Raw genomic sequence first — 538,328 nt, 5'->3', positions numbered from 1 at the left:
TCCATTTATTTCAATGGGCCTACTCTGAATACAGCTGAGCCAGTCTTACTGTAGTGAACATTTTACTTCTCTACTATGTTAGAGATGAGCTATATCTCAGTGGCAGGGCATTTGATTTACATGAAGAAACTGCCAGGTTCAACCCTTGTCATCGCCAGTTAGGACTGGGAGAGAGAACTCTGCCTGAAATTCTGGAGAGACGCTACCAGTCAGTGCTGACAGTACTGAACTAGATGGACCCACAGACAGACTTGATACAATGCAGCCTCCTACGTTAGCTGAGGCGTAGAAACCCAGCTTCATAATCTTACCTAAACCATGGGATTAAATGAACTGGACAATATGGGGTAGGAAACCTACTGTGAGGCTTCAATTTGCAGGGCACCGTATATACAGTGGTGCCCCGCAGGACGAATGCCTCGCAAGACGAAAAACTCGCTAGACGAAAGGGTTTTCCGTTTTTTGAGTCGCTTCGCAAGACGAATTTCCCTATGGGCTTGCTTCGCAAGACGAAACGTCTTGCGAGTTCTTGCAAGTTTGTTTCCTTTTTCTTAAAGCCGCTAAGCCGCTAATAGCCGTGCTTCGCAAGACGAAAAAACTGCAAGACGAAGAGACTCGCGGAACGGATTAATTTCGTCTTGCGAGGCACCACTGTATATATATATATTTTAAACGTTCCATACCGAGCCAAAATATTTTGGGGTGGGTTTTAGGGTTTTTTAATGTAATAGCTCTATTATCAACTCCCCCCGCCCCTCTTATCCAAGTGTCACCTTTGTGCCGTCTTTATTTTCTCCAGTGCTGGAAACATGTTGCCTTTGGGTGGAAGTGGAAACTGTAAAATTAGATTATTCTCCTGGGCTATATATAGCAATATTGCTGCTTTCAGCAGCCGCCGCCACTGCAGAGGCTTCTGACTCTGAAGAGATTTTAATTGCAAGAGAGGCTTTCTCCCCCAACTATAAAAACCCAGACAGAAATACTGAAGGGTTTTCTGAGAACAAGGCAACCTTTCTAACCAAAATAGCCAGCTTATCACACTTAGAGACACCAATGGTTATTTGTTTCAGTTGGTTCAAGAGGTTTGAGGAATGCCAGGGAGGAATCCAATTGAATTTCAGCACCTCTGATAGCAGCATGGCTAGAAACCAAAGTCCTGTTTCAGGACATTGGACAGCAGCCATTTCTTCAACACCTATGGACAAAAGACATGAGAAGAAGAAGAGGAGTTTGGATTTGATATCCCGCTTTATCACTCCCCTTCAGGAGTCTCAAAGCGGCTCACAATCTCCTTTCTCTTCCTCCCCCACAACAAACACTCTGTGAGGTGAGTGGGGCTGAGAAACTTCAGAGAAGTGTGACTAGCCCAAGGTCATCAGCAGCTGCATGTGGAGGAGCGGAAACGCGAACCCGGTTCCCCAGATTACAAGTCTATTGCTCTTAGCCACTACACCACACTGGCTCTCCTGAGATGCAATCGTTGGGATAAATTATTGGCCACTGTTTTATTCCAGATTTATCAGAAACATTTCAATGAGTTAAACCACCTACTCCTACTTGACGGTGGATAACTTTGCTGCCGAGACAACTAGGAAGCCTGTCCTGCGTGGGTCTGTGCATTGTATTTATAGCATGTTCTTGCTTGCCCACAAACCTTTAAGGCAGCCTTCCTCAACCTGGTCTCTTCCAGATATTTTTGACTACAACTCCCATCAGCGTCAGCCAGCACTGCTGTAGGAAATGGCACCTTCCTATGCTAAGCTTCTTGGTTTGTTATGATTGACCTGTTCTCCAGTGCAGTGGTCCCTTATGTGTGGGCTGGAACACATGGTAGCTTCTACTGCTGGGCTGTTCACTGCTGCTCATTATTCATAAGTATTATTGCCGCCAACCATGGAAGCAGAGCGTTAGCATCATGGCTAGGAGCCATTGATAGTCTTTGTTCTCCATGAATTTCTCCAAAACCACCCAGGTTGTTGGCCGTCACTGCCTCCTGTGGGAGCAAGCGCCACAGTTTAACTGTGCACTTCATGAAGAAATACTTTCTTTTATCTCTCCGGAATAGTCCAGCATTCAGCTCCATGGATTCTTGTTGTGATGGCCTGGGAATCTGATTCAGAGGCTGAACCTGAGGAATCCCAGCCTGCACAGGAGTCCCCGCCTCCAGGGCCGGCTGAGCCGGGGCAGGGGCTTGAACCTGAAGGGCCCTCACCTGTGCCGGATCCTCAGGAGCAAACACCATCTGAATCCGCTCTGGCTCCGGAGGTGATTGAGGACCCGTTGCCTGCAGGTGCTCCTCTCCCAGCCCTGTCAGGGGAAGGTGAGGTTGCCTCTGGGTTCAGTAACACTCCAGCCTCTCCTGAGCTGCACAGGCTCAGGGCAGAGAGGCGGAGGGAACTAAGTTCTCACAGGAGGAGTGCTCGCCTCCAGGCCAGGAGAGGCGAGTCACCTGTGGACTGGGGCCGCCCTATGCCTCAGAGGAGATAAAGGTCAGCCCTCCCAGTTCCAGGTTGTGGGAGCAACATCGTTGGTAACCTGTTCCTGCCGGCACCCTGTCCTGCTCTTCCAGAGTTCCTGATCACGCCTGGCTCCTTGCCTTGGACCCCGCTTCACCCTTGACGGACAGCCTCCATACCCTCCACCTAGGACCGGACTCAGTAACCCCTGCACGGTAACCCCCACCCACGGGACCAGGACACTTGTGTTAGGAGAGGAGGAGAAAAGCTCTTCTCTCTCCACTTTCTCTGTTCCGTGCATAAATAGATACATTTCTTTTTTCATGTCACCTCGTGCAAGAGAAAGGTTGTAGCTCGGGGGAGTGAAACAGTCAAGGCATCCCCAGATTTTCAGTGGAGTTTGGACCCTGAAACTTTATGTTTCAGACCCCACCATTTTTGATACCTTCCTTCATTAATATATAGTATCTCTCTCCCCACAATAAAATGGTGATGCTGCTAAAGAAACCTAGCTATGCTCGTGGGCTCTCCATCTCTTTGAAGCCTCGCTATCTGAGCAACATGTCTGGGAGTCATTTCAAGGCAGTACCCAGGTGTACAAAGCAAGCTGATGGAGGCAACAGAGCAAAAGGTCAGGTCAGTGCAGAAGGAATTTTGTTTTTCAAGGTGGGCGGGGGGGGGGGGTAACCAGGTGTTCAATGTGACCAAATCATAGCTGTCAACTTACAGATTTGAAAATAAGGGACCAGCAGCCTTGAAAATAAGGGATCAGCAGCCAAAATAAGGGATTTTCCCAGCACAGGTATGTTCGACTTCTGAACCCCTCCAAGCCAAAGGCAGAAAGCCCAGCCAGCAGCCAAACGAAGCCTCAAGCGGTGGTTCCCATAGCACAGCAACCTGGCAAAGGGGATGCAGCAAGGAAAACCACCGTCACCTCTCCGCTGGGAAGCACTGAGCAAAGGCGAGTCCCCAGGCAACGCGGCTGATTTGATTGGCGCAAGGCATGCAAGCTCCACCCCCGCAGTCGTTCTTAGACTCCTTATTGGGTGAGCAACGCAGCCAAGCAACACAGTTGGAGACTCCCTCCTCCCTGGCCGGCAGGGAGGGAGGGAGAGGAGCTGCTTCCTTTGAAACCCGGGAAATTTAAGGGACATCATCAATAAGGGACAGCAGCGGGACATGATGCTGGGATAAGGGACTGTCCCACCAAATAAGGGGCGCTTGACAGCTATACATCAAATTAGCTAGAGGAACTAAATACGATGCTTTCGTGAGGAAGGTGGAAGGGCAGGTAGATAATTGAACAGTCAAATTTTGTTTTGTTTTGTTTTGTTTTTTAAGACCGGACAGTGGTGCGAGTGATTTCTTGCTTTTAGTGCTGAAACACCACCAGCAGTTACAGTTATTCTGTGTCTTTCAGAGATACATTGGTGTTGCAGTGGCTCCTCGTTGCTCCTGTGAGTGACTCAGCTTGCCGAAGAATCATGCTTCTGGCTGAGGTTATTGGCTCAACTGCTGTGATGTCAAAGAGAGCTTTGCAAATTCTAGCTGTTGTAAGGCAATGGGGGAACCTACATCATTAAATAAGGTGCTCACTGTAATATTGGACCACATTTTTGGCAGCAAAGTTCTTTCTTTTATCTTCTTTTATCTTGCAAGTATACACCGCCTACCATTTGAGTCACAGATTTCTCCCTATAGGCAGGAGAAGAACAACACATTTTCACAGTCTCCCCTGCGTGGGGCATCTTGCCTGGGAATGGTGCTTAAGAGCATCTTGATAGTCTTTCTACAACAACCCATTGGAGGAGTCTAAAAGTTATTCTCTGCTTGAAAGCCAAATGCTCAGTATAACTGACTGTGCACTTTCTCAGATTCTGCCAAGCCCACACTGGAGGGGGAAAAGTATTTATTTCTAGCCATTGTCTTATTTATAGTATTAATTATTTCAGGGAGTTGAAGGAAAGCACAGTAAATAATATATGTAATTTGTAACTGTCAGAAATAGCAGGGGGGAAGGCAGAAGGCTTTATTTAAAAACGAAACAAAGAAAGAATAGCTTTCGTTTACAGAAAATAGTTGGGTCTCCTCTTTGAAGCTGGAATCAAATACTTTATCGGAGCTGTCACCATTATAGATGGGGTCTGTATATAAAGATTTGCATAGCTTTTATCAAAGTGATGCACTTAGCTGATCTAATTTTTCATTTAAAAATGGGGTGAGTAATAATTCAGAAGTATATGAAAAATGTGTCGCCTTTAGACAATCTCAAGGAGGGCGTCAGTCTTGTGATTTGCATTGGATGTTATTGAGATTTCATTGGAAGTTTTCGACCAGGTTTTCTAAAGGGGGATATAATTTGCCTCTGCTTACCAGACATAGAGTTGCCAACTGATCAGGAATGAATCAACGCCCACCTTGCTCTTCTGCCTTTACCAGCAGCTTGATCTTCAGAGATCAGCACAAGAAAATGGCTATTTCTGGCATGGTGATGAATATGATTACAGATGTCCGAGCAACTGGCTGCTATGGAAAGAAACAACCGCAGGAGCTGAATTAAAAGAACCGTAACTCGTCTCAGTTTTTCTCATGTGAGATTCCTACTAAGGACTAGTATAGATCACTCAGCTCAAGCCTGGAAATGAATGTCGGGGGGGGCTGTTATTCACTCCCTCCACTTTTAATTTTGTTTTTAAAATGAATCTTTTGCAGAGATTTAGACTTAAATATAGATTTAGACTTTAACATAACTCTATTGATCTCCAGTGCGTTAAGACATTGAAGTATGAATAAATACAAGCATTATTAATAATAATGCATTAATTAAATGCATTAATTAATAATAAATACAGAGTTTCTGATAAATTCATGTGTGCTTAGACAAAGCAATTAGGTATCTTATAAATTGCATCTGTACTGTGCTAACCTTCCTGCTACCTCGGTCCTCCCCTTCTCCCAGGAAACAACTGGGACCCATCTTCCAGAAAACCAGCGTGGCAGCTCCACCCCACCCAATGAAGTACTTCTGGAAGCAAACCTCCCTTCTGATGGATCCTCGTGGATCTCTCCCCTTGCCCCACTTCAGTGTAACCTGTGCCCCCCCACTTCCCAAAATAGCAAGAAGTTCCCGGAGCAATAGTGTTTGAGTTTATTTGCTTCTTTCTTCTGCCATCCTTTCCACAAGCCACAGGGCAGACAGAAGCAGATTTAGGGCAACATGACCAGTTCCTCCTCACAGGGCACCAAGCCGAGGGGGGAAGGAGACATGAGGATTCTAACAGGGTTCTAGAGTCCTCCTTCTCAAAGCCTAGTTACTGTTTTCCTAGCTTTGGGGAGAAGATGGGAGAGCTCTAGGACCCTACCAGAGCCTTTCACCTCCTTCCCAAAGCCCAGCACCTTGCAAGGCCCTGGGGGGGGGGTGTCACATTTTGGTCTTGCACAGGGTGCCCTATTACCAAAGTCTACCCCAGGGCAGTTTCATTCATATATATATATATATATATATATATATATATATATATATATATATGCTTTCGTAGATTTTCACGGGTACAGGAATGCAGGTTTTGGTGTCTTCGGGTGTCTTCCCGTGTAAGAGTTGGGGTGTCTAGGCGACGTTTCGACGAGGTCTCACTCGTCATCTTCAGGCTGGTGCTTTCGGCTTCTTGTTACTGGAACAGAGCAGGATCTCAGTGTTTGAGTTCCTATAAATACTGTTGAGGGGGTGTGGTGTATAGCCTCAAACGTTCTGGGCAGAGAGGAAGTTCCCAGGTTAGTGTGCCTTTTCTTCTTTTGTTCCTTAATTACTTGAGGGATATCTTGAGTGATTTCTTGAGTGATATTCTGAGTACCACTTAGGTGGGTCATTAGGTGTGGATTAGTTGCTAAAGCTTTCGTGTCTTGACCTCTTGAGCTTGTGAAGAGTTTTTCTGAGAAGATGGCTGTACTGCACTTAGTTGTGCTCTGGCTTGGCTTCGTGTATAGGGGCGAGCTGTGGTTTTGTGCCCTGTGCCAGCCAGATCTGTGTAGGGATTGCAGGGGGGTGCAGCATCCAGAGGTGCCACTATGGTTTGGCTACTGGATGGTGTCTGTAATTTATCTGTGGAGAGGGTCTGGGTTTGGGTCTGGTGTGGTTGATTGGTGATGGCGTTCTGTGTGCCTCTGGTTCTGGTGTCGGTTTTTGTGGGGAGGGCTAATTTCCAGATGTCTGGCAGGCGGGACGTGTCGTCACGCTTGTTCATGTTGTGAGGGTGTTTCTCTATCTCGATGGCTTCCATGATTATTCTCTTGTGGTGATGTTCCATGTTAAAGAGCAATTTGGAATCTGCAAAATTAATTTCGTGTCCTGTTTCTTTCATGTGTTGGAAAAGAGAGGAAGTTTTTTCTTCTTTTTTGACGGCATTCTTGTGTTCTGCGATACGTGCATTTATTCGTCTGTTTGTTTGTCCAATGTACGTGGCTGGGCAGACTTTGCAGGGTATTTCATAGACCCCTTGGTTTTCCAACTGGATTTTATCTTTGGGGTTTCTGAGGATATTGGCTATTTTTTGGTTGGTGCGAAAGGCTGTTTTGATATTGTGTTTATGGAGGATTTTGCTAATTTTATCTGTAGTGCCCTTGATATAAGGAAGGAGGGCCATGCCATTGTTTTCTTCTGTGTCTTGGTTTTTGGGGGGTGTTTCTTTTTGGATTAGCTTCGTAACCCTGTTTTGCTGGTATCCATTGGCGATTAACACATTTGAGAGATTCTGTAACTCAGTTGTCAAGTGGTCTTTGTCAGCCAGGCGTTTGGTTCTGGAGATGAGAGTCTTGGCTACGGAGTTTATTTGTGCAGGGTGGTGGTGTGATTGTGCATGTAAGTAGCGGTTGGTATGGGTTTTTTTCCGGTAGATAGTGTGTCCTAGGGAGCCATCAGGTTTTTTGTAGATTAGGACGTCAAGGAAGGGAAGTTGGTTGTTGGCTTCTATTTCCATAGTGAATTGTATTTTGGGGTGTAGGCTGTTGAGATGTGTGAGGAAGCTATCTAGTTTTTCTTTCCCGTGTGGCCAAATTACAAAGGTGTCGTCAACATATCTGAGCCAAAGTTTGGGTTTGTGTTCTGACTTGTCTAAAGCATTGGTTTCAAAGTGTTCCATGTACAAATTTGCGATGACCGGTGAGAGGGGTGATCCCATAGGTGCTCCTTCTATCTGTTTGTATCTTTGTCCATTGTGGATGAAGTACGTGTTGGTTAGGCAGTGGTTGGTCAGGTCCAGGATGTATTCGGGGGGATTGTATTTGTTTTGAATGGCTGTCAAGGCTTCATTAATGGGCACTTGTGTGAAGAGAGATACAACATCGAAGCTCACAAGTAGGTCATCGGGATGTAGGTTTTGCTTCTTTATTGTTTCTATGAACTGGAAGGAGTTTGTAACGTGTGAAGCGATGGATTCTGCATAGGGCTGAAGTTGCTTAGCGAGAAATTTAGCGAGATTTTGTAGAGGTGAGCCTATGGAGCTGACTATTGGTCTGAGTGGTGTTCCTTCTTTGTGTATCTTGGGGAGACCGTAGAGTTTGGGGCATCTGGATGATTTTTCTCTGGGGATGATTCTTAGCTGGATTTCTTCACTGATAGGAGAGGCTTTTATTTTGGATTTGGTGGTTTTTTCCAGATAGGTGGTGGGATCTGTTTTTATAGGTTGGTAGGTAGGGTCTTGGAGTAGATTTGATAGTTTTGCTTGGTAGTCCGATGTGTTCATCACAACAGTGGCATTACCTTTGTCTGCTGGGAGAATGATTATGTTGTTGTCTTTCCTCAGGTTGGTGAGTGCTTTCTGTTCTTCTTTGTGTAAATTGCTTCTGGGTGGTTTGCTGGAGCAGAGGATGTTGGTGACTTCAAGTCTGATTTTATTGGCTTCATCTGGGTTGATTTTGGTTAGGCTAGCTTCGACTCCGCATATGATGTTTTCCGTGGGGATGCGTCTCGGGGCGACTGCAAAGTTGAAACCTTTGGAGAGTACTTTGGTTTCAGTTGAGGTGAGGATCCTGTCTGATATGTTATGTACTGTTTGTTTCATGGGTTGTTGTGGAGGGTGGCTGGGCTTCTGGCGTTTCTCTAGTTTGTGGAGTTTGTTGGTGTGTCTGTCTGTCTTATGTGAGGTCTCAGTTTCAGCTCTCCAGACGGCTAGTTGTTTGCATTTGTCCCAGAGTGCAGGGTGGATTTTGTTACAGAGTTTGAGGTGAAGAGTGAGCAGATCTTTGTTGGTTTGGTTTAGTAGGTATCTTTTCTTATGTATTTCGTTTCTGATTAGGGATAGTTCAGTTCGTTTCAGGATCCTTTCGGTAGCTGGGGTTTTAGAGTGGAATTTAAGTTGGAAGCATGTGGGAATTAAGTTGTTGTCTCGGCAGTTGCGTAGGAACAAGAGATCACATAAGATGGTGGCTCTTCGGATTTCTAGTTTCTCGTAGGTTCTTGTCAGCTGGAAGGTTTCCTCCCCGTAGAGGTGAGATATTTGCTTTCGTAGATTTTCACGGGTACAGGAATGCAGGTTTTGGTGTCTTCGGGTGTCTTCCCGTGTAAGAGTTGGGGTGTCTAGGCGACGTTTCGACGAGGTCTCACTCGTCATCTTCAGGCTGGTGCTTTCGGCTTCTTGTTACTGGAACAGAGCAGGATCTCAGTGTTTGAGTTCCTATAAATACTGTTGAGGGGGTGTGGTGTATAGCCTCAAACGTTCTGGGCAGAGAGGAAGTTCCCAGGTTAGTGTGCCTTTTCTTCTTTTGTTCCTTAATTACTATATATATATCCCATAAAATAACACAATCCCTAAAAATAAAAGCACAGTAACTATCAAATCATTGGATCACTCATAGCAGCAGCAATTAATATTTGTGTCTTATCAGGTCTCTCATTCAAACACACATTGAAAAAAATGTCTTAACCATGCACTTGAAACTATAAAGTGATGTTGCCAGACACACTGCAGTAGGGAGAGAGTTCCATCTGCAAGGAGCCACCTCTGGAGAGGCCCTTCCTCAGACACAGACACACCACATACCGTACTTCATCCTTCATAGGGACCATTGTGAGGGCTCCATCTTAGACCATAGTCAGGTCAGTATGGGAGAAGTGATGGCTTCAAGGAGAGAGAGAGGCTTGGGTTCAGATTTTGTGTTCAGGTGACATTTGTGGATGCAGTTGGTCTAACAAGGACTCTTTCAGAATAACCTGGGAGAGGGAATGAAGATTCCCAGTTCTTGGAAGTCAATTCCTGTGGAAGTTTGGCAGGCCCCAATCCAGGGACAGTGATGGGGCAGAATGATCCTCCAGACAGTGGCGACTTAGAGAGTTGTGGGGCAGGGTGGCAGCAAGATCAGGGCCACGAAGGTGCGCCTACAAGAACATTGGCAGCCACCAAGGGGACATCATCTGCTGATCTCCCTCTGGAAGAGAGAATTTTGAGATGTTTGCAATGATGTATTTATTAGCAGAGCATAAGTGGAGGCAAACAAGGGAGCAGTTCTAACAGCCCACACCAGATCTCCACAGGGATACTCCTTTGGGCTGATTGTCTTCAGTCAATGCTTTGTCCCCATCTGAAATCCCAGACCTGTCTATTGGTTCACCTTCATTTGAAAGGAAAGCAGCTGGTATCTGGGTGTTTTAGGGGTCAAAGGTGTATGTTCTGCGCGCAAAGGAAGGGTTAAGCATCCTTCGCTCTCCATCTCAAAATGTCTCTCCTGCCCATTGTTCTCTCCTGGCCTCAATTTGCACAGGAGAAGCAGTGGATGGCCAGTTGTTTAAGGAGGCTGATGTGGAGCAGGTTGTTCTGCCCGATATTTGTCAGTTCAATTAGAAAGTTCCTGGCCTGATCCAGGAAGAAAGTAAGTTTTGTAATTGAAAATTAATTCATACTGGAAAGTGCAGTCAATAGACAATTACCAAGATACAGTACCATGTTTATTGCTTGGCGGAATTCGGCTGACGATTTATAAGGGCTGAAGGCAATTATCTTCACGTTCAAAGAATGGACAGGAGAGATGGAACTTAATTACTGCACAACCCTTTCTCTACAACTTCTTTATTGTGTGTAAATAAGCATCAAATGAGCACCCATAAAAATAAAAAACCCACTTTGCATTGCCCAAAATTGGCATTAGCATCAAAATTATTAAGAGGAGACAAACTGATAGGGCGTGATTCTCGACCCACCTGGATTAATCTCAGCACTAATGCTTACAGACCTAGAAGCAATTGGACAGTTTGTATGTATGACTTCGACAAACCGTTGCTTCATTTGCAATGTTGCAATGGTCTCACAAATTGCCTGATGCAATTGACAGGGCGGGTTGCTCATTGGGAGGCCCCAGACTACAAGGAGATCTCTACCAGCTATAGCAGCAGGTAAACGGCAATTCCGTGTGCTGCTCTGGTTCACCAGAAGCAGCTTAGTCATGCTGGCCACATGACTGTACCCCGGCTCCCTCGGCCAGTAAAGCGAGATGAGCGCCGCAACCCCAGAGTCGTCCGCAACTGGACCTAACGGTTGAGGGTCCCTTTACCTTTTTGCTAAGACCATTTATAGCACAGGTAGGGAAAATGTTAGGCTCTGTGGTCCAAAATTGACAGGTGGGTGGGACAAGATGCAATTATGACATCACATAATTGACACGTGGGTTCTCTCACTCACCTTTCAATATTGCTTGTGCGCACTTCAAGCACTTTCCTCCTCAAGTCTTTCCCAGTAAAATATTTACATTTCTGCATTTTTGTAAACAAATTTTGGTTGAGAGAACCAAATCGCATAATTCTCAGATGTGCAAACCTCCAGTGGGAGTTGTGTGTCAGTTCACACATCGTTTCAGAAGCAACAAATAAGGTAGGTGCCCATTTAAATGCAAGCTTAACCAACCCCACCTCCCATTCCTACATTTCTGCCCAAAGTTGCCTGCCATCTGACCTCCTGTAGCTATTCAGATGTGGGCCAAAGAAAAAACAGGGAAGTGCCTTATATCTGAACAGACCATATGTAAAATTAAACCAGTATTGCCTACTTAGATTAGATTGGCCTCGACCAGAGCCAGGGCCTTTTCAACTCTGGCTCCAGCCTGGTGGAACGCTCTGTCTCATGAGACCAGGGCCCTGTGGGATCTGATCTCTTTCTGCAGGGCCTGTAAGACAGAGTTGTTCCGCCTGGCCTTTGGCTCAGAATCAGTTTGATTTCCTTCCCCTCTTTCTTTTTCCTTCCTCCTCCTATGAAGAGATTGCTTCCTAATTGTTTTAATGATGTATCTTAATCTTTTAAATTGTATTTTAATCAACTTGTTTTTATTATTAGTTGTTAGCCCCCCTGAGCCCGGTCTTGGCTGGGGAGGGCAGGGTATAAATAAAAATTTATTATTATTATTACTTGAGCTGGCAACAGATCTCCAGAATCTTAGCAGATGATCTGATACCCAGGTACCTGATTTCTTTAACTCAGAGGTGGCAACTTTTTGTTTTAATTTGTGTCTAAATGGGCCTTGGTCCATTTTGGAGCATTGCCTTTCAGTGGTGGAAGGGGGTGGAAGCAAAAGTAGAGTAAAGACTGTAAAGTTTACATTTGGACTGCAAACACTCCCATGGACCTCTCCATCCAGATAATCAAGAGGCGTAATTAGAATTCAAGGATACAGTCCAGCCAAAAACATGCGAGGGGTGTGTGAAAAAGGCCAGTAAGGGTGTGGCTTGGGGAGCAGGCATGTGGTTAAGGTAGAGTGTGTGACCTGGGAAGAGTTCCAAGATCCAGACAGAAAGATGCAGAGGGCCATATTTGAACTGGAGGTACCAGAGATGGAACCTGGTCATTCTGTATGTCAAGCACATGCTCTGCCATTGAGCTACAGCTCCTCCCCTTCTTGTTTGTTTGTTTGTTTGTTTCCCATTGCCTTCGGATCTCACATTGTTATGTCAGCTTATCCTCCAGTTTACCTTGCTCCCTATTGCCTTCTTGGGGCATGAAAAGCCCTACAAAATCTAAGCCCACACTAATCCACTTAGTCGTGTAATGCACCGCACCCCAGTTTTGACTTCACACGCTCCTTCTTAAGCTCTTGGAAATGATAGCTAAGCCCTTACTTGAAATATAAAATAAAACGAAAACTTGATTTCCATTTCCCAAATGACTTCTATAAAGGGGGGGGGGTGAGCGCTGGCTCAGGCAGCCCCAAATTTCGCAGAACTCCCTTTCTTTTACATTGATCGCTTTCACAAATAACTCGTTCCACACTGTATAAAAGTTTAATGCACTTACAGGGGACTTAGCGGCAGATTCACTGATGGAGAAGCTCAGAATACTTCCTGTCTCGTTATAGGTTGTCTCTTGCTATCGTGAAAGGATTTTGCAGTCCTCGCTTTTCTCCCGAGCAATAAAGAGTGGGGGATCCTTATTCTCCTTTCCTGCACATACAAAAACTAAATGGAAAAAAGGAAGATATTTCTGGGGAAGAGAGGAGACTTGGCCTTGGGGTTTATTTACTTCTTTTAATAAAACCGGGTTCCCTTTAGTCTCTGCAAACTTCTAATCTCATTTCCCCCACCAGTGCAGCGAGAAGTAATTCCACTCAAGTTGCATCAGTAGAGAAAAGCATGAAGGAAGGAAAAATTGTAGCAGACGCCTCTCTCGGTTCCATTTTCTTTCAAGGACGCTGATTGAACAGATGCCTTTGGGGTGATTGCTCCAGAGGTTTTAAAGTTGTCATGGATTTAAAGAGCATCCCATTGTAAGGCCTCATTCAAGAAGGGTGGAAAACCCAGAGCAAGTGTAAATATGTCCCAAAGTTGTGTTGCTCCAGACATATTCATTGTGTGTTTTCCTTTTTGCCAAATCTCACAACTGTGGTTCTGTACGCTATTTCACATCGCATCCTGGAGACTCTGTCGGCGCACCTGCCCTTTTCTCTGGCTGAAATGAATTTGCTGCTCCAAATTTCCTCGCTCGATATCCCAGAACTGCTTTATTGCAAAGCATTTGGTATTTGCCTTTCATATTTGATTTCCATATATGACTGTGCATGAGAGCTGACGTACAGCCCAATTCCGTATTTCATGATATTTGATGGGTGGCAACGCAATGGTATTTAATATCTGACTGCGTTTGATGGATGATGTGCAATGGTATTTGGAAAATCTGACAACTTACGAAATTTCATATTTGGTGCCTGTCAAAATCAAAAACAGTCAAGAGATGCCAGCAAGCCTGAGCATTTAAATTAATGTGAAACCTCAAAGAAGAACTGGCTGTGTAATGGATTTTGCTGTTTTAGAGCCTCTTCCAAGTTTGCCATAGTGGTATGGAAACTATTGTAGTGTTAAATTGTCCTTTGGCACTTCCATCACTAAGTTATATGGGAAGGAGAGATGTCATTGCTCCAGTGGAACATGTGCCAATCGAGACACTTTTCCTCAACCCTTGTATCCTCTCTAGGAAGTCCACACAGCAGACATTATCCATTGTATTAACTTAGAGAGAATCAGCCTCGTATACCAAGTGACTAATACAGTGTAACATGATTGAAGGAGGCGTGCAATTATGGAAGTCATGCCAAAACTAGAGAGGCATACAATGTGGCGGTTATTAAATGGATTTGCATTTGGAAGAGGGAGAGAGAGAGAGAGAGAAGGAACAAGAAGCAATTATGGAGGATGTAGTTTAGTGAGGAAGAAAAGGCTTTGTATTCTCAAGGTCCTGAGTTCATGCCAGGTAAAGGTTCTCACATAATGAGCCAAGGGAGGGAGGAGGGAGAATGCAGGAACAGGCGAAGCTGCATTGTCCATAGTCAGATCATCCATCTAGCTCAGTGTCATCCATACCTATTGGTAGTGACTGCACAGGATTTCAGGCAAGGTTCTCTCCCAGACCTACCTAGAGGTTCTGAATATTGAAACTGGAACCTGCTGCGTGCAAAGCAGATGCTCTGTCATATAATCATAGAATTTAGTGCTGGAAGGTACCCTGTGCTGGTCCCGGGGGCTAACCGCGAGGCGAGGTCTGAGTCCAGTCCAAGGTCGAGGTCGAGGGAGCAGTATTGAGGCCATCCATCAAAGTTGAAGCTGGGTCCAAAGCAAGGAGTCGGGCAAGGTCAGGAGATCTGGCAGGAACTGGCTACCAACAACGTTGCTCCCGCAACTTGGGACTGGGGCTGGCTGGCTTTTATCTGCCCCGAGGCATAGGGCAGTCCACAGGTGACTCGCCTCTCCTGGCCTGGAGGTGAGCACTCCTCCTGCGGGAACTTAGTTCCCTCCGCCTCTCTGCCCTGAGCCTCTGCAGCTCAGGAGAGGCTGGAGGGTTACCGGACCCAGAGGCAACCTCAGCTTCGCCTGACGGGACTGAGAGTGGAGCACCTGCAGGCAATGGGTCCTCCATCACCTCAGGAGCCAGAGCAGACTCAGCTGGTGCCTGCACCCGAGGATCTAGCACAGGTGAGGACCCTTCAGGCTCAAGCCCCAGCCCCAGCCCCAGCTCAGCTGGTTCTGGAGGCAGGGAATCCTGTGCAGGCTGGGATTCCTCAGGTTCAACCTCTGAGTCCGAATCCCAGGCCATCACAGTACCCCAAGCATCACCTATAGAATTGTAGAATTGGAAGGTCCAAACCCCTGCGATGCAGGACTCACAGCAATAAAATCCTTGAAAGATGGCCATCCATCCTCTATTTTATAATCAATGAAGAAGAGTCTCACGCCTTCCAAGGTAGTCCATTCCACTGTTGAACATCTCTTACCATCAGAAAGTTCTACACAATATTTACTCCTTTCTTGTTATTTGAGTATCCTGTGGAGCCACGGAAAATAAACTTGCTCCATCTTCCATGTGACAGCCTTTCAGATATTTGAAGATGGCTAGGACAGGTATCAGATACTTGTTGAAGCAGAGGACTCCTTCAAATGGAGGACTGTCCTCTTGCAGCCATTCCAATAGAAGAATGTCCTTTGCAAAGCAGCCACACAAGCAACCCTAATTTTCAGGAAATCTGTTAAAACTGCATTTGTGCCGGCAAGCCCTCAATCATGTTGCACCAAGTTTACTGCTGCTAACTTTGTGCTTTCTCTTAGCTTAATGGGATTGGCCCCTGGCATTTGTGTTGGTTTACTAAAAGAGAGAGAGAGAACTTTATGGGTTTTTATTGCTTTACATTTTCAAAGATAATAGCCACAGTCCGAGGCATAATTATAATGAGCTTAAGGGCACTTAGCTCTGGATCATGGCCACAAAGCGAGGAGTGCAAAACATTAAATGACTAATCAACCAATTTTGTTCTTTCGCCTTTTCCTGCGCTGCCTCCAAATTGGATAATATGGCGTAGCAGGAAAATTACATGCTGGTGCTCTTAAAAAGATGGAGTCTGCCAATCCAACCTTGCTGCATTCTTTTTACCTTATTAGCAAAAAAATAATAATGAGCCATCTCCTAATGGAATCAGAGTGGAGGAACTGTGGCCACTGGTACAGGTCTTGCCAGACCTTATGGCCGAAGTCCAGGTCTCCACAGCCCATGACCCCCACAGGACAACCGAAAGCATGGGCAAGGTGGATGGCAGAAGCACATAGACTTCACATGGGCAAGTGTGGACATTGGTCTTCTCACTGAGGCCAACACTGATCATTATAGCACCTTCCCTTTTCTTTTTGTTTTGCTACATGTGTATGTACGGTATGTGTATCCAATGTCGCACTAAGCAACTTGTTCTGATCGTGCAAGGATTTACCCTTGTGCAAGAGAAGTTCCCTCCCTCCCCCCCTCCCATGCACCTCCAAAACCTGTTCTGGGTCCCCCCACCCAAAATACCAATCCTTCAGAACAGATTTTGGGAAGGTGCGAGACACACAGAAGTGAGAATATGGGGCATAAATCCCTGCACAAATGGAGTAAATGCACTGGAAACTGCTCGTAGTCAGCCAGTGGCTGTCCAGGAGTGCACGTGGGTACAGATGCTCGGTTTTTTATTTTTACTTAGAAAAGAGATGCTTTTCTAAGTGAGAATGGTGCTTATTCCCAAGTAAATGTGTCAGGGCAGCAGCAGCAAACCATTTCACTCCTGTGGGCATGGTGGCACTCTTATTCAAGTGGCACTCTTATTCAAGATGTGAAATTGTGCACGCTCAAGAGTTTTTGTTTCCCATTTTTCAATCAAAAAGGCAAAACTGTCCCTTGGTTTTTGCTTATTTTATTTTTTTTTTGCTCTAGCACATTATGAAGGTTGTGAAAGCATGGAATGGCCAGGGATGGGAAAAGAGGAACATTCAATGTGTGTGTTTTGCAACTGAAGTAATGCACATGGATGCTTAAATCCTCACTCCCAGTGCCCTGTAACACTATTATTTCAGGGTCTACAATCACCTGGCTGCACCATTGGCTGTGGTCTGTACAATTTGTAGAGCCTAGCCATGATGGCTAGCAACCACTGATAGCCTCATCCTCCATGAATTTGTCTGATCTTCTGTTAAAGCATCTAGGTTGGTGTCTGACATATACTCGGAGTCAAGTGTGAATTTCATGCTCTTTATTCAGCTCATAGTAGCAATGAATGAAACTTTCCCTAAAACGTCTAGCTATATATACATTATTTACACAATGGGCCCTGCGTGACTGGCTAATTCCAGGCTGCTCCTGTAAGCCAATCAGGTTGCGGATTCACTTCATCCAGGAGCCTGATTGGCTGCTCCTTCCACCTGGAGCTGGATTGGGTGGTTCCTGCGGACCAATCAGACTGCTGCATTCTGGATCCTATTGTTCTAGGATTCAGCTCAGTACATAACAGTGTCCATCACTACCTCCTGTGGGACCAAGTTCCATAGTTTAACTATGTTAGTTGGCAAGGAAAAATAGGTATATCAAAGGAGAATTCCTGGATGCCAAGATCCACATTTGCGGCACGTGAAAGAACCCCACCAGAGATTTAAAATCACAAAACATGCAGCAGAGTAAAGCGTGGAAATATAGGCTGTTAGACCTTTAAAATATGCCTTTGTGAGTTCCTTTCAAAGTTTCCCACTTACCCTAGCATAGATATTGATCACACATTTGGTGTGAAGTAAATATGGTTTACTTACAAACTCTTCAAAGGTTAGGTTCATGTGCTTATCCATACAGCATTCAGAAAATATAGGCAGAAAGACTGGGTTTTGTTACAGTAGTGAAAGTTCCTAAATTATTGGTACATGAACACCATAATGGCTTGAAAATAGCCATGCAGTCTGAGCTTGGAACAACCAGTCCAGACCTCTTTACACAAAGGAGTTCACATGATAAACTGAAGGAACAATAGACTTCCTTCCTTGCAAGATGATGGGGATTGCCCTAGCTAAGCTTAGCAGAAGAGATTACCCTTTATGCATTAATTAACCGCTTCATGCATTAATTAACCCCTCTGTGCATTAATTAAACTTAAGCATTGTGGTTATATGAGACTGGTTATCCCACAAACTATGATTTGCATGAAGTAAGATTTCCAGTAAAAACCTCAAAAGTAAGATGAGATCTTGAGGGATGCTGCAGCAGGTACTGAGGCCTCTATGTTAATGCACCTGTTAATGCTTTTCCTACCCAGATATTCCTTTCAGCCATCCAGAGGACATGTGGGCAATTAATCTGGATTGAGTAGCACTAGGTGGATCCATACATCACCAGCCAGCGCGGCATTCCATGGCACGGCAGATCTTTTCTTTGGATAATAATAAAGCAACATGCATGTGTGTGGGAAAAGGACTCCTCCGCAGAGTTTCAAAATCACACTGTCTGCTCATTTAAAACCAAGCACTTTTCTCCTTGCGGGTGATTGACTGATAGTACTGATGGGTTAACCCAATGGATAGAAACTGTCTAGACACAGGAACAAAACTTATTACTTGCTGCTCTTGAAATACACCGAAACATCAGCCTGCTCCCTTATCTCTGAAAAGGTACACCAACCTACAATCTTTTATTCAGGCACATGCCATATTTTTTATCTCGGGTGAGTGACAGGTATATTGCATGCTTATTTATAGGGTCCTCAAGTCGCGGCTGGAGCTGCCTTGATACTGTAACCGTCGCAGGTGTTTCAAACCCAGCAAGGTCTAGGGAATAAAACAGCACAGGGTGGGTGTCTTCTGCCTGCTGCTGTCAGTGGGACAGAGCAACGGAGCTTGCAGTTATGTCAGGGTGGGAGTGATATGAATTGCAAGTACAGTGGTACCTCGGGTTAAGAACTTAATTCATTCTGGAGGTCCGTTCTTAACCTGAAACTGTTCTTAACCTGAAGCACTGCTTTAGCTAATGGGGCCTCCCACTGCCGCCACACCGCCACTGTGTGATTTCTGTTCTCATCCTGAAGCAAAGGTCTTAACCCGAGGTACTATATCTGGGTTAGCGGAGTCTGTAACCTGAAGCGTCTGTAACCTGAAGTGTCTGTAACCCAAGTTACCACTGTAAACAATGGGAACTCTGGGCTACTTAGGTAACGCAGGTGGAAAAGGTGACTGCTTATATTCAACCAGCAGAGATGCGTGTATTCTGGTTTGCACATGCATATTCATCACTGAATGACTGCCATATAAAACGGTGCCTGACATGCCTCCCCAGAGATTCATTTGATGGTCCAGCTCCTCCTCTCCCCGCTCTGTTAAGTTATGTTCCAGCTGGGTGTAGCAGGACCAGTGGTGTTGTAGAACGGGGAACCCAAGGGAGCTGTGAGACATTTTTTTGCAGAGCAAAAACAATAATTTCATCTTCAAGAGAGTCAGGGTTGAGCACACTTGATAGTGGCCAGGCAGGGCTCAGATCTGGATTAGTCTGTCAGATCACTTTTATTTTGATACTTGATGTCAGAGCTGCCCTAGGTCCCAGCTCACAAAGGACCAACGCCACTTCGTTGTTATATACAAAAGTCTTTATTGAAGTTCAGTTTGTCTTTCACATCAGCAGCGTGCAGCTCTACGTCTGAAACTCTAGACCGCCGAAGCTCCATCTGAATCCCCTCCCCCGTGACACCAATTTAAGACCCTAGCCTAGCTCCACCTTTTTCGCTGCTCTTTCCGCCTCTGGCTCCACCTGTCAGCAGGAGTCTCGACCTTCCTAGACTCTTCTGACGCTGAATCCCCTGATTCTTCTCCTTGCCTCCGGAGGGCTTTAGGACCTGGTTCCCAATCTGGGTTTTCTGCTGTCCCGCGCGCCCGTACATTTGAACTTGGCGCGCGCGCCCAGCCGGCAACCTTCCTCCTGACCGTTACACTGCTCCTGTCACTGCTTCCCCCTTCGGGGGGGCTAGCTGGACCCGACCTCCCTTCCGTTCCCTCACTCTCCGCTGGAGGCGTGGTCAGCCCTGACTCATCCTCTCTCCCTGCTGGAGGAGACGCTGGCCCTGCCCCATGGAACTCTTCCCCCCCACTACGCCCTGGTGGGGAAGCTGGTCCTGATTTCCAGCTGCTACTTTGTGAGTCCCCGCTGGCCCCTTGTTTCTGGTGTGTCCTCCCCGGGACCCCCCTTGCCCTGACTATGGGCGCCTCCTTCTGGGAATCTTCTGATTCGCTGGAGAAGCTCATGGAATCTCTCTGGTCACTGTCGTATTCCCCTACGCTGCCCTCAGATTCCTCCCATTCGCTTTCCATTTCCTCTCTCCCCTGCACCTCTGCTCCCGAACCCCTGACACTTGATATACCACTTAACATTTAAGGGGGCTGGGATCTCTGAGCAGTTTACTGGTATCATAGCATATTACGAACAGAAATAAGAAAATAAGAGATGCATTAGGTCATAGCCATTGCAACACGAAGTGGTATACAGTGGTTTTTTTTAACATAATCTGTTCTTGAAGACTGTTCAAGTTCCAAAATGTTCAAAAACCGAGGCGCAAAGGGTCGTCTGCAAATTTAATAGAGAAAATTGAGAAAAATAACATATACACTCAGCGTAAGCCGTTCAACTTCTGAGGCATTTACAAACATTTACTTCTGGGTTTACAGTGTTCGAAAACCGAAATGTTCATCAATTGAGATGTTCAAAAACCGAGGTACCACTGTATTTGTTTCACTGATTAAATGCCCTGTGCTACTGCAACGTTTTTGCGCAAGGGATCATACAATCAGGATTCTGATTACTTTGTTGCACATTGGATGGCACAATCTGTTATGCAACACGTTTCTTACTACTACAACTGTTAAAATCGATTCTTCTTCATTCAGAGGCAGCAATGCTTTTGAATACAGTGGTACCTCTGGTTAAGAACTTAATTCGTTCTGGAGGTCCGTTCTTAACCTGAAACTCTTCTTAACCTGAGGTACCACTTCAGCTAACGGGGCCTCCCACTGCCACTGCCGCATGATTTCTGTTCTCATCCTGAAGCAAAGTTCTTAACCCAAGGTACTATTTCTGGGTTAGCGGAGTCTGTAACCTGAAGCATCCGTAACCCGAGGTATCACTGATCCAGTTGTTGGGAGCAGCAGGAGGGGAGTGTTGCTCTTGTGCTAGGGTCCTATTTGCTGGTTTCCCATAATGAGCATCTGGTTGGCCACTGTGAGAACAGGATGCTGGACCTGATTCATCAGAGCTCTCTCCCCCCCCCCCTTATAGACTGTTGTGGGCACCACAAAATACCCATTTCACAAAAGAAGAGCTGGTGGATCTCAGAAACACCCCTGCTTACGCAAGGGGACAAGAATTCCACACACAGCCAAAAACTAACACAAAAGGCAAGCAACACCCCCAAAATGTAACCCACCAACCAAACAGCTTTCTCAAAGGCAAATGAACTAGCTAACTACCGTATTTTTCGCTCTATAAGACGCATCAGACCACAAGACACACCTAGTTTTCGGAGGAGGAAAACAAGAAAAAAAATATTCTGAATCCCAGATGCCAGAACAGCAAAAGGGATCGCTGCGCAGTGAAAGCAGCAATCCCTCTTGCTGTTCTGGCTTCTGGGATAGCTGCGCAGCCTGCATTCACTCCATAAGACTCACACACATTTCCCCTTACTTTTTAGGAGGGAAAAAGTGAGTCTTATAGAGCAAAAAATACGGTAAGCATATATATATATATATATATATATATGCAGGTTTTGGTGTCCTCGGGTGTCTTCCCGTGTAAAAGTTGGGGTGTCTAGGCGACGTTTCGACGAGGTCTCACTCGTCATCTTCAGGCTGGTGCTTTCGGCTTCTTGTTACTGGAACAGAGCGGGATCTCAGTGTTTGAGTTCCTATAAATACTGTAGAGGGGTGTGGTGTATTGCCTCAAAGGTTCTGGGCAGAGGGGAAGTTCCCAGGCTAGTGTTCTTTTCTTCTTTTGTTCCTTAATTACTTGAGGGATATCTTGAGTGATTTCTTGAGTGATATTCTGAGTACCACTTAGGTGGGTCATTAGGTGTGGATTAGTTGCTAAAGCCTTCGTGTCTTGACCTCTTGAATTTGTGAAGAGTTTTTCTGGGAAGATGGCTGTACTGCACTTAGTTGTGCTTTGGCTTGGCTTCGTGTATATATATATATATATATATGAGTTGCAGGTGCCACGGGGGTGTCCAGGTTGCTGAAGTATCCACCAGCTCTGCAGTGCGGACCCCAGAATTAGAATACCAAGGAATAAAGTTTAAAATCAGAGTTTAGCTGCAAAGCTGTGATTTCCCATCTTCAAGGAAGTGAGAAATGCAACTTAGCCAAATGGGTTGTACTTTACTGGAGTATGTTATTATTATGCTAATAATGAAATATGCTGCTTTGGCACCTTGACCTGCTGCCAACTCCTGATAAGCTATTTTGCCTCCTTTTTTTTTTTTTCTTCTTCCCCAGAAGGGAAGGCGGTGAGTGATACCCCTACCACCACCCCACTCCCCACCCCCTTACAAATGGGTCTATTTGTGGAAAATTGCAGCCAGCAAGGTTTGCAACTTGACCGTTTTTATGAAGTTGAAGGGAGAGCAAGGTAAGGTTTTTATGGAAGGCGCTATCAGGTAGATACACATTTGACATGGAGAGCGCTGAGTTATCAACTCCCGCCAAGGGCAACCATATATCTTGTGCATCCAGAGCCAAATGATATTTGACACTTCATTTCAGGACCAAGACATCTTGATGCTAAGGCAGAGGATAAGGGCTAAAGCTTGGGATCGTTCAATTTGACAGAATGGATGTTTCTCGTCTGATCTCCCCTGTCCTAGTAATAGACAAGCTCTAATGGGCTCCCTTTTTCTTCCATCTTTATTTGTATTATTACATCTTCTGGGCAAAGACCACCCAGTTAGCTCTCTATGGTGCATTTATTTCGTAAATTAAGAACATCAGAATTGACTTGCTGAATCAGGCCAATGGGCTCTTCCAGAGCACCCATTTATTGATCGTTTATACTGATTTCCTTGCACAAAGCTTACATGGACGTTAGACCGTGCCTGGTTTTTATAGAGCATTTGTTCTGATTTCTTTGCAGGGAGCTTATACAACAGCAAGCATCCATCTGTCTTTGTTCCAACTTCAGGGTGTTTAAACATCTCACTGAATATAGTATGTTCATCCCATGCTTTTCAGTTCATTTCTCCATCACTGCAAACATTCTTATTTCTTTTTAGAAAGCTGATTTGTTTTGTTCTGCCAGCAGACCACTTTAATTCCAGAAAACCCAAATTTAATTTCCAGAAAACCCAGAAAGTGTTTTAATCCCTCCAACAAAATGAGAACATAGGGTGAGCAGGCTGGATCAGGCCAGTGACCCATCTAGTCCCATCAGGAAATTCTTCCCAGTGTTGAGTCAGAATCTTTCTCTCTCTGCAATTTGAATCCATTGGTTCACGTCCTGCGTTCTGGAGGAACAGAAAATGAACTTGCTCCATCCAGTCTGGGAGGAGGAAGAAGAGAACCATTGTGGGAAATTTCAAATTGTAAGCATAGCTGTCAACTTTTCCCTTTTCTTGCGAGGAATCCTATTCAGAATAAGGGAATTTCCCTTAAAAAAAGGAAAACATTGACAGCTATGATTGTAAGTTTGGTATGGGTAATGTTGCCCAGCAAAGCAAAACCTCCCGTGAACTTAGGATCACATTCAGAAAACCAGAACAAGAACTTTGCAACAGAAGGACAATGTCTGGGGGAGAGAGACCTACGGCTGTTTATGGTCATTGCTGAATTAACACAGGAGAATTGTGCTTTCCCTACCATACAGATAAGCTAGGAGAGCTGTTAAATGAGCATCCGTTTTGCAGTAAAATTGTCAGATGGGTTTTGGTGCTTTCAATCAATCCCAGGATGCTTGTTTTATGGGTAAAAAAGAGAGCAACATATATTCCCTCTCTGACCTTATTAAAAGGCAAGGAGGTGGTCATGTAAGGGGTTTAATTAATTCTTTTCTGCGCCTTAAAAATGAGCCAAGGTCCTACTGAAAGAAGGCTCAATTTAGCAAACAGCACCCTCATAAATTTTCAGCTTTAATATGCCTCCCTTATCAATTGCCTCCCCATCACCAAATACGCTCCAACATTCGGAGCAATAATGAGGCTTTAACAATCAATAAGTCTCTAATGAGAGAAAGCTGGGAGAAGGACCACAATAATAATCTTTTGGCAAATCAATAGCGAAAGCAATGTGAAAACCGTTTGATGAGTTTTGACTTCCTCTGTTCTTGTCGTCGGTGATATTCCCTTCCTCCTCCTCTCCAGAGACTAGGATATTTCCATCTCATAAGATAATCACATAATTAAGATGTATGAAATGTGCCTTGCACATGACACATGCAGCGCGAATAGAACGAAAGGAACTGATGCAGCATATAAGCATGCTCGTTCCCAGCTGGAATAATTGACTGAGGCCCAAAAGCAATACAATGATAATAAGAACGAGTGAAGGAGATGTGCTTGCAACAGATCATAAAGAGATCATGACAGCCGTAAGAGACACACACCACGATTGACAGATCGGAAGACGCAGTTGAAAGTTGCTTGCTCTTGTGAGTTTCTAGGGACTAGACACCCTCAATTCTTGGGTCTTGTAGGTGTTAGAATTAATTAAGGCTGGGGTGTCAAAAGCTAGCTAAGCTAGGCTAATCTCCTGTGTGAAGCGATAGCTAGATGCTGCATATTAAGCTGTTTGCTAAACACTTCCAAATCCTCTGGAATCAGCATGTGTTAAAAGCAAATTAAGCTAGGCTGGTCTCCTTTGTAAGGTGATAGCTTGGGCATGGGCCATTAAGAAGAACATCATACCAAGAACTAACTTAGTTGGTCTTTAAGGTGCTACTGGAAGGATTTTTTTTATTTTGACTATGGCAGACCAACACGGCTACCTATCTGCAACTGGAACCATGGAAGGCACCACAATGAGCCGCATGAGGATCTGGCAACTTCTGTTTCAGTGTATCTGAAGAAGTGTGCATGCACACGAAAGCTCATGCCAAGAATTAACTTGGTTGGTCTTTAAGGTGCTACTGGAAGGAATTTTTTTATTTTGACTATGGCAGACCAACACGGCTACCTATCTGCAAAAGGAAACCCTGTGTGAAATGGCAACGGGTGGGCCCCTTCCACTCTGTGGAAAAAGCCAGGGCTTAGAGAAGTTTGAAGCAATGTGGGCTGGAAGCTTAGATTAGGAGGTTAGGAGTGATGTAATGCAGAGAGAAAAGCCAGTGGCTGGAGAAGTCGTCAGAGGGCACCGTGTCTGATGTCTGTCTGAATCCAAGGTTGTGCTTATGGAGAAAGCAAGATCCTCATGGAGTGTTAATGCTGTGAACCCCTCCATCAAAGGCTGATGTTGAATATATTCCTGCATTGCAGGGGATTGAACTAGATGACCCTTGGGGTCCCTTCCAACTCTCCAATTCTATGATATGAGTACATAAGCCATATATCATAAAGACACTGCAGTCTCCACTGTGCCTCATTTCTAATAGGAAGCACGGACCCTAGGCAAGCATGCCTGGAACCCCTGGCACTTGAAGATAGGGGTGCTGCGCAACAATGCTTCTTGTAAGTTGCATGTTGCTCTCCCTGTTGCTGCATAGCCACTGCTTCACAGTGTGCACCCCTCAGCTGAACTGTGCAACTCACCGACACCCCAGCAGGTGCTTAGAATGGACAGCAGTAGACTGTAGGTGAATGCACAATGGGGGGGTGGGCCATAGTTAAATGGAAGAGCACATGCCTGGCATGCAGAAGGTTCCAGGTTCAATCTCTGGCATCCCTGGAAAAGAGATCCCTCTTGATAACGCTGGAGAAGTGCAGCCAGCAATTGCAGACAACACAGAACTGGTCTGGCTTGGCAGGTTTCCAGGCTTGCTGCCATGGAGGTGCATAGAACGTGCCCTCTGTTGCCTTTCATAGATTTTTGGACTCCGATCCCCTCTTCCCTTTGCCAACAAGACAAAGAGTGATGCCAGCTGTACAGTCCAGCAGCATCTGGATGGCTGTAGGTTCCTGGGTGTTAGGGCAAGGGCGAGGAACCTCTAGCCCATGGGTGTCAGTCCTGGCATGAGCCCCAGCGTGGCCTGCGAGTTGTGGTGCAAATATGGCTACAGCTACAAAGGAACCACTAAGTGCTTACAGGAAGCCCCTGATTGTTCCTTGCATGCAGGGCTCCCTGACAGGTAAGCCTATTGGTATCACATGATCCCTAGTGCAGCCAAGGGGGCTGGAGGAAGTTAAATGTTTCCCTTGCAGAAGGGGAAAATCTGGGATGCACACGCCGAAGACTCTTCCGAGTGGCATCTTGTCCATTCATAAGCACAAATATCTCCAGATCAAGGACTTTAATTTCAAGTATTGCTCTTCCCATCATAGGTCTATTGCCTATTGCCTAGCTCTTGAATTTGCCCATGGATGTTAACGGGGCTAGAGGGCTGGCCTTGTGGCCCTCTGGGTGACCTCTGGTTCCTTTTTATGCACTACAAAGGCTTTCATAGCTACCCTAATCAAACATAACCATCATTGCTAAATGAATCCAGCAAAGCATCAGGAGATTTGGCAGATCAAGATGAAGGGATCTGTGTTCCAAGCAGGTCTGGGTAAATGAAACCTTGTCATTGCCTCCTGTTACATCAGTATCTGATTCCGGGCAGTTGGCAATTAAAGTCTGTCTTTCACAAGAGGCTGCTGATGACAAAGACCTTGAAGCGAGGTGTGAGTCACTGGAAACCGATGCAAAGTGAACCTGGGTGCTGACCAAGAAGACTGACGATGTTGCATCCACCCAAAGCAATGAGCCTCCTGAATTGTTTTGTTATTCAGTGGCATTTGCTCCTGGCATTGTTCAGCATCAACAGGCTATGCTTTCTCTCTGCTAGGGAAGAATGACTGGTATCAACTCTTTTCATGGCTGAAACTAAAAGATAACCCTGGACTTGTCTCCAGACCTTACGTATATGCTTTATTAAGAAAAAGCAGCAATCTGGTTGGCCACTGTGAGAACAGGACACTGAGGGGAAGATGAGTCTTTCATCTGATCTTGTAGGTTCTTCTCAGTGGCATAGTGTGGGGGGTGCAGGGGGGGCCGGCCGCACCGGGCGCAACATCTGGGGGTTCGGGTTAGGGGGCGCAAATCCACGGGTTAGGGGGTGCAAATTACTTGCCTTGCCCCGGGTGCTGACAACCCACGCTACGCCACTGGTTCTTCTTATGTTCTGGTGGAAGTATTTTCTTTTCAAATGTTCCAGGAGATGGCATGCTTGTGTGTGTGTGTGTGTGTGTGTGTGTGTGTGTGTGTGTGAGAGAGAGAGAGAGAGAGAGAGAGTGTGTGTGTGAGAGAGAGAGAGAGAGAGAGAGAGAGAGAGAGAGAGAGAGAGAGAGTATCTATGTGTGTGTATGTTTCTGGACTTCAGTTTACAGCAGGGTCCGTTCACCCATATTCCTTCCCCCCCCCCCCCGATTCCCTTGATTAATATGATGCATCTGTTTTCTGCTTTTGACAGACAGATGTCCAAGGAGGAGAGACAGACATATGGATGCCCTTCCTTGCACTGGCTGATGTTTTAGTTTCTTTCACTGCCTATAGTTGCTTTTGTTTTGCCTTTTTATTATGTATTTTGTGTTTTCATTCTGTATTTTTCCCCCTGTTGGGAACTGCCTTGGGCCTTCAGGTGAAGGGCAGCAGACACATTTAATTAAAGATTGCTCTGAATGTATCGTTCAGATGCAGCCTAGGACGCAGTACTGACCTAGTCCACAAAATTATCCATAGAGCTATAGGAGGTGGGTTTTTTGCTAGAATCCTAACAGCTGCCTTTGCTGTAACACCTGTTCCTGTTTTACAGTTGTTGCCTCCCCACCACTGTGCCCCCACTCCCCACCCAAGGCAATTGTTCCACTGCTGCCCAGGGAAATGTATATTTGCAATGCGGTCCCTGGATGCCTTCCCCTTTCCAGTTGCCACAGTAACCTTTCAGGTACTGCAGCTGGCATCCACTCTAGGAAGTCCACACAGCAGAGAGATAATTCATCATATTAGCTTAGGGAGGATCAGCCTGGAATACCAAATGACTAATACGGCGTAACACAATCAAAGGCGGCTTGTCATTACGTAAGTCGCGCCAGGGCTGGAGAGGCATGCGATGTGGCACTTACCAAGCAGATTTGCGTCTGGTTGAACAGGGGAGCGAGCGAGCGAAGGTACAAGAAGCAATTACGGGGGACGCAGTTCAGTGGGGAAGAGAAGGCTTTGCATTCTCAGGGTCTTGGGTTCATGCCAGGTAAAGGAGCTCAGATAGTGAGCCAGGGAAGGAGGAGGCAGCAGCAGCGACAGAGGAAGCTGCCTTGTCCCGATTCAGACCATTCATCCAGCTGGCTCAGTATTGTCTACACTGATTGGCAGAAGCTCTCTCTCTCTTAATTAAATTTCTATACAGTGGTACATTGGGTTAAGAACTTAATTCATTCCGGAGGTCCGTTCTTAACCTGAAACTGTTCTTAACTTGAGGTACCACTTTAGCTAATGGGGCCTCCCGCTGCTGCTGCACCTCCGGAGCACGATTTCTGTTCTCATTCTGAAGCAAAGTTCTTATCCCAAGGTACTATTTCTGGGTTAGCAGAGTTTGTAACCTGAAGCGTCTGTAACCTGAAGTGTCTGTAACCCGAGGTACCACTGTACTGCCCTTGGAAGGGCAGATGGGACTCGTCAATCCGGGAAGGTAGCCCATCTAGGAGAAGGAAAGCTCTGATCCTAAACCTCTGCTGCCTTATGGGATATATTTGGGAGAAGAAAATGTTAAGGCGGAAACCCTAAGAAAATCCAGAGTTGAGTCCCTAAGACGGTGGAATGGCGCCTTGTACGCCTCCTTCCAGCAACTTCTGCAGCCAAGCTGGTGCCAAACGTCTTGTTCTGCTTTTCTTTGGACCACATCAGTGAGGCCAAGAGGGGTTTCTTGTCATCTGGGCAGCCCAGGACCTCCATGAACACTGACCAGGCTTGCGCCCCCAGGAGGTCACTTAGGTGCTTCTAACACAGAGGTTTGACCACCACCCAGAGGCGCACGCCATTGTCTCTCGAGACAGATGGATGCAAACAACAGTACCGTCCTTCATCTGAACACCTCAGGGAGGTTCACAACAGAAAAACAAAACAAAAACAAGATGTGAAAACGCTCCGGGGTTTTGGACAAGTTTCTCTCCTGGTCCTTCCTGGAGTTGCTGGGGATTGAACCAGGGACCTTCTGCATGCAAAACAGATTCTTTGCCACTGAGCTACAGTCTTCCCTCTAAATAGGAACATAGGAAGCTGCCTCATACCAAGTCAGAGCATTGGTTCATTTGGCTCAGTATTGTCCAAATTGACCAGCAGTGCCTCTCCCGGGTTTCAGACAGGAGATGTTGTGGTTTGAACTGTGGGCTTTCTGCATGCAAGGCAGGCTCTCCAACAGAGAGCTAAGCCGGCAGCATGAAAAACTGTGGTTGGCCCTGCATGGAGCAGCAGGCTTTTCTTGTAATGCAGTGTGACAGGGGAATGAGCAAAACTTGATTTTCAGCAAATCCAATAAAATGCAATCTGCTGCTGCTCCACATGAGCAACAACCTGGAGCCCTACATGTTTTGAAATACTTCTGCAGCTCTGGCTAAGGGGGCAATGAGGGAAGCAACAAAGGGGAGCTGGAAAACACTGAAGCAGAGAAGGTGCATTCTTGATGTACAGGTGGGAGGGTGGAGGGAGATTATTATTATTATTATTATTATTATTATTATTATTATTATTATTATTTAAAAAAGTAAGAAGGACAAAGCTTCTCTTAGGGGTTTCAAGGCCAAGCTGGAGAAATGGAGCTGAATAGCTTCCAGTCAAAGCAAAGCCTGGAAATCTTCCGGCTTCCATTGCTTCTTCAGAATAGCTCTCTCTCTCTCTAGCTTAAGTCTGAAGAATGACATATTTGCCCATATACATATAAAGACAGAATTACCAAGCTCAGAAAAGAACAAGCCTTGCTGAAGCAGAAACAGCATGGCTTCTGCAAGGATAAGTTCTGTTACGGTTGGAAGTCAACCCTGTGGGAAACACTGGAGAGCAGCTGCTACGCTGCATAGTCAATATTGAACAAGATCAGGGATGGGGAACTTTTTTGTGCATCCTTATCTCCCCATCCCACACCAACTATGACAGGTGGGTTGATGTCAAGTGATTGGTAGGTGGCTGGTTCCACCCACCGGACAAACTTGACCTGTGGAATGGGTCTGCTGTTGGGGACACACTGGCAAAGCAGCAACCAGCAGGATTGAACCCTCCACTCCCCAGCTAAGGGTTTAATCCTGTTCTTTGTAGAAAACAGTTTCACCATTGATATATAGTGTTAGGAGTTTTGAGGGACAAGAGCCCTCTGAATTCCTGGATCCACTAGGTGTTAGCACTTAATCAAGGCTTGGGGTGTTAAACTGGATGCCCAGCACCTAATCCCTGTACCCAGCAAATGTTAAAAGCTTATCAGGCTGGGCTGCAGCTTTGGGAAAAGCAAGACCCCTTCAGGGTGTTAATGCTGTGAAATCCTCCATTGTAGGCTCAGGTGGTGTCAGGGACTGGATTGAAGAGGAGGGCTGGGAATTGCCCCCTCCTCTCCCTCTGCTTCCTTCCTTCAGAGGAGGAGGGGAAGGGGGAGAATCACCCTCCCCATTATCCACTAGCTGCAAGAGGAGAAGGAACCAGGACTGAATTACAAGAGGATGCTGAACTGTCAAGTTATGAAGTATTGGGAAAAGGAAGGGGAGTTGGAGCAGACACTGTTGGGATATTCCATTCCACCTTAAGGGACAGGCATGATTGTTGTGTGTCTCATGTCTGTTTACACCCCAGCACAGTATGCTGGGAACTTCTGTTTTTGCTTTTGCTTCTGCCGTCTTGCTTTAGACATGAAGGAGATCAGACATGTTTACCTTTGTCCTTATGTACACTGAATAAACTTCTTGTAAATAGGTTCACACAGCCTCCCCTGTCACTTCTGTTTGAGCAGTGTTTACTCTGCTGAGTAGCGTGCCCTAGCTTCTGAAGCTAGGGTTGCAGATTCATGTTGCACCAAGGACTGGAGTTCACCCGGCACACTGGACGGTGGGCTGGAGCCAGCTGGGGGCCTGCCAATTGCCCCCGTTCCCTTGGATGCATGCCAACAGACACATCCCTGGAGAGCCTGGGAACTCCCCCTTTTCCGAGGACATGGCGGTCACTTAGAATTCAAGAGCAAAGAGTGCAATGACATTTGACTCCAGGGACCTCCAGAGGCAGGGTGTTACTGGGGAAGGAAATGGAGGGGCCCAGAGTTAGAATTGTCACCATGGCGTCCAGGACTAGATTCATTGCCTTGTTCCACAATTGCTGAATAAAACCATAAATACGAACTTTCTTGTTTCTTCTTTGATCCTGGAGGCTACCAGGAGAGGAGAGAATCCCTCGAGTCAGGTGGTATATATGTGTATATAAAGCATATAAAGACACCACAGTCTCCAAAAGGAAACACAGACTCTGGGTAAGCACCTGGAACATCTGGAATGTCAAACATCCCAGAAATTGGAGAGGCATGCAACTCTCCTCCCAATCTCTCATAGTATAATGCAGTGCACAGCATACAACATCATTAATGTGCAGGTGCATTACAGAATATAAGAGCGCAAGTCTTTTCTCTAAAATTCAAGCAAGGAGAGACAAGCGAATAAGGGGAGAATGATTGCTGCAGGATAAGATGGATTGGATTGGATTGATCTTTATTACGGCCATTGGCCCGTCACATGACAGTTTCCCATACCAACATAATGTACTTGAACCTCCAAATTTAAAACCGTCAAAACTTACAAAAAAAAAACAGACAAGAACCAAAGCAGAACAAAAACAAAAGATCAACATCATACATTACAATAAATTTGTAGCATAAACATCACCCTCTGCTCATAAATTAATAGAAGACATCAATGGTGATTCACCTAGTTACATCCTAAAACATAGATAATGGTTTAAAGGGATTTTCCGAGCCGCACAGGAGTCCGTTTCTCTTCTTTAGGGATAGGACGCTGATCAAGAATCTGGCAACCGTGAGTGATCTTAGGGGGTCATCATCATTTAATAGATATCTCAGTTTGGCTTCATTCGTATCATCGGCAATTCCCTTTAGATATTGAGCAAGAAACTTGCTCCTGGCCGATGAGTGAAAAGCACAGTCAAAAATTATGTGATGCAACGATTCCGGTGCCCCACAATTACAATCGCATAAGAGCGATATCTGTCCATTGGAGAATCTATTTCTCAGCACATTCGATGGGAAGGTGTTGAATCTTGCCTTTACAAAGGCATATCTATGAGCCGAAGAAGTTAAGGAATTCAAATAGTTTGGGAGCCTTAAGAGGGGTAATAAACCAAGGTTTAGAGGTGAGCAGGTACCATTGCCCAAGACCATTTTCTGCTGCAAGTCCATCTCCTCTAGTTTACAGGTTATTGTTCTTTTAGCTGGAACTATGTCCTGCTCTAGTAATTTGGATGGGGAGATTCCCATTGCCGTAATTTTCAGCTGTAAATTTTTACCCATGGGCTCTGGAAATCATCTCTCCACATACATTGGACAGGATAAGATGTGTTTATTTCAGTTATGTATATACTGGCATAGGGGAACAAGGGGGGTTGTGCTTAACAACTTCCAGACATCTGTGCATTGATCAGTGATGAGGATGAAACAGGAGAGAACAATGTGGTGTTGAATGAGACATTGCCCAGAGAACTGGAATTGACAGAAGGCAGGATTTCAAGTTCATGATGTTCAGGTACCATGAGTTGTCCAATTTGCATGGCTGGCTTCTCTGAGGCTGTATAGTTTGGGCACCTCATTATATCAGCAAAGTCTGACCATGCCTTCTGCAGTGAGTGCCTCTGTGATTCTCTAAGAAATGCTCAGTCTCGTCCAGTTTTTATCATTCTCTCTCTCGGGAGATAATGGAAGCTTTCAGGGGTGAAGTCAAACCATTGGAGAGTTACAGCACCTGCTGTGGCTGTAGAGACTGATATGGGAGAGACATGTTTCATTGCAGCTGGGGCAGATGAAGGCATCCGGTTGTGCTGTGGCAGATGCACCATGGCATTTCTTCTCTCTGCGGTGCTCCCAGTGGTCATTCCTCCTCTGGCCAACACCATCCATTGATGTTCACTGCCAAGAATCTCGGTTTCCCAGGTCTTAGCTCAACGTTCTGTTGAGCCAGTGTGGTGTAGTGGTTAAGAGCAGTGGACTCGTAATCTGGTGAACCGGGTTCGCGTCCCTGCTCCTCCACATGCAGCTGCTGGGTGACCTTGGGCTAGTCACACTTCTCTGAAGTCTCTCAGCCCCACTCACCTCACAGAGTGTTTGTTGTGGGGGAGGAAGGGAAAGAAGATTGTTGGCTGCTTTGAGACTCCTTCGGGTAGTGATAAAGCGGGATATCAAATCCAAACTCCACTCTTCCTCCAATACACCATGGTGGCTCTGGCACTCCTGTTTAAAAGGAGGGAGGAGTCATGATGGAGGCAGTTCCAGGCATGTGGGACAGAGCACAAAACAGTCATTTCCTGTCTGTCTGATGCTTTGCCAATGGATGCTTGTCCATTATGCCAAACAGGGCATTGCCCCATCAACATCTGTCTACCTTCAGCCCCAACATCTGCCTATCTTTTTAACTTGCAAAGTAGTCAAGTGAGTTGCTCTGCCTTTCATTAGCTCTGGCTCCCCCTATTGTTGCTCTTCCTGCCTCCTGCCCTGCGAATCCCCAATGGTCACCAGTGGCCACTGTGTTTTGCTTAGGAATTCTCAAAACTCCTTTTCCTTTCAGAAGTCTGTGCACAATTAGTCCATTGTAACCCCACTATTCCCCACCCAGCCCCCCGAAATCCAAGCCCCCACCAAAATACTTTTGTACTGGAATCATCTTGGCCACATATATATCTAGTGGTACCTTGGTTTATGACCTTAATCCATTCCGGAAGTCCGTTCTTAAACCAAAGCGTTCTTAAACGAAGGTGTGCTTTCCCATAGCAGCGGGGAACTCAATTTACAAATGGAACACACTCAACAGGAAGCGGAACATGTTCTTATTCCAAGGCAAAGTTCACAAACCAAAACACCTACTTCTGGGTTTGCAGTGGTCTTAATCCAAGTTGTTCATAAACTAAGCTGTTCTTAAACCAAGGCAGCACTGTATATATATTTAGACAGAACAAGTCCATCAAGAGAGCTGAATAAGTTGGACCAAGATTAGAGGGGGAAGAAAAATCCAGCGGGGAGTCTTTTTTTTTGCATGTGCGAATCTATTCCATCCTGCTGACAGTGTTTTATCTTGTGGGGGGCTTCAGCTTTGCTATTGCCCCTTTGCCACTAATCAATCATAACCCGCAAGGGAAAGCTGAACAACTGGTCTGCTTGTAACACATTAGTTTTTTTGCAGGTGGGAGGGGGGCTTCGCCATTTATCCCCTTTTATGTCCCCCCATTCGTATCTATCACAGACAAAAGGAAATGAGCCCAATACCTTATTTTAATGTTTTCGTTTATCTTGGAGTTTAATCGTCGTAAAAAACGTATGTTTTAAAATGTCCCGTGGGGCTTACAGTCCCATAAAGTCTTGTAGCCGAGTGGCATACAATAATGAAACCTTCCCGACAAAGTACAGCAAAATGAGATTTTTTTTTATTGTAATCATCAAATAGTCTGCCCCAAGGTATTGATTGAATTATACATAATCCTGACGCAGAGCCGTAAAAAAGATGACAGGCAAACTCGTTCGGAGTAAACAGGGGAGATCAGTCTTAAGGAGCGAAACCTTTAATTCAGATGGCGACATGTTGAGCAAGCAGCATGGAAGGAGCGGGGGGGGGGTGTGAGCTTGGGTGGGAGAATTGTAGCTTCCAGCTCAACTTAGAAATTAATTACTGAGTGTTGTTCTTACTGAATTACTGAGTGTTGTTGTTACTGTAGATCCAAAATAGCTGTGAGGCTCAGAACTGAAAGACGAACCACGCAGAAACAGAGATAACCAAACAACTGAATGGAGTACAGGCAATACTGCCATTCTGCCCGAATTAAAAGTATGTCTCTTTCCCACTCATACTGTGTGTGGTGCAGTCACATATTCTGGAATGAGCTCACCTGGGGTTGCTGCTTGCAGCCAAATTATGCAGAACTGTTGCAGCGTGGGGAAAGGGTCTTCGTGGTGTGCTTTGATGAGGTTCATTTTCAAGGCACTTAGATTCTGATATGATGGACTGGCTGGTTGCAGAAGAGTGGTGGGAGGCACTGTTTGTGGAACCCCCAAGGAAACTCCCAGCAGATGAAGGCTTGGAGCCAGGGGACTGGTGGTGGGAGGACGATGAGCATTCAGAGGGAGAAGAGGGAGAAGACAGGGAGGAGGTGGTGTCGGAAACTGAAGAGGTTGCAGTGAGCAAGAAGAGGCTGTCTCAGACAGACAGGGATGGACAGGGACCAGGAGACAAAGATGAGGAAGGCTGTTGAAGAATCCAGGGAGTCTTCCCTTCCTGCTGTGACCAGCTCCCCTCCTCCTTGGTTTCCCAGAACACGCAGAGAAATGAAGAGGGCAGAGACTAGATGACAGAGCCTTAGGCTGCTGGGGAAGGAACAGGGGAGGAGCCTTAGAGAGTAGTGGGAAGACCTTCAGTCCTCACAACTGCCTCAGTGGGGCAAGACCTACTGCAAAGAGTTGCAGTGATCACTAGGCCTGTGCTGTTCTGGTTTAGTTGAATAAAGAGATAACTTCACTGACATCGGTCTTTTTTTTGCTGATCTGCTCCTGACTGTGGCTCCTGACATCCTCCTAGGAGATATCCGTATGTAATTTAATGATACAATAATAATACCTGTTCATTTTAAGCAGGCATAGGCAAACTCGGCCCTCCAGATGTTTTGGGACTACAACTCCCACCATCCATAGCTAACAGGACCAGTGGTCAGGGATGATGGGAATTGTAGTCCCAAAACATCTGGAGGGCTGAGTTTGCCTATGCCTGATTTTAAGAGAGCAAGAGTTACCACGATAGAAGCATTTAAACAAAATTATGCTTGGTGTGGACATGTTTTTCTCCCACCGTCATAATGCTAGAACTTTGGGTGATCCAATGAAACTGAATGTTGGAAGACTGAAGGCAGACAAAAGAAAAGGACCTCTTTGCAAATTGCACGGTTCAACTCTGCAAGTCATGCCCACAGAATGTAATAATAATAATAATAATAAATTTTATTTATATCCCGCCCTCCCCAGCCGAAGCCGGGCTCAGGGCGGCTAACAACACTAAAATAGTGCAACATTATAAAACATCATAAGAATTAATTAAAATCAAAATTGATGGCAACCATAAATAAAGCATTGTAAAGATTGCCAAAGGAGGGGGTCAGGCTGTGCCCTAACCAAAGGCCTGGTGGAACAGCTCTGTCTTGCAGGCCCTGCGGAAAGATGTCAAGTCCTGCAGGGCCCTTGTCTCTTGTGACAGAGCGTTCCACCAGGTTGGAGCCGCAGCCGAAAAAGCCCTGGCTCTAGTTGAGGCCAGCCTAACCTCTCTGTGGCCTGGGACCTTCAAGATGTTTTTATTTGAGGACCGTAAGTTCCTCTGTGGGGCATACCAGGAGAGGCGGTCCCGTAGATACGAGGGTCCTAGGCCGTGTAGGGCTTTGAAGGTTAAAACCAGCACCTTAAACCTGATCCTGTACTCCACCGGGAGCCAGTGCAGCTGGTATAGCACCGGATGAATGTGATCCCACAGCGAAGACCCCGTAAGGAGTCTCGCTGCGGCATTCTGCACCCGCTGGAGTTTCTGGGTCAGTCTCAAGGGCAGCCCCACGTAGAGCGAGTTACAATAATCCAGTCTGGAGGTGACCGTCGCGTGGATCACAGTGGCTAGGTCAGGGCGAGAGAGGTAAGGAGCCAACTGCTTAGCTTGGCGGAGATGAAAAAATGCCGCCTTTGTTATAGCTGCAATCTGCGCCTCCATGGAGAGGGAGGTATCGAAGATTACACCCAAACTCTTAACAGACGGTGCTGGCACTAATTGCACCCCTGCAAGAGATGGGAGTTGCCCCCTCAATCCCATATCGTCCCGTCCCAGCCAGAGGACCTCTGTCTTCGAAGGATTTAACTTCAACCGGCTCCCACGTAACCATCCAGCCACAGCTTCCAAGCATCTGATCAGTGTGTCTGGGGCCGAGTCAGGATGGCCATCCATCAACAGATAGAGTTGGGTGTCATCAGCATACTGATGGCAGCCCAGCCCAAAACTCCGGACAAGCTGGGCGAGGGGGCGCATAAAGATGTTAAAAAGCATCGGGGAGAGAATCGCACCCTGAGGCACTCTACACACCAAGGAGTGGCGGGATGACAGTTCCCCCCCAAGCGCCACCCTCTGTCCCCGACCAGAGAGAAACGAGCGCAGCCATTGAAGGACTGTGCCCTGGATCCCCACGTCGGCGAGGCGGTGGTCCAGAAGTTCGTGATCAACCATGTCGAAAGCTGCTGACAGATCTAGAAGAATCAGCAGCCCCGACCCGCCTCGATCCAGCTGTCTACGAAGATCATCTGTTAGGGCGACCAGAGCCGTCTCGGTCCCATGACCAGCGCGGAAGCCGGACTGGAATGGATCCAGAGCCGATGTTTCATCCAGAAACCTACCAAGCTGTTCAGCAACCGCTCTCTCAATCACCTTACCCAGGAATGGAAGATTCGAAACTGGGCGGTAATTGGATAGATCTAAGGGATCTAATGATGTTTTCTTTAAGAGCGGACGCACCACTGCCTCCTTCAGTTCCCCTGGGAATGTCCCGGTGCCAAGGGACAAATTGATGATATCCCCCAGGGGGGCCCGCACCTCGTCTGGACACGCTCTAATCAGCCAAGACGGGCACGGGTCGAGAGGACAAGTGGTGGGCTTTCCAGCTCGGAGGAGTCTGTCCACATCGGCTGGGGATATCCGGTCAAAGTGGTCCAATACTGGACCCGAGGACAGTCGAGGGGCCTCCAGTTCCTTTATTGTATCCAAATTGGCAGGGAGGTCATGGCGGAGCGACAGGACCTTCTCCGCAAAAAAGCTCGCAAATGCCTCACAGCTGTGTGTCGAATTGTTATTTAAATTTGGCTGTCCTTCGAGGGACGTCAAAGACCGAATTATACTAAATAATTGTGCCGGGCGAGAGCTAGCGGATGCAATGGAGGCCGAGAAGTAGGACTTCTTAGCGGCCTTCACTGCCATCTCGTAGGTTTTCATAAAAACCCTATAAGATGTTCTTGAGGCTCCGTCACGGGCACCCCGCCATACTCGCTCTAGCCGTCTGAGGTCCCGCTTCATTTTCCGGAGCTCCTCAGTAAACCAGGGAGCACGGTTTCTGCGGGGTCGCAGAGGGCGCTTAGGTGCGATCTCATTGATGGCTGCAAGGAGCTGGGTATTCCAGCCCTCAACAAGCTCAGTCAATGAGTCGCCAGGGGGAGAAAGGTCCCGCAAGGCTTGACGGAATCTATCAGGGTCCATCAGCCTCCGCGGGCGAGCCCAAATCGGCTCACCACTTAAGCAGGGTGGGGGTGGAACGTCAATCCTGGCTTTCAGAGCGTAGTGATCAGACCATGGCACCTTCATCGAAGGAAACATGATCACATCTATACCGACGCCAAAGATCAGATCCAGCGTGTGGCCTGCTTGATGTGTGGCGCCCGAAACAAACTGGGAGAGCCCTAGTGTCGCCATGGAAGACACCAGGTCCAGAGCCTGTGAGGAGGGAGCGGCATCGGCATGGATGTTGAAGTCCCCCAATACCAATAGGTTAGGGAACTCCAAGGCCCAGCCGGCCACCGCCTCCAGCAGGCCTGACAGGGTGGCTGCTGGTGCGCTAGGTGGCCGGTACACCAGCCAGACAGCCAAGCTCACCTCAGAGCCCCACACTAGGCCAACTAACTTGGATGGCTTTGAAAGAGGATCAGACAAGTTCATGGAGGACAAGACCATCAATTGCTACCAGCCACAATGAGTACCATATTTGTCGCTCTATAGGACACACTTTTTCCATTCCAAAAATGAAGGGGAAATGTGTGTGCGTCCTATGGAGCGAATGCAGGCTTTCGCTGAAGCCTGGAGAGCGAGAGGGGTCGGTGCGCACCGACCCCTCTCGCTCTCCAGGCTTCAGGCAGCTATCCCCAAGCCTTCTGAATGAAAGCTTGCGGATAGCAGCCTGTAGCCTGCAGCCCGGGGAGCACAGTGCCAACTCCCCCTGCACTCCCCGGGCTTCAGGCAGCTATCTGCAAGCTCCGGGAGCGGCGGTGAGGTTGCACACAATCTTGCCGCTGCTCCTGGACCTGCTTTGGGGGCTGGGGTTGGGGGAAGCCCGAGCTTCCCCCGCCCCAGCCCCGTGGCTAAAAACGAAGCCAAGACAGCGAGTGGGATCCATCCCGCTCAGTGTCTTGGCTTCTGCCAAAGCCGCGCACAGCCTATCCCGGCTGGACAGGTTGTGTGCGGCTAAAGAGGAAGCCAAGACAGCGAGCGGGATGGATCCCACTCGCTGTCTTGGCTTCTTTGCTCTTTGGGGCTAGGTGCGCCCTATGGTCTGGTGCGCCCTATGGAGCGAAAAATACGGTATGTTCTATCATCACCTTTAGGAACAGAATTCGTCTGAATACTACTTGCGGGGAATCACAACTAGGAGAAACAACTGTTGTGTTCACGTCCTGCTTCTGGTCTTCAAATACGTATAATTGCCCTAAAGATAATTGCATTCTTATGTTCTTGTTGCTTATTAGCCTTTTAAACAAAGATTTCTAAAAATAATAAATTAGTATAGTAAACAAAACATATAAATGTCTAAAACATATTAAATGAGAAACCACCTTCACCTTTGCACGTTGCCCGTGGTTAATTCCAATAGCCATAACCTCCCCCGCCCTCTCCTCTGCAAAAGAAAAAGAAAAAAACCCACATCCTAATTGCATCCAATCTGCTGCAGTTTCCTTTTATTATGCTCAAATGGCCACTCCCGGGGGCATTTTGCAAAAACAGGTAGTTAGTGGCTAATCCCACTGGGGTTCTCCAAAGCATCTTGCTTTATGCACGAAGCTCTCTGGGCTCACATACTCTCACATGCCAAGAGCACAGCAGTTAAATATTCATCTGGGGATTTTATTTAAACACTTCCCTCCCTCCTTCACCCCTCTGAGCCGTGCTATTATGCCCCCTTTATTTCCATGCCATTTTCAATTCATTGTTCTCCGTCAGAGATTAAATCAAGTCTTGAAGAAGCACATCTAGGAAAGTGCTACACTGGTCAATGTAAGTCCAACTTTGTCAGCTGTATCTAGCCCAAAAGTCATTTTCCAGCAGTGCCCAGGCTTGTCTCCAGAAGCTCAAATGTAAGACGTGAAGGACACAGTTGCTTCCAGATTTCAATCTCTAGGTAGCCCCAAATGCAGCCCCATTTGTAGGCTATGAAAGTAGACTGGCATTCTGCAGCTGGGAGAGAAATTCATTTTGGTTCACATTTAAAGGTGGGCCAATCTAATTGGCACTTTCTGAAAAAAGATGCGCTTTGAAACACCACAATCTTTCAAAATTTGTATTGCTCTGAATTTTGCAATGCTGTTCTCCAGTCAAGTAAGTATTACGCGAATGCAAATATTAGGATAAAGTGCTCATGGAAATGCACAAATTAACACATTGTGGTGGGGGAAATTGTTTTGCAAAAATCTGTGTTTGATGCAACATTCCAGACAAAAATGTGTATGTTGGAATAAATTCACACTGAAATGCTGAGAACTTTTTTTTTTTTTTAAATCACAACCTCATAGGGAAATGTGGAGAAATGGATTTAAGATTAGAAACTCAGAAACTCAGAAACTGATAGGCTGTGTAATATGCTCCCACCTTCCATCTCTTCTCAAATCCCAAAGAAGGCCACTATGTAATGACTCAGCATGTCTTGTTGAAAGAAATGATGTCCCTGCCCCAAACAGTGCTGGTGTGAGTGTGTATTCCCCCCCCCAGAAGCCCCCACCAGAGTGATGTCACATCAAGGAATGGGGGTGTTACCCTAGAAAGGGGGTCTGAAAATACGCCAGGCCTCTTTAGCCCAAATAAAGACAGCAGTGCCCAGTTCAACTTTAGTCCTTACTGCAATAAGAACAAAGGATGCCCCAGTGGATAATTCCAAAAGCTGGGCAAAAAATACAAGAAGTCAAGGCATTTATATAGTATTCTGAATACATGAAGTTCTCGGGCCTGTATCATTTCTGCAATATTATTGGTTACAGACTGAGGCGGCTAACGGATTGAGGTTGAATCCTGACAAGACGGAAGTACTGTTCTTGGGGGACAGGGGGTGGGCTGGTGTGCAAGACTCCCTGGTTCTGAATGGGGTCACTGTGCCCCTGAAGGTTCAGGAGCGCAGCCTGGGAGTCATTTTGGACTCACAGCTGTTATGGAGGCGCAGGTCAATTCTGTGTCCAGGGCAGCTGTTTACCAGCTCTATCTGGTATGCAGGCTGAGACCTATCTGCCCGCAGACTGTCTCACCAGGGTGGTGCATGCTCTGGTTATCTCCCGCTTGGACTACTGCAATGTGCTCTACGTGGGGCTTTCTTTGAAGGTGACCCAGAAACTACAACTAATCCAGAATGCAGCAGCTAGACTGGTGACTGGGAGTGGCCCCCGGGAACACATCACACCAGTCTTGAAAGACCTACATTGGCTCCCAGTAAGTTTCCGAGCACAATTCAAAGTGTTGGTGCTGACCTTTAAAGCCCTAAATGGCCTTGGCCCAGTATACCTGAAGGAGCAACTCCACCCTCATTGTTCAGCCCAAACACTGAGGTCCAGCGCCGAGGGTCTTCTGGTGGTTCCCTCACTGCGAGAAGCCAAGTTACAGGGAACCAGGCAGACGGCTTCCTAGGTAGTGGTGCCCATCCTGTGGAACGCCCTCCTATCATATGTCAAAGGAAAAAACAACTACAGTGGTACCTCGGATTAAGTACTTAATTCGTTCTGGAGGTCTGTTCTTAACCTGAAACTGTTCTTAACCTGAAGCACCACTTTAGCTAATGGGGCCTCCTGCTGCCGCTGTGCCGCTGGAGCACGATTTCTGTTCTCATCCTGAAGCAAAGTTCTTAACCCGAGGTACTATTTCTGGGTTAGCAGCATCCGTAACCTGAAGCATATGTAACCTGAAGCATATGTAACCCGAGGTACCACTGTACCAGACTTTTAGAAAACATCTGAAGGCAGTCCTGTTTAGGGAAGCTTTTAATATTTAAGACTGTTGTATTTTAATATTTTGTTGGAAGCCGCCCAGAGTGGGCAAGGTATAAATTATTATTATTATTATTATTATTATTATTATTATTATTAATTACTACTACTACTACTACTACAGCAATGTGAATAGCTCATCACTCTTTACCTGGCCTTCCAATTTGGAGTTGTTTTCTACCTAAGAAACTCCCGTTCTCTTATCAACGTGTCTTCTTCAATCATTTTCCAGCTGGCTTTTATCAGCCTAATTGACTCTATAGCAGCCTCTCCTTTACACTGGCATGCAATGCCTAAACTCTGTTAATGGGGGCAAGGGGCTGTATAAGTGGTATCAGAGCTACCTGCTCTTTCCGCCTGCTAATAATGGCACAGCTTTGGTTAAAAAGCAAAACAATCAGAGAAATACAGAGAAAAGCATGCAATACAGAGAGGCACAATTCTAAATTGGGCAGAGGGACTACCTATTTGGCTAAATGGCAAGAAAATCAGTCCAGTTCTCATTTTAATGCAAAACTATCTAATCTGCTTATGCAAATGGAAACAGCTATCCTTCAAAAACTGCTCTTCTCGAAATTTTGCAGTGCGGTTCTCCAACCCAAAGTTACACACAAAAAAATGTGTGTATTACAGGAAATTGTGCATGAATCATGTATTTTATAAAGAATAATGGGGTGTTCGTGGAAATTGCTTGCAAAAACATGCATTTTGGGTAAAATTGCATATAAAAATGTATACTGAAATATACTCAGAGTCGAGAGTGGATTTCATGCTTTTTATTCAGCTCATAGTGGTGAGGAGGAATGGAATTTTCCCCACAATATCTGCTTTATATACATCATGTACACAATGGGCCCCACGTGATTGGCTGATTCCGGAATTCTCCTGTAGGCCAATCAGGTTGTGCATTCACTTCCATCTGGAGCTGGATTGGGTGGCTCCTGAAGACCAATCAGACTGCTGCATTGTTCTAGGACCAATCAGACTGCTGCATTCTGAATCCTATTGTTCTAGGACCAATCAGACTGCTGCATTCTGAATCCTATTGTTCTAGGACCAATCAGACTGCTGCATTTTGGATCCTATTCAACTCAGTACATAACATATACATTGAGAGATTTGGGTATTAAAATGCTGATGACATTTTGCATCACTGATGTGATGGGCTGATCATAGCACTGGGGGAAATAGAAACAGAGAAACCAAAAAATGATCGATTCATTCGTCCTTAGTTACATCAACCTGTAGCATTGCTCTCGGGGGAGATTTGGGTGAGTGAAATGGTTCATGTTACTGGGAGAAGTAATTGCCAGGCTGGACAATTAACATTCACCTTTTTTCCCTGCCCCCCTCAAGGGGAAAAAAACCCATCAGCCAAAAGCTATCCAATGAGCATGTTTGGTCCAGCACAACATTGCTTTTGCTTTCAGCAGTCCTTGTTTAGAGCCACGGAGGCTGATAAATGCAATGTTTCCTCCTATTGAATAGATATCAGCCCAATATCCATTTGATGCCTTGGGTGTTTGCCGCCCGATGCACACATGCAGAACCCCGCTATCTACCATGTTAAGGCATTGACATATAGAGCCTTGCTGGATTTTCCACCCCAAACGGTATTTAAACTTTTAACCTTCAAGCGGAGACTTCGGGCAGCTGAGCTCATTTAATTTCCTACTCTAATTTGTAACCAATGCTTGATTTACTAAATGCCAGGATGGATGAGGAGAGCCCCAGGTAACTACTGACCTTCTTATTACAGGAATAAGATAACTTTACTAGATTTAGCATTCAGAGATCTATAAAGATTCGATTGGAAAGATTTTTTTCTCCTCCCTCCCCAGTTCAAGTTGTGAAATTAAAGCATCTTGGTTAAATGGGTTACAGGGCAATTTCACCCCCGAAGAAGCAAAGACTTGATTTCAATTAGAGGTAGCCAGTGTGACATCCTCCAGATTTTGCTGGACTACAACTCCCATCACCCCAACCCTTGGTGGCATAGCCTTGTGCTGCCAGACATGGCAGAGCTCAGTGGAGGGAGAAGTCAGTCCACCAGCTGAGTCTCAGGAGTAGTTGCCTGCAGGCAGAGTCCATATATACAAGGTCCAATCCAGTCCAAAGGTCAGGAGTGTCTCAGTTCACGTAGTCAGACAATCCAGGGGTCAAGAAAGAAGAAGAAGAAAAAGAAGAAGAAGAGTTTGGACATGATATCCTGCCTTTCACTCCTCTTAAGGAGTCTCAAAGCGGCTAACAATCTCCTTTCCCTTCCTCCCCCACAACAAACACTCTGTGAGGGGAGTGAGGCTGAGAGACTTCAAAGAAGTGTGACTGGCCCAAGGTCACCCAGCAGCTGCATGTGGGGGAGTGGGGAATCGAACCCAGTTCACCAGATTATGAGTCTACCGCTCTTAACCACTACACCACGCTGACTCTCGAGGGTCCAAGGTCACAAGAAGCAAGAAGCACCAGGAATGACAAATATTGTTTCCAGCAACCGACTGAGGCTGGAAACCCTACTTAAGAAAGTTGGATCCAGTTGGTTCTCATCAGGAGCAAGAAGGCTGATCAGCAGCAGGTGGAGTCACTTCGCTTGCTGCTCCTTCAGGCTGCTGCTCAGCAGGTGAAGCCAACTCCTGGCCCATGACATGCTGATTGGGGCTGGCGGGGGACCATAAGGATATGGAAGGTTACCCAGCCCCAGTTTATGCCAGAATCAATTCCCAAGGACTTTCCGAGACAATAGCACTTCAGACAATGGAAATGTGGGAGGGTGTTGCATGTTGGCTGGGGGGTGACGGGAGTTGTATTCCAAGTAAACTGTGGAGGACATTACATTACAGCAGTTAGCCTTGATTTAAGATATTTTGCCTTGCTCTAATCCCACTGCTGGCAGTAGCTCATCTGTAAGCCTAAGGACTGACTGGGCAACTTCTCCAACTCATACACACCACAATTTAGTGTGCCCACCTTGTGAACTGGTGAACTGTTCTGGAAGCTCTGCAGATGCCATCTTGGTAGTCAAGATAACAGCAAGCAACAGCAGCTGCCAGACTTGGACGGTGGCAATGTGGACGAAGGAAAGTACAGGGGAGAGTTCATAGCCCAGAGAAACACAGGACTTATCAGACGATAGCTTGTCTGAGCCAGTTTCCAAACCTCTAAGTGTGCAAGAACGCAGGAGAGGAGGGTTATAAGAAAAGGGGGAATTGACATCACAGAAGAAACAGAAGAAATTCGTTTTCACACATTGTTTCCAGAGGAAGAGGAACAACGCTGAGGATTTAGTTGAGTCATCATCAGGGTAGCCATAAGTCACGAGGGTAGAGAGCTCCAGACAAGTGGCATGTTTTTCTGGAATAAAACCAGCTTTTAATTTATTGTACGTGTACGTGTCTTGCTGCAGCTAAAAGGTAAAGGTAAAGGGACCCCTGACCATAAGGTCCAGTCGTGGCCAACTCTGGGGTTGCGGCGCTCATCTCGCTTTATTGGCCGAGGGAGCCGGCATACAGCTTCCAGGTCATGTGGCCAGCATGACTAAGCCGCTTCTGGCGAACCAGAGCAGCGCACGGAAACGCCATTTACCTTCCCGCTGGAGCAGTACCTATTTATCTACTTGCACTTTGACATGCTTTCGAACTGCTAGGTTGGCAGGAGCAGGGACCGAGCAACGGGAGCTCACCCTGTAGCGGGGATTCAAACCGCCAACCTTCTGATCAGCAAGCCCTAGGTTCTTTGGTTTAACCCATAGCACCACCCGGTTCCCATCTTGCTGCAGCTACAATAACCTATTTGCTCACTTGTTAGACCTTCTGCGTTTTATTTGAATGGCATGCTCCCAGCAACTGTGTTTAATGATTAGTGACATCATCACCCACCCTGTGACACCACCAGGAGGGCCCCCAACCCCCTGGTCTCAGTTTGGGGCCTTCAAATCTCAGGGTCTGGGATGCTCCTGAGCAGGCAACCTTAAATAATTTGCGATAAGGCTGTGTGATAAAACAAACCCACAAAGACAGCAAAACAGTTCAAGCAGTTAAATCTGCAATTACAGTGATTAGATTAGGAGGTTCAAGTCAGGAGATCTGGGGAATACTTGTCTAAACAGGTGCATCTTCAAGAGCTGGCAGAATGCCAATATGGGGGGGGGGGGCTATTGTATTTCAGATTTGGTATTTCTCATATTTCCAAAGTCCCTGTTGAAAGCCCCATTCAACAGAGAATTTACCTCCATAAATAAACAAGGGGCCTAGGACCACTTGTTACTATTATAACATCTGTTTGTTTTTCAACACTTATTTAATGCATCACCCCTACAAAAAAACCACTAAACGATTAAATGCCATTGAGAGAAAAGTATAAAGTGATTGTGAATGGTTAACGAAAACACAGCAATTAACAACAGCAACGAAATAATAATTGGAGAAGAAATTCCTGCCGAGAATGCACAGGGTTGTTTTTTTGCTGTGCTCTAAGAAAAGATCTGAAATCGCAGTGGTAGATCTGTTTACTCCTCTCTTGACACTTAATCACAATAAATTACATTTTGGGTTTAGATTTTGCTACACTGTAACTCTTCCCAGCATGTAATAAGCTGAGCTCTGGGTAGCCAAACGATGCTTAACTGCTTGAGAACATCAACATGCCCCCCTCTCCCTTTACCATACATGAATAATGCATTCCAATATGACTTTCATTTGGAAAAATTGTTCCCACCAGCCTCCAACAGTTTCGAGAAATCTAAGGCTGGAAAGTCACTGCGCTAGGTGGGTATAAATGGCAATGGCCCCTACAAATAATGCTGGTAGCCTGATTCTCTCAGGCGATGGGCTGGCTGCTGCAGCCCTGACATCCTTTGCATGCATGGGGAATATTCATGAAGTGTCTCAGATTACTATGCAACACATGACACTTAGTAGAGTGACTCGTTTTTGTTTTTTTTAAAAATAAGAATAAGAAACACACCCATGGGAAGCAGCAATCTTGGATGCAGACTTTGATGTGTGTGTGTGTGTGTACGCAAGGAATGGTAAAACTTTCATCCACTTAAAATAATCATAAGAAGAGTCTTGCTGGATCAGGCCAATCGCCCATCTAATCCAGTATTCTGTTCTCACAATGAGAAACCAGATGCCTATGGGAAACCCACAAGCGAGACCCAAGTGCAGGGGCAGAGGAAGAGGAAGGGGGGTGCGGTGGGGGCAGACCGCCCCTGATGTCACCACTGAGGGGGGTGACGAAAGGCCTGAAGACACTCACCACAGGGCCTGCAGCGTGCTTGAGCCATGCGTCTCTCCTGGGAGTGATGTGGTGGCTCCACACTGCCCCAAACTGTCTGCCCGCTGCCGCTTCCATCTCAACTGTAGGGCGGCTGAGTGAGAGTCAGTCAGTCCGTCAGTCCGTCAGTTTTATTGCACATAGCCAAAGGCTGCCGCAATGTACACAGAATTATTCAACAATTAAAAGAAAATATACTGGATTAATACAAAAAACTTATTGTATTTTTCGCTCCATAAGACGCACTTTCCCCCTCCTAAAAAGTAAGGGGAAATGTGTGTGTGTCTTATGGAACGTATGAAGGGGGAAGAAGGCAAAAAAAAGCCCCCAAGAGCCGCACACAAACTCCGCGTGGCTCTTGCAGGCTTTTCCCCAGGAGGAAGAAGGGACTGACGCGGCCAGTCAGTCCCTTCTCCCTCCTCGTAGAAAAGCCTGCAGAAGCTGCGCACTCCTTAAAGGGTGCACAACTCCTGTGGGCTTTTGTGGGAGGTGGGGTTATTGTCATAGCCACATGCAGCCCCTCCGCTGCTCTTTGGGGCTGGGGGGGGGGAATAAGATTTTTTTTCTTGATTTCCCCCTCTAAAAACTAGGTGTGCCTTATGGAGTGAAAAATACGGTAAAACCTTTATATTCTCAAGACATTACCTACTCTAAACAGAGCTATAAAAGTACCTTAATATACAAGACATTAAACAATAAAATTTATAAGCTTAAATTATCACATGGCCACTTATTAAAAAATAATGTTAATTAATACAATGTGCAATTATATTCGGAGTTTGGTGATGACGATAGAATATAGCTTGATGTAGATAGGGTCAAATAAATTCATTTCCTTTACAGTTGGTGGCTACCTTGGCTATATAATTTGCTCTAATTTTCCTAGCGACAGTTGCAAAGAGTTCTACATGCCAGGTCACATACTTATCTGTGTCTGCAAGGAGATATAAAATCATGTCAGAGGGGTTCTGGCCAAGGGAAATGGGCAGATTCCTCGGAGGCCCTGTGGAGCGTCCTGCCCCGGCTTGCCCCGCCCCATGGGGGGCTGGCCCTGCCCCCGGGCGCAGGGCACGGGCGCTGCGCCAGGCACCTGATCATCTGGCTCTGCCACTGCCTGAGTGCAAGACCAATGCTTTCCCCAGCTGCAGTTCCCAGCAAATGGTCTTCAACGGCACGCTGACTTTGACAGTGGAGTCAAAACAACTGACTTTGACATAGCCAATCAGCCATTGTGGCTAGTAGTCATTGGCTGCCTTACCACGCCATGATTTTGTCAAGCTGGTGGCCCTCACAACCCCTTGAAGGAGCGAATTCCAGAGTTTAACTACATGCTGTGTGAAAATGACATTCCTTTCTCTGCCTTTTATCTTCTATTTATTTAAAAAAATCATTTGCAAGCTGCCCATTCTTAAAATATCAGGGCGGTGCAGAGTAATGTACAAACATTTTTTAAAAACCCATTAAAAGCAATACAGAATGAATGGCTTCACTTGATCTGGGACAGCTCAGCTGGTAAAGCATAAGACTCGCTATCTCGGGGTTGTGGTTTCAAGCCCCAAGTTGGGCAAAGGATCCTTGCATTGGAGGCGGTTGGACTAGATGATTAGATGAGCCTTGGAGTCCCTTCTATGATTCTATGTGTTTAAGACTATTCATGGTGTTGAGGAAGTGGGAAAGGGGGGTGGCACTCTCTCTCATAATGCCAGGACCCAGTGGGGACATCATGGAATCGCCGACTGAGCTCCAGCCATCCCTGCATATCATTGCCTTTCTTCCTGTGTGGGCAAAGGATGTTTCCCCCCTACATGGAGAAAAGCAAGTGAGGATTCATTAAAACTGGCAATCAGCTGGAATGGCAAGAGATTTGTGAACATTGCACACACAGAAATCACACAAGCCTCCTGTGGGTGCTTTTCCCTTGGGGAAAAAAAAATACAATCAGAAACTGGAACTGTGTATAATAAACGGGGAGGTGGCCTTAATTCTCAATCTAATGTACTGCTCACAGTTATTGCAAAGTAAGCCTTCCATATGGAACCTGGGGGGAAATGGAGATATACAAATGTAACCATAGCGGTTCACTTCACTTTCTTTCTTTCTTTTTAACTTCCCTGTCATTCCCTTTAGTGAGCCGCAGACAAATAATTGCCCAATATCTTTGCCGAAGCTCAAAAGCAAACACCGAACGAGATAATTCAGGTTGTCAAATACCTTTCACCTGCGCTGGAATCAGCGGGGACAATCGCCTGTGAATATTAGATGAAGCTGCTGGAAAATCCAGCTGTTGAGCGATACAGGCTGGATCCGCATAGTCAGGCAGCGTAAGGAGGGCCATTAATAACCGCGCTCAGTTCAAATATGGAAAGGTTTATCTTCTCCCCTGTTAAAATAAAAAACCGGCCGTGATCACGCTCTCGTTTCTGGTGGAGATTAGCCAGGCTTTTCACAGCTGCCTCCTTAAACCCGAGCTTCCAGAGAGCTCAGGTGCAAAATATAATGCTTAAATTTTTATTTTACTGCAGGAAGCCCCAACTGGAGAACAGCTTCTCCTGTGAGCATTTGGACCACTGTGTCACATTGTGCCTTACAGAATGTCTGGCTCCCTAACCCCTGGAACCTGATGCCTTTCCTTCTTCCCCTGCCAAAGGCATTTTGCCTCTGAATACCAGTTTCTGGGAAATACAGGTGAACAACTGAGGGCTGAGGTTCAGCTTGCAAGCTTCCCAGAAGCATCTGGTCAGCCACTGTGAAACTAGGATGCAGGGCTGGAACTAGACACATTAAAAAAAAAAGTTTCTATTCTTCTTAATGTATGTGTGGGGTTTTGTGTCAGTGGTTTTATTTGCTGTTTGCTTGTGTTCCTTTGGTGGTGGGGGAGGTTGGGGTTGGCCTGGGGTTTGGTTGTTTGTTTGTGATTGGCTGTTGTGAACTTTGTTTTCATGTGTGAGTGGGGTGGGTGGGTGTTTGAATTGAATTGAATTTTATTAATACGGTCACAGACCAGCATCAACACACACAATATCACAGATCATAAAAAAATCTCAGAAATACAAAGGACAATATGAATATAACAAAGATTTAAATATAAAAATTAAAATAATTATTAGCGTGCTCCCTGTAGTTAACATTTAGGGGTTTGGTCATTATGGGATACCACTTGCTTCCTGTGATTGATTGCAGACACACAGAATTTGGCTACATTTAATGTAGTCTTGGGATTCTTGTCCTCTAGCAGTAGTTTTAAACTATGGTGTTCCGATTCTTTCCTGGACTTTTGCAAAACAGGTGTAATAAAAGTCAAACGTATATCCTCATAAAGACGGCAACGTAATAGTACGTGTAGAGCAGTTTCAACTTCCAATGAGACCCATACTGTATATGGTTTACCCTCAAATCTGCCCTGAAGTAAGGCAGAAGGGAGAACGTTGAATCTGGAGAGGGTAAAAGACCGTCTGTATTTGGGTACCTGAAGACCTGACAGATAGTTAGCTGGAGAGAAACCTCTCCCATGGTCCCTTATTGCTGGATGGTGGGTGGGTGTTTTTGAGTCAGGTTGGCCATTTTGATTCGTGTGCTGTTGGTGGATTATTGTCGTTGTCTTGTTGGACTGTGTATATCCCTGTGTCAGTTTCAGTTTATTAGTTGGTTTTTTTTAGTGGGGCTGTTTCCCATGCTGTTTGGTGCCATTGGCTTGCCCCTGGCGGGTCTCTCCAGTGTCTGGCTATGATCCAGAGTGCATTTGCATAATATCTGGAGTCCTCCTGTTCAATCAGGCACAAATGAGTGCAATTCTAGTGCGTTTTCTAGAGCTAAAACATATCATGAGCGAATACATTCTTGTGCAAATTGTAAATGCATATGTGTAAATTTACACTTGAAAGCCAAGATTTGAATTTTTAAATATATCATCAATAGAAACACACCTCTTTTCAATGGCCATGATACAGAATTGCACATTTGCAGTAAAGATTATTTGATGTTAAAAAAAAAAAAAGTTTCAGGAAAACGTGTTGTAAACCTCATAATGGGAAATCACATTGCTGAAAAACCTAACTCTACAGTGCCACTGGTGTCACAGTGTTATAATGCATTTAAAATGCTTTTGAAAAATGCTAATGTAGTTGAGTCCCTGGACTAGACGGACTGCTGGCCCGATCTAGCAGACTCGTTTTTTATTCTTATAAGGCTGGATGCAGTCATCTATCTGGCCTTTGGGTCACACACCCCTCCCACATCATTTGCCCCCAGATTGGCTCTGTCCTCTCCTCACCCTGCCTGGCTGGAATGCATTATTGATTTCAGATATATGTAAACCTTCCTCCATTCAAAAGGCATTTAAACCATCAATAATTATAAGCAAGAGGAAAAACAATGATGATGTCATTATAAAGTTCTGTACCGAATTCCGTGCCAAAATTTACTTGTTGTGCTACCCCCATTCTTCAAAGCACACACTTTGTGCAAAAAAGTCAGGTGTAAAGTACCTGCAGAACATAGGAGCCAACTCCTAGGGTCCCTTCAGTGCCCCCATAAAGAATTTGAGGGGCATTGCCATTCAGACAGTATGTCTGTGCTGCATCTTGTGATTGATTAAGGGAGCAGGTGGCCCGGTGTCTAAACCACTGAGCCTCTTGGGCTTGCCAAGCGGAAGCTCTGTCCCAGCTCCTGCCAACCTAGCAGTTCAAAAGCACGCCAGTGCAAGTAGATGAATAGGTACCACTGCAGCAGGAAGGTAAATGGTATTTCCATGCACTCTGGCACTCGTCACAGTCCTCCGTGCACCAGAAGCGGTTTAGTCATGCTGGCCACATGACCCGGAAAAGCTGTCTGCAGACAAACACCTGTTCCATTGGCCTGAAGCGAGATGAGCTTCGCGTGCTATAGTCAAGTTTTACTGGACTTAATCGCCCAGGGGTCCTTTGCCTTTACCTCTACCTGTGATTGATTATGCAGGGCGGGGCTTACCTGGCCCCTCCCTCAATATTTTATTCAAGTTGACACCCCTGCTGCAAACACCAGGAGCTTCTTACACCTCTCAGCCGAGGGTAAGCCAACCACTTATGTAATAAAACGGCGAATGAAACAGCAAACTGAGATAAGGACTCTTGCTTGCCTGGGTGGGAAAATCCCTGAGTTTCTTGTGGCTGGAATGTAGTCTATTGGTAGGATTCAAAATTAGCTTCTGGGCCAAGTTCAAGGTGCTGGTTTCGGTGTATAAAGCCCTATCCAGCTTGCATCCAGGACATCTGATAGGCCAGGATGCCATAGTGAAGGAGAAAGAAGAAAGCTTTGTTAACCCTGAAAATGTCCCTTTAGTGACATTATAGCAGAGGAACAATTGTACATACAAATGCAAACAAAGAGGAAATAAAGTATAAAGTGGGAAGTCAGGGATTTCTGGGATACTTTCAGCAGCTGCTAAACATCTAATGGGAACATACTCCTTTGTCTTCAGTTTTCAGGCTTGTTCTCTTTTCATAGCTTCTTTGTGTGAGCAGTTTAATAAATAAATCACTGGTAATAAGTAAACAAGATGAGACACATTATGCACGGGAAAAGAGTGAGAGCTAAGTGGATTTATGGCACAGGCAGAGTTACAAGATGCTTTACCTGGTTCCAGCAACAAGGAGGAGCGTTTGCAGTAATTCATAGAATGTGGTATGGCGTTTTATAGAGGTTCAGTTTATTATATCCTATATTTTATTGGGAGGGAAGCATCTCGCTGTGTTATGGCTCATATTTGTTTCATGTCGCAGATGCGAAGAGTAACTGTGACCACAGTTGCCCCAGTGTGGCAATTTGCAGCTGGCACCAGGAATCAAGAGAATGTGAGGAGCTTTTCTTCCACCCAAGACCTCCTTAGGCACATAAAAAGCAGCATATGGGCAGTGGCTCATTGTTAGAAGACTTGCTTTGCATTAAAAAGATTCCAGGTTCAATCCCCACTGTCTCCAGAGACCCTGGAAAACTGCTGCCAGACAGTACTGTGCTAGATGGTGAGACTCAATATGGGTCACTAACTCACTGATTTTACTTACACTGAGGGCCAAAATTATACAATTGTAGAATCATAGAACTGGAAGGGACCCCCAAGGCTCATCTAGTCCAACGCTCTGCTATGCAGGAATCTCAAGTAAAGCATCAGTGACAGATGGCCATCCAACCTCTGCTTAAAGACCTGCAAGGAAGGAGAATCCACTACCTTTCAAGGGAATCTGTTCCACTGATGAACAGTTCTTCCTGATGTTTAGTTGGAATCTCCTCTCTTGTATCTTGAAACTATTGGTTCAGGTCCTAGCCTTCAGAACAGGAGAAGACACTAAAAGCTCTGTAGCTACAATGCATGGGACTTTCTGGTGAGAGGGCATCTGTAGGAAGCCATCTCCTGCTGAACGCAATGATAGATTGAACATCTAAATGGTAGACATCTACAGGAGGGTGCTGGAAATGCTTTTAATTGTTGACTGCCCTGCCCTGTCTGATGGAGAATAAGGCAGCCTGTCCCAGACTGGGGCGCTCCATCCATTTGGGATTCCAAATCCTATTACTCTTATCCAACACAGAACATGGCTCAGGTGAGAGGAGCTGTAACCCAAAACATTTTGGGGGCACCATGTTGCACTGCCCTGTTTAGCAACGGATAGAAGTTTAGTGAAATCATAGAGAAGTGGGACCTCACAATACATTGTATTAAAATATAGTGGGGAATTTCAGGGGCAGGGAATCTGCTACACACATTTATGTGAAATTATTGCACTTAAAGAAATATTGACAGTTTTCCACCAAATGAAGAACAAGTTAGACACTCCTTGATTCATCTGCTTCTTTTATTAAGTAACTGTTTTATTTATTCCAGAGCTGTAATAGTAAACAACAACAACAACAACAACACAGTCATACCTCGGGTTACAGATGCTTCATGTTGTGTTTTTTCGGGTTACGGACCGCTGAAACCCGGAAGTACTGGAATGGGTTACTTCCAGGTTTCGGTGGTCATGCATGTGCAGAAGCGCCGAATCACAACCTGCGTGTGAGCAGAAGAGCCGCTGCGGGTTGCGAACGCTGCTGGTTGCAAACATGCATCCCACATGGATCACGTTCGCAACCTGAGCATCCACTGTCCATTTAAGCTTTTAAAATATTGGTGTTTTTGACACTTTTGAACATGTGGATTTTGTATTAGAATCACATGTAGAGTTGGAAGGGATTCTGAGAGTCATCTAGTTCCTCTATAATGCTGGAATCACAGCTAAAGAATCCCTGATCCAAACTTTCTTTAATTGATTGTATGAAAAGCGAAGTATTCAAATCATTCGGGGGGGGGGATTTAAATACATGTGCCCCATAAAACATTTTTGGGGGGGAGGGCACCTGGTTATACAGGGAAAGTAGTAAGGCAATCAATGAGTTTTCGTACACCTAACCCAGCTCTGGATCATGGATTTTTTTTTTAATCCATTTTCTTTGTTCCAAACCCTGTCAGAGAATACAGATTAATTGTGCAAGGTGTTAAAGTAAGTGGACGTTTATTAATTCAAATTTAGACCAGGATTTGTATGGAATGGCATCTTCCTGGCTTGCACTGTAAGACCAAAAAGGCTTTGCCATGATTAATGCTATTGTAATGAGCATCACAGAAATTAATAACCATTTGTCACTTATAATAAAGTGTTCCCGATTAATTTCATGCCACTTCCCCTCCTCATTTGTCAAGAGAACGAGGGGCTGGGAATTAACTTGAGTGAATTACTGAGCCATGAGGGGCGGGTGTCTTCCAGCATGCTGCCGTTGGATTGGCCGGCTCCGCTGACCTATCCTGAATCAGTCACTCGGTGAATGGAAGTCGGGCGAGTACTGACTGCTGGCTTTCGGAGCCTCGGAGGGGACGAAGGGACCCTAACGATCAGAGCAACCATAATGGGTGTCTGATATAATTTGCTATGTATATTGGAGATGCAGATTTTGCATTCCATTCATTACCTTGACAAACATGGTAATGGGCGCAGAAAACAATGGAACATAAATCCATACACCTGACAAAGATCATAATGAGAACGGGAAGAGTCATCAAATAAATAGAAATTGCTTTACAGTGTTTTTTCTGCACATACTGCACTTTTTTTTGGGGGGGGGAACTCGTCGTTTTGAGTATGACAGCACATATTCTGGCCATTCAAGGACCGTCTCTCCCCATATGAAGTGACCCGGACCCTGAGATCACCATCTGAGGCCCCTTTTCATGTGCTCTTCCGCAAGAGGTCCAAAGGGCGGCAACATGAGAACGGGCCTTTTCTGTGGTGGCTCCCTGTTTGTGGAATACTATCCTCAGAGAGGCTCACCTGGTTGCTTCATTGCATATCTTTAGGTGCTAGGTGAAAACAGTCCTCTTCTCCCAGACCTTGGGATGATTAAACCATCACTGGCACTTTAATCTCTCTCTCTCTCTCTCTCTCTCTCTCTCTCTCTCTCTCTCTCTCTCTCTCTGAGGGGGCTATTGTTTCAGTTTGCTACCAGGGCATGTATTTTTCCTGTTTTTATATTGTAAACTGCCCCGTGGTCCTCGGATGAAGGACGGTATAGAAATTTAGTAATCAGCTCTAAACAACTATTGCTGCTGAGCACATTCCTCAATGAGTCTCTTGTAGTTCTTTCATGGGTAAGAGCTGGCTGAACTGAGACTGTTGCAAGGCCCCTAAAAGTCAAAGAGCTCACCTGGTTGTCTGAGTCCAGAGCAGAAGATGTAGGCTGGATCCTAAACCTGCCAACCCAGCAGAGAACACTATTTTAAAGGCTTGTTTTCCCTCTGCCAAGATTATGCAGAGCATCAGCCCCTCTGCTGAACAGGGTTTGGGTCTGTTGTTAACTTCACGCCACTTTAATTTACACTGGTTTGCTTCACACCATCTCCTTGTGCATAGGATTTCTCCTGAAGTGAAGCAATCGGGGAAACACCACAGATGAAGCCAGCTAGCTGAGCTTAGAGAGAAGGTAATAAAATTAACTCTTGCTTTTTGGACCAGCCAAACGTCAACCCTCTTTCAGATCTTTGAAGGCCTTTGCAGGGAACAAAGAACTCCCCATGCTCCCAGAGACAGCCTCTTCCTACAGTGACAACCTCTCTGTTTTGTGTCTCTTGTGCACCCAACTGCTAAGTATTGAAATTGCTGCTAATAAAAATAACACACAGTGCAGTTTTCAGCACTTCCCAGTTGTAAACCCACCGAATAAACACACTCCAAAGGAAGCTTGCCTTCTTCTTCTCCTCCTCCTTTCTTTTTTGTCAGCATAATGCACCTTTTAATGGAATATTTAACACTCGCCAGCTATTATGGTCGGGGGGGGGGGGTTTAGACTTCCACTCCTCCCTAATTTCTGTAATTTCAAAGGGAAATCTCACAAAGGAAGCTTAAACAGCAGAAGGCGAGATGCGAGTGTGTGCCCAGAAGTGTCCTGTCAATCACTCCTATTCAGAAATCTGTTAGGTTAATAGGCTTGGATTTCCAAGCAATTTAGTTCCCATGAAACCAAAGCAGGGGCGAAGAACTACAGCCTTCCAGCCTTCTCTGTCTGGGCCTTGAGACATTTTCCCTCCTCAGCCACACACTCCTCTCCCCCAGAACATACCTCACTTACCCTGCTACATCCCTCCCCCAAAATAGTTTCTGCATGGCTGGAATGCGTCTTTGAACTCCAATAGAAATACTGCCATTTTAGGGTGGGTACCCATGAAATTAAAAGATGCCTGTGAAGATCATGACCACTGGGCCCATCACCTCCTGGCAAATAGAAGGGGAAGAAATGGAGGCAGTGAGAGATTTTACTTTCTTGGGCTCCATGATCACTGCAGATGAAGACAACAGCCACGAAATTAAAAGACGCCTGCTTCTTGGGAGAAAAGCAATGACAAACCTAGACATCTAAAAAGCAGAGACATCACCTTGCCAACAAAGGTCTGTATAGTTAAAGCTATGGTTTTCCTAGTAGTGATGTATGGAAGTGAAAGCTGGACCATAAAGAAGGCTGATCACCGAAGAATTGATGCTTTTGAATTCTGGTGCTGGAGGAGACTCTTGAGAGTCCCATGGACTGCAAGAAGATCAAACCGATCCATTCTGAAGGAAATCAGCCCTGAGTGCTCACTGGAAGGACAGATCCTGAAGCTGAGACACCAATACTTTGGCTACCTCATGAGAAGAGAAGACTCCTTGGGAAAGACCCTGATGCTGGGAAAGATGGAGGGCACAAGGAGAAGGGGATGACGGAAGACAAGATGGTTGGACAGTGTTCTCGAAGCTACCAGCATGAGTTTGACTAAACTGCGGGAGGCAGTGGAAGACAGGAGTGCCTGACGTGCTCTGGTCCAGGGGGTCACGAAGAGACGGACACGACTAAACGACTAAACAACAACCTTTGGGATCCTTTGGGAGAAGCCATGACTCTTAAAGCAATATATTAGTGCCTTAAATGTATGCTGAGGATATGGCCTAAAAGTCATTGGCTTTAGCCCTTTCCACACAGTCATTTCAATAGGGACAGATGTAAGGTTCCACACTTAGGCAGGAAGAACCAGCCGCAGAAATACAAGATGAAATGAAGAGGCAAGACAGAAGGTCAGGAATTAAGCAAGGGGCTCTTTCTTCATTATAACTTTGGACACTTTCGAAGTGTACAAGGGAAGACAAGTGTGGGAAATATTCAGACTTTCTGTCAGGTTCTGATTGCAGGTTTTCCATGGGCATCCAGCTGGCCAATGTGAGAATAGGATGCTGGATTAGATGGGCCTTTGGGCCGAACTAGCAGGGCTCTAGTTATTATTATTATTAGTATTATTATTATTAGTAATAATAATAATAATAATACCCCGCCCATCTGGCTGGGTTTCCCCAGCCACTCTGGGCAGCAACCCACAGAATATTAAAAACACGATAAAACATCAAACATTAAAAACTTCCCTAAACAGGGCTGCCTTCAGATGTCTTCTAACAGCCAGATAGTTGTTTATTTCCTTGACATCTGCTGGGAGGGTGTTCCACAGGGTGGGCGCCACCACCGAGAAGGCCCTCTGCCTGGTTTCCTGTAACCTCACCTCTCTCAGGGAGGAGACTGCCAGAAGGCCCTCGGCGCTGGCCCTCAGGCTGAACGATAGGGGTGGAGATGCTCCTTCAGGTATACTGGGCCGAGACTGTTTAGGGCTTTAAAGGTCAGCATCACCACTTTGAATTGTGCTCAGAAACGTACTGGGAGCCAATGTAGGTCTTTTAGGACTGGTGTTATATGGTCTCGGCGGCCACTCCCAGTCACCAGTCTAGCTGCCGCATTCTGGATTAGTTGTTATGTCCTTACTTTCTTAATTCTCTTTGAAGTACCTTTGACTTCTGTGGGAGAGTGAAGCACATGCTTAAATGCGCCACTGATGAATGTGGGGACATTACTCTCTCCCCAGCTCTTCCATATTGCTCCCCTCACCCACCCACCGGTTTTTGATTGTGTGAAAATAAAAGGACTGTGCCTTGAACTTCCACGAGTTCAGAATCAGAGAAAATGGGCAAGTTTGAGGATGCATGAGAGCAAATGAGGCGGCGCGCATTAAAAGGACCAATTTCCTCTTCCCGTTCCCCAATTGCTGTAGAAGGGCTCTTAGGTGACCTTCAGTCTTTAAAGACGAGAGTTGTATATTTAACCGCCTTATTTATTTATTGTGGCGGCTGAGCTGCAAAACCTCTGATTTGCATCATAAAAGGGAAAGTACCTCTCGTGTGCAGTGACCTTGGTGCAAACCTGCTCCAAAAGTGTGTGAGGGGGATGGAGACCCTTTAAGACACACAGCCCAGGGGGAAGAGGCAGATGGCTATAAAATGAACTTTAAGCAATGGCTAGAGATTGCTAATCCAGACATGCCAAGCTGAAATGAACACAAAAGGTTAACATTGATTCATAGGATTGCATAGGCCATTTTATGGGATGCTTTGTACAGTCTCTTTTTCTTCTAATTTTCAACAGGGATTTGAAAGAAATAAGGACCCCCCCTCCCAGCAAAGTTAATATAGGTAAGGGGTCAGGAGGCAGTGTTGGTATCAATCAGTTGATAGTCTTGTTATGCTGCCAGTGAAATCTTCAGAAATACCATAAAAGCAAAGCAGCTGTGGAGAATGACGGCTGCTCTTTTAATTGAGGGGGGGGGGCATCATTGCCAGCATTGTAAAAGGCTTCAGAAACTGGCCAATAAATAAAAATAAAAGGCAGTCATTGCAGGACACTTAAAACCAGCAGAAGATAGTCTGCTCACTACCAGTTGTTGTCAGATGGGTTTCTTTGGACTTGATCAGCATGTGATATCCTGACTGCAGAAGTGTCCCTGTGTACGGTGGATGCTTGGGTAGCGAACGTGATCCATGCGGGATGCACGTTTGCAACCCGCATCTGCGCATGCGTGGGTTGTGAATCGACGCTTCTGCACATGCGCAAAGCACGATTTAGTGCTCGTGTGCATGTGCGACTTGCCAAAACCTGGAAGTAACACGTTCCGGTACTTCTGAGTTTCGGCAGTCCGCAACCCGAAGAAATGCAACCTGAAGCATCTGTAACCCAAGGTATGACTGTATTGCTCATAAGGTATGTGTGGTGGTGTTGTGTACAGTGGGGAAATCCATGTCCCTCCAGATGTTACCAGACTGGCACAGCCCAAGTTTGAAGACACAGCCCAAGTTTGAAGAAAGATGCACCAAGATGTAGCCTTATTGGAGTTCACCAATTGGATCTGTGTTGCTCCGGGACAGGAGGAAGGAAGTCAAATGACACTGAGGTTGGTTCAAAGAAGGAGTTTATTCTGCTCTCCGGATAGCAGAAGGCACTTGCGTGGTGAGTCCACAGCAAGTCCAAAGAAATGGCAAGTTTCATGCAGTATATATATCCTCCAGACACCCTCTCCCCCTTCCCCAGCCACGTCAGCTTGTACACGCAGGTTGACATCACAGATGTTCCTGCTCTGGCACTCTTAACCATAAAAGGAATTTCCTTCCTGCACTCCTGACCATAAAAGGATATTCCTGTTCCTACTCCTGTCTTGGAGCCAGAGGTCACCATCTCCAAGAACACGCTCTGACACTGTTCCCAGACTGAGTCTGTGCGTCTTTTGTAGTGAGGATATAAGATAAGGCACAGACGTGTCTGTGTCTATTCTACTGGTAGAGTCAAGGCCAGCCTTGCCGTCACAAACTGATTAAAGAGAGAGTTGTGTTCTTGTTAGGCATTTGCTCAATGGCTCAAGTTTATGCATTTTAGCTAAGGAAAAATAGGGATTTTGGTGTAGTTTAAAAACTGCCTGCACAGTCAGTTTTGGGTTTGGGAAACCCATTCCTTCAAAGACAGTAGTCCTCTGCTGCCTGACCCTCCAGCAATTGGTGTCCAGTTGTGCACCTCTTCTGAAAATGGCATTTTCATGCAGCCAACATAGTTATGGATAAACCTTTCCTTCGGCATTAAGTTTTCCCGTCCCTTCCAAAACCTGACACCTTTGCCTTCTGCTTGAAGGGCATGAGCTGAAACTAGAGTGGGGAAGACTCCCAGTTGACACTCCAAGTTCAAGTCAGAGTTTACTTTACTGGGGTCAGTGAAGGCTCACATTGAGACAGGATTGATACACTCCTATAGTGCTAAGTGAGCCCCTACTATATGTGCATTTTCAGTTTTGTTCCGGGAAGAATCCCAGCTATGAGAGAGGGTTCCAGTCAAGGTGTGTGTGTGCACACTGGACATATAGTTCAGGAACACTAGAACACATAAATCAGTTCCAAATGCAAGAAACAGTGGAAATGCAGGGAGGCTGAAGGGACATTCTTTCATCTTTGGTGGACCTGTCCAAGAGTGAAGGCCTTCTGGGAAATGATTTACAATGAGTTAAAAAAGGTGTTTAAGTACACCTTTCCTAAGAAACCGGAGGCCTTCCTCTTGGGCATTGTCGGCCAAAAGGTGTTAAAGAAGGATAGAACGTTTTTTATGTATGCTACCACAGCAGCAAGAATTCTTATCGCCAAGCATTGGAAGACTCAAGATTTACCCACACTGGAAGACTGGCAGACACAATTGTTGAACTACATGGAGTTGGCTGAGATGACTGCCAGGATCCGAGACTTGGGAGAAGAAGCAATGGAGGAGGATTGGAAAAAATTTAAGGACTATTTGCAAAAGCTTTATAAGTTATATGAACTTTAAGAAGCCGCATGACTTGGAGGGTTAGCCCCAGCAATGAGAGTGGAGTATATAGGAAATTGGATAATATTATTGAAAGAATCAAAGTTTAAATGGTTAAGAACGACAATATGTTCTGCTTTTCAGACTAAATGGAAAATAAGGGATTTAAACTTAAATTGTAATTGAAAAAACAAAAGGAACACACGAAATAAGGTTATAATTTGTTGACAAATTTATTGTTAAGAATGCACTGTGCGGGAGGTGTGGGGAAGTTCGATAGAAAGTTGAAATAAGTTGCTGAACTGGTTTGATTTTTCTTTTTCTTTTCTTATCTTCTTTTCTATTCCTTTTTTTGCTTTATCTGTAACTGGAAAAAATGTAATAAAAATTATTATAAAAAAAAAACAAATGCAAGAAACAGGATCAGGTCAAGAAAGAGTAGATTCTAGCAAGGCAAGGTCAGACAAAGCAGAGCATTAGTCCAGAAAAACAAGGTCAAAGATTAAAGTCAATCAAGCAAATCAGCTAGCAACCTGGATAGCTCCAAATGGCACCAATGTTAGCAGTCAACTAAGATAATCCCCGCGACGGGGTGAGCTCCCGTTGCTCAGTCCCTGCTCCTGCCAACCTAGCAGTTCAAAAGCATGTCAAAGTGCAAGTAGATAAATAGGTACCACTCCGGCGGGAAGGTACACAGCATTTCTGTGCGCTGCTCTGGTTCGCCAGAAGCAGCTTAGTCATGCTGGCCACATGACCCGGAAATTGTATGCCAGCTCCCTCGGCCAATAAAGCGAGATGTGCGCTGCAACCCCAGAGTTGGTCGCGACTGGACCTAATGGTCAGGGGTCCCTTTACCTTAAGTTAAGCATGAATGTTATTCTAAAAAGCAAACTTTCGTATGTGTGATGGCCTGGGAATCTGATTCAGAGGCTGAACCGGAGGAACCCCAGCCTACACAGGAGTCCCCGCCTCCAGGGCCGGCTGAACTGGGGCAGGGCCTTGGATCTGAAGCACCTGCACCTGTGCCGGATCCTCAGGAGCAGGCACCAGGTGAATCCTCTCTGGCTCCAGAGGTGATTGAAGACACAGTGCCTACAGGTGTGCCTCTCCCAGTCCTGTCAGGTGAAGGTGAGTCTCCCCCTGGGTCCGTTAACCCTCCAGCCTCTCCTGAGCTGCAGAGGCTCAGGGCAGAGAGGCGGAGGGAACTGGTTTCTCCCAGGAGGAGTGCTCGCCTTAAGGCCAGGAGAGGCGGGTCTCCTGGGGGCTGGGGCCGCCTCTGGCCTCAGAGAAGATAAAGGCGAGTCAGCCCGGTCCCAGGTTGCAGGAGCAACGTCGTTGAAGAGCTGTTTCGGCCAGCACCCTGTCCTGTTCCTCGAGAGTTCCTGTCCTTCCCCTGCTCCTCGCCCTGGACCCCGCTTCGCCTGTGGAGGACTGTCTGCCAACCCTCGACTCAGGTCCTGGACCTCGCCCCATGGTAACCTCCCCCTGGGACCAGCACAGTATGTTTAACCCCACTCTGAGTGAGAAGAGCCTCTACTCTGAAAGCGTTGCAGACTGTTTTTAGGAGCTGAGGTGTAGGAGTGCTTCTTCTATAAGAAGGTAAAGCTAAAGGACCCCTGACAGTTAAGTCCAGTCACGAAAGACTCTGGCGTTGCGCCACTCATCTCACTTTACTGGCCGAGGGAGCCAGTGTTTGTCTGCAGACAGTTTTTCCGGGTCATGTGGCCAGCATGACTAAGCCGCTTCTGGCGAAACCAGAGCAGCGCACAGAAACACTGTTTACCTTCCTGCCGAAGCGGTACTTATTCATCTACTTGCACTTCGACATGCTTTCAAACTGCTAGGTTGGCAGGAGTAGGGACTGAGCAACGGGAGCTCGCCCCGTTGCGGGGATTCGAACCGCTGACCTTCTGATCAGCAAGCCCAAGGCTCAGTGGTTTATACCACAGTGCCACTGAAAAGGGTCATGAGACCTCTTTAGGCATCAGGAGGTTCTCTGCTGATGGACATTTTGAGGAGTCAGGAGCATCAAAGGCTGTTTCAGAGGGTGCATTTTCCTCCTAGTCTGAGTTGTCCTTTGAATCCATGACTGTAAGGATGAGGAGTCAGAGCACTGGGTCATGGCATTACCTCTTCTGGTGTTTACAAGAAGGAACCTCATTGGCCCCTTACAGCTGGCAGTTTCAGTGGCTTCTGGTCATTTCAAGAAGCCAGTTCAAGAAGTGCAGTGTCAGTGTGTGTTTGCTTTGAGGACTCAAACAACCGTGTGAACATCTTTGTTTGGTGAATTCTTAAACTGTCATACCCTTATGCTGATTCAAATGCAGACCGACTATCCATTATAAAGCCTATGAATGAGGATATGAGATCATTTTTTTTACATTATTCATTCAAGTGCAGATTTTGAACCTCTGAAAGAACATACGTTGAAGCAAAAATAATAATAATTCCTCATTGATTCATCCATCCAGTTCTAATTTTGAAAAACAAAACCAGCATCTCTCACCCCCTTCCTTCCTCTCTTTGAACAATGAAAGTCTCCCCCCCAAAAAAACAAGATTATTGTCAAATGGTTGTCAGCATAATTATGGAGGTTTTGTGAAATAAACTCCCACCAGGCTCTCTGATAATTAAACTGTTCTCCCCCCTCCACACACCCAGCCTTATGTTCCTTTGTACACAACTAGATTATTGTTCATTAATTTCAACTTCAGCCATTTGTCACAATATGCACCACTGACAAAAACTTATGCTGAAGCAATTGAACAAAACAATCTTTACACAATTGAGAAGGGTGTGGAATGTTTACATGGGAGGCAGACTCAAGTCAACAGAAAATAGCCTTCAAGGAAATGGAAATGGTTGCTCATTTTCTGACTGTCTGTGCTGGTACCAAGTCAAAGTGAAGAGGTTCATGACACAGTGACAATACTGCTTCTAAGCCGATCTGAGTCTTGTTGCTCCCTGGATGGGAGTCTTCCTAAGAAACCTATGCCTTGAGCTCCCTGGAAGAAAGGTGAGATATAACTGAATATTTTCTTGCTGGTTCATCTCAGTTAGCATTCTGCTCCCTAGTGATCATTGGTCAGATGTCTACCAGCCATGATGGCTATGTTCTGCCTCCATTGTTGAAGGCAGTATGCCTCTGAATACCAGTTGCTGGGAATCACAGGCAGGAAGAATGCTGTTGTGCCCAGATGACCCTTGTGGCCTTCTCATAAGCATCTAAGAACAGGGTGCTGGGCTAGCTGGGCCTTTGGCAAAATCCTGTGGGTCATTTCTTATTTTTTTCTATTTCTTATTCTTATGGTCTTGAATGCCTTTGGCTGCTCAGAAATGAAGGATACAACCACCCTTTGTTCTTTATTTCCAGCATCTGGCCCTAAGAAATGCAATGCCACTGAATACCGGTTTTATGATTAGTGGTCTTCTCCAACCTAGTGCTCTCTAGAGGTTTTGGATTGCAACTCCTATCATCCCTGACCACTGGTCATGCTGGCTGGAGCCATAGTCCAACACCTCTGAAGACCATCAGTTGGGGAAGGCTGTTCTATAGTGCTATTCTCCTTGAAGACTAGGCAGGTCAGTTGGTTGGAGCATACTGCTGATGATGCCAAGGTTGCAGGTTTGATTCCCATATGGGACAGCAGCATATTACTGCATTGCAGGGGATTGGACTAGATGATGCTCATGGTCCCTTCCAACTCTACGATTCTACTCTTGCTTTTGAGTTGTGTTTGTATGTGGATTGTCAGGAATGTGCCCCCCCCCCGAGCCCAGTGGAAGAGTCGGCTCAGAAATTGTGCTAAGCGAGCAAGGGGCTGACTCTGCAAATGAGAGCTGGCTGTCTAGAGTCTAGAAAGGGCAGTCTGGCCCCCCTCCTTCCCAGGGAAGACGCTGCAAGCTCCCAAGGAGAGGAAGAGTTGGAAGGTGGCCAGGCATTGCCAGGCAACCAGCAGATAAGCCGGAGTCTAAGGTTGTGTCTTCTGGGAGCGTGGAGGAGATAGACCAGCAGTTTAGTCCCTGTACTAGGAGACTGGAGAAGCTCAGAGAACAACGGAAGGGAAGGAGGAGAAAGGCGGGATTTTGGCGTTCTTCCTGTTGGGGGCAGGAACGAGGAGTCAGACTGATCAACCACTGTTAATGGGAGCAAGTGGGAAGCCTTGCTCTGGATGTGTTTCTCTTGTAAATAAACGTACATAAAACTGTCAGAGAGCCATTGCTGCTTATCAGGCCGCTTGCCTGCCAGGGATCGTTATAATTATGTCATTATGGAGTAAGCTTGTGAGATCTTTGGAACTTGAAACAGAAACTCTCCCACAGTGATCTACTGCATGTATAAGAAATAAGGTGTTCTTTCGAGCTTGAGAAATTGAAGGACAAAAAAAAATGACACATCACCAATTTTTCCTATTTTTCTCAGGGGCCCACAAAGTTTTTGAGCCAGCATAAACCGGAGTCATGATCAGGCATTTCTTTACTGACTCTACAGAACTCAGTTTCACACAGAGTGAATTATACTTTGCTCCTCTCCTTTAGTTCCTCAGCCCAGGATTTTCATTTTTGCAACTCGAGAATGAAACCACGGCTTCTGAAACACAGCAAGACACTGAAACCCCCTTGTGCTTCTTTGAAACAAACGCACAGCGACAAAGAATATAGGAAAATAAAAGAGCAGAACAGAGGGGATTTTTATTGCCCCCATTTCTACATTTCTCTTCCAAAACAAAACAAAAACTGTCAACAATCCTTATTCATCCACGTGGAGATTCTAGACAGGAACCCCATTCCGATAACTTTTATTTCTTCAAAGTGCCATTTTAAAAGTAGAAACCGAAGCACAGTAAATCACCAAAGGAACATACAGCCCCCAAGAGGGCTAAAACTCTCGGAATCCAACATTATTATTATTTTATTTTATTTATAAAAATGTGTCCAGGCCCATTGCCAAAAAGGAATTAATTTCCAGTGGCTTTATGGACGTGCCTCAAGTGTATGATAAGCAGTATGGTTTTCAATGCAGTCACCCGGTTACAGGTAGTCAGATCTCTGCGTTTCATACCTTTTAATCTGAAATGCAGCCCATCTGTGAAAACAAAAACCTCAAACAATTCAAGGGTCAGTTTGTGTTGGTCTGTCAGTTTGCATTCATTTCAAAGGGACTTGATCAAGCTCTTGCATGTTGCCACAATCCTACGATTGCTGCTGAAAAGGAGGTTCCATTAGTGCAAGGATTTCTGCATGTGCAATGGGAATTTCCCCCTCCCTTTACCCCACACATGCCCTGTACCCTTCCCTAGATCTTCCCTAGAAGGTTGGAGGAAGCCCTGGAACAGATTTAGGAGGTGTGCAATGGAAGGAGTTGGGAAGAGAGCAGAAAACCTTGCACAGGTGAAACATTCAATTTAGCGCTGCATCGGATTTTATGGCATGGGACTTATTCCAAGGAAGTGGGTATAGGATTGCAGTAAAAGAATTTCATGAGCAAATAGAGCAGGGCTTTGTTGCTGTTGTTTAGTCGTTTCCGACTCTTTGTGACCCCATGGACCAGAGCATGCCAGGCACTCCTGTCTTGCACTGCCTCCCACAGTTTGGTCAGACTCATGTTAGTAGCTTCGAGAACACTGTCCAACCATCTCGTATTCCGTCGTCCCCTTCTCCTTGTGCCCACCACCTTTCCTAACATCAGGGTCTTTCCCAAGGAGTCTTCTCTTCTCATGTGGTGGCCAAAGTATTGGAGCCTCAGCTTCAGGATCTGTCCTTTCAGTGAGCACTCAGGGCTGATTTCCTTCAGAATGGAGAGGTTTGATCTTCTTGCAGTCCATGGGACTCTCAAGAGTCTCCTCCAGCACCAGAATTCAAAAGCATCAATTCTTTGGGGATCAGCCTTCTTGATGGTCCAGCTCTCACTTCCATACATCATTACTGGAGAAACCATAGCTTTAATCAGGCCAGAAAAGGATCCTAATTTAGGCAGCAAGGGCAGTTCTCTCAAGCCACAGCCCCCTGCCTCATTGCTGATGTCTTATACTACGACAGGTGTGAAGCAGCTAAATGTTTGGCTGCCATTGTTTTGACGTTTGTTTGCAAGCTCTCCTCCCTCTAGTCTCCCTGAATTAGGAGAGGCATGAAAAAGGTGGAGGAGAGGTTGGTTTCACACAGACGAGTGCTTGGGGAGAACCCTAGAGAGGAAGGAACTTAGACGGCTGTGGGGAGGTGGGGAATTTCAGCCTTGGCGACTGAACCATGGGTGATCCAGGCGATGAGCTGCTGTGCTCATAAGGCCTGACCCTCTGCCAACTCTGTGAAGATCTCCAACTTGCACAGTGTTATTTACTGCCAGCTTGTTCCTGACAGGAACTGGGTGTGGGGGGGGGGGAGGAGAGAATTGGAGTGAGGTACTGGATTGAGTATGCAGTTTCTGAGGATCTCAGCCAGCCAACCCAAAAACTGCAGCCACTGTGCAGCCAACAGTTAGGGATTATGGCAGTTGCAACCTCTAACTTCTAGAGAGCATTATTAATTAATTATTAGGGACGCGGGTGGCGCTTTGGGTTAAACTGCAGAGCCTAGGGCTTGCTGGTCAGAAGGTCGGCAGTTCGAATCCCCGTGACGGGGTGAGCTCCCGTTGTTTGGTCCCAGCTCCTGCCAACCAGCAGTCCGAAAGCATGCAGTGCAAGTAGATAAATAGGTCCGGCTCCGGCGGGAAGGTAAACAGTGTTTCCGTGCGCTGCTCTGGTTCACCAGAAGTGGCTTGGTCATGCTGGCCACATGACCCGGAAGCTGTATGCCTGCTCCCTCGGCCAATAAAGCGAGATGAGCGCCACAACCCCAAAGTCGTCTGCGACTGGACCTAACGGTCAGGGGTCCCTTTAACTTTACCTTTACCTAATTAATTAATTGAATTTATATATCGCCCTATACCCGGGGGTCTCAGGGCGGTTCACAGAACAATATCAAAATATAAAACCACAAAATATATACCGGGTAATCGAAATAAAAGCAACAACCCAATAACCCCCCACCCCCTGAAAAACCCCTTCATGTTTTAAAAGGGCATTAGGTTCATTTACATTCTGGAAATGCTGCTTTCATTCATGTCACTTGTGGTCTTTTCCATTCAAATGTGATGCCTCCTAACAAGTTTGGGAAGAATGGCTGCTTGCCTTTATTAACTCAAACGCAACTCGTACAGTGCAGGAAATGTAATCCAGCCCCCTCCACCTCGACAGGCTGCTTGTCATAGAATGGCCTTATTTGATTAACTTGCCCCTTTGGTGGTGCTCATGATCTCATTATATCTTTAATGATAAAAATCCCCATCTGCTGCGTGCTATTCTGTATTACCTTAAAAGGGATTCATTCATTTTCCGCTTGTCACTCGTGTAATTGGATAAATATTTAACGGGAGAGGTTTGATTAAATTTCTACTAAAACTTAGCTCGCCTCTAGTGACACCTTAAAAGTTGGTCCCTTGGCCAGCAGTGGGGCAAACTGACACACCCAATGAAGTTTCTTTGAAGTCAGTGAGAAAGCTCTTTGAGTTGCCTTATACTTACGTAGATCATTAATCCCTGGGCTGGAAATATCAGGAATAATTTTCTGGCAGTAAGAGTTGTTTGACAGTGGAACTGACTCCCTCAGAAGGTTGTGGTCTCTCCTTCCTTGAAGGTTTTTAAGCAGAGGTTGGATGGCCATCTGCCATGGATGCTTTAGTTGAGATTCCTGCATCACCAAGACAAGGTGATGATCCAGCGAGTGGGTCTACAATTATATGAGCCCAATAGCATTGTAAGGGATGCGGGTGGCGCTGTGGGTTAAACCACAGAGCCTAGGACTTGCCGATCAGAAGGTTGGTGGTTTGAATCCCCGCGACGGGGTGAGCTCCCGTTGCTCGGTCCCTGCTCCTGCCAACCTAGCAGTTCAAAAGCACATCAAAGTGCAAGTGGATAAATAGGTACCACTCCAGCGGGAAGGTAAATGGCGTTTCCGTGTGCTGCTCTGGTTCACCAGAAGCGGCTTAGTCATGCTGGCCACATGACCCAGAAGCTGTACGCCGGCTCCCTTGGCCAATAAAGCGAGATGAGCGCCGCAACCCCAGAGTCATTCACGACTGGACCTAACGGTCAAGGGTCCCTTTACCTTTAATAGCATTGTACCCATTTGTGGAATCCAGCAATTGGTATTCAGAAGGATGTCTACCCTGTCCCTACCCATGGATAAGTGAAACTACATATTAACAGGGATGGAGGGATGGGTGTAGGGCAGAACATGATATAGGGAGGCTGTTTTCAGCAGCCATCAAAACAGTCTGCTCTCTAACATGCAGTTAGGCTTCTGTTGTTCAAATGAATTGGTCTGGCTGGCTGGAACTATGCCTTCAGAATTGTTCGTTCTTCAAAGTCATATTTCCTCCTCTCTCTTGAGGCAACATAACTTTGGAAACATTCTAGAGGGGGATGAAGGGGGTGGGAGAGAATAGAAAAGAAAAGGAGACCAAACTATAACTCCACACAAATCCTTTGCCACCTCAGCCCTTGGTAATCTATCTCCATAAACTCAGCTGGCAACAATTGGAGATAGAGGCAGTCTTTCACCAAAATCCACCTGCAGGGGCCAAAAATGAAGGAAAATTGTTTCTGTCTGGAGCAGATGAGAACTGGGAAGCAGTTGAGGGACAGTAAGGAGAAATAGGCTGTGTTTTTCCACAGTAGGGGTGAGGAAATTTACTGAGCCCAGATGTTAGCACTGCAGGGCCTCATAAAACAGCTTGTCCTGAGTTTTCTGTGGCTTACAGGGGTGACTCTTGAAACTGGAGAACTAATTTTGAAGAAAAACAGTTTGCCCATCATTTGGACTGTTAAATCTAAAACTTTGCAATAGTAATCATGATGATGACGACTTAGTACAATTGGAATTTGGCTGTCCCAGGGCTAATTCGTATGGTGCTCAATTAGCATAACTGAATCCAGAAGTTCCAGCTTATGAGGGTGATTGAGGAGGCCGATGACACGCATGTGACGTCCTGACATCACGTGCGATATCATGATGTCACATGTGTGACCTCCTGACGTTGGGAGGAGCCAGAGGTGGAGCCAAACCCAGTGGGCGCATTTGCATTTCAGAACTTACATATTCAGGGATTCCCCTACTGCCTCCTTTACACTCCATCACCACCCTGACTCTGTAAATCATCATCATCACCATCAAGCACTCACTATTGTTGTGCAAGTCATCCTAGAGAAGGCTCTCTCTGTAACCAGCCTCCTCCTCTCAATATACCACCTTTTGTGAGCGTTGTGACATCCTCTCAACCAATTGCAGTTCTTTATTTTCTCTCCCCACCAATCCCAGAGGGGGGGTGTGTGTGTGTGTGCGTGTGTGTATTCTGGAGGAATCTTGATGTGTTTTTAAACAAATGGATGCATGAGTTTGTAACCGAGTTGGATTTTTTTTTCTTTTTTGCATCAATTTTCACAAAGGAAGATTAAACAAAACACAGCAAATTGAACAAATTAAGGCAAATTACACATAACTGAACTGAAAAGAGATGCATTGATTTGAATCGGATTAAACATCACCATCAAGGCTCTCAAAGGAAGGATATACAAATTTGAATATCAAAGGAGTGAATGTTTGAATTTTATTAGTGGGCTGATTAAAAATATCTTTGTGCTTCAGCTGTGGGACGGGGATTTTCATGTAACAAAGATTTGTTGCTGATGCTCCAAAAGCTTTACTTCCAGTATTCTCTCTCATTAGGAAGGCACAATATAGGTTTAGTTACAACCTTCTACCAGCCTGCTGAGAGAACATATTCTGTGGTTGCTTTGCACAATCAGGTGACATGCATATGCAAGTGTTAAATCTATACTTGCTCTTTCTGACCTCCATTCATTCCATTTTGGAACAGAACCCACATGCCTGTCACATGCTCAGACAGCAGAAACGCTCTATTCAAACATCCAATCCAATGTGGTGTGGAGACTGGGGCATGTCACAATGTCCCCATGCATGCCAGCCCCATCTCTGCACTCACAAACTATGTTCATGGCAGCCAGGATCTGATGAATTTGTTAGGATATTCCGTTCCACCTTAAGTACAGGCATGATTGTTGTGTGTCACATGCCTGTTTACGGGAACTTCTGTTTGTGTATAGCTTTTGCTTTTGCTGCTTGCTTTGGACATGATGGGGAGAAGACGTGTTTTCCTTTTGTCCTGAGGTATGCTGAATAAACTGCTTGTAAATATGCTCAACACAGCCTCTCCCTGCCACTTCTGTTGGTGCGTTATCTCTGCTGAGTTGTGTGCTCCAGTTTCTGAAGGCTTCTGAAGCTCGGGTCGCAGTTTCATGCTGATCCAAGGACTGGAGATCGCCCGGCACGCTAGCCAGTGGGCTGGGGCCAGCTGGGGACCTGCCAATTGCCCCCATTTCCTTGGCTGCATCCCAACAGAATTATAGTTCCATAGAGTTGGAAAGGATACCATCCGATCCTCTGCTGAATGCAGAATCTTCAGGATGCAACTAGAGCTGTACATGCCTCTCCTGATCCAGTTCAGGGTCTGATCCAGCTCTTTGGAGTGGCCCCAATCCAACCCAGGACAATCTGTTGTTGAGACAACCCAGATCCATGGCCTGACCTTATTTGGGATCTCTGTGCGGTGTTTAAGTAAGGTTTTAAATTCTAGCTAAACAGGTGGTTGGGAGCAGGTGGTTCAGGCAGGCAGCCTGCATCCCCTTCTCTCACCTCTCCTTGTTGCCAGGCCAGCAAGATCACATCTTAACCACAAATTTCTTCAGAAGGTTTAAGCAAGCTGCTATCTCTCGGTAACCTGCAGTTTAAAAAAAAGATGTTGTACTTTACAGTGTTTTTGAGAGAATGATTGAGATAAAGTTATGAAAGTTGTTTTGATAAGACTGTAATCCTTTCCACATTGCTCTCTTAAGATGGGGTGTGCAACAAGGTGCTCACCAAATGTTGGTGGACTACAATGTCCATCGTGAGTCCCATCAAGGCTGACTTGAGTCCCATCAGAGGAAAAGGTGGAGTATAGATAAACATACCATCATCCCTGTCCATTGGCAAAGCATGCTGGCTGGGGTTTATGGAAATTGATCCAAAAACCTCTGGAGAACATTCTGTTGACCGCCCCTCTTCTTAAGCCCCAGGTCTCATTTCTTTTGCTGATCTTAAATTTGCACTGTTCTGAAAAGGTCTCTGAGATGGAACGATTCACACTGGACGTTTGAATATTGTCTACACCAACTTCATTTATTAAACAAAGGAACTACTAGACATCCTCTCTTCCCCAGAGAGAACTTCACTGACCAAAGGTTGCAAAGCATAAAATAAAATATGGAGGGAGGATGCTGGCATTCATTGCCCGATATTTCAATGACTAATTTATAGGGAATGCACATGCCATGATGTTGAGAGATGACCTCAGCAATTACTGTCCTTCCTGCCATCTGCACACTCCACTAGAAAACGTTAGATACCTTGTCCATCAAGTAAAATAAACAGCTCCTCTCATGAAGAGACCTAAAGAATACCCTATAAATCATAGCTGTCAGAAATGCTGGTAACACGGCTGAAGACAGAAATCAATCCAAAACTCATTAGTTTGTCTGACAAGTCTTTAATCTCATATTGTTTAATGCCAACCTGGACAACTTTGGTGGAAGGGACCCATGCAAAACAGCGGCTGGGTTTCCCATTACAGAATGTATGGCAATGATTACAACTTAATCTTGTTTCTCAAACCTTCTCCCTTTTCATTCTTCCTTGTTCAGTAGGTCTTGGGAGAAGGTATTGACTCCTACCCAGTTTACCCTCTGGCTCATGGAATCGATACGTCATTGTTACTGCATTCGATAGTTTTGCAGGGCTCTGCTTCTGCCATTTTTCAACACTCTCCTGCAGTTGTATTAAGCTAAGCAGGACAAACAGTGCAGATTAGATCATCTCTTGTATTGTTTGGCGAGGTGGCTAATAAAAAGAAAACGGGTTATTGGTCTTTGTCAGATGGGGAGTGAAATGTTAGAAAGCCGCAGGCGCAGGATCACACTACATATCCCCCAAGTGCACATTTCAGAAGAGCAGTTATTGTCAAGGGACCCTGATTCAACTGCATTAGAAAGAAAGAAAGAAAAAGAAAGAATCTGAAACCATGGGACTATCGTAGAGTTCTCAGAATAAATTATAGAACATATTGCAAAAATCAACTTTGTTTGAAAATATTATCCTTGGAAATTTAGCATTGAATGAGTTGCTTTGATTAAAAAAATGACACAGTTACATGCCGGAGACAGGTGGGTTCTGTCAGGAGCTCGTCCTACTCTCAAGTAGGATCCTGGCAGAGACACATGCCCGACTGGCATGTTCGCTCCCTCCTGGTCTTTCATTCAGGAGCTTCTAAAGCTTTCTTCAGCCCGAACATCACAGCGACCGATGCCAACCGACACCGGCACACTTAAGGACCCGCAGAGTCTTCGCAGCTTGCGTAACAGACCCCAGCAACTCAGCATTTTGGCTAATCTACTTTATTTACATATAAACACATATGGAGCACTGCAACGTGGCCCCCTCTCTCTCTAGCATCAGACAGCAAAGAGAAAAAGAACAAAGGACAATAGTCCCACTTCATGGAACACAGTAACACAAACATCCTGTCTCCATCACTTCCCACTCTGTGGAGTCAAAACATACACCGTCATGTCATAGACAATAATCCCATGACTGCAATCATGGAGCAGGAATTCTAACAGGCTCAACACTCAGCTACACTGTCAGTAACTGACTCTGAATACCAGTTACTCGGATGCACAAATGGACAGAGCACAGTAGCACTTACATCCAGCTAGCAAGTATCTGATTGGCCACATGTGAGAGCATGAAGCTGGATTAGAGGTGCCATTGGTCAGATCCAGAAGGCTCTTCTTTTGTTCTCATGTTCTAATTCTCACCCTCCTCGAGAATTACTCCTTATTTATAAAATGGCAGACCATATATTTCCCCTGACCATCCATTCAAATGCATCCAGCCGTCCTTTGTGCTGGCATGCTGTTTTTGAGGTTGTACTGTTCTGGGCTGACATCCTCGTGTATCTGTTCAGTGCTGTCAGTCACAGTGCATCATGGGTTATGTGGTTTCCCGGTGCTACATACACTGTGACTCCATGTGCATGTGGAATAAAATGGCATCGGTGAAAGGACTGTTGCACCTGATTTTACTGCAGACTATAATTCAGGATTCTAGACAAATCACACTAGCTAATTATAAATGACATACAATGCCATATCTAGGCTGTGTGTGTGTGCGTGTGTGTGTTTTGAAACTCAAAATAAAAAAATTCCTTCCAGTAGCACCTTAAAGACCAACTAAGTTAGTTCTTGGTATGAGCTTTGGTGTGCATGCACACTTCTTCAGATACACTGAAACAGAAGTTGCCAGACCCTTCTATATAGTGAGAAGGTGGGGAGGGGTATTACTCAGAAGGGTGGTGGGAATGGGTGATTGGCAGATAGCTGAGATGAGCCTGTTGACGACTCTTAACGACTGTAATAGGTCTTACAGGAAAAGGCAAGGGGTGAGAAGGTGTAGAAATAGACTGAAATAGAAATAGACTGGAAAGAGAAGCTGCTGAATTGCAACTCATTACCAAACTTAAAACCATGGAGAGACCTGGTCTGAACAAAGACATTGGATTCCTATCTCATTATACATGACTAAGCCATTTTTCACCTACCTTCTCACCCCTTGCCTTTTCCTGTAAGACCTATTGCAGTCGTTAAGAGTCGTCAACAGGCTCATCTCAGCTATCTGCCAATCTCCCATTCCCACCACCCTTCTGAGTAATACCCCTCCCCACCTTCTCACTATATAGAAGGATCTGGCAACTTCTGTTTCAGTGTATCTGAAGAAGTGTGCATGCACACGAAAGCTCATACCAAGAACTAACTTAGTTGGTCTTTAAGGTGCTACTGGAAGGAATTTTTTTATTTTGACTATGGCAGACCAACATGGCTACCTATCTGTAATTGAAACTCAAAGTTATTGGGGAATTCTCTCCATTCTTGACCTGGTGACAAATGCATTGGTTAATCTTGTTTGAATTAATGTAGTGCACTGTCGGCACCTTTGAAAAATGTTTAGAAACTTCAACAGATCAAGAGTGTCCTAAATGAAGCTGGATATTAGGGACACGTGGCAGTTACACTGGCTTTTAAGCTCAGTGTAACAAAGAATCATAGAGTTGGAAGCGACCTGAAGTGCCATCTAACCCAACCCTCTGCAATACAGGAATCTTGACTAAAGCATCCATGACAGATGAACACCCTGTTAATATTCTGAAGCCTGTGAACACTTTCTGAAGTCCTCTCGCATACTACTAGGACCAGTCTCTTCACCTCTGAACTTCTTCAATGATGCACAACTTAGGAGAGTAGTGCAGCTTTTCCTAGGCAATGATCGAGAGTGCGCAGTCAGGACGACGGTCAGGAACAAAGCTGATGACTAGTAACTTGATTTTGTAGTTTATTATATATGGCAGTAAACTCACAAACTATATACAAGTTACTATATACAGACACAAACTTCAACACTCTCCAAGCACTCCAAAAAACTCCTAACTAGCCAAACAATGTCATAGGTCATGCTGCCTATAGGTGAGACCTCAGCCATTCACCAAGCTGTTACTAGGTGCCCTTATCTCCAGGCAAATTTCTCCCATGCTCTGTCTCCCTAGCCTGTAGACAAAACACTAATTGCTCACTTGCCAAGCTGCACGTAGACTATGAACCCTAACACACCCAACCTCTGCTTAAAAACCACCAAGGAAGGAGAGCCCCCAACCTCCTGATGAAGACTGTTCCAGTGTCATAAAGTTCTTCCTGGGGTTTAGTTAGAATCCCCTTTCTTGTAACTTGAAACCACGGGTTCAAGTCCTACCCTCCAGAGCAGGAGAAAACAAGCTTGCTCCATCTTCTATGTGCTTGTGATAAGTTTTCAAGCCCTCAGTGGTTACCTGAACATCCTCCCCCCCCCCCCGCCCAGTATGAATGGGTAGTACAGAATCTTCCCATCCCCCATCAAAATTTGTGAATCTATTTAGCAAGGCTAAGGAGAGGGCCTTCTCACACCTGGGCATTACAGCTCCCCATCTAGAGAGAGGCTCGTCTTGGTTCCATTTCATTCCATCAGCTAAAGTCTTCTCTATAGTATATAGCAAATGTTGAGGAACCAAGCTTTCCCCCTTGAGGGCTGTTTTGTTTCATGAGACACCTTGCAGGGGCCACTGCATAACTGATGTCCTTGCTTTGTGATGGTGGTCTCTCAATCCTGCATGTCAGTGTTGAAGGAGAAGGGGCAGCTTATGAATTTTTGACTTGAGGAATGGAATAGAAGAGCAGTTATTGAGTAAGTCCATAGACCATAGCAGAAGACTTGAGGAATGTGCGTTGCCATCGCCTCGCTTCATTGCTTAAAAATGATTCATGCTGTTATTGGGCAATAATTATATTGTGCTTTCTAGTGTGGATTCAGTAAAAATAAATGCTGCATGGATGAATTAGAACCTACAACTGCAGGCAAAGAAACATATTGATTCACAATTATCTCTTACTTCAATCTCTGTCCTTTGAAAAAATTGTTTGCATTTCTAGTTAAAAAAAGAAGGTGGTTCATTTAATTGTTTAAAAATGCTGTTCTGTATTTTGAACAGGGTCGTAATAACTGTATCAGCTATCATTGCCCAAGGGAGGAAATTAGCAGCGCAGACCTTCCACCTCTCTCTTGAAAGGAAAAATAATAATACAGTAATGACAGTGCATCTGTTACAGATTCAATAGAAATGTTAGGGAACTATGATCCACTCTGGACTTCCTGGGTGCCAAATATATTTCTATAAAGGCATGGCCAGCAAAGCATTCTTTTGTAGAAATAGTGGGAATTTGGGAGTTGTAGAGACATGCCAGAGCTGGGCTGCAAAGAAAATGAAAATGGATGGGAGAATACCCCAAAATCCGAGGGCATCTAGCGTCTGTACACATATCCTAAGTTTAGCTGAGCAATGGGAGAAGGAATAAAAACAGGAATTGCCTGTACAATTTGTATCTTTATAAATATCCCCTGGGTGGGGAACAGCTTTCAGCTCAAAGGCCACATTCCCTCAAATACAACCTCTGCGTGTCAGTGGAGGGTGGAGTCAGGGTGAAAAGCCGGCAGGTAGTCAGCAGGTAGAAAACAGTAAATTATGCTGAGCAAGTTGGTGTTAACTTTTTATTAGCAAAAACAGGATCTGCACAGGAGTGTCATGCCTAATGGGTATAGCAACTCATCTCCAGCAGGTCCTGCTGAGACTGAAGGTCCCTGCTTCCCCACAGCCACCTAAGTCTCTTCCTCCCCAGGGTTTCCCCCAAGCAACCCTGAGACGGCACCTGCATGATGCTAATTTTTCCTCTGCCCTCTTCATGCCGCTCCTGGTCCTGGAAGACCAGCGGGGGGGGGGGGGAGCTTGTCACAGCAGGATGGGGAGACACACATGCCTCTTCCTCAGCCAGGCTCATCTCTGGCTCCTGGCCTCTCTCCTCTTCTGCTTCCACTTCCACTTCTCTAGACTCTCTGCCACAGACTCTCCCTGCTCACTAAGCCTTGTTACCTCTTCAGTTTCTGACACCTCCTCCTCCCAGTCTTCTCCCTCTTTCCCCTCTGACCAGTCATTATCATCCCTTGGAGGATAAAGCTGTGGGTGCCTTACAACCTGTCTTGCATCCTCATAATTACTCTGCTGTCCTCAAGCCTGGTTGGGGTAGTAATGGGATAAACATTTTAAAAAAGTATATATTCAGAGAGATTCAGAGTAAAATGCTGGTGAATTTTCCTGGTGAATTTTTTCTTCAAAAGAATGCAAACTGATATCGAAATACGGAGCACTGAACTGAAGAGTGAGAAAATGAGAGAGACAAAAATTGACAGGTTTGCTCATCCCAAGGCAGAGGACATTATCCCATTGCTAATATGGATGTAAAATTCATTTGTTGGTTCAACTGGATTCTGGCCATTGGAGGGACCATCTTATTTTTTTTCCTAGAGAGCAAAAGGAATGTCTTGAGCCAGCTGTGTCCAGTTTGATCCAAGTCCCATCGAATAAACTTTTGGAAAACACACTGAAAATAACTTTTCCTTTTCCTTGCACATTTTAAATTGCCACCAGCCTCATGTGCATTCCCTTTCAGTTCCAAAAACATTGATTTCTTTCCCTCTTTTTTAAAGCCGAACATGACATCCACCTGTTTATTGTTAACTACAACAAAGCCACAGGTATGAATCATGAATGATCTCGGTTAGCTTGTCTGTAATAGAGGATTAGCCTGGCTGTAAAACCTTCTAGGCAGAAATTGTATAAATTATTCTTTTCCAAATACTCGGCTGTATATCTGGAAGCTGTTAGCTCATGAATCTTACAACATGAACATGAGATTGGGTTATGATTAGGCATAGCTCAGAATTGCTATGGATTTTTGCAGCTTGCACAATAGCAAGCTTATGCTGCCCCAGCTGTTACAGGTCACAGAGATGGTTTCAGAGACAGCATTGCCTAGTGGGCAGACTGTTGTGTTTGGATTGGTTTAGAACTGCTGGTGAGTTCTGCAAAACTGGATCTTTTGGTCCCTTGAAATGTGTAGTTTCAAGCTCAGGTCTCATGACTCTAATGCATTCATTTGGGGGAGAGGACAGCGGTACTTCCTTGGTGAGAGAAGTTGAGTCCAACCCTACTCCGGGGGCTAGGACCTGTACCAGTGGATTCAACTTCCAAGAAAGGAGATTCCAACTAAACATCAGGAAGAACTTTGCGACTTTAAGAGCTGTCTGACAGCGGAATGGACTCCTTTGGAAGTTGGTGGACTCTCCTTCATTGAAGGTCTTTAAGCAGAGGTTGGCTAGCCATCTGTCGTGATCTAGATGAGATTTCTGCAATACAGGGGGTTGGACTAGAATCAACCTTTCTCAACCTGTCGGTCCCCAGATGTTGTTGAACTACAACTCCCATCCCCCCTAGCTAGCAAGGCCAGAACTCAGGGATGATGGGAGCTGTAGTCCAACAACATCTGTACAATTTGTATCTTTATAAATATCCCCTGGGTGGGGAACAGCTTTCAGCTCAAAGGCCACATTCCCTCAAATACAACCTCTGCATGTCAGTGGAGGGTGGAGTCAGGTTGAAAAGCCGGCAGGTAGTCAGGGATGATGGGAGTTGTAGTCCAACAACATCTGGGGACCCACAGGTTGAGAACCACTGGACTAGATGAATCGTGTGGTACCTTCCAACTCTATAATTCTATGAGCCTATGACACTTCCTCCAGCTCCTATCCTTGGTCTGCTGATTGGCCAGCCAACTCCCCTGTCATTGTGAGAACATCACTCTCAGAAGGCAGGATGGCCTTGGTGACCTCTTCCTCCTCCCCTTTTGGGATAACTGGCAATAGCAAGGCAGGGCCCCTGTCCAAGTCATGCTTGGGCTGTCCCTCCATCCCAGATTGCCAACTCTGCCCCATCATTCTTGGCATCATGGGGCCCATGACATCATGCTGGGCAGTCCCAATACATTTTGGCACCTGAGGTAACCCACAAAATACATAACCAAAAAAATAAATAAAAGAACAAGCCAACACAACACAACACATTTTAAAGGGGCATTGGATGTCAATCAGCCAAAGGCCTGGCTAAAGAGAAATGTTTTTGCCTGGTGCCCAAAAGGTGTATAAAATAGATTGAAATGAAAATACCAAATTCTCCTATGAAGAGGAGACTATTGTGGAGTTGTTGATGAGATCTCTGGATTATATCTCATTTCATTCCTGTGTCCAAACCAGTTTAGAAATGAAGAATTCCTTGTTGGGTTGGCATGTTTTATTACTACATATTGTCTTGCTGGTTTTGTTAATAACATAGGCTATTTCTTATATTGTTCATGACTCCCACTGCTTTTCTCTGTATTTTTTATCTCCATGGTGAGAGCACTCTGTCCTCTGCATTGAAAACGAGAGTGGTGAAAGTGTTTAAATTTAGGCTGGAAGTGCCAATAAGAACGTCTGTGCTGTGTGTCTAACTCTTGTCATTTGCTATCTCTCTGATTGCAAGAGAGCGGCATTTTTGGGTGGGTGAAATTTCCACATCTGCTAGGTCTTTAGGCACCAGGTGGCACTGTTAAGTAGCTCAAAGTAAGGGAAACAGCCGGCACCTTGTCTATATGCAGGACCATCTTTGCAGACTATTGGTGACTCTTCACGAAACGTGTGAGGAAATCACACATTTATGCCTCTTATTTTCTCGGCGTTCCTTCCTCTGCCGTTGATATGACAAATGTTAAGTCATCCTCTCTGCCAAGCAAAAATGAAAGCAGAAGGGTGTATTGCTATTGCTTTGGCCCTGCTCTTTCAACCATCCTGTTACATAGAATCATAGAGTTGGAAGGGACCCCGAGGGTCATCTAGTCCAACCCCCTGCAATGCAAGAATCTCAGCTAAAGCATCCATGGCAGATGGCCATCCAATCTCTGCTTAGAAACTTCCAAGAAAGGAGAGCCCACAACCTCCCGAGGGAGACTGTTCCAATATTTCAAATAAATTCCTTCCTACCTCTATTCCAGAATACTTCACTAAATAACTGAATGTCAATAATAATAATAATAATAATAATAATAATAATAATAATAATAATAATTTATACCCCGCCCATCTGGCTGGGTTTCCTCAGCCACTCTGGGTGGCTTCTAACAGAACACTAAAATACAATAACCTATTAAACATTAAAAGCTTCCCTAAACAGGGCTGCCTTCACATGTCTTCTAAAAGTTTGGTAGTTGTTTTTCTCTTTGATATCTGGTGGGAGGGCGTTCCACAGGGAGGTACCACTACCGATAAGGCCCTCTGCCTGGTTCCCTGTAACTTGGCTTCTCGCAGCGAGGGAACCGCCAGAAGGCCCTCGGCACTGGACCTTAGTGTCCGAGCAGAACGATGGAGGTGGAGATGCTCCTTCAGGTATACTGGACCGAGGCTGTATCCTCTCTTTCCAAGGATGCTTTGCTAACACACCAAAGAAGAGCTGAGACCAAGGGCAGATTTATTGCCATGTGAGTGGTGCTCACTTGCTGGGCACTGGCCTGATGGGGCAGAAGAAAAAGAGGAGTTTGGATTTGATATCCCGCCTTTCACTCCCCTTCAGGAGTCTCAAAGCGGCTAACAATCTCCTTTCCCTTCCTCCCCCACAACAAACACTCTGTGAGGTGAGTGGGGCTGAGAGACCCAGCAGCTGCATGTGGAGGAGCGGAGACGCGAACCCGGTTACCCAGACTATGTGACTACCGCTCTTAACCACTACACCATACTGGCACCATCTTAAAGCCCGATAAGCAAGGCACTGGACTTTGGGAAGGAATCATGAGGCTCTGACAGGGTCCTAGAGTTCTTCCTTCTCCTTTCCAAGCCTAGTTAGTACTTTCCCAGCTGCAGGAAGGAGGTAGGAGGACAAAAGGACCCTGCCAGAGTCCTCCCTCCTCCTTCCCAAAGCCAAGTGCCTCATTTGGGCAAGGGATGAGGGGGCACCAAATGTTGGCCTTGCACAGGGTGCCATAGTACCCATGTCCGCCACTGCTAAGATGATAACTATTTGGTAAACAGGTTGCATTTTTTTAATGTAACAAATGTTTCCTGCTTGGCAGGGGGTTGGACTCGATGGCCCTTGTGGTCTCTTCCAACTCTATGATTCTATGATTCTATGAAATAGGAGGATCTGTCTCACCATTTCCCTGCATGGACAGAGAGTGTACCATTGAACTCAGCCCACATCCCCAGGGGGCTGCACATTGATTGACAGGAATGAAACTGATCTCACCTTTGCACTTGTGGCAACTCATGACGCTGATTGAAAATGTTTTTGCACCATCCATCAACTCAAAGGAAAGTCTCAAAACTGTGAACGTGGAAAAGGCAGAACTGCAACACCACCAAAAACCTAGCATATTCCCCATTCTGTTGCCACAGAGCCGTTAAATGTGCTCCCCTGATATTCTCTACTCGCATACAGCTTCCAGTCATCTCCAAGAGCAGCCCAACCCAGAGAGCAGCAATCCGTGAAACTACAAAGGGATGTAAACCTGTTGAGTGATTCTGGGCTATACACAAAGAGCTGCATCAGATGTAAATTATGTGAGTTCGGGAACCTGTGGTCCTCCTTACTTTGCTGGACTCTTATTCCTATCAGCCCCAGTCATGGAGGCCAATGATCAGGGTGTCGGAACTTGCGTTCAGCCTAGCTGCTCCTCCAGTCGAGTCCTCCGACGGTGATTAACGACCTGAGCCTTTGATGACGCTCCAGGCATGTTCTCTCATTATGCAGAGTGTCCAAGCAGCAGAAGAGGACAAAAAATATGAGCTACATTGCTAAGAGTTTTATTTCTAACTACGCAGACAGAAAAGAAATATACATCCTCTCTCTGTGAAAGCAGAGAGGCAATTGGATACAAAGAAACATGAAACCAGTAATATCAACATCTGTCTCCCATGAGACTTCCAACAGTCTGGAATCTCTGGAATGTAAACAGAGTCTTGTGACTCCAAGCACTGCACAGTGGCACAAACAGAAACCTAACACAGGGATGATGGAAGCTATAGTCACATCAACACATGGTATCCTGCATCCTGTTCTCACAATGGCCAGCCAGATGCCTATGGGAATCGTACAAGCAGGATTCAAACACAAAGCCCTCTTCCCTCTTGTAGTTCCCAGCAACTGGTATTCGGAAGCATTGCATAGTCATCCTGGCTAGTAGCCATTGGTAGGCATCTCTTTCATGAATTTGTCTAATCCTCTTTTAAAGCCATCTAGGTTAATGGTCATCACTGCCTCCTGGGGCGATGAGTTCCATAGTTGGAACTCACTGTTGAGCTGTTTGAAGAAGTTCTTCATTTTGAGTGACCAGGCACGACAGCCCCAGCCCCCAGGGATCACAAGGAAGGAATAAAGCAGCGAGCCAAGAGGAAGCCCTCTGGCTCGCGCCACTGTTTAAATTGTTCCTGGCCATGCCCCCCAGCTGCTGGATTGCTGGCTGGCGCTGATGTGGCTGGGATCCCCTGGGCAACGGGGGACGTTGTCCCCTGCCCCTGGAAGTGAGGTGATGGACACCGCAACTCATCTCCACAGGTAAGTGGAGTGGATTAAAGACTCTGACAATGTTGTGAAATTAAAATTAGGCCACAAATTTATTTAAATTTCTGAATGTAGGAAGACCTTGGCTTAGGCCTTGGGCGTGTATTCCTCCTAGCCCCCCAGCTGGGGGTACTGGGGCACATCAGGGTAAATGGGATATGGGGGTGCTCTGAGAGACCCATATATATAACCCCTTTAAGAGGAGGACCCTGGAATCGCCACCACAGGGGGGTGAGTCACCACTTCAAACCTACTCCCCCATTATAGGGAAGAAAAGACTAAAGGATTCCACCCAAGGCCATAACCGCCAAAGTTGTGATAAATTGCTACGGGGAAGATAAAACCTACTAATGCAGGAAAATTTCTTCCCGGTCCTTCAGCAGCAACCAGCCATAGACCGTAGCAGCGCCTGCCCGCTAAACAGGAAGAAAAAGTTAACCTGCAACCAAGAAAACATTAAACAACGGGAAGGTAGGGAGGGTGAATCTCCAGAGCTGACTGCCTGGTTTGTCAGCTCCACCCCCTATTTATACTGGGGCTGGCCCCACCTCCCAGCAAGAAACTTGATTACTGAGGCTTGGCTTGTAACTCTGAATAATAACACAGAGAAGCAAGCCAGCCCCCTATTTCTATTAAGTTCCCTGGGAACTGTAGCCCCATGTGCAATCCCACAAAGGGCACCCACCTATAAAATGTGAGTGCTCGTTAGCTGTCCAACATCACCTGGAGGGGGTTTATTAGGTTAGGAAAAGCTGTGTGCTGAGACCAGGGGTAACCTGAGCAATGTGGTCCAGGTCCGGTCCTGAATCCATGGTTTCTGCGAGAAGTCAGTCGGACAGGGCCAAGGCAGGAAACCAGGCAGGGTCAGGCACAGGGTCTCAGGCAAGTTCTAGCAAACAGCAACATTGCTCCTTCAACCTGGGGCAGGGTCTGACAGCCTTTTAGCTCTGTTGGGGTAACAGCCGGTTCTGATCCCCCGGTGACTCACCTCCCTGTTTCGCCCAAAGGTGAGCACTCCTCCTGTGAGTACTCAGGTCTCTCCTTCTCTCAGACATTAGCCTCAGCAGCTCGGGAGATGTTGGTGGGTTACTAGACCCAGAGGCTGCCTCAGCCTCTCCTGATCCAACCGGTAGTGGAGCAGCTGTACGTGATGGGCCAGCTGAGGGCAACGAGGTCATCCCTCCATCTGGAGCCAGGGCAGGCTCAGGCCCCTGACTCAGCCCAGCTGGTGCTTGTTGCAGGGAACCTGTGCAGACTGGGGCTCTTCAGAATCAGGCCCCAGACTAGGTTCAGATGCCCCCTGAGGCAAAGGATCTGGTGCAGACTGAGACGCCTCTGATTCCGAGTCTGAGCCCGAGTCCCAGGCCATCACAAGCTGGTATACATGATAAATAACAAGTATATTATGCTACCCCAAAGCTTCTCACTTAGCACTAATATCACATTGTCAGGATTCAGCTTCTGCTTCTTGCAAACCATGATTCAGAACAGGTACAGTTGCTTTTGACTGCATAGTTAAAGAAATATAGAACTGGGTGCCATCGAGCCCAGAGCTCCAACCGACTTCTTGCAGCCCCTTTAATCTAATGCTAAATGACACAGATTGTTTAATGGCAAGCATCATTTAGCTGTGGGCAAGCTGTCTTTCAGATAACGTGTTCTTCTCCAAGACTGATATTTTTATTGAGGAACTTCAGATAAGCTTCACGGGAGACCCAGTATCCAGCGCACCCCCCTCCGAGATGTGTGGAAAGGAATGGGGCTGATGGTGTCCACTGAGGGATCAATGTGGATTAATCAACTGAAGCATTAATTGCAGGTCGCGATTGGGTTCTTGATTAATGGGCCCTACTGGAAAAAGTGGCATTTCTGCAATTCCAGCACCAGGTTTCACAGAAAGATGGCTGTTCTTCCTTTATAGGGCAGGGGTGGGGAGCCGCAGGCCTGGTGGGCAAATGTGTCCCTTGAAAGTCTCTCCATTTGGCCCTCAGGACTCTCCCCAAGCCAGCCCCCCCCCACTCAACCACCGCTCTTGATAGTTTTCCAGGGAATTTTCTAAATTTCAGCAATTTCCTAAGTCCCAAAGTCCCAGGGACTGGCCACTGAACTTCAGGTGGTGGTGAGTCATGGAGCAGAATCTATTCTGGTGACTTTGTTGGTTGGAGTAGTAGATAGGTAGCCGTGTTGGTCTGCCATAGTCAAAATAAAAAATTCCTTCCAGTAGCACCTTAAAGACCAACTAAGTTAGTTCTTGGTATGAGCTTTCGTGTGCATGCACACTTCTTCAGATACACTGAAATAGAAGTTGCCAGATCCTTCTATATAGTGAGAAGGTGGGGAGGGGTGTTACTCAGAAGGATGGTGGGAATGGGAGATAGGCAGATAGCTGGGAGAGCCTGTTGACGACTCTTAACGACTGTAATAGGTCTTACAGGAAAAGGCAAGGGGTGGGAAGGTGAGAAATGGTTTAGTTATGTATAGTGAGATAAGAATCCAATGTCTTTGTTAAGCCCAGGTCTTTTCATGGTTTTAAGTTTGGTAATGAGTTGTAATTCAGCAGCTTCTCTTTCCAGTTTATTTCTGAAATTCCTTTGTAGTAAAACAGCTACTTTGAGATCTTGTATAGAATGCCCTGGGAGATTGAAGTGTTCTCCTACTGGTTTCTCTGTTCTGTGATTCTTGATGTCAGATTTATGTCCGTTTATTCTTTGGCGTAAGGTTTGGCCTGTTTGTCCAATATAGAGAGCTGAAGGACACTGTTGGCATTTGATGGCATACACAATGTTAGACGATGAGCAATTAAATAGTCCCGAGATGGTATGTGTGATGTTGTTGGGGCCAGTAATGGTGTTGTCCGGGTGTATGTGGCAGCAAAGTTGGCATCTGGGTTTATTGCAGGCTCTGGTGCCAGTGTCTGTGTTAAGTCTGGTTGTAGTATTATTGTGGGTTAGGAGTTGTTTAAGATTGGGTGGCTGTCTGTAGGCAATGAAAGGTCTTCCTCAAGCTCAACCAGACTTAACACAGACACTGGCACCAGAGCCTGCAATAAACCCAGATGCCAACTTTGCTGCCACATACACCCGGACAACACCATTACTGGCCCCAACAACATCACACATACCATCTCGGGACTATTTAATTGCTCATCGTCTAACATTGTGTATGCCATCAAATGCCAACAGTGTCCTTCAGCTCTCTATATTGGACAAACAGGCCAAACCTTACGCCAAAGAATAAACGGACATAAATCTGACATCAAGAATCACAGAACAGAGAAACCAGTAGGAGAACACTTCAATCTCCCAGGGCATTCTATACAAGATCTCAAAGTAGCTGTTTTACTACAAAGGAATTTCAGAAATAAACTGGAAAGAGAAGCTGCTGAATTACAACTCATTACCAAACTTAAAACCATGAAAAGACCTGGGCTTAACAAAGACATTGGATTCTTATCTCACTATACATAACTAAACCATTTCTCACCTTCCCACCCCTTGCCTTTTCCTGTAAGACCTATTACAGTCGTTAAGAGTCGTCAACAGGCTCTCCCAGCTATCTGCCTATCTCCCATTCCCACCATCCTTCTGAGTAACACCCCTCCCCACCTTCTCACTATATAGAAGGATCTGGCAACTTCTATTTCAGTGTATCTGAAGAAGTGTGCATGCACACGAAAGCTCATACCAAGAACTAACTTAGTTGGTCTTTAAGGTGCTACTGGAAGGAATTTTTTATTTTGTTGGTTGGGTTCAGCCCAGACACTGAAGTCCAGCTCTGAGGTCCTTCTGCAAGAATCAAAGTTACAGGGAACCAGGCAGAGGGTCTTCTCGGCAGTGGCACCTTCCCTGTGGAACGCCCTCCATCAGATGTCAAGGAGATAAAGATCTATACAACTTTTGGAAGACATCTGAAAGCAGCCCTGTATCTTTTAATGTGTGATGACATATTATGTTTTTATATGTACTGGAAACTGCCCAGAGTGGCTGGGGCAACCCAGCCAGATGGGCAGGAGTATAAATATGATGATGATGATGATGATGATTAAGTAGACACATGCGGGAACTCACAATCCTTTACATTTGGGGGACAAGCTTTTTAGACAACCTTTTGGGAGCCATATGTCGGTGACAGGTGGGGGCAAAGCAACATATGAAAATCCCACCTTTGTACAATAGGATATTTTATACAGCCTCCCTATCTTCCATGCAGCAAGGCAAGATGCGTAATCAGAGTTGAAGGATGAATTTCAGCCAGGCACTTACACTAAAGAATGGTGCTGAGCAAAGTTGTTAAGTGTGGTCTGGGGATAGGGGTAGCCAGATAGTGAGGCTACATTTACACACACACACACACACACACACACGACTCACCCTGTTTAACGTCCACCAAACCCTATATGGAGTTTTAAGGAAAATAAACTGGATAACAAAAATGCAAAGGCATATGAAACAAAGGCTGATGTGAATGATAATCTCACATCTGGAAAAGACATAAAATGGAAGCTTGTTGGGGCAATATGAATCCCCGGCAGAAATCTTGCATTTCAAAAGCTGCGAAGAACTCATGGCCAGGAAGGGATGCATTAAAACCCCAAACGTTAAAAGAGTTACAGTCTTTCTTTTATTTATACGAGAGCTTTTAATCCTCAAATAATTAGTCATTACTAGTATTTAACGACTGGTTTGCTAATTGGGTATCCCTCGATGGAACTGAGAGCTGTTAAAACTATAACAAACTGGTCATTAACTACTGTAATGATCAAAATCTCTGGGATTATTACTATTATAAACCATAATTAACAGTTTATAACAGCTATATTTTATTTTGTGGGTTTCCCCCCTTCTCATTCTCGGGAAAATGCCGGGAGGTGACATGTTCCATTCTGACAAAATCTTTATTTGAAATTTTAGTGAGTGGGGAAGATATGGCTGTTTGCTCATGTTTTGATGTATTCTGAGGCAGACATTAACATTTGTTGATGGAGTGAAGTCAATAAGGCTCCCAGAGTGGCCTACAGATCAATAAGTGTCAGGAAGTGAAAGACACAGCACAAAATGAAAAAGGATGGGGAGGGAGGAGGAAACAAGCAAGCTCATAGACTCATTCTTAAAGTTGCAGAGTTTAGAACAAGCATTTGGGATGGAAATAACTCAGGAAGAGGAGGAAGCAAAGACAGCTGGTCTCAGCAGAGCTTTTTACAAGGACTCTACTTCCTACCTCTCCCCGTCTGCAGCCTGTTGGAAAGGTTTGCCCTAACTTAGATAGCATCCTCCTCCAAATGGCAGGTAGTAAAAGTGTGTGCAGAGCAACATTCACCATGAGTTCCAGAGGAAGAAGCTAAAACATCTTGAGATCTTGCCTGCAGTGAGAACTTGCTTTAATGGAAAATGTGGTGCAGGGAACAGAAAATCTTCCCTTACTTTCTATCTCCTCCACACTACATAGAGTTCCACTCTTCCTTCACCCCCAAGACTTGGATTGGTTTGCACTATATAGAGGGTACATTTAATATAGAGGACCAACTTTATGCAATAGTGGTGGAACAATGATGGTATGGTGATGACAACGCCCTGCTTGTGGCTGGCCGCTGTTGGGAAGAAAGTGTTGAACTGGAAGGCCTTGTGGTCAGATCCACTGGAGTACCATCTTATCACCAAGCATAAGTGGGTAGGTTTCAGAATTCACCCCTGCCCAGACCTTGAACCAGAGGTCTCCTCAGAGGAAGAGAAGAGGACCCTCTAGGAAGACCTCCCACATTCCCAATGACCTCAAAGAGTCCATCAGGACTGAACACCTCTGCCCTAGAACTGAAGGTTCCCACACCAGATGCCTTGGTTGCTGGTCGGTTCTCATTCCTGCCCCCAGGAGAAGAAGAGATAGCAAGCTGGGCAGAAACTTCAAAGCCACCACTGAAAGGCCCACCTAGCTGCAGCTGAGGCTCCTCGGGAGGAAGGAAATGTATATAGAATCAGGATCTGAATGAGAGCCAGGAAGTGGTGGAGTCTCTAGGACCTAGATAAGCTTCCGTTCCAAGCTGATTCCTTGTTGAAGCCACACAAACATAACTCCAGCCTTTGTGACCTGTGGAAATAGGGGAGTCAGAGAGAGCGCCTGGATGAGTCATGGATGATGTGCTGTGTGGGAAAGAAGGCTTTAATCCCCTCCAAGCGGGTTCGGCCTCCAGGCATCCATTCGGAGCCTGCTCCAGGTTTGAGGGGCCCTTGTGTGATATGTCTTCTGCTGGGGATCCTCTTCTTGTAGTGGGTCCTGGGAGGCTTAACTGGCTATGAAGGTTGCACTCCAAGCTGTTGGTTGACACTTTAAACTTCCTGTAAAGGTAAAGGGACCCCTGACTGTTGGGTCCAGTCGCTGATGAGTCTGGGGTTGCATCGCTCATCTCACTTTACTGGCCAAAGGAGCCAGTATACAGCTTCCAGATCATGTGGCCAGCATGACTAAGTAGCTTCTGGCAAACCAGAGCAACGCATGGAAACGCTGTTTACCTTCCCGCCGGAGCAGTACCTATTTATCTACTTGCACTTTGACGTGCTTTCGAACTGCTAGATTGGCAGGAGCAGGGACCGAGCAATGGGAGTTCGCCCTGTCGCGGGGATTCGAACCGCCGACATTCTGATCGGCAAGTCCACAGAGGCTCAGTGGTTTAACCCACAGCGCCACCCCCCATAAACTTCCTGAGGTGTCCCCAAATGCTGCTAGGTTGGGAAAAGAAAATGGTGACCAGATCCAACTGCCTGGTGTTTCTTGGAGTGCTGGGCTAGAAAAGAAAATAAGGGCAAGCATTGACAGTGAGCAAATAAGGGCATTGAGAATGAGCAAATAAGGGCAAGCATTGACAACGAGCAGCCCTTGCTGCTGCCTGGTGTTGGAACCATCCAAGATATTTTAATGAACACTTCCTATCATATTGGATCCTCATCCAAAGGTGAATAGATTAGACTCACCACCAAACCTGCTGATAGTACAAGTTTAATTCTCTGTGATGTTACCTTTATTCTTTCACTCCTTAGACACCATCTTTTCCATGAAGGTGGAGGTATAACCGCTCCGTTTTCCTACTACCAACCTCCCCTATTTGCATGTAACTCAAATAATTGTCTAGTACTCTTTCCCTGTTTGCAGCAACCTCTGTTTATACCTGCTTTCTGGATTGTCCTCAGGGCAGAGAATTGTCTTCTTAAACTTTATAAATTACCTAACACACTGATGATGATGAAATGACATGTCCCCCCCCCCCAAAAAAAAAGACTCAGAGGAGGCTGTATATGGAGATAAATATGTATGTATTTATTTCCTTGCGTGTTTCCCTTCCTATAAAATATCTCAAAGCAAATTAACAATGAAGATACCAACAATTAAAACAGTTTCATATATCTATGCACAAAATTTCAAATCCAACAGTGATACAGACTGGGATGGGGGGCAGGGGATGAGACTTAAACGGCGTGCTGAAAAAAGGAAGGCCTTCAATAGGTCTCAGAAAGAGAATGCCATAACCTGCAAGAAATTTCATATCAGCCCCCTGAGTTTTCTGTGATGACCACATGCAAAATATTCACTGATTTTATTTGTTTCAAAGATATGATTGAGCATGACTTTGGGGTTGCATTGTGATTCTCAAAGACAGTCCGCTGGATACAGTGAATTCGGTTGCAGATAATGTACGATTAAACATGCGTAGGATTGATAGTATGGAGAGGCATCTCAGGCTACAATCCTAACCATGTCTGCTCTTATGTAAGTGCCATTGAATTTGATGGTAACTGAGGGTAGCCTAACATTTTGCAATAATAATACCTCACTCTAAATAGAAGATACCTTGCGCAGGTGGGAGTTAGTGGTGGAAATAATGGCTCCCTCAAATATCAGGCTAGCTTTATAGTTTCATTCAAAACTCAAATCTTGCTTAGCATTTCAGTCTTTGCTGCCCCATGGAGAAGTAATAATAGGCATTAAATTCACCCTGGGGGAAAAGCAAATTAAAACTCAATTGCAAATTAGAATTTCAGGGTTCTTTTTGAGCTCTTTCACACACACCTTCCCGTAGCTCCCCAGTAACCTGGCAAGGATTGGAACCCATACCCACTGCCTCCCTCTGCAATATTCACAGACAATCTTCTTTCAGGCTTAGAGAGATGGAAGTCAAAGGTGTATTTGCAAAATGGCTGAGCGGGTTTTCCGGGGAGACAGCGGCACAGCTGGCCTCCTGCAGGCCACTAAACCCCGTATTTAGCAGGAGCCGGTTCCTATGTCTTTGAGGGCCCCGTCACAGCTGGGTAATGGTTTACAAGCCTCTTTTCCCCCAGCAGGGCCTCTCATTTTGAAAGATAGTCGTTAAAAATCTTATTAAGCCATTAAAAGTCTAGAAGGTGATTGCGCAGCTGTAATTATGAATGTTCTCTATGCAAAGAGGTCTGTTGGGTATACCGCCACTCTTGTGATGGGAGAGGGGTTCGTTTTCAGAGCTCCTCTTCCCGCTGAAAGGGGGCAGATCCTGGACCAGGGTTAAGCACCTCAGCAACACGCTCAATTTCCTTAGGGCTGCACGGATTTACACCGCTGGAGAGTCCAACCGCAAGGCTTTTAAGATTCAATTTCAATCTCTTTTGGTGCAGAAATCAGTGTTTTAAAACCCTTCATTATGAATTCTATTTATGAAGTAGCCAAACTTTTATTAATATCCAAGGGATGGGTTACAGGCTGTAATTTATTTTTTATATCCTAGTGATATAAAAGAAGGTCTTTCTCCCTCCCACTCTCTCTCCTTCAAACCCTCCCCCCCCCCCAACTTTTCACTTTAAAATTGGCCAAGGGAAACTAGGTGAATTATATTTGAGACACATCCATGTCTTTTATCCTCCCACAATTCCACTTGGAACAAGAAAACGTTTATTGGGAATACACCCATTAATGCGATTTTGCATTTACATGACTTGCACATTATAGATATAGTGCAGGCACACCCAACAGGTAGATCATGATCTACTGGTAGGTCATTGGACATCTGTGTTAAATCACTGAACCCCTAAAAAATGGGCCTCCGTCCTCCCCCCTAAAAAAGCTCAGCAACTTTGACCTGAACCCCCCAAAAGGGGGTAGATCACTGCCAGGATTCAACTCTGTGAGTAGATCTCAGTCTCTTGGGAGTTGGCCACCCCTGATATAGTGCATTTACATGAGATGCATATTACTAGCCCTATAATTCTGAACCCCACATTAATCCCAGAGCCCAGAGTCACTTCTGCCAATCTCTGAAACAACCTGGGCTTGATGCTCCTCAGTCAGCTGGTGGTGGGTGCTTTCAAAGTTCTCTTCACAGGGCTTTGGAGATGTCCCAAAAACCCCTTTTGGCACAGCTGGCGCTTTACCTGCCCCATTTCTGAACATCACCTCTGATATCAGATGTGGGAGAAATTTGATTTGGTTCACATTCTGATGAGAAGCTGCCCAAATTGCATTTCTTGAACCAATGCACAAAGGACAGTTGTCTTAAATTTGCTCATCTCTGAACTTTTTCTCCAATCAAGCGATGTGTCGAAAAATGCATATTGCTATGGGTTAGAGCACACACACACACATACACACACACTGGTGAGATTTTGATTATTTGGCTGTGAAGGGAGAAATACAAGCTGCAGAGGAATTCCTCAGCTAGCCTATGCCAAACAACCTGGCCAAACTAGGGCCATTAAGAAACAATACAGGACCATTGAGGGCCATTGACCATGCAAGAGAACTGTCCCTCCCACCAACCTGAGGTGTGAACAAAGACTGGGGAGTTGGGAGGTTGCCAGGATAACTGGGTGTGAGGTGACAGGAGAAAGACTGTTTTTAGCAAGATGTGCTGGGAAGAAGGGAGAGAAGCGAGAGATCCCTCTTGATGAGGCTAGCTGTGAGAGATGCCTTTGACTCCAGTGCCTGCCCTGCTGTGGGGAACAAGCCCTTCTTGAGATGACCATGCTGTAAGATCTGAACTCCCTCCAACCCAGGTGTAAGTATGTGAGTAAATCATATTTCTTAAAGCTATGACAGTGCCCTCTGTCTCTCAGTTCTCCAAAGGAACACAGACCCTGGGTGCCTGGAACCCTCTGGAATCTTGCTACTGCTTGGCAGGTGTGTGGCACCCAATTTTTGTAGCAATATAATAGGCAGAAGTGTGCATGGAAATGTGTATATTAGTGTTAATAATGAAACACCGAAGTGCAGTATATCTTGGAAATTGGCTTGCAAAAATGAGTTTACTAGTCAAAAGTGCATACCAAATACAGTCGTACCTTAGTTTTCAAAGAGAAAGCGTTCTTGAAGTCCGTTCGACTTCTGAAATGTCCGATAACCAAGACGTGACTTCCGACTGGCTGCAGGAGCGTCCTTGCAGCCAATCAGAATCCATGGAATCTGCAGTGGATGTTCGGCTTCCGAGGCAAAGTTCGCACACCAGAACACCTACTTCCAGGTTTGCGACGTTTGAGTTCCAAGATGCTCATGAACTAAGCTGTTCAAAAACCAAGGTACGACTGTAGTGTATTTATTGGAAGAAATTCATATTAAAGCACTGACAAATTTTCACGGGGATTTTTTTTTTTTTTAATGCAGATTACTGTGAAATGTGGAGAACAGAACAGGGAAATGAGAAAACGGGAGAACCAAAATCGGAAAATATTTCCATTCCTAGTTGTGGGATAAGTGGATGAGGCTTCCCCAAAATGACCTCGCAGGCCAAATGGGGAAGGCTGGAAAGCCCAAATAGGCTTGTAGGGTGGAGATTCCCCGCCTGGAGTTAAGAACCCAAGAGCAGCTCTGCTGGATCATGCCAATGGCCTATGCGGCCCAGAACCCTGTTCTCACAGTAACCAGCCAGATGCCTGTGGGAAGTCCACAAGCAGGACTTGAACTCAACAGCATTCTAACCACTTGGGATTTTTAGCAATTGTGGTTCAGAGACATAATGCCTCCGACAGTGGATGTAGAACATATCCATTAGGATTAGTAGGCACTGATGGACATATTCTCAATGAAAGGTTGAGTGATAAGAAGGCAAAGTACCCTCTAAATTGGTAGGATGCCTCCTGCTGTAGGTGACAATGAGTAATAACAAGAGACCAGGAAAACTGGGGGAAGAGTGTAGAGTCAGGAAGTTTAGCAACACTCTGATTTTGCCTACAAGGAATGCTTCAATGCTGCTTAAAAAATAATAAATCAGGTGTCAAATTCTTTCCAAAAACCCTCTTTCATGGTGCCCTTGCTTCCCATAGAAGTAAGGCAATTTTTAAAAAAAATGTAGTATAAACACCAACAATTGGAAAACACTTGCCTGCAAGTGCTCCAGTTGGAGAACAGCCTTTACCAAAGGTGTCGTGGGCTTTGAAGACACACAAACTCAGGAGGCAAGGGGAAAATGTGCTAAGAGGAAGGCACGCTTGGCAAATCCACACTGTGATCAACTCCCGTCTAGAAACCAATGTCCCCACTGTGGAAGGACATGTGGATCCAGAATTGGCCTCCACAGTTACTTACAGACTCATTGTTAAAACCGTGTTTATGGAAGACAATCTTACTTGGCTACGAGTGGTCGCCAAAGAAGAAGAAGAAAGAAGTTTAGTCTGTCTATTGGGTAATCAGGGATTGTGTGCTCATTAAAGTCCAAGGTCAAAGTAGGATGAACCAGGGACATCACCTGCATCCTAGGAAAATCTTAGGATCCATTCCCAAACTTTCAGAGACATCGCCAGATAGAACGTAAGGCTATTTGGAAACATTGGTCATGATGTCCAGAACATCATTTTGACTCATCTATCTGGCCCATGTCTCTGCCTGTGCTGCAGGATGAAGGTGACTCTCCCATCTGAGTCTCTTGGCCTTTCGCCTGCTGTCTTATAAAACCTTGCAAAGTGTGCTAATTGCAAACGCTTCTGCCTACTGTATATTCTCCAGACATAAAATAAGCATTAAGAGGCTCTAAAGGGCAATGTAGCTTGATAAACTTGTTAACGCATTGTTCTTGGGCTGCTGTAAGATCTCAGCCTGACACCCTCTCTAAATGGTCTGACTAAAACCTTCAGGCCACGATCCAGCATGCGATTGAGGCACACTTAGGCTTACATTTCAGTAAATAGGAAAACAGAGGGATGTGCAGTTTAGAACATGGGAGCAGGGCTGTAGAATTTAGGCTGCAATCCTAGACCTCAGTTACAAGGAACCCTTGTAAAGCCAAGGGACACATTTCCTTCTGGGAAAACCTTTTGAGGGCCACAAACCAGTGGTTGGTGGGTCTGAAGGCAAGAACAAATGTAAATTTTACTTCCGTACAGTATTCTAGTTTCTATGCACATTTACGCCTTGTCTTCTATCCAGGCAAGCAAAAAGCATTATCCATGTTCCAGATAAGCAAAAAACACTTGGGGTGCAAAGCAGGGTCAGGAAGGTGAATGGCCAGGGTGAGGGTGAGTGTGGCCATGGTACTATGTGACATGATACTTATCAGCATAGATACTTGAGTGTGCAATGGGATAGAAGAAGAAGAGAAGAAGAGTTTGGATTTGATATCCCGCTTTATCACTACCCGAAGGAGTCTCAAAGCGGCTAGCAATCTCCTTTCCCTTCCTCCCCCACAACAAACACTCTGTGAGGTGAGTGAGGCTGAGAGACTTCAAAGAAGTGTGACTAGCCCAAGGTTACCCAGCAGCTGCATGTGGAGGAGCGGGGAAGCGAACCCGGTTCACCAGATTACGAGTCTGCCGCTCTTAACCACTTCACCACACTGGATTCAGACTGAAAGGGGGATTAACTAAATTTGCTATTGGTATGAGCTTCCGTGTGCATGGACACTTCTTCATAACTGAAGAAGTGTGCATGCACATGAAAGTTTGGTCTCTAAGGTGCTACTGGAAGGATTTTTAAAAATTTGTTTCGACTATGGCAGACCAACACGGCTACCTACTGTACCTGCGTTTCAAGGAGTTGGACTAGTTGATGCTTGGGATCGCTTCCAACTCTCCAATTCTATGATCCTATTATTCTAAATCCACCTCTGTAGGTACCATAGTAACCAATAGATCAGAAGAAGTGGCTCAACTTCAGCTAGCTCCCTGGGAATGGGGAGTGGACAATGGGGGTTGATTAAGTGGGGATTGAGTGTGTCAACTGGCAAGTCCCCTCCATCCAAATACCGCTTGCTGCTGCTTGTAGGCTCCCCAGAGACATTTGGCTGGCCACTGTGGGAACAGCATGCTGGATGAGATGGACCTCCTTTGAGCTGACCCAGCAGGATCTTCTGATGTTCTTATCTTGAAGAAGAAAATGGCAGCACATCAAGGTAAAAAGATACAAGCGAGGTACCAGGGAACCAAGAGTTGTCAGCCACGAGCAGGGAAAGGGCTTGATAGCTTTGCACATTAGGGAGTTAATTAGTTGGAAGTTAGCAAGAAGGCACCACAAAACAGAGTTGATAAAACATGTCTTCTGAATTCTGCAACCACTTACGGTTAAATATTCATGGTACACGTTGTGTTCAGCTATCGGGCTATTGAAAGAGCAATAAAACATCAGTAATTCATGGGGGGCACAGAATTGGGCAAGCTTTTCGGAATCACAGGAAACACCAAGGGGAAAAGACTAAGAGTACTGAATGAGCTACTTTGTAGAATAAGTCAGGAAAACCTACCTCTCCCCTAAGGCATTTTCTTCCTGATATAAGGAGGGGCTAGAAACTAAGGATGTTGTGCCAGCGTCTCATTGAGTTTTACTGCTGCTACTTCTCTGTTGGCTGTTAGGATTTTACTGTTATGGAATGGATATTTTAGATGGCTTTATTGTATATTATTATGTTTAAGCTTTGATTGTATTTTACATATGTTGTGAGCCCCCCCCCCCTTTGGAGAATGGTTATCCTAGGAAGCTGCCTTATGCTGAGTCAGACCATTTTCCCATCTAGCTTAGTATTGTCTACACTGAATGGCAGCAAATCCATGGGGTTTCAGACAGGGAATGTTCCTGGTCTTACCCATGTCTAGGACACGACCTTCTGGGGCAAAGCAGATGCTCTACCGCTGAATTTTAACCCCTTCCCCCAAATGCAGATCATAACTCCTTGCTGTAAACAAATATAGACAGTCAGGCATGCAGGCAGATAATGTTGTTTAGTCGTTCAGTCGTGTCCGACTCTTCGTGACCCCGTGGACCAGAGCACGCCAGGCACTCCTGTCTTCCACTGCCTCCCGCAGTTTGGTCAAACTCATGTTCGTAGCTTCGAGAACACTGTCCAACCATCTCGTCCTCTGTCGTCCCCTTCTCCTTGTGCCGTCCATCTTTCCCAGCATCAGGGTCTTTTCCAGGGAGTCTTCTCTTCTCATGAGGTGGCCAAAGTATTGGAGCCTCAGCTTCAGGATCTGTCCTTCCAGTGAGCACTCAGGGCTGATTTCCTTCAGAATGGAGAGGTTTGATCTTCTTGCAGTCCATGGGACTCTCAAGAGTCTCCTCCAGCACCATAATTCAAAAGCATCAATTCTTCGGTGATCAGCCTTCTTTATGGTCCAGCTCTCACTTCCATACATCACTACTGGGAAAACCATAGCTTTGACTATATGGACCTTTGTTGGCAAGGTGATGTCTCTGCTTTTTAAGATGCTGTCTGGCAGATAATATTGAAATACAGTGGTGCCTCGCAAGACGAAATTAATTCGTTCCGCAAGTTTTTTCTTCTTGCGAGTTTTTCGTCTTGCGATGCACGGTTTCCCATAGGAATGCATTGAAAATCAATTAATGCGTTCCTAGGGAAACCGCTTGCCAGGCTGGCGGTGCGGAGAAGGGCTTTTTTCCCCACCGCAAGCCTTCAGGACAGGTACGGGAACAGAGGGGAAGGCGCGCAGTGCTTTCCCTCTGTTCCCGGGGCTTGCGTGGGAGGAGGGTTTTTCCTCCCCACCGCCAACATTTAGAACAGCATTCTGAATGTTGGCGGTGGGAAGAAAAACCCTCCTCCCACCCCAAGTCTTCAGGAAAGCCATCCGAAGCCGGGCGGTGGGAGAAGGCGTCCCCCCCCCGCCCGGCATCGGAGCTTCGTTCCGATGCCGGGCGGCGGGAGAAGGCGTCCCCCCCCGCCCGGCATCGGAGCTTCGTTCCGACGCCGGGCGGCAGGAGGAGGCGTTCCCCCCCCCCGCCCGGCGTCGGAGCTTCGTTCCGACGCCGGGCGGCGGGAGGAGGCGTTCCCCCCCGCCCGGCGTCGGAGCTTCGTTCCGACGCCGGGCGGCAGGAGGAGGCGTTCCCGCCCCGCCGCCCGGCATCGGAGCTTCGTTCCGAAGCCGGGCGGCGGGAGGAGGTCCGAGGACAGTGGGGAAGACGCGCTGCGCTTCCCCGCTGTCCCGGAGATTTCCCTATGGGCTTTCGTCTTGCGAAGCAAGCCCATAGGGAAATTCGTTTTGCGAAGCGCCTCCAAAACGGAAAACCCTTTCGTCTAGCGGGTTTTCCGTCTTGCGAGGCGTTCGTCTTGCGGGGTACCACTGTATATGTTTCACTATATTGTGTAAAAAAATCTCCTAAATTCCGCCACAAAAAACCAAAATAAATATTTCTCCCTTTCTGTGAAGCACTCTGTCTTCTTTTCCCACCATAAGGAAGCTCTTCTGATACAATTTTGCAATGATCTCCTTGAAACTGGTGACAAACCACTTGATTGGAGAACCATGGACATATGGCTTCTTAATTGGCTGCCAAGGACCAAATTGTAAGGCAACTGACAAGATTAGTGGCTATGGAAGAAGGGGACTTGTGAGATCAGCCCAATCTATTTAACATGCATTATGCTGTTGTTATTATGGGAGCGACTGAGTGAGCAAAAGAGGTATGCAGGGAAATCAATGACACTCGCTGCTTCCTAACCACATCTCATCTTCTAAAATGGAACGTCTTGGGATGTTGGCAGCTGATGCTGCCTCTTCTGGGATGCTGACATGCCGTGTATTCCTAGGATAATTGGAAGCACTCCAGCTTTGCAGTGGATAATATTGCATCGGCAGCACACCATAAGTAAAACAAACTGACAGCCTGGGTTTTGCTAGTACAAGGTGTTGCAACAGGGTTAGGGACAGGTAGCATCAATTCTTAAACCTTTGCAGAGTTGAGAGACATCCAAGGGCTTGTGTGTATGTCATTGTACTGAGTGTGTTTTCAATGGGGATTCCACGAATTTGGTTGCCATGGTGTAGTGTGTAGTGTGAGAAGGTAAGAGGTGGCATGATAAAAGTTTATAAAATTACATATGGCATGGGGAAAAGTGGATAGAGAAAAGTTTTTCTCACTCTCTCATAACACTAGAAGTGATGGACATACAATGAAACCCAATGTGTGAATATTCAGGCCATTAACTTGACCCAGCTTGCTCTCCTTATGTTTTCATGGATGTCCTCTAAGGCAGGGATGGGGAATGTGTGTCCTTCCATACGAAAAGTGGAAGCTACCCTGCACTGAGATAATGGTTCCATCCAGTTCAGTATTGCCTAAGCCAATGTTTCCCAACCTTGGGTCTCCAGCTGTTTTTGGACTACAACTCCCATCATCCCTAGCTAGCAAGACCAGTGGTTAGGGATGATGGGAATTGTAGTCTGAAAACAGCTAGACACCCAAGTTTGGGAAACATTGATCTATACCAAAAGATAGAAGCTCTCCAGGGTTTCAGATAGGGGTTCCTCCCAGTCTGGCATCTAGCTCCTGGGGATTCGCTTTGGGACCTTCAACATACAAACCAGATGCTGCTCCATTGTGTGCTCCGGTTGTATAATTGTGAAAATAAATCCATACCTCCTAAAGACACCACAGTCTCTGCTGGCCTTTACTGCTAAGAACAGAACCCTGAGTAACTGCCTGGAACCCCCAGATTATCTCAGAGATTGGGGTGGCATGGAACAATACGGAGAACTTACAGTTACAGTGGTACCTCGGTTTACAAACTTAGTCTGTTCCTGAAGTCTGTTCTTAAATCGAATCCGTTCTTAAACCAAGGCATGCTTTCCCTAAAGAGGCCTCCCACCACTGGTGCCCTTCCACCTTTGGGATTCCCTTCTTAAAGTTAAAGGTAAAGGTATCCCTTACCATTAGGTCCAGTTACAGATGACTCTGGGTTTGCACGCTCAACTTGCTTTACAGGCTGAGGGAGCCAGCGTTTGTCCGCAGACAGTTTTTCCACGTCATGCGGCCAGCATGACTAAGCCGCTTCTGGCGAACCAGAGCAGCGTATGGAAACACTGTTTACCTTCCCGCCAGAATGGTACCTATTTATCTACTTGCACTTTGATGTGCTTTCAAACTGCTAGGTTGGCAGGAGCTGGGGCCGAACAACAGGGATTCAAACCGCCGACCTTCAGATTGGCAAGCCCTAGGCTCTGTGGTTTAGACCACAGCACCACCCATGTTCCAATTCGGTTCTTAGACCGAGGTAAAGTTAGCAAACCGGGACACTACTTCCGGTTTTGCAGCATTCGTAAACCGAGGAACTGTGAATGTGCCTTCGCAACAACAATGGGCAGATGGACATAGGGGTGTCCATCTGCTCCCTCCCTCCCTTTCTCCTTTCCATGCGGCTGCCTTTTCCTCCAGCTGATGGAAGCTAAGAAAGCCTCCCATCTCAGGCACTTGCCTGCAGGGCGTTTTGGAAATTTCCCCCAGATGGAGCAGCAAGAAAGAGCGACAGCTGGGGCCACTGTTTGATTGGCTGGTAGCCCTGTCTGTCACTTCAACTGTGAAGGTCTGCTAGGACATCTGAAAAGCAAGTCCACTCATGCTTATTCATAAAAAAGTCTTGCTGCAATTTTTAGGATGGGGTGGAGAGGCTCAGGCCCAGCAGCCAAACATGCCCCTCGAGGGCAATCAATTTGGCCCTTCAGACACTGCCCATGCCACACTCCTTCCAAAGGCCACACCCTCCCTGAGTGAGTTTGCTTGGTAAAGAGGGATGAATCTATCGCTTTCAGTTTCTACCAATTGCTAACTTTTCCATTCTTAAATTCAGTCCTCCACATTTTTACATCAGCTTTGGCTTAGTATTATTTTCAAGCTCTTGTGATATTGATCAACATTTTTGTGCATTTCCCACCTCCCTATTAAATTTGCATTTTTTTGGGCTAATATATCCATTTTGGAAACCAATTTCCTCAATATATTGCATTTTTGACAATATATCTTTTTTTCCCCACAAGCCTATGCATTCTTTACCTTAGTACATACTTTTTTTGCACACACAACTACCCTGCAAAATTCAGAGAAGTTTGGAAGAATGGCTATGCTTGAGTTCTTACATCGTTTGGAAAGTGCGCAAGTTAAGTAGGTTTGCCTTTGAATGCAAACTGAACCAAATAACTCCCCTAACCCTAGTCCTTCAACTGTGATAATGGCTCTTATTTGACAGGAGAGATGCATGGCATTTGTAGAGCCAGTGTGGTGTATTTCTTAGAGCATTGAAGTAGGGCCTGGTAGACCAGGGTTCAAATTCCTGCTTGGCTATGAAACTCACTGAGTGACATTAGGCAGACCCTTCAAGTATCCCTATTTTCTAGTGACAGTCAGTGGCGTAGCGTGGGGGGTGCAGGGGCCCGGCCGCACCGGGCGCAACATCTGGGGGTTAGGGTTAGGGGGCGCAAATCCACGGGTTAGGGGGCGCAAATCCATGGGTTAGGGGGCGCAAATTACTTGCCTTGCCCTGGGTGCTGACAACCCACGCTACGCCACTGGTGACAGTTCCAGATTTACAGAAGCTGTCCCAGTTTCTGATGTGATCCTGGAATGCCCCACTTGTCTTTAGGACATCCCTATTTTCATCAGAGAAATGTTGGAGTTATGCGACCCCTGAGCCAAGGAGATAGACAAATATATAGCCTTTAGAAGACATCTGAAGGCAGCCCTGTATAGGAAAGTTTTTTTGATGTTTAATGCAGGGGTCAGCAAACTTTTTTCAGCAGGGGGCCGGTCCACTGTCCATCAGACCTTGTAGGGGGCTGGACTATATTTTGAAAAAGAAAGAAAGAAAGATTTCCTATGCCCCACAAATAACCCAGAGATGGATTTTAAATAAAACCACACGTTCTACTCAGGTAAAAACACCAGGCAGGTCCCACAAATAACCCAGAGATGCATTTTGAATACAAGGGCACATTCTACTGATGTAAAAACATGTTGATTCCCGGACCGTATGCGGGCTGGATTGAGAAGGCGATTGGGCCAGATCTGGCTCCCGGGCAGCCAGTTTGCCTACCCATGGTTTCATGTTTCATTATGTTTTTATATATGTTGGAAGCTGCTCAGAGTGGCTGGGGCAACCCAGTTGGATGGGTGTGTGGTATAAATATTATTGTTGTTGTTGTTGTTATTATTATTATTATTATTTATTATTTAAATGTTGGAGGGTATGCATTATATCATTGGCTCTCACCCTAATCTACCTCCCAAGGTTGGTGCAGGGATTAATTGAGCAGGGAAGAACCATGTATACCAGTCTGTTGTGTTGCCATAAGTCAGGGGAAACCCAGACATGTCCTCTTTTGGGGGGTCAAAATGTCCATCTGATCAGAGTTTTATATTTCAAAGGAAATGTCTGGGTTTTCCCGGCTCGGGTTCAGATTGCTTTGCATGCCACAGCCACTGCCAGCCCGAGTTGGCGAAAGAGACATGCGGGTACGGGTTGGCAGCAGCTTGGGCTGTCCTCTTTTTTGCTCTTCAGCATATGGCAATCCTACCAGTTTGTATTCTTTGGAGAAAAAGATGGGATATAAACTCAGTAAATGCAATAATTAAAAATAGAAGCTTCTGACTTTTAAGTGGCTGGGATGTACCCTACTGTAGAAATAATAATAATAATTTATTATCTATACCCCGCCCATCTGGCTGAGTTTCCCCAGCCACTCTGGGCAGCTCCCAAAAACAATACAGCATTAATTATTAAAAACTTCCCTAAACAGGGCTGCCTTCAGATGTCTTCTAAAAATAAGATAGCTGCTTATTTCCTTGACATCTGATGGGAGGGTGTTCCACAGGGTGGGCGCCACTACCGAGAAGGCCCTCTGTCCGGTTCCCTGTAACCTCACTTCTTGCAATGAGGGAACTACCAGAAGGCCCTCGGCGCTGGATCTCAGTGTCCAGGCTGAACGATGGGGGTGGAGACGCTCCTTCAGGTATACTGGGCCAAGGCCATTTAGGGCTTTAAAGGTCAGCACCAACACTTTGAATTGTGCTCGAAAACGTGCTGGGAGCCAATGCAGATCTCCCAGGAACAGAAAGGCAAGAGAAAAGAACATCTCCCCTTGTTCCACTTCATTTTAACTCCTTGAGATGTTGAAAACTGCACACATTTGCCCTTCATTTTTTGCAGACCCTGTATCCGTTACCCCTTCCTCATGCTTTTCTCAGTTAACTTAGCCCTGGAAGACTCATACGTCGTGGCTCAGAGGAAAAAGACGCCTCTTTCAGGTTTTCCCCCTGGGCGGATGTTTTGTCATTTCCTCAGAAATGGAGCGCATGGCAAGGCAAAACTCCACAAAGCCTCTGAGAGAAAGAAATGATAATAACCGTTCGGCTCGAACTCCTAGGGCTTTAAAGTCTGCTGGGGTAAAATTAACTCTGCAATTAGCAGTGTGAATCGGTGCTCTAATGAGCTCCAGTCCTATAAAGATCTGGAAGAAAAGAGATGGCTAATTATAATGGATGGGGTGGAGTTCTTCGACAACCTGCTCTCCGAGGGAGCTAATGTTCAAACATGAGTAATATTTGAGAGCTGAGTTTTCGGCTGCAATCAGACAAGGGGGAAGTGAGTGAACCAGGAGCAAATGAAATCCTGATTCTGGAAGAAGGTGATTACATCTCAAACAGTGGTTCTCTGCTAGGTAATGATAATGATTATCTCCTTCTACTTTTTAAAGAAGTAGAAATAGCAATAGCAGCAGAGGACCAGAGGTGAGGGGCCTCTGCCCAATAAGCAATTCTCCTCCAAGAGAATCATGATAAAACATCTGGAAATCAAGCATTCTAAGGAACAGTTGAGGGAGTTGGACATCTTTAGCCTGGAGAAGACTGAGAGTTGGTGTGATAGGCATCTCAGATATCTGAAGGGCTGTCACAAGGAATCATAGAATTGTATAATTGTTGAGTTAAAGGTAAAGGTAAAGGGGACCCCTGATCATTAGGTCCAGTTGTGGCCGACTCTGGGGTTGCGGCGCTCATCTCACTTTATTGGCCAAGGGAGCCGGCGTTCAGCTTCCAGGTCATGTGGCCAGCATGACTAAGCTACTTCTGGCGAACCAGAGCAGTGCACGGAAATGCCATTTACCTTCCCGCCAGAGCGGTACCTATTTATCTACTTGCACTTTGACGTGCTTTCGAACTGCTAGGTTGGCAGGAGCAGGGACTGAGAAACGGGAGCTCACCCCGTCGTGGGGATTTGAACCGCCGACCTTCTGATTGGCAAGTCCAGCACCACCTGCGTCCCTAATTGTTGAGTTGGAAGGGACCAAAAAGGTGTTCCAGTTCTACAGGTGGTACATGACCCCAGTCAAGCTTGCTAAGATATATCACTTGTCTGATAATAAATGTTGGAAATGTAAGGAGGCTGAAGGGACATTCTTTCACCTCTGGTGGACTTGTCCAAAAGTGAAGGCCTTCTGAGAAATGATTTACAATGAGTTAAAAAAGGTGTTTAAGTACACCTTTCCTAAGAAACCAGAGGCCTTCCTCCTGGGCATTGTCGGCCAGAAGGTGCTAAAGAAGGATAGAACTTTTTTATGTATGCAACAACAGCAGCAAGAATTCTTATTGCAAAACACTGGAAGACACAAGACTTGCCCACACTGGAAGAGTGGCAGACGCAGTTGTTGGACTACATGGAACTGGCTGAAATGACCGGCAGAATCCGAGATTTGGGAGAAGAAACAATGGAGGAGGATTGGAAAAAGTTCAAGGACTATTTACAAAAATATTATAAGTTATATGAATGTTAAAAATTTGCATGATTTGAAAAATCTAGCTTCAGCAACAAGATTTGGCGTTATGGGAAATTAGATTATAAATATGAAGGGACTAAGGTTTAAAATGACATTACATTTATATCAAGATAAAAGTAAATTGCCAATAAGTATTTTAAACCTAAAACATAACTATTTGAAAGTACAAAGTAATACACGAAACAAGATAATAATTTGTTGACATTTTTATTATAAAGAATGCAGGATGAGGGGGACGTGGGGAAGTCCGGTTGGTGATGAAAAAATGTTTTGAAAAGATGGATTCTTTTTCTTTCTCTCTTTTTCTTTTTTCTTATTAATGTTATGTATCTGACTCTATTTCTGTACCTGAGAAAAGCAATAAAAAATATTTAAAAAAACAAAAAAACAAAAAACAAAAAGGTGTTCCAGTTCAACCCCCCAGCAATGCAGGAATCTCAACTAAAGCATCCATGACAAATGACCATTCAACCTCTCCTTAAAAACCTCCAATGAAGGTGAGTTCACAACCTCCCAAGGGAGTCAATCCCACTGTCAAACATGTCCACTGTAGAATATGGAGGAAACTCATTTTCTGCTGCTCCAGAGGGTGACCCAATGGATTTAAATGCAAGAAAGAAGATTCTGACTAAACATTAGGAAGAACTTTCTGGTGATAAGAGCTGTTTGACAGTGGAACGGACTCCCTTGAAGGCGGCGGACTCTCATGCAGTGGAGGTTTTAAAGCAGAGGTTGGATCACCTTCTCTTTAAAAAAAAATTAAGCAATTTCATCATAACAAATTATCAAACCGTATAATCACATACGTTATTTCTCCCCCTTTTTTCCTACTCCCCCTTCCATCCCTCCCACGAGGGACTTCCCTCAGCTCCTCTCTCTGATTTCTCTACACATATCATTCTCTGCATGTTATAAAGTTATACATATCCTTACCTTATCTATCTATCATGCTATCCAGAAATAAATTTGTGCATGTTTATTCAAAACCTGACAAGGAGTCCAGTTCATTTTGTTGTCTTTTTAGATAATTTGTAAAAAGCTCCCATTCTTCCTTAAAGTCACAGTTGTCCTTGTCCCACAGTTTGTATGTCAACTCTGCATAGCTCATCAATTTTTCTTGCCACTGTTCTTTCGTCAGGATTTCCTCATTCTTCCATCCTTGTGCTAGGATCTCCATGGATGCTCTAGTTGAGATTTCTGCATTGCATGGGGGTGTACCAGGTGACCCTCAAGAACCCTACAATTCTATGATGGAGCCCCTTAAACAGGGCTGAGGAACCAGTGGACTGCCCAATGCTGTTGAGTTCCCACCACCCTTGACCATTGGCTAGTGGGACTCCTTGCCTTCCAACCTTCCAGAGAAAAATGAAAGTGTCACTTCCCCAATGATCTGTTTCTTGTAGTTTGATCGACACCCATTGATGTTGTTCCTGCTGGATTTTCTTTGATGCTGTTGGCACCGTTGGTTGTTCAATTGCTTTTTTTTACTGCTTTTAGTGTGTGTGGATGTTTGGATTTTCCATCTCTAAGACAGAAGTGTGGGATGTTATTTTTTTTTATAATAAATAAATGTGTTGGACATACAAAGCAGCTATAAAAAAATATTACGGACATGGTTTTGCTCATAGTTTTGTGAAGGAATAATTATATACTGTAACTGACCAACCAGCCATGAGTCACTTCATTTTCCTGCCTCTGAAAACACAAAACAAAAACAAATGAAAAATGAAAAAGATATGCTTTCTGGGAGGGGGGCTGAGTTTCTGGAGACAAGGAAGAGGAAGGACAGTAAGTGTTTATTTCCAAAAATATAGATATTAGGGGGTCAGTGTGGTGTAGTAGTCAGAGTGCCAGACTAGGATCTGGAAGACTAGCATTTAAATCCCCACTCATCCATGAAGCTCATTGGATGACCCTGGGTCTACTTTGAGTGAAGCTTATTTGAATGTGTTGCATTGCATTGATTTCCCACATTTTCTCAAAGGAAGTCAGGGTCTGGCGGTTCCCTCGCTACAAGAAGCCAAGTTACAGGGAACCAGGCAGAGGGCCTTCTCGGTAGTGGCACCCACCCTGTGGAACGCTCTCCCACCAGATGTCAAAGAGAACAACAACTACCAGACTTTTAGACGACATCTGAAGGCAGCCCTGTTTAGGGAAGCTTTTAATGTTTAATAGGTTTTTGTATTTTAGTGTTCTGTTGGAAGCCGCCCAGAGTGGCTGGGGAAACCCAGCCAGATGGGCGGGGTATAAATAATAAATTATTATTATTATTATTATTATTATTATTATTATTATTATTATTATTATTATTATTATTATTATTATTGAACCCTGGCTTCCCAAGTCCTAGTCTGATGCTCTAATGCCCCCACCTGAGAACTGTGGCCCTTTAGCTGGCTTGTGAATGTCTACTGGTGATTATTGCTGCAATACATCCCTTGACGTCATAGTTAATTTAACCTACTGAAATGGTGTATTGCAAGACTGCATTTGCCAGGTGGAAAGAAAGCAACCCTGGAACAAGTCGATCCCAGCAAATGCTTCCCTGTACCTGCTCTGATGCACCAATGTGATACAACATGACAGGTGCTCCCCGCTAGTTCTGCCACCCTAGGTGACCGCTTTGTCTGGCTGTAGAGCCAAACCATCCTTGAATTGGTCCAGACATCCTGAATTGACTCAGGAGTTGTGGTTCCATCCCGTTGCTAATTTATGGATTTGTGAGCTCAGTGGAGTTAATTGCTGCAATGTGCCGCGATCCCTTATCTAAAGTGGAAGAAACGGACTCATATTGATGAATGGTTCTGTAGCCTCTCTCCTCTTTTGACTCCTGGTGGACTGCCCACTAGTTATGGGGTAATGGGCTATTTAATCCTTCCGCAACTACAGATGGACTGTAGAACAGCAGGGCAACTTAGCAGAGGCTACCACTATGGAAGATTAATTCTGAGTGAAATTAAAAAGGCGTTTTTTGAAAATGACCCATAAAGTAAGGGGGGAATAAACACAGCATGGTCAATCATGGTTCCACAACAGAGGGGGTGATTAAAGAGAGAGACAGCTGTATGGCGTTTCTGGCCTAGTAACAGACCCAAACCCTGTACTTTCATCACACCCCTCATAAACTCCCTACTTCTGCCTTCAAGTTTATCTGGCAGTCTATGAACAGGATGAATAATGAGAACTTGCAACAGGCTCAACAAATGATGGGAATGTGGCTCTTGCACGGCTAGCCTACTGTCAGGATCCCACACAACACACACAGGTAGCTGTTATGTACTGAAGTTCTCACCCTGGGCCAGCAGGGGGACACTGTAGATAGTTCAGGTCCACATATGCAAATAAGGGATTGAAAGTGACGTTCAGTGATTGGACAGTTACAGAAAGTTGTTACAGTTATGTTGTACTGGAGCTCTATATAAGCAGGCTGGCTGAAGCCTTCAGTTCAGTTCTGTTCTGGCCTGTGAATAAACAAGAGCTGTTGGAGAATCGTTGTGTTGTCTGATATGTTCACCCACAACTTAACAGTAGCAGTGAGAGCAAGTAAGGAAGAGATCTTTATTCAGGTGAGCAGTGGTACAGACTCAACAGCAGACATAAACCATAGTCACCACCCATTTAAAGTGCTATGATAGCACATTGAACAGTCATGCTACCCCAAAGAATTATGGGAGCTGTAGTTTGCTAAGGATTCTGAGAGTTGTTTAAAGGTAAAGGAACCCCTGAACGTTAAGTCCAGTCACAGACGACTCTGGGGTTGTGGTGCTAATCTCGCTTTACTGGCCGAGGGAGCCGGCATTTATCCGCAGACAGCTTCCGGGTCATGTTTAGGAGGCTCCTATTCGCCTCTCAGAGATACAATTCCCAGAGCTCCCCGTGAAGAGGGGATTGATTGTTAAACCATTTGGGGAATTAGGGGCATAGGGGTCTTCTAACAACTCTCAGCACCTTTAGAAAACTACGGCTCCCAGGATTCCTTGAGGGAAGCCATGACTGTGATATCAAAACACTTTAAACAGATGATGTGAATGTGGCTATAACAGGCTTCCTCAGCCTCGGCCCTCCAGATGTTTTTGGCCTACAACTCCCATGATCCTTAGCTAGCAGGACTAGTGGTCAGGGATGATGGGAATTGTAGTCTCAAAACATCTGGAGGGCCGAGGTTGAGGAAGCCTGTAGCGGCTATAACATTCAGGAGTCACAGTTCAGGAGCTGAGGAATCAGGCAAGGAGGTAAGAGCTGGAGGGAAGTAACAAAGCTGTCCCAATAAGTTTTGATGCCCTGCTCACCAAACTTTTAAAGATGAGGCAAGACTTGCTCTCTCTGTAAGAATGCTGGGATTACAAACACATGCTCCTTCAAGGTGCACCTGCTCCCATCTGTGAAGGTGGCACCTGGTTCTAGGGGACAACACTGTACCCTCCTGTTCAAAGCCTTGATCACTTGAAGCTGCCTCTTGATCTGTATCCCCTTCAGCTGCCCGCAGCCCCCCTAGCTTCTCCCACTGAAGATTGAAGGGAAGAGCCGATACCTTTGCTCACAAGTGTGGTGTAGTGGTTAGAGTGTTGGAGAAGGACCTGAGTGACCAGGGTTCGAATCTCCATTTGGTCATGAAGTTCACTGGGTGACCTTGGGCCAGTTCCTGACTACCTCACAGGGTTGTTGTGGGGAGAGGGAGAACACCTTGGGCTCCTCGGAGGAAAAAGTGGAGTATAAATAAATAAATAAACTGGCTGAATGTGAGGAACCATGCAGAGATCCCTCCTCCAGCTCTGATTTATACCATTCACTTCTGCCCCAGTTATTCCTTCTTCTGCATTTGGGTCTGCCAAACTGGAACCCAAACCCAAGTATTCTGCATTTATGGGATTATTTTTGAAGATGGCCTAGAAACAATGTCCAGCACAAAGGAAGGTGCCTAGTGCCTTATCAGGCCACTAGTCCATTTAACAGAAACTCTCCAAGATCCCAGGCAGAGAAAGGTCTTCTTCATCACCTGCTTCCTTCTTACATCCTCATTTGCTTGATAACAGTATGTAAAGTTTTGTGGTAGAGCACCTACTTCACATGCAAATGTCCCTAGCTGAAAGCTTCTGGCATCTCATGGCATTGCAGGATGGAGTTGGACTAGATGAACTTTGGGTCCCTTCAAAGTTCTACACTTAGGGATGCGGCTGGCACTGTGGTTTAAACCACTGTGCTGTTTGGGCTTGCCGATCGGAAGGTCGGCAGTTCGAATCCTTGCAATGGGGTGAGCTCCCGTTGCTCGGTCCCTGCTCCTGCCAACCTAGCAGTTCGGAAGCACGTCAAAGTGCAAGTAGATAAATAGGTACCACTCCGGTGGGAAGGTAAACGGCGTTTCCATGCACTGCTCTGGCTTCGCCAGAAGCGGCTCAGTCATGCTGGCCACATGACCCGGAAAAACTGTCTGCGGAAGCGGACAAACGCCGGCTCCCTCGGCCTGTAAAGCGAGATGAGCGCTGCAACCCCAGAGTCGTTCGCGACTGGACTTAACTGCCAGGGGTCCCTTTACCTTTACCTTTAGTTCAACACTTCTCTAATTCTATGAAAGGACCAGGTGGTGGCGGTGGGAACAATCTCTGCTACATACCCTCGAGAGCTGCTGACAACCCAGAGCTAGATGGATTAGCAGCCTAGCCCTGGGTGTAAGACAGCTTCCCATTTAACCCCAAGGCTTCCCAAGAAATGGCTGGTTCATGTTACCTCTGCCGCGTTTCTCTCTCTTTCTCTCCCCCCTACAACCACTTTCTTTTCTTTAACGATGTTAATTTGTGGTGAGTTATTTTGGTATTAATGCAGAGAGCTTATTCAGTTGCAATTTAGCATTATTGACTCTGCCATTACACGAGGCATTGCTGTGTAACCATTATGTCTTGTTTACAGTTTATAAAGATGCTAAGTATGGGGGTAAACTCGATAATGTGCCAGGATTGTACATAGAAGGGATAAAGCCATTTCTCCTCGCTAACAGCTGGGGAATAGGAGGAGGGAACCCAGTGAGAAATGAAGGAGCCTTTGCTTCCCATTCCTTCTCCTTGTTATCCAATGCCTAAAGTCCATTATGGATTATGAAATGGAGGTCGCCTTGCAGAGCAGCTGCAGGGAACCTTTAATGGCTCGAGGGCCACATTCCCTTTTGGGGGCCATGTATCAGTAGCAGACAAGGCCAAATGGAAAAGAAAGCAGAGCAATGGAAATAAATCTTACCTTCACGCAGTAGGCTAGTTTCTACATACTCTCATGTACAGTGGTACCTCGGGTTACATATGCTTCAGGTTACAGACTCCGCTAACCCAGAAATAGTACCTCGGGTTAAGAACTTTGCTTCAGGATGAGAACAGAAATCATGCAGCAGCGGTGCAGCGACAGCAGGAGGCCCCATTAGCTAAAGTGGTACCTCAGGTTAAGAACAGTTTCAGGTTAAGAAAGGACCTCCGGAATGAATTAAGTACTTAACCCGAGATACCACTGTACTCAACTCTGCTCTCCATCCATACAAACAAAAGGCCTTATCAGAGTTCAAGGACAACTTCCAGCCATGTACAGGGTCCAGAGCAGGACCAGTGAGGGGTGTGGCCTGGGAAATGTTTCGAGGGCCACATACAGGGGCCTGGAAGGACCACATTCAGCCTCTAGACCAGATGTTCCTCAACCCTGTTGTAGAGGACTGACACCAGTATTCAGCATGCTTGGGAAGTTGTCGGGGCCCCAGCTTCACAACAGGATGGTTAACAAGACCTCTGCCCCCCTTCCCATGGAGCTATAATTCCCAGAATTCCTTGGGAAGAGGGATTGACTGCTAAACCACTCTTAAGATTCATAGCTTGGGGAGGGAAGGGGAGGGGTTCTCTGGCAACTCTCTGTATCCTTAACAAACTACGGTTCCCTGGAATCTTGGCAGCGAGGGGGGAAGCCATGACTATGGTATGGTACTGTGTTGAATGGGTAGTGCAAGATGGAGCCCTGGTTGAATACCACCCAGAAGCTTGAACACAGGAAGCTGCCTTAAACCAAATCAGAACATTGGTCCGTGTAGCTCAGTGCTGCCTATTATGGCTGGTAGCATTTTTCTTTGCTTCAGAGCAGAGACAATCTGGAGATGCTGAAGTCTTGTTTGCAAAGTAGTGGCTGTGACAATGAGCGACACCCTGCCCACATTCTAATTATTTCCACTGCAGGTGTGTGTGTGTGTGTGTGTGTGTGTGTGTGTGTGTTTGCAGAGTTATATTTTAATAAAGACACACAATACAGTGGTACCTTGGTTCAAGAACAGCTTAGTTTAGGAACAACTTGGATTAAGAACGCTGCAAACCCGGGAGTAGGTGTTTTGGTTTGTGAACTTTGCCTTGGAAGCAGAACATGTTCCACTTCCTGCTGAGTGTAAACTGAGTGCCCCGCTGCTATGGGAAAGCACACCTTGCTTTAAGAACGCTTTGGTTTAAGAATGGACTTCTGGAATGGATTAAGTTCATAAACCAAAGTACCACTGTACCCACATTGCCAAATGATGTCTTTCCAGCCCTCGGTGCTGCTTTCTCCCGTGATGACAAGTGGAAACCCTCCCCACCCCTCAAAAAAGTTCCCTCTTTCTAGATCAGTTCAGCTTGTTCTTTGCAATTTCCCAGATTCTTTTGGTGAAATATGTTCCTGCCTGGAATGAAAATCTCTCCACCGGGTGTGTGGGAGGGAAGGGGTTGTAATTGTCTTGGAGAATAGCTTTCTATCTGGCTTTATTATCATAGAACAGCTGTAAATTTGGCAAAGAAGGAATGAGCTCATTTCAACAACTTTGTTTACCGGGGGTAACAAAGCAGCTTTTTGTTTTAAAGGGATCACTTTCTGGAGGTGCTGCTTGGATGTAGCCAACATTGTTCTCTCTGGATACTGCTGGACCACAACTCCCATGACCCCTGGTTATTGAGGTGGAATTTCTGTTACCAGTTATCCGTAAGGCCAGTGTCACATATGAAGAGTTTGGATTTGATATCCCACTTTATCATTACCCGAAGGAGTCTCAAAACAGCTCACAATCTCCTTTCCCTTCCTCCCCCACAACAAACACTCTGTGAGGTGAGTGGGGCTGAGAGACTTCAGAGAAGTGTGACTGGCCCAAGGTCACCCAGCAGCTGCATGTGGAGGAGCGGAGACGCGAACCCAGTTCCCCAGATTACAAATCTACCACTCTTAACCACTACACCACACTGGCTCTCATTATGCAAGAGTGCAGCCTGATTACAAAACTAGTAATAACCAATTAAGGGAGAACTCAACGCTGACTCTTAAGGTAAAAAAGCAACTTCATATAAGGTGCAAGGAGGGCTCTGTTAGGTTCAATGAAAATGGGTTGAGTAAAGTTGCATTTCAAGGATGGTGGTTAGATGAAGAGAAGGTGGGGCAATGAGGTGGCTGCAAATGGTTGGTCAGAGGATGAAACAGCCAAGATGATGTCTTCTTCTTCTTTGGCGATCACTCGTAGCTGAGTAAGATTGTCTTCCATGAACACGGGTTTAACAGTGAGTCTGTAAGTGACTGTGAAGGCCAATTCTGGATCCACACGTCCTTCCACAGTGGGGACATAGTTTTCTGGGCAGGAGTTGGTCACTGTAAGGGTTTGCCAAGCGTGCTTTCCTCTTAGCACGTTTCTCCCTTTTGTACTGAGTTCGAGTGTCTTCAAAGCCCATTTACAGATAGGTAGCCGTGTTGGTCTGCCATAGTCAAAATAAAAAAATTCCTTCCAGTAGCACCTTAAAGACCAACTAAGTTAGTTCTTGGTATGAGCTTTCGTGTGCATGCAAGAAGTGTGCATGCACACGAAAGCTCATACCAAGAACTAACTTAGCTGGTCTTTAAGGTGCTACTGGAAGGGTATCTGAAGAAGTGTGCATGCACACGAAAGCTCATACCAAGAACTAACTTAGTTGGTCTTTAAGGTGCTACTGGAAGGAATTTTTTTTATTTTGACCATGTCCTAGTCTGACACTCAAACCACTATGCAACGCTGGCTTTCTAAAGGTGTAAGCTATGCCTCCCATGGTTCACTTCTGAAAGTAAACTGAACCAAAGCAGTGTCTGTAGTCAGACCCACCACAATTCAAAAGGGGCGATTTGATCTCTCTCACCTTCCCCTTCTCAAATTATTTGGAAAGCCTTTGTGAAACAGGTCCTTACTCTGAAGAGTTAATCGGAAAACCTTACATTTCCTGGAGTGCTGGCCATGCACTATGGAATGCCAAAGTGTTTTACAGTTTATACAACTGCTGCAGAACAGACAGTTCTGAGCACACAATGCTCTGTCTGTCTGGAAAACTTGCCTTTGATTGTATTGCCTGACTGGATCCACTTGCTGATTTATCAGCCGGATAACGGATTTTAATCTGCATGAAAATGGAGTCTGCAAACTGATTTGGATTAATCAGGTCTGACTTTAATTCCTTTTGGTATTCTCATTTGAATAGCACATTCATCACCTGGCCCTCTTTTGATAATAATGTTACTGTAATATCTAATTCCACATTAATTCCATTGTAATTTAGCTGGCATTCATTCTAACAGTAATTTCTATGGAATTACATCTGATGTCCCCATGAATATCAGAACACCTCAACGTGATAAATGTTATTGCAGTGAATACCGAAGGAAGCAATAAAAAATGCTGTTAAGTCCTGCCCGCAAACCTTTACTGGACATTACCATGTAGCACTAAATGTGTTCGCTTGTAAATCTTAGAAGGATGAATTTCAGCACCTTTTATTGTTACGTGATGACTGTTGCGGTCAATACACAACTGGGATATACAGTGGTACCTCAGGTTAAGTACCGGTACTTAATTGGTTCCAGTGGTCCATTCTTAACCTGAAACTGTTCTTAACCTGAAGCACCACTTTAGCTAATGGGACCTCCTCCTGCTGCTGCGCCGCCGGAGCACAATTTCTGTTCTCATCCTGAAGCAAAGTTCTTAACCTGAAGCACTATTTCTGGGTTAGCGGAGTCTGTAACCTGAAGCATATGTATCCTGAAGCATATGTAACCCGAGGTACCACTGTATTTGAATAAGTCATTGTCTTCCTCTACTTGTGACATGGGTGATAATTTGCCCCAATCAATTGCATACCCTACAACAGGCATGTCCAACTTTCAAGAAACTGAAATCTACTCCCACTATTAAAAAACTAGCAGTGATCTACCAAAGTTGATGAGTTTTTTTTAGGTTGGGGGAGTGTGATCTACCATGATCTATCACAGACACCTCACAATTTGCCAGTAGATCACGATCTACCTGTTGAACATGCCTGCCCTACAACATTTCTCCAATGAAAATAGGGACATCTTATTTTATTTTATTTATTTTATTTACACCCCACTCATCTGACAGGGTTACTCCAGCCACTCTGAGTGGCTTCCAACACATATAAAAATGCAACAATACATGAAACATTTTTTTTAAAAAAATAAATCTTCCTTATACAGGGCTGCCTTCAGATGTCTTCTAAAGGTTGTATCTCCTTGGCTCAGGAGTCACATAGCACCATACCATCCAACATTTCTCTGATGAAAATAGGGATGTCCTCAGGAAAAGCGGGACATTCCGGGATCAGTTCAGAAACCAGGATGGCTTCTGTAAATCCAGGACTGTCCCTGAAAAATAGGGACACTTGGAGAGCCTGCAGTTGTCCCAAACACAATCACGATCTCTCCCTCTGCAAATATCAATGGGTCTTTGGTTTGTTGAAGAGATAGAAAGTTACCTCTTGACTCAAAGAAAATATCACTCAATGTGCAAGTTTAAAGCCTGCTTAACCCACACTGGTAATACAGAGACACAAGATATATGAGTAATAAAGTTACTTCCTTGCTAGGTTTCCGTATGTAGCAAGGGAGAGTTCTCTTAGAACAGGCATGTCCAAAGTCCGGTCCCCTGGTCAATTTAATCCGGCCCTCTGAGCAATTCTGAGAAATGAATCTGTTGCAGCCCCCAAAAGGAATAAGTCAGTCAGCCAATGACTTCAATCCTCAACAAGTTTGGGGTAAAATCCAAAAAAAGCTCAACAACTTTGGCCGACCCTCACGCATGTTCACTTCATCAAATCTGACCCCCTTTGAAAAAAGTTTGGACACCACTGTCTTAGAATAAAGGACAAGAATGGAGAACCTTCAAGATCTCTCTCTCTCTTTCTCTCTCTCTCCTCCATGTGGTGACCCTGTCAGACTTGCAGCTTGAGCCATCTTCCTGGTAGAGTAAAATTCTGAGGCTCTGGACTTCCCCCACTCATGGAGACTAGCCATTAATCCTCCTGTTTGGTTTTAGACCTCACCTGAGCAACAAGATTTAAGGATTTCCTGAATCTGATGTGCTCCTGAGCTCTTCTAAGTGTCGGCTCCTTCGTCCAGCTCCTGGCTTCTGGGCCACCACTTATCCATTGGTGTTTGCCTACAGCTTAGCCTCGACACTTGTCCAAGCCACCATCCCCAACAGTGTCTCTTCAAATAGCCTTTACAACAACAGCACATTGTGGACACAATTCCTAAAAATGAACGATCTGCAGAAAATAACAGATGGAGACAACTGTAGACATGGCCCCTTCTGCATGATGACAGAGTCCTCAAAAACGGGTGGTGGTGAATCAGGCAAGTGGAATGCAGACAGCAGCTACTTGCTAAAGTCTGGCTTTCATGACCCCTGCAGATCCCACCTCCCACCTCCATCATCCATTGCTAATTGATATATGCAGGGCACATAGGTCATGAGTTTGAACTATAAATGTGTGTGTGTGTGTGTTTGAAGCACAATATTTTATGTTCATCCACACAAGTCTCCCCACCAGACTTTAACTTTATATATATTGATTTGTTCCTTTAAAACATTTCTAACATGCCCTTCCTTGAAATCAATCCTAGGGCAGGATACAAGCACAGTAAAAGAACCCATGTTGAAACAATAAATATATGAACTCTGTGTAAGGCATGGCATGTTTGTTACGGTGCAAAGGTTGCAAGATTAATGCAGATAGATGATGGTAGGAAATTAGAAAGGACAGGACTAAAAAGAAGGTCACAGTGACCAACAGATGATGAAGAGCCATGCCAACAGCTGGTTGGCCTGCAGGTCGATTACCCACTGTTGCCTTTGGGGCAGGAGTCAACAGACTCACTAATGCTGAATTGGAACACATGGATATTTAGATTTAGAGATGTTTGGACCTGTATTATCCACACTTTGGAAACATCTTCAAAGCAAGATATTTCTCTGCATCCACATTATTGCTTACCTCCACTGCTTCTCTGTTCTCAAGGTTGCATCAGTGATGGTTGCATCATGCAAGATACGGGATGATTCATTTACGGCAACACAATTATATAGCCTAGGTCAGGCTTCCTCGACCTCGGCCCTCCAGATGTTTTTGGCCTACAACTCCCATGATCCCTAGCTATCAGAACCAGTGGTCAGGGATGCTGGGAATTGTAGTCTCAAAACATCTGGAGGGCCGAGGTTGAGGAAGCCTGGCCTAGGTTCTTGCCAATGGACCTATCACAAATCTCAAGTGGAGTGTATGCTGGATCAGGCCATTGGCCCATCTAGTCCAGCTTCCGGTTCTCACAGTGCCCAACCAGATGCTTGTAGGAAACCCATAAGAAGGACTGCTGCCTCACTGTGGAGGCAGGGAATAGCCATCATGGCTAGTAGCCATTGACCATGCATTGTATATACTGAAGTCAACATGGATCCTGTCCCATGTTGAAAATTAATTAGTGGGGGTGGGGGGAATGGGACCTTTAGGTAAAGAAGAAGAAGAAGAAGAAGAAGAAGAAGAAGAAGAAGAAGAAGAAGAAGAAGAGGAGGAGGAGTTTGGATTTGATATCCCGCCTTTCACTCCCCTTCAGGAGTCTCAAAGCGGCTAACCTTCTCCTTTACCTTCCTCCCCCACAACAAACACTCTGTGAGGTGAGTGGGGCTGAGAGACTTCAAAGAAGTGTGACTGGCCCAAGGTCACCCAGCAGCTGCATGTGGAGGAGCGGAGACGCGAACCCGGTTCCCCAGATTACGAGACTACCGCTCTTAATCGCTACACCACACTGACACCCTCTGTTCAGTGGAGGTAGAACATGGTGTTGCAGCTAGCAGCCTCAGTGTGTATTGCCTACACAATTCCAATTCCCATCTAGACTAGGTTTGTGGAGAGGCCTTCAAGCCCCCTTGTTCTCAACCAGAACAACTTCCATTTTAAACAAGCCCAAGATCACAACCACAAGGGTTTCTTGCAATTGCTCTTCAAACTTACTCAGCAGTGTTGTCTTTGGAGAACTACAGGTTTTATCCTTTTTGTCTGGGAATTTGATGTCTTTATCAGAATGAGAGTCTGGTTCCGCTCTTCCCGATAAAAGATTTCTCGAGTTTTCAAAGGAGGCCTTCAGCAAGATTGCAGTGATCAAGTCGTAGAAAAGACAGGCACTCAGGAAGATGGTGATTGGCCGTGGTAAAAAGAGAGAGAAGTAAATAAGACTGGGAACAATAAGAGATGCAAGCCCTGATATCTTCATCCCTCTACAATCCATCTGTTTTTAGGCATTCTGCTTTCTAATATTGTGCTGCTTAAAATAAATAAATATACGCTCACTTGCTATGCCCTGATCGCTGGGGCTCTGACACAGCAGCAAAACATGCTGGGGAAACCAGCTGAGATGAATGGGGGATACATTGCTCCACATAAATTGAGTTCACTAGCTTAGTTAATCTGCTATAACAGACGTTCAGGGATGCAAAAACCCAATTCTGATTGAGATGCCCTCATTTTACAGACCAGAGCCCCAGCCCCCCAGGAGAATCATGCCCAAGAGAAAATGGGGAGGGGGGAGAGACCTTCTAAGAACTACTAGGGGGAAAGGAGGGAAGTCATCAGATAGGCCAGGCTTCCCCCATTTGACTCTTTGTGATAATATTTTATTAGCACGAATGCTCGGATTGGGTTTCTTTAACTGCTAGGAACGGTTTCAAAAATATTGACGCGACTTCAGGTACCAGAAAATGAAACCATTTTGGTGTATATGTATGTAACGGAAATGGGAGTACATGGGAACATAGGAAGCTGCTCTCTACATACCCTCCAACATTCCTCAGGTGAAAATAGGGACATATTCTACATCAGTGTTGGTTTTGCGTGCCCTTCGCACTGTGTGCTGCCTTCTCAGAGGCTGAGGCAGGGATGCACATGCAGGCTGAAGAAAGCTGGAGCCAGCCCTTGGACTTCACCAAGAGAGGCTGCAGCAGCCTTGGAAGCATAATAATAATAATAATAATAATAATAGTAATAATTTATTATTTATACCCCGCCCATCTGGCTGATTTTCCCCAGCCACTCTGGGCAGCTCCCAATCGAGTGTTAAAAACAATACAGCATTAAATATTAAAAACTTCCCTAAAAAGGGCTGCCTTCAGATGTCTTTTAAAGATAAGATAGCTGCTTATTTCCTTCACAGCTGAAGGGAGGGCGTTCCACAGGGCAGGTGCCACTACCGAGAAGGCCTTCTATCTGGGTCCCTGTAACCTCACTTCTCAGTGAGGCCCTCGGCACTGGATCTCAGTGTCCAGGCTGAACGATGGGGGTGGAGATGCTCCTTCAGGTATACAGGACCGAGGCCATTTAGGGCTTTAAAGTTCAGCACCAACACTTTGAATTGTGCTCGGAAACGTACTGGGAGCCAAAGCAGATCTCTCAGGACCGATGTTATGTCGTCCTGGTGGTCACTCCCAGTCACCAGTCTAGCTGCCACATTCTGGATTAATTCCAGTTTCCGGGTCACCTTCAAAGGTAGCTCCATGTAGAGCACATTGCAGTAGTCCAAGCGGGAGATAACTAGAGCATGCACCACTCTGGCGAGACAGTCTGTGGGCACATTGGACACAGAGTAAGGACTCTAAATCATAGAATCATAGAATTGTAGAGTTGGAAGGGACCCTGAGGATCATCAAATCCAACGCCCTGCAATGCTGGAACATGCCGCTGTCCCATACGGGGATCAAACCTGCAACCTTGGCATCATCAGCACCATGCTCTCACCAACTGAGTTATCCAGGCTGCATGTATTCATTAGCATCAGGGATGTTGTTTTCAGCAGCTGCAGTTCAAAAGTATACTGCCTCTGAAGTGGAAGTGGAACACCAGGGTTGGCAGCCGCCAACAGTTTTACTCTCCATGAATTTGTCTAACCCTCTTTGAAAGGCACCCAAGTTAATGCCCAGCTAGTATTGCTTCCAATTCAACATTTATTTATTTTTTTATAATGATATCTATTGAAAAAAGAATTTTTTAAAATTACAAAGAAAAAAGACAAAAACAGAAAAAAATAAAACCATCATTTTCAAATTCTCCAATTTCATTACCTTCTTTCCATGACCACCTCCTCCTCCCATCTCTTGTATCTTGATTAATAATTGTCACAGCAAATCCTTTCCATAATTCATAGTATTCTGTCATTGCATTACCTTACTCTATTTTCATCTTATCTTATAAAAAACCTTAAAACTTAAGACTTAAGTCTTATTTTTACCAGCTTCTCATAACCATACCCTTTTTACCTAATTCTTTAAACATTTTTACAAGAGCCAAGTAATTTCATTTCAACATTTTTCCAACATTCATAAAACATTTCTGATAATAAAAAGAAAAAAAAGGAATAAAAACAATCCAATCTTCTTCCAGCATCCCCTCCCCCCGGTCCCGGGATTGTCAGTCCTTTTTTTATCCCATTAGTCTGGCACATTAACCTGGTGATCTTATATCCTAGGCCTTCAAATCTCTTCCATGTCCCTTCCGCAGCTCTTCTTCATATTTTCCTTTCACTCGTGGGAACTCCAGCTTGGTAGTGTTTTTGACCCATTTCAACAAATCAGCCCCTTTCTCATAGTCCAAACTAAACTCCATGTGGTATCCAATTCAACATTTAAACTCTGCAACCCTTCAGCCCATATTCTGTACCCACTAACTTGATTGTGTGAATGCACCATCTGAAGCTAGATGCAGATCAACTACTCAAAAAATAAATCCGTCGCTTTTTGCTGAACTTCCGTGCTGAGCAGAGAGGTAGGGAAAGCTGCTCTGTTTCCTTCTGAATTGGGTCCTCTCTTCACGCTCCAAGCTCCTTAACCTCCCCAGAGCTACATTTGTAGCATTTCCGCACACCCCTGAAAACATCCATTAGCTCTAGAAAACTATCAACGGGAACAGTGTCCGAAAGCCATTTTTGCAGGGCAATTGTGTACCGCTGCCATTCCTTCATCTCCGTCACACTCAACTTTCATGCCCCTTCCCCGCTGTGATGCCGCAGCGATCCACCCGTCCCTGGATTTGTCCAAAAGGGTTTGAGGCATGTCGGTTTATCAGCCTGTGACCTTTTCTATTAACACTGTCTTCAGGTTGGCTTGGCAGCGCACATGGAAAATAAATCTTGTTACCCAGGGCTAAGCTGGCTGGTTGGGACAGTACAGCTGTGGCAGAAAACTGTGGAAATTTTTTAAATTGCGAACATTGCTAGGTCTACATATAATTTATTAGCCAGAACGATCCCCAGGAGGAACGGAAAAATAAAAGTCAGACAAATGGATGCCATTAAAACAGCTCTGAGAGACAGAGAGAGAGAGAGAGAGAGAGAGAGAGAGAGAGAGAGACGGCTTCTGTACTCCTGGCAAAAGTTGCATTGTTTAGCTTATTTATAACCGGGATCGCCACCTTGGAGATAATGCAAATAAAGCTATCCCATAAATTACGTGACCTTTTCATCTTGCAATCTCCAGGAGATCTAAATGGAAATGAACCCAAGAAGCCGCAGTCCACCTCGAGTCTCTGCTGACCTTGTTTATCGCTCTCACCCATATGTTCATAATCTTCCTCTTTCAGGAGAAGTTTTGGTAATGGAGGGCAAGGGAGAGAGGTTTAAGAACTTCAAAGCATAGACAAACCTTTCGCGACCAAGGCGGTCTCCTTTCCCCCTGGCTCCTTTGATATTCAGTGACAGGAGATAGGAGTCTGGGAAATGATATTTCCCAGAATGCTCTTTGCCATTACATTTGTATTGGGTGTTCAGGACTGCCTTACCATTTGTAAGATGGGGGAAGGAAGAAATTCAACCTTTCACACACACACACACACACACACACACACACATTTCTAGCTCGCTCATCTCCTCCACTGCCCACCAACATCACTCCTTTGAGGCAATTAATGAACTGGAGCATTTAATATATGGAAGGCATCAATAAATAATATATCTTGGGAACCAAAATGGGATTCAAAATGAACACATAGGGTCATAGAATTGTACAGGTGGAAGGAACTCTGCGGGTCAACTATTCCAACCCCCTGCAATGTAGGAATCTTCACCAGATCATAGGTGGACCTGTGATCAAATATAGTTATTAATACACTGCTAAGCTCAGAGTTGATTACTGCAATGTGATCTATGTGGGGTGAGCCTCGAGGCACTCTGGCTGGTGCAAAATACTGAGGACTAGACTCATGGTGGGTATGTTACTGCCAGCATATAACACCAATGCTTCAGTGCTCATGCTGGATGCTCAAAAATTATCAGCCCAACTTCAAGGTTGTTCCAGAGTGTTTCAATTATCAATTCAACTTCCCATTAGCTAAAGTGGTGCTTCAGGTTAAGAACAGTTTCAGGTTAAGAACGGACCTCCAGAACGAATTAAGTTCTTAACCCGAGGTGCCACTGTATTATTATTATTATTATTATTATTAGTAGTAGTAGTAGTAGTAGTAGTAAATCCATACACTCCCCAGACTTCTATTCCAAAACCTTCTGGGACAGTGATAAGATGCAACTTTAACAAAGTTGCCAAAAGCCATCCTGATCCCACAGGGTAGACTGGGCGTAATAAACAAATGGCAATCACTTCCATTAATCAATTCATTAAAGGCACGCACAAAGTAAATCTTGCAAAAGTTCCACCTCACAGTTCCATCTAATGTAAAATCTCAAGAGACAAGAGAATTTTTTTTAAAGACCTTCTTTTACAAGCCGAAGGTGCTCATTGCTAAAACGGAAGATGCATCTGGATGCATGTTAATAATAATAGCAATAATAATAATAATTTAAAAAATGAAAATATAACCAGCCACCCCTTCAGCTTTTTCTGAACGACTCACCGGAAGTTTCCCTTTTCCCCCACTGGGTGCCTTTGATGTGCTGGCACATCAAAGGCAAGCAGAAAAGCATTCTCGGCTTTTTGCGTCTTTCCCACTGTGCAAAATGCGCATTGACCCACTTTCTCTCACCCACACCCACCCACCCACCCTGCCTCCCTCCCTCCCTCCCTCTCTGCTCCGTGTCCTTGATTCATGTAGAAGAAAGACATGAAATCCCCTGATCTGGGAGCTTTCATTGTCTGTTCGTTTAGCTTCCACTGTGGGCTGGGGACCCAAAGGCTCTTTTGCAGGCGGCAGCTGCTTCTCTCAAGCAAACTCCTGAGTTACAACGTTCCTCAGCCGTGACAAACATATTGCTTGACGTTCAAAGGAGCTTCGTGCCTGCCTTTGCCCAAGACATGCTCTGAGCACATTGACAGACCTTCCTGGAGCCTAGACAAGGGAAGCAAAGCCCCCAGCCCAATTGAAATTCAGGCCATTTCCCCATTTTCTCATTCTTGTAACTTAAGTGAAGCCCAAGCCTTTTGGTATCTGCTGAAGAGATGAGCTGGGATGGGAATGGGAGGAGGTTCATTTTGGGGGGTTGGTGGGACTCGCCTCCTGTGAAATACACCTTCCATTTTGGAGAAAATTGGGGGGGGCATGATCCTGCAAATTACAGTGAAGACCAGTGTGACAGAAGGAGGTATTGTCCTTGCTTTGTTTTGGCTTTAGAGAAGGGCTGAAGCTCAGTGGTAGGTCATCTGCTTTGTGTGAAGAAGGTCTCAGGTTCAATCCCTTGCATAACCAGGTAGAGCTTCTAAGCATCTTCTGCCTGAAACCCTGAAGAGCTACTGCTAGGCGGTGCATACCCGCCAACTGCCCTGAAAAAATGGGACATCCAGGTTTTCTTCTCGCGAAACGACAGCAGCCAAAATGCTAAAATGATGAAAGATATAAAGACAATGAGGCATCAGTGACATAGGTAAAAGGAGTGTGTAACAAATGTTTCAAAAGACAAGGGTGAAAAAATTAGATTACACTGTGTCAAATGTAAACAAAAGGATATAAAGGGAAAAAATTGGAGACACAATGGGTTGAAATGTATAATATAGACCAAGATTTGAAAGAGGGTAAGATATTGCTGAACATGATTGTGTAAAAAGGAACACAGAAAAGGGAGATGTGAGGAAGTCAGGAAGAAGGGTTATGAAAATAATAAGTAAAAAAATGGATTTTTATGTTTTTTTCTTATGTTTTTTTATCTCTTATTTTTTCTATGTCTTTTACTGTATTTTTCTGTTTTGTTTTGAGTGTGATAATGTTGTTTCTTCTTTGGTTTGATTGGTAGGTTTGTTTTATTGTTGAAAACTTTAATAAATATCTTTCAAAATGGCTGCCGTGATCTTGCACAATTTCAGGCTGCACATTTTCTGGGCATGGTGCTCCAAAACACTTGTTTTGGGGAACTGTGCCCAGAAGAAAAAGGCTTGGGGAGTGAAATATACTCGGAGTCGAGTGTGGATTTCATGCTCTTTATTCAGCTCATAGTAGTGAGGAATGGAAGTTCCCCCCGAAATGTCTGCTTTATATACATTATTTACACAATGGGCCCCACATGACTGGCTAATTCTGGGATTCTCCTGTAGGCCAAACAGGTTGCGGATTCACTTCCACCTGGAGCTGGATTGGGTGTCCCAGTTTGGGGCCGCTTCATTTTGGAGGCACAACAGTGTAGACTAGGGGTTGTCAACCTGGTCCCTACCACCCACTAGTGGGTGTTTCAGGATTCTAGGTGGGCAGTAGGGGGTTCTATGACACAAGCTGAATCTTCCTTCCATCAAGCACTGGTGGGCGGTAAGGAAACTGGACCATCAATAAAGATGTATTAGTGGGTGGTAGGTATAAAAAGGTTGAGGACCCCTGGTGTAGACAATACTGAGCCAGATGCGCCTGTGGTCTGGCTCCGTATAAATGACTCCTATCCTCCTACGATGTCATCAAGTAGTCAAGAGAAAAATGATGGACTGCAAAGCCTAGTTGGCTTCATTGCACTGGCTGGATTCATGGAGGCAGCAGCAGCAGGAACCCTGCTCCTTTATTTAAATAATTCCAGTTCCCTAGAGAAGCAACTGACCGGATATATTTGGCATGGAAATGGTTTAGGACCAGGATCCCTAAAAATGCCTTTCCCTGATGTAGTGGTTTGGAGTTACTCGTGCGTAAACTGTCCCCTTTTTGGAGCTTGGCTGCCTGGGTTAAACCGTCCTGACTGCACAGCCCATTTCAGCGTGGCTGCCTCAGTCGCTAGCAGAATCTGTCTGTGGGCGTTTCTTAAACCGTTGCCAGCATAAAAGTTGTTTGACTCCCAATCGTCTCCGCCTCTCATTGCGCGGGAGTCTCCTGCACAGGGAGGGCGTGGGTAGTGGAGGACCAGGGCTCTCCTCACTGACTTCCAAGGAAGAATCCCGGAGCCCTTCCACCTCTTCTCCCATTTGCTCTCCTGGATCTTCGGTGTTACGCTGATTTCCTTCCCCCTCCAGCAAGCTGCGTCTCCCCCTAGTGCTGGTACCTTCCCCTGCAGAATCGGAGAGCCTCTCCTTCTCCAATTGCTCTGATGTCAATTTCCTGACACCTGATCATTAAAATATTGCTTATATCAGTGGTGGCACCTGAAGCATATTTGATTCACTGGGTTTGAAGGCTGTAGATAATGTTAGTTTGTAGGAAGTAGTTGTGCTGGAATGGATGAGTTACAGATAGGTAGCCATGTTGGTCTGCCATAGTCAAAATAAAAAAATTCCTTCCAGTAGCACCTTAAAGACCAACTAAGTTACAGTAGTTCTTGGTATGAGCTTTCGTGTGCATGCACACTTCTTCAGATACACTGAAACAGAAGTTGCCAGATCCTTCTATATAGTGAGAAGGTGGGGAGGGGTATTACTCAGAAGGGTGGTGGGAATGGGTGATTGGCAGCAGGCTCATCTCAGCAACAGGCTCATCTCAACGTCAACAGGCTCATCTCAGCTATCTGCCAATCTCCCATCCCCACCACCCTTCTGAGTAATACCCCTCCCCACCTTCTCACTATATAGAAGGATCTGGCAACTTCTGTTTCAGTGTATCTGAAGAAGTGTGCATGCACACGAAAGCTCATACCAAGAACTAACTTAGTTGGTCTTTAAGGTGCTACTGGAAGGAACTTTTTTATTTTGGAATGGATGAGTTGAATAATCTTTATAGATAACTGACTAAGTTTCTTATTTTTTGTCTCACTCTTTTAATCTTTCTTTCTTACTTTCTTGTTCTTTCTTTCTCTCCCTCTCCCCCTTCTTTTCCTCTGAATCTATGTTTTTATTTTACCCAGATTTATTTTTTAGTGTGAAATCTCTCTTTATAAAACACACACACACACACACACACACACACAAACACATACACACATATACACACAGGTTTGGGGCTAGGGAGAGGTCTTATTGGTAGCTGTACCTAATCATTAGAACTTTATCCTAAGGGAAACCTGCAATAACCTTTCTTCAGTGTCGTGTCAATGTCTGGGAAACATTTTGGGGTTTTTTGGTCTTTAAAAAACTGTATCAAGGACTTTTGGACCGTTAGCTGCTTGAACCTTGATTATATTTTCTCTCTGTGGTGGGTATAGTTCATCTGGGCTGCTATGATTTTAATTGAGAGCTTTAAAATGTCTTTTATTAAGTGGTTGTAATTCCTTTATTTTCATATTTAAAAAAGAAAAGAAACATGGTTATTTTATGATAGGCACCTTAAACTTTTTCAGAAAAGGAGCCAGGTTGACATACTGCTTACTGTGTCAGACTATGAACTGGGATACCAGGTTTCAGACCCTGACTCAGCTGTGATCTTGAGACATCATATACGGTCATACTTCGTGTTGCATTAGGTTCATGTTGCGTCTTTTCAACTTGCGAACGTGGTATACTTCTGGGTTTCGCCGCACTCGCGCGCAAAAGCATTCTGCGCGTTTTGCACATGCGCAGAAGCACTCTATCGTGTTCCGTTCTTGCACAGAAGCGCTGCTCTAGTTGCAGACTTTTCGGGGTGCAAACTGCACCTCAGAACAGATCGTGTCCGCAACTAGAGGTACCACTGTATCTCAGCCTAACCAACCTCTCAGGGTTGTTCTAAGGATAACAGAGAGAGAAGAGAGAGCCTTGACCTTTTCCAAAGAAACCATTTTGATTATTTATTTATTTTAACACTCAAGTGGTATATAAATGTTATGAAATAAATACATATAAATGCGAAAAAATGATGCATGGTAATTTATTTTTATTTTTTTGCAACGGAGGTAAGTGGTTATGGAGATCATTTGAGAGGCCCTCAAACCCCACTTTTTCATTTCAAATAATTACTTGGGAAAACTCAGCTCAGCCCTCAGGTGCAACAGTTGGTTTAAAATACATGATAGCTTCTTCTTCCTTTTTTAAAACCTATTTTTAGTTGTAAGGGGTTTACACTTGCTTCCTCCCAGGTCTTTATCCAGCTGTTCGAGAGGCAGAAGGCAGAGAACTCTCACTGCTTTTCCGATTACTGAGTGCTAATTGGATTCGATCTCTTAATCAAAGATGGTGTGCTGTGAGAGTGTACAGAGCCTCCTAGGTTGATTCCACACTAGCCATTTCCTCCAGTATTGATGACACCCACCCACCCATTTATTCCAGCTGCACTCCCAAGTTTCTTTGAGACTGTTAGCCTTAACAAGAACCTAAGATGTGCCTGCTATATCAGGTCCATGGCCCATGTATTCCAGTATACCTCCCAGGGGCTGACCAGATGTCTGTGGGAAGCCTGCAAGACTGGCAGCCACCATAGCTAACAGCCATCAATGGTCTTGTCTTCCATGAATTTGCAGAACCCTCTTTTTAATTTAATTTTAATTTTATTGTTTGTACCTTGTCCATCTGACTGGGTTGCCCCAGCCACTCTGTGTGGCTTCCAGCATATTCAAAAACACAATAAAACATCAATAATAATAATAATAATAATAATAATAATAATAATAATAATAATAATAATTTTTATTTATAGCCTGCCCTCCCCAGCCAAGACCGGGCTCAGGGCGGCTAACAACCAATAATAAAAACGATTGATTGAAATACAACTTAAAAACAAGATTAAAATACAACATTAAAATGCAGCTTCATTTCAGTAGGAACTCAAATCAAAAACTTTTGGGGGGATGAAAACATCAAGTCTTCACTATCCAGACTGGTCTTATGTGGGCCAGGAAAAAAGCCAGGGAAGTCCCCAAATAGGAGTTCCATCACAGAAGGAAAAAGGAAAGAGGGGAAGGGGATTAAACATTTTTTTAAAACTTCCCCATACAGGGCTGCCTTCAGATGTCTCCTAAAGGTTGTATAGATACTAATCTCCTTGACTTCTGATGGGAGGGTGTTCCACAGGGCTGGCGCCACTACCAAGAAGGTCCTCTGCCTGTTTCCCTGTGACTTCACTTCTCACAGTGAGGGAACTGCCAGAAGGCCCTCGGAGCTGGACTTCAGTGTCCGGGCTGAATGACGGGGGTGGAGATGCTTTTTCAGGCTTCAAAGGTCAGCACCAACACTATGAATTGTGCTTGGAATCATGCTGCCATCCTAATTGAGGGCCACCACTCCTTCCTTTAGGTGTGGCTTCTATAGTTCAACTATACACTGTGGTGAAGTGCAATGGAATCTCCACGTTCAAAGGCATGGAGGGGAAGGGCCATAGCTCAGTGGTAGGACATCTGCTTTCAGTGCAGAAGGTCCCAGGTTCGGTCCTCAGCATCTCCAGGTAAAGCTATCTGATTATACAGTGCAAGCTCCTTTCTCCACAAACATCCTCAGGACCTCTTCACCTGGGTTTGAGTGCTTCAGCTGGGAGAGGAACCCTGGTTGAATCCCTGGAGAGCCACTGCCAATCAATGTACACAAGGCTGAAGTAGATGAACCAATGGTCTGACTCAGTATATGGAGTCTCTCTTGAAGAGGGAGAAAAAATTTGAGCAGCTGGAATGCAGATTTGCAACAGCACTCTATAAGATCGTTCCTTCTGACTTCAGTGGCCTCCAAGTCAAGACTAGGGAATGCCAAACCACCCTTTCCCCTTTGGATCCAATATATTCGAAGCCCTACAGCAAATCATTTTTTACATCAAACCAGCTTTATCGAATTTCTGAAGTTCTTTTTCTGTGAAATGACCTTTTGGGATTTCACAAACTTTGGTGGCTGTTGTGTGCAGACTTTTAGCCCTTAAAAAAAAAAAATCTATAATAAACGCCTGTCAGGTATTGCTGCAACAAGATAACATATTACCCCTACCACTGGGATCAATCAAACCCAAGTGGCTGGGATTCAATATGTCTTGTCTAAAGGATGTGAAATTTACTGAATAAATTAAGGGGGAACTTTGCAGAACCCTGGGCCATAAATTGGCTGGTAGAACTCCAACAGGCAGATTCTTCACGTGGAATGCAATGAAGAAAGTGTGGTCGTGATTGAGAATATACACACTGATCCTTTTGTTTGGAACCACATGTGATTATTACACTAGAACACCTATATTTCTAACCTGTTCCTTGGTAATACAAGCTGAATGACTATTACTATAAGCATGTAAATAGGCCTCTGTGCTAGGCTATATGCATAAATGCCAAAGGGCTTTCAAATGTGGGTCAGAGCCATATGCAAATATTACTATAATGCAGAGAAGGCAGTGGTGGTATCTGGGCGGGAGCTGTATCTGGAGCAGTACTCTGAATAAAAGTTAGCTGAATCCCAGGCTATGGGGCTCAAATTTCTTAAGGGCTATCACATGGAAGATGGAGCGAGCTTGTTTTCTCCTGCTCTGGAGAGTAGGATTCAAACCAATGGCTTCAAGTTACAGGAAAGGAGATTCTGACTAAACATCAGGACGAAGTTTGTGACAGTAAGAGCTGTTTGACACTTGAACAGACTCCCCTCAGAGATTGTGGACACTCTTTCCTTGGAGGTTTTTAAGCAATGTGTCACGGTCCAGTTTACGGGTGGTTGAAGTCCCAGCTGAGGACGTTGGGACCGGGGGCAAGACGGTGGGGTGGGAGCAGGAATGAGAGTCCGGAAGCCAGGAGTCTGGAAGCCAAGAGTCTGAGGGCCAGAGTGCCGGGAGTCAAGAAGCCAAGGGTCTGAGGATCAGGAAGCAAGGAGTCAAGAAGCCGAACGCAGTAAGGCAGAAGCGTGTTGCTGTGGCAAGGAGCCAAAGGGAAATGCTGACCTTATATCCCTTCCCAGGTCTTGCCACCAGGTGCTGTGAGTTACCAATTGGGTTCACCTGTGCGGCTGCACCTTGCCTCTCCAGAATGAACTTAGGAAAGCCCCAGTTCTACGAAGCCCTACCAGTCACAGGGCCTGGTTCCTGCATGCTCTCCTGACACAGAGGTTGGGTAGCCATCTGTCATGGATACTTTAGTTGAAATTCCTGCATTGCAGGGGGTTAGACTAGATGACCCTTGGGTCCCTTCCAACTCTATGATTCTATGAAGTTTCATCACTGGAAGCCCCATGCAAGGACTTCCACTTGTGCAATGGGGCTTTCACCCTCTCCTCTACCCCCTGCAATCCCCAGAATTGGCTCTGTGGGTTTGGAGAACCTTTAGAATGTTTGCTTTCTTTCTCCAAACCTTTATTAGGCATTCCAGATATAGACCATCTTAAAACATCCATATACAAAATTTTTAAAACATGTACAAAGAAGCAGCCATATTAGATACTGTATATAGTAACAGATATTTTCATTGTAATTTCTGTCTGCTAAACTGTGCCATTCACCACTCTAAGAGATACTACTGACAGAAACTCAGCCACTCTTGCAGTTAGTTACCTTCAGGTTAATATCAGACAGATAGAGTCTGATATTTTCCATTGTGCCATGTTGTTAAGTAAAGGTAAAGGGACCCCTGACCATTAGGTCCAGTCGTGGCCGACTCTGGGGTTGTGGCACTCATCTCGCTTTATTGGCTGAGGGAGCCGGCGTACAGCTTCTGGGTCATGTGGCCAGCATGACTAAGCCACTTCTGTTGAACCAGAGCAGCGCACGGAAACGCCTTCCCGCCGGAGCAGTACCTATTTATCTACTTGCACTTTTGATGTGCTTTCGAACTGCTAGGTTGGCTGGAGCGGGGACCGAGCAATGTGAGCTCACTCCGTCATGGGGATTCAAACTGCCAACCTTCTGATCGGCAAGTCCTAGGCTCTGTGGTTTAACAGTGCCACCTGCGTCAAACTACCCAAAAAGGGGGGTAACATGCATTTACATAGCTAGTTGTACAGTGGACAGTAGAAAAGAGTATGTTCTACAGTGTCCGGCACATTCAGATAACATCCACAATGTCTATCATTTCTAGGGATGCTTAAATATCTCCCCTTAAAAGCTGAGGGGAAAACGTTCAGTTAGGCCGACACTGGGCTGGAATTATTAACTTTGAGATATAGGTGATCCTATTATCAGTTGTATTTAAACCATAGAACTTGGGGTAGCAGATATTATTTACAGCTGACTCAATGTTCTGTTTTTCAATATCCCTTAATCTAATTTGGATATTGCGATAAATATATTGCTCACTAGAATTATACAATAATTCCAAGTCAATACACAAATAGATCTAATTTTTTCTGTGCATGAGTTGGAGCCATCTGGATTTATAGGAGTCCTTAAGTAAGTTGGAAAGCCAACTCAAAGGTTGGGAATGAAAATGGCAATGCAGCCAGTATTTTATAGCGCTAGTCCACACCCAATATTCCATCATGTGTATAGCTAATTCTGCACACATCGTCTCATACTTGATTGAATTTGGGAGCCCAAGGATATGTCTCAAGAAACTAGAGTGCATCTTATCTAAATCACTATTATATGCTTGTATCCATATTGGGGAGCAGGTGGCGCTGTGGTCCAAACCACTGTGCTGCTTGGGCTTGCTGATTGGAAGGTCGGCGGTTCGGATCCCTGCAACGGGGTGAGCTCCCGTTGCTCGGTCCCAGCTCCTGCCCACCTAACAGTTCGAAAGCACATCAAAGTGCAAGTAGATAAATAGGTACCACTCCAGTGGGAAGGTAAATGGTGTTTCCGTCCACTGCTCTGGTTTTGCCAGAAGCGGCTTAGTCATGCTGGCCACATGACCCAGAAAAACTGTCTGCAGAAGCGGACAAACACTGGCTCCCTCGGCCTGTAAAGCAAAATGAGCTCCGCAACCCCAGAGTCGTTTGTGACTGGACTTAACTGTCAGACGTCCCTTTACCTTTACCTTTATCCATATTGGGATCCCAAAAAGTAGCTGGGATGACACTTTAGCTTGAAAAATCTAAATGGCAGCTGGTGTAAATAGGTTACCTTTCTGAAAATAAAAGCAAGTTACTGCTGAGGAGGTCCACTTTTCCTGTTTTATAGCACTTGTGTGATGGTTTGATCAACATGAGTTGCTCTGGAACAAAATTCCGAGATATCTATGCATCCTTACTTGTTGGATTTCTTGTCCTCTTATTTCCATTTCTCTAGTTTCCAGGAGTTAGAGAAGACCAGAACTTTTGACTTCTCATAATTTATTGAGGGTTTGTTAATTTCACAGTAAGAAAGCAAGGAGAGTAAAGGACAATTCGAACTGATCCTCGTCGGTCGCATCATCCGCATACAGTAAACGTGGGACTGGGTTTTGGATGATTTTGGGGGCCTGTGATTCTATTTTTTGGATATGCTCTGGAAAATCTAATACACTCAAATCTCGGTCCCTGAACACCTCCATCTTGGAACATTTTGGCTCCCAAACATCGAAAACGTAGAAGTAAATGTTCCGGTTTTCTAACGTTTTTTGGAAGCCAAATGTCTGACATGGCTTCCATTTGAGTGCAGGAAACTCCTGCAGCCAATCGGAAGCCACGCCTCAGTTGCTGAATATTTCGGAAGCCGGACAGGCTTCCACAACGGATTATGTTCAACAACCGAGCTTTAACTGTAAAAACAAATTAAAGAGAAAAGGGGCAAGAATAAACCTTTTGTTGTACAGCTTTTGTGTTAGGGATATCAGAGGTGACCTTTGATATTGAGTTTGATTTGGGAGACGTTAAAAGAATATAAATTCTGTATTAAGATCAACAAATGTCGATCAATTCCTAACTCTGCAAGCTACTCCCACAATATCACATGATCGACTGAATCAAAGGCACCATGGAGATCTACGAATGCTGCATAAATTTTGGACTGGTTTTGAAATCTGTATTTTTCAACCAAATGTATAAGTATGAGACAATAGTCTAAAATGGAGCAGCCATTTCACCCTTGGCCACACCTCTAGTCTGTCCAGTTTGTTATCGTTGGTCTCCTTTCCATTCAATTCACTGTGCAGGTAATTAAATATAGATATGAAATACTGGGTCCATTTGGATTCTGCAATTGGTGGAACAACTAAATGGTCACCAGTTCTCAGGCCTTCATACACGAACAATTAAAACACTTTGTTATTTTTGTTTTGGATAGAGTTGAGTAATTGGGACCATTTGGGGGAGGCTTATTTCTGCTTCTCTGAAATGATGAAATGTCTGCACTAATGGAACATTCACCACAGGGCTTATTTTCAGCCAGAACTCACCTGAACTCAATTCCGGCTCCTCTCAAGTGGGTGCCATTGCCATTATAAGAGATTGAGGGAGGCATTCTTGGTGAGTTCTTGTACCTCTTTTTCTAGAAAAATAGCACTGGTTCAATATAGTGTGAAGTTTGATTCCTAATCCTGTGGTGTGTGTGTGTGTTGAATTGCACATTGCATTTTAATTGCGATATTTTTGTTACCCGCCCTGGGACCATTTAGTGAAAAACAGGCTATAAGTATTAATAATAAATCAATGAATTGCATATGCTCTTTGAGTAGGGGCTTGGGGAGTTCCACATCATCTGAAACCAACTTCTCTTTAAAACAAAGAACACAAAAGACTTCGGCATCAGTAGAAAACCTAAATAAGCCTTCAAGAAATAGTTGCTATGCCCTTGGCAGCCAAAGTCCTTGATTCTCATAAAGCTTCTGTGCACTGGCTTAAAATGATTAGGAGTATGACATGGCCAAAATTGCCTTCGTACAGGCTTCTTACTCCGGAGATTAATGACAAACTTGGAGAACTTTATGTCACATGGGAAGAATTTATCTTTCTTCTAAGGAAATCAAAGATGTCTCTCTTCTGCTGGATCACATACGTGAAAGGTTTCTCTGTTCTTAAAAAAAAAAAAAGATGAAATACTGTCATAGGAGAGATCCAACATAAGCTTCATTGCTCACTGAGTAAAGTCATACGAATGCATGGCTAAAACTCATTCTGCAGCTGGAGCAACCAAGCTAGACTGCCTAAGGGTGGCGCTGTGGTCTAAACCACTGAGCATCTTGGGCGTGCTGATCGGAAGGTTGGCGGTTCGAATCCCCACGACGGAGTGAGCTTCCGTTGCTCTGTCTCCTAGCTCCTGCCAACCTAGAAGTTCAAAAACAGACCAGTGCAAGTAGATAAATAGGTACCACTGGGGCAGGAAGGTAAATGGGGTTTGGTGTGCTCTGGCACTCATCACGGTCCTCTGTGCGCCAGTAACGGTTTAGTCATGCTGCCACATGACCTGGAAAACTGTCTGTGGACAAACGATGGCTCCCTCAGCCTGAAAGCGAGATGATCACTGCAACCCATAGTCGCCTTTGACTGGACTTAACTGTCCAGGGGTCCTTTACCTTTACCTTTACCATTACCTATTCTATTCCTACCACCACTAGCTCTCCATTGGCTCAGGTGGATAAAAGCCACTCCCAGTTCTGCTGTCTAAGATCTTTTAACTAGAGGATGGAACGTAGGACTTTGGACATGCAAGGCATGTGCTCTGCCATTAAGCCATGGGTGAGGAACCATTTATTTTCAATGAAGGAACACTGAAACACTGAAGGAACAGTGAAACACGAGGAAAGCCATTTGGGACCTACAGCCAAAGCTGGATGCAAACAGAGTTTGAATCTTTGCAGAATCACCCCTCCTTCTCTCTCTCTCTTTCTCTCTCTCTCCCCCCGCCCCAGCAGTGGAGCATATGCCTGCGCTGCCCAGGGCGGGTGCGCTCCTGAGGGGGGCAGGGAATGCTTCTGAGGGGGTGGGGTGCGGAGGGTGCCCTCCCAGGCTCAGGATAACCACTTGGGTGCACTGAGTGGTGTGCGTACCCTGCAGCCAGGGGTGGAGTGCGCCACTGATGGCGGACATTTGGCACGCCGGCCGCCCACGGCTGCCAAATGTCACCCCCTCAGCTAAGACACCTGGGGCGGTCTGCCCCCACTGCACCCCCTTCCTCCACCCCTCCACCCCATTTTCTCATTCACATACACTCTGCTCACCCATCTTCCTCTCCCTGCACTTTACCTGTGCAGGGTGCATGAAGTAGGACTGTAACAGAATCATAGCTGTCAACGTTTTCCTTTTTTTAAGGGAAATTCCCATATTCTGAATAGGATTCCTCACAAGAAAAGCGAATAGTTGACAGCTATGAACAGAATGGATTGGTATCTGAAGAAGTGTGCATGCACACGAAAGCTCATACCAAGAACTAACTTAGTTGGTCTTTAAGGTGCTACTGGAAGGAATTTTTTATTTTGACTATGGCAGACCAACACGGCTACCTATCTGTAACAGCATAGGTGGTCATTTTTCAGGGTTTTCTGTTGCTCAGTGATAGACCCATAGGTGAGGAGCCAATGGATTTTTCTACCAGCCTCCCTTTAAAGGGTTTCTTATGTTGGGTTGAGTGACAGCTGGCACTTTTTCAGTCAATTAGAGCAGAGGCTATGTTTACCAGGTAACCAGTGTGATACCTTTGCAGGATATGGGGGAGATGGACAACGGAAGATGGTTATCTCTTTTGGAAATTGCCACTGGGATTTCTCAGTCTTCCTGTATAGAACATATATTGTCCTTGTGGATTCAGCAAATTGGGTGGAGGCTGTGTCTGGCTACTTGGATGTAAAAGAGGGAAAACAGCATGGGGTCTAGGCGGTAAATGTGGGGCAAGGTGGGGTAGGGGGTTGGAAAAGAGGAGCAGAAATCCATTTCCCCAAAGCGTGTTCAGTTCTCATTCAGTTGTTTTAGAGACACGCCCCCCCTTTAAGGTCTCAAACATTTTGTACTGGGAAACCCAGCCAGACGGGTGGGGTATAAATAATAAAATTATTATTATTACTACTACTACTTCAAACCTTCTTCTGTGGGGGTGGCGCTCATTTGGTTACATGATCAATGTCACTCAGAGCCTGAACATAGAAGGAATTAATAGTAAATAATAATATGAATAATAATAATGTGAATCAAGATTGCTAGCCAATCAACTATTCTACTGATCTTACCAGGAAAAGCTCCTTCTACCAGGAAAGTAATAATAATCCAGCAAACTTCAGAGCTACCTTGATAAAGATGATGCTGCAATTACATTTAATCTCTTCATTTGCTCTTAAGTTTTTGTAAGATGATTTACATTCATTTTAATGGACATGATTCAACCAAATGTAAGGACTCTTACATGCATTGATTTCCTTGGGGAGATTAAACACACATTGACATAAACGCCAATGGGATTTCAAAGACAGCTTCATTTCATCTGAGTGGGAGGGAATGAGGAGATTTCACCCCTCTCATACCCAAGAATCTCCTGATCATCTCCTGATGGTCTCTGCTGACTCTCCAGAGAGGAGGAGGCGTGTCCTGCCTATCTACTTGTTCTGCCCAGCAACATATCAGTGTGTGTGAGTGAGAGACAGTCAGTCAGTGTATCGGAGAAAGTGAGAGTGTTAGAGATTCAAGAGATAAGATTGCTGCTAAGTGCAGCTGCAGACTCTCAGTGTAGCATTGATTTATGCTTAGAATATTCAGCTCTGTATATAGTTTTGTATCATAGTTGTAGTTACAGAATAAAAGGAAGATATTCTACAGAGCTGCTCTCCAAGTGGTTTATACTCTGCAAGACTCTGCAAAACTCTGCTGTGCAACGACTGTATTATTGAGACAGTGAATCCGGTGCTCTCAGCCCTAAGCTGTGAGTCCACAGCACTGTGACCTGTTCCTGTGAGAAAGGAGGTCTCTGGCGGTGCTACCCAGCTCGCCTAGCCCAGTCGGGGTTGAGGTGCATGAGTCCAGTTGGTGCACTGGCTCTAGGGCGATGCTGACAGGGAATCTTATTTTCATTATTTTGTCATACTCTCTCTCTCTCTCTCTCTCTCTCTCTCACTCACACACACACCCATATTTGGAGTCAGTAGATGAAGGATAGGATGAATCAGTAATAATATGTAGGTACTGAAATATCCTGGGTTCTGTGAGTTTTCATCTACTGGCTCAGAATACATTTCTAAGCCCTACTGGAAGTGCTGTTTTTATTTTTTTTATAAGTTACCTAAAAGCTTGAGATACTGTTCAGAGGACCTGATGGAGGGGGTAGTACCATAGACAGGGCCTTTTCAGATATGGCACCCCACTTATAGAATCGCTTTTCCAAGGAGGCTCACCAGCCACCATCTCCGTGGTCTTTTCAGCACTAGGTGAAGATCTTTCTGCTCACCCAATAACTTCTATATTCTGGGCCTTTCCATCTTTTAATTCGTGTGTTACTTTGTGGGTTTGTTAACTTCTGTTTTGTTGCATTTACTTAGCTTTTGATTTCTTGGTAGGACTGGGCATCCAGTCCAGAAAATCCAGATCATGAACTGAATCAGGCTGCTCTGGGATCTGCCTGGAGTGGGCTGTGTCAGCCCCAAATCTGCCCAGATCAGGTCAGGACCACCCAGAGTGATTTGAAGCTATCAAAAGTGATGAGGAGAGGGGAGATGGTTGGATGGCTAGATTGTATGGATAGTGAGGAACAAGGAGATGGTGCAGCCACAGAGTTTGGCCTCTCCTCTTCACTCAACCCTAGGGCTGTGCAAGGCCCTTGACTTGGTTCAGAGCCTGCATTGAACCTCGATTGGGTCTGTAGGGTATGGAGAAATCCAACCCAATCAGGTTCACTGAATGAGGAATACTTGCACCAGCCCTATTTATTGAGGGTAGTAGTATCTTCTTTCATATTTAAATAGCTCTTTTAAATTATTTATTGTAATCCACTTAGAGAAGTTTATGCTATGGGACATAACAAAATGCCATAAATAAATAAATTGACGTTCCAGCGTACTCTGCCTCTGGTCTTCATCCACCCTTCTGACTCGTGATTATTAATCAACATAAAGGCCACTATTCAATGCAAAATGTCAAGGGCTTCCGGTAATAAACCAATAAAAAATACAATAGAACACTGTAGGTAATCAATTCAAGTATCAGAGAACCGATAAGACTGGTACAACCCATACAATCTAGCAAGCCATAAAAAAATGTAGCATCTAGCCAAACTAGAAAATGTGCTGGAACATCTGAGCTGAAAATATGTCAGGATTGGTACCAGGCAAATTTCTCTGAGGTGGGCACACTTCTATATAGGGACCTTCACAACTGATAAAATCTTCTCCTTAGATTCAGTCATCTAGCCTCAGACAGAGGAAGAGTGGACTTTTGTGATGAACAAAGGATTCTGAGCAGCTCATAGGGCTGGGCGATATTAGGTTTTGAACATTGTGATATATCACCAGCTAAACATCACGATATACTGATATATGACGATGTCTGAAATAAGGATGTAGCTATATAGAGGCAAGCGGAGTAACATCCTGGCAACTGCTGCTACTTAGGGGTCAAAAACTGACATGTTTTTTCTTACCTTCAACATATGGTTACAACTGTTATTTTATAAAACAGAACGAAAGGGGCAGCAGGAATCGTGAGAGGAGGAGTTCTTCCCATATTGCGATGTTTTACATAGCACACACACACACACACACACACACACACACACGGTGATATATCACGATATATTGCCATGACAAATATTATGAAACTCTTATATGATGTGGACTTCAAACCAGTTTTGGATGATGTATTGATACATTGCCCACCCCTAACATGTGAACATAGGTCTTTTTGACCCTGAGCACAAATAAACTCCACCCATTGAGGGATCCAAATGAAATGTTATTTCGCCTTAACGGGAGAAAGATAGAAAGGTTTTTGGTAATATGGCTGCAACTCTTTCCCCCTCTCTAACCTGCCTTCTATAACCTTTCCCTTTTCCTTGATGCTGCCATATAAAGTTTGCTAATAAATATGTTACGAGCCACCAATGGCCCATATGTCTGTCTAGAAATATGCTTAATCAGATTAGCTGTAAAGCTAATGTTTCCCAAGTTCAGAAGGACTCCCTAGATGATTTTTATTTAATTTTTTTTTGCTTCCTATTATTGCATGCAAAGCAATACTGTAAACAGGAACAAATTGAGAATGAATACCAGAAGCTCCAATTGCTTCTTCACCTTCATAAAAGTTGCCGAGGGAGCTACCAAGAGGAAGGAATCACATTGAGACTAAAGTGAGTCTCAATCTTCTGGGAACCAAGGAAAAAATTCTGCTCTGTGGTCACATTTACAGCACACATCTAAAGCGTGCTAACTGCACATTTACAGTACATGGTTTCTCAGCCCAATGTGGCTTCTACTTAAATAAGAGAAAAGTCATTTTTAGCTTTTGCCTAAATGGTATCTAGGCATGCATACTTGCATAATTTTGCATGCCACCGTTCCATAGTTAAAACTTTCTTTGGTGATCACTCGTAGCCAAGTAAGATTGTCTTCCATAAACACGGTTTTAACAGTGAGTCCGTAAGTGATTGTGGAGGCCACTTCTGGATCCATACATCCTTCCACAGTGGGGACAGAGGATTCCAGGCGGGAGTTGATCATGATGACATCCTCTTAGCACCTTTCTCCCTTTCGTCGTGAGTTCGAGTGTCTTCAAAGCCCATGACACCTTTGGTAAAGGCTGTTCTCCATTTGCAGAACTCACAGGCAAGTGTTTCCCAATTGTTGGTGTTAATACTGCATTTTTAAAGAATTGCCTTGCAGAATTGCCTGCAATTTTTAAAGAATTGCCTTGAGAGAGTCTTTAAACCTCTTTTGTTGACCACCAGCATTACGGTTTCCATGTTTAAGTTCAGAATAGAGTAGTTGCTTTGGAAGACGATCATCAGGCATCCGCACAACATGACCAGTCCAACAAAGCTGATGTTGAAGAATCATTGCTTCAACACTGTTGATCTTTGCTTCTTCCAGTACACTGGCATTAGTTCACTTGTCTTCCTAAGTGATGTGTAAAAATTTTCAGAGACACCATTGAGGCCACCATTCCATAGTTCAAACCATGCTCAAGGTGATTTGCAACATGAAAAAAAAACAGAATTACAAACATAACAAAAAGTAGTCGTAAAAAGCATCTAAAAGTAGGCTTTTTATTGATTTCACAGATTTTAAAATCTTGGAGATTGGAGACTACCCAATCCAACCCTCTTCACACTGTAGCTAGCATTGCTTCAGGGAGTAAAGACACAGGTCCCGTTGACAAGGGTCGGTAGGGCTCTTTAATTACAGTGTCATAATATTTGCAAGGATGGATTCTAAGCCCACATGGCTGAAGCTAGCTCACATGGTCATTTCATCTCCAAGCCCCTGAAAAGTTTGCTTTCAGAGCAGGGGTGGAGAAGATTCTTCAGCCTGAATGCGAGTTACACACTGATAAGAGGAGCACACATCCTGGTTGGCAGGAGACACCCAGGGATTCATGCAAAGACACAACAGGCAGCCTCATCTGGTGAGGTCACAAAAAAGTCAATTATTTAAAAATCCCAGGAATGATCAAATGATTTTTAACTGGCAATGCTGTGACTTTCTTTGTGCAAAGAATGTGACCTACAACTGTTTTGTGTCCTTTTTAAATATTATGAACCCCATGTGTTGTTGGTGTGTGGGTATTTTTTTTTTGGGGGGGGGTTTCCCTACTTACAGGAAAGGGGTTCATCCTGCTAACGTTCTACCTGTCTTATAGAAAGAACAGATCACAGGATCCCTGCCAGTTGTCAGACATTGCAAATGCACCTTAAAAGTGCAGTACCATACATGTTTACACAGAAGTTCCCACTGAGTTCAAAGGGCCTTAGCCCCAGGTAAATGCATATATGGTTTTCCTGGTAGTGATGCATGGAAGTGAGAGCTGAACCATAAAGAAGGCTGATTGCCAAAGAATTGATGCTTTTGAATTCTGGTGCTGGAGGAGACTCTTGAGAGTCCCATGGACTGCAAGAAGATCCAACTTCTCCATTCTGAAGGAAATCAGCCCTGAGTGCTCACTGGAAGGACAGGTCCTGAAGCTGAGGCTCCAATACTTTGGCCACCTCAGGAGAAGAGAAGACTCCCTGGAAAAGACCCTGATGTTGGGAAAGATGGAGGGCACAAGGAGAAGGGGACGACAGAGGACGAGATGGTTGGACAGTGTTCTCGAAGCTACCAGCATGAGTTTGACCAAACTACGGGAGGCAGTGGAAGACAGGAGTGCCTGGCGTGCTCTGGTCCAGGGGGTCACGAAGAGTCGGGCACGACTAAACGACTAAACAACAACAACAAATGCATATAAGATTCAAAATCAGCAGTAGAATCCTGGGCATGTCTACTTAGAAGTAAGGCCCACTGAGTTTAATAGGCTCACACCCAGATTGGTTACAAACAGCAGCTTAAAATGCCTAAGTTAGTACAGATGAACCTGATTTTTGCAGCAACAGTGCAAAAAATCTGGTTCAGATGATACTGGAAGTGGAAACATCCCTTGAAATTACTATGAAGGCAGCAAAAGGGCAAAGCATCTGATAGAGGATATCCTTCTCCACCCTCCCCATTGATTACCCTGCAGCTAATTAGCAGACTTTGCATTAAATAGTAAATATTGATTCCCTTGCTATCTCCTTCCTGCTGTGGAGTTTTTGGACACTTGTACGTCCATTCCCCCTACAAGGAAAGCACGTGTTAATGACTCTCACCTGCCTTCAGTATCAGAAGAACTAATTATACAATTGGGCCTGAGAAACTTGCAGATCGATCCGGGCTCGGGGTGTGTGCGTTCAGTGTAAAACCACACAAAAGGCAGAGGTCATCAAATGCCTTCAGTGGGGATTGGATGAGTTTTTGTTCCACCTGCTTTAGTAAAGGAAGTGTCCAGTTTTCTTGCTGTTTACTGTTAGGTCCGACCCTGCCTTTAGGCAGTGTGAAGCACCTGCCTCTGGCAGCAGCTGCTATGTGGCCAAAAGTGTATGGTCTTCCCCATGGTCTTCTGGAGCCCTCTAAGCTACCCTGCTGCTCGCAGGGGCAATGGAAGATTCTGTCTTGCCTCTGGTGTTGAAGTAAGATTCAGCTGCCAGGCTTTTGCCTATTGTGCTTTGATTCACAAAGCAAAGTGTCTCAGGACAGCTCTGCCTACTGTATTTTTAGTGGTGCACCAGTCTGGGCACTCCCTACCCTGCCCTGCAAATCTAGCACTGTGATGGGGCAGTACAAATCGTCCAATGGAGGCTGCATGATGACAGTGTTATATTTGTATGTATATAGAAAGTTAGAAGTTTTCATGAACTGGAGCCCATTCCGTCAGGTCATGTCTAGTACCACAGATGAAGTGGATTCTAGTTTACAAAAGCTTATGGCGGAATAAGGTTTGTTAGTTCTTACAGTACTACAAGACAGCAGTTGTTTTTACTGCTATGCAATTTACTACTACTATTATGGATGTGGGTGGCGCTGTGGTCTAAACCACCGAGCCTCTTGGGCTTGCCGATCGGAAGGTTGGCGGTTCGAATCCCTGCAATGGAGTGAGCTCCTGTTGCTTTGTCCCAGCTCCTGCCAACCTAGCAGTTCGAAAGCACACCAGTGCAAGTAGATAAATAGGTACTGCTGTGGCAGGAAGGTAAATGGTGTTTCCGTGCACTCTGGTTTCTGTCACGGTGTTCTGTTGCACCAGAGGTGGTTTAGTCATGCTGGCCACATGACCCGGAAAGCTTTCTGTGGACAAACGGTGGCTGCCTTGGCCTGAAAGCAAGATGAGCGCCACAACCCCATAGTCGCCTTTGACTGGACTTAACTGTCCAGGGGTCTTTTGCCTTACTTTTTTTTTACCTTACTACTACCGTATAGTTAAAGCCATGGTTTTCCCGGTAGTGATGTATGGTAGTGAGAGCTGGACCATAAAGAAGGCTGATGGCCGAAGAATTGATGCTTTTGAATTATGGTGCTGGAGGAGACTCTTGAGAGTCCCATGGACTGCAAGAAGATCAAACCTATCCATTCTGAAGGAAATCAGCCCTGAGTGCTCACTGGAAGGACAGATCGTGAAGCTGAGGCTCCAATATTTTGGCCACCTCATGAGAAGAGAAGACTCCCTGGAAAAGACCCTGATGTTGGGAAAGATTGAGGGCACAAGGAGAAGGGGACGACAGAGGATGAGATGGTTGGACAGTGTTCTCGAAGCTACAAACATGAGTCTGACCAAACTGCGGGAGGCAGTGGAAGACAGGAGTGCCTGGCGTGCTCTGGTCCATGGGGTCACGAAGAGTCGGACACGACTAAACGACTAAACAACTACTACTACTACTACTACTAAAGGCAGAAATTCATCTGCTGAAAGCAAAAACAAGCTGTTCAAGTATGGAAATGCCATAATGCCAGGGTGGGCTGATGGGGGAATGGAACAGACTGGGGAAAGGGGATGGAGGTAGCGTTGGAGGGGATACTGAGGATAATCTAGTCTAATACCCTGCTATGCGGGAATAACTCCATTGTGACTAACAGAGCAACCTTGTAATTGGAGGGTATGATTCTACCTGGGAAGCAAATCCCTTGTCTAGTACAAAAGCCCCTGAACCCCCTTCACTCCCCAAGGGGGGCAATAAGGTTGATGACCAAAGGACATACTGAATATCTCATGCCTATAGTTTTCAGATTAATTGCACACAAAATACTTGGGAAAATAGTTTCCCACCCACAAACTGTAATGACTTCTCTTGCAGGAAAACTACTGCAGCGATCCTTCTGAAATTTGGCAGTTTCATACCCCCAGAGAGAGAGAGCAACAATGCCTTCAAATTCCATCCAATTCTGCCTCCAAATGAGAAAATGTATACATGATTCACATACACCAAAATATAAAGGTGTCCATTGCCAAAGTCCCTTTATATATTTTCCTGCAATTTGGCAGGCTTTGTGCACTCTGGAATGCCTGCAAATTCCACCCATTTCTGTTGCATATAGTTTTTGACTATCCAATAGCAAATGTGAGTGGGGGAAAGAAAGTTGACTCAGACCCCTGAGCTGAATCAAGCAGCCTCTGAACTGGTCCAAACTGCATTCAACTGACTTACAAAGTGGCAAATTGGGGTCTGAATGGGACCATGAGGAGAATGCACAGACCTAACATTTGCCTTGGAATAAGTTCCATTGAATCTGATATGACTTATTTCTGGGTAAACATATATAGGATTGCGCTGTTAGCAATGGAAACCACTGAGCCATGAACATAGTGTTAATAGACTTGCACATTATAAAAGAAGACCAATATAAGGGACAGAGGTGAGGCAGATTTAGTGGTGTGGGGGGGTGAGTGATTTTTGGCAACCCCCCCCCCTAAAAAAAGCTCAACAACCGTGGGTAATCCTCCACAAACGCTCAACAACTCTGTGCCATCTCCCCCCCCCCATTTTCTTAAATTTGAGTCCCCCAAAATAGGGGGTGTCTTATACATGAGGGCATCTTATAGACGGAAAAGTATGGTACGTGCCCAGAAACTGATGCTGAAGACTTTAACATTTGGCCATTGTATGTAGAAGTGGGATGTGCAGCCAAATGTTGCAGAGTGGAATGTTGTTCAGGGTTCCAAAACACTGCATAGTTAAAACTATGGAACTTGATCCCATGGGAGGCAGCGATGGCCACCAACTTGGATGGCTTGTAGGGGATTAGACAAATCCATGGAGGATAGGGCTGATCAATGACTACTGTTGGATGATGGATGGCGGCTAATGGATTGATGTTTAATCCTGACAAGACAGAAGTACTGTTCTTGGGGGACAGAGGGTAGGCTGGTGTGGAGGACTCCCTGGTCCTGAATGCTGGGGTGGCAGTGGGTGATTGAGTAGAGAATGAACAGCTAAAATGGCATATATTTGCCTAAATAGTGTGTGTCCTAATGGAAATGCTCTCACAGACTCTTTGTACTCTGTCCAGTAATGCATTACCGAATAAAGCCTGACCAACTGGGAATTTGGTGCAAGCCTCTGCACTTGAATGCCAAAAAGGAATTTGCCCTGGTCCCAACCTTTGAACATTTATGCTAGTGCTGTAGAGACAGAGATGATCTTTACAGAGCAAGGAGAATCACTCATCAATCCTTAGAGCATGAGAATCCCGAATGGCTGGTGGGCAAGAGGTTTGGGTTTATGCAACGTGATGCATCTTTCTCAATGAAGAACTGTGCTCCTGCAGTATGTACTGTATTTGTGAAGGAGGCCATCAAGAGATATTTCAGTACATTCCCCCCCCCCCTTTACCATGACCATCCAGCCATCAATCTGTACTTTACAGAGAGGTTTCATCACCAATAGTTTAAAGCAGCTGTTGCTGCCGTTTATCCATCACGCTGTGTTTTAAGGAAGGTGTTCCACATCTCTCAGGTCTCAAGGCCAGAGTGACAAGGACATAAAGTCAAATCCTCACCTCAACTTTCAGCAAAGCCAGCAAGTGCTGACAAGGTGTGATATTTCACAGTGTGTCTCTTCAGGCAAGGGAACCGTTTTAATAGCCCGGGCCTCAACAAGGCTGAGTCTGAGTTCCTACCGTACCAGGATTCTCAAACACATTTTGAAAAAAAATAACAGCGCTTCAGATTTATGTTGAGAGTGTTAAGGATCATATTACCTACATTCTCTCAAACATCCTTACAACTTTCATAGGGACATAGGAAGCTTAATTATACCTCAGACTAATAGCTAATTTAACTCAGTATTGTCAACACTGACTGCCCCAGGGTTTCAGACAGGGGGCAAATCCTGGTCCCAAGCTGTACAGGGCTTCATAATAATAATAATAATAATAATAATAATAATAATAATAATAATAGTAATAATTTATTTCTACCCTGCCCATCTGGCTGGGTTTCCCCAGCCACTCTGGGAGGCTTCCAACAAAAGATTAAAAATATATTAAAACATCAGTCATTAAAAACTTCCCTAAACAGGGCTGCCTTCATACACCAGAACCAGCAGTGATGAGATTTTTTAAAAAGATGTTTAAAATGGGTATACCAAAAAACAACAACCCTGAAATGTTTCTGTCAGAGATTAGAAGGGTAGAAACCCCAAAGAAAATGTTTAAAGTGGTTTATGTATGTAAAAGCAGCGGTTACAATTCTTCATGTGCAGAAAAGGAAGGAAGATGTTCCCGCCAAAGGAGAATGGATAAGTAAGATATTGGATTATGCAGAACTGACCAAATTAAGAGCAATATCTAATGATGAGTGTTTTATGGATGAACGGATGGACTACTTAAAGGAATAGTACGATGAACTCGCAAGCGGGATTTGAGCTATGAACAACAGAAGTAATTAGATTACAGTTGTACCTCAGGTTAAGAACTTAATTCATTCCAGAGGTCCACCCTTAACCTGAAACTGTTCTTAACCTGAAGCACCACTTTAGCTAATGGGGCCTCCAGCTGCCGCTGCACTGCCGCCGCGCCGCCGCTGCGTGATTTCTGTTCTCATCCTGAAGCAAAGTTCTTAACCCGAGGTAATATTTCTGGGTTAGCGGAGTCTGTAACCTGAAGCGTATTTAAGCTGAAGTGTATGTAACCCGAGGTACCACTGTATAATATTGTGGTTGTGGTTTAATAGAGAGAAGGTAGGGCACAGCAGGAGGGGAAGAACAACAACGCCATTGAAAACAGGGTGGAAAGTTGACAAAAATAAAAAAAAGACAAAATTGTGTTTGCTTGTATATGTTAATTTTTAAAAAATAGATAATTGGAAAAAAAAAACCATAATGTGAAGTTACCTTTGTGCAGTAGGCTAGTTCCTCATTCATGCATCTCTGTTCTCTAGCCATCCAAGCAAGAGCTCGTGGGCACATTCCAGGCAGGCGAAGACACTCAAAGGGAGCCAGCATGGTGTAGTGGTTAAAAACGGAAGACTTGTAATCTGGTGAACCGGGTTTGCTTCCCCGCTCCTCCACATGCAGCTGCTGGGTGACCTTGGGCTAGTCACACTTCTCTGAAGTCTCTCCTTAAGGAGAGTGAAAGGCAAGATAGCAAGTCCAAACTCTTCTTCTTTTTCAAAGAGGGTGTGTAACAAGCTTAGAGATGGATGTGGCTTCGAAGATGGTCCTGGGGGACAAGTGGAGAGGTCTGGGGCCCCTGGTCCTGAGGATTCCCATCCCTGTTACAAAACAAGCAGACATTCTTGCTCATTCTTCCTGATCTAAGAACATCTGAAGAGCCTGCTGGGTCAAGCCAATGGACCCTCTACTTCTCACAATGCCCAAGCAGATGTACACGGGAAATGGGCATGAAGGACCTGAGTGCAAGAGCAACTGTGGCCTCCGGTGGTTTCCAGCAACTGGTATTCAGAAGCATTGCTGCTTTCAACTGTGGAGGCAGAGCATAGCTATCATGGCTAGGAGCTAGTAGTATTTGACTTACTGTGTCCCTCTTAAGGAACTAAGGCTAAGCCTATAGCCTGCATCTGGGTCCTTTGTTCATAAGCACATGGCACATTGTGACTCTGTCTTTCTTTCTTGCAGGAAACAATGGCATTCATGGACATCACGACCCCAGAGCCAGTGCTACACAGCTTGTGCTCCTTCAACAGTTTTGGTTCCTTTTGCCAAAGGGGTTGTAAGCAGAACCCCCAGCAGATCTAAACACATGAGGGGACTCATGCGGCGATGGTGCATTTCCCCCAAAAAGCCACCTGCTGCTTGAAGGATGGACTCAAAAGCCAGCTTGAAATGTGTTACTTTGAAGCACACGCGGACAATGACCCTGTATCGATACGAGCCATCCACTCAGTCTTTGTTTGCAAGGGCTTGTGAAATAAGCACAGCCAATTTATTCTGGGCGGCTCTGAAAGCTATTGATTTGGGATCAATACAGATCAATTTTTAATAAATGCTACATTAGGAGTGGGAAGACTGCCAGGCTGGACTGACCCAAGTTCCATCTAGTGCAGGGATGGGGAACCTCTCTGACCCTCCAGATGCTGTTGGATTCTAGCGCCAATCAATCTCAGCCAGAATTGCTAATGGTTAGTGATGATGGGAGCTTGAGTCCACCAACACTCAGAGGTTCTCTATACCTGATTTAGCTCATTATGCTTTTTATGGCAACATACATAAAACATCCCAAATATCTCTGTTTTAGAGAGGCAATCCCTATTTCCTGGAAAGAAAATGTCCTTATTTCCATCCCTATTCTTACCTCTGAGGGATGTCTCCTTTAAAAACAACGTGAGTTGCTACAGTTGCTATTCTTAGCGGTTGGAATTGAGGTCCTACCATCAGCCTCCAGAAGTTAAATCTCAAAATGCAGACCAGATGCATTGTGTCTGGGGCAGGGATAAGAGAACCAGTCACTTTTGGTTTCTGCTCATTTCTCAGTTTTCCAGCCATAAATTCAGTTATCCACGTTTCCACACCAGCTTGCTATTATTATAAAGTCCTTTCAAAAATCCATCAGCATTTTAGTGCAGATTTCTCCTACTGCACACATTTTTTGCATGCAATTCTGCCTATGGACATTGTCGCCAAGCAATTATTCCATTACAATGAATATTGGTATGTTGTTTGTTTTTTAAAAAATAATATATGCATTTTCTGCACACTTTACCCTAGGATATGCATTTCTGTAGTGATTACTTGGCTGGAGAACTGCATTACAAAATTCGGGTTTTTTCCAGTTCTCATTCTGAAAAGTGTGAATTAGCTTCAGCTTTAAATATGAACTGAATCAAATTGCTCTTCATCTCCTAGACTGGGTTTGATATTTGTGTGCACTGCACCATCCAATGGGCAGATTGCCATTTTGCAAACTGCAGTTGCAGAGCTTGTAGGATCATAGGATTGTAGGTCTTCTAGTCTGGCCCCCCGCAATGCAGGAATTTCAAGAATTATGAACCATTAGCTTTTCAATCAGTGGAAGTGAGTCTATCTCAGAATAAATTCATGCATTCATTCATTTATGGCTTTTACATCCCGCCTAATCTCCATTTTGCTCAAGTTCAACTACAGTGGTGCCCCGCAAGACGAATGCCTCGCAAGACGGAAAACTCGCTAGACGAAAGAGTTTTCCGTTTTGGAGGTGCTTCGCAAAACGAATTTCCTATGGGCTTGCTTCGCAAGACGACAATGTCTTGCGAGTTCCTGCTGGTTTTTCCCCTCCCCCCCTTTTTCTAAGCCGCTAAGCCGCTTATCAGCTGATCCGATCAGCCGATAAGCCGCTAAAAGCCGCTAAAAGCCGCTAATAGCGCTAATCCGCTAATCCGTCAATGGGCTTGCTTTGCAAGACGAAAAAACCGCTAGACGAAGAGAATCACAGAACGGATTCTTTTCATCTTGCGAGGCACCACTGTACATACTTCTTCCCTTCCTCGTTCTATCCCCTGAACACCCCTGCGTGGTAGGAAGGCTGAGAGGCATTGACTAACCCAAGGTCACCAAGCTTCATGGCTGAGTGGACATTGGAACCCTGGTGTCCCAGGTCCTAGTCCAACACTCTAACTACTACACCATACTGCCTATATCATTGGAATGGCCAACTACATTTGATAAGGTGCCTAGAGGGGAGAGACCTAGAACCACAATTCCTTGTGGGGCGAGGATGTTGCTCTGAGCCACCCTTTCAAACCATCTGCATATTTAAGGCTCAGTAAAACTTTTACAAAGTACTTTGGAAGATTATGTAAAGCAAAGGGTTGTGTATGTATTGATGCATAATATGCAAACCACTTTGGGAGAGAACTTTTGCCTGAAAGGTGGTCTGTAAGGCCATTAGTTAAGTAACTAATTCTATTGGAAAAAACTTTATCAAGGAGGAGGTGGCTATTGATGGCTACTAGCCATTAGAAGAAGAAGAGTTTGGATTTGATATCCCGCCTTTCACTCCCTTTAAGGAGTCTCAAAGTGGCTAACATTCTCCTTTCCCTTCCTCCCCCACAACAAACACTCTGTGAGGTGAGTGGGGCTGAGAGACTTCAGAGAGGTGTGACTGGCCCAAGGTCACCCAGCAGCTGCATGTGGAGGAGCGGAGACGTGAACCCGTTTCCCCAGATTACGAGACTACCGCTCTTAAGTCTACGTGTTTCTATAGTCAAAGGCAGAAATGCTTCTGAATACCAGTATTGGAAGCCACAAGAGGGGAGAGTGATGTTCCACTCATATCCTTTTTGTGGACTTCCCAGAGGCATCTGTGTGGCCACATCCAGAGAAGGGGATGCTGGATGAGATAGGTCATTGGCCTAATCCAGCAGGCTCTTCTTGTAGAATCATAGAGTTGGAAGGGATCCCCAAAGATCATCTAGCTAGCCCCTAAAAATGTTTTTTTTTAAATCCAGGAATCATTTTGTTCTTCCCTACAAGGAATCTTGCTCAAATGCTACTTAAGATAGCACTGACACCTTGTGTAACATTAAACAATGAACACTCTGCTTGTTATATTTCACCCTTAAGCCTTGCTTAGCCAAGCTCATTGTCTCCATCCTATATTTGTTGTTGTTGTTGTTGTTGTTTTGTTGTCATACAGGAGACTGCTCAAAGCTTTAATGGTTCGATCCCATTAGGCTCAGGCTCAGGTCTCTCAATCCATTTGTCTGTGATTTTATTTGATATAAAACACCCACTGACATTCCAATCTCCATTTTATGTCCTAAGCGACGGCAAAAGTTATAGCCTGACATGTTTATCATTGTGTAGCTAAGCCAATTATCTATGTGCTGGGCTTGCTATTACCAATGTACAGCAGTAATTAGGGTCACAAATGATATCCACAAGTTGCGGTGGTGTTCAAAAAGGCTTCCGTTTGCAAGTTTTGGAGTCGTCGAGATGTATGTTTGCCTTCCAGAGATTTCAGTTTAAATTTAAGCTTATTTCATGCAGCTCAGAAAACCATGTTCACTGTAGAAAACGGCAGGATGTTATTTTTCAAGTAGATGATGGTGTGTGGCAGGTGTGTGTGGAATGATTGACGGCCCAGTATTTAGATGCCTCCGTCCAGGACAACTGCCACTAACTTAAGATGAGTTAACTCAACATGGGTAATGAAATATACTCAGTTAGGAGTAGATTTCATGCTCTTTATTCAGCTCATAGTGGTGAGGAGGAATGAAAGTTCCCCCAAAATATCTGCTTTATATACATTATTTACACAATGGGCTGCACATGATTGGCTAATTCCAGGATTCTCCTGTAGGCCAATCAGGCTGTGGATTCACTTCCTGGAGCTGGATTGGGTGGCTCCTGTGGACCAGTCATACTGCTGCATTATTTTATGACCAATCAGGCTGCTGCATTTTGGATCCTATTCAACTCAGTACATAACAGGTAACTTTAGATCTGAGCAGAACATTTTCAGAGGCAGTTGAACAAATGTTGAAAGGATATGCCTGGGTGCTGCTTCGCAACAGATCATGGTTTATAGGGAAATTGCACAAATCACAGTGGCCAAGTTGAGTCAAAACCATAAACCAGGGGTTTGGGAGTCTCAGGTCCAGAGGCCAAATTAACAATCACAATCATCATCATCATCATCATCATCATCATCATCATCATCATGGCTAGAGATATTCATTTTAAACAAAAGATTCCTCCATTTCTCCACACACTTTCTTCTTGAGCTCTGGGCATTTCTCTAGTCAGCTTGGTTTCATTTCTAATAAAACAAACATTTTTTATTTATTTTTTGCATTTTTTGGACACTTAAGGTCACAAAGCTACTTAGGGAGCCCCTGATTCAACTTGAGATGCCATGTTAACAGTTTAATTCAACTTGGAAATATAGGAACCTTCCCTGAATCAAACTGATTCACCCCATAATTCATGGTTTGCCCAGAGCTGATACACACCCTAAATACATGACCCAGCCAGTCCTCCTTGTGCCAGGAGAATTGGAGACCCATCTAATCCATCATGGCTCCTGAAGGAGCATTCCCTCCCCCTTTAAACTTCCCTTTAATTGATATGTATAGAAGTACAATTACAAAAGAAATATAATATTTCTGGTTGTGAATTATAGGCCAAGTCAGAGCACTGCCACAACCCGAATACAAATGGCTGTTTCATGCGTAGCTTCAGCATAAATAAGAGGTGGAAGACGAAACCCAGAGATAGTTAAACACAGCTCTTCATTTTGAGTAACGAGTGGTGAGCAGGAGCAGGTGACACCGAGACAAAAGGGAAAGGTATATTTGGAAAATATACAGATGTTGGTACTATAATTATGTCTGGAGTTTCATATTTGCATGCACTTTCCCCGTCTAGCAGTTGAATTAGGGTTGAATGGAGGAGAAAGTGAAGAGGAAATGGAACATGTTTGGGAGTCTCCTCTGACAGGGTTGCTTCACAAACATGTCCGTAGCCTAGCAACTACCGAGAAGAGTGATGACTTGAAGGGGCTCTCACGTCACAGGTGGAAGTTCTGGAACTCCTTAAGCACAAAGGTTTCAGAGGATCTTTCAGACTTTGATGCATGCTCTCCTTAATTACAAAAAAAGAGGACTACCTCAGGTGGTGGTTGTTGTTTAGTCATTTAGTTGTGTCCGACTCTTCGTGACCCCATGGACTAGAGCACGCCAGGCACTTCTGTCTTCCACTGCTTCCCGCAATTTGGTCAAACTCATGCTGGTAGCTTCGCGAACACTATCCAACCATCTCATCCTCTGTCGTCCCCTTCTCCTTGTGCCCTCAATCTTTCCCAGCATCAGGGTCTTTTCCAGGGAGTCTTCTCTTCTCATGAGGTGGCCAAAGTATTGGAGCCTCAGCTTCAGGATCTGTCCTTCCAGTGAGCACTCTGGGCTAAATTTCCTTCAGAATGGAGAGGTTTGATCTTCTTGCAGTCCATGGGACTCTCAAGTCTCCTCTAGCACCATAATTCAAAAGCATCAATTCTTTGGCAGTCAGCCTTCTTTATGGTTCAGCTTCCACTTCCATACATCACTACTGGGAAAACCATAGTGTTTACTATACGGACCTTTGTTGGCAAGGTGTTTTACTATACGGGCCTCAGGTGGTAGATTCCTGCTATCTGGAGTGGTGCCAGGATGTTGGAACACAGATAGTCTGAAGTGTGCCCCCTGGGCTAACTCCCCACCATCTCTCTAGCCTTCATCCAGGCAAGCAAGAGACTTTGGGACTTTGTTGAGGATACATTCCACCCGGGCAAAAGCATACCCCTCAACTGTCTTGATAAAATCTGGACATCCTGTTTTTTTTCTCCACGCGAGAGCACAGTGCCCAAAGATATCGCATGATCTCATGCAGCAATCTTGCCCCCCCCCATGTGCGTGCTTTGGGGGGCACTGTGTAATATTGCACCAAAATGTGCATTTTTGGACATCATGAGAGCATGCCCCTGGAAAAAACACATCTTTTGGGACCGCAATTTGGCACTGCCACATGACTTGCGTGATAGTGCAGTCATGGAAGATGTGCATCCCGGATTTTCACCTTGATGTGCTGGAGGGGGGCATGGAGGACAGCTGGTGGAGGGACCTCCTGTGAAGGGACAGGGCCTGGTGGGAATCATGAGAGAGATATACAGAAGCTTGGAATGTGTTCATTCTGTCCCTGTGCCTGATATTTCCTCAACCCTACCCAAGGCCCTCATGATAGTAGAGAAACTGTCATCCTGGGAGTGATGGACCACTGACCTGAGGACCTCATTCACCATCCTCTCTGACTTGCTCAGCTCCTCCATATTAGCTTCTTTGTCCTCAAAACTTCTTGCTTGAGATCCAGGAGCTCACTGCATGGAACATACAGTGGTACCTCAGGTTACAGACGCTTCAGGTTACAGACGCTTCAGGTTACAGACTCTGCTAACCAAGAAATAGTATCTCAGGTTAAGAACTTTGCTTCAGGATGAGAACAGAAATTGCACGGCGGCGGTGCGGTGGCCCCATTAGCTAAAGAGGTACCTCAAGTTAAGAACGGACCTCCAGAACGAATTAAGTTCTTAACCCGAGGTACCACTGTACACCCAAAATTTCTATCCAACAGGCATATAGTCACACATGTGGTATTCTATATCATACACTGGATATCCTCCACACCCCTGCTGATTTTCTCCCTGCATACCTGAGTTAATTCACTTTGAATGAGCCCAAAATCTCACAGCTGCCTAACCCACTTGTTATCTGGATGCTTTGTCCTTGGGGATTTCCCTCTTGCTCAAAGTGAGTTCAACCAAGGTTTGACTTTGAGTGCAAATGTGGGGAACTGGTTTTCCTGATTTTAATGCTAATGCTTCTGTCCCATTTTCTAAAGTTCCTTCCACAGGGTAGTACCTGTTACGCTATGGAACTGTGCCTTTTTGACCAATATACTAGCATGTTGAACTCAATTTCATTTACACCAGTAGGAATGATGAGGCAGAACAATGGAAGCCACTGGGCAACGTTGCTTGTCCTCCACCCTTTCCACACATACATGTTTCTGCTCTCCTGTCTTTAACTCATCAAAACAACTAGAAAGAACTGTATGTCGGTATGCCACTCCAAATACTGTAGCTTTACTCCCATGATTTTCTGCATAAATTGGATTGCAAATGGATTTTTTCCCTCCTAAAATCAAAGAACTCGGAAATGAGCATAAACTTCCACTACATTCTGCTAGATTTCCAGAAGTGGTTTTTACATTGTGTGAAAGCTCAACTGTAAAGTGGAAATTAACCGTAAGGCAAATGCCCCTCCCCAATCTGAAACTGGGTTAGCATATATGAATTTGTTCCTGTTCTTTCACCACTTCTCCTTTTGCAAAATTGAAGCTGGGTTCGGTAGATCATACATTTAGACCACGATTCACAGGATTGAGCTGTTCGAAGCTTGACCTTTCATTCCATTGATGTTGGGAAATTCACACTGTTGGCTCCTAAAATGGATCTGGTCTAGGAAACAACAACAACAACGAAAAAGACCCCCGCCCACAAAAAAAAATGGTTTTGCAATAAAGATTTGAAGCAGTTAAAGTTAAATTTAAAGGAGGCCAATTGTTTCCCTTTCAGCTACCTCTCCCTCTTTATGGTGTTTTCTGCCAGTGCTCTGGTAATGGAACAATAACACCAGCACAGCAATTGCTCAAGCAGGCAATATTTTATTCCCTTGTAATTTACACTGCCATGACTTGAAGTGGTATAGAGGTCAGGCTTCCTCACTCGCCTTTTTTTGGAGCTCGGGTGTGTGTGTGGGGGGGATAACCCTTCACGTTCTTTATGGGTATCTCAGCCGTAATCCTTGTCTCCCCCATTACTGTTATTCACCCTATTTCCCTAGACGCATTTAGTTAAATGGCTATCAACAGCAGACGATTAACGTAACGGGGCAAGGGGATGAGTCAAAACATGAATCAGACAATAACGCTGTCTTCGGCAGAGGAAAGGCTATCGACCAGCGTGACAGCTCCTGCAAGCTAATTAGCAAGGCAACGTTCCAGGGTAATTGTGGCCCAAGAAATGTCTTCATTCTGTTCCACCACCACCACCACTTTTGCTGTTCGCATTGGGACAGGAGGTGGGGATCCTTTTGCAGCCTGGGAGCCATGTTCACTTCTGAGCAACCTTCTAGGTCCCATAAGCCAGGGATGGTTGGGGCCAGAGGAAAAATTGGGAAGAGCAATGCACTCACAGGCCTTTCTCTGTTCTCCATCCAGACAAGGAAGAGACCTTATTGGAGTACAAGGACATGTTCCAAGCAAATTAAATTAAAATTAAAAATTCAAGGAAGTTCCAAGGCTGGCACAGTAATATATATATATATATATAAAGAGAGAGAGAGAGAGAGAGCGCGCGCTTTAGTACCACTCAATTCTGCCTTGGTCAGTCCACAAGTAGAGTACTGTGTCCAGTTTTGGGTGCCACAATTTTAGAAGGATGTTGACAAGCTGGAACACCTGCAGAGGAGGGTGGCCATGAAGAAGAAGAAGAGTTTGGATTTGATATCCCACTTTATCACTACCTGTAATGGTTCTAGGGGTTGCTCGCGCGTAAGCCGGTGCAAACACCTGGCTGGAATGCCCGAGTGAACCTTTTCTGTCCGGACAGCTACTCACCCGTGGCTGTCTCAATCGCTGGCAGAATCCGTCAGTGGGATTTTCTTAAACTTCTTCCAGCAAAGAAGCTCTTTGACGCCTAGTCTCCTCCTACTCTCTCTGCGCGAAAGCCTTCTGCGCAAGGAGGGCGTAGGCAGCGGAGGACCTCTACTCTCCCCGGTGGCCCCCGGCAAGGAGTCATGGGACTGCCTCGCCGCTTCCCCCATCTGCCCTTCTCCACTGGTGCTACGCTGATTCTCTTCCCCGGAAGATGGGCTGCCTCTCCCACTCCCGGGACGCTCTCCGTAATCCCTCTGGATTTTGCTCTCTCCCACGGGCACTGATGGCAGTTCCCTGACACTACCCAAAGGAGTCTCAAAGAAGCCAGCATTCTCCTTTCCCTTCCTCCCCCACAACAAACACTATGTGAGCTGAGTGGGGCTGAAAGACTTCAGAGAAGTGTGACTGGCCAAGGTCACCCAGCAGCTGCATGTGGAGGAGCGGAGACGTGAACCTGGTTCACCAGATTACAAGTCTACCGCTCTTAACCACTACACCACACTGGCCTTGATGATCAAGGGTCTGGAAACCAAGCCTTATTAGGCATGGTTGAAGGAACTAGTATGTTCAGCCTCGAAAAGAGGAGACTGAGAGGAGATATGACTGCCATCTGCTGATATCTTAAGAGTTATCACATGGAAGATGGAGCAAGCTTGTTTTCTCCTGCTCTGGAGGGCAGGGCCTGAACCAGTGGCTTCAAGTTACAAGGAAGGAAATTCCGAATGAACACCAGGAAGAACTTCCTGACAGTAAGAGATGCTTGACAGTGGAACTGTCTCCCTCGGGAGTCTATGGACTCTCCTCCCTTGTAGGTTTTAAGCAGAGATTGGATGGTCATCTGTTATAGATGCATTAGCTGAGATTCCTGCATTGTAGGAGATTGGACTAGATGACCCTTGGGATCCCTTTCAACTCTACCATTCTGTGATTCTGTGACTCTCTGAGACACAGAGAAGAATGAACGGGGCACCAAGCCTCTCCAGGGAGGACTGTAGCTTAGTGGAAGCATGCACACATTGCACCACCAGTCAAGAGAGACATTGCTGGTGTAGGCCTCGGCCCAGTATACCTGAAGGAGCGTCTCCATCCCCATCGTTCAGCCCGGAGACTGAGGTCCAGCTCTGAGGGCCTTCTGGTGGTTTCCTCACTGCGAGAAGCGAGGTTACAGGGAACCAGGCAGAGGGCCTTCTCGGTGGTGGTGCCTGCCCTGTGGAATGCCCTCCCTTCAGATGTCAAAGCGATAAACAACCATCTGAAGAAGCCCTGACATCTGAAGGCAGCCCTATGTAGGGAAGTTTTTAATGACTGATGTTTTAATGTATTTTTAATCTTTTGTTGGAAGCCGCCCAGAGCGGCTGGGGAAACCCAGCCAGATGGGCAGGGAATGAATGAATGAATGAATGAATAGCTTGGTCTCCCTCAGGGGTAATAGGAGTCACAGTCTTAAACACTTGGAGGGCACTAGGCTGGAGGAGGCCAAAGTAGATGGACAAATAACCTAACTCTGTATGGCAGAGATTCTTACGTTCTCCTGCTTCTCAAAATGATCCTCAAAGAGGCATATTCTCATTCCTCCTTCATCGTGAAGCAGGGTTTTTCAATCTACATATTTATCCCTGCAACCCGAAGTTCTTGGTAATTGCTGAGTCAAGTCACAACTCTGATAGTCGAAATTTGAAAACAGATGCAAACTCAAAGAGGCAATAAATAATGATATACTCAAAGCTTCAGTTGACGATTTATGGAGCTGGATGTAAATGTCTGTAATGGTAATCATGGGGGGGGGGGAGAACCCTGCTTTGATTACACCCCAACCAACATTTCCAAATGAGATTCCAAATCTGGGTGACAGGGGACAGTGTGGGAAGCCAAATTGTAGCTCTTATTCTTCTTATAGGTATAATTCTTGCTCATGACAATAGCAAAGAAGGTCACAGGCCTTCATGCCTTGTTAATGGTCATCCTGAAGACATCTGTGGGAAGCTGGATGCTGGACCTAGAGATTAGTGAGAAACACAACTCAGTTCACATTTAGAGTTCAACTTACAAAATTGTTTCTTCTTTGAAACAATATGCAAACCAAAACACAGACACCCTTCAAAACCCGCAGTTCTTCAGGTTTCGTTTTGCTGTTCTTTGCATTCAAAAGTGCACTGACTGGGGTAAACTATGCATAAAATGCATATATCAAATACAAAATGCATATAACACTTATCATATATGCAATCCAATCCATCTCATCCTGATAGGGAGGCATTGAGACTAGGTGAGCTGTGTGCTAGATGCTTACACTGGATGGGCAACTTCCAGGCCTTACCAAATAACAGCATCTACAGATAGATGCCATCCTTCGGCCATCCTTCAAATAGAGGACTATCATTTGTAAGGTAGGATCCACACCCCAATAGCAGCTGCTAACACCCTGCCACATTCCAGTTTGGTCTCAATATCTGAAATGGCCTCTGCAAATTGTTGCCTTAATCACTGTTAATGAGTTAAGGCTTGAAGAATCCTGTGGCAGAAACCCAAGGAACTGAATGACTCTCAAGACCTTTTTGGCATCCATTCTCTTATAAATGTCAAATCTCTATGAGCAACTGCTACCAGTGAGGTGTAGTGGTTAAGAGAGGTGGACTTGTAATCTGGTGAACCGGGTTCGCTTCCCCGCTCCTCCACATGCAGCTGCTGGGTAACCTTAGGCTTAGCCACACTTTCTGAAGTCTCTCAGCCTCACTCACATCACAGAGTGTTTGTTGTGGGGGAGGAAGGGAAAGGAGAATGTTAGCTGCCTTGAGACTCCTTAGGGTAGTGATAAAGCGGGATATCAAATCCAAACTCTTCTTCTTCTTCTACCTAGGAAAAAGCACTGGAGGAATGTGACGTTAAATTTTTCAATTCATTTGTGGTAAGTGCAAAACAACTGGCCTGTTTCCCCTCACTTCCTTTCTGTTGTCTCCATGCTAAGCTCAGATCTCAGATCTTACTCCTCCATCATCGACTTGGGGCACTCGAGCTGCTTCTATGTCATGTAATCCATCACTCACTAAATAATTAATTTACTCATGTAAGGACGACCTCTCAGGGTTTAGGGTTTCAAAGTAAGTAGAGCTGACAGTTGATATGCTATTTAAGGAAGGGATAAAAGAAGGGAGAAAGTAGTGTAAGGGGAAAGTCAACTTTAACTAAACACAACACTCCTCTTTGATTGTGTTCTTCCATTTGTAGCCAAGAGTTCGGCTTCAAAACAATTTCCGGAGTTAATGTCCTCTGGATGCAAGATTAGATCTTACGCCTTTGGAATTGCTTTAACCCGAAGTGGTGTTCAGGAACATTTAGCTGATGAGGTCTTCATGAGCAAGATACCAGGCGACGGGTCCAGGAGTTGCTCCCACACATCTCACTGCTTGCAAACAGTCTGCAAAGTGTCAAGCGAATTTAGAGAGCCAGCTTCATTCAACAATCAGTTTGGAAATGAAAGAAGGGCTCATGTGTTGGAGAGATGGGAGATCCCTATCAGAGAAGTCTGAGCTGCCCACTATTCAGTGTGGTGGCTGGTTTTGCTTCCACTAGTGTGCCCTAGGGGAGTGCTTGACTTCTTCATTAGAAATGAACAGCACTCCCTCTGCTCTGGAGCTGTTCTTGGGGTCCAAGGATTACAAATGCATGAAGGTGGTTTATGGTTGGTGGAAGGACCCTGAGTGAGAGGCAGGGAAGGGGAGACCTTAATTGAAATACTTTATTGTCACTTGTACAACTTGTATACAATGAGATTACACGGGCTAGTTCTCCTCTCTTCCTCTGAAAGTCCAACACCATCTTCTTTGTCTTACTCTTATTAAGGTGCAAGTTGTTCCCTAGGCACCATATAGATATTTTTTGGACCTCCCCTCTATACGCTGATTAGTCTCCACCTGTTATTAAACCCATTATGGTGGTGTCACCTGCAAATTTAATAATTGCAGTTGATGGGTCAGATGATACACAATCGTATGTATACAATGGCTACTGGTAGGGACTTAGCACACATCCCTGTGGTGTGCCAGGGTGAATCACCAGGAGAATAAAGGAAAGTTCTTAGAAGAGAAATGGAAAGGTCCACCACTTTCTGTGGGTGACAAGAGTTAAAAACTTCATTTGAGAGAGGACTCTGCCTTTTCTTTTCTCTTTCTCTCCCAGTGCAGCACTGCCTGGGGCAACTTACCACCCTCTGCCCCCTCAGGATTTGGGGTGCTGAACCCTATCCCAGTGGACATGGGGGTCTGTAGAGGCCTTAGCCCCATGGAGTTGGCATGCCTAGTATGAATGGTTACATAAGCTGAGTACAACACACAAGGCTGTGAGACTGCAAACTAAATTTCTGGTACCCAGCTGAGAATTAACAAACAAGCCAAGTGTCTATTAGATAATCAATTTTGAAATGATGACAACGGAAAGGAAACTTTGAAGCCAAGTCCACCACTGCTTCATTTGTTACATTTGATTAAACCTCACACTGTTTTGGTGAATTATTCGCTCACCCTTGTAAAGGACCAGTGTGCTAAATCAGCCACAATCTTCGCCCTTTTCAGATGTTAGGACTCTTCTTTGTGCATCTACCGTATGCACAGATAGCAGAGAAGCTCCTCTCTGGACATCCAGCTGTTGAAAGTCGCTGAATGTACAAGCAGACAAATTGAGGCATGGCTCCATGCAGTAAGGGTGGGAAAGAATTTCAACAAGGGTCACATTTTAACCTAATTCACACTTCCTGAAACCTGTGACCGAAATATATCTCAGATTCTGGAGAAATGCAAATTGCAAAGGGCAGCTGTATTTCTCTCACCAAATATTGTGTTCGAAAATGCATATATCAGGGGAAAGTGTGCATAGAAATCCATATATTTGCAAAAATAGCAAAAAACCCCACATGCATTCAAAAATGTGTGCATTAGGAACACTATGCACTAAAATGTGTGTGCACACACACCTGGCACCCAACAGATTGCTTCTTTCAAGCCCAATTTCAGCAGTGGGGGCGGAAAACCTGGTGGACACTAGGGAAGGTCTCTGTGAGCACAAATGTGTGAATGGGCATCATGTTCTGATCTCCAGATCTCCAGACAGCATGATGCATTCCTACACAAAGACATTGAACACACAGGCACAGATACGATGAATATATGGGAAGCTGAACCCTGGAGACATGCTCGACAATGAAGTTTTGTAGTTCCATTTGCTGCTTTTTATTGACAAATAAAAAAAGGTTCACTGTGTATCACAAAACACCTGATAGCTCATTTCATAACCTGACAAATTATTAGGTTATAAAGACCCAGGCAATGTTACAATGCATGCCACAAATCAAAGACAGTACAATTATCAAGCTAAGACAGCTTGCAGGATTTTGTAGTTGCCTCTGAGTATATTTTGGGGTTCCTGGATTGTTGGGTGTGGTCTGCAGAAGCTTATTATTCCATGAAAGGACGATACATAGCAGATTCTTGACTACACTCGCACAGGAAGTGGCATCAGTGTCATGTCCTGCTATGGGCTGCCCCCCTGCTCACTCCCACTCACCAATCTCCCTTCCATTAACCCCTTCCCACTCAATGCAGCTATTGAGCTTGCTTTTTGCCTTCCCAACCCCATTTATGAAGCCACCTCTCTCTTTTATTCTGCAAGCCTTATTTGTACCCATTTTCAACTTCACCCTAAGCACCCACAATGCAGGGCTCCGACGCAACTTCTGGTTTCTACTGGAAGTTGCATCGGAGCACTGTTGTGACCTCCAGGCCTCCGAACACGACTTTTGGAAGAAACAGGAAGTTGCGTTGGAGATCTTGTGAGGCCTCAGAAGCGCTGTCATGATGTCACGGGTGCCATTGGGCACCCGTAACCTGGGATGCAAGTCAGTGCCCCTGGTGTGGTGGCAGCAGATCAGAGAATCACTTTCCTGTTTCACCTGAGATGTCAAAGCAGGATATTGCATCCTTGATATTTTGACATTTCAAAAGAAACTGAATCAAGTGAGGGATTCATAGTTTTGGAAGAAAGTTACTCCCTTGTTAGACTGAGCCATGTAGGAAAATGATCAGTGTTTCCGCAGACCTGCAATACATCCTGTCCACTCTGCTGTTTGCTTTATTATTCAGAATCATCATCATCATCATATGCTACCCATCTGGTTGTCCAAGCTACTCTGGGCAGCTTCCAAAAAATTAAAGCATCAAACACTTCTCTCTTCTTATCCATCCTGATGAAGAATTTCAATTCTTTCTTAAATTTTAATTTTAATATAGCATGTTCATATTTCAGGATGGGATGCAGACAAGGTTACTATCCAACCCTTGCACTGATTAGTCCTACTTAGCTTCAGGCGATTTCCTGTATCGTGGGAACTTCAGCCTACCTTCTGGGGCCACTATTGATGGACTCAGAAAGCTCACTCAATTCCCTGTGACCTTTCAGCTGGTCAAACTATTGCCCAACTGTTACTCCCCTCCCCTTAACAGCTCAAGATAGCTCTCAGCAAAAAAAAAAAATAAAAAAAATTAAATCTACCTTCAAAAATTGACGTCAGCCCCCACCCTCTGCCCAGACATGCACACAGAGTTTTATGGATGGACATACATACTTGATGCAGCTTAAAAGACAGCCAGCTATTGACCGTTAGAAGACTTGGATCAAGCTGTTCAGGGGAGACGTGAACTGTGTAACCTTTTAACTCACAGGAGAGATGTAGCCTTCATCTCCATCCAAACTGTCCCTGATGTTTCCATGGAAATCTTACTGCTAACCGCAAGTGTGTTACCGAGGAGAGGGAACCGGGGGGGGGGGGGAGAGACACAGCGTGGTGATGAGGGAAGAAAAAATTAATTCAATGAAGTTGGAGGTGGAAAAGGGAGAACAAATAAAAATAGACTCCAGAGCCAGTGCTTGGGATGAGGGAGAGATAATATTTAATTAAACGGGTGAGCTGATGAAATGTTTTACGCATGCAGGCACATGCCTTGAAGGAGCTAGATGGCAGGGACAAGAGATCTCGCCTACTCCAACCCCCCCCCCCTCGGACGTGCTCATTTTTATTTGTCAATGTTGGAGGGATTTTGCAGGAAGGAACAAAAAGTCACACGGCTCTCCCTTCCGAAGTGGTACAATCCAGACACGGGTTCTTCAACTAGAACACAGCTAGGAGACAAATATGGGATTCCTGCATGAACATCTGGAAGAGGATATGCAGAGCAACTGACCACCACAGCTAAACCACAACCTCCTGACCCCCAGTTTTCATTAAAAAAAAATAAAAATCAAGGGTAGAACATTTGTAGAACCTGAGATATCAGGCAAAGCATGCAGGTACTACTCTTATTTTGTGGTTGGAAACTATCCTGGCCCCACCCTTTTAGTGTTTGCTTTGTCCCCATGCCTAGAAATATATATATATATATCTGTGGACCTCAATCAATTCTTGTAATGTGTCTGAAGTGGTGTGGCAGCAATTAATGTTTTTGAATTGAGGTGAGGAATCCTCATCCTTCATATCGTGGGCTATATTCCTTATGATCCCTGGCCATTGGTCAGGCTAACTGGCGCTGAGGTACCTCAAAATACTTCATTAGTTTTTGTATCTCCTGGCCACCCCTGTAGATGGGTGTCTGCACCCACTCTATGGAAATTTATCCTACCAGAAACTAAGGCATAGGCTCCCATAGGAGGCAGTGGTGGCCATCAGTTTGGGTGACTTTAAGCAATGATTAGTCAAGTTCATGGAGGAGAAGGCTATCAATGGCTAACAGCAATGATGAGGTCATAGTCTCGTTGCTGAGCAACAACCTGCAGGGCTCAGTGGAGTTGGAGGCCAACCAAGCAGAAGAGTCTCTGAGGTGTATTTGCCTGGAGGCAAAGTCAGTACCTGAAGTCAGGTCCAGTCCTAGGGTCAGACAAACAGCAACCCACATGCTCAGATGGTCCGGGGGTCAGGGAATCCAATGATCATGGAGTCAAGGGTCAAGACAAGCCAGAAGCAGCAAGGTAGGGCCAGGAACTGCTAGCGTTTTTACCACCATCTGACTGCTGCTGGAAGCTCTGCTTAAGAAGGCTAAAGCCAGCTGGTTCTCATCAGCTCCTTCTCCTCTGAGTCCTTGAAGGTTGATCAGCTGTAGGTGGAGTCAAGCTGCCTTCTTCCGCTTTAGGCTGCTGTTCAGCAGGTGAAGCTGACACCTGTCCCATGACAGATGGCTGTGCTCAATCTCCATGGTTGGAGGTTGTAATGCTTCTGAAGACCAGTAGATGGAAAGCACAGGAAGGGAGGGTGCACTTGTGCTCTGGACCTGCAGGCATCAGTTTGGTCATTGTAAGAATAGGAGACTGAATTAAGTGGGCCACTGGGCTAATCCATCAGGCTGAAGGAGCATCTCCACCCTCATTGTTCAGCCTGGACACTCAGGTCCAGCTCTGAGGGTCTTCTGGTGGTTCCCTCCCTGTGAGAAGTGAGGTTACAGGGAACCAGGCTGAGGGCCTTCTCAGTAGTGGCACCCACCCTGTGGAACGCCCTCCCATCAGATGGAAATAAACAACTATCTGACTTTCAGAAGACATCTGAAGGCAGCCCTGTTTATGGAAGTTTTTAATATTTGATGTTTTATGTTTTATTGTGTTGTTAATATTCTGTTGGGAGCTGCCCAAAGTGGCTGGGGAAACCGAGTCAAATCGGCGGGGGTAATAATAATAATAATAATAATAATAATAATAATAATAATAATATCTTGCCTGATGGAGAAATCTTGCCACTATGTTACGACATTTGGGTCAGTCCTAATAAACCCAACTTTGAATTTAGGAATTTAGTTTTTTGTTTTGTTTATGGACCAACACTGGTACCTTTAAATATATATAATAGTAGCTTGAACCTGTGTTGGTTTAATCCCTGGCTCTCCAAATACTGCCATACCGGAAGACCTGAGAGTTCCCACCAATTTCCTACCTAGATCTGAAATGTTCTGCCATTGCTTACGACAAAGCACAATATTAGCTTGAGCATTGGGAAATGTCTCAAAAGCCTGTGTGGTGTGGTGGTTAGAGTGTCAGACTTGATGTTGTTGTTGTTTAGTTGTTTAGTTGTGCCCGACTCTTCGTGACCCCATGGACCAGAGCACGCCAGGCACTCCTGTCTTCCACTGCCTCCCACAGTTTGGTCAAACTCATGCTGGTAGCTTTGAGAACACACTCCAACCATCTCGTCCTCTGTTGTCCCCTTCTCCTTGTGCCCTCCATCTTTCCCAACATCAGGGTCTTTTCCAGGGAATCTTCTCTTCTCATGAGGTGGCCAAAGTATTGGAGCCTCAGCTTCAGGATCTGTCCTTCCAGTGAGCCCTCAGGGCTGATTTCCTTCAGAATGGATAGGTTTGATCTTCTTGCAGTCCATGGGACTCTCAAGAGTCTCCTCCAGCACCAGAATTCAAGAGCATCCATTCTTCGGCGATCAGCCTTCTTTATGGTCCAGATTTCACTTCCATACATCACTACTGGGAAAACCATAGCTTTTACTATACAGACCTTTGTTGGCAAGGTGATGTCTCTACTTTGTCAGACTAGAATGTACGATACCAGAGTTCAAATCCCCACTTGGTCATGAAGCTGAGTGAGTCACAGCCTCTGAGCCTAACCTACCTCACAGGGTCGTTGTGGGGATTAAATGAAGGGGGAGAATCATGTGCGGCACCTTGAGCTTCTTGGAGAAAAAGGCTGGAATATAAATGCCACAAATAAATAAATACCGAAATTTGCATGTAGGGCTCAAACTGCGCACTCAAATATTTGATGAAGCAATTGCCTGTCATTGAGGATGCTTTATGTTCTTTTCCTAATCTTCCATGTCATCATCCTGTTTTTCTCCGTACTTATTATCCTTAATAAGGTTTCTTTTAATGCATTAGCTGGTTGCCAGCAAAGCCACTTTCAAATGCATTCGTGGCATTCAGTTCATAAAAGGAAAGATCAGCCTTTCATCTAAGCTGTGGTATCTCACATCACTCTCCTCGCTTTCTCTGTTAGAAACAGCATCTTTCTTTCTCTTCCTCACAGTGAAAGAACATGTCTGCAATCTCCCAATGCAATCTGCAATACTGCATGGGCATCTGTGTATATATTATTCCCTACTGTAATTACTAACTGATTTAGATCTATTGATTTGTCCTAAACTGACTGTGATCATAAACATACGATGAAGCCGGTTGCCTTTAAGGAACCTTGAAATGTGGCATGGACCCATGACACACTTTTAATTGGGGGAAGAAAGTGTGTCATCTGAGCTTAATCCATATGCGTCGAAGCAGTTCATTTGTAGTGGCGTTTGAACTGAGTTTCATATTCTATTATCTGTCCATGAAGATGAGATGAGTGAGAAGAGCGACAACAAAGGGGTCAGAAAGTTATATCATCAGGTACTTCTGCTCTTTAAGATGCTGTCTAAAAAAAAAAAGACAGCATCTTAGACAGTATCTTAAAAAGTAGAGACATCACCTTGCCAACAAAGGTCCGTATAGTAAAAGCTATGGTTTTCCTAGTAGTGATGTATGGAAGTGAGAGCTGGACCATAAAGAAGGCTGATTGCCAAAGAATTGATGCTTTTGAATTATGGTGCTGGAGGAGACTCTTGAGAGTCCCATGGACTGCAAGAAGATCAAACCGATCCATTCTGAAGGAAATCAGCCCTGAGGGCTCACTGGAAGGACAGATCCTGAAGCTGAGGCTCCAAGACTTTGGCCACCTCATGAGAAGACTAGACTCCCTGGAAAAGACCCTGATGCTGGGAAAGATGGAGGGCACAAGGAGAAGGGGACGACAGAGGATGAGATGGGTGGGTAGTGTTCTCAAAGCAACCAGCATGAGTTTGACCAAACTGTGGGAGGCAGTGGAAGACAGGAGTGCCTGGCGTGCTTTGGTCCATGGAGTCACAAAGAGTCGGACACAACTAAACGACTAAACAACAACAACACTTCTGCTCTTTAGCAGGGGAGAAATTACCTCAACACCCCCCCTCTTTTGGAGAAAACTCACTTTGGTCTTTCCTAAGATGAGGAGGTCTGGGGATCACATGGCCAGGATATGGTTACCAGATTTTTTTTCCAATGAATCCGGGGACACTGTTGGGGTTTTTTTTTTTTTTGGTTTTGGTATTTGAAGCTGAGTCAGTAGTGGGGATGGTGAGGCAAAAGACCCTGGGCCCAAGCACACATGCATATTGTATAAAGGTGCAAAGCCCTTCTTTTGCACCCTGTGAAACATAAATGTGCAGAGTTTTTAAAAAAACTTGGCAACGGCTGCCTGCCCACAACTCCCGAGCCTCCCCCAATTAGTCAAAACAAAGGGGGGAGGGGGCAGGATATCTGTACCACCAGATATCCCTGGTTCCCCTTCAGCAGTGGCGGCAGTAGCGGCAATCAGCAGCCCGGAGCCAGCCTGGTAGTGCAGTTGGCTCTGGCTGGCTTCAGGAGCTCCTCGCTGCTGTGGCACCCGTCATTTTTCCTCTCCGGAAGTCTCTGTATGATGTGTTGCACACAAGACACATCATATGGGGACTTCCAAGCGAGGAAAAAATGGCAGGCATCATGGAAGCGAGCAGCTCCTGAAGCCAGCCAGAGCCAACTGCACTACCAGGCTGGCTCTGGGCTCCTGAGGCTGCCACTGCCACATTTCCCGGGAACAGATTTGCAAATCTTGGGACATTCCAGGGACAGAATTTGACTGGGGACAGATTTGCAAATCCAGGGACTGTCCCCGGGACCTGGGGATGTCTGGTAACCCTAGGCTAGGAGTGCCCACTGGGAAAGGGCATTCAGTACACTGGTGTCATAGATTCAGGATAAATCTAGAAATTAATACAGTGGTACCTCAGGTTAAGTACTTAATTCGTTCCAGAGGTCTGTTCTTAACCTGAAAATGGAGGTCCCTTCTTAACCTGAAGCACCACTTTAGCTAATGGGGCCTCCTGCTGCCGCCATGCCGCCTGAGCACGATTTCTGTTCTCATCCTGAATCAAAGTTCTTAACCTGAAGCACTATTTCTGGGTTAGCAGAGTCTGTAACCTGAAGCGTATGTAACCTGAAGCATATGTAACCCGAGGTACCACTCTAAATGCTAGGGTTCCAAATAGGGCTGCCATATTTTGAAGAGCAAAGGAGGGCGCATTTGCCGACTCCTATTTTTAACTATGGGTTGCTATGACGACTCTCATTTTTACATACTCATGAAAAAGAGGACATGCCCTGGAAAAAGAGGACACATGGCAACCCTCGAATAGGGATATGGATTAAAGTGCAAGCTTCAGAGCTGTGCCACACAGGGAATTCCTGGGTTGGCATATGCAAACCAGCCTGGCTGGCTTAGTGTGTAGAGCAAACCTATTAATATGACAAAATATGTTGATGGGCTATCTGAGAGCATCCTTTAGCTCTTGAGTGAGATGTTACCAAGGTAATAGGGGGTGGGGTGTTTGAAGGGACAGGAAAAGGGAATTTTCAAGCAAGGGTTGCTCAGAAGGAGAAGCAGGAAGAGGAGCTGAGATCCATCTTTGGAGGTGGCTGGCTGCAGACAGCCTGAGCTGTTGTGTCTTGAAATGGCCATGCTGGGAGGTCTGGACTCCCTCCTTGCCGACTGAAGATGTAGATAGGTGAATAAACCATATTTCTTAAAGCCATGACTTCCATTCTCCAAAGGGACACAGACCCTGGGTGGGCACCTGGGACCCCATGGGCTCTTGCTACCACTTGGCCGAGAGTGTGGGAGGCACACAACTTTGTAACACTAATTAGGTCAACTGGTAGCTTGGGCAAAGCAGATTTTTTTTCAGGGAGCCTCTGATTGGCACCGTCCCCCCAGCCTTCTCCACACTGTAGAGTTATTTGTTTGATCATAGAATCATAGAATTGTGGAGTTGGAAGGGACTCTCAGGGTCATCTAGTCCAAGCATGAGATTAAGAGTCTCATGCTCTACCAGCTGAGCGATCCCTTCTTTGGGATGTATGTATGTGTTAATTTGATATTTCTGGCCTTCAGTGTGGGCAGGTAAGGGAAGTTAATAACTTAATTGATAGCCACCCTGAGGCATTATTAGGTTAGAGGCACGTACATGCACACACACACACACACACAATTTTTATTCATACAAATATTTATAGACTGCTATTTCATTAAAAAAATCTAAGTGGTTTATGACAAAAATGCATAAAATCATGCAATAAAATCATAAAAAGTTACAAGCAGACATTATTAACAATTGTGAAAAAATGTACTCAAAATTGCCTGCACAATTTGGTGGAAACCACTTTTTGGGGGGGCAATACGTCAATCTACACAGTTCCCACTTTACATAAATGATCATTTACAAAAAAAAAGTCTTTCAAACCTGATACCCCCCAAATTTCTATTATGATGATTTAGTTCACAACCAATTTTGTATCAAAAGCAGATACCTTCCATTTCATAAGCCAAATTGGTCAACTAATCAATTTCAACTATTTCACGACCCTTCAAAATTCAATCCCATATAGGTGGAACCTTGGGGGCAGGTGAGATGTTTTTCCATTGTCTGACACCCAGCTGCAATTAACAAGATTTTTCTTCTGTTCAACAACCATGTCGCCTACTATCAAATTAAATATTGCCAGCATCAGAGAGAGTATGAGGTCTGCCTCAATCATTAAAGTGATCTGTTGGAAAATAAAAATCCAAAAATCCTAGACATATCGACAACCATACCACATGTGCTAGGTGTGCATTTGCTGCCGAGGACTTTGCAACAAATTTTGTATCAATGAGAGATGCATTCAGAATAAAAGTGAAGAAAACATTTTTAGTTCAAGAGAAACTTTCTCGTTTTCAGCCCTTTGGGAGAATGCATAGTTTTGAATTCACCCTCTTCCTTTGATTCATTTTCTCTCGCTCGTCGTGATTCATTTCCTGGCAAAATGCGGCAGCATCGCCACGTGACCTCCATCTTTCACTGCTATATTTCAGTACTAAAAGTGAGCAGGAGCTTAAAATCTTCAGGGTTTGCTCTGCTACAGGATACCTTTGATTTCCAGGCATGATTGCATTTAATTAGTATGGCACAAAGCAGCTGAGTCCTCCCACCCACTTATCAAAGTCAGATAAGTTGTTGTAACCGCAAGGTTGCTGAACAAAGAATGCAGCTTCTGAGATGGAAAAATACCCCCCAAGCCTGCCTTAGGACTCACCAATAGTTTCATTTGCCCCATGATTTCTAGACTTGGGTCCAATAAGTTTTAATTTTGTCTTTGCTGCTTTTTCTGGCGGGAGGGAAATAGCTGTTTCCTGCTGAATTGGAACAAATATCATTCAGGTTTTCTTTGCAGGTTTGAGAAGTTAAAGCAGCAGTTCGCAAAAAAAATTCTCTGCACCGCATTTGCCCGATAATAAATGTTGGAAGTGTAAAGAAATTGAAGGTACTTTCTTTCACCTTTGGTGGACGTGCCCAAGGATTAAGGCTTTCTGGGAAATGACATATAATGAACTGAAATGGGTATTTAAATATACCTTCCTGAAGAAACCAGAGGCTTTTCTCCTGGGCATAGTTGACCAATCGGTGTTAAAGAAGGATAGAACTTTCTTTATGTACGCTACAGCAGCAGCAAGAATTCTTATAGCAAAACATTGGAAGACAGAAGATCTACCCACCGTGGAAGACTGGCAGATGCAACTAATGGACTACATGGAGATGGCAGAGATGACTGGCAGAATTCGAGACCAGGGAGAAGAGCAAGTGGAAGAAGATTGGGGGAAATTTAAAATCTATTTACAGAAACATTGTAAAATTTTTGAATGTTGATGACATTGAAATGAACTGTGGGGGTTCTAGCAATAAGATAAAATTTAAGATTAAACTAACAAATAGACAAACTAAGGGCTATGAATTTGCTGAACCAACTTTTAAAAGGGATACAAGAACGGGGGATGTGAGGAAGTCAGGAAATTATGTGAATTTAAGATATAAAATCAAGAAAGAGGGAATTTTTGTGTTTTTCTTATATGTGCTTTTTCTTTTTTACTATTAGTTTTTTAATGTATGCATTTTTGTATTTTTGTGTTTAATGTTTGTAGTGTTGTATTTTGTAGTATGTATGTTGTATTTTTATATTTTTCTTGTCTTTGCCTTTGTATTTTTCCTTTATATTGTGCATTGTTAAAATTTATTAAAAATTTTATATATATATAAAAAAGAAATACTTTGGAAAACAAAAAGAAACAGCTCCTAGCAGTGCTTAATTTGTAACATAGAACACAACTACTTTATAATATGATCACGGGACATCCAGAAAGTATAAAACGATGCAGCCACATAAGAACACATTCCCAAATTAAGTATGTATATGAAGTCAGTGAGAGGTGTGAGCTTCCTTTTGCTAGGTAATCTCGCTTCTGTTAGGTCTAATTTGAGACAAACGAACTCTCGTCTCATCAGCACAAACATGCCTTTCCCTTTTCTAATCTTTCATACCAGTCAGAGTTGAAAATCCTTGTTCATGACAATACGTCATGGGGAACTGTAGAAGAATAGCCGGTGCTCTTAAAGAGAGGTGTGAATATGGTTTCTGGTTATATCTCCAAACAAATTATACTATACTATACTATACTATACTATACTATACTATACTATACTATACTATACTATACTATACTATACTGAAATGTTTGATTGTCCTTAAATCTTCCTGCCATACTTGTCATTCTCTTCTGCAACATCAGGGTAGGATACCCCACCCGTTTGAGAACCACTCAGTTGCTGTTGTTTAAAAAAGCAAACGTGCATACAGTGCTTTATATATACAGTGGTACCTCAGGTTACAGATGCTTCAGGTTACAGACTACGCTAACCCGGAAGTAGTACCTTAGGTTAAGAACTTTGCTTCAGGATGAGAACAGAAATCGTGCGGCGGCAGCGGGAGGCCCCATTAGCTAAAGTGGTAGCTCAGGTTAAGAACGGACCTCCAGAATGAATTAAGTTCTTAACCTGGGGTACCACTGTATATATGAGGTGCTGGAACTCACCATTAAGTTGTTGCAGCAAGTGCCACACTTTTTAACAACGAAAAAGAGGTGTCTGTGCTGTGTACCCTTGAGTACCCCCTGAAAACAAATAAAGCACTGCATGTGTGCACACAAAACTACTCTCTCACACACTTCCACTACTGATTGATTCATTCATTCATTCAACAAAATTTATATAGCGTTTGATTTTGGCAAAACCTCTTTTTAAGCAGCTTAAAAGAAATCTTAAAATGGTCTATTGATATACTTTATGTATTTATATCCCACCTTTCTCCCAAGTTGGTATTCAAGGCTGCTTATAATGTTTTGAAACATCAATGGTAAAATGAAGAACAATAATCCAAAGCAATAATTAAAGTACATCACAAACCAGGGCTTTTTTTAAAGAGGAGACTCACAGGAACTCCATTCTGCCACCTCTCAGCTGGGCGTCATTGCCATTCTAACAGAACAAGGGAGGTGTTCCTGGTGAGTTCTGGCACCACTTTTTTGAGAAAAATAGCACCGATCACAACATGTTTTTAAAACCAGCTGAGGCAGCTGAAGAGGCCAGACACCAGCTTGGCTACAGGTAGGTAGCCGTGTTGGTCTGCCGTAGTCGAAACAAAATAAAAAGAATCTGAAGAAGTGTGCATGCACACGAAGGTAAAGGTAAAGGGACCCCTGACCATTAGGTCCAGTCGTGAATGACTCTGGGGTTGCGGCACTCATCTCGCTTTAGTGGCCAAGGAAGCCGGCGTACAGCTTCTGGGTCATGTGGCCAGCATGACTTATTCGCTTCTGGCAAACCAGAGCAGCACACGAAAATGCTGTTTACCTTCCCGCCGGAGTGGTACCTATCTATCTACTTGCACTTTATGCTTTTGAACTGCTAGGTTGGCAGGAGCAGGGACCGAGCAACGGGCGTTCACCCCGTCGCGGGGATTCGAACTACCGACCTTCTGATCGGCAAGCCCAAGGCTCTGTGGTTTAACCCACAGCGCCACCCGTGTCCCTTACATGCACACGAAAGCTCATACCAATAACAAACTTAGTTGGTCTCTAGGGTGATACCAGCTTGGCTGTGAGTCCTTGAAGACTTGCTCCCTACCCTGCAGGTCTTTCCCCACCTGGCCTGGGAAGATGGTGCCCTGACTGACTCCAGCTACAAAAGCTGAGGCTGTTGAACAGACTTTTGGGTTAGGGTGTTGTTTGGGGTTTTTGTTGCTGGGTGGGGATGGTTGCTGTTGTTGCTGTTTCTTGTATCTTTAGATTTTGTTGCAATATATGTGGAAATGGCTCAGATTGGTTTTGCATTTCTTACTGTTTTATTTATTTATTTTTTCTACTTTTGCTGTGTTGCAGTTAAGTATTCTTTTACATGGCGTAAGCCGCTTTAGCACTGTTGTTGTTGTTTAGTCGTTTAGTCGTGTCTGACTTTTCATGACCCCATGGACCAGAACACACCAGGCACTCCTGTCTTCCACTGCCTCCCACAGCTTGGTCAAACTCATGCTGGTAGCTTTGAGAACACTGTCCAAGCATCTCGTCCCCTGTCGTCCCCTTCTCCCTTGTGCCCTCCATCTTTCCCAACATCAGGTCTTTTCCAGGGAGTCTTCTCTTCTCATGAGGTGGCCCAAAGTATTGGAGCCTCAGCTTCATGATCTCTCCTTCCAGTGAGCACTCAGGGCTGATTTCCTTAAGGATGGATAGGTTTGATCTTCTTCCAGTCCATGGGACCCTCAAGAGTCTCCTCCAGCACCAGAATTCAAAAGCATCAATTCTTTAGCAATCAGCCTTCTTTATGGTCCAGCTCTCACTTCCATGTGGCATACAAATAAAATTATGCATGCATTCCTTTTCAATGAAGGGCAGCCTGCTCATGCCAATGTTCGCTTTCTCTGTAAACTTGCAAAAAATTTCCTTTCAGCAACTGTGCAAATAATAAGAATAATTTATTATTTTTACCCCGCCCTTCTGGCTGGGTTTCCCCGGCCACTCTGGGCGGCCTCCAACAAAGATTAAAAATACATTAAAATGTCACACATTAAAAACTTCCCTGAACAGGGCTGCCTTCAGATGTCTTCTAAATGTCAGGTAGTTGTTTATCTCTTTGACAATTGATGGGAGGGCATTCCACGGGGCGGCTGCCACTACCGAGAAGGCCCTCTGCCTGGTTCCCTGTAACCTCACTTGTCGCAGTGAGGGAACCGCCAGAAGGCCCTCAGAGCTGGACCTCAGCATCCGGGCAGAACAATGGGGGTGGAGACGCTCCTTCAGATATACTGGGATGAGGCTGTTTAGGGCTCTAAAGGTCAGCACCAACACTTTGAAATGTACCCGGAAACGTACTGGGAGTCAACGTAGGTCTTTCAGGAGCAGTGTTATGTGGTCTTGGCAGTCGCCCCCAGTCACCAGTCTAGCTGCCGCATTCTGGATGCAATCACATGCTTCTGTAGCATGTGCAGGGTGCAATCACAGAATGTGCAAGGTGCCTACTGAAATGAGCTGCTCAGCTGCAGAAGAACTGACAGGATCCCTGAACTGAAGCGCTCCTGTTAGGGAGGAAGTTATGCTGTAACATTTTGCTGTGGGTCCCTCTTGTGCAATTTAAATGCAATGGCGAATTGTAATGGAAGCTGCACTTTTAGAGCCTTGTAACACTTTGTCATAATCTGCCCAATCATAAAGAATTTAATATGATATTTCTTAGCCCTAGTGAGCTATTTCATAAGATAATGGAGGGATGAAATGATATAGCAGGTTATCTAATCTACCTAGATGTTCAGTCTATATATTCACAATATACCAGTAATTATTTCAAGGACCTGGTAGTTTGCAATGATGATGATGATGATGATGATGTATATGAAACCAATCTAACTGAGTTGCCCCAGCTACTTGGGGTTACTCCCAACAAAATATAGTAAAAACACAATACAACATCAAACACTAAAAACTTCCTGGAATGAATACCCACCTTTTTAGCCTAAGGTCCCAGTGTGGGTTTTAACAAGTAAGGGCTTATCTACCTTTTGTCTCGCTCTTTCCAGACACACATCAACTCTCTGCAACTGAGGGATTTTCATGGGGGAATCTCTAGGCCACCCCACAACCCCCCAAAAAAACCTGCTCAGTCATGGAGCTTTCAAGTGTGGACCATGCCTGGAAAGAGCAGAAGAAAGTGTGGATAAGCCCCACAGCACAACATTAAAAATAGTGTTAAACAGCTTACATTACAGAAATAAGGCAAGACCTAGAAAATATGCATCCCAAGTCTCAAAAACAAGAGCAATGAGAGATAGAGCAGCCATCTCTCACCACCACTTTTGGGGAGCTATCTTCCAAACAGGAACCAGAATCATCGCAAAACAATGTATCTCACCAGCCCTGATCCTTGCATGTTCCATGTACAGTGGTACCTCGGGTTAGGAACTTAATTTGTTCTGGAGGTCCATTCTTAATCTGAAACTGTTCTTAACCTGAAGCACCACTTTAGCTAATGGGGCCTCCCACTGCTGCCGCGCTGCCGCCATGTGATTACTGTTCTCATCCTGAAGCAAAGTTCTTAACCTGAGGTGCTATTTCTGGGTTAGCGGAGTCTGTAACCTGAAGCGTCTGTAACCTGAAGTGTCTGTAACCCGAGGTACCACTGTATTGCAATAGATTCTGCTGTACAGTGGATGGTGGAACAAGGAAGTTAGCCTCACCTTTGCATTCCCTATATACCCTTTAATGTAAAGTGGGTCTTAAATTAGTAGTAATAGACTGTTGGGGATTGAATCCAATCATATGAGATGTCCACCATAAAAACCAGGAGGGACAATGGAACTTACACAAGTCTGCCTTGGACTTCGATATCTTGACTTGTGGAGTCCTCAGACAAGAACTTAATAAGAGCCTGCTGGAAGAGTCCCAAAGTGCATCTAATTGCACATCTGCTGCATCCTATGTTATTCATCTCAGGAATCTTGCTCTAAGAACCTAAGAAGAGCCCTGGCAGATGGTTCCTGTCAAAGGTCCATCTACTCCAACATCCTTTTCTCACAGTAGCCAACCAGAAGTCCACAAGAAGCCTGCAAGCAGACTCTGTGTACAACCACACTCTTCCTCACCAGCAGTTCCCAGCAAATGAAGGCAAATGATCTCCAACAGTGGGAGAACATAGCCATATTTGGGGGAGCACTCATCCACTCCTTGATTACACAGAGAGTATCCACAAGTCCAGTTAGTATATGATCTGGAGTCATATCTGTGTTGTTCAGATGGGTACAGATACCAGATCAAGGAAGGCATTGCTTAAGTTCATGCATCCTGCTGTTGTTCCCCTCTTCTTGGTACTCTTTACTTGTCAGGCATGGGAACACTGTCAACGACAAATTGGCTGAGAACAGCAGGCGGTCAGATACACTCCTGCTTATTAAACCTGCAGATGCACTTCTGTTGTTTGACAAAGTGTCAGGGCTCATTGCACTGTCGCTCCTCCAGTAAAGATCTTAAGGCTTGTAAAAACTTCACAGCTGCCTCGTGAAAGTTCCAGGTATATCTTGGATCCTGGAATTAAGTTGTGCAATGCTCCTCATCTTTCTCCTGCCTCTCCTCTGAATCACTTTCCTTTCTTAAAATAATAACTTGCAGGGGAGTGCTGGAGGTACAGCTTCTTCTTCTTCTTCTTCTTCTTCTTCTTCTTCTTCTTCTTCTTCTTCTTCTTCTTCTTCTTCTTCTTCTTCTACATTCCCACCTCACTGGCAGGATGGCCAGTTCAAAAACTGCTGCAGCCCACACAGCGAGTTCTTTTCGTTGAATTTCCGAACTCATCTTTTTCAAAGGGGCAATTAAAGCGCACCACCGAGGTCTGACAACTGGCGTCCAGCATCTGCTCTGCCTCTACAGCCAGACACAGCTGTCTGCTGTTCTATGAGAAATGCCGAAGCATATAACCTGAGGAATACCAATGAACTCCTTCCTTTTGGAACAAACAGAGATAGGAAATACATTCCTCCTTCTCCCCAAAGTAGTTTAAGACAGCGTTGTAAGCCAAGTCAGGCCATTGTTCCACCCAGCTTGGGCACAGAGGTGTCTTTCTCAGCCCACAATATCTTCTAATGGTTAGAGGGACATTTAGATGGACATCAGGGTCCTTCCACTATGTTTCCAGCCCATCTTGGCAAGGGATGGGGGCACAGAGGACAACGCTTCCTCAGTTATTGTGCTTGGATGCATCATTAGCGGTCTTCTGCCAAACAATGCAAATAAAATATGGATGCTCTCTGGACCTTTGGGGGGAAAGGATTGCCTGGCAGTAATTGCATTGTTGATCTCAAACTCTACTGATCAGGCTTTGGCTACTCTGCTATAATGGTGATTTTGTTAGCAACATAGTTTTAATTTTGTAGCGTTGATTTCCAGCTCATGGTTGGTTAGGGGACTTTTTTAATGTGGGTTCAAATATTTTAATAAATAATTGTGGGCTATTCAAAGGGCAGTCAAACCAACAATTCATTGTTTGCTAGATAGGTACATGATAGGAACAGAAGCTCAGAGATTTTTCCTGTAAGTTTGCTAGAGAGAACTCTGTGAGAGACACTCTCACTGTTCCCTGACAGGGGGAGGGCATATATATTTTTGCACTCCTTACCTGCCTGGGCACATCCTCTTATTGCTTCCCCTCTTCCTCTTCCTCTTCCTCTCATCTCCAAACCAGAAATGTGAGAACAACTGATAAATCTGAGCTACAACTCAGACTGCATCTTAAGCTAGACTATATTATGTCTTTGTAAGTGTACAGTGGTACCTCGGGTTACAGAAGCTTCAGGTTACATGTGCTTCAGGTTACAGACTCTGCTAACCCAGAAATAGTACCTCGGGTTAAGAACTTTGCTTCAGGATGAGAACAGAAATCACGCAGTGGTGGCCCGGCAGCAGCAGGAGGCCCCATTAGCTAAAGTGGTACCTCAGGTTAAGAACAGTTTCAGGTTAAGAACGGACCTCAAAAACAAATTAAGTTCTTAACCCGAGGTACCACTGTATTGCCATTTTAAGCCTGCCTGAACAAAGCTGCTGTATCTGTTATCCTGCAACAGAAACTGAGTGAGTAGATGTTATTTTTACATTTTACAAGACTATGTGATTATTGTTTTAAAACAGGGAAATACCAGGAAAATCTAGTCTGCCTTAAAGCATCCTGGATTACTTAAACTAACCTGAGGGAAGGATAATATCTAATAAACATATCCCCTCCTAGCATCTATACATATCCCTGCAATAACGAATATCAAGGAGGGCTGCCCTGAAATCTGTCCTCTGGTTTCCATAAAGTTTTATTCCTCAAGAGACTTCAATTTTTCTACTTCGTTCTCAGGGCACCTGAGAAGAATAGATGGGTCTTTGGTCTGATCCAGCAGGGATTTTCTTCTGCTTCTCTCCCCCCCCCCCCAAAAAAATCCTAGATCCTCTTTCTGCAGATGAAGATGTTGCTCTCTATCAGCAGAGAAAGGGGGTTCCTTATTTTTTCCGCCATTTAGGGCCTGTAAGGCATCCTTGGTTTCAGAGAACGGGGAGAATGGCCAGATTTGGATATACAGTCCTGCCTCCGCTCAATGATAGAAAAATGCAACCTTTGCTGCTGATAGAAGTAGTACGACTCATGCTACATTTTGGCGACTAATATACATTAAAGGTAAAGGGACCCCTGACCATTAGGTCCAGTTCTGGCCGACTCTGGGGTTGCGGTGCTAATCTCGCTTTATTGGCCGAGGGAGCCGGCATACAGCTTCTGGGTCATGTGTCCAGCATGACTAAGCTGCTTCTGGCGAACCAGAGCAGCGCACAGAAACGCCGTTTACCTTCCCACCAGAGTGGTACCTATTTATCTACTTGTACTTTGACGTGCTTTCCAACTGCTAGGTTGGCAGGAGCAGGGACCGAGCAACGGGAGCTCACCCCGTTGCGGGGATTCGAACCGCCGACCTTCTGATCGACAAGTCCTAGGCTCTGTGGTTTAACCCACAGCATTATACATACAATAATTACCAAATTAATTATACATTCTTTATCAATATTCTGAGAAAAATACAAATAAATGAATTTTATTATTACAGTCACAGACATTTCATAAAGAATACTATTAGCAAATCAGTCCCTTAAGCTTAAGCCAAGAAATAGTATTGTTTATGAAATTGCATATCAATATACATATCAAGGCTTTGAGATTAGACCACTGGAGAAGCCTGGAAAGCTACCTGCAAGCCCCAGTAAAAGGGCCCCATCGGGGGTGAACAGCAGCCTTACTTGGACTGCCAGGGTGAAACAGATGCAAAACGCCGGCCCCCTGTCTACAACTTCATTAACATCCATCTACAACCTCACTAGCATCTCTCAGTATTGTGATCAACACCAAACTTACCCTTTGTGGGTATCTTCATGAACTTACTTTAAAAGATAAAGAAAACAAAAGACTGAGTTAAGCATTTGAAAAATCCATTGAAACCAGACATTATAAGTTCATCTTAAGTTGGGTAGCTCATAAGTCTCTGTGGCTTTACACAGGTTTTGTATTTTTCTCAGAAGATTGATAAAGAATGTATAATTATATTGGTAATTATTGTATGTATATTAGTCACCAACGTGTTGCATGAGTCATACTACTCCTCTCAATGATAGGCAAATTGGGTAGAAAAGATAGTGTGGTCTCAGAAAGCTGGGAGTATAATTATAACTCCATCCTTCCCTCTCGGCTGCTCATCATATCTGACCAGCATTTAGCCGGTGTATGCCTGCACAGGAGAGATGGGGAATAAGTTCAATCCTGCTTGCATTTTAATAAGGAACTACCTAATTCACACTTTTCAAACCAATATGCCGACCGAAGCACAGCTATCCTCTGAAACTCACACTTCTCAAAATGTGGCATTGCTGTTCTCCCAACCAAATGCACATGTCACAGCAAAGTGTGTCTACAAATGCACATGTTAATGTAAATAACATGCAAACTATGCATTATATGAGGGGAAATTGCTTGCAAAAAAACATGTGTATTAGTCACATGCAAAAATATGTGTATCAGGGTAAATTTACAGTATAATGCTGATGGGTTTTCAGGAGGATTATATTTCCAATTGCTTTGGAAACGTGGACAACTGAATTTAAGACTTGAAAGATAAGAAACAGAGATATGGAAATTGGCAGACACACAAGTAAACAGATATGGGTAATTTCTGGCCAGGAAGTTGGGTACGCAGTCATTGTATTGATGAGGGGAGTGGAAGTGTAAAAACAAGGTTTAGGAGAACTATTACTCAGTTAATGATTTCAGTTAATGATTTCCTTTTCTCTGGGATAATTTTGACAATATTGCCTGACTCATGCAAGCATCTCTCTTTGATTCCCCTTGTGATGGGAAAATAAATGTCATCACATTCCCACCTTCAGAAGAGGAGTCCCACCATTATTCAGCTGTCACGCTAATGATCCATGGTATAAAGGTTCCCCGTGTCTTGATGTGACCTCCTCTAATGAAAAGAACCAAAAATAAAGGGAAGTTGAGCTGATTTATTATTATTTTTTTTAAAAAAGAAGAAGCAGAAGCAGTATCTTTGGATATGTATTTTATTTATTTAAACATTCATATACCATCAACACATATAAAATATTGAGGCAGTGTACCATGCAACATAACTCATTGTAATTGCAAAAGAAAATAACCATTAGAATGACTGGCGAACAAGAAAGTCTATATAGCTGCAAAGGACTGTTGACATAAAAATATATTCAAGAGATGCCTTGAAGTCGAAAGCAAGGATGCCTGCCAAATCTCTGCTGGAAGAATCTACCACAACATGCGGCATGCCCAACTTCTAACTGAAGCCAGTTGGGCCTCTAACTTCACCGAAAGTGAGAACAAATTTCAGTGATAGAGCTGGTATATAAATATGAGGAGGTATTGTGGGAGGAGCTGTTCTTATAAAAAGGTAAAGGAGCCCTGGATGGTTAAGTCCAGTCAAAGGCAACTATGGGGTTGTGGCGCTCATCTCGCTTTCAGGCCGAGGGAGCTGGCGTTTGTCCACAGACAGCTTTCCGGGTCATGTGGCCAGCATGACGAAACCACTTCTGGCGCAACGAAACACCGTGACGGAAACCAGAGCGCACGGGAACACTGTTTACCTTCCCACCACAGTGGTACCTATTTATCTACTTGCACTGGTGTGCTTTCAAACTGCTAGGTTGGCAGGAGCTGAGACAGAGCAAAGGGAGCTTACCCTGTCAAGCGGGTTCAAACCACTGACCTTCCAATCAGCAAGCTCAAGAGGCTCAGTGGTTTGGTCCACAGTGCCACCCATGTCACATTGTAATTTGATAAGGATGCTGAGACCCCCACATATCTTCTCCTGGACTTACAGTTCTCAGAGTTCCCTATCCCTACTTAACAAATCGTAGCTGGCTTCACCTCACCCCCCAGCAAAGGCCTGGAAGAGAGGGCATCAAAAATGAAAGAAAGATGTATGCCTTTCGTGAATGGCACCCCAGGATAAAGCCAAGGGGACAGAGAGGAAATCACAAGGCTTTCTTGACCTGCTTTTAATGCTCATTATTTCCAACAATCTTTTGAGTATGACTGGTGGAAGGACCATAGCTCAGCTTCCCATGTTCCTCTGATATTAAGAAATGAGAAACAGGAGGATGGAGACTGTATGCCTCCTCGCCTGATCTTGGGTAGCATCTTCTGATGGTCAGCATGGTTGGACAAATTCATCCCAACCAGGAACAACCTCATGCAGCCCTAAGCAGACCCACAAGCACACACACATCCCTGCTCGTGCTCAGTCTCCCCAAAAACACAAATGCAAAATGAAGATGTACGGGGCGTGGGGGGGGGTAGAAATAGGAAAATAAATACTCTGCATGCAGCCTTTGGTTATGTATTGGAGGTTGTCTGCAGTATCTGGTACATTGCCTTCTCTCTCCCTCTCGAAATAAAAAAAATTCAGATTTGTGATTGAAGGGAGGAAAGGAAGAGCGGGGAGAGAGATTGAGCAAATACACATGGATGCCTTTTTCCTACCGATAAATATTCATAGGCTTTCTAGGTGCTGCCACTGTGACACACCGTGGGCTGGAGCGGATCACACACTGGCTTGACTCCCAGCTCTAATGCATACAGATGAGAACTTCAAAGAGCGGCTGCTGGCGGGATCTGCGCTGGGCAGAGGGAATGCACATTTATCCCTCATCAAACACAGTGGCATACCCCAGCGAGAGCTGCTCATTCCACCGGCAGAGAAGGGAGCGGTTGTAAGACATGCGTCTTTCCACAGTGAATGGCTTTAGAAAAACACAGATCTGGAGCACAGGAGATGACTGGCTTTCTGACTGCAACTATTTCTGCTCTCAGCCAAGAGACACCTGTCACCTGTGCCCTCTGCCCCATTGCTGATGCCCTATGTTAAACACCTTTGATGTTCCACTTGCTAATATCACTCTTGGAGTCCAATCGCATGAGTGTCTGTTTAGTCGTACAAAAGGGTTTACTCCTAGCTAACAATGCGTGAATCTGTCAAATTCAGTTCCTCTCAGGTTCTTTTTGTTTTTCTAAAAATATTTTTCTGGACTTCAGTTCAGTTATCCACATTTCCACATATGAAAGAGAGAATCCTAGAAAGAAAACTCGACAGCAATGTAGCACTCATTTCTCCATATATATATATATATATATATATGCAGGTTTTGGTGTCTTCGGGTGTCTTCCCGTGTAAGAGTTGGGGTGTCTAGGCGACGTTTCGACGAGGTCTCACTCATCATCTTCAGGCTGGTGCTTTCGGCTTCTTGTTACTGGAACAGAGCAGGATCTCAGTGTTTGAGTTCCTATAAATACTGTTGAGGGGGTGTGGTGTATAGCCTCCAACGTTCTGGGCAGAGAGGAAGTTCCCAGGTTAGTGTGCCTTCTCTTCTTTTGTTCTTTTGTTCTTTAAACCGACACCAGAACCAGAGGCACACAGAACGCCATCACCAATCAACCACACCAGACCCAAACCCAGACCCTCTCCACAGATAAATTACAGACACCATCCAGTAGCCAAACCATAGTGGCACCTCCGGATGCTGCACCCCCCTGCAATCCCTACACAGATCTGGCTGGCACAGGGCACAAAACCACAGCTCGCCCCTATACACGAAGCCAAGCCAGAGCACAACTAAGTGCAGTACAGCCATCTTCTCAGAAAAACTCTTCACAAGCTCAAGAGGTCAAGACACGAAAGCTTTAGCAACTAATCCACACCTAATGACCCACCTAAGTGGTACTCAGAATATCACTCAAGAAATCACTCAAGATATCCCTCAAGTAATTAAAGAACAAAAGAAGAAAAGGCACACTAACCTGGGAACTTCCTCTCTGCCCAGAACGTTGGAGGCTATACACCACACCCCTCAACAGTATTTATAGGAACTCAAACACTGAGATCCTGCTCTGTTCCAGTAACAAGAAGCCGAAAGCACCAGCCTGAAGATGACGAGTGAGACCTCGTCGAAACGTCGCCTAGACACCCCAACTCTTACACGGGAAGACACCCGAAGACACCAAAACCTGCATTCCTGTACCCGTGAAAATCTACGAAAACATATATATATATATATATATATATTTGTGTATGCACATTTGCTAAACATGCAGGAGGGAGAATCAGAGCAGTTTTCCCTAATGCATATTTGCACCCTCATTTCACTAATATAGACACACTTTCCCATAGTATATGCACTTGTGCACAAATTACTCGGCTAAAGAACTGCTCTGCAAAATTCAGAGTAGTGCAAATTTCAAATGATGGCTATGTTTTGGTTTGTAAATTTTGTCAGAAAGTATGCGTTAGATAGGTTCGCATTTAAATACAAACTGATTTGAATTTCTCCCCATCCCTATCCTCATCTCCTGTCTGTGAGCTTCCTAGAGACATCTGTGTTTTGTTGAGTTGTGTTGCTGTAATGCTATACAGTGGTAGCTTGGGTTACATACGCTTCAGGTTACATACGCTTCAGGTTACAGACTCCACTAACCCAGAAATATTACTTCGGGTTAAGAACTTTGCTTCAGGGTAAGAACAGAAATCATGCTTTGGATGTGCGGTGGAAGTAGGAGGCCCGATTAGCTAAAATGGTGCTTCAGGTTAAGAACAGTTTCAGGTTAAGAACGGACCTCTGGAATGAATTAAGTACTTAACGCGAGGTACCACTGTACTGCTATAAGCTTTTGGGTGGACATTGCCTGGAAAAATGGCCTCAAAATATTTCCATTTAACTAAATAAGGTAATAGTGAGGGCGAGAGGCTTAGATATCTTTAAGGGCAGATTAGACAACTGCCCAGGGCATATATTCATGGCCTGCAGCCATGGCGCCGTAGCTAAACCTTGGAAATTGCTCTGACAAGAGATGACCTCCTACAGTATTTTGGTGGTTTTTAAAGAGGATCAGACAAATTCATGGAAGGTAAAAGCAGTGATAGCTGTGTTCTGTTTCCACTATCAGAGGCAGTTACTGCTTCTGAATGCCAATTGCTCATACCCTCCAACACCTCTCCGATGAAAATAGAAACTTCCTATTCCACACCATTCAGCTTTTCTCCAATGAAAATAGGGATGTCCAAAGGAAAAGCTGGATATTCCAAGATCAAATCAGAAACCTGGATGGCTTTTCCAGGGATGTCCCTGGAAAATAGGGAAACTTGGAGGGAATCACAAGCAGGAAGAGTTGTAGTTGCCCTCAGCAGAGGTGGATTTAGGGGAGCACAACCGGTTCAGTCACATTTGGCACAGAGCCATGGAAGCACCACAGGGGACACCATAACTATGACTTAGAATGGCGTGTGAAAGGCAGGGGGCATTGAATTTTGGTGTTGCACAGGGCACTGCTGAATTTTCACACCCCAGGGTCCGCCACTGCACTCAGGTCCTACTTGTGGGTTCTCCAGGGGCATCCAGCTGGCCACTGTGAGAGCAGAGTGTTAAGAACATAAGAAAAGCCTGCTGGATCAGGCCAATGGCCCTTCTAGTCCAGTATCCTTTTCTCATAGTGGCCAACTAGATGCCTGTGGGAAACTGTGATAGCCTAGATGGACCTTTGGCCTGATCCAGCAGGGTTGTTCCTATGTTCTTATGATTGCAAAAGGAGCCCTCACACTTCAGAAGCAGAAGGCCTATGGCTGGTGTGCAACTATGGGAAAAGGCTATTGTGAGCTTTATAGAGGCAAGAAACAGGAAGCTTAACTAGATAGGCTCTGGGACTGATCAAGAAAGCTTTTACAGTGGTGCCCCGCAAGATGAATGCCTCGCAAGACGGAAAACTCGCTAGACGAAAGAGTTTTCCGTTTTGGAGGTGCTTCGCAAAACAAATTTCCTATGGGCTTGCTTCGCAAGACGACAATGTCTTGCGAGTTCCTGCTGGTTTCCCCCCCCCCCTTTCTAAGCCGCTAAGTTGCTTATCAGCTAATCTGATCAGCAGATAAGCCGCTAATAGCGCTAATAGCGCTAATCTGCTAATCCGTCAATGGGCTTGCTTCGCAAGACGAAAAAACCGCTAGACGAAGAGAATCACAGAACGGATTCTTTTCGTCTTGTGAGGCACCACTGTATTATGTTGCATATTCTCTGTTACCTTGAATTCCTACAACAGGGACTCATGCATATTCCAGTATTTCTTGAGTTACCAAAGTGGCAAATGTTTTTGCGGACATTATCCTCTCCGAAGAAATAAAGACGGGTTTGCTGTACTCATTTCAATTGACACTGGGAGGTCGACTGATTGTATTTTTGCCTAATTTGTGGGGCCATCTAGGACAGTATTGCAATGTTATATTGTTCTATTACTTTGTAAAGTGCACCGGGGCTGTATGGGAATTGTGCTTAAATGATTTGTTAATATTGCAAGTACAAAAGGAAATGAGAAGAAGGGAACCTTTGCCAGCCTCGGAAAGCTATAAATTCTGCACTGTTCAGGAGAGATAAAGCGATGCTGCGCGAAGCATTTTGAAAAGGGCAGTGGAAGCTTTATGGTGTAAACACATTTAATGCATCCCTACATTTTAAACAAAAGCAAAAGTTTGAAAATGCCAGCACCACCACATTAAACATATTACTGCCTCTGGATCCCTGGAGTACGACCTCTGCCTCTTTTTCAGCCCAAAACTCTGAGATTCCATAACTGATTACAATAAATCAGAGGCCAGGGTGTTTGTCAGAGAGCAATCCAATGTTGATCCAGCATTGTGGATAGAACTATGCTGAAGACCAAAGGGACATTTCCATACTTCGTGTATCAACATAAAAGAAAACCATTACGAAATTGTGTGTTTATTCATTTATTGAATTTCTATGCCACTCTTCTTCTGAGGATCACAGGGCTGGATGGTTTCCTGTGTAGAATCTAGTAGAAGAGGCTCCTAAGAAGCAGTTCATTTGTTAAGGTGATGGTCTTAGCTGTCCAACCATCACTGCTATTTACCGTATCCAAACAGGTTGCTCTGTTGCCGTAGAGACAGAATCATAGCATTATAGAGTTGGAAACGTCATCTAGTCCAACCCACTGCAATGCAGGGATCTTTTTGCCCAACATGGGGCTCGAACCCATAACCCTGAGATTAAGAGTCTCATGCTCTAGTGACTGAGGGTGAGTCCCCACCTCACCTGGCTAGATGCCAGACCACACCTGAAGTACTGTGTCAAGCTCTGGGCATCTCAGGTTAAGAAGAATATTGACAAGCAGGGGCATGGACAGAGTAGGGCAACCAAGATGATCAAGGGTCTGGAAACCCAACCTCAGAAGGAATGGTTGAAGGTGCTGGGTATGTTTCGCCTGGAAAGGAGGAGACTGAGAGGAGAGGAGATATGATAGCCATCTTCAAATATCTCATGGAAGATGGAGGAAGCTTGTTTTCTTCTGCTCCGGTGGGTAGGACTCAAACCAATGGCTTGAAGTTACAACTAGTTTAGTTCTAACTAAACATGAGAAGAAACTTTCTGACAGTAAGAGCTGTTTGACAGTGGAATGGTCTCCATTAGGAGGTTGTAGCCTCTCCTTCCTTGGAGGTTTTTAAGCAGAGGTTGGATAGCCATCTGTCATGGATGTTTAGCTGAGATTCCTGCATTGTAGGGGGTTGGACTAGATGATTTTTGCATGGCTGGGATGCAGCCAATTGTTCAAAGGTAAGGAGCAACACCCATTGGTCTGCCCCTCCTCTGGCCATATTAACCTTCCTGTGGCCTTCAGAAAGTTGCCTATGATTACCATAAATGCAGCCCTTAGGCTGAAAATTCCCTTGACTTTGGGGGTTGACAATGGTGCGTTGGGTGGAAGCAGAGCTAATGTTCTTATTCTCACATCCATGTTCTGCTTATTCAAGTGTGTAATACCCCGAAGAGAGCACCCCAGTTCATGTATCCATCTGGCACCTGCTCATTAGCTTTCATTGTGCCGGATCCAATCCGACCTTTGCGCTGCTCTGCTTTGCTGAATCAGACCCAAACTTCTCTGCTGACTAATTCAATTAGTTTTCCTTTGACAAGGAGAGATGAGCAGGCGATTGATTTTGCAAAGGTTAATATTTCACATTGCCATGTCATCAGACCTGTTAATAACCGTCTCATGTTCCATTTGAACTATTTAAGTCATCTCTTTCAGGACTGCAAATTATATATTTAGAAAGCAGAACCAATCCATCTTGGCGAAAAAAAGGGCTTCATTCAATGCAAATCATGCACTATTCAGCAATGCTTAAAATTGTGGTCATTCTGCCCCCGCAAAGGGTCAATAACTACCTTGATAATTGCATACTTGCACTGCTGTTTGCCGGCTTTCAAAATAAAGACACTTAATTAGAATTCAGAGGACAATATGATCATTATGTGGTTGTGTGTGTACGTGTGTGTTTCAGTCTGTGCCAATGTTGCTTGGTGGGGCAGCGGAGGCTGATAAGACCAGTCTCTGACATTCAAATCCAAATCAATACTACTTACAAAACATTTAAGCTTCCGTGGGCAACATTGCCAGGCCCCGATAATTTGCGTCATTTTGCAAAATTATAGTTATGGATGCAGCAGGAGTCAGGAATTTGCTCTATTATTACTCATAACTGTGCTTTCCATTTATGCCCTCTCCCCCCGCCCTGCACACAAAACTATTGATTATGTAGCTGTGCTTATTCTGTTGCTATCTCCCCAGCTTCCTCCCCCATCACTTTTCTAAAGAGAGTAAAACATGGGTTGCCAGTGCAGGGCCCACAGGTGGACTTTAGCCCCTCCCAGAGGCCCAGGTGCCCCACCTCTCCACACCTTCCATGTTGAGAGTAGGCTTGGGAATGTTAACTATTGCCTCCCCAGCTGCATTCTCCAGTAAGATCACAATCGCATTAGGCTGGGGGGCAGGGGAGAGAACAAGCAAGACCATTAACAACTCTTTTCAGCCTAAACACTGGTGGGGAGGAAGCAACTTCAGTACGCATCCATGTGCATAGTTGTGTGACAACTGTGCTATGTGAATGGTGCTTGCAACAGTTTGCAAATGTGCCCATGAGTCGCAAATATTTGGCAGCCCATGGCATTAAGGACTGGCAGTGGAGTGGGCTGAATTGTTTTGCCCAAGCTGAAGCCCATCAATAGCAAGTTCCATAAGATATATAATAAGAGCTGCAATAGCTTTGAGAGCCAGCCTTCTTCTTCTTCTTCTTCTTCTTCTTCTTCTTCTTCTTCTTCTTCTTCTTCTATATAAGACAATATAACACTGGTCTTGAAAGACCTACATTGGCTCCCAGTATGTTTCCGAGCACAATTCAAAGTGTTGGGGCTGACCTTTAAAGCCCTAAACGGCTTCGGTCCAGTATATCTGAAGGAGCATCTCCACCACCATCGTTCTTCCCGGACACTGAGGTCCAGCACTGAGGGCCTTCTGGCGGTTCCCTCACTGCGAGAAGCCAAGTTGCAGGGAACCAGGCAGAGGGCCTTCTCCCACCAGATGTCAAAGAGAACAACAACTACCAAACTTTCAGAAGACATCTGAAGGCAACCCTGTTTAGGGAAGCTTTTAATGTTTGATGTATTATAGTATTTTAAGCCGCCCAGAGTGGCTGGGGAAACCCAGCCAGATGGGCGGGGTATAAATAAATTATTATTATTATTATTATTATTATTATTATTATTATTATTATTATTATTATTATTATTATTCTACGGCTTTTATAAACAAGAATAATGTTAAACAAGTATACCAAGTTTTCTCATGTCATTTGTAAATCACAAAAATAGCATAATAAATGTGGAAATATATCTACAATATATGCTTCATTATTAGTGGTCGATGTATAAGTTCTTGGTTTATGAATTGGTTTAAACAATTAGGAAGAAAAAAAATGGGGGAAAGTGGGGGAGGGGTTGGGGTCGGGTGCTTATACTTCTATTATTCTACTTAGTGTGCCAGCCTGCTTCTTAAAGTCTTTCTGTGGTGCCCAAAAACCATGGGAATGTGTTGCAGGATATTAGAAAGATCAATACACATTTCTATTTTTGCAAATCAGTTTTCTCCCATGTAATGCATGTTGAATGTTATTTCCACTGATATACACATTTTATGCAAATGCTTACCTGACGTGTTTGTGTTTGCCACACAATGATTGGTTGGAGAACCGCATCATGAAATTTGGAGAAGTGTGAATTTCAAGGCATAGCTGAGTTTGGGTTCTCATTTTGGTTGAAGGCGGGGCAAATTCCTTCCTTTTCCCTACCCATGGGGGACACATCTCTTGAACACCATACACTCTTTGGCCACACTGACACCCCTATTTGCATACATCTGATATGAAACCCATCACGTTCTAGGAGACTATTTTTGATGCCCATTTTGAGTCCCTGTCCAGCTTTCAGCTGCTGTCTCTATCACTCATCCTGCTTACAGCATGGCCAAGGCCTTCCCCAAATACATCACTTGCTGAGATGCTTGAACTAGCAATGCCAAGGGCGAAATCAAGTGCTCTGCAAAGGCACGCCACTGTCTTCTTGCTAACCTATAGGCATATTGCCATTTTCATGATTGAGAAGTGTGGGTTTTGGAACAGATTCAGACATGGGAGGCTCTAGTGCGGAAGGCAAGGTCTAACAACTAAGAGTATATACAATGGGATTTGTGTCCATAAATACACCAAACTTTGGAAATGAACACAATTGGGACAGCTTCTTGGAATTTACTGCTCTGCTGATAATGGGAAGAAGGCCGAGGAAGGCCTTGTTTCCCATTCATTCGTGTTCAGTATTGAACAGATTCCCATTGCATTAAACATTATGGAGTCTTGCAGTGCTAAGATAATACACTGAATGTGCCCATTTGGGCTCTGCGTGCCATTAAACTAAATAGAATCATATTTCATGCATGATTTCCACCTGGTTATTCAGTGGTGGGTCCGAGAAGGTAGGAAGAGAAAGTGGAAATAAAAAATATTTTTTTTGTCAGGTGGCATTTCCCTATGATTTTAAATGCCTTATTAAGGCACCCATAAGGATGAGCTACTCTGATGAGCTGGGCATATTAAGAGATGTTTCTGCCCTTGCTGTTGTTAATACAGACATTTGTATCCTGAACAATACAAGGAGAACCATTAAGATCCTCTGCAAATAACATAAGGAGCCATACGTTGTCTAATAAACAAAGTTTTTAAGTGCTGCTGAGAATGAGGAGGCATTGGGTTGGGCAATCGATCAAGAAAGGAACAGTCTGGCAGCAACTAAAGGTAAGCTTTAGGTGTTGCAGGAAGCATAGGAAAAAGTTTCAAAGGCAGCGGAGACAAAGTATGTGAAAAATGTACTTGAGGAATCCTAGTTACAGGTAGGTAGCCGTGTTGGTCTGCCGTAGTCGAAACAAAATAAAAAAATTCCTTTCAGTAGCACCCTAGAGACCAACTAAGTATGTTATTGGTATGAGCTTTTGTGTACATGTACACTTCTTCAGATACCATACTTAGTCAGCTCATACCAATAACTTACTTACTTGGTCTCTAAGGTGCTACTGGAAGGAATTTTTTTATTTGGAGGAATCCTGTTGCTGGTTCCATTTTCCCTCTGTGCATGTGTCATAGGGCAGCCTTCCAGACATCAGACAGATACCATATTTTTATTTCTATGCTTGTCATTTAGTTGTGTCCAACTCTTTGTGACCCCATGGACCAGAGCACGCCAGGCACTCCTGTCTTCCACTGCCTCCCGCAGCTTGGTCAAACTCATGCTGGTAACTTTGAGAACACTGTCCAACCATATCGTCCTCTGTCGTCCCCTTCTCCTTGTGCCCTCCATCTTTCCCAACATCAGGGTCTTTTCCAGGGAGTCTTCTCTTCTCATGAGGTGGCCAAAGTACTGGAGCCTCAGCTTCAGGATCTGTCCTTCCAGTGAGCACTCATAGGTTTGATCTTCTTGCAGTCCATGGGACTCTCAAGAGTCTCTTCCAGCACCATAATTCAAAAGCATCCATTCTTCGGCGATCAGCCTTCTTTATAGTTCAGCTCTCACTTCCATATATCACTACTGGGAAAACCATAGCTTTAACTATATGGACCTTTTTCGGCAAGTGACGTCTGTGCTTTTTAGCATATTTGTATGCTACTTTTCCATAATTAAAGCCATGCTCAAGGCAGCTTACAACAAGAAAAGTTTTACATTATTACTAACATAACCAAAGTAGTCATAAAAAAATAAATAAAATACATCAAAATGCACACAGCCAAATTGAACACAGCAAGAACTAAAAATAAAGATACAAAAAATTAACATCAATAACAGCAGCATCAGCAGCAGCAACAACAACAAAAACAACAACAGATACAGTGGTGCCTCGCAAGACGAAATTAATCTGTTCCGCGAGTCTCTTCGTCTTGCGGTTTTTTTCGTCTTGCGAAGCATGGCTATTAGCGGCTTAGCGGCTATTAGCGGCTTAGCGGCTATTAACGGCTTAGCGGCTATTAACGGCTTAGCGCCTTTAAGAAAAAGGAAACTAACTCGCAAGAACTCGCAAGACGTTTCATCTTGCGAAGCGAGCCCATAGGGAAATTCGTCTTACGGAACGACTCAAAAAACGGAAAACTCTTTCGCCTTGCGCGTTTTTCGTCTTGCGAGGCACTCGTCTTGCGAGGTACCACTGTACCCCTATGAAATACCTCAATCCAAGGGTTTGTAGAAAAAAGTGTGGAAATATAAGCTTTTATCCTTTTAAAAGATGCCCTTTTGAGTTCCACAACTTCCCTTTTCCTCCAGTGAATGAAAAGACCACCTGTTGGGTAAGTTAAAAATGGTTTACTTACAAACTCTCCAAAGGTCAAATTCGTTGTTTTTTTTGATAAATCAGTCAGAAAAGTTGTGCAGGCAGTAAAACTTTGTTTAGTTGCAAAAGTGGTGAAAGTTCCTAAATTATTGGCATAGGAACTCAAGAGAGACTTGTGTCTAAATTTCAGCAGTGAGCTGAACCTCTTCACATGCTGAGCTTTCTAGGTAGACTGGGGAAACAAAGGCTTGATCACCTAGTCCCTCCTAAGGTGAACTAAGTCTGGCAGGACACCTTACTCTCTATTGGTTTAACCCCTTCACGCATTAATTAAACAGGCATGTTAGTAATATGAGGCTGATTATCCCACAGAACATCTACACGAAGATGAGGTTGATGGTGTTGGAGGCCAGTAAGAGCTGTTTGGGAGTGGAATGGTGGTGGTGTCTCCTCCCTTGGAGATTTTAAAGCAGAGGATGGATGTGTCAGGAGCTCAGCCTACACTCGAGTAGGACCCTGGTAGAGACATGTGCCCGACTGGCATGTTTCCTCCTTCCTGGTCGATCATTCGGGAGCTTCAAAAGCTTTCTTTTGCCCGAACATCACAGTGACTGATGCCAACAGAAATCTCCACACTTAGGGATCCGCAGAGTCTTTGCAGCTTGCGTGACAGACTTCAGCAACTCAGCATTTTGGCTAATCTACTTTATTTATATATAAACACACACGGAGCACTGCAACATGGCTCCCTCTCTCTCTAGCATCAGACAGCAAAGAGAATGAACAAAAGACAATAGTCCCACTTCACGGAACACAGTAACAGAAACATCCTGGCTCCGTCACTTCCCACTCTGTGGAGTCAAAACATACACCGTCATGTGATAGACAAAAATCCCATGACTGCAATTATAGAGCAGGAATTCTAACAGGATGGCCATCAGTCAAGGGTGCTTTTATTCAGATTCCCACATTGCAGGGGGTTGGACTAGATGACCCTTGGTGTAACTTCCAACTCTAAAATCCTGTGATTGTATCTGGAGGGCCACAAACTCCCCATCCCTGCTGTAGAGGGAGCCCGCTGCCCTGGATGTTGACTTGGGGTGGGGGCAGCAGGATAATCACAATCCCCTTCCCCTGAGTTACTAGCCAATGGAATTTTCTCATGAGAACAGCTCTACTTTGACAGATATTAGCAGGAATCTGGTGAGAGCTGCAGGCTTTCCGATAATGATCATGCTATATTCCTGAACCTTTTGCCAACGGACGAACTCTAATGGACACAAATCCTCAAGCGAAAAGCGGGGAGAGTTTGTTTGCTCGGCGTGCTTCAAAGTCACCTCTGGCACGCTTTAAAAAGTGTTTAAAAGGATATTTGATATTTTACTGTCAAATAATTTTGTTGTCAGGATTACAGCATGGCCGCTTGATATATGGCCTCATTTATGTGCTCTCTGGCTATAAATTCAACCCCATAAAAATTAATTGCAGGAGAGAGAGAGAGAGAGAGAGAGAGAGAGAGAGAGAGAGAGAAAGAAAGAAAGAAAGAAAGTTGAGCTGGCTTATTAAAGAGTTTCAGTTGGGGTGTGTGTGTGCATGGTTTGAATCCAGTGTGTGGTTGCCTGATCTGGGTACCACACATGAGAACTTGGGTACAGACCAACCAGCATGCAAAGTGATGGAGCAATGAAATGCTATATTTGCATTAAATTGCTTTCTGAGCACTGGCTTTTAATACGGCGCTTCCATCAATAATTTCATAGGTTTGTTGCCTTTCAGGATATGCAAAACCTCTCATTTTGGAAGCTTTGGGTATTCACCACATCTAAAATAGCCACAGGTCTCTCTTGCTCATCCTCCCGTTCTCATATTGGCTAACCATGTACCTGTGCATAAGTGCCAACTCCCTGTGGACCTGGGTTCCCGAGCACCCACAAGACTCCCCCTGAAGGGGACAGGCATCCACAAATTGGACACGGGGCCAAGTTGACACTCCTGTGGGAAACAGGCAAGCAGGGCTTGAGCACAAAAACACTCTTCCCTCCTGTGACCTCCAGCAATTGATATTCAGAAGTATTACTGCCTCCAACCATATAGACAGAGCATAGCTATTGTAGTTAACAGGTAGAGCCTGGCTGTCAATGGTACCCCAGAGAAAGACAGAGAAGCTCGAGAACTTTGCTTTGATTCTAACACAAACATAGCCGATTCACTCCTCCCGAAACAATATGCAACCAGAAATGTAGCTCTCTTTCAAAACTCATTTTCCTGGTTTTCTTTTTTAAAAAAAAAATGCAGTTCTCAAACAAAACAACAAAAAGTGTATAGAAAACTGTCTATTAGGGAAGAAGGTGCATGGATGCATCTATTTGTGAAATAAATATATTTTTATTTTTGCCATGCAAAGATGCAGCCTATTGGGTAAAGTTGCTTGCAAAATGCATGCATTACGGATAATTGCATACAAAAAAACGGTATTTTAAGAGGAAAATCACACTAAAATGCTGGCAATTTTGTAAAGTCTGTCAAGAAAATAAATCACAAACATCACTCTGCATGTGCAATAATTTCCTTGGATATTACTGTTTATGTGACAAGTGACAAATAAATTGAAATCATCACCAGCATCTCATTTCTGCTAGTGCTATATCCGGCCATTGCATACCCAAATACCCACCAGTGCTGTGGATCCCAGATTCTACGCTCAGTGGTTTTTAATAGCATCTCTCTCTCCGGGTTTATAGTTGGCACACCTGCTTGCTAGATGCCAAGAAGAGGTGCACACAGATCATCTTAGGTTTATAGCTCTGAACATGCTGGAGTCCTTCTCAAGAGATTGGCAGATCAATCAAAATAGGAGCCAAAAAAAAAGGGAGGGAGGAAACAGATCAGGACTAGGCAAGGCATGAGTAGCAGTTGGGAGAGGGCCTGACAGGGACTGGCTTTGAGATGCAGGGTTTGCCTTAACAACGCTGAGGTTATAAAATCAAACTCAGCAGGGCAGCAGCCTAGATTTATTGCATGTCATGTGGATCAAAAGTTAATGCAGGCAGTTGACGAATACTTGATACCCAGCAGGTTCGCAAATATAACAGGCCCCGACAGTGCAGTGTTGAGGCTTGCCAACTTAATTAAGTTAGGATTGAATGCCCATGGACAGCATCTCATAATAGCTGGCAAAAAACAAAGGCGGGGTGGGATATTGGAGTGTCAGGTTTATAAGAGCAGTTCTTTTCTCTCTTGGCTGTCAGGTGGCCAACATAATCTGCCCCACACGGTCAGAGGAACCAGCTCAAGACATTTTGCTGTCCGAGAGAGAGAACTATCAAGTGCCCAAGGGCAGTATTTCAGGGAAGGGGTTTTGAGCTCAGTGGCAGATTGTCTGCCTTGCATAGAGAAGGTCCCGGGTTCAACCCCTGGCTTCTCTGGGTAGATCTGGAGAAGACACCTTGTCTGAAGCCCTGGGGAGCCACTACCAGTCATTGTAGACCAGAAAAGAAAGCATAGGCAGATAAAGGTAAGTACTTCTTCGTGCAGCTGTCCTGAACCCCTGGCCTACCTGGCAGCAGGTCAGTATGCCAAGTCCCTAGTCTGGGTCAATCCACATGTCCAAAATCCTAACCAAAACATCCAAGCTGAGTGTCAGCATCGCCCTTGAGCCAGTGCCACCGACTAGACTCATCCACTTCAGCCCGACTGGGCCAGGCGAGCTGGGGTAGCACTTCCAGAGACCACCTTCTGCACAGGAACAGGTCAAAGTGCTGTGGACTCACAACTCAGAGCTGTGAGCACCAGATTCACTCCCGAAGACAGTCATTGCACAGCAGAGTACAGCAGAGCATAAACCACTCGGAGAACAGCTCTGTAGAATAACTACTTTTATTCTATCTACAACTATCATACAAACTATATACAGAGCTAAATGGAGAAGCTGAACTGCACTGAGTGTCTGCAGCTGCTCTTAGCAGCAACCTTATCTATACAGAGATAACGCTCTCTCTAACACTCAGTCTCTCATTGATGTGAGGCTGGAGCGGAATAAGTAGTGAGCAGAAACCGCCGCCCCCCTCTGGAGAATCAGCAGAGAACATCAGCAGATTCTTGGAATGGGAGGGGTGAAATCTCTTCACTGAGGTCCCTCAACATGGGCAGATGAGCAGACACAGCACCTCAACTCTGCTGCCCTCTTGTACTTGGAATGCTGATTGCAGCATGTGACCCTCGCCTGTTCCAAGCCTGCTCCAGCTGAAGAATCACACACCTCCTTCCAGAGCTAGGGAGCCCCACCTGGCCAGGTAGTGAGCTGGGCTGTGGGCTCTTACTGTGGGAATGTTCAGGGAGGCAGGAGAGGATACATTGTTTATTGCTATCCTTCCTAACTTGCGCTAGCAAGTTCTATAACTTAGCAGAGTTTTAAACATTCCCCTTTTTAATGCACAGCGGGTAGCTGGTTGCAGGCTTGTTTAAGGTTCTCAATATGGATTCCTGGTAAGATCCCTAATTTTCCCTTGTAAAATAATGAACATGCCGCATTCTTATTTAAGATATATAAAAGTAGTTTACTCACAGCAACATCAGTTCACAGATGGCTCCCTGAAAGCAGACTTAGTTACAGATATACACATGTGAGTCTATTCCTATATGGAGATAGTCTCTTTGTCCTCTGTTGGTTGAAAGCCAACAGGGCATCTCTGGCTAAAAAGCTTCTTCAACGAAGAGAGGAAGTCGAAGAAGAGGGAGATGGCTTATTCCCTTGTCCTTTCATGTTACCTGGACAGGTAAGGTCACTCCCATCTCTAGTCACATGCAAAGGAAGTATGTCCCAGCCAGGAGGAAACAGGAAGTTTGTGACTGGCTGGACCAAACATTCCCTCGCATGTCCACTCTAGGAAAACAAGGAGTGTTGTACTTACTGCTACTTATGTATCACATCCCACACTTACCTGCCTCAGCCTTTTGGAGCACCTTGCCTGCTGTTCCCTATGCCTCAGAGCCCACCATGTTTGTGGAGACAGGGACCCCTCTGGCTCTCGTGATGGGTCCTTCTGCTCCGGTTCCTGTGCACCAATCCCCATCCCCACACCATCCTCTGTGGGGAATGGTTGGGCTATAAAACCTTTTTGACATCACAGTTGAAGACCTATGGGATCAGTTGGGTTTTGTAAAAAAAATATTGGGCTGCTAGCTGCATCCGTGGGTTTGTCACCCATGGTACAGATCCTGCACTGAACATGGAGTTGACTCCAAAGTCCCTTCCGACTCAATAATTCTAAGGTTTTGTTTCATTGATTTTGATATGATTCTTGCAAGTCCTCTCAGAGCCTACAAATGTGATGTAAATGTTTTAAAAGCAAATCAAAGACAATGCAGAAACAGCACTATATTGCTGAACTGAGTTATATGAATTAGCTTTTCAATCTTACGCATGTTTGCTCAAAAGCAAATCCTACTGAGTTCAATGAGGATTACTCCCAGGTAAGTGGGATAGGACTTAAGGACTAATTCTGTCTGAGCAGAGCTCTCTGTTGTACTAAGAAGACCAATGCCTTTTTCTAAGAATTATCATCAAATTTTCTTATTAAGGAAATGAAAACACAATTAACCTAAGCACCTTAATCTCTTGCACATCTTAATTTGCTGTGTTTCTGTTTTTCTGCTCAGAACTGCCTTGACCCCAGAATAATAAAATGAGACTTCCAAATCTGAGATGAGAAGATAGAGGCAGGATCAGTCAGAGCTGAGATAAGCAAGGAGCAGTGTTGAAGGATTTGTCTAATTATACATTGTTTCATGCTAACTTCCCTGAGCAGTTGGAAGTTCCAATGGCATCAGCCTTCAGAAAAGAGAGCTGGGAGACTTGTGATGTTTTTGTAAGATCTAGGGATGAGGAAAAGCATTGATTCCCATTCTCATTTAAAGCTGAATCCACCTAATTTGCACTTTCCAGAACAATGTGCAAACTGAAACACAGCCGTCCTTTGAAATTCAAGCTTCTACGTATGTTGCGATGCAGTTCTCCAGTCAATAGATGTGCAGAAAAATGCATTTATCTGGGTAATTGTGCACAAAAATGCATAATGTTATGAGTTTCTGGGTGCCAGACTCCCCTAAATTCCTGGGTCCAGACGGTGTTAGAATGCAATCAAGGCTGGGAGTTAAACTAGACTAGAGTCCTAATTCGTGGACACAGCTTCCCATGTTCAGGAGATCAGCAGGGAGATGAGCCATTAAGAAAACAAAGGGAAGGTAATGGGCCATTAAGAAAGCAGATGGGAAATGGATGAGGGCCCCTTATACAACTCAGAGTGAGTTAGAAGACAGAGTTTGAGTTTGAGTTTGAGTTTGAGTTGAGTGTGATGTGACCTAGAGGAGAAAAGGTTGCAGGCTGTTAAAGGCAGCAAGCTGGAGAGAAGGTTAGAGCACAATGGTTGATTTCTGTTTGAATCCAAGGTTGCAGCAATGGGAGAAACAAGACTCTCTTGGGGTATTAATGCTGTGAACCTCTCCATTGTAGGCTCAGGTTGTATATATGTGTAAGTAGACCATATGCCATAAAGACACCACAGTTTCCACTGGGCCTCATTCCGAAAAGGAAACACAAATCCTGGGCAAGCACCTAGAACCCCTGGAATCCTGCATCACTCAGAGTTTGGGGTGGCATGCAAAATTCTATTAGCGACTTTGAAGAAAAGAATCAGCAGCAATCTGATTTGAAGATTTGGAGAACTGAGCCTAAGTCTTGGGGAAAGTGTGCTGGCCAATGAACATGTGAATCTTCCTCAAAAAGTGACAGAGCTTTGGTTCACAGAATTGTAGAGTTGGAAGGGAATGCCAAGTGACATCTACTCCAACCCCCCCACAATGCAGGAACTGCAGCAGCTAATGAATTGGAGAGTCCTAGATATGGCCCAGAAGAGGGAAGAACAGTTGGATATTAATTTAGATTGAACATTTGACCACTTTGAAGAATTTTTGTATATACAACTGTCAGGTGGACACCTGGAAATTACTTTTATCTGTTTTAGACCTACAGTATTTTCCTCCCCCCCCCTTACTTCCCTTTTTTCTCTTTATTCAATTACTGTTGTTGTTGTTTAGTCGTTTAGTCGTGTCCGACTCTTCGTGACCCCATGGACCAGAGCACGCCAGGCACTCCTGTCTTCCACTGCCTCCCGCAGTTTGGTCAAACTTATGTTGGTAGCTTCGAGAACACTGTCCAACCATCTCGTCCTCTGTCGTCCCCTTCTCCTTGTGCCCTCCATCTTTCCCAACATCAGGGTCTTTTCCAGGGAGTCTTCTCTTCTCATGAGGTGGCCAAAGTATTGGAGCCTCAGCTTCAGGATTTGTCCTTCCAGTGAGCACTCAGGGCTGATTTCCTTCAGAATGGATAGATTTGATCTTCTTGCAGTCCATGGGACTCTCAAGAGTCTCCTCCAACACCATAATTAAAAAAAATATTTTTTTGAATTCACTTACTACTTTCTTAATATTCTCTCTCGCTGTATTTTGGTAAGAATTGCATACAGATGAAGATGAAGATGACAGACAGGTAGTGAAAGCCCACATGTGAGGGGGGGGAAGGGGAGCTCTCCCAGGGTAAGTGATGGGGGGAGGCAAATGGCCCCAGGTGAGAGATGAGTGAGTACATCAGGCATCCCCAACCTGCGACCCTCCAGATGTTCTGGCCTACAACTCTCATGACCCCTAGCTAACAGGACCAGTGGTCAGGGATGATGGGACCTGTGGTGTGTGAAACACAGAGCAGTCAAATACAACATTCCTAGAGTGGACATGTTTAGATATGAAGAGGGATGTTTGTCCAGCTTTGATAAACTTCCTGTTTCCTCCTGTGCTGGGACAAGCTTCCTCTACATGTGACCAGAGGTGGGCATGACTTTACCTATGCAGGTAACAAAAGCACAGGACTAGCCACCACATCTATCTCTTCTCTATTTTGCTTTCATCAAAGAAGCATCAGCCTGAGATGCTGTCTTGGCTTACAGCCAAGAGAGGACAAATGAACTATCTCCTTATGGGATAGATTCCATTTTTGTATATATTTTGTAACTTAAGTCTGCCTTCTGGGATCCATTTGTGAACAGAAGAAACTATTTTTATACTTTTATACAAGACGGTGTATTGTCTATTCTTTTTTAGGAGGGAAAAAAGGGACGCGGGTGACGTTGTGGGTTAAACCACAGAGCCTAGGACTTGCTGATCAGACGGTTGGCGGTTCAAATCCCTGCGATGGGGTGAGCTCCCGTTACTCGGTCCCTGCTCCTGCCAACCTAGCAGTTCTAAAGCATGACGTGCAAGTAGATAAATAGGTACCGCTCTGGTGGGAAGGTAAACTGCATTTCCGTGCACTGCTCTGGTTCACCAAAAGCAGCTTAGTCATGCTGGCCACAAGACCCAGAAGCTGTACGCCGGCTCCCTCGGCCAATAAAGTGAGATGAGTGCCGCAACCCCAGAGCCGGTCACGACTGGACCTAATGGTCAGGGGTCCCTTTACCTTTTTAAAGGAGAATTACCAGGAAACTTATTTTAGAGGCTTAAACAAGCCTGGCAACAAGTTATCCGCTGTGTAAGTTTAAAAGGGGAATGTTACTCTGCTAAATTATAGAACTTGTTAATGCAAGTTGGAAAGGATATAATTAAACAATATATCCTCTCCCGGCTCCCTGAACATTCCCACAGGAATTGTAGTCCAAGACATCTGGAAGGCCGAAGGCTGGGGATGCGTGAAGTACATCCTTCTCTGTATGGGATAAAAGTTAGGATATATCTGTGAGAGAGGACTCTGTATTCATTTAGCTCTTTACTTTTCTTCTTTTTTCCTCTCTCCCTCTTTTTTTTCCTTCTTTTTTGTTTTTGTTTAGATTACCGTAGTTTAGTTTGGTATTTTTTTAAAAGGTAACATGAAAAGTTTTAATAAAACTTTATTTAAAAAAGGAATATGCCAATAACTTGGTGCCACATCAGTGGTGTGGTTTTCACTGAGCTATCAAGGCAAGGGAATCCAGCCATCAATGGGGATGTGGTCTTTATGCTGGAGTCAATACCACTGCACGAAATAGAGGTTTTAATTTAATTGAATTGAACTGGTTTAATTTGAATGAGAATGGAAACCAATGGTGATTTTTAAAAACAACCACCTCTTGGGAAATGTGGCATCAACATGGCCCAAGACACAAACAGGTTAAATTTGGACTTAGAAACAACAACACCCTTATCCCCCTCCCACTTAGAAGCAACCTGCCCTCTCTTTTCTCTCCCTTTCTCTTCTTTTTAATATAACATTTCTCCCAAAGCATTATTCATTTTGATAGCCAGAAACAGCACAGCGCATAAATAGGAGAAAGCCATTCATTTGTGAAAAATGATACCGAGCGTGACTGAGAAGATAAATTCTTCATGTAAGGGTCGGGGGGTGGGGGGGGGAGAGAGAGAGAGAAGAAGAAGAAGGAGAAGAAAGTATGTTACAACTTTTCATGTCATGCATATCTTCTCGTTTTACATCGCCCTCAGCTACAGAGCAAGTCTCTGCGCTTGAGTTAAGTGTTGGGCATAGACTGCAGATTTAAATATCTCTTGAAGTTGGCTTTAAAGGACTGGTCGTTCCAGTGGTTTCCCATCAAGGTTTTGAACAGGGCAGATGCTGGCCAATTCAAGGCAGTCAGATGTAGGAGCTGGTCATTTATGCATCACCACACACAGAGACACACACAAACACACAAACACACAGAGACAGACAGACAGACAGACAGACAGACAGACAGACAGACAGAGGCAGAATTGCATAACATATGCATCTACTAATTTGTAGATGGCAGGTAACCATGATTTAAATGCAGCCACAGAAATATAGCAGCATGGAATTGTAGAGTTGGAAGGGAAGCTGAGTGTCATTTATACAACCCCCTGCAATGCAGGAATCTCAACCAAAGCATCCACGACAGATGGCCATCCAACCTCTGCTTTAAAAACCTCTGAGGAAAGAGAGTCCACAACCTCCAGAGGGAGAGTGTTCCACTGTCAAACATTTCTTACTGTCAGAAAGTTCTTCCTGATGTTTGAGTTTGAATCGCCTTTCTTGCAGCTTGAACCCATTGGTTTGGGTCCAGAGCAGGAGAAAACAAGCCTGTTCCCTCTTCCGTGTGATAGCCCTTTAGATATTTGAAGATGGCTATCATATCTCTTCTCAATCTTCTCTTTTTCAGGCTGAACATACCCAACTCCCTTGACCATTCTTCATAAGGCTTGGTTTCCAAACCCTTGATCATCTTGGTTTCCCTCCTCTGCACACATATCGGTTTGTCCATATACTTCTTAAATTATGGCACCCAGGACTGGAGACATTATTCCAGGTGTGGTCTGACCAAGGCAGAACAGAGCAGTATAACAACTTCATCTTCATTCATTTATGTGGCTCTACTCTGAGGATCATAGGATCATACATGCATGTGTGAACCAGACCTCAATGTGCCAGTAATTAAATAGATGCAATTTCAGATGTTTCAACCAACACACCACTCTGCCCAACATTGACTAAGACAAGCACATGTGCTGCTAACCTTAATTACATCCTCAGTTCCCACAAGGCAAATTCTGCAGAAGCTCGTTAATTTAAACAAGGAATGTTCGTATGAACCCCTGGAAAAAAAGAAAGAAAAGAAAAATGGCAGAAAACAGGTGCTTTAATGTAATTTAGGAAGGATTAGACTCTCCAATTCTTAAAATAATGGCATTTGTATTGGGCTGAGAAGGGAGGGGAAGGGGAGAGGAATGGATAAAAAAGTTGGAATCATTGCAGCCTTAAGTAGCGGAAGAGGGGACGTTGTTCAATTTATTCTCCTGGCCTTTTGTGTTTTTCATGATGGAACGTGAGTTGTTTGCCCACGACGGGGCTGCAAATGAAGGGACCGGCGTGTGATTCAGTGATAAACAAAAACATCAGACAGTAATCAGGGGAATGAGAAATAGAATTACAAGCTCGCATTATTGCCGTTCCACTGGATTTTAACTGCTAGCCATTTTATTCTGCATACTCTATCAAAAGAAATGTGCATTTGGCTTGCATTGCCGATGACACTTTCAAGGTCTTTGCCTTCATTAAATTTTTATACAATAGGGTTTCTTAAAAAAAAAGAAAAGTATTTGGGTGGGGGGTGGAGGGAGGGAAGTCAAGCTTCTCTGGTTCAACCCAGCACATGGAAGAAGAAATGATTACATTGCAAGGCTGCTTAATAAAACAGAGGAAAACATGATGCCGACATTTTATTAGTAATCTCTGTTTTCATATGTATACATATTCCAGCCACACTTTTAAAGGTCTTCCTAGCAAACAACCTAGGCTGAATGAATAGATATAGATAATATAGGTATATGACAATGTTTGTAGATGGATGTGCATAAATGGATGACCAAAAAAAGACTGTTCAAGGTGAATTGGCAGACATGATTTCATTGCAAACCATCCTGAGCATTTTAATAGATATGGTGTAGAAGGGTTGAATGACTGAATGGCTATGGGATATACCAGTTATATGTGCTGGGCAGTCAAGGATGCATGCCAACTGAGCATCCCTCAGTGGAGGCACCACTGATGATGCCTCATCTGCTGATCATAGGCCCCACGATGATTGACAATGGGGAGGCTCAATTCTTGAATGAATAGGGCTCAAATTTATACTAGTGGTGTGAAACAGGGTTCTGCTTTTCGGACTCATTCTCCAATCATTTTAGAATTTCAGTGGGTGAGGTGTTTGGGGCTTTCAACGTGGCTAAGAGTGGTTTGTGCGTGTTATCTGCAGCCTCCCTGCCTGCCCATATTTCCTGACTCAAAAAAAAAGACCCATTTACTTAGAGATGCGGGTGGCGCTGTGGGTTAATCCACAGAGCCTAGGACTTGCAGATCAGAAGGTCAGCGGTTCGAATCCCCGTGACGGGGTGATCTCCTGTTGTTCGGTCCCTGTTCCTGCCAACCTAGCAGTTTGAAAGCACATAAAAGTGCAAGTAGATAAATAGGTACCGCTCCGGCGGGAAGGTAAACGGTGTTTTCGTGCGCTGCTCTGGTTCGCCAGAAGCGGCTTACTCATGCTGGCCACATGACCCGGAAGATGTATGCTGGCTCCCTCGGCCTATAGAGCGAGATGAGCGCCACAACCCCAGAGTCGGTCACGACTGGACCTAATGGTCAGGGGTCCCTTTACCTTTACCTTACTTAATGGATATCTTTCTTGGGGCTTTGACCGAAGTTTGGGCACCCAGGAATACAGTGCAGCCTACCCTCCAATATTTTTTGGGATGGAAATAGGGACACCACATTGCAGGAATCTTTAGCTCATTGTGGGGCTTGAACCCACAAGCCTAAGATTAAGAGTCTTATGCTCTACCAACGGAGCTATCCCTCAGGGCAAACTCAACACAGCGCATCACTGAACTCTGGAACTTGCTCCCACAAGGTTTAATAACGCCCACAAATGTCGGTGACATTAAAATTGGACAAATTCATGGAGCATAAAGCTATCATTGGCTACTAGCCATGAAGGCCATGTTCTGCATCTGCTGCCAGAGCTTCTGAATACCAGTTGCTTGGAATCACAAATGGGCAGAATACTGTGGTACCCAGGTCTTGCTTGCTGGCTTCCCACAGGCATCTGGTAGGCCACTGGTGGACCGGGACTAAATGGACCATTAGTCTGATCCAGCAAACTTTTCTTATATCTTCATGCATCCTGCCCACGAGAATTTCAGCAACTATTTTTCTTTCCCTTTGGTGATTTTTGAATTTTTGAATTTTCCTCTTTAACAGTTGGAGATTTATTTATTTTTCAAGGCAGATGTGCTTTTCTCTTTTGGCACAGCACTAGTTTATGGTATTTGGAACCAACTTAAATTTCCAAAAGGTTTTACAGTGGTGCCCCGCAAGACGAATGCCTCGCAAGACGGAAAACCTGCTAGACGTTTCCGCAAAACGAATCTCCTATGGGCTTGCTTCGCAAGACAAAAACGTCTTGCCAGTTCCTGCGGGGTTTTTTTCCTCCCCCCCTTTTTCTAAGCCGCTAAGCCGCTTATCAGCTGATCCGATAAGCTGATAAGCCGCTAAAAGCCGCTAAAAGCGGCTAATAGCGCTAATAGAGCTAATCCGCTAATCCGTCAGTGGGCTTGCTTCGCAAGACGAAAAAACCGCTAGACGAAGAGAATCACAGAACGGATTCTTTTCGTCTTGCGAGGCACCACTGTATAGGCAGCTCCATAAGAAACAAGGATCCACCCCAATAAATATGGCCAATGGCCAGGGATGATGGGAGCTGTAGTCCAACCACCTTTGGAAAGCACCACATTGAATATCTCTGCCTGAAAGCATCCCAGTCTAGATGTTATCAGAATAACGGGAAACTCAGCTCCAGTCTCTTCTCCCCACGCTACAAATTAACCGCCCCTTCGGGTAGGATTCATACTGGAGCCTGGAAATTTATGTGGGACATTCTCAACTGCTGTCTTCTTTTCCATCTGCTGACCAGTGGTTTGTTAATTTAGGAAAAGAGTGAGCTGCAAATGCAGCTTAGATATAACTGATCTTATAAACAAGCCCTGAAGGGAGAACCTGCCAATAAAATTATAGAAAATTCAGCCAGACGTGGGATTTATTACAGAGCAAGTTTGAATGATGTTTGTAACTCTAATATCTTATCAGAACACACTTTCCTGGCATTACCTTTGCCTATAAACAGGGCTCATATACCTGTGTGGTTTGTTCTCTGACAACCTTTTCCTAGCAAAGGGGTGGGTCACGACTGTCACACAACAGGATCGACCAACCTGCTTTGACAGCTCTTTAATCTAATGGGATACTGTGCATTTATCTTGCCTGATATGAACATGATGCGCCTTCCCTCCCTTGGGATTGCACATAATTCTAACTCTCCTGTCCCCAGTTTTCTAGACCTATGCACCAAACACTCCCACTGTGAAATTCTAGGATGATTGATACCTCCGAGTTTCTAACAGCCAATTGCTCTCTATTCCTAATAATGATGGCATATTATGATGAACTTTCTGGCGGTAAGAGCTGTTCAACAATGGAACGGACCTTGGGAAGTGGTGAACTATGCTTCCTTGGAGGTTTATAAACAGAGTTTGGATGGCCATCTGTCGGGGATTCTTTAGCTGTGATTCCTGCATTGCAGGATGTTGGACCAGATGACACTTGGGGTTCATTCCACTTCTATGAGTCTTTGGTTCTATGGTACCAGTGGGGAAGGCTTCCTGTCCTTCTTTTGGGGCTTCTCTGAAGGCATCAGTGTAGTCACTGCAGGATGAACAATGATGGACTAGGTGGATATTACCGTATTTTTCATCCCATAGGACGCTCCGTCCCATAGGAAGCACCTAGTTTTTTTTTGGGGGGGGGGGGAATAAAGAAAAAAAAATTCCTTTATTTCCCCCCCAAAAGCAGGTTGGGGAAACCGAACCAGGTCGAGGAACAGCGGGATGGCGGCGCTGCGCCTCCCTGCTGTCCCCCAAACTTGTGGGGCTGGCCGATGTCTGCCCGGCGTGAGGGGTGCTCTGCTTCAGGGCGCCCTGCCCGTCGGGTGGCAAGCTGCTATCCGCAGCATGGGGAGCCCTGCGGGGAACTCCTGCAGGGCTGCCTAGGCTGCGGAGGTGTTCCCGAAGCGCCGAGCGCTCTGCTTTCAGGGTGCCCGGCGCTCCAGGAAGCAGGCTGCTATCCGCAGCCTAGACAGCCCTGCGGGACCTCCCGCAGGACTGCCTAGGCTGCAGGTGTGTTCCTGAAGCGCCGGAAGCTCTGCTTTCAGCGCGCCCGGCGCTCCGGGAAGCAGACTACTATCCGCAGCCTAGACAGCCCTGCGGGAACTCCCGCAGGGCTGCCTAGGCTGCGGATGTCTTCCTGAAGCCTGGAGAGCGAGAGGGGTCGGTGCGCACCGACCCCTCTCGCTCTCCAAGCTTCAGCGAAAGCCTGCATTCGCCCCATAGGACGCACCCAGATTTCCCCTTCATTTTTGGAGGGGAAAAAGTGCGTCCTATAGGGCGAAAAATGCGGTAGTTTCCTCCAGCAGAGTCCTTGGTGTTTGGAACACAGGATGCTACCTCAGAGCAAGTCAGACCATTGGTCTATCCATCTCAGCATTCCGAGTGGCCTGGCAGGTCACATTTTATCTTGGTCCTGGGGGTGGGGTCAGGTGCCACCATTGGGTAGTTGATTCTGCACCAAGAGGAATGCCCACAAGGCCCTGCTGCCATTGGTCAATTTCAGCAGCAGGGGATGATCCAGCCTACCATATGCTGGTTCATGGGAGTGGCGTGAGGGCCCACCTACAATGCTGCCCATGCCAGAAAGCCAAACAGACCTATCTGAAGCCTTATGTGGAAAAACAGGGAAAGGGCCTGTGGCGTTTGCCCTCCTAGGTGTGTGACATCATACTGGGTTCATAAGGAAAGGGCTAACTAATTGTAAAATGCCTAACCAATAGGAACCCAAGGGGAGGAGTTGTTAGAGTTAGAGTTAGAGTTAGAGTTGTTAAGAAGTCAGTCTGGAATTAGAGAAGAGAAGGAGAGGATAAGTCTGTGGTTTGGGTTAGTCTGATGTGAGAGAGTGAGAGAATCTGTTAAGAGGAGTCAGTCAAACAGTTGAGATAATTAGTCAGAAGGTATTAGGAAGGTACAGGCTGGTAAAGAAACTAAAGTTAAGAAACTGACAAGAATTTTATCTGAGAAACCATAAACCTGTTAACGCTTACAAAATAAACTTGTTTATTTGGTTCAATTTTAATAACTGTCTGGTCTCAGTGTTTTACCCGAGAGTAATGGGTTGGAGGCAGCGGGGAAGCGAGCACAGTGGTGGCACAGGGATCAATAGACCGTCAAACGTCCGGGGACCCTGTGTGATCACCACAGGGCCAAAGCACAGTGGTGGAGCATATGCATGGCTATATGTGTGGACCAATGAAATGTCAGGGATTTGGACCTGGAAACTTTTGCTTATAAATCATGTGCTTGATTATTGCACAGCAATAATCTGCCAGCAAACCAGTGGCTAACAGGAAGAAGCAGCTAGGACTGTTTGCAAATATTGTCTCACTCATTGGTTTGCTCCAGCTGTTCTCTATGTCCATTGGTGGAAGGAATGAGATTAGAAAGCCCCTTTAATTCTTTTCCATCTCCCCAGTTCTCCATCTCAGAGCAAAGCTGAATAGATTTCTTCCTATCCATTCCAGTGCCTCTATCTATAGTTCCCAAGTTGTCCCCTGTTTTCCAGCTTCTGACTTTTCTCTGTCAGCTGCCTTGGCTTCTGGAGAAAGCACAGAAGCATCTCCATCACTTTTGCACCAAGCTTGTCCCTATCCAATGCTGCTTGCTTATTGTGTCAGTGTCACAGATCCTAGCCAGAGCCTGGGGATGGGAGAAAATGGGATGTGTTTCACATTTAAAGATGAACCTATCCAATTTGCACTTTTCAAAACAATGCATGAACTGAAACACAGCCATCCTTTGAAAATTGTGCTTCTCCAAATTATACAATGTAGTTCTCCGGCCAAGTCATGTGGACAAAAAAGGATCTATGAAAGTGTGCATGTCTTAATGAAAATAGCATACCAAAATGCATTGCATTTGGAAAACCTGCATAAAACCTGTGCATATTAGGAGAAATTTATATTGAAATGTCGATGAATTTTCAGGAGAACTTTAAAAATGAATGCACTGATGAGAAACTGTGCAGACCTGAATTTAAACTGGAATAACACAAGAAACTGAAATTGATAGATCTGACCATCCATACACAACAAGCCCACCCACTCCTGCCTCTCTGTCTCAGCTTCTTTGCTGCTGCTGGGACCCTGACCCCCAGGCAATTAGCCAATCAACCTAATGTGATTTTGCAGTTTCCCAAATGTCTCTTACATTTAGCAGATCTTACCCAGTATCTTATCTTCACCACTAGTTCATTTCCCCCCACCCAGTTGCAGAAAGAGCTCCATTTCTATATCAACTACAACCTTTCTCCCGTTCTAAGCCTCTCCTTCTAAATGCTTGCTAAATTTGTTGCCAGCATGCTGGCTCTCTTTGTCCATTTCAGAAATCAATTACCGTCAACGTGAAGAATTTCCCTCTAAAATCCCTAAGTGCCTGGCCTTTACTTGGTGTCAGTCCATGCCCTTTTCTCTTCCAGCACATTAGACTTTCAAGTCTTCTATTGGACATATCTCCTCAACACATCCTAATTTTCCCTTATTAGAAAAGGGGGAGGCAAGCACTGAAACCCTCTCCCTATCGCCCACCTTGTTCATCCACCATGCATGGAATAACTTCTTCATCTCCTTCTCCTCCTTTGAGAATCTCTTGAAGCCCTACTTTGCAAAAATGCATTCCTGACTCAGCTCCATTCTAACCGCTCAACTCTCTCCTAACCCAAGTCAGGCTTGAGAGTCTTGGGAAAGCATTTGAAAAATAACAAGGACAGCATCAGGATGTGTATCTGAAGAAGTGTGTATCTGAAGAAGTGTGCATGCACACGAAAGCTCATACCAAGAACTAACTTAGTTGGTCTTTAAGGTGCTACTAGAAGGAATATTTTTTATTTTGTCAGTAGGGGTGGGCAACCTTACTTGAAACTGAGGACCACGTTCTAATGGTGGAAAGTAATTGGCACTGCATACCACTAGCAGGTCAAAAAGAGTCACCCATTTCCTTTTCACTCTCGCTTTCTCTTTGTCCTATCATTTCTCTCTCTTCCTCCCTCTGTCTCTTGACATGGTGGTTGAGTTATAATTTGAGCTGCGTTCTCAGACATTTTGTTGGGGTTGGGTGGTTCTGGCTCCATACAAACCCCCACCAAGGAAACATTCGCACCATGCATTTAAAGCACTATGATATAACAGTCACTGCTTTCCTGAAGAATTCTAGGGGCTGTGGTTTGTTCAGGATACTGAGAGTTGTTAGGAGCCCCTTATTTCCAGAGTTCCCCATGAAGAGGGATTGGCTATTAAATCACTCTGTGTAAAAGAGAGTTGGTAGGGTTGTAACAGAAAGAGTGGCCTTCGTTCTCTGTGTCAGTCCTTGGCCACATTCATACCATGAATTTAAGGCACTGATATCACTGTTAAACCTCTCTGGGAATAGTAGCTGTGCAAGAGGAATAGGGGTCTCCTAACAACTCTGGTTAAACCACAGAGCCTAGGACTTGCCGATCAGAAGGTCAGCGGTTCGAATCCCCATGACGGGGTGAGCTCCCGTTGCTCGGTCCCGGCTCCTGCCAACCTAGCAGTTCGAAAGCTCCTTAAAGTGCAAGTAGATAAATAGGTACCGCTCCTGCGGGAAGGTAAACGGTGTTTCCGTACGCTGCTCTGGTTCACCAGAAGTGGCTTAGTCATGCTGGCCACATGACCTGGAAGTTGTAAGCCAGCTCCCTCGGCCAATAAAGCGAGATGAGAGCCGCAACCCCAGAGTCGGCCACGACTGGACCTAATGGTCAGGGGTCCCTTTACCTTTAACAACTCTGCACCCTTAACAAACTATGTATCCCACAATCCTTTGGGTGAAGGTGTGCCTGTTACAAGCGATATCCTAGTTCTTTAAATGTATGGTGTTAATATGGTTTCCCAGTAGTGATGTACGAAAGTGAGAGTTGGACCATAAAGAAGGCTGATCGCCGAAGAATTGATGCTTTTGAATTCCGGTGCTGGAGGAGACTCTTGAGAGTCCCATGGACTGCAAGAAGATCAAACCAATCCATTCTGAAGGAAATCAGCCCTGAGTGCTTACTGGAAGGACAGATCCTGAAGCTGAGGCTCCAATACTTTGGCCACCTCATGAGGTGAGAAGACTCCATGAAAGATGGAGGGCACAAGGAGAAGGGGGCGACAGAGGATGAGATGGTTGGATAGTGTTCTCAAAGCTACCAGCATGAGTTTGACCAAACTGCGGGAGGCAGTGGAAGACAGGAGTGCCTGGTGTGCTCTGGTCCATGGGGTCACGAAGAGTCGGGCATGACTAAACAACTAAACAACAACAAATGTGGCCAAGGACTCACACAGGGAAAGATGGCTGCTCTCAGGTAAGTCAGTGGTTTCTACTACAAGGCTACCCGCTCTGCTTGACTTGGTTGAAAAGCACCCTGCTTTAACTTAGAAATCTTCCCATGACCTCAAGAAGGACTGAGGCAGGGTTTCATCCACAAACATGCATGAATGGAGTGGGCGGCAGAGGACGGAGGCAGCCAATGTTCTCTGTGGCTTTGCCTGATTCTCAAGAAAAAGCAAAGCTCACGTGGGAGGGAAAACCTGGCAATGTCTCTAAATGGATCAAATATTCCGAGCTTGATTCACACACTTGTCACTGATTTGACTGCAGACTATTAAGAAAGATGCAAAACTGGTGTAAGCTTCTTCTTCTTTAATCCTTTTAAGGCTGTCTAGTCAAAAAAAGAGAGTTTCTTCTGCATGCAAGAATCCTACATAGAACAGATGGTGGTCCCATAAATAAATAATTAATTTCCTATCACCTTAGCGGTTTTTCATCCCCAACATCTGTTGGCTGAGAGCATCTTTTTTTATTTATAAAAAGGGCCTTTTTTGTGGGTCTAAGAGACAATGAGCTCTTTTTAAAAAGAAGATCCTGGAAGGATGGATTTTACTCATGACTCCCATTGACAGGACCATATGTAGTCTGTGCTGCACAATAGATGGAGTTTCTTCTATCGTTCCCCCCTCCTCCCACATCCCACCCATGTGAGCCAGATTCAGTGCCAAGAAAAGCTGAAATTGGTGATTGGTATACATTATGCAAATAAAGCACATTTGCATAATTTGTTTTTTTGCGATTTATAGACTTTTGCATATTCTCTTCCAGTTTTGCGAATCGTGGGGAAGGGTTGATGAGCAGGTGCAGAATTTGAAGCAAAACAGAGCGGGACTCTTGTCTGGTGCTGGGAACAGGAGGAGGAGGAAGGCGAGGGAGTGGGATGGATCTAGTTCTGCCAGGCAGGGTGCAAAACGGGTGGTGGAGGAACAACATGGAAACTTAAGGAGCAGGCCCATCTATTTATTATTATTTGATTATTTGTTGAATTTGTATGCTTCCCTTCCTTCGCAGATCACAGGGCAGTTCACAGCATAAAAATACAAGACCCCCCCCCAAATAATTAATAAAAACAAGAACAAAACAAACCAGGAACCCTGCTCTTGGCATCTCCTCCTGGAAACACATTTAAAAGGAATGGTAATCAGTCAAAGGCCTGGGATGAAGAGGAATGTTTTCCTCTGGTGCCTAAAGGTGGGGAATGTGGGTGGCGCTGTGGTCTAAACCACTGAGCCTCTTGGGCTTGTCAATCAGTAGGTTGGCGGTTCGATTCCCCGTGTTGGGGTGAGCTCCCTTTGCTCTGTCCCAGCTCCTGCCAACCTAGCAGTTCAAAAGCACACCAGTACAAGTAGATAAATAGGCACTGCTGCAGTGGGAAGGTAAACGGCATTTGGTTTCCGTCACTGTGTTCTGTTGCACCAGAAGTGGTTTAGTCCTGCTGGCCACATGACCTGGAAAGCTGTCTGTGGACAAACGCCGGCTCCCTCAGCCTGAAAGCAAGATGGGCGCTGCAACCCCATAGTTGCCTTTGACTGCACTTAACCGTCCAGGGGTCCTTTACCTTTTATCTTTTTACCATCGTGAAGGTGCCAGCTCAGCCACCCTGGGGAGAGCATTCCTCAAATGGGGAGCCACTTAGCATTGTCATGACTGACATGAGGCTTTAAGGTTTAGGCAGGGAACATACCGAAAGCAAACTGGAGATGCCATGGACTGAACCTGAGACCTTTACCACTGAACTACAGCCCTATCATTAAGCTATTATATCCCCCAACCCTACCTGGACACTCCAGGGACTGAACCTGGGAATGTTTTCCTGAAAAGCCCATGCATTCCACTCCACTTCAGCTACAGCTTCCACCCATGCATCTAAGGTAAGATGTGAATTGAGCTAGAAGTTTGGTGGGAGGGGTGTTGTATCTGTCTTTTAATAATAATAATAATAATAATAATAATAATAATAATAATAATAATATCTTTATTGTCATTGCCCCCTTCGGGGACAACAAAATTACTTGACTGCTCCATAAAAACACTAATTAAACAATACAGTATAATACATCAAGGGAGATTAGATGACTTTCAAAGTCCGGGCTTCCCATTCAGGGCCGAGATCGCTCTGGAGAAGCTGTTCTTAAGATGGCTCGTTCTTGTCTTCATCGTCCTGTATCTCCGTCCCGACGGCAAGAGCTCGAAGAGACAGTGACCAGGATGCGATGGATCTTTTACTATGTCCAGTGCCTTCCTATGGCACCTTGTGGCATAAATCTGCTCTAAGGTGGAGAGTGGGCAGCCAACAATGCTCTCTGCTGCCTTAACAACCCTTTAGTGTGCATCTCAGTGGCTGGCTAAACTCCTTCACATAATGAGATGCCCTAAGCTTGAATTTCAGTCTCCCCTGAGAGTGCTCAATATGGGAAGGATGGGGAGAATTTGATTTAGTTTGCATAGTTAAGCTGTGGAACTCGCTACCACAACTGGCATTGATGACCCCCAACTTGGATGGCTTTAAACAAGGATTGGAGAAATTCATCGGGGTACATGGTTATTGATGACTCCTAGCCATAACAGCTGTGCTTTGTCCCCATGGTTGGAGGCAGTAGCGCTTTTGAATACCAGCTGCTGGAAACCACAGGAGAGGAGAAGGCTTTTGTGCTTGGGTCCCACTTGCAGGTTTCAAGGGCACCAATTTGGGTCTTAGCTTATGGGTGCCCAATGGCGCCCATGACATAATGTGACATCATGAAGAAACCGCATGTCATGTCAGAGCCGCCAGAAGCTTGGGTCTGCCCTCGCCGGTCCTGGAAGGATCCTTTAAAAAAGTCCCATATGCTCAGAGACTTTGTGCCTGTTCACTGGGGGAGATAGGAAGCCCAGAGCACTTGTTCTTTAGATGTCCCTTTTATGAAGAGGCACGTAGTGAGACCATTGATCCCCTACTGGTGAGGCTCGCTGACCTCCCGGAAAAGCAAAAATTGGACCTTTTCCTGTTAGGCAAAGATCAGAAGACGACGCAGATGGTCGCCAGATTCTGTGTACAGATCTGTAGGTGCAGACCATCCCCCAACCCAAACTAGTTCGTTAAGAAAATCCCCAAACTCAGTTCCTTGGGTGACTCTGGTCATCTCTCTGTGGTTGCTTATCTGAAAGTTTTAAGTGTCTATACGCTTATCACATTTATACATTTTAAATTTATTGTTGTACATCGTTTTAAATAAAAAAATTCCTTCCAGTAGCACCTTAAAGACCAACTAAGTTAGTTCTTGGTATGAGCTTTCGTGTGCATGCACACTTCTTCAGATACACAGATATCTGAAGAAGTGTGCATGCACATGAAAGCTCATACCAAGAACTAACTTAGTTGGTCTTTAAGGTGCTACTGGAAGGAATTTTTTTATTTTGACTATGGCAGACCAACACGGCTACCTATCTACAACTGGATCGTTTTAAATGTTTGTTTTCCTTCTGGGATTGTACCCCCAAGTGTGTTTTATAAGCTGGTCTCTGACCGTAATAAATTAGCTATCTATCTATCATCTATCTATCTATCTATCTATCTATCATGTCAGAGCCATGCGGTGTGGTGCTGAGTCCCCTCAAAAAATGGTGGGGGCCCAGGCAACCAGGACCCCATAGAGTTGGCACCAGTGCAGGTTCCCCAGAGGCATCTAGCTGGCTACTGTGAGCACAGGATGTTCTTAAGTTGGGGGGGAATGAGAAATTGGGGGGGACCCAAAATTGATCGATTTGCACATTTGTTTGGCCATTGTGAGAATCATAAGCTGGACTCATTGGACGTTTGGTTTGATCCAGCAAGGCTCCTCTTAAGATCCTGCATATGCCCATCCAAGATCCATCCAACACAGTATGTTCTTGCAAGACCTCAAAGGTAATTATGGAAATTACAAAGCTGAAGCGCTAACCAGGGTTCCCGGATAAATAAGTTTTCGCCTAAAAAAGGGGGGGGGCATATGAACAAATGGGTGCTCTCCAGTAGCATAATAGCAATGGCACAATCGATAAATTGCCAACAGTGTATGGCCTCGTAAAGCCCAAATTCAAAGTCATGAATTATAATCATCATTAGGGGAAATGACAAAAAGCATGAATCACGGCCCGCTCTGCCGCAGCGCACAGTGGTAAGTCTAAGGAGATGCAACTTTGTACTAATTACCGAAATGAAAAGATCTCCTGTAATAAATGCGCCACAACATTTTATAAGCATGTATATATAAAAATATATTTCCAGAGCTGTAATCCCTACTAAGTGAAGGCATAAATTTAACTCTGAAGTGTTTCCAAGTTTTTGCAACTTTGCTCGGTGGAAGTTTACAAAAGTGGAATCTGAACCACTGGCAAAAGCCATGCTGCCAGATCACCATCCTGTGTCTGTGTGACACACGAGAGAGAGAGAGAGAGAGAGAGAGAGAGAGAGAGAGAGAGAGAGAGCTTACCCATACAAACAGCTTGGGCAGGTGTTTGGAACAGGAACATTTAAGACAGGGGTGGGCAGACATAAGACTGGTCCTGGCAGATACAATACTAGTACTATCTACTTTATTACTGGATTCCTGAGATCCAAAAACAGATCCAAAATAGTTGTCTACATGGACAGATGTTCACAAAAAAATAATAGTTCATTTTCCTGTCCTGAATCTTCCAATGTCTCTCATTGGATTTCCATGAGTTCTAGGACTACCGTCAGGCTTCAGGGAAATGGCTTCCTCCCCCCACGGCAGTAGATAAGCAAAACAAAGGAAAAGGAATCTGCTTACCAGTTGAAAAGTTTAATAATCACAGCGAGAGAACAAAGAACACATCTCCTAGAAATGGCGGTGCTCCCAATTAAGGGACACTCCCCACTCCATCCCTATTAATCTATGTCACTCCTATGTCTTGTAATCTGAGCTTGTACCCTCTGCGCTGGCTGGCGCTGTAGTCTAAGCCACTGAGCCTCTTGGGCTTGCTGATCAGAAGGTTGGTGATTCGAATCCCCATGACAGGGTGAACTCCCATTGCTTGGTCCCTGCTCCTGCCAACCTAGCAGTTCGAAAGCACATCAAAGTGCAAATAGATAAATAGGTACTGCTCCGGCGGGAAGGTAAATGGCGTTTCTGTGCACTGATCTGGTTTGCCAGAAGTGGCTTAATCATGCTGGCCCCATGACCCAAAAGCTGTCTGTAAACAAACGCCAGCTCCCTCGGCCAGTAAAGTGAGATGAGTGCGGCAACCACAGAGTCGTTCGCGACTGGACTTAATGGCCAGGGGCCCTTTTACCTTTACCTTACCCTCTGTGCTTTTTGTTCTGACACTTTCTGAGCTCTCTGGGACTTTGGGGAAGGGGAGTGAATACTTTCCAGAGACTGTGAATCTGTTAACTCTCTCTCTTCTAGTGTTTATTCTGCTAGCTGCTCCCTATCCAGTATTTCCCAGCTTTTGCTTTCTGAACTATGCCCCTCTGCAAACCACTATTCGAAATCTATACTGTCCTCTTGCTCCTGGGAAGATTCAAGAGGGGGTGGCTCCCACCATTCTTCCTCAGTGCAGCCCTCTTCAGCACAGTTCCTGACAGCTACTAGAGGAGAATTTAGGGCAGTGTAACTGGTTCCCTTCAGCACTGGGTGCTGAGACTAGGAACCATCACAGCTATGACGTTGGGACTTGAGCAGAACGGAAGGCGAGATGCAGAGAGCGGGGAGCACCAATTTTTGGGCTAACATAGCACACCACTGGAATTTGAAAGACCAAAGTCCCCCCCTTGGTGCTACTGGATTCAGCTGTTGAGAGGGTGGATGAATGGATGGTTCATGACAGACTCCCTCCAAGCCTGATACACATACACACCAAGCTCAGTGTCCCAAGTACAGTGGTACCCCTGGTTGTGAATGGGATCTGTTCCCGAGGTCCGTTTGCAACATGAAAAGAGTGCAACCCGCAGCAGTGCATCGCACATGCGCAGGTTGCAATTCCCCGCCTCTGTGCATGATGTCATTTTGCGCTTCTGCGCATGTTCGAGTGGTGAAACCCGGAAGTAACCCTTTCCTGTACTTCCGGGTCACCGTGGGATGTAACCTGAAAGAATGTAACATGAAGCGGACGTAACATGAAGTATGACTTTACTTGCCTGGGTTGCCTGGCCTTAAATCACAGTTCTGCTTTCTGGTCATACAGGACCAAGAACATTTATCTGCTGTGCCTCAGGTCCCTTCCTGTCACAATTAAGAAGAGACAGATTTGGGCAAATTGTGGTGGAAAACAAAGAGAAAATGTGCTTCAACAATATATGTCTGGCAAATGTCTGGATCCCAAGAGTGCTGAGCAATGTGATGGAGGCCAGACTGCAATTTCATTGTGGTACATAGAATGGAAATTATTATGGGTGCCACATAGTATTTCTTCTGCATTTGCAAAAAAATCAACCTTTTAGTGTGGAAGCACCTACACTTTTGAACTCCCTGCCTATTCATAGAATCATAGAATCATAGAGTTGGAAGAGACCACAAGGGCCATCGAGTCCAACCCCCTGCCAAGCAGGAAACACCATCAGAGCACTCCTGACATATGGGTGTCAAGCCTCTGCTTAAAGACCTCCAAAGTAGGAGACTCCACCACACTCCTTGGCAGCAAATTCCACTGTCGAACAGCTCTTACTGTCAGGAAGTTCTTCCTAATGTTTAGGTGGAATCTTCTTTCTTGTAGTTTGGATCCATTGCTCCGTGTCCACTTCTCTGGAGCAGCAGAAAACAACCTTTCTCCCTCCTCTATGTGACATCTTTTTATATATTTGAACATGGCTATCAGATCACCCCTTAACCTCCTCTTCTCCAGGCTAAACATGCCCAGCTCCCTTAACCGTTCCTCATAAGGCATCATTTCCAGGCCTTTGACCATTTTGGTTGCCCTCCTCTGGACACGTTCCAGTTTGTCAGTGTCCTTCTTGAATTGTGGTGCCCAGAACTGGACAATATTGATATCAGGCAGGCCCCTTCCCTGTATTTTTCCTGACGCCTGCTTAAAACATTTTTGTTTAAGCAAGCCTACCCAGATGTGGTGGCGCTGTGGGTTAAACCACAGAGCCTAGGATTTGCCGATCAGAAGGTCGGTGGTTCGAATCCCCACGATGGGGTGAGCTCCCATTGCTCGGTCCCAGCTCCTGCCAACCTAGCAGTTCGAAAGCACATCAAAGTGCAAATAGATAAATACCTCCAGCGGGAAGGTAAACAGCGTTTCCATGTGCAGCTCTGGTTTGCCAGAAGCGGCTTAGTCATGCTGGCCACATGACTCAGAAGCTGTCTGCGGACAAACACTGACTCCCTTGGCCAATAAAGCGAGATGAGCGCCACAACCCCAGAGTCAGCCACGACTGGACCTAATGGTCGGGGGTCCCTTTACCATTACTCAGATATGTAGAGTGTCGACACGTGTTGTCGCCTGCTCTTAATGTTTCCCTGATTTAAATTTTCACCGAACATTTTAGACAGTTGCATTTATCTGTTTCTGCTGATCATTTTATTGTTTTATTCTTTTTTGTAAACTGCTCTGAGGTTGTTGTTGTTTTTTTGTGATGTATATGCTTTATGAAATAAGCAGATAACCACATCAGTAGTGGTTCACCACAACTGTGTTTCTGATATTTAACATCTAACCACCAAGCAAATGGGACTGGGAATCTGGGAAGGAGAAAAATATTGGCTCTTATATTGATTTATGGGAATGTCTATCTAAGCCACCAAAGAGTTTATGAAAGAGCCCTCCAGACCTTTTGTAGCGGAGTCATCACTAATTAACACTTTGGGGACCTGATTGTGATCCAGAGATGTCCATTCCACTGAGCAAGATATAGTGAGGTTTTCAGCCAGGATCTTAAGGTCAAGGTGCTTCCCTGAATTCCACACACACAAAGCATTTCAACAGCTGTCTTGGGGAGAGGGTGAGGGGAGGCCTCTCAACCTCTGCCAAGCAATTCTTTCATTTTTATTTAAAGAGCAGGAATTAAATCATGATTAAACATTGTAGGGCAGAATGTACAGAAATAGCAGCTTGGTGGGTGAGAGATATGAAGCAGGAGAGAAGTCACACCTTCTTGCATGTGGCTGAGCATGAGTTGAGGGATGTGAAATAATAATAAAAACTAAAATTATAATTATTATTTTTTTCAAATACTGTATCCAAACCACTTTTTATATTTCCGCCAGCATGCATGATGACATTGCATGTTCAACACACATACATGAAAAAATAGATTTATGATTTGCGCAACACATAAGCACCTCATCTAATAATTCTTCATAGTAATAAAATCCACAATAGATTTTTATTGTGTTTTTATTTAAAGAACAAGAATTAAATCATGCTTAGGTTTTGATTAAACATTGCAGGGCAGAATGTACAGACATAGCTAACTGGCGGATGGGAGCTCTGAGGCAGAAGCAAAATAACTCTTTTCGGTATTTTGCATGTGACTGAGCATTAGTTTAGGGATGTGTGATGATGATGATGATGATAGTAATAATAATAATAAGTTTTAAAAATCCAAACCACCCTTAATATTTGTGCCTATATGCATGATGACATTGCATGCTCAATACATATGCAAAAATAGATTTATGATTTGTGCAATGCATAAGCACCTCACATGGTGATTATTAATAGTAATAAAATCCACAATAGATTTTAACTGCATAACACACACACCCCTCAAAAGCACAAGCATCTTTCTGACCTGTCAAATATTGATTTCCATCATTGTTGGGGATTACATGAACACAATTGTCTCAATTATGCACCAGCTTCTGCACAGTGCCATTTTTTCTTTTCTTTGCAGAACCAACAGTAATGCCCCAAATATTACTGGGTTCTCAGGACACCAAGGGCTCATCCATCATCATCATAATTATTTTATTATTTATACCCCATCCATCTGACTGGGTTGCCCCAGCCACTCTGGGCAACTTCCAATATATATAAAAAATAATATAATGTTGCACATAAATAGGCTATCCTATACAGCTATGGTTTTTCCAGTAGTGATGTATGGAAGTGAGAGCTGGACCATAAAGAAGGCTGATCGCCGAAGAATTGATGCTTTTGAATTCTGGTGCTGGAGGAGACTCTTGAGAGTCCCATGGACTGCAAGAAGATCAAACCTATCCATTCTGAAGGAAATCAGCCCTGAGTGCTCACTGGAAGGACATATCCTGAAGCTGAGGCTCCAGTACTTTGGCCCACTCATGAGAAGAGATGACTCCCTGGGAAAGACCCTGATGTTGGGAAAGATGGAGGGCACAAGGAGAAGGGGACGACAGAGGACGAGATGGTTGGACACTGTTCTCGAAGCTACCAGCATGAGTTTGACCAAACTGTGGGAGGAAGGGGAAATCAGGAGTGCCTGGCGTGGTTTGGTCCATGGGGTCACGAAGAGTCAGACATGACTAAACAACTAAACAACAACAACAACAACAACAACAACAACAAAAATACATTGGTACCTTGGGTTCAGAACTTAATTCATTCCGGAGGTCCATTCTTAACCTGAAACTGTTCTTAACCTAAGGTACCACTTTAGCTAACGGGGCCTCCCACTGCCACTGCATCATTTCTGTTCTCATCCTGAAGTAAAGTTTTTAACCCAAGGTACTATTTCTGGGTTAGCGGAGTCTGTAACTGAAGCATCTGTAACCCGAGGTACCACTGTAGAGGGCTGCCTTCAGATGTCTTCTAAAGGTTACATAGTTATTCATCTCCTTGACATCTGATGGGACAACGTTCAACAGGGTGGGCACCACTACCAAGAAGGCCCTCTACTCAGTTCCCTGTAACCTTACTTCTCACAGTGAGGGAACTGCCAGAAGGCCCTCAGCGCTGGACCTCAGTGTCCGGGCTGAACGATGGGGGTGGAGACTCTCCTTCAGATATACTGGACCGAGGCCATTTAGGGCTTTAAAGGTCAGCACCAACACTTTGAACTGTGCTCGGAAACCTACTGGGAGTCAATGTTGGTTATATGGCTTCAGCTGTCTCTCCTAGTCACCACCTGCTTGTTCTGTGCCTAGAAAGCATGGGTCCAAGTGGTTTTCCTTTCATCCTGTATTCTCTAGGTATGGTCCAAGAGGTTTTGCCTTTGCCCTGCCTCTTCCCCCTAGACTCTTCCCCCGACTCTTCGTGACCCATGGACCAGAGCACGCCAGGCACTTCTGTCTTCCACTGTCTCCCGCAGTTTGGTCAGACTCATGTTTGTAGCTTCGAGAACACTGTCCAACCATCTCGTCCTCTGTCGTCCCCTTCTCCTTGTGCCCTCAATCTTTCCCAACATCAGGGTCTTTTCCAGGGAGTCTTCACTTCTCATGAGGTGGCCAAAATATTGGAGCCTCAGCTTCACAATCTGTCCTTTAGCTTTAGCACTAAATGGGAACAAAAAGCAATTTACAAAAAAATTGGTTGCCATTCGTTCCCATTCAGCACCAAACCATGGGTTTTCCTGGGGGGAAGTGGAGGGGCAAATAAGAAGTGGTTGATATTTACAACACTGGGGAATAATGCCAGTGTCAGGGGAATAGCCTATGTAGATTGATAAAATGAAGAAGCCAACCCAGAAACTAACCAGATCTGAAAGCATTAATGTAGGCGGGGTAGAAGAAGGTTTCGCCTGTGGCCCCACCCCTAACTTCAATTGATTGATTGACTTAAAAACTAATCCCCCAACAGGAAAACAATGGACTGGAGCCTTTGATGCTAGCCGTCCCAGAAACACCCTTTCCCTTTCAATGGAATAATCTGTTAGTTTTACGCCAAGAATTTAATAAACATGTTGAATTGGAAGCTCAGAAGAGAGATAAATATATAACTTTTCGTGTGAAACATATGGTTGATTCAGGCATAATTGCAGCAAAAATATTATTTCTTGGTACATTTCATATATCAAATCAAGGATTCAAATCAGCTCTAGTCTTCGCAACCAAACATGTGCCCTGTGATAAGAATATAAAACTGAAGGAGTGTGTCAGTTACCATTAAAATTAAAATTAGGTCCTTCCTTTCTGATGATCTGGATTGAATTGTTAAGTAGCACCGACCCCAGATCTGCATGGAAGGAAACAGCATCAGAGGAAGGGAAAGTCTTGGTTGGGTTGTTTTTATGCCCAGCAATCAAAGGGAGCAAGATATCTGCATCTCAACATGGTGGCTATTGAAGATCCAGTGGCCTTGAATTTAAATTGGACTCCTTCCTGGCATTCAGCATTTGATCAGGTTTATATATGCTGATCTTCACATTCAAGAAACTGAAGAGCTTCTATTTTCTCTTATTTGGAGTGCCCTTACTTGCAAACTAGGGGCTGTCCCTTTGCTTGTTTCACTTGCTAAACCACCTCTTCCCATGTTAACCCCCTTGGCTTCCCTCTTCCCACCTCACACAGCTAACTAAGCTCCCCTTTCACTTCCTCAACTCCATTTATGAATCCATTTCTCTCTTCTGTTTTGCAGCCCTGTTCCAAGGCTGAGACTGGAGCCCACTGCCCCCCTCCCTTCCCCACAGCCAATGCAATTTCGGATGTTAGTTTTGCTAATATATGCATTTTAATGCACCGTTATCCATAATAGATATATTTTTTGTTCACATTCTTTGGTTAGAGAGCTTTATTGCAAAATTTGGCGCAGTGCAGATTTCAAAGGATTGCTGTGCTTTGATTTGCATTTGTTTCAGGACATGTGAATAGGAACTGAACTGAATTTCTCCCCTGCCCCTGGAAGGAGGTTGTAGTTTGAAAGCAAATTTAACAAAGTTAAAGAAGGGGACCCAAAATTTAAAAAAGATCAGAATGCACACATACAAAATTCAAGAAAATGTGTTGCACTTGGGTCCTCCTTGTCTGCTTCCCATCAAACATAAGAACGTAAGAAAAGCCTGTGGGGTTATGACAGTGGACTACCCAGTCTAGCATCCTGTTCGCATAGTGGCCAACCAGATGACTATGGAAAGTCCATAGGCGGGATCTGAGAACAGTGAAGTGTAGGTGGGTTCCCATGAGACAAGACACAGTGACAACAGCAAGAATCTTTTTTGAATTAACAGAACTGAACAACAGGGACAAAGCAATTGCTTATATACATTTCTGAAGGCCTGGGCCACTCCCACTCCCAACGTGATTGGCTGTCTAAACTTCCAAACTGCAAATCATAACTCAGAATTTAAGGGCCAATGGCAGAAGCCCAAATCCTGAATGTTCTGTGATTGGATATCATGTATCGAATCTGAACACAGGGGCTCAGAATGCTTAGTCCAGACTCAAGCTCAGGCAAACACAGACCTCTGAATACCTAACAAACAGTACTCTCCACTTTTGTGGTTCTTAGCAACTGGTATTCAGAGCTGAGGGAGGCCTTTGACCTCATCAGACAAAAAGGGCTGTCCACACTGCTCAACATGATAGGATGGCCACCTCAGCTTCACAAGATGATCATGACCTTCCATGAGAACATGGGCAGCACCATCCAGTATGACATCTCATCCTCGGATGCCCTCCCTATCAGAAATAGTGCAAAACAGGCACTCACGCCAACTCACTTTGGCATAGCTTTCTCCCTGTTGTTCTCATATACCTCCACCTCAACTGTGTATTTTCACTGAAGGAGTGACGGGGGTCTGTTCAACCCTAAAATCTCTAACCACAAGTGTGGTGGGTCCTTATCTGAGAGATGTTGTTCACTGATGATGCATCCTTGAGAGTGCCTCTTACAGTGGAGACCATCAAGGTTAGTAGCCCATAGGCAACTGGGTGCTGACTGTGAGGCCACCAGGTTGTGCTGGATGGGCCTTTGAACTGAGCCAGCAGGGTCCTTCTTATATTCTGAAATATTTAGCCTGTGTACTTATTCGCAGGACGCTATTTCTGTCCCCCACTTTCCCCCCTCATGCCTTGCCAACACAGGCAAAGAGAACACATGCATGGTCTATTTTTACGAGTCCACCTTGGCCATCCCTTAATAAATTATGCATTTTCAAAATGTTTTGCAATCTCTTCCCTTATTAATAATTCCCACGCACTTCCTATTGCTGAAGTCAAGCGTACATTTTTATGACTTACTGGCTGCCCCATTATTGCTGTCTGAAATATGTTTCACAATTAGTGGGCTCTTGGATAGGCAAATGGCCATTCAAATGGCATTTGAGTCTTCGGTGAGATGAGATGCACATGCAAAAACCGGGATTAAAATAGCTGGCATTTGGGTGGAGGCCAAGGGTCTGAATTAGAGACTGTAAAGAAGAGCTTTCCAAACTTTTCATGTTGATGGCACCCTTTTTAGACAGACATCATTCTGCGACACAGTAATTCAGTTTTGCGAGCAAACCAGAGGTTAAACTCACCCCTTTCCAGCCCTGGAAGGAGAGTTTGTATGACACACACTGCAGCTGATACACTAATGTGTCGTGACACACAGTTTGGAAAGCTCTGCTGTAAAGCTCTCTTGGCAAAGTAACACCTAGAGACCCTCCTATGGATACTCTCCAACATTCCTCAGATGAAAATAGGGACATTTCTCACTCCCCTGCAACTGACCCATCTTTTTTACCCCTCTCACAGAGCTTTTACTATCAGAAGAAGGGCAAGTACCACAACTACTACAACAACCTTCCCTCATCCTGAGAAAACCTCTTAATCCTGATTTTGTTTTATTCTTGGTAGATTAACAAAAACAAAGGCACACACCAAAATTAAATTTTTGAAAGGGGAAAGATTAGATGTGGATACACAATCTATATAATATAGATATAATAATAATAATAATAATAATAATAATAATAATAATAATACCCCACCCATCTGGCTGGGTTGCCCCAGCCACTCTGGGCAGCTTCCAACACATATAGAAGCATAATAAAACATCAAACATTAATAATAACAATCTGATCCAATACAACAAAAAGTCACAATACTGTAACTTTAAAATAAACAACTTATAACAAGTGTAGTAATATTCAATAATCCGTTAGAATATAATAGTAAACAGTAAAATTAAATATCAGCAAATAATAATTAAACAGTTTACACTTAAGCTATAATCAATAAACATATTGGCAAGTCACAATGCGTAAAATACCACAAAACATACAAAATCATGTGAAAGGATCAAATTGAGAAACAAGGCCACACAACTTATAAAATTTATTATTATTATTATTAAAAATATCCCTGAACTCATCTTCTCTCTTCCCAGCTGGCTCTGCTGTTCTCAAGGTCATGGTCTGGGAAAATCTCCTAGGGCTGGAGGGTGGGGCAAGGCAGGTGGAAAAAGCCATTGCCTCATGGCCAGCAGAAAGACTCTCTCCCCTCACAGTTCTTCAAGACTCCTTGCACTCTGCTCCACTTCCCTTCCCTTCCCACCCAGGGCAGCCCTGCCCTCTGCCTGCCCCCCAGAGCCAGTGTGTCACATGGGGCTGATCCTCATGTGTTCAGGGAGTTCGGGGAGGTGTCAGGCAGCAGCGACTATGGAAAGGCCACAGACTCATCCTCCCCCCTTTTAGGCTTCAGGGAATCGGCTTCCTCCCCCGTGGCCATCAATAATAAGATCAAACGAAAGGAACGTCTTACCAGTTAGATTCTTAATAATCACAGTGAGAGAGAAAAAGAACATGTCCCCTAGAAATGGTGGTGCTCCCAATTAATGCACACTCAACCCCCGTCCCTATTAATCTACGTCACTCCTACGTCTTGTAATTTGAGCTTGTAGCCTCTGCGCTTCCTATTCTGACATCTTCTGAGCTCTCTGTGACTTTGGAGACTGAGGGAGAATGCTGTCCAGAGACTGTGAATCTGTTAACTCTCTCTCTCTTCAAGTGTTTCTTCTCCTAGCTGTTCCCCATCCAGTATTTCCCAGCTACTGCTTTCTGAACTATGCCCCTCTGCAAACCACTGTTCCAAATCTATACTGTCCTGCTCCTGGGAAGATTCAGGATCAGGCTCGGGGGGAGGAGGTGGCTCCCACCATTTCTCCTCAGTGCAGCCCTCTTCTGCATCCCTGACATCCCTGAACTCAGCTGCAGCAGCACTGGTGGGAGATATAAGGACATTTTGGGATTAAATCAGAAACTGGGATGGCTTTCATAATTCCACAATTGTCCCTGGAAAAGCGGGACACTTGGAGGGTATGCCTATGTTATTAGCCATTTCCGACTTCAGTAGGCCCTGCTGGCAGCAGTGATAACTGAATCCATTGTACAGCCCTAGCATACCCTCCAACATTTCTCCGATGAAAATAGGGACGTCCCATTCCATAATGATAATTTTACTATTTATACCCCACACATCTTAATGGGTTGCCCCAGCCAGCCTGGGCAGCTTCCAACATAAATTAAAACATAATAAAACATTAAACATTTTTTAAAAAATGATTCTGTATTCAGGATTGCCTTCAGACTGCTTGGGGTTTGCATAACTCCATACACTCCAAAATTTCTCCAATGAAAATAGGGACATCTTAAGGAAAAGTGGGACATTCCAGGATCAAATCAGAAACTGGGATGGCTTCTGTAAATCAGGGACATCCCTGGAGAATAGGGGCACTTGGAGGGTCTGCCCTATATGTTGCTGCCGCCATTACTACTGTCATTGTTATTGTTAATAGTAATAATAATGCTAACCACTTTTTAAGTAACAAACAATGACTCTCCCCAACCCAAACAATGAACTCAAGTAAAATGACACAGAAAAAGAAAGTGAATCAAATTGAATCAGGACAGCAAAAATACATCAAGAAACAGCATAAGAATACAACAGAGCTACAGCACGTCTCTAGAAAAAAAATTCTCAATTCTCTTCCAACTCTATGATTCTATGATTTGCAAAAAAAAAAAAAAAGTACTTACATTGAGGCTGTATTAATATTACACATATTTAAGCTGAATCAATTAAGCACTTGATTAATTTGTTAAAAAGCACAGTCCCTTAATTGGCCAGCATCCCTTGAGATAATAACATTGCAGTACGGTAGACGAATCCACTCGCTATATTCTCCCCCCAGCCCTTGAATTAGCAAAGCACCTTCGTTCCCTCTCTGCTGCAGATTACCTTTCCACTTCCCTGCTAAATTTGCTAATAGCATTCACCCAGTGACACCCAAACATGAAGACAAACAGGGAAATTGCAAATCCCCATGTAATCCCCCAAATAGGCAACATTTGCATAGGAAGTTTGTTAAGAGGTGTCGGCTCGCTAGACCTAAAGGGATTAGGGCTGTCTAGGAGGGCTGTGGAAAGTCAGTTTGCAAGAGAGAAGTCCTTATGGATAAGTCAAAGGCATTGGCTGCATTCCAGTGCATAGCTAAGTGTGCCTAAACCCATTGATTTAAGTGGTTTTGAGCACTCTTAACTCCAGGCTGCTTCAGACACATGATCCAGCAGACAATTAACTAAATATGGCAAAGGGGGGACATGTTGTTATGCAAACAATACTCAACGCCATAGATCATGTGCTCTACGTGGCGCTACCTTTGAAGGTGACCCGAAAACTGCAATTAATCCAGAATGCGGCAGCTAGACTGGTGACTGGGGGCAGCAGCCAGGACCACATAACACCAGTCCCGAGAGATCTGCATTGGCTCCCAGTACATTTCCAAGCACAATTCAAAGTGTTGGTGCTGACCTTTAAAGCCCTAAACGGCCTCGGTCCTGTGTACCTGAAGGAGCATCTCCACCTCCATCGTTCAGCCTGGACACTGAGATCCAGCACTGAGGGCCTTCTGGCGGTTCCCTCATTGTGAGAAGTGAGGTTACAGGGAACCAGACAGAGGGCCTTCTCGGTAGTGGCGCCCGCTCTGTGGAACGCCCTCCCTTCAGATGTGAAGGAAAAAAGCAGCTATCCTATCTTTAAAAGACATCTGAAGGCAGCTCTGTTTAGGGAAGTTTTAAATATTTAATGCTGTATTATTTTTAACACTTGATTGGAAGCCGCCCAGAGTGGCTGGGGAAACTCAGCCAGATGGGCAGGGTATAAATAAATTATTATTATTATTATTATTATTATTATTATTATTATTATTATCATCATCATCATCATCATCATCATCATCATCATTTGGAGAAGCATCGTAGCTCCTTCGTAAATCATCTGCTTTGCATCAGAAGGTCACCGGTTCTCCAACGTCTCCATGCAGGGCTGGAATCCTGGAGAGCTACTGCTGAACACAAGTGTTGATTATATTGAGCTAGATGGACCAATCTCATCACTTCTATGTTCCTAGGTGAGCCAGGAGTTTGGGTATAGCAAAATACACATTCAGGCAATACTTGATTGATACTTAACAACAAAACAATCTGTCCAGGATGACTGGTTTCCAAGTAGCCCACTTCATACAGTAGCATATTATCTACAGGATCTTACAGACCCCAAATTTAGAAGAGCCTTATTGAGTTTGTGGCTGAATCTGCTTCCTTCAGCAGTACTTGAGAGAGTTGTTACATGAGAATCTCATTACAAAAATTGGATATCTCCATGTGGAGATGGCAGAGATTGTACTGATATTCACCCAAAGAGTGAATTGCTTCCGTATTACTGTTTCTGCCAGGGTGCTCATTCAATTTTTATGTGACTTTTCCCTCTGCAGATCAAGACAAGCTGGTGACAGTGAAAACTGCAAATTTCTTCCATTAAATAAGGGCCAGACGAACATTTTTTAAAAGACTCTAATTGTGTTTTAGGATATTTTTATCTGCTTGGTATTGTTCTTATGATTATTATATCTGCACAATAATCGCAACCACTGGTGTTATTAATTTTATTTGTAAGTCACCTTTCCGTAGTTAAAACCATGCTCAAGGCAGCCAACACATACAAATTACATAATTGCAAACATAACAAAAGTGGTCAAAAACAATAAATAAGACATCAAAAAGTACACAACCGAGTTAAATAATTTTTGCATAAATCCTGACATCAAAAATAAAGATAGAAATAATAAATATCAAATATGGCAACAACCCTCTACCACAACAGAAGCCCACAAACAATACCCCAGCCCAATATTCAGTTCAGTAGCTAGAGTCAGTCAGGGTTCTGCCTAAAAGAAAGAGAATGAAACACATTTGGACACAGCTTCCCAAATCCCCCCCAAAAAAGCACCAAAAAATTTGAGAGAGAAATAAAGCATAAGATTATAGCTGCGAGCAATTATATGAGAAACATCTGAGCCAGTTATTAAAACATATTGAGCCTTCTGAGCAACAAGAAATAATAATAAAAAAATCCAATTAAACCAAGACCGCATCGCTCCATTGTCATAGTAACAGTGGCATGAAAGTTCACATCAAAAGACTGTCACGGAGGTGTCAGTCCATAAGCAGCCCAAATCCCAAGGAATTCATTCAGAAGTTCTAAAGAAGCTAATGAAAGAAACCTGCAGGGCATACATTTAATGGTTCCGTTGTTCTGAGATTAAGAGAAAGCAAAGCACCAGAGCTTTTAGTGGTATAAAGGGAGAATTAATTATAAGGAATGGCAGCTGCATGAAGCTGAAAGGTAGGCATGGACTGGCAGGAAACACCTCAGTTGGGGTGAAGAAATTGAGAACTTTCTGTGGTATAGATTGGCTTTTCCTGGTTTCTCCTAGAGATCCCCCTTTACTTAAGATCAGAGTGAGGAACTATCTTTTAAGCAGGTGAAGAATGTGAACCACACCATCTAAGAACATAGAGAATTTAGTCAAAATAAAAAAAAAATTCTTCCGGTAGCACCTTAAAGACCAACTAACTAGAGTCGTCAACAGGCTCATCTCAGCTATCTGCCAATCTCCCATTCCCACCACCCTTCTGAGTAATACCCCTCCCCACCTTCTCACTATATAGAAGGATCTGGCAACTTCTGTTTCAGTGTATCTGTGTGCATGCACACGAAATCTCATACCAAGAACTAACTTAGTTGGTCTTTAAGGTGCTACTGGAAGGATTTTTTTTTTATTTTGACTATGGCAGACCAACACGGCTACCTATCTGTAATAGAGAATTTAGGAGAGCCTTGCTGGATCACTGCCCATATAGTCCAGCATTCTGTTCCCACAATGACCAACCAAATCCTCATAAGAAGCCCACAAGCAACCCTTGAGTGAAACAGTGCTCTCTCCATTTATGACCCCAAGGAACTGCCATTCAGAGGAGCATTGCCTCCATGAGTGGAGTGGAGGAACAATATAGCCATCATAGCTAGTGGCCTTATCCTCCATGAATTTATTTAATCCTCTTTGGAAACCGTGCAAGTGAGATGGCCCTCACCACTTCTTGTGAGAACAAATTCATAGAATCATAGAATCTTAGAGTTGGAAGAGACTCTGAAGAGCATCTAGTCCAACATCCTGCAATGCGGGAATATGCAGCTGTCCCATAATGGGAACTGAACCTGCAACCTTGGCATTATCAGCACCATGCTAACCAACTGAGCAATCCAGGTGCTTTCACTGAATATCCCACTGTGTTAGAGAAAGCACTTTCTAAAATTTCCAACATTCAAAGTATCCTAACATCTGAATTCCAAGCTGCCATTTGGCAGAATGGGGAATTTGCCTCAGGTGGCAGGTGGCCAGGGGGTGGTAAAATTCCCTTCCAACCCTTCCCTCATTTCATCTTCTCAGAAGAAGAAGAAAAACCCAGGTTTCGCCGCAAACTCAAAATAAGCAGAAAGAAAGTGGGCTATTCTAAGGAGCTGTGGTCAGAATGGAAGAAGAAGAAGAAGAGGAAGAAGAGGAGGAGGAGGAGGAGGAGGAGGAGGAGGAGGAGGAGTTTGGACTTGATATCCCACCTTTCACTCCCCTTAAGGAGTCTCAAAGTGGCTAAAAATCTCCTTTCCCTTCCTCTCCCGCAACAAACACTCTGTGAGTTGAGTGGGGCTGAGAGACTTCAGAGAAGTGTGACTAGCCCAAGATCACCCAGCAGCTGCATGTGGAGGAGCGGGGACGCGAACCCGGTTCACCAGATTACAAGTCCACCGCTCTTAACCACTACACCACGCTGGAAGTGAAATCATCGAGGCAAAATGTTTTTGATCTCTGCTCACGCAGCCATTTCATGATGTTAGCTAACCCTTCCCTAAGGAGTGGAAAAGAAAGACTCAAGCTATTAGACGGAATGCTGATCAAAGAAATATGTGTATACATGTATATTTTTTTCTAGCTGATTTTCCAATGTGGCAACCTGGTCCTTTTAACTGAAATTGCCCATGACTGAGCCTGGAACCTTCTTCCTGCAAAGCCAGTGCTTTGTTCTTGAGCTCACTTTGGCAAACAAAGCTGAGTCTTACGCATGGCCTAAGTCTCTAAGTGTGATGTATGTCCCTTACCCACAAGGCACTGTTGGGCCAGGCATGAATGCAGATCCAAGCTTGACACAAATCAAACAAATGTTTAACTGAATTTCTAACGTGCACACACACACAAAAAAATCGCCTATTCTCCCAAGGAACTGGTGAAATATACATTTTAAAAGCGGATTCTGTGGCCATCTCCAACAGCTGCCTGCAACGCTCTGCCTGGGAAATCCATTTGCCCTCCATCATGGCTCCCAGGACATATGTCTGGATGTTCCCCACCCCTGATACAACTAATGAGCTTGCAGGACGCATTAGAGAATCATAGGTCACTCGCTAGCCAGCATTATGACATGTGTTGGTTCCATATAAATTATGTCACAGGCACATTTTGTAAAATCTTTCATTATTTCTGCGTGGCAGCTCCCATAGCGGTAAGGCAGGACACATCTCCCATTAGTAGCACTCAATATATTTTCTTGTCAGTTAATCTTGAAAGCTGGCCGCAGTTCCTCAAAAGGCTGGGACTTTCATTTCCTTCCAATAAATTCTTTGCACTAACGACATTACTGTCAGAGATGGGCTGGTAATTGAACACTTTCTTACCTGTTTCTACCTTGGCCCGCAGGGTAATGTTTGCTCCGTGCAATACAAAGAGGGCATCTTAACTTAAAGGTACACAGGTAGAAGGTTTGGGAAAGACTCTCTGCCAAAGACAGAGCGTTTCTTTACATTGCGTGTCAAGACTCCGAAGCCACCCCCTTGTTGAGAAATAACACACACAAGGACGCAGATATTAGGTTAACGTTATTGGGCAAACTTGGCCACAACTTTATTGATTACAGAATGTGAGCAGTATTGGCTTAGGCATTGAATGGACCCGACTATATCTGACTCCTGTCCGATGCGCAGGAAGTCCGGTAAGGGTAAACCACCAGAAGGGGGAGGCCTGTCGATGCATACCAACTCGAGCTCCCCCTGGTGTTGCTATCGGGGTCATGTCATGGCCCTAGCCCTGCCCCAGGATTCAGACAATATCAACACCCCCAAATTCCTTTAACAGAATACCCTTAAGCTTGGAGGGGGGGTGTGATGGCCACACCTCCCCTCCCCCATTATAAGGTCAAACAAAGCCTAACCACAACCCTAACAAAGTTGTGACGATTGCTACGAGGTAGGCGAAAACCTACCTCGTGCCAATTTGGCCAGTGCCAATTTGCCAAGTGGAAAAAATCCTACCAGGCCCCTCAATGGTGACCAACTGAGGTCCATAACAAGGCCAGTGCTTAAACCTGCAAAATAGGGATGGAGGGCGGGTGATTGAGGGAGGAAGCGAGCCAAAGAGGAAGCCCTCTGGCTCATGCCTCCGATTAAATGGTCCCAGCCATGACCCCTGGCCAGCGGATTGGCTGGCCAGGCTCTGACATGGCTGGGATCCCCCGGGCAACAGGGACTCAGTCCCCCACCCCCAGTGGGGAGTGAGTGGCCACGCGGTCCACCACAACTCCTCCCCACTGGAAAGTGGAGAGGATTTGTGAATGCTTAAATTATCCATGATTCCTGCATTGCAGAGGGTTGGACTTCTCGGCCTTTTGGCTAAGATCAAGTGTGTGATCCTTTGAGTCCCTTTCAACTACTCTATGATTCTGTTGGAATGCACTACTCTGTAATGTAGTGGTGATCATCAACTTCAATAGGCATAGTGCTAAATCAAGTCTTAAGGGTGTGTTTGAATGCAGCTAATATTGGGGCATGGGGAGGAAGGACTGAAGGATTTCAGAGAAAATTTATGTTGCGTTTTTATGGACAATTGTTTTATGTTTTATATTGTTTTATTTCGGTGCTGGTTTAAACCTTTAAAGCCCTATACGGCCTAGGACCCTCATACCTATGGAACCGCCTCTCCTGGTATATCCCATGGAGGACCTTATGGTCTTAAACAAAAACATCTTGGAGGTCCTGGGCTACAGGAAGGTTAGGCTGGCCTCAACCAGAACCAGGGCTTTTTCGGTCGTGGCCCCGACCTGGTGGAACGCTCTGTAACAAGAGACTAGGGCCCTGCGGGACTTGACATCTTTCCACAGAGTCTGCAAGACAGAGTTGTTCCACCAGGCCTTTGGCCAAGCCACAGTCTGACCCCCTCCTTTGGTAATCCTCACAGAACTCTAGTCCAATGGTTGTCATTAATTTGATTTTGAATTGATTTTAGAATGAATTGATTTTAGAATGCTGTGTTACTTTTATTGTTGTTAGCCGCTCTGAGCCCGGCTTCAGCTGTGGAGGGCAGGCTATAAATAAAATTTTATTATTATTACTTTGCTTCAGGATGCGAACAGAAGTTGTGTGGCAGCAGCAGGAGGCCTCATTGGCTAAAGTGGTACCTCAGGTTAAGAACAGATTCAGGTTAAGAACAGACCTCCAGAAAGAATTAAGTTCTTAACCCGAGGTACCACTGTACCGTATTTTTTCGTGTATAAGACTTGGTTTCCCCCCCTAAAAAATAATCTCAAAAATTAAGGGGCATTTTATACACGGATAGTGTCTTCCCCCATTTTCTTAAATCTGAGTCCCCCAAAATAGGGGCCATCTTATACATGGGGGCATCTTATAGACAGAAAATATGGTAAATGTCCCCATCTTCTCTTCAAAATTCAAACTGGTTCAATGCTTGGGAAGAAGGAAAAAAGCCTTTTCTTTTTTGTAAATTCACTTAATCATGGGATTCTTTCAAGCTACAATATCATTAAACCCAAGATGGTCTGGGCCATCTCCAAATGTTGTCAGTGTCGAGAGGCAGCAATTGTCATAATTGGACAGATAATTAGCCAAATTATCTGCAGTGATGCTTCTTGGCATCCACAAGTATTTGCTGAGAGGCTGAAAAAGAACTTGAGCTATGTATAAAGCTGACATCGGAATGCCACCAGTTGACTCCAGATTAGGTCCTTGCCATGCAATACATTTGGGGCAAAGAGAAACACCACCCCCATTATTGTCTCTCATTTCCAAGTGAAAGAAGGTGACCATTTTGGTAGGGTTTTTGGTAGGCAGTGGGGACAGTGCTTCTCTATATGACTGGTGGGCAATACCACCACCCCTGACAAACAAATCCCCCTCAATGGCTTGCCTTCTCCATCCCACCCCACCCGTGTCCCCCTAGGAAGATATAGTGTCCTTCTTACAAGGATTATGGGGGGGAAACCAATCGACACTAGCCAGTGGCTTCAAGAAGTCCGCTGATATTTTACTTTAGATCTCAAGAGTCTGCTAGAACATTTCCCTTACGACAGTCAGTTCCTGAAAGTCTGTTGGAATAAGAAGTTCCCCCTTCCTGATTAAATAATTCACTAGTTTCTTTTTCTACTAAGATCTGTAAGTTGCAGATGGCCTGCTTGCTAGTAGAGAAATACTTTTGAGTTTTGTTCCTTTGTATATCCTTTTATGGGGGGAGGCGGGTGGCACTGTGGGTTAAACCACAGAGTCTAGGGCTTGCCGATCAGAAGGTCAGCGGTTCGAATCCCCATGACGGGGTGAGCTCCCGTTGCTTGGTCCCTGCTCCTGCCAAACCAGCAGTTCGAAAGCACAAAGTGCAGGTAGATAAATAGGTACCACTCCAGTGGAAAGGTAAACAGCATCTCCGTGCACTGCTCTGGTTCCCCAAAAGCGGCTTAGTCATGCTGGCCACATGACCCGGAAGCTGTACGCTGGCTCCCTCAACCAATAAAGTGAGATGAGCACTGCAACCCCAGAGTCATCCGCGACTGGACCCAATGGTCAGGGGTCCCATTACCTTTACTTATATATCCTTTTATCTACTGGTTTATGCAAGTCAGCAGCCACAACAAGCCAGTCCACAGCCTCATTCCACCCCTGAAGTAACACCCACCCCCAAGGGATGACTCCCATTGGTGTCGCCCCTTTGGGGCAGCCGCACCCCCAAAGCAGGCTGGCTTTATAGAGCTGCCCCAAAGCAGCCGGTACACACCTAACTGGAGCAGCAGGAGTTATCAATGCTACCTGCCTGTCCAGGGTCCTAGTTCTTGCACTGCTCTCCAGTAGCTCCAGGCAGTTCCTGGTCTGCTGGTCCAGGCAGATGGAGGAAGATGGAAGTCCCCAGGCAGCAGCTGCAGGTCTGTGTCTTCAGGCAATCAAAGCAGCATCACCTAATCATCATCAGGGCTCACGAGGAAGGAGTCTGGCTTGGTGGTAGAACAGCTGCTGTGCTGGTCCCGTGGGTTACCCGAGAGGCACGGTCCAAGTCCGGTCTGTGGTCAAGGTGCAACATGGAGGCAGTCCGTAGTAGCTGAAGCTGGGTGCAGGGCAGGGAGTTGGGTGTAGTCAGGAACAGGCGTGTAAGCAGGGAGCCAGGGCGGGCCAGGAGCTATAGCAGAAAAGCAGGACAGGGTTCAGACAGGAACTAACAATCAACAATATTGCTCCCACAACCTGGGACTGGGGCTGGCCGGCTTTTATCTGCCCCGAGGCATAGGGCTGCCCCAATCCTCTGGTGACTCGCCTCTCCTGGCCTGGAGGCGAGCACTCCTCCTGCGGGAACTTAGTTCCCTCCGCCTCTCTGCCCTGAGCCTCTGCAGCTCAGGAGAGGTTGGAGGGTTACCGGACCCAGAGGCAACCTCAGCTTCCTCTGATGGGGCTGAGAGTGGAGCACCTGCAGGCATTGGGTCCTCCATCACCTCAGGAGCCAGAGCATACTCAACTAATGCCTACACCTGAGGATCCAGCACAGGTGAGGACCCTTCAGGCTCATGCCCCAGTCCCGGCTCAGCTGGTTCTGGAGGCGGGGAATCCTGTGCAGGCTGGGATCCCTCAGGTTCAGCACCTGAGTCTGAATCCCAGGCCATCACAGCTGCCTTCGTACAGAAGGTCACAGGTTCGATCCCCAGCATCTGCAGGTAGGACTGGGAGAGATTTCCACCTGAAACGCTGCAGAGCTGATGCCTGCCAGTGTAGCTGGTACTGAGCCAGATGGACCAATCCTCTGACTTGGTAGAAGGCAGCTTCCTATGGTCCTAAAAATATAGGGGTGCAGTCAACTAATCAACTATTTATTCTGTGAACTGCCCTAAGATCTTATGATGAAGGGCAATATATAAACCAATTAAATCAAATAAATAAATACTACTGGGAGCCAGCACAATGAATCATACTAAGGGAATTGGGAGGGTTCCCTCTCTCCTTACTCTGCTCCCCCCATCAGCTTATGGGGAGGGGGTCAGGAGATTTTGATTGTCCCTATATATTGCAAATGATCGGATTTTGCATTCTCGCTTGGATGAGATTCTCCAGACCCAAGATACACAAGTGACTGGCTATAAATCTTCATCCATCAATGAAATGCTGATGAGCAAAGGAGAATTTGCAATCTGAATACAACTGAATGAGCAGTACATCCAAAGATATAATTGTGCATAGCCCCTAAGCTATGAATAAAGCATTCCTTCTGCATTACTGATACAGTTTCTAGGCTGGTAAGGTTAAACTAGATATAATTCCTCAGCATTTGGAGTCAGAAGTAAAAACTGTGACAGCACCTTTAATAAGGTGCAATATATAGCGCAAATATTGGTGAATGATCCCAAATTTTGCAGCAAACTTTGGAAAGATGATCCCATCTCCTTTGGACTCTTTCTGCCTCATTAGGTAGGGTTTTTTGTTTTTTTTTACACTCAAGCTCTGCAGCTCTGACATGATAAATTGCTACCTTTGGTCTCAGCATGGATAATTTTTTCCCTCTTAGCTACTCACACAGCTTCCGTTCTCACACACAGAGGGAATTCAAAGCTTGGGACTAGCTTAAAAAAACCTAGATGAATAAAAACAAAGGGCAAGGGAAGGTGTTCTTGGCTCAGCAAGTGTCCATAGTGGAAGGCAGCTGATAAACTCTTCATTCTGAGGGTTCACACTGTGAAAAGGCAACTGGTTATCATGTTCTGGAGAGTTTACACCAGCTAGGACTCACACACAACTCCCCTGTGTCAATAGATGAAGCTTTCTCATTAAAATAACACACAAAACTGCTTTGTACATGGTAATCAAACCTTCCTTCTGCACACAGACAAGGCTGTCTGAATTGCAGCCTGCAGAGTTCCTTCTCAGAGCTTTATATCTTTGTGGTGATGAAGGTCTTAAATACTGTAGATCTCAGTAGTGAAGGAAGAGAAAGTCACTCAGTCTACATTTAAAGTGGATTGACCTAATTCGCCAGTCATGGATTTATATGTGGATCAGAACATAGTAGATATCAATTGGATTGTGCTCTTCGCTTAATTTTACAATGAAGTGTTGGTTCCCCAAAAGTGATGAATGAATTTACCATCCACTTTGTGCCAGGTGTGCCCAGCAATGGGAGCTCTGGGTGCCTGAGCACCCACAAATAAATTCTTGTGGGTGCTCAGCACCCACACTACAGGGCTCCCAAACAACTTCTGAGGTCTCACAAGGTCTCAGAACCTGACTTCCAGCATCACCAGAAGTCAGGTTCCAAGACCAGGGGGCAGGCGTGGCATCATGACATCACATTACAACAAGATGTCATGATGTCACAAACGCTGGGCACCTATAACCTGGGGCCCAAGTTGGCTCCCTTGCTTTGTGCTGCATTCCCAAGCAACACAACTCTGAGAAGACCCAGTCTACTCAGATGTTCACTGGAACATCTGCTACTCTCAGAAGATCCATGGACACCTCTTAACAGTTTCACATCCTCTTGAATTCTTTCCAACTTTTCCTTATGGTACTTGTTGACTCTTGGTCTCATGTCAGTATTTAGCTTTTGACGTATGGAAGTGATGTATGGAAGTGAGAGCTGGATCATAAAGAAGGCTGATCGCCAAGGAATCAATGCTTTTGAATTATGGTGCTGGAGGAGACTCTTGAGAGTCCCATGGACTGCAAGAAGATCAAACCGATCCATTCTGAAGGAAATCAGCCCTGAGTGCTCACTGGAAGGACAGATCCTGAAGCTGAGGCTCCAATACTGTGGCCACCTCATGAGAAGAGAATAATAATAATAATAATAATAATAATAATAATAATAATAATAATAATAATACATTTTATTTATATCCCGCCCTCCCCAGCCGAAGCTGGGCTCAGGGCGGCTAACAACAATCAAAATAGTTCACCATTCTAAAACATTCATTATAAAATTAATTAAATCAAATTAAAATCAAATTAATGGCAACCATCAAGCAAAATTTTGTGCAGATTGCCAGAGGAGGGGGTCAGGCTGCGCCCTGACAAAAGGCCTGGTGGAACAGCTCTGTCTTGCAGGCCCTGCGAAAGGATGTCAGGTCCTGCAGGGCCCTAGTCTCTTGTGACAGAGCGTTCCACCAGATTGGAGCCGCGGCCGAGAAGGCCCTGGCTCTAATTGAGGCCAGCCTAACCTCTCTGAGGCCTGGGATCTTTAGGGTGTTTTTATTTTTAGACCGTAAATTTCTCTGTGGGGCATACCAGGAGAGGCGGTCCCGTAGGTACGAGGGTCCTAGGCCGTATAGGGCTTTAAAGGTTAAAACCAGCACCTTAAACCTGATCCTGTACTCCACCGGGAGCCAGTGCAGCTGGTACAGCACTGGATGGATATGATCTCACAGCGAAGACCCCGTAAGGAGTCTCGCCGCGGCATTCTGCACCCGCTGGAGTTTCTGGGTCAGTCTCAAGGGCAGCCCCACGTAGAGCAAGTTACAATAATCCAGTCTGGAGGTGACCGTCGCATGGATCACAGTGGCTAGGTCAGGGCGAGAGAGATAAGGAGCCAACTGCTTAGCCTGGCGGAGATGAAAAAATGCTGCCTTTGTTATAGCTGTAATCTGCGCCTCCATAGAGAGGGAGGTATCGAAGATTACACCCAAACTCTTCACGGACGATGCTGGCACTAATTGCACACCCGCAAGAGACGGGAGTTGCCCCCTCAATCCCATATCGCTCCGTCCCAGCCAGAGGACCTCTGTCTTCGAAGGGTTTAACTTCAACCGGCTCCCACGTAACCATCCAGCCACAGCTTCCAGACATCTGGTCAGTGTATCTGGGGCTGAGTCAGGATGGCCATCCATCAACAGATAGAGTTGGGTGTCATCGGCATACTGATGGCAACCCAGCCCAAAACTCCGGACAAGCTGGGCGAGGGGGCGCATAAAGATGTTAAAAAGCATCAGGGAGAGAATCGCACCCAAATCGCACAGAAGACTCTGTGGAAAAGACCCTGATGTTGGGAAAGATGGAGGGCACAAGGAGAAGGGGATGACGGAGGACGAGATGGTTGGACAGTGTTCTCGAAGCTACCAGCATGAGTTTGACCAAACTGCGGGAGGCAGTGGAAGACAGGAGTGCCTGGCGTGCTCTGGTCCATGGGGTCACGAAGAGTCGAACACGACTAAACGACTAAACAACAATGACGATGGAACACACTTTCACAGGAGCCAGTGATGGCCACCAACCTGAATGACTTTAAAAGAGCATTCATGGAAACCACAGGAGGGGAGAGTGCATTTGTGCCCCAATCTTTCTGGCTGGTTTGCCACAGGCAACTGGAGTCTGATGGCATCTGGATAGCCCCATCTCCACCCATCCCTGCTGTCTGGCTTTAATATTGCTGCATTTTGCTTCCTTGCTCTGAGATTAGGCCGCCTGCTTCAAGAGACAGGAGAAATTGGCCGCGGAATTACAGCAGAGTGTTTTTGGGTCTGAGAGCTGCATTAAGTCAAATTTCCTGCTATTTGACAATCTCAATTAAAAAAACCTGCAGCAGGATAAGAAGTGACAGCCATGTCCGGCAAGACAAATGTTTCCGGCTTTCTCTGGCTAACTGCTGATATAAACTTGGTGGTTTTAAAAGGAAAGATTTTATAGAGATACAGCTGCTGCTTTTATCGAAGGTGTCAGCACTCTGCTAGTGATAACGTCTCACTGAGTGAACAGCCATCCCTTCCCTGCCCCCTTTGCTAAAGCCCATAATAGATATTGTTAGCACGCAGATAAATCTCCGTTTATGTTAGGCTTGGCTACAAAGAAGAATTAGGTGGTGTTTTTCTAAAACACACAGGGCCGCATTTGTTACAGCCATGAACCCAGATTGCTTCAGGTTCGGGGAGGTGTTTTAGTGCACCGTAAAGGCAAAATGGAAAAACATTGACTTAGGCGGAAAGAAGGTGGGAGGCTGGGAGGTTGCAGAGATGGGCTGGAGGAAATCTGGGTGCTGTGGACTCTGTGGGTGGTGGGCTGGATGAATTTCAAAACTGAATGGAACAGAACACTGGTCCCAGCAGAGAGTGTCACGATTTGGTTTGTGCTTAGACATCTTTTCTTTTAGCAGATCCAAACCATACATTTAAAGCACACCCACCTTGAAATTTTTGGAGGAAAACTGTAATGAATAAAAGTGTCAATAAAGGTAAAGGGAACCCTGACCATTAGGTCCAGTCGTGGCCGACTCTGGGGTTGGGGCGCTCATCTCGCTTTATTGGCCGAGGGAGCCGGGCGTACAGCTTCCGGGTCATGTGGCCAGCATGACTAAGCTGCTTCTGGCAAACCAGAGCAGCACACAGAAATGCCATTTACCTTCCCGCCTGAGCGGTACCTATTTATCTACTTGCACTTTGATGTGCTTTTGAACTGCTAGGTTGGCAGGAGCAGGGACCAAGCAACGAGAGCTCACCCCATCACTAGGCTCTGTGGTTTAACCCACAGTGCCACCTGTCCTAGGCTCTGTGGTTTAACCCACAGTGCCACCCGCATCCCTTGTGTGTAGTAGGTTTTATCATTAACTGGGCAGGGCAGTAGGGGGGAACCAACATGAAAAACAAATATTAAAGAATCTGGGAGGCAGCCAGGATATGCAGGTCTGCAAACATTAGACTTTACATGTAAGCTCTTGGGAATTCTAAAGTGTGTCTGCCTGCTGTGTCAGGCTTGCTTGGGTGGGGTGTGCAGGGAGGTGCAATCCATGCGCCCAGCCTACATATTGGCCGTGCACACTGAGTAATCTTAATACTTGTAGTAGCATTTGCCAAAGTGTTTCGAAATTCTTATCGGTGTGACAAAGTGGAATTTTTGAAAAATAGCAAAACAAACAAAATAGCAAAACAAACAAAACAAGCACCTCCAAGATGAGCAGATTTAACTGTGGCTCAAGATTTATTGGACTGGAGCAGGCCAGAACTTTATCGCTCCCCACCTGCCAGCCAACTTTGAGTGGTGGATGAGGCCACCCACTGATCAATAATCATGCAGTATGCAAAAACAACACCCAATTTTTTGTTACATGAGTGGTGCAGGCCTGATCCACAGAAACCAAAGGAAACGTACAATGCAAAACTCCTGCAATATTTCAGGTTTCCATGGTTGCAATCCGCTGCCCCCCCAAAAAAAACCCAACAACAACATGGAAATGAGTACTAGATTTCCAATAGATGATCTTACATTGTTTGCAGAGCATGTCAAAAATTGAATTTAACAGGTAAGAAACTGTCAGGAAGGTGGAACAAAGTAGGAATTATGTAGGTTTGCCTTTAAACGCAAACTGAATTGAAATCCTTCCCCATCCCTATCTGGAAGAGATCCTGATATCCCATGTACAAAATATTATATGACTTCCTCCTGATGAATTTCCACTAAAACTTATTGTGGAGAACAAGGTGTAGCTAAGTTGAGTAATACAGTAATACCACTTTCCCCAAGTAATTATTTCTTTTGAATGTTGGTGTGTGCTTAGCTGTGTGGCCTCTAGCTTTTTATAGCACACAAGCTCAGCCACCAAAGGAATGGAATCTCTGACCCTTTAGTGACATCTGTTGTCTTGATACTTGTTGTGTCAGCTTTCAGCTGTAGACAACCAAATCTAGGTTGTCTCAGGGATGTGACCTTATCACGGCAGACAGATGGTGAAAGCACTTTCAAGCCACATTAAACCCTTTTCCTCCAGCAGGTTTTTCCTCTCTCTTTCTCTTTTTTTTTTTTTTTTTTGTCCTGAACGTATTTATCTTTGACACCATATTTCAGTTCTACAGATGAAGAAGACCACTTGCCTGCAGTAGTCCAAGAACTCTGAACTCTTCTCTAATCACTTTCCAAGGCATGCCAACTGCAGCCTCCCAATATGTGAACAAAAAGACTCCCTTCATTTTTTTAAAAAATGCTCTACATACATTTTTAAAAGCAAATCTCTCTCTTTGTGTGTGTTAACTTGCAAAAAGCATATATAGTTTCTCTAAAGTTGGGTAGAATCACTAGTTCTTCATTGCCCCATATTTTTCATTCCAATGTATTCTAAAATTTAATGTATTTATTCATTTATTGCGTTCATAGCCCACTTTTTCCTCCACAGAGCTCAATGTGGTTTAGATGGTTCCCCTCCTCATTTAATCCCCACTACAACCTTGTGAAGTAAATTAAGCTAAGAGACAGAGACCAGCCTAAGGTGAGTTTCATGGCCAAGTGGGGAATCAAGCCCTGCTCTCCCAGGTTCTAGTCTATGGGTAGGCAAACTAAGGCCCGAGGGCCGGATCCGGCCCAATTGCCTTCTAAATCCGGCCTGTGGACAGTCCAGGAATCAGCATGTTTTTACATGAGTAGAATGTGTGCTTTTATTTAAAATGCATCTCTGGGCTATTTGTGGGGCATAGGAATTCATTCATCCCCCCACAAAAAAACATAGTCCCCCACAAGGTCTGAGGGACAGTGGACCGCCCCCCTGCTGAAAAAGTTTGCTGGCCCCTGTGAATCTAGTCCAACACACTAATCACTATACCATACTACCTCTTTCTTTCAAACTGAACAAACTCAGATTCCATTGCTGAATTTGCTCCCCAACTGGCAAGTTGCTGTTGTCTCCAGAGCCCCACAAAGTGTAGGAAATCTCTTTAAGCAGTGGGACCTGTTGTTTTCCAAAGCAGCAGACTTCCAGAAGTCTCTGATTGATCATGTGGATCTTTAGCCACTGGAAGAATTGCCATTCTGCTGCCAAATTGTCTCTATGGCAAGAGTGTCTCTATGGCCTCTCTGATTTTGTCTGTCTCCATCACTGATAATTTCTGTGTGGAAATGTCACTGATGCTGATGTAAACCAGCAAAAATAATTTCTATAGGAAGGAGGTGTAAAACCCTTCCTGCTATTTCAGTAGAAGTTTCCACCTCCCTGTACATTGGACTGGGACACAGAAGAACAACAGGTGAGGTGAGCTTGGTTTGCGTAATGAGGATCTGAAATCCTTTTGGTTCATCACTCGTTCTTTATATCTGTATCAGCTTGCTCCTTCAGCCTCTTTCTTTCTTTTGACAATCTGACAATGATATTCTCAAACCAGCTGCCGGTTTGGAATTGCCACACCCTTCAACATCAACAATTGTCGGATCAATTGCACAACATTTTCAACATTCACAAGCCTCTCCCTGAGGCTTCAGTGCAGCACACTCTTAAAGGTAAAGGTAAAGGTAAAGGTACCCCTGCCCGTACGGGCCAGTCTTGACAGACGCTAGGGTTGTGCGCCCATCTCACTTAGAGGCCGGGGGCCAGCACTGTCCAGAGACACTTCCAGGTCACGTGGCCAGCGTGACAAAGCTGCATCTGGCGAGCCAGCGCAGCACACGGAAATACCGTTTACCTTCCCGCCAGTAAGTGGTCCCTATTTATCTACTTGCACCCGAGGGTGCTTTCAAACTGCTAGGTTGGCAGGCGCTGGGACCGAGCAATGGGAGTGCACCCCGACGCAGGGATTCGAACCGCCGACCTTTCGATCAGCAAGCCCTAGGTGCTGAGGCTTTTACCCACAGCACCACCCACGTCCCCGCAGCACACTCTTACTTTGGGAGTAAAACCCATGGAGCTCATTGAGACTTACTTCCATGCATGAATTGCACCACAGTTCTGAACCACACTTGGTACACAGTGTTATCCCCTTTCAATTTCTCATCAGTTTGTTCATTCAATGTCTCCACTTTCTGGAAGATCTGACAGTAATATCTCAGACTGCTGCTACCTGTCTAAGGAGCTAACCATTTGTTTTTGTTTTTGCGAAACAGATCTGATCATTGTTGTACATCACACAACCATGATTGTTTCAAATTTGGCTTAATTATGCACCAGTCATCCCCTTCACCCAGTGATAATATTCTGATAAGCCCCATGAATGTTGAAGACACCCAACTGAAATGATAATTATGCTGGTTTTGCCCTAGAAGCTGGAAATTGTAGATTATTTGTGGCATCTGTACTGTATACATATTAGGATGGACACAGTAATGGAAGATGGATTCTTGGGCCAGATGCAAAAAGGCTTCTTAAACATCTTGGTGGACATAAGGATCAGTCACATTTATGCCCTAACCCTGAATGAGCCACCTTCCATTCACGGTTTATTCCTCTGCCCCTCTCTCATGCTCATTCCCTTTCTGTGCAAGTCTGGGGATTTGGAGCGGCAGATATTAGCTAGGAGTTTTTTGACAGACACCAGCATGATGGACTGCAAAGCAGCGTGACTGGTGGAGGAAGTGCAATGCTGCTGAACCACAACTGAGAAGTGGGATGGGTGGGTGGAGAGGGGGAAAGGAGCCAGCGAGTCAACTGGAGGGAGGAAATGTGTGTCTGCCTGGAATCCCTAATGTAGCCTGCTCTTTTCAACACAGTGCCAGGTAGTTGAAGTTGAGCAAAAGCAATATATTCTAGCACTGTATAGGTCAGTGGTGTAACTGCTCCAAAACAGCTGGCTAAGGGGATGTTTATGCATATATCTGCTCCTCGCAAAAATATCTACCTTTCAAAACTCCACTTCTGTGCTTCACTGCTAGACAGGACTTTGGAAAGGGCACAGGACAGAATGAGCTATTGCACTCATGACCTGCTTGTGTGATTGCTAGAGTCATCTAATTGGCCACTGTGAGAAAAAGGATGCTAGACTAGATGCACTCTTTTATATTCTTATGACTACTAATGGCTATTCCCCATGATAGCTGAATTTGTATGGCAGCATGCCATTCAATAAAACCATGAAATCTGAACATGAGGTGCTGGAGATAAACCTGCTTGGGTTTTGCAATCAGCCAGTGAGATCCTGATTTCTGGCCCATTGATAAGAGAAATTACTGTAGGTTGAATGGAATGAGGGAAAGGACCTTTGTGAGGTTTCACCACACTTTGGAACTATCTCTCTCCCATGGGAAATAAGAGCCATTGATGATGCAGGGTTTGGGAGGACTCAGCAGCCTCATTGTGAAGCTTTCGTTCCAGGGCTGCATCCTTCTTCTTGTTGGTTTTCATCTGTACATAGTGATTCCCCCCCTCTGCAGACATGTCACATCTTGCGTCACAAGCTGAGGAGGTGAAAATTACGTAATGGTGCCCCCCAGGTTAATGGGTGGGCCTTTCCTCCACCATCTCACCTAATGGCTAGGTAAAAGAAAACAGCCAGAGTTGTGTGAGAGAAAGTTGGAAGAAGGCTAGAAGACATGCTTCATCTGTGCTGTGTGGGATTCAAAGCTGTAACTAATGGAGAAACAAGATCTGCTGAGATATTAAGGCTGTATCCCTCTCCGTGTAGTAACTATGTGTAAATAAAACCATACATCCTACAGACACCACAATTTTCACCGACTTTCATTCCAAGGAAACCAAGCCTGGAAAATCTGGATTCTCTCACTACTTCAATATTGAGATGGCTCCTTATATTCCTTGTGTTCGCTTTATTGACTGCTCTCCTGCTGACTTGTCATGTACTATTACTCGACTTCAAGGGGGTACAATGTGGTTTAAACTGCATTGTATTTTGTTATTATCAGTCATTGCCACTGCCCTGTGCTGTGATAGTGAATCCTCTCAGTTAATTGCATTTGGTATGATGAAGTATTTTCTTTTGTCTGCTAGTGATTGCCTATTTTCTTTGAGCTCAGTGACTTCACGTCTCTTTATCTTTGAGCAAGAAGTGAAGGAACATGGCAAATTATTCCTAGGAAAATCTCTCACGAAGAAGGTCCTTTGCAAAGGATCTGATCCAAGCCTTAAAATCATGACCTCCCACAGCTGTCTCAATCAGATTCCAAGCTGGCATCCATAGAGGGTTGACTTCAGGGGACTTTCCATGCCTGTTTTGTGACCCCCAATAAGCTGCCCATGACAGACCACTTCCCAAGAGGGGAAATGACAGAGGCATTTCATTTTGCTTTGGCCAAAAGTGGAGACATTTTGCTCTCAAATATAGCGCAACTTCACCAGCCACTACACTTGTTAAACTGGTGTCTTGCTACCAGCAGACACCCCCAGCTAGAGGTGACACTAATATATTAATCAACATAAATTATTGCCTGCATTCCTGCTTGCTGTGAAAAAAGGCACATTATTTCAAATTACAGTGATCCAAATCATGGCAATAAATGCAATAAAAAATATGAATGTAATTATTTAAAGTGTTTGTTTCGAAATTCAGCTTTATCTACAAAGGATGTGACACAAATTACAATGCCCTGAGTTACACTCCTTTGTCAGAGAAGACCAATAAACTGAACTCCAGACAAAGCATACCAGCCCTCAGGAAGGCTAATCAGAATTATGTTGGATGTCCCTAACAAGCAATATCCTTGTAGTATTGCTGGCCAGGGGGGCAGGGGACCTTTTCCAAAGGTCTGGATTCACTTCTGGGGGAATATTTTTTTGTTTGTTGAATTTGTAGGCCACCTTGTTCTTAAAAGAGCTCAGGGCATACATAGTTCTTCCCCTCTTCATTTAATCCCCACAACAACCATGTGAGGTTAGGTTGTGAGCCAGTGATTGGCCTAAGGTCACCCAAGGAGCTTGATTGGCTGAGTGGGGATTCGAACCTTGGTCTCCCAGATCCTAGTCCAACACTCCAACCCAACCTTTCTCAACCTTGGGCTTCGAAATGACATTGTATTACCATATCCCGCCATCCCTGACTGCTGCTCCTGCTGGCTACAGATGATGGGAGTTGTAATCCAACGACATCTGGAAACCCAAGGCTGAGAAAGGCTGCTCTAACCACTACACTACAGTGGTTCTCAGTAGTGGACAAGGCCAGGAGGAAAGAAAGTGTGTCGAGCTAGTTACTAGACCCATAGGAACATAGAAAGCTGCCTTATATTGAGTCGGACCATTGATTCCATCTATCTCAGTATTGTCAAAGTAGAGTAGGGTAGGCTGACTGGCAGTGGCTTTCTGGCATTCCAGACAGGGGAATTCTCAGTCCTACCTGGCGACACCAGGGATTGGACCTGGGACCTTCTGCTTCAACAGAGATACATACTACTGAGCTATGGCCCTTCCTCATAGGCTCGTATCTACACCCTCCATCCTCTACAAAGGCAAACAAGAAGGATTATCACACTCTGAGGTCACATTCTAACCAGGCAAAGTTACAGGTAGGTAGCAGTGCTGGTCTGCCGTAGTCGAAACAAAATAAAATAATTCCTTCCAGTAGCACCTTAGAGACCAAGTAAAGAAGGCTGATCGCCGAAGAATTGATGCTTTTGAATTATGGTGCTGGAGGAGACTCTTGAGGGTCCCATGGACTGCAAGAAGATCAAACCGATCCATTCTGAAGGAAATCAGCCCTGAGTTCTCACTGGAAGGACGAATCCTGAGGCTGAGGCTCCAATACTTTGGCCACGTCATGAGAAAAGAAGACTCCCTGGAAAAGACCCTGATGTTGGGAAAGATGGAGGGCACAGGGAGAAGGGGACGACAAAGGACAAGATGGTTGGACAGTGTTCTCAAAGCTACCAACATGAGTTTGACCAAGCTGTGGGAGGCAGTGGAAGGCAGGAGTGCCTGGTGTGCTCTGGTTCATGGGGTCACGAAGAGTCGGACACGACTAAATGACTAAACAACAAGCATAGAAATAAAAATATGATGATATCTGTCTGAAGTCTGGAAGGCTACCCTACGACACATGCACAGAGGGAAAATGTAACCAGCAACAGGATTCCTCCAAATAAAAAAATTCCTTCCTGTAGCACCTTAGAGACCAACTAAGTATGTTATTGGTATTGGTATTGGTAAAGTGCAAAGCAGAAGCAGTGAGGGATGTGGGCCTAGAGAGAGGAGGTGTAGCTGGACAGAGTCCCAGACATCAGGCAAAGAAGCTTGGAAGGCCAGATTTGGCTCATTGGACTGATTTTCCCAACACCTTCCCTGCAAAGCTGGAGGATACCCAACCTGAAATAATGTTTATCTTATGGGAATAAAGGGTCCCAGTAAAGGTAGGAGATGAAGCATCCTTAGAAGCCAAGTCTCAATGAGGAAATAATTGGGAAATGCCAAGGAAGAGAACTGGATGGCATTCCCGTTTATCCTCAGCAAGTTCTGTCCCACAAAACCCCTCAGCTTTATAGCTGAAGTGATGGAAACATGTTCCTTCCACTTTGGAGGTCACTCCTTTTGATATTTGGAAGTCAGGGACACATAAAATTCTAGAGCTATGCTTTGTCCAGCTTCCTTTTTGCTTGCAATTTTACTCTGTTGGAAGATTGGAATACTTTTTATTCCTTCTGTGCTTTGTTCTGGGACCAGTTACATGGCTCTGAACAGATGCCCACTGTTTCTTTCTAAAAATCCAAACAGATGACATAGTCCATTCTTTTCTAGCTGGGTCAGGCTCACTTGGCAGCTAGAAGGAAGAGAGGAGAATTCAGAGCCTCTTCTACCTAGCACATGTCATTTGACCCTATCCCATACAGCCATTCAGGGAGCCCTGGCCATTTGCTTTGGGAAATGTGACATTTGGCCGTGGGCTTAATGGTGCCGTTTCCCTAAAACTGACAGGTGCATGAAAAATTCACGAGTTCCTCAGTGGAATTTTGCAGGGAAATGCTTGTAGTTCTCCAGCCCTTTTGGCTTGCTTGCATCAGTAATGGAAGCATGAAATGATTAAATTGCAACACGTTTATCTCAACACAGGAGGAGGTTAGCATCTACACACACACACACACCAGAAACAGAAAGGTAGCCGTGTTGGTCTGCCATAGTCAAAATAAAAAAAATTCCTTCCAGTAGCACCTTAAAGACCAACTAAGTTAGTTCTTGGTATGAGCTTTCGTGTGCATGCACACTTCTTCTGTGTATCTGAAGAAGTGTGCATGCACACGAAAGCTCATACCAAGAACTAACTTAGTTGGTCTTTAAGGTGCTACTGGAAGGAATTTTTTTATTTACACACCAGAAAAGCCCCCAACAACCATCAAATGTTGCCTAATGTCTTTTACCAGATATATGTGATGGCCTGGGATTTGGATTCAGATTCGGATGCTGAACCTGAGGGATCCCAGCCTGCACAGGATTCCCCACCTCCAGAACCAGCTGAGGCAGGGCTGGGGCATGAGCCTGAAGGGTCCTCACCTGTGCTGGATCCTCAGGTGCAGGCACCAGCTGAGTCTGCTCTGGCTCCGGAGGTGATGGAGGACCCATTGCCTGCAGGTGCTCCACTCTCATCCCCGTCAGAGGAAGCTGAGGTTGCCTCTGGGTCCAGCAACCCTCCAGCCTCTCCTGGGCTGCAGAGGCTCAGGGCAGAGAGGCAGAGGGAACTAAGTTCCCGCAGGAGGAGTGCTCGCCTCCAGGCCAGGAGAGGCGAGTCACCTGAGGATTGGGGCCGCCCTATGCCTCGGAGCAGATAAAAGCCAGCCAGCCCCAGTCCCAAGTTGCGGAAGCAATATTGTTGATTGCCAGTTCCTGCCTAAATCCTGCCCTGTACCCAGCTCCAGCTTTTACAGGCTGCCTCCATGTTGCTCCTTCGACCTCGGACTGGACTTGGACCTCCCCTCTCGATTTACCCACAGGACCAGCACAATATACTTGCTCTAATGAAAGAACAGTGAGTCATGGCTGTTATGCGACGGGAACCCTATTCATGATTTCTTATTCTGTCTTGTGGGCTCCCATGTTCAACAATGCAGAAAGAATCTGGGGGCTGCTCATGCTAGCATGGGCAATGGTCAGGGTCATGAGAGTTGTGGTCCAACAAGTTCTGGAAGGCACCAATTGGATGCCATGATGTATAGGATTGCAGTGAAAATATTGCCGGCATTTTGCTGCCTGCCCTCTTCACTTTGCAGTGGACCATTCTTCCTGCCCCACCACTGCTCTCCAGCCTCAAACTTTTGAAAAGAAATAGCCCAGTATTAGTTCCAAATGCATTCACTCTTCAATACAGATTTACAATGTTTACTTTGAAATTTACTGCGGTAGATTGCTTTTCGGAAAACTACAAAATATACCAAACGCTTAATCCTGCAAGGAAGAAATGATGAGTGTCTGTTTGATATTTGTGGAGCTTTGAGATTTATGAATAAACATTTCCTACCTAATAAGAAATGACTGCACTGCCTTTTTTCCTTGATAGGCATCACAAAGATCTGGTTGGCTACTATGAGAACAGGATGCTAGAATAGATGGGTCGTTGGCCTGATCCAGCAAATCTCTTTTTATGTTCTTATGATCAAAGCCTTTCCCCACACCCCATTAAATTTACCCACCTCCCCAATTCGGCGTAGAGGGTTGATGCACAGTAGAAAGCTACTCCTTCCTGGGCTGGGACCTCAGCACACAATGGAGGCACATGAGTATTTCTATCATATTGTATGGTTGCCCAAACAGCAAGACCAATCCTTCCAAATGCATCCTTAGAACAGAGCTAAACCTAATTCTGCTGATCTTCAATTCCATCCTCCCCTTCTTCTGTTCCCCAGTTCCTTATTTGCCCTCTAGCTAGTTGTAACTCCCAGCATGCAGTTCACCTACCATGGTACCATAATCCATACCTACATCTCCATCACAACCGACACTTGAAACGGCACACTTTAAAATGTGTAGAAATGCACTTCTTCATAGGACCAACCCTACCGTAAGTCAGAGTAAGGTGTTGGTAGAAGTTGTGGGTGCAGAAAATGATGGTGAGCTGTTAGGTGACAGAACTGTGTGTGCCCCATTGCCAGGCTTGGGCCACTTAATCTTCTCTGCTGCTCTCTGGGTGTGATGGGGACTTCTGTTCATCACCAGTGCTCAAGTGGCCTTCCGGGTACAGTTGGACTCCAACTCCTATCAACCCTGATCATTGGCCATGCTGGCTTGAGCAGATGGGAACTGGAGTCCAATATAGAGCCATAGGTTCTCTACCCTTTGCCTCAATGGATCTTGATCAGATTCATCAAGATGTTATATCTGCATGCCTCCCACACGACCATTATATATTTTGGTTCTCTTGTCCTGTGTGTAACATTTTACATCTGCCCCTGTTAAATTTTATTTGGTTGCTTTCGTGTTATTCCAAAGTAACATGTGTGGAGGTGGCTTCTTTGCTGTATAAATCCCCACGTTGATATTTAGGAGTTGTTCTGAAGGCTGCTGTTTGCAAGGATAATGAAGAGAGCATTGGCTTTGTGTGTGCCTTTGTGCTATAGACCTCCGATGCAAGCTGCAGAAAGTGTAACGGAACAAATTTATTTGCAGCCATGTAATTAGAGGGTATATATACTCTCCTCTTCATTCCTGTAATTAAAAGGAAACTTTTATTTCTCATTTGCTTTCCCAGAGGTAATTTTAGAGGGAGCATAATTAGAAAACTATATTACTTTTGAAATCAACACTTTTGTCCCTACACAGCTCTGGAGTGGAAGTGAGTCCCCTCCTACTGGTAATAAGGTTCTCTTCAGAATGGATTTTGCTATCTGGATTCCCAAAGAGTGTAAAAGAAGAGTCAATGCATAGGAAGGGCTGCCTTTGAGAAAAGGAAAAGAGAAAAAGGATCCGGCCCTGCACTTACAACTGCTTGGTTCAGCAAATAAATTGCAAAGTTGCAAAGACACTGAGAAGGGGGGGGGGGGAGAGAGAGAGAGAGAAATACCTGTCTTAAATGCAGAGGCAGAAGCTCTGAGCACATTAATCAACACACATCTGCAACGTTGTAAACTTACACATCTACCCTGTGTTATAATTATGTGTGGGAGCTGAAAGAGTTGGGGGGGGGGGCAGAGAAGAACAAGGCTCCTTAGCAACACAGATTACTTTTCCAGCAAAAGGAGCTGGAAATTCTCTGGTTTTATTGAGAAGGTAGTAGACTTTGCTGCATTTCTCACCAAACAGGAAATTATTGAAGATGACGGGTTGTATATCCAATGACTTCTGCTTACGAAATAGAATCATAGAATCTTAGAGTTGGAAGGGATCCCAAAGGTCTTCTCCAGCCCCCTGAAATACAGGAATCTCAGTTAAAGCATCCATGACAGATGGCCACTTCTTCTTCCTCTTCTTCTCCCCCCTGTAGTGTGCGCCCACATTAACCCCATCCATTTTTATTTTTTATTTTTAAAAATCTGCTCCAGAAATTTGTCCAACCTTCTGGAGTAGATTTGGGGTCATTTTGATGAGAAGGAAATGAAGTTTCGCTGCATGAGAAGAAGTCATTCTGCTGGCATATTGTAGAAAATAATAATAATAATAATAATAATAATAATAATAATAATAATAATACTTTATTATTTATACCCCACCCATCTGGCTGAGTTTCCCTAGCCACTCTGGGCAGCTCCCAATCGAGTGTTAAAAACAATGCAGCATTAAATATTAAAAACTTCCCTATACAGGGCTGCCTTCAGATGTCTTTTAAAGATAAGATAGAGGCTTATTTCCTTCACATCTGATGGGAGGGCGTTCCACAGGGCGGGCGCCACTACCGAGAAGTCCCTCTATCTGGTTCCCCGTAACCTCACTTCTCGCAATGAGGGAACTGCCAGAAGGCCCTCAGCGCTGGATCTCAGTGTCCGGGCTGAATGATGGGGGTGGAGACGCTCCTTCAGGTATACAGGACTGAGGCCGTTTAGGGCTTTTAAGGTCAGCACCAACACTTTGAATTGTGCTCAGAAACATACTTGGAGCCAATGCAGATCTCTCAGGACCGGTGTTATGTGGTTCCGGCAGCCACTCCCATTCACCAGTCATAGGGTCACAGAACTGTAGAGTTGGAAGGGACCCCCAGGGTCATCTAGGTCAACCCCCTGCAATGCAGGAATCTCAGCATCCATGACAGATGGCCATCCAACCTCTGCTTAAAAATCTCCAGTGCAGGAGAGTCCACAACCTCCCGAGGGAGAGTGTTCAGACAGATCTTACTGTCAGAAAGCTTTTCTTGATGTTGATTTAGTTGCTTCCCAGCATTCCCCACAGAAACCCGCTCTTTACATTGGAGCAAAGATCAACCCATGGAAAATCTGAATTGACATTTGCTCCAATTCTGCTTTAAAGAGCATGTTTCCCAATGAAGCTTTAACAATGAAGATGGGTAGGTGGGAATGAAGAGCAACATATACAGCAGCTTTGCTCAGGCAGGGTTAAAATGGTGGTTGAGTTACAAAGGCATACTTAAGTCTAGCTTAAAATGTAACCTGAACATGGAGCTCAGATTTCGCAGATGTTGTCACATCAGAGAGTTCTCCCTAGCAAGTTTATGGGAAATTCTGTGAGCTTCAGCTTTTATCATGTGCCTATTTAGCAAAACATGAGGTAGGTAAGGTAAAGGACCCCTGGACGCTTAAGTCCAGTCAGATTTGACTCTGGGGTGTAGCAGTCATCTCCACTTTTAGTCTGAGGGAGCCAACGTTTGTCCACAGACAGCTTTTCCAGGTCATGTGGCCAGCACAACTAACCTGCTTCTGGCACAACAGGACAACGGGATGAGTGCCAGAGCGAACGGAAATGCCGTTTGCCTCCGAAACATGAATTCAAAACATGAATGATTGGTTTGACTGCATTTTAAATATGTCACAAACACCACCCTGCAAGATCTCATGAGAGGTCAAGGGAGAAGCAAGCACTCTCCCCGTCATAGACACACACACTACCAGGAAGAGTCACCCCATGCACAATGCTGTCCAAGGTGAGGTTTATGACAGAGCACTTCCATGCAGCTTCACAAGAGCTTTGCAGCCCAACGGTAGAGTAATAAACACACTGCTTTCTAGCAACAGCCAGCGCTGCTTCCACAGTGAGTCACAGTGAGCCGAAGACAAGCTGGAATAAGACAAGTGCTATCTCATTCAATTGCACCCTGCCTGGGATTTTCCAGACAGTTCATAAGAATAAATTTGATTGTGTTGTTTTATTTTCAACCATGAGCTGGCTTGAGACCACTTAGGCGCTGAAGGTTTGAACTGTAAAATAAAGAGCTCTACAAAGTACTATGTACAGTAAGTAAATATGGAAGGGCTGTAGCTCAATGACAGAGCGTCTCCTCTGCACAAAGGAGGTCCCAAGTCAAATCCACAGCATCTCCAAGCAAGATTGGGAGCATCCTTCATTGGAAATACTGTCAGTAAGCTTACAAACCATCGCAACTATGTGGTATTTAAGTTTCCAGCACAATAGAAAATAAATAATTCAGGGATGTGGAGCCATTTCTAAAGGATGCATTCCTCTCTGAGCAACTTGACAGGGCCCACATGTCCATGGCAGGTGAGACTAGAGGTCAAAGCTGGTGGAGCAATGAATGTAAATGTTACCTTTGTAGGGTAGGGTAGTTTTGACACATAAAAAGGTAAAGGTAAAGGACCGCTGACAGTTAGGTCCCGCTGCAGATGACTCTGGGGTTGCAGCACTCATCTCGCTTTACAGGCCAAGGGAGCCAGCATTTGTCTGCAGACAGTTTTTCTGGGCCAGCATGGCTAAGCCGCTTCTGGCAAAACCAGAGCAGTGCACGAAAACGCCTGCCAGAGAGGTACCTATTTATCTACTTGCATTTTTGGTGTGCTTTCAAACTGCTAGGTTGGCAGGAGCTGGGACCCAGCAATGGGAACTCACCTCGTCACAGGGATTCAAACCACCGACATTCTGATTGACAAGCCCAAGAGGCTCAGTGGTTTAGACCACAGCACCACCTGTGTCCCTAGATTTGACACATACCTGTTCTCCATCCAAGCAAGAAAGAGGTATTATCATCAGAGTTCAAGGACACATTGCAGCCAGGCAAAAGCACTCCAGGAGGGTTCAAAGCAGAGTTGGTGAAGGATGTAGAAAAAGGGAGTGGGGATGTGGTTGGGGAGTAGATATTGCCTGTGGAGAGTCTTGGGGGCCAGAGTGAAAAGCCTGAAGCTCTGCACTTTGATCTCTGGCTTGAGGAATTCCACCCCTCGTATGGGCAATACCGGTGGCATGTTGTCAGTGGACAAGGGGGGAGAAGGCAAGTCCCCTAAATGTTCCCCTGGTGCCTCATTCCCAAAGCCTGGGAAGCATCTGCCTGTGTTATGGAGGTGCAATTATCTGAAGGATCCAAGAGCCCTCCTGCCACCTTCCCAAAACCTGCCTGGCTTTGGGAAGGCAGTGTCACTGTGGGTTAAACCACAGAGCCTAGGACTTGCCAATCAGAAGGTCGGCGGTTTGAATCCCTGTGACGGGGTGAGCTCCCCTTACTCGGTCCCTGCTCCTGCCAACCTAGCAGTTTGAAAGCATATCAAAGTGCAAGTAGATAAATAGGTACCATTCTGGCGGGAAGGTAAATGGCGTTTCCGTGCGCTGCTCTGGTTCGCCAGAAGCGGCTTAGTCATGCTGGCCACATGACCCGGCTGTACGCTGGCTCCCTCACCCAATAAAGTGAGATGAACATCGCAACCCCAGAGTCGGCCACGACTGGACCTAATGGTCAGGGGTCTCTTTACCTTTACCTTTAGGAGGGCTCTAGCATCTTGTCATAGGCCTGGTGCCTCCTTCCCAAAGCCCAGGAAGGTTCTGCCCAGCTTAGATGTCACATGGCAACCCTCCCCCCATTGCCCTCACAAGCTGGCGCCTGTGGCCCTAACTGTTCCCCTACAAAAAAGTTCACCGCACGCCACTAACCAATACTGAGTTAGATGGACCAGTGGCCTGACTCAGTAGAAGGGATCCCCCTTTGCTCTTTGTTCCTGCTCGGCTACATAGATTCCAATCACTGGGAAGCAGCAGTAGGAAGGAGCTGTTGTCTTCAAGGACTGTTTGTGGGCTTCCAATAAGTGTTTACCTAGCTTATGGGGAAACAAGATGCTGAAGCAGTTTCGGTCTGATCCAGCAGTGCTATCTTCACATTTTGCAATGCCCAGAAGTTGATTTTGAGACATGCTTTCTTTGAACTACCTACAGGTGGTATTGAACTAAGTCTTACTGATTGAAATTAATGGACCTATCATAGATTTCAGTAGATCTACTCTGCTTAATGCCACCCTATCTTTGTGCCTGCTGCATCAGTCTCTGCTAGATCTATCAATCCCTCTTTTGCTGGGATCCATTAATAGCATCTTCAGACCTGCTTCAAGTCACCTTACCTAGGAAGCCCATGGCCCAGTGCTGGAAACAATAATAATAATAAGGCCCCAATAGCAACAAATATATTGGTGCAGTAACATGAAACCCTCGGAGGCAGATAGCCTATTATGTTATACAGTCTGATGTCTGCATTCCTGTTACAAGTAGAAAGAAAAGACCAGGGGCCCCCCTTCTACCTTCCAATTATTACATGCCATTTCCCTGATAATGAAAAGGTAACGATACAAGTGAGTTCACTCACCATTTCCCCAATTTATTGTTAATTGCAACAGTATTTTGCTCTAATAAATCCTGCCATTTGGAATTTTCTTACGGATGCCAAATTCCTCGCCATAAATTCATCCAAAGAATATGCGCAAGTGCTGCATAGTGCAAAATGATAAAACTATTTCCCAGAGATTTATTGGACTGTTAGTGTTTTAACATCTGTGGCTTTAGACCATTAGTACTGTGCTTTCCTCTTTTTCCAGACTCTGACAATACACGAGGGCAGGTTTAATAGTCGATATTAAAAATCTAAGAGCTGCATGTTGTAAGGCCACACAGATCATTTGTTCAGAGCTGTTTTCGGGACAAGCTTCTCGCCATCTGTTGTTTGTGAATTTCCTTGTGCAGGCGGGAAGCACAGCAGAAATGCTAAACTTGGTTGGATTTGATCAAACTGCCAATTTGGGGCCCTGGAAAAAAATTGTAGACAGAAATCATGGTATAAAGTAACTGGTGGGACCCACAATATTGATGCACTGACTACTAGCCATGCTGGTTATGCTCTGCCTCAGCAGCTGGAGGCAGTAGCATAGCTGTCAACTTACAGATTTGAAAATAAGGGACCAGCAGCCTTGAAAATAAGGGATCAGCAGCCAAAATAAGGGACCAACAATTACTTTGATAAAATACATATTTTGTTGCGTGTAAATGGCTTTAGATACCTATTAGGTCCATAAATTACCATATAGCATATATTCAACACAAAAAAACAGCAACAATTTGTTGTTGACAAAGCACAGCTGGACATAGAAAGGGCCCCATTACCTTCAGTAGCTTATTTAAGGGACATCATCAATAAGGGACAGCAGCGGGACATGGCGCTGGGATAAGGGACTGTCCCGCCAAATAAGGGACGCTTGACAGCTATGGGCAGTAGTGCTTCTGAGTACCAGTTTCTGGAAGCCACAGGATGGAAGGGTGCTCTTGGGTTTGGGTCCTGCTTGTATGCTTCACATTGGTTGGCCAATCTGGTTGACCATTGTGAGAACAGGATGCTGGACTAGATGGGTTGCTGACCCTGAACCAGCAGGAATCTTCTTACGTTCTTCATAAACTGAATTGAAATACTTTATTGTCACTTGTACAACTGGTATACAGTGAGATTACACGAGCACCCCCACCCAGCTCTCTTAGTCTTAATTCCCCTCGTTTACTGACGCACACCCACCAAACCCGATAGTCAGTTGCCCTGTTCTTATCTTTTCATTCAGCAGCCTAACAGCCCAGGATAGAAGCTATTATTTACCCTGTTGGTGTGACTAATCCTGCTTCTATATCTTCTGCCTGAGGGCAGGAGATCAAGAAAGTGCCGGCCAGGGTGTGAATCATCCCTGAGAATTTTCCTCACTCTCCTGAGGCAACGTTCTTCCACTATTTAATCCAGTGGATTCACGGGACAGCCCATAATATCTTGTGCTGTATTCACCACCCTCTGTAGGTGCTTCCTATCAGTTGATATCAAACCAGCGTACCACACCGTGATGCAGTATGAAAGGGCACTTTCTATTGTGAAGGAGATCATCCAATGTTGATTGACATCGTTCTTCCACAATACTCTGAGGAGATGGAGTCTCTGTTGGGCTTTCTTAACCACCTGGGTTTTATTTATTTATTTTAATTCTATTATAAAACAGCCCAATCCAGTTATTCAACTCACATGTAAAACTTATGTGGGAACTGGTGAGTATTATAGACTCTGCTTCCTTCACTTTCCAAATCGTAGAAGGAAAGGTCTGAATTAGGGTTTGTGATCAAGGAGAGTGCTGTTGAACTCTGTCCTTCTTGTGGGCTTCTGATTGGCCATTGTGAGAAAAGGATGCTGGACTAGATAGGCCATTGGTCTGCTCCAGCAGGCTTTTTATACATTCTTATGTTATTGTGATCCATAATAATAATAATAATAATAATAATAATAATAATAATAATAATAATAATTTATTATTTGTACCCCGCCCATCTGGCTGGGTTTCCCCAGCCACTCTGGGCGGCTTCCATAGAAACCAAAAATACACTAAAATATCACAGATTAAAAACTTCCCTGAACAGGGCTGCCTTAAGATGTCTTCTGAATGTCAGGTAGTTAGTTATCGCTTTGACATCTGATGGGAGGGCGTTCGACAGGGCGGGCGCCACTACTGAGAAGGCCCTCTGCCTGGTTCCCTGTAGCTTTGCTTCTCGCAATGAGGGAAATGCCAGAAGGCCAGAAGGAAATGCCAGCATCCGGGCAGAACGGTGGGGGTGGAGATGCTCCTTCAGGTATACTGGGCCGAGGCCGTTTAGGGCTTTAAAGGTCAACACCAGCACTTTGAATTGTGCTCGGAAACATACTGGGAGCCAATGTAGGTCTTTCAAGACCGGTGTTATGAATAACAGTGTCACAGCTGGGCCACCAGCCAAAGCTGATGGAAAGCCAGTGAGGTCACTTATGCCTCCAGAGATAGTGCTGGATCCAGAAGTGTCCCCAAGTGACCGTCAGAGCTGGCCTTCTCCTTGAGCCGAGCCTAAAGGTATCTGTTGGTACTTAGCAGTCCAGCATGCACAGTCCACTCTTGAAAGAGGGCTAAGCAATCAAAAGCAAGGACCTGCAATGGTTGCAGCTTGGAAGGAGTCACTGGACATTCTCCCAGATTGACTTGAGTCGTATCCAGGGCTACATGATTAAATGCTTATAGGCAAAGCTCTACACCAGTTTTAATAAGCTAACTACCAGCAGCTTAATGAAAAGCTTCTGCTGCATTAAGAGATAGGAGTCTTTCCAGGAATGTTCATCTTAGATTGATATGAACCTCCCCAAATTAAAGTACCTCTTTCCATCTGCAATTATCATGCTAATGACAGTCTCCATCTCCCAGCAGAGGAAGGCAAATCTGTGCCATTTCTTGGATTTTAATTTTGGATTACGTAGTCATTCTTTCTTTTTCTGCTTTAGTATAGAGTTTGATATATTTTCAGAGAGAAAACTGGTTGTCTTGGCAATATCCTTTCTACTGCTAAAATGAGAGTTTTGCTTATTTATTTTTTTACTCCATTGATACCCCGAGAGCACTGACCACTCCCAGACCAATTCATCACAAACAAGGTAACCAAACAATGCAACTCCGATCCATAGCCCTTTGCTTATCTACCCATTGTCTGCATGCATTTGCATTTTATTGTATTTATTATGGATATTTATATCACTTATACTTACACACATCCATTTATTTTCACATGGATGGAGCTGAGTAACATTACCCAACCCTCAGCACACACCCAGCTTCCATTGATTTAAGGGTTAAGTTTCAAAGGAGCTTACACAAGTCCATACAAATGACACAGGCTCCTGTATGTGTAACATAGGAGCTTGGCAACTGGAGGAATCCGTATCACATCAGGTTGACCAGGATCGAGAAGTCTGTGACCCTCCAGATGACACTGATCCAGCTCCCCATGAGCCCCAGCCAGCATGGCTAGTGGTCAACATCTGTCTAGTGGTCGACGTATATTACACTTAAGACACACTTAAAATGTTTTATTTGCAGCTGTATAGCTGAGTCCCATGTGTTGATGTCTGCCAGCACTGCAATACTTTCAATCAGATGTTGTCATGGACATTCCTATCCACACCAAACACAACTATCTAAGAAAAAACAGAGGTGCTGAGCTAAAATTACCTCCCAAAATTATTTATGCTATTTGAAGATGGGGAAATTGGAGGTGGGATGGGAGGATTAATATTCTCCTGGGGGGGGGGGAATTCTCCAACACTTTTGGTGGTGTGTTCACTCCCACAGGAGGCAGTGATGGGTGCCAACCTAGATGAGTCTTGCTTGTGGGCTTCCCATGGACCACTGCTTGGCCACTGTGAGGACAGGATGCTGGACTAGATGTGATCCAGCAGGACTTTTCTTATGGCCTTATGTATTACATGACTGTTGTTAACAGTGACAATCAGAGGTTGGCGGTTTGAATCCCCATGGCATGGTGAGCTCCCGTTGCTCGGTCCCTGCTCCTGCCAACCTAGCAGTTCGAATGCACGTCAAAGTGCAAGTAGATAAATAGATACCGCTGTGGCGGGAAAGTAAATGGTGTTTACGTGCACTGCTCTGGTTCGCCAGAAGCGGCTTAGTCATGCTAGCCACATGACCCGGAAGCTGTACGCCGGCTCCCTCAGCCAGTAAAGCGAGATGAGCACTGCAACCCCAGAGTCGTCCACGACTGGACCTAATGGTCAGGGGTCCCTTTACCTTTACCTCCTTATATATCAGACAGGTGTCATCTCTATTATCATTTCGGCTCCTGCTAAAGACCTTTCTTTTCTAATAAAGATTTCATGTGGGGATTTCAATTTTGGACAGTATCTGTATTGAGCTTCAAAGTCGCCCAGAGTGAATGGGGCAACCCAGTGGTTCACATCATCAACATCATCATCATCATCATCTTGTTGTTGTTGTTGTTGTTTTTGTTGACACTAGTTTGAAAACTTGCCCATCTTTAGTGCAGACAACATGGACTGTAGCTGCTGCTTTAGATCATGTTATTGTGTATAATTGCCAACCACTATGTACAAAAGTATAGTGTGAAAAAGTGGCTCCTGTGCAGTTCAAAGACTGTACACATGTGTACATAGCCTTAGTTTCTAGCTTCTACTTCCAGGCCCTCTGTGGCGTTTGCCTCCTAGGATGGGTCATAAGGAAAGGGTTAAAATGGGTGTGATGTGATTGGCCAGTGAGAATGCAAGGGGGGGAATAAAAGTTAGAGTGGGAGGTTTTGAAAGTCAGTTGAGGTTTGGGGGTTGAGAGTTGAGGTTTGGGAGTTGAAGAAGGAAGAGGGAGGTTTAGGTGTGGGTTGGTAGAGTTGTATTGTGAGAGAGTGAGTGGAATTGTTAGGTGGAGTCAGATAGATAGTTGGAATAATCAGTTTGGAGTTGTTAGGAACTAAGAATAAGAAACTGACAAGAGAAAAATTAACTGAAACCATAAGATTGTTCCTGCATTTAAAAATAAACTTGATTATTTGTTTATGTTAACAACTGACTGGACTCCGTGTGTCCCCATGAGATACAGGGTGGTGGCAGCGGAAAAAGCAATCGCATTGGCGGCACAGGGTCAATAGACCATCAAACGTCCGGGGGCCCTGTGTGTGATCGCCACACCCTCATTTCCCCCAAAGCCCTGCTTCTTTCACCATGACTTTCATGAAAGCACTCTTGTATTCCACAGGTCTAGACGATAATGGCTCCTACAGAACTTCATGGAAATGGCCCATTCTTCAACTCGAATTGATCCTCACAACCAAAGGCCCCCATGTTGCTTTTGCCCAGCTCCAATGCAGAAAACAGTTTCCTCCATTTGATTCATTGCAACAAGCTGAGCACAGCCATCTGATATAAAGCAGGTGTTTTGCCCCGGAATGGTTTCTGAGCACTCGACAACCAGTGTACAATCTTCCACTGGAAAAGAAAGAAATCTGTTGCCCGGTTGGTTGGTTTATTTTCTCCTGAAATCTTCTTTTCCTAATTAAACAGCTGGTTCCTTCTCAGCAGAGATAAATTCAGTTTACTAAATGGGATTTCAGAGGTCCGCATCAGGGTCTCAGTGGCCTAGACTTCTCGCAGATAACATCTGGAAAGTCAATTACTGCCTCAGCCAAGATCTATCGCACATAACATCTTAGAGACGCCAGAAGATTAACATGGGAAAGCTACTGTCCTATAAAGAAATTTCCTCGGGTGATTATCCAGCGGTTCCAGTGAGTAATGCGTGGGTAGGTGTCTTAGAGGAAAGACTGAAGATATTAAAATGCATTGCTACGCTTCATCTAAGGCCGGAATAATCCCAAATCCACTCCGTTCATCTCAGGCAAGCAAGAGAGTCACAGAAAACACTGAAACAGGGTCATTGCCAAGCTTTGCAATGGGTGAACCAACATCTCTCATCACTACTGGGGGAGTTCAGAGAGACTGATGAGCACAGCAGCCTTCTGCCCTCTTGTGATTGCAGCAACAGGCATTCTGAGGCATATTGCCTCTTATTTTCCTCTCTCCTCTGCTCCACTGGTTGAATTAAATTTACACCGTAAGCTGCTTGGGGCAGGGACCTAATATTTACTTATTTTCTCTGTAAACACCTTGTACACTGATGGCAATATGTGACAACCTGCAATAATGTACGGCATGAACATTGGTTTTGATCCGAAGACTTCCTTCTGTAAGTGGAAGGCTTACAGTTCTCATGTAAAAGTTACCTTGAAAGTAAGAATGCGACCTCTCCAATTGTCGGGTTGCCAAATTCTGTGTTTGGGGGACAACCTAGAATTTAGGTGAGCCAAATGTGGTTTTATTTATTTATGCCCGCATCCCTGGAAGTTCTGCTTTGAATATTGTAAAAATAACTCCACACACGTACACTCACATACATACTTCAATATAAATAAAAGACAAGTGAGTTGGAGGATTAATTACCCCACTGTCTAACAGAGACCACCATGCTGTAGAGGCTGACAAACGGTTCACAAAATGTTTTCTTAGTTAAGCGTTGGATCACAAGGGATAGCCCAGCAATTTGTCAAGCTGAATTAATGGATTTCTGGTAGGCGGTCTAGCATTTACATTTGAGTCAAATCGCAGGTGATCTTTGCTATATTGAGCTGTCTTCGTTTCCTCACTTAGACTCCCAGACGGCTGGTTATACTGGAGCGCCATGTCACGAATGCCCCTAGTCTTGATTTCCTGTTTGTCATGCTCTACTGAGTGAGGAAAGCAGCACAGTTGTAGGGGGAAACCAACCACAAAGAGTGCTTTATTTAACTAGATGACCATGCCTCTAGGGGTAACCAAAGAAAGTGACTTTGTCATTTTTGTTATTTTCAGTAATCCTGAAAGAGTGGGCAATAAGTTTTAATTCACCTTGCTGCAAGAAGGATATTTGCCAACACCCTGTTTTATCCAGTGCTTTTTTTCTGGGGGTACTCAATGGTATGCAGTACTGGCACCTTCCCCCCAAAAAAAAATATTAAAAGTGTGGCACTTACTGTAACAACTTCATGGTGAATACCAGCACCCCTTTTTCCTTAAAAAAAAAAAGGAAAAGAGCACTGGTTATACCAACGCAGAAGGGGGAAAGGGTTCATTGTAAACATCTGCATTTTGGAGGTGCCACATCAAACTTCCTGTCTGCTTCAATAACTACACAAAAGGCTTTGACTGCATGGACCACAGCAAACTATAGTGGGTTCTTAAAGAAATGGGAGTGCCAGACCACCTTATCTGTCTCCTGAGAAATCTCTATATGAGACAAGAAGCAACAGTTAGAACTGGGTATGGAACAACTGATTGGTTCAAAATTGGGAAAGGAGTATGACAAGGCTGTATATTATCTCCCTGCTTATTCAACTTACACGCAGAATACATCATGCGAAAGCTGGACTGGATGAATCCCTAGCGGGAATTAAGATTGCCAGAAGAAATATAAACAACCTCAGATATGCAGATGACACAACCTTGATGGCAGAAAGTGAGGAGGAATTAAAGAACCTCTTAATGAGGGTGAAAGAGGGGAGCGCAAAATATGGTCAGAAGCTCAACATCAAAAAAACTAAGATCATGGCCACTGGTCCCATCACCTCCTGTCAAACAGAAGGGGAAGAAATGGAAGCAGTGACAGATTTTACCTTCTTGGGCACCATGATCACTGCAGGATTCCCCCCCCCCATTCAACCAGGATTTAAATGATACGAACCTCTTACACTGCACAGGAAGCTCAGAGGGCTGCTTTGCAAGGTTCCCTGCAGATGTGTGACCCATGATGTACGTTCTATCCCTAAATAGGTCTATTTAGAAGCTAGTCATTTTCAGTTCAATGCAGCTTACTCCCTGGGAATAGGTGTTAGGTTTGCTGTCTTAGTCATGTGTAGGAATGGACACCTCTCTCTTTACTAATTTCCCATGCATTCCCTCGTAAGTCCATGTTGCTGGCAGCTGCTCATTTAGTAATATCTAAACATTGGCGCTCAATACATTCATGGTATGCTCAGGTGCTGCAGAGTCCTCCCCTCCCTTTGGTCACTTCACAGATAATAATTAACGAGCAGTTTTATAGTCCTTTTATTACAGCTTCATGTTGCGAGCAAAATACACAGCTCTCCGCAAGGAGGGCAGTTGCCTACTCTAAACCCTCCTTTCGACTTCCGCAGCAAGAAAGGTGCCAGCGGGAAGTTCCTCCCTCCCTCTGCCTCCCTTGTTCTCTGATTTGTTCAGATCTCTGAGACCGTGGGGAGGGGGTCCCCCACACTCTCGACTGATGTCTCTTCTAGCTGCTCCCTCCCTTCTGGTTCCCCTGTCCTTATCTCATAGCTAGGTAACTCCTCCCTAAGCTATTCAGCTTCTGTGTCGGTATCTGGCTCTCTCTCTGCTTCTGAAAACGCTGGAGGCAGGGTGTGTGTGAATATTCCCCCTCCTCTTCTGAGAGAAGCTGATCTACCTGTGACTGCATTCCCCAATCTTCAGGTCCAGACCAGTCCCAGACAAGTGTGGTCCATTACTCTCCTTAAGAAATTGACTTGCCAGGTTCAGGATGGCCAGAGGCAAGATGGGTCCTTTATCCTTTTGCAACACCTGGCATCCATTCATCTCCCACATGCATACCCTTCAACTGACTTGGGAAAACTGGGGCATCCCAATTTGTAAAGCAATAGCACAGTGAGCATTTTAGGCACCACAATCTTGCACGATCTCACACTGCTATAAAACCCTAAAAAACGTGCTTGGAGGTGGGGGAGAGATTGCAATCTCCTGCAGGTCACATGACTCGCACGGGACCATGGCCCCAGAAGATATGCATTCCAGTTTTTGGCTTGGACATGTTGGAGGGTATGCATATGAGACGGAACGATCCATCAATTCAACGTCCCCAGACCCAAGGAAGCAAACATCGGGAAAGACCTACTGGATTATATGTGTTATAATGTGGTTCTGAGGAGTGGTTTCAACTTTAAGCTGCTGCTCCACCTTTCTCCAAACAATGACAGACTAGCTGCTATTGTTGTTGTTTATTGTATTCTGAATTACGTTTATTATATGTGAAAAGGCCACTAAATGCGTTTTTTAAAATTAAATAAATCAGTTGATTGTGTTCTATTCTGCATTCATCTTTGTGTGCAGCCCAGTGAGGTACTAAAACTGTTTGTTTGTTTTTTAAAGGAGATACTGAACCAGAAATATATTGTGTTTGTCTGGGTGTGGGTGTATCACTTATTTTCTCTTATTAAGGAAAGCTAGTTTCTTGTAAGGTTTCTGAAACCAATGGACTGTTATAGGCTTTTGCAATTGCCTCCTTCCTTCTGAAACAGATCTGAAACTAATTAGAACACACAAAGGGAGAGAGAGAGAGAGAGAGAGAGAGAGAGAGAGAGAGAGAGAGAGAGACCACCACCAAACACCAAAAAAGGGAAAAAACTGGCATTTTCCCAGACAATCCAATCATTTTTCGTATGGGCCAAAGAGCTCTTCAAGCATCTTCACCACACATCTGCCTCCTTCAAGAAATCCCCCTGCTGTATTTTCCTCATACAGTTGGGTCTCTTCCAAATGCACCTGCACGGAAAGCACCTTATTAGCAAAAACACCGAAGGAGCCAGCCAGCTTTTTTGCATTTTGCATTAGCATCCGGCCCGTGAATGCTGTGTGGCGGAGCCGCCAGCAGCGAGATGTTCCGAATATGGCATTTGCAGGCCTAGTCGGAGTCCTCCTGTGTGTGAGACGTATGCGTGAAATGCCATTACCAGTCCTCAGCAGGCCATATCCGTGCCATCGCCTAGATTTGGAGGGCAAGCAAATGAGGGTTTAGTGCCGTGCTGTGCAAGATTAAGAGCTGTGCCAGCTTCCCATGCAAACCTCTCCCTCAAACTTCAGAAACGACAAGATGCTTGATGTTCGCAAAGCATCTCCCAGTGGTTTGCTTTCCATTTCAGAATACAGTGGTGCCTCGCAAGACGAAAAGAATCCGTTCTGTGATTCTCTTCATCTAGCGGTTTTTTCGTCTTGCGAAGCAAGCCCATTGACGGATTAGCGGATTAGCGCTATTAGCGGCTTTTAGCAGCTTATCGGCTTATCGGATCAGCTGATAAGCGGCTTAGCGGCTTAGAAATAGGGGGGGGGGAACCTGCAGGAACTCGCAAGATATTTTCGTCTTGCGAAGCAAGCCCATAGGAGATTCGTTTTGCGAAGCACTTCCAAAACGGAAAACTCTTTCGTCTAGCGAGTTTTCCGTCTTGCGAGGCATTCGTCTTGCGGGGCACCACTGTAGTCCTGAAGGGGTGGCACTCTGAAAATATGAAACTGCCTTCTCTGCTGGGTCAGATCTGCCTAGCTTACTATTGTCTACCCTGACTGGTGGTGGTTCTCCAGGGTATCTGTGTGTGAAGGGCTGGGAGGGTCAGGGTCAAGGTGATATCAAGCCTTCAGGGAATTACGATCCCTCCCCCAGTGGCAGTCAAAAGGCAGATGACCAAAAAGAGTTATTACCACATAATTTATTCAGCTGATCAGAAGGTTGGCGGTTCAAATCCCCATGACAGGGTGAGCTCCCATTGTTCCGTCCCAGCTCCTGCCAACCTAGCAGTTCAAAAGCACGTCAAAGTGCAAGTAGATAAATAGGTACTGCTCCAGCGGGAAGATAAACGGCATTTCCGTGTGCTGCTCTGGTTCACCAGAAGTGGCTTAGTCATGCTGGCCACATGACCTGGAAGCTGTACACCGGCTCCCTCAGCCAATAAAGCGAGATGAGCGTCGCAACCCCAGAGTCGGCCACGACTGGACCTAATGGTCAGGGGTCCCTTTACCTTTACCTTTAATTTATTCAGACAAAGGAACACTGTCTCCATTAATGATGGCGTTGCTGCAAGTAAAGTCCCCCCCCCTCACTTCAGTCCCTCTTAATCTACGTCACTCCTAGTCAGTGCTTTCTATCTCTGAGATTTCTGTTCTATCATCCTGAGTGCTCACCTAGTTCTGGGAGAGGGGGGCTTAGGCACGCTTTCCAAAGACACTGAGTCTTCCAGCTTACTCTCCCCCAGTGCTTCTCCTTCCTATTGCTCCTCCACGATATCCCAGCTCTTACCCTCATCAGCCTCTGAACTATGCCCTTCTTCAAACCACTGTTTGTTTGTTCAAACCATCTATACTGTCCTCCTCTTCCTGGGAAGGTGGGTGGGGGGCCCTCTCACCATTCCTCCTCAGTCCAGCTCCTGACAGTCAGGCCATTAGGAATGTGATGGAGTGGAGAAGGTCACAAGCCCACTCTCATGCTCCTCATGTTCTGGAGAATGTGCAGGGAGAAGATGCCCAAACAGTGTTAATAGGTGCATAGGAAGCTCCCTTATGCTGAGATAGACCACTGAACTATCTAACTTAGTATCGTTAAGAGTGAAGGACAGTGGCTCTCCACGGTTTCAAAGGGGGTCGCTTCCCCGATCCTACCTGTCCTACCCGGAAATGCTGGAGACTAAACCTGGGACCTTCTGAATGCAAAGCTTGAGCTCTCCTTTTGAGCTATGCTATGACCCTTCCTCAGTAGGAATTGAATAGGATTCATTGGTAGAGGGGATGTTTAATTCTTTCCCCACAATCACTTGTCTGCTAATATATATCCTCACGATGTCCTCATGGTGGGGACCCACAATCCCACTTTTGATAGTGTTCACACCTGCAAAACCTTTGGAGCATGTCCCTTAACTTCCCACTGAAACCTTGTGATTTTTGTACTGCAAATGTTCCAGCTGTGTGTGTCCTCGTTTTGTTGCACTATAATGCAAGGTGGCCAAAATGTCAAAACATTTGTGAAGCATCACAGAACAGCTAATAAAGTTGAACCATGTATGGACATTGCAGTATACAGCCACCACAAATAAACCATCATAGTGTCAATGTTATGTTCCAGAATCCACCAGCAAAAAACTCAACAACGCCGTTATTGAGTTGCCACGGACTCTTATAACCACCCAGCCACTGACCAATGTCCTTTATGGAGTGGCGTTCCCTGCAAGGAGTCAGTGGATTTTGCTTTCCACAGCTCCTTATTCCCTGCCTTCTCTTCCTCCAGAAGTGGTGATCAATAACACTCTTTTCACATTGGTTCTTGTAAGCTGTTGAAACCGTTGTGAGTCTCCAAGCCCTACCGTGGGGCAAGAGAAATATTGATGCATGACAAAGTGCTGGGCTGGGAAATTTTCATTGTCACATTAATTGTCTAATGACAGAAGACATACAGTTGGCAAGACAGCTGCGTCAGAGGCTCTGATCTTTATTACCTCTTGAGGGAGAGATTCAGGTCGCCACAGGAGCTGGGGGCTCTCTAGTGGACATTCGTTCCGATCATGAAAGCAACCTCATAATTCAGAGCAGTTGTAGCAAAATTGGAACATTTGGTTAAAGGAGGGTGGCGGAATCCAACAGCGCCGGGGAAACGATAAATCAGGATGGAAGGCCAGAGAAGGGCCTCTGGGGTGGCTTTCGCAGCAGTTACAAGACTATCCCCATCTTCGATGCAAATCACTGTGCCATGCAGATATCCCACAGGGCTCCAGGGAGATTTTTCAGCCAAAAAAAGAACCCCAAAGAAGGAGCAAAGTGCAGGCAGAATAAACTGCACACAGTGAAAGAAATAAGCCAACTGCAAGACAAGAGTATAATTCAAATACCGTGCATATAATAAACTGCATTATCTGTGTTACAGCATAAAAAGAGAATCAGGCTTCCATACCAAGGTTACTCAAATTCTGTACATAGTAAGAGTGATTTCTGTAGCCTGTGCAAATTTCTGCAAAATTTTTGCATTACGTCACTTTGTATACATCCCCCCCACCCCCAATTAGTCGTTTGCTTTTTCTAACCACAGGGCCTGATTAATTTTGTTGCAGTTGTTTATATAAGAAGAGTTTGGATTTGATATCCTGCTTTATCACTACCCAAAGGAGTCTCAAAGCGGCTAACATTCTTCTTTCCCTTCCTCCCCCACAACAAACACTCTGTGAGGCGAGTGGGGCTGAGAGACTTCAGAGAAGTGTAACTGGCCCAAGGTCACCCAGCAGCTGCATGTGGAGGAGCAGATATGCGATCCCGATTCACCAGATTACGAGTCTACCACTCTTAACCACTACACCACACTGGCTCCTTTTAAGCCACTTTTTAGGATATAACCAAATGACACATTTAAAAACATAACATTTTTTTTAACGTATTAAAAACTCATCCGTATCCTTCACACAGGGCAGCTGATGGCAGATTGCCAGGGGTGGTTGTGTCACAGTATAGGAGAAAAGTTCCATTACGACCCTGATGTCGTTTTCACCTGCCTGTCTGTCTTCTCCTGAAATCCATCCCACAATAAGGACAATGGTAGATTGCCTGGGGTGTAGGGAGACCTGTTGCAGCTGCTGAGATGGTTTTTGCTTGCTATTCCTCTCCTGGAATCCATCAGTCAGGGCAATCGATCTTAGATTGTCCTCTAGATGGGGGAGGACAGCAGGGCTTGAGGTAGCTCTGAAATGCCTTCACCTAAAGGAAGGATATGGGCTACCAGGCTACGGGTAAATAATGGTATGGGGAGCTTTCTGTTGTGCCCAAAATTAATTGTACTCAGAGTAGTTCCATTAAAATTACTGGAGTTGACTGTCTTAGATTCGTTCATTTAAGTAGGTATACCCTGAGTAGCACTTAGTTGGATACAGTCCCATCAGTGTTAAAGGTTTCCAAAGAAAACTGGATTATGTTATCATAAAACTAGTAGAAGAGGCTACAGAAGTATCATGCATACAGATACCTGAGGAATTTGATCTTTGTGAATTCCCCTGTGAACTGATGTGATCTGCACATCCTGGACTCATGTGTGAATTGAAACTGAGTTAACCACAAGCTTTCACATCCCCTGAACATTCAGATGAAGTTCTTCGGGCAAAAAAAGAGGTCTCAATATGGATTTAAAAATGTGTCCTTTTTTGTGTGTGAACCAGATGTCTCACATCTGCCTGCCCTCTCCATGCAGAAACCAGGACGATGCTTGTACACATGCCTCACAAATGAAAATATTGAGGGTCCCTTCTTCATCTTTGACAAAAGTAAGATTTTCTGTGGAAGAAGAAAGGGTAGTTTTTCCAAAGACTTTATAGTGTGGGATAAATTTCTCTTGGGGGTTCAAGTATGGCGATTCAAACCAAAGTCCCAACCGGTCAGACTTTATTCAGGAATTCATTACAGGACAGAGCCCTAGGAGTTAGCATACAATCTATATAGGAAATATATTATTTATTTTATTGCTTGCTTGTAAAAACCTCAGGGTGGTTTTCTACATCATCTTTGCTTTTCACCCTCTAACCCAATTACTTTCTGCCCCCTCAGCATCTCAGTATCTCTTCATCCAACCACAGTCCCTGAAATGCAACTTTACTCAATCCATCTTTTTCACTGTACCAATCAGAATCCTTCTTGTACCTTATATGGAGCAGTTTTTCAGCCAATAGGTTCTCTCTTCATTGGTTCTTGCCAGTTTTGTGGTCAGGATTCACATTTGCATATGTGACTCTGGCTTCACTGTTTATGAGTTTACAGAAATGCCACATCAATAGCTAGCTGAATAAGGTTGATGACATGTGGCAACATGCAATAAAACAAAACAAAATAAAATAAAACAATGACAACCTGGCAACTATACAATTGAAAGTGTTAAGCACAGAAACATCTTTGCTCTCTCTAATCCGGCATCCAAATTTCCTGATCTTTTCCTCCAGAGTGGCACCATTGCATTACCCATCCATCACTCTTTTAGTTTGGATTTTGTTCGGAAAACACGGTGTGAACACAGTCTGCTACAGGGCTTTTTGATAGTTTGCATGTGTTTTTCTTACAGGTTGTGATCCGGTTCATATGCAAAGTAATGAAATCAGAGAACAAAGGGGATTTCTGATGTGATTTCACAATCACATCCTGCTTCCTTTTTGGCTCCATGATTTATTCATTCTGCATATGTGCTGGAACACAACAATTTCCCATTTTTTTTTAAAAAAAAGCACAACTATTTAAAATACCACCGAGGAGGCAGATCAGAGCCAACCCACAGAACAATAGCAGGGCAGTATATGAAATAAGTCTGATTGTCTGTAGTACTAGGGTTCAGATTATAAAATCTGTGTATGTGTTTTTGTGGGGGCAGGAGCAGTGGTTGACAGCACTCAGTTTATGAATTCCTTTCTTGGGGAGACCTAACTTGTAGCACAATCAATATTTTCAAAACAAGCAACCTTCCGAGAGAACAATTGCCAGTGGTGGGCGATGCCATAAGGCAAAAGTGGGTGTAGGTCACAAATGTAACCCTCAATTTTTTAATTTGGGTTTTGCTAGCATTGCCCAGTCTCCCAAACCTTGAAGGCACAAATGCTATGAGCTAAGCAAATTTTTATTTCGGAGCAGGTTAAAGTTTGGGCAACTTCACGATGCGCTGCAGTTTGAAGAAGAATGTAGACAAATAGCAATGGACAGCCAAGGCCATCAGGAGCATGTAAAACAAGTCTGTTGAGGAATGGTTGGAAGAACTGGAAGTGTTAAACCAGGAGGAGAAACGTTTGATGGTGCGCAAGGCCACATAATACCCAAAGGACTGTCACATAGAGTGGGGGGAATCAAAGACTTTTTCTCTGATACTTCAGAGGGCAGAACGTGATGAGCTAGGATATGGGTGCTGGAGGAGACTCTAGAGAGTCCCATGGACTGCAAGAAGATCAAACGTATCCATTCTTAAGGAAATCAGCCCTGAGTGCTCACTGGAAGGTCAGATCCTGAAGCTGAGGCTCCAATATTTTGGCCACCTCATGAGAAGAGAAGACTCCCTGGAAAAGACCCTGATGTTGGGAAAGATGGAGGGCACAAGGAGAAGGGGACGACACAGGACAAGATGGTTGGACAGTGTTCTTGAAGCTACTAAAATGAGTTTGACCAAACTGCGGGAGGCAGTGGAAGACAGGAGTGCCTGGTGTGCTCTGGTCCATGGGGTCACGAAGAGTTGGACATGACTAAACAACTAAACAACAAAGGACATGGGTGAGCAGATTTTAGTAGATTATTAGGAGAAGCTTCATGGTGGGAAGATCAACTTGACAACTGGAATCAGCTACTGGGGGGAGGGACTCCCCTTTGCTTTATAGCAAGCCAGTCATAGAATCATATGTAGAACTGGGAGTGACCCCGAGGGTCATCTAGTCCAACCCCTTTCAATCCAGAAATCTCAGCTCAAGCATCCATGACAAGTGGTCATCCAACCTCTGCTTACAAACCTCCAAGGAAGGAGACTCCACGACCTCCTGAGGAAGCCCACTCCGCCGTCACAGCAGCTCTCACTGTCAGAAAGTTATTCCTGATGTTTCGTCAAAATCCCTTTGTTTGAATCATTTGAATCCATTAGTTTGAGTTCCTACATTCCAGTGCAGCCATAGGGGCTGCTGTAGTTTTCCTGCATCACATTAGAGAGGGTAGGCCTATAACAGGGATGGGAAACTGTTGGACTATAGCTCCCATCATCCTAATAATAATAATAATAATAATAATAATAATAACAACAACAATTTATTTATACTCCACCCATTTGGCTGGGCTCCCCCCGCCACTCTGGGCGGCTTCCAACCGAATATTAAAAAAAATACAGCATCAAACATTAAAAACTTCCCTAAACAGAGCCACCTTCAGTTGTCTCTTAAAAGTAAAATAGTTGCTTATTGACTTGACATCTGCTTGGAGGGTGTTCCACAGGGCGGGTGTCAATACTGAGAAAACCCTCTGCCTGATTCCCTGTAACCTCACTTCTCACAGCGAGGGAACCACCAGAAGGCCCTCGACGCTGGACCTCAGTGTCCGCGCTGGATGTCCCTGGCCATTGGCCATGCTGGATGGGGCTCATGGGAGCTGAAGTCCAACTGCAGCTGGAGGGCCACAGGTTTCCCATCTGCGGCATATAAATTTATCTTTGTAAATTACCAACCACACATGCATGAGAAATAAATGGCTGTTATATGAGGAGAGACGGTGTCTGTTAGGTTTGCATGAAACTGGGAAAGAAAGATGGCAAAAAACTACGAGTGGAATCCAAGCCCTGACATTTTATGAAAGACATCTGGGGGAGATCAGCCAACAATGCTTCAGTAAAAGGACTCTCTTACATCAACTTCACCCACACGGAGAGTTTCACCTCTGAAATGAAAGAGTTTAATTTGATAATCGTTTAATTTGCTCTAATTGGATTTTCATTAATGCAATCTGAAATTCATGACATTCACCTCAATTTGTTTAATTTGTTTCAGGCATTTAACTTTGCCTTTGCCAAAACGAAAGGGAAATTGACATCCCACACCAACACAGCGGCACTCCCTTGTTATTTTAAAAAGAAAGGCAATTATTCATCCAGTCAAACAGTAACCAAGTAACATGTCGACCTGATAATCCAGAGTTTGTTTTTCGTTCTGTTTGTTTTGGTGGTGTTTTTCCCCCCTTTTTGGCGCTTTTAGTCCACTCCATTGCCAAGGACGAACAAGATGCAATACACAATACACAAAATAAGAATGTCAAGTAATTATGAGGGAAAATAAAGGGAGGGAATCACAATTAATAAGAATAATGGCAGCTGTTGTTGAGCAAGGCCACTGAGTTGTGCTCCAAAGCACAAGCAAATTAGCTCACAAAGAGAAAGGGTTGAATTCCCCGCCCCCCTCTCCCCAATCTCAGTTTGGAACGAGCTTTCCTTCCAGATATTTCTCACAGAACAGTGGTGTCCAAACTTGGCCTTCCAGCTGTTTTTGGACTACAACTCCCATCATCCCTAGCTAACAGGACTGGTGGTCAGGGATGATGGGAACTGTAGTCCCAAAACAGCTGGAGGGCCGAGTTTGGCCATGCCTGTCATAGAATATCCTAACCTTATTTACATAAGTTAACCATGCTGCCACCCCTCTCCTTCCCCTATGAAGCTGATTCAACCCACCTGGGATCCAGAGGCAGGAGTTCCCAAGTTCAAACCCCATCAGCATCTGTTGCTATTAGACATTCCTAAGCTCCAGCCTTTGGGGCATCATCTATGCCACCCTTTCCTATGCTGGTGCATATTAGGAGACCCTGTTCCTCTCATAGAGCTACAATTCCCAGAGTTCCTATGAAGAGGAAAAGATTGTTAAGTCACTCTGGGAATGATGGGAGTTGTAGACCATTTGGAGGGTCGCAGATGTTGGCTGCCACTGCCTAAGCGCAGGTCATTTTGAAGGCCATGTGACGCAATGGATAGTCTCTTCCATGCCCACAGAAGTAAAGAAAGAGACACCACACCAGTGAATTTGATTTCCAAGTCACATGATTCATTAAAAAATAATAATAATCCTAAAACATGGAGAATGGCTATATTCATCTCTTTACCCTGGCAAACCAGGGGCTGCAAGCAAGCCTGTATAAGCACTGACAACATGTCACCATCTTCTTTTCCCACATTTATTATGGCATGCACACTGAACGCTGCATTCATCCTGGTTTCTTTTAGATAAAATATTAAACATAGCAAGTGACAAAACCATCTATGACGATGCGAAAACGAAAACCAGGGGTGGGGAGCAGCAGCAAGTCTCAATTTCAAGAATGTAAACTTGTCCCTTCCCCAATTTATATCTCTTTTGTTCCTATATTTAGTTTTCAAATATCTGATGATTTGGTATGTTCTTGCGCATGCTTCCATGATTTTATTTCACAAAGCACAACAAACAAAATTCTACCTACCTACCTACCTATTGATTGGAGTCATGCAGTGGCTCCAGCCCTATCTCAGATCCTGAACCAAACTGGGCTGTTTTGGGTTCACCCAGGATTTAGGTGGAGCGGGTTCAGTCTGCCCTAGGTTAGATCAGGTCCACGCAGAGTGATCTGGGACTGTGAAAAGGGGAGAGGAGTTGGGTAGCACATGCCCTCTGGGTGCGTCTCATTCTCCCTGCTCCTGAACACGTGTTTAATTAGGCCTCTGAACCCTAATTAAGCAAAGTCATTGATTTGGTTTGGGGCCTGGATTCAGTAATTATCATTATCATCATCCAATTATTTCTATACTGCTTTTTGGCCCAGATCCCCAAAATGGGTTTCGCAGCACTGGATAGATCCCAGGCACATGGCCATTCCTGGCTTTAAAAAAAGGGTTGACACTCATCCTGGATTGGGGAAACTCTGAAGCATTGGGTAGGAGCCCAAATTGAATGGGGGAGCCATGCACAGCTCTACTTTCTATATTATGTTCATACTGTGTAGGAAAGAAAGAGCAAGAATCACCATCATAACATCTCTCTAAAAGCACAAAGAAATCCTTACATACAGCAAGTTTTTTTTTTTTTTTTAAAAAACCCATGTTCCTAACATTGTGCTGCTCTAGTACATCCTTTGTCAAACTGGTGTCCTCAATATGTTTCTGGACTACAAATCCCATCAATCTAGACCAGCTCGGCTGTGCTAGTAGGGGCTGATGGGTGTTTAGTCCAAAACCTATGTGAGATGCCATGTTGGCAAAGGATGCTCTGGTGATATATGCCTCATCATTTCTTGGGTTGGCTTCTGAGAATGAGATTAACAAGCCTTCCAAGTGCCCTGGCACAATGATAATGGGGGCAATATAAAGATCCTGGCTAGATTTAAAGGCATGCCTTAATTGGGCATATATCCCATCTTGTTTTATGACCACCCACTGAGATAATGATTTCATAGTGAGATAAGAATCAAATCTGCCAGGGTTAGGGAAGAGAGTGAACTGGCTCATATATTAAATGTTTGTACAGGACACCACTGGAAAAAATATACGGCTGATTGTATATATGCATGTTGTGGCCAAATATCCAGATCCCAGGGTGATTGACCACAAAGTGAGTCATCTCTTTGGAGCTGTAGCAGAACTATCCATGTCTGTCTGAGATCGGATGCTGGTGAGGAAAAGACTGCTAATTTTTGCCATCTTTGCCTCGGCAGGTCTATAAAGGCCTCCCTGCTTTCATCCCTTGGTGGAGGCATCCTGGCTAATTAGGATCAGCAGTCTGAAGTGTTCCCCAGTTGGGTTATGACTTATGGCAGAAGCTCCAACCAAGACCTTTGTGTGCTTTGGCCAATTAGGTAAGGTTAAGTGTTATGGATTATTTGGAAGCTGGGTGGCTATAAATCAAGAACCACAGTACCTAGAGAAGCAGGCGAGTATGAAGGAATGGAATAAGAACTGGCTGATCTATGGTAGAAGCCAAGGCTGGGGCCCTCAAGTGGCATGCAATCAAAAATAAATATAGGACCCTAAAGTAAGCATAACTGCTGGTGACATAAGGTTATGCTGACTGGGTTCCTGATGACAGACACTGCCTTTCCATTCAGTCAACACTTCATAACAGCCCTTGTAAGTACTTATAATATGCCATCAGCACAGTTTTTTGAGTTCTGCCAGGAGACCTTGTTGGTTATGCCACCAACAAGCTAATCCTGGGCTGCTGGAATTTATGAGAGGACCAGCTTGATGGCAACACCTTGGCTTGGATTAGTCTTTCGCCATTGTTCAGCTGGTGCTAAGGTTAGTTGGTTTCTAGTGCCAGGCAAATGCATTTCATTTCTGCCAGGTCTTCTGAGTTAACAGCATTGGCCATTGCAGTGAAGACAAACGATAGATGGAGTGGCTCCATACACTGGATTTTATAGTAAAAGTAGTTGTCTTGTGAATGTATCATTGGTTTGCTTTTATGTAGGTGTATGTTGTGACCAACAGGAGGTCGATTGATGATGAGGAGTGGGATATGAACTGTGGCTGACGTCCAACCTTAGTCATGCTCAGAGTAGACCTCCTTTAATAATAATAATAATAATAATAATAATAATAATAATAATAATAATAATAAATGGACTGAAGGAATTACATTCTATTGATTTCAGTGGGTCTAACTTTGTGTATGACTTAGTTGACCATTAATCTTTGGAAATAAATAAATAAAATACCTGAACATGACTGTCCATGAAATAAGAGACATTCACAGTGCATTTTTCTTTCCACTAAACATATTAAATGCAAAACAACCTTCTCTTTACTAACACACTAGGAGGGGTTGTATCCCACTTTGCACAGAATCTTATCCAAAGTTAGAAGGCTTGTGCTGCATAAAAGGGACCCTGAAAATATAAGACTGCATAAGATGATGCCTTCTGGAATTGTTCTGTGCAGTTCCCAAAAAACAGCAGCTAACTGCATGGGGATCACCATCAAGAAGGGATTTCCTTCTTCTTCTTCAAAGATCCTTTCAGTTTCTGCCACAGACTGTCCTTGTTCTTCAGCTTCCCATCTGCTGGAGGCAGAGACTTCTCCCTCTTTCGGATTTCTCTCACCAGCTTGTGAAAAACATCGTCGATGTAGAAATGCAAGGCAGCAGAGGTCTCAAAGAAAGGGCAGGCATACTGTCTGGCCAAGTTGACACCTTCCTCTCGGGAGACCTACAACAAAAATTAAGATGGTCTTTGTCACAGAAATAAGCCCCAGGCAGAGATTGACTGTAGGTCTAGCCAGGTCAGATTCAAACAAATTATATCAAAGTATTCCTGCTATGGTTGGGGACCATCTATAATTTTTGTAGACTATTTTTGGATTCAGTATTCAGATAATCATCTGGAGATCAACCTGGAAACAGAATAGAATAGAATAGAATTTATTATTTATACCCCACCCATCTGGTTGGGTTTCCCCAGCCACTCTGGGCGGCTTCCAACAAAGTATTAAAATACATTATCTTTTGAAGCTCTGATATTGAACACAACATCTCCCCTGATCTTTTGGGATCAGTTTCAGTCAAAGAGGCCTGAAGACATGGACCAGGTACTTACAGAGGTACAGTCAACAACATATTCCCTTGGCCATTACCCATCATGGTGTGTTTGAGCTAGTTGGAGTGAAAGTTCAAGGAGTGGTAAACACTACCTTAACAGAGGCAGTAGCATGACCACTCAACACAAAAAGTGCCCCCTAGACTCTGGGGTACTTGACATGTCAAATCCTGCCTTCTAAGCTTAAGTCCTCCCCCTCCCCCTGTTTCCAATTCTAGCACCCCAAGGTGGATATCTGTGATGGCCTGGGATTCCGATTCAGAGGATGAACCGGAGGAATCCCAGCCTGCACAGGAGTCCCTGCCTCCAGGGCTGGCTGAACTGGGGCAGGGCCTTGATTCTGAGGCACCTACACCTGTGCCGGATCCTCAGCAGCAGGCACCAGGTGAATCCATTCTGGCTCCAGAGGTGGTTGAGGACTCAGTGCCTACAGGTGAGTCTCCCCCTGGGCCCAGTAACCCTTCAGCCTCTCCTGAACTGCAGAGGCTCAGGGCAGAGAGGCGAAGGGAACTGGTTTCTCCCAGGAGGAGTGCTCACCTTAAGGCCAGGAGAGGCAGGTCTCCTGGGGGCCAGGACCGCCCCTGGCCTCAGAGAAGATAAAGGCCAGTCAGCCCGGTCCCAGGTTGCGGAAGCAACGTTGTTGTTGAGTACCTGCTCCTACCCGGACCCAGACCTGACCTTCCAGTGTTCCTGTTCCCCGCCTGGCTTCCTGTTTCTGACCTTCCAGCGTTCCTGTTCCCGCCCGGCTTCCTGCTTCGGACCTCGCCTCGCTCCTTGTGAACTGTTTCCAGGCTAGTGACTCAGGACTGAACTTTGACTACGATAACGGTAACCTTCCCCCCGGGACCAGCACAATATCAATAATGACAGCATATACCTAGTCCTACTCATGAAAGTATTGGAAGTGCCTTTCAGATGGACTTAGCTCCATCTAGGCTACCATTTTCATAACTGGAAACCACCTTGAGAGCCAGTGTGGTGTAGATGTTGGGCTAACACCAGGGAGACCATGAAGCTGCACTTGGGTGACCTTGGGTTAGTCACCATCTCTCAGCCTGGCCTTCCTAACAGGGCCAGCTATGGTGATAAAAACGGGGAGGGGGAGAAGAGTGGCAAATGCTGCATGGAACTCCTTTAAAGAAAGGTGGGATAGAAATATAATAATAAATTGAACAAACATAATAGTAAAATATGATGTAGGAAGATAGAGAGGATATAATTTTTTTAATTAAAAGAAAATCCATTTTACTATACAGTGGTACCTCGGGTTAAGTACTTAATTCATTCTGGAGGTCCGTTCTTAACCTGAAACTGTTCTTAACCTGAAGCACCACTTTAGCTAATGGGGCCTCCTGCTGCTGCCACGCCACTGGAGAGCGATTTCTGTTCTCATCCTGAAGCAAAGTTCTTAGCCCGAGGTACTATTTCTGGGTTAGCGGAGTCTGTAACCTGAAGCGTATGTAACCTGAAACGTATGTAACCCAAGGTACCACTGTACATAAGAATATAAGAGTGTGCAAAGAGCAATACTGAATCAGGGCAATGTCCCATCTAGTCCAGCAACCTGTTCTCACAGTGGCCAATCAGATGTCTATGGGAAGCCTGCAAGCATAAGAGAACATTCCTCTTCCATTGGTTTCCAGAGACTGATATTGAGAAGCATTAGAAATGACAGGCAGAATCCAGGACCAGGGTGAAGAGTCGGTGGAAGAAGATTGGAAGAAATTTAAAGACTATCTACAGAAATATTGTAAAAATAATGAATGTTAGAATGATGTTGGATAGAAATTAAGTGGTTTCCAGCTGTAATGCTTTAAGGGAATATGAAAAATGGGTTGTTAATAGGGAAAAATCTAATGTTACTATTTTAAGACCAAAGATTAGGATAAACAAAGAGGGTAAGGATCTGCTGAGCCAACAAATTGAACTGGAATACAAAAAAGGGAGGTATGAGGAGGTCCGGGAAACAAGTTAAGGAAAATAAGTAATAGAAAAATGGAGTGGTTTTTTAATCATTTTTATGTTGTATTTTTTTTTTCATTTTGTATTGTAATATTTTTAAAAAATCTTAATAAATATCTTATAAAAAAAAGAGAAGCATTGCTGCCTCAAACTTTGGAAGCAGAGCACTGCCATGATGGCTAGTAGCCACCGATAACCCTCTCCTCCATGAATTTGTCTAATCTTCTTTTATAGCCATCTAGCTCCATGGCCATCGCTGCCTCCTGTGGCCATGAGTTCCGTAGTTTAACTATGCTATGCACAAAGCAGTATGCTTTCCTTTATCTGCCCCGAGCACTGCCTTTTATGCGTCCTATTTATTTCACATGGAGCATACCGTTTAAAACTTTGGGAAAATATCTCAGCTTTCAGGTTACTCTGGGCAGCCCCGTGACCTCATAAAGTGGAGAAATATTTATTGGCTACCCCATTAAAATTCCAGTTGTGGCTTTTGCCAGCCTCTCCTCTGAAAATTACAAGTGAGATTAAATGGAACGCTGACAGCATGCGGAGGCAGTGATGGATGGCCTGCCATCTTTTAAGACAGCTAGTGCTGTGCTAAGGTCAGCTCCAGCACACCAAAAGGACGCAGGGGAGGGGGAGAAAAATGCCAGGAGTGGGGCACAACTTGGCAGGCACTGCCAGTCTCTGGGTCCCACTTGACAGGAGCTCGCATTTTTCTACATCACCTAGGGGGAAAGCAAGAAAGCAAACAAATCAATACCTTAACTGTGCTTTGGGGATACTGTGTGTGTGTGTGTGTGTGTGTGTGTGTGTGTGTTGGTGTTGTCGCATGCCTCCCCCAGTTCCAAGTGACAAGAGACTCCAGAGGTGCTTGAACTTAGCCAGGACTTAACTAGTTTCCTTGGGATGAAGGTCAGCAGAGACTCTGGTGCCGTTAGGTTATATGGTTTTATTTACACATATGGTATATACAACAAGAGCATTGGGTGGAAGGGCTCACATAATTAACAATCCCAAAAGATCTTGCTTCTCCCTTAGCCACAACTTGGGATGCAGCACAGAGCAAGACATGTGTTTCTCTCTATTGCCAGCTTCTAACTCCCTCATAGGTAAAGGTAAAGGGACCCCTGACAATTAAGTCCAGTCGCAAGTGACTCTGGGGTTGCGGTGCTCATCTCGCTTTACTGGCCAAGGGAGCCGACATTTGTCGCAGACAGTTTTTCTGGGTCATGTGGCCAGCATGACTAAGCCACTTCTGGCGAACCAGAGCAGCGCACGGAAACGCCGTTTACCTTCCCACCAGAGCGGCAACTATTTATCTACTTGCACTTTGACATGCTTTCGAACTGCTAGGTTGGCAGGAGCTGGGACCGAACAACGGGAGCTCACCCTGTCGCGGGGATTCAAACTGCTGACCTTTCGATTGGCAAGCCCAAGCAGCACAGTGGTTTAACCCACAGTGCCACCCTCGTCCCTCATACAACTCTGCTATTGTTCTTCTAGGTACAAGATAGCCGAGGGAGGTGGGGTTGGGAAAGCCCCTCCCCATTAGCTTCTATTGCACAGAACAACTTTTTTGGATATGCTAAATTGTGGTACCTTACTAGCAAGCCAAAGCCACTACCTTGACAAAAGAGGCTGGTTTGTCAGGTTTGCTGTTAAACATTCACACTGATAAAGGGTTGCAGGTTTTGGAAAGGGTCCAGGGTGTTATCCAGACTGACCCACCAAATTCACAGCAATATAGAATTGTAGATTTGGATGTCACCCCACGGGTCATCAAGTCTAACATTCCTTGCGTACAGGAATCATAGCTAACAAATAAACTGTGTTCCTTCCCTGCTTCTGTGTGTTGTGCCTCACTTTAAAACTTGGTCAAGAGCAGCATCAAACTCCCTACCTAAGTGTGTTTTGCTCAGAGAGTTATCATTAAGTAAAGCAGCTAAATCAGTCTGGCAGATTTGCAGGTTGGTCTCCGAAGTAGGGAGACGATAAATCTCTTCCCGCGCACGCCACACCTGCAGCCGCGGCAATCAGTGCTCTCGGCCCCATGATGAGCTGCCAGTCATTAAAGGCAGAGGGGTTGCCATGACGAGGCTTTCTAGGCCGCAGGTGGAATGATAATTGGTACAAAGCTTCTCTTAAAGTTACTCTTTCAGCCTGGCTGCCTTTCATCAGCTATGAAAAAACCAGGCTGGTTTAACTCTCTTTCCTTTATGGTTGAGGTCTATATCCTGCCTTAACTCTGGATCATGGAAAAGAGAGTAAAGTTTGGAAGGATCAAGATTAGGAATAGTACAGCTCTATTCTGCCTTGGTCAGACCACACCTGGAACATTGTGTCCGATTCTGGGTACCACAATTTAAGAAGGATGTTGACACGCTGGAATGTGTGCAGAAGAGGGCAACCAAGATGATGAAGGGTCTGGAAACCAAGCCTTATGAGGAATGGTTGAAGGAGCTGGGTATGTTTAGCCTGGAAAAGAGGAGACTGAGAGGAGATAGGATAGCCATCTTCAAATATATAAAGGCCTGTTGCATGGAAGAGGGAGTATGCTTGTTTTCTCCTGCTGTTGAAGGTAGGATTCGAGGCAATGGCTTAAGTTACAAGAAAGGAGATTCCAATTTGGAAAAAACTTTTTGACAGTGAGAACTGTTCGGCAGTGGAATAGACTCCCACAAGAGGTGGTGGACTCTCCTTCCTTTGAGGTTTTTAAACAGGTTGGATGGCCATCTGTCATAGATGCTTTAGCTGAGATTCTTGCATTGCAGGGGGTCAGACTAAATGACCCTCAAGGTCCCTTGCAACTCTAAGATTCTATGATTCTATGTTAAAACTCCTGGTAGTTCCTTTTCAGCCACATCTCTACCTGCCCAACATATGGTATCAGATGGTGGGGCAGGTTGGGGGAAATGGTCTCTTGGGCCAAATTAGGACCCCTGGCAGGCTTACCTCTGGGATAGAGAGAGATGGACAGACAGACAGACGGACAGACAGAGACATAGAAATAGAGAGTTGGAGTAAAAAAAAGTCCTGAGAGAAAGGATGGGGTGGCACTGGGAATGTGGTATGCAATCTTGCAATGCCACAAACATACCCAGCTGAGGTTCTGCCCACTGTCTGAGACTTTGCAGGTCCTCTGCCAGTCAGAGTAGTAAATGACATTGGGTTAGATGGACAATGGTCTAAGGCAGCCCACCTGAAGGAGCATTTCCACCCCCATCGTTCTGCCCAGACACTGAGGTCCAGTGCTGAGGACCTTCTGGCGGTTCCCTCCCTGTGAGAAGCCAAGTTACAGGGAACCAGGCAGAGGGCCTTCTCAGTAGTGGCGCCCGCCCCGTAGAATGCCCTCCCACCAGATGTCAAAGAGAAGAACAGCTACCAGACTTTTAGAAGACATCTGAAGGCAGCCCTGTTTAGGGAAGATTTTAATGTTTGATGTATTACAGTATTTTAATATATTTTTTGAAGCCGCCCAGAGTGGCTGGGGAAGCCCAGCCAGATGGGCGGGGTATAAATAATAAATTCTTCTTCTTCTTCTTCTTCTTCTTCTTCTTCTTCTTCTTCTTCTTCTTCTTCTTCTTCTTCTTCTTCTTCTTCTTCTTCTTATTTCTTGAAACAAACAACCTTCTCATTTTCTCCTGGAAAGTCCCTGGAAATTTATTACCTTCCTCTCTCTCTTTTTGCTGCATAGCCCCAGCAACAATTTAACCAACCCTTCTGACAGGGAGTTTTATGAAAGAAAGCAGGCTAATTGTCATCTTAAAAGAAAAAAAAAGTGGGGGGGGCGGAGGATTACAGCCCATAACTCACATTTGATTTGCAAACCAAGAAAATGTTGCCCTTCCAATTATTGCCTGCCATGCACCAACAATCATGGACTTAACACTGTTTATACAGACCAGGTTTAAAACCACTAAATCAATCTGCAATTTAACACGGCAGAGATTAAGGAAAGGCACGCACACCTGCCGACCTGGTTCAGAAGTGACAGTTTTTACTCCTCACATTTTATCCCTCAAAGCTTCCCCTTGTTGAGGACAGGATTGATGGGGGAGTTTAAGGCAATATTATGCTAAAAAAAAAAAAAAATGTTTCAGGAACAGTGGCCTCAGGGCTGAAACACATAAGACACTTGGATCACCTTACAGCATCCCTGGATGGCTTCTGTGTCTAACATGAGCTGTGAAGATCTCAGCATCAATCATCAAGGAGAGTGATTAAGGGTCGATTTCTCCCCAAAGCATTTTGCACATTTTCGAAATTATCTGTAATCTATAAAGCTGTGCTGATTGCAATGCCGTCACCAACATTATTGATGATTGGAAGAGGGCTGCAAAAAAATGGTGTGTTTTTTAAAAAAAATGCTTTCATACCTTTAAGAAGGTAAATAAGGGACCTGTTTTAGGGGATATGGCATTGACTAGGATGAGACAGGGGTACAGTCCTCTATTTGAATGTTGGCGATCCCTGCTTTAGCCAGATGGCCTCTGGCCTGATTCAGATTTTGAATATTAGCAAACATGTATTTTAGTCCTGATGAAAACTGCAAGGTGTTGAAGGCTGGCTCTTTCCACTGGTGTGCTTGTGTGAATGAGAAGCTTTTGATTTGTCTGTTGCAAGGAGAAAGCATCTTGAATGCAAAGGATTTGGGGGGGGGCAGGCAGAGCTGAGAATGACAAGGGTTTGTGTACTTCCTTCAAGTCACCACCTGCCAAATTCCATGCTTCTGATCTCCTCTGAGTCAACCTCGGTTGGGGAGATCACAGGCAGGCTCAGGGCAATCTGTCAGAAAACTGGCTGTCACGTTTTCCAGCATTAAGGCTCTCGTTTCCCCCAGAAATAGACTGAGTGTTTTAACATGACCATTTCTTCAAGAGCTGAACTTCTCACCCACAAGCTGTGGCTAATGCCACGCATGGCAACAGCTCCTGTAGTATAAATCTATTCTCATATGACTTAGCAAACATTTAACGCTACAGATTGTTCAAAGCATTTCACAGACGTCACTTCAGGAACCATTACAACCCCCTCCCTTTAAAGGAAGCCAGTGCTGTTGTTAGTGACCTTGCCAGAGTTCATAATTCTATAGCTCAGTAGTAGTGAATCTGCTTTGCATGCAGAAGGTGCCTGGTTCAATCCCAATCATCTCCAGTTAGGGATGGAAATGTCCTCTCTCCAAAATCCTGAAGAGCTGCTGTGAGTCGTTGTAGACAGTATTGAGCCAGGTGGACCAATGGTCTGGCCCAGTACAGTGGTACCTCGGGTTACATATGCTTCAGGTTACATACGCTTCAGGTTACAGACTCCCCTAACCCAGAAATATTACCCTGGGTTAAGAACTTTGCTTCAGGATGAGAACAGAAATTTCGCTCTGGCAGCACGGCGGCAGTGGGAGGCCCCATTAGCTAAAGTGGTGCTTCAGGTTAAGAACAATTTCAGGTTAAGAATGGACCTCTGGAATGAATTAAGTACTTAACCTGAGGTACCACTGTATATGACAGCTTCTTACGTTCCGATGGTTTAGCATACAAATTTCAGCAAATTTAAAAAATCTCCAAGTTCTTCTGCAGCCTAGATGGTAAATCATGGGTTATGAGCATGGACAGAAAGAACAGAATCCAGTACTTATCCAGTGACTTCATCACCTGATTGTGGTCCTTAATTGGCTCAAGCTAAGCCAAGCTATTTTCCGGCTCAAGCTAAGCCAAGCTATTCAGTTGCCTAGTCCAATTATGAATGAAATGGGGTAAGAAGGTTCAGATGTCACCGCTTTATTAGATATGGGCATGTGGGAGGTTGAGAAAATGGTTTGCTTTAAGACCACCTAGGAGCTTCAAAGCTGAGGTCACATTTGAACTCACGACTTTGAGGATCAAAATATTTTTCCTAACTATTATACATTCAGCCAGAGCAAATTTTCACCAACCCTGGTCATTTACGTGTGCATAAATGCATAAGTGTGTGTATAAAGAAGACAGGCAGACAGACAGAATTAATTAGACAGCAGTATCATTGTTTGCCTTTTATCAGAAAACTTTTCATCATCTCAGATTTTCCTCCTCCACCTACTCCTTGATTTTTGTTCTCCCCACAGCGTGCTCTACAGCAGTCTGCTTTGATTCCCCCCTTCATATTTTTTCTCTTCAAATGCTGAAAGGGAGAGAGAACCCAAAGAGAAAGGGGAGAAAATTAAAACTTATCGGAGGAAGTGATGTTTATCTCCTAGGTAGCCCTCTTCTTTAGCTAACAAAATCAGGTAGCGCACAACCACAGCATTCAGCACTTCCTGCTATAAGTCATTGTATTTATCAGATGGAACAGACATCAAAAAAGGCCTTTTGTGTGCCATTGAATTTCTATCAAGCCGGCGAAATCTTTGTTCCTGAAAAGGAATCCGCTATCAAGAGTTTTTATGCTACCCTTTGGAACTTCATTTTCCAGACCTGCTGATATGTCTTTGACAAGATGTGGCCCTATGCAACCCTTTTTGTCAGAACACACATACTTTCCCCTCTGCCTAGATGCTTCTTTTGTCCAAATTTTTCTTTCTTTATTTTAAAAAAACCTAGTTTGCCAGGTGCGACTATGCTAATAGTAAGCGAGCAAATTTGCTTTCCCCTTGAATAAGCCGTTGCTTTAGGGATATGAAATCTCTACCAGTTTTATTTCTGTGTTGTTTTATTGCTCAACAGAATGTGATGTGGCACAACTGGGAGACCCAATGGGGGCACATCTGCCAGGGCACAGATATCCTGGATTTTGTGTGTTTCAATCTAACATTGCAGCATTATTTAAGAGCAGGTTGAGGCGGTTATTACCCCTCTACTACTATCCATACCAAGTTGCTCAACCATTGCTATTGTGTCTTTTCTTTTAGGAGATCAAGATAATCAGGTGACAGCAAAAACAGCAGAAAAGATTAACAGGGGCAATTAGAATAAGATCTATTATTTGATTAATTTTTTAACACTCCTCAGTTTTTTTTATTAACTGTGCCATTTGTACTGATATAAACATCTAGAATGTATTTTGTATAGCTAAGCATTTAGCTCAGGCATAGACAAATTTGGCCCTCCAGATGTTTTGGGACTACAATTCCCATCATCCCTGACCACTGGTCCTGTTAACTAGGGATGATGGGAGTTGTAGTCCCAAAACATCTGGAGGGCTCAGTTTGCCTATGCCTGATTTAGCTCTATCTTCAGTACATTGTATTTTATTTTATTTTATTGCTATGGCCAGTGGCTGATGCAAATTAAGATTATTCTGACCTCTCTCTTTAAGAGCAGGTGTGAGTGTGACATGACAGAGGCAACCAAGTACTGGGGGACTAATGGGGGGTGAAATTCTTCTAAATATTGGGGGACTGCTGTTGGTGGCACAATGTTCCTCTTGGCTCCTCTTCTTCTGTTGTCTAGCACTAAACTACGCATAGCATTTTCCACTAGACTAGACCATTTGGACAAGTGGAATGATGCCCACCAACTTCAATCTGCCCTCAGGTGCCCACCTGCCTGCCTTTTTATTTACATCCAGTCTGGAGGATGGCACTGCCTTTCAGCATCCTTCACCCCAGTCTCCGTGTATCCCCTCTGCTCTGTGAGCAAAATAGGTCTTGCCCATCTTGAAGAGGTTGCAGGCAGCACCAGCTGTGAGCTGAAGCACCATCTTGCATCAGGGTCTGTAAGGAACTGTCCAAGGTCCTTATTTGTGCCTTGACTGGACCAGACCAGCCTGTACTTCAGTATATGTAAAGGTCTGGGGAAGCTCAGGCCCAAGGGCCAAATGTGACACTCAAGACCCCCCTATCTAGTCCTCAGAAATCCACCACAAAGTAACAAGCCTCACTTTGTCTGCTTGAAACCCCATGCATCTCTGGATGAGTGAGTCCTTGAAGGAGCTGGGTATGTTTAGCCTGGAAAAGAGGAGACTGAGAAGAGATATGATAGCCATCTTCAAATACCTTAAGGGCTGTCACATGGAAGAGAGAACAAGCTTGTTTTCTCCTGTTCTGGAGGCTAAGACATGGACCAATGGCTTCAAGTTACAAGAAAGGAGATTTCGACTAAACATCAGGGAAAACTTTCTGCTAGTAAGAGCTGTTCAACACTCCCTTGAAAGGTCTCTCCTTCATTGGAGGTTTTTAAGCAGAGGTTGGATGGCCATCTGTCATGGATGCTTTAGCTGAGATTCCTGCCTTGCAAGGGGTTGGACTAGATGACTCTTGGAGTCCCTCCCAACTCTACAACTCTGTAGTTCTATAATTCTAATGTCAATAATGCCTCCTGCTTCTCCAGGTGGAAGAGAGGAGTGTGAGAGAGAGTATGTGTAGAAATTAGCCTGTTGTGCAAAGGTAGAATTTCCATTTGCTGCTTCATACATTTTTGCTTCTGTCTGCACCCTCCATGGGCGTGTGGCCTCTGCATGCTTGCCTAGAAGGGAACAAGGTCCTCAAATTGAAAACAGTTCCCCACCCCTGGGGGTAATGAATCGACTCTACCTATTCCTTCCTGGCTTGGTCTGCTAGAAGCAACTCAACCTGGTAGTACACAGGGGAAAAAAGCTTTTCCCTCTGCCATGTAGTTTTCTATGTGTGTGGATATTCAGTTTCCTACACCTCATTTTAAATTGCAGAGTCCGGACACAGGTCTCTCCACACACACACACTCCCCAACATCTATATGTTCTTTGTGAGAGCCAGACCAAAGTCTGGCCCAAAACCCTGTACTTTTATCCCCAAATGTCCCTCTAGGCTGTTGTGGTTGTTTTCTTCACTTTAGATGATTTGTTGAAGGAAATAACTGACATGCCGGTTCTTTCATGTGCAATACAGGAGATTTGGGATTTGTAGTTTACAGCGTCAGTGGTTTCCAGTACTAGCAAGAAACATCTGCGGTCGCATATCAATGTGAACAACTCTGGTAACAACTGAAATCCAATAAAGCGTATGGCGTTATTATTTGTTAGCCTTTTATTATGGAAAACTCTTTCACTGTGCGCGCTATAACCTGATTTATGCCATGCCATTTATCAAGAAAACATCTTGCTATTATACCTTGTTAACCAGCAAAAGAGACCCTTCTTTCAACATTATGAGAGAGTAAGGCGTGATAAATAATAAGCAGAGAAATAATTGTCAAGGCATTTACAAATTGGTGCATTGTGAAAATATGACATCTTGATGGCTTCTGTTGGAAAACACGTACAAGGTAGTAATTTCTAGATTTGCACACATTTCCAAATTATTATCAAATGGGCAGGAAGAATTGGTTGGGGGGGAGAGAGAGAGAACCTTAATTTAGAATGCCTGTACAATGTGTACAAAGTATTGTTCTGAAACTTTCAAGCAAAGTCACAAATAGGGATGTGTGGCAGCTGTTTCCTTATTTCTACAGATTTTGATTAATTGATTGATTGATTGATTGATTGGTATCTGCATTGGATTTGAATTGTTTTTTATGTATGTGCTTTTGTTGTTTTGGATAGTTTTTAGGAAATACAAGCATAAATAAATGCGCTTCTGAATAATGCAAATGCTGCCCATTGCTTTCAATGGGGTGTAGCTTTTGACACTGTCTCCATTCGTAAACTCTGCTACCTTTTGCATCAGTTTGCACATCCAGCTTATGTTGTCATCGTCATCGTAACCCCAAAATGTTGCAATCTGGAGTTTTCCTGTTCAATGCCCCCTCCTCAGGTTACGCCATTCCTTTTTGGCTTTCTGCCCCTCCTGCCCCTCTGGGAACGGTGTGCCAAATTTTGTGGCTGCTGGGAATGCCGTCCTCATTGGGCTGGAGTTTAGAGCATGGGGTTTCCTCAAGGGTTGCATTCCTAAAAGACTTTGGAATTTCTCAAACATGCTGATAATTCCCTCTTCTGTGTGGATTGCTGCACAAGAATCAGCACTCAAAGAATTGAGATTGCTCTTAGTAAATAAGATGATAGGAGTAAATCCAGTTAAAGTAAATTGGATAAAAGTGGAGAGAAGCATTTTGGTTCACGGGCCACACAAGCAGAACTACAACATCTGTGCCAGAAACTGAACCTGCTAGATTAAAATGGCATCCCTAAATACACACACAGAGAGGGGGGGGGGACTCTCCAATGGAAACCAAACAACCATATGTACTCCTTCAATTCAGGAAACATCAGCATTTGGGCACTCAGATAGCAGGTTTGCTATCCTAATAGTTGGCTTAATATCTAATGTTAGGATTGCAGAACGCTGTTGTAGGTCCATCGAGCTTTTCCAGCCTTGGTCAGGAATTGAACCTGGGTCTCTTTGAATGCTGAACTATGTTGTGGTTCTGATCATGGGAATGAGAGCTTGTCCCATGTGCTGCTGGAATGTCAGGCCTTAAATCAAGTTGCCTGTCCAGGGGCAAATTATGAAAACAAATGAGCCACATTTTTTTGGGGGGGGGAGGGCAAAGTTTGCAACCTAAACTGGTTCTTCTGTGGGTTCTTTTTAAAAAAAATGTTAATTTTTGTGAGGCCCTTAAAAATGAAGGTTGTGGGGGAAATGTAAAGAACTGAATTTAAAAATGGGAGATCGAGAACTTGAGAGAAACTGAAAGTGACAGATTGATCTTTAATAGTCATACAATTATTTTTTTTAAGAGTAAAACTATCCCAGAAAAAAAGCAGGACAGGATAGATGATGATGATAATGATGATGATGATGATGATAATAATTATTATTTATTATTTATACCCCAGCCATCTGGCTGGGTTTCCCCAGCCACTCTGGGCAGCTTCCAATAAAATATTAAAATACAGTAGTCCATCAAACATTAAAAGCTTCCCTAAACAGGACTGCCTTCAGGTGTCTTTGACATCTGGTGGGAGGGCGTTCCACAGGGAGGGTGCCACTACCGAGAAGGCACTCTGCCTGGTTCCCTGTAACTTGGCTTCTCACAGTGAGGGAACTGCCAGAAGGCCCTTGGCGCTGGACCTCAGATTCAAAAATAGGGATAGGTCCTACAAAGCAAGATATCTCCATTTTCACATGCCAGAGAAAAGAGGTGCATTTTCAGTATATGGCAAAAGCTATACAATGAAAATACTAGACGCACCTTTGTGGACTGGGAGTTTCACATGTTAAGGTCAACAACAGAAACCATCTTCTTCCAGGCTGCTATTCCTTGCACTTTTGTGAGTAGTGGAATGACCAAGAGAGCACGCCTCTCTGTTGATCTTAACACCTAAGAGGATCTGTAAAGATGTAGATGGTCTTTCAGATGTGTTAGACACTACTAATTGTGTTGTTCTTTAAAAACACAAATGTGAGCACATTGAATTGGACCTGGAAACAAAATAAGGACGGTTCTTCTTCCACATTTTTGAAGCTAGGAGTTGAATGTCATGAGCAAATTGGTCCAAGAATGCAATGTAACAGTCTAAAATGTCACAGAGGAAGAGTGATTGATATGCTATATTCAATGCCTTGTGTGTCCTTGTGGAGGAAGCCTGAGCACTGGGCTGCAAAGTGTCAGTATTGATAATGAAATAGAAAATTAATAAAGAAGGAAATGTGAAATGGAGAGTAAATCAAACCCTGACATTTACAAATATCTAAAAACGGAAACTATCCTCTTGGTTTGTCGCTATTGTTATTTAGTACAAAATACTAAGCTGCATCCTGAAAGTTTATTAAATAAGAATCTCCTCTATATTATTGCTTTCCTCTAAGATAATCCATTTTTATGTGTGCATCGCCAGAGTAATACTGCAATTTATCCCACTTAGGGCAATTTTGAAACTTGCTTTCCTTTTAGATATATCTTATCGGCTCGCCTACTAAATCTTTCTTTGTCTGTTTTACATAAGCATGGTGTCTGCAGGCCACATCCAAAGTCTCTCGCCACCCTGCTGATTTGTTATATGCCGGGTTCTCCAATACTTCCTCCCAGAGCTCTCACTGTAGGGATGTAAGAGAATTTCGATGAAAGCAGAAACTCAGCCCCAGGGGCTCCACATTTGCCTCTGTGTCCCCTTGCCATTGACATGCGGGCAGCATAAGGTTGCTCAGCAAGGAATGTAGCCCTGAAAAAGCTTCCTCACTGGTGGAAGTCCCTTTGTCAGGTGAAGCAGAACCCAGGGTGAGGAACTGCAAATGCAAGCTAGCAAGTGCGTACGAACTGGCCAGTCTGTTGAGAAATTCACAATACAAACTAGCCCTCCGCCCAAGCGAGATCAACAGGTATCATCATCAATTAAATTTCTATACTGCCCTTCTTCAGAAGATCATAGGGTGGTTTACAATGTATGTAGGAGAATCAACCATGCCTCTTGTGTTTTGCCTGGTGCTGTGTAGCCCCAGGCTACGCTGAGATGGTCCCACAATCTACTGGAACACATGTAGATTAGGCCTGCTTATTGCTGCTTGGATGAGGCTAAGCTCATTATTCCTTCTGTTTTCTGCTGCTCCAAAGAAGCGGACACGGAGCAATGGATCCAAACTACAAGAAAGAAGATTCCACCTAAACATTAGGAAGAACTTCCTGACAGTAAGAGCTGTTCGACAGTGGAATTTGCTGCCAAGGAGTGTGGTGGAGTCTCCTTCTTTGGAGGTCTTTAAGCAGAGGCTTGACAACCATATGTCAGGCGTACTCTGATTGTGTTTCCTGCTTGGCAGGGGGTTGGACTCGATGGCCCTTGTGGTCTCTTCCAACTCTATGATTCTATGATTCTATGTAATGATTATAAGGATGACTTGGAAAGGGCCGCTGGTGCAAAAAGCAGCAGCCAAGCTGCTGATGGGAGCTAAGCAGGAAGAACTTTATGGTGGTAAGAGCTGTTTGACAGTGGAAAGGGCTTCCTTGGAAGGTGGTGGACTCTCCTTCATGGAAGGTTTTCAAGCAGAGGTTGGATAGCCATCTATCACGGACGCTTTAGTTGAGATTCCTGCATGGCAGAGGTTGAATAAGATGACTCTCGGGATCCCTTCCAACTCTACAGTCCTATGATTCGATGACTAGATAGCACTGGTTCTAGCACTGTTGCACTGTCTGCTGATACACTTCAGTGCCCAAATGAAACTGGTGGGTTTAACTAACAAAATTTGATATGGCCCAATGCTTAATGGAATGCCTCTCCTGACGTAATGGCCAATCCTTGGAATCAAGAATTCCATTTTATTTCTGGGTGGGGCTTGGCAGCCATGCTCAAATCAAGTCCTGGGGCATACCAAAATGAATCTACATGTCATCCATGAAGCAGGAGGCTGTCGGCAGGGCCCAAAGCACCAAATTGTTGAGCCCAGTTGAAAACTCATCTCCCAAGTCGGCACCTCAAGATAACGGATGTCTGGGCATTCTGTCATATCTCATTATTAGCTCTTTCCCCCTTTATAGCAACTGTTCATCAATGCCTGCAAGATACATTTGACAAATCATCTCTCTCTCTCTCTTTTCTAAAACAAAATTGAATTGTCCTGAATGAAATTTTAAAATAAACGTCTTCATTTGAGACCCAGCGATGCAGATCATCACATAGTTTATGGCTCCACTAATGGCCGTTACCTCGGGCAGCGGAAAGCCTGAAGACATGGAGCACAGCCTATATTAATTGTCCTATAAACCATCCTTTGTTTTGTCTGACTGCTGGAAATTAAGCGTCGTTGCCACAGCAACCTTTGAATTACCACCCTGCCATCCTGGCTTCAGCAGTGCTAAATTCTGTGCTCTGCTTAATGGGTCATCTGCACAGAGCTCAAAAGTCACCATGGGCTATGTTCAGAGCACCCATGCACACACCAAGGGATTGCATACACAGCATCTCTATGTTTCTGGTTTTTTAAAAATGTATTGATTGAATAGCGCAATCAGTTAAATGACTCCAGTCGAGCCATTACTGCAGTTGACCATCTCCTCTTTCGCCGGGTTAACTCTTTTGCAGCACTTCCAACTTTTTATTTTTAGGAAGGGGTTCATATCCTGCATGAGGAACAGATAGACTACTAGACAGAGGAAGGACATTCTCCATCAAGTCCTCCACAGGGTCTCTCCTCCACCTGGAGCCCTGAGTCAAATTCAGATCATACATAGACACAAACAAAATGTGAGTCTGAACTGCCATTTGGAGAATGGTGTATGCAAAGCAGTGAGCAGTGACTTTCCTTTTGATTCTACGGTGGGGATAGCCAACATGACTTTCCTCCAGATGTCATGAACATCTGGAGGAAAGCATCTTTGACCATGGACCATTCCATGGGATAAAAGCAAAACAGGCAATTGATTATAATTTGCAGTGGAGTTTGGTCAATTAGGGCTACATGGGACTTTGCCCCACCAAATTTAATCTGCCCTTAGTTGTAAACTACCTTCTTAGTTCCAGCCAATGCAATGGGTGGCTTAGGCTGTTAGCGTCCTCCTTCTGTCCTTCAATGCTGCCCTTCAGAATTCAGCTGGGAGGAGAATTGGGGCCCATACTAGAATTAGCTTGCTCTTCCTGTCACTGTTTCTGTTGAGCTCCTTGCCTTCCTCTCCAGCAGTCCTAATGGGCACTGGGCACCATGGATAACTTGAAATTAATAAAAGATAAACATGAGCTCCAAATGACTGGGCTAGTGATATGAAACCAAAATCGAAACATGCAAGCTTCTTCTTCCTCCTAGTTCATAATTCTACTGTCTCGCCAGAGGTTTTCAGAGGTGAAAATAAATAAAATAAAAATCATTTCATAGGAAATTATTTATTGTGGCTTTTGCAATATTAGTTGATCTCTTTGATCAATGTCATGCATTATCTCTGGAAGGCATACTCATTAGTGTCTTTGGAATTGGCTGTTTATATCAGCTACCTAAATCACTGGAAAGGCTCATTTTGTTAGCTTATTAAAATACCCGGTTCACTTAAACATGGCCTGATTTAGTCTGTTCACGTATAAATAATTACACAGCCAAAACCAGTGAATCAAACTGGAGATTTGACTAGATCTGGGCAGGGTTTAGAACATGGGGAAGTGCATGGCCAGTTGCAATTCAGTGCCTAGATGGCAGCTGCAAACTTCCTATACAAAAGTCATGTAGACTAGAACAACTGACGGTCCTCTTCCACGCAGCCTAACACAGTAAAGGAGATCCAGATACGGTAGCAAAGGCAAGGGGAATTTGAGACCACCATCCCCTTGGTATTGTTGGACTATAGTTCCCATCATCCATGACCATTGGCCATGCTGGCCGGAACTGATTGTAGAATTGTTGGAAGGGACCCAAAGGCAACCCTGTTTAGGGAAGCTTTTAATGTTTGATGCATTACTGTATTTTAATATTTTGTTGGAAGCCGCCCAGAGTGGCTGGGGAAGCCCAGCCAGATGGGTGGGGTATAAATAATAAATTATTATTATATTATTATCATCTAGTCCATCCCTCTGGTGTTGACTTCCAGCTTCTACCTGGAAGACCACAGGTCTCCTATGCCTCTTATTACATCACTAACGTGGGCATGTCATTGTCTTCACAGAGGATCCAGAAGCTGAAGCTTGCTCCTCAGACCTTTCCATCCCCATTCTTTTGGTCTTCTGTTAGGCTCCATAGTCAACAGAACATGCAAGAAGTTTCTTATCCCATTAGCTCATCCAGCCCTGATCTGTCTGTTATGGCTGGCAGTGACTCTCCCTACAATCCGAGATCCTTTGTAAATGGAAATGCCAGAGGCTGAACCTGGAACATTCCCAACTGTAAGGTTGGAGTGAAAGGCAGTTGCCTTTCCAATCTATCCATCATAGGAAGCTCCCTTATACTTGGGATGTGCCAGAGTCAATCTCTCTTCCCTCTGGGAAATGTAGCTCTGTGAAGGGAATGGGAGCCCCCTAACAACTCCTAGCAAGCTTAGCAAACTAGATTTCCCATGATTCTTTGAGGAACTGTTTACATTTGTATTAAACCTCGGTTCCCGAATGCCTCCATTATCGTATGTTTTGACTCCCGAACGCGGAAAAACCTGGAAATAAGTGCTCCGGTTTTCAAACATTTTTTGGAACCCGAAAGCCTGAAGTGGTTTCCGCTTGAGTACAAGAAGCTCTTTCAGCCAATTGGAAGCCGCGCCTCGGTTGTCGAACATTTCAGAAGTTGAACAGTCTTCCGGAATGGATTACGCTTGACAACTGAGGTTTTACTGTACTACTTTAAATGTCTTATGCAGATGGGACCATTGTTGGACAGATGATACTAAAAACACACATCGTATTGTTATGCTACAAATAATATGAGATTCATCAGCAGACCCTGAACTACCTTCTTCCAACCTCCAGTCTTGACCAGTATTGTCTACTCAGGCCATTAGTAGGTCCAGAGACCTACGCAGAGGTCATTCTCCTTCTACCTGATCATTCAACCTACTATCTGATCTTTTAACTGGGAAGCTTAAGGAGAGGAGGGGGTTAAATGTGAGATTTTCTCCATGAAAAGCTTGTGATCTATCACAGATTCACATCTCTTCCAATCTCCCTTCTCAAGGAAGATAGTTACTGTAGATGTTTCTCAACTCTAGGTCTTCAGCAGTGAGGCCTACATCCAGAAAGTCTTGAGGCAAACTATGTTCCTGACATAATAACTTCGTGGTGTCCTGGTGTTCAGGCCCTGGAATGACTTAGAGGTCCTTCTTATAAATATGCCATGATGGGCCAGGAACATAACATCTTTCTTTGGTGAAATACATTGACAATGTGAAGAAATCCTCCCCCTTCCCTGCTAAATATTTCATGAATGTCACCAGGACAAGAGCAAAGCGATATTTCTGAGGACGTTAAAATTAATACAGCAAAGTTGCCAATTTAATTTTTACTGGTGTGGGCAGTCTATTTAAGAAAGAAAGAAAGAACATACTATGAATAGGGAGGGGTTGAAAAGAGAGATAATTGCTCACAAATCACCATGAACTAAAATAAAAAAATATATAGCTACTAGTAAATTTAGCTGGCATTCCGCATGCATGGATGAAGCATTGCTGGCTGCTACTGGAAAACCTCCCTGCCCAAGGTGGGCATCTATAGAGGTAACAAGACTGCAGCAGTACAATACTGTGCTCTACGTGGGGCTACCTTTGAAGGTGACTCGGAAACTGCAATTAATCCAGAATGCGGCAGCTAGACTGTTGACTGGGAGTGGTCGCCGAGACCATATAACACTGGTCCTGAGAGATCTGCATTGGCTCCCAGTATGTTTCCCGAGCAAATTCAAAGTATTGGTGCTGATCTTTAAAGGCCTAAATGGCCTTGGTCCTGTATACCTGAAGGAGCGTCTCCACCTCCATTGTTCAGCTCTGAGGGCCTTCTGGCAGTTCCCTCTCTGTGAGAAGTGAGGTTACAGGGAACCAGGCAGAGGGCTTTCTCGGTAGTGGCACCCGCCCTGTGGAGCACCCTCCCAGCAGATGTCAAGGAAATAAATGACTATCTGACTTTTAGAAGACATCTGTAGGCAGCCCTGTTTAGGGAAGTTTTTAATGTCTGATGTTTTATTCTGTTTGTGTAATATTCTGTTGGGAGCTGCCCAGAGTGGTTGGGGTAACCCAACCAGATGGGCAGCATATAAATTATTATTATTATTATTATGCCAGTAAAAATATCACCTGTGTTACATCTGGATATCAACCTAGTGTTAAAAGTTGAGACACAAAGCCAGTTCTATTTTAAATGCCCAGATTTTTATTATTACAGTGGTACCCCGCAAGACGAATGCCTCGCAAGACGGAAAACCCGCAAGACGAAAGGGTTTTCTGTTTTGGAGGCGCTTCGCAAGACGAATTTCCCTATGGGCTTGCTTCGCAAGACGAAAGCCCATAGGGAAATCTCCGGGGACCTGTTTTAAATTGCTGGCGGTCGGGAGCAAAGACTTTCGCCCACAGCCGGCCTTCAGAAGAGGTCCTGGACCTCTTCTGAAGGCCGGCGGGGGGCAAAAGTCTTTGCTCCCCCCGCCTGCCTTCCCGGGACAGCAGAGACTTCTCCGCTGCCCCAGGCGATCTTAAAATGCTGGCGGGCGGGAGCGAAGCATTCGCTGCCGACCCCCAGCATTTTAAAATCTCCCCGGGACAGCAGAGAAGCAGCCCCCTGCGACCCTCCCCCGGCTGGAGAGGTGACGCGCGCCTATGGCAGGAGCCTCCATAGGCGCGCGTCACCTCTCCAGCTGGGAGAGCGCGCGTGGGGCTAAAGCAGCCCCCTGCGACCCTCTCCCGGCTGGAGAGGTGACGCGCGCCTATGGCAGGAGCCTCCATAGGCGCGCGTCTGTTGGGGTTGGAACTTAACTGGTTAAGTTGTTCCCATGATGCCTCAGCATTCTGACGTCACTTTTGGAAGCTCGGGAGGAGCTTGAGGCAAAGATTGCCAGTCCCACTCTGTACTCCGTGGGGAAAAGACGCAAGTCTGGCATGGCTGCAAATAGTCCTGGAAATTCCTGAGAAATGTTGGAATAAATGCTGTAAATAGACAAACCGGTGCTGTGTGTGTTTGTCTGGAACGTGACAGTTTTACACCGCTGTGCGAAGCTCTGCTGAGCCGTGACGGAGAGGAGCTGCGGAAGCGCGCCGGACCGGGCAGCCATAAATCGCTAATCGAGGTTCGTAAATCAATTAGCGGGGGTCACGGCTAATAACCAAAAGTCACAGGTTATGGGTCCATAAATCATCGCTTGTAAAACTGTCACGGAAGATACTGCCGGGAGCTTTGATCTGCGGTGTCGAGCAGGGGGCCGGCAGGAGGCGGAAGGACTTTTTGCCTGGTGTTAAAAGGCAAGGAGAGCTGCGGAGCTAAAAAAAGCGGCTGGCTGAAAAACGCAGAGGACTGCTGTGGAGCCAAGAAGCTGAGGGCAGCTGAGGTACCGTTTCTCCACGGAGCTGAGGAGCCGGAGGAGCTGGTGCGTTTGTAAGTACAGCTTGGGGCCCCTTGGGAGAACGGAAGAGGATGGCAGGCTGCCAGGTCTTGGAGGACTGTGGGAGGCTCACTTTAAGAAGTTGGGCAACCTGGCTGCTGATCTGAAGTCTACTGTTCTAGGTGCCAGGAAGCCAGAGGCCGTTCAGCGCTCCAGGGTGTTTGTGAGGCTGGAGGCGGAAAGCAAGGGCCGGGAGATGGCTGCTTCAGGACAGAAAGACAAGATGGCGCTGATCACCTACGTGAGAGCCGGTGCACAGCTGGGAAAGGCTGTGGGCCCCAGAGGGGGGGCAAAGGGACTATTGGCACTTGGAAATGTGCTGCATTTGCTGTGAAGCTTCAGCAGGAGGCCAGAGCCCTGGAGAAGGAATACAAAAGCCTACAGATGGCTGGAGCCCCTGTCCCTGATGCTTTAGCCACAAGGAGTGCTGCTGAGCAGGTCGGGGGGGCGGAAGGTTTCCAAAGGCACGTTTAAAGTTTTCCACTGTACGTGCTGGAATGAAGTGGAGGTTCAGAGGGGGCGGAGCTGGCAAGGAGTGCTTTTCCGGAAGAAGGAGAAGGAGGCCAGCCGGGAGGAGCCCCGGAGCAGTATTTTTCCACTGGAGTTCGTCATTGCTACAGGCTTCAAGGCCAGCCATCTGCTGCAGCGAGAGATACGTGCTGCAGAGTTGTCTGGGAACTCTGAGATAAGTCCAGTCTTCAGAGCAACGCAGGATGTTGCGGTTTTCGGACGCTGACAAGGACAGAGGCAGCGGGACGTTTGTTGCTTTTATGGCAACTGTGAAAAACAACTCCAGCCAGGACACGATGACACGCTGGGTGTTTTGGTTTCTGCTATCAGGCAGCACCTGATAGGCAAACTGCGGAACTGCAGGGCTGTTTTCAACAGGAACAATTGTTTTATTGGCTAACGTGTTTTTTCTCTCCTTCACAGGAGGAGCTAGAGATCTGCGTTGTGCCGGGACTGAATAGTTGTCAGTTATCTGTATCTGCTCTAACGAAGCAGGGGTTCAAAAATGTGCTTTGAAAATGACACCTGTTCCATTTTCAGAGGGGGGCGACAACGGGTCAACATGGCGAAGAGCAAGAACAACGTCTTTGTTCTGGAGTCACCTATGGAGGGTGGTGGGAATGCTGAAAAAGCACAGGCGCAGTGTGCTAAGGTTCCCAAAGATGTGCAAAAGTTGCACAGGTGCACAAAAGGGTACAAGCTCCGGAAATGTGGGAGGTCCCAAGGGTGCAGGGCATGCAAAGGTGCAAAGGTACTTGGTTTTCCCGGGTTTGGGAGGGTAGCCAAGGAAGCTTTGAGCTTGTTCACACAGATCTGTCAGGACCCAAGAGGTCTGAGAGTCTGGGTGGGGCCAGGAATGTGCTGTCGCTGACAGGTGACCACAGCCAGGTTGGCTGGTATTTCTCTCTCAAATCACAGGGGGAGGTGGCGCAACTGTTCCAGGATTGGGTTGCGGAGGTGGAACTAAGGTTCTCCACCAGGGTGCAAGGGTTCAAGAGCGACCGAGGGTCACAGTTTACTGGGCCTGCTCTGGAGGAATTTTTCAAGGAAAAGGAAATACGTCACCAGGTGACGGGTGCAAAGTCTTCTCAAGGGAGAAGGGAGGCTGTGGCTGAACCCAGTGATGGGGACCAGGTCCAGAATCAGGGTTCAGATCCCGGTGATGGGGACCAGATCCAGGGTCAGGGTTCAGGGCAGGTTTGGGCATCTCCAAGGGTTGTGAAAGGAGTGTCCAGGTGTGAGGCTTAATCTCCGGTAATGGAGAAAGCTCACGGAAGGGTTGTCAAGTCAGAGGGGGAAGAGTCTGACGGAGAAGACACAACTGCTGGTCCTAATGGGTCAGTAGGGTATCAGGTCACGGGTGCGTGGAAAAGTGTCGCACAGTGTGATTCTGGGAGTGTTGAAAGGGTTCAACAGGTGCCTGGGAAAGATGCCGGGAAGGGGCACAAGGCAAAGGGGAAGGTGTTGAACTCAGAGGGTCTTGTCAGAATGTGATGCAGAGGGGGTGTTGGGGTTGGAACTTAACTGGTTAAGTTGTTCCCATGATGCCTCAGCATTCTGACGTCACTTTTGGAAGCTCGGGAGGAGCTTGAGGCAAAGATTGCCAGTCCCACTCTGTACTCCGTGGGGAAAAGACGCAAGTCTGGCATGGCTGCAAATAGTCCTGGAAATTCCTGAGAAATGTTGGAATAAATGCTGTAAATAGACAAACCGGTGCTGTGTGTGTTTGTCTGGAACGTGACAGTTTTACACCGCTGTGCGAAGCTCTGCTGAGCCGTGACGGAGAGGAGCTGCGGAAGCGTGCCGGGCAGCCATAAATCGCTAATCGAGGTTCGTAAATCAATTAGCGGGGGTCACGGCTAATAACCAAAAGTCACAGCGTCACCTCTCCAGCTGGGAGAGGGCGCGCGGGGCTAAAGCAGCCCCCTGTGACACTCTCCCGGCTGGAGAGGTGACGCGCACCTATGGAGGCTCCTGCCATAGGCGCACGTCACCTCTCCAGCCGGGAGAGGGTCGCAGGGGGCTGCTTCTCTGCTCCCACCTGCCAGCATTTTAAAATCGCCCCGGGACAGCAGGGGCTTTTAAAATGCTGGCGGTCGGCAGCAAAGCCCTCCTGTCCCCGGAGCTTGCGGGGTGGGAGGTGGGAAGAAGGGCTTTTCTTCCCACCACCAGCCTTCAGAACAGCTTTCTGAAGGCTGGGGGTGGGAAGAAAAGCCCTTGTCCCCCCCCCCCTCAGCCTTCAGAAGAGGTCGGGGGACAGACTGTCCCTGGACCTGGTCTGAAGGCGGTTTCCCTAGGAACGCATTAATTGATTTTCAATGCATTCCTATGGGAAACTGTGCATCGCAAGACGAAAAACTCGCAAGAAGAAAAAACTTGCGGAACGAATTAATTTCGTCTTGCGAGGCACCACTGTATTATTATCTCACATGGGTTTTTCAGTAGGTTTAATTCTGCAACATCAATCAAATCAGTTAAAACCACCGAGATCCCAGGAAAACCTTCTACTGCATCGCATGTACCTTGTAGATGCAAAACAAAAATAGCTAATTAGCTTTATGGTGATATACAAAATATTTGCAAAGCATTATTTGGTGGAAGTAGGCCCACTTCTGCCTATAAACAGCCATTTCCAAGCAATTATTTGACCACTTTGAGCCGTTGCCACATAAAAATCCAGAGCCTGAGACGGAGAGGCCAAAATGGAAGCCGCAGACTGAATCTCAGCCAAAATGAGAGGAAGCCATCTGGTCCCAGGGCCCAGAGGAGCCAGGAAACTAAAGATTTGGCTTTACGAGGGGAATTATATTTTATCTGCTTTCAGGGAGGGTGACGTGCGAAACAGTTGCACCAGAGTAATGCTGTCTCCTGCCTGTTCTTAGCTTGCAACAAAGAAAAAGCAAAGATGAAACAAAGCAACTCCAGCAAATTAAGTTCAAGAATATAACAGGCAAAACTGCCAACATGCCACCTATAACTCACCTAAACAAAACAGAAGAAAACAAGGCAAAAAGAACAACCCATGGCTTAATTCCTGCACTGCAGGAGTTTGGACTAGGGGACCCTCTGGGTCACTTGCAACACGACAATTCAACAAACTTGTGATAATACAGGAAATTCATCATCCCTCCTAAAACCAGTGCAGATCTGCATTGAATCTGCTTGTGCTTCAGGTGCAAATTTATAAATAATTTGTGTGATTTAATAAAGATGGAATATCTCACCACAGCGTGAGAGGAGGAGTCCGTGTTCAGGTGACCGGTGCACATCCTAAGCTTGCTTTGCAAATACAGTGGTACCTCGGGTTACAAATGCTTTGGGTTACAAACTCTGCTAACCCGGAAGTAGTTACCTCAGGTTTCAAATTTTGCCCCAGGATGAGAACAGAAATCGTGCGCTGGTGGCATGGCAGCAGAGGGAGGCCCCATTAGCAAAAGCACACCTCAGGTTAAGAACGGTTTTGGGTTAAGAACAGACCTCCAGATCTAATTAAGTTCGTAACGCGAGATACCACTGTACCATGGTTGGCACTGGGGGCTGGTTCCCTGTAATTTCACTTCTCTCAATGAAAGAACCACCAGAAGGCCCTCAGAGCTGGACCTCAGTATCTGAGCTGAATGATAGGGGTGGAGATGGTTCTTCAGGTATACAGGGCCATCAAGGGCTGTTGGAATGTAGACCAGGATCCTTGCCCTACTGCCATGGCACGCCCGCTTTCTACTCCTGTCAATAAAGATTTTCTCAACTCTGTGTCCCCTCTTGTTATTTCACCCCTGTCATGGGGCCAATTACCATAATTTTCGCTCCATAAGATGCACCTTTTCCCTCCTAAAAAGTAAGAGGAGATGTTTGTGCGTCTTATGGAGCGAATGTGTGGTCGATCGCTGGCTCCCTTTCCGGACCCAGACCCTTGCCCAGGCCTCCATTGTTGAATGTTCTGCAGACGGAGGCTGTTTGTTTCCCCATCAACATGTGACTGGCTGAGAAGATTATCCATCTGGAAACTGTAGAAAAGGCTCCCTTTCCTTTCCTAAAGAAGCTTTAGAACTGTGAGCTGAACCCCATAAAAACGGGATTTCCCACCTTTGCAAAGTAAGCTCTACAACTTTGAGCTAATCCTCAAAAGGGGGGCTTTCCCCCTTTGCAAAAGAAGCTGCACAACTGTGAGCTGATCCCCCCAAAATGGGGCTTTCCCCCTTTCCTCCTCTAAAAACTAGGTGCGTCTTATGGTCAGGTGCATCTTATGGCGCAAAAAATACAGTAAGTTCTCCTCAGAGGAGGTACATATCTTCAAGTTCCATATACAGACCCTCCAAGTATCCCTATTTTCCAGGGACAGTCCCGGATTTACAGAAGCCATCCCAGTTTCTGATTTGATACCAGAATGTCCACTTTTTGCTCAGGGTGTTTTCTTAAGAGAAATCTTGGAGCGTATGGACCTACGTGACCCTCAAGCCAAGGAGATAACTATACAACCTTTAGAAGACATCTGAAGGCAGCCCTGTGTAGGGAAGGCGTTGTTTTTTAAATGCTTAATGCTTTGTTGTGTTTATATATATGTTGGAAACTGCCCAGAGTGCCTGGGGCAACCCAGTCACTTGGGTGGGTTATTATTATTATTATTATTAAATAGGGTGTCCCTATTTTGTTTGGAGAAATGTTGGAGGGTCTGCATGCAAAATAGTGAAATAGCTATCCAATGTGGCTTTTGTTTGCAAGTGGAATGGTCTATACAGATTGAAGTGTGTCTTCTTGGACATGGGAAAGCAGATAGGCTGGAATGCTCCAGGGGGGAGGGAGACATTGGAACAACTGGTATGAACAGCAAAACGAGAGCCAAAAATAGCTCTCACACATTATTCTGTGAAAATGAGTGGGCGAAGCTGATTAGCACAGACACATGTTAACTGTGGGGGGAAAAAATCTGTTCGTGTTAGGAAATCGACCAAGGGGGGTAAAAAATGCTTTTGCCTGAGGAATTTGATTATGTGACTCGATTCTTTGCACCTGGTAAGAAGGCCTGAAATAATGAGGGACAGTTGTGACTGGGGGGAAATAACTGGCTGTTTTTTGTTTCTGGAGTGGAGAAAGCCTGGCAAAACTATATAGAATGCCTCAAGGAATTCATGGTGTGAAATCACTAGTTAGAAAAGGAATGTAGGAAGCTGCCCTAAGTGAGGGGGGAAAGTATTTGATTCCCTGCTAAATTTCCCATTTGCCCTCTGAGGAAGAAATGACCAGTCCATAATTTTAATGGTAGGTTTATTGTAGCTGTGAGAGACAGAATAACAACAGGTAAACCCCCAGAAACACAAAAGACAAAAGTCAGAGATTGACGTGGCTTATCAGGAGTGAAATAGCCATGGTCTTCCAGGGTTTTAGACAGGGAGAGAACTTAAGACTTTCTGCCACTGAGCTACCATAAAGAAGGCTGATCACCAAAGAATGCTTTTGAATTATGGTGCTGGAGGAGACTCTTGAGAGTCCCATGGACTGCAAGAAGATCAAACCTATCCATTCTTAAGGAAATCAGCCCTGAGTGCTCACTGGAAGGACAGATCGTGAACCTGAGGCTCCAATACTTTGGCCACCTCATGAGAAGAGAAGACTCCATGGAAAAGACCCTGATGTTGGGAAAGATGGAGGGCACAAGGAGAAGGGGACGACAGAGGATGAGATGGCTGGACAGTGTTCTTGAAACTACCAGCATGAGTTTGATCAAACTGCAGGAGGCAATGGAAGACAGGAGTGCCTGGCGTGCTCTGGTCCATGGGGTCACGAAGAGTAAGACACGACTAAACGACTAAACAACAACAAATCAGGGAGAAAGTGTGCAGAAAAATGCATATAATCATGGAAATAATGCACAAATGCATTTATATTAGAGAAAATTGCTTGCAACTTGCTTGTATATTCAGAAAAATAAGAACAAAGCGTGCATGAATTTTCATGAATATTTAAAAAAAGGGGAGGGGGAGGTTGCAAACTGATAGGGGAATGAGATTTACTGAAGACCGTGAAAATGAGAAACTGACAGATGTTAGAAATACCAGATTCTTCTATCCCTTGTATCCCACCACTGTACACTCAACTTCTGCATGACCCATGCTACAACAGATATCCCTGCAGTAAATTCATTCCAATCTAGTCTAGTCATCAAGCTCTATTAACCAAGAAATGACTTTTCTAAATGTAGCTATTTTGCCATATCAATTATCGACTCTGTGATATCTTACTTGAGCCACATAGAGGGAATATGAGTTTCTTGGCTATTATCCTTCAGGCTGAAGTTTTGTTCTTACGTTCTTTCCTGAGACTTTTTGAGCCTGTTCTAAAAGATGCATAAAATTATATGACAAATCCAAAGCTTTTGAGCAAGGGAAGATAATAACTGACATTTCAATTGACTAATACATAGTTATAAATCAAGTAATTTTATATTGGCACAGATTTATTCATCTGAAAAACCCATCGGAAGCAGTAGGGTTTTAATAATGATATTCACATTAAATTACTTTCCAAGGCTAACCTCCAGCTAATGCAACATTCTATGCCGTGCTTTTTATTATTAGAGAAAGAGAAATCTAACGAAGAAGAAAAATGGAACATGGCAGTTCCTTTTGAGCACTCCTTGATTTCAGGGTGGCGGGAAGCTTGTGCATGAGAAAGTTGCTGTTATGTGCCAATTGTTTCTAAAAAAGAGGCTGATGTTGGCTCCCAAAACTAGATCTGAGATGAAGGTATCGTATTTTTTGCTCTATAAGACTCACTTTTTCCCTCCTGAAAAGTAAGGGGGAATGTGTGTGTGTCTTATGGAGTGAATGCAGGCTGCACAGCTATCCCAGAAACCAGCTTTCACTGCGCAAGACGCAGCTTTCACTGCGCAGCGATCCCTCTTGCTGTTCTGGCTTCTGAGATTCAGAATATTTTTTTTCTTGTTTTCCTCCTCCAAAAACTAGGTGCGTCTTGTGGTCTGGTGCGTCTTACAGAGCGAAAAATACGGTAGTTAAAGCAATGCTTCCAGAGTGATTTCAGGGGCCAGAGAAGAAGGGTGATTATTTGGGGTAGGGTTTTGTACCCTACCTGTTACCTGTTCTTTCAGTTCAGTTCTCCTCAATCCCACATCAATTTTTGATGTATATTTCTTCATTTAAGAAAGTTATTATGAAAATTCAGCATCATTTGAGTGTGAGTTTCTCATAATATTCATACAGTATTTTGTATGGCATTTTGCTTAATATACATTTTTTGCAAATCATATTTTCCATAATCTTTCCCAATAGAATGCATTTTGTATGCTATTTTCACAAATGTGTGCATTTTTAATGCCCTCTTTGCCCTACTATATGTATTTTGTAAAGGTAAAGGACACCTGGATGGCTAAGTACAATTAAAGGAGACTATGGGGTGTGGCACTCATCTCACTTGCAGGCCAAGGGAGCCGTCATTTGTCCACAGAAAGCTTTCTGGGTCATGTGGCTGGCATGACTAAACGGCTTCTGGTGCAATGAAACACTGTGACAGAAGCAGAGCGCACGGAAACACTGTTTACCTTCCCACCACAGCAGTACCTATTTATCTACTTGAACTGGCGTGCTTTCGAACTGCTAGGTTGGCAGGAGCTGGGACCGAACAATGGGAGCTCACTCTGTACTGGCGGAGGAAGAGGAGTGCAGGAGGAGCGTACTGGCCCCGGCAGCCCAATCATGGTGGGGTGCCATTACGGCTGTTCCCCCACCCACACTTGGTGCCACACCCCTGTGGGCGGTGTGCCATGCCCCCAGGACACATGCCAGCCCCGTCCCCACCAACGTTCCGTCCTCCCAGTGCCGGAGTATGAAGCTCCGCCACTGTCACTCCGTTGTGGGGATTCGAACCACCAACCTTTCGATCGGCAAGCCCAAGAGGCTCAGTGGTTTAGAGCACAGCACCTCCCACATCCCTAAACACATTTTGTACACATTGTTTGGCTATAGAACTGCACTGCAAACTTCAGAGAAGGAGAGCTGCATTTCAGCTCACATTTTTTTTTTAAAGTGAATTACATAGGTCCACCTTTATATGCAAACTGAACTAAATTTCTCTTCCATTGCTAATTCCTCTCTAGAAGATACTAGAGGGGAAGAAGGAAGCAAGATGTCCTCAATCTGATTTGGTTTCACATTAATGGCATCAAAGTGAGGGCAAAACAGGGACTGTGTGCATATGATAAAAAAAATAATAATTTGGGAGAGGAAACACAAAATGGTTTCCTGCCAGGAGAGAGAACAAATGCTGCTGGCAGTCAATGAGGTAAAAATCTGTCCTTGTTTGGATTCCCTTCCCAATTCTCTCCCTCTCCCATCTGTTACCTTTTCAAGGTATACTGAGTTATGGTGGACCTTGGACCTTGGTGGACCGTTGAAACCTCGGGTTGCGAAAGTGGCAAATCCGGAAGTCTTTTTTGCCACTTGTGCATGTGCAGAAGCACTCTATTGCGCCACACGTGTGCGCAGAAGTGGCGCCTCTGGATATAGATTTTTCGTGGTGTAAACGGACCCCCAGGATGAATTAAATCCGCATCCGGAGGGTCCATTGTATGGGCAATCTATCTGGAAGATAAATTGTATTTCAAGGAGTTAGTGATCTGACATAGTTACCCTTCCTGCCTCTGTTCCTTCCCCCTCCCTGTCTCTTGTTAAGTTCTTTGATGGCATGAAGAACAGCCTTTAATGCGCTAATCAGTTGGGAGGAAGCGATAGTGCTGGGTACCTTCTTTGGTGTTGGACATTGTTTTGAGAAAGTGAGGCATTGGAAGGGGGTGGCTAACGAATAATCTGCATGTAGAAGAAGAGAAGAAGAGTTTGGATTTGATATTCCGCTTTATCACTACCCGAAGGAGTCTCAAAGCGGCTAACATTCTCCTTTCCCTTACTCCCCCACAACAAACACTCTGTGAGGTGAGTGAGGCTGAGAGACTTCAAAGAAGTGTGACTGGCCCAAGGTCACCCAGCAGCTGCATGTGGAGGAGCAGGGAATCAAACCCGGTTACCAGATTACGGGTCTATCGCTCTTAACCACTACACCACACTGGCTCTCTGTAGCCAATAGTGAATGATCTGCACGTAGCCAGTCGAGCAAGCCACACAGGCTTGTGTGGTTTGGGGATCAGATGGTTCGGGGCAGAGTTTCTGAGAAGCTTGTGTATGGACTGATCGGCTGTGGGGCTGTGCAAACTGAGGCTACCGGGGGAGTCACTTTGCTGCTCCTTGAGGGCTTCCAAGTGGCAGATTGAAGTGCTTGCTTGATATGCATATATTGCTTGCTGTTTGAAATCAAATCTTTAATCTTCTCACTCACTTTTGCTTTGTATTACTTCCAAATCTCCTTTTAAAAGAACCACCTTGCATTTGGCAAGACTTCGGACCAAGACAGTGGCCAACTAGATGCTTATGCCCACAAGCATAACCTGAGCGCAGCAGCACTCTCCCCACCTGCAATTCCTAGCATTCATAGTCATAGTGCATTGAGCCATTATCATTAAGGATAAAATCAATAGCACTTTTAAAGCAGATATATGTCTGGGTAGGTTAGTTCTTGCGCCCCTGACAACATCAGGACTGCTCTTGCATTTGCATGGTCAGAAGCAGTCCAAAAGGTTGGGTTCACGCACAGACCCATAATATGAGTAACACAACTCATACTATGGGTTGCAAAGGCTATTTGGTAGCCTATGCATCTTACTAGATCATATATATTTTTATTTCAAGGCATTTTCTCTAGTGGGGGCTTCTAAGTGGTTTCTTTCCCACTGCATCCTTTGTCCAGTTAAATATGCCCCTGTGCATTGCATAGGAAGGAAGCCTGCTGACGCTGTGGTGAATGCCATGAATCTGAAAAAAAAAGCACTCCTGACATGTCCGACATAAATTAGTCATATAAAAGGCATCATTGCTAAACTGTCTGAACATAAAACAAAGTTCACTTAATATTGCTGAATGAGCTGCCCTGATAAGAGTCCTCTAGCTGTCCTTATTCCATCAGTAACTGGAAGCAGGAAAAGAATTATGATGGGGACAGAAGCACAGAGCATTATGTTTCTCAGCCGAGCAGAACCTAGTGGTCCAAATGTAGGGTCCAATCCTTCATTCTGTGAAGTTCTTTGAAGTTTTGGGGGGCCTTTCTGCTGTAATAGAAGTTGTTGAATGGATTCAGCTTGTTGTTTGAGCTGCACCATGTTTGTCCGAGAGAATGAGCCAGAGAGAGAGAGAGAGAGAACAGTGAAAGGTGGAACAGAGATGGGGGAGTTATTCTATATATTTCTAACTATATTTCTCCTAATGCAATGTTTAAAGATGGACTTGTAGGTTCCTTCTTTGGAAAAATGTCTGGTGGATTTTGAAAACTGGTGTCATGATTGTTTATCTCAGTGAAGACCTTACTTGGAAAATCAATCCAACCCAGATGGTTAAGAAACCCCAACAGAGACTCCATCTCCTCAGAGTATTGCGAAAGAATGATGTCAATCAACATTTGATGATCTCCTTCTACCGGTCAACAATAGAAAGTGTCCTTTCATACTGCATCACGGTGTGGTATGCTGGTTTGACATCAACTGATAGGAAGTGCCTACAGAGGGTGGTGAATACCACACAAGATATTATGGGCTGTCCCGTGAATCCACTGGATGACATCGCGGAAGAACGTTGCCTCAGGAGAGTGAGGAAAATTCTCAGGGATGATTCACACCCTGGCCGGCACTTTCTTGATCTCCTGCCCTCAGGCAGAAAATATAGAAGCATGATTAGTCGCACCAACAGGGTAAAGAACAGCTTCTATCCGTGGGCTGTTAGGCTGCTGAATGAAAAGATAACAACAGGGCAACTGACTTTCGGGTTTGGTGTGTGTGTGTCAGTAAACGAGGGGAATTAAGACTAAGAGAGCTGGGTGGGGGGTGCTCGTGTAATCTCACTATATACAAGTTGTACAAGTGACAATAAAGTATTTCAATTTCAATTTTGAACAAATTATGCACAGTACCTACAAGTATGTGATTCAGTACCTACAAGTATGTAGGTGCTTGTAGGATTCAGTACCTATAAACAGGACTTTGTTTCAGCAAGAGCTCACCAGAGCTCAGCTCCAACCCCTCTCAGATGGGACCATTGCCTTTCTAAGTGGTCAAGGGAGAAATTCATCATGAGCTCTAGCACCTCTTTTTCTAGAAAAATAGCATTGCCTACAAGTATATGATACAGATGCTGGTCTGTGACTGTATTAATAAATTCATTCATTCATTCATTCATTCATTCATTCAAGTATATGATACAATGAACTTCTCCATCAGGGATGAAGATCTTGTGGCTCTCCAGATGTTCTTAGACTGCAACTCCCATCATCCCTACCAGTCTTGCAGGCAGCTGTGTATAGGAGTTTCAGTCCAAAAATATTCAAGGAGAAGGTATGCCAAACATCAACAGAAGCCAGCTCCAGCCTTCTAATCAGAAATGGAAGTATGCAAAAGATCCTCTTCAACTAAAGTTCAATGAAAAAAATTCTAATATTTTATCTTCCCAAAAACTCCTTGAGAGTTTAAGCCAGGCAGAAGCATCATTAATGTTATTTAAACATTTTACATGGTTTGAAATTCAGTTGCTAGAAGTGTATGGGGCACCCTCAGAGAAATGTTCCCTGGTATTCTCAAAACCATTGGTATTCCCTGAGAATTCTCCAGAGGCTGTGGCCACAGAGAAACAGTTCCAATATTTGTTTGGATTTTGATGTATGCAAAGCATATATATCTACCTACATAAAGCATGTCTCTACTTCTGAATAAACACTCAACAACACAGTACAATAGTTAAAAACATTATTGCAGCCTTTGCCAACCTGGTGGCATTCAAATGCTTTGGACTACAACTCCCATGATCCCTAGCCAGGAGTTGTTGTCTGAGACATATGGAGACCACCAGTTTGGAGAAGACTGCATTATAGCAATTAGCAGGGGCATCCGCCAAGAAAAATAATGCAGTAGACAATGCAACACAGCTTGTAAACAATTTTAATATTTCATGGCATATCAAAGAAGCCCATGCTGAGAAAAACAAAATCAATTGCAAAACTGAAAATGAGAAAAACAAAATCCCAATAAACACAAATTAACAAAAATCGAGATGGGCAAGGCCATACTGTTGACCTTAGCTGACCCCCATTAGAGGTTAATTACTACATGATCAATATGTCTTATGAATAACTATGGACACAAGTAATCAATAGAAAGTGATAAAAGAAAAAGTAATCAATAAGCATTAGAGACCAGAAGGAAAAGGAAGAGAACAAAATATCACTCTCTAAGAGTCACTGGGATTTTGGGCTTTGGTGAGGCCTGCATACAATGATGGAAAAACCTTCCCTTGTATCGGATAATGAGCTGAACTACTGAGATACACACACACACACACACACACACACACACAGTGTGCCTCCAAACAAACAGTAATGGGGCTCCAAAGTTTTCTCAACTTTCCCAGGAGCCTTCAAATACCCACTCAGTCATGAGCCTGGGTTGCGGGTAGGTGAGGGATTCATGAAGTGCCATGTTATTTCAGATAGCTCGGTAGATAGAGCATGAGTCTCTAAATCTCAGGATTGTGAGTTTGAGCCCCACACTGGGCAAAAGATTCCTGCCTTGCCTGGAGACAGGCAGTCTGGCCGTGCAACCACAGCAGTGACCAGAGGGGTAATGACCTCTGGGAGGAGCACAGAGAGAAGAAATGTCATGGTGCACCTGCAGTAGCACAACCGGATGACTTCTTTTGTGCAACAAAACGTGTCTCTCCTGTATTGGTCTCTACAGCCACAGCAGGCATGGTAACTATCCAACAGTTTGACTTCACTCCCAAAGACACACTCCTCTGTTCTACAGATGCCATTTGACACCAACAGTGAAGGCAGAACATAGGATTTCTAGCCAATGAAAGCCTCATCCTTCATTAATTTGTCTGATCTTCTTTTAAAGCCATCCAAGCTGAGGGAAATTGCAAGGGGACAGTTTCTCAGAGTAAAAGAAATTGCTGGATTGTATCCTTAGCTGGATGCGGGTGGCACTGTGGGTTAAACCACAGAGCCTAGGACTTGCCGATCAGAAGGTTGGCGGTTCGAATCCCCGCGACGGGGTGAGCTCCCGTTGCTCGGTCCCTGCTCCTGCCAACCTAGCAGTTCGAAATCACATCAAAGTGCAAGTAGATAAATAGGTACCGCTCTGGCGGGAAGGTAAACGGCGTTTCCGTGTGCTGCTCTGGTTCGCCAGAAGCGGCTTAGTCATGCTGGCCACATGACCTGGAAGCTGTACGCCGGCTCCCTTGGCCAATAAAGCGAGATGAGTGCCACAACGCCAGAGTCGGCCACAACTGGACCTAATGATCAGCGGTCCCTTTACCTTTAACTTTATCCTTGGCCGGAAAGCGTGTTCTCCCTAGCAGAGAACGCGTGTTGCGGTTGGAGGAACAGGCCACCCTCCCATGATTAGGCAAATTTGGATTACCAGCTTTTAAGAGGTTAATTGGGTTGCTGGGGAAATTTGATTGTTGCCAATTCAGAGGAGGGGTCAGAGGCTTTAAATATAGGGGACAAACAAGGGACGGCCTCTTGGCCGTTTGGCATCGGATCAAGGAGCATTGGTGGACGGTTGTATATTGCTTGCTACTGCTTCTACTTTCAGTTTTCCTTGGCTTAAATTTAACTAGATTTCTTGTACTAGGATTTCTCTTTCTAGTTTCCCCTTTTGAGTTCCATTCTCTCTGCCTGTTTCCCATTCCCCCCCCCCACCCCTACCTCCGTCTTTGAACGTTCCCTGCCTTGATTTTTAATTTTCCTTAACCTTTTCTAATCGCCAAAGAAAAGTAAAGTAATTTTAGCAGAGGGCCTGGGCTTAGTGGGTGGGTTCCCCCCCCCAGCCCCGGGGGAGGCTCCGCTTCCCTTGCTTTAGTGGAGGCCTCTTGCTTTACGGGTGGCTGCAGGTCGCAGGCCGCGTCCCCGGACGTTCTCCGGGAGGGTGCCTGTTCGGGGAGGAGGCCTCCCGGCGCGCGGTCGTAGAACCAAGCGACCTTGACGCGCGGGGGCTAGAGCGATCCCGCGGTCGCGAGGCTCCCCCGTCGTCGGGCTTTGGGCCTGGGGCCTAACGCCCGGCAGGAATAGAGGGCCTTCAGGCGCCCACTGGAGGAGGCTGGGCTAGGGCCTTACAGGCCGCCTCCAATTTACCGCCGCCCCGCGTACCTGTAGCTCCGTAGCGCGGAGCGGCGATCCTCGCGGGTCCCGGCGTTTTTCTTGGGCCGCGGCCGCGGCCGCCCCTCGGGGGGGACATTCCCTGCTGGCCGGTGGGAGCGGGGGCGAAGCGCGTCGAGGCGCCGTTCGCCCCGGTTGCGGCTGTACAGCGCGGCAGCGCGTGCATTGGCAGCCGTTTTTGAATCGTCGGTGGGGCCGGGGGGCTGGCCTGATCCCCTGGCTGGCGGCGGCGCTTGGCGCCTAGGGCGATCGCTGAAGGCGGCGTGAGCTCCGGCCTCGTCGCGTTGGGCCCTTGAGCCTAGTGCGCCCGACATTTTTGTGCTGATTGCTGGTTAGCAAACCTCCTTTGCTCAAGGGGTGGTTTGCCTGGCGGCCCTCTAGTGGCCGTTCTGGGTGTTGCAGCCGGCTGAACGCCTGGGCTCCCCCCAGTGGCTCGGTTGGGTACTGCACCTCTCCCCGACTGAAGTGAGCAGTCGGGCGACCCCTGCTGGCCAGTCTGAAGAAGTGCATCTAAAAATAGAACAAAATAAATAAATAAATAAATAAATAAATAGAATAAAAAATAATAATAATTTAAAAATAAATAAATAAATAAATAATTGTTAAAGCGTACAGATAGATAGATAGATAGATAGATAGATAGATAGATAGATAGAGGATTGTGATTTACAAGGGATTATTACTGTTTCCTTTAATATAGTTGCTGTGGTTATATTCAGAGATTTATTTGATTGAAAGGACTTTATTATAATAATTCAATTTTCATTACCACCTATAGTAGGTCCACTTGGGAGGCAGCGGCGATCTGGTGGCCAGCGGCCAGGCTGGTATTAGGCTGATTCTTACTGGTTGGTCATCTGGTTCTGACCTACCGCCTGGTGGCCTTTGATTTAACTTTTTATTATTTTCATTTTAGTAGGTATGGCTCCCAAGAAGGCTGCTGCCCGTTCCGGCTCATCCGTCTCTGCAAAGCGGCCTATTAGAGGCCCATCCCAGGCTCTTCGTTCACCCACTTTAAGCCCACCAGTGGGGCGGGTGCAATCCCTGGTGGAGAGCATGGCCGGCGATCCAGCCGCTTTGTCTCGCTTTGCGGCTGATATGGACGGTTTTCTTCAACATTGTGCCACACGGCCGGTCGAGCCTCCAAGGTCGCGTCGTTCAGCAGTGGTGCCTTATCCGGTCTCACCGTCATCTAGCGAAGATGGGAGAGAGGGGTCGTGCTCCGGGGGTTTGCTGGGGGATCCCCAGTCGACCCACTCTTCTGACTTACCTTTGGTTCGGGGGCATTCCCGAAGGGCAGGTCGATCTACCAGGAGGGCCTCAGAGAGAAGGGCCCCGTCGGCTTCCTCCACCCGACGGGGTACCCCTGCTCGGCGTACGGCGGATACGCCATCGAGTTCTGGTCTCTCACGTGTTGTTTCTCCCCAGCCAGTACCAGGTCCCTCGCAGCCTACCCGTGATTCTGAGTCTTCCATCGAAGACAGCTTACCGGTCCCTGCCAGGAAGTCTTCGGGCGGAAAGCGTCGCCGCAGGAGATCGTCCCGGAAGCGTGCAAAACGAAGGAAGGACGACTCTTCTTCCTCTTATACCGGTACGTCATCTTCCAGTTCTGACGATGAGGCAGGTACTTCCATGGAACTTTATTGGGGTTTTGGAGAAGCGGCCTCGGGGCTCCCGAGGTGGGCTTGGGATCGTAGGTCTAACACGCACCGGGCAAAATATGGTGCCGTACAGGAATGTAGGGATGGCGTATTGGTACCTGACGTTAAGGCTTCTACCAATTCTGCCAGGGACGTCATTCCAGGTTTGCATCTGGCGACAAAACTGCGGTCTAGGATTCTGAACGGCCGTTATGTAGACATGTTTAAGTTGGCCCCACCTTCCGAAGACCAGGAGAAAGGGAACTCTTCCAGGAGGCGTTCGGGCACCTCCACTGCAGACAGGACTTTCGAGCGCTGGCTCGATTGTTTCCAGGTCTTCGCTGGGGTGGTGATGGCGGCTTATCCGCGGAGATCGCTTCATTTAATGGTTTACTTATCCATTGTTCATTCAGCTTTCACCAAAGCTGGCGAGAAAGCGGCGATAAAATATGATGAGAATTTTAGGCGCCGGGCAGCGAAGATTCCTTCGGCCCGCTGGGATCGAAAGGATCTCGATGTGTGGACCACTCACGTGGCCCCACTTATTGATAAAAAGGCGCCGGAACAACAGAAAGCTAGGTTGGGGGCTTTTAAGCCTGGACGTCGCCTGTTATGCTGGGATTTTAATAAGGGCTCCTGTCAGCGCCAGGGGTGCAAGTTTGCTCACATGTGCGACAGGTGCAATGGTTTGCACCCTGCCTCCTCTTGTTTCACAGGTAGGCGGCCCTTTCGTGGGGGAAAAGGGGGTTCTCAGCAAACCCCCAAATCAGCCCCCCCTGTGTCAACCTCAGGAACAGGAAAATAGTGTACTGATTTCCTTGGCATATACACCTGTTCGTTTGCAAGTTTTGAAAATTTGGTTACAGTCTTACCCCAATAAGGAGGCTGCCTGCTATTTGAGTAATGGTTTTTCCTTTGGCTTTCGGATTCCTGTAGCCATGGCCCCCGTGGCTCGGAATCCTACTAACCAAAAATCAGTTCGGGAGCTACCTCAGGTTGCTCGTAGGAAGATTGCAAAGGAGGTGGCCATGCAGCGTATGGCGGGTCCTTTTGGCATTCCCGTTTTCAGATGGAGCGGTTCAGACTCCTGGTTCCAGAGGCGCGGATACGTCCGGAATATTTCCCGGAACATCTCTGGAACCTTGGCAGCAATTAGTTTTACAGGGAGTAGCGGCATAGGTCTCCCCCTCTACCCTAAGATCATACACAAAAGTGTGGGAGGATTTTTTAGCATTTATGCGGCAGTCTGCCTGCGAGATAAGGGGGGTCCCACCCACTTCTTCGCAGGTTTTAAGATATTTGTCACACTTATTTCAATTGGGGCGGGCGGCTAAGACGATTAGGGTGCAAGCAGCTGCCATAACATTTTTCTGTAAGGTATTCTTCGATAAGGATCCTTGCGCGAAGTTTATTGTTCGCAAGGCCCTCGAAGGATGGGGTAGACTTTGCCCTTCCCGACCAGCAAACCGACGCCCCATATCATTTGACATGCTGTGTAGAATGCGCAAAAAGCTGCGGGTGGTGTGTTGGTCGGGGTATGAGGCTCGCCTGTTCTCGGCCGCCTTTTCTATGGCCTTTTTTGGTGCATTAAGAGTGGGTGAAATAGTGGTGGAAGATCTCGGGGACGGTCGTTCCAGGGGCCTTTTGTTTCAGGATGTGCAGTTATCCCCAGCTGAACTGAGAATCACAATTAGGCATTCGAAAACGGATCAGAAGGGTAAGGGTGCCATCATTCGTCTCCCGGCTACGGGTGAGGGAGGCCCTTGCCCTGTAAAAGATCTCAGCAAGTACTTGGCTGTACGCACCCACGGGGATGGGCCTCTGCTTAAGCATGAGGATGGGTCGCCCCTATCAAGGCGCCAATTTACGATGGTTATGCGGAAGGCGATTCTGGCTTGTGGAGCCACAGCTGGTGATTATGCTCCCCATTCATTTAGGATTGGGGCTGCCACGATGGCAGCTCACTGGGGCTTGTCAGCCGCCAGAATAAAGGATTTGGGCCGCTGGAAATCAGATGCGTTCAGAGGTTATGTTCGTTAAAAGAGTTCTTACATTGTTTGTTTATTTATTCTAGGATTAGCGGCTGTCCGCATCTGGATGGTGGGGCACAGCATCATCCATTGGGCCGGAGTTGCAGCACGACAGTCGGGAATGGGTCCAGGTCTTGGCCTTCCGCCGCATATTCGGTTGTCTTGGCTGTCCAGGCGAGGAATGCGCTGGTCGGAGCTCCTGCCGCTGATCCGGAGGCAGTTGCTACTGGAAGGGCCGCCATCGGCCATTGTGGTACAACTGGGCGAGAATGACCTGGTCTCTATGGACTGTTTTTATTTGCGTGCTGCAATTTTGAATGACTTGGAGACGCTGCGGGCAATGGTGCCCTCAGCAAAACTTTTTTGGTCAAAACTTTTACAACGGCGTGTGTGGCGGGGCAGTCGTTGCCCAGTCGCCACGGAGAGGGTCAGGAGACGCATCAACTCCGCTGTTTCACGAAAGGTTGTCGAGCTGGGGGGAGACGTGATTTTTCACCCTGAGATTGCTGCTCGGGAGCCATCCTTTTTCCGAGATGATGGCGTGCACCTTTCCGACTTGGGGAATGAGGTTTGGATAGGTGCGGTGGTGGCCAAGCTAAGGTCTTGGCTGGGGCTGTGAGTGGTTTGGCGGGAGCTGAGGGCTCTATGGCGGTTAGGCATTGGTTAAATTGGTGCTTGGAGGGGTAAGTGCCTACCCCTCCAAATGATGTGAGAGGGAATTCCGTTATAGGAATCCAGGGGCTTGCCATTCTTTCGTCCTTGTCCGTGGAGCCGGACTTGGGCCGTGCAAGCCCCACCGGAACATGAGGGTGAGAGGTGTGGGTCTGTGCCCCAGCTTCATTTCTCACCCAATACTTGTTTCCCACGCTGGCTTCCGGTGGTGTCCGGAAGGACCAGCACTGTCCTTGGGGGGCAAGGACAGATAGTCAAACCAATGCCTAAGCAACCACTCACGTTTTTTGTATTTGAATAAAGTTGTGGCCAAAATTATGCCAAAAACCTTAAACAAAAATTGAGGTGTGAAGTGTGAATTATTTTTGGGGGTGGCACTGTGGGACTCAACACGCAAAGCGTGTTCTCCCTAGCAGAGAACGCGTGTTGCGGTTGGAGGAACAGGCCACCCTCCCATGATTAGGCAAATTTGGATTACCAGCTTTTAAGAGGTTAATTGGGTTGCTGGGGAAATTTGATTGTTGCCAATTCAGAGGAGGGGTCAGAGGCTTTAAATATAGGGGACAAACAAGGGACGGCCTCTTGGCCGTTTGGCATCGGATCACCCGCCCTCCCGCCCTTTTATTAGGGTGGTTTTTTGTTTTGGCTCGCTTGACCTTGCTATTGCCTGTCATGGGGTCGTCCGCCTTGGTGCGGGGGCCTAGTAGGAATTTTGCCATTTGGCTGATTGGCTGGTGCCATTTGGTTTTTGCCTACTACGTAGCAAACCGTCACAACTTGTAAGGTTGGCGGTTAGGCATTGGTTAAATTGGTGCTTGGAGGGGTAAGTGCCTACCCCTCCAAATGATGCGAGAGGGAATTCCGTTAAAGGAATCCAGGGGCTTGCCATTCTTTCGTCCTTGTCCGTGGAGCCGGACTTGGGCCGTGCAAGCCCCACCGGAACATGAGGGTGAGAGGTGTGGGTCTGTGCCCCAGCTTCATTTCTCACCCAATACTTGTTTCCCATGCTGGCTTCCGGTGGTGTCCGGAAGGACCAGCACTGTCCTTGGGGGGCAAGGACAGATAGTCAAACCAATGCCTAAGCAACCACTCACGTTTTTTGTATTTGAATAAAGTTGTGGCCAAAATTATGCCAAAAACCTTAAACAAAAATTGAGGTGTGAAGTGTGAATTATTTTTGGGGGTGGCACTGTGGGACTCAACACGCAAAAGGATTTTACCTTCCTCGTCACATTCAGCTTCATAACACCCCTGTGGTTGTCACAGGTGGGTAGCTGAGGCTTAGGAACATAACTTGCACAAGGCCACCAATCGAGTCTATGGGTGAGCAGGCTTTTAATGTAACTTTCCTATGCCTACTGGTCAATCTCCCTTTCCATTGAAAACACCCAGCTCTTAAATGTAACGATTTCTCTTGCTTCACGTCTCACCTGCTCACAGCCTTTTGTGATTAATTTGTTATTGCAATCCGTCAGTTTGCATCTGGACACGAGGAGCAGAATGACACCCATATCTGAATAAGTTTTCCCCAGGGTTTTCATATCACTCTGTCCCACCATTACCTACGCTATCTAAATTGCCTGAACATGTTTGTGCACAACTAATGGATAATATTGTAAGAAATAATGCTTTGGCGAGACATAAATCTGGGTTGCAGGCCTTCCTGTTCCATAAAGAACGTGATAATGGCCTTTACGCATCATTTGTTTATATCACTGCAAAAGGCACAATTGGCAAGGCATGTTGCGAAACTGACAATACCTTTGGTTTGAGCTAGCCGGCTGTAGCCTTTAGTTAACACCTGTAGCACCTCTGTCTCTATGGTCCCTTTGGTAATTTTGGATCAGCTTAAGGTTGCTCCAATAACCCATAATATAATTATCAGTGCAAGGCACCTCAAAGTACAAGCAGCCCCATTCATCTGAACAAGAGCGAAATGCAGGTACAAACTTTTTATATTAGGCAAGCTTGAGGGAGTTTGTGACTTCCGAGATCAACTAAGCTAATCTACATACCATGCATTAATGTGCAGATGGATAGGTAGCAGTTTATTAGACTTCACATCTCTTTCTTGTCATCCTATAATGAAGAGTGTTCCAGATTTTACTGGAAAACACAAAAGCGAAGACTGCTTTTCTGGCAACTGAGGGAAGGGAGAATACTCTTGTCCTGGGGTCCTGTTTTCATGCTTGACCACTGTGAGAACAGGATTCTGGTCTACATGGACATCTGATCCAACAGGTTGTTCTTCTGTTCTTATGATACTTATATTCCCCACATTTTAAGTACATTGTGTATATCTGACTTTATTCATCAAAAGGAATTTATAACCTGCCTTGTTGGGTACATTATCAGCTGACAATGACCACATTCAAGCACTGTGAATATGGCCCAAGTTGTTTCTTTCACATTGTAGTCATTTGTCACCTGCATCCACACAGTGTCAATTCCCACCAGGATCTTTCAAAATTGTAATAATTGCATGTTAGTAATTCCTAACTAGGATCTCAGCTGAGGTTATGGGGATGCAGGCGGTGCTGTGATCTAAACCACTGAGCCTCTTGGGCTTGCTGATCAGAAGGTCAGCAGTTCGAATCCCCGTGACAGGGTGAGCTCCCGTTGTTCTGTCCCAGCTCCTGCCAACCTAGCAGTTCAAAAGTACCCCAGTGCAAGAAGATAAATAGGTACCGCTGTGGTGGGAAGATAACTGGCGTTTCCATGCGCTCTGGCTTCCATCATGGTGTCCTGTTGCGTCAGAAGTGGTTTAGTCCTGTTGGCCACATGACCAAGCTGTCTGTGGACAAACGCCGGCTCCCTCCGCCTGAAAGCAAGATGAGCGCCACAACCCCATAGTCGCCTCTGACTGGCCTTAACCATCCAGTGGTCCTTTACCTACTGGACCATCCTGACCCTCCTCAGGGCATTCTGGACAGCTGTGGGGCTCAATGACCACTCTCCAATGAGGAGAAGAAGCACAGTTTGCTGACCTCAAGCAGGTCTGAAGGACCAGTCAGAAGGAGATCTGGAAACCTTTTAAACTCATCCTCTCCCTGCCTTCCCATCAAGTCTCTGTAAAGCCTGCAAGATAAAGGTCACTTAATCAATCTCCTGGGCTCCAGCTGGCCCATCTCAGCCAGAGGCAGAAGTCTTAAGATTGTACTGTCTCCAGCTGGTATAACACAGGTCAGTCAGAGCCCAACGAGATCAATTATTCGACTTCTGGTGTGTGTAAAAGAGTGGACTGTTTCTCAGCTTCTCCCTACCCTACAGGGACATTGTATTGCTGCCTGGGGTAGGTGAATCTTGCTTCCAGGGTTTTCCATGTGAAATAATTCTTTCTATTGGGATAAAAATTAATGGGCAGCTCTTTTGATTCTATGATGATCCCTTGATGTTTGAATGGAATTATGATTCTGGTAGGCTTCTGCAAGACCCATATTTTCACCCAAGCGCTGCTGTTGCGGCAAAATGTATCGAGGATTCATGCATATACCGGACTCTTTGCAGAACTTTCCTGCATCATTTAATTCATGATGTTGTCTTTGCACCTTTAAATGTCACAGTGCAGAATATTAAGCCAGTTTTACCTGGGATGCCTGACCCGTTCATATCACCTGGCATCTCACACTCTTTGAATTAAAACTCAGGGTGGTGATTCCCCCCCCCCTTGTTAAGGCCTCTTCTGCATGAGGGGCAGGAAGAAAGGTGAAATGGGGGAGTCTGGAAAATCCCATCATAGAAAATAAGAGCTGAAATGTCCTTGGCACACTCATATTTCACCAAATAGATCAGGCGACAAAATCCCACGATAATTCACCTGCCATGACAAAACCCATAATGAGAACAGAAAATTGGGCCAATTCATTTATTCACCTGACACAGATTGCGACTCATGAGATGGTGGAGTGGCAAAAAGAGAGAAGTTGCAGCGTGGAGTCAACCTACTCATGTAATAATCTCCCTCACATAACATTCAGAGGTCTGTGTGTGCCTTAATAAAATAAAATTCTGCACCTAGGCAATCCAGATTCTGCAACAAGAAAAGTGGGATTGGGAAACCTGAATAAATGATTTAATTAGAGTGAATGTGCATATATTATGCAAGTTTTGTGTAACTTGCTATTTTTTACTGCTTGTTTTTCATAACTGATTCTGGGGTTTTTTTTCTAATCATGGGGATGGACAATGTATTGTGCTTGGTACTAACAGCTACATACATACCAAACTTTTAAAGCACACGCACATTGGATACAACACCTTATTAATAGTGCTTATTATTATTATTATTATTATTATTATTATTATTATTATTATACTTGTTGTTCGTATCATATGTCCCAAGGTGATTTACAATGCAAAAATGATGCACACTAAATAAAGAAACCAGATACAAAATTCAACAATTGAAATGCAGTGAACGTGTCAGCTACAATGATCATGCTAGCAACTTGTCAATGGGGGAAATGCACACAAACCTGAGCTCCAATTTCATTTTTGGCTCTGGCCAAATGTACATGCAAGGTACAAGTAAAGGTGTTTCAGGTTTGCATCATTTTCTTATGTGGGGAGCACGAAAGCCCTGAACATACAGATAAAGTCTATCTGGACAAAGTCCAGGTTGGAATCTTCTGATGGACATCTAGTTTGCTTCCTGCAACATGATGTTTTCCTTTCTTTTCCTTATTTATTTATTTACCATATTTATAACCCAACTCTTCTCACCAAGGAGCTCAAGGTGGTCCCTCCCCCCTCATTAATCCCCACAACAACCCTGTGAGGTAGACAAGGCTGAGTTGCAGTGACTGGCTCCCAAGGTCACCTGGGGAGCTTAATGGTCAAGTGGTGATTCGAACTCTGGTCACCCAGGTCTAACACACTTGTGGTGCCCTGGTTTCAGCTCTTTCAGCTCGTTGAACAATTAAGTTTAATTGGCAGTCTAATGCCACAGGGTCTCCCCAAGGCACAAAATCTTTCCCCACCTTTTCTCCCTTTCATACCTCCCCCTTCACAAAAGGGAGAGGTAGTTGCCAAAGGTTTTGGCTCAGTTCAGTACCAATTTTCTGAGAATCCTCCGGAAAAACAATCTCTCAAAGGACCTGTTGATGACATTTTACCATTGTACTGTTGAGAGTGTATTAACTTCTGGTCTGTGTGTGTGGTTTGGGAGCTGCACGGTCAGGGAAAAAACAATGCTGTCCAGGGTTGTAAAGACTGCGTAGAGAATAATTGGGTGCACTTTTCAAATCTACGCTTCCAGGTGCCATAAGAAAGCTGCAGAGATAGCGCAGGATAGTGCGCACCCTGGAAATGATCTCTTTCAGCTTCTGCCTTCTGGAAGAAGGTACAGGGTTATAAAGACTAGGACTAGCCACCTGAGAAACAGTTTCTATCCAAATGTGATTTTGGTTTTAAACACAGTGTAAGGTAGTCTCTATGGGAGTATATTGTATTTAATTAGGGGGTATCAGAGTTTTTAGGGGGGTAACCAGGTTGGGATAGCTGGGATAGCAGGCTTGTTGGTTTTTTAATGTCTTACATAGATTTTTTCAATTTGTTGTTCTGTATGGGACAATGACAATAAAGATTATCGCATCGTATGAAGCAAACAAATAACAAGGCTGGCCTTCCCAGTCTCAGCGCAGCCTCTGTCTATGTGCATAAGAAGCAAGCTACAGAATAAAAGAAGATACCATGGCTGCAATCCGGTGCACATTTTCCTGGGAGGAAGCCCCAGTGAACTCAGTGAGGTTTACTTTTGAGCAGGCATAGATAGGAGCACATAGCACTGTTGCAGCACATAGGATTATACTGCAACTCTATTTATCGCTGCCCCAAACGAGGCTCTTCTATGAGATGGAAAACACTGGATTTTGTTGGTTATAAACTGCTTTGAAATCGTAGGTAGAAAACCCCCAGAGGGAAGGAAAATACACCAGGAATCTGTGAAACGACCTCTGCCACCACATGTCACATTGAATCAAATTGGCTATCGCTGTGCCGTGTGCTGACAGCACATTACGTGATGAGATTTGACATAATTTGGAGGAAAATATGGAGAGGAAATGTAACCTTTCCCGACATGTATTACATTAAAGCATCAATAGCATGAAGAACTGATAGCAGATCCATCTTCCTGGGGAATTAGACTCCAGAGAAGGACTCTTAAAGAGTGGGCAGATATAGATCCTGGGCGAAAGGTGTCCCCCAGGGTAATAAGGCAGATATTCTATTCACTTTCAAGGATATTTCCTGCATTGCATTTTTTTATTATTATTATCCTCAATATTTTCCAGCACTGCAAGGTCTCACCTGCTGCACAGAGATGCAAGCAGCTTCATTCACATCTATGTATAGCAAGAGATCAGGTCCGTTTGGAAATTTCACTTGGTTCAGATTTCATGCTGAAAGTTTTGGCATCAAGAGGAATTTTCGGTGAAATACTCAATGAAGAGGAAATGACTCATATAGAAACACCATGTACAGTGGTACCTCAGGTTACATACTTAATTCGTTCCAGATGTCCGTTCTTAACCTGAAACTGTACTTAACCTGAAGCACCACTTTAGCTAATGGGGCCTCCTGCTGTGGCCGTGCCGCCGGAACACGATTTCTGTTCTCATCCTGAAGTAAAGTTCTTAACCCAAGGTACTATTTCTAGGTTAGCGGAATCTGTAACCTGAAGCGTATGTAACCTGAAGCGTATGTAACCCGAGGTACCACACAGTGGGAAAGAACCACTTCTTATTGAGGGAGGGGGGCTGAAAGGATGTGGGATGTTTCTTATATGAAATCAGATCATTGGTACTGTCCATACTGACCTGTAGTCACCCTCCAGGGTTTTAGGCAGGGATCTCTCCCAACTCTACCTGCAGATTTCAGGAACTGAACATGGTATTTCATGCATGTAAAGTAGATTATCCACCGCTGAATCACACCCTTTCCAAAACCAGTATTAATACACTCTCTATACCACCAACACGAAGCCAGCAGAAGTCACTATACAACCAGCAGGAGAAAAATGCTAAGTCCTAGAGATCTGGAATGCATAGCTGGGAAGAAGCAAAAAATTCCATAATCAAGGCAACTGGTGTGTTTCTGCAGAGGATATTCCATGGCCAATATGTGTCTTCACTGGCTCGATTGCTTCATTGCTTTTAAATATTTAAAATGTTACACTGCAGGGAGAAGCCATTACTCACTGGTAGAACACATGCTTTTGCATGGAAAAATTCCTAAATTTAATCCCTCACATCTCTAGCAGATAAAAGAGCTGGAGAAGAGGAGACTGAGAGGAGATGTGATAGTCATCTTCAAATAGCTAAAGGGAAGATGAAGCAAGCTTGCTTTCTCCTGCTCCAGAGAGTAGGGCCCAAACCAGTGGCTTCAATTTGGTAAGAGCTGTTTGACAGTGGAAGAGATTCACTTGGAAGATGATGGACTCTCCTATTATTTAAGCAGAGGTTGGATGGCAATGGATGCTTTAGTTGAGATTCTTACATTGCAGGGGATTGGACTAAATGACTCTGCAATTCTGTGATGATGATGTGAGTTAGTGTGCAGCAGTAGGTGGGTGGAAGTTGCACAACAGACGAGGAGACCCACAAGTGCAGGAGGACAGTGGACACCTCTTTGTAAGTGAGACCTGCTGCCCCTTCAAGCTGTCTGGAGCCTGCTGCCCTGAGACCACAACTTCACCTCATCTCATGGGTAGGCTAGCCCTGAGTAGAGCAAGCTTCCCCAAACTGCTGCCCTCCTGATGTTGTTGGACTATAAGTCTCATAAACCTTGCCCATTGCCCATGCTGGATTGGGCTGGTTGGGGTTGGAGTCAAATACATTTGGAGGACACAAGGCTGGAGATGGGTGGAGTAGCCTAATAGACTAGAGGCTCAACTCTCAATTCAAAACATGTTTTAAATGCATTTGACCTATAGAGCTTCCCATGAATGGGAGACTGAACTTGTTCCCATGGTTCATCATGATCCTTGATAGCATCTGAGATCTTGAGTGGTCACAGAAAGGCCATAACACATCATGAAAGGGGTTTTGTGATATATGAATGAATGCACAAGTCAATATAATCCATCACAAGGGGGACACACCGAGAAGAGTTAGTTGCAACTAATACCTATTGGAATCAATAGGATTTAAATTAATCCTATTCCACTGCTTTCAGTTAATGGGATTAGCAGCACAATCCTAACCCTGTCTACTCAGAAGGATTTGTTGCTGAATATAATGGGGGTTTCTCCCAGGGAAGTGGGGTTAGGATTGCAGCTTTAGTCATCATTGACTTCCGGGGACTACGCGCAACCGCTCCCATTTGCCATTTAATTCTTTCAGCCTGTGTGAGAGTGACTCTTATTTAATGATAAGACCCAGGTTAAACTCCAAATTAAGATATGGTTGGAGATTGCAAGTCTACCTTCCCGCCCCCTAATGTGAATTTTAATTAATATTATAACTGAAGGGGAAATGTAACTCATAAAATGTGTTCATCCAAGTTCTCGCTGCCTCGAAGCTGAACAAATAAATGTGGCTGAAATTCCATCAACGGAATACTTCAGGCACTTTCGGCTGCTTGCTTTTGCTATAGAAAAAAGAAGAAGAAGGGTCATTTATCCCATTCCATTTTAAATGTGGTGCTGTCAGAGGTTGCCTGCCCTGAAGACTGTATCCCTTTTGGACAGCAGAGCTACAGAATGACTCCAGAAAGCAAAAGTAATTCAACAGAGTTTCTGGGAGCCAACATTGTTACAGGAAATAAACACGGACCTCAGAAATGGGAGACACAGATCCCAGTACAGCCAAAAGCTTTCTGGGTAGCACGGTCCAAGGAACAATTGCTTCAGCTTCTTAAACCTGTAAGTAAACCCCCAAGTAATATCTGCACCAAATTTTAGCAGAGGTGAATTGGGAGCTATCATTTGGGGACAAAGGTTAGTGAAATTCCTTAAGAAGGCTGGCATGCCCATACTCCTAAAATCTGTAACACAAGGGAACAGCTGTAGCCAAGTGGTATGGTATCTGTTGTGCATGCAGAACATCACAGGTTCAACTCCCAGGATATTAATACAGTGGTACCTTGGGTTACAGACGCTTCAGGTTACAGACTCTGCTAACCCAGAAATAGTACCTCTTAATAGGGTTAAGAACTTTGCTTCAGGATGAGAACAGACGTGCGGCAACAGCATGGCAGCAGCGGGAGGCCCCATCAGCGAAAGCGCGCCTCAGGTTAAGAACAGTTTCAGGTTAAGAAAGGACCTCCAGAATGAATTTAGTTCTTAACCAGAGGTACCATTGTATATACATTGTTGTAAGTTGGGGGGATTTCATTGTTGAAGGAGCAAGGCAAGTCTCTTGGTGAATTAATGGGCCCAAACTATGGGTTTGTTCATGAAAGGAAGTTGCTCTGTTTCAGAGGGCAAATGGATTGGCCCCCTCCCTCACCTGTCTGGTAGTGAGAAAGACAAAAGTCAGTAAGAGAGAGGGGGGGCGAGGGCTGGGCTGGGCTGGGCGTATGAAATAATAGAATCATAGAATTGTCAAACTGGTCATGTATTCCAACCTGCTGCAATGCAGGAATCTCTACTAAAGCATCCATTGATGATGGCCATCCAACCTCTGCTTAAAAACCTCCAAGGAAGAGGAGACCACCACTATCCAAGGGATGCCATTCCACTGTCAAACAGCTCTTACTGTCAGAAAGTTCTTTGTGATGTTGTGTCAGAATCTTCTTCCATGTCACTTGAATCCATTGGTATGACTCTGGCCCTCCAGAGCAGGAGAAAGCAAGCATGCTCCTCCATGTGACAGCCCTTGAGATATTTGAAGATGGCTATCATATCTCTGGGGTCCAGCACTGAGGGCCTTCTGGCGGTTCCCTCACTGTGAGAAGCCAAGTTACAGGGAACCAGGCAGAGGGCCTTCTTGGTAGTGGCGCCCGCCCTGTGGAATGCCCTCCCACCAGATGTCAAAGAGAACAACAACTATCAGGCTTTTCGAAGACATCTGAAGGCAGCCCTGTTTCGGGAAGCTTTTAATGTTTGATGTATTATAGTATTTTAATATTCTTTTGGAAGCCGCCCAGAGTGGCTGGGGAAGCCCAGCCAGATGGGCGGGGTATAAAAAATAAATTTTATTATTATTATTATTATTATTATTATTATTATTATTATTATCAGTCTCCACTTTTCCAGGCTAAACACACCCAGCTCCTTCAACTGTTCCTCATAAGGCTTGGTTTTCATACCCTTGATCATCTTGTTTGCCCTCCTCTGTACACGTTGCAGCTTTTCAATAAACTTCTTAAACTGTGGCACCCAGAAATGGACACAAGTATTCAAGGTGTGGTCTGACCAAGGGAGAAAAGAGTGGTACACAGTGCTCTTTTCCTAGAAAAAGAGGTGCTGGAACTCACCATGAACATCTCCCTTGTTCTCTTACAATGGCTTTGGTGCCCACCTGAGAGGGGCCAGAACTGGGTTCCAGTCAATTCTGGCTGGGGGCGGGGGGAAAGCACTGGTGGTACTATTATTTGCCTTGATCTGGACACTATACTTCTGTTGATGCAGCAGGCTGTTGGAAGAAGCCAGAGAGTGAGATCAATGCCTGATTTCTGCTGGAATCCAAGGCTGTGGCTACGGGAGAAGCAAGACTTTCTGGGGTGTTAAGGCTGTGAGCCCCACCATTGTTGGCTCAGCTTGTGTATCTGTGTAAATCAACTATATATTGTAAAGACCACAGACTTTAGGAAACTAATCCCTGGGTGGTAATAATAATAATAATAATAATAATAATAATAATAATAATAATAATAATAATATAATTATAATTTTATTATTCATACCCTGCCCATCTGGCTGGGTTTCCTAAGCCACTCTGGGTGGCTTACAGCACATAAATAAATTGTAAAACATCAGACATTAAATTTTTCCTGACACAGGGCTGCCTTCAGATGTCTTCTAAAAGTCAGATAGTTGTTTATTTCCTTGACATCTGATGGGAGGGTGTTCCATACGGTGGGCACCACTACCGAGAAGACCCTCTGCTGGTAAGCGCCTGGAACCTCTAGAATCATAGAATCATAGAATCATAGAATCCTAGAGTTGGAAGAGACCACAAGGGCCATCGAGCCCAACCCCCTGCCAAGCAGGAAACACCATCAGAGCACTCCTGACAAGAGTTACTTGTTTCTGTTCAAATACTCTTTTAAGCAGCTTGCGTTATGACTATCTTCTGCTCAAAACGTTTATTTTATACAGAGATCTTAAATATATTTAGGCTTGCAGTTATACAGACCTACCTAGGAGTAAGTCCCATTGAACTCAACAGGCCATATTTCTGGGTAGATATATCTAGAATTGTGCTTTGAATGCCTACAACAAAAGAAGCCGTTCATTCATTAAGAGTAACAGACAGTGATAATTGCGCATTTAAAAAAAATTACTCTAATAACTATAGTGACAATAGATTCAAGAGTTGGCATTTTAGTTCTGAAAGAGCTATGAAACTGTGCAGGAACAAAAGAAGAAATAAGCAAACTTGCATTCCACTTTTTGCCATAACTATTTCAGGTACTATATCGGACCCAGCCTGCCTCATTACCAGCAAAAGAAAATAACTTCTGTGACATATTGTGTAAGCCATTTTCTGCGATAGCTCCCCCTTTATGGAATTCTGTGCCCAGGGAGGCTCATGTAGCACCATCAATATATCTCTTTAGGTGCCAGGCAAAGACTTTGCTCTATAACCAGATCTTTGTTTTTAACTAACTGTGGCTTTTTTGAAATGAGTGGGATGTTTTTTAATGTATTTTCCCTTTCTTGTTTGTTCTGGGCAAGATAAAGTGACTAAGAAATTATAACAGCAATAGCAGCAACTGTGTACACCACATTGAATGTTACTGTTGTGTGGTTTCCCCAACGAGTGATGAGTTTTGCAGTTGTCAAGAGGGAGAAACAAAAGCACCTCTCTGAAGAATGCCAGCAAACAAAGTCTTGCTGCTAGCACAGCTACCATTTTGTTGTTTGAGGAGCTAAAATCTCGCTTGTCTAACACAACATGCCCATGGACCTGCAATGACTCTTTTAAAGAGTCCATTCGAAAGATCGCATTGCCATTTCTGTTGTTTTACTGGGTGGGACCAGAGGCGAATTGGGCAGAGAAGTAAATGGGAATTTTACCACTTTACGCTAGACTAGTTTCTACGCACACATACACGATCCCTCTCTGTCCTCCATCGAAGGCCAGCAAGAAGCACTTTTAACATTCAAGGACATGTTCCAGGCAGGGGAAAAAACACTCAAGAAACAGGAGTGGTGATGACAGGTGAGGCCCAGGAAGGAATGTGGTGTGGGGACAGCCTCAATGGCTAAATACAGAGACCTAAAGGACTACATTTGGCTCCCAGGCTTGAGATATCTCCGCTCTCTGGACTTGATGAACATTTCATCTGATCCAGCAGAGATGTACCTTAACTAGACTTCACGTGCATCTGAATTGCCCCTAATTGCCGAAAGCTTCTAGTGCATGTAAAATATCCATGCAGAAAAAGGCGTTGAAGTTTATCTCTTTGTAAATGCAATTACCTTGCATTTTGCATGCCAGGCTTGCTGTTTATAAGTCCATTTGAATATTTGTTCCTCAAGTCAGTGCTTTTGAAGCATCAGGTGTCGTCGTGATTTCTAATATTTTTGCACACCCTCCACCCCACTCCTCTCTCCTTTAATAGAGACAAGCTAAATGTTCTCTTATTACCATTGCGAAGGAGGCCCATTAAATATTAAAGAGATGCCTCACTTCTTATTTGGCTGGTTGGCCTTTTTTCGTTATTTAATGAAGACGATTGCCTCAAATGACGGCTGTGAAATATTGACTGTATTAATTATAAAGGAACATAATACCCAAAAGCTGCTCAGCTGTAACTGAAAACACACACACACACACACACACACACACACACTTGGCCCTAGAGTTTGCTTAGGAAAGAGAGGCCTACAATCTGGGTCCTTGAAAAGAGAACAAGGCAAATTCACACCATACATTCAAAGCAACACGCTTGGACTACTGCAATGCGCTCTACTTGGGGCTACCTTCGAAGGTGACCCGGAAACTGCAACTAATCCAGAATGCGGCAGCTAGACTGGTGACTGGAAGTGGCCGCCGAGACCACATAACACCGGTCCTGAGAGATCTGCATTGGCTACCAGTACGTTTCCGAGCACAATTCAAAGTGTTGGTGCTGACCTTCAAAGCCCTAAATGGCCTCAGTCCTGTATACCTGAAGGAGCGTCTCCATCCCCATCGTTCTGCCCAGACACTGAGGTCCAGCACTGAAGGCCTTCTGGTGGTTCCCTCACTGTGAGAAGTGAGGTTACAGGGAACCAGGCAGAGGGCCTTCTCGGTAGTGGCGCCTGCCCTGTGGAACGCCCTCCCACCACATGTCAAGGCAATAAGCAACTATTTTACTTTTAAAAGACAACTGAAGGCGGCCCTGTTTAGGGAAGTTTTTAATGTCTGACTCTGTATTGTTTTTAATATTCGGTTGGAAGCCGCCCATTGTGGCTGGGGAAACCCAGCCAGATGGGCGGGGTATAAATAATAAATTATTATTATTATTATTATTATTATTATTATTATTATTATTATTATTATTCTACCATTTTTAACAACCATGGCTTCCCCCCAGGAATTCTGGGAGGTGTATCTTCGCAGAAGACCTTCCAAGTGTCCCTGTTTTCTAGGGGTGGTCCCAGATTTACAGAAGCCATCCCAGCTTCTGATTTGATCCCGGAATGTCCCACTTTTCCTGAACACGTGTCTATTTTCATCCGAGACATGTTGGAGGGTGTGGAGTTATGCGGTATGGAATTATGCAATCCCTGAGCCAAGGGGATAAGTAACTATACAACCTTTAGAAGACATCTGAAGGCAGCCCTCCCTCAGCCTAACCTAACTCACAAGGTTGTTGTGAGGGTGAAATGAGCAGACTGGGGATCATGAATGCCAGATTTGACTCCTTAGAGGAAATGAGGGATGTGAATGCAAAAAAAAAAAAAAAAAAAAAAAAAAAAAAAAAAAAAACCAAGTATGGGTTTTTCCCACTCCACAACTGCTTACATTTCCATGATTACTTGCCACTGGGCTCATTTTGAGCCACATTAAACCCCAATTACCTGGGGAAAATACGTATCCTATTCCTGAGTCATAAAAGAAAGAAAACACACACCCCAACCTATCTGCTGTGTGATTTCTTTCAGAGCTTTACTTTGCTGAGTGAAATTTAGATGGTTTTGTTCTGATTCCTGGGTCCTTTGGCCCCTGTGAAATATTTTATAGATTTCCAGTTGTTGGTTGTTTTATTTTAAGGGGGAGGGAGAGAAAAGCAAGACCCCCTAACACTCCACTTCTCGCTGCCTGACCTCCCCACCCCAGCGAATCTCCTTTCTGAAATATAATCACAGAACGCTGAATGAGTGCCAAAGAAATTCCAATTACTGCACTGGCGATAACACCACTAGAAAGCTTTGAATAATTAACTGATTATTGTGTACAGGGGCTTCATTGGGATTTGTAATTTGCAAAACTTTTTCAATTATTTAGCCACATAATGTGGAAAAAGAGGGTGGGGGGAGAGGCAAGACTGAGAAGAAAATTGAAAATCCCATTAGCTTGTCCCACCTTTGTCCGATATGCCAGCTTAAGAACCTTTTGTACTTGAATGTACAAGAAGACAAGACATCTCTGAGACAAAGCTGCCAGACAAGTGCAGCTGCCTTTTTTACTTACTAGTCGACACGTAGAAAACAAGATTTGTCTTCCTCGATCAAACTAAGGGTCTTTTTTTTCTTTTTATGAACACTAGGAGAAAGCTGCTGGGTCAGGTCAAAGGCCCATCTAGTCCAATTTTATCTCCCTCACAGTTACTCACCAGAGGCAACTCACACGGAAGACATGAACACAACAGCTCTCTCCTTGTGATAGCCAGCAACTGGTATTCAGAAGCAGACTGAATGTGGAGGCAGAACACAAAGTAGCCATTGATATCTCCCATGAACTTGTCTAATTCTCTTTTAAAGGAGTGGAACAGGCAGGGGCGGTCATTGGTAATATGGCGCCCTGAACAAGGACAACATTGGATACCCCCTCCCCGACTGAATATATGTTACTTTCACAATAGTTCCTTTTTTAAAACAGTTGCTTTTTACGAATCTTCTCAGTAGGTACCTTTATAATTATATAATGGTTGCTGTTGTTATTCTTATTTTGTGGCCCCTTGGCTCAGCGCCCTGTGGGACGGAACTTCCTGCAGTGCCCTAAATCTGGCACTGGACCAGGGATGTTCCTGAAGGCCAGACAGAGAGGGCTGGAGATCCACATTCTTCCCCTCTGCCTGTGGTTCCCCATCCCTGGTCAAAACTATTATTGTTGTTGTTGTATATTTATTTATACCCTGACTCAAGGTGGTTTACAATAAACATTAATAGAATTAAAAGCACACACACACACACCACACAATTAAAAACATGGATTCACAACAAAAACAACATGGCACCAGGGCTTTCAGAAAAAGCAGTTGGCTCCCCAAAGCCTCTTGGAATAAGAATGTCTTCACCTACCAGTGGAAAGACAGCAAGGAGGGAGCCAGTCTGGTTTCTCTAGGGAGAGAGTTCCAAGGTCTGGGAGCAGCCACTGAGAAAACCCTCTCCCATGTCCCTACCAAGGGGACATGCCTGTGAGAGTGGTGGGACTGAGAGAAGGGCCTCCCTTGAAGACCTCAAAACCCAGGCAGGTGCATATCAGAGAATATGGTCCTTCAGATAGCTTTGACCTAAGCTGTATAGTCGTACCTTGCTTCTCAAATGCCCTGTGACTCAAACGTTTTGGCACCCGAATGCTGCAAACCCAGAAGTGAGTGTTCCGGTTTCTGAACGTTCTTTGGAACTCAAACGTCCAACGTGGCTTCTGCAGCTTCCGATTGAGTGCAGGAAACTCCTGCAGCCAATCGGAAGCTGTGCCTTGGTTTTCGAACGTTTTCAGAAGTCGAACAGACTTCCGGAATGGATTCCGTTCAAGAACCAAGGTATGACTGTGTAGGGTTTTATAAGTCATAACCTGACCTTTGAATTGTGCCTGGAGACAGAAAAGTAGGCAGTGGAGCTCTTGCAGCAAGCGAGTCATATACTCTCTATAGCCAGCCCCAGTTCTTTTTTATTACTACTAGTACTACTACTACTACTACTACTAATAATAATAATAATTTATTATTTATACCCCTGCCATCTGGCTGAATTTCCCCAGCCACTCTGGGCAGCTTCCAACAAAATATTAAAATACAGTAATACATCAAACATTAAAAGCTTCCCTAAACAGGGCTGCCTTCAGATGTCTTCTAAAAGTCTGGTAGTTGTTGTTCTCTTTGACATCTGGTGGGAGGGCGTTCCACAGGGAGGGCGCCACTACCGAGAAGTCCCTCTGCCTGGTTCCCTGTAACTTGGCTTCTCACAGTGAGGGAACCGCCAGAAGGCCCTCGACACTGGACCTCAGTGTCCAGGCTGAACGATGGGGGTGGAGACGCTCTTTCAGATATACTGGGCCGAGGCCGTTTAGGGCTTTAAAGGTCAGCACCAACACTTTGAAATGTACTGGGAGCCAATGTAGGTCTTTCAAGACCAGTCTTATGTGGTCTCGGCAGCCCCTCCCAGTCACCAGTCTTCTTCGTCTTCTTCTTCTTCTTTGAAGATTTTCTTGTTTTGCAAAATAATCAAACAAGGAAAGGTACATATAGTCAGCTCTTTGAGGTGGATGAAGTTATTGAGCACTTTCCAAAGGCAGCCCCACGTAGAGCGTATTGCAGTAATCTAAGCAGGATATAACTAAGGCCTGAGCCTCTGCAGGGCAAATTAGCCCACCAGTTGCTTCCTAGAGAGAGCCTCCTCCATCGAACAAGGGATTACACTGAACGACTGCTAAGCACCTGCCTTACTGCCAACCTAAACAAAAACAAGAACCAGACAGGGTATGCTTTGAAGCATCTGGGAAAGAAACACACAGACATGCTTATATTACAGCTTCATTGCAAAAGGGAGCGAGAGGGGAGAGCACAGTTTCTTCTTGTTGTTTTCTGAAAGGAAAAGCCATGGTGAATGTAAGCGGTTTGACCTTTGCTGAACTGATGCCATTTCCTCTCTGATAGTCATCAAGTTTCAACTAGGAAGAGCACGACTTCAAATAAAGAGTGTGGAATAAGGCCTATTATGGCAGCAGGGCTTCCTCCCTCCGCACAAGAGACTGATGGTAACAAATTATAAATCAACATAACCCCCCGCTTTTGCCTCTAAATTATTGAGTGGGAAACTAAAACCTTGGAGAGGCTTAAGCAATCTATCAGTCGCTAAGCTTGTGTTGGAAAATTAGCTCGTGATATGTAATGATCTTTCCTATACATTTTAATTCCTTTTAACTGTTTAAATAGAATTTGAGTAATAGCTTCTTAATGTTCACCACAGAAGGTAACTAAATCTTTAATGGACTCTCGTTGCAGCCAACTTAATATCATAATTTAATTGAAGATTGCACAGGCACGCACACACAGGAATAACAGCCATATTTTTGTCAACCTTGCTTTCTTAAATATTTAGATTTACCAAGTTAGTCATGGGTCCCTCCACCCACTCACCACAGAACCGTAGGTTAGCTACATAGTGTTGAGTTTTATATCTCTCTGAAGTGTACTTTATGCCGAAATGCACTATTAGGTCCATAACTTACTAATGTAAGAGGCATAACTGTCAAGCGTCCCTTATTTGGCGGGACAGTCCCTTATCCCAGCGCCATGTCCCGCTTCTGTGCCTTATTGATGATGTCCCTTAAATAAGCTACTGAAGGTAATGGGGCCCTTTCTATGTCCAGCTGTCCTTTGTCAACAACAAATTGTTGCTGTTTTTGTGTGTGTTGAATATATGCTATATGGTAATTTATGGACCTAATAGGTATCTAAAGCCATTTGCACGCAACAAAATATGTATTTTATCAAAGTAATTGTTGATCCCTTATTTGGGAGGCTGCTGGTCCCTTATTTTCAAATCTGTAAATTGACAGCTATGGTAAGAGGAGCCTGACGGATTAGGTCAATAGCCCATCTAGTCCAGCATCCTGTTCTCAGAGTGGTCACCTAAATGCTTGGATGAAACACACAAGCAGGATTCAAGCACAAGAGGTTTCTCCCCTTCTGTGGTCCACAGCGACTGGTATTCAGAAGCATTACTGCCTCTGACCACAGAGGACCTAGCAGCCATCAACAGTCCTCTCCATGAATTTGTCTCCTGCTCTTTTAAACCCATCTAAGTTAGTGGCTGACATCATCATCATCATCATCATCATCATCATCATCATCATAATTTATTATTTATACCCCGCCCATCTGACTGGGCTTCCCCAGCCACTCTGGGCAGCTTCCAAAAAATAGTAAAATACTGTAATACATCAAACATTAAAAGCTTCCCTAAACAGGGCTGCCTTCAGATGTCTTCTAAAAGTCTGGTAGTTGTTGTTCTCTTTGACATCTGGTGGGAGGGCATTCCACAGGGTGGGTGCCACTACCGAGAAGGCCCTCTGCCTGGTTCCCTGTAACTTGGCTTCTCGCAGTGAGGGAACCGCCAGAAGGCCCTCGGTGCTGGACATCAGTGTCCGGGTAGAACGATGGGAGTGGAGACGCTCCTTCACGTCTACTGGGCCTTTGAGGTCATTTAGGGCTTTAAAAGTCGGCACCAACACTTTGAATTGTGCTCGGAAACGTACTGGGAGCCAATGTAGGTCTTTCAAGACACTGTCTTCTGTGGGCGTGAGTTCCATAGTTTAACTTGTGAGTTCCATAGTTTAACCTTTTGACTTGTCTATTTAAATTCCGTAAGTCATCACCAACTCAGACTACAGATAGCCATTACAGGAGAAACATAGGGAGTGCGTAAAATACCAGTTGAAAGTTTACCACTTCTGTTCTCCCCCACCCACCTCAAATCAATTGCACCTGCAGTATACATCAATCACCAGAACATAGGAGGAAACAGCAGATCTGCACTCAACAACCAACAACAGAGCTCAGGTGGAGAACCAGTGTCCCACTAGAAGGCTAGTCATTTTGAGATGACCCCTTAGGGAAAAAGCAATTCATTGAGTTTAGTTTTCCTTTCCTTTCTTTTATTTGTACATGTACTTGGCCATAGGTGAATCTGTCCATTTTGGTTTCTGTCTGTTTCTCATTTTTCCAGTCCTAAATTCAGTATGTCACATTTATGCTTCCATCTGATTATTATTCTTTAATAATAATAATAATAATAATAATAATAATAATAATAATAATTCCTTTTTCTGTCTGATTATTATTCTTAACCCTCATGAAAATTCATCAGCATTTGAATATGAATTTCTCCTAGTATTTTGGTAGACAATTTTGCTTTATTTATTTTTTTGGAAGACCTTTCTCCAAATATAATGCACGATTTTACATTATTTTCACTAATATAATCATTTTGATGCAAAGGTAAAAAGGTAAAGGTAAATAATCCCTGGATGGCTAAGTACAGTCAAAGGCGACTTTGGGGTGTGGGGTGTGGCACTCACCTCACTTTTCAGGCCAAGGGAGCCAGCATTTGTCCACAGACAGCTTTCCGGGTCATGTGGCCAGCATGACTAAACTGCTTCTGGCACAACGGATCACCATGATGAGTGCCAGAGCGCACGGAAATGCTGTTTACCTTCCGGCCACAGCAGTACCTACTTATCTACTCGCACTGGCATGCTTTCAAACTGCTAGGTTGCCAGAAGCTGGGACAGAGCAATGGGAACTCACCCCGTTGTGGGGATTCGAACTGCCAACCTTCTGATCGGCAAGCCCAAGAGGCTCAGTGGTTTAGACCACAGCGCCATCCAAGCCCACTCATTTTGCTGCAAACTTTACCCTTGCATATGTGTTTTTGCACACATTATTTGGCTGGGGAGCTGCATTGAAAAATTCAGAGTAGCAAAATTTCTGAAGCATGGCTGTATTTCCGTTCATATCTTTCTTCCCTGAAAGTGTGACTTAATGTAAATGCAAACTGAATCAAATTTCTCTGCCATACAGTTTGCACTCTCTGGACCATGGGTGACTTTTAAAAAGGACCTTCTTTTGCCTTGTGGTTTTTAGAGCTGGGAACATTAATTGAAGCTATGTGAATATCTGGCATATCTCAGCCATTCCCAGGTGTGAAGCCAAGTCTGAAATTCACATTGCATTAGGGATGTCCAAGATGGCTTGAGATGTGCGATTGACCTCGCTCACAGTTGGTTAGTTTCCAATCCATTAGTTCACACAACTCACATTTTTCACTTCATTACTTCACAGTTTGTTGGTTCATAATTTTTCTGTCTGTTACAATCAGCTTTGGTGTTATACACGAGAGAGGTTAAACAAAGGGCAGATAGGTATAATTAAGCTTTTAGTGGAAGGCGAGAAAAGAGTGAAACAGCAGAAACAAATAGTGTGATGTCTTTGGACCAGCTGTTTAACCCAAAGCAAAAAATGTTAATTTTAAGGAAAAAGGAAACGTTGTTTGTCTAGTCTTTTGCTTCTCTTGAGACTCTTCAGTTTAATCTGTAGTTTTGTCTGAGATTTCTCTTTAGGTAAAAATCAGTGACAATTTAGGACTTGTACCAAGTTAGATACTTGGTTCATCTAGCTCAGTGTCAGGAATGATTGGTGGGTGCTAGTAGAGATAAGAGTCCGGGAATCCAGCCATATTTACAAAGATTTATTGGTTTCTTCAAGCTATATACAAGAGCTCAAAAGTCTGTCTCCATCATGGTGAGTCAGTTGCCTCGACTGAAGAGGCTTTCCATTTCCCCCAGCATATCCATTTCCTGAGCCCAACCCCCTTCCTTCCTCTGTTACGCGAATGGCTGGGCCCCGGAAGTGGCTCCCCCCTCTCAGATTCATTGCCTCCTGACAGCCCTTCGTCACCTTCCTCGTCCGAGGAAGAACAGCTGCTAATTAAAGGAGCCTGATCTCTGTAAGTCCCCATTCTCTCCCCCTTCTCTGCCTCTAATTCCCTGACACTGTCTTGTCAACACTGTCTTCAAGTGGCTTCAGACAGAAGTCTCTCCCAGCCTAACTTAAAGACACCAGTGATGGATGACATTTGCCAAAAGGAGAGAAAAAGAGCCGGCTGGTTCAGCCCAGAGGCCCAGTTAGTCCACCATCCTGTTCTCATAGAGGCCAGAAAGATGTCTCTGGGAAGACCGTGTCCTGACCCCCAGAAACTGAGCTGTGACTGCTCAAGGTTTTCCTATTCACTTTTATTGAGAAAAAGCTTTTGGTGCATTAGCCCCTCAATGCACTTCTGACAATACACATAGAAAAGGATAATACTAGCCCAAAAATGGAAAGATGATAAGATACCAACCAAAGAAGAATGGCAAGAAAAACTGATGGAATATGCTGAAATGGTGGTGCTAACTGGAAAACTTAGAGACAAGGACAACAGAGATTTTTTAAAAAGATTGCAAACTATTTATGTTGTACTTACAGAAACATTATAAAGTAGTGGACTACTAGTAGTCCACTAGCTGCTGCGCCGCTGGCACACGATTTTATTTATTTCTTATTTTACGGCTATTAGCCCATAAAATATGTACAAACATAAAAAAGCACAAAGGCTTAAAAGCCGAAATATCTGACAACAGAAGGTGAACACTGCGATGCAAGGGTGGGTCATTGGGCAGAGCCAAATAACAGGATGTGGCCCGGAGAGCTCCAAGGGACGGTTCACAGAAAAAGGAAAACTGAAGACGAGATCCGACATGCACTCTTATCATAACTGTCCGATTAGATTTTGATGTTGTTGTTGTTTTTTGGTGGTTTTTGCGTGTGAGATAACCGCATTCAGGAATCTCGCCACCTGCAGAGTAACAGAAGGATCTGTATCCTGCAAAAGCAGTGCGGCGTGTGACTCAACAGGCCTGCTAACCAAGCGCATTAAAGCAGGGCCCAGGAATTTAGTCCTGGCTATGCTATGTAGGGGACAGTTGAACATTATATGTGGAAGAGATTCAACAGTTTTCCCATCACACACGCATAGCGGAGACACCAAACCCTTGGAAAATCTGTGGCTCAGCAGGTTCGATGGAAGGACATTGAACCTTGCACGAATAAATGCAAGTTGGTGTGGTACTGATGAAAGAGATGACATGTATGATGGAAGGTCAAGTGGTGGGGTTATTCCGTGATACCTGGGGGAGCAGACACCCCCACCTCTGGCAAGGTTGTGTTGATTTTCAATGTCTGCTAATCTTTGCTCAATGAGGCTTTTAGCTGAGCGTAAGTTCATCTTTAGGGAGTCCGCTGGGGAAATTCCGATGCTCAGAAGTTTGGCATGGATTTTTCCTACCCACGGATTAACAAATTCGTCCCGCCAGAGGCACTGAAAAAGGTAATGGTCGGGAAGCCTATGCCAGCTGGACAGCCAATAGCCAAAGACTCGCTTCCAGATGACAGTCTCCAATGTTGCAATCCTTAACTCCAGACGTATGGCTGCGTTGCTCACACACATGGGGAGTTTCAGGAGGCGACGGAGAAACTGATTCTGCAATGTCTCCAGCGATGTTAAATTGGACCCAGGGGCCCAGAGCGGGGCAGCATAGCAGAGGGTGGAAACCACTTTTGCGTGGTATACCTTCAATGCAGAGGGGATGTGGGAGGCTCCGTCAGCCGCAAAAAATTGGAGTAGAGCATAAAGTATTGTTTTCCCTTTGTTTCCATTCTCATCCTGGGGCAAAGTTCTCAACTCGAGGTAACTCTTCCAGGTTAGTGGAGTTTGTAACCTGAGGTGTTTGTAACCTGAGGTGTTTGTAACTTGAGTTACCACTGTATCTTCTTCTATCTGTGCTGAATCTTCCATCATTCAGCTTCATGGGCTGTTCCCAAGTTCTGTGGCAGTACTTCTTACTTGCCTTTTCAGTTTAGACATTCCAAATCTCCACCCGCACCTCCAATTATCACAAGAACAACAAAATCCAAGATGGCGGGGAGCACTACTCAAACACTGCCACATAACAATGCAGGGAAAGTGGTGGCCAAATGCCTATTCAAAGTTGCTACCCCCTTTTAAAAAAAACAACTCATTTGGCATCTCTCTTCCTCCAAAATTGCCTGAGGAGAAACCTACGAATCCATTCTGAAATATGGTTTGGGCGAGACAGCTGTGTGGTACCCTCTCCTTGCCCACTGACACACCAGCAGTGCAACTCTTTAAGCAGCAGTCTTCCCTCAACTTTACTCAGATGTTTCCTCGTAGAAGAAATCTCCACATTTGCTTTGAATGTTGCCTCAGGCAACACCATTGGAAATATTGCAGAAAGTGCTCGCGAGGGTTTGTAGGCTATGTACTCTCTCTACAGGTTCCTCCTTCCCTACCAGAATAGAGCTATGTCCACATTTGTTTAGAATTTCACTGTTCAATTTGCATTGTTCATCTCAGGTTAGTATTCCGCTGTTTAGCTTATTTTTAGCCATCTGCCAGTAGTTAGTATAATCCACGTGACTTTTTATTTCAGAGCTCCCTTCTATGTCTGCACAAATACCTTGGTGATGATGGGACAATGAGCTCTCAGGTTGCAATTCACCACTCAGAATCTTTTGCCTTCCATTTGATTAGCCATAACTATTTGCTGCCATTCAAGTTTATGACCGTGCTGTAAAAGATGGCTTAATGGACCACTAGTCCTGGGTGGGAAATTATCCCATTACAGAAGCGCCAAGGATATAAAATTAGCGGAGACAGCCGATTCCCTCACTTGATAGCCACGTGCAACAGTCCACAGGCCAGAGTGTTTGAAAAGAAAACACCAGGTTGGCACCTTGATCCGAAATCTGCTGACTTGGAAGTAAGAAGAGGGCAATATGGAACCCTTTGTTTTCTTTCTGAGGTTTTGATGGGGATGAAGATTTTCTTTGCTTTGATTCTGCCCAAACTCTGGAAGCATGCTCCCCAATTTCTGAGTGAGCCTCAAAGAGGCTAGACCTCATTGTGCAGGCAAGGAGACCCCAGAAGAACAAGGGGTGCAGAGCTGGTGCCAATCCTTTGGTGCATAATAGACGCACTCTCTTCCCATTTTTGGGATTTCATCTATTTTGGGAAGGTTGGGGTTGAAGGTTGGGGAGGACAAATTTGATTCTGATTGCATGTTAATGAGAAACTAAATAATTTGCACTTATCAAACCAATATTTGAACCAAAGCACTGTTGGAGGCAGCAATGCCAGCTGCTAGGAAGAAGGGAGAGTGTTGTTTAAATTAGTTCCTGCTTGAGGGCTTCCCATAGCTGATCTTTGTTCCATTCTACAGCTCTTGGTGTGAACCTAGGGTGTGGTCATCTGTGCCAGTCTAAACAACAGCCTGTTTATGCCTTCAGAATACAGCCTTTGGGGAGTTGACAGTTCCAGACTTCATGCAGGCAAACTGCAGGTTTAAATTATCCCTCGCATTAAAAAGTGAGTAAAAATACAAACCCCTTGCAGCTAGAAAGCTAGCATATCAGGGGAAAGTTTGAAGTCTGGTATGCTAAGGCTGGATTGCTAACATTATTTATAACATAGAAGGATTTTTTCATATACATGAAGTTGCAGCTATACCTACAACATCCATTACCAATTGCTGCGATGTGATGCAAGCAACAGTATCATTTACAGGTGGGTGAGTTGCAGAGCAACATTACACACACAGGAGCAGACAGGATCAGCAAGAGTGGTGGGATTTTGTCCCACCTCATCATAAGTTCCTGCAGTGGTGTAGCGTGGGTTGTCAGCACCCGGGGCAAGGCAAGTAATTTGTGGCCCCTAACCCATGGATTTTAGCAGGGGGCAGAGAGCTGCAAGTACGAGCGTGCGCCCCCTCATGTTGCGCCCGGTGCGGCCGCCCCCCCTGCACCCCCCACGCTACGCCACTGAGTTCCTGATAGGGAATGGTGATGCTTGAAGGAAGGACTGAAAATCTCTTTAAAATGCGTGCCCCAACTTTGTACAGTGGCTAAAACTGCAAACCAGTCCCCAGGAACGCCCACTCTAGAAAGGCTGGGTAGATATCTGGATCAGATTGCTTTTGCTCCTTACATTTGCAGGCGCTGAAAACAATTAATTAAAGGATCGCTGGAATAAATCAATAAGTTCATTAATCACTGTTTAAAATGTATGTGTTTGGGGTTTTTTATATCTTTAAAAAGCCCCAGGTTTCATCACAGTTATCACCCTTGAAAGCAGGATTTGTTTTGTTTTTTAATGCTGATGAACCTATTGGAGCCTGCCCCCCGTCTATGTATATATTTCAAGCAGTGAAGTACTGATGGGTTTTTAAGCAATAAGTTACAGATATTTGTTACATTTAGAAAGTGATGTGGCTATGCTATCTTTAGGCTAGAATGGGGTAGGTGCTACCCTGAAAACATCCTGGCCCTCCAGCCCTCTCTGTCCAGCCCTCCAAACTCTACCCAGGCCATACCCCTCAATCGCTCTCCTTCACACCCCTGGTTGGAATGGGTGGTCAAGCCCTGCTAGTGCCTTTTGCTTGCCTGAATGGAGGAGACAGAGTGGTGCGTGCATGTGTGTTGAAGCTAGTTTTCTAACACAAAGGTAAAAGTTGCACTTTTGCTCTATTCAGCTTTGCTTCTGGGCTTGCCCACCATGAGCTCAAAAGGTTGCCACACCCCTTGGCCTGATGGAGTTTCCCCACATCTACTTTACACCCTTTTGTTTAGAGAGTTCCAGACACTCCACATGCCTTATGATACAGTGGTAAAGCATAACACAAATAACCAAGGAGAGGGAATGTGGCTTCCATTCTCACAAATGTTCCCCTCCACTGTTGTTTCATTGTGCTGGCTGCAAATGACATATACCCTTGTCTCCAGTTCCATATGGGAACGCGAGTGGCGCTGTGGGTTAAACCACAGAGCCTAGGACTTGCTGATCAGAAGGTCAGCAGTTCGAATCGCCACGATGGGGTGAGGTCCCGTTGCTCCGTCCCTGCTCCTGCCAACCTAGCAGTTCAAAAGCACATCAAAGTGCAAGTAGATAAATAGGTACTGCTCCGACGGGAAGGTAAACGGCATTTCCATGTGCTGCTCTGGTTTGCCAGAAGTGGCTTAGTCATGCTGGCCACATGACCTGGAAGCTGTACGCTGGCTCCCTCGGCCAATAAAGCGAGATGAGCACCGCAACTCCAGAGTCGGCCACAACTGGACCTAATGGTTAGGGCATAGCTGTCAAGTGTGCCTTATTTGAAGGGACAGTCCCTTATTCCAGCGCCATGTCCCGCTGCTGTCCCTTATTGATAGATGTCCCTTAAATGTCCCTTAAATGATGTCCCTTAAATTTCAAAGGAAGCAGCTCCTCTCCCTCCCTCCCTGCCGGCCCAATAAGAAGTCTAAGAACGACTGGGGGGTGGAGCTTGCATGCCTTGTGTGTGGCTAGTTAATGCAAGCTGAGGGGATTTTGAATGCTGGATGTCATTTTGTTGCACGTGCTGCTGCAAACTTTGCAGTGCAAAGCCAGGCCGGGGAGCCATCTTAAGTTGAGGCTGCATAGGCCTTGTGGTGCATGTGATTCAGATTCTATTCAGTTGAACCTCTGGTTACAAAGTTGGTTGGACAGTGTTCTCGAAGCTACCAGCATGAGTTTGACCAGACTGCAGGAGGACAGGAAGACTGGAGTGCCTGGAACAGGTGAGGCTGCAGGTCCCTTATTTTGGCTGCTGGTCCCTTATTTTCAAGGCTGCTGGTCCCTTATTTTCAAATCTGTAAGTTGACAGCTATGGGTTAGGGGTCCTTTACCTTACCAGTTCCATATAAACTAGGGTAGGACCTTTTGCATTCCGCCATTGCTTCACTTGCAGTTTCCTGGAGGAGGAGGAGGAGGAGGAGGAGGAGGAGGTAAAAATAAGGGGAAAGAACCCCTGGGCAGTTAAGTCCAGTCAAAGGCGACTATGGGCTTGTGGCGCTCATCTTGCTTTCAGGCCGAGGCAGCTGCCGTTTGTCCACAGAAAGCTTTCCAGGTCATGTGGCCAGCATGACCAAATCACTTCTGGTGCAACGGGACACCGTGACAGAAACCATATCGCATGGAAACGTCATTTACCTTCCTGCCGCAGCAGTACCTATTTATCTACTTGCACTGGCGTGCTTTTGAACTGCTAGGTTGGCAGGAGCTGGGACAGATCAATGGGAGCTCACTCTGTTACGGGGATTCGAACCACCAACCTTCCGACTGGCAAGCCCAAGAGGCTCAGTAGTTTAGACCACAGAGCCACCTGCGTCCTTGTTGATGTTGTTGTTAGGCTTCCCCAGTCACTCTGGGTGGCTTACAGTACATATAAAAACACAGTAAAACATCAAACATTAAAAACTTTCCGATACAGGGCTGCCTTCAGATGTCTTCTAAAAGTTGTGTAGTTCTTTATCTCCTTGACATCTGATGGGAGGGCGTTCCACAGGGAGGGTGCCACCACAGAGAAGGCCCTCTGTCTGGTCCCCTGTAACTTCACTTCTGCAGTGAGGGAATCAGGAGGAGACCCTCGGAGGAGGACCTCAGTGTCTGGGCTGAATGATGGGGTTGAGGCATGCTTTCTGCCTGGTACATGTTAGCTGTGATTCCTGCATTTCAGAGGGTGGACTAGATGACACTTGGAAGTCCCTTCCAACTCTACAGTTCTACAGTTCTGTTATTCTACATCCAAATAGCATATAAATGGCACTGAAAGCAATGGATTTCCCGCCCCCCCCAAAATAATCTTATTGGCATTGGGTGGTAATTTATCCTACACCTATCTCTTTGCATTAATTTCCTTGATATGCATTAAAGCATATCAGTGATATCCTCTTCTTACAGATATCAGATGGACATTCATTACTTGATAGCTTTACAAAAGCCACTGGGGGCTTTGATCATCAAATGAAAATGACCACAGCTCATTGCAATCCCATTTTTGCTTTAGTGCCGCACACTTCATGAAACAAAAACCACAGACTCCCTATTTATATGCTTCTGAAACCTGCTAATTAAATTACAAGAAGGAAATAGGTTTTTCTCTTTCTGCACAATATTAAAAAATCTACCACCCTATTTCAAGTCAAAGGCAGGGAGAGAGAGGGGGAAATATCAAGGAACACTGTTAGAGGTCTCCCATTGTCCCCTACATGCACTTATTTTTTTTAATAATATCCTCTCCTTCTTACTGTCAGCTCTTCTATGATAAGCAATTATTTTCTTCCTGTAGACATCCTACATTAAAAATGTCCTGCTGTTTGGATGAAAATATCACACATTTGCCTTCCAACAAAGAGTAGAATAAGTTTAAGCTTTTCATTTAAGAAAGAAAATATTCCAGTCGAAACTTGGTGCATATGCAATGTCATATACATAATTTCAACTTTTCAGTCCAACACTCTTATGATATTGTAGAGTTGGAAAAGGTTCAGAAAAGACAACCAAAATCATCAATGGGATGAAGAGACTCTCCTATGTTATGGCCATAGTTCATCGGTAGAGGATCTGTCCCAGGTTAAATTCCTGGCATCTCCAGGGAGTCTCAGATTTTGGAGAATCACTGCCAGTCAGTGTAGACAATACAGAGATAAATTGACCAATGGGTCAGACTTGTTATCAGTCAATTTATTGTGTCCCTCTGCTCCTACATTCATTGTATATTTAGCTCAGCCCTAAGCTCTTTCGTATGCATGCTTGCTCCTTCTTTTACAACCATCCAAGTGGAATGGAATAAAATGGGGAATTTGTATAGAGAGGTGGAGTAGAGAGATGGGGGGAAAAAGAAGGTGGAATGAGAAGGAAGAGGGAAGGAAGGAAGGGGCATAGAGAGGAAAGAAAAAAGGGAATACAGTGGTACTTTGGTTCTCAAACGCTTTGGTACTCAAACAACTTGGAACCCAAACACTGCAAACCCGAAAGTAAATGTCCTGGTTTGCGAACTTTTTTCGGAAGCCAAACGTGCTCCGTTTTGAGTGCCACAGTGTTAAGCTGAAGTCTGTCTAATTTTGCTACTTATTTTGCATTTTTGTTTTTGCAGCTTTTATGTTTTGTTTTTGTGACACTGTGGAACCCAATTCAGCTGTTGATTGATTGATTGTGTGACTGCAGTCCATTGATTATTGCTTTCATTTTATGGATCAACGGTCTCTTAAGATAGTAAAATTCATGTTAAATTGCTGTTTTAGGGGTTGTTTTTAAATGTCTGGAACAGATTAATCCGTTTTGCATTACTTTCTATGGGAAAGCGTGCCTTGGTTTTGGAATGCTTTGGTTTTGGAATGGACTTCCGGCAAGGATTAAGTCTGAGAATCAAGGTACCACTGTAAAGGAAAAAGAAAAGCATGGTAAAGAAGAGAGGAACGAGGGTGAAATTAAGCTACAAGGAAGACCTGAAAACAAGACGGCATTAAAGCTGGCCTACTAGGAATAGAAGCCTACCTTTGACCTTGACATGTCATGGGCCGAGAAATCATTTCTTTTTCTTTTTCTTTTGTCCTTCAGCATCCCACTGGAATCCAAGCCCCCTCTCCTAATCTAAGCAGAAGCTCGCTTGAGGGTTCGGAGCACTTCAGCTAAGTGACTCTGTCTATTTCTCATTTTAATGTCCTCCCGTGCGTCATTATTTACCTATCACCATGAGTGTTAATGGTGCTGAACACCAGGCCATTTTCGCTGGACAAATAGCGCTATTCACTTGAAAGGCAGAATGTGAAAATGATACAGTACAACTCCGCTTGGAACAGATGCAGAATGGTGAATGGTCAGCTGGGTGCAAATGAGGCGTGAGGCGGTGGTTGTTCAAAAATGGATTTTTAAAAAACAGCAACAACAACAACGGGGGCGTATTATTTGCAGGAAGGCAACTTGGTGCAAGTTGCCTGGTGACAGGCTATTCCAGAGAGGGGGGTGGCAGGGTCCATTTCCCAAATTTAGAGACCAAAGGACAGTGACTCAGCTGAGTAAACTGAGCAAACAAGCCAGGATTTACTTTGGCTTGAAGTCCTGTGTAGACACATACGGACATTAGTCTCAGTGAAATCCCTGGGCCTTACTTCTGAACAGACAAGATTTGAATTGTGCATTATTGTAATATCCTTCAGTCTTGGTGGAGTGAGTCTAAACTACTGTGATAGTTCTTTACAAAGATCCATTATATATGTGCTTTTCTTTTTATCCCTTTTAACATTTCCCCCCTTTTTTTGTTCTTTAAATTTCCCTGGAGAATACATTATGAATACCTGTATTCTAGTACATACACGACAACTTGTAAGAGTACACATTTGTAAAACACCTTCTTAAGTGATGCACGTTAGTACCAACCTTTGGAACTGGCATTTTGTTTTCTGAGAGCCAGTGTGGTGTAGTGGTTAAGAGCGGTAGTCTCGTAATCTGGGGAACCAGGTTTGAGTCTCCGCTTCTGAGATTTTGCCAAAAATCTCAGAAACCTCATCAGAAGGGCTTTAAACTGACTAATGTGGGGGAGGGAGACAGTGCTCCTGAAGGTAGGAGCCTATCAATTGATGAAGAGGATCATCCAAATGTCATAGACCAAATGGAGCAAGCAGCACGCAGACCTAGTGGTGGGAGGAAAAAATCCTTAAATAAGAGACACGGGGGAATGATTAATGGACTTCAATGTCTGTACACTAATGCGCAAAGCATGGGAAATAAACAAGATGAGCTTGAGCTCTTGGTACAGCAAACTAAATATGACATAATAGGCATCACTGAAACCTGGTGGGATAAGTCCCATGATTGGAATGTAATAATGGGGGGATACAATCTATTTCAGAGAAACAGACCAGACAAGAAAGGAGGAGGAGTGGCGTTATATGTCAGGGATGTGTATACCTGTGAAGAAATCCAAGATTTAGAACCTCAAAGCCAAAGTGAGAGCATTTGGGTCAAAATTAAGGGAGAGAAGAATAACAGAGACCTCATTGTGGGAGTTTACTATAGATCCCCAAGCCAAACGGAGGACATAGATGATGCCTTCCTGGAACAGATGGCCAAGCATGCAAAAGGAAGGGAGATAGTAGTAATGGGGGACTTCAATTACCCGGATATTTGTTGGATGTCAAACTCAGCCAAGAGCATAAGGTCAAACAGATTCCTCACTGGCCTTGCAGACAACTTCATTGTCCAGAAAGTGGGAGAAGCAACAAGAGGAACAGCCATTTTAGATCTGGTCCTAACCAATGTTGATGACCTGGTTAGTGGGGTAGAAGTGGAAGGATCATTAGGCGCGAGTGATCATGCTCTTCTGAAGTTTACTATACAGCGGAAAGGAGCAGCCAAGCATACTAGGACTCAATTTCTTGACTTTAAGAAAGCCGACTTCATAAAACTTAGGGAAGTGCTGGGTGAGATCCCATGGACAGTAATACTAAAAGGAAAGGGAGTTCATGATGGCTGGGAGTTTGTTAAGAGGGAGATAGTAAAAGCACAACGTCAGGCAATACCAATGAGACGGAAACATGGAAGGTGCTTAAAGAAGCCAGGGTGGCTATCTAAAGAACTTTTAACTGAGTTAAGATTAAAAAAGGATGTGTACAAAAAATGGAAAAGGGGGGAAACCACCAAAGAGGAATTCAAACAAATAGCCAGCACGTGTAGACACAAAGTCAGAAAAGCTAAAGCACAGAATGAACTCAGGCTTGCTAGAGAGGTTAAAAGCAACAAAAAAGGCTTTTATGGGTATGTTCGTAGCAAAAGGAAGAACAAAGAAACAGTGGGGTCACTCAGAGGAGAAGATGGTGAAATGCAAACAGGGGACACAGAAAGGGCTGAACTCCTCAATGCCTTCTTTGCATCAGTCTTCTCCGATAAAGAAAACAATGCCCGACCTGAAGAATTTGGAGCAAATGATTCAGCAGAGGAAACACAGCCCAGAATAACTAAGGAGATAGTACAAGAATACTTGGCTAGTTTAGATGTATTCAAGTCTCCAGGGCCAGATGAACTGCATCCAAGAGTATTAAAAGAACTGGCAGATGTGATTTCAGAACCACTGGCAGTCATCTTTGAGAATTCCTGGAGAACAGGCGAAGTCCCGGCAGACTGGAGGAGGGCAAATGTTGTCCCTATTTTCAAAAAGGGGAAAAGAGAGGACCCAAATAATTACCGCCCAGTCAGTCTGACATCAATACCAGGGAAGATTCTGGAGCAGATCATTAAGCAAACAGTCTGTGAGCACCTAGAAAGGAATGCTGTGATCACCAACAGTCAGCATGGATTTCTGAAAAATAAGTCATGTCAGACTAACCTGATCTCGTTTTTTGACAGAATTACAAGCCTGGTAGATGAAGGGAACGCAGTGGATGTAGCCTACCTTGATTTCAGCAAGGCCTTTGACAAGGTGCCCCATGATATTCTTGTAAAGAAGCTGGTAAAATGCGGTCTTGACTATGCTACCACTCAGTGGATTTGTAACTGGCTGGCTGACCGAACCCAAAGGGTGCTCATCAATGGTTCCTCTTCATCCTGGAGAAGAGTGACTAGTGGTGTGCCACAGGGTTCTGTCTTGGGCCCGGTCTTATTCAACATCTTTATCAACGACTTGGATGATGGACTCAAGGGCATCCTGATCAAATTTGCAGATGACACCAAACTGGGAGGGGTGGCTAACACCCCAGAGGACAGGATCACACTTCAAAACGACCTTGACAGATTAGAGAACTGGGCAAAAGCAAACAAGATGAATTTTAACAGGGAGAAATGTAAAGTATTGCACTTGGGCAAAAAAAATGAGAGGCACAAATACAAGATGGGTGACACCTGGCTTGAGAGCAGTACATGTGAAAAGGATCTAGGAGTCTTGGTTGACAACAAACTTGACATGAGCCAACAGTGTGATGCGGCAGCTAAAAAAGCCAATGCAATTCTGGGCTGCATCAATAGGAGCATAACATCTAGATCAAGGGAAGTAATAGTGCCACTGTATTCTGCTCTGGTCAGACCTCACCTGGAGTACTGTGTCCAGTTCTGGGCACCACAATTCAAGAAGGACACTGACAAACTGGAACGTGTCCAGAGGAGGGCAACCAAAATGGTCAAAGGCCTGGAAACGATGCCTTATGAGGAACGGCTAAGGGAGCTGGGCATGTTTAGCCTGGAGAAGAGAAGGTTAAGGGGTGATATGATAGCCATGTTCAAATATATAAAAGGATGTCACATAGAGGAGGGAGAAAGGTTGTTTTCTGCTGCTTCAGAGAAGCGGACACGGAGCAATGGATCCAAACTACAAGAAAGAAGATTCCACCTAAACATTAGGAAGAACTTCCTGACAGTAAGAGCTGTTTGACAGTGGAATTTGCTGCCAAGGAGTGTGGTGGAGTCTCCTACTTTGGAGGTCTTTAAGCAGAGGCTTGACAACCATATGTCAGGAGTGCTCTGATGGTGTTTCCTGCTTGGCAGGGGGTTGGACTCGATGGCCCTTGTGGTCTCTTCCAACTCTATGATTCTATGATTCTATGATTCTATGATTCTATGATTCTATGATTCCTCCACATGCAGCTGCTGGGTGACCTTGGGCCAGTCATACTTCTTTGAAGTCTCTCAGCCCCACTCACCTCACAGAGTGTTTGTTGTGGGGGAGGAAGGGAAAGGAGAATGTTAGCCGCTTTGAGACTCCTTAAAGGGAGTGAAAGGCGGGATATCAAATCCAAACTCTTCTTCTTCTTCTTCTTTTTCTTCTTCTGGAGAATTTGTGAATGAAATTAAGCTCCACCATTCTCCCACAAATGTGCTTTGTTCCTCTTGTCCATCTTAATTTGTGAATCTATTTTCTCTTAAGGGCAAACATTCTCTTGCACCAAACATTCAAGTTCACACTTTTTAAGTCCTTCCAGAATGTTGCTATAACCATAATATATATTGATTTCCTTTCCTTTTTAAATTTTGCTATTTTCCCATGGACATTTATTTAACATATGGGTGGCATCAAATGATAGTCCTACCAAGAGTAGACACACTGAAGTCAAGAAACCTAAGTTATTTATGTCCATCGATTTCAGAGGGAATCCGACTTAGTTGAATTCAACCCCACGTATTGAAAAATGCGCCTACTCTTCTTTTACATAGGATGTCCAAGGCATCTAAAATTACTAAAACCACCAGAAAAGTGGAAACGATAATAGCTAAGCATAAAACACTGAATGAAATCCAAATACCTAGCAGAATCACCAGCAGCTTAAATACTTCTTCTTCTTCTTCTTTGGCAATCACTCATATTCGAGTAAGATTGTCTTCCATAAACACGTTTTTAAAACTTAGTTTGTAAGTGACTGTGTAGGTCAATTCTGGATCCACACGTCCTTCCACAGTGGGGACATTGGTTTCTGGGCGGGAGTTGATCACGGTGTGGATTTGCCAAGTGTGCCTTCCTCTTAGCACATTTCTCCCTTGCATCCTGAGTTCAAGTGTCTTCAAAGCCCATTTACAGATAGGTAGCCGTGTTGGTCTGCCATAGTCAAAATAAAAAATTCCTTCCAGTAGTTAGTTGGTCTTTAAGGTGCTACTGGAAGGAATTTTTTATTTCAAAGCCCATGACACCTTTGGTAAAGGCTGTTCTCCATTGGAGCGCTCGCAGGCCAGTGTTACCCAATTGTTGGTGTTTATACTACATTTTTTAAGATTTGCCTTGAGAGAGTCTTTAAACCTCTTTTGTTGACCACCAGCATTACGCTTTCCATTTTTAAGTTCGGAATAGAGTAGTTGCTTTGTAGGATGATCATCAGACATCCGCACAACATGACCAGTCCAACAAAGTAGAGAGGCAGAGGCAATAGGAGGACATATCAGGAAAAGGGAATGACTTTCCATCAAGCTAGCTATTGTCCACACTGACTTGCAGTAGCTCACAGGGATTTTACATGTGATGTATTTGCCAGCCCTGTCTGGAGATGCCATTGTATGCAACTGGGATTTGCTGCATCCAAAGCAGCTGTTCTGCCACTGAGCAATGGACCGTTTACCTCCAGAGCAGCTATACTGCAGTAATGCTAACGAGGGACATCAATCAGATGCCCTGAAAACAATTAAAACCCTTCCCTACAAAAGGAAACATCTTTCTGTAAAAGAAGGCCTGCAACTGGAGGCCAAACGACAGAGAAGGAGCGAATCGGGCATTCCTAGGAAGAGCGGTCCAGAGCTCAGACATGACAGAGGCAAATTTAGGGAGGCACGACCTGTTTGTCTGCACTGGGAACCAAGCTGAGAGGGTCTGCAAGGGAGCATTGCAGTGGCAAACTTTGGACTCTCAAATTTCAGTAGTGCCCTGTACAAAGCTAAAATTGGGTGCCTCTCTCCTCGCACGTTCTGTCCCACAGCATTGTTTTGGAGTCCTCTACAGTGCAGCACAAGGGATGCAGATGGCGCTGTGGGTTAAACCACAGAGCCTAGGGCTTGCCGATCAGAAGGTTGGCGGTTCGAATCCCCGCGATGGGGTGAGCTTCCGTTGCTCGGTCCCTGCTCCTGCCAACCTAGCAGTTCAGAAGCATGTCAAAGTGCAAGTAGATAAATAGGTACCGCTCTGGCGGGAAGGTAAACGGCGTTTCCGTGCACTGCTCTGGTTTGCCAGAAGCGGCTTAGTCATGCTGGCCACATGAACCGGAAGCTGTACGCCAGCTCCCTTGGCCAATATAGCGAGATGAGCACCGCAACCCCAGTGTCAGTCACAACTGGACCTAATGGTCAGGGGTCCCTTTACCTTTACCTTACACTGCAGCGCTACCCTAAAACCTCTTCTGGGAGCTGCACCAATAATGAACAATGGAAGATGAAAGGCAGGTGGAGGTACCAAATTTTGGCATGGTGCGGGGTAGCCCAAAGTCTGCCACTGGATCTGACCTGAGAAAATGTGTTGCCAATGACCTATCAGAATAACCTTCAGAAGGGAAGCCTTCTGAACATGTATAGGCTGTCCTTGTACTCTGGAAACGTGAGCACAAGGTTGGTGTAGTCTCAGGAAGAGCCACAGAGGCCTGTTCTTGTCCTCTTTTTTGGTTAGCCTATCTGATGCCATTTTGCTTCTGTAAAAAAACTGCTTTAGAATTTAGGAGGGTGAGCCACAAATATGTGAAGACCAGATAACGTTGCTAGGCGATTTTCAGGAAAACCTTCCTCTGCCAGGCAGCTGTCCCCTTCAAGGTCTCCAGACAAGTGTCCTATTTTGATCAGCACAAGGAACCTCGAAAAGGGGAAAGGGAGAGGGTATGCCTGTAAAAAGTATGAACAAAGGCTATTTGGCGTAGCTTCACCATCACACTGGTGAGTGTGGCTCGCCCGCTCTGTTTTACACAGCTGAATAAATGAGTGATTATGGGAATCTCCTCTGTCTATGGCATTTATTGGCTTTTCAGTGACCAAGGAAGGTAGCGTGGGCCCAATTAGCGGACACCAACAGTAGTGTGCAACAGCTCCACGGGCCTTGTGTGCACAACCACACTGTCTCTCCCCTCGCAATCTTAATTGTGTGGAAAGCAGTGCCTGGACAGGGCTTGCTTCTTTCACAGATTCATGAACCTTGGTGGATGGCAGAGAGCATGTAGGCAGGAAACTGTTTTGGGCTCTGAAACACAAAGGCATATTAGGATGTAGTTCCGTTCCACCTTTGGAACAGGCATGTGGAGATGTTGTATGTCACATGTCTGTTTACTTCCAGCACAATCTGCTGAGAACTTCAGTTGCATATAGCTTTTGCCTATGCTTTTTGCTTGGACACGAAGGGAAGCAGACATGTTTTTCCTTTGTCCTGATGCTGAATAAAATGCTTGCCTGCATCAATAGGAGTATAGCATCTAGATCAAGGGAAGTAATAGTGCCACTGTATTCTGCTCTGGTCAGACCACACCTGGAGTACTGTGTCCAGTTCTGGGCACCACAATTCAAGAAGGACACTGACAAACTGGAACGTGTTCAGAGGAGGGCAACCAAAATGGTCAAAGGCCTGGAAACGATGCCTTATGAGGAACGGCTAAGGGAGCTGGGCATGTTTAGCCTGGAGAAGAGGAGGTTAAGGGGTGATATGATAGCCATGTTCAAATATATAAAAGGATGTCACATAGAGGAGGGAGAAAGGTTGTTTTCTGCTGCTCCAGAGAAGCAGACACGGAGCAATGGAGCCAAACTACAAGAAAGAAGATTCCACCTAAACATTAGGAAGAACTTCCTGACAGTAAGAGCTGTTCGACAGTGGAATTTGCTGCCAAGGAGTGTGGTGGAGTCTCCTACTTTGGAGGTCTTTAAGCAGAGGCTTGACAACCATATGTCAGGAGTGCTCTGATGGTGTTTCCTGCTTGGCAGGGGGTTGGACTCGATGGCCCTTGTGGTCTTTTCCAACTCTATGATTCTATGATTCTATGATTCTATGATTCAAATACGCTTATATATGCCTCTGTCTGCTACTTCCATTGCAAAGAGTTCTTATCTCTGCTAGCCTGCATGCTCAGTCTCTAAAGGTTTCTGAGGATTGGGTTGCAGCTTTTGATGCTGTTCCAAGAACCAGAGTTTGCCGGGCTGCCGGCCGGTGGGCTGGAGCCAGCTGGGGGCCTGCCAATTGCCCCCGTCTCCCAGGACACATCCCAACAAAGCATGGATTTCAGTCTCTCCGTTTCTTTCTAAGTTCAGTTCTCCACATTGCCACACCGGTTTGTGACTTATTTGTTCTCGAAAAGTCCTCACGAAAATTCATCAGCACATCCACAGGCAACCTTGCCTCATTATATGCATGTTTGCAAAGCCATTTTTCCAATATAATGCATTTTTGTTGTTTTCACTAAGGTGCATTTTATGCATTTTTTACCACATTTTTATGCATTTTATACCACTGTATATGCATTTTTGTTCATATTACTCAGCTGGAGAATTGTGGATTCCCAGGGATGGCTGAGATTCGGTTTCTGTATTTGGGGGGGGGGGGGAACTGTGATCTGGGTAAGTTCATCTTTAAATCCAAACTGAATTGAATTCCTCCCCCCGCCCCCGCAACTCTGATGCTGTTGCTACATCTTAAAACCACCATTTCAGGAAATTTTCAGGGTTTCTCCTCCCACACACTTAGTTAAATATTTTGCTATATAAACCTGCTTATACCTTCCTTCTCTGCACACCCATCCTCTGCAACAACACACTTCCTTCTCCAAGAACACTGTGTGAAATGAATTAATTTCTGCCTCACTCATTTCCAAGTAAACACCCAGGGGAAATTGTCTAATATCAACCAGAACATTATTGAGAAGAATTAGTATGCAGCAGTGTAATAAAGGATCATATTGAAACAAGCATTCAGCATGCAACTGAGTAAGAATCATAGAATCATAGAATCATAGAGTTGGAAGAGACCATAAGGGCCACCGAGTCCAACCCCCTGCCAAGCAGGAAACACCATCAGAGCACTCCTGACATATGGTTGTCAAGCCTCTGCTTAAAGACCTCCAAAGTAGGAGACTCCACCACACTCCTTGGCAGCAAATTCCACTGTCGAACAGCTCTTACTGTCATGAAGTTCTTCCTAATGTTTAGGTGGAATCTTCTTTCTTGTAGTTTGGATCCATTGCTCCGTGTCCGCTTCTCTGGAGCAGCAGAAAACAACCTTTCTCCCTCCTCTATGTGACATCCTTTTATATATTTGAACATGGCTATCATATCACCCCTTAACCTCCTCTTCTCCAGGCTAAACATGCCCAGCTCCCTTAGCCGTTCCTCATAAGGCATCGTTTCCAGGCCTTTGACCATTTTGGTTGCCCTCTTCTGGACACGTTCCAGTTTGTCAGTGTCCTTCTTGAACTGTGGTGCCCAGAACTGGACACAGTACTCCAGGTGAGGTCTGACCAGAGCAGAATACAGTGGCACTATTACTTCCCTTGATCTAGATGCTATACTCCTATTGATGCAGCCCAGAATTGCATTGGCTTTTTTAGCTGCCGCGTCACACTGTTGGCTCATGTCAAGTTTGTGGTCAACCAAGACTCCTAGATCCTTTTCACATGTACTGCTCTCAAGCCAGGTGTCACCCATCTTGTATTTGTGCCTCTCATTTTTTTTGCCCAAGTGCAATACTTTACATTTCTCCCTGTTAAAATTCATCTTCTTTGTTTTTGCCCAGTTCTCTAATCTGTCAAGGTCATTTTGAAGTGTGATCCTGTCAACTGGGGTGTTAGCCACCCAGGTCCCAGGGCAGGCTGCAACATTAAAACAAAATAGTGAAAACAGTTTAATACAGCTTGCAATCTCAAAATATAAGGTTGGGGCCAAAAATATAGACCTCAAGAGTAAAAAAACAGGGTCTAGAGTCAGGGGCATCTTACCCATAGAGGCTAGTGGCATGGGGCACCAGGGCGCCAGGTTCTGGAGGGTGCCAGGGAAGAGGCAGAGGCTGGACGCAGTGCCTCCTGGCATCAGCTCGCCACCCTCACCTGCCTCTGCCATGCCACCTTGGCACGAAGTGGCTAGCTGAGCTGGGAGGCGCCACGTCCAGCCTCCGCCTCTTCCTGCTGGAGGAGCCATCATCCAGCCGCTGCCCGCCTCCTCCAGCCCTGCCAGCAGTGCCGACCTCCCTAAAAAAAGGTCAACAACTCTGGGAAATGGGGTGGGTGGGCACCGGGAGGGAGCTTTGCGCCACGGCTCTGGATATGCTTAAGACAGCCCTGCCTAGAGTGGCAATCTCCCATTTGCCCATGTTCAATATGTGTGTGACCGAACTTGGAAGGGACCCAAACACATCACAAAAAGAGGGGGAATGGGGAAGGGCAGGGGCAGAAAGGGGTGTTTGTAGGCTTTCCCCATGGTGTTTCAAATACAGTCATACCTCGGGTTACAGCCGCTTCAAGTTGCATCTTTTCGGGTTGCAGACCGCCCAAACCCGGAAGTACCGGAACAGGTTACTTCCAGGTTGCGGCAGTCGAGCATGCACAGAAGCCCTAAATTGCACTTTGCACATGCGTAGAAGCACCAAATCACAACCCGTGCAGACGCGCATACACGGGTTACGAATGCTGCGGGTTGCGAATGTGCATCCCACATGGTTCACGTTCACAACCCGAGCATCCACTGTATACATGATTTCACTTACATGCGCAGTGCCTCAAAATGTAACTCCCATGTAAATGTGTGGTTGCCTGTACATCATTCAATGGAAGCTGTCCTGTGAAGATGACAGGCACACTTCTGTGGGGAGCAAGTTACATAGCGTGGGGTGACCACAGAAAATGCCTTATACACCCCGAACCTGAGCCTCAGAGTGTAGAGGAACTACCTAGAGGGTACCCTATGCTGATCTCAGCACTTGAGAGGCTCTGTGGGGAAAGAGGTGGTCTTTCAGCTACTTGGGGCATGATTCATTTAGAGCTCAGTAGTCCTGCTTTCGTTGTGCTATAGCACAAGAGTGCCCTTCCGGGTGGCAAAATGCAGTAATTTGGGGAACAGGTAATGGAATGGAATGGTATTTGGATGATCCTGTACAAATCCACCACAAATAAGCTATTATTGAATTGATGGTATGTTGCAGAAGACACTCACAAGAACCCACCAGTCTGGAGATGCGCTAGCACGTACACATATACGTACACAAATTCTTACGTCTGCAGGGAGGAAGTGAACAAGAAAGAACACCTACTGCAGAGGTGCAGGCCAAAGGTTGCCTATTTTTATGACTGCAGTTGCTAACTGTAAACTTCACTGTTGTCATGGTAAAGGAAGTAAAACAACAACCCGCGATTTAGTAAAATCAAACATTAGCTTGAGAAGTTTCCTGTTGGGGCTTGAAAAGCTGCATAAAGCATCATTCTCCCTTGTTATTTATCCTCTTTCTCTGGAAAGATTACAATCAATATCATTTTCTGTGTAATTTTATCCAGGTTGTTGTTATGGATTACTTCTTTCTTTAAAAAAAAAAGTATGATGGAAAAATTGATTGTTCTATTTTTAATGCTGATATTTATTTATTTATTTATTTATTTATTTATTTATTAAAAATTAAAAAATACAGGTAACAACACGACAAGATCTCACTAATTAAAGTTGCAATTCTATATCCACATCCCTGGGAATAAAATCATATTACTTCTGTGTAGATATTTATTTATTTGTTTATTATTAGTATTGCACTGTGTAGCATTGTATAGAGTTGCAATGAAAGAGGAAAATGAAACCCACCTGTCAGAGCTGCCCAAGGTCCCAGCTCACAAAGGACCAACGCCAGTTCGTTGTTATATACAAAAGTCTTTATTGAAGTTCAGTTTCGCTTTCACAGCCGCAGCGTGCAGCTCTATGTCTGAAACTCTAGACCGCCGAAGCTCCGTCTGAATCTCCTCCCCCCAGACACCAGTTTAAGACTCTAGCCTTGCTCCACCTCTTCCTTTGCTCTTTCCTCCTCTGGCTCCGCCTGTCACAGCTGGGGTCTCGCCCTTCCTAGACTCTTCTGACGCTGAATCCCCTGAGTCTTCCCCCTGCCTCCGGCGGGCTTTAGGACCTGGTTCCCAATCCGGGTTTTCTGCTGTCCCACGCGCCTGTACATTCGAACTTCGCGCGCGCGCCCAGCCGGCAACCTTCCTCCTGACCGTTACACTGCTCCTGTCACTGCTTCCCCCTTCGGGGAGGCTAGCTGGACCTGACCTTCCCTCCGTTCCCCCAATCTTCCCCCCCACTACGCTCTGGTGGGGAAGCTGGTCCTGATCTCCTGCTGCTGCTTTGGGAGTCCCCGCTGGCCCCTTGTTTCTGGTGTGTCCCTCCTGGGACCCCCCTTGCCCTGACCATCGGCGCCTCCTTCTGGGAATCTTCCGATTCGCTGGAGAAGCTCATGGAATCTCTCGGGTCACTGTCATACTCCCCTACACTGCCCTCAGATTCCTCCCCTTCGCTCTCCATTCCCTCTCTCCCCTGTACCTCTGTTCCTGAGCCCCTGACACCACCGATTATAGTCCTTATTATATAATAGTACCCTTGAGGGACAATTAGAGCAAAAACAACTTTATAAAGAATATATATATCTGTGTTAAAATATTTCTACACCAGCTTTGATTGCATGTGTAAAGGTGATACACAACTAAAAAAAAAAAAATCATTAACTCCCCCCATCGAAAGAGATAAGTATAGAGCCAGTGCAAATTGCAACAAACTAGTATCAAAGGCTAACAAAGGCTAAGTTTTTAGAAGGCACTGGAAGGAAAGACCTGCCAATTAGAAACTATTGGGATGTATAAACTATGGACTTAAATTTAGATGCAGAAGTTGTATAGCGCTATCCTAGTTTTAAAAAACAACAACTATACTTCATTGGAATTTTTTTTCAGAGTTTTGAGAGGTTTCTAGGAAAGCAAAGACAGGCACCACACACAGAAGAATGAGACATTTTGATTTTTTTGTCCTGGCTGGCTAAATTTGCATAAAATTGTGGTGTCTAAAACGTTTAGTGATCCTCTGCTCTTTAGGTTGCTTGGGAGATATCCAGTTCTATGCTATACATGATTTCACTGATATATACAATTGCTTAGGAAGGTCTTGTGCAGGAATCTATTGTCATTAAATTCAAAAGGACTGCTCATTAGCTTATTAGCTGAGGGAGAACTGGGGTAGGGCTGCCCCCATAGGCAATGGAGGCAGAATATCTGCATCAGAAGTAATTGAATGAACCCACTGGACTCAATACAGACACATAGCAGAATTACCTGACACAAATAGAGGCTAACTCTGCCTCGGGGGCAGGAGGCGGAGGTGGAGAAGCTGAGGATGGACACTTTGCAATCACAGGAACCTTTAATTAATTCACTGATTAATTTCTCTCGACACACCAGCAGTTCTCTCTAGCGATGTTGCTGAAGTTCATAACCAGCCCAGTTTGGAATGCAAATGTGCTTGGCTTGTGCTGTCCAGACGTATTCTGAATCAAGCAGCGTTACCCGCAAAAGTTATTCTCCGTATTAGAATGTAAAGCAAGATCCAAGACATAGAATGATCTATAACTTAGGCAAAGTTGCTTGTGTGCTCTCTTAGGCTCTTCTCTAAGCCATTATCTGTCTTAACTGTTTATAGTGAGGCTCAAAACTTTCCTCTCGGAAGCCTCTGTGTTTATGCAAATCACACGCTTGCTAACACAGCTCCAATAGCTCACAAACATGTACTGTTGTGCAGAACATCTTACTCCTACAGGTACACCTATTGAAATCTTGCTTGACATGGCTGCCAGGAAGCCGAGTCTATCCAGATTTCAAATCCCCACCTACCCACATAGTAGTTATTTTCAAATTACTAACTTGTGGACTATAAAAATTAGGCCTGTAATGCTGGATCTATGGTGATTCATTCACCCAAGCAATTCACCACTTGATGCTCATCAAGCTATGATGTGCACATGTGAAGCAGGTTCAAGAGGTTGATTATGATATTTGAGAGGCTAACAGTGATAAGACAAAGCATGTTCTCCTTCATGGAGAGCACGTGTTGCGGTGGGGGCCGCCAGGACACTCCAAAGTTGGGGGCGGGCTAATTGTTTGTTGGCCACTGATGCGATTGGGGCTTCCCTTGTTGTTGGGAAGAAGTTAATGTTGCCATTTGTTGATTGACAGCCAGAAATGCTAAAACTCCTTGCATGAGGCTAGGGCTTCCTCTTTTCGACCGTGCATCAGATTGCCCATCCCCCCCTCCCTAGAATTAGGGTTGTTCGCTTTGACCTTGCTATACCTGTCATGGGGTCGTCTGCTCTTGGGGCAAGGGCCTGGTAGGAATTTTGTCCATCTGGCTGATTGGCTGGGGCCATTTGGTTTTTGCCTACTGCGTAGCAAATCATCACAACTTGTGAGGTTGCAGTTAGGCATTGGTTTATGGTTTGGTTGGTTGAGGGGAAGCGGTTGAGTGCCTACCCTTGGTAGGTTGAGTGCCTGCCCCTCTAATGCTGCTGCTGCAAGGGATTCCGTTAAAGGAATTGGGGGCTAACTATTGCTTGTCCACTCTGTCAAGGGGGCTCGGGCCATAGCAATGAGCTCCTGGTTGCATTTGGGGTGAGGGCAGGTTCCCTGCTCCATGTAACCCCCAAGTGTATTCCCCTATTCTGACTTTCGCATTGTGCGGAATGTCAGTCTGTCCCCCATGGTGGGGGCACATAGTCGCAACCAATGCCTAAGCAACCACTCACAAATTTGTATTTCAATAAAGTTGTGGCCAAAATTATGCCAAAAATCTTAAACAAGAAAATTCTGTGTGATGTGTGAGTTATTGGGGTGGCCCTGGGGACCTCGACATGCAATAGCTTGATTCAGGTGGGGAGGAGGGTGGGCCAGTGGGCCAGTATATACTTTGCATGCAGAATGACCGAAGTTCAATATCTGGCCTCTCCATGTTGTTGTTGTTGGCATCTGCCTGTCAATGGAGTGCACCTCTGGGGGTGAAGTCAAACCACTGTGTTAGCAGTACTGAAGTGACTTCCCTGGGTGTGGCGATCACACAGGGTCCCCGGATGTTTCACCGTCTATTGATCCCTGTGCCACCACTTTATTTCCTGCTTCCAGCACCCAGGCCCTACCTGGTACAATACTGAGTCCAGTCAGGGTTAAATTGGAACATAAACTTCTGTTTATTTATTGCAGTTTAACAAGCGTGTGGTTTCATAAACGGTATCGGTCAATTACAATCCTAGGGTGGCTATCCAGACCTATAACTTCCACTCCCTGCTCTCACTCACTAAACCACCTCTCAGATATTTACTTGTCTTCCAACTCCTAACTGTTCTTGACTCAGCTTATTTCACTACACTAACTCAACCTACCCACAGACTCTATCCCAATTCACTCCCACTCCAACCAACCACACAACTCCCAACGAACTCCTCCCTTTGCCCCTCCCAGAGGTGATTTTATAGTCCCTCTGACTCCACCCCAGGTCCTGATTGGGTAATCTGTTTAACTATTTCACCTCCAGCACTCTCATATGTTAACATCACACTGGGGCACAAGCCTTGGCAGTGTGTATGGAGGTCCTGAGCTGCCCAGACAACAAGACTCCCCTCTCGACTTTACAGATGTGGTCCAAATGAAACCACAGCAATATGTTTGGCACCAGCTTGGCTGCAGGAGTTGCCAGCTAAAGATGTACAAGGTGCCATCCAGCCGTCTTAGGGACTCCACTCAAGATTTGTGCAGAGTTTCCTCCTTAACATTTTCTTCTCCCATAGATATCCCTCAAGGCAGTGGAGATCAGGGCCGGATTTAGGTTTGATGAGACCCTAAGCTACTGAAGGTAATGGGGCCCTTTATAGGCCCTGCTGTCCTTTGTCAACAACAAATTGTCACTGTTTTTGTGTTGAATATATGCTATATGGCAATTTATGGACCTAATAGGTATCTAAAGCCATTTGCACATATCAAAATATGTATGTTATCAAAGTAATTGTTGAACTTATATTTTGGAAATGTACATCCAGTTTTTTTCTCCTTTAATTTTTTTTGGGGGCCCCCAAGAGAGTGGGGCCCTAAGCTATATCTTGTTCTGCTTATACAGTGGTACCTTGGGTTACAAACGCTTCGGGTTACGTGTTTTCAGGTTGCGAACTGCGGGAAACCCGGAAGTACCGGAAAGGGTTACTTCCGGTTTTCTCCGCTCACGCATGTGCAGAAGTGCTAAATTGTGCTTTGTGCATGCACAGAAGTGCCAAATCGTGTCATGCGCATGTGCAGACGCAGCGCTGCAGGTTACAAATGCTGCGGGTTGCAGACGTGCCTCCATCACGGATTATGTCTGGACCCCGAGGTTCCACTGTACGTAAATCCGGCACTGGTGGAGATTTAGGGTCAGAGCTTATCTTCTCCTAGATGGGCTACCTTTCTGGGTTGATGAGCCCCATCTGCCCCTTGACAATCTATGTAGTGATGGGAGAACTCCTGGAAAGCTGGTGTTGCTCATTGTAGACAGAACTGGGTAGGCCAATGGTCTGTATCATTATAAGGCATTATATTCTGAGTTAACTTAGCACACAAAGGAGTTAGAAGTGGTAGCTGCTTATGCTAGCAGCTAGCTGCTAGCTGCCCCCCCCCCCCTGATGCCAGCCCTGTTTCCCTCCATGAATTGGAGGGTGATCATCTACAGTGGGGATGTGAACCCCACACAATACGGAACCCTGGAAAATTATTCAAATACCTAAGGGTACAGTCAATTAAGAGTTGGATGTTCTGGGGGGGGGAGTCAAATGATGCTGTTAAACAGAGAGGGGTAATAATGGATCATCCCACCTGCTAAGGATTGAGCAAGAATGAGCAACAGTACATGCAAATGCTAAAGAGAGCATTTCTCATCCATAATTTGCACAACTAAAGTCCTTAATGATGGTGACTATTAGGAAGCGTGTCACAACCGTAAATAAATAGTCATTCTTAACAACAGTTTTGACGTGTCTTTTATGCTTACAACAATTTCTTACGATATCTGATTAAACTGTTACGCTACAACGATCAACCCAGGGAAATGTCAAAATACATATTGTTTGTATCACTCAAAGCAAACCTAAAGAAAAAAAAGGGGGGAAGGAGAGCAAGTGAAATCCTAACAGGAATGACGGTGTTTCAGAAGGTAGGCTGATTAAAGTCTAATTAGCATGTGTTATCTTTGAGTGATACAACTTCCAGTACCTGTGAGCTCTGATTGTGCATCAGAGCAGGACATTTTTGAACATTAATGATGGCAGCTCTGTTCTGGAGGTGCAGAACAAACAATATTAAAGAATAGATTGGTTTTGACTTCATTCTCATGCAAGTATTATTAAGGATGACGCTGAAATCCACTTCATCTGGAATGCAGGGACCACACTCAATTCAGTATGTTTGACTCGGTACTAGGGTATGCATGGGTATGTGAAATCCAGTTCACCTGATTTGCTGCTTATTCTGCAACATCAGTCAGTTGTAGCTGGTGTCCATTGGGCTTGGCAGGACTGCTAGGTACTCATAGGGACATGGCCAACTGTTCTGGTTTTCTTCCCATCCTTTTTCCTTTGCAAAGTGTGCTGTTGACATTCCTTTCTCTGTCTCACTTCCCTTGCCTCTCCTATCTCCCAAGAAGCTTGAAGGATATGTTTGTATTTACACTCCAATGTTAACTGGAACAACATCCTTTAATGACTATTTGTGCCACTTTTGGGGTTAGATAGTGTTTCTTGTTTATGGCCTGGGGAGCATAAGGTTGTAAAATGCAGGAATCTTGCACAGAAATCAAACCTTTCCCTTTGTGCATTCTATCTAAAAGGTTAAATGCAATTAAAGTGAAACGTTATTAAAATAAAAAAATATACAACTTGGGTTTCTAGTTCTTATATCATGGGCAGTTAAGCATTGCAGTTGGAGCGACTTTTAGCACCTAATTAAACTGGAAAGGGTCTTACTTTGCTTCAAGAAGGTTCCCTCTGGTCGCAGTTGATTGTCTGCTGGGATAAATGTTTGGCATGACCATAGGAAGCCAAGCATATCCAGGTTTCAAAGTCCCATGACCCACACAGTAGTCATTTTGAAATTGCTAGCATGGGGGCTATAAAAGCTTGGTATATATGGTGCTGGATCTATGGTGAGCCATTCAGGCAAGCAACTCACCACTTGAAGGGCTCCTTCAAGCAATGATATGCATTTGTAAATCAGATCTAGAGGATCTGAAAGGCAAATGGTTAGGGAAGCCTGGGGCTTTTAGGAGTTCCAGGAAGGTGAAAAGCACAAGCTATAACATATGGCAGTGGGAAGATTCTTTGTTCTTTCACAGTTTCACTACCTTATGTAACAAGATTTAGTAGCTTGTGGTTAGTGTCATAAAACCAACAGATTTAGGGCACTGTAGAGCATCTATTTTTGGGTAAATGATATGAATCTCCAGGGTTCAGGCTTATTTTAGGAGATAGAAATAGGTCTGCGAATTCAGAGGTTTCTCTACCAGATGTTCAGGGAGCTGAGCTTATCCAGATAATGTCACCGAGGCAGCAAGAATAACTGCTTAAGTTAGCAGAGACTTCACAAAGGAAAAATAAGATGATCTCGGAGAGGTGTTGCTCTGTGATGGTGGGAAAGTAATGCACAGGCTGGGGAAGCCATTTCGAACTCCAGTTTCCAGCAAATGCAGTTTTGTTCCCATGAATATCTATTTTAGTAAAAGAGACTTTGCCGGGGTTTCATTGCAAATTGACACAAAGGAGGTTTGAGCAAAGGGCAAAGCCTTGTCTGATTCCTCTGAACCTCTTCCCCGGAATATGTGATAAAGAAAAAGAAATGCATCCATTTTAAACTAAATGGACAAGGGCTCAAAATTATAATAGCTAGGGTTTCTCAAACATACAATAGCCATGTACCCCTTTGGGGTGTTTCGTCTTACCGGCTTACCCCTTCTTGGGCAAATATAATTTTGGGGTGGTTTTGATGCTACTATTTTATCTCTTTATATGCAGCTAAAATGACTACGATAAAGTAAAATGAAAAAAAAATATGCAATGTACCCTTTGAAACCCTTCTGTGGAGCCTAGGGGGGTATGCATCTCACACTTTGGGAATAATAATAATAATAATAATAATAATAATAATAATAATAATAATAATTATTATTATTATTATTATTATTTATACCCCGCCCATCTGGCTGGGTTTCCCCAGCCACTCTGGGCGGCTTCCAAAAGAATATTAAAATACTGTGATATATCAAACATTAAAAGCTTCCCTAAACAGGGCTGCCTTCCGATGTCTTCTAAAAGTCCGGTAGTTGTTGTTCTCTTTGACATCTGGTGGGAGGGCGTTCCACAGGGAGGGCGCCACTACCGAGAAGGCCCTCTGCCTGGTTCCCTGTAACTTGGCTTCTCACAGTGAGGGAACCGCCAGAAGGAAACATGATGCAGTGGATAGGATGGCTGAGCTTTGACATTAGTTCAAATCTCTTCCCAGATAATCTGAATAGTTTCAGGGCATTCCTGTCTCTCATCTTATCCAAGTCCATTAGAGTTTATTTCTGTGCTGCCTTTTGATCCCCTCCCTGCCAAAAAGCCTTCGAGGCCGCTCACAAACCTTAACAAATATACAAAATTCAAGCTATAAAATAATCTTTTCCAAATCCAACCAGTACCTTAAAGCACAACAATAACAGCAACAAATAATAATACCCACATACACCCATCCCTTCCTTAAAAGAAGAGATCAGTCTCCCAGCCCTTAAAAAATGACAATGAAATGATGAGTAACCTCTTCAACAACAACCTGCCTTTCAGCATATATGACACCATAGTTTAGGAAGGATATTGACAAGCTGGGAGTAGTTGTAGTCTTGTTGTTATTATTATTATTTTCATGTGTGTAATGGCTGTTTGCTAGGCACAATAAATTGAACTGACTGACAAGCTGGAAGGCGTACAGAGGAGGGCAACCAAGATTATTAAGGGGCTGGAAACCAAGCCTTATGAGGAATGGTTGAAGGAGCTGAGTATGTTTAGCCTGGAAAGGCGGAGACTGAGAGGTGAAATGATTGCCATCTTCAAATATCTGAAGGGCTGCCATGTGGAAGATGGATCAAGCTTGGTTTCTCCTGCTCTGGATGGTAGGACACAAGCCAGTGGATTCAAGTTACAGGAAATGAGATTCCAACTGAACATCAGGATGTACGTTTTGACAGTAAGAGCTGTTTGACAGTGGAACGGACTCCTTCGGGAGGTGGTGGATTCTCCTTCACTGGAGGTTTTTAAGCAGAAGTTGACTGCCCATCCAACTAGTTCTCCCACTTCCCACAAACACAAGCATGTGCTTTATCTGGGATCACATCCACACCATATATTTAAAATAGACATTATTTGTACAGTGGCACCTCGGGTTACAGACTCTTCAGGTTACAGACACTTCAGGTTGCAGACTCTGCTAACCCAGAAATAGTACCGAGGGTTAAGAACTTTGCTTCAGGATGAGAACAGAAATTGTGTGGCGGTGGTGCGGCAGCAGTGGGAGGCCCCATTAGCTAAAGTGTTGCTTCAGGTTAAGAACACTGTCAGGTTAAGAACGGACCTCCAGAACGAGTTAAGTTCTTAACCCGAGGTACCACTGTATTGCATGACACAGCTCAGTATTCCCTTGAGCACATGGGTCTCTGTGCAAATCCTTTGCAGTCAACTGCTTAACTTTTCCAGGGGTAGCAAACAGCACTTCTTCTCAGCCTCTTAAATTCCAATTTGTCTTTAGAAGGTGAAAAGATAAACCCCTTGTTCCCGGGGATAACAACACGACATACTTAAAAACGACAAGACCTACTTAAAGGAACAGCCACAATCATTTTACCAGGGCTATCAGAAAGGCGAAACATTATTTCAAACTAATAAGCTTGCTTGTTGCAGTGAAGTTCCCCCTGATGTGTCATTTTAATTGCAGATTAGTCTTGTTCCTGGACCGCCATAGATAGATTCGCGAGACAGACGACATACATCATTAATTGCATTGTGGAGGGGGACTGCATATCAAACAGTGGCTTTGTCTGACCCGACTCCTACACCCTGTCTGATTGTTATGAAATTGTTGTCAAATGCAAAACAATGCTAAGGAACACTGGAAGTGAGATTACTTTTTTTTTTCCCTTCTCCAGGCACCGTAAATAATATTATAATACATTTCATATGCAAAATTTTTACAGCAGCATCCAGGACTGAAGGATGAAAAGACACTGGTGAGAACAGATGTGCTAGTTATACCACCCTTGTTGGGTTCTGCCAGGGTGGGAATTCCAGTGTGGGTAACTGCCTTTTGCAGTTTAGCTGGATTTTTAAAACCTTCTACAGCAGAAAAAATAAATGCAATTTTCATTTTCTTTTTTTTTTTTTTTTTTTGGAGGAGGGAGAGGCATTTTGCTACCTACCCCAAGCCAAATTTCAAGGTGTCTTGAGGTGGCAAATAGGATTGTCCCCAGAAGGCAGTCCTTTTTGTGACTGGGCCCCTGGACACCTTAAAATTGATTACGTCAATCATTTTCATTGGATTTTCTTTGCTTTCTTTTTTCTTTTTTTTAAAAAAACTCCAATACAAGAATTCAATTGCAATCCTTGGGATTTATTCCTCTACTCCAACACTTTTTGAAAGAAAAATATACAGTGGAGAGCTGCAAATGGCTGAAATATGGGGGGGGGGGGTTATTGCTATGCAACAATATTCTAAAAGGACTATGTTGTACATTTACCTCTGTGTAAATTAAGAACATAAGAAGAGCCCTGCTGGATCAGGCCAAAGGCTCATCATAGTCCAGTGGGTAACAGGAGGCCTCAGAAATGCACACAAGAAGAATATGAGCTTAACAATGCTCACACACTACACTTTCAGTAGTCAGCTGCAGAGGTTTATGGCACCACGGATTAACTGGTTCTTTGGCATAACCCCTTAGTTCTCATCCCATGCTGTAGTCTTTGGTGAAGTCTACGAGCATGTACAGTAAGTGTGGGACCAGCTCAAGAAACCTTGCTGCCTGAGGCCAATGAACCTCATCTCCCACCTCAATACTACATATAGAAGCCAACTGAACTAGCAGTTGGGCTTCAGCGCTGGTGATTCTCCACCACACACAAGGTAGCAGAGCAGATTAGGGGGTGACCTCACCACTGCCTCCCCTCTCCGATCTACAGGTAAGCCACCCTCATGCTAGTAGCAGGAGGACAGGCAAATGCTTCTGCCTTGCCCCACTGACTGCTTCTGCCATGCCTACTGGTAAAATTGACACCATGTAAATAAAACAACTGCATATTCTTCCTCTTCCCCACTCCCTCTTTTTCTGTTACCTTCCTTCTGTTGCATTATAGAGGGGGAGACTTTTTACACCTTGCACCACACTGATGATGTGCTGCCATAATTTACAGTTAATAGATAATGGCTTGTATCCAGAGTACTGTGAGCTTTTGGGTTATTCCAATGGGGCTCTTCTTTTGGTTTGATGAGGAACTTTGTGGTGTTGATAGGAGGGAGACAAGAGTAGGAGGAAGGATGGCCAAGAGGCAGGAGGCAAAAGGACATGGCGACAGCTTCCAACTAACTCTTCAAATATCCAAATGGCTGTCACATGGCAAGCTTGTTTTCTGTTGCTCCAGAGGGGAGGACCCAACCAATGGATTTAATTGACAAGAAGGAAGATTACAAATAAACATCAGGAAGAACTTTCTGATGGCAAGAGCTGTTCAACAGTGAACATGCTACCTCAGAAAATAGTGCACTCTTCATTACTGGAGGGTTTGAAGAAGAGGTTGGGAATTCTTTAGCAGTGATTCCTACCCTTGGAATCCCTTCCATCTCTACAGTTCTACGATTCAGTAACTCATTTCACCAATGCAAGGCTTTTCACACATGCAATAGAACCTCTTCCCTTTCAGTGAGCAACATTCATTTTCTAATTAACCGAAATGCCACATGCTGGACAGATGATCATTTGTCAGAAAGGCCGGTTGATGTTCAGACTCTGTTCACACCTGCAGTTAGAATGGCATTCTGCCTGCTCCAGAGCCAACCCTTCTTATTATTCATTTTTAAAAGCGGCAACAACTTTGCTTACCTGCCGAAACTCCTTGAGATCAATTTTGTTCCCCACCAGCACCACGGGGATGTCATAGGTATGCCGGACACGATAAATGAGCTCCTTGAATTCTGCAGCTTCTTGAAAGGACTGTCGGTCCGTGATGGAATAGCAAATAACGAAGCCCTCTCCACCTCGCATATATTGGTCTCTCATGGCCGTGAATTCTGCCTGCAGAGTAACATTGAGATGCTATATAATTTAGCAAGCAAAATAAAGAGCCTATAAAGAACAGAGTTGCTGAGAGTGTACTTCTAAGGTAATTTTTTCCTCCTTTTTTCTATTTCAAAAGTGATTATGTTTACTGTTTTAACTAGCAGAAAAAACACAGGTGATTCACTTCTAATATTCATAAGGCATCCAGGTCTTATCCTCCACCCTTCTTTCCCTTGAATCATTTTTGTTTGTCTGGTTTCTTGTGGTAAATAATGCAAAACGGTTAGCTGATTTTATTTTATTTTAAAAAGAAGAATATTTGAATTTGGATGTTTTGCATATATGTTTTTCTTCTTGTTTTTTTATTACTGTATTTTTCGCTCTATGGGACACACTTTTTCCCCTCCAAAAATGAAGGGGAAATGTGTGTGTGTCCTATGGAGTGAATGCAGGCTTTCGCTGAAGCCTGGAGAGCGAGAGGGGTCGGTGCGCACTGACCCCTCTTACTCTCCAGGCTTCAGGCAGCTATCCACAAGCCCTTGGAGCACAGCGGGAGTTCCTGCTGGGCTCCGAAGGCTTGTGGATAGCAGCCTGAAGCCTGAAGCCCGGGGAGCACAGTGCCAACTCCTGCTGCACACCCCGGGCTTCAGGCAGCTATCCACAAGCCTTCAGAGCCTGGCGGGAGTTCCCGCCGGGCTCCGAAGGCTTGCGGATAGCAGCAAACTCCGGGAGCGAAGGCGAGGTTGCGCAAAACCTCACCCCCGCTCCCAGACCCGTTCTGGGGGCTGGGGTCAGGGGAAGCTTGGGTTTCCCGTGCCCCAGCCCCGCGGCTAAAGAGGAAGCCAAGACAGCCAGGGGGATGGATCCTGCTCGCTGTCTTGGCTTCTTTGCTCTTTGGTGCTGGGGGGGGGATATATTCCCCCCCCTAAAAACTAGGTGCGCCCTATGATCCGGTGCACCCTATGGAGCGAAAGATACGGTATGTCCGTCTCTCTGCAATAGAGTCCAAAAAAAAGGGAACCCAATAAAGCTCACCATTATTACAGTTTCACAGACCTGGAGGGCTTTTGAGGTTATATGAAGCTGTCTCATTCCAAATCCATTCATTTCATAGGAAGTCACTTCATACTGAGTCAGGCTGTTGGGCCATCTAGCTTAGCATTATCTGCAATGACTGGCAGCAGATCTCCAAAGTCTCAAGCAGGAATCTTCCACTGCCTACTTTGGGATGATGAGGATTGGACCTGGGACATTTCACATACAAACATGGGCTCTACCACTGAGCTATGGAGCTTCCCAATGATACACAAACACACACACACACACACACACACACACACACACACACAAAATAAGCAAAGTTGCACTTCTGTCCTCTGCATGGAGAAAGCAGAATGGGACTTTGCAAATTACGGCAAATCAATTTGGAAATAACATAGACGTATTGTGTATGGGGCATGTTCCAATTCATGAAACCCTTTTCAAACCTTGCATTTTGAAGAACTGCCCTCTTTAAGAAGCGTTCTCCATATTTGCTATGTTTTCAAAAAAAAATTTAGAACAGAAAACCTTTCTTTCTTTCTTTCCAAACGACAGCAGCAAGCAACGCTTCTTTACTAATTAAGCAAAATGCCACATTCGTAGCAGGGAGAAATCAAAGGAGACATTAGCATTCAGGATGCACTGAATATGAGCCACATTGTTATCTCATGTACACATGAACCACAGGAAATGTAATGCTGAAAATGCTGAACAGTATATTGTGGAATAGGCAGGTCCCACACAGGAGCGTCAAGCGAAGTTTTGTGTTTAAAACACTATCAGTATCATTGCACCAAGGGGAGAGGATTAAAAAAGAAGTCTGGATTGAGGTGGCCAACATCTACGTTTCAGAGACTACTTCATTCTCCAAATAACACTGTCCTGGACTGGAGATCCAAACAGCCACATAAATTGCCCTACAGGAATGGTCATGTTCAAAAGTTAGAACCCAGAAGACTTCACAGATTTTGTGTGCATTCATTCAGGTAGCCTGAGGTCATCAACCGGGGATGGTGAACAAGGAACATGTGCCACACAGAAGATTCCGCTCCATGAAATTGGTTGGTGGGGGGTCTTCTGTTTTTCAAGATTGCACAAGAGATCATTAGGAAATACAAAGGGAACCTTTGCTACTTTGACTGCAATGGTCCCGGGGAAGTACAACCCACTGACATGCAAAGGCTCTTTATATTCGACTCGAAGGCAGGAAAGGCAGAATTCATACTGGAATATTTATACAGAGACGCCATCTGCACAAAACAGCTGAACACTTGTAGGTTGCTGGTTGCCAGGGCAAGCAAAGCTGAAATAGCAGCACTCGGAAAACATGATTTCGGTCTTCTCATTTTTCTTCCCCTTAACAAAGTTTACAAAGGGAGATGGCAAATGGGAAAACGGATGAAGACAGCAGACAGCAGGTGGTATCTAGGACATGTGCGCAAGCAAATGCCATCTGTTCCTGGGCTCAAAGACTGAAGAACTGGACGAAGGATGTTCCCAAGAAAAGACCAAGCAGGCAACTGGCTGACAGTCTCCTTGGGACTGCTCCCAATTTTAGGGTTCTCTGAATTGGTTCCATTTCACAAAATCAATACTCCTGCCCACATCAGCTCAAAGGTACCGGTAAGTCCCACACAGTAAAGGTGTTTTGGGTTGCAACCTCAATAGGCGAATCTACCTATGGCTTTCCCAAGTCAGCATTTTTATTCTTTTGCACACAACTCCATTGTGTTTCTTTTATATGTTAAGCTAAAAAGTCTCTCAGGTGGGAATGGGGAACCTCAGACTTGGAAGCTTTATATGGCCCCCAAGACCTAGGCCACATAACTTTCTGAGCCACATCCCTCACTTTTGCACCCTCCTTGAGAACAGACCTTAGGTTGCATAAGCACAATTTTGCATTAGTGTCTATGATGAACTGTCCAAGGTTCTGATTATTGCCTTCACTGGAACAGACATGCCTAGATGCTATTTGTTGCAGGAGTTGGGAACCTCAGACCCAGACTCCAGACCCCTCTATTTGGCCCTCAAGACTCTCCCCAAGTGACACACTTTGCCTGCTCTACTTTACACCCTATATTCCTGGCTGGAATATGTCCTTGAACTCTGGTCATGCTTCTTGCTTGCTTGCCTGGATGGAAGATAGAGGGGTACATGTGTGTGAAGGTAAAATTTACATTCAGTCTTCTAGGTACTTTAAAAAAAAATGTAAAGTGTATTTTTTCTTGAAATGCACATTTACATGTGTATCGTGGTATGCTCAAACTGTGAATCATGACTTTTGGAGAAAGCAATTCCTGAATTGCAGACCAGATCATTTCTTCTAGGAATATGAAACTATTGAGTTGCTCCAGCCTTGGTTCTGGATTCATCCCTTAAACAGAAGGGGCGGTGGTGCTCCTTCCCACTTGCAGTAAAACAGTTCTGTGCAACAGTGTCCTGCTTGGCAAATTTTGTCTTTCATATTAATGCTAATGGCTTTTTCCTTAAGGAGAAACACCTTGATCATTTTCTCTTAGATGCAGTCAGTGGAGCAAGATTCACTGTTGAATCTCCTTAAAGAAAAATAAAGTAAAAAAGAAATCCAGCTTCATTTGGTTTATTGCACACTATAAACTATGTGCTCTCTTCTCATCTGCATGCAGGATAGTATAAAATGGATTTTCACCTTAAATCACAAAATGCATCATTAATAGTAAAGGGAACGGATTAATAGCTCAGTCATTATGTTTGAGGAAAGAGCAGAAAGGACTGGAAGGAGAAGAAAAGGTCCCGAAGGAGTTTGAAGGTGATAGCTTGTTCTGGTAAGTATTGAGTCCCTTGAGACCTGTGGATCTTCTCATACTTTGTCCTTCTCCTACGCTGCCCTTTCTGAACAAGGTATCTATGTATAAAAGTGGGATTTTAACATTTCATTGTTTTTTGTCAACATCTCATCACACTCTGGTATAACCAAGAAGCAGGATAGAGAAGGCAAAAGCTCCATTGTGGAGAATCTGCTTTGAATGTAGAAGATCCCAGGTCCTGCTCCAGGAATGCTCACTAGATTCCACCAGGGAATAGTCATACCTCAGTGGTAAAACATCTGTGTGCAGAAGGTCCAAGGCTCAATGCCTGACATTTCCAGGTAGAGCTGGGGATGTCCCCTTGCGTGAAAACCTGGTGAGACATTGCTAGTCAAGGTGGGCAATACTGAGCTAGATGGACGAATGGTCTATTTCAGTGTAGTGAAAGACCTTCGCTCCATGGTAGAGCAATTTGCATGCAGAAGATCCCTGGTTCAATCGCTAGTATCCCCAGGTAGGGCTGTGAAAGACTCCTGACTATAACCTATCAATGGGTGATATGTGGTGTGCCATGTAAAATTCCAATTAAAATAACATGTTGTAATTATTACCATCCAGTGTTGGAAATGTAGGTATTGAGTGAGGATTTACCCCTCCCAAGCCTATGATGAATAGCTAGGTAGATATAAATTTGCTTGAATATCATTATATTATCATCATCCATATCTAATTAATTATTTGCAATGATTAAATAATAGTTTTCTCTTGGCATAATTTGCCTGTAAATAAACATCCACACTCAACAGCTGATACCATTTCCATTGCACCACTGAAGTGACATTTCCCCCCAATCGCCGACCTTGGAAAGAAATACTTATTTTGAAGCAATAATGCAACAGGTGGGAAAACAGTTTGTGAAAATTATTTTAATTTTATTAGAAGAAGGCATTTTAAAATATAACTATTGCTCAGAATACAATTTTGTGGAAAGCTGCAAGCAGCTTGGTTTGAAATATGATTTATATATTTTCTTGTAAATACTGAACACACTTCACTGTAGATTGTTCTTCAGGTAGTCATGCAAATAGGACTTTTACCTCTATTAAAAGTGTCCTGATTGCACTTAGCCACTACGGAACTGCACTTAACCCTTGTAGATTGCCAAAATGTTCAATATCATCATAAAGGCTTAACTCACTAGATATCCATTAAGATAAACATCAAATGCGTTTACTTTCTATAACATCTTTGAACACTGGAATGCAAAACATTAATTAGCATCAATAAACAAGAGCCCACAGAGACAGTGCAGGACAGATGCAATGATTGCCATTATCAATGTTCAATCTCAGGGAATATGATGCTTCAAAGGGGGGAAAGAAAGCATCCTAGCTCCCTGCCAGTGAGTTAATAAGATCTACCTTCTGTTTCCCATTCCTCTGACAACAATAACAAAAGCAAATGGGAGTCTCTGTACCTTGGAACAGATCCTCCACAACTGTTAGGTACATTTTCAAACAGTCTCTTGATCTCCTGTTCCTCTTCTAAATGCTTTCCCTAAACACAGTCACGCAGCACACTTTGCTGACTGCACATTGGTGACTGCCAAGGCACTGTCTAGCCAACACCCATTGATGTTATCAGGCAGAACATGGAAGTTTTGGGGAATGTGTCTCTGTGTTCAGACTGGAGTTCTTACCTACAGAGGTGGTGGTGGGAAACCAACGTGGCAGCCAGGTGTCCTGGGCCTCGGGGTTAACCCAAACCACACGGTCCAGGTCCGGTCCCAAATCCAATAATTCAACAAGGAGTCAGTCCAACAGGGACAAGGCAGGAAACCAGGCTAGGTCAGGCACAAGGTCTCAGGCAGGTTCCAGCAAGCAGCAATGTTGCTCCCGCAACCTGGAGCGGGGTCCAGCAGCCTTTTATCTCTGACGGGGTAACGACCGGTCCTGATCCCCCAGTGACTCACCTCCCTGTTTCACCCGAAGGCGAGCACTCCTCCTGCAAGTACTCAGGTCTCTCCTCTCAGACCTGAGTCTCTGCAGCTTGGGAGATGTTGGTGGGTTACTAGACCCAGAGGCCGCCTCAGCCTCTCCTGGTAGTGGAGCAGCTGTACATGATTGCCAAGCAGAGGGCAATGAGGTAATCCCCACATCTAGAGCCAGGGCAGGCTCAGGCCCCTGACTCAGCCCAGCTGGTGCTTGTTGCAGGGGAACCTGTGCAGACTGGGGCTCTTCAGAATCAGGCCCCAGACTCGGTTCAGATGCTGCCTAACGCAGAGGATCCAGTGTGGACTGAGACTCCTCTGGTTCCGAGTCCGAGCCCAAGTCTCATGCCATCATACCAGGTGGTCAAAGACTTTCAAAAATGGGTGGCAAGTCTCACACTCAGCATCTGACTGCTGCCCTCCAGTTATTTCTGACTGGGCCTCCCCTGAGTTCTCCCACCAACTTTTGGGGGGCAAATGGCACATTTACAAACAAGAGAAACTGTTGCAGGCACAACACATACAAAGTTAGGGACTGGCTGGGTGCAGTGAAGTGGTTGAAGCTGCCTGACCAAGAACCCCCCAGGGAAAGCACAGAGGGAGAGGAATTGGATCCTGGATCCTGGTGGTGGGAAACTGGCCACACCCCAGAGGAGGGGGGAAAGCTGGGAAGAGCTGGGAGCTTGGAGAAAGATGAAGGGGAGGAAACAGGCAGGTGCACCAGCCCACAGGAAGTAGTCTTGGCAGCTCCTCCACCGAGCCACCCTGACAGCCTGCAAGCTTCCCCCTACCTTCCAGAATAAGGCATCTACTTCATGTCACAGAGCAGAGAGCCAGGGAGAAACATAGAGGGTCCATTGGGGCTCGTGTGGACAGAGGGAGGAGCCTGACACAGAGGGCTAGAGTGAGTGGGGGGAGTTACAAGCCAATCTGGGCAACTGCTTCATCTTCATCTAAGGAGCAACCCTTAGAAGTCTCTATGTATTCTGTGTTAGAAACTAACTGTAAGTTAGCCATTGCATCACTGTCTTTTTCTGTTCTGTGAATAACCTATTCTCCCTGTCAGCTCCCTGACATGTGCACACACTGCAACCAAGCACGCTATTGGCTACAACAGAAAGCATCTTTCAGACCTAAAAGTAGGAGGAGTGGAGCCTAAGGGTGCCAGGAAAGACCTCTGTGGGGGCACGTTTGTCCACAGGCACCACATTGGCAATCACACCCCTCCATAGGCCACACCTCTTGTCCCAAGGCCACACCTCCTCAACAGCTTGACCTCCTTGAATGCTTTTACCTGGCTGGAACGCATTATTGGCCTAGAATAATGCCTCCTGTTTAGCAGGAGAGATGATAGAGAGAGATGTGTGTAGAGATCTCTGACTTTTGCATGGCTGGAGTCTAGACTACTGTACAAAGCTAAGAGTCTCATCCATTGTTCTGCCCTTGTCCACTACCAGCATGAGGCTCCTGGAATGTTCTCCACAAGGAATAAAGTTTCCCATCCTTGGCAGGGGTCAGCAAACTTTTTCAGCAGGGGGGCAGTGCACTGTCCCTCAGACCTTGTGGGGGGCCAGACTATATTTTGAAAAGAAAAAAAAAATGAACGAATTCCTATGCCCCACAAATAACCCAGAGATGCATTTTAAATAAAAGGACACATTCTACTCATGTAAAAACACGCCGATTCCCAGACCATCCGCAGGCCAGATTTAGAAGGCAATTGGGCCAGATCCGGCCCGCAGACCTTAGTTTGCCTAACCATGTTTTAGAGCAGCAGTTCTCAACCTGTGGGTCCCCTGATGTTGTTGGGCTACAACTCCCATCATCCCTAAGCTCTGGCCTTGCTAGCTAGGGATGATGTGAGTTGTAGTCCAACAACATCTGGGGACCCACAGGTTGAGAACCGCTGTTTTAGAGGAAGGGGAGTTCTCACCTTACAGGACCTTTCCCTCTGCCCTGGATCTTAAATGCCTCATATATGTGTGTGGGGGGGGGGGCTTCCCTTATTTTTTCAGTATCCTCACGCACACTCTGTGGCAACTTTCATTGGCAGCTCAAATTGTCCAGGCAGTGAAACTACTCACTTGTCCAGCAGTGTCCAGAATGTCCAAATAAGCAGGTTCATCATCTATACGTACTTGTGTTTTATAAGCATCCTCTGCAAGGGGAGAAGCATAAGAGAAAGGAAATAAACCATATAAGCAGGACTGCAGGCATTCTAAGCTAAAGGAAGAAAAAAGACAAAGTTGGGCAGCAATGCAACTTTACTTTCTGCAACGAGAAAGGAATAATTCTGCAACATGCATGAATCACGGAAATTTACTTGCATAATTCATTCTTCTTATGGCAACGGAGTTGGGGGGGTGGTATGTGCGCTACAGTCTCCTATAGATAAGACACCTATAGAGTCTTTTCAAAAGTGCCCTCCTCTTGCTGCCTGCAGAATGCACTCTCCCCAGTGAGGCTGCTTTGTCATCGTTTATTATTTGTTTATTAAGTTTATATACCGCCATTCATAGGAATATCACAGGGCAGCTCACAACATAAACATATAAAATGAGAAGACAGAATGCCTAATTAAAAAAAGCACAAGCACAAAAACAAACCAATAATCCTGGGTGAAGTGAAGGCCCAAATGAGGTGTTGATCATAATCTGAGATGCGCACAGGTGGGCTGAAGCGAGCTACCACCATTCCTATGGAGCCTCCTTTTATTGAGACAAATATGCAAGCTAGGCAGATACATTTTTGGGCTGTGACCTTTACACATCTTCCGTCCCGAGATCGTGGGGTGGTACAAAGCTATTTCGGCACCTGTTCCACAGCGTCATTTTCCCCTTGCACTGTGTATGATGAATGGAGACAAAGGTCTCATGGAAAAGGGTTATAGACAGGACACCGCTGACTGCTGAGACCGCAAAAGGTCAGACATAGGAAACGATGTTCCAGACAGCCATGGCTTGTCTGAGGGGGAGTTTTTCCTGCACCCCAGGGTCACGCGTGCAGGCAGATTGTGGCTGCCTGCTGGCGGGGAAGTGTGCTCCCTCCGGACCCCACTATCCACTCCGCGATATCCCTACACCTGGGGTCAAGGTACTGCTCTATTTCAAATGTTTGATGAGATGAGATGTTCTTTTTATGCCTAGCTGATTATCTCTGATATATTTTTTTCTGCTGGGGTGTTGTAGCTTTCATAGAACTCTAGGAACCTAGAAAGCTGCCTTGAGACACACTATTGTCCCAACTTGCTCCATATTGGCTAAAGTGGCTGGCAGAGGCTCTCCAGGATTCCTAGACTGATCATATTCCAAGCCCTACCTGAAGATACCAGACTTTGAACCTGGGACCATCTGCATGCAAAGTAGATGCTCCACCAATGAGCAACGTCACTTTCCTAAGCAGCTGCTGAAGGCTGAACATTTGATCTGTGGAGAGGAGGAAAGTGTGCTTCATGTCTCATCGGCTGAAAAGCAGCTGGGGGGGGTGTCAGCTTTGGTTATTATTATTTAAAGAAAACCTTTAAAAGTTTGCTTCCAGAGTCTATTACTTTTTCGGTTTAGCAAATTGGCTTTTATGCATGCATAACATTAAAAAGAAATTCTACACAAACTGTTGCCTTCCCCCCATAGTCATAGGCTGCTGTCTTCCAAGTGGAAAATAAGCACCAGCTAATATTTGTATAGATTATTTTGCTCCACTGTATATTTCACGCCCCGTCTTGTTATTCATATTTTCTTGTTAAGGTTAAATGGAGCCGAAGCGTCGGACAATATTTATACTGCAACATGGGCTGCAAATTATCTCTGTTGTTTAATTAAACAACAATGCAAGACAGGCGGTGTGTTTATGGTGATGGATGGTGTGCCTCGCTTGCGCAGTGAGCTGTGAGGTGAGGAGAAGGACCGGGAGTTCCCAACAACATGCCTGAGAAAGACCATTTATCAGCGGGAACATATGGACAGTCAGGTCCTATGTTACAATTCAAACTAGCCCTCTGCACCTAAGAGCCCATCACTTGGGCTGCCTGATATTTGGTATCCGCAGACTGCCCTGCCCTTTTAATCTATCCTGCTCACACACCTCTCTCAGACTTAAATTTGAGAAGTTGTCTTTATCTATCCTCTTATAGATCAAAGGAGCTAGACTAGTTACTTAGACTCGAACTAGAAACATTTATATCCCAATTCTGTACTTCCTACAATCAAGAACTGTGCTATTTTATTACCTACAAGCATCTCTCTCTCTGTGTGTGACTGCAACAGGTAAAATCTACTCTCCAACCAGTATTTACTAGCCAAATGATCCTCATTCTGCATGCAAAAGGGTTTCAATAGTTAATTGGCCCTGTTACCCCCATGCATTAAAAAAAAAATCATGAAAACTGATGAAGAAATAAGGAAATTGAACTTAAAACTAATACGAGGAACTGAGAGAAACCATTATTGGTGGATCAGCCCATCTCTAGCCATAGCTGCCTGGTCCCATCACCTCCTGGCAAATAGAAGGGGAAGAAATGGAGGCAGTGAGAGATTTTACTTTCTTGGGCTCCATGATCACTGCAGATGGTGACAGCAGTCACGAAATTAAAAGATGCCTGCTTCTTGGGAGAAAAGCAATGATAAACCTAGACAGCATCTTTAAAAGCAGCTTGCTGACAAAGGTCTGTATAGTTAAAGCTATGGTTTTCCCAGTAGTGATGTATGGAACTGAGAGCTGGACCATAAAGAAGGCTGATCGCCGAAGAATTGATGCTTTTGAATTATGGTGCTGGAGGAGACTTTTGTGAGTCCCATGGACTGCAAGAAGATCAAACCTATCCATTCTGAAGGAAATCAGCCCTGAGTGCTCACTGGAAGGACAGATCCTGAAGCTGAGGCTCCAATACTTTCGCCACCTCATGAGAAGAGAAGACTCCCTGGAAAAGACCCTGATGTTGGGAAAGATGGAGGGCCCAAGGAGAAGGGGACAACAGTGGACGAGATGGTTGGACAGCGTTCTCAAAGCTATCAACATGAGTTTGACCTAAGTGTGGGAGGCAGTGGAAGGCAGGAGTGCCTGGCATGCTCTGGTCCATGGAGTGATGAACAGTCAGACACAACTAAACGACTAAACAACAACAATAAGGATTTGAATTATTACAGCAGTGTCCCAATGTGTAGCTAGGACTACATGCTGCCATGATCAACACCCCTACTTTCCATTTCAGAAGAGGGAAATCAATCTTACTCCAGGTTCTATCACACCTGCAAAATCTCCCCTCCCTTTGAAATCACCCAGCAGTGGCAGTCAAGTGGGACCAAGTGGTGCCTGTTATACAATATTGTTTTTGTTATTGATTTTTCTTTGACACACATTAGCATTCCAAAGCGCAATCCCTCAAAGATGTTGGTGGAGCAAAGCAGCCCATCTTCATTTGCTCGGTGTCTCTGCTCTTTAGTCTATACAGCGTTTAGTTGGTTAATTAGAATTCTTGGTGTTGAGCTTTGATTAGCCACATCTTAAAATCTCCTAGGAGCCAAGTTAGGTCATCTTCCCGCCGTAGCACACTCAGGCAAGTGTCACGTTACATGAAGGTTTCTGTCAGGCACCACAGGGAGGGACCATAAAACCTGCTTCACATGCAGAAGATCTGAGGTTCAATCCCTGGTGTCTCCAAGCAAAGATTGGGTAGCAGAGAATGGAAGAAAGCTCTGCTTGAGAACTTGGGGAGCTACTGCAAGTCAGAACAAATAATAAAAAGCTAGATGGACCAGACTTGTATCCTATGTTCCTGGTTTCATGAAAAATGTTTACAGCATCTGGGACATTTTAGTTTAGAGAAAATGTGAATTAGAGGCAACATGAGATAAGTTTACATGGAGGAAGTGTAGAGAGAGAAAAGTCTCTGTCTCTCTTTCATAACATTGGAACTTGTGGACATGCAATGAAGCTGAAGATTGGATGATTTGGGACAGCTACACAGCACATTGCCAACAAAGGTCTGTATGGTTAAAACTATGGTTTTCCCAGTAGTGATGCATGGAAGTGAGAGCTGGACCATAAAGAAGGCTGATGGCTGAAGAATTGATGCTTTTGTATTATGGTGCTGGAGGAGACTCTTGAGAGTCCCATGGACTGCGAGAAGATCAAACCTATCCATTCTGAAGAAAATCAGCCCTGAGTGCTCACTGGAAGGACAGATCTTGAAGCTGAGGCTCCAAGACTTTGGCCACCTCATGAGAAGAGAAGACTCCTTGGAGAAGACCTTGGTGTTGGGAAAGATTGAGGGCACAAGGAGAAGGGGATGACAGAGGATGAGAAGGTTGGACAGTGTTCTCGAAACTACCAGCATGAGTTTGACCAAACTGCGGGAGGCAGTGGAAGACAGGAGTGCCTGGCGTGCTCTGGTCCACAGGGTCACGAAGAGTCGGACACGACTAAACAACAACACAGCACATAGTTAACACTATGGGACTTGTTCCTACAGGAGACAGTTAAGGCCAACTTAGATGGATTTTAAAGAGCATGGGCCAAATTCATGGAAGATAAGGCCATTGATGGCCACTAATTCTGACGGCTATCCTCTGCCTCCACAGCAAGAAGCAATATGCTTCTGAATACCGGTTGCTGGAAACCACAAGGGGTGAGGGGAGTACTAATTTTGGACTTCCCAAAGGCATCTGGTTGGTCAGAGAAGGCTATTTTTATGCTAGATCAGTTTATAATCTTTGGGAAGGTGTGGTTTGGATGTGGCGATGCAGCAAATGACCAGATTTCTTTGAATTGGCCTCTGATAATTTCCAACAGCCTTTGCGATTTATTCCAATATATCTTGAATCATTAAGCAAATTGATCCTCATTACTGTTATGGCAACTATATAAATGCAAATCAAGCTTGGCATGGGAATGTCTTTCTCTCTGCTATCTATGTATTTTTGTATTTACTTTTACTGCTCAATGGCTCAGAAGTTAATTCCCTTTGAAAAGCAAATTGTACCATTGGATATTATATTAAAATTAATTAAGTCCTTGAAATTCAATAGGTACTACACACAGCTGAAGTACTTAAGTCACCGATAAGGAAACAATACACATGCAAATAAATAAAACAAATTACCAAGCGGTATCCAGAGTAAGAAAAAATAAAATAAAATACTGACACTGCTCTAATTCTAAATCTTCCCCCTATATTGCAGAGGTCTGGCATGCTCAAGTTCTTTCAGTAGGCCTTACAAGACATTCTCCAATTCTGTTTTCTTTCTAAATGTGTCAAGCAGATTTCATGCATTTGAAGCACATTTCTGGAGAGTTTCAGTTGTGGTTTCAGTGCTGGTCTTAACCCATAAAGACTTATGCAGCTCAGGACCTCAGTCGTTGATGGAAAGCATCTCTCATCACGAATCTACCCATCTCCCAAGATCAACATATTAGAAGAAGAAGAGAAGAGTTTGGATTTGATATCCCGCCTTTCACTCCCTTTAAGGAGTCTCAAAGCGGCTAACATTCTCCTTTCCCTTCCTCCCCCACAACAAACACTCTGTGAGGTGAGTGAGGCTGAGAGACTTCAGAGAAGTGTGACTAGCCCAAGGTCACCCAGCAGCTGCATGTGGAGGAGCGGAGACACGAACCCGGTTTCCCAGATTACGAGACTACCGCTCTTAACCACTACACCACACTGTCCAGGACTTGTGGGAAGAGAGGCTCTTTTCAGTTGTAGCCCATCTGTGGAATACTCTCCCTGATAAGGCCTGATAAGGCCATGATCATATTTTCTGCACCAAGTTAAAATGTTCTTCTACTCGCATGCATTTTTTATATGTGTGTGGATTCGACTGCTTCCTCATTGGATGGGGTCATATTCGGCAGGGCCGTCTTACCATAGACACTAGGGGTGCAGGGCACCCAGGCACCGGACTCTCAGGGGCGCCAGGCCAAGAGTCTGGGGCTCGAGAGTTGAGTCTGGGGAAGAGCCCATCCATCGGCCGGAGCGCCACAGCAGGCTCTTCGGCTTGGGCGGCTCTGCGCCACAAGTTTGGGGGTGACCGAGCCAGTGAGACACTGAGGCGGCTGGCCGGCTCTGCCCTCCTGCACACCTGGGACTGGGCAACCTAGGGGAGGGGGCACTGGGCAGATCTTTGCACCCCAGCACCACATATGCTTAAGACAGCCCTGCCACCAGAGTCATTTCCCAAATACTTCTGGGCAATTGGATACATACCATGATGCAGGGAGTATTGCAGTCCAGGACATGGTCTTCCTTCAAGGCCTTCTGGTCTCAAGCCAGGGCTGGCCCATGCCTTCCCACAGCTTGGAAGAAGGATGTCCTTCCATTTCTCATCTTCCTTAAGAAGCAGGGGTTAGCAGCTAAGACCATGACCTTGCATGTGGCTGCAAACACCTTCTGGGGGCTCTCCAACCCATGTGAGCATTTTCATATATGCAGGCTATTAGAAGGATGGTCCAGGAGTCACCCATCAGTCCTAAACACCAGGAGACCTCTTACATATGATCTAAAAGTTATATGGAAAGCACTGAGCTTTATCTGCCGGTCAAAATCCTCCTTAAACTGTGGTGCCCAGAACTTGACACTGGACTCCAGGTGGGATCTGACAAAAGCAGAATAGATTGATGCTATTATTCCCCTTGCTTCCACCAGCGAGATGCTGAGACAGCTGGTCCGCTCCGCCCTCTTGCATGCCTGGAACTGGGCAACCTGGGGGGGGGGGTGCCAGGTGGATCTTTGCACCCCAGCACTGCATATGCTTAAGACAGCTCTGGTTTTCAGGGAGAAAGAAGAGAAATGTCTATTTACTTTTTATTTTCACACAAGCTGGAAACACCTCTCAGGGTAAGCATAGGCTTTAATTGATCTCCCTGAAATGATAGTAAGTGAATCATTGCCACCTTAATCTCCATTCAGTAGCAAAATCACAGGGTCAAAAGTGGAAAGAAATTGCTACCTGCTATTCTGGTGCAGAGGGGGAACTGGTTCTAATTAACTAGGAAAGCCTTGCTCACGCACACACCTTTGAAGTGAGTGACATCCCCCCCCCCCCCCGCTTCAGCGGAAATTCAGCTCTGGAAGCATTAATTATTATTATTAATGTCTGCGTGGCAAGTGGGTTCATACTGTGTATGTTAGAAATGACTCATGTTTTATGCGGAAGGGGGTGCCTTCTGAAGTCTTGCATTTTGCTTTGAAGCGTGTCTTGCAACAAGCTTAGATCCTTATGCTTGCTATGGGTGTCAACAAATTGGAACAGGTTCTGAGGAAGACTACAGAAATGGGTGGGGGACTGTCCTATAAGGAAAGGTTGAAAGAAAGATTGTGAGTGGGGAGTCATGACTAGGAATTGGTGATGCAGTCAGTTTCAGTTCATTTTGCCTTCTAATCTCTCTCTCTCCCCCCCCCCCCAATTTTCAGTTCTCTGTATTTCCCCGAAAAGGCCTCCTGAAAATTCACCATTGTTTTAATGCAAGATCACTCACTGCCTAGGTGTGGTGGCATTGTGGGATGGCGAAGGCTTCCTAGGGACCTGGCAAGGGAGTCCCAGGGATTGGAGTCCTACCTGAGCAGGCAGAGTGGACATAATGCCCCCTCTATTTATTAGATAGGGACGCGGGTGATGCTGTGGGTTAAACCACAGAGCCTAGGACTTGCTGGTCAGAAGGTCAGCGGTTCGAATCCCCGCGATGTGGTGAGCTCCTGTTGCTCGGTCCCTGCTTCTGCCAACCTAGCAGTTCAAAAGCATGTCAAAGTGCAAGTAGATAAATAGGTACTGCTCTGGCGGGAAGGTAAACGGCGTTTCCGTGCGCTCCTCTGGTTCGCCAGAAGCGGCTTAGTTATCCTGGCCACATGACCCAGAAGCTGTACACTGGCTCCCTCGGCCAATAAAGCAAGATGAGCACCACAACCCCAGAGTCAGTCACGACTGGACTTAATGGTCAGGGGTCCCTTTAACTTTTTTCTATTAGGTGCCAGATCCAAGCCTGCCTGCCTTATTGGCCATTCGGGGCTGACCTTGGGGGCAGGACTGACAGAGCAGGTAGGCTCCCCTCAGGTTTGTTCCTGGTTCATTTAAGCAACCTAGACCTGGACCCTTTACCTGTTTCTTCCTCGCCGAGTTGCTATGTCCATATGCCCTGTTGGGGCCCAAGACTGATAGCATCCCCCAGGCAACAGTTCTCTGCAGGGGTCTCCCAATTTCATGTAAGTTTTTGGAAACCCTGCTGTCAGATTGACCCATGGTGCCACTTCTGGCAAGTGGGCCGGACATAAATGATTATCCAAACCTCTTTCATTTGTAATCTATAAAGTTGTGGCCTGTATCAATTCAAAGTCATTGTATGTCAGGCATCCCCACACTCGGTCCTCCAGATGGTTTGGGACTACAACTCCCATCATCCTTAGCTAACAGGACCAGTGGTCAGGGAGGATGGGAATTATAGTCCCAAAACATCTGGAGGGCCGAGTTTGGGGATGGGTCAGAGGAGGAAGTACATAGCTTTGGCTTGCAATTGCTTCCCTAATACAGTGGTACCTCGGGTTAAGTACTTAATTTGTTCCAGAGGTCTGTTCTTAACCTGAAACTGTTCTTAACCTGAAGCACCACTTTAGCTAATGGGGCCTCCTGCTGCTGCCGTTCTCATCCTGAAGCAAAGTTCTTAACCCGAGGTACTATTTCTGGGTTAGCAGAGTCTGTAACCTGAAGCGTATGTAACCTGAGGTACCACTGTACACCGTTTCTTGTATGCGGTTTTGCCTAATATAAATTTTCCTTCTTTCTCTCTTTCTTTCTTTTTTGCAATGCTTTCATCGTTCAGAATCAAAATACTTTGGCTCAGTTCTTTAGTTCTCACAGAAACAGAGCCTGGCAACGTGGCAATTTATTTTCACATATTCTCACCCAGTTTCCTTCAGCACTTTCGTATTCCTTCCCCTCCTCCCTCCGCTTTCTCCCTTGTCTCATCTTCTGTTGAAATTAGATTGGAAGCCCCACAGACCAGGGTCCTTTAACTTGCTTCTGTTACTGTAAGGTGCCGTATGCATCAAAGGGCTGTGTGTGTGTGTGTGTGTGTGTGTGAACAACAAATAACTCCACAAGATTCTATAGCAGTAGGGAGACAACATGGGTGCTCCCAGCAGCATCTATGACAAGGATCGCTTTCTAAAAACCTTTCTGGGTAAGAACATGATACAAGAAGTGGCCTGCTGGACCAGGTCAAGTGGCAGTCCAGTGCAGAATTTTGTGTCCAGTCAGATGCCTCCAGATAGCACACACGCAGGGGAGAAAAAGTAGCAACCCTCTCTCAGGGGCGTCGCAATGAGGGTGCGGGGGTGCGGTTCGCCCCGGGTGTCATGCCTAGGGGTGGTGACAAAATCCCCCTGGGCGGATTGGCGTGGTGGCACGCGCACCCCCCAGCGGGTGTTTTTCACAATTGGCGCGATTGTCGTTGTGAAAATCCACTCGTTGATCACGCAAATATGCTGGGCGATCAGCCTGGAACCCCCCCCCCGGCAGGCAGCGTTCGGATCCCCTGTGGGCACTTTTATGCAATCAGCAGTCAGATTTTCATGGTCTGTGGTTGGCGCTAGCACCCCTGGCTGGTGGTGCTGACCTAGTTTTATGTGATCGTTGGTCAGATTTGTGCTATCTGTGGGCATATCTGTTTTGTGGACAACCCTACCTTAAAATAAGCTCAACAACTTTGGACAACGTTCCCAAAAATTGCAATGTAGGGCAGGGGTGTGACAAATTTTTTTTTGCACCCGGTACCACCTGAACTTGTCTACACATCTGCCCTCTCTCCTTTTCTTATTGCCAGCATCTCTCAGCAAGCAGGGCAATTGGTTGCTCTCTCTTTTTTTCTTAGGATCTCCTAACTGTTAGAAAACGCTTGCAGATTATTCTAAAGCAACTTTCTTTGGCTTGAGAATTCTTGGGTAGCTGAATCTCCTGCCTAAGGGTCTCCATTGCTCTTCCTGATGGCTCCACTGTCCAAGATGGTTGGGCTGCAGGCCACTTTCCTTTGGTGACAGCTTAATGGATTCTCCATGTTCAGAGGCACTACGTCCCCAGATGTTATGCTACGGAAAACCAACAGAATGGTACACCCACACCACCTTCATACTTCATACACCTTAGATTTATTAGCATTTATTTATAAAAGTATTTATATACAGTTAGATCGCAAAACATAACTAAGCAGTTTATATCTTGGCAGTGAGTTCTGGAAGACCTGCTCCTTGCCTTGCAGACCACCTGGCCTGAGAGGGAGGGCCCGGACTGACTCCAACTACAAAAGCTGCGGCTACTGAACAGATTCTTGGGTTGGGGGATTGTTTGGGGGTTTTCATTGGGTGGGGGTGGGGTTGTTGCTGTTATGGGTATTAATCTTTTGTATCTTTATTTTCAGTCTTCGGATGATTTATGAGGAAATTGTTTAATTGGTTATGTCCTTTTTGATGTTTTATTTATTGGTTATGACTATTTTGGTTACGTTTGTAATTATATAATTTTTTTCATATTGTAAGCCATCTTGAGCATGGCTTGAACTATGGAAAGGCAACATACAAATAAAATTATGAATGTATGCATCTACAACATGTAAAGATAAAAAAATACAATAAAAAACCATAAAAAATTAAAAGTAAACAAAGCTTTAAAACAAGCATCAACAAGCCATTGTTGGAGATGTACTCTTCATTGCCTATATACAGTAGGCCTGGCAGAATAGAAAAGCTTTTAGCAGGCATTTATAAGTTGGCAGAAGGGACATGGGTGGTGCTGTGGGTTAAACCACAGAGCCTAGGACTTGCCGATCAGAAGGTCGCGGTTCGAATCCCCATGATGGGGTGAGCTCCCGTTGCTTGGTCCCTGCTCCTGCCAACCTAGCAGTTCGAAAGCACGAAGTGCAAGTAGATAAATAGGTACCGCTCTGGCGGGAAGGTAAACGGCATTTCTGTGCGCTGCTCTGGTTCGCCAGAAGGGGCTTAGCCATGCTGGCCGCATGACCCAGAAGCTGTACGCTGGCTTCCTCGGCCACTAAAGCGAGTTGAGCGCCGCAACCCCAGAGTCGTCCGCGACTGGACCTAACGGTCAGGGGTCCCTTTACCCTTTACCTTTACAAGTTGGCACAGAATTTGTATTGACAGAGTTTTGTGCATAATTGGGCTTGCCAGGAACATGTTTTGCCAGCCACTTCTGGAAGCAGGATCCTGGGCATTTGGACAGATCCAGCAAGGTGATGTCTACAGCCTTATCTGAGGAAAAGGCATGCAGGGCCGATGCACGTGAGAGGAGAATGGGAAATACTGGAATGCCTCATGTTTACAATTGCATAGGTACGCCTTGAAGGTGTGCAGTGCGCCGACTAATGTAAAATACCCTGTGCATTAAAAAGCTTGGTGCCTGTGATTAACGGTGACACTTGATGGTGTGTATCTCTTGCGCTCCACTAGCTTTCCCTTTCCTTAAGCTCTTCAGGCATGAGTGATCAGTGCTGACATGCAATTGTATTTCTGAGCCAAGAGGGACTGGCTAAGTGCCCCAAAGGAAAGTTACCAATTAACCCCTAACCTTGGAGTAGTGGTATTGGAAGTGAGTCTGGAAAGGGAGAGAGGAAGATAGAGAGCTGCACAAAGAAGAGAGAGAGAGAGAGAGAGAGCGCGCAAGGATGTGCAAAGCCTCCTCTATTGTTTCCACAAATATTTCCCTGTTGTCAAAAGGTGACATTGCATTGATAATTCAGGACAATTATCCGGGCAGAGGAGAGAGGATCAGCTGGTTCACAAGGACAAAACACTCCACTTTGTTCAATCCTAACAGTAATGTGCATTTCCCCCCATTCATTGCCAGAGCAATCGCATAAATGTTTATTTAGAAGTAGGGATGGGGTTTTCTGCTTCTATCTACTTCTCATTTCCCCCTGCGTTTACCAACATTTGCACATCCATTTGGATGACTGACTGAAAGCTCACCAGCATTTTAGTGCTAATTACATGTTTGCATGTTAAATTAATATACACATTTTTGCAAAACAATTTCCTCAAATATAATGCATCTTTGTATGTTCTTTTCACAAACACATGCATTTTACGCATGCTTTACCCTAGCCTATGAATTTTTGTACACATTACTGCAGAATTGCAGTGCAAAATTCGGACCAATGCAAATTTCTGAGAGGGGCTATATTTTGGTCTGCATACTGGTTCAGAAAGTATAAATACAGTGGTACCTCGGATTACATACTCTTCAGGTTACATACACTTCAGGTTACAGACTCCGCTAACCCAGAAATAGTGCTTCAGGTTAAGAACTTTGCTTCAGGATGAGAACAGAAATAGTGCTCTGGCAGCGTGGCAGCAGCAGGGGGGCCCATTAGCTAAAGTGGTGCTTTAGGTTAAGAACAGTTTCAGGTTAAGAACAGACCTCCAGAACGAATTAAGTACTTAACCCAAGGTACCACTGTAATGTAGGTTCCTCTTTAAATGTGAACAAAACAAAATTTGTCCATCAAATTTGGAGGTTTTTAAGCAGAGATTGTAGGGTCATCGGTCATGGTCCCTTCCAACTCTCCAATTCTATGATTATGCATTTGTGTATGTTGTTTTCACTAATTTTCCATTAATTTAACTGGTACATTTCTGTACACAATACTTGGCTGGAGAACTGCATTGCAAAATTTGGAGAAGTCAACATTTTGAAGGATGGCTTTGTTTTGGTTTGCATATTGTTTTGAATCAGGTAAGTCTGTCTTTAAATGCAGACTGAATCACATTCCTCTGCCATCTCTATCACTCAGAAAACTTGTTCTCTTCCAGGTGCCTGCTAAATGTCATTGGGTGCCATCAGCCCCATCTGGCATGGCCAATAATCAGGAATGGGGGAAGCTGCAGTCTACCAACATCCAGAGGCTATTCATCCCTGTGTCATTGTGTTAAAGGGTGGCTCACAGAATGTCCCTGCAAATACAGAATACAGCAATAAAAACATTCACTACTTGGAGATCTGTATTCACCCCCTCCCAAAGCAGTCTCCCCCCCCCCCTTTCTGGCAATCTCCATTCTTCCAGCTTCCAGAGAACTGGAACACATCCCAGAGGAATACTGAGAGCACATCATTTCCATGTTTCAGATTCCAAAAGTCTTTGAAGATGGCCCCCAATATCATTCTTCTCATGACCCTGACTCCAAGTGCTTCTCAAGAGGCAGAACCTCCTGACATGTTATTGTTGCTTAAAATTAGCTGGCTGCTTTGCTGTCTAATCTGCATGCCACCTGACTTTCATGGATTTGGTTTGAGATCAGTTACATGGCTGTTGAGCACCTTGGCACCCGCCCAGTTTGTTCCCTCCTTCTCCTCCTCCTCCTCCCTCCATCTCTCTAGCTACACTAACACCCAGCAACATTGCCAAGTAACTGCTCTGAGTGCAAAATCATTAGTTCTCCATTTGTTCGGGAAGAAAATTGTTTCTGCCAGTGCTGGGAAATTGTTTCCCCATTGCTATTAAATAGGAAATGTACAATGGAAATCATTTCATTTTCTTCCAGGGATGTCCTCTGGAATTGTCGCCACATATGGTTTAGCAAGTCAAGCAAGGAACGTTCTTCTTCCAAGACCACCTCTCCTTCAAAATTATGATTCTGCTAAATGATGCAGTTGGGCCAGGGATTCTTAATGAGCCGCATCATTGAAAATCTGTTGTGAAAATACATGCTTATTTGGGTAAAAACAATAGCCCATCTAACAATATTGTTGATTCTAACAAGTGTAGTTGCTACTGGGTAATAGGCCAAAAGAGAATAACATCACCACATTTCCGCAAAGAAATTCAAGAAATACATTGTTCTCTCCCCCCCCCGCCCCCCAATTTTATTCATTTCATAACTTTTAGACATCACTTGATTGTTAAAAAAGACCCACAAAGCAGCTTACAAATAAGATAAAATAATAGAATTGTCAATAAGAAAAAATAACAATAATTTAAGACTTTCAGATAGTTAAAATAACAATAGACCAGGGGTCGGCAAACTATGTTCCGCGGGCAGGATATGGTGCACCGGTTTAGCTCCACACGGGGACTGACTGAGTGGGCAGCAATGGCTTCCTATTGGCTGCAGGATAGGACTTCCAGGACACAGCCATGGCCAATAGGAAGCCACAGATGCCTCCTCCCCCCCCCATGGCTCCGAAAGCCAGTGGGTCAAGAGCGGTGGGTGATCTGGCCCTCTGGTGGAAAAGTTTGCCTACCCCTGCAATAGACTAAAAGCAGATTGAAACTTGCATCAACTTTCTAAACGTCTGGGTGTGCAGGTGCTGCCACACTAAAATATCTATTTTTTACTAATGTGGAAGACATATTATTATGTGGCACCTGAAACAATGACAGTTCTTCAAACTGAAATGTTTGAATGGGCATATGTTAATAATAATAATTGTAATTAAAACTTGATTTGATTGCCTTTCACCGATGGGTAAGGCAATCTCACTTTACTTCAATATCACCTATGGAATGCAACAGGACTAAGTTCTGAGTAGGCATGGCTAGGACTCAGGGACAGGCATAAGAAAAACTGGACCTGTCATTGGTAGATAGAGAGAATTGGTGCACATAGGTTAATAGATACCCCTAATCTCCAAGAGTGGTTCAGACTGTTACATGAGTTCCAGCAATCTTTTCCGAATTTATGCAAATAAACCCTAATGCAGTATTCAAAACCCCACACAAAATTGGAGAGAACATGCAAAGGAAGCTTATGCAAATGAGCCTGCTTTGCATAATTCCAATCACAGATTTTTGTCTGTGATCCCAAATTTCGGATGTTTTGCTACAGAGAGTTGGCTCAATGGTTATATTTGAGAGACAGGCAGACAGGCAGGCAGGCAGGCAACTGGGGACCAGTAGATGGAAGCATTAGTCATGTTTTTGGCAATGCAAAACTAAAAATAAACAAACACCACCAATCTAAATTGCTTTCTGAAAATGCACTGATCTGAAAAAATATGCTAAAATAAATGTACAGAAGTCAACATATTTCTTCTTTGTGGGGAAAACACTTTAAGATTAGGCTGTCGTCTCATACAAAATTCTGGTATCTGGGCAGGTGCTGGGATGGACAGCCTGAGCCCTATATCAGATCTAGGGGTGGAACTGGAGGATTTTTCAGCAATTTGCTATGTGCCTAGAAGCAGAGCCTAGGAATATTTGGAACACTTGCAGGCAGAGCCCAGAATCTGGAAGCAAACACAGAGATTAACCCCAGGACAAATTCATGTACAGTGGTGCCCCGCAAGACGAATGCCTCGCAAGACGAAAAACTCGCTAGATGAAAGGGTTTTTCGGTTTTGCGTTGCTTCGCTAGACGAATTTCCCTATGGGCTTGCTTCACAAGATGAAAATGTCTTGCGCTTTTTTTAAAAGCTGCTTGAAGAGGCGCAGTTGCGACGGACCGTGCTTCGCAAGAAGAAAAACATCGCAAGACGAAAAGACTCACGGAACGAATTCTTTTCGTCTTGTGAGGCACCACTGTAGTCACCTAAAGTAAACAACAGCTCCTTGACAGGGACAACCTGATCACATTAACTCATGCATAGCCTGGACTACTGAAATACACGTTATGTGGGGCTGCCTCTAGGGTCTGGTCTAGAAGCTTCAGCGACTGCAGAATGCCCTGGCTAGACTGGTGATGGGAACAACCACCAGTAGTGTTAAATAACCTGCACTGGCTTCCCATCTGATACTGGGTCATGTTCATGGTTCTTGTACCAGTGTCGAAGCTGCTGGACAACTTAGGCCCAGGGTATCTTAAAGACCACCTTGCCCTGTATGTTCCAACTGATCACTAAGATCATCTGGGGGAGATCTAATACTGGTCCTCCATGGCCCAGAAGCATTACTTGTGTCAATGAGAGTTGTGACTCCAGCCTAGTGGACCCAACTTTATGGAACTACAGTCAACATCCTTGCCAAAATTTAGATGTCAGGTTAAAATGATTTTACATCAAGAGGCCTTTGCATCATGAATGCTGCCCCAATGATATTTTAATCTAAGTTTTAAACTCTGTGCTAACCAATTAACTAAACATTTTCAGTATTATTATTATTATTATTATTATTATTATTATTATTATTATTAAAATTTGTATGCTGCCCTTCATCCGTAGATCTCAAGGAGATTTGCAACACAAAAATACAAGATAAAAGCACAAAATACATAACAACCACCACAAGGAACAACTCCCTTCCTCTCACACCATCCCACAAACACATTTGAAAGGTTATAGGATGTTAATCAGCCCAAGGCCTGGTTGTAGCAGAAAGATTTCGCCTGGCACCTAAAGGTGTATAATGAAGGTGACAAGCAAGCCTCTCTGGTGAGAGTGTTCCACAAATGGGGAGCCACCACAGATAAGACCCATTCTCGTGTTGCCACCCTCCAGACCCCTCGTGGAGTGGCCACATGAAGAAGAGCCTCAGAGGATGTTCACAGGGTCCAGGTAGGTTCATATGGAGAGAGGTGGTCTTTGAGGCATTGCAGTCCTGAGCCCCAAACTAGCTTAAGGGGGTTGCTTAGCCTCTCTACTTTTCTGTCAACTAGTGCAAAAGCAAAATCTCCACCCCACACCCCACCAGTTGTCTGGGTGTTCTGTTCTCAATGAGCCTTTCTTTCCTGCAGATCTGAAGTATGAAAGATGAGGAAATGGTTAAAGCTCAAAGAAAACGGAGTGCAGCAAACTTCTGTCTTTCATTCTCTTAAAGCCATCTCCTTTTATAGCCAGATAAATGTTTGCTCTCAGCCATCTGTCAGCACCGAATGCTCAGCAATGTTAATCCAAAGTGATGAATGTGCCCTGTGGACATCCAGAAGGGTACCTCTGGGGTCATTACTCACTCTTCCCTTTTAAAGGTGATACTAGGAATTTATAACAATGCCCACCATCTTTGGGATCAAGCAAAAGGGCCTGATGGACAGTGACATCCGATGTTGCTGTTGCCACAGAATGCTGTTGCAGCGGCAATTGCAAACCAATAATTCAGAGGACTCAAAAGACACAGGGTTACAATTTGGTCTGGCCTTTCCTTGATAGCATTGTGGGGAAGGCTGGAAAAACATATCACATTTCTAGAGGAGTACAGAGCGGGAAAGGAGACACAATATGGGAAATGGCTCAGGATTCATCTTCCTGAGAATCATAACAAACAAGCAGGTTTCTAGTCCTTATTATGGTAGCAAATATATATTTGGAAGCTTGGGGGTGGGGCTCTGGGGCTCTCAACAACTCCTGGCCTGAATAAATTAATGACTTATGAAAGAAAGAAAAACAGTTTCTGTTACGGAATGTCAGTGCTGACATTACACACAGGCTGGAAAATTCACCTTTCTTAGGTGTAGGATCTAGATTGTTTACGTGAAAAATTATAAGCTTCCTCCCCACTTGACCTTGACCAAGCTTTAAATAAAAAAATCGTTTTTGCCAACGGGCTTTAAAAAGTCAATGGCCTTTAAAAAGTCAACGGGCTTTAAAAAGAGATTCAGATACTCAGAGAAGGACTATTCCAAACCGTTTCATTCAGTCTTTTATGAATGACTTGCAGTGTTTCTGTTGGTCAAACTGTGAGCTGGTATGTATACAGAAGTTTCATCCTTTTTGCTGGCAGTTCACACTTAGTAGCTACATCAGAGGTTGCCCTCAAGGAGCCCATGGGTTCAGTGGTGTACTTGAGGTCTTCCCCTGGTGCCGACAAAGTCTCTGACGCACTACACCATTGCCTCTTGGGTCATGCAAGAGGTGGTGAGCGTGGTTACCCTGTTCTCCTTTGAAAAGTACATAGAGCTGAAGAAGGAAGTGGACATGCCCGAAGATTAAGGCCTTCTGGGAGATGATCTATAATGAAATGAAAAAGGTACTTAAATGTACCTTCTCTAAAAAACCAGAGGCCTTTCTCTTGGGCATTGTCGGCCAATTGGTGACAAAGAAAGATAGAGCTTTTTTCATGTATGCCACAACAGCAGCAAGAATACTCATCGCAAAATATTGGAAGACACAAGATTTACCCACTTTGGAAGAATGGCAGATGAAAGTGATGGACTATATGACACTGGCCGAGATGACAGGCAGAATCCGTGACCAACGAAAAGAGGCGGTGGAAGAAGAATGGAGAAAATTTAAAAGTTATCTTAAGGACTACTATAAACTTAATGAATGCTAAAATGCCGTGGTTACCAGAAACAAAGGGGTACAGGGATATAAGGTTAGATTATAAAAGAGGACTAAGAGGATAGAGATTGGAAAGTAACAATTGGGAGTTGCTAGTTGAACTACGGACATTGGGATGCAGAGAGGGGGGGTACGGGGAAGTCCAAGAAAAGAGGTTTATGAAAATATGTTTGAAACTATACGTGTATGTTTGTCATTTTTAATGTTTGTTTGTTTTTCTTAAAAATGCTGTAAAACCAATAAAAATTTTATAAACTGAAGAAGGAAGTGGCAAGAGAGTCACCCTTTCCAACTTCCTCTTTAATCCCTATGTGCTTTTCAAGGCTTCTTCTAGATATGACTTTTACATAGGTCCTTAGGAAATGTGAAGTGTTTGCATGGGTGTGCTCTAGCTCCTTTTCTGTTTGAGGGGGAGCAAATCTGAGGGGAAGAGGGAGAGAAATTGCCAGAGCAGGTGGTGCCAATAGGACTCGCTCAACAATCCAAATGTGCCCACAGGCCTAAAATGCCTGCCTCCCCTTGATAAACACAAAAACGATGGATTCTGAAACACCAACTTGAAAGCTAATTTTACTGCTAGGCATCTCCCGAAATCCCCGGCCAAGTAACTGCCATTTTGAATTTTCGAAGGTTTCACAAAGTTCACATTGGAAACCTTGCCTATTGAACCTTTCCAATATTCAGGCTGCACACAGGTCTTGGTAACAAACTGCTTTACTTAACTGGGTTATATACAGCTCCCTGGCAGGACCCTAAAAGAAGGTCTAAGCTGAGAAGGAAGAGCATGCAGTCTGAGTCACACACAGCAGCATACCCAGGGGTTGGCCAGGTTTGTCCATGCCAAGGACGCAGGCCTGGGAGGTACACAAAAATTGTGCCTTTCCCCTTTGGCTCAGAGTGACTAGGAGCCCATCCGCTAACACACTCCTTGGACTGTTCCTCTACTGCCCTAGACAGCTGGGTGCCTGGTTTGGAAATCTGGTTTGGAGCACAAAAGGTGTTGAAAAGCAAGCTTTTAAAGTTTCTGGCCCATGGCTTTGAAGAGTGCAAGGGAGCTTAGATATGCCTCTGCTCATACATAAAGGGACTGTGCAGTTAATTCTAACACAATGGCCATGAATCATTTCAACCAGGGCTATAGCTTTTCATTTGCATCATTAGCAGATTAATCAACTAAAAGTTGAGTTCATAAAACACTGGGTACCAATATGCTAGCATGGTCATGATCACGGTCCCCTTCCCCTATTTTCCAAGGCTATTTTAGTTCCAGTGTGTTCATGATGTACTAAACAACAAGGAAATCCTAAAGGGAGCCATTTCTTCAAACCACATGTAGTAGCTTTGGTTTATCATGCTTCAGGCAATCTTGTGCTCCCTTCAGAATTTCGAACGTGGAAATGATATTCAGGTGCCGATTTATATGCAAATGTATTTCCATTTAATTGGTTAATTAATGAGTCACTTGGATAAAGGGGATGCAATCAATGAGAAACCTTTTCAGCAGTTAGAAGCCCAATTTCTCATTGCTCCATGGCCCAAAGTGCTGGTGTAAGAAAGAGGGTTTAACTTACCTATGGTGGGATCATGGTAGTCGGGGAACCTGTGGCTGATAAACTGCATTGTCATCGCTGGGGAAGCAGAAAGAGATGGAAATGATGAGTCAATGATTAGCAGCTGTGATACGCAGCTCAGAAAAACCAAAACCAAGTAGTTTGCATTTCTGAATAACTGAAAAACAGAGTGCAGCCCTATGCAGGGATGGAGTTTTTTTGAAAATCTCAATGGCAGATTTTTAAAAAAATTCCTGACTCACACCTTGACCTTGATAAGAAGTGAGTTATATTCCCTCCTCAGCTCTGCACTTCGTTAATATATTTGTTATTGTACACATTTGTTTTCCTACAGTGCATGCTCTAGTTATCTCCCACTTGGACTACTGAAATGCACTCTACGTGGGGCTGCCTTTGAAGGTGACTCGGAAACTGCAATTAATCCAGAATGTGGCAGCTAGACTGGTGACTGGGAGTGGCTGCTGAGACCATATAACACTGGTCCTGAAAGATCTTCATTGGCTCCCAGTATGTTTCCAAGCACAGTTCAAAGTGTTGGTGCTGACCTTTAAAGTCCTAAACAGCCTTGATCCTGTATACCTGAAGGAGTGTCTCCACCCCCATCATCCAGCCCGGATATTGAGGTCCAGCACCGAGGGCCTTCTGGCAGTTCCCTTGCTGCAAGAAGTGAAGTTACAGGGAACCAGGCAGAGGGCCTTCTCGGTAGTGACACCTTCCCTGTGGAACGCCCTCCCAGCAGATGTCAAGGCAATAAACAACTATTTTATTTTTAAAAGACAACTGAAGGCGGCCCTGTTTAGGGAAGTTTTTAATGTCTGATGCTGTATTGTTTTTAATATTTGGTTGGCAGCTGCCCAGAGGGGCTGGGGAAACCCAGCAGATGGGCAGGGTATAAATAATAAATTATTATTATTATAAAGTGACCAGCACACATACATATTTCATGAATATCCATAACTTGTCCAGACTGGAAATGAAAGAAAGTTGCAGACAAAATCTTCAGCCTAATGCTTCTCACTCCTGTTTTCACTAACCTACAATACTGTATACAGTGGTGCCTCGCAAGACGAAATTAATTTGTTCTGCGAGTTTTTTCGTCTTGCGGTGTCGGAAAAGTTTTGGAAAAGCTTCAAAAATCACCAAAGTCTTCAAAAACCTCCAAAAAGGCTACCACACCATGTGCTATGAGTTGCTCCTCGAAGTCAAGTCACAACTGTATTAACGGTTTTAAGAAAAAGGAAACAAACTTGCAAGGCGTTTCCGTCTTGTGAAGCAAGCTCATAGGGAAAATCGTCTTGCGAAACAACTCAAAAAACCAAAAACCCTTTCGTTTTGCGAGTTTTCCGTCTTGCGAGGCATTTGTCTTGCGAGGTACCACTGTACTAGACTAGTGATGTTATGCAACCTCTGGAGCTGATTGGCTCAACTGACTGATGGGTATGATGATGTGGAATAGCCATGGATGTTCTAAATGGTCAGGAAGACAAGGGGGCCAGAATGTTTGCAATCCAGTTTCTACCAGAAAATAGATGCGGGGGGAATAATTTCTCTAGGATTGAGAACTTACACAACACAGGTCCCAGAGTACAGGTGAGGAACCTTCTCCCCAACCCCTGCCAACCCCTATTCACTCAGGTAATCTGTTAGGGGCAAAAGGTTCACAGAGGGCAGAGTCAACACCAAAAGCCACCTACGCAGGCAGTTCCAAAGTGTAGGTACTGTCACGCTGGATTCTCTGCATTAGGAGAACAAACATCACATGGCATTGGGGAAAGCACCAGTTCTGCATTTTATTAATAGTTTTGGATTGTTACTGTAACGATAATAAATTAAAAACCTTAAAAACAGACTGATGCAGAAATCTTGCCTTCAACAGATGTCACAGAGAAGAGCAAGTACAGTGGTACCTCGGGTTAAGAACTTAATTCATTCTGGAGGTCCGTTCTTAACCTGAAACTATTCTTAACCTGAGATACCACTTTAGCTAATGGGGCCTCCTGCTGTGGCCACACAATTTCTGTTCTCATCCTGAAGCAAAGTTCTTAACCCAAGGTACTCCTTCCGGGTTAGCGGAGTCTGTAACCTGAAGTGTCTGTAACCTGAAGCGTCTGTAACCCAAGGTACCACTGTATAGTTTATTTTTCAAGGACTTTGTTTCCTAATGTTGGAATAGATGGGCCTTTGGCCTAATTCAGAAGCATTCTTCTTATGTTCTTAGATTCAGTTAAGCATATTATTGACTTGTCTACCTTCCCTTAACTAAAATACAATGGTACCTTGGTTCTCAAACAACTTGGAACCCAAACACTGCAAACCTGAAAGTGTTCCAGTTTGCGAACTTTTTACAGAAGCCGAACGTGCTCCGTTTTGAGCGCCAGACTTCTCTTTTGAGTGTTACGCTGAGGTCTGTCTGTTTTTGCTATTTATTTTGCGTTTTTGTGGCCCTTTTTTGTTTTGTTTTTGCGACTATGTGGAACCCACTTCAGCTACTGATTGATTGTGTTACTGCATTATATTGTTTATTGCTTGCATTTTATGGATCAATGGTCTCGTTAGATAGTAAAATCCATGTTAAATTGCTGTTTTAGGGGTTGTCTGGAACAGATTAATCCATTTTGCATTACTTTCTATGGGAAAGCGCCCCTTGGTTTTGGAATGATTTGGTTTTGGAACCGACTTCCGGAACGGATTAAGTTTGAGAAGCAAGGTACCACTGTATTAGTTAATTTCACCATTTTTACAAATGCACAGAAATTCCAATCACTCCTGCAGCTGGTGTGGTACAGTCCATTCTATCACTGTGGAGAACCTACAATTCATTCATCCCTCTGCAGGCCTCAGATGCCAGCAGGGCAAGACTATGAATATACAAGACTGTCGCTGCCTACTCACATCATTCAAAATGCATCTCATCTGTCTTCTTAGCTTTATTGCTGTCCCTTGTAGCACAACCCGCCCCCTTGCAATCAATAAAAATCCAGGTAGCATGGAGTGCTCACAAAGCGAGCGTCGTTCAGCCTTTTGGTAGCCATCATTTATTATATATATGCACACGGTTATTGCGCCAAGTCTTTCTGATAGGAAATCAATGGCCAGGAGAAGAATCATCGCAAACTGCAGAGAAGTCCATCAGAAAGTTAAGGCATGAACTCCCACCTGGCTGCCCACGAGCACATTTGATACATTTTCTAAAAGTGAAGGGAACGCAACAGGGATTTCAACCCCGGAGAATCCCCAAAGTTGGTAGCTGTGATTGTTTAGAAGATCACAAAGCTCTGGTGTCTAGGAGGCAAAAGCAGTGAGGATCCCAAAGCATTTTGTGCATTTCATTTTTTTAAAAAACAGCATTGGCTTGAGCAGTTTATTTATTCCATTTTATTTTAATGTTTTCAGGCTGCCTTTCTGGGCAAAGCCCTCCCGATATGGCTTGCAGAGCAGGGAGAGCAAGCAAAAAGCAGTTACAATATTCAGTAAAATACAATTCAATGAAAGACCATCATTTTAAATAGCAGTTAAAAAACATATATCCCGCAATCCGGCTCAATGTTCATTTCTTAAAAAATAAAAATAAAAAATCCAATGAAACCATCAGGAATTACGTGATTTAAAACCAGTAATGATATAGCCATTTAATAATCAGAAACTGATTATTATTAACAGCTGAAAGTAACTCAAAACTATTGATTTTTTGAGGGATGTTTAAAAGCTGTGAGGATTCTAACAGCTAAGAAGGCAGCTGTCTGAGGAATAACTATCCTCTCCTCCTGGCCTAGATATTGTCACAGGATCTAATCTGGGTGTGGGAAGGAGAAGAGTTGGTGTTATTTCTCAAGGGATAACAACCAAAACCATCACTGGCCACTGGATGTTTATGTAAGCCCTTCTGAGAGGCTAAAAGGTGACAAGTGCAATGAATAAATACATCCCTGAACTGTACAAGGGGCAACTGTGGGACCACCATTGAGAAGACCTGTCCCTTATGTTCCCCAAGAAGCATTAATTTGCACAAAAAAGCATTCTCCCTTTCTTCTTTTTTAATATAAAGAAATATAAGAAAAATTGCAACCATCTAAATGACATAAAAACAAAAGTTGATCCATTCTTACTACAACATGGATTACATAAAAACTAGATCTTCCTCTTTTTGATATACTCTAATTAAATATAACTTTCTGCAAAATTGCATATTTTGATATGATGCACTAGAATGTTTTTAAAAATGCAACCAATCTACTGTGAATTCATCCCATCTTTGATTTCTTTCTTCCATTCTAATCAAATGTGTTAATCCCCCCAATAAATATGATACAAAGGATCCAAATAACCCTATTAAGAATATTTCTTCAAGGGGTGGAGGGTTGCTTTGCCCAAAAAGAGCGCATTCACTCTTATCTATATTCCAAATCCAGAACACTGTACACCATTCTGGAAATCCATTTGCATGTCTCTATGGACATATGCATCCTATCCCTGAATAACAAATACTATGGACATAATGATCTGGGTCTCCACACCCTTTATGTGGGCTTCCCAAAGGCAACTTGAAGACTACTCCTGAAAATAGGATGGTGGATTAGACTGATGCTTACATTCTGATTGCTGCAGGTAATTCCTTAACATAATTCCTTAACAGGTAAACATACATGGCTGGACATTCACATTTGCAGCATAATATTTTGCAACTTTGTGGCAACTGAAATTCCTTGCACAATGTGTCATGAAATTGCTACAGGAACAAATTGAGAATTGTGTTTCTGTAATTGGCAACAGCATCTTAAAAAGCGGCATCTTAAAAATCTGAGACATCACCTTGCCTACAAAAGTCTGTATTGTTAAAGCTATGGTTTTCCCAGTAGTGATATATGGAAGTGAGAGCTGGACCATAAAGAAGGCTGATCGCTGAAGAATTGATGCTTTTGAATTATGATGCTGGAGGAGACCCTTGAGAGTCCCATGGACCGCAAGAAGATCAAGCCTATACATTCTGAAGGAAATCAGCCCTGAGTGCTCACTGGAACGACAGATCCTGAAGCTGAGGCTCCAATACTTTGGCCACCTCATGAGAAGAGAAGATTCTCTGGAAAAGACCCTGGTGTTGGGTAAGATGGGGACGACAGAGGACGAGATGGTTGGACAGTGTTCTCGAAGCTACCAGCATGAGTTTGACCAAGCTGCGGGAGGAAGGGGAAGACAGGAGTGCCTGGCGTGCTCTGGTCCAAGGGGTCACGAAGAGTCGGACACGACTAAACAACAACAACAAATTGGCGACAACCAAGAATTGGGGGGATTTAACGTAGCACATGTTTCACTGCTGAGTTATTCCCCATCCACTCTGCAATACAACAGGAGGAAAGATTGTTCACAAATACATGGGACTGAAAAAAATGCTGAAGTTTCTTCTTCTTCTTCTTCTTCTTCTTCTTCTTCTTCTTCTTCTTCTTCTTCTTCTTCTTCTTCTTCTTCTTCTTCTTCTTCTTTTACTGTGCCCATACTGAATGCGTCTTCTCATTTGCATGGAAGACTTGTGGTGTTCTTGTTGCAGAATCTGAAGAGAGGAAGCTAAATGTTTCAGATATTTGAGACAATTGGCAAATCACTGGCAGTACAAGGGTTAAAGAAGTCACCCAACCGTCTAAAACAGCTATCTATTTTTATTGAGCAGCTTGAAATTAAATCATGCCTTCGAAACAGAGAGGTCTTCAAAACCTTATCAAATATTCATTAAATATCTATATGATGACTTGCAATTCAAGATTTTAGGAAATAATGACAACAATTCAATTGGAATATTCTTTTTTTCTCCCTTTGGTACAATAAACATACCATTTATTACAGTCGTTCTCCTCTGCATCTTTATGTATTTATTTCAATTCCAGACTTACCCATGTATTTCATTTACTCATTCTCATTTAAAAGCCTCATTTTAATACAGCAGCCTCTTCTGCTGCATATATAATTCAGAGATAAGTGTCCCTAATTTATACATAGGTGCAGTTTTGCACAGGATTTTAATATTCTGATGAAACCAAAAGGCATGTCATCAGCAACAGATTTGCCTATTACTATACTATCCAACTGTAGACAGAGATCAATGCCATGCCCTCCTACCAGACAGACATTTTCTCTCTTTATTTTGTTTTTGCTTAACAGTACAAGAAGAACATAAAGACAGCCTTAACCTGATCTGAGCAAAAGCCCATCTAAATTCACTCTAACAGAAAACTCATAATCTGATGGGGGTAATCCAACCACTGGGCTGACCTGGCCTCTCATCAGCTACTGCTGACGGAGCGATGTGAGAGTCACTCGATCAATGTTGGCTTCCATTTTCTTCCCATCAAACCTGTGGACAGGGGACACAGTGGTGGGCTATTCAAAGGCAAAGCCTAGAGCAGTGGTGTCCAAACTTTTTTCAAAGAGGGCCAGATTTGATGAAGTGAAGGGCCTTGAGAGCCAACCAAAGGGCCAACCACAGTTGTTAACCACTTTTTAAAACTGAAGCCATTGAGCTTTTTTTTAGGGTTGAAGTTGCTGATTTTACCCCAGGAAAAAAACTACCACAGAGGCCACATTGAACCAAACGTCAGGCCAGATTAGGCCCCTGAAACGGACTTTGGACATGCCTGGCCTAGAAGAAAGTCCTGAAGTGGTACAAACCAGTCACTCTGCCATTGCAAGATGGCAGCAAGTCCATTCAAGGCCCAGTTGCTACACCAGTCTGGAGCTGGTACACTGGGATCACGCCCAATTGTTCTGCTCGCAAAAATTCCCACCCAGACAACATCCTAGCACCACCATCTGGCATCACTGTAGAAAGGTGGGAGGTTGGGGACACAGATTATAGTCTAAGGCCTAGGTGCATCCCAAATACAGTGGTGTCTCGCAAGATGAAAAGAATCCGTTCTGTGATTCTCTTTGTCTAGCAGTTTTTTCGTCTTGCGAAGCAAGCCCATTGAAGGATTAGCGGATTAGCGCTATCAGCGGCTTATCTGCTGATCGGATCAGCTGATAAGCGGCTTAGCGGCTTAGAAAAAGGGGGGGAGGGGGAAAACCAGCAGGAACTCGCAAGACATTGTCGTCTTGCGAAGCAAGCCCATAGGAAATTTGTTTTGCGAAGCACCTCCAAAACGGAAAACTCTTTCGTCTGTAAGCCAGCTCCTGGAAGCCCTGTGACAGAAGGAGGAAGAGTGGCAAGGTCAAGGTAATTCTCCCCAGGGGCAGAGGAAGGGGGGCACGGTGGGTGCGGGCCACCCTGGGTGTCACCACTGAGGGGGGTGACAAAATGCTGGGCAGCACTCTCCGTGGGGCCTGCAGCGCGCCCGAGCCACATGTCTCTCCTGGGAGAGATGCAGTGGCTTGGTGAGCGCAGGATCTGTGCTGCCCAAACAGTCCACCCGCTGCCCCCAGCCCCCAGCTGTAGGGTGGCTGAGTGGGAGGAGGCAGGCAGACTCAAGAGGCCCTGTGGTGTACCCTGCCCCTATGGGTGGCTTGCCCCGCCCCTGGGCGCACCACCCCAAACACCTGAGCGGCTTCTTCTGCCACTGACACCCCCCCCCATTTTTTGGTCCTGCACTCTGGTGTGAGCCAACTGACTTGCGCTGCAGCACAGAACCCCAAATGCCCATCTTTGGGTCCCACATTCTGGCCAGAGCAAAGGAGCCAAAATGGGATAGGAATCAGAAGCTGGGATGGCCTGTCAATATGAGATGTCCCACTTAAAACAGCACACTTGGAGGGGATGTAGTGATGCAAGTACTGTTGGGATACTGCCAGGGAGATAAAGTCCATCATGGCCCCAAGCCGTGTGCCGGACGATCCATCGATCTCCCGTAGGCACGCAGTATCATCGATTAGCGACATGAGCTCCAGAACATTCTAGAGCCGATGCACACTCTTTATCAGCAGATAATGCACAGCCAAAAGTTGCACTCAGGAGAGCATTATTTACAAGCTTTATTCAGCGTTGATCAGAACAATAGAAAGACATGACTGCCTGCGTCAGTGTCTCCGACAGAGAGAGAAAACGAAAGCAATAGGAATATCCTGTGAACAGGACATGCGCAGACTCTGTGACTCACAAAGCCTGCTCCCTTTTAAGGTGGAACGGAAATATCCTAACAAGTACAACACTAATAATAATAATAATAATTTTTATGTATACCCTGCCCTCCCCAGCCAGAGCCAGGCTCAGGGTGGCTAACACCAGTAAAATTACAGTAAAAACGTAATAGGAAAAAACAACAACAATAATTTAAAATACAGGTTAAAATGCAATTTAAAATGCAGCCTCATTTCAAAAGTAGCCCATAGATCAAAACCATAAGGGAAGGGAAACATAAGGGTCAGACTGAGTCCAAACCAAAGGCCAGGCGGAACAGCTCTGTCTTGCCGGCCCTGTGGAAAGATGTCAAGTCCCGCAGGGCCTTAGTCTCTTGTGAGAGAGCACTCCACCAAGTTGGGGTCAGTACTGAAAAGGCCCTGGCCCTAGCTGAGACCAATCTAACCACCTTGTGACCTGGGACCTCCAAAATGTTGTCATTTGTGGACCTTAAGGTCCTCTGCAGGGCATACCAGGAGAGGTGGTCCGATAGGTATGTGGGCCTAGGCCGCATTGTCTCTCATTCAAGGGGACCACCACCAAACCAAACTTGCCCACACTTCCCTGCCACCCAGGTGGGAGTCATAAGTGTGTTGCCCAAACAGAACTGGCACTATTATGAGCCTCGGTGAGGCAGCTGCTTCAGTGACAGAGGTGGGAAAGAAGGCAGATTTTTCTCATTTTCTGTGCTGAAACTGGAGGTTTATTTGATGCTGGTTTTATATCCTTTCCTTCTAATAAACTGAGCACAGGAACACCGTTAGGATTGCTGATTAAGCTGCCTTTCTCACTGCTAGAAGTTAGCGCTTCCTGTTCTATTTTTATACAGTAGTGTCAGGGGACTGCCATCAGAACAGGGAAGGGAGGCAGAGGGGCAGTTGGGATACAGGAAACCTCCGAAAACCTTGAGAAGCAGTTCCTCTTCCTGCGGTGGGCAAAGCCCCACCTCCAGTGGGGAAGAGGTGAAGGGACCAGAGGATGCTGCAGGGAGCCCCAGCGCCATACCTCATCAGTCTGAGGGTGGGAAAAGCCACACCTCCTGGGTAAAGGGGGGGAAAGGGCTAGAGGATGCTGCTGGGAGCCTCAGCACCGCTCCTGGCCAAGCCAGCCAGGAAGGAAGCACGCCTCTTCAAGAGCCAGTGTGGTGTAGTGGTTAAGAGCAATAGACTTGTAATCTGGGGTACCGGGTTCACGTCTCCGCTCCTCCACATGCAGTCGCTGGGTGACCTTGGGCCAGTCACACTTCTCTGAAGTCTCTCAGCCCCACTCACCTCACAGAGTTTTTGTTGTGGGGGAGGAAGGGAAAGAAGAATGTTAGCCGCTTTGAGACTCCTTCGGGTAGTGATAAAGAGGGATATCAAATCCAAACTCTTCTTCTTCTTCTGCCCACCTTGTGCAGAGGTGTAAAAAGCAAAGAAGGAAGGAAAAGGCTGGGGGGTGACTAAGCTCTTATGTTGGGGGAGGACCCGGAAAGGACCACTCCCGGATTCTGCTAGCGATTGAGGCAGACATGAGCTTGTGGTTCTGCACTGTAAATAGTTTCACACCGAAATAAATACCCGTAAAAGACAGGTCGGAGTCCTGACTGGTTACTCACGAGCAACCACTACTACCATCTGACAAGTAGGCTAATTTCTCCACACTCGCACATCACTGTCTATCCTCCATTCAGGCAAGAAGAAGAAGAAGAAGAAGAAGAAGAGTTTGGATTTGATATCCCGCCTTTCACCCACTTTAAGGAGTCTCAAAGCGGCTAACATTCTCCTTTCCCTTCCTCCCCCATAAAAACAAACACTCTGTGAGGTGAGTGGGGCTGATAGACTTCAAAGAAGTGTGACTGGCCCAAGGTCACCCAGCAGCTGCATGTGGAGGAGCGGAGACGCGAACCCGGTTCCCCAGATTACGAGACTACCGCTCTTAACCACTACACCACACAAGCGAGAAGCATTAGGCACTCAAAGACACATTTAAGTCAAAAACACTCATGGAGGATGCAAAACAGACAGGTCTGGAAGGCTGCATCTGGTCCCAGGGACTTATATTCCCTATCCATCAAACACCCTTAACAAACTACAGATCCCAGGATTCTGAGGGGAGACTCCATTTGCTGGCTCACCTCAGGCAGCAAAATGTATTGAGCAAGCCTTGTTCCCCACATTCTGTATCCAGACTGACGGGGCGGGGGGCGGGGGAGAGACTTCTTTAAACAGTTATCCTTGCGGAGCTGCTATGAATTTATAATGAGGCCCCTTAACATTTATATTTGCCTCCACCGCAGGTGCAATCATTTATTAACACGGCAATAAATGTTTAATCTTGTTCATCTGTAACCTTTTCGATCAGACGGTTAACCCTCCCCGCTCCAAGAAATGATCCGGGGAGGGGGGGGGGAGGAAGGCTGCAAATCATGTCACATTAAGTCTAAATTGAAATTTTGAAATTAAAAAATGCTCCGCCAGCCTGGCCATTCCACATACATACAAAGAGGGTGGAGTTTGGTTGCACATCTCATGAATGGGTGTCACCTGGGAGACCTGAAGGATATTTTGAGCAACCAAGAAAAGAAGGACTTCTTCACACAAGGCAGAATTAACAGATTCCAGGAGTGAAAGATGGGTGCCAGGGAAGATCAACTGAGAGACTGCTGAGGTTGGTTTTCCATCACCTCCTCAAACAACTGCCCATTTTGTAGACTCTCAGGAAAGCATCAATGAAGGACCACTGCCCCATGGGCCAAAATAGGTCCATCGCAATTGCTAGTGGGATAATAAAGACACAAAACAGTCCCAATCACCTTGCATCTGCAAGCTGTTTTTTCTCCGCAGAAGAGCCAGGCTGCAATTATTTCCATTTAGGACAAGGACAACAATGGAAGAAAATGGGTTACTTGCATTTCAAGAGTCTAGGGGTACTGAGGGCAATGCCAACAGAGCTACTGAGCAGAAGAAAGCTGTGGCTCATAACTTAAAAGACTCATAAACCATCTGCTTGTTCCTTCTTGCAAAAGAGAGAACCAAGATTAATCTTGGCCTGGACCTCTGGATTCTGAAAAGTGGGGAAAGATTGCTGCTGTGGTGACTAGGGCTTGTACAAGCTCTGCCACAATGCCCCTTAGTGTGAAGAAAGAATGAAGTTGCACAATTCCAGTGGCTCTGAGTCGAGGGTGTACATGGATAAGACCAAGTATAAGGATGAGAATGATGGTTGTGGAATCTAGATTCAGGTAGGTAGCCGTGTGGGTCTGACGCAGTAGAAATATATAAGATAATAATAAAAAAATGTCCAGTAGCACCTTAGAGACCAACTAAGTTTGTTCTTGGTATGAGGTTTCGTGTGCATGCAAACTTCTTCAGATACATTGAAACAGAAGTAACCAGACCTTTGTATATAGTGAGAGGGTGGGGAGGGGTATTACGCAGAAGGGTGGTTGGAGTGGGTGATTGGCTAATAATAATAATAATAAGTCATTATTTGTACCCCACCCATCTGGCTGGGTTTCCCCAACCACTCTGGGTGGCTTCCAACAAAGATTTAAAATACATTAAAATGTCACACATTAAAAACTTCCCTAAACAGGTGTGGTAAACCTCTTGATGACTGTTAACGACTGCAATTGGTCTTACAGAGAAAAGCAATGGATGAGATGGCCAAAAATAGCTTTATCATGTATAATGAGATAAGAATCCAATGTCTCTACTGTGGACGCTCGGTTTGCGAACGTGATCCATGCGGGATGCATGTTCACAACCTGCAGCATTCCCAACCCGCATCTGCGCACACGCAGGTTGCAATTTGACACTTCTGCGCATGTGCAAAGCACAATTTAGTGCTTCTGCGCATGCACGACCCGAAACCCAGAAGTAACCCATTCCCATACTTCTGGGTTTCGGCGGTCCCTAACCCAAAAATACGCAACCTGAAGCGGCTGTAATCCAAGGTATGACTGTATTCAGACCAGGTCTCTCCACGGTTTTAAGTTTGGTAATAAGTTGTAATTCAGCATTGTGGAATCTATAATCCAATGCAACAGTTGTGCTACTGGAAGCTTGTTGAGCCACCAGTTGTGCAACCAATATAGCAATTTGTTGCACAATCAGCCACGGGAACCTTGCTGGCTTCCTGCATCTTTTCTTGCTTAAGCCATTTCACTAGCACAGCTGGTACACTAGAAAGAGATTTCAAATTAGTACTACATTGAATCCCTCCCCTAATGCTTTAATATCAGTTGATTTAATTTCACACTTTATTTTCCAGTGTAATCACTGTATCCCATTTTCCTCCTTGCACAGACTTCTATTGTCCCTTCCTCAAGACTCATTTATGTATAAAGTGCTTTTGATTTTCCCCTTTGATATTATTTGTAGATCATGCTTGCATCTCTCATGAACTGAAAGGCTTTCACCAGTCTTCTGCTGATATATATATTATAAATATATGTGGTTCATTTCCCCCCAAACTGATTTCGGCCTCTGGTTGTACCAGTCGCAACCTCTCTCTCCCTCTGGGGCAAATTGAAAAGGTCCATTTCAGATGGTTGCTGAGAAACTGCAGTTAGGCAGCAGGGTGGTGGAACCTTATTGTCCACTTCACCTACTGATCTCTGAGAGGTAGCATTATGTTCTTAAAGGCCATCGCTGATCAAAATGACCTTGTTTTATTTCTCCGGAGACAAGCCCATGACAACAGCAATATGGTGACCTCTAACACCATAAAGCACTTTTAGATCAATATAGATTAAATGCTATTTTCTACAAGATTCCCCCCTCCCTCCCTGTTCTGACCTGCAAAGAGGTCTCATTTAGACATCACAAGCCTGTGGAATCCTGCTTAGCTGAAGAAATTCAATGAAATGAGTAGCAATTACCCCATAAAAGTGGCTCAGTGGGAGCAAATTATTAAACTCTTTTCTCTGTTGGCAAAGAATTGGTTAGATATTTATCCATGCCACGGCCTCTCAGTTTGACAAAACCCCCTCTGGCAGTAGTAAAGGAGAACGGCCCAAAACAAATGAAGAGCGAGATAAGGAATAGAAACAAATCCCAGCTTCAGCCACCAAACTTCAGTCAATGTATTTCAGGCTCAGAACAGATTATATACATCAAATATCCACTTGAAAATCAGACTGAAGGGCAGGTGCGTTCACAAATGCACGGAGAGCTGGTTCCAATGGTTTTGAGGTGGCTTGAGGTGGCTGTTGTGTTTAGCTTCACTTTGTGAGCCTCCTATCTGGACATCTGGTTGATCACTGCAAGAAGAGAATGCTGAACTCGATGGGCCTTTGGTTCTTCTTAAGTTCCTAAGGTAAATCTGTGGCAGAAATGGGGTCCACATTGAAAGCACCTCTCTAGTTCCCAATGCCATTTGAAGTCAATGTGGTGTAGTGGTTAAGAGCGGTAGTCTCGTAATCTGGTGAACCGGGTTTGCGTCCCCACTCCTCCACATGCAGCTGCTGGGTGACCTTGGGCTAGTCACACTTCTTTGAAGTCTCTCAGCCCCACTCACCTCACAGAGTGTTTGTTATCAGTGAGGAAGGAAAAGGAGAATGTTAGCTGCTTTGAGACACCTTCGGGTAGTGATAAAGCAGGATATCAAATCCAAACTTTTCTTCTTGTTGTTGTTGCATGAAAGGAGGTTGATCAAGAGGGTATTCACCAACTCAGGTCCATAGTCTGTCCCCATCTGGCACAGTCTGATTGGCAATGACACCCCACCCCCAAAGGTATGGGAAAGAGATCTTCCTCTGCCCCTTTTCCTATCACCTCAGCAGAGATACCAAGGGTTCTTGGCCATGCCAGCCATAAGAACATCAGAAGAACCCTGATGGATCTAGCCCAGCATGCTGATGCCGTAGTGAGTAACCAGATGCTGTGTCACGGTCTGGTCTACGGGCGATCAAAGTCCCAGCCGAGGACATCCAGACCAGGGTCAAGATGGCGGGGTGGGAGCAGGAATGAGAGTCCAGAAGCCAGGGGTATGAGGGTCAGGAAGCAGTGAGTAACGAAGTCAAGGGTCAGAGGGTCAAGAAACAAGGAGCCATGAACCCGAGGTCTAAGGATCAGGAAGCAAGAAGCCAAACGCAGCAAGGCAGGAAATGTGTTGCTGTGGCAAAGAGCTGAAGGGAAATGCTGACCTTATATCCTTTCCTGGCTCTTGCCACCAGGTGCAGTGAGTTACCAAGTGGCCTCACCTGTGCGGCCACGCCTTGCCTCTCCAGAACAAAGGCCCCAGTCCTGCTAAGCCCTACTGGTCACAGGGCCTGGCCCCTGCACACACTCCTGGCATGCTGGTGGGAAATCCCGTGCAGGGACCCAAACTTAAGAGCACTCTCTCCTTCTGTGGCTTACAGCAACTAGTATTCAGAAGCATTTCTGCTTTTGACCATGGAGGTAGAGCATGGCCATCATGTCTAGTAGTCATTATTATCCTTCTCCTCCAGGAATTTGTCCTCTCCACATCCTCCACCACTGCTGCCGCCACACTTCACAGAAGAAGAAGAAGAGTTTGGATTTGATATCCCGCCTTTCACTCCCTTTAAGGAGTCTCAAAGCGGCTAACATTCTCCTTTCCCTTCCTCCTCCACAACAAACACTCTGTGAGGTGAGTGGGGCTGAGAGACTTCAAAGAAGTGTGACTAGCCCAAGGTCACCCAGCAGCTGCATGTGGAGGAGCGGAGACGCAAACCCGGTTCCCCAGATTACGAGACTACCGCTCTTAACCACAACACCACACAGCGCTATTCTGCTAAACTGCTATGGTGCTGATGCAGAGAGGAAATCGGATGCCAAGAATTTACCTAAATGAGAGGCCCTCAGGGCTGAAAAGCAATATCCAAATGCTTTACATTTTTAAATAACGTAAATTCAAGAAGGACACTGACAAACTGGAACGTGTCCAGAGGAGGGCAACCAAAATGGTCAAAGGCCTGGAAACGATGCCTTATGAGGAACGGCTAAGGGAGCTGGGCATGTTTAGCCTGGAGAAGAGGAGGTTAAGGGGTGATATGATAGCCATGTTCAAATATATAAAAGGATGTCACATAGAGGAGGGAGAAAGGTTGTTTTCTGCTGCTCCAGAGAAGCGGACACGGAGCAATGGATCCAAACTACAAGAAAGAAGATTCCACCTAAACATTAGGAAGAACTTCCTGACAGTAAGAGCTGTTCGACAGTGGAATTTGCTGCCAAGGAGTGTGGTGGAGTCTCCTACTTTGGAGGTCTTTAAGCAGAGGCTTGACAACCATATGTCAGGAGTGCTCTGATGGTGTTTCCTGCTTGGCAGGGGGTTGGACTCGATGGCCCTTGTGGTCTCTTCCAACTCTATGATTCTATGAAAGGCCACAAGTTGAAGGCTCCGAGGGTCTTCATCTGGGGACCATGGCAGTAACTGGTTTTGTACACAATGCATCTGTGTAGCTTTTTCAGAGCATCAGGTGCATCTGACTTGCACTGAGCACCACATTTGGCCCGGAGGTGGTATTGCATCTACCAGCACTGCAGGGATCAGGTGACAGAAGGGGCCAATAGGATTCCACCTGGCCTTGTAAATGTTTCTTAGAATTTTGCTCTCGGTACAATCTGTTCAGGCACATTCTAAGCTCAGGCTTCCCTCTTCTTTGCTCAACTAACATTTTTTTCCCCAGACAACCAGCTTGAGCAGTGAGAAATTGTGAGTGTGATCATCTTTAAAAAGATTTTTTTTAAAAAAAAAATCAGTTCATTCTAGGTTTTAAAAAGAAACCTCTAATTTTCTAAATGCTGACATGATTCCATATAATAAGATCTCAATATTCTCTGAATAGATGTATTACTGTTTGGGAGAAATGGTAAATAAAGCCTTTTCAGATATCGCAAGCCGTTCCGTAGTCTCCCAAGCTTTCTCCCACGTAAAATTACACCCTTGACTTCAAGCAGTGATGAAACAGCTGTGACAGGAGTTGACAAACTCTGCAAATGGAGCAGAGTTGCTTCTCTGTGAAGCTGAACCACAACATGCACTCTGTGGGGTTGGAGACATAATGGGAAGGCATGCAAAACCAGAGCGTATTAGTCTGGTAAAGAAATCATAGGTAAAGGTAAAGGGTGTTGACTTTCTGCAGTATAGTGACGCTGCAGAGAGCTTGCTGGGGAGATCATGCATTAAAAAGAAAGGACTCAAAAATAACTTAAAGAAGGTTTTAATAAGAAAAACAAAAACTCCATTAACACTAAATATATTAACAAACAAACATGACCCAACCACCAACCCATCCCCCAGGGTAATGGGAGAGCTAGATGCTGCTCCTTATATACTACACCCAGATGCTGACACACCTTAATCAAATACAACTCAGCAGCACCTGCTATGTTACACAGCTGTAAAGCTGGGTCTCGTTATCTTGCTCTGGCCCTTGCTCTGGCCCCTTAAAGACATACACATGGAGTGGAACAATGATGAACCTTTACATTTAAAGAAACCATTCAACATTTCCCCTGCGGTTCATCATTGTGGAACTAAAACATAAAGCATACTTTGTACATGTTTTTCATGTGTAACCTTTGGAAGTGCTTTAGTAAAAATGTCCGCAATTTGATTGTCACCTGGAACATATTTAAATACAACCATTTCATCAGCAATTAGTTTCTTTACAAATTCTAAACGTAATCTTAAGACTCTAGTGCGCTGCGTATTGGTCTCTGAACACAGGATAGCAAGTCCACTCTGGGAATCAAGGTAAACTTTTACTGGTAGTGTTACTTGCATCTGTAGGTCTGCAAATACTTGCAGATACCATTCTACATCACGAGTGGCCTGAACGCATGCGCATAATTCACTCTCTGTTGTAGAGAGACAAATAATGTTTTGTGTCTGGGACTTCCATTCAAATGGACAACCGTTATAACAAAACACCATACCAGACACACCCCTGCAATTATTTTGTTCTACTGCATGAGATGCATCACAGAAAATTTCAAAACCTTTGTCAATACATGTTGTAAACTGCAACTTATAATGTTTGGTATGTTTAAGGTACATTACCACTCTCTTAAGAGCAGAGAAACATTGCGTAGTGGGCTTTTCCACAAATTGATGCATCTTTTAACAAAAGCTTAACTGTTTCATATTTTACACTTGGTGAATAGCACAAATCATAATCTTCGCCTGGAATTTGTTGAAAACCCCTAGCAACTAATCTTGCCTTGTACCTTACAACTTCATTTTTGTCATTCATTTTAACTCTATAAACCCATTTTGAATCAATAAGTCTCATATCTGGGGTTTGTGGTACAAGAGACCAAGTGTTATGCTTTTTTAAAGAAGCTATCTCGGAGTTCATAGCTTTATACCAATTTACAGCTTGGTGCTTAGGTAAATTCATCATTGTAGCTTTTTGGCTCAAAAACCACCTTATTGGCATACACAGTATTAAAATGTTCATCTGCAAAACGTTGTGGCTTCTGCCTCTTTCTATCTGAACGTCTCAGTCCGGAAGGAGAGTCAGACTCCTCAGACTTAATGGGACTCAATGAACTACTAGTTTCAGGTTGTAAATCATCGTTGTCAGACTGAAGAGGTGCCTGTAGGCTAAGCTCACGGTCAGAAAACTCAAGAGAATCTAACCTCCCCTCAGATGCCTGTGACTTTAAATCATCAAACAAATTATCAGATTCAACAGGCTTTTTGTCTTTTTCTATTAATTCAGAATCACCATTTCCTCCTGCTGCTGCTGCTGCTTCCTCCTCTTCTTCCTCAGTATCATTTATACCATCAGTATCTTGGAAAACAGCAACCCCATTCCAATTTACAGTTTGTATCATGCTTCTGGTAATATGAAATTTGCCAGTTGCTGGTATGTAAATTCTGTACGCCCCCTGCTGGTAGCCCATTAATTTTCCCTGAACACTACGTTCACCCAGTTTCTGCTTAGCAGGATAATGCATAATTACATCTGAACCCCAAATACGTAGGTATTTCAGATTAGGGCGTTTTTTAAACAACTTCTCATAGGGGGTGACATCTAAACCAGAATGATAACTGCGATTTCTAACATAACAAAATGCATTAAGCGCTTCAGCCCAAAAGACTTTGGGCAGATTAGCATCATGCAGATAAGTTTTAACCCCTGCCTGCAGGTCACGCTGCACAACTTCAATAAGCCCATTTTGCCAGGGACTTCGGGGGCAAGATAACTCATGAGTAGTCCCCTGCGCTTCCAGGAATTTCTCAAAATCTTCAGAAACAAATTCCCCACCCCGGTCAGAAAACAGGTTCTTAATTGGTTTGTTAAAGTGTGTTTTTACCCAGTTGCAAAAAACCTTGTACTTCTCAAATGCTTGGGACTTTTCAGCTATTGCATAAGTCCAACAATATCTACTATACTGGTCTATCAGAGTAAGCCAGTACTTTGAACCTCCTAATGAGGGTGGGAGTGGCCCAACTAAATCACAATCTACACGCTCAAATGGCTCAGTTACTTTCCTATCTGAGCACCTACCCTTGCGTGCAACCTTAATCTTATTCTTGCAACAGGATAGACATTGCATAAAGAATTTGCATGGTTTTAAGTTGAGGCCATTGACAATATTCTTTGTCTTAATTACATCAGCAAAATTCAGGTGTCCCAGAATTCTGTGCGACTCATGGACACACCCGGAATGTGGCCTTACATTCCTCAACCCCTAGCTTGACTGTGCTACTGTGCAGTTTATAGGCGATTGGGAGTAGGTGTGAAAATACAGTCTATATAAACCATCAGATTCCCGGGCATACAATAGACGTTTGTTCCCCTCGAAAAACTCACACATAGACTTTAAGAAATGCACAGTTATGCCTTGACGGGCAAAGCACCTTACTGACAATAAATTGTCCACTGACGGGCAGTAAATGCAGTTCGCTATTGTAATGTTTAAAGAGTCAAGTTTAACGGTACCCCTGCCAAGCGACTGCAAGACTTGTGAATTGGCTAAATGTACATTACCAATTTCCTCTTCGAAAGAAATAAACAAGCTTCGATCATTGCAGACGTGCTGAGATGCTCCTGAGTCGCTAACAAAAGACTTCCACTTGGCATCTTTAATTCTTTTACGATCTGTTGTCCGAGCATGAAAAGCTCGTGGCTCGTTTCTGTCTTTACGGTACGATGTCGGCTGCTTGGCTGACGACCGTGATTGACGAACAGAAACAGGCTTGGGAGTACTTTGCTTTCTTTTGGATCTGCAGTCCCTTGCAAAATGTCCTTGCTTATTGCAGAACCAACAACGCCTTGCAGCTTTAAATGCAGCTGTATCACTACAGGTTTGCATATGGCGTTCCTCATTCTTTCTGGAAACAGGAGTGCTTATGGCACAAGCCTCCCTTCTATCCAACTCGCCCATTAATCTTGCCGTTACCCCTTCCACAGTTAATTGTGCTGGTGGAACAGCAGATATCTGGCTAGCTATACCATCAAAGTCCTCATTAAGGGAACAAAGGATGATAAAAACATACTGAATATCAGGTATCTCCATGTCCCTTTGAATTAATTCACCGCGTATTGCCTCCAGACGTCTCAAGTGTGCTGCCAAATCACCACCAGGCTGCAACTTCGTCTGGTACAACTGCTTGAAAAACGTCAATGCAGGCGCTGACTCTTTTCTAACATGCACTGCTGCAAGACTGTCCCACATTTCTTTGGCAGTTTTCTTATTTCTTATATAGACTACTTGCTGGTCACTGACTGCCAAATTAATTATCGCCCTGGCTTTTGCATCTCCTTTCGACCAAGCATTAGTTACAGGGTCAGGAGGGTCATCAGTTACATAGGTCCATACTTCTCTAGAGGTCAAAAGCGCCTCCACCCGAAAAGACCATAAACTATAGTTCTCATCTGTTAGCTGTGGGAAGACCAGAGCCTTCTCAGCTTCAGGAACCCGGTCAACCATTCTGGAACTCTTCCAGACCCACAAAAACTACGCTAACAGGAGAAGGAGTTTTCAAACCTTTCTCAGAGTCCAAAAATATGCAGTCATCCACTCAGCAGCTGGGCCCATAACCAAAGATGTTGACTTTTTGCAGTATAGTGACGCTGCAGAGAGCTTGCTGGGGAGATCATGCATTAAAAAGAAAGGACTCAAAAATAACTTAAAGAAGGTTTTAATAAGAAAAACAAAAACTCCATTAACACTAAATATATTAACAAACAAACATGACCCAACCACCAACCCATCCCCCAGGGTAATGGGAGAGCTAGATGCTGCTCCTTATATACTCTACCTAAATGCTGACACACCTTAATCAAATACAACTCAGCAGACCTGCTATGTTACACAGCTGTAAAGCTGGGTCTCGTTATCTTGCTCTGGCCCTTGCTCTGGCCCCTTAAAGACATACACATGGAGTGGAACAATGATGAACCTTTACATTTAAAGAAACCATTCAACAAAGGGACCCCTGACCATTAGGTCCAGTCGTGGCCGACTCTGGGGTTGCAGCGCTCATCTCGCTTTATTGGTCGAGGGAGCCGGCATACAGCTTCTGGGTCATGTGGCCAGAATGACTAAGCCGCTTCTGGTGAACCAGAGCAGTGCACGGAAATGCCATTTACCTTACCACTGGAGCAGTACCTATTTATTTACTTGCACTTTGATGTGCTTTTGAACTGCTAGGTTGGCAGGAGCAGGGACTGAGCAACGGGCGCTCACCCCGTCGCAGGGATTCGAACTGCCAACCTTCTGATCAGCAATTCCTAGGCTCTGTGGTATAACCCACAGCGCCACCCCGCGTCCCTAAAGAAATCATACCTCTGCTTAAAACTGCTCCTCTGACCTATTGCAACATCTGTCAAAACTGAAGAAATGGGAAAGCAATAGAAGGTCTGCAGGATCAAATGAATAAGTTTGGGCTACCAGAAGACCAGAATCTTGATAGAAGTATGTGCTTAGCTGTGATTCCTGTCTTGCAGGGGGTTGAACTAGATAACAAGTTGGGTCCCTTCCAACTCTACGAGACTATGGGATTAAGGACCACATTTAAGCCTTTTGCTCCTTAAGATCGGCAGAGTAGGCAATGACGGTGGGGAGAGAGGTGTTTCTGGAACTGAATTCTGATTGTGATCATTCTGGGAGATGAAGTTTCTCAAGGGTGCTGAGACTTGTATTCAGGGGTGTACCTAGGGGTTGGCCAGGTTGACCTCTGCCAAGGGAGCAGTCCCAGCAGGGTGCAAAAACCATGCCTCTCTACTGTGACTTGGAGTGACTAGGAGCCCACCGGCCTGCACACTCCATGGACCACTCCTCCACAGCTCTGGGTGGCCAGGCCCTGGGAGTGCCTTGACGGAAGAATTTGATCACTGGCGTGGGCCATCACAGTAACCATGCAGGGCTCCGTTCCCAGTCGGCTAAGGATTCTATTAGAAGTGCGAGCAGAACATCCAGTGGGACTTGGAATGGGGAGGAAACAGAGGTGGGGCAGCAAGAGTTGCAGGAAGAAGAAAAAGGGAGGGAGGGAGAAGGGAAAGCAGTGAATGGAGGCAATGAGAGAGGGAGGCAGGAAGACGGGCAGGCAGAGGGACCAATGGAGAAGGAAGAGGAAGAGGTGGAGCAGAGCAGACACGACCCTGATGATCACAGAGGGAGGGAGTCACTGGAGGAGCACAAAAGGCAACACGCTTTTTGATTTTCTGGCCCATGGCCTCTCCCAGCTTTGGAGGTTCCGATACAGCTCCTTGTCAAGGGTGCCAAAGTACAGTGGTACCCCGCAAGACGAATACCTCGCAAGATGGAAAACCCGCAAGACGAAAGGGTTTTCTGTTTTGGAGGCGCTTCGCAAGACAAATTTCCCTATGGGCTTGCTTCGCAAGAAGAAAGCCCATAGGGAAATCTCCGGGGACCTCTTTTAAATGCTGGTGGTGGGGAGCAAAGCCTTTCCCCCCCTCCGGCCTTCAGAAGAGGTCCAGGAAGACCGGCGGGGGCCGAAAGGCTTTGCTCCCCACCGCCAGCATTTTAAAAGCAGTCCGGGATAGCAGGGAAGCGCTTCCCGCTATCGCGGACGGCTTTTGAAGGCAGGCGGGGGTAGCAAAGACTTTCGCCCCCTGCCCGCCTTCAGAAGAGGTCCTGGACCTCTTCTGAAGATGGACGGGGGGCGAAAGTCTTTGCTCCCCCCTGCCTGCCTTCCCGGGAGAGCGGAGAAAGGCAGCGCGTTTCTCCGCTGTCCCGGACGGCTTTTGAAGGCAGACGGGGGGTAGCAAAGACTTTCGCCCCCCGCCCGCCTTCAGAAGAGGTCCTGGACCTCTTCTGAAGGCGGGCGGGGGGCAAAAGTCTTTGTCCCCCCTGCCTGCCTTCCCAGGGGCTTTTACATCGCCCCGGACAGCGGAGAAGTCCTCCGCTGTCCCGGGCGATTTTAAAATGCCGCCCGCCAGCATTTTAAGATCGCCCCGGACAGCAGAGAAGTCCTCTGCTGTCCCGGGGTTTTTTAAAATGCTGGGGGTGGGAAGAAAAGCCCTTGTCCCCCCCCCCCAGCCTTCAGAAGAGGTCGGGGGACAGACTGTCCGCGGACCTGGTCTGAAGGCGGTTTCCATAGGAACGCATTAATTGATTTTCAATGCATTCCTATGGGAAACCGTGCATCGCAAGACGAAAAACTCGCAAGAAGAAAAAACTTGCGGAACGAATTAATTTCGTCTTGCGAGGCACCACTGTATGCCTCTGCTTGTATTCCTCTCCCAGATCTACACTTCCCAGTGGGGATAAAGAATCAATGCCTCTTCCCAGGGAACTCTGAGAATCGTAGCTCTCTGAGGGGAATTAGCGTCTCCTAACAACTCTCAGCACCCTTAACAAACCACACGTCCCAGAATCCTTTGGGGAAGCCATGGTTGTTCAAAACTGTATCACCGTGCTTTAAATGTATGGCGTGGATTTGGCTCCACTGTGGTTATTATGGTTGGATTGTTGGACTGGGGTGACCCAGGTTCAAATCCTCATTCCACCTTGGAGCTCACTGGGTATTCTTGAAACAGTCATGATCTCTCAGCCTAACATACCAAAATGCCACCCACTTTCCACCACTGGTACTATGAGGTCCCTGGTGGTGGCAGCAAGGAGTTAAGATATCCTTCCTTTTCATATGATGTGGCTGGTGAGCTTCACTTTGATCTTTTGATAATAACAACAGGAAAACTGTGCGCTTGTTTTATCCAAGCATTCAGGGACAGGAGGGGGACTCTATTAACAGCACCTATTGGTGAAAAGGTTTGTATTGTGGCATTCAAGAGACTAGGGGCATTATAAATACACAAGAGTGTCCCTACTTTCCACTGTGAAATGTTGGAAACTATGCATTAGCTACCGGGATTTTTTTTTAATCCTTATAAAGAGCTCCTCTTATATTTATGGTTCAGATAAAATAAAATAGCTACTTATCCCTTTATCCTCTCCATTCTGCTCCCAACAAAAGGGTGCTCACATTGCCTTGCAGATGTGTGCGCTCTGTTTGGATGAAATATTGACAAAAGAAACAATGGTTGAATGTATTCTAGGGTGAGAGGGAGTGCTTCAAGCACCATGGAGGTGATTCATTGTAGCTTTTATGCGTGGCTGAAAAGGTCAGAAATCTACAAATGCTGAAATAAAAAAAAAGGTGAGTGGAGGTTTTTTGGTCTTTTATTTTCCCCTCTGATGGAATCGACACATTATTCAATTTTGTACCCTTTATATGCATCAAAATATAAATTAAATGTTCATGATCCAGCCAATGCTAAGTACTTTACAGTCCTCCTTTCCATGAGAAAGTCCTAAGCATGCAATTATCTCTCCCAGTGTAAATCAATTGAGAAACAGCTATGTCCCTCCCAATTTTGCATGCATTCTACAGAGGGAGTACAATTGTCATTTTCTACCATAATATCTAGTTCCATCCACAAACACCAAATAAAAGGGAGAAGTTTCCTGTGTAAGAAGCTTGTCTGTTTTAAGTCTTCCTATTTCCACAGTTCCACTCTTGACAAAGAAAGTGATTTGTTCTTCTAACTCCAAATTTACCATCTAATGCATTCAGGTCCTTAGTCCTAGATATGCCTAATGTTTAATTTTCCAAATCATAGATCCCTCTGGAAGTATCCTTGCAACTCATGGCAGCTCATGAGGTGATGTGTTAGATTCTCAAATGCTTCCCCGCCCCATGCATTTATGGATAAAATGCTGAAGGCAAGACTCCCTAGGCCAAAAACAGAACTGAAGGGACCACATGTTATCCACCCACTACCCATTTTGGTGTGAAAGGAGAGGATGCTCCCATGGCCCTTAGGATATCTTTTGCTTTGCAGAGAGAGAGGTGAGAGTCAGCTAGACTGGTGACTGGGAGCGACCGCCAAGACCATACTGTATAACACCGGTCTTGAAAGACCTACACTGGCTCCCAGTACGTTTCTGAGCACAATTCAAAGTGTTGGTGCTGACCTGTAAAGCCCTAAATGGCCTCGGTCCAGTATACCTGAAGGAGCATTTCCACCTCCATCGTTCTGCCCAGACACTGAGGTCCAGCGCCAAGGGCCTTCTGGCAGTTCCCTCACTACGAGAAGCCAAGTTACAGGGAACCAGGCAGAGGGCCTTCTCAGTAGTGGCGCCTGCCCTGTGGAACGCCCTCCCACCAGATGTCAAAGAGAAAAACAACTACCAAACTTTTAGAAGACATCTGAAGGCAGCCCTGTTTAGGGAAGCTTTTAATGTTTAATAGGTTATTGTATTTTAGTGTTCTGTTGGAAGCCACCCAGAGTAGCTGGGGAAACCCAGCCAGATGGGCGGGGTATAAATAATAAATTATTATTATTATTATTATTATTATTATTATTATTATTATTTGAAAGGCAGCATGGAGTTCAAGTGCCAACATGATGCCCGGGTACCCCGGTTAGCCACTCTGTGGTTATACAAACCCTTTTAGCTTCCTTCAAGTTTCCCTTGATATCTCTCTGGAAGAGAATTGTTATTTTGATAAGATCCATTCACAACAGGGAAGTCACTGACAAGGTTGAGGAACCTGATGTTGGACTCTAGATCTTATCACCCCAAGCAGCATGGCCAATGGTCAGGGATGATGGAAGCTGTCATCTATCCCTTTCCTTAAAAACAACTGTGGTATTGATATAAAGCTTTATTTCATCTTCCCTTGAAGTTCCTCACATGATTTACCTGGGATTGGCCACCCAACTTTTGATTCTGATTTCACTTTGAATCACATACTGGTCATTGATCAAGCTCATCATATAACAGCAAACAATACCCAAAATTCTTCTTCTTCTTCTTCTTCTTCTTCTTCTTCTTCTTCTTCTTCTTCCTCTTCCTCTTCCTCTTCCTCTCCCTCTCCCTCTTCCTCTTCTTCCTCCTCCTCATCCTCCTCCATTTTGAATAGTCTGTGGCCATGGTAGCTGATGCCCATTGGGACTGGCAGAGTGGAAGTAGTTGGGGCCAGAACCAACTTCAGGAAGAACCTTCTCATCCTATTTTTGCCCTTCGGAGTTCTACAAGAGGGCAACGTTGAGGTTAAGGAGGAGGAGGGAGCTCACAGGCTGTACCATCCCCTGGACTGCTTCTGAACAGGAAGGCAGGGAAGTGGGGACTGGCCCAGGGTAGATTGAGTTTAGTGGGGCATTACCCCAGTTGCCCAAATGGCCAGCTTTCACTGGGCAACCCCAGCAGCAGCAGCAACTGTGGTTCTGATTGTGTGGCAAAAGCGCAACAAACCGAAGGTTTGACCTGAGCAAAGGAGAAATAAAATCACCCAGCGAGGTGAGGAAGAAGCTGAAGGGGGAAGAGAGCTTTATGATGGGATCAAGAGTGCTTTGAGTGCACAGTTTATAGGGAAGCAAAGTAACAAGTGGCAAAACAACATGAAATGTTTATGCAGGCCTGTAGAATCTGGTTCTCTGGTGCTCCCCCCTCTCCGGCTTACCTTAATTTACGGTTCTAATCAACAGACTTATTTTCTCCCCTCTGCAAGCTCCCATCCTCCTTATGGGTGGGAGTAAATCACCAGCAGATCCAGCCCTTTGGCTGCACCAATATGAAACACTATACATAAAATGAGTTACTGCAAATAAGGGAAGGGGCCAGTGCCATAAAGCTGTCACCTTCACCTCCAGGAGTTTCTCTCCTAATAGGCCTACACCCTTCCTTGTTATCACATGCAGTATTTTACTTTTGTGTTGTTTTTTTAAAAGCTGACATTGTCATTAGACAGATGCATAATCATTTAAGGACTGAATAGTTAATGAGCACCGGGGAATACCTGAAGCGCCAGCTACTATTGAGGCTCCCTCAACACTGAGTTAGTGCCGTGTCAGTGCTGTGCCTGGTGCTGTACAGGGCAAATCTCTCCTATCTTATGCTGGGAATGGATGTAGCTCACTGGCAGAGCATCTGCTTTGCATGCAGAAGGTCACAGGTTCAATTCCTGGCATCTCCAGGTAAAGCTCAGAAAGGCTAATAATTGGTTAATAATTTTCAGTTATATGACTAGAGAAGGGCTTTAACCCAGTGGAACCCAGTGGAAGAGGAATCATGGAATTGTAGAGTTGGAAGAGACCCAAAGGAACACCTTGCATGCAGAAAGTCCCAGGTTCAATCTCTGTTGTCTCCAGGTTGTTGTTATTGTTTAGTCATTTAGTCGTGTCCTACTCTTTGTGACTCCATGGACCAGAGCACACCAGGCACTCCTGTCTTCCACTGCCTCCCGCACTTTGGTCAAACTCATGTTAGTAGCTTCAAGAACACTGTCCAACCATCTCGTCCTCTGTCGTCCCCCTCTCCTTGTGCCCTCCATCTTTCCCAACATCAGGGTCATTTCTAGGGAGTCTTCTCTTCTCATGAGGTGCCCAAAGTATTGGAGCCTCAGCTTCAGGATCTGTCTTTCCAGTAAGCACTCCGGGCTGATTTCCTTCAGAATGGATAGGTTTGATCTTCTTGCAGTCCATGGGACTCTCAAGAGTCTCCTCCAGCACCATAATTCAAAAGCATCAATTATTTAGCGATCAGCCTTCTTTATGGTCCAGGTAGGGCTTCCACTCTTGGAGAGCTGCTGTCCGTCAATGTTAATGCAACTGAAGTAGAAGGACTGATGGCCCTACTCTGTATAACCTTAGCCTCCTGCATTCCTATATGAATCTTGGCCAAAGGGCATGCAATCTAGATTCCAGAAGCAGAATGTTTTTGCCCATATTAGAATAGAATAGAATAGAATAGATTCTTTATTGTCATTACACAAGTGCAACATTGCACAAAGTGCAACGAAATTGGATGCCATCCCTTAAAACAACAAAAGCAAAACAACAACAACAACCAAACAAACCACATTCCAACCACACCCACACCACACCCATCAAACTCCCAGGTCACACTATCGAGTTACAGCATTCAAAAAGGCCACAGCTCTTGGATAGAAACTGTTTTTCAGTCTATTTGTCTTTGACTTGATGTTTCTATATCTCCTGCCAGAAGGCAGTAGTGCAAACAGACCGTGTCCCGGGTGAGATGAATCTTGCAGGATGTTATTTGCTTTCCTAAGACAACGGGAACCGTACAGTTCTTCCAAAGATGGGAGAGGATGACCAATAATCCTTTGGGCTGTGGTTATGACCTTCTGGAGCACCTTCCTCTCCCTAGCTGTACAACTGGAGAACCAAGCACAAATACAGTATGTAAGAATGCTCTCTATGGAGCCTCGGTAGAAGGACACCAGCAGTCTCTCACTCAGATTGTTCTTCTTTAAAAGTCTGAGGAAATAAATTCTCTGCTGGGCCTTCTTCACCAGAGCAGTGGTATGTGCGCTCCAAGTCATGCCCTGATCGATAGCTACTCCCAAAAACCTGAATTCCGCCACCCTCTCCACCCGTTCCCCGTTGATATACAAGGGCTGAATGTCCGCCTTTTTTTTCCTGTAATCCACCACCAATTCCTTGGTCTTAGCCGTATTAAGAGCCAGATTGTTCTCTCCACACCAAACACAGAGCCGCTCCACCTCGTCCCGATAGGCGGACTCATCCCCTCCTGAAATGAGCCCTACCACCGTAGTGTCATCAGCAAACTTGATGATTTTGTTGCTGGAATAGATGGCTGTACAGTCATACGTATAGAGAGTGTAGAGCAGGGGACTCAACACACAACCCTGTGGTGAGCCGGTGTTAAGGCTAAGGGCTGTGGACATGTGTGACCCTACTCTAACCCTCTGGGAACGTTCTGACAAAAAATCCAAAACCCAGAGACAGGTGGAGTTGGAGAGTCCAATCGCCTCTAGCTTGGACACCAGTCTATGGGGGAGGATAGTGTTAAAAGCAGAGCTAAAATCCACAAACAGCAGCCTCACATAACTCCCCGGCTGCTCCAGATGGGACAGAGCAGCATGGAGAGTGGTATTGATGGCGTCTTCTGTGGATCTTAGAACATGTGGAACTTGATTTGCCACAAATTCGGGTTCTGGACAGGCAGGAGGAAATGCACTCTATAGGGTACAGGTTATTTGGCATTTCAAAATTTGGAGAAGTGTGAGTTTTTATAGATGACTGTGCTTCCGTCTGTGTGTTTATCTATTTTTTAGGGGGGAAAGGGCAAAGTAGGTAAGTTCACTTTTAAGTGTCAATGGAATGGGATTTATTTCCCATCCTTCCATATGAACATGGGAAAGTGTTATCAGCATTCTTAGAGAGGCTTCTCTGGGAACAAGGTGCTCCTGCTCCATCTTGAACTTCCTCCCTAAGGAGGTTTGTCTGCTGTCAAGTTAGATTTATTTCTATTTATTTGCCTTTAAAATAAAAAAAGAAACATTTTTAACTAGAGGGAGAGAGGAAGGAAGGAAGGAAGGAAGGAAGGAAGGAAGGAAGGAAGGAAAAGGAAAGGAGGGAGGGAGGGAGGGAGGGAGGAAGGAAGGAAAAGGAAAGGAGGAAGGGAGGGAGGGAGGAAGGGAGGAAGGAAGGAAAGAGGGGAGGGAGTTTTAAATAGCTATTATTAAATAGCTATTAGTTTCTCCTCCCTGGAGTCCATTTCTTCCTCCGAAAATTACAACCAACATACCCAAAGTTGTAGAGCGTTTTGAAAATGCCCTCTTTCCCAAAGGAAAAAAGAAAATGCTCACCGGGGGGGGGGGCAGTGTTCTGAGAAAGTTTAGTGCCTCTCCAGATTTGTGTTCCAAGTCCTGGCCATGAGCTTTTCAGAGACATATGATCAGAGCACCATTGGAAACAAGAATGCTGGACTAGACAATATCTGACCCAGCAAGGCAACTCTTAACTTTAAAGCAATAGAATTTTCCACAAAAGAAAGAAGAACGAAATACGAAGATAAAAAGAGCTTCTAAAACTGTACTTCGAGAAGGAGGTTTCAATCCACTGGAGCTCTGCTTATGATTATCTGCCTGAGAAGGCCCTCAGTGTACACGTGCTGGAGTGTAAAATCCAATTTGGTTGCTGCACTTTGCTACTCAATGAGCTTTCCTTTGGGCTGAGAGACCCCGGAAGTCTCCATCTATTCTGTGTTGATCCGCTTGTTATCTGGGATATTTGTACCCTCGAGCCTTATCAATTGCAAAGCATACGCAGAAGTCCATGCAATACCGAGGCAGTAAAACATACAGGGGAAAGAATAACTCCTGCAGTGTTCATAGACTTCACAAAGAAGTAGAAGATGGCATTATTATATCCAGGTGTCGAGAAGAAGGCTAAAGCCATACTTCTTAAACCACCCAAGAGTGTGGATTGATAGTCTAGCAGTGGAGAGAGAGAGAGAGAGAGAGAGAGAGAGAGAGAGAGAGAGAGAGGTACTGCTTCATCTCAGGGCTTATGATTATTGTGAGGCGGAATCAGTATAGTGTGTTTCTTGTAAATGCACTAGCGAGATGAAATGTAAGAATATCAGAAGAGTCCTGCTGGATTAGATCAAAGGTCTATCTGACCCAGCCCACAAAGCCTCTCCAAGCAAGTTCTGCCCATCTGCCAGTCATCCTACACCATCATTTATGGAGATGGAGAGACAAGTCCTTAAAAAGGAGGGAGAGTGATAGCTAAGCGTCTAAATCAGTGTTTCCCAAACTTGGGTCTCCAGTTGTCTTTGGACTACAGCTCCCATATCCCTAGCACCAGTGGTCAGGGATGATGGGGACTGTAGTAGTAGTAGTAGAAGAAGAAGAAGAGGAGTTTGGATTTGATATCCTGCTTTACCACTACCTGAAGGAGTCTCAAAGTGGCTAACAATCTCCTTTCCCTTCGTCCTCCACAACAAACATTCTGTGAGGTGAGTGGGGCTGAGAGACTTCAGAGAAGTGTGACTAGCCCAAGGTCACCCAGCAGCTGCATTTGGAGGAGTGGGGAAGCGAACCTGGTTCACCAGATTACGAGTCCACCACTCTAAACCACTACACCACACTGTACTCCAAAAACAGCTGGAGACCCAAGTTTGGGGAACCCTGGTATAATCATAAGCTCCACAGCAGTGATATCAAATATAATCACTCTTTTGGCTTATAAAAAGGCAGAATTTCCAACCATCCCCACCCCAGTACTGGATTGGGAAGAACTGGTGCTTTTTACACCCATGTTCAATCTCAGTGCTGTGGCAGTTAGAACTAAGATCAGGAGATAGAACACTTCTACCTACTCTTAAGAGATACTGGAGATTCCACTTAGCTCCCATGATGAAATTTCATTGGAATTTATGGAGAAAAACCATTCATAATTTTCTCCGATCCCATGTAAAAGCCATATAACCCTATGAGTTTAGATCAGGAGTTGAATTGTAGAGTTGAAAGGGACTCTGAGGGTCATCTAGACCAACCCCCTCTTACTAAAGCACCCATAACAAGTGTCCATCCATCCTCTGCTTTAAAATTTCCAATGAACAAGAGTCCACCACTTTCTGGGGGAGTCCATTCCACTGTCCAACAGCTCTTACCATTAAAAAGTTCTTCTCCATGTTGAATCAGAATCTCATTTATTGTAACTTGGAGCTATTGGTTCATGTCCTACCTTCCACAGCAGGAGAAGACAAGCTTCCATGTTACAGCCCTTGAGATATTTGAAGATGGCTATCATAACTTTTCTCAGTCTCCTCTCAGTCTCCTCTTTTCCAAGCTAAACATACCCAGCGCCTTCAACCATTCCTCATAAAGCTTGGTTTCCAGAACTTGATCATCTTGGTTGCCCTCCTCTGTACGCATTCCAGCTTGTCAACATTCTTAAATTGTGGTACCCAGAATTGGACACAGTATTCCAGGTGTGGTCTGACCAAGGAAGAATAGAGTGGTACTACTACTTCCCTTGATTGGCACACTACACTTCTATTGATGCAGCCTAGAATAGCATTAGCTTTCTTTTTTTTGCTGCTGCTGCATCACACTGTTGACTCATGTTAAGCATAAGAACCTGTGGCTGTTTTCATGTTGCTGGACAATATATTTATTTGTTTGTATATTTATTTTTAACTATTTCTAATCTGCGTAATGTTTCAAAAAATCTCTTAAGTAGTGTACAGTCTAAAACAATGTATCCTGAACACACTGAAACAAAAACACAACCCAAAACAAATAAAATAGCAATATAAAAACACATAAAGGCATATTAAAGGGAATAAACCAGAAATCTAGAGGATTTAAAGACTTAAGACAGGGACCAACCTTATGTGTCTGGGGCAACCTGTTCAAAAAACAAAGTATTTGCAAAATAAAAAAATTCCTTCCAGTAGCACCTTAAAGACCAACTAAGTTAGTTCTTGGTATGAGCTTTCGTGTGCATGCACACTTCTTCAGATAGTATTTGCAAGACATCTGAAGCAAATATAAAGTGGAAGAGAAATGAAAACAACAACAACAACAACAACAACAACAACAACAACAACAACAACAACAACAACAACAACAACATATGATTGCTGCTTTGTGTATGGCAGAAGGAAGGGCATTCCACAGTACTTGGCTAACAGCATAAATTGCATGCTTTCAGATTGCCTATGATATCCTGCAGGACGTAATGCCACAAGTAGAATTTATTCTGATGATCTTGGTGATCTTGCAGGTGTATACAAGAGCAGGTGGTTGGTTTTTCAAGTAACCTGGTCTCATGTTGTTCAGGGTCTTCTGTGGTGTGTTTTTTTTTTTAATTTCTTTTTATTAAATTTCTAAGCCAAACAACAACAGAAAAAAGAAAAAGAAAAACAAACTGAACACACCAATGAGAAGAAAAAAGAAAGACATCAACCAAAACAGAAAATATAAACAAACCAGAAGACAAACATCAGTTAACATAAATAAAAGTTGACTTCCCTCCATCTCGATTTTGGATTATGTAAAGTAGTAATTCTGTTCTGCAGTTTTCATTTTATATCATCTAAACATCGCAAGGATTATATTAAACCTACTGTGATTTTTATATCTCTAGAATTTGATTCCATGTACATTATAAATTTATTCCAGTCATCAATAAACTTTGCAACTTTTTGCTGTCTGATATTCTGTGTCATTCTTGCCAAATCCATATATTCAAATAATTTACTTTGCCAATCTTTAACAGTCGGGATATTTGGGTTTTCCAATTTTTTGCTAACAAGATCCTGGCAACTACGGTTGCGTATTGGGTCTTCTGTGTTAACAACAAAACCTTGAACATGGCCCAGAAGTTGATCGGCAGCCATCAAAATTATCTCAGCACAGGTGTAATTATGTCCACATCCAGGTGGTCCATTCAAAAACTTGGCTACATCTACATCATTCTTGTACATTGATCATGCTGGCTCACAATATCTGAAGGGCCGCAGGTGAGCCATCCCTTGTTTACTATCATTTTCTAAGCAATCCAACCACTTTTGAACCTCGGTGTAGGAACCAGGACTGGCCCAAGCCATTTAGCTACCAGATGCAGGAGGCAAGATACCTGTTTGATGTACATTATCCAACCATCTTGACTTCTGAACCTCATTTCAGCACCTCTTCCTGGACAGCACCTTCATGAAATCTGAGGGCAACATACAGTACTCACTTAGAAGATGCAGGATAGACTAGCTTAGGGGGCTCAGGGGAAATAGTGGAGGGGCTTACATGGGGGTTCTCAGGATTTGTAATGGTGCCTAAGTATCCTTGAAAGTAATCAAAGTTGATGCCCATCACTGCACCTTGTGGGACAAATTCCATCATTTAACTATGTGCTCTGTGAAAACAATATCTTGTCTGTTTTGAATCCTGCAAGATACAGATTCATTAGATGACATTGACTTCAAATAGTTCAAGAGGTGGGAAACAAACAGGATTTCACAGAACCTTTGGCTTTAGCCAATCGTTAAGAAAAGGTATTCACAAGTGGGCTAAATCTGACCCTCTGAAGGATCTCCATATGCTTGTCAACTATGGGGTGGAAACATGGGTCTACATAGGTGGCAGAAGCTGTGAGGACTCACAAGACCAGAATGTGTATGGTTCATCCCCAGTTCATATCAGACAGACAGACAAACAGACAGAGAGACAGACAGAAAGACACACACATACTCTTCTCACTTAAAAGTTATAGCAGCAGAATTTTTAAAGTTTGAGGTAAGACTGTCAAACTATGGGTTGTACAGCCCAACTGCTAACTATAAAACGAGGAACGGGGGGGGGGGGTATTCTAAAAGAGAGATCTGTATAAATGACTTGAGATGGGAACTCGGTGATTTCTTTTAAGTACTCAGAAATGTATTGACAGGGATTTTTTTCCCTTTAAGTCCTGAAAGATTCAAGCCAAGATGCAACTTGTCACGGAGCCAAAAGACTGAATTATGTCTCCTGTACTCCTGTCTAGAGTTTGGAACATTACCAGAGTGTGCAGCTTTGCAAATACCACACTGGTTTTTGCTATTAAAAAAAATACACATAGATATGTGTGTGTGTTGCTTTTGTTTAGAAGTGAGTCAGAAAAACCTAGTATAAAGTAGTGGTGGGGTCCTCCAGATATTAGGCCCTGTCTCCATTGGCCATGCCAGATGAGGTTAATGGGAACTGGAGCCCAACAACATCTGGAAGGCCACACATTTTCCATTCCGCATCTAACACTACAGGGGTCTCCTAAGTCTGGTTCCATCTAGAGGCAGAAGGGTCCATCTGATCCACTTCATCATTGTTGGACCTTTAAGCGATCCAGTCCCAACATGGGAAAACCCTACAGTTCCAACATCAGTACTATATTTTCTTTGTGTAGGCTCAAGGTAAATGCAATTTCCCAGAAAACTATTTTGTGACAACTTTTTGAATATTGTCTCGTTTGATCTGCTTCTGAACTGCTGGAGATTTTCACTCCCTGCCTATTATTCCACACAACAGCCTTTTAAAATTCACCATCCATTAATTTTGGTGCAAGTGTGCATCCAGTTTTACTATTGTTCATTATTATTTTACTATTGTCGAAGAAAACAAAAGCCTTGGAGCCCAGCTCCTTCCTATCTTCCTTCCTTTGCCTTTTGCTTCCTTTATCCATGACTGCAAACTATCTACATAGTTCCATTCAGCAATCAGTAAGGCAACATTCAGAGTGACTGACAGCGGGGTAAAGAGAATACATATGTACCAAGTTTCAAGACAGCACGGGTGCCAGATTCTTAGCTTTTTCTCTCTCATTTAAGTAAGTCATACAATCATAGAGTTGGAAGAGACCACAAGGGCCATCGAGTCCAACCCCCCTGACAAGCAGGAAACACCATCAGAGCACTCCTGACAAGTCATTGGATGTTTATAAAGTTAAAGAGCTAAACATAGAGGTACCATTCTAAGGCTGCAGATGCAGGGAAGCTGCTGTTGCTAAGGTTATTTAATCACTTAATCCTGTTGCTAAGCAATCAGAGGAAGGAATGCTGCTTGCCCCCACCTGGGACTTGGGAGTGCCCCCCTCCAGAAAGAGAGAGAAAAAGAGAAGAAGCTCATTTTTGTAGTTGACTGATGCTGGAAAATGAGGAGAATCTGCCCTTTGTATACTGGCGCATTCTCATTTGAGCACTTTCCACATTGTTTCGTTTACTCTTCAAGTGTGCTGCCTTTACAGTGCAAAACACAACTGGGTTCTCCCGAAAATGCTAAGCCATTTTGGGAGGAGGAGCAAGGAGGAAGCCTCGCTCTCCAAGCACATCTCCTTACAAAGGGATTCTGCTGAAAGGACTCATTCATTGAATTGGGGGTATTCAAGTAAGTTTTACTTAGACTAGACCTGTTGAAACGACCTAACTTAGCCATGTTAATTAATTTCAATGGGTTTATTCTGAGTAAAAAAAAGTCTCTGATCACAATCTTGAAATCTAAAAGGCATGATATAAAAGGAAATAGTGATGGGGAGAGGGGAAAGGAAACGTAAGCACCAGTTTGTATACTTATGAAGTCTGTATGGGTGGAAATGGACCAGGCACGGGAGGAGACAAATGGAGCTGGTGTCACCTCACTCTAGGCCAGCGGTTCTCAACCTGTGGGTCCCCGGATGTTGTTGGACTTCAACTCCCATCACCCCCAGAGCTCAGGGGTGATGGGAGTTGTAGTCCAACAACATCTGGGGACCCACAGGTTGAGAACCTCTGCTCTAGGCAGTGGAGTAAGCCTTGTTTGCCACCTCTCCCTCTGCTGCTAGATGTCAATCAAGAGAGAACTTAAGGAGAACCTTGTTGGACAAGGCCAAGGACTCATCTAGTCCATCATTCTGTTCTTGCAGTGGCTAACTGGATGTCTGTGAGAAGCACACCAGCAGGACCTCAGTGCAACAGCATTCCACCCACCGGCAATTCCCAGCAACAGGAATTCAGACGCATACTGTCTTTGACAGTGGAGGGAGAACACAGTCATTGTGCTTACTAGCCACTGATAGCCTTGCCCTCCGTGTAGATAGGACAAGCGCAATAGTGATGGGTCTATCAGCTGAGCCAGCGGAGTGACACTCCACTCCCTCAGCTGATGCCAACTGGAATGGTTGCTAGTTGAGGGAGAGGAAGAGCCAGATGGTCTCTCAACCTAGCTAGTGGAGTGAGCCATGTCTCCCATCTTTGAACACTCTAAGGGCATCACACAACCACCAAGAATCAGGGTAGGCTCAAGACATTTTGCGTGGTGATTCCCGCCCCCTCCCACAGAGGGAGTAAATAAAGACACTGGACACCAGAATTTAGGTTAATGGGCAAAAATGGCCACAACTTTATTGATTACAGGTAAGATGGCTTTAGGCATTGGCCCTAACAGACTATCCGGTCTAACCGGGAAGGGTTAAGCACCAACAGGGGGAGCCTCCGAGATGCACATCCCTAGGCGCTCCCCAAGGGGTTACCGCTCAGGAGCGCGCTTTAGGCCCTAGCCTCCGTAGGTTTCGGATGGGGCGACGCCCCCCCCCCGGAGTCCTTTAACAAACTACCCTTCAAGATTTGGGGGAGGTGATGGCGTTCCTCCCCCCCGACTTCATTTGCATAACAATACCCCTGCCAAAGCCTAACCGCCAAAACCAAGGAGTTGTGACGTTTTGCTACGAGGTAGGCGAAAAAACCAAGTGGCTTCAAAATACAGCCAATTAGCCAAATGGAAAAACTCCTACCAGGCCCCTTGCGGCGACCAGCCGAAGCCCATAGCAAAGTCCGAATGCAAACCTAGAGGGTGGGAAACCACAGCTGTTGTAGGAAAGAAAAGGGGCAAGCCAGGGCTGCCCCGACCTTAAGAGCACCTAGTAAGCCCGCCCCTAGCGCCAGCCGATTGGCTGGCGCTGAGGGTGATGAATATTAATGAGACTGGGGAATCCCTGAGTCCCGTGGGGCTGGCGCCAGCCCCACGAGATTGTAGACGGGGGCGTGAGCCCGCAACCCCCCCTTTAGGTCGGGAGTGGCTTTGTTGCCTGAGGCTCTCTCTCCCAAGTGCCTGGAGTGCCTGTGAGTGCCTGGAGGCGGTTGGAGGATGGATGGCGGCTAACAGATTGAGGTTGAATTTTGACAAGACAGAAGTACTGTTTTGGGGGGACAGGGGGTGGGCAGCTGTGGGGGACTCCCTGGTCCTGAATGGGGTAAATGTGCCCCTGAAGGACCAGGTGCACAGCCTGGGAGTCACTTTGGACTCACAGCTGTCCATGGAGGTGCAGGTCAATTCTGTGTCCAGGGCAGCTGTCTACCAGCTCCATCTGGTACTCAGGCTGAGACCCTATCTGCCCATGGACTGTTTTGCCAGAGTGGTGCATGCTCTCGTTATCTCCCTCTTGGACTACTGCAATGCACTCTATGTGGGGCTACCTCTGAAGGCGACCCGGAAACTGCAATTAATCCAGAATGTGGCAGCTAGAGTGGTGACCAGGAGGGGCCACTGGGACCACATAACATTAGCTCCCAGTACGTTTCCGAGCACAATTCAAAGTGTTGGTGCTGACCTTTAAAGCCCTAAACAGCCTCGGTCCTGTATACGTGAAAGAGCGTCTCCACCCCCATCGTTCAGCCCGGACACTGAGATCCAGCGCCAAGGGCCTTCTGGCAGTTCTCTCATTGCGAGAAGTGAGGTTACAGGGAACCAGACATAGGGGCTTCTTGGTGGTGGCGCCTGCCCTGTGGAATGCCCTCCCATCAGATGTCAAAGAGATAAAGAACTACCAGAACACATCTGAAGGCAACCCTGTTTAAGGAAGTTTTTAATATTTAATGCTGTATTGTTTTTAAAGCCCAAAGTGGCTGGGGAAACTCAGCCAGATTGGGTGTCTGTGTGTAATAAATAAATTATTTATTATTATTATTAGACACATACAGAAGCCAATTGGACTGGAAGCTGAATCTTACTTCAGTACTGGTGAAAGGGCAGTATCTCCACAGCACTTCAGGGTAGTAGACTAGCATAGCGGGTACAGAGGAGGCCACAGGGCACTCACAGCTCCACCCACCCCCACCCCCTCAGCATCTGCCACCTGAGGCAGTTGCATCACTCTGCCTCATCATAGGGCCGGCCCTAGCAAGTATCACTGTTATTATTAACTCCCACATTCTATTTTCCACTGGAAGCTTTGCACATTTATTGTGCCAGCGGTAAGTCACTTTCATCCCTTCCCATAAGCAGTGCCGTTTTGCTCGGCATAATCTCTGAATTATGTAATAACCTGCAATTTTGCCCGGAATATGTGGTATCATCAAAACACTTAATGCACTTCATCTTGAACCGTTTACAGAAGATGAGCGCTGTGATCTGCTGCAACGAGAGTTGTTGCTATTTCAGTTCATTTGCTCTGTCTTTGATTTTGAATTTTGAATTTTTTTTTTAGAAAAGGGCACCCTTGTGCTTTAGTGATTTGCAATGCTGCACATTTATTAATGTAGGGTCTTTAAAAAAACACACACCAAGCACCTCCATTTAAAAGTTACGAGTTGTTGTAAGATTTAACATTTACCAAGATAATCCCAGTGCAAAAGTTATCATAGTGAAAATGTAGAAGTCATAGGATGTTTGGGCAGGTGAGTATACCTAAGTATACCTAAAAGGAACATTTGCGGAGGGAACCGCGAACCAGCAGGGGCTCTGTGCTAGAGGAAGGCAGTAGAAGCTCCCCGGACAGCATTTCATATTTTTTTTAATATAATATTTATTAAGGCTTTTTTTAAAACACACATAAAATTATAAAGTACAATTCACACAACTAACAATTTAAAAAGAAATAAAGAAAGACATAAAAGCAAAAGAATGATTAGATATAGGTAAAAAGAAAAACAAACATAAGAAGTTTAAAGTTTAAAGTTAATTCCATCCTTCAATCTCCTTTATCTCATCACCTTAGTTCTTTGACCCCCTCACACCTCCCCTTTTGTATTCCCATTTAAAAAGTCCTTTCAGCAAATCCTTACACTCTGTCCTTTTTCATAACTCTACTTCATCACCATTTCTAAATTATATTTCTAAAAATTAACAATCTATGCTTACATACACTAAAAAAAAAAAAAACTTTTAACCAATACCACTTATTTTCCCTCCAACGTCTCTTTAACTTTCCTTAATTTTACAGTGTTTCTGCAAATAATCTTTAAATTTCTTCCAATCTTCTTCCACCGACTCTTCTCCCTGGTCACGGATTCTGCCAGTCATCCCGGACAGCATTTCATGCTGTTCTAAAGGAATCACCAGAAAGGACAAATTTGAAGGGGTGTGTGTGTGTGTGTGTGTGTGTGTGTGTGTGTGTGTGTTGCTACCCCTTTCTTCCAGTTCCAGTGGAACCTTCCTGAGCACAAGTCTGGATCTAACTCACAGTGTTCGGGAAAAGAATGTTGTACTATTTTTCACCCACATTGAAAACAATTCTGAAAGCAATTCCTAGATCATTAGCTGCTGCAAATTCCATCAAGATCAAGATGAAGAATATGAAGGTTTGTATTCAGGCAAAACATCTGAGGAGATTGGGGGACACTTTAAAGAGTGTCAATAAGACAAGCAACATTTCCACCAGTGCCAGAAACACACTGTGTTCTTGGCTACTCTCTCAACTTCAGCATCTCTGTCATAACCTGGGAATTAATGTCACCTGTCTCATGTGGTTCTTGTGAGGGCAAAGGCAATAAAGGCTGCAGGCAAGAAAGTGTGAAGCTTGTCTCTTGATTTCCACTGGGGTTTTCCTTTTGTCTCCCCATGCTCTTGGATATTCAATACGGCATCTACCTGGTATCTCAGATATCCTTGACATTATTTTTTCTTCTTCCAGAAAAGATACTCTTTGCTTGCAGGTCCTTCCCAGCACCACCACCAAGGAAACAGAAAGAGGAGGGGGGAGAAGGAGAGGGGGAGCCACTGCGTGAACAAAAGTGGGATTTGCCACAAAATATTGTTACATGAGTGTTTGTGTTGTGTGTTCCAACCATCCTTCCAACCATGCCCTTTCCCAGGATTCTACATTCATTCCTCGCCACCCACATCACCACATCAGTCAATTTCTCATGCCTACTGAGCATCTTAAGTCCACATTGGACTGTTCTGGGCTTCCCCTTTCTTAAGAAGTGTTTTTTTTAAAATAAATAAGTAATTTTTAATAAAGTTGCTTTGAGCTTCTGAAAAACTTGAGGTTCTCTGAGCCCATGGATGCCTTCATTTTAGAATGATGGGCCATTTGGGGCATGTAAGCATCCAGACCTAGACAGCATCTTAAAAAGCAGAGACATCACCTTGCCAGCAAAGGTCCGTATAGTTAAAGCTATGGTTTTCCCAGTAGTGACGTATGGAAGTGAGAGCTGGACCATAAAGAAGACTGATCACCGAAGAATGGATGCTTTTGAATTATGGTGCTGGAGGAGACTCTTGAGAGTCCCATGGACTGCAAGAAGATCAAACGTATCCATTCTGAAGGAAATCAGCCCTGAGTGCTCACTGGAAGGACAGATCCTGAAGCTGAGGCTCCAATACTTTGGCCACCTCATGAGAAGAGAAGACTCCCTGGAAAAGACCCTGATGTTGGGAAAGATGGAGGGCACAAGAAGAAGGGGACGACAGAGGACAATATGGTTGGACAGTGTTCTCGAAGCTACCAGCATCAGTTTGACCAAAACTCATGAAGCTGTGGAAGCGGTGGAAGACAGGAGTGCCTGGCGTGTTCTGGTCCATGGGGTCATGAAGAGTTGGACACGACTAAACGACTAAACGACTAAACGAAAACAACAACAACAAGCATCCAGACTTGGAGAATAAGGTAACTATTTGTATATATGATTAAAGTGGTGGGCTTTAGGCATACTCATTACTAATCCCAAAGGGGTTCTAAACCACCTACAAAAAATCAAGAGCCAAAGGAATAAGAATAAGAATACATTGCAGTCAGCAAGGATATACTAAAACAGGGGTAGCTAATCCCTCTGCCCCATGGGCCAGACTTAGACCAGCACAAGTTCCAGTTTGGCCCGAGAGGCTGCTTTCCCAAACCATGCCCACCTGTCTCACACTTGGCGTCATATGGGACAAGTAGAGACACAGCTAGATGGGATGCAGGACCAAGTTCCTTCCAGGAAATTCAATCACATAGCTCATTGCTGCTGAAAGCAGTCTTGAAGTCCCCACCCATCAGTCATAGAATCATAGAATCATAGAGTTGGAAGAGACCACAAGGGCCATCGAGTCCAACCCCCTGCCAAGCAGGAAACACCATCAGAGCACTCCTGACGTATGGTTGTCAAGTCTCTGCTTAAAGACCTCCAAAGTAGGAGACTCCACCACACTCCTTGGCAGCAAATTCCACTGTCGAACAGCTCTTACTGTCAGGAAGTTCTTCCTAATGTTTAGGTGGAATCTTCTTTCTTGTAGTTTGGATCCATTGCTCCGTGTCCACTTCTCTGGAGCAGCAGAAAACAACCTTTCTCCCTCCTCTATGTGACATCCTTTTATATATTTGAACATGGCTATCATATTACCCCTTAACCTCCTCTTCTCCAGGCTAAACATGCCCAGCTCCCTTAGCCGTTCCTCATAAGGCATCGTTTCCAGGCCTTTGACCATTTTGGTTGCCCTCCTCTGGACACGTTCCAGTTTGTCAGTGTCCTTCTTGAACTGTGGTGCCCAGAACTGGACACAGTACTCCAGGTGAGGTCTGACCAGAGCAGAATACAGTGACACTATTACTTCCCTTGATCTAGATGCTATACTCCTATTGATGCAGCCCAGAATTGCATTGGCTTTTTTAGCTGCCGCGTCACACTGTTGGCTCATGTCAAGTTTGTGGTCAACCAAGACTCCTCGATCCTTTTCACATGTACTGCTCTCAAGCCAGGTGTCCCCCATCTTGTATTTGTGCCTCTCATTTTTTTTGCCCACGTGCAATACTTTACATTTCTCCCTGTTAAAATTCATCTTGTTTGTTTTTACCTAATCTGTCAAGGTCGATGAACAGTGATTTCAAGCTTGCTGTTCAGCAGCACTTCAGAGCCCTACACAGGACCATTTGCAAGTGCTGCATGGGGCTTTGATGTTCTTACCATCATCATTCTCCTTTTCCTTCCTCACTGACAACAAACACTCAGTGAGGTGAGTGGGGCTGAGAGACTTCAAAGAAGTGTGACCAGCCCAAGGTCACACTGCATGGAGGAGCGGAGACGCGAACCCGGTTCACCAGATTACGAGTCTACTGCTCTTAATCACTACACCACACTGGCTCTGATGTCCACTAATGTGTATGGCTTTGAAAGAGAATTAGTCAAATTGATGGAGAAGATCATTAGCCGTAATGGATATGTTCTGCAGAGCATTGAAGGCAGCCGTGCCTCTGAATGTCACTTTCTGGCAACCCCATTTGTGGGAATCATAGAACTGTAGACTTTGGAGGGACTCCAAGAGTTTTCTAGTCGAATCGTGCTCTTATGCTCTGGTCTTGCTTGAGGGTTTCTCGCAGGCAGCTAGTTGGCCACTGTGAGAACAAGATGCTGGTTCAGATGGGCCATAGGTCTGATCCTGCAAGCTGTTCTTATGTTCTTATATTGGGCTGGTGGTTCTCTCCCAGCCAAACCTACATTGCAGGGTTGTTGTGAGCACCTTGGAGGAACGATGGGTTATCAGTTGAGCAAATTAAAGATAAGACCCTTGCATTTATGGTTGTTTTTTAAAGGTTTTAATCATTAAGCCATCGGGTGGTACACAAAGAAGAGAGAGAGGGAGAGTTAATGTTAAGTAAAGCCTCCTGTCTTCATTAATTATTATCCCTTATTCTTGGCTGACTTTCCCCTTTCAGTTTGTGGTATTTGTTGGGGCTTGGATTGCCCTAAGATTCAATCAGCTCAATAATATATACATAGCAAATGTGACAGGCGGACAAATGATGGGCCATCGGACTTAGCTCAGTCAGAGATTCTGTATGCGTCAATCAATGAAATCAATTTGATTGCCAGTAACGGAGCCCTATATTTCTTTCTGCCATTGATTGACATGTGGCGATGTGGCAGAATAATGATGAGAGACAAGGGGAAACATTATTGGCACTTATCTTCTTCTGTGCTACCATTTTTCTTTTATTCCCTAAGATTAAAAAAGAAAAGAAAAAGCAGTGTTCCTATTTATTGAAACAGATGTAATGTCATTTCCCATCACTGCAATCATCTTTTGTCTTCTTAGGACAGGGAGAGTCAACATGGCATCAAACGTTATACTCAACAAAGAACCATATCCAGCCATTAGCTCCTGATAGTTGTGTCTGGATGATCATTTTTTGAAAAACATGCAATGTGCATTCGTACTTATACACCTAAATGTCTGAAGAATCCTCAAAGGAGTCTCCAGGGGGCAGTTAAGAAATTAAGAATCATAGAATCATAGAATCATAGAATCATAGAATCATAGAATCATAGAATCATAGAATCATAGAATCATAGAGTTGGAAGAGACCACAAGGGCCATCGAGTCCAACCCCCTGCTAAGCAGGAAACACCATCAGAGCACTCCTGACATATGGTTGTCAAGCCTCTGCTTAAAGACCTCCAAAGTAGGAGACTCCACCACACTCCTTGGCAGCAAATTCCACTGTTGAACAGCTCTTACTGTCAGGAAGTTCTTCCTAATGTTTAGGTGGAATCTTCTTTCTTGTAGTTTGGATCCATTGCTCCGTGTCCGCTTCTCTGGAGCAGCAGAAAACAACCTTTCTCTCTCCTCTATGTGACATCCTTTTATATATTTGAACATGGCTATCATATCACCCCTTAACCTCCTCTTCTCCAGGCTAAACATGCCCAGCTCCCTTAGCCGTTCCTCATAAGGCATCGTTTCCAGGCCTTTGACCATTTTGGTTGCCCTCCTCTGGACACGTTCCAGTTTGTCAGTGTCCTTCTTGAACTGTGGTGCCCAGAACTGGACACAGTACTCCAGGTGTGGTCTGACCAGAGCAGAATACAGTGGCACTATTACTTCCCTTGATCTAGATGCTATACTCCTATACTCCTATTGATGCTATACTCCTATATTCCTATTGATGCAGCCCAGAATTGCATTGGCTTTTTTAGCTGCCGCGTCACACTGTTGGCTCATGTCAAGTTTGTGGTCAACCAAGACTCCTAGATCCTTTTCACATGTACTGCTCTCAAGCAAGAACATTGCTTTATTATGATTTAGTTTGTATTGTTTGACTTTGTTTGTATTTGTTTCTTTTTGGAAAATTCACTAACAACAACATCAACATAAAATGAGGTCGCTTAAGGACCAACCCATGTGATGCTGACACAAAAACCCTGCAAAAAAACCCTATGCAATAGCATAAAAGGTTATCCCCCACCTCTCTTCCCCCACAACCACATAATGTCTATGACAACAGTGTCTCATACCAAATGTAAACGAACTGTGAAAAAGACTATGAATTGAAAGTAGAGACTCTATAATAAAATAATAATAAATTTTTATTTATACCCCGCCCTTCCCAGTTCAAAAACTGGGCTCAGGGCGGCTAACAACAAATTTAAAACCCTTAATTGTAAAAGCAGCATAAAATACAGTGTAAAAACATGAATAACAATAAAATTCAAAATTCAGAAATCAATTTAGGGGAAGTAAGCATTAGATAACCCCCAGGACTAGCTGGCTGAATTGGTCCTACTTGGGCCAGCGAGGAGGCCAGGGGAGAATTAGCTGTGGAGTCTCAGAGCAGGTAATCTTCATAAAAGGGGAGGGGGAGGGAAGAGAAGGGAAATAAAAGATCAGGCTGAATTCAAATTAAAGGCCAGGCGGAATAGCTCTGTCTTACAGGCCCGAAGAAAGGAAGTTAAATCCTGCAGGGCCCTGGTCTCATGGGACAGAGCATTCCACTAGGTCGGAGCCATCACTGAAAAAGCCCTGACCCTGGTGGAGGATAATCTGACTTCCTTAGGGCCCAGGACTTCTAAACTATGGTTATTCATGGACCTTAAGGTCCATGTATTTTTTCCTTGTTTGTTTGTCTGTTTCATTACACGAGAACATCTTTAATAATAATTTTAGGTTGTTGGATCAGGAAATGGCTCATCTACTCCAGTATTCATGATCACAAGCTTTCTGTCTAAAGGGAATAATACAGACCTGCCTGGATGGAAATGGATCATGCAGGAGACACATAGAGTTGGTATTGTCTCAGCCTAAGCAGCCAAGCATGCCCTGCTTACCCTCTCTCCCTCTGCTACTAGACGGCGCTCAAGAAAAAACAAGGACTCATCTAGCCCAACATTTTGTTCTCAGATTGGCCGACCAGATGCCTGTGAGAAGAATGCAACAGCATCCTCTCCACCTGCAATTCTCAGAAACTGGTATTCAGAATCATACTTCCTTCAACAAAAGGAAAGAGATGACCACTGTTGGGATGGAGCCAAGGAATCGGGGACAATTGGCAGGCTCCCAGCTGGCCCCAGCCCACCAAAGGCGTTGGTGGTATAGTGGTGAGCATAGCTGCCTTCCAAGCAGTTGACCCGGGTTCGATTCCCGGCCAACGCAGTTACTTTTTGACAAACTGGAACGTGTCCAGAGGAGGGCAACCAAAATGGTCAAAGGCCTGGAAACGATGCCTTATGAGGAACGGCTAAGGGAGCTGGGCATGTTTAGCCTGGAGAAGAGAAGGTTAAGGGGTGATATGATAGCCATGTTCAAATATATAAAAGGATGTCACATAGAGGAGGGAGAAAGGTTGTTTTCTGCTGCTCCAGAGAAGCGGACACGGAGCAATGGATCCAAACTACAAGAAAGAAGATTCCACCTAAACATTAGGAAGAACTTCCTGACAGTAAGAGCTGTTCGACAGTGGAATTTGCTGCCAAGGAGTGTGGTAGAGTCTCCTACTTTGGAGGTTTTTAAGCAGAGGCTTGACAACCATATGTCAGGAGTGCTCTGATGGTGTTTCCTGTTTGGCAGGGGGTTGGACCCGATCGCCCTTGTGGTCTCTATGATTCTATGATTCTATGATCTCCAGTCCTTGGTGCAGCATCAGCAACTCGAGCTTCAGAAGCTAGAGCACGCTACTCAGCAGAGTAAACGCTACACAACAGAAGTGGCGGGAGACGGCTATGTGAGCATATTTACAAGCAGTTTATTCAACGTGCAGCAGGACAAAAGGAAAACATGTCCGATCTCATCCAAAGCAAGCGGCATAAGCAAAAGCAATACACAAACGGAAGTTCCCAGCAAGCTGTGCTGGAGTGTAAACAGGCATGAGACACACAACAATCATGCCTGTACTTAAGGTGGAACGGACTATCCCTGTTAATAGGCATTGATAGCCTTATACTCCATAATGAGAGGACAAGCCAAATTCCCACAATAAGATATGTACCTCTAGGAAGCTCACAAGCAGGCCACAAGTGGAGCAACCCTACTGCCTAACAAACGCACATATTTTTCTCCTGCAGTGAATAGTCACAGGGTTTGCCAGTGATGACAATATGCTCAAATCTGTTGGTTGGTTGGGGTGCTGATTTGCAACAGTGAATCTGTGGCTTCTTGCAATGGGAGTTGTAAAGCATGGGTGGTGGTTCAAGAGATCTTGAAACGACATGAGTGATCAAAACTTAGCTGTTCAGTAGTAGAATCAGCATGGAAAGTCTATTTAATCTTCGCAAGCAATAGCAGGCATTCCCATGAAGCATACTTAGATGCAACACAAGTAGGGTTATACCAGAAAAGTAATTATTGATCTTCCTTAGAAACCACATTAGCATAATAAAAGTGGACAAATATTAGACTTTCACTGGATAATTTGTTGGACAGTGGTACCTTGGGTTAAGTACTTAATTTCGTTCTGAAGGTCCGTTCTTAACCTGAAATTGTTCTTAACCTGAAGCACCACTAATGGGGCCTCCTGCTGCCGCCACGTCACCAGAGCCTGATTTCTGTTCTTAGCTTGAAGCAAAGTTCTTAACCTGAAGCACTATTTCTGAGTTAGCGGAGTGTGTAACCTGAAGCATATGTAACCTGAAGCGTATGTAACCCGAGGTACCACTGTATGTTACTCTTAAGTTCTGAATCTCTCCCAAAGAAACCACCAATAATTCAGAAAACAACAACAAGGAAGATAGCTGTGCGGAAACAGGGGACGAGAGCTCACCCCAATCAAAATCTGGGAAAACCTGTCCATTACAGTATCCCTCAGTTTCCCATTTTTCCAACCTTACATTCAGCTTTCCACATTTCTGCAGCAGTTTACAATTTTTAAAAATCCTCACAAAGCTCATCAGTGTGCATGTTTTTTTTTGCATATAATATGCACATTTTTCGTAAGCACTCTCCCACAATTTAGTGCATTTCCACTAGGATATACATTTTTTGCAGGCTCTGATTGGGATGGTGAACACCATTGCAAAATACGGTAAAGTGCAAAGTCTGAAGAGCAGCAGTCGTTGCAGGTCACCTTGTATTTCAGGATGTGCAGTTTAGGAAAGTTTGCAATAAAGTGCAATCAAAATCAAACTCTTCATCCCTCCCCCCAATCCTTCTGCTCAACTGAGGATCGATTTTATTTATATATATAAAAGAAACTTTGAGAGGTGGGATTCTGAAACTTCTGTACCTGGCATGAAGGATGCTTCCCTACTGGGAAAACAGCCACAGGCAAGCCTACTTTCTTCTGCTCAAGACATTGTAAGCTTGGCAGTTCTTTTCCTGATTTCTGTGGCTTGCATTAATAGTGGGGGGGGGGGGGAGAGGGGATGTTCAAAAGCCCCATTGGAGTCCTAGTCTGCTCTCTTGTTTTCAGGCACTTTTATCTGTGATTTTGAACCAGCAGCTCCCCACCCCCCACCCCAATTTATGACTTAGAACCAAGGCCACACCGCTCTTCGTAGAGATCAGGCTATTTCTCTTTTAGCAAATATCATGCTCACAATTCACTTTCCCCAAATAATCAGTGGAAACATAGGAAAAATAGGAAGCTGACTAGGATGGAGCCAGATGTTTGGCCCATCTCAGTCTTGCCTACACTGGCTGGGAGCTGCTCTCCAGAATTGTACTATTATTATTATTATTATTATTATTATTATTATTATTATTATTATTATTATATAATTTTTATTAAAATATGTTTTACAATTTAAAATACTCATTTTACATCCTTAATATATCAAAGACTTCCCTTCTTCTCTTTCCGTGGTTCATTTTACATATCATAAATCCCTGCATATTTTACATAAAGGTAAAGGTACCCCTGCCCATACGGGCCAGTCGTGACCGACTCTGGGGTTGTGCGCCCATCTCACTTAAGAGGCCGGGGACCAGCGCTGTCCGAGGACACTTCCGGGTCACGTGGCCAGCATGACGAAGCTGCTCTGGCGATCCTGCACCAGCGCAGCACACGGAAACGCCGTTTACCTTCCCGCTATAAAGCGGTCCCTATTTATCTACTTGCACTTTAAGGGTGCTTTTGAACTGCTAGGTGGGCAGGAGCTGGGACCGAATGACGGGAGCTCACCCCGCTGCAGGGATTCGAACCGCCGACCATGCGATCGGCAAGTCCTAGGTGCTGAGGTTTTACCCACAGCGCCACCAGCTTCCCCCCGCATATTTTACATAGACTATGCCATTCAGTATTCCATTCTTGCGTCCATCAAAACTTGTTTACTCTGTTGAATTTATCTTAATGCTGCCAGCGTTTTCAGCTGTACACAATCATTTCCCATATATTCAATAAACTTGTTCCAATTTCTTTAAAAATATGTTCTTCTTGTTCTCTTATTCTAGATGTCCTCTCCAGAATTTCAGGCAGTGTTCTCTCACAGCTGGGGATGCTGAAACTGGGACCTTCTCATGCAATGTATGTTTTGTACCATTGAGGTATAGTCTGGTGTTGACCTTTAAAGCCCTAAACGGCCTCGGCCCAGTATACCTGAAGGAGCGTCTCCACCCCCATCGTTCTGCCCGGACGCTGAGGTCCAGCGCTGAGGGCCTTCTGGCGGTTCCCTCATTGTGAGAAGCAAAGTTACAGGGAACCAGGCAGAGGGCCTTCTCGGTAGTGGCGCCCGCCCTGTGGAACGCCCTCCCATCAGATGTCAAAGCGATGAATAACTACCTGACATTTAGAAGACATCTTAAGGCAGCCCTGTTCAGGGAAGCTTTTAATATGTGATATTTTACTGTATTTTTTGTTTCTATGGAAGCCGCCCAGAGTGGCTGGGGAAACCCAGCCAGATGGGCGGGGTACAAATAATAAATTATTATTATTATTATTATTATTATTATTATTATTACTCAGGAACTTTTTCTCAAACTCCTCTTCTTGACCTCACCCCACCCTCTGCCCACATCCCGCATCCTGCAATAACTTTTGCTCTCACTCTCAGCTTTCCTCTTCATGGTCACATCCTCTGCCTGCACAAACTAGAGTGGCTACCCTTGGTGGAATGGAAGGGGAAATCATCGAAATAAAATACAGTCAAATAGTATGGTTTCCAGTTAGGCTTAAGCCCAGTCAGGTTTAATTCCTCTTCTAAGAAATTAAGTAGTTTGGTCCATCAGAAGCTGTGCCCCCTACTCTCTCCCTCTCCTCTAATTCTCTACAAAGAAGCCAAGAAGCATTCACACACCTACTGGCAGGATAAACTCAGCTAAAAAGGAATATTTGCTCTCAGCTCACACAGAGCAAATTTATTTCTAACAAGGATGAGTTAGATGTGGGAGCAGAGGGCCAGCCATTATCGATTGTGTTATTTATATGAAACATGGTCCTGCTGTTTACCGCCGCTCTCATTAAATAAATCAGTGATTAGCTAGTAAATCCCCCACATTGCAAGGCAGAGAGATTCCCCTGAAGTCAACCTCCTTTGCAAGTGGCGGTGGTGGTGCCAGGGAAGAGGATGCCCTGAGCGATTGAGGCTACAGCAGCCAAATTGGGGGGGGGGGGGATAAAATCTCTATTGCTTCCATGGACTGCAGCCTCAAGTTTGCAGCAAAGTCATGAGTAGCCACAATGACTCTGCAAGCAGGGATAGTTCACCAAAAGTCAACGGCCTGGGGTATCCCCTTTCTCAGCTATATATATTATTTCTTTTAAAATATTTAAATACTGCTCTTCATTTAGAAACCACAAAGCAGTGTACAGCACGTTATGGGAATCACAATAAAGTCAAAACCAATGCAATATTAACACAATGAAACCAAAGGAAACTGAGTCAGTTCATCATGGTGTCTAGCTCACTGTTTTCTGCAATGTCTGACAGCGGCTGTCCAATGTTTCATAAGGGGTCTTATGAAACCCCTGCCTGGAGATTCCAGAGATTGAAACTTCTGCACTCACAGCATGTGTTCTATCGCTGAGCTAAGATTTTTCATCATAACAAATATGCCCCTTGAGGAAGCCCTCAAGCAGGGCATGGAGGCAATAGCCTTGCCTTATTGCTAGCAATCACTGGTGTATTGATTTTGGACATATAAGTTACACACACCCATATGATCTTCAATAGACCTCTGGATAGCTCAGTTGGTTAGAGCGCAGTACTGAAAACACCAAGGTTTGAACCCATATGGGATAGCTGCATATTCCTGCATTTGCAAGGGGTCAGACTAGATGATCACCAGCCCATGATTCTATGGTTATTCTTTTCAATTATGTGTCTCGACCCCTCTTTAAAGCCATGAAACTAGGGGCCCTCACCACATCTTAGTCCAATAAATTAGGCATTTCTTAGGTAAATGAATACTTTATTTGAGGACATTGACCCAACTTTCACTGGGTGATCCTTGGTTCAGCACTCTGACCAATAGCAAAAGGGCATAAGGGTGAGAATAATGGTTGTGCCATATGAAATCCAGTGCAACAGTGGCACTAGCAGAAGCTTTGTTGCATAACCAGTTGTGCAACAAGAAATATTGGGGCTACATCAATCTGTTGCTCAGCCAGTCACAAGGACCATGCTGGCTTCCTGCACCTTCTCAAGTAGAAGGCATCCTTCTAGTTTTATAAACTCTCAGAGGAAGGGCTATGTGTGTTACATTCAGAATATCCAGTTCTCCGCTGGAGGGGTGTCAGACCCATTTAGATTTCCCAACTCCAGAGACTTAAAGAATCCAAAGGATTCCTGGATGTGCTGAAGGATGTGTCATTTGGCAGATCTTGTGATCCTGTGGCTGCCCTGGCTCCACTGTGGAATGGAGAAATGAAACAGGCCATTGACACAATTACTGCCAGAAATTCTCTGCATTGCTGAAAAGCCTAGATGGGAGTGGCTGCCAAGACCTATATTGACTCCCAGTACATTTCTGACATGGGACACGGGTGGCGCTGTGGGTTAAACCACAGAGCCTAGGACTTGCTGATCAGAAGGTAGGTCGGCGGTTTGAATCCCCGTGATGGGGTGAGCTCCCGTTGCTTGGTCCCTGCTCCTGCCAACCTAGCAGTTCAAAAGCACATCAAAGTGCAAGTAGATAAATAGGTACCGCTCCAGCGGGAAGGTAAACGGCGTTTCCGTGCGCTGCTCTGGTTCACCAGAAGCAGCTTGGTCATGCTGGCCACATGACCCGGAAGCTGTCTGCGGACAAATGCCGGCTCCCTTGGCCAATAAAGCAAGACAAGATGAGCGCCGCAACCCCAGAGTCGGTCATGACTGGACCTAATGGTCAGGGGTCCCTTTACCTTTACCTTACATTTCCGAGCACAATTCAAAGTGTTGGTGCTGACCTATAAAGCCCTAAATTGCCTCAGCCCAGTATACCTGAAGGAGCATCTCCAATCCCATCGTTCAGCCCGGACACTGAGGTCCAGTGCCGAAGGCCTTCTGGCAGTTACCTCACTGCGAGAAGCAAAGCTACGGGGAACCAGGTAGAGGGCCTTTTCGGTAGTGGCACCTGCCCTGTGGAACACCCTCCCACCAGATGTCAAAGGAAATAAACAACTATCTGTCTTTTAGAAAACATCTGAAGGCAGCCCTCTTTAGGGAAGTTTTTTATGACTGATGTTTTAATGTACAGTGGTACCTCACAAGACGAATGCCTCGCAAGACGAAAAACGCGCAAGACGAAAGATTTTTCCGTTTTTTGAGTCGTTCCGCAAGACGAATTTCCCTATGGGCTTGCTTTGCAAGACGAAACGTCTTGAGAGTTCTTGCGAGTTTGTTTCCTTTTTCTTAAAGCCGCTAAGCCGCTAATAGCCGTGCTTTGCAAGACGAAAAAACCGCAAGACGAAGAGACTCGCGGAACGGATTAATTTCGTTTTGCTAGGCACCACTGTATTTTAAATATTTTGTTGGAAGTCTCCGAGAGTGGCTGGGGAAACCCAGCCATATGGGTGGGGTATAAATAATAAAATTGTTGTTGTTGTTGTTTTGTATTGTTGCATGCCACCCCAAACTCCAAGTGGTGTGAGATTCCAGGGGTTCAAGGTGCTTACCCATAGTTTGTGTTTGCTTTGAAATGAGGCACAGCAGAGACTGTGGTGTCTTTAGGATATATGGTTTATTTACACACGTATGTAAAAGATATGTATAGGTACACATATAAACAGATGATTTTGTCTACGTGGGTTTCACTATAACTAGAACCCTTTCTATTGACACTGAGCTGGACAAGTATATTAGCAAGCCAGCAATGGCAAGCCTAGATATTCCAAGAATTAGAAAGGGGTCAGGCATTAAATCTACCTAGGAGGGAATCTGAATGCTTACATTTCCTCCACCTTCACCTTTCCTTTATGCTTTCCAGGCATGATCTATGCTTTAAAGCTGTGTGTCTGAATGCCAGCTTTTTTGGTCCAGAGCTTTCCCCATGAAAACCTGCTCTTTAAAGCTGAACCAAAGCAAACAGCAATCTGTCAAAAACTTGAATTGCCTTTTGTTGTGCTTCAGCTTTAAAGAGTGGGTTTTCCATGGAATGATGTAGCCGGAGAGGGGAAGGAGCACTTGGACACAGAGCTTTAAAGTGTGGATCTGTTGCAGGAAAAGAATGCAGCAACAGGTAAATGTGGCTAAGCCCTGAGAGGCAGCATGGTGAACATGAAGTACCCCCCCCATCTTTTCCCCTTTGGTTACTCTTTTCATCTCACAAACTATATTCCCTAACCTCTCCTTGCTCCTCTTTGGTAAGTTTTCCTTCATACATTGCCTAGGAGGGCAGCCTGGGGCTATGCTAGTAACATAGATATCATCTATAACTAAACAAAAAACAGTAATCAAGGGAGAGGAGAGTAGAGTCCCAGAAATGGAACGAGAAATGAAGATGTACAGTTCTAGCCTTCACCTGGGCATCATGAGAGAGGATACCCACTCTTTGCAAATTCAGACTGGGCAGAAATCTTCCCCCATATTCCCCTAAATATTCCCCCATGAAAGCAGGAGCTAAAATTCTGCTTTGTCTTGCTGTGCTACGATGTGCATATTTGGACTCACATGTGCAGCGCCAGCACTCATGTATGTTCATCTACAAACTGCTGGGAGGTTTAGGGTCTTTTGCTGGAGTTATGACATGCGCTTGTTATGGCTGTGCGTTGACCCTTAACCTTATGCCCATATTGACCAGCTGAAGCTGCTCTGGTGATGGGCATCACGAGGCTTTGCTTTCTTCCCCTGCTTGGCTCTGACATTTCACCAATGAAAATAGGGACATCCTACCATACACTTCAATATTTCTCCAATGGAAATAGGGTTGTCCTAAGAAAAAGCGGGGCATTCTGGGATCAAATCAGAAGTTGTGATAGCTTCTGTAAATCTGGGACTGTCCCTGGAAAATAGGGACACTTGGACACTTTCTGCACCTGGCTGCCTCTGTTCCCATAGGCACATGACTGGAAGTTGTCAAGGGATCAGACAACTTGTTGGGTGATGAGGCTATCAAAGGCTACATGCTATCTCCAGGATCAGAGACAGTGAGCTCCCAAATGCTAGTACAGCAGGAGATGACGTTCAGCCTTATGCTCATGCTTGCAGTCTTTCCAGGGACATCTGGTTGGCCACTTTGTGAAACAGAATCCTGGCCTGGGGGGGGAGCCTTGTGTCTGATCCAGCAGGGCTCTTCTCCTTGCATTCTTTGCTCTGCAAGATAAATGGAGCCAGCCACATAAACTTGATGGATATGTTAAGGAGGGTGGCCATTAATTATGTTGACAGTGCTGGGAAAGAGGGTTGCCAAGTGGCTCTGAAAACGAGCAACAACAGGCTGCCTTTGCTGGTGCCTTTAGCAGACATTTGATATGCAGAAATCAGCAGGTGAAGCTTCTCCTTTTCTACTTGTCTCTATGTGAGTTAAACCACTGAGCCTAGGACTTGCCGATCGGAAGGTCGGCGGTTCGAATCCCCGCGACCGGGTGAGCTCCCGTTGCTCAGTCCCTGCTCCTGCCAACCTAGCAGTTCGAAAGCAATCGAAGTGCAAGTAGATAAATAGGTACCACTCCAGCGGGAAGGTAAACGGTGTTTCCGTGTGCTGCTCTGGTTCTCCAAAGGTGGCTTAGTCATGCTGGCCACATGACCCAGAAGCTGTACGCCGGCTCCCTTGGCCAATAAAGCGAGATGAGCACCGCAACCCCAGAGTCGGCCACGACTGGACCTAATGGTCAGGGGTCCCTTTACCTTTACCTATAGAAGCCACAGAAGACCGGCTAATTGCTATAGGTCTCATGGTTGCGAATGGCACAGCCTAAGGGGTGAATCCCAAAGGTTGGCTGCCCAACTTGGGAGGCAAACAGACTTCCCTGAAGAACAGCTGACATGGGGGGGGGGAATTGTTTCAGTTCAGATTTAAAGGCAAACCTACCCAATTTCCACTTTCCAAAACAATTTGCAAACAGAAATTTATCAAGCCTTATGAGGAAGGGTTGAGGAGTTGGGTATGCTTGGCCCAGAGAAGAGAAAACTGAGAGGTGATAATGATAGCCATCTTCAAATATATAAAAGATTGTCACTTGGAAGCTGGAACTGTCACAAGGTTGGCTGGTCCAGAGGGCAGGACACCAACCAATTCATTCAAATAACAAGGAAGGAGATTCTGAGTAAACATTAGGAAGAACTTTGTCACAGTCAGAGCTGTTCAACAGTGGAAAGGACAACCTTGGAAGATGGTGGACTCTCCTTCATTGGATGTTTCTAAACAAAGGTTGAATGATCATCTGTTGGAGATTCTTTAGCTGGGATTCCTGCATTGAGGGATTGGACTAGATGGCACTTGGGGTCCCTTCAAACTCTGCAGTTCTGTGGTTCTATAAAACACAGGTATCACCTGAAATTTGCACCAGTTTTGAACGCAAGCTGAGGAAAGTGCACATTTTAGTGAAAACAGCATAACATTTGTGGGAAACGCTTTGCAAAAATCTGTATATCAGGCCAAACTCAAAGATGTGTATGTTAGGAGACAGTTGCATTAAAATGCTGCTGAATTTTCATGACAACTCATTATGAAAAAATATCCCTAACAGATTTGGTGATGTAGAGAACTGGAGTTAAGAGCAGGAAAACGAGATAAACCAAAACGGACAGATTCTCCCATTCCTAAGAGGAGCTCACCACATTAAAACTTAGGTTATAAAATATGCCTCCCCAGGTTGCAGGCTCAAGCCTTGGCGTTGCTTATCCTTTTTTAATAAATGAGCCGTGCTCCACCGATGTTCTGCATGCTCTTATATTAAGCTGAAACAACAGGCACAGCCTCACCATTATCAATGCGGCTACAATGATTAATGCCTGTTTAAGTATGATCAGGTGGGTAATGCTGGCCTAGTCTAATGACTCATTAAAAAGAACCAGGTGCTGAGACTCACAATACTAGCTCAGGCCAAAATCCTCCTAGATTTTGCAAGCGCCACCTGGGAGTTCAGAGACTCCTCCAGTATCCTGGAGACAAGAGCAGGTGCTGCCTGAAATTGGTTTATGATAACATTTATGAGCCTTCTGCTCCCTCCATTTCCCTTGCATGCATTCCTGCTGGGTCTCCTTCTTGAGATGCACATTGTCTCTGAGTCTCCTTCTATGGGGTATTTCAGTCTGTTTGTGTCCACCAGCTTGATTGGAGAACTGGGCCCAAGCTAACAAAACCAATCTCAATGGGGACAAGTGTAAGGTCCTTACACTTAGGCAGCTGCACAAAGAAAATATGGAGGACACCTGGTTTGCCAGTACAGGTAGTACGTATGTGTGAAAATGATTTGGGTGCCTTAGCAGACCAAAAGCTTCACATGAGTGACCCATGAGATGCAGTAGAGCAAGAAAAAGCTAATGCTGTTTTAGGCTGCATCAACAAAAGTATTGTTGTTGTGGTGGTGGTTTAGTTGTTTAGTCGTGTCCGACTCTGCGTGACCCCATGGACCAGAGCACGCCAGGCACCTCTGTCCTCCACTGCCTCCCGCAGTTTGGTCAAACTCATGCTGGTAGTTTCGAGAACACTGTCCAGCCATCTCATCCTCTGTCATCCCCTTCTCCTTGTGCCCTCCATCTTTCCCAACATCAGGGTCTTTTCCAGGGAGTCTTCTCTTCCCATGAGGTGGCCAAAGTATTGGAGCCTCAGCTTCAACAAAAGTATAGTGTCCAGATAAAATGAATAGTAGTACTGCTCTATTCTGCCTTGGTTAAACCATGCCTGGTGTACTGTGTCCAGTTCTGGGTGCCACAATTTAAGAAGGATATTGACAAGCTGAAATGTATGCAGAAAAGGGCAACGAGGATGATCAAAGGTCTGGAAACCAAGCCTTATAAGGAACGGTTGAGTATGTTTGGCCAGGAAAAAGTTGGGTATGTTTGGCCAGGAAAAGAGGAGACTGGGAGGAGATATGAAAGCCATCTTCAGATATCCAAAAGGAAGATGGAGCAAGTTTGTTTTCTCCTGCTCCTGAGGCTAGGACCCAAAACAATGGCTTCAAGTTACAGAAATTAAAAGGCACAATTAAAGTATGCAGTAAGAGCTGTTCAACAGTGGAGGGTCCCTCCCTCCCTTGGAAGTTTTTAAGCAGAGGTTGGATGGTCATCTATTGTGGATGCTTTGGCTATGATTCCTGCATGATAGGCAGTTGGACTAGATGACCCTTGGTGTCCCTTCCAATTCTATAATTCTATGTAATAAAGCAGACCCATTAAAACAATGAAGTAACAACTGTGATTGGGCTCATCCCTGAAAGGGAGGGTGAAACGGATTATAGAGATGAGGTGGAGCGGCTGACAGAGTGGTGCAGAGCTAACAACTTGCTCATAAATACAAGGAAGACAAAGGAGCTTGTGGTGGACTTCAGGAGACAGAAGATCAACGTCCAGCCACTTTTGATTGATGGGGTCTGTGTGGAGAGGGTAACAACGTTCAGATTTTTGGGCATTGAATTACAAGAGGATCTGTCCTGGAGTGTCAACACAAGGGGGCTTGTGAAGAAGGCGCAGCAGAGACTGTACTTTTGAGAATACTAAGGAAAAACCATCTTCCGCAGAAACTGCTGCTTGCCTTCTATCACTGTGCCATTGAGAGCGTGCTCACTTATGGCTTATGTGTGTGGTACGGAAGCTGTACTATCCAGGGCAGGATGGGGTTGTGCAGGGTTGTTAAGGCAGCAGAGAGCATTGTTGGCTGCCCACTCTCCACCTTAGAGCAGATTTATGCCACAAGGTGCCATAGGAAGGCACTGGACATAGTAAAAGATCCATTGCATCCTGGTCACTGTCTCTTCAAGCTCTTGCCGTCGGGACGGAGATACAGGACGATGAAGACAAGAACGAGCCGTCTTAAGAACACTTTCTTCTCCAGAGCGATCTCGGCCCTGAATGGGAAGCCCGGACTTTGAAAGTCATCTAATCTCCCTTGCTGTATTATACTGTATTATTTAATTAGTGTTTTTATGGAGCAGTCAAGTAATTTCGTTGTCCCCGAAGGGGGCAATGACAATAAAGATATTATTATTATTATTATTATTAATTCAAAACAGAGACTTGGGTCAAGAGATCAAGGGGATGCCCATTTTTTAGCTGAAATCCACACCAGAACTTTCAGAAGTGCAGAAACCAGTGGATGGTTGAACTGTGTTATGCAGAGTGGTTCGGAAAGGGCAGATTGGGTTGAACTGCATGAAGCCCATATAGTAGGACTAGGAAGACCCCAGATCTGGTAAAAATAATTATTATTATTTATACCCTGCCCATCTGGCTAGTCAGAGGGGGCAAGCCTAGTCTAGATGGGCCATTGGTCTGACTCAGTATATTCATCTGGTTTGCCCACACTTTTGAGGTTGATTTCCTAAATGCACTTTTTGATGCAGAATCTGAAACTGGGCATGGGGATGGTATTCACTGGTATTCCATGTCTTTTTCAAGATGTGGAATCTAAAGCAAGATATGAACGCGGGAAGCAAATGCATAGCCTATATAAAGAGTCTGCAAATCTGAGCCCTTGAAAAACCCACATATTCCTAATAAAATGTTTTTATTAACAAGCAATGCCCTTAAAGTTGTTTATGGAGAAGATAAAAATGGGATATGAAAAATCGGGCAAGCGGCACACAGCTCACTAACATAAACAAGTGGTATTTTCCACCTGGCATCGCGCTCATAAATTTGTTTTCCTCCCTGTGCCCTTAAAGGAACGGCCCATGCAAAGAAGTGAAGCTTGGAGGCAAGTGGAAATCATTCCTCTCTGAACTGCCAGCTGATTTTTCTTTTCTTTTCTCCCATCAATGCTTTATGGGCACTAAGTCAAAAAAATGAATTATGCATAACATTTGTCCGTGACAGTTTGGCTGAACTCTGGACTGAACTTGCAGGATCCCCTTTGCATTAATCCAGGAATCCTTCCCTATCGCATCATCATTTGGGTGATGGGTTCTTTCAGCCACAGGTGTCTGAAGCATTGAGCCGAAGGGCATACGATTGTGACCCTGACCTAGTCATTCGTTTCATATCCCAATAATGTTATATTAATGTGTACCTCTGTTTATTAGGGGTGTCAAAAAGATCTTACCATCCCTTATTGAGGCAACCAATCACTGTGCTGTGCAGTACAGTGTTTCCTGCAGATTTTATCTTATCAAGAGATCTGTTCTTTACAACATCAGAACTGGGCCTTTAGTCTGGTGGCACTTACTTACTAAAACTTCCTGCTATAACATATCACACACATGGTCTCTCTGCTGACTTTCCAGCACCTATGGAAGACCTTCTTTTTTATTATTATTGATACAGCAAGAAAAGAAAGAAAAAGAAAACACAAATACCAAATTACACCCAGGAATAACCATAGACACAGAATTTTATTAACAAACGATAAAGCATAAATTGGTCTTAACACTAAAGACCCAACCTCCCATCTATTCCATATTTTGATTTCACATTACATATTGCCAATACACGCTTTTAGCATAACTTTTTCTTAATATATCTTACTTCTTATATCTGCCTTGCAACTATTACTGAAGTTCCCTGAATGCTGCAACAGAGTTTAAACTACTATATTAAATATTCTTTGAAAACCTCCCATTTTGAAACAAATTCCTGTTTTGATTTATTCTTTATTTTTTTCTGATAGACCGTCTAATTCGGCATATTCTGTTAGCTTTTGGATCCAATCTTGTATAGAGGGAGAAGACCTTCCTATTGAAGAAAGGTTGGGACTTCTTCGTTCAGAGAGAAGGTAAATAAGAGACATGAGAAAATTGAAAAATAAATAAATCATGGCGTGGAGAAAATGGAGAGAGAGTTCCCCCCACCCACCCTTCTTTCATAACACTAGAACTCATGGGTTGCCAGTAAAGCAGAATGTTGGGAGATTCAGGATGTGTAAAAGAAAGTAATTTTTTTACATGGGGCGGAGTTGAACTGTGGAACTCATTTCCACAGGAGGCCATGATGGACATCAACCCAGTTGACTTGAAAAGAGGATTAGACAAATGTGTGGAGGAGATGACTATCAATGGCGGCTAACCATGATGGCTGGGGCTTGCCATTATGGTCCTTGTGTCCCTTTTTCAACACACCTTCTAAGTGGAGAGTTTTATCCCACTTGATATTTGTATTGGATATAATTTTTTGTAAGATGTGTAATTGTTTTAACTGTGCTTTTCAAGAAATGTGTTTTTTTATATATACATTCAATGTTGTTGTTTTAAAAAGTTGGCATAGCTATGAGATGTTTCAAACGGAGTGATGCATAATTGAAAATAATAATGCCACTAGTGCTACATAATGTTAATCCTACTCTTTGAAGGAATAGACTCGTTAGTGTGGCAACACCTGCACTCTGAAACTCCCTGTCTATTGAAGTCAGGAAGGCAATTTTTCTGTACTCTTTTTGTGACCTGCTGAAAACATTTTTCTTTAGGCAAGTCTACCCTTAGTCCTTAATGTGTTGCTCAGAATGTTGCTATACATTGGGGTTTTTTTTGCATTTCTCAAATGTCCTAAAGTAGTCATTGGCTCAAAAAACCCTCTGAAAATTGCTTTTAAAATGTGTGCTTTGAGATAAACTATGTCTAGAAATGAATCTCGTGAAATCCTACAAAAATCTCAGTACTGCCCACCCCACACAAAGAGTCCAAGGAGAATTACTCCCAGGGAACTATAAGACTGCAAACTCTCTCTCTCTCTCTCTCTCTCTCTCTCTCTCTCTCTCTCTCTCTCTCCCTCCCTCCCTCCCTCCCTCCCTCCCTGTGTGTACCCCCTCCCCAAATCTGATCAAAGCCTTAATCTGGGACTTTGAAATAGCCCCAATCTGAGTGGGGAGCATGTTGGCAAACCTGACCTCTGCAGCCAGTATGATTGAACCCACTGCTCACTGGTAAGCAGAGAGCCAAAATACTGCTTAGGTTGGCTTCTAGTATCAGACACCTGCAACTCAAGCCTGGTGCAGGGCTGTATGAAAGCCATCTTCTAATCAGCCCCATGCTACTCTTTATAGAGGTTGTGTGCTTCTCCTTAATCAACGACTTTTCTCAACATGATTGGGCTAGAGCCCAGATCCACCTGAACTGGCCCAATTTGGTTCAGGTTTCGTCTGAATCTGGCAAACTGTATACACACACAAGGTAAAAAGGTAAAGGTCCCCTGGAAGGTTAAGTCCAGTCAAAGGCAACTATGGGGTTGCGGCACTCATCTCACTTTCAGGCCGAGGGAGCAGCTGTTTGTCCTCAGACAGCCTTCCGGGTCATGTGGCCAGCATGACTAAACCGCTTCTGGTGCAACGGAACACCGTGACAGAAACCAGAGCACACGGAAATGCCATTTACTTTCCCGCCACAGCAGTACCTATTTATCTACTTGTACTGGCATGCTTTTGAACTGCTAGGTTGGCAGGAGCTGGGGCAGAGCAATGGGAACTCACCCCGTCATGGGGATTTGAACTGCCGACCTTCTGATCAGCAAGCCCAAGTGGCTCAGTGGTTTAGACCACAGTGCCACCTGTGCACCTGTGTCCCTACACACACACACACACACACTAAAGGTAACATCTGTATAGATTATTAAAAATGCAGATTAATCCAGAAACAGGGCAAAACTGACTTCTGGATGAACACAGGACATGAGATTGAAAGTGACCAGACTGACATGGGGTCAAATTACAACGTGAATCCGTCGCTTTGGAAAATGGGCACTTTCATATGGACGAAAATATTGCTAGGGGAAAGTAGTTGCCTTGGAGGTTTTACATTTTATAATTCACTCTTGCTTGTTCCATCAGGGTGCTCCAACAACTATTTTTTTCCCCCATTAAGAGGTTGGAAATGTGCTTGGTGCAATTTGCACTTATATAAAGCTTACTCGGATAGATTACAGTCACTGGTCATTTATTTTTATTGCTGTCTTTGCTGCCTTGTTTTAATAGGAGGAGTTTGCTTACGGTGGATGGCTCGATTCCACTCCCCCCACCAAGGGCCAACATAAGCTTTCCATTCTCTCTTCAGACCTTCTCATGACCATATCCCCATCCTAGTTTGGGGTTGTGATGATGAAGTTCCGAAATTGTGCCTTCTTGCTTCTTGTCTTATTGCTTTGTCAATGTGCTTCCCACAATTGTCATTTATAGAAGCTGCCCTTTGCTTGGTGGTGATGATCATTGTTGGATTGCTATGACTTTGCCCATCTGTCCCAATCCTTTCCTCTCCTAAACCTGACAGGGAAGCAAATGGTGGTGAAACTGAAGTGAGGAATGGAATCCAAAAGGATGAGCATGCAGCTTAGAAATACAGGAGAATCTTGTGAGTTTGGGGGTGGTCTGTTTGCATTATGCCCTGTGCCCCTTCTAATTCTTGGAGTCTTGTATCCAGGAAGGGTTAGAACAGCCTTTCTCAACCTGTGGGTCCCCAGATGTTGTTGAACTACAACTCCCCTCACCCCTAGCTAGCAAGGCCAGAGCTCAGGGATGATGGGAGTTGTAGTCCAACAACGCCTGGGTACCCACAGGTTGAGAACCGCTGGGTTAGAACCTGATGGAAGGTCCCACTGCCAACTGGGGAACTGCAAGTTAATGCTCATAGCTTGCCACTTAAGCACCTCAATCAGCAACTCTTTGTCTAGGGCAATGGCTGTGAATCATCACCACTCCTGGCTGGTACATCAAAGGTAGTTGTGGGGAGTGATGTAAGGTGAGAATATTCCCTGGAGAATATTCTTGAGAATATAACATCACAAGTTGTGGGTGATCTGAGCTAAAATCAAACTATAAGCCAAGGGCTTATTTAGAATTCTGTGTCCAATTCATTTTGTTTTTCATTTTGTTTTGTTTCCTCCGCCAGAGCTTTCCTCATGAAAACTCACTCTCTAAAGCTGAATAACAGCAAACAGCAATTTGTGGAAAACCTGGATTGTTGTTTGTTGCACTTCAGCTTCAAAGAGTGGGTTTCCGTGGGGAAAGCTCTGGGACAACAACAAGGGCACTCAGACACAGAATTTTAAAGTGTGGACCTGTGCTTGCAAAGAGCAGAGGGAAGGTGAGTATGGATAAGCTCTGAAAAGCTAGGCCACAGAGCAAGGCTTGGTTTCTGCTGCAATCCTAGGCTGTGAGTATGATAGAAGTAAGACCTTTTCAGGTGTTAATGCCTTGAGACCCTCCATCTTAGGCTCAGGTTGCATATATGTGTAAATAAACCATATATCCTAAAGTTACCACAATCTCTGCTGTCCCTCATTCCAAGGGAACCAAATCCTGGGCAAGTACTGGGAACCCTGTAGTATCACACCACTTGGAGTTTGGGGTGGTTTGTTAAAATGTATTGATGGTGCATTATTTGGACACCTTGATAAGGTGAAAGAATGGGAGAAGGAGGAGGAAGAGAAGGAGAAGGAAAAGGAGAAGGAGAAGGAGAAGGAGGTTTTTTCTTTTTGGAAAAAACAACTGAGTTAATAAATTTCATTTTAGGGTCTTTTTAAAATGTAATTTTTTATCAACTCTTCTAGTGTGTTTTTTTGTTTTGCCAGCACTCTTAATGAACAACAGCTCCCAGAATTCATTGGGAGGAGCCTTGACTATTTAAAGCAGGCTTCCTCAACCTCGGCCCTCCAGATGTTTTTGGCCTACAACTCCCATGATCCCTAGCTAGCAGGACCAGTGGTTGAGGATGATGGGAATTGTAGTCTGTAAACATCTGGAGGGCCAAGGTTGAAGAAGCCTGATTTAAAGTGATATCACTGTGTTTTAAATGTGGGCTTAGAATAGAACAAATCACAATGGAAGTTGTCTGATCCACCCGTCCCCTGGGCAACGTGAGAATGTTTGAAATGCTGAGAGCCCCGCTCATTTTCGCCAGCTCACTTCAAACGTGCTGCGAGTTTCTGCAAAGCTGCTCCACAGGGAGATGGTTCCATGGGCCAATCAATCTTTCTGCGAGCAAATGTTTGCTGATAAATGCCCTCCCTCAAAAGGCACATCAAGCGAGCGCCCCATAGCCAAATTAAATATTCAACCAAAATGTCCCTTGGTTTTAATTCAATCATTTCATCCCATTATCCCCACTGGTTGCAGCCCCTCCTCTCTCACTTTGGAGGCTCCCTTGTTAATGCCTATGCTCCCTTAAAGTCTTACAAATTGCAAGGGCTGTCAAGACCCCTAGCCTAATTCCCCATCACATTAACACAAATTGAAAGAATGCTGTTAGTTAATACCAAAGAATCCGGGGTCTATTGTTTGTCGAAGCTGCGCATGTACAGCCCCTTTAATCCCATCCTCATAAATCAGAAACTCTGGGCCTTTAATAATATTTTGTTGCTCTCCTCTGACCCTCGTCCAATTTGTCACCATCTATGCGCCTCCCTCCCCCCCGCAACCCCCCAGTTCTGAAGGGAGAAACCTTCATGTCACGTTCTCTCAACAACCCGTTGGTATTTGACTTACACAAGGGAACCCATTAAATGTACACATGGGAAACATAATTGAATCCCAGTCGCCTCTGGCAGGCGAATCACAGATGCTGACGAAATAATGAAAGGCTTTATGTTTGTGTCGCCCCCGAGGCGGAAAGAATTCTGACCAGCAGTTCTGTCCAGATTTGTAAAAATAAATGTTAATGCAAAAACATGAATGCATTTTGGGCCTGACAGAAAGATGATAAATGGCTTCAAGTTGAGCGAAGGGCTTTTCCTCCCAGGGATGGAAGCTGCTCTGCCTATTTGTTCATAGGATCGTCCAGTGTTTAAAAGGTTTTAAGCCAGAGTTGGGGGAACTATGGACATCCGGGTGCTGTAGGACTTCATCTCCCATCATCCCTGACCACTAGGCATGCTGGTTGGGACTGATAGGAGTTTTATTATATTATCTGTTTGTTTGGTTGGTTGGCTTTTTATATTATAGCGTTGCCATATGTCCTGGAAATCCTGGACATGTCCTCTTTTGGGGGACCAACAGGCCGATTGCAGGAATTTTTTTTACATTTTAGAGGAAATGTCTACTTTTTTGAGGGGGTTATTTGTTTGTTTGTTTGTTTGATTGATTGATTTTTGGCTTGGGCTCAGGTGCACGCAGCTCAGGCATGGGCAGCTCTGTATGCCACAGCCACTGCCAACCCGAGCCAGAAAAGAAGCACACGGGTGCTTTGCATGCCGCAGCTGCTGCCAGCCTAAGCTGGGGAAAGAGGTGTGCAAGTGTGGTGGCAGCGGCCCCATGTGCCTCTACCTGCATGCCTCTCTGTCCGGCTCTTGCTGGCAGCAGTTCAGGCTGTCCTCTTTTTTGCTCTTCAAGATATGGCAACCCTGCTTTATATAAAAATGATTGTGTGTCGCTATATCACAAAATGTATGGAAGTGAGAGCTGGACCATAAAGAAGGCTGACTGCCAAAGAATTGATGCTTTTGAATTATGGTGCTGGAGAAGACTCTTGAGAGTCCCATGCACTGCAAGAAGATCAAACCTATCTATTCTTAAGGAAATCAGCCCGGACTGCTCGCCGGAAGGACAGATCGTGAAGCTGAGGCTCCAATACTTTGGCCACCTCATGAGAAGAGAAGACTCCCTGGAAAAGACCCTGATGTTGGGAAAGATGGAGGGCACAAGGAGAAGGGGACGACAGAGGACGAGATGGTTGGACAGTGTTCTCGAAGCTGTCAACATGAGTTTGACCAAACTGTGGGAGGCAGTGGAAGACAGGAGTGCCTGGCGTACTCTAGTCCATGGGGTCACGAAGAGTCGGACACGACTAAACGACTACACAACAATATCACAAAAGTATATCAAAGCAGTTTCCAACAGTAGAAATGAATTACAGCCATACAGTAAAAGCACAAAAAGTTTTTAAAAAGTTAAAACTGAGATCAGTAAAGCATTGTGGAAAGATGTACTCTTAATTGCCTACATAGGTCTGGCAGAATAGGAAAGTTTCCAGCGGGTTGTTAAAAGCTGGCACAGTGCACCTCCACTGAGTCTATTGGCAGGCTGTTCCACAGGACTGGACCAATGGCACTAAAGTTTCAGTTTCTCATGGTTGTTGAATGAGCCTCACCATTTCGGGAAATGACCAGAGGCATTCCTGCAGATGGTCTCAGTGATCCAACAGAGTCCAACAGCACACAGAGAGCCAAAGATTCCCCAAGGCTGTTTTAAACAAATACAAGTAGGTGCAACAGGACATTCAGCATAATTCAGCCTAAAAATGAGGCTCTTAAATTGCTCCAACTCGCAAGAGGGTGGTGCCCAGACAGAAAGTGAGAAGCCAAAATCCATTAGGACTTTTCTTTTTAAAGACACCAGCAGAAGGCCAATGAACACATCACAGTTTGTGAAAGATTGGAGCGTAATGAAATCAAAGGGAGGAAATCAACTGCACATTATACATGAATAAATCTCAGGAAAGGAAGAAATCAGAAATGGTATATGCAAATAAGGATTGTGTGGAAAAACAAAATAGAATATGAATATGCAGCTTAACTTTTAAACTGAACAGTATTCAGAAGAATGATGTGCAAGATTCAAATCAGTTAAAATTCAACCATTGTTGAATCCTGCAGTAGCTCACCTTGATCTCTCTAGTTAAAGCTCACTACAATATCCCAGCTGTCCCAACCCCATGGTCTTTTCATTTGAGAGAAGAACAGAGCTAACAATCCAGTGTGAAATTCCAGGAATCAGGAATCCTGTGGCCTTCGGTGCACGTTGCTACATATTGATCTGGTGTCCCAGATACAGAATCACAAAATCAGTCCAGGTAAGACTTATAGGGGGGGGGGAGCTTTTATATGAAATAGTGAAGTCTGAACCAGGAATAAAAGAATCAGAGCTGGTAAAAAAATAATGAAAAAACTCAGCACAGAAAAACATTCCCAATGACACTGGTTCTGAAAGACCTGCACTGGTTGCCAGTGAGGTACTGAACCCAATTCAAGGAGCTGGTACTAGCATATGAACTCCCAAACCCTTGGCTTGGGGCACAAATACCTAAAAGAGTATCAGGCATCTGAAACTATGACCAGCAGGTGAGACTTTCTTGGTGGTGGTTCCATGGGGACCTCCTGGTTGGCATTGACCCTCAACAGGGCCTTTTCAGTGGTGGCTCCCAGTTTGTGGACTGCCCTTCCTGGTGAGGTGTGCCTGTCTTCATCATTATTGTCTTTTAGGAGCACCTTGAATACAGTCCTGTGTACCCAGGCATGCGATGGCTGAAGAACACTATTCAGAACAATCCTGAGATTACTGAACATTTGTTTTTAACCACAACTATTTTTAGGTTGTTTAAACTGTTTATAGAATGCTTTTTAAGCTTGTTTTCTTCTGCTGCCCTGGGCTCCTTCAGGAGGAAAGGCAGGATATAGATCCAAATAACGACAACGGCACAATCCACAAAGGCAAAACCGCTTGAGGATGGTGCAAGGCTAAGGAGGAGGCATAGCCTGTAGAGAAGGACACTGAGAGGGAGGGAGAGTCTTGAGGGCCTGATAGAGATTCTGAAGGGCCACATTTGACTTCCAGGCTGAATGTCCACCCAGCCCTGTTGTATTCCATTCACCATAACACTGTTGTTAGGATAGCATCAATTTCACTGACGGCATTGCAGGGGGATGAACTAGATTAGGCTTACCAGACATCCCCATTTCCTGGGGGAAGTCCCCGGATTTGCGAATAAGTCCCTGGACAAATTGCATCCCCAGAATGTCCCCGGATTTCATCTAATATCCCCAGGAAACTCAGCAGCGGCAGTCTCACCAGCCTGGAGCAGTTGGCTCTGGCTGGCTTCAGGAGCTGCTCAGAAGTCCCCATATGATGGTGGTGCAGGGGCTCTCAGATGGAGCTTCTGGGCTGCCTCCACCTTCCCTGACCCCAGCAACTAAGCTGTGAAGGGAGGCCTCGTGCTGCCTATCAGAGCAGCCTCCCAACTCCTACTTGTGTGTAAGCAGGAGCGCGGCAGGGATCTCTCAGTTGTGAAGGGAGGCTTCATGCTGCCTATCAGAGCTTGCGTGCAAGCAGGAGGGGGCAGGGATCTCTCAGTTAGGCAATGGAAAGCCTCCCTTCCCAGCTGAGAGATCCCTACCCCCTCCTGCTTGCACGCAAGTAGGAATGGGATTGGGGCTGCTCTGATGGGAAGGGAGGCATCGCGCTGCCTGAGCCTCACCACCGCCACTGCTCTTGGCCCTCCTTCTCCACCTTCCATGCCTGACCCACCGCGCACCACTTCCCCACCACCACCACCACTGAAGAACCAACAACTCTGGGGCTGCCCATCCTCATGGAGAAAGGAGACAGAAGCCTCAGAGGAAGGGGAAACATGGTTTTGAGGTCAAGGCGGCAGCTGCTACCCCTCTGCCACCACCATCGCTGCAGCATCAACGTCCCGAACGTGTAGTATTTATTTAGTCCCTGGATTCATTGAAAAACATCTGGTAACCTTAGATTAGATGGTCCTTCCAACTCTACAATGGTTTGATCCCACACTGAGGCATTGGGGAGCTGCCACTCATCCTTGTCATTAAGCTAAAACCAGATGGATCTTTCCAGGGCCTATGAGGCTTTGCCCACCTCTTCGTATAGTATTGCACCCTGTGCATTCCATCCCACTGTGAGTCATCTAGTAACTCCAGTTAACTCAGGAGCGCGATGTCAGTTCACTCTGGCTTGTTTAGAGCTCCTTCCTTTTAGAATGCTTAGCCCAATGCTTTGTGCAGCCCTCATGGCTAATTACTGCAAACACTGAGCGGAGTGCATTGTAATTAATTATAGTTATTAGCGTAATTAGCATAACAAATTTAAAGACTGGGATGCAGGGTCCTTTAAATATATTTTGTGTATCGCTTGTTTCGCGTCTAAATAAGAGGGTAGTAAAAGGAAGCTCTTTGGGCTTTGCACAGACGGGCTGTTTTGGAAATGGGGCAGCTGGCTCCCTGGCAGATGTGTGAGTTTTTCCTCTTGGGCCAAAGCACTCCTCTCTGCTTTGCATGTCTTCCCTTTGTCTGGTGGAATCATAATGTTGGAAGGGGCTGGTGGGAGATCCACACACCACAAGACACAGCACCTGTTAAGTTGTGGGTGAACATATCAGACGACACAGTGATTCTTCAAACAGCTCTTGTTTATTCACAGGCCAGAACAGAACTGAACTGAAGGGTTCAGCCAGCCTGCTTATATAGAGCTCCACTACAACGCAACTGTAACCATTTTCTGTAACTATCCAATCACTGAACGTCACTTTCAATCCCCTATTTGCATATGTGGACCTGAGTGAAAACTATCTACAGTATCCCCCTGCTGGCCCACGGTGAGAACTTCAGTCCATAACAGCACCCACCCTGATCAGGGTCTGTCATTCAGGTCACCATGTCTGAGTACAGTTTCTGTGTGATAAGCATTACCCTTTGGATCCCTTTCAACCCCATAATTCTATGATTTTATAAGAAGAACATAAGTTGAGCCCAACTTGATTGAGGAACCATTTTGTTTGAATGCTATTGCACCAGCATCACCATCATTTATTATTTGTACCCCACCCATCTGGCTGGGTTTCCCCAGCCACTCTGGGCGGCTTCCAACAAAGATAAAAAATACATTAAAAAGTCACACATTAAAAACTTCCTTGAACAGGGCTGCCTTCAGATGTCTTTTAAAATGTCAGGTAGTTGTTTATCTCTTTGATATCTGATGGGAGGGCATTCCACAGGGTGGGCGTCACTACCAAGAAGGCCCTCTGCCTGGTTTCCTGTAGCTTTGCTTCTCACAGTGAGGGAACCGCCAGAAGGCCCTCGGCACTGGACCTCAGCAACTGGGCAGAACAATGCGGGTGGAGACACTCCTTCAGATATACAGGTAACATACATTTTTAGGACCCACCTTATTTCTGTGACCGGGGGTTGTTTCAAACTATATAGTGGTACCTCTGGTTACGTACTTAATTCGTTCCGGAGGCCCGTTCTTAACCTGAAACTGTTCTTAACCTAAAGCACCACTTTAGCTAATGGGGCCTCCCACTGCTACCGTGCTGCTGCCGCTCGATTTCTGTTCTCATCCTGAAGCAAAGTTCTTAACCCGAGGTACTATTTCTGGGTTAGCGGAGTCTGTAACCTGAAGTGTCTGTAACCCGAGGTACCACTGTATACCCAAATGAATGTCTCCAACCCCATCTTTCAGCCTGGACACTGAGGTCCACCTCCAAGGGTCATCTGGAGGTTCACTCACTGCACAAAGTGAACCAGGCAGAGGGCCTTCTCGGTGGAGGCGCCCTCCCAGTGGAACTCCTTCCCATCAGATGTCAAGGAGCTAAAGAACTACACAACTTTTGAAAGACATCTGAATGTAATCATGTATCAGGAAGTTTTTAATAAAAAAATTCCTTCCAGTAGCACCTTAAAGACCAACTAAGTTAGTTCTTGGTATGAGCTTTCGTGTGCATGCACACTTCTTCAGATACCTTCAGATTCTGAAGAAGTATGCATGCACACGAAAGCTCATACCAAGAACTAACTTAGTTGGTCTTTAAGGTGCTACTGGAAGGAATTTTTTTATTTTGACTATGGCAGACCAACACAGCTACCTATCTGTAACTGGAACCATGGAAGTTTTTAATGTTTGATGTTTTATTATGTTTCTGTATGTGCTGGAAGCTCCCCAGAGTGGTTGTTGAAGCCCAAACAGATGGGTGGGGGTATAATAATAATAATAATAATAATAATAATAATAATAATAATAAAATGTTATGTTTTAATTGTGACCTTAGGGTGAAGGACAGATAATCAACAACAACAACAACAACAGTTAAATTACTCTTATATGACCCACAAAGAATCTTGGGAACTGTAGCTTGTTAAGGGTGCTGGCAATTGTAGCTCTTTGAGGGAGTCTCCTAACAGCTCGCAGTACATTTAACAAACTACAGCTCTCAGGATTTGTTGAGGAGAGCCATGATTATTAAAGTAGTATCCGAAGGCTTTTCATATGTGGCATTTTGTAAACATTGTTTGGGTGGAGAATTGGCGTGACAAAATTTAGAGAAGTGCGAATTTCAAAGGAGAGCTCTGATTCATTTTGCATATTGCTTCCATGAAGTGCAAATTTGATAGACTTGGCTTTAAAAGTGTATTGACTTGAATTCCTTCCCCATCACCTAGCTAGCAATCCTTTTAGGATTGCACTTCAGGCAAAACTTCAAGCACAGTCCTACATAGTGCAAACCTAGCAGATGGAAAGCCTCTTTGAGCACATTGCTTAGAATGGGCCCTGTGTTTCTGCAAGCACTTGGAACTGATGCTATCTTTCTCAAATTGAACAGAGTGCCTTGGCCAATGGCAGCTCTTTTGTCACTTCTTCCCACCCACCTCCTTTCTTGTGTCAACCCTCCATCTCCCTATGCAAAGCCATTTAACTCTTACTTGAGATTCCTAGAGATAAGGACCAAAGAAGATCCCTGCTGGGACAGGACCAAAAGGGTTCCCGCCTCCCACCAGTAGAAATAAAGACTTGTGACACCATTATTTAGGTTAATGTGCTAAAATTGGCCACAACTTTATTGGTTACAGGTAAAGAGCGGTACTGGCTTAGGCATTGGTCCTATCCGACTATCCGGCTTCAGCCTGTTTGCTTGAAGACCGGCAAGGGTTAACACCAGCAGGGGGAGACCTGCTGATGCACATCAACTAGGAACTCCCCCGGGGTCACTGCTCGGGGGCGCGCTTTAGGCCCTGGCCTCCATAGGCTTCGGACGAGGCCACACCCCCTGGAATCCTTTACCGGACTACCCTTCAATATTTGGGGGAGGTGATGGCGCTCCTCCCCCCCCAACATATCTACATAAAAATACCCCTACCAATGCCTAACCGCCAAAACCAAAGGAGTTGTGGTGATTTGCTATGAGGTAGGCGAAAAAACCCAGTGACCAGTGCCAATTTGCCAAGTGGAAAAAATTCCTACCAGGCCCCTTAACGGCGACCAACTGAGGTCCATAGCAAGGTCAAAAGGGGAACCCTGAAGGGTGGGTGGGAAACCTCAGCAGCTGAGCGGTCAAAAGAGGGAGATCCCGGGGCCATTCTTGCCTTAAGTGAGGCACTCCACAACCCCCCGAGCCAGCCGATTGGCTGGCTTAGGGGATGACGTGGCCCCGAGGATTCCCCTGATCGTGCGGGGACTGAAAGCCAGCCTCTGCGCGCGTGTTGGGGGCGTGAAGCCCGCGACACCACCTCCTCCCGAGGTCGGAAGTGGCTTTTCCTGCAGAGGAAAGACAGATTCTTCTGGAAAGCCCTGAAACAGGTTTTGAAAATTAGTACCTTTCCCTGCACTGCAGTCCTTCAGCAACTGCAGCTTTCCCCTTGACCATCATGACCGATAGTCATAGACTCATAGAATTATAGAGTTCAAAGGGATTCCAAGGGACACCTAATCCAACCTCATAAAATTCAGGAATCATAACTAGACATTGAAACACAGTGCCATACCATGAAGTTAGCTTATCCCTCTTAAGCCAACTAAACTAGTAGCTCTCACCGTACCATGTGAATTCTAGCAAAATGTGAAACTTACATTGAGTCAAACCATGGGTCCAGCTAGCTCAGAATTGTCTATACTGATTTCCATTGGTTCTCCAGAATTTTAGGCAAGGGACTGTCTCAGTCCTACTTGAAGGTTCTGGGGACTGAACCCTGAGACCTTCTGTATGCAAACTGTAGATGTTCTGTCACATCCTTCCACCATCCTCTGTTCATTTAACACCCACTGTATCTTCTGTTGTCAAGATCTGCTTCTGACCAGTTTCACTGAGTGACTCCCCCCATGAAATGAAATCTTCTAGGAAGTAAGCCTAATTGCGTCCTGATGAAAATGTGTATAGGATTTCAGCCTTGGTGTTAAAAAGGAGAGAGAACATTCTCTCTATCCACTTTAGAATGTGCATATATATGTTATACTTTTTAAATATCTAGCACATTCCCTCTTAAGTTACCGTCTGCCCTCCTAAACAAAAAATATCTGGACATTTTCTCCTTCCCTCAAAGGGCAGATGTTCTGTACTGTTGGATATTTCACCTGAGTAGCACCCTCCAAATTCACTTTTTATTTTTTATTTTAAACTAAGTTCAGCGGTGGTGGGACGTGGGTGGCGCTGTGGGTTAAACCACAGATCCTAGGACTTGCCAATCAGAAGGTCGGTGGTTCGAATCCCCGCAACAGTGTGAGCTCCTGTTGCTCAGTCCCAGCTCCTGACAACCTAGCAGTTCGAAAGCATGTCAAAGTGCAAGTAGATAAATAGGTACTGCTCTGGCAGGAATGTAAACGGCATTTCCATGCGCTGCTCTGTTCGCCAGAAGCAGCTTAGTCATGCTGGCCACATGACCCGGAAGCTGCACACCGGCTCCCTCGGCTAATAAAGCGAGATGAATGCCACAATTCCAGAGTCAGTCACGACTGGACCTAATGGTCAGGGGTCCCTTTACCTTTACCTTAAGTTCAGTGGCAACTTAGAGGCATGTGACAAACTTTCACCAACATCACAATTAATATTCCTACAGATGCCCGGGCTGAATAGGACCCTCTAAATCCCTTCCACGTGTAAAATGTACAGGTTGCAAAGTCCAGATGTTCTCTAATATTGTGTCAGACATAAGGGCATCAAGGTGGGGGAGAGAAAATCCCCTCCCCATTTGCTTGCTCAGTTCCCCTTTATAGATTGCTCACCACCCTGAAAATCTGAGAGATTCTAAGCAGGTCAATAAAATGTAGCTGCTTTTCACACCTTGTGTTGTCAAGGTGGGTTTTTTTTTAACAAAAGGAAAGCACAGTTCATATACAAAATATGTACAGCTTGATTCAGCTGTTTGTTCAGTCTAGTAGTCCTGAGCCTTAATAGAGTGTACGGGGTTTAGCAGATGTAATTATAGGCATGTTTCAGAGGCAGGTACATCATCCCAGAAAGCAAGTGCCAAGACAGACTCTGCGTGCTCAGCAAAGTAGCTTTAAGATTAGAGGATGTTAAGTGTCAGCAAAGATAAATCAAAAGGTTACAATCTCTGGCAAAAGACAAACACCAGACCTAAGTAACAGCTCATTCGGAGGATACCGCAGCCACTGAACAACAGCATCTCTCTCTCTCTCTCTCTCTCTCTCTCTCTCTCTCTCTCTCTCTCTTTCTCCAGGGCATTATAATATGTCTGATACCAACAAACTTCTTGTCCAGAGGGAGAAGGAGAATATCAGAGTTACATCCTAATAACTTTGCAGGCAAGAGGTGACTGTATTATGAGCCAAGGTCTAATGGCAAGCCATAAAGAAGTCAAAAGGAAAAGTTGGGGAAAGTTAGCCGCAAGCATCCCATTCACTTTGTCACTGCTGAGCTGGCTTTTTCATCGGCCATGGGTGGGCTCCCTTGCACAACTCTAGGATGGAAAGTTGAAGGGGAAATATATAGGCCAATTCCTACTATCCCATTATAGCATGTAGCATCTGAAACTCGGCAGACACCGGGTTTCAGGTTCATCAGGCCCACACTCCAAACATCCAAAGGGCTATCACATCCATTGGACTCAATATGAGTTGTGCATTTGTGGTTTGACACAGCTCCTATTCTCCTCTCTCTTTCCACAATCAGTACAAGACTTTGACAATAGTAAATTCTTGGCAAACCAGCCCTTGGCTCAATGAATAAAGACATTCAAAATCATTTTATTATTATTATTAACACCAACAGAAACCGACTCTCTAATCCAAATTACGGATCGACGGAGAGCAGGATTTCCGACGCTATTAAATGTGCCCTCCTCCCATCCATGTTCATCTCAAACATTGCCCTTCAACACATACCCTAGCCCACCCAAAAGCAACAGCAGAAACTTACCACTCTTGCCTACTCCACCTGATCCCAACATCACCACCTTGTACTCCCTGGAGTCTCCTGGAGAACTGTTGGAGGAATTGGGAATTTCACGTTCAGTCTCCATCTTCTTCTGGGGAACAGGAGGGGGGGCACACAGAAGTGGCAGATGCTCTCTTTCAAACAACTATGCAAGCAATTGGGGAGGGGAAGAGAGTGAGAGAGACACGAGAGGTACAGTTTAGCAGTCTCTCTCGCTGGCTGCGGTGCCTGCAATAGCTGCAGAAGGTCTCATAGCAACCAGTTTAAGAGCTTCCAATAAAAATCCAGCTCGTCAGCCCCCCCCCCTTCTCACATACTTCCCTCCCTTCTGTGTATCGCTTTTCTTTCACTGTCCTCTTCCCGGACATGCAAAGCTGCCTATTGCTCACCAACCAAGCACCTTTATGAGGTTTATAGGACTTGTCTTGGTTATCCGTTCTGCTGTAAGAACAAGCTTCCTTCAGCAACATTGAGATTGGATTTGTTTTCACAACCAAAGGGTTGCTCCAAGCCTGAAGCAAGGTGACAGCTCAGCAAAGAACCCCCTAGATAATCAGGGACCCTGGATTCAACACTCTTACATATCAGAAGGCAAGGCTGCATAAATAGAAGGGTAGTTCTTATTTATAGCAGGGAATGTAAATAAGCAGGGAGCAGAATTCAGAGCAGTGCAAGGAACTAATCCACATAATACCAGTGTATTCTCATAGAAGCATAGAATTGTAGAATTGGAAGGTCATCTAGTCCAAACCCCAGTTTAAAAAAGTAAAGGAGCACTGGACAGTTAAGTCCAGTCAAAGGCAACTATGGGGTGTGGCACTTATTTCACTTTTCAGGCTGAGGGAACCGTTTGTCCACAGACAGCTTTCTGGGTCATGTGGCCAGCATGACTAAAGTGCTACTGGCGCACAGTGATGAGTGCCAGAGCTCACGGAAACTTTGTTTACCTTCCCACCGCAGCGGTACCTATTTATTTGTAATGGTATCCTTTGGAACTGCTAGGTTGGCAGAAGCTGGGACAGAGCAATGGAAACTCACCCCGTCATGGGGATTCAAACCGCCAACCTTCCGATCAGCAAGCCCTAGAAACTCAGTGGTTTAGACCACAGCACCACCCGTGTCCAACCCTCAGTACTGCAGGAATCACACGGTTGTGTGAATCAGTACCTCAGATTTCTATAATATGAGAATCCTAGCAAAACGGGTCTCCAAGGAATTGAGCTCACGAATGCTAACCCTACAGAAGGTGCAAGATTCTGGTATCTTTGTCACGAAACTTTCGTTGAGTGATCTGGAGTAAAAGGTTAACTCCATGCAGGGCCAAGCACAGAAGGAGTTCTACAAGATGAGCTTGTGGTGCCACGTCCCTCTGGCCCAAGGATGTCTCATTACTGTCCTCTGACTTCAGATGACTCCACTGCAGATGCTTCAGTAAAGCCAATTCTGTCCAGCTCCACTGGTAAGGAGAGGGGAGATGTATTCACTTAAGTTCACATTTATGGGTGAACTTGCCAAGTATGCTCTTCCTGAGACAATACACAAGTGGAAACACAGCCATCCTTTTAAATTAGCATTTTAAACCAATCCAGGTTGGTAGCAGTCACTGCCTTCTGCGGGAGCAAACTCCACATTTAAACTGTACACTGAGAGTTCCACAGTCAGGGACTACAAGGAGGACTCTGCATGTACAGTAAAAACAGGGGTTGAGTAAGTGTTTACAAGGACCATGGTTGAATGTGAGATGGAGGGGTGAGCGGTGTTAGGATTCCTGCTCTGTGTTTGCAGTCATGAGATTGTTGTCTATCACATGACAGTGTATGTTTTCATTCCACAGTGTGGGAAGTGACGGAGCCAGGATGTTTTGTACTACTGTGTTCCGTGAAGAAAGCTCTTGAAGCTCCCGAATGATCGACCAGGAGGGAGAGAACATGCCAGTCAGGCATGTGTCTCTACCAGGGTCCTACACGAAAGTAGGACGCTCCTAACAGTGGCAGAAGATGGTTGGGGAGAGGATGATACAGCTAAGATTGTATTTTTTAATGGTGTGTGTCATAATGGAAAGTTCTTGCAGACTCTGGAATTTGTCCTGCAAGTGCTATTTTTTCTAGAAAAAGGGGTGCTGGAACTCACCATGAACACCTCCCTTATTCTCTTATAATGAAAATGGCACCCACCTGAGTTTCACCAAGTTCCAGCTGAGAAAAAGCCCTGCAGGCCATAATGCATTCATTAATGAATAACGTCTAACCAATTGGGAGCTTGGTGTGAGCCTCCATATTGAACCCCCAAAGGGAATTTTCTTCCATGGGGATTGTTCATGCTCTGCATTATTAATGTAAATAATAAAATCATACCAAACAGAAAAGGAAATTGCACTTTATTAACCTCTAGACGTTCTCAGTTTACGTATCAGTTTTCCTGGGAGGGTTGATTCCTATATCCCTTCTCCAGTTAGATACCTCCCAAATTGGGCTACTGTGGCACCGGCCACAGTTAGCATACAGCAATGCCTTCTTTTGATGGTATGATGCAGGATAATTTCTACCTGGTCCCATGGAGCAGGAGAGGGAACTAGATGCAAAGCTGCCATTTTTGGTGCAGCTACACATATAATACCGCATTGACTTTGGCCCTCAGAGGAGTCATCTTGCAAACAAGAAGCATGTGGGATTAAAATAATGGGATCTTGATACAGCAAGCAGTCACTGTATACAGCACCATGAGACTGCATTGGAGATCGTTTTGTCTTTAGGAGATCTGCACACTTCCTCATCAATTAGCCTGCATAAGTATCCCTGCCACTTGTCTGGTGAACTTGGGAGTCTACAAAACTTCAGTCCCAAGCATTATGCAAATCGTAAGTGATTTTTGTGCCAGCAAGCGATGGCCTTAAAGACATGTGGATCATTTTAAAATACATGAATATGGATGAGGGCATACAAATGAAAGATCCTGTTAAGTGGCAAACACTGGGCGTTTCCCCACTCCTATCATATTTGGTTAGAAGTGCAGAAAGCAATTAAAAAAGACCATATCTGGGGGAAAGCTTGCAAATTCCTTCCAAGACAAGAGAGGGAAAGTGCAATAGAGTGTGTGGTGCTGTGGCTAGAACTTTGACTGGGGAGCCCCAGGTTGGAATCTCCTCTGGTGAAGATGCTTTCTAGGTAAACTTGGTCCAGTCACTGTCTCTCAACCTAAACATCCTCACAAGGCTGTTGCAAGACGGGGGGGGGGGGGGGATTCAGACCCAGATTCCAAATGTAGACCTCTAGATCCCTCTGTCTTGCACTCTTTTCAGGTTATACTTCCTCTCTGCCTTGCACCCTTGAAATATACTCAGAGTCGAGTGTGAATTTCATGCTCTTTATTCGACTCATAGTAGCAATGAATGAAGCTTTCCCCAAAACGTCTAGCTATATATACATTATTTACACGATGGGCCCCACGTGATTGGCTAATTCCGGGCTGTTCCTGTAGGCCAATCAGGTTGTGGATTCACTTCCTCCAGAAGCTTGAGAGGCTTACTCCTGTAGGCCAATCAGATTGCAGATTCACTTCCTCCAGAAGCCTGATTGGCTGCTCCTGCAGGTCACTGCTGCATTCTGGATCCTATTATTCTAGGATTCAGCTCAGTACATAACAACCCTCCTTGAGTGTTTTGGCCTGGCTGGAATGTCTTCCTGAACTCAAGATAATGCCTGCCACTTGCATGGATGGAGGATAGAGAAGGTTATTTGTGTGTCTGTGTATCATCCGCTCCAACATTTATCCCATGAAAATTGAGACATCCTATTTCATTATAATAATAATTTTATATTTATACACCACCCATCTAACTGGCTTGCCCCAGCCACTCTGGGTGGCTTCCAACATATATAAAAACATGAAAACCATTAAAAAAAATTACCTCTACAGGGCTGCTTTCAGATGTCGTCTAAAGGATGTATTGTTACTTATCTCCTTGGCTTGGGGAGGTCTCATAACTCCCTACACACTGCAACATTTATCTGATGAAAACAGGGACGTCCTAAGGAAAAGTGGGACATTCTGGAATCAAATCAGAAACTGGGACAGCTTCTCTAGATCCAGGACTGTCCCTGGAAAACAGGGGAACTTGGAGGGTCTGGTGTAGGTGTGTATAATATGTGCATTTTTCTCTCTGCCCACTTTTGCCGCTGGTTCCACCCACCGCAGGCATGGGGCTCTTGGCCAGGTGCCCAGAAGGGACCTTGAACATAAGAATCGATTTGGTGGATCAGTCCAAAGGCCCATCGAATCCAGCATCCAGTTCTCGCAGTAGGCAACCATATGCTAATGGAAAGCCTGCAAGCAGGACCTGACTAACAGTCCTCTCCTTGCATGTGATTCTCAATAACTGGTATACACAGATGTACCTTGCAAGCCCTCTGCCTTTCCCCTAATTGGTTTGATCTTTTTGTAGTGGGCTCATACAGATGGGAGGGGGACGCGGGTGGCGCTGTGGGTTAAACCACAGAGCCTAGGGCTTGCCGATCAGAAGGTCAGCGGTTCGAATCCCCGTGATGGGGTGAGCTCCCGTTGCTCGGTCCCTGCTCCTGCCAACCTAGCAGTTCAAAAGCACATCAAAGTGCAAGTAGATAAATAGATACCACTCCAGCGGGAAGGTAAATGGCGTTTATGTGCGCTGCTCTTGTTCGCCAGAAGCAGCTTGGTCATGCTGGCCACATGACCCGGAAGCTGTCTGCGGACAAATGCCGGCTCCCTTGGCCAATAAAGCAAGACAAGATGAGCGCCGCAACCCCAGGGTCGGTCATGACTGGACCTAATGGTCAGGGGTCCCTTTACCTTTACCTTACATTTCCGAGCACAATTCAAAGTGTTGGTGCTGACCTGTAAAGCCCTAAATTGCCTTGGCCCAGTATACCTGAAGGAGCGTCTCCACTCCCATCGTTCAGCCCGGACACTGAGGTCCAGTGCCAAAGGCCTTCTGGCAGTTCCCTCACAGAGAGAAGCAAAGCTACAGGGAACCAGGCAGAGGGCCTTTTCAGTAGCGGCACCTGCGCTGCTCTTGTTCGCCAGAAGCGGCTTAGTCATGCTGGCCACATGACCCGGAAGCTGTACACCGACTCCCTCGGCCAATAAAGCAAGATGAGCGCCTCAACCCCAGAGTCGGTCACGACTGGACCTAATGGTCAGGGGTACCTTTACAGATGGGAATCATAGGGACATAGCTATTTGCCATCCACTGAACCAGACCATGGGTCTAGCTAGCTCAGTATCGCTGACACTGACTGACAGTGCCTCTCCCAGATTTCAGACAGTGCTCTTTCCATGCTTTACTTGGAAATGCTATAGATAGAACCTGAGATCTTCTACATGCAACACAGATGCTCACCCACTGAGCATTAGCCCTTCCTCAACATCTATAGATGTTCTGGTGTTCAGCCATGAGAAATGGACAATAGTAAGCAGGCCATGAAATTTCAGTGCACTAGCTGAACTTCCCCCACTGTTTTTTTAACTCTGTTCCTTTGCGATGATTCTGTTGCATCTGTTTCCAATAGCCTCACAAGAGATGACAAGCTGATTAAAAATAAACAATATGATGGTTGACCTCACAGCAGAGAGCAATTACCCACTTCTTCACTGTTCAGCAATTTGTTCACAAGAAACCCTCACAAAAAATGCTGTGGAGTTTTACCCCCTTTGAGATTAAGGAATAATTTGCTTCCTACTAAGGATGTAAGAAGGCATCATTTTTCTATTGCATGCAGCCCTGCTTCTGTTTCACTGCAGTTTGTCTTCTGTTAGGGTTGCCATATAAACTGGGAAATTCCTATGATGTCCGGGGGGCAGAGTCTAACGTGATCATCCGGGGGGGGGGATTAATTTAAGATTAAATGTCCAGGATTTTGTATGTTCCCTGGCGGAAGAGGAATCACTGTGGAGAGGTTGCTTCCTTGTTGCCTCCCATATGAAGATTTCGCATGCCCACTTGCCACCCTGACGCCCCCCAAAAACTCAGCAAATGAAATGGAAGCAAGAAGAAATACCGACAAAAGAAGAATGGCAGACAAAGTTAATGGACTACTCAGAATTGGACAAGATGACAGGAAGGATTCGAAACCTGCGGGACCAGAGATTCACAGAAGATTGGAATAAATATGCAAACTATCTGAAGAGCAATTGTAATCAACAAATTACGCTAGTAGGACTACAAGAAGTTTTGTAAGGAGGAATATATGAAATATTGCAAAGACGATAAAGAAGAGAGACAATAGTTAAGATATTTAGAAGTAATAGTGAAGTAAGAAATGTAAATTAAGTGGAAAAAATTAGAACATTTTCAGATGTGATTGATGGAAGTAAAAAAAATGTATAAGATATAAAAGTATGTTTTACAATGTTGAAATATGATATATTGAAATATATAAACTCAGCAACTATGTCTGGATTTTTACTTCTTGAAGTATGGCAACGCTATCTTCCACCCAATATATTTTCCTCACTGTCCACAGTGGCAAAATGACATAACTTGTATATTTAACATAATTAATCACTTCATGTAGTGCATAGTTAAATGATGGAGCTTGTTCCCACAGGAAGCAGTGATGGCCACCATCCTAGATGACTCATGGAGGAAGAAGAAGAAGAAGAGTTTGGATTTGATATCCCGCTTTATCACTACCCGAAGGAGTCTCAAAGCGGCTAACATTCTCCTTTCCCTTCCTCCCCTACAACAAGCACTCTATGAGGTGAGTGGGGCTGAGAGACTTCAGAGAAGTATGACTAGCCCAAGGTCACCCAGCAGCTGCATGTGGAGGAGCGGAGACGTGAACCCGGTTCACCAGATTACGAGTCTACAGCTCTTAACCACTACACCACACTGGATCTACTGATGGCTACTGAGGTCTACTGATTGCTACTAGCCATGATGGCTCTTGCTCTGCCTCCACAGCCAGAGGCAAGATGCTTCGGAATACGAGTTGCTGGAAACCACAGGAGGGGATTGCTGCTCTTGCACTCCCTACTTTCCCACAAACATCTGGTTGGCCGCTGTTTGTAAGATCATTCATTTCAATGAAAACCAAACACAATGCAAATGAGAAGGGAAACGTAATCAATTACACATCAGTCGTGGACTTAAAGCAACAGCAAATGCCAATCGTATTTGCTGGATTGATTTCTGTTGAGGACAGGATACAAATATGCAGCCATCAGCAATATCCACTCCCATGTCTGATGGAATTCTTTGACATCCCTAGCTGCTACCGAGTAGGAGAGATCACAGAATATTATTTAGTGGGGTTTACAAGAGACTTTTTAAAGCTGCTAACCAGAGGACCAGAGGAGGTCAGATGGACCAACTCTCTAACAGCTTTAAATTTTATGGGGAATCACACCAAAGTGGATTCAGATACACTGACTGACAGGTTGTGGGAGGCCTGTGATGGGAAGCTAAAGGTATGCAGGGAAAAGGAATAAGTACCAGCTACAAAATGCTGAACAGCCATATGGAAAGCAGTGAGCTATGAGAGAGACTATAATATACTAATTAAGATCTAGACACCATAGTGCAATGAATCTTCAATAGGTGCATTATATGGATTTGCATATAAATGTGTGTACCAGGGGAAACATTTGTGTTTTGCTACATAAGCCTGATACAAAAACTCTGGAGGAGAAATAAATTCTGGGATTTTTTTGTTTTATTTATATGAAAAACCCTTCAAAAATGATACGCAGACAGACACGATTTTCAAGCTGGCATTTTCTTACCTTCGTTAATTTGGTTTCAACATTATATTATACAGTATTTTAAATGGGGCGGTGGCATTTGTGGCCCTGAGTGGCTTAAAAACTACTGACTGCAGAGTCTTTTTTGCCTACTCACTTTCCCTTCTTCTCAGTTGATTTTGATGGCCCAATCTCTCAGTTGGGTTTGTTTTCACAAACAATGCCATATAGGTAAAGGTAAAGGTACCCCTGCCCGTACGGGCCAGTCTTGACAGACTCTAGGGTTGTGCGCTCATCTCACTCTTTACGCCGGGAGCCAGCGCTGTCTGCAGACACTTCCGGGTCATGTGGCCAGCATGACAAGCTGCATCTGGCGAGCAAGCGCAGCACACGGAATGCCGTTTACCTTCCCGCTGGTGAGCGGTCCCTATTTATCTACTTCCACCCGGGGGTCCTTTCGAACTGCTAGGTTGGCAGGCGCTGGGACCGAACGATGGGAGCGCACCCCGCCGCGGGGATTTGAACCGCCGACCTGGCGATCAGCAAGTCCTAGGCGCTGAGGTTTTACCCACAGCGCCACCCGCGTCCCATGATGCCATATAGAGAGATCCGATTGACTACATTGTGATACTTTGATCCTTGGTTGGCTGAGATTGCCCTTGTGATGAAAACAGGAAAAAGGATCAGACACACTGTGGCTCAGTTGTTGGGGCAGAGCCACATGCTTCCTTTGTGGCAGGTGGGCTTTTTTGGGGGGGGGAGTGAGCTGCTGCATTTGTACCCTGCTCACATCTCCACCACTTTGCATGCCTCCCTTTCACTCCTGTGTTAAGCAACAGCTCCTAAAGCGAGCACTATGCTATCACAGGGGCTACAAAGCCAATCAGGTTTGGTTCCATGATGGCACTCTGAAAATAATTCAGAATGAGGGCAGTGCTTCTCTCACCCTCAGTCTGAATGGACAGACACCTTTTCTTTCTTTTTCTTTTAACAAACATGTACTTATGCATTTATTGATTTAAAATATTTTGTGGGCAGAAACCCTCTCAAGGCAGCTTACAAGGTAAAAATGTAAAAGGTAAAGTTAAAGGACCCCTGGACGGTTAAGTCCAGTCAAAGGCGACTCTGGGGTTGTGGCGCTCATCTCGCTTTCAGGCTGAGGGAGCCAGTGTTTGTCCACAGATATATTTCTGGGTCATGTGGCCTGCATGACTAAACCACTTCTGGCACAACATTGTGATGAGTGCCAGAGCGCACAGAAACGCCTTTTACCTTCCCGCCACAGCGGTACCTATTTATCTACTTGTACTGGTGTGCTTTCAGACTGCTAGGTTGGCAGGAGCTGGGACAGAGCAACAGGAGCTCACCCTGACACAGGGAATTGAACCGCCAACCTACTGATCGGCAAGCCCAAGAGGCTCAGTGGTTTAGACCACAGCATCATCCCATCACAAGAAGAGATAATTAATAAACACTAAAGAAGAAGAAGCTCAGCTGGCTCATAACTAAAGAACTCAAATGCAAACTAAAAATTGCCAGCCATATGCCACTAGAAATACCACACTACAGTGGTACATTGGTTATTCAACCCCAGTTGGGCAGAGTATAAATAATAAATTATAATAATAATAATATTATTATTAGTTGTCAAAAAAATTGGTTCCCGAACACTGTGAACCTAAGTGCTAAGTAAGTGTTCCAGTTTGTGAATGTTTTTCGGGATCCAAACATCTGCCGCAGCTTCCGCTTGAGTGCAGGAAGCTCCTGCAGCCAATCGGAAGCTGCCCCTTGGTTTTCAAACAGTTTCTGGAGTCGAACAGACTCCCAGAGCGGATTAAGTTTGAGAACTGAGGTACCACTGTATCTCATTCTTTAAGCCTATGGGTACCCCAATGACCTTACCTTTAATGTATTGAAAATCCACACACACAAACACAAATTACCTTCAAAATTATTTTCAGCAGATTGCAATGCCAAACACATTCCCCAAGTATGAAATGGCTGTGGACATATTCAGCAAAAATATTTGTGATCCTCGGATGAAGGGTGTCATGTCAACACTGCCCTTCAAGAAGTGCTGAAGACCATGCTTATCCACAATGGCTTGGCCCATAACTTTCTGGAGCTGCCAAAGCCTTCAGTGCATGCAATATGGGCACATAGAATGCTACTTGGTACAGAGTCACTCCATTGGTATATCTAGCTTAGCATTATCTACAGTGGATGACAGTGGCTCTGCAGTATTTCAGGTGGGGGATGTTTCCAACCCTGCCTGGAGACTCTAAGAATTGACTCTGCAATTTTCTGCATGCAAAGTAGGTTCTCAGGCATTGAACGGTGGCCCCTCCCAGATGCCATTGACTTAAGAGGACCTTATAGATTATACAGCAAACATTTGGCCAAAGATTTCTTTTTAGTATGTTTGTTAACATGTATACAATTCAAGGGGGTGGGGGAGAGAGCGAGCTTTGAGCCACTGGAAAAGGAGAAACCATTTTAGTGTGTCGTGTTGTTGTTTTTTAGAGCCCAAGCAAAGCCATTATTGAGATTTATATGTATTGACTGGTGTTAGTCCTAAATGGTTCATGTTAAGAGGAGAAGGGGGAGCCCCAGTTGAAATTGCAGTTGGGTACTGAAAGGTAAGACTTAAAGGAGGAATTAGCTTTCTAGAAAAAGGTCTAGGTCTGGGTACATTCTCAGAGCAGCCCCTTTCCAAGTGTATAGATTTGGTAAAGGCACCTCATTAAATAGTGCTGAGGTGCTTATAAGGGGATTTTGAAAAAGTAAGATCATCAACCCTTGACTTCCATTCGAAGGTCTTATGCCAAAGCTATTGGATGGATTGCAGCCTGTCATTTTGCTGCTAATCAGTTTGAAGAGGCTATTCTTCTAGTGACTGATCAATCTATTAAGTTTCTTTTTTTAAAAAAGGGGGGGTAATGTACAGAAAAAAAGACAATAACTCAACAGAACCCTGTAAATCAACAGCAACTTGCACTTGATTCGACCACAAATTAATCAACTGTGTTCTTTGTGGGCCACAAAACCTTCATTAGCTTGTCTATAATAATATCTAAAGATGTCGTTGAATTTTTTTATTTCCTGATGTGGTGCTGACCTTTAAAGCCCTAAACGGCCTTGGTCCAGTATACCTGAAGGAGCATCTCCACCCCCATCATGCTGCCCGGACGCTGAGGTCCAGCGCCGAGGGCCTTCTGGTGGTTCCCTCATTGCGAGAAGCAAAGCTACAGGGAACCAGGCAGAGGGCCTTCTTGGTAGTGGCGCCCGCCCTGTGGAACGCCCTTCCAGCAGATGTCAAAGCGATAAACAACTACCTGACATTCAGAAGACATCTTAAGGCAGCCCTGTTCAGGGATGTTTTTAACGTGTGATATTTTACTGTATTCCTGGTTTCTATGGAAGCCACCCAGAGTGGCTGGGGAGGCCCAGCCAGATGGGCGGGGTATAAATAATAAATTGTTGTTGTTGTTGTTGTTGTTGTTGTTGTTGTTGTTGTTGTTGTTATATGTACCTTAGGACTTGCACTAGAAACCTCATAAGAACTTAAAGAGTAGACTGCTGGATAGGTCAATGGCTTATCTTGCCCAGCAACCTATTATCACAGTGACTTTCAAGATCACTTGAAAGTGGGGAGAAAGATGCTCATTTCGAGCAGAAACCTATAGTTTGTGGACTTGTGTATTTGCACCTGGAGCCTAATTCTGCAAAGGCTCTTGCGGGGCTTGAACCTAGAGCAACCCCAGGATTTTTGTTTGTTTAATAATAATAATAATTTATTATTTATACCCCGCCCATCTGGCTGAGTTTCCCCAGCCACTCTGGGCGGCTTCCAGTAAAGTCTTAAAAAAATACAGCATTAAATATCAAAAACTTCCCTAAACAGGGTTGCCTTCAGATGTCTTTTAAAAATAAGATAGCTGCTTATTTCCTTCACATCTGAAGGGAGGGTGTTCCACAGGGTGGACGCCACTACCGAGAAGGCCCTCTGTCCAGTGACGTAGCGTGGGGGGTGCAGGGGGGGGCCGGCCGCACTGGGCGCAACACCTGGGGGTTAGGGTTAGGGGGCGCAAATCCACGGGTTAGGGGGCGCAAATCCACGGGTTAGGGGGCGCAAATTACTTGTCTTGCCCCGGGTCCTGACAACCCACGCTACGCCACTGCCTCTGTCTGGTTCCCTGTAACCTCACTTCTCACAATGAGGGAACCACCAGAAGTCCCTTGGCGCTGGATCTCAGTGTCCGGGCAGCATGATGGGGGTGGAGATGCTCCTTCAGGTATACAGGACCAAGGCCATTTAGGGCTTTAAAGGTCAGCACCAACACTTTGAATTGTGCTCGGAAACATACTGGGAGCTAATGCAGATCTCTCAGGACCAGTGTTATGTGGTCCCAGCGGCCACTCCCAGTCACCAGTCTAGCTGCAGCATTCTGGATTAATTGCAGTTTCCGGGTCACCTTCAAAGGTAGCCACACGTAGAGTGCATTGCAGTAGTCCAAGTGAGAGATAACTAGAGCATGCACCACTCTGGCAAGACAGTCCTCAGGCAGGTAGGGTCTCAGCCTGCGTATCAGGTGGAGCTGGTAGACAGCCGCCCTGGACACAGAATTAACCTGTGCCTCCATGGACAGCTGTGAGTTCAAAATGACTCCCAGGCTGCACCCCTGGTTTAATCACTAGTGTGCATTTGCATCACCAGTTGTGAATATCTTGAAAAGTGTGCTCCATACTTGATTACACTAAGCACCCTCCCAATGACACCCTATATTTATGTTTAGATTATCTAATCGCTCTTTAATGTACCACTTAATCTACTGACAGCCACACAATGAGCACACTGTAGAGCCTTGTTGTGACATACAATATATAACAGATCTCCAAGAATCAGCACTGGGCATTGGGACTCTCATGTCCAAGTCTGGAATATCTAGGATGCAGGATAGCTGCCTGTAAGCAATTTGCTGGTGACTCTTTGCAGATTGTAGCAATTAATTGCATGTTATCCACACAGGATAAGGGGAGATGTAATCAGTCAACTTTAATTGACAACCCAGTAGAACAAAAGGAGGTTTGATTTTTGAGAGCTTCAAATCTTTGGGAACCTCCAATTAAGGACAGTCAATTAAGATTAATTGAAAGAGTACTGGAGAAATCAACTTGGGGGCACTGAATGAACTTAACCCCCAGTGAATCCCATAAATATAATGTTAAGTACAGTACCTTTAAAAGCTTAGCTATCCTTTATCTTCATGGCAGCCGGCAAATGTTTTCAAGATATCTGGGATGCAATTGTTGGGAAATAGTAGTAGTAGTAGTAGTAGTTGTAGTAATACATTATTTCCTAAATGGATGGAAGATTTCCTTTTATATTTGAACTGGAGGGCACGTAAGTCTGTGCAATGGCACTGCTAATGTTTATTAATAATATTTGACTTCAGGTGCCTTGCTGAAGTGAAAGCTCATGCAGAAATACCATTCCATGAAGTAGAATTTGCACACAGGAACTTTCAAATGTACTGTGCTTATGGTTTGTATGATCGGTTGCAGAATTGCAACCAAAATGTCATGTCAAGTGAAATTGAAGGTTTCTCTTCAACCAAACAGCAGAGGAACTTCATGGGAACCTAAAAGGAGTGAAATTTGTGGGATTCCTCAAGGAAGGCACAATCATAGGTTGAGATGGAACTTTGTCAGATGCCACAGTCACACCATATATTTAAAGCACTATGATACCACTTTAAACGATCATTGCTTCTCCCAAAGAACTCTGGGACCTGTAGTTTGTCATGGGTGCTGAGAGCTACAGTTTCCAAATTGGTTTGACAATAAATCACCCTTCACAGGCAACTTTGGAAATTTTAGCTCTGTGAAGGGAACAGGAAGCTCCTAACAACTCTCAGTACCAGTAACAAACTACAGCTCCCAAAATTCTTTGGGGGAGTCATGGCTTTTTAAAGGCACAACATAGCACTTTAAATATATAGTGTGGATGTGACCTAAAACAGGGGTAGCCAATATGGTGCCCTCCAGATTTTGCTGGACTTCATCTGCCATAGATCGAGCCAACATGGTATGGGGTGATGGGAATTAAAGTCCAATATTTGGAATGCCCCCACACTGGCTACTCCTAAAAACAATATTCTCCATAAAGGCATCTGTGAAATATAAATTGAGACCTAAAGAGTGGAGGCTACATCTGTAGATGGTCATGGGACTTTTGGAGTCAATGTTGAAACAAATATGGAGGTCCCCTTTCAGCAGAAACATTTGAGAAGTTTCAAGGAGAACCCAACATATATATTTTTTCTGAGGTGAGGATGGGGTTCATATTCTGTTTGACAAATGACATTTTCCTCTCCTTGAAGTCTTCCATCAAAATTCCTGCACCGCAGTTGCAAAATCTCATTCTGAAACATGTGCCACCCGATCAGAAGCCTTCATTAGTGAATTCCACCCAGACGTTAACATTTATTGGTTTAATTTTACAGGCAGATAACAGAATATATAATATGATGTCCTTTTAACTTCAGGGGATGGTGCGATAGCCTTTCATGGATTTGAGAAGGGGAGTCAACCCTATATAATAAAAAAGTGATACTCTTGTATCGCTATAATGTATCTGATTTCATTCACAGCACTGTCTGAAAACCCATTCACAATTACCCCCAGGCACTATTCAGGGAGGGTCTGCTGTTTAAAAAAGGTTTTCCCTGCTCTGTCAGTCAGTTCAGGTCTCATGCTATTTTAACCTGAAGGAAGGAATTTGAATGGGTTGTAAATTGTGGAGGAGAGACCCATATAGTACCTACCTACTGCAATTCCATTAACCTTCACTATGGCTGACAAAATAGAGGCCTTCAAGGTGGTGATAAATGCTTCTTTGTAGAAGTCTCTACCACACAAATAACTCAGGAGAGGTCCAAGAGGGTGAGGATAAAAGTTAAGCTGGTTTCATTGCCACCAGCAGTGCTGAAACGAAACCATTCTGAACAGATGGCTTCAAATTTGAGGGCAGATCTTGACCGCTTGTTCCATTTGATGAATACTTGACACATCCTGGGAACTTGTATGACAAGTTTTGACTGTAATTTGTAGGTGATTTGTGATGGAAAAGCCAAGCTGAGTACTTGATGGGAATGTTGGCTTCTACAATCCTATGATTCTAACAAATGTGACAAAAGTAAGGAAGTGCTGTGAAGATGGCTATCTAACAGCCTCAGATCATCCATCATATTGTAGACCTGCATCTGAGGGCTCCTTGTAAATATCTAGATAGTACAGGCAGAACATCTGCACCAGGTTTCTGGGTGGTGAGTGGTGCCCCTTACTGGCATTTTTCATGTCTGAACTAAAGAATCTGCTCTGGCTACCTATTAGCCACTGAATCAGTAGCTGAATCATCCTTAAACAAGCCTTGATCAGGTTACTGGAAATGACCTTCTCCTCCATTGCCTTCTTTTTATATATATATAATATTTTTATTACATTTTTCCCAGATAAAGATACAAAGTCGGATATACAAAGAAATAACAGAAAAGAAAAAAAGAAAGAAAAAGAAAATCATCCTTTCAAAACATTTTTCCATAACCAACCGGACTTCCCCACGTCTCCCTCACCGTGCGTTCTTTACAATAAAAATATCAGCAAATTATAACCTTGTTTCGTGCGTTCTTTTGTTCTTTCAAATAATTATATTTTAAGTTTAAAATACTTATTATCAATTTACTCTAAAGACAGATGTAATATTATTTTAAACATTAGTCCTTTCATTAGTATAACTTAATTTCCCATACCATCAAATCTTATTGCTGGAGCTAAATTTTCCAAATCATGTGAATTCTTAACATTCATATAACTTATAAATTTTTTGTAAATAATCTTTAAATTTTTTCCAATCCTCCTCCATTGCTTCTTCTCCCAAATCTCGGATCCTGCCAGTCATTTCGGCCAGTTCCATATAGTCCATCAATTGCGTCTGCCACTCTTCCAGTGTGGGTAAATCTTGTGTCTTCCAGTGTTTTGCGATGAGAATTCTTGCTGCTGTAGTTGCATACATAAAAAAACTTCTATCCTTCTTTAACACCTTCTGGCGGACAATGCCCAGGAGGAAGGCCTCTGGTTTCTTAGGGAAGGTGTACTTAAACACCTTTTTTAACTCATTATAGATCATTTCCCAGAAGGCCTTCACTTTTGGACAAGTCCACCAGAGGTGAAAGAATGTCCCTTCAGCCTCCTTACATTTCCAACATTTATTATCAGACAGATGATATATCTTAGCAAGCTTGACTAGGGTCATGTACCACCTGTATATCATTTTCATAATATTTTCTTTCAAGGCATTATTACATGCCGTGAATTTCATACCAGTGGTCCATAACCTTTCCCAGTTTTCAAACATAATGTTGTACCCAATGTCTTGAGCCCATTTTATCATGGCTGATTTGACTGTCTCATCCTGAGTGTTCCATTTAAGCAGCAAGTTATACATTCTCGAAAGTACCTTAGTCTTTGGTTCTAACAGTTCTGTCTCTAGTTTCGATTTTTCCACCTGGAATCCTGTTTTTTTATCCAACTTAAAAACATCTTGAATTTGAGCATAATGAAACCAATCTTGCACCTTATTCTTTAGTTTTTCATAGCTCTGTAACCTCCAATTGTCTCCAATTTTTTCTATTATTTCCCCATATTTCAGCCAGCCGGCCTCCATATTGGGTTTTTTTCGGGCCTTAGCCTCCACTGGTGATAACCACCTCAGGGTCTCCTCCATTGCCTTCTAAAGGCATTAAGTTCAACAAATGGGACCAAGTAAGTGTTGCCTCAGGCTAATGATTATTGGCTTGTGGGTGCTTCTTCTCAATGCAAGCAATATTTGCATTGTTTATTTCAGCTGACTTGTTTATTCCAGCCAACCTATCTAACATTAACTGGTCTACCTTTTGGGTAGACCTGGGAGCTGTTCTGAGCATTGAGCAGTTTCCTTCAAGTCCACACCTCCAAACAGCTTGAAACATGCTCTTTGTAGGCAAGCAAGAGAAAGGAGTGGTTGTTGGTTTCAGCAGCTTGTAGTTTTGTTTTTATTAGTATTAATTTACACAGAGAGAGCAGGCAGAGCAAAAGAGGGCAATGTGAATCCCCTTCCATAATAAACTTTGTTCATATTTAAAAACTATTTGCATCTATTTTTGTGAATGGGCTTGGGGATACCATAGGAGGACTAGGAAGCAAAATGGTGGACTGTGGATAGCTTGTGTGGGTTTGCTACTTGCAACAGCTTGCATTGCTGTCTGCCTTGTTCTGGAAGAAGGTTAATAGACTATGGGGTTGTTGTGGTGACACTACAAGCAGTGAGCTTGGGACCTGACAACAGTCCTATTCAGTCTAACATGGGTATGGTATCTGAAGTGTATCTGAAGAAGTGTGCATGCACACGAAAGCTCATACCAAGAACTAACTTAGTTGGTCTTTAAGGTGCTACTGGAAGGAATTTTTTTATTTTGACTATGGCAGACCAACACGGCTACCTATCTGTAACTGGAACCATGGAAGGCACCACATTGAGCCGCATGAAATGGAAGTCCATCAACCTCACCAAGAAACTTGCACAGGTACAGACTGATATCTTCTTTCTTACTAAATGCAAGAACCTGGACATTATACCCAAGGGTCTTAGAATTAAGAACCCTCTACAATCCACGTATCCCACTGAATATGCAAGAAAACTATGCAACAGCAGTGTATCTGAAGAAGTGTGCATGCACACGAAAGCTCATACCAAGAACTAACTTAGTTGGTCTTTAAGGTGCTACTGGTAGGGTAGTCTAGGGCTCCCCCTGCATCCACTCTGACCTCCATCCCACAGAACCATAGAATTGTAAAGTTGGACGGGACCACAAGGACCCTCTAATACAGGTATCCCCAAACTCAGCCCTCCAGATGTTATGGGACTACAATTCCCATCATCCCTGACCACTGGTCCTGTTAGCTAGGGATGATGGGAGTTGCAGTCCCAAAATATCTGAAGGGCCGAGTTTGGGGATGCCTGCTCTAGTCCAACTCTCTGCAATGCAGGAATTACAAGTTGTGATTGGAAAGTTGGGTAAATGATCACAGAAATTGGACAGCGAGAAATATTCAGACATATATACCTAACAGGCCTACCATTGACAACATTCATAGAACTGTTGGAAACTTCTGGAGAAGTCCTCTTTTCGTACTGCTTTCAATTCCCTCATCACAGCCACTTGGACATGTGAAATGTTGGGAAATCTGTGCCCTTTCAATGCAGATTTCAGTTTTGGAAAAAGAAAGAAGTCCAGTGGGGCCAGATCGGGAGAATATGGAGGCTGGGACAACTCAGTAACCTCAATAATGATTTCACACAGAATATGTGATTATTCTGCCATCATTCAGACAGACAGACACCGATCCTGCATCAATAACTCACGGACTCTGTCGACATTTGCCAGCGTTCTGCTCATCGATGGTCTGTCAGACCAAGGGTCATCTTCGATGGTTTGCCACCCTTCATGGAAATGCTTAAACCACTCATACACTGTCTTTCAAGTTACAGCCTCATCTCTGTACACTATTGTGGGCATTTCATGGGTTTCCGATGTCGATTGTATGTTCAAATATTTCTCTCTCTCCAATTTCTGTGACCATTCACCAAACTTTCCAGTCACACCTTGTATTTCGCCCAACATGGGGCTTGAACCCATTACTCTGAGATTAAGAGAATCCCATGCTCTACCAACAGAGCCAGGAAGAAGGCTAGTTGCACCAAGCCCAGCCATAAGAACATATGTAGCATATATAGAAGATTCCCAGTTATGTAGTTGTACAAGCTGGCAATACCATAATGGAGGAGACTCTCAGTTCCGTAAGAAGGCAAACAGGTCAGATATAATGAACTTGAGAGGCACATTGCAAGTGTACAAACTGGCAACATAATCCACTACACCAAGCACTTAGTGGCTGGGCCCACGCTAAACTGGAAACACACTTTTGCAAATACTTGAAGTTTAGCAAAACTTAAGAATTCTTGAAATTTCACATTGACAAATACTTTTCTTTTTTTAAAAAAAAAAAGTTGATGGATTTTAGGTCACCTGTGGTAACTCCAAATGTGACTACAGCTGATGGTGACACTACATTCTCTTTTAGCAAATAATAATAATAATAATAATAATAATAATAATAATAATAATAATAATAATAATTTATTTATACCCCACCCATCTGGCTGAGTTTCCCCAGTCACTCTGGGCAGCTTCCAGCAAAAGATAATAAATACATTAAAACATCAGTCATTATAAGCTTCCCTAAACAGGGCTGCCTTCAGATGTCTTCTAAATGACATATAGTTGATTATTTCTTTGGCATCTGATGGTAGGGCGTTCCACAGGGCGGGCACCACTACCAAGAGGGCCCTCTGTGTGGTTCCCTGTAACTTGGCTTCTCGCAGTGAGGGAACCACCAGAAGGCCCTCAGCGCTGGACCTCAGTTACTAGAACAAAGATAAAGCAGCCCTGCTCTCAATCTCAATCTCTCCAGCATTTCTATACAATAGGATGCTTCTTAGTTCCACACAGAAAGGTAAGTCTGTCTCAGCCCCTAATTTAATACCTTGTGTTACCAAAGGGAGAGCTTTCTTTCAACTTCACTGAGTGCTGAAAACAGACTGAAGGATAAATTTTCAAAGTGTGGTTTGGGGGCAGTGGGAAGATTCTATTGACTCTGTCAGAATCCATGTGGCTAAGACCTTGTAGGCAGTCTCACGAACTTCAGGCAAAAACATTGATTTCTCTGGAAATTCCACCTTGATGAATTGCTATAGGGTCTTGGTTGCTCACAACACATCAGAAATTGCAGCATTAGCATATCTGTCTCTACTTAGACAAGTCAAATAGATTTTTTGGGGGGGGAGGGCAAGGGAAGGCTAACAACCTCATGTATTTAAAACTATTGTTCCTTTATGGATTTAAGCTTGGTATGGATTTTACAAATGTCGGCAGCATTCTCTGCCCTGGAGAAGAGGTCTTAACTTGAGATAACTCTCTGGAGTGTTAAGCAGGGATCTTTCCCAGACCAGCTACTTGAGATCTTTTTGGGAGGAGTGATCTTCCTCATGAATAATTTTGCATGCAAAGCAGAGCTCTTTAAGGTATCATTAGCCCTTGATGAGCAGGACACGTGTGGCACTGTGGGTTAAACCACAGAGTCTAGGACTTGCCGATCAGAAGGTCAGCGGTTCGAATCCCCATGACGGGGTGAGCTCCTGTTGCTTGGTCCCTGCCCCTGTCAACCTAGCAGTTCAAAAGCACATCAAAGTGCAAGTAGATAAATAGGTACCACTCCGGCGGGAAAGTAAACGGTGTTTCGGTGCGCTGCTCTGGTTCGCCAGAAGTGGATTAGTCATTTATCTACTTGCACTGGTGTGCTTTCGAACTGCTAGGTTGGCAGGAGCAGGGACCGAGCAATGGGAGCTCACCCCGTCACAGGGATTCGAACCGCCGACCTTCTGATCAGCAAGTCCTAGGCTCTGTGGTTTAACCCACAGCACCACCCACGTCCTTTATCAGTCTAATCCTCTTTTAAAGCCATTCAATACGGTCCATGAGTTCTAGTGTTTTGAGAGGTATGGAATGCTTAACTGCCCATTTTCTTCACGCCATGCATAATTTTAAAAGAAGCTCAAGTGTTTCAACTAAAAACAGCATTCCCTATATTTTAGCAATAGCTGCCAAGCATAAAAAATGAACACATCCTATTTATGCGTCATTGCATTTGGGATGTCCTTTATTACTTAAAATATTATACTTTTCTGGTACTTTGTATCACACAGAGACGGAGAAATTCAGTTCAGTTTTCCTTTCATAGAATCATAGAATCATAGAGTTGGAAGAGACCACAAGGGCCATCGAGTCCAACCCCCTGCCAAGCAGGAAACACCATCAGAGCACTCCTGACATATGGTTGTCAAACCTCTGCTTAAAGACCTCCAAAGTAGGAGACTCCACCACACTCCTTGGCAGCAAATTCCACTGTCAAACAGCTCTTGCTGTCAGGAAGTTCTTCCGAATGTTTAGGTGGAATCTTCTTTCTTGTAGTTTGGATCCATTGCTCCGTGTCCGCTTCTCTGGAGCAGCAGAAAACAACCTTTCTCCCTCCTCTATGTGACATCCTTTTATATATTTGAACATGGCTATCATATCACCCCTTAACCTCCTCTTCTCCAGGCTAAACATGCCCAGCTCCCTTAGCCGTTCCTCATAAGGCATCGTTTCCAGGCCTTTGACCATTTTGGTTGCCCTCCTCTGGACACGTTCCAGTTTGTCAGTGTCCTTCTTGAACTGTGGTGCCCAGAACTGGACACAGTACTCCAGGTGAGGTCTGACCAGAGCAGAATACAGTGGCACTATTACTTCCCTTGATCTAGATGCTATACTCCTATTGATGCAGCCCAGAATTGCATTGGCTTTTTTAGCTGCCGCGTCACACTGTTGGCTCACTGTTGCATGAACTAAAGGCGAACCTATCTAATTCTCACTTTCCAAAACAATGCATGAACTGAAAAACAGGCGTCCGTTGAAATTTGCACTTCTCTGAATTGTGCAATGCAGTTTCCCATCCAAGTAACATGCACAAAAATGCATTGCTGTCATCCATCTGTCTCGAAAGGCAGTGGGGTACGCCTTCTCTCCAGGGCAGAAGCTTGGGCACTGTGTATGGAGGTCCTAGCCTACCCAGAGAACAAGACCCCTCCCCTTTCAACCTCCATCAAAGCAACTCAGCCAGGACATGTTCAAGAAAGCTGAATTGAAACACCTGTTGCCTTACTCCATTGATTGTGATCTCCATCGGTGTAAATCTTTACCAGCCCCCTCTTGTAAATTTAAAGTGCACTTGTAAATTTAAAGTGAATTTAAAGAGCATCAGACTTCTTCTGGAAGCATTAAGCTAAGAGATGATCATCTAAAATGTCACTCCTTGATTAGTAACTGCGGGGGAGGGGGAGAGAAGGAAGAAGTTTTGATGCCCTGAGGCTTCCACCAGAAAAACTTAAAATAAATGTAAATCTTTCCTCCCCCCCCCCCCCACAGAGTGGAATAAAGTTGCATTTCTAGAAGGTATTTCTCAGAGATTTCAACAAACTCTTCCTGGCTGGCACCATTTAAAAACCTTTCACATTCAATCACTGTCAGGAAGACGTGGTTTGTACTTTTGTATTTTCATTTTAAAGCACAAATTGAGTCTAAAATATTATGTTTCTCACCTTAGTAGTTAGGAATATTTTGGGTACCACAAAGAATTCATTTTTCCACACAGGAAATTTCCTGTGTAGCTCCACTCCTACCACTTCCATTCTCTAAAAAATTCTGTTGCTGACGAGGCAACCTCATTCCCCACCACACTGAACCCTAGTGTCACAGAAACAAGGAAATGTATGAGCTCCGCTTCCACTCTAACAAATCCATCAGCAAGCCAAACCCTCAATCTTTTTCTCCCTGCTTCCTCAATCTTCTGCTTTCAAACCCAACCACACCCCTCTTTCTTGGAGACACCTGCTCTCTTTCTTCCCCTTGCTACTTTCAAGCTGTCCTCTAGCCATGCCCAAAGTCTACCAATTGCTTCCTTCAGTGTCTTGTCATAATTCCCCCAAATCATTACTGAAAGCCAGGACATTTTGGTACCTGAAATGTTGTTGGACTCCAACTTCCATCATCCATGATGGTTGGCCACGCTACCTGTGGCTAATGGGAGTTGGAGTCCAACCACACTGAACTATGTTGATGATCCATATCTTAAAAGGATCACTGTCTATACCTTAACTCATCTAGGTCATTCTGACCAGCTTGGGGAATTTGGTGAGAAGGGTGGCTCAAACTCCAAGCTACTGTGGTGGAAATGGTAAATTGTTATCTTCCATAAACGAGCTAACCTTGGAAGGTTGTAAAGCTATAAAATTCACATCACAAAAGACAATGCTTTGAATGAAAAAGGAGCCACTATGAACAAGCAACAGTGGGCCATCAGTCTTCCTAATAGATGGACAAAGATTAATCTTCTGTGCACTGGTTCATAGCAAATCGTGCAATGTCTACCTTTTCTTCACTTAAAAAAGGGGGAGGAGGAAAGGAGGCCGTTCCTTTTATGTGTCAAAATTTTCTTTCAAATGTAGATTAATTTGTGCCCTCCTTCAGTGGTAAAACTCAGACTCTCAATCTTATATCCACACTAATAATAGTCTTCCATCTTTATTTTATCACACCTCTTTCCAGTTACTGGTGCCAAGCAAGGCAGGAGTTGGTGTTTCACTGGATTCCTGCTACAGGTAATCTTTGCAGGAAATAATTCCTCTTTAATGGTAATCCGACATACAAGGAAAGGAGAGTCAAGGATAGGGAAGACCATAGCAAATGAAAAGGAGCAGAGATGGTTCACCCAACATAGGTCATTCAGGATGAACGAGTCTTTTTAACGAGTGATGTTGCCCATGTTTATTACACATTTTGTCTGCTGTTCCAACTTCAGGAATGCTAAAGTTTTTTATGCTTTAGGAAATACATTCCACTTAGCTTCTTAGAGCTAAACTCCGTAAAGCGCTTCAGCAAGTAATTCTTCTTCAAAGACCCTGAACAGCAACAAAAAGAACTGCTCAAATATTTATAGAGATGTTATTGCCATCAGAACAAAAGGGAGAAGAGTATTAAAGAAAACTCTTTATATAGTACCCTGCTTTATACGGGTTGGGATCTCAGTGTGGAGTTGGGCTGGGGCTCACACCATTCCAATGTTTGTCTTCTTTGGCCAAGGACCCAAGCCCATGGGAAGGCTGGCTTCACAGCATCCCAGCAAGAGCATGATGGTGTCAGGCTTTGGGGGCTCTGCTTCCTCCCCTCTTGGCCATAGATAAGCAGTACCAAGAGAAGGCAGTCTCTTACCAGTAACAGAAATGTTTAATGAATGCAGCAAAAGAACAAGTGACCATTCTCAGAGTGCAGGTGCTCCCAATTAAGGCTCCTCCCACTTCCCTCTAGTCACTTCCATCCTCTCGTCTCCTAGCCACCTGATTTCTCAACCACTGAGCCTTTTGAGAAGTCACCTTAACTAATCTTCTAGCCTTGGGACTGAGAGGCTGAACATCTTCCAGTGAGAGAGTCTGCTAGCTCACTCTCTTCCCGTTCTTCTTCTTGCTGTTCACCTCCCAGTTCTGCCCAACTATTGTCCTCCAGACTGTGTCCCTCAGCAAACCATTGTTCCAAATCAACACTACTCCACTGCTCCTGTGGAGTTTCAGGATCCTGGCCATGAGTAGGGGGAGGGGTAGGCTCCCACAATTCCTCATCAGAGTTGTACTCCTCAGCGTGGTCTCTGACACATGGCAAGGGACAGACTGGCTCCATCCATGAGATGGAGTGCTTGCTCTCTTCCGCCATTCATGTCACCATTCATTTCCCCTTTTTTAAATATTCTGAACAAGTATGTCAGGGGACTCTCTTATCTATCTATCTATCTATATCTATCTATCTATCTATCATTTATCTATCTATATCTATATCTATATCTATATCTATATCTATATCTATATCTATATCTATATCTATATCTATATCTATATCTATATCTATATCTATATCTATATCTACAGTGGTACCTCGGGTTAAGTACTTCATTCGTTCCGGAGGTCCGTTCTTAACCTGAAATTGTTCTTAACCTGAAGCACCACTTTAGCTAATGGGGCCTCCTGCTGCCTCCGCGCCGCTGGAGCACGATTTCTGTTCTTATCCTGAAGCAAAGTTCTTAACATGAAGCACTATTTCTGGGTTAGCGGAGTCTGTAACCTGAAGTGTATGTAACCTGAAGCGTATGTAACCCGAGGTACCACTGTATCTATATCTATCTGTCTATCTATCTATCTATCTATCTATCTATCTATCTATCTATCATTGCAACACCTAGCTCTTACCACCAGAAAGTCCTTGCTAACATTTCAGTTCTGCTTTGTAACAAGCCCAGGTAATGCTACCCTCCAAAATCTGAGCAGGAATTTAGAGGAGGGGAATTTCAGAAGCATCACTAGTTTTAGAAGATATTCAAGGAGTGGAAGTCCCAAGTTAAGACCTAAGTCATTGGCTGGCTTTGTTCTGTGACCACCGGTGTAAGGCTCTGGCTTGCATTTCAAAAGCACCCTCGCCCCTCCCTTCTGGGTGTATATATTTGTGGTTCAAGAGGCTACGAAGCAATCTGAAGGTGTAGGTGAATAAAGTGGATTTGTTTTATATGATTTGGGTCCATTCCAAAAGATTAAGCTCTGTAGCTACTCGAGATGAGTAATACTCCAAGCTGTGATTGGACAGAAGAGACAGCTCCTCATAAAAGAGATATGGGGGGTGGGGGGGAGAATCAATATGATTACGTAGATAGGGAAGGACATTGTTTTTCTTGATTGAAGAAGTGGATGTCAGTGTAATTTCATATAGTGGGCTAGCTAGCCCGCATTACTAAATCTTATGTGTTTCCACTATTCACTTCCATAGCAACCAGGGGGTGTCTTCTTCTTGTTCATTTAAAGCATTTTTGCCTCGTGTTTTAGCTGCAATAGGCTCAGAAAGTGGTTTACAAAAACAAACTGTAAGATACAGTGGTACCTCGGGTTAAGAACTTAATTTGTTCTGGAGGTCCGTTCTTAACCTGAAACTGTTCTTAACCTGAGACACCACTTTAGCTAATGGGGCCTCCCGCTGCCACTGCGCCACTACTGCACAATTTCTGTTCTCACCCTGAAGCAAAGTTCTTAACCCAAGGTACTATTTCTGGGTTAGCGGAGTCTGTAACCTGAAGCGCATGTAACCTGAAGCATGTGTAACCTGAGGTACAGTAACCTGAGGTACTGTAATTAAAAGGCACAATTCAAGTATGCAGTAAGAGTTGTTCAACAGTGGAGGGTCTCCCTCCCTTCCTTGGAAGTTTTTAAGCAGAGGTTGGATGTTCATCTACTGTGGATGCTTTGGCTACAATTCCTGCATTGCACAGGTTTGGACTAGATGACCCTTGGTTTCCCTTCCATTTCTATAATTCTATGCCATCATGTATTTTTTCCCCAGTTTAAAATGCATGGCAGACAATGACTAAGAGATGAGGAAGGCAAGCTCAGCCACCAGTTCTTAAAGTCACAGTTATAAGAATGGCCAGTTGTGAGGGGAAGAGTTAAGGTATCCCCGATGAAACGGCTGCTGCTATGTGACAGCGGAAAGATGAGCTGCTTCTCTCACATAACACTAGAACTTAAATGGCTGCAACCTGTCCTGGGACCTCATAGTGAAAGGCAGGTAAGAACTGAAACAACAACAATTTGTTGCAAAGACATTGCAAGATAAAGTTACAGATAGGTAGCCATGTTGGTCTGCCATAGTCAAAATAAAAAAATTCCTTCCAGTAGCACCTTAAAGACCAACTAAGTTAGTTCTTGGTATGAGCTTTCGTGTGCATGCACACTTCTTCAGATACACTGAAACAGAAGTTGCCAGATCCTTCTATATAGTGAGAAGGTGGGGAGGGGTATTACTCAGAAGGGTGGTGGGAATGGGTGATTGGCAGATAGCTGAGATGAGCCTGTTGACGACTCTTAACGACTGCAATAGGTCTTACAGGAAAAGGCAAGGGGTGAGAAGGTGAAAAATAGCTAGTCATGTATAATGAGATAAGAATCCAATTCTCAACTTCTGTTTCAGTGTATCTGAAGAAGTGTGCATGCACACGAAAGCTCATACCAAGAACTAACTTAGTTGGTCTTTAAGGTGCTACTGGAAGGAATTTTTTTATATTGCAAGATAAAGCACTTAGAAGCAAGACCAGTCCTATCATTGGGCCAAATAGGTGCAGTATTGACCTTTGAGGGACACAGATTTTTACAAGTTAGTCTTTGTTCTACCTTATAGATTTCTGACGATACTTTACTTTCATTATATATTGGGAATAATTTTATCGTTTTTTAAATTATTCAGACATTAGAATTGCTTTTATGTATTTGTGAAATAGAGGAACCATAAACTTGATTGGAGGCTATGTGTTACAAGCATAGTGAAAATGTACTTAATTTTAAATGTAATCTTATTTAGAAAATATATTACTCTTTCTACTGAGCTACGGCTGATTAGAAAGGAAAAACAAAGCAAAAAAACACCCACCATCTGGAGCTCAAATATTATCACTTTACTTATTCTTGTGATTTAAAATACATTTAGCAGTTTGAAGTTCCAAGTTCTATGCTTTTCCTTTTCCTCCAAAAGACACCTGCTTTTGAAAATTGAAGTTAGCAAAAAATAAACAAAGTAAATAAAATGAGGGTGAAAATAGTTAGCCTTGCCTAGGGCACAAAATAGCCTGACAGGGACACTGCTTACAAGGTGGTGAAAGTAAACATTGGTGATAGGCATGCTTTTCTTTCTACAGTTCCCCCTGAGAGTGACAGAACATCCTCAAGCCCCATCAATCCCTTACTTACTTACGTAGCCCTGCCTGCTAACTGCTTTAGGTTGTGTCCAGTTGAAATACCTATTTTCAAAGGTTTTAAAGACCAGGAAATTTTAGAATTGTAAAGTTGGAAGGTACCCAAGGGCCATCTAGTCCAACCCCCTGCAATGCAGGAATCTCAACACACAAACCCCAATCCAATTTTGAACCATATTGGACCGGGCTTACCATTGCAAATGTGCTAGCAGTTTCATTGCTTCATCACTAGGAGGAACAAGGACAGACTGCAGATTCTGAAGTAGACTCATGATGCAATCTGGGTCATGATACACTCAAAGCTGCTCAGGTGAGTTATACTAGGAACCAGAGTTTGCGGGGTTTTTTTTTTTAAAAAAAAAACCTTCTGCCCCCCCCTTTCCCCGTCTCTGTTGTTTCTTAGTCTTTGCTGTCTTTTCTCTGACACACCAACAAATCCATCCTGACATGTGAACACCTGTTTCCCCCATCGCTCCTCTCTTTGTTAAAATATTTTGGATAAAAATATGGAATTAAAATGGGCTTAGGGGAATAAAGAAGCCACATTTTGGGGGGTGGGGTTTTTTTTTGGGGGGGGAGGCTGCAATCCTACAGCAAGTAACCTGGGAGTAAGCTGCCTAGAACTCAATTTGGACATCCATTACAGTAGGCATGCATACGATTGTGCTGCAAGACTTCAACCTTCCGACACTTACTTGAAAGTAAGCCCCATTGAACTTATTTGAATGGGACTTATTTCTGAGCAAGCACGGGTAAGGGTGTTGTGTTGTTGTTTTAAAACAAAAACAACAGGGCCCCGATCCAACAAAGAGTTCATGCAGCAGTCTGAGCAATCAATATATAGCTCAGTAAAAGAAGCTTGGTGGCAAGACCCTCAAGCCAACCTCCCATTAGAATAAATAAATTCACACAGACACAGATATTTTGTTTCAGGTTTTGGGCAAAAATTTGGCCACAACTTTATTGATTACAGGAATAGGAGCGGTATTGGCAAGACTATATCTGACTCCTGTCTGCTTTGCAGGAAGTCTGTAAGGGCAAACCACCCAAAGGGAAATTGCTTCGGGGGAACCCACCTGCATCTCCCCTGGTGTTCCCAGAGGCCTGGCCTGGCCCTAGCCCCTCAAGCGGCCTTCGGACAGGAACCAGGCACTGGCTTCCTTTAACAGAATACCCTTGACACTGGAGGGGCAGGCAATGGCCGACCTCCCCATCCCCATTCACCATAAGCCAATGCCTTACCACTAAACCTTACAAAGTTGTGACGATTGCTAAGAGGTAGGGAAAAACCAAGTGGTCCGTGCCAGTTTGCCAAATGGAAAAAATTCCTACCCGGCCCCCGACTCAAGCCAGGCAACCAACCAAAGTCCAAAGCAAGCATCTAAATTAAAGGCAGGGTGGGCGGGTGTTTGGCAGCGCGAAGCAGGAGCCAAGCACATGTCGCGCTGCCGCTTTTATACTTTCCCCCACCATCACCCTTTGAATTGATTGGGCAATAGCCCTAGATGATTGAGGTGTCACCCTGGCGTGAGGGCGATAGCTCCACCCATGCCAGGGTGGGGGGAACCAGGTTGAGAGCCTGCCCGCAACCAGGACCATCTGGATGAAACATCTGCTCTCGATCCATTCCAGTCCGGCTTCCGCGCTGGTCATGGGACCGAGACGGCTCTGGTCGCCCTAACAGATGATCTCCGCAGGCAGCTAGATCGAGGAGGGTCGGGGCTGCTGATTCTTCTAGACCTGTCAGCAGCCTTTGACATGGTCGATCACGAACTCCTGGACCGCCGCCTTGCCGACGTGGGGATTCAGGGCACAGTCCTTCAATGGCTGCGCTCGATTCTCTCTGGTCGGGGACAGAGGGTGGCGCTTGGGGGGGAATTGTCATCGCGCCACTCCTTGGTGTGTGGAGTACCTCAGGGTGCGATTCTCTCCCCGATGCTTTTTAACATCTTTATGCGCCCCCTCGCCCAGCCTGTCCGGAGTTTTGGGCTGGGTTGCCATCAGTATGCCGATGACACCCAACTCTATCTGTTGATGGATGGCCATCCTGACTCGGCCCCAGATACACTGACCAGATGTCTGGAAGCTGTGGCTGGATGGTTACGTGGGAGCCGGTTGAAGTTAAACCCTTCGAAGACAGAGGTCCTCTGGCTGGGACGGAGCGATATGGGATTGAGGGGGCAACTCCCGTCTCTTGCGGGGGTGCAATTAGTGCCAGCATCGTCCGTGAAGAGTTTGGATGTAATCTTCGATACCTCCCTCTCTATGGAGGCGCAGATTACAGCTATAACAAAGGCGGCATTTTTTCATCTCCGCCAAGCTAAGCAGTTGGCTCCTTATCTCTCTCGCCCTGACCTAGCCACTGTGATCCATGCGACGGTCACCTCCAGACTGGATTATTGTAACTCGCTCTACGTGGGGCTGCCCTTGAGACTGACCCAGAAACTCCAGCGGGTGCAGAATGCCGCGGCGAGACTCCTTACGGGGTCTTCGCTGCGAGATCATATCCATCCGGTGCTGTACCAGCTGCACTGGCTCCCGGTGGAGTACAGGATCAGGTTTAAGGTGCTGGTTTTAACCTTTAAAGCCCTATACGGCCTAGGACCCTCGTACCTACGGGACCGCCTCTCCTGGTATGTCCCACAGAGAAATTTACGGTCTGCAAATAAAAACACCCTAAAGATCCCAGGCCTCAGAGAGGTTAGGCTGGCCTCAACTAGAGCCAGGGCCTTCTCGGCCGCGGCTCCAATCTGGTGGAACGCTCTGTCACAAGAGACTAGGGCCCTGCAGGACCTGACATCCTTCCGCAGGGCCTGCAAGACAGAGCTGTTCCACCAGGCCTTCTGTCAGGGCGCAGCCTGACCCCCTCCTCTGGCAATCTGCACAAAATTTTGCTTGATGGTTGCCATTAATTTGATTTTAATTTGATTTAATTAATTTTATAATGAATGTTTTAGAATGTTGAACTATTTTGATTGTTGTTAGCCGCCCTGAGCCCGGCTTCGGCTGGGGAGGACTGGATATAAATAAAATTTATTATTATTATTATTATTATTATTATTATTATTATTATTATTATGATCCCATTTGCCAGATTTTCCTCAAACCACCCCACCCCTGATTCTGCTTGGCATCATTCTTGAGGGTTTTTGCCTGGCTAGCATGTGTTACTGCATTCTGATAATGTCTCTTGCTTGCCTGGATGAGGCAGAGAGAGAGGTGGTGGCAACTTTACTTGTATGCAGGTAAAATCCACATTTGATGCTCTACCCATCTTTGGCTCTTACCCCATTCACCCTCAGAAGGCAATGTGACCCTAAGGATGGAAATTATTTCCTTTCCCTGCACTGTGTGAAAAAGAGCTTCTTTTCATTTGTCCTGAATCACCTGTCAATCAGTTTCCATTGGATAGTCCTTAATTCTGGAATTATGGGAGATTATGCAGGTGGGAGATGTTCCTTCTCACCTACCAAATTGCTAGTCTCTACATATTTGTTGAAAAGTCCCCTTTTTGCGCTTAACTCTCTGCACGTATGTGTTGGATCACAGCCAGTGATTTTAGTTGGCTGTGGCATTTCGAAAATAATCTTTGGGCAGCATTTTTTTGTTATACTTTTTGCATTGCAAAAGAATTGATACGGATGTGGGTTCCTTCCTTTGTTGCAGGCAAATTTTCCTAAGAAGCCTGCCTTTCTTAATTTAATCTTGGAATGTGAAGCAGAAATTAACTTGTATATGATCCAAAGCAACAACAACAACAACAAAAGCTTAGATGGGAGTCTGGTGAAGGGGAAATGGCTGCTTTTGAAAATCTGTCGGGAACAGCCAGTGTGCCAAGGTCAAGAAGTTCCACTCTTCTTATTTTCCTATTCTGACATATTATTTCAGACGTGTCGTATTATGTTGTGTCAAACTGAACAGGCCACCTGAGAAATGATGATGGGACTAACGCAACCAGATGTGAAACATCATGTCATCGTGTGTGCCAAAAGGGATGTTGGAAGGATCAAGAAGGAGACAGCTATTGTGCTTAACCCTTTCCTTCCTCCATTGTGACTGGGATGCGAATGGAAACGGTGCAAAGTGGCTTCTTATACGACCTATTTCGAAAAGTGAAAATCCAGACGTGAAAGTTGTTGAGCTGTTTTGGCCGAAAGTTGTGGAGCCAAAGTTGTTTTGAGATATTTCTAAGGAAATTTGCCAAAAACGAGACTTCCAACATGGGTTTTTATACGTCTGGACATTTATTTTTATTTCCCCCCCATAATTTTTATTGATTTTTTCATATTTCATTTAATTCAATACACATATTCACAACTTATATTATTTGCTCAAAATGAGCTTAGACTTCCTTCTCTCTTTCTGACATCCCTCTCTTAGACTTTCTCTCTTTCTGACATCCCTATAGTCTATAATATATTTTTTTTGCATTCCCATAGTTATTTCTTTATCCTATAGTCACCTTAAAAGATCACATTCTTGTTTACAAATCAACATCTTAATTTCACATTACAAAACATTTCACCTTAATGCTACAAACGTTTTCAAATGAGTACAATTTTCTGTTAAGTAAATAATAAATTTGCTCCAGTCCTTTTGATATTTTTCTTCGGGCCGATTCCTGATTCTCTGCGTCAGCTTCGCCAACTCCACAAATTCTACCATTTTTATTCTCCAGTCTTCCAATGTAGGGAGTTCTTGCCGCTTCCACCTTTGAGCCAGGAGGATATGTCTGGACATTTAAGTGATATCCGTGTGCCGTATTCCAGCTATGTCTGGGAAATTTTGGACGTATAGCAACCCTAAGAGATGGGGAATTCTTTTTTGTTAAGCCTGAGGGTCCCATTTTCTTCCACGAGCTATAGGTTCATGATAGGAAGGACCAGAGGCAAAGGTGGATAGAGCAATGACTGCAAATGGTAGTCCAAGGACACACTTGCTCCAGTACTGACCATTAGGGTTGCAGACCCCACTGAGCAAACTGCATCCAGACCTATGCGGTCATTGCAATACACAATCCTTCATCTGAGGAGTGTTGGAGGGTATGCTCTTGAAGAAGCTGCAGCTCAGCATTCAGCGTATGTATTTCTCATACATAATTCATCCTATATTACTTAGCATAGGAAAACAGAGGGAATCAATCAGCTGCGGGAGGCCTTACATGAATTGCACCCCCCTTGCCGCCGCAAAAAAACACACCAAACTAATTCTCTATCTAAAATGACTATCTTCATAACCACCAAGCACAGCAGAGTGCTTGTGGCACACTATTTATCACTTCTTAATTCAGCCCCCACCTCTGATAATACATTCTTATTCAAAACATTTTTGACTGGATAATAAGAATCTACAGTAAAGTCCGTCTCCTTGATTGAAGTATGATTATATTCCAACTGCCACGGTCAATAGGCAGCCCCCGTGCTCCCAGCTTTGTCGATATGGCACCATTTTAAATGCCTGCCTGAGTTTTAGAAGCTGACATTTTGGAGCCTGTGATCCATGCTGAGCTAATTTAATAGAGATGTAAACCGGGATGTTGCTGCCAGGCTGACAGAGTCCGCTGACAGACTCGCTAGGATCTGCTAGGGCCATGCCAAATATATCTCTCCTTTCCCCCGACCAGACTCCATCAGTTAACGGAGAATGGGGATACTTTTGAAAATTATCAGTGCCACCACCACTAAACCAATGGCACACACCTTCCACCATCCCAAGAAAACCCATTAATCCCAGTTTTATTTTATTCTTTGGCAGATTTAGAAGTGGTGACACTGCCCACACATCAATAAATAAATTTTAGAAAGGGGCAAGATAAGGTCAGATGCATAAAGCATTTTTTCTAAAAATCAAGGTGACTTGAGCTCTGCTCTGTTTTCTCTTTATTCCCAACCAGGGTGGCCCTGCCCTCTGCCAGTCCTCAGAGCTGGCACATCACACAGGTATGGTCCTCGGTGGTGGCAGCCTCTCCTCCTCCTCTCCTGCTCTCTGGAAGCTGCTATGAGCTGCCCAAGGGTGTGCAGCCTGGGAGTCATTTTGGACTCACAGCTGTCCATGGAGGCGCAGGTCAATTCTGTGTCCAGGGCAGCTGTTTATCAGCTCCATCTGGTACGCAGGCTGAGACCCTATCTGCCCGCAGACTGCCTTGCCAGAGTAGTGCATGCTCTGGTTATCTCTTGCTTGGACTACTGCAATGAGCTCTATGTGGGGCTAACTTTGAAGGTGATACAGAAACTACAACTAATCCAGAATGCGGCAGCTAGACTGGTGACTGGGAGCAGCTGCCAAGACCACATAACACCCATCTTGAAAGACCTACACTGGCTCCCAGTATGTTTCCAAGCACAATTCAAAGTGTTGGTGCTGACCTTTAAAGCCCTAAACGGCCTCGGTCCAGTATACCTGAAGGAGCGTCTCCACCCCCATCATTCTGCCCAGACACTGAGGTCCAGTGCCTAGGGCCTTCTGGTGGTTCCCTCACTGCGAGAAGCCATGTTACAGGGAACCAGGCAGAGGGCATTCTCGGTAGTGGCACCCGCCCTGTGGAACGCCCTCCCACCAGATGTTAAAGAGAAAAACAACTACCAGACTTTTAGAAGACATCTGAAGGCAGCCCTATTTAGGGAAGCTTTTAATGTTTAATAGGTTATTGTATTTTAATATTCTGTTGGAAGCCGCCCAGAGTGGCTGGGGAAACCCAGCCAGATGGTAATAATAATAATAATAATAATAATAATAATAATAATAATAATAATAATAATGGAGGAGGCCAGCAGCCTTGGAGAGCCCATAGAGAGGCAGTGCTTTTTTTATGGGGGTACACAGGGGTACGCATACCCCTAAAAATTTTGTGAATCTAAGTTTGGCCTCATTGAGGGGCAGTGTTTCAATAGGAGTAGGAAAATGAGAGTACAGTGGTGCCTCGCAAGACGAAAATAATCCGTTCCGCGAGTCTCTTTGTCTAGCGGTTTTTTCGTCTTGCGAAGCAACCCTATTAGTGGATTAGCGGATTAGCGCAATTAGCGGGTTAGTGGTTTAGCAGCTATTAAAGGTTTAGCGGCTTAGCGGCTAAAAGGCTATTAGCGGCTTAGCGGCTTAGAAAAAGGGGGGGCGAAAAAAATCGCAAGACTCGCAAGACGAAAACGTAAGCCCATAGGGAAATTCGTCTTGCGAAGCACATCTAAAAACGGAAAACCCTTTCATCTAGTGGGTTTTTCGTCTTGCGAGGCATTCGTCTTGCGGGGCACCACTGTACCCCTAAACATTTTTTTTAAAGAAAAAAAGCACTTTAGAGAAGTAACTGGATACTCTGGATACAGCTATTTGTCCCAAGTGGCAGTGGGTCGCTGTCCTTCCCAAGCTCAGTGGCGACAGCACTGGCGGGGGAAATAGGGACATTCTGGGACCAAATCAGAAGCTGGTATGGCTTTCGTAATTCCAGGAGTATCCCAGGGAAATTGATACACTTGGAGGGTGTGTGTTCCACCCCCACCCCAATTGCTTGCAATCCCAGGTGGGGAGAGAGCTGTTGCAGGCAGGTTTTGCTTGTAGGATAAGGTCAAATGGCTATTGTGGTTGCTCGAGAGTAATCAGGCAGGTCTCCATCCTGTGTTTTACAGGCTTTATTTTGGTGCAAACTATTTACAGTGAAGAGCCCCAAAGCTCATGTCTGGCTCAATCGCTAGCAGAATTCGGGAGTGGTCTCTCTTTGGACCTCCCCCAACATAAGAGTTTTGTTACCCCAACCTTCTCCTTCCCTCTTTGCACCTTAGGCTACTGAGCAGGATGGGCGATGGCAAGGGCATGTTTCCCTCCTGTCTGGCTTGCCCAGGAGCAGTGTTAAGGCTCCCACCAGCATCCTCTGGTCCTTGCACCTCTTCCCCACTGGAGGTAGGGCTTTCCTACTCCCCAGAAAAGGAACTGCTTCACAAGATTTTTGGAGGCTTCCAGTAACACAACTGCCCTTCTATTTCTCGCCTCTGAGCCGATGGCAGTTCCCTGACAGATAACCATAATGGGCACCTGGTTTGCCCCAGTGAGAACAGGATTCTGGACTTGATCAGGGTTGCCTGGTCCAGCAGGGCCCTGCCTCTGTTCTTATGACACCTCTGCTTCATCCAGATGCTCTCCTGTGTGGTGGGACAGGGATTTCTGGCCCATTTCTTTCTGTTCCTCGGCTTAAGCTTTGGGGGTTGGGTGGACTGTAACTCCAAAGAAACAAGTGACATATGTTTCACTGCATATTTTAGCTGTGAAAAAGAAGCCATTCCTTCCGCCCTCCTTTCTTTCCAAGACACTGGGCTGTCTGCAACATCTATTGTTCTCTTTAAAGGATCTGTCATTGTGATTTTTAAGGCCAAGCAGTGGCTGTATATCTGTGGTAAACTTTAAGGAAACTGCCGGTTTTAGATAAATGGATGCTATTAAAGTTATAAGTTATGGCAGGCAGAGAGGCCAATACAAACCTCTATTGTTTATGTCCCTTATTTCTGCCTGCAACACATTTCTGTGCGGCGTTCAGGTCCTTTCATCAAATTCCTGAACACGGCAATCAAGTATGTCTAAATTTCACTTTCTTTTATCAGAGGGAGCTGATGACGAACCTTTGTATATTGCCTCATCAGTTGAGGAAATGCCAATGTAGTAGTTCTGGACTTTACGGCCTTATCAAAAGTAACAATAAAACAAGCCATTCCTTCTCCTGGGGGTGCACTCAGGGCCTATAATATGACAGAGCTATCATGAACAGAGCCAGCAAATAAAAGGTCTTTCGGACAAAATCTGACATATGGACCAGGAACGTAATAACAAGAGCAGCACCTGGCAAAGCTGAATGTGTGAAAACTATCCATGATGCTTGGCAGGGGGTTGGACTCGATGGCCCTTGTGGTCTCTTCCAACTCTATGATTCTATGATTCTATGCAAGGGGAGAGGAGAGGGAAGTCTTGCTGGGTCAGGACAAAGACCCATCATAGTCCAGTACCTTGTTCTCACAGTGGCCAACCAGATGCCTGGGGGCCGCCTACAAGTAGGATATGAACACAACAGCACACACACACTTGTGGTTCCCAGCAAATGGCATTCAGAGGTTTACTGACAGTGGAGGTAGACGATAGCCACCATGGGTAGTAGCCTCATCCTCTGTTTCTTGTGTCCTCTCTTCTGTTTCCAAATTTATCTCAACTTTGTTGTTGTTGTTTAGTCGTTTAGTCGTGTCTGACTCTTCGTGACCCCCTGGACCAGAGCACACCAGGCACTTCTGTCTTCCACTGCCTCCCGCAGTTTGGTCAAACTCATGCTGGTAGCTTTGAGAACACTACCCAACCATCTCGTCCTCTGTCGTCCCCTTCTCCTTGTGCCCTCCATCTTTCCCAACATCAGGGTCTTTTCCAGGGAGTCTTCTCTTCTCATGAGGTGGCCAAAGTATTGGAGCCCCAGCTTCAGGATCTGTCCTTCCAGTGAGCACTCAGGGCTGATTTCCTTAAGAATGGATAGGTTTGCTCTTCTTGCAGTCCATGGGATTCTCAAGAGTCTCCTCTTTAAAAGTCTCAACTTTATGGTCAACTTAATATGAACTATGCATTTGTGTTGTAAGCATCAGCAGCTACACTATTCAGTGAGCACTGATCCACTAGCATGATCCCTACTAGTATGAATATTTCATTGATAATTATTCAGTATATCCCGAAACAGTTGAACTATTCCGGATATACTGTCCTTTTGAGACTTTGGAGAGACGTCTTCCTTTGAGAGACGGCTTGGCATTCCTGGCTATTCATTGATTTGTTTGATTCTTTGTTTGACTCTGATACATATAACAACTCGTAGTTACTTGTATATTTTGTGAGATGTGTTGTATGATATATATATACTGTTTTGAGGTGGCTTATTCATATATTTTGAATGACATCATAACCAATTATATATTCACTAACAGTTATTAGCCAGCCTGTTGCATTGGCATTTTTGTAGATTGTTACATTTTGCAACACAGGAGTTTGTGTTTGTCCAAATTTATCTCAGCATAATACATATCACCCCAACTCCATCCTGGGGGAGCAGGGTGAAAGGATATTGCTCAGCCTTGCATCCAAAAAGTTCTGGGTCCATCCCCTGGAATCTCCAGGCAGGAGTGTTCTTCTTCTTATATTTAGTCATGTTCACCTTTCCCCCCAGTCTGGGATGTAAGGCAGCTTATGCAAATAAAATACAACAAGCTAAAAACATAGCAAAGACAATCATTAAAATGACTGCTGAATTAAAAATAGAAAAATATTCATTAACAACACAGACCGGGGGGGGGGGAGAAATCTTGTTGGCTAGAATATTGAATACTACAAGTCACATTGAAAAATTATTACAAATAAACTTTTAGAATCCTAGAACTGAAGGGAACCTGAGGATCTTCTAGTCCATGAGTAGGCAAACTAAGGCCCAGGGGCCGGATCCGGCCCATTCGGGGATCGAACCTGCAACCTTGGTGTTATCAGCACCATGCTCTACCCAACTGCGCAACTCTAGCCAATCAACTATGCAGTGATTTTAGGAATATATAGTTTCCCTATCCAAAACTCTGGACAGCCAGCAACAATCAATGTAGAAAGTACTGTGCTAAATGGACTCAGGGCCTTTACTCAGAGTAAGGCAGTTTGCTAAGTCTTGTGTGTTTCAGGCATCATCATGACTAAGAGTGGTTGAATACGTAGATGAATGGAGGAATTTGTGTCACCATAGTGAAGCATGAATGAAGAAGGGGCAAAGCTCAGTGGGAGAGCATCTGCTTTGCATGAATAAGATTTCAACCCCCAACACCTCTACACAGGGATACCATAAACCTGGAGAACTGTTGCCAGTCCATGGAGATAAGGCTGAGCTAGATTGACCAATGGATAAAATGCAGCTTCTTAACTTCTAAGGCTTTTTATTAGGTTGCCCTACTGGATGAGAGCACCATTCGCCCAGGGCAAGGGAGTTCACCCATTACCAGCTTCCACCATTTGGTGGATGCATTTCCTTTTGTTCTATAAACTCGTACATTTTCCTGGTGTTGGAATTCATGCAGAGGGAGAGAAAGAGAGAGAGAGAGAGAGCACTCTGTGAAAGGCATCATTTTTCAGATGTCTCAATTGCCGAGGAAGCCCACAAATGATGGGTATGAACTGCAAAAGGGTAATATAGCATGAAGATTAAAGGTGAATGTGTTTGTTTTCAGCTCTGATAGCAACTACCAATTCAGATAATGTGTATTTCATTTAAATTTATTGTGAGGAATAAAAAGAGAGCATGGGCGCTGTGCTAGATAATGGGATTTTTCATGCTTTAAAGCAGTTTGGGCATTTCACTTACCTAAGTGCACAGTGGGGAAGGACACAAAATTAAAACAAATTGACGCAATGGTTTTTTAAATGACTCTCAGTAAATAATTTAGCCTCCTGTTTCCAGGATATCCTTTCAGTCCTAATATTTCAGATTTGAATAGGGAGGTGGGGTGGGGGGAACTTTCGATACACAGTGGAGTCATACGCTTTAAGTTGGTTTTTGCAGCAAGGGACACATTCAGTTAGCTTCTCAGTGTAATGAACTTCAAATGAAAAAGTCATATTATGCAACAGTGGAGGGATCACCGCTTAGGGGCAGATCACATGTCTCAAGCTTGATCCCTGGTAGGCTCAGTTAAAAGGATTAGGTAGCAGGTCATGGGACAGATCTCTACCTGAAACCCTGGGAGCAACTGCAATCACATTACTGTGCTAGACAGAGGAAGAGTATGAACTGGTACCAGTCATTGGAATGAACTATAAGGACATCAACTAAAGCAGTGTTTCCCAAATTTGGATCTGCAGCTATTTTTGGACTACAACTCCCATCACACCTCACTAGCAAGGCAGTGGTCAGGGAGTATGGAAATTATAGTCTGAAAACAGTGGGAGACCCAAGTTTGGGAAACAGTGAACTTAAGGTGTTGTTGTTTAGTTGTTTAGTCGTGTCCGACTCTTCGTGACCCCATGGACCAGAGCACGCCAGACACTCCTGTCTTCCACTGCCTCCTGCAGTTTGGTCAGACTCATGTTTGTAGCTTCGAGAACACTGTCCAACCATCTTGTCCTCTGTCGTCCCCTTCTCCTTGTGCCCTCCATCTTTCCCAGCATCAGGGTCTTTTCCAGGGAGTCTTCTCTTCTCATGAGGTAGCCAAAGTATTGGAGCCTCAACTTCACGATCTGTCCTTCCAGTGAGCACTCAGGGCTGATTTCCTTCAGAATGGATCGGTTTGATCTTCTTGCAGTCCATGGGACTCTCAAGAGTCTCCTCCAGCACCAGAATTCAAAAGCATCAATTCTTTGGCGATCAGCCTTCTTTATGGTCCAGCTCTCACTTCCATACATCACTACTGGGAAAACCATGGCTTTAACTATACGGACCTTTGTTGGTAAGGTGATGTCTCTGCTTTTTAAGATGCTGTCTAGGTTTGCCATCGCCTTTCTCCCAAGGAGCAGGCGTCTTTTAATTTCGTGACTGCTGACACCATCTGCCGTGATCATGGAGCCCAAGAAAGTAAAATCTCTCACTGCCTCCATTTCTTCCCCTTCTATTTGCCAGGAGGTGATGGGACCAGTGGCCATGATCTTCGTTTTTTTGATGTTGAGCTTCAAACCATATTTTGCGCTCTCCTCTTTCACCCTCATTAAAAGGTTCTTTAATTCCTCCTCACTTTCTGCCATCAAGGTTGTGTCATCTGCATATCTGAGGTTGTTGATATTTCTTCCAGCGATCTTAATTCCGGCTTGGGATTCATCCCAGCCCAGCCTTTCGCATGATGAATTCTGCATATAAGTTAAATAAGCAGGGGAACTTAAGGTACACTAAGTTAAACTTGGGGTATAACTTTGATTTCTAGTTCATCTTCACATTCATTTCCCTGTTTTGCCTCCTGCAACAGTAATTGGCCTGATCTCTCTCTCTCTCTCTCTCTCCCTCTCTCACACACACACACACACACACACACACACACACACACAAAATCAATGTATATGTATGTAAGTCAATTGAACACCTATAAAGTAAAATGTGGAAGCAACGTTCTAAGGCTTATTAGGCAGGGGTGGAGGCACTACTAGGGTTGCTTAGGCACTGTTGCTAAGCAGTTAGAAGGAAGGAATGTGAGGCATTCTGTGTATCTTCCCTGCTGAATATATTTCCGTCTCTTCATACAGCTTGCAGCAAGAAAGTGCAGAAACAAAGTAAATTGTGCCTTGGCTCTTTAACAGCTGTGTGAGTGGCACAAATTGAACAGGGCCAGCATTTTCTAGTATGAAAAGACAATTATGAGGCAAATGTGACCTGCTGACATTCTGTTACGCAGGCATCTTAATAGTTTGCGTGGCCTCCAATTTAATTTTGCACATTAATTTTCTGATGTTCTTTGTTTAAATTTATATTTGAAGTTTCATTTATGTTTTAAATTTTGCATTTTGAATATTTTTTGAAACCTAGATGTTGAAAAGATATGAACATGAATTTTAAATAAATAAATGGTAACGCCAACCCAGACAGCATAGGAGCCAAATTCAGGGGGGAGTGGCTGCTTGGGCACCCACAATAGTATAATTGTGGGGGGTTGGGCACCCACAAAGTCAATGAGAAAAGCCAGTAGGTGGCAGCGGTGCTGCCTCCAAGAGAGTAGCAGTTCAGTTCCACCCTCTCCAGCCAGGCAGCAAGGCACCCTTTTCTGGGGGGTGGGGCCTCAGATGACATCACACACACTATGTGCAGGCATGTGCATGTGATGTCTCATGTCCGTGTTGCAGTGGTGGGCACCCACAATCCTGAGGGTGAGATGGCACCCCTGCCAGACTACCTTAAGTTTCCTATTGACCCGGAAGGACTAAAAGCGTTTCCATTCAAACTGAGCCTTTTTCTGGACAATCATAGCCCCAGGTGTTCCTGATTGCATACCTTGAATCAACACTCACTGGCTGTTACTTTGAAACAGAGGTAGGATACCTGTTTAAGCCTGGGGGCCTCACTGCCTAGTGGGCAACCATTCATGGGGCACATGGTGGATGGAGCAAGAGATCCTACCTTTAGCTTTGCACATTCCAGCCACATGAAAGTCAGTGGTTTCAACATGCACATATCTATCTTGGGGGACATGCACATATCTATCTTGGGGGACAAGGTAACAGTTTAAGGACACAGTCAAGTCAAGCAAACACACTTTGTTAGGGCACAGAGGAGAAGGAGATGTTACCTGGGGAAGGGGCATTTCATGAGACAATTCTCAAGGGCCAGATAGATACCCTGGGCCTTAGATGCCCTACCTCAGCTTTAAAAAGATAAGTTAATGCCTGTCCTGAAAATGTATTCTTTTACACTGTTATAAGGGCAATCAATTTCTCAGGGAAGTACTGAAAAGTAATCAATAACGCTATTGATATTTGTGAAATCCTTTTTTAATGCTTCTTTGGAGTCAATTGTGTTTGCAAAATTCTGCCTAAAATATTTACGGCTCTGGTCTGCATAAATATACATCGTATAATCAGAATGTTTTCTGTGGATATACTTAATTCTTAAGGCTCTTCATGGCGAGTGTTGGATAGAGAAATCACAATGGCTACTCCTATAAGGCTGCCTCAGACATATTGCTTATTACTTGGGGACTGCAACATAAGCTGGTGATTTGTTTATGTAACTGTTTGTTCATGAATAGAATGCACCTATGAACCATTTTATTGATTTGTCTGAGATGGTGGCCATTCTCAAGAAACCCCCGCACATGTTCAGATAATACATGGAATGAATTGAGTTCCCCACCAACAGCCCCACATGCCAGCCACATCCATTCGGTGACCACATGGAGAAAATTAGTCTGAAAGAACTCTATGTGCCTACAGCTGAACATAGGAATGTGTGAATCTGTCAATTTTGGTTTTTCTCAGTTACTCACTTTTCTGATCTTGAATTCAGCCCTCCACATTTCCACATATGTTTTCTATGTATTTATTTATTTTAAAAAGATCTTGAGAAAATTCATTGGCATTTTAGTGCATGTTTCTCCTAATGTACACGCCTCTCAAAATTTATCAGATGTTCCAGGAGAAACAGCTTTTTTGACTCAAGGTATGCTCTAAATAATAAATAATTTTATTATTTGTACCCCGCCCATCTGACTAGGTTGCTCAGCCACTCTGGGCAGTTTCTAACAGATATAAGAACATAATAAAACATTAAAAAGCTTCCCTAGACAGGACTGCCTTCAGGTGTCTTCTAAAAGTCAGCTAGTTATTTATCTCCTTGACATCTGATAGGAGGGCATTCTATGATGTCCAGGCTGAATGATGGGGGTTGAGATGCTCCTTTAAGGTATTTGGGGCCAAAGCCATTTGGGGCTTTAAAGGTCAGCACCAACTCTTTGAATTGTGCTTAGAATTGTACTGGGAGCCAATGTAGATCCTTTAGGACTGGTGTTATATGGCCCCAGAGGCTACTCAGCCTGCCACATTCTGGATTAGTTGCAATTTCCAAATCACCTTCAAAGGTTCAAGATAAATGAAGGCAACAACTCTAGTCCTAACTCTGGTTTTCCAGATGAACTTATAAAATAGCTTTTAGTTGGGGGTTGGACTCAATGGCCCTTGTGGTCTCTTCCAACTCTAGGATTCTATGATTCTATGATGGGGTTGTGCAGGGTTGTTAAGGCAGCAGAGAGCATTATTGGCTGCCCACTCTCCACCTTAGAGCAGATTTATGCCACAAGGTGCCATAGGAAGGCACTGGACATAGTAAAAGATCCATCGCATCCTGGTCACTGTCTCTTCGAGCTCTTGCCGTCGGGATGGAGATACAGGTCGATGAAGACAAGAACGAGCCGTCTTAAGAACAGCTTCTTCTCCAGAGCAATCTCGGCCCTGAATGGGAAGCCCAGACTTTGAAAGTCATCTAATCTCCCTTGCTGTATTATATTGTATTGTTTAATTAGTGTTTTTATGGAGCAGTCAAGTAATTTCGTTGTCCCCGAAGGGGGCAATGACAATAAAGATATTCTTATTCTTATTCTTATTCTTATTCTTATTCTTATTCTTATTCTTATTCTTATTCTTATTCTTATTCTTATTCTTATTCTTATTCTAGTTATTCAGATCACATGTTCAGAGTGGCCTGTTTGAAGGTATGAAGGAACTAATGTTAGCATCACCTTCCTGGCTCTCAACCAGTCCCTTCCAGGGCTTACCATGTTAGGTCTCTGTTTATGTATTCCTTGATGATGCCATGAAGTAAGTAAGATGTCATAGATGTAGACTTATGGCTAAGAGGCTGATCTGCGGAGCAGGGAGCTCCTGGTCTGAATCTCACCTCTTTATATCAACTCACTGAGTGGGCATAGACAAACCATCCCCTCTTGGCCTCAGTTTCCTCCATCTGCAATATGGAGGGCTAAAATATAATGAGTGCTTTTTACCTTATAGAGTTCTTATAGTGACTAATTTATAATGCATGTAGGGTGCTTCAGACAAGTTTTTGAGCATTGTTGTGGTGCATGACAGTAGACAGGGTCTCTTAAAAACTCACACTGAGTTTCACTCTTTAAAATAAAATTAAAAGCAGATTAGCATGCATCTGCAAAAAAATATTTATATTGGGATGGGATGAATGAAAGTAGCAGTTTATTCTTGTCTTACATACATGGCACAACATACAGATCTGGCACAAAAAAAGACATACAAATCCTCCAACATCCATGCTTCCTCCCAAAGAACTTCTATTGAATGTACAACATCATTAACAAATTGGTTATTGAGTTACAACAGATCTCCAAACATGAATAACCTCCCATTCAGGGTAATATTTTGCTTCATGGTATTAGTAGTAGAAGTTGTTGTTGTTAGCTACTTAGACAAACATTATTTTACATGTTTAATACAGGACATTATCCTTAACAGATTTCAAGATATTCACATTAAGAACCAAATACTTTATAAAACAGATTTTTCCCCCATTTCTTAAAGGCATGGTCACATGTATTTCAGTCCCATCTGGGTTAACAACTGGACTTTGCAAGACAAACGTTTCTTAAGAGCTAAAAAAAGGGACCCTATATACAATTTGCCCAATGTAAAAAGAACTGATCTCTCTACTGGGATAGCTCTTATCCCACCAGTAGGAAAACTACCCCTCAGGCCACTTAAAGCAGATATTAACCACTGGGTGGCAAAATGACAGATTGTCACAACCCTAGGTTTTATTCAGAAACAAAGAAAACAAGGCATATTAAGAGTTATTTGGCCACTAGGGCTGGTGGCTAAAGCCTATCATCAAACAAGATAACTAGGTCTATTGTGTTAGCTAGGGCTTAGAACACATATTTTCAAACTTTCTAGGTCTAATAAGTTTTTTCTGCATGACCTATTGCATGCTGCAACAAATTCTGGGAAACCCTCTAAGTCATGAGACTTAGTTTGCATTAGTTTGCATTAGTTGCTGCCCAGACCTCTAGATCTAACCATAGCTACACAAGAAGTTTGAATGTTTCCCCATGCAGTGCTTTCGAGACAACATTAGCCATATCCAGAGCAGACCCACTGAAATTAATGGACCTCAGTTAGTAATGTATATCCATTCCAATGGGTCTACTCTGAGCATGACTAGTGTTGGATATAGCCCATTGTTAGAGAAGACCATTGATGGTAGAGAACTTTAAGGAAGGTTTCTCCTCCAATGCAAGACTTATCACTGGGAAATTTAGATGAACTTACAAGGAACCCAGCATTCCATCTGAAAACCACTAGGCTAGCCAAGTATTATTATTCAAATATTATCTTAAATCAGTCCCGATGAAATGTCAAGCTCATAGACCTTTCAACATGTGGCCTTGATGGCAACATTCTGTCCAACATGAATGTAGAATACCTAGCTTTTGATTAAGATTTGATCACATGCTCTTTCCCTCCTAAATTCTTAGTACATCTACTGTCCAAGTGAACATTACTTGCCAATTTTGACTATTCAGATCACTGGACTGCTCATGCATTAACCGACATCTTTCCTCTAAAGCTCATCAAGGCCTTCTGGAGTATCTCTGTTGACTTCATAGAGCTTTAGAAGTGATTCATAATTTTACTGGGACTACCTTAGAGTAAACATTCTGAGGATTTCAAGCCTGGACTGATTTTGGCCTACAAATAGCCTGAACAAAACAAAATAGATTTGAAATTTTTATACACACAAGTTGCATTACTATTATTCTTTGTACATAGAGCATTTTCATAAAAAGCATGTTGTGAAAATGCCTTAGACCTTATATAAACACCATTATATCAAACACATCATTCAAAAACCTGGATAAATTACCAACACAAAAACCCGAAAGACCCCAAATGGAATTCTTTCAGTAATATTTGTTGCATATTTCACATTCCAGTCTCATCCTGTTCTGGCCAAATTATGGCTCTGGTTAAAAAAGAAGAAGAAGAAAAGCAACCACACAAACCTCCAGAAGAAACCCAATTCCACTGTTAATCCACCATGGGTCTCGTCCTTCTCCCCTTTCCTATGCTTTTAGGAATGATGGTTCTGATCCACAATTCAGTAATACTAAAGTACTTGGGTTTCAGCCAGTTAAGTCCCATTAAGGTCAATGAGAGTGGTACCCTTATATCAAACATTTGCATCAAGTCACATGAACGGCTGCCTGTCCTTGTACAGACCTATAAGATCACTTAGATCATTGGCACCTTACAGAATATCACAGGACAGTGACCTCAAAAGAGGCATTTTTCTGTCACCACCCTTGCACTCTGGAAAGCCCTACTGTCTATTACCCAGCAGTTGCTTCAGATATCTTGTAAAGACATGTCTTTTTGCCTTGACTTTTCCTAACCTATAATATTGGACCCTTTGGTTATTACTGAGGGTTGTACTGAGTGTTAGTCATAGTTAGGTAGGTAAACAATCCATCATTAGGCCTATCCAGTGATAGGCATGATAATCTTTGGTCCATTAATTCCAAATGTTCTACTCCTGGGTATAACTCAGACATAGGGTTAGGACTAGGATTGGCTTGAAACTCCCAAAGACCTCAGTATTTATGACCAGTGGATAAAAACACACACATCTGAAACAGATCACTAGATCTAGTGTAGAAACATGCTGCTTCAGTACACTACAGAGCTATGAGAAAGTAGCTTTGCAACATGTTCTCCTTTCCAACACTTTAACAATTGTCACAATCCTGTTCTCCAAACAAAGCATTGGGGCACAATTACAGCAAGGGAATGAACCTGTGACCCTTTCAACAAAGCAAGACTCTCATCCTTAACTTTCCACATAACCTTTGCCTCCACTGCAGCCCATTGAGAATGATTTCCGTAGAGACACATGCCTGGAAAATGCTATATCAGGCTGGATTATCCGCATTGTGCTTGCAGGAAGGATCCCATAATAAGGATATTAGATCCTTGATGACTCCTGCTTGCAGGATCAACCTAGGAACTTCCAAAGCAACGAGTATGTATCACTGTGTTCTTCGCATACATTTCTCAATGGGACTTTATAAAAAAAACTCACACAAAGGCAAATCTGATTCTGGAGAATCTCCTTCAGTAGCATCCAAACCCACCCCACCCCACTGCAGAACCATAATATCTACAGAAAGGATACTCCTGTATCTCAAGTATCTACCCAAAGAGGACAGGATAAGAAACTCTACTACTACAATTGTGCTAATCTGACAGATTAAAAAAAATGGTTTCTAGTGTAAACACATGAATAAGTTTCACAGGATTTCAATAGGTGTGCATGTGCGCACGCCTTTGTTTCCTTTGTGAGGAGCCAACACAATTTGCAATCGACCAAGTAGAATGTAACCCACAAACTATGTAAACCAGCCCACTTAGGGGCTCAGCAAAGCTGCTTTTAATATTGGCCTGAGGATGCATTTTTTTCCTGGTGGGTCCTCAAGCAAGTAGTTAGCAGGACACTTCACATACCTGGGTTTGGCTTGGCAGGTCACAAGTTGGGCTGGCCTGGTCTTAAATTACACTTCATCCTCCTAATCTGGGGAAAAAATCCTGATCCTATTATCACATGCATACCATCATGTTATGATCCTAATATTACCCACCCACCCTCCAGAGTTCTACCCAGTTGCCCAGTGGCATGAATGACAGCTAATTAAGTGAGTTCTATGGTCAAACAGCTCATTTACACATTAGTCAGCATGAGGTATAAAGCTTGCTCCAGAGCCTGATTCTGCTAAAACCCACTTTTAAATCTTTACCCACTTAGAATGGATTATTTATTTTTTTTGCAGGATCAGTGCTTTGTACGTATCTCTTCTCTTTTTAAATTTTTTATAGGATTTTTAATTTTGTTTTTAGAATAATCAAACAGAAACATATAAGGGATAAGTTTCAGTTCAAACAGTAATTGTTTCAAAATACACCGGGTGAAAGATATAACACTACAGTATTTTCAATTGGTTATAAATTTTCAATATTTTGTTTCGTTTTCTTTTTTTGGCCAAAAACTTAAAGTAATCCCACCACAGGCTATACTTGAAGCACAAATCCTAACCATACTGTAAAATTTACACTCTCCTACATCAGTGTCTAAGCCCTTTATTAAACAAAGTGAGTTTTTTGGGGGGATACTTACAGAGTATTTGAATGTAAGCTAATGGAACCAACCTCTCTCTTTCTCTCTTTGAAATCTAAACTATATCTCACAGGTTAATTAACAAAGTGGACCATAGCTATGCAGTGTGGCTTGACAAAAATCTCTTGAGTTTTTGGATTGCTCAAAGTATAAATACTCAACCTTATGAAAAGTGGTTGAGTTTCCATAAAATAATGTTTGTGACACATTATGATGCTGAAGGGATTGCCCTCCCCATACACTCCATTTCTCCAGATTTTTATTTTAAACTTTTACAAAATGCAGGTGCTTCTAGACTTAGCAACACATATTAGTGAGATTATCTTCATCTGGGTGACAGCAGTAATCTAGGATTCCTGGTACTTTAATAATAAAAAAACAAGACTTCTTAATTGTGTTTACAGCATTTTGTGTCTCTATAGCTGTGTAAACTCCAGTAGAATATGAACCTCTGATGATATTACGTCACTTTCTGTATAGCTTGCAAAAGAAAAAAGAGAGAGCCTGAACTGATTGAGAAAAGTTAGTTACCTTCTGTTTTGATAATTCATTTCAGTCCTAATAACAATAACAAAAAATGTCCTTTTAAAAATGTCACAAGCCTGTGATTATACATTGCAAAGAAAGAAAACTGATCCTTGCCTATGGAATTTTTGCTTAAAAGTTCCAACCTCTTGTTTCCGCTGTTAGCCATCACACAACATGTGCCATTTGGCAATTTGTCTCCTAGGATATTCACAGATTTCCTTCCAGTGTTCTCCTGCTGTTCCTTCTGCCGAAGCCCCCAAGGTTAACCGGCCAATGATTTCATTCCGGGATCCCCTATCTGAATCCAAAACCAAGAATTCGATGCTGATCTCTTCAAGACCCTCGCAAGGAATATCAAAGACAAAAAGTTCATTGAACACTGCATTGGGGGTGCACTTCTTGACGTGGGTTTTCTTTTTGGAGATCCTTTTCTTGGCGTGATATAGGTTCACTTTCACATAGGGGTCTGCAAAAGACAAGCAAAATCCAACCAATATCACACTACTGAAGAACCAAGTCCAATAGTCCAGACTTCCTTGTCTTCCCCTGCACTAAGGTTCTCACCATGCTTTCATCTCTACCAGTTATTCCTGTGCAGGAGAATCCAGCTAGAACTGATTGGTAAGATTAGCTTTGTCCACTGGGGAAAAGCTCCAATGAATAATAATAATAATTCTACCTGACCACTGGTTGCTGCATTTACCAGTAAGGGACAAGGTGGTGAGAAGCTTGGCAGAACTGGAGGTACAACAGCATAATCTGGAGCTCTCACTAATGCACCCCATTGCAATCACCAGTAAGCCACATTTCTCTTGCTCTTCTGTCCCCCAGTAGACACAACAATGTGCTGGTCTCCGCTCCAGGGATCAGATACCCTCCCCCCAGATGCCCTGGTCTCTCCTCTAGTTGCCCCATCTTGTATGGATCTTTTGGCATGTCACATTTTCTTCATGATCTTTCACTCTCTTTCACTTTCATTGCAGAAGGTTGGACTCAGGTGACCCTCAGGGTACCTTCCAAATCATAGAATCAATTCTATGATTCTTGGTTCTTTGAGGGATGGGCAGAACCACCCTGCTCCACTCCAGTTACCTGGCCCCCACACCTGTAAAGCAGGCTTCCGACAAAAATTTTGGGAGATAGCTTATATTTACATCCAAGTAACCAAAAATTCAGAAAAGATGAGCAGGTGAGAATTCCATCTAATTGGTAGGGAAACCTCCCTCTAGACCAGCCTGTGGGTCCCCAGATGTTGTTGAACTACAACTCCCATCACCCCTAGCTAGCAAGGCCAGAGCTCAGGGATGATGGGAGTTGCAGTCCAACAACATCTGGGGACTCACAGGTTGAGAACCGCTGCTGTAGACCACTGAATAGATGACACAGCTGCAGTCTGTGGCTCCTCATAAAGGAGGGGTGGGGAAGGACTCCCTCATTGCTAGGTGAGTCATGGGTAGAAGCACACCTAGGCTCTACTGCCCAGAGTTCACCCAAAATGTGAAAGGCAGATCTAAAGGGTACCCCATTAAATCCCCCCCAGGCATAAAGCACTGGCAGATCCCTAAAGGGTGCCATTAACCCAATAATCCCATAGTATGTCTACAATTATTCTTCCCAACTTCCTCACCTGCCTGGACTCCATGCTCAATGAGAAACAAATCCCAGCTGCTCCCCAAATTGTCAATCAAGTTACCCAACAGTGTGGAGCAGGCTTCCTCAACCTTGGCCCTCCAGATGTTTTTGGTCTACAACTCCCATGATCCCTAGCTAGCAGAACCAGTGGTCAAGGATGATGGGAATGGTAGTCTCAAAACATCTGGAGGGCCGAGGTTGAGGAAACCTGGTGTGGAGCAAACCAAAAATGAGGTCCCTAAAGGTCAATGAAAGAACTGCCACCCAAAATATTCCTACTCAGCTCCTTGAACAGGTGACTAGCCAGGGCCCACACTGAATAGAGCGAAGGAGGGAGGGCACAGCTCCTACTCCTTTGCTACTTCTTGGTCCAAGCTCTTAAGTCTATGACAGTGTTAATTATAAATCCAAATATATGCATGTAATAATGCAGCATTTTGAAATTACCTGATAATCCAGAAACATCAGCTTTGGGTAGGTGTCTGGCCTTTAAAACCACCACCGTGAGCGTATTTGTTGTAGACTGGTAACAGAGAGAAATCAGCAGCTCGCCACGTCCGGAAGACTTCTAGAGGATTAGAAAGATAGCTCATATGTAGCAGACATCAAAGAATCATAAAATTGTTGAGTTGGGAGGGATCCTAAGGGTCATGTAAACCAACCCTCTGCAATTCAGGAATCACAGCTAAAGAATCCCTGACAGATATCTATCTGGCCTTTTCTTAAAAACCTCCAATAAAGGAGAGTCTACCACTTTCTGGTGTAGTCTGTTCCACTGTCAAACAGCTCTTACCACAAGAAAGTTCTTCCCAATGCTTAGCTGGAATCACTTTTCTTGTAATTGGAATCCATTGGTGTGAGTTTTACCCTCTGCAGCAGCAGAAAACAAGCTTTCTCCATCTTCATTGTGACAGCCCTTCAAATATTTGAAGATAGCTATCCGTCTGGGATTACCCTACCCTCACCCTACCCCACCCCACCCAAAAAATGTGCAGATCTGCTACTAGATGGGCAACTCAGAACTATGACTATATATATTTGTGGTTTTAAAGCATATTGAATCCTTGGCCAGCCAGTCTATTGAAATGTTGTCACAAATAGCATCTGGCAAATTAGTGTTTTGATGGACTTATGAGAACGTAAGGTAGAAATCAGATCTCTATCCTCCCCCCACTACAAAACCAATATAGTCCCCTTGCTAGAGGAAAATATTTAAGTATGAAAATAGAAAACATGGAAGCTTCAACACTCCAGGTCACATACAGGAGCTTGTTGCATTAAAAACCATAAAAGCTGCAGATGGGAATATTGCTTGGTACACACAGAAGCAATTTGATTTGACGCTTGATCTTTTGAAAGCAATTACTAAAAAGTCAATACACAGGCAGGTTCTTGGAAAGGGCTATGGGTTGCCCAGGCTTTGAGACATCTATTAGGTTTGGAATTTTTTTGAAAAAAATAAATGGGCTTCCACTTATGTTGAAGTGACTTCCAAATCAATTTACAAACACACAGTAAAGACACTGACTTGGAAGCAAGCCCCCTTATTTTTATGTGCCTTACATCAAAGTAAAATGCTCAGGATTGGTGCCGGAACAACTAATATTCAAAACACCAATGCCTTTATCCTAAAACATGCTTACCCTGATTGGCCAGCTGAGACATAATGAACTACTGGTAACTTCAACTAAATTGTTCGATGACTCAGATTTTGGTTTTGCAAGTACCATGAGTTAATTCAGTAGTTGGCAACTTTTGTCCAGAGAGCTGGAGATGCCCAATGGACTAATTACATATAGGGTAGGTGTGACCAGAAGGTGGAAAGAAGCAGTGGTGGGTGGAACCAGGAAAAAAGGCAAAATCAGTAGAGAAGTGGAAGGAGGAGGAGGGAATTTAGATGTGCAGTAGATATGGATAAATCCTGAGCCAAAGTGAGTTGCTTTTGAGGAACTCTGAACTTGTCTGATATCTATCTAAGGGACCCCGAACCAAGAGACGACAATACAAAGCTTCTCGTGGTGTCTTTATGACTCAGAATCACAAAAAAGAACTGCAGAAAACTTGTCTGCTGAAAGCAAAACTAATGTCTCTAAGTTTACCATATAAGGAAAGTGACATGCTGGGAGTGAGAGTGAGGAATCACAAAGGCAAATGTGAAGGGAGAAGGGAGGGAGAGCTTTACTGTCATTGACAGATAATCAGAGATAAATATTTTACCTCAAAAGTGAATCCCAATTAATTTTAAAGAAGCCTAGCACAAATTCCCTTTGACCTACTTGTCTGAAATTTGGCAGATTTCTTACCAATGGAACACCTCTCATATCTGCTATTTTCAGAGCAATTGCCCAGAAAGTGTCACAGGAGATTGATATTGTTATCCCCCCCAAAAAATTGTAAAGGCTGGAATATAAATCTCTGCAGATATCCTTTTGCATATCCTATGCCTGCAAAATCCATCATTTTCTGCCAAATGGAAAATGGAAAACTTTATACCTTTTCTTAAAAAACAAAACAAAAACAAACTTTAAAGTTGCACAGCAGCAGAAAATGAAATAAAAGCCTAGACCCATCTGCCTGTTATTTGGAAGGTTTTATCCACTCTGGAGAGGCTATTATGCCTGAAAATTTCATTCGCTTCTGTCAACAGGGAAAATACATATAGCTTGTCTTCCCAATATTCCCAATAGTAATTTCCAGGAGGTGATGGTGATTAAACCCAATTTTCTTAAAGCAGACTCAAACTTTGATGCTGTGCTGAATTGGGCAGCCTACAAAATACTTAAAGTGGCCTATTTTCTGAAGTGCAGGATTAGGGACCAAACTGAATCTTGTGGTTGGTACATACCCCTGGGGAAAGAAATCCATCTGTAAACTATTAGCTCAACCCCCTGGCAAGAGTGATCTGCCACTCCCATAATAACCTACTAGGTGGAGTGGGAGGGGGGAAAGGAAGTGACACAAAGAGGGAGAACAGGGTTAACTGCATATGGATCATAGCCATGGAGATGCAGGCTAATACTCATAGCCACAGAAATTGATGGAGAATTTTTATTTTTATTTTGCCATTGACTTTATTGCAATGTTGATTGCACTGTTACAGCCCACCACTTGGTTAAGAACTTAGATTAAACTGATTTTCCTGCACTGATGAAGTCAATGTAACTATATTGGTCTTTGTTCAAGGACTTCAGATTCAAACAGAACAACTTCTGCCTAGATATAGAGTTTGCATTTGGCTGCAACTCATGAACCTATTGATCCAACAAACTTTAGGTTATATGTTGTTTTGGGTCAGATTTGCATATCCATGTTGCCACTGTAGCCAGCATGTGTTAATGGGCCATAATGAGTTAATCATTGTCAATAGCACTTTTATATCACCCAATAGGAGCTCACACCACTCCTTTTCCACTGAGGGGATTTATTTGTTTATTTATTTTCCTGAGAGACAAGTGTTGAGTAAGTGTTAAAAGTAACATTGCCTGAACCAGACCTGAGTTCCACTTTTGTTGTGAGACACTTAAGGTAAGATATCCTGCTAAAATTTGCACTGTCTCCTGGATTCAAAGTAATCCAAGCTAAGTCTACACTGGTAGGAGAAGGAAGAATCTCAAGGGGATAAGTTCCATTGCAGAATGCAGGTGAGATTGCCATTTTCAAATGCCACAATCTTTAAGAATGTTCAGGGAGGGAGGGAGGGAAAGGGAGATTACAATGGATTTTCCAACTGAAGCATGAAGTGGCCCAGACCACTTGACTATGACTGGCTAATCTTGGCTAGGACTGGGTCTTCTGATATTGCTGGACTCTAATCAGTTCCTGCTAGCATGGCCAATAATAACAGGTGGTGGAAGCTGGAGTCTGATAACATCCAGAGGGCCACATGGTGACCACATCTACTCTATAATCTAGAGCACTTCATTCCCACCTCATCCAAGAACTTCAACAGAACTTCTTGTGACTGTTGGAAATAGCAGTTAGTGTTCCAATACGACTTTCAGTTATGCACAGGTAGGACCTGCCAACAAAATGCTGTACTGCATATGGATCTGCACTCAGATAATTAAATCCACTACCAGTATATATAGGATGCAGAAATCCCACTGGTAACAATTACGTGCTGCAGGATCACACACTGAGTTGCTGCTTAAAACTCACAGAAAACAGTGGGAATCTTCTAGTTCATCACAATGGGTTTCCAAGTCACAGGTACTCTTGATCACAAAGCTGAAAGGTTGATACAGTGTTGTCTATCCCCCTGAAACCTCTCACCACATGGAAACTCAATGAGCCCATAACATTATTTTAACCTAGCGGATTTACAAATGTAGGTCATGGACTGTAGACCTAAGATGGAAGGAGAAGGGCTTAAGAGTTTAATTTACCTCTGTTTGGAACCCTACAGAGGGACAAGTAAAAGCAGGAGGGATCATTTTGAGTGGGGAAAAATGGAACAATCCAATGGGTTAAAGTCTCCCAGCTTCTATCTGTCTGTTCCTAATCAGCCCCCCCCCCCGGTGATTTTTTATTTATTTCATTTTTAAGACTGTTGAATGTAACAAGACACTAGATTACATCGTAGCCCACAGATGATGCCTCCAGTGTGATGGTATATCACAGATATGGGGAACCTGTGGCTCTCCAGATATTGCTGGACTAAACTCTCACCATCCCTAACCACAGGCCATTATGGCTGCAGGGGTTGATGGGGGTTGGAACACGACAACATTTCTCAGCCATGGTATAAAGGTAAGTCACTTTTAGATACTTTAGTGTAAAAAAGTGACAAATAAATATAATAAATAATTAAATACATGAATAACAGACATGTTTTTTTCCGCCTTATCCCATTTATGCCCACTCTACTGCTTCATTCTGTAGAACTGGCACTGTTACGAGCTCTGCATAATATCTGTTCTGCACTTGACTGATGAAGTCCCTTCCCTCTGAGGATTTATCAATAGACAAACTGGGCCATCATACCTAGATATTTTAAGAACCCTTGTTGAGATAAATGAAATGGGGATATAGGCAGACTTCCTTTCACATTGTTGAGACTCTCTAGTTTATTTTATATATTCAAGATGCATGTAGGCTGTTGTCAGCGTGCTATACTTAGATTCTGCCTTTAGAAAAACTGTTATGTGCTGAGATAGGGCAGGCGAAATAAGATGATAATACAAAATATGACTCAAGATCAATTACCCTAACATTCTTTTTGATGATCTCCTTGTTCATCAGCATCCTTCCTTCAGACAACTCAATCCCGGACAGAGGAAAGAGAACTTCTCCAATGATGTCATCTCGGGAAAATCGGTCAAAACTTAGGATCATAAAGTGAAGGCTCAGATCTTGGACTTGAGTATAAGGGATTCCATAGAAGGTGAAGGTTTCATCAAAAGCTGGGTCTAATGTTTTTCTCAGTACTCGAGTTTTCACCTTGTGTTTCTTCTCCGGGAGTATCGTCATTTTGATGTATGGATCAGAAGTCATTGACTGTTCATCCATGGCAGGCAAGCCACGTGCTTCCTTGATGTTCACCATGAAAGCCTTCTTCTCAAAGTTATACTCAATGGAGAAGAAGAGAGTCCCTAATTTATCTTGCTTCTCTTCAGAAGTTATGGAAGTAACTGACTTCAGGCTGTCAGGGGAGACAGAATCTTTTTCCCTCTCAGGAAAGAGCTTTGGAGTGAAGTTCTCGAGATCTGAGGAGTTTGGTATTTTGGGGGTTGTTTTGGGGAAATTGCCGTTCAGATCTCGTTTCTCCAGGTCAAGGTGGAGAGAGGTCTTTGGCATAACCGGCTTGCTCTTGCCTTCTTCCTTGTCCTCTGCCCCAAACTTCTTTTTGCTGTTGAGGTTCTCAGGATAGATGTCGACGCCCTTCAGCACATGAACAAATTTGTAAGGTGGGGTCTTATTTGATTTGGAAGATTTGCGTTGGCAGCAGATCCAAGCAAAGAGGGAGACAGTGAAGACCAGCCCAAAGGCGCTGAAGATTCCAACCACAGTTGGAATTTCATCTGCAAGTCAAAGCACATGGCAACAAATGCATGAACGGCGGACTTCAGAGGTTGAAAGCAGTAGTTAAACTAACTATGCAAAGGTGAGCCAGCTGGTGAAGCAGGGAGAATGAACTGCTAGGTATACTTTATAACAATAAAGCCTATTCATGTTGTGCCCCCTGCAGGTATGAACGTGTATCGAAAACTCTGGCTGGGCATGTTTGCTGTTGCATGCAAACCTGGAACAAATACAGTTCAACAATTGTGATTATAACAACTGACATGCTTCTGTTCAGTTTTGCTGCTGCCCCATATAAAATTTATGAATTCAGTACACATATAAACATCTCTAGCTCCCTCCTACACCCTTCACATTAGTGTAAGTAGATAAAAGAGAATTTGAAATATGTGTTAGTCATATGCATGACATCCACTTTTATATGACGGATTTCCCTTTGTGTTCAAGAAGGTACATATTTGCATGGCCTCATTGCAGGAAGGGACTGGTGTTTGGCATGGAAATGCAAAACTTAGTGTCTTAGGATATTCTTGCCATCAGCCTGGTGTCAGTTTTCTATGCAACACTGAACATATGCAGCCAGCCATTTCATCTTGTGCTACTTGTCCATTATACAAGTGCATGTTTAAATCCATCTGTGCACCTAATATTTTGTAAGCATTGGATCTATCTGGTTGCAGAGGCAAAAAGATGTTCAAAGCTACCCAGAGATGAGGGCATCTAAAACAACATTTCAAGGAAGCACATTTTCCAGCCGTGGCAAGTAAATCAATTTCCCGAGAACTTCTTTCCATCACTCGTATGAATCAGCCCACATTCCAAATGGCAATAGGGAAAATAGCATGAAAGCTGCAATGACATCTGGCGCATGGATAAAAGAGGAGCATTAGCATTTCATGAGTAAGCAGTGCAGGGCCAAATGAACGCCACTAATTGGAAATCCAATTCTGTCCATAAGTAACATTTCTAAGTGAGTCTAAGTACCGCACGCTGGTAGCACCAATCAAGGCTAAGTCCACATTCTCCAAGCGAAATGGGGGACTCATGAAATATTAATGCAATGGCATTGCTTATGCAGGAAGGTAGCAAGAGTGCTGGTGTTCTAACAAATGATCAGCATCCTCTCTGTTTAAGAGAGAGTGAACGAACAATTCCCTTGAAAGGATAAGTAAATCTCTGCTTGAGATGCAGAATGAGCCTCCCGAACTTGTGTAAGCAGATCCCTGATCTCCAATTTAAACAACAGGGGGATACACACACACACACACACACTAGACTTGCACACCCAACCTCGGCATTAAAATAATGACTTGAATTGTTTTTAATCGGATCCATGGAGAAATGAAGGGTCCCACATATAAATAAGCTATTGAAGAGTTAGCATCACCTCTCAGTACCTACCTTGCCACTTTTATAGAACTGTTAGCATGGGAGATCTTTTCTCACTCTGGCTGACTGCTTTTGATTAGAGTAGATTTGTAATGAACTTACTACATGCAGGGCATGGGAATGGGTTAGTGTGCAGACAACCATGCTTTGGGGTAGAGCACTGGTCACTGGGTCAGTTCCACCCCTTACATTTATGTGGTCTGGGTCACTTTTTCTTCATACAAAATATGGGGTAGGAGACAAGACACAACCCATCAACAGTGAGGTAATGACAGTTGCATAAGATGCTTTGGGAAAGAGGCCAGGCTGGATCATTAACTCGGCTGAACAGATTTTAATGGCCAATTGACATATTTGCAAATACTCTTTTGAAGCTTGCATGCCGAAGTATTGTCTCCAGCAGCAGGAATGATGGTGCAAGTTACAACCCCAGCCTCTGAGAGGAAGAATGCCACAGTTTTATATTAATTATCCTCATAAAGTCAGTTATCAGGTGAGCAAGCTGTCACAAATGAAATTAGAAACACCCAGGGGGGAGTGATACAAGACGAAATCAAAACTAAATGTGCTGTACAATAGCTGCCAGTGGGCTTACAATCTGCCTTCCTTGCTGTTTTCATATGGCAAAGCAATTGCTTGGGTATTATAGCAGCTATATGGAAATGGTAGACTGGTTTGAAAATGTGCTATTTCTGAAAGTGAGTAGGACAGATTACAAAAGTGTTAACTGGAAGGGGCAGAATCTAGACACACGGCACAAATATGAACTGATCCAGTTTGAGTTGGGACCCAAAGAATTCAACTATGCCAACATAATTTTAAACTCCTATTAACTTCATCTAGAGGCTAGTGGAACTGACATCTATGACTTACAGTTTACTCTCACAGTCTCGGGTGCACTTTGACTGTGGAGGAGCTGTGCTGCTATCCTGGTATATGGCAATGATAGCTATCAGGACAACATGAATAAAAGTAAGGTAAAAAGGTAAAGTGGTCACGAGCTGAACCACCCTCTAGGGACAGGGGAGGAAAACAACTTTATTTATATAAATGTATCCAGTTCTCTCTAGGTCTAAAAGATAATGAGCCTACTTATTTAAAGTTTGAGGAGATATATTGGTGCAGAAAAGTGTTTTTTTTTTAATTGCCTACTTTGAATATGAGAAGAGAACCAGGGTTTAATTTTAGTTTCTGTGCACACACACACAAAATACTTAGTTCAAAGCATTTTTTTTAAAGGGAGGGGTACTTTGCATACACTCCCTTAGCAACATCACTAATGACAGGAGACAGACAGTTGCAGAGGAAGAGAGAGAGAGCCTATGGACAGATGAGTGGGTGGGTGGATGACTAATCTATTTGAGTAAATATCTATCTGTTCCTCTCTTGAAAGAAGCAGTTATGGCAATTATCCTGAGAACATGTAGAATATGGATTTGGAATGAAATGCATGTAACTGATTCTTCTCTAAAGACAGATCACAACAAACAGTATCTTTCTCCAGACACTCCCCACCCCCACCCCAAAAGACACACCTCACGGTGCATATATTTTACTTCTGAATTTTTGGGAGCTATAGAAAGAGCACAGCGGAAATCAATAAACTGTAGAACTAATAAAAAAGGGGTGTCAAACTTCTGTAAAACCCATGCATCATATAAAGGATGCTTTTAAGGAGAGGCGACTGACGTCGCTCATATCAGAGCACAGGCACAGCCTTAGCTTTCCAGCGCTGGCTTTCCCCCAGGAACCCGAAATAGTAGTCATATAATCGCCTTTTCCAAAGCACCTGAATGAAATGAAATTAATCAAGCCTTCAAGATCGGGTTTTTTTTAAAGAAGACGCTTACCAAATTCTTCCCGGCTGGCTGCAATCGGAGCCATGTTGCTTGCTGCGCGCTCTGTCCAAGGTGCTGAAACCGCTCTTTCCTTTTTTTGCCCCTGTGCTCAGCCGCTCACTGAAGAGGAGGGAGGGAGAAAACGCATATACGCACACACAACCAAGGGAGTCTTGTTTTCCAACGTGATGAAAACACAAGCCTGAAAGATCGGGAAGCTTTTAGAAGGAGGAGGAGGAGGTAGAGAGGAATGGGTGGGGGGAAAGGGGAGGGAGGGTCTAGTACAGTCCTCCTTTCCTGAACACTGATTCGTGAGCCCTTGTCCTGTGGTTCAGATCTTCTGACTAACTGAGCTCTGAGACTGAAGACGTGGTTGAAACCCAAATTGACGCAATCCTGACGCTACAGAACTGAAATCAGTACCTCCCCCCCTTTCTCCCCACTCCTGGGAATCCGGCACACATTCATCAATTATTTTAACGGCTCTGCTGCAGGAGATTAGCTCACGTTCTCAGTCGGACACAGACGGCAATGCTAATTTCTAGGGCCAAATCTCCCAATGTCTTATAAGACACAGTCAGACTTTTTTTTTTTTTTAAGTATATATTATTAATGTTTTATCCATGTTTTCTGTGACGGTGCTCTAAATGGAGAAGACGAAAGCCCTGAAGGCGAATGACCCAGATCCGCGCCTTTTCTGTTCTTCTCTCTCTCCCACTCTCTAAGATGAAACGCTTGGTTTGACTGGATTGCCAAACGGTTTTGGTTCTCATTGAAGACTGCAGGAAGTGGAACGTTTGTGTTTCTGGGAGTTACTGCAATATCTGTATCATCCCCTTCTAACAGACTACATTTTTATTCTGTTGTATCTAGCCCCACCCCCCGCTTTTCTCTTTCACACAAAACCTTTTCATAACAAAATCTTTTTTTAAAAAAACAAAACAGCTTTGATTCACAACATAGTTGATACACAATATTCTACTTCCCAGAAACATATAAAATTGAAACTCTAAATTACCCAGAGTTGCCAAATGGCCTATATCCTTCATGGGAGTAGCCAGACTATTTGAGGGGAGGGCAGAAACTCTTATTCGTGTTGGTACCATGAAGTTTCCATGGGCAAATAGTCTCCCCTATATATTCATTTTTTAAAAAAAAGATGAACCTAGCTCACTGAATCATTTCTAATACAAGACAGCAATGTAAGCCCCATTGAGCTCAATGGGAGTTACACGATTAGCACTGGACTGTGAAAGATGCTGTCATGAGGACTGGTGTTTTTCACACATTATGTGATGCACATGTACATATGTTTGTGTGAATGACTATCCACATATGGTAGTGAATTTGAAAGTCAACATGTGGGCTGAGCTCCTCAAAAATGGGTACAGACTGGGTGTACAATAGCATGTGTGTTGAATGCACCAATGTATAATCATGTGCGGAATACTACAGTAAGATTCTTGGTCCATCTAGCACAGTGTTGGCTACACAGACTGGAAGCAGCTCTTTGGGTTTTCATGCAGCAGTCCCCTCCCCCACATTCCTTCCTGGGGATGCCAGAGTTTGAGCGTGGGACATTCTGCATCCAATGCAGCCACTGAGCTGCTGTGAATAATATCCTCTGACCTGGAAGTTGTCCTGTATGGTTTGGGGCTAGGTGTATAATGAGAGAATGGAGCTCTGTACATGCTCAAAATCACTATTAATGAGCTGAGCTATGGAGCCAATTAAGCCTTGCCCCACATCAAAATAAAAGCCAAACTACCCCACTCTTCCAAATACTTTATAACTCTGGTGTGCACAAGTGCATAATCTTTAGTGTCTTCCCTCCATATTCATGCTTGCCCAACTAGGACAACTACACACAAGAATAGAAAGTAAAGTAAAACATAGTTAAATTTCAACCATTCTTGCTCAACAGTAACATTATCAAGGGAAGGCAACAGAGCTCAGCTCTTGACTTGTCTCCTTGCTGTTCGTTACCAATTTTCTTGTTGTGTTCATTCTTGAAACATCAGATTCAACCCAGGAGAGTAGAAGAAGAAGAAGAAGAGTTTGGATTTGATATCCCGCCTTTCACTCCCCTTCAGGAGTCTCAAAGCGGCTAACAATCTCCTTTCCCTTCCTCCCCCACAACAAACACTCTGTGAGGTGAGTGGGGCTGAGAGACTTCACAGAAGTGTGACTGGCCCAAGGTCACCCAGCAGCTGCATGTGGAGGAGCGGAGACGCGAACCCGGTTACCCAGATTACGTGACTACCGCTCTTAACCACTACACCACACTGGCAGGAGAGTACATGGGGATGCACAGTGTTCCATGTGAACAGGGACTTTGTCATTCATTGCTGTACTAGGGAATGTTTTGGCACACTTTGGATATATGATTGGGTCATGATATGAACATCCTTGGCTAGGCACTTGGTGAGAACTGAGGGTCAGTTGCATGTCCACCCAGCTGAAGCCAAGGTAGTGAACTGTGTGTTGATCAGCCAAACCAGGAAGAAAAGCTCCTCATGGAAACATGCCCTCTGATCCATGAGCTTGTCTAATCCTTTTTTTAAACCATCAACATTGGTAGCGGTCACTGCCTCCTATGAGAACAAGTTCCACAGTTTCTATGGATTGTGTGGTTACAGCTCAGCCATGGTTGAACTTTAAACTATATGGGGGGATGCCTAGGCAGTCAGCTTCCCAGATAGATTTGTCCCATGTGTTATGTTTAAAGTGTCCACCAATGTGAAAGGTAAAAGGTAAAGGACCCCTGACAGTTAAGGCCAGTCGCGAATGACTCTGGGGTTGCGGCACTCATCTCGCCTTACTGGCTGAGGGAGCCAACGTTTGTCCACAGACAGTTTTTTCCGGGTCATGTGGCTAGCATGACTAAGTTGCTTCTGGCAAAACCAGAGCAGCGCACGGAAATACCATTTACCTTCCCGCCAGAACTGTACCTATTTATCTATTTGCATTTTGACGTGCTTTCAAACTGCTAGGTTGGCAGGAGCTGGAACTGAACAACGGGAGCTCACCCCGTCATGGGGATTCGAACCGCTGACATTCCGATTGGCAAGCCTTAGGCTCAGTGGTTTAGACCACAGCGCCACCCGCGTCCCTGTGAAAGGATCAGGCCTCAAAGGCTCTGTGTGAGTGCCTGGAAATAAATAACGAAAGGAAAGAAAAGGCATTATCTGGATTGATCCCACTTTACTCCCCCTCCCTCTCTGTGTTGTTTTGCTAAAACACACACACACACACACACACACACACACACACACTTCCATCTGTCTGGTCCACCCTCCCCTACTGACATCTCAAAGTCATACTTCTCCCAATGGTGAGTCGTGGGACATAATTTCATTTAATTTCAGGCTCACAGCCAGACAAGACACAGTTAGCTACCCATGATCAAAATGATAGTTAAAAAACAAAGCAAAATAACAAAAAAGTCAGGTTAAACAAAAGTATGATAGTGAATCATTATTTAGCTACAACCGTGGCCAAATAGTAACACAACAAAACCAGCACATCAATATGCAATATGTTCTGCAATTGCATTGAGCCTTATTGATCTGCCCGTCTAAAGAACATCAGCTTTATGTTACAGGCATACAGAGAGAGGAATAATATAGATGCTCTCCGTGACCCATCAATGCATTCACAGTAGTTTGCAGTGGAAGAGATCAGGGACCATATCTATCTGCTGGTGCCCATTAGAGCTATGGAGCA

The 538,328-nt window shown here is 44.7% G+C and overlaps 2 protein-coding genes and 2 long non-coding RNA genes across 5 annotated transcripts; 1 reads left to right on the top strand and 3 right to left on the bottom strand.

The window, feature by feature from the left end:
- Positions 1-73,248: 73,248 nt before the first annotated feature.
- Positions 73,249-83,223, bottom strand: LOC310689091. Its single transcript, XR_014517303.1, has 3 exons — positions 82,814-83,223; positions 80,818-80,956; positions 73,249-73,508 (listed from the first exon to the last, which is right to left on the bottom strand). It is a non-coding gene; the product is annotated as an uncharacterized lncRNA (long non-coding RNA).
- An 81,894-nt stretch (positions 83,224-165,117) lies between these two features.
- Positions 165,118-171,094, top strand: LOC310689133. The gene is made up of 2 exons (XR_014517353.1): positions 165,118-165,276; positions 170,796-171,094. It is a non-coding gene; the product is annotated as an uncharacterized lncRNA (long non-coding RNA).
- Positions 171,095-203,027: 31,933 nt separating this feature from the next.
- Positions 203,028-475,525, bottom strand: RIT2 (Ras like without CAAX 2). Of its 2 annotated transcripts, none has more exons than XM_083466310.1 (5): positions 475,284-475,525; positions 400,687-400,743; positions 380,999-381,072; positions 372,921-373,112; positions 203,028-203,256 (listed from the first exon to the last, which is right to left on the bottom strand). In XM_083466310.1, exons 1-5 carry the CDS (start codon positions 475,384-475,386, stop codon positions 203,122-203,124), a joined length of 561 nt encoding a protein of 186 aa, XP_083322436.1. In that variant the 5' UTR covers positions 475,387-475,525; the 3' UTR covers positions 203,028-203,121. The 2 variants fall into 2 exon arrangements, with proteins under 2 accessions (XP_083322436.1, XP_083322435.1); XM_083466309.1 differs by lacking the exon at positions 203,028-203,256 and adding an exon at positions 275,570-280,004.
- Positions 475,526-519,189: 43,664 nt separating this feature from the next.
- Positions 519,190-536,291, bottom strand: SYT4 (synaptotagmin 4). The gene is made up of 4 exons (XM_083466143.1): positions 534,615-536,291; positions 530,560-531,374; positions 525,802-525,922; positions 519,190-524,188 (listed from the first exon to the last, which is right to left on the bottom strand). Exons 1-4 carry the CDS (start codon positions 534,646-534,648, stop codon positions 523,881-523,883), a joined length of 1,278 nt encoding a protein of 425 aa, XP_083322269.1. The 5' UTR covers positions 534,649-536,291; the 3' UTR covers positions 519,190-523,880.
- Between the last annotated feature and the right edge of the window lie 2,037 nt (positions 536,292-538,328).

The sequence above is a fragment of the Podarcis liolepis genome (assembly GCF_965112155.1).
Source record: "Podarcis liolepis genome assembly, chromosome: 11".
In the NCBI taxonomy this organism is placed as follows: domain Eukaryota; kingdom Metazoa; phylum Chordata; class Lepidosauria; order Squamata; family Lacertidae; genus Podarcis; species Podarcis liolepis.
This window is presented reverse-complemented; position numbering and strand designations above follow the sequence as displayed.

Excerpts from the sequence above, each read along its gene's own strand:
- RIT2 (XM_083466309.1), bottom strand. The coding sequence starts at position 475,386 with ATGGAGACTGAACGTGAAATTCCCAATTCCTCCAACAGTTCTCCAGGA. Across the intron at positions 400,744-475,283 it reads AGGTGGAGTAGGCAAGAGTG|CGATGACAATGCAGTTTATC; the intron begins GTAAGTTTCTGC and ends CTGCTTCCCCAG. Across the intron at positions 381,073-400,686 it reads CTACCATGATCCCACCATAG|AGGATGCTTATAAAACACAA; the intron begins GTAAGTTAAACC and ends CTCCCCTTGCAG.
- SYT4 (XM_083466143.1), bottom strand. The coding sequence starts at position 534,648 with ATGGCTCCGATTGCAGCCAGCCGGGAAGAATTTG. Across the intron at positions 525,923-530,559 it reads TCATCAAAAAGAATGTTAGG|AAGTCTTCCGGACGTGGCGA; the intron begins GTAATTGATCTT and ends CTAATCCTCTAG. Across the intron at positions 524,189-525,801 it reads TGATGTTTCTGGATTATCAG|ACCCCTATGTGAAAGTGAAC; the intron begins GTAATTTCAAAA and ends TGTCTTTTGCAG.